This window comes from Cyrtonyx montezumae, unplaced genomic scaffold (assembly GCF_038088225.1).
Source record: "Cyrtonyx montezumae isolate F1298 unplaced genomic scaffold, pur_monq_1.0 scaffold_1, whole genome shotgun sequence".
NCBI classification, from domain to species: Eukaryota; Metazoa; Chordata; class Aves; order Galliformes; family Odontophoridae; genus Cyrtonyx; species Cyrtonyx montezumae.
In genome coordinates this window covers 23,938,191-24,496,943 of record NW_027071825.1, presented here as the reverse complement: position 1 = coordinate 24,496,943, position 558,753 = coordinate 23,938,191, and the positions used below count along the sequence as shown (strand labels likewise).

General features: G+C 49.4%; 21 protein-coding genes across 32 annotated transcripts in view; 15 read left to right on the top strand and 6 right to left on the bottom strand.

Annotated features, from left to right (window-relative positions):
- FAM20B (FAM20B glycosaminoglycan xylosylkinase) overlaps nucleotides 1-4,809 on the top strand; it is a 14,249-nt gene extending 9,440 nt beyond the window's left edge. Inside the window, exons 6-8 of the mRNA XM_065744943.1 lie at nucleotides 1,627-1,818; nucleotides 3,582-3,641; nucleotides 4,494-4,809. Coding sequence (XP_065601015.1) covers nucleotides 1,627-1,818; nucleotides 3,582-3,641; nucleotides 4,494-4,725 — 484 coding nt within the window. The 3' untranslated portion in view covers nucleotides 4,726-4,809. The remainder of the gene's footprint in view (nucleotides 1-1,626; nucleotides 1,819-3,581; nucleotides 3,642-4,493) is intronic.
- A 3,501-nt stretch (nucleotides 4,810-8,310) lies between these two features.
- Nucleotides 8,311-11,619, top strand: TOR3A (torsin family 3 member A). Its single transcript, XM_065744951.1, has 6 exons — nucleotides 8,311-8,557; nucleotides 8,707-8,820; nucleotides 9,226-9,491; nucleotides 9,814-9,986; nucleotides 10,856-10,980; nucleotides 11,244-11,619. Exons 1-6 carry the CDS (start codon nucleotides 8,311-8,313, stop codon nucleotides 11,492-11,494), a joined length of 1,176 nt encoding a protein of 391 aa, XP_065601023.1. The 3' UTR covers nucleotides 11,495-11,619.
- Nucleotides 11,620-13,126: 1,507 nt separating this feature from the next.
- Nucleotides 13,127-46,126, bottom strand: ABL2 (ABL proto-oncogene 2, non-receptor tyrosine kinase). 3 transcript variants are annotated; one of them, XM_065744843.1, is made up of 12 exons: nucleotides 45,818-46,126; nucleotides 24,475-24,645; nucleotides 23,496-23,791; nucleotides 23,039-23,311; nucleotides 22,210-22,294; nucleotides 20,808-20,985; nucleotides 20,512-20,696; nucleotides 20,093-20,245; nucleotides 19,512-19,601; nucleotides 18,549-18,722; nucleotides 16,238-17,924; nucleotides 13,127-13,943 (listed from the first exon to the last, which is right to left on the bottom strand). In XM_065744843.1, exons 1-12 carry the CDS (start codon nucleotides 46,005-46,007, stop codon nucleotides 13,907-13,909), a joined length of 3,519 nt encoding a protein of 1,172 aa, XP_065600915.1. In that variant the 5' UTR covers nucleotides 46,008-46,126; the 3' UTR covers nucleotides 13,127-13,906. The 3 variants fall into 3 exon arrangements, with proteins under 3 accessions (XP_065600915.1, XP_065600923.1, XP_065600931.1); XM_065744851.1 differs by lacking the exon at nucleotides 45,818-46,126 and adding an exon at nucleotides 31,557-31,861; XM_065744859.1 differs by lacking the exons at nucleotides 13,127-13,943; nucleotides 45,818-46,126 and adding an exon at nucleotides 26,952-27,223 and having other exon boundaries at nucleotides 15,232-17,924.
- Nucleotides 46,127-59,545: 13,419 nt separating this feature from the next.
- SOAT1 (sterol O-acyltransferase 1) lies at nucleotides 59,546-77,121 on the top strand. The gene is made up of 15 exons (XM_065746812.1): nucleotides 59,546-59,671; nucleotides 65,058-65,116; nucleotides 69,303-69,451; nucleotides 69,541-69,600; nucleotides 69,766-69,873; nucleotides 70,620-70,902; nucleotides 71,673-71,748; nucleotides 72,415-72,496; nucleotides 73,091-73,136; nucleotides 73,981-74,110; nucleotides 74,430-74,527; nucleotides 74,963-75,061; nucleotides 75,350-75,485; nucleotides 76,112-76,257; nucleotides 76,601-77,121. Exons 1-15 carry the CDS (start codon nucleotides 59,548-59,550, stop codon nucleotides 76,655-76,657), a joined length of 1,653 nt encoding a protein of 550 aa, XP_065602884.1. The 5' UTR covers nucleotides 59,546-59,547; the 3' UTR covers nucleotides 76,658-77,121.
- Nucleotides 77,122-81,072: 3,951 nt separating this feature from the next.
- On the top strand, nucleotides 81,073-99,949 carry AXDND1 (axonemal dynein light chain domain containing 1). The gene is given in 28 exon segments (XM_065746961.1): nucleotides 81,073-81,156; nucleotides 81,418-81,424; nucleotides 81,625-81,806; nucleotides 82,171-82,271; nucleotides 82,861-82,981; nucleotides 83,386-83,471; nucleotides 84,663-84,719; nucleotides 84,853-84,958; nucleotides 85,627-85,748; nucleotides 86,271-86,341; nucleotides 86,344-86,401; nucleotides 87,120-87,231; nucleotides 87,639-87,740; nucleotides 88,289-88,370; nucleotides 88,373-88,451; nucleotides 89,210-89,273; nucleotides 89,698-89,931; nucleotides 91,840-92,054; nucleotides 92,655-92,670; nucleotides 92,672-92,749; nucleotides 93,424-93,626; nucleotides 94,203-94,299; nucleotides 95,282-95,383; nucleotides 96,185-96,323; nucleotides 96,465-96,592; nucleotides 97,468-97,585; nucleotides 98,410-98,571; nucleotides 99,261-99,949. Coding segments are annotated over 28 exon segments (3,183 nt in total). The 3' UTR covers nucleotides 99,518-99,949.
- A 2,210-nt stretch (nucleotides 99,950-102,159) lies between these two features.
- NPHS2 (NPHS2 stomatin family member, podocin) lies at nucleotides 102,160-108,522 on the bottom strand. The gene is made up of 8 exons (XM_065746798.1): nucleotides 108,222-108,522; nucleotides 107,178-107,281; nucleotides 106,428-106,500; nucleotides 106,077-106,159; nucleotides 104,922-105,125; nucleotides 104,195-104,250; nucleotides 103,297-103,375; nucleotides 102,160-102,601 (listed from the first exon to the last, which is right to left on the bottom strand). The coding sequence occupies exons 1-8, from the start codon at nucleotides 108,520-108,522 to the stop codon at nucleotides 102,323-102,325; spliced, it is 1,179 nt and encodes a 392-aa protein (XP_065602870.1). The 3' UTR covers nucleotides 102,160-102,322.
- Nucleotides 108,523-109,883: 1,361 nt separating this feature from the next.
- On the top strand, nucleotides 109,884-125,289 carry TDRD5 (tudor domain containing 5). Its single transcript, XM_065744872.1, is given in 13 exon segments — nucleotides 109,884-110,115; nucleotides 110,927-111,325; nucleotides 112,036-112,176; nucleotides 114,325-114,340; nucleotides 114,771-114,786; nucleotides 114,942-115,162; nucleotides 116,200-116,406; nucleotides 117,929-117,995; nucleotides 118,567-118,767; nucleotides 119,791-119,958; nucleotides 121,151-121,291; nucleotides 124,068-124,278; nucleotides 125,087-125,289. Coding segments are annotated over 13 exon segments (2,223 nt in total).
- A 10,670-nt stretch (nucleotides 125,290-135,959) lies between these two features.
- Nucleotides 135,960-137,166, top strand: LOC136055127 (protein FAM163A-like). The gene is made up of 2 exons (XM_065746784.1): nucleotides 135,960-136,052; nucleotides 136,780-137,166. The coding sequence occupies exons 1-2, from the start codon at nucleotides 135,960-135,962 to the stop codon at nucleotides 137,164-137,166; spliced, it is 480 nt and encodes a 159-aa protein (XP_065602856.1).
- Nucleotides 137,167-139,567: 2,401 nt separating this feature from the next.
- On the bottom strand, nucleotides 139,568-155,783 carry LOC136055229 (ADAMTS-like protein 2). Its single transcript, XM_065746950.1, has 19 exons — nucleotides 155,738-155,783; nucleotides 155,137-155,348; nucleotides 151,111-151,286; nucleotides 150,171-150,246; nucleotides 149,587-149,689; nucleotides 148,583-148,728; nucleotides 147,912-148,035; nucleotides 146,529-146,609; nucleotides 146,155-146,330; nucleotides 145,470-145,899; nucleotides 144,625-145,042; nucleotides 144,058-144,164; nucleotides 143,708-143,834; nucleotides 143,145-143,358; nucleotides 142,743-142,898; nucleotides 142,274-142,444; nucleotides 140,561-140,737; nucleotides 140,207-140,351; nucleotides 139,568-140,085 (listed from the first exon to the last, which is right to left on the bottom strand). The coding sequence occupies exons 1-19, from the start codon at nucleotides 155,781-155,783 to the stop codon at nucleotides 139,967-139,969; spliced, it is 3,204 nt and encodes a 1,067-aa protein (XP_065603022.1). The 3' UTR covers nucleotides 139,568-139,966.
- A 2,674-nt stretch (nucleotides 155,784-158,457) lies between these two features.
- On the bottom strand, nucleotides 158,458-164,198 carry TOR1AIP2 (torsin 1A interacting protein 2). 2 transcript variants are annotated; one of them, XM_065744747.1, is made up of 6 exons: nucleotides 164,161-164,198; nucleotides 163,562-163,756; nucleotides 161,411-161,704; nucleotides 160,949-161,263; nucleotides 160,419-160,583; nucleotides 158,458-159,751 (listed from the first exon to the last, which is right to left on the bottom strand). In XM_065744747.1, the coding sequence occupies exons 2-6, from the start codon at nucleotides 163,593-163,595 to the stop codon at nucleotides 158,991-158,993; spliced, it is 1,569 nt and encodes a 522-aa protein (XP_065600819.1). In that variant the 5' UTR covers nucleotides 163,596-163,756; nucleotides 164,161-164,198; the 3' UTR covers nucleotides 158,458-158,990. The 2 variants fall into 2 exon arrangements, with proteins under 2 accessions (XP_065600819.1, XP_065600828.1); XM_065744756.1 differs by having other exon boundaries at nucleotides 160,485-160,583.
- A 1,069-nt stretch (nucleotides 164,199-165,267) lies between these two features.
- On the top strand, nucleotides 165,268-171,494 carry LOC136053796 (torsin-1A-interacting protein 1-like). The gene is made up of 6 exons (XM_065744735.1): nucleotides 165,268-165,458; nucleotides 165,600-165,668; nucleotides 166,135-166,254; nucleotides 166,742-166,798; nucleotides 168,129-168,188; nucleotides 169,162-171,494. The coding sequence occupies exons 1-6, from the start codon at nucleotides 165,332-165,334 to the stop codon at nucleotides 169,959-169,961; spliced, it is 1,233 nt and encodes a 410-aa protein (XP_065600807.1). The 5' UTR covers nucleotides 165,268-165,331; the 3' UTR covers nucleotides 169,962-171,494.
- A 3,937-nt stretch (nucleotides 171,495-175,431) lies between these two features.
- Nucleotides 175,432-236,714, top strand: CEP350 (centrosomal protein 350). The gene is made up of 38 exons (XM_065744977.1): nucleotides 175,432-175,569; nucleotides 182,297-182,382; nucleotides 183,475-183,518; nucleotides 184,442-184,556; nucleotides 185,342-185,474; nucleotides 186,740-187,338; nucleotides 187,870-187,980; nucleotides 191,563-191,676; nucleotides 193,732-193,875; nucleotides 194,973-195,625; nucleotides 196,070-196,194; nucleotides 197,334-198,397; nucleotides 199,090-199,243; nucleotides 199,742-199,893; nucleotides 200,171-200,360; nucleotides 202,052-202,272; nucleotides 202,383-202,546; nucleotides 202,740-202,850; nucleotides 203,116-203,256; nucleotides 204,076-204,203; nucleotides 204,565-204,681; nucleotides 204,947-205,113; nucleotides 205,271-205,467; nucleotides 205,987-206,171; nucleotides 206,630-206,717; nucleotides 207,093-207,239; nucleotides 208,510-208,667; nucleotides 214,752-214,951; nucleotides 216,334-216,545; nucleotides 217,761-217,905; nucleotides 220,149-220,309; nucleotides 220,801-220,940; nucleotides 221,507-221,589; nucleotides 222,623-224,688; nucleotides 225,661-226,062; nucleotides 226,149-226,295; nucleotides 227,454-227,576; nucleotides 234,428-236,714. Exons 2-38 carry the CDS (start codon nucleotides 182,307-182,309, stop codon nucleotides 234,590-234,592), a joined length of 9,342 nt encoding a protein of 3,113 aa, XP_065601049.1. The 5' UTR covers nucleotides 175,432-175,569; nucleotides 182,297-182,306; the 3' UTR covers nucleotides 234,593-236,714.
- Nucleotides 236,715-240,763: 4,049 nt separating this feature from the next.
- QSOX1 (quiescin sulfhydryl oxidase 1) lies at nucleotides 240,764-247,859 on the top strand. The gene is made up of 12 exons (XM_065746939.1): nucleotides 240,764-241,100; nucleotides 242,398-242,498; nucleotides 243,241-243,289; nucleotides 243,418-243,520; nucleotides 244,370-244,460; nucleotides 244,605-244,750; nucleotides 244,832-244,966; nucleotides 245,155-245,284; nucleotides 246,202-246,324; nucleotides 246,400-246,544; nucleotides 246,649-246,828; nucleotides 247,138-247,859. The coding sequence occupies exons 1-12, from the start codon at nucleotides 240,764-240,766 to the stop codon at nucleotides 247,857-247,859; spliced, it is 2,262 nt and encodes a 753-aa protein (XP_065603011.1).
- A 2,866-nt stretch (nucleotides 247,860-250,725) lies between these two features.
- On the top strand, nucleotides 250,726-257,121 carry LHX4 (LIM homeobox 4). Its single transcript, XM_065746771.1, has 6 exons — nucleotides 250,726-250,816; nucleotides 254,170-254,341; nucleotides 255,695-255,897; nucleotides 255,994-256,148; nucleotides 256,469-256,640; nucleotides 256,733-257,121. Exons 1-6 carry the CDS (start codon nucleotides 250,741-250,743, stop codon nucleotides 257,119-257,121), a joined length of 1,167 nt encoding a protein of 388 aa, XP_065602843.1. The 5' UTR covers nucleotides 250,726-250,740.
- Nucleotides 257,122-259,540: 2,419 nt separating this feature from the next.
- ACBD6 (acyl-CoA binding domain containing 6) lies at nucleotides 259,541-322,896 on the bottom strand. The gene is made up of 8 exons (XM_065744721.1): nucleotides 322,670-322,896; nucleotides 318,330-318,394; nucleotides 317,303-317,399; nucleotides 302,940-303,022; nucleotides 294,595-294,700; nucleotides 288,769-288,858; nucleotides 262,342-262,372; nucleotides 259,541-260,028 (listed from the first exon to the last, which is right to left on the bottom strand). The coding sequence occupies exons 1-8, from the start codon at nucleotides 322,847-322,849 to the stop codon at nucleotides 259,874-259,876; spliced, it is 807 nt and encodes a 268-aa protein (XP_065600793.1). The 5' UTR covers nucleotides 322,850-322,896; the 3' UTR covers nucleotides 259,541-259,873.
- Nucleotides 322,897-324,395: 1,499 nt separating this feature from the next.
- On the top strand, nucleotides 324,396-395,313 carry XPR1 (xenotropic and polytropic retrovirus receptor 1). Its single transcript, XM_065744884.1, has 15 exons — nucleotides 324,396-324,690; nucleotides 328,776-328,827; nucleotides 370,411-370,512; nucleotides 373,203-373,426; nucleotides 376,504-376,653; nucleotides 376,893-376,976; nucleotides 377,424-377,505; nucleotides 380,247-380,434; nucleotides 380,664-380,843; nucleotides 384,630-384,795; nucleotides 385,988-386,179; nucleotides 394,058-394,224; nucleotides 394,375-394,514; nucleotides 394,629-394,850; nucleotides 394,975-395,313. The coding sequence occupies exons 1-15, from the start codon at nucleotides 324,622-324,624 to the stop codon at nucleotides 395,033-395,035; spliced, it is 2,079 nt and encodes a 692-aa protein (XP_065600956.1). The 5' UTR covers nucleotides 324,396-324,621; the 3' UTR covers nucleotides 395,036-395,313.
- Nucleotides 395,314-398,086: 2,773 nt separating this feature from the next.
- Nucleotides 398,087-401,932, top strand: KIAA1614 (KIAA1614 ortholog). The gene is made up of 8 exons (XM_065744708.1): nucleotides 398,087-398,409; nucleotides 398,910-398,973; nucleotides 399,528-399,674; nucleotides 399,748-400,797; nucleotides 400,945-401,137; nucleotides 401,270-401,385; nucleotides 401,458-401,642; nucleotides 401,739-401,932. Exons 1-8 carry the CDS (start codon nucleotides 398,100-398,102, stop codon nucleotides 401,930-401,932), a joined length of 2,259 nt encoding a protein of 752 aa, XP_065600780.1. The 5' UTR covers nucleotides 398,087-398,099.
- A 1,383-nt stretch (nucleotides 401,933-403,315) lies between these two features.
- On the bottom strand, nucleotides 403,316-414,195 carry STX6 (syntaxin 6). The gene is made up of 8 exons (XM_065744697.1): nucleotides 414,146-414,195; nucleotides 411,585-411,754; nucleotides 410,911-411,005; nucleotides 409,333-409,395; nucleotides 407,400-407,522; nucleotides 406,213-406,319; nucleotides 404,694-404,788; nucleotides 403,316-403,485 (listed from the first exon to the last, which is right to left on the bottom strand). Exons 1-8 carry the CDS (start codon nucleotides 414,178-414,180, stop codon nucleotides 403,409-403,411), a joined length of 765 nt encoding a protein of 254 aa, XP_065600769.1. The 5' UTR covers nucleotides 414,181-414,195; the 3' UTR covers nucleotides 403,316-403,408.
- A 6,737-nt stretch (nucleotides 414,196-420,932) lies between these two features.
- Nucleotides 420,933-422,027, top strand: IER5 (immediate early response 5). Its single transcript, XM_065746759.1, has one exon. It carries the CDS (start codon nucleotides 421,041-421,043, stop codon nucleotides 421,746-421,748), a length of 708 nt encoding a protein of 235 aa, XP_065602831.1. The 5' UTR covers nucleotides 420,933-421,040; the 3' UTR covers nucleotides 421,749-422,027.
- A 19,556-nt stretch (nucleotides 422,028-441,583) lies between these two features.
- On the top strand, nucleotides 441,584-511,948 carry CACNA1E (calcium voltage-gated channel subunit alpha1 E). Its single transcript, XM_065744796.1, has 48 exons — nucleotides 441,584-441,679; nucleotides 448,139-448,405; nucleotides 453,253-453,358; nucleotides 453,666-453,805; nucleotides 459,740-459,843; nucleotides 460,403-460,555; nucleotides 460,657-460,838; nucleotides 468,426-468,529; nucleotides 476,982-477,097; nucleotides 477,611-477,664; nucleotides 477,987-478,121; nucleotides 478,301-478,504; nucleotides 479,495-479,607; nucleotides 479,830-479,942; nucleotides 480,023-480,154; nucleotides 480,479-480,551; nucleotides 480,882-480,999; nucleotides 481,323-481,390; nucleotides 482,358-482,455; nucleotides 484,912-484,968; nucleotides 486,219-486,824; nucleotides 486,912-487,174; nucleotides 487,395-487,554; nucleotides 488,069-488,198; nucleotides 488,612-488,671; nucleotides 488,950-489,056; nucleotides 490,900-490,996; nucleotides 491,910-492,070; nucleotides 492,455-492,592; nucleotides 493,155-493,356; nucleotides 493,550-493,714; nucleotides 494,634-494,744; nucleotides 495,101-495,184; nucleotides 495,279-495,404; nucleotides 495,538-495,603; nucleotides 496,550-496,641; nucleotides 496,716-496,881; nucleotides 497,181-497,308; nucleotides 503,370-503,466; nucleotides 505,049-505,154; nucleotides 506,243-506,350; nucleotides 506,882-506,982; nucleotides 507,331-507,437; nucleotides 507,614-507,722; nucleotides 508,593-508,721; nucleotides 510,396-510,576; nucleotides 510,672-510,865; nucleotides 511,274-511,948. Exons 1-48 carry the CDS (start codon nucleotides 441,642-441,644, stop codon nucleotides 511,808-511,810), a joined length of 6,906 nt encoding a protein of 2,301 aa, XP_065600868.1. The 5' UTR covers nucleotides 441,584-441,641; the 3' UTR covers nucleotides 511,811-511,948.
- Nucleotides 511,949-533,705: 21,757 nt separating this feature from the next.
- Nucleotides 533,706-558,006, top strand: ZNF648 (zinc finger protein 648). 9 transcript variants are annotated; one of them, XR_010622672.1, is made up of 5 exons: nucleotides 534,552-536,181; nucleotides 537,089-537,238; nucleotides 539,197-540,429; nucleotides 555,828-556,037; nucleotides 557,921-558,006. XR_010622672.1 is itself a non-coding variant. In XM_065744635.1 (4 exons), exon 4 carries the CDS (start codon nucleotides 539,310-539,312, stop codon nucleotides 540,474-540,476), a length of 1,167 nt encoding a protein of 388 aa, XP_065600707.1. In that variant the 5' UTR covers nucleotides 533,706-533,820; nucleotides 536,003-536,181; nucleotides 537,089-537,238; nucleotides 539,197-539,309; the 3' UTR covers nucleotides 540,477-540,826. The 9 variants fall into 9 exon arrangements, 8 of the variants coding, with proteins under 8 accessions (XP_065600707.1, XP_065600697.1, XP_065600734.1 ...); XM_065744635.1 differs by lacking the exons at nucleotides 555,828-556,037; nucleotides 557,921-558,006 and adding an exon at nucleotides 533,706-533,820 and having other exon boundaries at nucleotides 536,003-536,181; nucleotides 539,197-540,826; XM_065744625.1 differs by lacking the exons at nucleotides 555,828-556,037; nucleotides 557,921-558,006 and adding an exon at nucleotides 533,706-533,820 and having other exon boundaries at nucleotides 535,799-536,181; nucleotides 539,197-540,826.
- The last annotated feature ends 747 nt before the right edge of the window (nucleotides 558,007-558,753 follow it).

Genomic DNA, 558,753 nt, shown 5'->3' with positions numbered 1-558,753 from the left:
GATTTGTGAATTGTTTTAGAGCATTAAATGTACATTGTGATTTCTGAGTAGCAGACATTATCTCCTTTTCAACCAATCGAAGTCAACTGTATTGAGGACACGGTCGATTCCAGCACTGAGCAGACTGAACTTCTTGGAAACGTGCTCTTTATTGAGGGACTGTTTTTTTTCCTCATAGACTACCTGCTTTTGTGGGGGTTTACCTATGCTGACTATACACCACAGTTTAAACTTGCCTCGTTCAGGTGGGATTGCATAGTTCTGTTGTTTTGCATCTTGTTGCGTTGTGCTTTTCACTTTGAGGCCATCAGGAGGATGGAACATTCCAGATGTCTTGCTCACTTTTTTCCTGCTTCTGGTAATTGTGAAAAAAAAAATAACTGTAGGGATTCTCTTCCCAATCTCACTGCTTGTACTCTGCCCTGAGGTGGCCTCTCAAACATAATTCATACAGCACCATTAGTCTACATAATTTTTAATGGACATGTAGCAGATAAAATCCCTGACCTTCAAAGTCCTAGGCTAATAAGATACTAAGAATGAGAAATAGATGTCCGAGAAAGATCTGTCTTGAGAATTCAATGAAAAATGAGGAGAACATAGGATATCTCAAAATTGTTTCAGAGAGATTGAAGTAGTACTGATCTTACATATAATAAGAGAAAGGCAAATGCTTCAGGGAGAGAGAGAGCTGGTAGCATAAAGGAAGTGTGTGAAGTACAAGGAGGAATGCATTTGGAGGCTTTTGCCTTGTGGGTTCGTGCTGTAAATTGAATATGAGTTTGACCTGGTTGCAAAAGGAAGAGGGAACTGGAGAAGTGCTAACAAGAGCACTGAGAAGATAAGTTTTTATCACTTTGGTTTGGATAACTGGGGGTAAGATGGGGTATTGGAGCTTAGAGTGCAGTCCTTTAGAAGGTGAGGTTGGGATGTGTGACAGTTCTAGTTGTTAAATTCTGATCTTCTCTCAGCTTTGATTAATCTGTGCATTTCTGAGCACGTCAGCCTCTCCAGCTTTTGTTTCCTCCATTTGTTTCCAGTTCACAGATGGTTTAAGGCATTGCCAACTGCTATTTTGCAAAGGATCGTTTCATTCTTTACATGGAAGATGTTATAGATGTACTTGTTATTTAGATTGACAGATGGAAAGGAAATATGCCAAAGATCTGGCCGATTTGGTGGTGGTGGTGGTGAATAGCTTTGAAAACTGTAAAGAGGAAAAGGTGAACACTTAGAAACCTAGCTTTGGGGAATTGAGATGGGGTGTCAATGATTTAAGTCTACAGGTGTGTGCACAGGCTATGTGTGTAAGAAAAGGAGGGAAAGTTTGTGTCTTGCCAGAGGAGAAAGTGAGAGTCCAACCACTGCTGACTTGAAGCAGTGAGTAAGCAAACTCACTGAGGAAGGTGATGTGAGACCTATGGCTTGCTCTGTACAGCAGAGCATTAGCAGGGGTTTTGCCCTTCTGAGAAACCATTTTTGTGCAGCTCTTTTAGAGTCCTGATTGCTGCACTCTACTTTTCTTTAAGCACCGATGATCGAATACTGCGAGAGCTGTAAATACTTGCAGTGCACAAGGGTGGATTTTTCTCAAAGATTTGGTTTGATTTCTCTTGGCAACTACAGGTGGGAGTATGATGAAAGCTATTGTGATGCTGTGAAGAAGACTTCACCCTACGACTCGGGCCCCCGGCTGCTGGACATCATTGACACTGCAATATTTGACTATTTGATTGGGAACGCTGACCGGCATCACTACGAGAGCTTCCAGGATGATGAAGGAGCTAGTATGCTCATCCTTTTGGATAATGCCAAGAGGTGAGAGTGAGGGAAATCCTGGTGGCCAGGCCTCAGCAGGAGTCAGGGCACACATTTATCTGCTCGCTCTGTTTTCTGTCTTTCTGTCTCTCGCTTATTTTTCCATTAGTAATTTTTGTTGGTTTGTTTTGTTTCATCTTCCCTAAAAATCCAAAGCTTGCCTTATAAACTCTCACCAAATATTAGGAGCTCCCGAAGGCTGCAGTGCTTTCTGCTTTGCTTATGTAGTTCTGAATGCTCTGGGTAAAGCCTTAATCAAACTACAGAAACTTCCTAATCAAACTACAGAAACTTCCAAATCAATCCACCAGGACTGCTTTATTCAAAGCAACTTTTAAAGGTTTGTTTGCCCCTCCTACCACAGAACCCCTCAGTTGTATTCTTTGAAGTAATGGAAGGTCATAGGATTTGCTGAGTGAGTGCCATAGTATAAGTAGATCTCTTTATGATGTCACTCTGGGTGATTTGGCATTCCACGCCTTCTGGATCTGTCTACTATATCAGCAAAAGTCTAAAATGGAGATAAAACTGATACTGAGGAGGAAAAACATACTTTCAGGTGTGGTAACGTTATTAGGGTCGCCATTTTTGCAGAGCCACGCACCTGAAAATATTTAAGGGACTTCAGAAATCATTTTTTTATATAAAACGTTAAGTGTCATTGGGACAGAGATGAAGTGTGTAGTGGCAAGTGGGAGGAACTGATGAGAAGCCCTTCCCAAGGCCAACCTTTTACTATTGAGCATGTGTCTACTCTTTCCCCATTTGACTTTCATATTATGGATTCCTCTCTTTCCCCCTTCTTTTGCTTCTAATGTGTCTGGAGAGGCTGAGTTGGAGCATTTTGTCTCTATACATTAGCCTTCTCAGTAGCACTCCTTCAATTATGGCAGCAGGGTCTTGTTCTACCTTGAGATTGCTGCTTTCAGATTGATCTAGGTGAATCTGGAAAAAAAAATGGCTTTTTGTAATGCTCTGGCAGTGGGCTGGGAGGAAGCTGATTTGTTAGTGACTGGAAGTGAGTATAATAGTTGAGGGTCACAACAGACCTGTCCTTACAGTCCGTGCTCGTAGTGTTACAAGAACAATTCTGGTGGGGCTTTACAGGCCAACAAGTAAATTGATTTCTTGAAAGCTTAGGTAAAATTCTTTCCACTTCTTCAAGATCAGCGTAGGGAAACAGCTTTTTAAAGCCACTATCAGCAGAGTTGTTGGGGCAGAGTAGTCCCAGACTCTGAGGGCAAGTTATCTTTACTGAGTTCTTTAATGGATGCAGTGTTGCCAGGAGTGAAACTGGCAAAAAAAAATAGTAATAATAAAAAGAAGGTTATTTGGATTTTGATCACCATGTACACTGAGCTGTTGATCTCAGCTTGGCAGTCTAAACTGGCACGTGGCTACTGTGTCATTTGTTCCCTGTCCTGCTGTGTCAGACAGGCAAAACTCCTGCTCTGTGTCCAGAGTACTACTTATTCCTTTCCTCCACTGAACAAGATGAGCTCCACTTCTCACCTCCTCTGAAGTTTGTTTCCTAAGGTGCCTCGATCTGATAAAGAGCAAGGTACACTGGTGTTTCCTCTGTGTTTCTGGTATGTTAGCTGATGCTGGTGAGGATTATATCTGTAATTGGTCGTGACCTGTTTATATTTTAACTTAAATGATGTGAGCTACTGGAGCATGACATTGCCTAGTATTGTTTTTTGAATTCTTTACAAATCTGGTGATGTTGACCTGTTCACTTTTTGTTTTGTTTTGCTTTTCAGCTTTGGCAACCCTGCCCTGGACGAAAGAAGCATCCTAGCTCCTCTTTATCAGTGCTGCATGTAAGTGAAATGCAGAGATGCAGTTGGCTTTACTTATGCAATTGGTGTCCTCAGATTTGCAATAAAATTAAACTAGAAGCTTCCTGGCAACCTGAAAATACTCAGATACTGAAAATACTCAGGCACAGTGCTTTCCTATTTTGAAGTACTGTGTTTGTTTGATGTGCTGTCAGCTCTCAGGCTGAGAAATGCATTTTTGTTAAGGCAGTAAATGAGGCAGTACAGGAGGCAGTCTCACCTCCAGGTCACTGGTTCAGGTCTGTCCTTAGTCAGCATGGCAGGTGCTTTGCATCTGCAGCTGTCTGCATCCAGCTCCTGCTGAATAAAAGTTCACATCACTGTTAAGAGTTCTCCCTGACAGAAACTAAAGCCTCAGTGTGTCTGGCAACTGAACTGCCTTCACCTCCAAGTGTGCAGTCTAAGCTAGACTGCAGCACTGCTCGGGGTGTGGCTTGCAAAGTGGCTTTTGGTTTTTTTTGCAGGATTTTGTTTTCATTTCAGCCTTGTAAACTTTGCTTTTTGCTCTTTTTTTAATGCCTGTGGGCATTTTGGTTGTGCCCTCTCTCGTCAGGCCACTGCTGCTTCTCAGTAGATACAAGTACTGGGAAGGAAAGTACTGCTAAATCCATTTCCATATGCCAAATGGTCTTAACTTTTGGTTTGTCACAGTGCTTGCATTGCCTGTTTCTTTTTCTTTGGAGTCCATCAAAAGCGAAAGAGTTTAGACCAGTGATCCTGAAACACAAAAATGTGCTGGGAGAATCCCAGGAGAGAATACAATCTCAGGAGGTTGGCCTGACGGGGCTTTCACCAGACAGTGCTATGATGCTGTGTTTTGTTTTTCTCCTGCAGCATCCGGGTTTCTACCTGGAACAGGCTCAATTACCTGAAGAATGGAGTGCTGAAGACTGCCTTAAAAACTGCTATGTCGCATGACCCCATCTCACCAGTGCTTTCTGACCCTCATCTGGATGCCCTAGACCAGCGACTTCTCAGCATTCTGGCTACAGTGAAGCAGTGCACAGACCAGTTTGGGCCAGATGTCGTGCTGGTGGAAGACAGGATGACACTGTCTCATTTGTAACTAGTGGAACACAGATGAAAACTCCCTTTTTAAGAAACAAACAAAACAAAACAAAAAAAAAAGAGAGAGAGAAAAACAGCACAATCAGTTCTGAAAGGCTGTGGCCGAGACGGACTGAAATGAACAGGAAAGCTTCCGAGCCAGAGAAACAGAGGTGATGCTGGCTTTTACCTTGGGCTGACAGCAGTGAGTGGTGGGAAGTTTGGGCCTTGCACGGCTCAGTGACCCATAAGGGCATCCTGGCCATTGTGGTGTGTCCATTGCTGGCAGTGGACGCTGCACTGGATAAAAATGGCTCTCGGTGTTGGTGGAAGTGTGTGGAATACAGACACTAACGTGTGGACTGATTTTTAGAGGGGACAAATGGAGATGAACAGTCTGATCCTCCTCCTTTTTCTTCCCCACGAACGCTCCTGTGAGTTTTGTTTGATTCAGGGTTGTACGTGATCAGCTGTGAGCTGGTTAGGTGTTTTACTGCTACTTTAGAAAATGAGGAACTGGTGAATAAAATAATTATTAGACTGAATAGTTGCGCCCCTCAGGGGGTGGCATTGGAATGCCATTCGTGGTGGGAGAGGTGACCTCTCAGCATAATTGCCCTCTCCTCAATAAAAACTGGGAAAGGGGGTTGCCTCCTGTGATAACGTTTCAGTTTTATCACTGAAGTCCCATCAAAGATTTATGCACAGGGTTGAAGACGTAGAGGAGGACAGGGTGGTTACACAGCACTTGATAGTTCAGGGGTTACAGTAAGTTCCCACGTGTCCTTCAGTGTTTGTAAGGAACCTGGCAGGGTCTGAGTTAGGGAAACACCCCTCCAGTCCTGTGCCAGTATTAACCAAATCTTTATTATATTGTAGCCGAGGAGGAGGAGGAGGACAGAGTCTGTCCTTGGAAGCAGATTCCATTTAGTGAAGTCGTGCTGCTTACTGCATGCCCTCTTTAATTTGGAGACTCTGGACGTGCCATGCTGCTGAAAAAGAGGTATAGTGATAGACTTCCCAGTAACCTACAGCCGTGGGAAGGGCCCTGAGGAGTGGAGTGAACCCTGAGCTGTGCTCTTTGCTGATCTCACACGGGGAGAGCTTCTTGCTGCTGTAAGCACAGCTCAGTGCTGCCGTCCTGTGGAGCACCAGCAGTTTTTCAGGCCCACCTCCTGCCCAGCCTGTCTCGTGGCTGAGCTCTGAAGCTCTGAATGCTTGCAGTAAGAATTCTGCCTTTCCCAGCTGCTTCCTGCAACCCACACTGTGCTATCCTGACGGGGGGACGGCCATCCTGGGGTCCTCATTCCTGATGGTTTTGCCGTAAGGTGAGGAACTGTCTGTGCAAGCTGGCTTTGCAGAGCGGACGAGCAGTGCTCCTCTGTGCTCATCCTGGCATCCCTCAGCACCGGGTCAGTCTGCACTGCAGGGGATCTTGTGCCCCGTGAAACTTGTCCCATCTGTGCCAGGTCTGAATCTGTCTCCAGAAGGGAAACAGCTTCTGTCATACCTCCAAATTCACCAACCTCATGTCAACGTGCAGTTCAGGCAGTACAGAACTCAGAAGGAAGGAAACGGATCGCTTCCCAGAGCGATTACCTATTATGGGATTTATGAGCTAGAGCAGCAAAATGTCAGCTTTAGACCTTTTCCTTGATTTGTCTGTCAGAATCTCTCTAGCTCTGCAGCAGGGTGACAGGCAGATAAGATGAGGAGCTGCTTCCTGTTGCTTGCACCTGCTGCCATACCTGATCAAAGAGGTGTTAGTGAAAGAGTTCATTTTTGAAATAAATTCATTTTGAAGCTTTTGTACTGCCTGAGCAGAGTTATCTCGAAAGCAGAACATGACTGTTTTCCTGAAATTGGCTTTTATGCTCTTCCAGACATCTTTCAGACTTGGCCTCAGCACAGACCCCCCCCCAACACAGTCAGGTTTGGAGCTGGAATAATTTATTGGTGGGGCTGGTTAGGGCTGACACGCAGCCACCTCGTTGGCCACCAGCATCAAACTGGTGCCTGTTTATCACTGTGCAGGATAATGTAGCACGTGCTACGAGCCCTTTGTGCATGGAGGCAGTGTGGGCAGTGCCTTGTGTGTGTCCTTGGCACAGAGTGTGAGCAGGGGCAGGAGCTGCTGAGGGTCTGGCCTGCACTGCTGTGCCGTGGCACGGTGTCAGAGGTTGGGCTGGCCCTGCTGGGAGGTGCTGCGGGCAGCAGGAGGCTGGAGAGTGCTTTTATTCTGAAGCAGAAGGGGCTCCAGCATCCACGAGCAAACCTGTCTGGGATCTCTGGAAGTAGTGGTGCTCGTGAGGCAGGTTCGTGGGTTTCGTGGCACTTCTGATTCTCGTTCACTTTGCACACTGTTAATTCCATGGCTCCAGATGTTACGAAACGGTTCTGTCGTGGATGTTAGTAACATCAGAGCACCTGAAGCACAGAAATCAAGGACTAATTAAAAAGGAACAGCAGATGGCTGATGATGCTCTATCTCCTCCTTCCTAAGTCAGCACTCGGGCTGGAGGAGCCCCTGAGACTGGCTCCTCTTCCAGCAGCTAGTGAACTGGAGTGCGTCTTGCCAAACGAACTTCAAAATAATAATTTATTAAGAAGGTAATTTATTTGCCGTGGCAGCTGGAGCGAGGTGCTTGAAACAGACACCCCTGTGGGAGCTGTCAGAGGATTGCCCCTGGGAACGGCTGCACAAAAGGGAGGTTGCTAATAGGAAAACCGAGTGCAATCACAACTTTCTACTTTGTATCCCCCGGGGTCAGGTTCTGCATAAAGGAACATTGTGTGAATAAAGATTTTAATAAAGCAACGCTGATGGGTCGTTGAAGTCTGTCTCCCAGCCCACCCCCCTCTACTGGAGCTGAATGTTTGAATTGTCCTGCTGCTGGTGCTCATTCCGTCACTGATACTTATCAGTGGCTTTTATTCCAGAAGTGTATTTCGAAGAGCGTGGCCATGCATGGAGTCTGGTGGGAAGAGCTGGTAAGGAAAGATTGTGCTTGAGTGTGTTCTGAAGTGATGCTGAACAAAACGTGAATGGTCTCTGGGGAGAAAATGGGTGGTTTTTTGCTTTAGAAAACATCTTCCAAAGCTCTTCTCATTCCAAGCACCCGGGATGCTGTGTTGGTTGAGTCCGGGCTGGTTTTGTTGTGCAGCTTTTGGCATCAGATGCATACAGAATTGGCAGTGCATTTGTGGTTGGCTTCCCTGAGCTCTTCTGGAAGCACTGTTATGAGATGTGGCAAATAAACAGCTACCAAGGATCCGTTCCCATGGAGCACGGGGACTGACCTTCCTGCCCTGCAGCTTGTTTTTGTAATAATAAAATAGTTGGGAGCGTTTAAGAAGCAGGAGGGTGTGCTTGTCTCCTTGTGAAGCTCTTCTGATAAGGTAAACCCTGGCGTTCATCCTCGTCTGCGTGACAAGCGCCTCGCGTGGCCGTTCGTGCCCGCAGCCCGGCTCTGCTCATCCGCCCGCCCATCCCGGGGCCGCCTGCAGCGTGCTGCCGGAGGCGGAGCCGGGCGCTCCATCCCAGGCTTTCCCCGCCGAGGGAAGTGAGCTCACGGCTCCGAGGGGAGGACGGGAGCCCGTGGCCATGGGGCCGGGCACGGGGCTGCCCCGCGTGGGGCCGGCGTGCTGCCTGCTGCTGCTGCTGGGGGGCTGCGTGGGGCTGGAGGGGCAGCGGGAGGAGGCACCGCGGTTCAGAGCGAGGTACGAGGCGGTGAAGGAGCAGCTGGGAGCCGCGGCAGCTCTGTCCAAGCGGTACTGGCGGCACCTGGCTTGCAACGTGTGGCAGGAGGGCTGCGAGGCGGAGGAAGAGGGAAAGAGCGGCCCCAACCCGGGTAAGACCCGTCCCATCCTGTGCGTGGGGGAGAGTAGCGGGGTCTGCACGTGCTGACCCCCCCAGTGCTCAGCATCCGACCTCCCCCCCCCCGGCTGCTGTGTGCCGTAACACCCGTGTGCCCGCTGCACGCTGCTTTGACTTTTGCAGGCTGGAGCTTGCCCGTGGTGGGCCAGGATTACCTGGAGATCTTCTCTGCGTGGTACTGCAGCTTCGGCAAGTGCTGCGAGACAGGAGACTGCAGGATCATCAACAATGTCACGGGTGGGTGCTGCTCCTGGGCTGCCCCAAACGCTTTTCTCTGCTTCCTTTCCCTGCTGTCTCTAAAAGTCTCGTTTTAGTGAGTGATGCGTGTCGTTTCTGGGAGGAGCAGCTGTGCCAGGTCCCGCTTCTCATCCCTCGTTTGCAGTTCTCAGACTGCAGGAAAGCGTGCTCTGTGCAGTGCAGTGCTGTGGTTTGCACCAGCCCTGCCTTCACCTCCAGCTCCCTGTGCACAGGGATCCGGCCCTAGGGCAGGAAAATGTCCCAGGAACCGTGTGCAAGCTCCATGCAGCTGTCACTCGTGTGCCATCCCTGAAACTTGTGCTCCCCGTACAGTCTGCAGGGAATAAGAGAAGCCCAGCAACAACTGGGCTTCTAGGTTAAGGCTGAGCTCTGTGTTTCCTGCAGGGCTGGAACTGGACCTCCACGGGCAGCTCCACGGGCAGCACTTGGCCAAAGAAGTCATCATCCGAGCGCTGCGAGGGTTCCTGCAGAGCCTGCAGCCACAGAAGGCTCTGGTCCTCTCTTTCCACGGCTGGTCCGGCACGGGCAAGAACTTTGTGGCCCGCATGGTGGCTGCTCACCTGTACCGGGACGGGCTGAAGAGTGAGTGTGTCAGGGTGTTCATCGCACTCTTCCACTTCCCCCACCACAAGTATGTGGATTCCTACAAGGTGAGAGCCGGTGTCGCGGTGCACCGGGTGTAGCTGGGATGGAGTTGGGTTTTTCTCGCACCCGCTGTTGCGTTTTGGGTTGGTGAGTGAAGCAGAAGGAGCAACGCTGGTGTTTAAGCTATTGCTGAGCTGCACGGCTTCAGGATTCCCCATTTTTCTCACTCTGCCCCCAGCTGTGATAGGTTGGGGGTGCACAACAGACTGGGAAGGGGGATGAGAGGGACAGCTCACCAAAGGGATGTCCGTATGGTGTCGTGCTCAGCTGTAACGATGGTGCTGTCTCCTGGTGGTGGGTGCCTCACTGCTGCCTGCCGCTCTGCAGGTTCAGCTGGAGAAGCAGATCAGTGAGACCGTGCAGCTCTGCAGGCAGTCCCTGTTCATCTTTGATGAGGCAGAGAAACTTCACGTCGGCCTCTTGGATGCCATCAAGCCCTTCATGGCTCGCTCTGATGAAGGCCAGCAAGGAAACCGGAGATCCATCTTCCTCTTCCTCAGGTAATTTCTGGGCCTCCAAACACGTGGGGAGGGGGTGTAGGACATGAAGGGTTTGGAATGCAGAGGTGTGTGGGGACAGCAGGACACCGAGCCAGCGTCCCACGTCGGCCCCTTTGTGTCCCCAGGCAGAGGGAGCAGGGTGTCTTGAACTGCAGCGGTGTGTCATCAGTCCCGGGGGATTTCATCATGCCACTGGCAGTGTGACACAGACCTGCTGTCACAGGGCTGGCTCTGGGCCATGCCTTGTCTGGATGTGGCCCAGATTTACAGCTGTGGCTGGGCTGGGGTGGTGGGAGCAGATGGACACTGCTCAGCCAAAGGGAGCAGGGTGGGTACGAGATGTGCTGGCAAGGTGGCAAAGGGAGGTAGCAATGGCTTCTTTGTTTTGCCTCCGTTCCATTTGTGGAATGGGTCTGGAGTCTGTGACACGTGAGGAAAGATGGGCATGAGGCCCACGTCCCCCTCACAGAGTCGTTTGAGTTGGACGGGACCTTTCAGTGTTGTCTGGCCCAACTCCCTGGTGATGAACACTACAGCTCAAACAGGTGCTCAGGGCCCCATCCAGACTGACCTTGGTTATCTCCAAGGACAAGGCTCCCAGCTCCTCTCTGGGCAACCCCAGCTGGTTCCCAGCATCACTAGCTCCCTGGTGGGACGGTGCTCAGACCAGGGGCTGCCTTCTGAAGTGTTGGGGTCGCTCTGGGAGCCTCGATGGCTGCCGGGACCCTGCGTCCCCCACCAGGCCAGTCCTGGCCCTTTTCTTCTCATGGCTGTGAACTCTGCCCTCTGGACTTGGCAGTGTCTCACTGAGGGTTTTCTGTGGAGCCAGGTGTCACCTGAGGGGTGAGTGACTTCCCTTCTGTCCGCAGCAATATTGGTGGCAATGCTATCAACGAGGTCACCCTGGACTTCTGGCGAGCTGGACGGGCGCGGGAGGAGATCCCCATGGAGCTCCTGGAGCAGCAGCTGCGGCTGGAGATGCTTCAGCTTGCAGGTAGGTGCTGCAGCAGGCAGCCTGCACGGTCACAAAGCTGCCCCTGAGCACCAGGTTGGGGCCTCCCTATGAGGAACTTCGTGCTGCAGAAACATCTGGGAAAGCGTTGATGTACTCCCTTCCCTCTCCCACATCGCTCAGCCTAGTGAGCACGGCAGCAAGGCACGCAGGAAGGGGAGCTGAGTCATTCTTGCTCCCCTTCAGCCCCGGAGGTGGCAGCTCCCAGGTGGCTGAAGCCTGCTTTGTCTTGCTTTTTGCTGCAGAGAATGGTTATGCCCGCAGCCACCTCCTTGAAGAGAACCTCGTTGATTTCTTCGTGCCATTCCTGCCTCTGGAGTACCACCACGTGAAGCTCTGCGTGCGGGATGCCTTCCTGGCCCGTGGACTTCCCTACACAGAGGCAACCCTCGAGGAGGTTGCCAGGATGATGGTGTTTGTCCCCAAAGAGGAGAAGCTTTTCTCTGCACAAGGCTGCAAATCTGTATCGCAGCGCATCAATTACTTCCTTCCTTGAACACCAGGTGGGACTACATCCCTGGCGAAGGTGATTCTGTACACCAGGAGCTGCTCTCCTCGCACAGGGCCAGGGAAGCAGATTGCTCCCTGCTCAGGGGCAGAGACTGAATTCTGTATTGCTCCGAGGGCTGCTCACGGGGAAGGCAGTGCACCCTGCCCAGCCTTTGGGTTGGGGTGCCAGCAGGCTGAGCTCGGCTGGGTTTTGAAGTCCACATGGTGTTCCTCAGTCCCTTCTTTTTTACCCTGAAGCAGTGATCCAGCTGTGCCGACTTGGTTTCATGTTGAGTAGGGGTATATGGTCAGTTTGTTGCCCCTTAGCAAAGAGCCAGGACAGGCTGGTTCAGCAGAAGCCGCGGCCTTATCCCTGCACACAGCTTCCTCAGCCACGTGAGGAGTGCTCAGATTACACAGAGCAGTCTTGCTGCAGCTGTTTTCTTCTCTGTTGCTCTCTTACAGCCAGGGGTTGTCTGGCACTGAGTGCCAGGTTCATAATTGGTGCAGGGATGCCCTTGCACAGAGCAAACAACTGCTTGGTCTCCTCTGGAGATGTTAGATCCTGTTGCTTTGGAGTGACTTTCCCTCTCCTCTCGTGGTCTTTTATTCCACGGAAGCAGCTGTGGGATGAAGTGAGCTCCTGCTGAAATCACCTCCCTGGGCCATTTGGTGAAGAGCACGTTTGCTGCACTGCAGGAACTGGTTTGGGGAGAGACACATGGGCAAAGGGCAGCTGTGAGGAGGACAGTGGGTGAAAGAACAGCTTGCAATTGAATTCTGGTTTTTCAGAGCTGAAATAAGGTAATCTTCCCCCTCCCTTCTTCTCCCAGTAAGCGGGTTTTGGCTGGTTTGGCTGTTTGCTGTCTGGGTGCTTGCCAGGTGATAAGAACGTTAGGGCAGGACCAACAAGATTTCAACAGTGCTACAGGAATCACTTTGTGACCTCTGGGTCAAAACTCCCTTCCAACATAGCTGCTGTGCAGGAGGTGAATCAGCACCTGCCAAGGATGGCTGGGCTACCTCTACAGCCACCGGCCTTGGGTTAGTATGGCACAGCTTAAAATGTGCTTTAAAATAAATAAAGCAACGTCTAGGCGAGGGGGTTTTTTTGCCAATAAAATATTGCAACCTTTATTTAAAACAAAAATGCAAATTGGCAAAAACTCTGTGGGACGACAGGCAAAAAGAGGCCCTTCCGAGGGCCTTATTTACATCAAGTTTAACACTGTTTGCAGTTCACAGTCAGACGATAGTGAGAGAATTAAATTAGAAAAACAACCAAAATATCTTACAATAACAATTAAAAACAAAACAGTTGACAACACTGTAGAGTGATTGGTGATGAATGTGTTTCGTTTCATCCGTTCCTGCCCTCAGTGAGTTCGGTACTGATACCTGCAGTGCCACGCTCAGCTCTGTGCCCTCTGCACGGCAGCCACGCTGGGAGGATGACCTCCTCTGGTACAGGCACACCTCACCTTGCACGTGCTGTAGCTATGTCCCAGGAGCTGTCTCTTCCTGCCACCAGGGAGTGGGCTGAGGGTTTGTTCTACGCTCCAGGCCTCGGTATATCCCAGTGCCCAGAGCCCTGCTGACACTGGGCCAGAGGAGCTCAGGAGAAGCCTCCTCTGTGAGGACAAGGACCGGAGAGAACAGCCCCTCCTTCCCCGTGCTCCGCATCAGGAGTGCTGCCCTGTTCAGCTCTGCAAAGTTTGATGCTGTCCTAAGACCAAAGCTCTAAATTCAGCCCTGCCAGCACTGGTGAGAAGCACAGCCACCCAGCCAGCCCAGTGCACTGCTCTGAGGGTTAACCAGGGCATCCTGTTTAACTCCTGCAGGGAGAGCTGTGCCCGTGGCCTTGCTCTGAGTTTGCCACTAGCAGGCCCTACGGTCTGCCAGCCCTGCTGCAGGGATGACTGCCTGCAGTTGCAGCCCTTACTACTAGTGCAAGTTAGAGAGCCCAGCTGCATCTGCATCTTCACCACACGAAGCCTTCTCGCAGCCATGAAGAAAGGGAATACAAGGGGAGGTTGTCTTATCCACAAATGGTGGAGCAAGAGGTGCTCTTCACTGGAAGAAGTAACGGGGCTTTGCTGTACAGTACTCGACGCACACTGCGTGCAAAGCTGAAAGCAGAGAAGCTGCTACAGTTGAGACCTTTAAGGCTGAAGAGAAAGGCAAATCGAGCAGAGGGAAAGGAGCTGCATCAAGTGTTTGTGATCCTGTGAGAGCAGACTACTGCTTCCTGTCCCTGCCAACTACTTCTGATGTAGGGGGGGAGAAACCAGGCAGCACTCAAAGAAAGCACGCGTGGGGAGGGCAAGCAGCCCTTTGCTGGGGCACAGCTCGTTTCTTAAGGGTGTGAAGGAGCTGAAAGGGGTCTGTTCTAATAATCAGGGATTCCAGGAACTGTTTGCTATGCTATCACTTCTGCAGGAGCTTTTCTGGAAGACCTATGTATGCAGGAAAAAAAAAAAGGAAATAAAAAACGAACCGAAAGTTGTTGTAAAACACTCAGCAGAACTGGAATAACGCTTCGCCACGTTCTGGTTAAAATACCTTTCCCCTGAGAATAACCACTTGGGTTCCAGTCAGCTTGTGCTGGGCTGAGAAGCAGTATGGTGAGGAAGCCACACGATTGTGTGCAGGGCAAGCAGGACCCCAAGGCAGCTCTCGTAGCCTTCCACTCCTCCTGACTGAAGGCAATGTGAAGCAACACCCTGAGAGCTTTTCCCCTTGCAGGTCAGCTTTCCAAAGGCAGCCAGTTTGGTGCGTGCCAATAAGGATGACTGAAGCAGATGAGGTAAACCACAAAAGCCCTCGGTAAAGTCTATGAGATAACTGTTTGCTGCTCTGCCCCAGTGCTGGGGGGTCTGGTGGAAGAAGCCCACTCACCCACCAGGCTGGGAATGTTGCAGCACAGCGGGACAGCAGGCTCTTCCAGGTGGGCCTGGTGACACTGGGTAAGGACGACGTACCCACTAAGGGATCAGCTTGCCAGCTTGGAGGAACAGTTTTCACCTCACTGCCTGCTGATTGGGGTGGAAGGATTGGGTTCTGTCACTATTTCCCTCGCTTTGACAGTGAAGCTCGCGTGGTCCGTTTTGCCCTGCTGGTGCACGTTCATGCAGCCTGACACACAGCTGTATTTACACACAGACCAGCAATGAGAGGAGGATTCTCAGGCACTGGCACGTTTCTGAAGGTGGTTCAGGCCACGTCTCACCCTGCTCCACGGAAACAACAGTGGCATGTGCCAAGAGGCCCAGACACAGTGCCAACCATCTGAGTTCACACCGGTGCCCCAGCTCAGCTCTAAACGCTCGGCCTAAAAGCAGCACAGTCACACTTTAAAAACAAGTTAAAAAAACCAACAAAACAACCAAGCATTTTAGCAACAACAACAAAAAAAGATTTAAGGTGCAAAGCAAGCCAGATCCTCTATCATCACAAACGGTGTGAAGTGAGCAGCAGCATGCAGGGTAACGAGTGTCTGGAGGCAGGTAGCAGGCCTGTTTGCTTCCCCTCAAAACCAACAAGTAGTTGAGGTCTCTATGTTTGCCAGTCCTTTTACCTGTCAGGGAGCTGTGCACGTACACAGGACACCACATTTCTGAGGCCACAGCAGATAACAAACAGCACCAGGATGGAGGGAGGGCAGCCACACGACTGCCTGCCTTCTGGCAGAGCAGCAGGAGCAAAGCCCTAATGCTTCTGCCACAGGCTGAACACAGTATACTTAGCAGGGGTTGCTGCTGGCAGAGGTTCTGCCTTGCCTCCTACAGGCCTCAAGGTGGTGAAACTGAACTGGGGGAGTCAACCTGGCGACGAGCTAAAAGCAATCTAGAGCTTAAGAAAAAAAAAAAAACAAGCACCACCACCCCACCCCATCCCAATAACACTGGCAAGTTGTGCAAGAGCCCCGAACTACTCACAACCAACGACCATCAAGCAGCACCCATGCTAGACCACTAGAAACAAGAAATTGACTGAGTGAAGGCAGTGTGGTGGGAGGGGGTAATTCCAGTGGTAAGTCTGCCCAGCATTCCTGATGCTTCAGCTACAATGAAGACGAGAACGCGTGGAGGATGAGGTGGACAGGAGGGAAAAGGGATCATTTCATATATTAACTAACTTTGCAGTTCTCATTACAGCAGCAACAGCACTGTGGAAGTAAGCCACTGGGGCTAGTGCATCCACCTCCAGCAGCTCTGAATACTGTCAGTGCATTAGACCTGCCCCCAGCTGCACGCAGCCTGCCCTTCTGGAGCTGCCCAGCCAGGACCACTTGGCAGCTGGTGCCAGCAGAGCCCCAGGGCCCTTCCTCGCCTTGTCAGGAGCCCAGAAGCGTGTGTTAGTGCTGACGGGGTGCGTGTGTACAGCCAAGGGGCCGGCAGCCACTCCAGTACTCTGGCTGCCAGACCGTCCTTCCCAGAGCGAGAGCCTGCCGTACGTTCTCCTGCCTCTCAAGGGGAGGAGCAAGGACCTTCCTCGCCTTGCCACGCCAAGCAGAGCAGACTGACAAGGTAGGGACAAATACTCGATGTTCTGCCCCTTTACAGCTTTAATCTACCCTCTCCATCCCCATTTTCTGAGATGAACTTGTAAACGTGAGAACTCAGTGATCTGAGGTACTTCACATACTCAAGTATCAGTCTTTCCTTTTTGAAAGCATCAGTACAGAAAAAAGTCCCCACCCCCCCCCCACCCCACGTGTGTTTCTCTTACCCAGATTGACAGTAGCTACCTTTGCACCACGTCGCTGATTTCTTGGACGCACGACAATAAGTTATTAAGGACGGGGTTTGCCCCAGGGATGCTAGCAGCTGTCGAGGACACCTGCAGCTCCTGCAGGCTGAGTTCCAGTTTGCTCACGGCTTCCCGGAAGGCAAATTTGTTGCGTGTATGCGGAATGCAGTCCACGTAGCCTGAGCAGTAATCCAGCAGCTGATGCCCTGTGTCCACCAGCTGGCTGTTCGGTGTGGGCTCAGCGATGGCGCTCGAGAGAAGATCGGCGCACTCCAGCAACGCTTCCTTGCTGATTTTGTCTGCTGGGATTTTCTCGGCTGCCTGTTTGGTCTTTCTGAGTGCTACCTTTGCTCCAGCTGTGCCGTTGGCCATTTTCACTGGGGAGGTGGAAGACGACGACAGAGGCACTTGAGGTGGAGGCATCACGGGCCTCCCAGATTTCCCACCGACAGGTGCTGCTGCTGCCTTCTTACTCCCTTCGTTTGAGTCCAGTCCGTGCTGCGCTCCCGCCGCATTGCTTAGCTCTTCTGCTGCATCTGAGCAGGCAGCTGGCTGCTGCAGGAGCCTCATCACCGGTGGTGGAGGTGGAGCACACTTTGGTTTTACCCGTCTGGGCCGGTCCCTGTCGCCGGAAGAAGTGACCTGATGCTCAGATAAGAGCTTAAATTTATTACCCTGAGAGTCTGTGCCAATGAGCTGCACGTCTGCTGGGGTGTGTTTTAGAGTGGGTGAGATTAGGACTGGCACTTTGTGGTTATGAGTGGTTGGAAGTATTGCTGCAGCCTTTACTGGAGAGGACCACCCCGGTCTCTCGCCATCCTCGAGGGCCCCTTGCCGTGGGCCACTGTTTTTTTCTTTGCTTTTAGGAGTTGCTGCTAGCGCTGGAATCTCCTTTTCCTCTGAACTAGAGGGGGTTCGGAAAGGGAGAGCTGTGGCGCCCCTTGGCAAGAGTTTTGCTTTTGGTCTTTCTCTGGCCAAAGCAGGGCCTTCGTCAGACCTTTTGGGCAGCAGGTCATTTGCCCTCCCAGCGCTCTCATCAGGCTGAGAGGAGGTGGACACTGTCCGTTCCAGCTGGATTTTTGACCTCTGGGAATTCCTGGGAAGGGTCATTGCCATCCTATCCTGTTCTGGAAGCCCTGAGGACATGGAAGATGTAGAGTTCGACCTCGGAAAAGGCTTCGATGCTTCCTCGTTGCCAGTGGGCTTTCCTGGTCGTAGACCCAGTGTCTTTTTAATCAGGCGTGGCGTAAAGAAACCTGTGATGCCAGACCACCCACCACCAGTGCTCACACCCCCACCGCTGCTGGTACCAGTGCCGTCGTCATTGTAGAAGGTCCTCTGCACAAAGCCCCCACCATAGCACTTGGGTGGTGCCAGGCTTGTGTCCTGCTGCGTGGAAGCAAAAGCAAACCCATCCACGTGCTGCAAGGAAGCAACAGACGAGAAGTTACCCGTTAACTCGTATTTCTTGTGGGGCTGATTCTCCATCTCCCGGAAGGAGCTACTGCGCTTGGGAGGCGTGGGAGCATTCCTCTTCTTCATAAAGGAGCTGAAGAAGCCACCTTTCCTGTCCCTGGTGAAAGTGGTCTCTTTGGCATCCTCCAGCAGGCTGCTGGGTGACTTGTCCCTCTGCTTGTGAGGCAGTGCGGGAGACCCTCCTGCTGGCTGTGTGCTTCTGATGAAACCTAGGCACAAGAGACAAGCATGAACCTGCAAAATCCATTTCCACCTCCCTGTCCTGCAGCGGGCTCTAAGGGCCCGGCCGTTTTAGTTACACAGGACCTGCAGAGAAAGACTGAGAGAGGAAGGTGGCACTTTTATTTTTGTGCCTTATTTCTTTTTTTTTTTTAACACGGCCAAGAGCACTTCCTCTGCCTTCTCGAGAATGAAAAGTGATGCATGTGCCGGGACCAAGCTCCCACCCTGCTCTGTATCGTTCTGTCACTGAAGAACAAGACCGTGCTGGGTTCCTCCCCATGAGTCATCTCATCCCTCCACTCCCTCAGGGAGTAAATCTGCCATCCTTCTGACCTCTCCACCTCACTAAGCCAGGAAGAGTAACACAGCCCTGCCTCTCCTGCCACGCTAACACAAGTCCTGCCGTCAGGCTACAGACTGAAAGCAGCCAACACCATTCATAGCATCTTGACTAGAAGGTGAAATTTTACAAGCCATCCTGGCAGGATACTTGGTTGCAAGGTCTCCGGTTGGTGCATGTTCTGTCCTCTTCAGTTTGTCTGGCAGTTTACACTGGGAGAAGATCTATCCCAGAATAGAAAGCCTCAGTGTGAGTGCCCCACTGCTCGTACCTGGTGCAGAGCTGGATGCCGAATGCTCCAGGGAATCCTGTGTTCCTTCAATGTTCTCCTTGTTCTCTGCCTGTTTCTTCAGTGTCCTTGTCTTGGAGGGAAGCATGGGCAGCCGGGGCAGGTAAGGAACAATGGATGAGGAGGAGGCTGTTCTTCCAAGCTCCTCTGCTACCTCTGTAAGGAGGAACAGTAAGTGGAATAGTTGGAACAAAGACCAGCAGAGGAAGAAAATAAAATATGGATCTCTACTGCAGTCCCAGACCAGCAAGAAGACGCGTGACTGAGACAGCAAGTGCTTTGTAAACGCAGTGCTCTGTTCGAATCCGGAAGTGCTTAGGGTAAACGATGTTTTACATACTGAATTCCAGTTAGCTTGCACCTTTGTAAATCCAGCCAAAAATGGTGGTAGGATCTGCACAGGTGAGGGTCTGGTGTACATCCAGCTCTCTGCTGGGTTAAGGCTGCTCAAGAGCTAAAGTTCACAATGGATGCATTTTCTTCCCTTTCTAAATAAGGTGCCTCTCATTCATCGCCTCAGAGTTGCATCCTTTCTGACTCCGGACCTAAGCTGCTTCGAGGCAAAACACTGCACATCCCTAGTAGAAATGAAGACTTCATGCTTCCTCTGCCTATCAACACTAGGTATGTGACTGAAAAACAATAACCAAAATCCTCCAGGACAGCCCCAGGTTATTGGTTGTGTAGTGCGTGTGCCTACTACGGATCCTCCCTGGTAGGATTTCACCTGGTGTGATTTTACTGTGGCACAGCACTACTCCTAACTCCTTAGTCTGGGAAACAAGAGGCTTCCTCTAGTAAAGGAGACAATATTCTTTAAATGAACAAAGCCTCATTGCAGCCTCCACAGCAAGCAGATAACCTTTAAGAGCCTGTGCTTAACAGACAGCACCCTGAGGGATAAATGCTACCACTGCTGAGGAACAAAACAACAGGGGCTCTCACCCTCTGAGATGCTCGAGTCGTGGAACATGGTTTCAAAAGCCTGGTGGGTCTCAGCAAAGGAAGGTCGGTCTGGTGGGTTCCACTTCCAACCTGCAGTGTGAGAAAGCAGGGTACGTCTGTAACAGGTAGGAGCTAACTTGTTATTCTGTCTCTCATTAGTAGATGAAAAATGTGTTGTGCAGCCTTAGGGAGCTCTCTGTGGCAAATGCTAAGCAGCACAGTTGGAGGATGAGTTTGTGCAACCCTGTCAGCTGCTTGCCTCCTGCACAGGTGCTGTGTGTGCTAAGAACCAAGTTTCCTTCTTTTGTGGTGGTTCTGTATTAACGGTCCTGCTCACAGATGACAGTACAATGTGCCACATAAACCCATCTAACTGTAAGCAGAGATGACAGCTTTTGAGAGTTCTTGTTCCCTTGAGACCAGAATCACTTTGCATCAGTGACCAGGTACGTCTCAGGTGACAGGGACTTTTCCACACTAGCTAACAAAATGGCATCTAAGAAGCAAGGACTTAGGAGCTGACTAGAAATTTCTCCCAGCCCTATCAGGCTTTGTTCCCCATACTGGAAGAAGATACTCACAGGCCCTCATCAGTTCATAAACCTTTGGAGGGCATCCCTCGGGTTGTTCCATCCGATAGCCCTTTTCCAGCAGATCGTACACCTGAGAGAGGTCAATGCCTGGGTATGGTGACATCCCATAGGTGGCAATTTCCCATAACAGCACCCCAAAGGCTGCAAAAGGAAGAAAATTATTGGTCATAAGACTGCCTGCACGGTATGCTGCTTGTTAGACTGTGGCCTTCACTGTAGATAGAGGCAGAACCTCTTTGCTGAAGATTCTTCAGGCTAGACCAGGTGAAGACATTAACAATTTGCAAAGCTGTGGCCTGGCATGTTCCTCCTGTTTCTACCCAGGCCACCAACACACTTTGTCCTCCAGGGTGGCAAAGAAAAAAATAAAATGAAACAGAACATAGCACTGAAGTGGAATTTCTTACCCCACACATCTGATTTGATGGAAAAGGTGTTATAGGCCAGGCTCTCAGGAGCAGTCCATTTGATGGGGAACTTGGCTCCAGCATGAGCTGTGTACGTATCTCCAGTCATCAGCCGACTTAAGCCAAAGTCAGCCACCTTCACCACGTGGTTTTCTCCCACTAAGCAGTTCCGTGCTGCCAGGTCCCTGTATGAAGGAGAAAGCACACTCTTAACTGCAGCAGGAACAGGCCTTGTTAACACAGTCCCGTGGTTGCGGGGCTTGTCCTTTCCTGCTTCTCAATGCCACCTTACCCACCTGTGAATGAAGTTCTTCTTCTCCAGGTACTCCATGGCAGAGGATATCTGAGTGGCCATATAGAGCAGCACAACAGCACTCACTTCCTCCCTGTTGCACTCCCGCAGATAGTCCAGCAAGTTCCCGTATGGCATGTACTCTGTCACAATGTAAAAGGGGGGCTCCAGGGTACACACACCTAGCAGTGAGGACAAGGCATGTGAATAAAGCTGATGCTTCTTCCCCTGCTTACCAGCCTGCCATTGGTTGCATTTTGTAACTACGAGTGTTTCTCTAAAAATCCAGGACTTTCATCTACAAGACCTGGATCGGTGCAGCCCAGCTTGAAGTTCACTGCTTCTATTTACACATCCATCCACAGATAACGAGAAACGTGTCTGTCAAAGCACTGCTGTTCCTGTATGTTATGCATAATGGATGTATGCTACAAGTATATATGCTACACACTGTTGTTTGGAGGGTCACAGAATGAAACAGGACGTATTTTGAACACCTACGATTTACTTTCTTTCCCCTCTTCTCCTAAAGATGAAAAGTGGCCAACTGGAAGTGGGGAGCTGTCAAGTGGCAAGATTTCCAGGCTGGAATGTCACAACAGAGCAATGTGAAGCACTCCCATGCGTGCTAGCTGGGTAAGGGCTCAAAGCAGCAGGACCTGCTCCTGCAGCAGCATTCTCACACATTGCTGAGATTTCCCCTCGCTACAGTCACTGCAGTTATGTACAAAGTATGCACGAGCAGAGGAGGAAGGCAATGGGACACTCATGTCACATCTCTGAGCTCTCACTGCAGCACTGCTGAATGCGTGCCGAGACCATTAGCCACATGCAGGGGCAAAAATGCATCTCTAATGAAATCATTTTAGTCTCTGCTGCTGGAGGCAGACAGGGCTGGGCGGCCACTTCATCTGTGTCCATTTTTTAAATGGGTACAGAACAGATGACATGATTAAAATCCTTCACATTCTTCACATTTCTCCTTTCATCCTGGGCTTGGCAGCAGTAAAGGTTTAAAATGTCCCATTAAAAATCTTTGTATGTAGTTTGAAGGCTGGTTTAACTATGTAGAAGAGGAATCCGACTGCACTGACAACTGAATCCTGGAGAATGGCCAAAGCCAATGAATGGTACCATTTAAGAGGAGATTGATACTGTGAGCTTTATACAGTGCCCCAACAGCAAAGTTGTCTACTAATGCGACAATATTTTATGTTTATTTGATTAAAACTGGTGTCTGAGCTCAGCTTTGCTATACGAAGGAGTAAGCAGTCAAAAATACCACCCCATAACCTGACTTGATTCAAAACATTACCTAAATAAATCTGACACTCTTTTTAAGCAAGATGGATTACGTTTTGGCAGAAACCTGAGTAAGAGCACAGCAGTCAAGGGTTTTCACTAACCTAATAACTGCACTAGATTTGGGTGCTTGATTTCCTTCATCACAGCAGCTTCTTTCAAGAACTCTTCCACTTCCATGGTATCTTCCTAGACAAACACAGGAGAGAAGATTTATCTTCACGACCAAGGTCTGCTCAGCTACATACTGTAATTAAATGTTAACCTAATCTCCATTCTGATGTTTTAGCCTTTCCTAAAACAAAGAAGGCCTATAGCACCCCTGAAAAGCTAGCCTGCAGCACAGCCAAATAACGGATCTGCAGCCCCTGGAAAACACCAACTAGATATCTATTGTGGCTAGAGAAGGGATGACTCTGAAAGTCACTTAGTTCTTCCTACAGCTGCAACACTTACGTTTGAAATCTCCCTTATTTAGGTGGGGGGGGTTACCTGAATTGTTAACATTCAACAGCGGTCACGCTGAAACAGATTGAAGGCTCTAGAGAGAATTACAAATGGAGAAGCTGAATTTTTCCAGAAGTATGGGAGAAGCTGTAGAACGTACTCCCAATGCTTTTGACTTCCTACAGCTTCCACAGCTTCTCCAAGGGAAGGGCAGTGGAAGTGGTAAGCAGGCCTACAGAGCTGGCTTGGACATGCAGTTCCTGCATGAGCACGCTGGGCCACAATTCCAAGCTGTTTCTAAGCCACCTGCACTGCTGCAAGCTCGACCAGCTGACCTTGCTCTGCAAAGCTCCTCTCAAGCAGATCAGCACACTCCACTTTCAGATATTCCTATCATCAGGCAGTATAACTGAGAAAGTTACAACTTCCTTCTACTTATCGTAAATGCTGACCAACTCAACAGCTCACAACGATCTGAAAACTCACCTTCAATGTTTTCACAGCAACCGTGAGGTTGTATTTCTTCCAGACGCCGACGTACACCTCCCCATACTGCCCTCCCCCGAGTTTGTGCTTCATGGTGATGTCAGTCCGCTCCATCTCCCACTTGTCGTGGATGGGGGACACGCCGTAGACAGTGGGCTTATTGCACTTGGGTGCTGGGTAATGCAGAGTCGTCACCAGTCCGTCTGCTACCGTGGAGTGATGGTGCACTAGCTCTGCCAGCGTGCTGAAACGGCTTTCTGCTGTCACGTACACCTGTTGGGAACAAAGCAGGAACCTGCTTAGGTAGAGGCTGCTGAGAGACATTCCAACAGATCTGGGGGGAAAAAAAAGTATTCAGATGTCTCAGGTGGGCTGAGCAAATGAATATCCCTCTGTGCAGTTTTCAGGGCAGCTAGATAGATCTCCTTTCCCCGCAGCGTCGTGCAGAGATCCTCACCTTTCCATCTGAGGTGGTGTTGATCCTGTAGTGGTAAACACGTCCCTCGTACCTGAGCGAGATGGACAGCTGCCCCGGGCTGCTCTCGCTTTCCCGAACCAGGAAGCTGCCATTGATGAGGCTGCTCAACAGATACTCCGCTGCGCTGCGTGACACCGGCCCGTGATACCACGAGTGCTTTTCCAGGCTGTTCACTGGGGTGATGTAGTTGCTTGGCACCCAGCCCTGCCCATTCTTCGAACGTACCTCGCTCCATTCACCATTCTGGTTGTAACCCAGGACTCGCAACTTCTCACCTACGATCCAGGAGGAAAAAAAGGAAAGTAAGCACAACACGATCTACTGGGTCTCATTAAGAGACGTTCACTGTCAGCTGACTTAAGCCTTGTTTTGTAGCTAAACAATCAAAACCTGCAGCAGTGATCTAACTAAACTGGTACAGTTTCGGCCACAACATTTGACTAATTTATGACAATGTAAACCTTCAGTTCACAGAGCTTCCTGCACTCCACATTTTAGACTGGAGAGATGTTAACCTTTCTTCTTGGAAGAGGTTTGTCTCCATCCCAAGGCCTTGAACAGCATTTGTTTTATTAACAGCTGTGCAGAAGAGCATGTTGTGATACACCTACCAAACAGAAATCTCTGTGACTTTCTTGACTTGGCTGCAATGAAAGCTCTCGAATTCTCTTGTCACCAATAATGTAAAGGTTCTCCTCTGCCTGTCCCCAAAATAGGCATCTCACAGCCAGGGGGCTGGGCAGCCTGGGTGTACTTGGGCTACATCGTTGGCTACTCAAAGGTGTATCAGTACTAGAACTGCCCAGCAGGTGTCTCTCCAACACAAGACAGAGAGACTTAAACTCGTAATCCTCGGTTACAGAATAATTTCTAACTGCACTCACTCTTTCCAACGGAACAACGGAAGAAGGATTCAGCTTTCTATTTTCTCTTGCTGCCCTGCAGTTCAGAGCCTCACCTTTGGTGATACTGAGCGTGTTGTCACCGCTTGCTACGAAATCATAAAGTGCAACAAAGAGGTTGGGATCACTTTCGGTGGCTCCCAGCAGGTTCTCCTTGGAGCTCCACCTGATGGCTTCGTTCAGTGCCTGCGGTTCAACATCGCAACCATAGGGGCGGTGCAGGGCCTCTGAAGAAAGAGCAAAGAGGAAATCACAGCTGTAAGTAAATCAGAGCACAGCTCCCGCTGCACAGTATGGGGAAGAAATAAAAACTGCTCTTCCGATGTGAAGTAGCGAAGGAAACCTTTTAAAGGCTGAGATGGTACGTCTTCAGTCTTCATTTCCGTGGCTGAAGTAGCTTGGATTTGGAAGCAACGTTAGGAAGAGAGGTAAAACAGTCTGAATTGTGACACGTAACATGCAGCAGTAACTGAGTCAGTATCAGCAGCAATGATAGGGACGCATTTGAAGACTATGCAAAGAGAAAAGTGGTAATCTGACAGGGAGAGAAAGTAACGAAGATAGGGGCAGGTATCTTGCAGCAGTGCTCCTGAACACAGGGCAGTTCTGTTTTACTGCTTCCACTGATGCACACTTGCCAGCACAAGGAAGCAGAGAAAAGAATCAGTCTTGAAATGGTTTTAAAAGAAAAAAAGTTGTGTGTTTTTTTTTTTTAAACAGTTCCTGTGATGATGAAAAACGATCTAAATACACAAGGTGATGGAAGGCACAAAAGGAAAGAGCACAAGTGTCTGAGCACTGCAGCAGTGGTGCTGTGGTTATTAAAAATAAAGGCCACAACCATCACTGGTTTTCTAATCCATCCTGAGGTTTCCCTGGGAACATGTAACTCTATTAAGACACAAGAAGATGGACAAGGCACTTGCAAAAACATACACAAGTGTGAGGATGTGAGCAGAGCCTCTGAAGGCACGGCTGAGGGATGTCCCTGCCCCACCACGAGTTCCCAATGCCTCTCTGAATCTGCACGTGAAAGCATCCCATAAACAGACGTGGCCTGTTCCTGATTGTTGGAGAAGTCAGGTGCAGGATGCATCCAACAGACTGCTGCACCACCCCACCAGGCTCCAGCACATCCTCATGGGACTTACACACGTGAGCAACAGCTAGTCTGCATGGCACAACAAGAGAACAAGGAGCTCCAGAGCAATGCAGATGGGAGAGCTGGGAAGTCAGGGAGACACAGGACAGGAAGAGGCCAACGAACAGGCAAACACGTGTTGACTCTGTGCCGTGTGATGGAGCTCAAGCCTGGAAAACGTCTATGTAGGGGGTTTCCCAGAATCCATCTTCATTTTTTTTTAAGCTGTATTATATGTACGTGGGAAAGGAAATGACTGAGGTTTGTTAGTCTGTTCTTAAACACACAGCTAAGTGGCTTTTGCCTGCATTTCTGGTAATCACTTCCACTGCCCAGCCATGCCGAAGCACCACCCCATCGAGGTTATCCTCACAAGAGCAGAAGTGACAGAGCCTCAGCCACCAAAACATCATTTTCTGCAGACACAGTATTTCTGTTTCTTGTTCTTAACAATCACCTGTGATTACCAACATCCCAGCTCATCAGATGAACAGCAATAACGCTGTGCTATCAGGATGCCTGCACTGCTGCCTCCATGGCTGCCAGCACACGGCTGCTGCTTTGTAGGGCTGAGTTTGTGCACGTGCAGTTATTATGCATCAGGAACAGCTTAAGTGGCAACAGAAAAGAACAGTTGTTCCCAAATCCATCTCTCTTCGCAGAGTACAAGTACATGGTAATTAAATAACACGTTCTTTACTCTCCTACAATGCCTTGTGTTAGAAAGACAGGAGGGGGTTTGCTGCCTTCAACAGAGAGCCTGAGTGACACAGCCCTGCTAGCTACAAGCAGCAAACACAAAAGCAGGCAGCTTCCCAAAAGCATCCTTTGGCTTTTCCGCTCCAAAATACCTTCATGGTGTTGAAGTGGCTTCTTCTTTTCCATCATACAGCTGCTGAAACAGCAAAGCTTTAAACAAATCCTACGCCACCACTTTCATTACCTATACAATTGAAAGCTGACGTCATCACTGAGTGTCCAAGCAATAAGTGATTAAGGAGGCAATGCTTCCACCACCTCCTTCCTTCCTCTCTGTTATTCCCACAATACACTTTGCTTCGCTCTGGACATGAATGCTTTCCTATTCAGCCACCACGTAAGGGGCATTGTGCCTCCCACACTGCCACTGAGGCTACAATTACTGATCTCTTCAGTTTAAGAGCAGGATGAGAGTCTAGGATACAGCTAATCTTCACCATTGGGTGCTGGAAAACAGACGTGGTGTGTTTTGCTGAAATACTAATGCTCAATAATCCCGAGTAAAAGCAGGCAATCTCAGTCCTGCTCGTGCCTGGTACCACACCACAAGACAAAGACCTGAGGGGACCCACACCCTCCTTAAAGCCAACACAGGAACAGAACAGCACGCTGCAGTCTCCCTAAGCATCCTACCTGTGAAGCTGGAGCCCGCAGGCTCAGGGGCTTCGTCGCCAAGGCAGCAGAGCAGCTTGCTCTCCTTGCCATAGCTGCTGGGCTGGAACAGGGCCGTGCCCACAATCATGTCGTGCTGCACACTCAGGCAGAAGGCGAACAAACTGCCACGAGAAGTGCTGGCCACCACCACCACCACCACGTGTGGCCAATGGAAAAGGGAGTGCTGCCTGTGGGGTGGAGGAGGAGCGAGGATGGAAGGAAGGGTGGAGCTTCCCAGGGAACAAACCAGGGATGGGGAGACTGCGCTGCGAGGTGAATCAACCCTGACATGAGCTACAGAGGTCTGCGCTGCCAGGAGTCAGGCAACAAAGTGTTTGGGAGAAAACAGAACAGTTTCCTTGGAGAAATCCCCTTGTGTACGCTGCCAAGCACAGCCTTCGCTGAGGGGAGTGCCCAGATTGATTCATTTTCGCACTCCACGCACACAGCAATGTGGGAGTACTGTTCACATGAACTAACAGGGAGTGACATGTGTGGCAACATGAAGCCTAACAGATGTACGAGCACCCAAAGAGAAAGCACTGCTGAGCGTTTTGGGATCTCAGAGGGAAACAGAAAGCAGAGGCAGCACAGCATGCCCAGCCTGAGCTGCTGATTCAGTAAGGTTCAGGTCAGCTCTTTGGAAGGGCACCGTCAGATTACCTGTCACTAACATAAGATCTGTTTGGTGGAGTCAGGAGCCTGTTTTCCAGCAGTCCTTAGGGCTGGCAGCAGAATGGACTCCTAATGCAGAGAAGAAAGGGTTAAAGAACAAGCAATCACCGTGGCAGGCCCACACCTGGGGGCTGGTGGGTATGTAGAGGGGTATTAAAGGCAGCAGGGGAAGGGGAGCAAGTGCTCTGGCCTTTTGTGGAGGGTGGGAGCTGCTGCAGCCCACCTGCATTCTGACAGGCACAAGTTCCCCTGCTCTCGAGGAAGGCAGCTGCTTTGTGTGGTGAGGATACGGCTCAGACTGAAGGTAAGAAATAAGCATTTGGGCTTGTTAGAAGTGTATGTGCTTTGTAAGGCTGTTACATGTGAGAAGTTGCTTCTGAAAGGATGTAGGCTGCATAAGTGAAGGGTTACTCCTCCCTGTGTGAGCTGTACCATGAGTTTTTCCCCCCTCTGCCATCACCTAATGCAAGTGGAAACCACAACCAGCTGGAGTACCTCAGGACACCTATGTACAGTCAACTTCCAAAAGCTCTCCTGACAAATGAGTGCCATCCTTTCCTTCTCCTCCAAAACAAGGCTCTGTGACTCCTGCAGCATGCTGCCCAGCAGCTGGAGGATGAGGTGCTTTTACCTTTGAGCCCCTAAGCCATTTTTTGTTTCCCCATTTGTTCTTCCTCTTGCAGTTTGTCTTCTCCCCTCTCTTGTGTGCTCTGAATGCTCTTAATTGTGCTGGTATTTGAGATGGTGTGTTTATTAATACACAAAGAATAAGCAGAACTTGGAGGGAAGGACAGTATAGACTAAGAAAAACTTAGAGCAAATAAGCTTTTCAGGTGGGTTTGAAATGGTGTTAGGAAATGCCAAGCTACATATTAAATTGTTACTCAATTAGTATCAGCTGCAATAGTTTAACAAGGAAAATGGCTATTAGCTTGGTTGTTAAAACACAACAGATGTGCAAGTGGTATCTCTGGAACGAGGAAGGATAAGGAGAAAATGAAACTGGGTTACAAATGCAGCACGGAAATGCAGGCCCTGAGTGTGCTGTCTACAGCCTCTCTGTGCTCGGGGGGCCCAGCAGGCCTGCATGTGAGCTCAGGGGCAGCCAGCTCCACAGCAGGAAGGGCACGAGTGTCCCTGCACAGTGGGTAGGTTTGTAAGGGCCTGGCACGTGTAACCAGGCAGAAATGAAACCACGCTTCTTTCTGACTTTGGGATAAGCATCATTTCTTGCTAACTGATGTTGCCAGACAGCTATTCTACCCTGTAGGCCATCACCTTGATAGCTGCACCCCTGGCAAACATCCATTTCCCATTCCCCTTGCAGTAAGTGTACTATGTAAGATGTGAATTCTGGCACACTCAATGTGTTTGACCAAAGCAGCAACCTTTCAGGCACAGCAGCTCTGCCCCAGCTCCTCAGATATTCCCCGTGGTGCCCTTCAAAGCTGCTTCCTGAGCGTGGTTAACCTTCCTGTACCACTCACCCTTCTGAGGTATTGCTTCAGTTTTTCCAGCAATGAGGAAATTAAATGTAAGGAAATCTTGCTGACTAGGTTACTTTGAAATAAGTAGTACAAGCAGCTTCTAAAACTTGCTCCCTCTGGAATTTTTGGGCTGTCGCTGTCTCCTAAACAAACAAGAAGTGCCAAATAGCAGTGCAGCCCTGAGAGGGGACTGCAGCTGCTGGCAGCAAGACTCCTTGAGCAGAAGGACCAGAGACCAAGAGCTACAGGACAGTGTCAATTCAATGCAGTATCTCTTTATACCAAAAAGCATTGTGTGAGTGTTCTGGGTTTCCTTTTCTTGTTTTGCAAGAGGACACCTGAACACAAGGCCACCAAGATCTCTGTGCATCTTCTGCTTCATTTCCACTTGGGGTTTTCAAATTAAGTATCAATCCACGCATTGCTTTACAGCATCACTTCGTACCCTTGCTGGTAAGACCAAAAGAGTAACGAAGTGTTGGCATTAGTGAGCCTGGGCCACAGGAACTGCACTGCTGAGTAACCTGTGGTTCCTGGTGCAGTGCACTCTCCAAATGTACATGGCTTTACACACTAGGCTTCAGGAGCTTCAACCAGCTTGCTAGTGGGAGGCCTTCTGCAGTAATGAAGATGAGGAAATGAAATTGAACTCCATTCATCCATCCAGAGAAGCAAACCAATGCTGGTCAGGCCAAGTCGCTGCTGTCTATCAATGCACAGAAGCAGGCCTATGAACTTTCCACCCTGGTAACAGACCCGAGGCCTTATCTAGATGGACCACCTAGTCCTGCTGACATGCATGTGGCTGTGGAAAAACATCAGCTTAAAAGGGTTTGGACAGCTCATGTATGGCCTTGGTAAAATACAGGCAGCCCAACTAAATGCTGTTCCTAGGTGTTCCTCTCCTGCGAGCAAGCAGACTCTTAATAATGTGGTTTGCTTCAGCGAAGCACAGATCCATAATTAGTCTCTGGGCCTCCCACAGCAGTGTGAGGTTTAAGTACTGTAAACAACCCACTGAATAATGCCAAGAAATACAGCTCCGTGCCAGGCGGTTGGGATGGGCAAGGAATAGGTTTCTATTTATGGTCTCAGGCTGGGAGAGACAGAATGTGGGAGGAGGCATCAGAGTCAGTGACAACATTGCATCATGAGGTGTCCACATCATAAAAAAAGCATTACAAGCCATGTTGGTATGCCTTCTTCCCTCAGTTATCAGAATATATCTGACATAGGAAAAGGGTTAACAACTGGTCTTTGGTACTGGAGGGTGAAATACACAGAGCCCAAAAACTATCATGCAATTCCCAGTGCATGACAGAACAGGAGAGAGAAGCTGTAATGCAATTAAAAGACGCTATACGACGAGATTTTGAATGGAAAAGCTACGCCTGTAACTTCTTGACAAAATCCTGAACATCTTAGCAAAATGTCTATTAGCTTAATTACTACGGATCAGTTCAGCTCCTGTGAAGCTTTGCAGTGCTGGTACCTAGAAAGAAGCACAGAGCCCGCCAGCTTTAGGTGCTCTGCATTACATACCTCCTTCCATTGAGTACAGAGGTTCCAAATTTTGTTCTTCTCAATCTTGCCTACAGTAGACCACAACTTACTCCCACAAGGACAGTGTTAGGAAAAGGAGTGCTACAAAGGGACACCAGCAAAGATAACTGGGAAACCACATACATGTGGATCAAAAGAGTGTTTAACGTTCTTCCTCAGTCATGGAGAGATTTACTGGAACTCACCAGTATAAGGAGTGAGGATTAGGTCACCCAGCTCTACAGGAAAGGTGGGACAGCCAAACATTGTGACAGCTTACTAGGTTTATTCAAGCAATACTCGGGGAGAAATTGCTTAATGAGAATTACACTTCAGTGGAATTCCTGAGGAGTCATTAACTGTGGCCAGATCAAAGCTGGGATATTATCTGCTTCTGAGCAAATCAAATGGATTGCTATTTACTCACCCAGCATTAAGACAAGCATTTGAAGAGCTCTACTGCAAAGACTACTTGAAAAACCCAAAGCAAGCCATGAAATACCTACAGTGACACAGCCTAGCTGCGGAGGGGTTCATTTTGCAGATGGAAAGCAGCAACTACCAACCCTTTGAGTTAACAGGATGTAAATGTCCCAGCTACCTTCCAGGTGACGTAATGACTTCTAACAAAAAAAACCCTGCAGTGTTAGGACCTCTCCCTAAACTCAGCACCTGGAACAAACATTGCATTGATCCACCTCTCAGCCAGCTTTCTGAGGTTTATTTTTAGCCTTTCTAGTTACAGGGAAAAACTTGGAAGGGGAGAGGGTAGAGTCTAGCTCACTGACCTGCAATCTCACAGCATCAACCCGAGCCAATGCCAGGACCTGAGCCCAAGCAGCTATTTTGGTGAGCACCTTGGGCAGGCAGTGCTGCTTACCTTGTGGAAGCTGTTCGGAGGGTGGAGCTCCCCAGGTGAGCTGATAGAGCTTCAGTTTCCAGTACATGAGTTTAATTTTATACTACAGTCCCCGAATGCTTGTTAGCACAGATGAGATTTCTCAGTTCCATCCACCCACGCTGAGTATGTGGCAACTGCCAAAGCTACGCAGTACTTCTGTTTTAAACCAAGTTCTCGAGCTAAAAATAAATCACAGAACTGTCAGCCTCAATTGTCAGGCACCGAGATGCTGCTCAAGCAATTGTCCACAGTCATTTTCTTCCTTTGAACAGAGTTTCTCCTTTTAAAATATTTACTATATTTAACTAAAATACTCCTGACCTCGCTTCCATGAAATGCGCCAGTGCTTCCTTTTATCCAAGAAAAGCCTGTTCTGAGCAGGAATGCTTGCTCACAATGGCATGCTGTCGTGACTGTGGCACCAGGGAAAGCCCTCAGCTTGGATTGCTGGTAGGAGATGCAGTCTGCTGTGGAGCTGAGCCCTGGCTGAGGGAGTCCTAGCTGCCTTGCTCCTTCTCAGCCCCGATCCACTGTTGTGTGGGGCAGTGCAAATAAGCACGGATGAAGTCAGAGAAACACATCCATCAAACTAAACTTAGTTACTGGCTGCCATTCCACTTCCCGTTGGCTAAACCCAGATACTTGTCACTGGCTCTGCTGGGCAGACAAGGGACTCCATTCAGCAGCGCCGTTCCCAACAGCTGCCAAATAACTGGGGTAACACAAGCCCCACAAATCCTAGCCAGGGCAGACAGCTTGTCCGATCCAAGCTGCGTCATACGTTTGTTTGTTAAGGTCTACTAACAGTGGTGTTCAGCCCTCGTGCATTTAAAAATGAGAATGCACTCACTGAGGTTACACTTTCTGAAGAGTCGTTCTGGAATCTGGCAGAACGAATACAGCTCTGAAGGAGAAGAGTCCTTCAAAGACAGTGAGGCTGAACAAGTCCTGTACTCATAACTTAAAAGTAAACAAAGCCATAAGAAGTCACAGTTTGAACTGCTGGTGTATTAATGCAACAAAGTCAGCTTCCTTACAAAGAAGGACGACTGCAAATGAGTAAAGTATCATGATTAAGGATAACCAGACAGGTTTGTAATGGATGACTGCAGCCATGGTACAGCCTTACTCCATCTCAAAGATCTATTTTTCTTGTATGCAGCTCAGAGCTCAATGCCCCATCTGCAAAGTTAGCCATCCTGCGCAGCAGAATCATTTCTTCAACCTGTAGTTTTTCAGTTGGCTTTTCTCTCTGCTGCCTTTAACCATCTCACATTACCAGCAGCTTTGCTATCTTGCTATTGGATTTCTTCCTCTTCACACCATTTGTCATCCTGACAAAGCTTTCACATGAAAAAAGCAGCTCAGGTTCTAAGGTAGGAACAAAAATGTCTTGTTGTTCAGCTCTCCAGTAGCTGCATTCCTCGCTCCTGTTCATACAACAAAAACATTAATTAACTCCAGCAAGACACGTGATCAGTGCTTACTGTGTGGTGTGATTGGGTTCAGTTATCAAATACTGCTATCTTGTGGTGAGGAGCATAAGGAGATGTTGTAAGGGAAAACACTGAACTAAAAGTGCAGTTAAAGAGTGCAGAGTTGGATCCAGGAAGAATGCTGTGGTCACTACGCTGCCAGTCTTCTTATCTGAAAGCTATTCTGCCCTCTGTTACTACTCTGGCCTTTGGGAGACACTGCTCCAAATGCTTAATTTACTCTTGGTACTATATATATTCTGAGGGAGGAAGGAAGAAGGAAAGGGCTGGGATTTCCCAGTGGGAGGTCAGCATCACTGCTGGCTCAGCAGTTGGTTTCCTCTCGCCCTGCAGAGCAGCACTTAGCCCCCACCGGCGCCCACCCACAGCATCACTTCTGGCCCACTTCATGGCATTGCTCACAGACGTGGAGCCACACGGCTTTGGGGAGGAGATGTAAAACTGCTTCTTAGTTTAGGAAGTCGTTTTAGATGTACATTTTGAACTGAGATCGAGACCAAGGCGTAGCTGTGCCATGCAGATGGGAACCTGCACCCAGTGCCCCCATACCTCCTGCTGTCAGAGCCCAAGAAAGATTCCCTTCTCTCCTTGACTGTCAAATTTCACAGAGTTCCACCTCATTCCTTCTTCCTCCCACTCCACACAAAAACATTCCCAGTTGCTGCTGGCCTATGTAGGCTGTCAGGACAGCTGACTGCTTGGATTACACAGGGCTGCATTGTATCCCTTCAAGAACCAGCCACCCTAAGTGCTTCCTCTGGGATCAGGGCTCAAGACTCCGCTGATACCAGCACACCAGGTGCTGTCTCGAAATCTGAAATTCCAAGGCAGCAGGCAGTGCTGCAACTGCTCCTCTCAAAATCTCTCTCCCTCTCGAACCTCTTCAATGCAAACCTACTCCAAATCTGACATCCGAGTAACTAAAAGCACAGTGAACTTGACTCAGTTGCCCGATGTTGTTTCTGAAAATGGAGAAACAGATCTCTCTCCTTTCTGCCTGTACTTGCCTCTGACAACCAGCAGCTGTCAGCTCCTCCAGCAAGGATGCTGAAGCTCCTGCAGGAAGGATCAGCAGAAATTCTGGGGCAATGGCCCCTGTAGGTTATGCTTTCATTAAGAACATAGACCCAAAAGAAGAAAACACCCCTAAAGACCAAATAAGGCACCCACGATGAACAGGGCACACAAATCCAGCTATGAAATACAGAGATTAGAGCCTCACAAATACCCAATGTAGGCCTGCGTGGAGTCTGACACTTTTTCCTGCTAGCAAGAACATTAATTTGAACACATAGGGTCACACCTCACGTTCTGAAGCCGGAAAAAACTGATTAATGGCAAACATCACATTGCTAAGATCAAGTACATCAAACTGTGGGCCCTCAAGAGGACTGAGTAATCCAGGCTGGTACGTCCTCCTATTAGTCATGTACAACATGAGAGTTTAGTCAAACTTCTCTATTGAGAATTCGGGCTAATTAAGCTGCAGATGAATATCTGTTGCATCAACTTAAAATTGTGTTTATTTGAGGAAAAGCATCCAAGTATTCCTTCTTAATGCAACTTCTGGAAACTATATACAGCGAATACTGCAGAGAGATTATTTATAACGGACTTCATACTCCTGGCATTGCTACTGCTGGCCCCGGGAAGGTGAAATTACAGCTGACAATAGATAAACTCTTTAGGAGCAGGAATGAAACTGACTCACCCAACTAAAATATACAGGTTTAAGGATGTTACTTCTGAAGACAGGGCAGGGCTTCCTGCATAATGACAGGTACAACAAAATGATGGAGAAACCAACAGTGCTGGGTTTGTCCTCAATACATGAAGGTGGCTGCTATGAGCTCAGTGAAGTCCATGAAATGCAGGTCATTCCTTCAAAGTGGGGAGGCACAACATCCAGCTGTGGGTGTGGAGGTCCCAGCCCACTGTTAATGGGCACTGACCTCGCAGTGATGGAAGCAGTGCAGCACGTAAGGGTGGCAGGCTACGTAGGGAAAAATCAGCGTGTGCAAGGAAGGTGCAACTCGGGCAGAGGAAAAGAGGAAGGAGAACTAAAACCACAATGGTTACTATGGGCAATGTTTCTGTTTAGTCACGCCACCACAGCTCTGCCTCACAGAAGAGGTGAGTGTTACCCTGACTGCTTGAATGGGGCTCTGCAGTCCTTACAACCAGCAGAAGGGACTTACGAAAGGAAACACTTCAGCTAACTCCGTATTCTAATGAAGACTGACAAACTGAGCCCTCTGCAGCTGTCAAGATCCATCTGATGTTGAGATTCATCTATGCAGAGGAAGGTCTAAAGCTAAAACCAAAGCCACCTGCTTAACCACCACGCTAGGAGGTGACTCAAACGGGTGCTGGCCATCCAGCCCTCCTGAAGTACAGTTCTTAGAGCTTTCACTACAGAATCCTTCCAGCACCTAACTAATGAATGATGCTTTCAACGCAAAGCGTATCAAACTTCAAAACAGCTGGTGTACAGCACTACTCGTGTTCTCTCCATAAGCTCTCCTACACTTTGTACTGTTGAAGTAGGATTACAGCGAGTTAAATTCCAGTGTCCAAAAGAGAAGCAAATGTGTCACGGGGTGAAGCACAACACAAAGCCTCCACAGTTGGACTTGGAAAGGAAGCGTTCCTTCCACTTCTGCATGTCTGTATTCCTGGTTCTTGAGCTGGCATCCCTCGTCTGTCTGCCCAGGCAAGGAACTGGGGACAGACTGCTCTGCTGGGGGAGGAGACAGACAGAGGATGCCAAGAGGATGAGAAGGAAGGGGGCAGGATCTGCTCAAAGCAAGAAAACGCAAGGGGAAAATAAAACCAAGTAAGTTACACTATGCAAGTGGCAGGAAGGATAAGTATCACAGAAGAAAGAAGGGTGTGTATGCTGAACAACACAAAAAGGAACAGCAGGACCAGGAAGCAGACTTTAAAGCAAAGAAAAGTAGCAGATCACAGTGTCATAGAAGATGCTCACGGGACAAACTGGTATACACCAAAGGAACGGAAGGTGACTGTTTTGCTGTGATTTCCCCTGTCTCGTTTACAGATCAGATATGGCCCAAAATAGGTTCAGGCAGCTGAGCAGGAAAGCTAATGCTTAAAGAAAAGGAAGCAGCCATTCTTCCAAATCTGTCACCAGTATCTATTCATGGACATCCAGTTCTGCTGCCCTTCACCCGAGCCTCAGATAACCTCATTTTGCACCATATATTCAGCACAGGACAACACCTGCTTCTCAGCAGGGAATAATTCATTGAACGGCTTGGGCTGGAAGGGACCTTAAAGATCACCTACTCCCAGCCCCATAATAACAATTACTTAATTCCTAGAAGCAAACCTAGAGTAATCCCAGGAAGGGTAATGTTGAGTTTGGTTAAATGAAGCACGCTGTATCAGAGTGGTTGATGTACTAAGGCCTGTTTTCCTATTAACAAACGGAGATGTTGCTTCTGTAACAGCTTTCATGGTTTAAAAAATTACGAGCTCATCTCCCAGTAGGCCAAGGAGGTGGGGCACTGGAAGGCAGTTGCGTGATGAAGTGCATTTCAATCCCTCTGTAAGGGGAAATAATGCACAGGCGGATGTAACAAAGCCAGATGTTAAGATCTGAAATGCACTTAAGACCTCAATCTCATAACAAATTAGCAAAACGCACGGGAGATGGACAGCTACAGTACACACAGAACAGGCAAGCACTACTGCCACCTTACACGTCAGCAATGCACGCAGAAGCAGCTCTCCTTGGAGGACTCAGATTAGCAGCCCGATGCTTCACTGTAACACGGGAATGTCACAAAACTTCCCTTTTCAAAGCTAACAGGAACCGTGCAGTAAGAGGGAAACTAAGTCAAAGCATTGCAGCACCCTCTCGTGGTAGGCTGAAAAACAGTCTTCTCCTAAAGCAGTAGCAATTTATCCTTTTCTCTCCTAGTTGCGAGCTGCTGAGCACTGCTGGCTGCTGGGTATTAGTCTAGCTAGGCTTCACCTGGAAGACAAGTAATAAGACATAATTTATATATATATATAGGTTATTCTGAAGCTAGATTAATATAAATTGAGAGCATTTTGGCTCAGTCAGCTTAAAACAGAAACTAAAGGCCTAGGATACCCTTTATTTGCGAGGAGAAGTTCACAGGAGCAAGGTGTCAGATTAGTGACCCAGGGGACCACAAGTTTTAATCAAAGATGGCATAATTGCCAGCACTGCTCTTTGGCTTACCATATACACATATATACATACATATATCACATATAAGTTCCCAACCCACGAAATGAGAAGAACATTGTATTTTTAGCAGAAACTCTACCACGAGGCAGACACAGAAAGTCACAGTGCCCTAATGCTTTTGCCCTTAAGAATTTCAGTACATTTAATAATGGTGATGACCTAAAAAGAGGAAACAGAAAATCTGACATAGCACTGAATACGGTTATGACAGAAGCAAGAGCTGAAGCTGCCTGGTGTGGGTTTCACCAGGCAGTGATGGCAGGCCTATGCAAACCACCAAAACTGGAGCAGCTACCAGTTTTGCACACTGGTCTTAAATCACCCAGTGCATCTCTGCATGGAGGAAGAAGCAGGAAAAGCAGGCTGGCTGCTCTTCTGCAGTTAGTGCTTTTAAACAAACCCAAGTCTCAGCTTCTAACAACAACAACTAGCTGATTTCTTGCAAAGCGATGGAAACCTTAATACCCACAAAGCTTCTTGAGAAGACATGATATACCATTTCCCTATTTATTCTAAGGATCTCCTCTAGACAAAGCCTTTTTAATCTGATAGAGTGCCTCCGTTTTCTCTGTTTACTCTTGAGATTTTAAAACCAGCCACAAACAACAACTGAGCCAAACCAACAAATACAGTACCGAATAACAGGCGCAGAGCTTATGATTAGTGGGGAAGTATTCTGCTGTGCTTCACTGGGTAATTGGGACAGAGCACAGCTTTCATGCTGGTGTCAGTTACAGAAACACTGTCAGTCCCTCCCCAGGCTCTGCAACTCTCCCTGTCTGAAAAAAAAAATCAAGAAAAAGATAACAGAAAAACAGCCATCTCCTTGGTCAGGAGGCACAGCAGTTCAGCTCTGAGATGAAGGACACAGTTCCTATCCCTCCTGTACTGGACACAGAGCAAGCCTCAAAATTAAAGGCAGTGTGTGTGAGAAGCAGGATGAAGCAAGCAGTGAGCCCATGCTCACACAGCCTAGCTCAGGTCTGCAGAGCCCTGATCTGTTGGATTCAAAGCAAGCTACGCCACAAACTGTTCAAAAGATCTCCAACATTATTCACGTGTCTACGGAGAGTTCATTTCACTCCCCCCTCATGACACTGCTTGGATCAGTTTGTAAAAAGTTTGCAAAAACAAAGACATCATTTATTCCTTAACAGTCACAGTTTCACTAATTGGGAACTCCTGATTTGTTGGGTCTCTGGACCAGAAATTACATTTAAAATGATTTCTCTGGAAATCCCTTCAAGACCTTTTAACTCAATTATTCCTCCTGACTCCTCCCATCCTTTAATACATTTCCAGCTACTTCTACTCTTTCATTTTCTAAGCAGCAACACCACACAGAGTTGATATTCTTATCAGTTGCACAGCCTCCTCCATGTTTCTGAATAGCAGCAGAACTGAACAGTCTTGTTAACTCTGTGGCATTGCTGGTGAGCAAAATGAACCCAGGGTGGCAAAGGCTTGGAAGTAATATTGGGAAAAAGAGTATTTTAAAGCATTATTCCTAAAGCTGAACAGGCGAGATGATCTCTCCAGGGTACAAAAATGAAGCTTTAAGGAAGCTTTCCTTAGGACACAAGAGCTCTTCACCCCCAGGTGGAGGAAGTCAGGAAAGGAAGGCAAGAGCCCAGCCTGCCTGAACCAGGACCTACTGGTTAAACTGGAGAGCAAGAAGAAAATGCACAGGCAGAGGAAACAGGGACAGGTACCACGGGAAGACTATTAAGGAAGCTGCTAGACTGTGTAGGGTTTGGGTCAGGAAGGCCAGTGCCCAACTGGACTTGGCAAGTGTAGCAGAAACACTAAGTCACGGCCTGAAGCAGTGATGGAGCACCAAGGGGGAAGGCAGAGCCTGCCCAGGGGAGCTCAGGTGTATGCAATGCACCTGAGTGACCAGAAGGGGTGGAGCCAGGATCCACCCCTTGCCAGCCCTCATTTAAGGGTTGGTGGTGGAGGTAAGGGCATCTTGCTGGAGATCCCTGTGTACCTGAGGCCTTCTAAAGGTAAGCAGATTTTTTTTTTCCTTTATTTCTACTTGAGACAAAAGCAAAAAAAACAGCAGAGGTGAAAATCTGATGCTTTGTTGTTGGAATTATAACAAGGAAGGAGGAATAGGCTGGACATGCATAGGGTCACAAACACAGAATGTTCTCACTCTTGCCTGCTCTAACTTGACCCAAACAGCAGCAGGAGATAGTTCCTATGCCTCTGCCATACAACTTACACCAGGAAGAAGCTGCTTCCGTTTCACGTCGGCGTTAAATAGCAACAGCAGGGGGGTGGGAGGAAAGGAAAGGAACAGGAAAGCTTCAGTTGTAAGAAAAATACTTAAATGGCCCTTCAAAAACCACACCACAAACTACAGAAATCAAATCAATCCAGTTCTTAGCAAAGTGTTTGTGTTCACCGTTATCTCCCCCTCCCTGTGATGAAAAATCAGCGCGTTACACGGCTAAGTGTTAAAGAGCTGCCTGTCCCAGAGTCACTGTGCACTCAAGTGCAGATAAGCAGCCATGCAGGAGGTGCCTGTCTTCCTATAAAGACCACAAAGCACGTCAAACTTCCAAAGCAGTTTGGTACTGGTGTATCAGTAATATAACTAAGCTTTGTTGTTGTGGTTTGCAGTGTTACCAACAGGAAGCCTCAATGGTTTTGTAACACTCACTTATTTTACTGAGAACAATCTCTCTGGGTAATACCAAGATCAGTCTTTAAAATAAAACAAAGTGTTTTGCGACCACAAAACCAGACAGATGCTGGGGATGATGCTGTGACAGTGGCAATAAAAACTGAGGCCTGGGAACTCAACTGTGTTACCAAGTTGGCACAAGCTTGAGCCTCTCTGCTGAGGGAAGGCGATCTGCTGGTGGTCCAAGTAGCCACCAGACTTCTTTCTTTCTCAGTAAATGCTCTCCTGAACGCTGTTAGGAAGGAAGAACCCACTCGCACCATAGCTAGCAAGCCTTGTGTCACTCGTAATTACACAGTGCTGCAAAAACAACTGCTTGGCAAGAGGTGATTCCAGGTCTCAGGTTCTGAAACAGTTACAATGCAGGCAGGGCTTTGCTCTGCGCTCACCTATCCCTGGCTTTCTTGAAACACAACCAGGTATAGAAGTATAAGATGCTGCTTCTTGGCTTAGATTGGTTGGATTTCTGTGTTGCATGTTAGGAGTGTGAGCTGGTCAGCTGTAGGCAGCACTCAGAAGCCAGTTCGCTGGTAACGTTGTGACAACTAACAGAAGTGGGGTAGAATACACCATGCTAACAATTATCTAGCTGTATTTATCAAACAAGAGCTGAGGAGTATGGTTTGATTTGAGCAAGGACGGGCTTGCTTTGGGAACCTGACATATGCTGAAGCAAGTGGGTCACAGAACAGGTCACCTCTTCTGAATGCCAGTGAAAACACGACTTTGAGCCTACAGTCCCAGAATGTGTAATTAGCACTGGCAATAGGATCTTCCTGGAGACAGCCCTGCTGCAGTGTCACTAGGAGACAGCCCAACCCTAACTGTTAATTACAGGAGCTGTCAGTTCTGCTAGATTAAGAAAGATGATTGAAGCCGCTTGTGACAACTCACTTTTGTGCCCGTAGCTGCCAGAGCCACTTGCCACTGATTTGTTCACTTGGTTGTGCCCTTACTCCAAGAAAAAAATGTATGAAGTGTTTTTTGTTATTTTTTTTCTGTAAAACATTGCACTTGTGAGCAATAGCGAGTTTGTGAAATATTGCTAGAACAACTTGTACCACGCCATCTGCTGCATGTGGGGAACTGAGAAACCACAGATCTGCCTGGGCTTTGAGACTGGATTTTTAAGATAGCTCTGAACACAGTGTTTGGAAGTAACTTCAAGGCCTTACCTTCAGGCTGCGTTCCTGTGTGTGTGAAAAGTACCTGGGACACACACAGATGCCAGGAATCAAGGCAGACTTTTGCTCTGTGTTACACCGTCCCTTCTTCTGGGCTGGCAGAGCCCTCTCACTTGTGAAGTACAAGATGCAAAAACTCCAACTTGAAGTAAGGAAATGAGTGTGTAACTGCATCTGCAGGAGTACCTCTGACATCATGGAGGACGATGCAGCAGAGAACAAGCAGCCTGTAATTTCATCTTCTGCAGGAGGCCTTCCTCCAGGCACTTAGCTGAACTATTCTTTATTCCCCAAATAATTAGTTAAGAGTTATTTATACGTTATGGTCCCACAAGATTTCTGATTCACAGTACAAAGGAGTCAGGCACTGAATACAGTGATTATATTCCATCTGCATAGGGCATTTACTGACAGGAAGGTCTGTGGGCAACGAGCTCTGGCCCAAGCTCGCTGCTTTTCACTGGGACAAAAAATAGAGACCGTTTTAGGAGGCCCACAAAGTACAGTTGTTAAACTGACCCTATTTTCTCTCCCTCTTTCCATTTGCCTGTATCCAACCCTTCGGTTTCACTGAATTTCAAAGGGATAGTTATTTGTGCTTCTTCCTATTTTAGAATGTTTTTTATCATGTGGCACAGTGCTCCAACTGCCTTAGGGGAGCTCTAATGATAACTTTATTTTTAAAAGTATAGGCTTATCTTGCTTGACCTTGATGCACTGAGTAAAAGGTTGCTAAACTCCTCCTCTAGAAAACGAAACAGGGAACAAATGTCCTGTGCCTGCTGGATCAAAAGCTCGAGCGTGGCAGTGCCTTTTGCTCCCCCAAAATATATCACCAAGGCAACTGTGAGCAGGTATAGTAAAGGCTTCCCAGCCAGGATTTAAATAATCTGATTTTCCTGCAGTATGTTTTCTTCAACACTCGGCAAGTCTTTTCGGAGATGAAAAGCATGCTAACACCATTCCAAAGGGTATCCTGGTACAGCGGGTGGTTATCACTGCTCTTCAAGAAGAAAATGTGAGCACGTCACTGTTTAAAGGCCATATGAGGAGCCAACATGAGCTGGAAGCCATCAGTGCTTGTACCCCTTCTCTCAAACTATGGAAAGGATAAGAGAGAGCCTACCTGCCTGTTCTCTGCCCTGCTCCTGCTCTGCAAGGGAGATGACCTGTAACAGCACAGAGGGAACTTTTCTTGCCTGGCTGTACCAAACTGGAAAAGATTGATCTTAACTGGTATTTGTTACAGCTTCTTCCTGTCCAGGGACTGTGTGTGGGACCCTGCAGCCACGTATAAGGGAATACTAGTGTTTCAGCCTACGCTCTAGCACATCACTAGTGAACAGCATGCTTGATGGTCCACTGCTTGCTCTATAAGTCACAGATCACGTGCTAGGAATGCTAGCATGAGGTACTCGGAAGGCCAAACTGTGAAAGGCTGCAAAATTCAGTTGATTTTCTACATCTTGGACAACTTTATATAGGACAGGACAACTTCTACTGACAACAAACCACACAAGTGTATCAGCTTACTTAGGTCTTTTCTGCTCAGCTTCAATACAACAGTGAGCTGAAGCCCCAAGGAGCTGAGGGCTCTGTTCTCGTGGCAGAACAGCAGGCTGCTACAGCACAGATTTCCATACTCCTCCTATAAAGCAGAAAACATTTTCAAACTCCTCGTTTCTTCCAAAAACACATACAGGCATTACTTCTGGATATCTGTACACAACTGTAGCTGGAACCTGTGTAATACAGCAAACAACTCTGGGACAAACTAGCTCAACTCAATCTCCATCTTTTTTTGACAAATGTACTTCAAGTTAGTTGTTTAAAAATATGCCTTGGGTTCTGGTAGCATAGCATAAGAGATTTTACACCCCGTTTGACACAACCTGTTCTTCAAAATCTTGTAGCAAGGTGGGTCAGATGCTGAAGGCCTTGTTTACTTCCATCTTTTTCATAATCAATCAAGAAGATGCAACCTCTCTGAAAATTATCTTTGGGAAAAGTTCCTTAGTGAGGTTTGAGTCACTCCTGATATTTTTTTTTTTTGCTAGCTGCCAACACAAGCTAAGGCAGCAATACACACCTATACAAGTCTAGTCCAGCTGAGAGATTGTCTTCCTCACATCAGTGACCGTCGAGGAAAGCCAAGGCAGGCAGGCAACCCAGGCTCATCCTTAGTCCAGCTGATCTAGCCGCTGCTCCTACGCTTGTCAAATTCCACATAACGTGAAATCGTGTCCTACAGAGCCAGGAGGGAAGATGTGGATCAGAAAGAAATGGTGAGGGAAAAGGGATCTGGATCGAGTGAAACCACCAGCAAGTACAGCACCTCAGTCAATGCAACTCAGTGTTCAAGGAAAGCTTGCAGGAAGCCAGGTGAAGTAAAACAGGAGAAGGAGGTCAGTAAGTGGAAGCTAAGAATAGAAGTTAAGGAAAAAAAGCCTCAGGCGAGGAAAGTCAGGATCACAAGAGGAAAAAAAACTGCTGAGAAAGGAAGTTGGTTCCAGATTCAGGAACGTGATAGGCATTTGGGCTATTGCCCAAGACAGGTGTTTAAATATGCACCCAATTCTGACTAGCTTTGGCTATAGATTATTACTAGCAAGCTTCTCACTCACATTGAGTGAAACATACATGGATATGTGAGGCTGAGGAGCTCACCAATATATGATGGGAGTCTGAAGGTTGCCCTGAATCTCTCCAAAGCAAGATGGGGGGGGGGGGGGGGGGGGGGGCAGGATAAGCAAACCACAAAACTTCTACCTAACCTAAAAGAATAGAAATCTGCATTTTATTCTCAACAGATGCATGTTCCTTTATGGTTTGCAAAAAAAATATAACAAGCAACAAAAACCTAAGTAAAATGAAATGCATTACCTTACTGCTGGAGCAATAACTTAAGCAATGTGAGTAGTAGAGAAAACGCTTTTTAACAAGTTATTATCCCTCTTATCATTTAAAAATACTCTTTTTTCATGCGCCATTGAGCAGTTTTATGCAGAGCCTGTTTGCTCTCCAGGCTCACTCTTGTTTCTAGTTCTACAGAAGATGGAGTGGAAGGGCTGGCAGAGTGTGTAATGTGTCTGCTTGCTGTGCCTGCACGCTTAGGAAAGCTTCTTCCCTTCATTTCCCTGCTATTACAAGTAAATAATTCTACCTAACTTCTACTCTGAAGTTTTAGCAGTGTGGAGGTTGGAGCTAGAACAGCATGTTCAGGATGCTGAAGTATGTTACTACTAAAACTAAGAGATGAAATAAATGAGAAATGAGCCAGAACAAAAGAGAGAACACCTGAACTGTGTTACCATGGAGTAACTGTAAGGCCCTACACACTGAACTGTGCTCCCCCAAACACCCTAATCCTGCCTCTCCTACTACACGTGTCTGGAGAGAACAGGCACCAAGCAGTCATCGTGATAGCAAAGCATTGCAAGATGGTTTGTCAGGTGCAGGACTCTTGCCTGCTGTGTCATGCTTGGCAATCTATACAGCAGTTCTACTCTGCCTTTAAAGTTGTAGGTGTCAGTGTGTTGAAAGAACCACGGTAGGTGCACAGCACAGGTCTGAATATACAGTACTGTTCTATTTTACAGTAACGTTTCTCCCAAAGAGCCTTCTGAAATGCAAAAAATACACCAGAGGAAAACATGAAGCTGATGATACTATAGCTGAAAGAGGCAACAAAATAGTAATCCTTAGCTCTGACTGTAGTAATAATTTCAGCAAGCACGGAGCTCTGTTTTGGTTTTCTAGTTGATGCTGCTCCCTGAACTCAAAAGCTGTGATAACACTGAGAATTTAAGAAGCAGATTTAGTGCTGCACTCTCGTTTTGATAGATACTTCCATGTCAGCAGTCACAGCAGATGATATTTACATTTAGACTGCTGGCTGTGTGTTCCTTAATCTTTTTGCCTGCGCTCATTCTATTGAGCGTAATGAAATGCGTGTTGTCAGAAGCAGTCTTGCTCTGCAGACACTGATGTCCCCCTACAATAAGGCAAACCACAATGCTGCCCAGAGCAGGTTCAGTTCTGCAGGGTTACAGATGCATCACGCACCTAGACTCAGCACTGGTGCTGAGGCAGTCCATTCATGGCACCTCCTTGCATTAAGAAGTTGCCAAAGCAAGATAACAGTATCACAGTTACAAAATATTGGGATTTGAAGTTGTGGGCTCCTCCTAGGAGAGATGAATCGTTTTGCATCATTTCAGGTTTCAGCTCCCAGCGAAAAGGATGGGCATAAAGTCCAGCTGCAAACCGGACGGACGGCAGCCACACCATCCCAGGCAAAAGAAAAACAAACAAACCTTTTGCTATACAGACATTGACAAAGCAAGAGTTACAGATCGAGGCGGGCGCGCTGCGAGTCCCTCGGCAAACCGGACGCCCCGAGTTCAGCTTGCAAGCACATGGAGCGGTTATCCCGGTAAACAACCGCCGTGCCGTGCCGTGCCGTGCCGAGGCGAGCACCCCCGGGACGTGGCAGCGGCGCTGCCGTGCCCATCCCCATCCCCGCCCCCCACCCCGGCTCAGACGGCCACAACAAAAGCGGAGGGCAGGACGGCCGCTCTCGCCCGTTCCCCGCGGAGCCCCGCCCGGCCCCGCCGGCCGCTCACCGTGCTGTGCGAAGACGTTGAAGCCGCCCTCGGCCGCACGCCCGGCCGTCTCCCTGCGGCGTCCCGCCGGCCTGCCCGCGCCGCTCCCTCGCGGTCCCCTCGGCGGCTGCTGCTGCTGCTGGGGCGGCTGCTGCTGCTGCTGCTGGAGCCCGGCGCCCGGCTCCCCGACGCGGCCCACCTGCTGCCCCATCGCCGCGCTGCCGGCCGCGGCCCGCCGCTCACATGCCGCCGCTCCCCGGCCCGGCGGGCGGCCTCCCGCTCCTCCCCCGCCCGCCCCCGCCGGCCCCGCGGCGCTCCGGCCTGGCGCTCACGGACTCTCCCCCTCAGCCCCCGCCGCCATCTTAAACCACAGAGCGCCGGCAGAGGGGACAGAGCGGCTCCCGCAGCCACCTCCGGTCCTCCCGCGGAGGGCGCCACCCGCCCCGCCCGCCCCCTCCCAGGGCGGTGCCGCGGCCGTGTGGGGTCGCGGCCGTTTGGGGTCGGGTCGCGGGCTCCGGAGTGCGCGGTTCGTGCCTTCCTAATGCCGCTCGCTACTCCGCAGTGCCCGCGTTAAGGCACCGTGGATCTGCACGCTCAAGCCAGCCCTGTGCAGGTTCGTTTTCTCGTTCTGCCCTCTGTGCTCGCTAGGCCCCAGGTCTGTCCCCTCCTGAGCCGGGCTGTGGGGGAGCGGGAAGGCACAACCGAGTAACACGAGGCGTGTTTCTGCGCAGGTACAGGCGGCAGCGTCTTGTCATCAGGTAGCTGAGCATGCACTGGAACTAATCGGTGTGCAATTGAAGCGCCTTCCTCCAGCCTCTCTTATCCTGCATAAGGCTCTCCAGTTAAAGCAGAAGGGAGGAGGTTTCACCCTGCGTGTGATGCTGCAGTTTAGAAGACCTGAGTTCTTGAAGGTATTTTGCTCTCGAAGCTAGCTACCATTTTAGCAATATGTTGGGCAGGCTTTGTTTCTTCGTGAATAAGATGCAATGCTGTCAGACTCCTGTGCCCTCAGCGCATCACTAAGAGCAGTGACAAACTCCAGGGACCCACAGCAGCCTGTGCCTACATCAGCCCTCATGTGGCTGGCTAGACTGGGATGCTGAGGAGAAACTCTCCACAGCAGTCAGCTTGCTCATGTGAGGTGCCTAGTGACACTTCTGAGGCCATATTCTCCCTTCCCTGGGTCACAAGGTGTGACCAGAGTGCTATCCATACTGTCACGTGCACCTGAACTGACCCAGTTCAAGTGTACCAGCCGTGCTGGTGCTCGCTCTGACACAGGCTAGAGTGAATAGGAGTGAGGAGCATGAGCAATCAGAGGTGCCTTAATGTACTGCATAAATAAACTAGGAACACTGGGGAGATCAGGAAACAGAGACAGGCTTGCTAATAACACACAACAAAGCAGTTCCTAAAATAGCACCAGCACTCTCTGGGATATGCACTGCCAAGTCCCAGGACCTAGTGCAGACATGGCTGTGAGAGTATGAGCAGAAGGTGCCTGTGCAGGATGGGCAGTCCTGTGCAAAACTGATCTACACGGGTAAAGTCTGCAGTGGAGATATTTCCTGGTATCCTTCCAGCTAGAATTTGCAGGGTTTGGCATTTGTAAATGGCTTGCCTCGTAAACAAAATATACATTCTCTGGACACCGTGGAGAGACAACAAACATAAAACTCCTTTGTGCCATTTGCAGTTGCCTTGTAGGATAGAACAACTCTTTCATATCAACAGGAATGGTACTTTTATTTCCTAATGCCTCTTTACTCACTGATCCTAAAGAGCTCTCCAGAAGAAGGTCATTAGCATTTCAAAAGAAGATGCCAACATCAAGAGACTATTATGCTTAGGTGCACTAAGGAGAGTTGTGTTTAATCAGTGCTGTTATTCCTCAGGCCTTCTGAAATCCCTCATTCCCTGTATCAGCAGCTTGTGCGCATGTAACAGCTCACTGTGGGTTACATTCATGTCTGCCTGCTTGGAAAATGTCTGCCACACAGTAACGTCTCAGCTGGGGATGGAGTCAGACAGGGACTTTCTAAAAAGCTCTGTTGTGAAGGGAAGGGGTCTGCAGCACGCTTGCAGTTTGCTACTGTATAGCAGTGTTTTAAGGTCGTGCCATATCCTATATAAAAAGCCTCAGAACCGGTGCCCAAGATGTTACCAGCTGTGGTCAGTCTCAACAGGCTACATCCTCAGACTGTATCCCACTTGGTACTCTTAGGAACCTATTTTAAATGGTATATTTCCTCTGGCTCCATGCAGCAGGGGATGCCAAGCCCTGGCTGGTGCCCACCGTTCTGGATTACCTAAAAGAGCGATGGGGATGTCAACAAGAAGCTCCCCAAACTGAAAATACCTCTGTGCAACTGAGTCACTGGTGACACAGAGCCATTCCTTGATGTTAGAACAGGGCTAACAAGCGTTTACTTCATGGAGTGTCACAGTTATTAACTATGCCAAGATTACAAACTGCTTTTAAGGGGAGATTTGTAAATCTGTGTCAGTGCTACCTATTATTATTATCAGCTGTGACGCTGCCAGGCCCATGCAGTATCAGGAATAAGTTATTTGTCAGAAGGTGATTTCTTTTGCAGAGGGCTGGCAACCTGTGGTATCCTAACAGTCAATCTGCCATCTCATGAGCTGTTTGGGTGAGGGATTAAAGCACCAAGGAACAAAGGCAGCACTGATGTTACACTTACAGGCCTGACCAGAAATTGGTGTTTCTGCAATCACTTCAGAACTGGCTTTAAATATTTACCAGATATCCATTCCTTGATGTTCTTTTTTTTCCCCAAGTACTAAGAATACATTGCTGCACATCCACAGTGTGCTCCAAAAATCACAAGAGCGAGGAATTGCTGGATGAGCAGTCCTATGTGCTGTGCATTACATGCCATGAACTCACAGCTGCCATTTGCATGAAGTGTGGGTTCTGTGCCAGAAGGAGCCCGTGGATAAATTGGAGACTTGTAAGCCTATGTTGTGTTGGCTGGGCAGTTTGGATTTGTAAGTTGGGAAAAATTAGCTAGCATTACTGTTCTGGTAATGTGAAAATTAATTCTACGAGTAATCTTTGTTCTTCTTCCAGCTCATACATCTTCTGTACATCGAAGCTACAGAGAGAAACATATTTCTATTAAATATTTGGCCCATATTTAGGAAGGTGGACAGTATTAGTTGAAGCATTTGTTGATTGCTTGGGACAGCAGAAGCTTTGTCCCAGTTGAGGCACTTGGAGGGTTCCCAAGAGTAAGGATGTGCTTCTTGTGTTGGGATCGTTGTGCTCCTGCTGCAATGCAGGAATGGGTTGTGGAAATCAGGATGGCTGTAGCTCACCTGGGATGCGTGCAGAAGGCAATGTGTGATGGCTGCTAGGTGTCCTGGGCATTGCTGCTCAGAGCAAACCAGGCTCCACGGAGTACGGAGGGGTTCTGAGGAAGGACATTGAGAAATGTGAAGATGTGATAAAGCCTCTGTGACAAGAACAAAAGCCTGTAAGTGCTGAGCCATTTCAAAGGAGAATGTCATTACTGGGTGAAACATGCACGAGCGCTCATCCTTTCGTCTCCGATTGACAGCTCTCAAAACGTGCTGTCTGCAGAGCTCTTTCACGGCACAATAGGAAGCATTTCAGCCTTTTAGGAGTTATTTATAGGCATTTAAATTATGTTACAGCACACGAGATTGCTCGAAGTACTCGTGTGGCTGTTTAATGAGGGTCTGTGCACACAAACTCTTTCTCAGGAAGTATGGTTCTCTAACAGATTTTGGCTGACAGCGTAGGGACGCTCACATGCAGCCTCTGACAGGTGGAATTTCTTCTACTAACTGCTCTTTTGGTCCACCATAATTCAAACTGTAAAGACTCTGACTGTAAGTAGGAACATCCTGCCTGCCCTGAGGTCTTACGTGAACTGTTCCCATCAGGGCACAACCTCTAACCTTCTCATAGTGTCCATCAGGGAAGAGCTAGAGGTGGGGGCACGGAATAAGCAGCTTGTAGGACTCATTGGTGTCTGCTTTCCTGTCTGATATATGTGTGAGTGCCACACATCTGTTCGAGGCAGGAGAAGAGGTACGAGGGGGTGTTGATAAGAACATTGAGAGTATTGTTTGTTGGCCTTTTTCACTGGAAAATGACACCTCTAACATAAAAAAACCAAAGATGACAAGTCTCTGCACCCGCTGGCAATTGCAAATCAGTACTCAGCTTGCACCTAGAGATTACTGATACAGAATGTTTGCTGAGGTAATACGAGGTTCCCTGACGCTGCTGGTGATGATTCAGGCTTACAGGCATTTGTCTGCAGAAGGGTCAGTAGGAGTGTTTTACCACCAGCGTTCCAGCGCTGCTTCAGTTTTGTGTCTTTTGATTTCTAATTGGGAGCCTCGCTAATTTGTTGAACTCTGAGAGATGTCTGGTTTGCAGACAGGAGCTGTTTGTTCTGTGTTTTCTCTATGCACTCACTGGGAGGTCTGTAGCCAGAGAGATGACATTTAGCTAAGGGACAGCAAACACTTGAGACACAATACTCCATCAGTGCCTCAAGACCGAACTCATCCCACCTTACATTTCCCTGGTAACTACTGTACCATATTTGAATTAGACTAAGCAAAGCACCATAGCAGACCAATACAAAACAAAGGGCCTCATTAGGTGGGAAGAAAGCACGTCCTTCTCTTGGTTTTCCAATATGTGCAGTTAAAATTCAACTGATTTAAGACTTACTGCTGCTTCCTTCCCGTGCTCTTTGCCTCGCATACCGGTTTCCCCTTTTGCTTCCTTCATCTCTCTCTTCTCTCTTGCTCCCTCTGGCTGTCACTCGTGCTCAGAATACTTTGCCAGCCAGTGGTTCCTGGCACCTTCATCACCGTTGTCCAAATTATAAGGAAAACTGTATGTTCCAAGGTTGCCCTTGTTAAAATAATTAATCTCTCCGTGATTGCACTCCTGGTATTGAATTGCATGCACTTCTGAGTGTGAGGAAGCCTATGTGTATGTGCTCTCTGTTACATATTTAGGGATCCAGTCGATGCCATGCTCTATCCTGTGGACCTAAATAATTAAATCACTTCTTAAGTTCAGTCTCAAATATTGCTACAAAGAGCTGGTAGATTCCTCCTTGGCAGGCTTTCTAATTTAATTATGCAAGAATTGTGAGTGGTTAGTGTGTCTTTCAAATGACACTGTGTTCCTGCCTCTCACTCTAACTTAGAATTAAATACCTTCACATTGCAGTTCTTGGACTGAATGCTGTTTCTTTAAAAAGTGCTCATTCACGTGGAACTGAAAACAAAAATGTCATCAAACAAATGAAGCCAACAAAGCAAACCACGAGAGCGTCGTGGTCCTTCAGGATGTCTCTGGGAATGTGTTTCTCTGTGTGAGCTCACAGAACAGTACCCAAGAGATCAGTGTATGCGTTTGTAATCAAATCTCACTTAAGTTTAAAGCTTGTTCATTCTGTTAAATGTGCAAATGTTTCCAGGCTCTCTGCAGATTCTGCCTCTCTGCTCGCTACCAAACGTCTCAGAAAACACACAGGCCCCAATCTTCCTCTGCTCAGGCTCTTGGTGTGTTCTGTGCTGTCTTATTTGGACTGTAGGCTTGCAGAAGTAGGAAACATCTTACAAAAAAAAACAAAACAACCCTACACTGTCTCATTTCACATCCAAATTCTTTTCCCATACCAGCTGTGTGTGTTTGCTTAGCAGCAAGTCTTCTGTTAATGAATGACTTGTTCTCATTAGCTTGTCAGGCTGGGTATGTAGCCTGCAGGTCCTACTCACACAGAGCCGCACGCCCTCCTTTGTAGCTTCTGGTAAAGCAAATAATGAGACATACAAAGCCTTGTGTCTCTCAGTTTGGCCTTTGCACGTTTAATCATTAACTAACACAGAATGCCAGAATTAAGTAACTAGCTGGGGGTTAAATATATTGAACGTAAGCTGAGTTCTGCGGGCATTGGCATTTGCCATTGGCTGCCACTTGGAAGACCTCTGTAAAAGAGAGAAGTAGTTTGCTGAGGATACTCAGCAGAGCCAGGGGAGTTGCACTCCACACATTTGTTTTGTGAAACTGAAATCCGAGGTGGGTTCTCTGACACCTGGGTGGTTTCCAAAATGAGACCCTGAGCAGCTTGGTCTAACTTTGAAGTGAGATGTGCTTTGGTCAGGAGGCTGGACTCGAGCTCCAATGCTCCCTGCCAGCTTGCATTCTTATTCTGTTAAAAGTTCAGATCATCTGCAGGTTTTCCCCTTTCAGAGTATTAATAGACTGTCCTTTAGCCTGGCTGAACTCTTCACAAAACTCACAGGAGCTGAATATTTCTGGAACCTCTATTTCTCCATCTGATTTGTGTAAAATCCGCCATCACATTCAAAAGTTATGGAGGTAAAATATGGAGCAGACAGACACTCCCTTCATCAAACACGCAGGACAGCCTTGCCTTTTTAAGACAGGCTTCCTTCCATTTACTTCTGAGCAGAAAACTTGTCAAGTGTGCACCTAATGAGGCCTGAAGCTGTGTTATACACCCTGAGCAGCAGCTAACCTGAAATAATACCCCCCTAGAGCCAATAGCACATTTCATATAGCTGAGATATTTGCTGTGCAATGGGAACTATGCAGAGAAGTTGAGACATTTAAGCCTGAAACCCAAGCATCTTCTTTCTGACAGTCAGAGATCGTACTGTTGTGCTCACACGGGCATCAGCTGAAGTCTGCATGCAGGCTCGTCCGTCTCTGCCGGCAGACACGGGAGCGTGTCTGTTACCTATCTGTGTCATCCCCAGCTTTCTCATACCCGAGAGTGACAGAAAGGGGAATTTGACCTCAGCCTGCTAGAGACCGCCCGGCTGTCTGCTGTCTGCCTTTCCCTTTCTGTCTCTTCTTTCTCAGGATGTAGTCACACTACAAAATTACCTTGAGCGATCTGTCTCAAAGTTTTTCCCAGGGGTTCCCGGCGATAAGGGGCAGATGTATGACACGCACTGAATAGTCTGTGCTGCTGCAGGAGACACTGAGACAGTGTGAATCCACGCAGCCCTGAGCTTTCTGTTCACCTAAGCCAGCTTTGCGTCCCTCAGCGTCTCCTCTGCACGGGGCCAGTTGGACAGCATCAGTCCTCAGAGCCTGCCTGATCAGCCGAGCAATTTCTTTCTCAGCGATGGCAGCAGACTATACTGCTTCCTCTCCTCTCAGTTTACAGAAAACAAACCTATCTTCTTCAACTTTTGATGGCCCTGGAAAACATTACTTTTGTGTTCCTTGGAAAGAGCTTCACAGCATTTCTATTTTCTGCCTCACAGGGAAGCAGAAACTGTGAAATTAGCAGCATCCTCTGTGTCTCCATACGTTCCCTGGAGCTGTTACACTGTGCAGTCTGAAATAGAGATCTGCCTCAGGGATTTGCTAATGATGCACTCAGTCCCAGCGTGGCACATGCTCATTCCTGGGGAGTTACTGAGTTAGCATTTATAGTTCTGCACTTTTCCTCCGAGTACATGAAACCCTCTGATTTTCCCTCAGCACTGAGGTCTTGCGCATTGGATTTTCTTCTCATAACAGCTCGTTTGGAATACCACCAGACAGCTTTCAGCCTGGATCTCTCCTCCTAAAATCACAGGCTACAGTAGCATCACACCAACGACTCTCCCATGACTTAGGGCCTGATCATCAGGCAACGGTGAAATGCAGTCTTTGGAGGCACATTTTCAAAATAATAAAACAAAGACGTGTGAAGAAGGCGGGTGATTGCTAGTGTTGATGCTGGAAGCCTTTCACAGCCGAGGAAATAAGCTCATGGGTGAAAAGCAAGGAGCTGGCAGGCAGCACAAGAGGACAAACCATGGGGCACTGCTGGTTGTCCCAGTGGTGCTAATTTGGGTAGGTAATGTAGGGAAATGGCAGTGCTAAAGGATGAAGCTAACTCACTCACACTTACCCTGTCCTCTGGTTTGTTGTCAATTCTAGTTTCTCTTGCCACTTTAGGCAAGGAGAATTTTCTGTGCATGTGAGCAAGGATTGAACCAGCAGGAACACTTTTACTGTATTTCATATTAACTTGCTAGTGAAGACAAGACTTTTCTTGCATGACCTACATGCCTGAACTCAGAATCCCTCTCCTGGGTCTGCCATCTTCAGATTTAAAACCTTTAAACAAGCTCAAGTTTTCATCTCCTCATCCATATTTCCAAAGCATGTAAGCCTCAAGGCATTAGGCCAACAACGGAATACTGCTGAGCACAAAGATGTTTTTGTAACCACATCAACTCAGCCCAGTGCCAATCAAATGCAGCAAGCCCTGCACACTGCTTCACCTCCCAGTACAGTTCCATTATAACCTTCCATTTTGGCTGATAGGAAAAGCTACTCCTCTAGCTTTGTAACTACGTTTTCTTTTTTCACTTGCAGTGATACTGTGTCGAGAGCTGCCAGAGACTCCACTGTGACACAGATCTATCTGAATTTGGGGTTTTGGAAGTGTTCCTGCACGCCTGTCATCTCCTTCGAGAAGCACTGCATTGTACCAAGTCTGTACATTCTTTACTGCTCTACTGGTTGCTATGGCCGGAGGTGCCAAGTTTCAGTCTAATTCTTTTGAGAGACCAGACAGAAATCTGGATTTTCTTTCTTTCTGCTTTGTTTCTGCTCCTGGCTCCTACACTGTTCTCCCTTACCATCACCCAAAACTTCTTTCCAAGACAGCTCGGAAACTTGGAAAGCACTGCCCTCTCCAATCCCTCAAGCCCAGCAGCACTCCCTCCTTTGCTGGAATCAGGCAAGCTTCAGCAGAGAAGAGAACAAATGTGTAGATTTCCTCTCTGGACAGGTATTTCCAGAGTCAAGGGGAAGCAAACAGGAACATATGGCTACAGCCCTGAGAGAAGAAGAGGGAAGGTTTTGGCAGGGCAGCTACAAACGCAGTGTACTCTGTCAGGCTTGGGAAGGGTTCTTGCAGGAGGGAGAGCAGCAGGCCTGGCTGCATCATTGCCATGGGAACAGCCACACTGCTGGTTGGACAGATTTAGAAACGTCTTCTGCTTGGGACTACTTTCAGTAGATGTCATCTATCTCCGCAGAGATTAAAACAGTGTGGAAATGAGGCAATGCCTCACGCTGAAAACAACTTCTTAGTTTACAATGGAGGCTCGATCCTCCATGGCTTTATGAAGATATTTGTTTTCCTCTGAGAAATATGTTGTGGCTTTGGTGGGTATTACTTTTCCCCACATCTTTTTATTTCTGGAGAGCTTTTGCTATGAAGAAACAAAACCACTTTTGGCGTTACGATTCTAGTTGCGTTTCAAAGCTCCGTGGTGTTCACTGTGGAGTTTAGGTAGCACCCTGACTGCCTAAGTGACACCTCTCTCTAAGATCTCTTCTCAGTGATCTCAAAGATCACATATTTATTTCCTCAAGGAGAAAACCTGGCTGATTTGTCCTCACCAATGCAGCCCATTTTGTTTCCTTACACCTTCGAAGCCTAAATACCTTTCCCATGGCCTTTAGATTGAAGACTACCTACAAGATTACAACATAAATACATTATAACTTATGTATCAAAGACCTGTCTGGAGAACATGCTCCTGTTTCTAGGGGTATAAAAAGCAATGGAAATGAGTGATTAAAAAGCCAGTGAAGGGACTGATTACTGCACGTGGAAAGATATCCATTAACATGCACCATGTAAAGTACAGAATAGGACTGTGTGATGTTTCCCTCCAGATGGCTGTCCTGGGAATCCCTCCAGGTAAATAACCACTTATTCTCTTCCATGCTCACAAGCACTCAGTGTGTTTATGTTGTTACGCATAAATGTGAAACAAGAAAATAGTAGAAAATGCTGACTGAAGCTCTTTCATCTACCTGGGCATCTCAGCAGAAACAAGGAGAGCTGAGGACTTCCTTTTTACTTAGGAGAAAAGAGAAAGGATGCTAATTGTTATGAAGTATTGAGGGGAAGAGATTTCTGCTCCAAACTGCCCAGAGGGCCCCCGCAGCTACAGTATGGGACAAGGGACCAGCACGGTAAGCAGTCATACATGGCTGTGAAGAGTCTGCTCTTCCACCTGCTGCATTTTATCTCCCCAAGGAAGTGTCCCAGCCCCATAACATAGCTGCAGAGTCACAAGGAACGTACACAGTTGCTGCATGCAGGAGCAGGAAGCGAGCACTGGCCAAGCTCACACCATGTTTGCACAAAAAATGTTGAGAAACCCTTCATAAGCCCAAGAGTCAATAGGAATAACTGGTCCTGTCTGTTCTGGAACTGACCTCTCTGAAGTCAATCTTCCAGCTCTGACTGCACATTTAATGCAGCTGTGATCCCACTGAAACAACTTCAGAGACCCTCTCATTTAGGCAGCTCAATACGCTCGTGCAATTTTAAGAAGACGCTGCAAAATAAATCTGAGGGTGTTTTGAGCTCACGTCATGAGGAGAGCGATCCCACTTTTCGTTTAGACGGCTGATTTCAGCTCAGCAGCACAGAGTGATGTCTGAGTAAGGAGACCACTGCCCTCTGCTGAGAGAAGTGCAGCTGTTTCTTCGTCTGTTGCTTTGCCTGACTGAGGCACCGTGACATCAGCACCATCTTTACTGGTGATGCAAAACCAGGCGGCTCGTTGCTACGCTTGGAACTAGCTTTGTGATACAGGTGTAACTTCACGGTCGTTTGGTCGGCTGTTAAGAAAAGGATTACAAAAACACCAACTCTGCAACGAAGTGCAACACGTGCCGGTATTTACTGCCGCTTGAGGGAGCTCTTTCATTTAGACATTTTCATTTATGCAGTTGCTATGGTGCGTGCATATTGAGAAACCATACTCAAAACGGGACATGAGAGGGAATACTGCACTTGACTGAAATATGTGAAAGTGCTGAGGTTTCTGGGTGGCTGAATTTAAATCCCTGTGAACATGAATGCGTGGCTCAGAAACAGCCACAGTTAATTAGAGCCTGAAAGTTATGCAGAATTAAGAAAAAGCATCACTAATCACATCTGCTTGGAAACAGCACCAGCATTCGTGGAAAGGAGCAAGGACAAGTGGGCTGAGGTTTGCACAGCCCCTCTGCCTCACCTCCACGCCTGTCCCAGGACCCCAGGACATGTGGTCAGCACAGGTGATGCTCCCAGAATACTGTGTGGTGGTATTCATCCACGTGCACGTGAGAACTGCAAGTTTCTATGCCGGGGAGGAGGAAAAAATGGGAGCGGCTGCTTGGCTCACCAAGTGAGAGCAAGTAAAGCTGAAGTAGAAAGGTTGGCGTGTCTGGGACACCAGTTCTGATGTGGGGGCGAGCGCGCCGTGACTCAGCCAGGAGTGCTGAGAAGTGGAGGTGGTGAGGCAACCGCTGAGCAACGCGACCTGTAGGATTAGTGTAAAAGGCTCAAGAAAATCAAGATTGCAAGCAGCACGGTGACAAGCGTGCTAAGGGATGTAGCTGATGAAATGATGCTGCAATTTGGACCTGTGAGGACAAGAGCAGGAGGTACTTGCGGGTGGCAAAAAATCTCTTTCCACTTTTTAAAGGATGGGAAGAAAGGCAATGAAGGGGGGGGCTGCTTGGGTGTGCTACCTGCGAGCATGCTTGGAGCAGAGGGAAGCTGAAACAGTGTTTAGGAGAAGGCTGAGACCAGAGGTGAGCCAAGTGCTTGTCGCACAGTGCTTCTCAGGCTGGAGTGGTTCTCCAAGAGCTGTTAGCTGTGCTGCTGCCCACCCCTCGTCACTTATTAGTGAAGCCCTACAACCGGCTCTGAATGCCAGGTGCCGCCTGCTTTCTGCCTCAGGTATCTGATCCTCCTACCCCCCGGAGCTGAGGTTGTGCTGGATCGGTTTCATCAGCGAGATCTGGGTCTTTAGGAATAGGAAACTTTCCGTTTGCCCTTTTCCTCCCTGCTCACGCTGGCACCGCAGGGCACTGCAGTGTAAATAGCCAGCGAGGAGAAGGAAAAGCAGAGGTCGGGCGGCTCGGTTCTCGTTTTAGGAACACTTCCCCCGTTCACGCCGCGAGATGCAACGACGGAGGTTACTCGGGTTTGTTGCTCCCTGACGCGCTGCGGTGACTCACAGCCCATCACGCGCCGCACACGCACACCGGGGGCTGCGGCCTGAGCCTTCCGCCCATGTCTGACTGCGAGACGCGGGCATCCGCCGGGCAGCGGGACCCCTCGCTCCGGCAGAACCGTGTGAAACACCCCCCCGCCCCCCCCCAAGCGGAGGCCACGAGTCGCGCCGAACCCGCGAGCACTTGTTGAGCAACCGCAAGGACAAGGACGGCCGGAGGGACGCGATCCTCCCCGCCTTGACTCCCGCATCCCTCCCGCTCCCCCCCACGGGCTGCGGGGGATGTCTCCCACGTGCCCCCCCATCCCCCCGCGGCCACGATGGGCGGTGCCGCCGCTCCCCCCTCCCCCTGCGCGGTGACGTGAGCGGCGCAGGCGGGAAGAGCGGCGCGGGGCAGCAGCGCGGGCGCACGGAGGTGACGGTCCCGGGGTGCGGTCGGCCCGATCCCGGCCTCGGGGTGGGAGGGGTTTCCCGCTGCTTCTCCCCTGTTTTGGCCGTGGGCTGAGCGGGGCTGAGCCGTTCCTGCTGGGCTTTAAGGAGAGCGGGGCGAGATCCTGCCGGGTGTTTTCCGCCCCGGTGAGCGCGTTTACTTGCTGCAGCAAGGTGTGCGGTCCTCGTGCCCGCCTCTTTGTGTTCCTCAGGTAAAGGGTGAGCTCGCACCGCCGTGGTCTGTACGGCGGTCAGCTGAGAAGTTTGCTGTGTTATGGCGTGTAGGCTGAGCTGGATGTGGCTTCGTGATGTGGGGCAGCGTCCCGCAGGATTTGGCCGTTTGTGACGGGCTGATGCTTTGCTCGGTGTTGCAGGAGCTTTTCCTATGTGCTGTGTGCCCGAAAGAGTGGCAGCTCCTCTGCTGCAGGGACAAGTGCAGGAAGCTGACTCCAGGCAGCGTGCGATCCTAGGAGCCCAGTTTCCCTTTTGTGGAAGTGCCTGGCTTAGTTCCCTGAGGAAGTCCGTCCTTAATTACTTTCTGACTTGTTTTATTTCGGCCCGGCTGTGCTGGATCAGGTGCTCCCTAATAGCTAGCAGCTCTGACACTCGCAGTGACCTTTGTCATTGAATCTGGTGTCGTTCAAACCAGATTTTCTCTTCCTGTTTTTCGCTGGTTCGCAGTGCAGCCGTTGTTTGGCCTGACAAAGTACAAGGATCTATTGAGGAAGCTGCTTTTCCAGTGAGGACTGAAGCTTGACAGGAAGGGGCTTGGCTCAGGCAAAATCCTGCGGGTGATTCTGCAAAGCAAACGTGCCAGAGCTCTCTGAAGACAAATTTTGCTGTCAGGCTGAGTACTGGAGAGCGTTTTCAAGGGCTTTTTTTTTTTGGGGGGGGCGCTTTTTAAGGATTTCACAAAGGCTCGAGTCATTTTAAATACTTAGATCTGTAGGGGAAAGGAGGGAGCTGTGGGAAAATGAAAGCTCTTTTTGTAGTGGTGAGGGAGAACTTGCTTGGATACTTTGCTCTTTTGCAGATACAGTGAGGGAAAGGCAGTGTGACCCACAGTGCTAATACAGTGACTAACACCAGTGTGTGCTTCTTTTCAACTTCCCTTACTCTGAATTCAGAATGGAAAGACAAAAATCTCGACTGTAGTGCAAAGGAGGCTATGTAATTCATTCTGTAACTGTGTAAAGAATAAAAGGGCCTTTTTTCCTTTCCTTTTCTGGTCTACGTAGGCAGCAATGGCAGGTGAAGACTGTGTAAGAAAGCGCCCGTCTGGCTCCACCACAACCAACAGGAGCACCGAGAATGAAGAAATGCAGAGGAGACCTGATGGCGAGAGGGCCTTCCAAAACTCCAGCAATGGTGAGGTTCTTTTACTTGGGATTGATTGGGTTTGTATTGATTTATACTGTGGCTAGTTGGACAGTAACGAGGCTCGTAGCTGGCTTGATTTGCAGACAATTGTGTGGCAGTTTAGGTGGTCGTGCCCATGGATGCTGTCTTGGGTTATGCCACAATGTCAGAATTGCAGCTCTCATTCTTTCTCTTTGAGAAGCAGGAGAAGCAAAAAGCAAAGCTAGTTTGTCACAGTGTGCCACGTGAATCTGTTCCAAAACCCTGGTAACAGTGATTGAAGGAGATAGCTTTTGTTAATGCTCTCCTGAATAATGTTGCTATTTCACTGTGTATCTTTCAAGTGGAACAGGAGTTGGAGCAAATACAAGTTGAGAGCAAGTGAAATTTCTTCTCACAAAGATATCATTGAGAGAAAGGGTTTAGAAGCAAACTTCTACCTCTTTATCTATGGGAACACCTTAACTGTTCTGAGTAAGTTTAAGTTCTTTCAAGCTTATGGATAAAGAGTAAATATAGCTGTAATAATTACCACTTGATAGGTGTGTGTGCCTGTTTTTAAAAGGTTTTGGTTTTAGTATCTCTGAAATGCAGTGTATTACTCCAGGTGTGATGCTGTGAGTGGTAGCAACTAAATGTTCTGGGACAGATGTCTTGGCCATGTCCTGGGCTTTCATGTGCAGGCCCATGTCTGGTGGGTTGGGTTAGTACCAAATGCTGTGTTTTAGTGCAGTCCAAACTGCAGTGCAGGACAGAGGGACAGCTGGAAGAATTGCTCATGAATAGTATACATACACGTTTTCCAGCTTGCTTTCACCCTAGCTTCAGAGTAACTGCTCCTAAAGCATTAGTCCTGACAAAATACACAGGCAACTGGAGGCTAGTGATCTGGTACATCTGGCAGCATCTTCACACATCTTCGCTAACCTGACTTTCTACACTTGATCCTCCCTGATTAGCAAAGGCAATCTGCTTTTCAACTTAATAGTGTTAAGGGCCAACTGTCTTGTTTCCAGAAGCATGTGAACTTCTTACAGAAACTGCTAGGCTATGAATCCCTTCTTTATTCAGGCTTGGCATTGGCTGATCTTAAGTTGCTTAAAGGAATAAATTCAATCTGTATGTGGGCTTCACAAGTACAACGGGTCTGACTCTTCCATTTGTGTAGTTTAGGCTATAAAGTCTATATATAGTTTGTTTTTCTTGTCTCATTGGTGTTGCTGGAATCTGTCTCAATGTGTGCTGAGTTTCAGGACTGGAATAGTTTAAACTCACTTACCTCTAAGTTTATGGTAACGTGGTGATATTGATAGCTCTGATATTGCTGGAAGGCTTCTGCTTTCCCAGGGTGTGTTTATACCTTGTGATGATTTGGTCTATAACTTCTTTGACCCGGGAGCTGAACATTAGTCTTTCTTCCTTGAACAGGCTCAAATGTCTTCAGCAACTGATTTTTGTCCTGGCATAGAGTGAGCAGCTAGGGAGCTGCTTTGGCAGAGGGTTGGACTCGATGACCTCTAGAGTCCCTTCCAACCCCTACAATTCTATGACTCTTTTATTCTGTAGGAGGAAAACTTAACCTGGAATGGTTGTAATAGAAACTGCAAGGCAGATCTGAAAGGTTAGAGAGGATGTAGCTCTTTACTGTACTGAGGCCCTCCAGAACGCAGAGATGAGACCGTTTGAAAGCAGTAAACCGATGGCTGTGGAGAAATCAGAAGGTGACTGATCTGCAAACAAGTCTATTGTGGCATATCTTCGCTTGGTATGAGTAAGCATGTTTGGTAATGCTGGTCTTGGAAAGGGCTTGTTATCTTCTGAGAGGTTACTACCGGTCATTCTGGCGTGGAAGTTCATGAAGCTGTGTGGATGATGTGTCCTTACTGATACAGGAGGGGGGAGCTCTGAACCAGGGAGCAATTTGGAACACTTTTTGAGTTTTCTGTCTGACTCAGGGCTACAAGTGTGCATAAGCTGCTGAAGTTGAGTTTCTTGGCTGTCCTTCAGGGAGATGGATGGAAAAAGCTGTCTTGCCCAAGACTATGCGGATGCTGGTAGTTTTTACACTCTGACATGTTTTGTAACCTGTGGATTTGGTGAAGGCTGTGAAGCTTTTTGTGACACGCCTGGGAATGTGCTGCTGTGACCTGGAGAATGCTGCTATTTCCTCCTGCTAGTCAACAGGCTTTTTGTGTTCCATGTCCCTGCACACTTTGCTTTTGAACTGGATTCCTTGCCCAGCTACAGCACAGTGACCTCTGCAGCCTGTGTGTTCTTCAAGTAGATCAGATGAGCTTTGAGGGCAATTTAGCCTCAACTTGTTCTCTGTCTGCTGTGTGGATGTGTAGACTGGAATAACTCAGAATAAGACTTATTAGCATCGAATTATTAACTTGTGTTCTACTGTACCAGGTACAGAAAGCTGCTACCTTTCACAGTATCCCTGTGCTAGGCTGCCTTGAACGTAGCTGGTCTTCCAGATAACAGCATGCTCAGTGTTTTTAGAGAGGGATCCTTTGAATGCAGGTATCTGACAGTAACAAGAAATCCTCCTACCAGTGCTCCTTTCACCTCTTCAGTGATAAGTTGTGTGATCATGAAATAACAGAGTGTTTTTAATCACCTCTTACATACTGGGTACAGTTTCTATAGCACCTGTGACTTTCCAAGAAGATCCTGGAGCTAAACAGATTCAGGCACCATTAGGGGAAAATACTCATGAACTGAGAGTGGTTATCAGATGCTGTGTACAGCATGCTTGGTAGTCCTAAATCCACCTGGGGGAGTATTTTTTGTAATGTACACGTTGCAATAAATTGAAGTTTGTGTGCTTTACTGGAAGGAAATGTGTTCGTCTTGAACACTGTGCAGTTCAGATAGAACAACCATGGGAGATTACTGACTGCTGACAGTAAACTTAGTGCCACAGCACAGGAACAGTTCAGCACTCTGAATCACTGCTGAACTATAGGCAGCTTCTGTCATTACCAGCTGGGACTGAAGCCCTGCTCACGAGCCATGCCTTTACTCAGAGGACTTATTCCCACTCGTGCTCTTGGTTCTAATTACATGCTGTAACAGTGAAGCAAAATGAGTATTTTTTAAAAAAAACTTAATTTTTGAGAGCTTGCTCAGTTGGAGGAATTGGTTTTGCTGGGTTCCAGGCTGTGATATTAATGCATTGTGTGAACTGGGATAATTCTTCTCATCTCAGTGTCACCTGCCTGTAATGCATACAAGAGAATGTTGAAGAAGCAAATCACATTCAGTTTAACAAAGAAAAGGCAGCTTGTAAATCGTTGCTCAGGTTTTCAAGTTAAGTTTCACAGACAATAAGAAAATGTCTCAATAATCAAGCAATCTCTTTTAGGTTGGTTTCCTGCAGAAACAAGGCTTACATTTAAATTAGGAGCATTTAAATTGCTCTTTTTTCTTCTTCAGACTTGTAAACCTGCTTTGAATCTGGGGCATGTGGAGATGTTAAATTTGGCAGGCAGCAGTTTCTGTAAGCCCCAGACAAGTGGTCAGCTCGGTGGAGGTCTTTCAGATCCCAGTTCAGCCTCCTAAATGATTTGCTCTATATCCTTCTAGTCATTGAAGATCTTTTTCTTTATGATTTCTAAATATGTTCCTTGTTTTCTTGGGACAGAACCTGCTTTACTTTCAGTGATAGATGTGCTTGCCTGTCTTGTGCAACCTTGAGTCTGATTTCTTGAATGGTATTGTAATCCTAGAGTGGTGCAAAGGGGCTTTCAATGTCAGAGGGACGAGGAAGATTTGGACTTCTTAGTAGGGTACAGTTCCTCTTAGAAATAAAATCATCACACAATTTTGAGCCTAAATGACTTTAGGAAACGTAAGTACCAGCTTGCACAGCAGAAGATGAATGATTCAAGATGTGGGTTATGTATTCTGTGGTACCTGCCTAGTGATGCCCTGCCCAACAAACTCGTGCTGTGGAACAGCGGGATGTGTTGGTACTGTTTGGGGACAGATTTTCTTCAACAGGAGGCTTTTTTTCTTCCTGAAAAAGAAAAAACTGAGCTTACAGGTGGCTTAACTTAGTTTGCTTCACGAGATACATATAAAGATGCTGAGATCTTGATTTAAAGGCTCTTTAAACCTTGCTGTGTTTCTGGTCTACGTAGTGTTAGCTTACACACTGCTGTGTGGGTGGAGGAAGTGACAGGAGGGACACTGTGTACAGCTCCAGCAATTGCAGTGTCAGCAGGTCAGAGACCTGCCCATGGCAGCAGCTGTCGGTTAGAGGTGGGTGAAACTAGCCATCTTTTAAGGCCTTGTTGGTCAAAAGGGATGTTTTATTTCTTGAGAGCCACTCCTGGGTAGTTGTAATGGCAGGAAATGCACAGTCAAAGCAGTTCCTGCTCGTTTTTAGCTTAGCTCACAAAGGAAATAGTGCAACCCCCTGTAAGTCCCAGATGTCCTGGTGTCTTTGGCCCTGTTGGACAGTGTCAGATGAAGTTGAAGACTGGTGGCTGGATGTGAGAGCAGTTCTCACCTTTGGCAGGAAGGGTTGGTTGGGCTGTGAGCTCAGCAGCTCTGCGTGGTTTGCTTGCCAGCAGATAAACATGCTGTGGTTTTTAGCACAGCAGAAATAGGGAAAAGGGCTATTAGTACAGTTGTGGAGTAATGCAGTGAGGGAGTTGAGCTCTTGAGGTGTTATGATGTTCTGTTCTGCTGCTCATCTTAGTGCCTTTTGTCACTAACAATGCCAGAAGTTGTTTTTAGCACACGTAGACCTTTGTTCCCTTGTTTTTAAGGGATGAAATACCCTGGGCAAATACAGTCAGACTGATGCTTGTGCTGGGGGAAGAAAGGAGTGAGAGTAGCCAGGTTTTGAACGCAGGATAACAACCTTCCAGCTTGCTGGTCTGCTCATCTTCAGTGATGGTTACTTTATTTTCCAAGTAGTCACGTTTTGACTGCCTTGTCTATTGGCAGTGTAGAGACAGACAGACAACGTAACCTTAAGTCTAGTTCACAGTGCACGAGATAAAACTGTGCTAGAAGATCAGCACACTTGGATATGACCTTCTAAGGGTTGTTCAGATTGCTGCTTCAAGGCTGAATATGTTGAGGGACCTTGGAATGATTTGTGGAGTTGCAGAGCTTTCAGAAATCCGACACGTTATCAGCTGTTGCCTGCTTTATCATGCTGTGATCCTACATGGCTTTTTAAAATGCTTGCTCATAGCTTACTAGCTTACTGCAGTTTAGTTTTGAACTTTTTTTTTTGCTGGGATGTTACTAGCAGTCAAAAGTACTAATGAAATGTTAGTGAATGAACTACTGCCTGCTGTTTCTTCTTTATGTTCAGTCACGAAGGACACGTTGCTGCATATGTGACTGTTAAATATTTGCTTTCCTTCCTTAGGCCGGGTTGATGTCGACCACGTGATAACGAGGAAAATGCAGCTAATAGCAGAAGCTGAGGTGAATATACTCTAATGCTTCCTTATGGGGAGGAGTGGGATAATCAAGCCTGTTTGGAGACTCCTTAATCCTGGAACCAAATATATTCTATTCAGTCATAATTCAGGCGTGGTGACTTTTGTACAGCCCTCTTTCTGTCTGTCTCTCTTCTCACTTTGCACAAGAGGAGTTGTATTAATGAACTCAACTCTGTCTTGTTTGACCCCAATAGGTTAGAGTCCAGTGATAAGGATGAACTTTGAGGCCTGTAATAAAACTGAACTTGCCTCACTGCTAACTTTTGCCAGTGTAATAGTCAGCTAGCCTGTTCCCTTTGGCAGCTTGGGTACCCAGTGTTTCAAATTGTGTGTCCTGCTACCCATTAATGCACCTGGCCTGTATCTCGTGGCTTCTGTTGCCTGAGCTGTGGAGATGTCAGCAATATCCTCAGAGAAAATAGCACCTCTATAAACGTCATTTACATCTGTGTGGGCTGCCATTGTCTTAGCTTATGCTAAGGTGATTTATGGCCAAATTAAATGAAGTTAGGTAACAGTGAGCTGTACCCTCCTTGCTAGCCATTGTTTCATAGCAGGCATGCTCTTTGAGGCAAGTTGTCCTCCTCGCTTGCTTCATTTTATTGCAGAGAATTCCACGGTAAAGGTGAGGTCATCTAATTGTCTCAGCTTTATGTAGTTATTAGGAATTGGATACTTAAAGGACAGGGACCTTGCAACTTTGAAGTCCTTTCCTGTTTTGAAGTCTCTTCTCCCTCTGTTACATAGATATGATGTGTATCTTACAGTAGATACAGCTATAGTCTATTTAAATGTCCTCCATAAAGGGTGCACTGCTTTATGTGCTGACACATAGAATTCAACCCATCAGAGGGATAGGCAGCTCTTAGTTTTACTTCATATGTTGTCTTCCCTGAGTGACTCTTACTGAGGGCATGATAGAGCAAGTCTCGTATCTGCCTCTGTCTTTTCTCTGCAGACAATACAACTGCTGCAATTCACCTTTTGCAACTAATGCTTGCACAAGCAGCCCTTAATGGACTGCTAAGCACATGTAGCTGTGTGAGTTGCAGGGGATGCTATCTGAATGCTGGAGGACAACTTGATCTTGGATTTCTTTTTTTGGGAAAGTCATCTTTCTAAATGCTTTCTGGCTCCCAATTTTGAGATGTGATAGCCTGTAGTCAAGGCAGCTTCTTATCCATAAGGAGGATCAAAGAAACCAGCAGGGTCAGTGGCACTTGAATCCTGAAGTTGCTCCTGAAACTTGGAAAATTCAGGTTTTAAATGCTGAGTTCAACAGATGGCAAATTTAAGATTCCTCAAAGCTACAAGAATAGCAGTAGGGCTAAGTATGAAAGCCTACATCTGTTGCAGGTGACTGGGAATTCCTGGCCTGCCTCATCATTTTGACCAATGGCTCATGCAACAGAAGCTTGGATTCTGGTTTACCCTTCGTGGGGATTGTATCTGAGGCCTGTACAGATGCTTGACTTCTGAAAAGTGCTGTTCACTGACTGCTTCCATTGGCTTCAATAGGAGTTGTAGGTGGTGGGTGTTATTTCAGTTAGGATCACAGAGTTGTTTGAGTTGGAAGGGACCCTTCAAGTTCATCCAGGTCAACTCCCCTGCAATGAACAGGGATGCCCACAGCTTGATCAGGTTTCTTGGAGCCTGGTCTAGCCTGACCTTGAGTGTCTCTGAGGACATCACCTCTCTGGGAAACCTGTGCCAGTGCCTCACTACCTTTATCGTGAGAAATTCTTCTTTATATCCAATCTAAATATCTCCACTTTAGTCTGAAACCATTTTTCCCCTGTCCTGTCACAGCAGACTCTGCTCGAGAGTCTGTCCCTTTCCTTCTAACAGCTCCCCTTTAGACACTGACAGGTCTCCTCAGCCTTCTCCCCTCCATGCTGAACAGCCTCAGCTCTCAGCCTGTCCCTGTTCCACCCCTTGGCTCATTCTTGTGGCCTTCCTCTGGGCATGCTCCAACTGATCCAGAACTTTGCTGTACTGAGGACTCCACATGTGGATGCAGTACTCCAGGTGAGGTCTCAGCAGTGCTGGAGGAGGCTACAGGAAGGCACACGTGCACAAATGGCCTTATCACAGTGAAGGCTGGTGTGAGGTGCATTCTGTTTCAGTTGTTTAGGGGCTTGGTCAGTTGGCTTACTGAGTGTGAGGAGTCACTCTGGCACTTACTTGACTGGGCTGAGCTTTGGTTGGCAGTAGTGGTAGCTGTCGGTCTGACACGATCCGCTGCGTGGCTTTGTCGTGAGGAATTGCAGTTCACATGGAGTCTCTGCTGTGGTTGCATCATATTTCATTTCATGAGAACTCATGCCATGTTTTCCCAGTCCAAATATGTGCACATGCTGATGTCAGTGTTGGAGGGCTGTGTTAGGAGGGGCAGTCTCAGCAGAGTGCTAACTGGAAGGGGAGTGTGCAGCTTAAGGAGGTTATTTCTGTTAAACTCTTTGTCGAGGGGAAATTTAAAAAAGAAAAACTGGTAGGAATGAATGGTGCATTTTCTGGAATGGAAATTAGAACACTCCAGGAGGAGCAGGGATTTGGGTTTGACTTTTATTTTTTTGTTAGGGATGTTTGCATCTGTGCCAGAAAGCAGTCTTGCAGTTCCAAAGTACTCTGCTTTTCTTCCTCTTGTTTTTAAAAGAATAAATCCATGTTTTTGCAAGAGAGGAGCCTCTTTCTCTGCTTCCCAGAGAGTAGCCACATCCTAGGAGTTGGATCAAGTGCTGCTGAAGCTTGTTTGTTCTATGCTAGCAGCTGCCAAATAGTGGGAAAATGTTCTTAAAGTTAAATATTAATCTCCTTCTTTTCCTACTGCAGCTTTTGGTTCAAGGGATCTCAGCTAAAGCAGGCCACTGTGAAGAATGTGGCCTCGTTTCAGGCTTTGTGTGTACTACCAGGAAGTTAAACTTGCTTGGCTGTTGTTGCAGTACACAGCAGTGTTTCGTACGAATGCATCATCTGTTACTAGGTTTTGCTAGCCTAAATGATCCATGCCTAAAGAAGACTTTTTAGCTTGGCTTCCTGGGTCTGCTTCCTTGTTTTATTAGTCCTTGTGCCTCTTTCTGCTTAGCAAAAAGCATGCTGCTTCAGCTTTCTTTGGTATCATCAGCACTGGGAAATAAGCACCAAACAGAGCTCAAGCATCACGAAGGCCTTTCCAAGGAAGCAGTGTCCCTGTGCACAACTTCCATACTCTCTTTCCCTCCTTGAAAATGGATTTCCTCTTTTTTTTCAGCCTTCAAGATTACAAAATAAGCATCAGAAAGGAATTCTGAAGGTAGTTGGGGGAAAAACAAATGAGCCAGTGATGAGTAGGAAGGTTACATGAAGTAACGTGCAGCTACCATCTAGGAATACTTGGACAGTCAGAGAAAGTCTCAAGCTAAAGGATGGTCAGACAGGTACTTGCATTAAAAAGGAAACAAACAACAGCCATAATGCACGATTATATTTGTAGTCCTACAGACTTGCTTGAAACATGCTTGTCTTCTGTGCAGAAGACAGCTGTCTGATTTCTGAAGTGCTAATGATCTTAGGATCTTGTGGTTCCCTAAGCTCTCGGATTTCAAGTGAGCACATGTTGCTTTTATTCTTTCCTTGAGGGAATTAATTTTGCCTTATAAGAATAGCACTTGTGCCACTATGCACATCTTGGGATCCTGTTTGCATCTAAAGAGCAAGACAATTTGCATTGCAGAGGAGAGCTATCCAGAGCCCAGTGTAATACTTGCTACAGAAGTAAGTAACTTCAAAGTGAGCGTTTACTGCTCAGTTTCTTCTAAAGGCATCTTATTTTAAAATCTTCTGGGCTGTGGTGATTTATGTCTTTGGAAGTTCATGCTGTGAGACCGAAGAGCAAATTGAACTATATTGTAGACTGGGCAATTGGATTGAATGGTGCATGTTAGCCTGTAGGCATGACAAAAGTGATAAGGAAACAGGATTATAATCTTAACGTTGTGTAGTTTGCCTTTCTTGCCTGGTTAGCTTGCCATTGGATGATTTAAGTAATGATGAGTCCAAGTTGACTCCAGCTGTAGGCTAATGGTACAGGAGTGCTCCATCCCTTGCTCTGTTGTGCTCTGGGATAAAAAGGAGTATAAATCACTTAGGATATGTTTGGATAACTTGCTGTTCTGTTCTTGCTCTGCCAGCAATTGAAGCCAGTTTTCATGAAGGAGGTGGACAGCCACTTCACAGAGTTTGTGAACAGTCTGGTGGCAAAGTCAGCTCTCCTGGATTCCTCATCTTCAGCTTCCCTCTTCCCAGCTTCCTGCTCTGAGAAGGAGCTACACAAAGCCAAGTAAGTCAGGTTTATGTTAGTTCTATAACAGGGTTGCTTCCTGGAAGCCTTATTTCCTTTTCCTTGGATGTTCTTCTTCTTACTTGCAGGGCCTTGAGAGCCCCCCCAGAGCACGGGAAGATCTTCACTGCCAGAAGGTCCCTCTTGGAGTGAGTAGTCGAGCTTCACTTTTTCCATTAAATAAATGGACTGGAGGTACTCGTGTCAGCAATAGCCTTTACTTTGAGATGCTTTGTTTGCAAGTGAACATGGTGTAAGTGTGACGTGTGATCTGCTATGTGAATGGCCTGATAGCATTTGAATCTCTCCCTTAGTGAGCTGTTTGAAGTGAGTCACATCAGGACCATCTACCACATGTTCATCGCTCTTCTCATCGTCTTCATCCTCAGCACGCTTTTAGTAGACTTCATTGATGAAGGAAGGTAAGAGTGCTTTGGGAGGACAAGGGTCAGGGCTGGGAACTGCTTGCTCCCAAAGAGCCAGAGCTACACAAAAGCTGTAGAACGGTGCACGACGTGATCCTTCTTGAGGTGCTGTTTAAAGGGGGTGTTCAACTTGACATTCTTCAAATATCCTGCAACTGTTTTTTGAGTGGATAGGGAAATGTCAAGTATGATTAGCTAAACGTTGGGAAAATCTTATGGATATGGATGTTGGCACAGGCTCTAAGCTCATGCTTTGCAGGTAGCCAATTCTGAACGAGGTTGTGAAAGACTGCTTTCCTCACACTTGATTGTTGCCTTAAATATCTTTTTGGCAAGATGTATCCTGCCTACGTGAATGGGATTACATGTTTACCTTGCTGATAATCTGTTGTTCAGTGTATAAAACCAGAGCTATATCTTGATTGTTATCATTATCTTGCTTGTGTAGGTCAGGCACTATTGAACGTTATTTGGCTAATTCTAACTTAATAGCAGTATGGATACAGGAGAGGAATAGACCTCTAAAGTTGGCTAATAGAGCTGGATTATCTGTGATTGTTTAAAAATTTGAAATCTGCAGGCAGCCCTCTGTTTCTGAGCTGAGAACTGCCTTACTCACTTCTCTCAAGACTCAAACAGTGATGGTGTGGGTGGTTGGCCTTCTGCAGCCATGTGCTGGAGCACTGGCACTTCCTGTTGAAACAGTGCATGCTGAATGTTGTCTACTTCTTTGTGCCTTCTAGGCTGGTCCTTGGGTTTGATCTCTTGGTCTACGTTTTTGGAAAGTTTCCAGTCGTCTTCTGTACTTGGCTCTGCATGTTCAGTGCCACAGTTATCATTCCATACAGCCTTTTCTTCCAGTGGGCCCAAGGTTACCACAGCTCCTCCCACCGTGTCATCTACTCTCTCTTCTATGGGACATTGTTCACACTCTTCCAAACAGTTGGGCTTGGGATTGGGCCAACCTATGTTGCTATATCATATGCCCTGCCTCCAGCTTCTCGTTTCATTGTGATACTGGAACAGGTGGGTACCGACCCCGTGTCTTTGGATATACGAAGCTTACTTTCAAAACTGAAAGGTTTTCTTCTTAAAGAATCAAGTGCTGTGGGATTGTTGTTGCTTGGTTGGCTTTTTTCGTTCATTAAATTAAGCCAGGGCTGTGGATGGAGTTAGTCCATGACTTACACACGTGGCAGGTCTAATGAGGAAAAACTGATGATAGCAAATTTTGTTTTGACGTGGAAACAACTTATTTGGGTTTTTTTTTCTTTTTCAACTGTATCATTTTTCCTCAACGTGTATCAAGGCTGAAACTGCATTTACTTCTAGTCGTCTTGTAGATGCTAAGTGCCTTGAAACAACTTGAAGAATCTGTTATGCTGTAACACTCCCCTTTAAATAAATAAGGGGTGCATAGCACCTGTTTCTTTGTCTTGTAGACAGGACTCTGTAGAAAGCAAAACTTTATTTTTCTTGAGTGGCAGGAGGAGGAGAGATGTTTGTGGAAGACTGCCTCAAAGGTTAGGTCACGGGTGCTCAGAGGTCAGTGCTGTGAGTGTAAATGAGATGTGCTTTAACTCTCCTGAGTCGTTACTGCCCCTGCACGTTTCTCCCTGCAGTGTTTTAGTTCCATGTCACCTGAACAGGCTTGTGGCCAGAGGAAGGAGCTCTTTCTTGGTAGAAAGTATAAACTGGAGAGAAAGCAAAGTGCTTAAGGCATTACCTAAAAGTACTTGATGCGATCTTTGGAGAGCTGAAGTCACTATTAAACTGATGTTCTGCTAATCTCCCAGGTTCGTCTTGTGATGAAGGCTCATTCGTTTGTCCGTGAGAATGTGCCTCGAGTCCTGTCTTCTGTGAAGAAGTCTAGTGAGTAACTTGCCCTAGTTTTGGTTGACAGCTGTGAATAACCAGCTGTTACTCTGGGAGAGGTAAAATTTGAGTTATGGACTTTGGGCAGGGAGGTGGTGAGGCTCTGTGCTGGCCTTCTGCAACACAATTTCAATCTGAATCTTTTCATTTGGTATTAGGTGATGAGCTGGACTGTTCCTTGGGTCTTAGTCTTGCCTCAGCAGGACTCCTTATTTTTGCTTTCACAAGCAGCACGTAGAGGCTGCCAGCACACTCCCAGTCCAGTAAAGTGACTGCAGTTCTAGGAGGCCTTTTGGCAGTGTATACCAGAGCTGAACATGAACCCATGTGTTGATATAGGCGTTAAGATTAATTGCTTTGCTTGAGCAGGGACATTGGACTATGTGACCTCCAGAGGTCCCCTTGAACTTCAATTCTGTGATCTTTGTGAGGGGGAAAGGAGATGGGATATCAAGGTGTCACCACTGCATTGCCTGTTAGTCGTCCTGACTTGTTAACTGCACTTGACAAGGATATTTCCATCTGATAGTTTGCTTTATTCCCTGGGAATCCCCTAGGAGTCTGATCTTTTTTGATGTGAGTGGTGTATACTGGGGAAGAGTACAAGGGAAAACAAAACTTCAGCAAGCAGAAAGATTAGAGTTATTTTTCCTTTTCTTCCAGGCTCAGTACCCGTTCCTCAGATTTCTCAATACTTGTACTTCCTCTTTGCTCCCACCCTCATCTATAGAGACAACTATCCCAGGTAACATGAGCAACGTTAGTAGGATATTAAAGAGCTGAAGCCAATACTAAGGACCCCTCATTGTGACCTGTTTAGTTAATTAGTCACATACCTGGCATGGACAGGACTTGGTTATGAGAGCTCACTCCACTACTGATAGTGCTCTTGACAGTCCCAGCTTTTGTCCCTTTGTGAACTGAACCAGGTTGCCACTGAATATCTAACAGTAGTGGTCCCAGCAGTGGACCTGTGCACTGCTTCATGCATTGCTCACTGATGATCTTACCTACTGAGTCTGAGGAGGTAGAACGAAGCTGTATAAAGCTGAGAACTCATGAATTTCTTGTTGTACTTTGACGGTGTCAAGTCAGCAGTGCTTTACGGGGCTGTCGGGTGGGTCACCACCTCCTGTCTGATTACATAATGCTGCCCCAGAGTTGCAGTTCCCGTTAGGAAATTGTCACAGTTGTCCCGCGTGGCTGTGAGGAGCCAGCAATTCAGTCTCTTCTCAAAATTCAAGGGATCGAGGGCTTTGAATTCTAAAACTAGTCTATCCACGGATTTTGCTGCTCTGAGATCTTATTTAGCTGTGACATCCTGTGTTCTTTATCCTAGGAATCCTACAGTAAGATGGGGCTACGTAGCTACCAAGTTTGCACAGGTGAGTAATGTGGCTTTCTAAAGAATGGGTATTTCTGAGATCATCTAAACTGAGTGTGAACAGCTTTCCCTCTGGCACTAGTTGCTGTCAGCGTGGTGTGAGCCTACTGGAAAAGAATACTTTTGAATGATTTAAAAAAAAACCTTCATTAAAAAAAGCAACCTGCTGAACGAAGGGTTCTGTCAAATATATATGAAAATGCTTGTTCAAGCAAACCTCCAGAATGTGTAGCAAGCAGACTCCGTTCTGTAAAAACTAAAGCTGTATGCTTGTATGGGGAGTGCTGTGCTCTGGCCCTCTTTCTTTATATTGGTGTTTTACTGCAGTGCACTGACACAGCAGCCTGTCTGCAGATACTCAGACCGGTGCTGAAATAACAGGCCCGGAGTTCAGTGCTTAGTTGAGCTGAAGTCTGACCTGATCTTCACACCAGTATTGAAGGAGTGCCTGTTTGCACTGTCAACTTCAGAACCTTCTTGTGGATTTGTTTCCGAACAACATCTTTGTGTGATTGAAACTCTTGCTTGAAAAACAATACATTATTGTTCTAAAAAATAAATAACAGAAAGGCCTCTGGCTGCTGACACAAGTATCTGGCTTCCAGGATTTAAAGCAGTGGCTTGTATTTTGTCTTCAACTTCCAGAGAGCATGGGTTTGTAAGCCAGGGAAGGGCTGAGGTGGTTTGGCCTTTGGGATTAGGGGAAGTAAGTTGTAATAGTAGATATAATAACAGAGTATTTTTCAATTGTTTCTGTGCTTGCAGCTGCTGTTCTTTCAGAGCTATTGAGCGGCGAAGTGTTAACTGTGCATTTCTCTTACCAAGTCAGACCTCTGTTGTTCCAGGTGCTTGGTTCACTGTTTTATGCCTACTACATCTTTGTGAGGCTCTGCATTCCTCAGTTTCGCAACAGCAGTCAGGAAGCCTTCAATCTGAGAGGGCTGGTCTTGTGCATCTTCAACTCGATTCTGCCAGGTAAGAGCTGGGTCTGTGTGTAGCTGTCTTTATAGAAGAGGCAGAAGGGAGGGAAAATGCTTGATGCAAGAGGCCAATTTGAACTAAAATCTTCAAATTCTAGGTACTCCTGCAACTGTACTGTTGGCCTCTGAAATAAGTGTGACCCTGTGCATAGGAAACTGACCTGGTTTTACCTTTCTGTAGGTGGCATAAGGCTGATAAGAGTCAGTGTCTTGAAAATCCCTTCCTAACAAGAGAATCTTGACGGTGTTACGTGTCCCCCCTTAATGCTGAGTGAAAATACAAGGAAATCAGTTTGACTCTGCCTTGCTTCTAGGTGTACTCATTCTTTTCCTGGTCTTCTTTGCCTTCCTTCACTGTTGGCTCAATGCGTTTGCTGAGATGATGCGCTTTGCAGACAGGATGTTCTACAAGGTAAGAAGCAGGAGTTCATAAAGCAGGCTTCCCAAAGCTTCTGAAACAGTACCTGATGGAAAGGGGAGGAGAGGGGAGGGTGATTTGGGGGTGTTTTTTCTTTTGCTTTTTACTAAAAAAAAAATAATCCATGAGGTTATGCTTCTTTTTTGCTGCTAGGCCCTAAATTGGTGGCTGTTCTAGGGCAGTTCTTATTTTTACCTGGTGGTCTGAATTGTTAGTGCAGTAATAAACCCTGCAGCTAACCACCAGGCCTGCCAGGCAGCTCGCTCGGGACCTCGATGTTCTTTTATCGTCTCAGCCACTGCTGTTTCAGACAAAAGCAAACCTTGATGCACGTTTTAAAATCACTGAGGGTACACCAGCTTGTTTTATTTCACGGTGGAAGGTTTTGATGCTCAATTAGATTTTGTATTCTTTCAACTTTGCTTTCAGGACTGGTGGAACTCCACATCCTATGCAAACTACTACCGAACCTGGAACGTGGTAGTGCATGACTGGCTCTATTACTACGCCTACAGGGACTTCCTCTGGGTGAGTAACGAGCTCGTGTGTTCCTCAGGTTTTTAATTTAATCTTTAGCTGTTGAGCAAGGTAGTGCCTTTTTTTTTTCAACGTGCAGCATCGCTGTTGCTATGTTGAGAAGCAAATAACTGGCTTTAGGCAGCTGCTGTACTTCTTATAGCATCTGTTACTGTGCCTACAGGAATAGTATTTTTGTGTTTCTGTTTTCTGACGGGACAAAAGTAACATTTGCAACAACCAAACTATAAAACCACAGCAGAATAGGTGATAATAACTGTGTGTTCTTCTGTCTTCCAGTTTTTTGGTAAGAAGTTCAAAGCTGCAGCTATGCTGTCTGTCTTCACAGTATCAGCTGCTGTGCATGAATATGTTCTGAGCATCTGCTTCGGCTTCTTCTACCCGGTTCTCTTCTGCCTCTTTATGTGCTTTGGAAGTAAGTTCCCAGTAGATTATGTGAGTGGGTTGTGGCATCGTTAACAGTTGTCTTGGAAATGAGAGTTTGCAGTTGTGGGTCCAAACCTAGTGAATGGCTTTCTGTAGCTGAGCCTGTGGCTTAGGCAAGTGAAGGTGTGAATGGGGAGGAAGAGAGCTATGTATGATACACTGCTGTTCATGTGACACGACATATTTAGTAGCTGCTTCCTTTTTGCCAAGCCTTACTTCAACTGCTGCTTGTCAGCAAGTTGGAAGTGTTCTTCCTTTAAAGTTGTGGTGTAAGGCAAGTGTTACTTTGCTACTGCAGCAAGGAAGAGAGTGCATTTACAAGTTAAGGCTCTTGCATTTTGTTTTGGGTTATGAGACAGAAGTTAGAGAGCTTTAAATCTCTAGATCACCTCTGCCAGCATGGCTTGGTCATCTGCATTACGTGAACGAGCAGAGAGGCAGAGCTGCATCAGCTTGGAGAACTTTTTTGGAAGCTATGGTCAATTGATAGCATTTGCTGTACTGCCCTGACCTTGGGGAACAGCCTTGTTCTGGAGGCGAAGCAGTGGGGAGGGGGAGCACCCAGCAAGAATCATCTGGTGTCCGAACGATGCTTCTCATTTTGCCTCTTTCCAGTGCTCTTCAACTTCATCCTTAACGACCGCCGCAAGGGGCCCATCTGGAACGTGATCATGTGGACATCCCTCTTCCTGGGCCAAGGTGTCATCATCTGCCTCTACAGCCAGGAGTGGTACGCCCGCCAGTACTGCCCTGCAGGAAACGTGAGTGCCTGACCCTCCCTAGGGATAACTGACCATGCCAGGGACTTGTCTTGTCTTACTCAGTTTTAAGTTTCAGTCTCATTTAAGAGCTTGCCATTGTAAATCACAGGCTCTGTGAGACAGCGTCCTACTGCATCTGCGGTTCTGATGCATCTGGTGGGAGGTGGGCAAGTAGCTTGTCATGTGTGCAGCTGAACCTGCGCCTTCACTGGAGATAAGAATAGAGTTTGAGGGGTGGATCTGTGGTTTGATCTTTGCTGTTGAGGAAGTTTGACTTCAGCAGGCTACGCCGCAGCCAGTGCTGTTTGCCTGTGCTAACTCACTGCCTCTCTGTGTTTTGCAGCCTGCGTTCCTGGACTACTTAAAGCCTCGCTCGTGGTCGTGTCACGTGCGGATGTGAAAGCTTGTATGCTCTGGCCATGCCATCACAGAAGAACAGAGTTTCCTCCAAGTGTTTGGACCATTGACTAATTCACTGCAGACTTTTTTTCTAAGGGAATTTTTGCCTCCTGATTATTTGGGAGAAACTGTAACTTTTAAATACAGTACTGAGGCAACCCAGTTGAACTGGATTGCAGCAGGCCTCGTAGGCAGCATCCATTATGTGCTGTCCCCCTTTGAGCCATTTCCATCCCAGTGAAACATTATGCTGAAGGTGGAGTCTACTGGAATCCTACTCACCCAGGGCCCCCCCAGGAGGCTGCTGTTCTGGGCAGTAGTCCATTGAGATTTGCTGGTAGCTCGTGGTTGGCTTCCGTCCATCTTCCTCGGTCTCCCCTTGGCAGTTTTTCTCCTTTTTGGTAATGGGATGTCTACGGAACTTCTCTGTGGTCTTGTCCGTTGCTATGCCATGGGCAAGTGATGGAGCAATAGCCAAAGCATTCCTGGATGGCTTTGAACTGCGTTCTATGTACGCTGGCTGCCTAGAGGTTTCAAATGGGCAGAGGAAGAGGGTATTGTTCTTTTGTGGCTGCGTTGCAGAGTCAGCTCCTTCTACGTTCAGAAGCAGGGCACAGTGTGTGAAGTTTGTCTTTTTTAAATGGAAGACAGGTTTTCTCTGTATTTAAGTTCATAGCTGACTTGACAGCATTTTTGTCCTCTGAAAGACCTTGTGGCTTGAGGAGTAGATTTTCTTGTAGCTCGTCCTTTCTGTTGCTCACACATAATCAGATATTTTTTGACACAATTTACTTCAATGAGCTTTTTTTTTTAATTTGACAGATGCTTTAAGGTATACAAACTAAGGCTTTCTGTAGTGAAAAAGATGTGAAATATGACTGAACTGTAAGAAAACTTTACAGGTACATAGCACGTTCTTGTTTGAAATGCCTGTGTTGGGTTCTTCACCAGCATGTCATGGTGCCCCTTGCCAACAGGTACTGTATCAGTGAGGAATTAGGGTTGACCCAGCACTTGGAGTCAGAGCTGCTTTTGCATTTGCCTGTCTGCTCTTGTCAGTGAGGTTTTCAGGTGAAGATCAGTATTCTGGCTGTTGCTCACCTGCTTCTGAAGAGGTAGGAGGTCTTCCCATAGACACTGCTAAAAGGAGAAGCAAAGTGCATTGGTCTTTCAGTGTGTATTTATAACAGCAGCTATCTGATCTGGATTAAGCAGAGCCCTTCAGTTTCCTTGCTCTGTCAGATGTTAAGCACAGGAGGGAACTCAGCTTCCAGTACTGGAGTCAAAAGTAAATTCACGAGAGCTAGGTGGTGCTTAAACTCTTCCAGGTTTTGAATTTCCCATAAGAGGAGATGCTGTGCTTCAGGACTGTTGTATCAGGTCAAACTTGCCAAATTGCAGACTTGCATGTGGTGTTCTCCTCTAAAAACATCTCTTACCTGAACTCGTTTGGAACAGTTGAGTTGGTTGGTTGGATTCAGAAGGAGTTTGTGTACGTAACCAAACTTGGCAGTATTAGTATACAAAATCCCAAGAATGAAATACCTTACTTCTACCTTGTGAAGTCTGAATAACCCAAAGTCTTTCTTCCTCTTTCTGTTTTGAGAGGAAGGGATGGAAGTGCTGCAGCGACCATACAGTCACTCTCAAATCAAGCTTCCTGCTTAAAATGCAAGGAGTGTGAACAAAAGCAAACAAACCCTCTGGCCAAACAGCCCTGTCACTTGCTTAGTACGGGATAACGTTCAGTTTAGTACTCCAGGGTTGGTGCTCAAGACGCTCGCTCGTGTACAGGTATGATTGCACTCAAGCAGGGTGTGGTGGTTTTGGAACTCAGTTTTTTCCTCTGGGTGCCTGCGTCAGGTCTTGCTACTATCTCGGTGCTCTCAAAAGAGAGAGAATCCTGTGCTTGGTGCCAAGTTGTGGTGTTGCCCTTGCAGCTGGCACAGTGTCTTATCTCTAACAAAAATAGTGTTTCCTGGGTCAGTGTCCTTGGCGTTGGAAACCTGGGGCTTTGAGCATCTGGCAAGCAGTTGGGATGGGGGGCTCAGCTGTTGGCAGTGGCCTGAAGGTTTTAAACAGGTGAAGGCTTTCAGCCTTGTAGATCAAGGCGTCTCGCATCTGTGCTGCCAGGGAATTATTTTCAGTTTCATAGGGTTTTTAAATTGCTTTGAGTACAGGCTTACATCTGTTTTTCTGGAGGGGGGAGTACTGAGCCCTTTGCACGTTTCCTGTTTCATCAGTCTGTTAAGGTGTGTTTGCTTGAAAAGAGTTTTCCTAGAGCAAGAGTACCAGAGCTAGTGGCACGGTGTTCTGGTCGGGTCAGTGAATGTTAAGGGCTCTAACCTGCCCGTCTCAGATTTCTAAGGGTGTATGCTGTTTTCTGTGACTCTTTTCAACACAAGAATTATAAAGCTTGCTTCCACAGTAACCCCTTCAGTTTTAAGGTGGGAAGCCTCCAGCTTTGTAATGGCAGCCAGTGCAGCTGCAGTTCATTGCTCAATGGATTCACAAACGTCAGTGTTAATATTGTGAAATATGTCCAAAACGTGTCCCATTATCATGCAGGTAATGGTTAGTTCTCAGGAAGACTGAATCTGTGCAGAGTCTTCATGCCTTGTACCTCCTTTCTCTTGGGTTAATTTGCTTTCTGCCTTCCAAAACGAAGCAGTCTTGCATTTGAGCTAACTGTATGCTATCCGGCGGCTGCCACCTGAGTAAGGCATGCTGTGGTGAGAGCGGGGAGATCCTGATGGCTTTTATCAATGTAGAACGGTGCTGATGTGAATCAGTTCACCTGCCAACGGCCAGCTGAGCTGTTTGAGCTCCCACCTCTTCAATGCAGTTGGGCTGGAAGGATGGCAGTAAGCCTGACCCAGGAGCAGGCCCGCATGCTCTGTGTGCTGCCCCGAGCCAGCTGAGCTCACCCTTGTCCTTTCTGGTGCTCGCAGCCAGGCCAACTCCCCCATCCAGGGTGAAGAAGCCGTTGCTGTCTCTTCCACCGTGGTGGCGTGGCAGGGAAGTGTGCAAGGAGAGGACTGCACAGCAGCCACCTGCTGGCCCCGTGTCCCAGCAGTCCCATGGATATGCAGCCTGTGCCGTGTTCTGTCATGCAGAGGAGCCGTTTATGATCTACTGGATTACAGCAGTTGAAATATATTTTCCTATTAGAGGAGGAAAAACAAAACTGCCTTGGCCTGTTTATTTCCTGGGATCGGTTTGGGATGAGGGTGTGGCAGAAGAGGGCGAAGGGGAGCGGGGCTGGGGTGAGGTGTGTGGGGTTGTCCTGGGAGGGGAGCTGCTGGGGGAGGCTGCTTCCAGAATGCAGGGATAGCAGTGCTGTTTCCATAGCCGTGGAGTCAGGGAGGAGCTGGCTGGCTGCTGCTAGCTGGCAGGCACGTGGGGGGCTCTGCTGCTCCCTGTGCAGCGTGGGAGCTGGAATACTTGGGAGCTGCTGGTCTGCAACGGGCTGCAACTGGTGGCTGTAACTGCACCCAGCCCCTCTGTTAGAGGAGGGGATGTCCTTGGAGCTGAGGAAGAGCTGCAGAGGAGCACGGGGAAAGGGCTTGTAGCTCTTGGAACAGACTAGAGTTTCTAGCCTCTCCCACCTTAACCCGTATTAAATCAGAGCAGCTGCCAAGATGTACATCGTGTTGGTGATCCCTGCCTTCACTTTGGGCCTGAAAAGGGTTTGTGTGCCAGGAACGTAATGTGCTATTTTCCAGCTGCACACCACGTGCTTGAAGTCGAGTCTTTTCTGTGTCCTCGAGCTGTTGCAGCTGCAGAACACCACCATTAATCAATGCTCTCATCCTTCCTGGTGAGAATACAGTGTACTGCCAAGCACTGGTCTTAAAGAGGAGTGGGAGGAGACCACTGCAGTGTTTCCACCTATTGGAAATGTTGCCACATTTTTTCTTTGGTTATACGTACACAAACAGTCATATGCAGCCAAAGAAATGCTGTTAGTAAACTGGAGGCCGCAGTACAGAAGGAGACAGCTGATAAGGAGGTCAAAGAGTAACTACAAAGAGCAAGGATAAGCAAAAAGCAAGGATAGGCGAAGGGTGGGCTTTGTGTGAGGGTCTGTGGGGTTATGAAATTAATGAATCAAGTTGATGCCATGTCAGTTATGGAATGCATTGTCATGAGTTCAAGTAGATAACAAGTAGGAGGGTACTTTGAGTGTTGCTCTTGGTAGAGCTGCTTGCTGGCTGTTCCTCACTGCAACTCAAGCAGCAGGCACTTCTTCCTATCTGAGCTGCCTAGCAGCAGAAGCTCTTTTTTTTCCCCCAATAAATAACAACACAAAAAGGTATTAACCCCGTGAAGCACAAAGGTGGATTGGACTCTGTTTGTAGGCTGTTACTGAAAGCTTCCTTGGTTAAGCATAAAAAGCCCAAGCACCTCTTCACCATGCCCACCAGTGGAGTGCCAGCTCCTGGGCTGAAGGCAGAAGGAAGGAAAATGAGCATGGATCTGTCAGCAAGGATCACTCAGGTGGGGCTGGGGTTGGACACGTCTCAGAGGATTGCATCTTTTTGGGTTCCTTCTAACGTCAGGGTGCTCTCCTGGGGGAAGTTAAGTTTTGCCGTCATTAAGGCAATTGCTAGTTAATGTTTTTGTAGGAAGTCACTTGGTAGAAATCCTCAAGGAGGGTTTTACATAAACGGGCAAACTTGAGCTGCTTACAGCATCCCTTTGCTGGATGTGTACCTGACAGCTCTGCAGTTGTGCATCCAGTGCCTCTGTCCCCCATAGTTTGGAGGTAACTTGCTCTAGGCTTTGCCAAAGAGTCAGTAGCTGCTGAAAATGGGGTTAGCTGATGGTGTTTGAGAGAGCTGATCCTGCTTTGGGATATGGGAGTAGGCAACTCCTCACAGTTCTTCTCAGCCCTCTATTTTTATGCTGGCGTTTGCTTCCTCTTTTATCAGTGGAATAAGTGAGCTCTGCCACATTGCTTTCCAGGGATCCCTTTGTTACAGGGTGCATCGAGGATGCTTGACCACATCAGGCCTGTTTCTTCCTCCCCAGGGTATGGTTTTGCTCCAGAAGAGATTTTCCGAGCCCTGACCTGTGCTAGCAGTTCTCTTGGCAGCCCAGGCTATTTACAGTCCCACCAAAAACCAAAAAACACAGTGGGCTTCAGGGTAAGTATTCCCATCTTCTGCTTTTTTTCTTTTTTTTTTTTGTTCAGAGGGGCACGTCTTCAGTGTGTTGGTGAAAGAGAAGGGTGTCGACCTGGTTAGATAAACTTGTGTTACATCACTTCTCTGGTCACGCCATTTGATACGGATCCAAAGCACCATCTTCCAATGCCTGCAAAGTGGTGAACGTGCTTGCACCCAAGTGCTGCTGCGAACCCCTCGCAGCGACTGCTCCGTCCATGCTGGTTTCTTTAGCCCCAAGATAGAAATAATTACACGGAGCTTGTTTAGACAGTGGTTCTGACCTCTCCCATTCCTTGGCACATTTCTGGCTAAGAAGTGACAGCCACGTGTGCTTTGTCTGCAGGGCTGCCTGCAAACCCCAGATCGGCTTTGGCATTATCCTAATCGTGGGAGCAAGTTCAGACACCTGACAGACCACCCTGTCAGCTTGACAGGCGCTGGAAGGTAGGCAAAGAAGGGATAAGGAGTTGACAGGGATGGAAAGATATTAGTGCTAGAAATGCAGCTAGGTCTTTCCATTGGTTTTTCTACTGGGGAGTAGCTGTGCTGCCTAATGAGGTTGGATGAATGGATCAGCTATCCCAACTGAGTTTATCTGGGAGAAATTCAGGGGAAAGATGCTCCAGGAATAATAAATAAAAAGTGGTGTTAAATCATCTCTTCTTGGAAGCATTCTTCCAATGGATCCCAGGCTCACTGGCATACTCTGATCCAGGATTAAGAAAAGAAGCTCTTCTGGCTTTAATGGACTTAGCAGGGAATAGCTTTACACTTCTTTGTAAATAAGCGTTACTTAAATAGCACTGAGAGTTGAAAAACACTTTGCTCCTTTACATATTGGGTATGTATGTGGTGAGGCATTGACAGCAGGCCTGAAAAACAGTTTTTCTGGCCAGTGATAGGCAACGTGAGATTAATCTGCCTAACAAGTGTTACCTCGTTGGTCTTTTTGACCTGGAAGAGGCCAGTAGCAAGAGAACGGTAGGTTGCCTGTCTTCTGGGTCAGGGTACAAGCTCTTTCCCTTTGTTTCAGGGATGATTCTTACTTGTGTGATGTTGTGACTAGCCGAGAAGATAAGAAAACAGTGGCTCTCAAAAGCTCTTCTTCTCAGAGCGCTCAGGAACAAAGCAGTGGTACAGTCTCAAGTACTTCTGTGAGTGCTGCTCTTCATTTATTTCCCTGTGCATATTGTTAAGTGGGAGAAGGGAATTCTTCACATACACCCCCAGTGCTGCCATGGGTTGCAGTTTGGTGTGATTTCTGAACCAAAACAATTTTAGTGTTTTACCCTGATCCCAAAATTCATTTCTCCCTTCAGTTCACACCCCCCTGCTCCCCACTGCAGTTCAGTGTTAATTCTTTTAATCTTTTTTCCACATGTGGACTGTTTCTGTTGTGCTCTAATTACACAGAGTGGGGGAGAGAAAAGCACCAGAAAAAGTCACTCTGAGCTTCACTCTCCATTTTGCCAAAACAGTGCCATCTCTGGCAAGGAACTGGAAATTTGCATGCTATCTTCTATGCTGATGTTTAATGCTCTCTCTTTTCTATCCCTAGCAAGCAACCCTAGCAGACAGTCTGGTTCCCAAGGAGTTTCATACTGTGAGAAACCAGGGAGTTTTGCCCTTGAAGTACTTCGATGAGTAAGTGCTTTCTGGTTTACCAGGATTTGTCTTCAAGCTGTAAAGCTTCCACTGTTCAGAATGGAGGGGTAAAGTACTAATAGGCTGAGAACATTGGAACAATGAAGGAGAGCTAAAAATAAAAATGGTAGTGTTATAAACCTCGCACTAATGGCAGGGCTGCAGTCAACCCACCAGAACAATGGCAGCTACTTTTCTTTGCCTCTTGTATGGGAACTGTTGAATCACGGCCTGAACCACTGATGGAGCACCTGAGGTGAGCACTGAGGCAGCTGCAGGAGCACAGGTGAAGGCGATGCACTGTGTGAGCAGAAGGGGTGCAGTCTGGCTGCACCTCTCCCAGACCCCATTAAGGGCTGACCACCACTGGGGAAGGCTCTCTTTCTGGAGATGGCCCCTTGGGAGTTTCCTGCTGTGAACCTAGGGCACGGCTCTCCTTTATTTTGATTGTCTCTTTCCATCATGATAATCTTTCTAACTATACCATCTGTAAAAATATCTCGGCTACAGTTCTATCTGGCATTATTTGTTCTATTAACCATGCACCTCTAGCCCTTTGGGAAGGGTAAAGGAGAATTTCCTGTGTGCTATTACTGCTTCTATTTTTTTTTCTGCAGTTGAACACAAGTGCAGAAGCTGAAGTCTTTTTTGATCTCTCAAGGGAGCTTTTGGAACTTGGCGTGTTTTTTAAGTTGTTAATGGTTTTGATTGTTCTTGTCTTTCTTCCTACCTTCTAGAATTGCTTTCTGCAGCAAAGCTGGGCAGGCTCAGGGTAGTTCATGTTCTCCCTGGAGCTCATAAAGGCCTGCTAACATCTTGAAACTGATTGTTCTGGTGTGGGTTGGTTTGTTTGTTTGGGATTTTTGGTTTTTCAGGCTGCAAGTTTGGAATTTAATGTACCTAGCTTTACTCCAAAAGGCTACTGGGTATCTCCAATGCTCCTATGAGATTTGCCATTGGTGGCAAGAAGGAGCTCCTGCTGATGTATCAGCTGGATGAACAGCTTCGGGAGATCTGACTCTCACTTTAGGTTCTGGATACTCCTGCTGAGAACAACCCCATAGGCACTTTTTGCCCTAACTTACTGTGACCATCTTGTACGTGGGGTGTAGAGATTGAATTAGAGAGCAGGATTCCTTAGCTAGCATTGGAAGGATGCTTTGTAATCCAGTTTTTATAATTTTTTTTCAGTAAATACACAACTCTGCTTGAAGACAGTAAAAAGAAACTACGTGTGTTCCCACCCATGTATGTACCATCAAGCTGTTACTGGGAAGAAAAAAAAAACCAAAGCACCACACAGCTGTTTGAATTCTGTTTTGTTGGAAAATATTCTGCATGGCATATTATGATAATGATGTGTTTCTTTCTGGTCTGTCAGGAAACCTTCTGGGAGGTTAAAGGTCATACAACTGATGGAGGCAATGGACAGCATGTTGGAAAAAGCTGGAGTGGATGAGCTGATTGGAATAACAGGACCTTCACAGGTGGATAACTCAGTCATACGCAGAAAAATGATATCACTTTTTCTAGCTTTTAGAGCTTAAGATGCCTCCAAGCAGTTACTTTCTGCCCAAGCCATCTGTCTGTAGGTGCTGCCATAAGTGAGAGCTTCTGTTTGACTTTGATCCTTGAGGAACAAGCAGTTAGCTTGCTGGTGCAACAGCTGTATCTCTGGCACAAATGCCAGGAGGGGATACACCTGGCATTAGTATGGAGGTAGTAAAGCAGTGGCTATCTCATCTCACTAGCGGGCAGGCTGCTGTGTTTAAAAATGGATCTATGGAAGCATTCATTTGCCAAAACAGATGTCAAAAAACCCTCCGTTCTTTGCTTGGACTTACTGTCTGTCATTCTTGTGCAGTAATGGAGAAGGTTTAAATGGACAAAGTAGTTTGGAAAAAGTATATAGCAGTGCTTCAATATCAGCTCCTGATGGACTCAGCAGGAAAGCTCCCACAGATGCTGATGGGAGGACAGCACCTAACAAATTTGAAGAAGAACGTATGCAGGATGGTTCTTTCTCTTCCCCTTTACCTCTTCAATAGGGAGATGAGATTGTAAAGATTTTAGTGATCTGTGTTGATCTCAGCTGATGGAGAGGTAGATTTGCCAGGTTCTTCAAGGCTGGTGTTTGTCTCGTCTGTTTTGCCAGCTGCACAACATGCTGGAGCTGATGAACGCAGAGCAGAACATTTACAACATAGTTTTCCATGAGCTGATTCGGCAGGTCAGCGTGGACTGCGTGGAGAGAGGACAGCTGCTTTCTAAACTCAGGTCACCATTTGCCAAGCACCCTTAATCTCCCTCTCGATTTATGGCAGCATCCTCTCAGGAGCAGCATTAGCTATTGCAGATCTTTCTTAATGTCACTGCCCAACAGAGTTAGTCTGTCGCAATGTCACTGGCATAGTGTCTGATGCCAGAAGTGAAATAGGATTGCCCTGCCTAGTTAACAGTGCTAACAAACCTCTGTTACATAACTGGGAGCTTGAGCCCGCTGCAGTGGCACTGTCACAACACTTGACAGTGTGAGCACCTTACGGGTGTGAAGTTCAATGGAAGCTTTTGAGTATGGGATAGCTGGAACTGTTCTCACAGTTGGGGTTGTCGTGCTCTTTTTCACCTCGCACACATATTACCATTATTTGTAGCGATTACGTTGTTCCAGAGTCTTTTATATCCCAAGTCCAAGCAGTCAGAAGTTTGCCCTCTAAATTCGTTCCTGGGCAGTGGAAGGAATGGTTTTTCAGATCTTCGTTCTCAAGAAAATGTCCATTTTACTCTTTTTTACTGAAGGCAGAGGTATGTGGATCTCCTGGAGCGTATTCCTCAGCGGATGAAGACACTCTACCAAAGGATGATGGCTCTTACAGCCATACTACAGAAGAGCTACTCTGTTTTAAGGAGCGTGTTGCACAGCTGGCCAGGTCTGAATCCTGAAAAACTATCTCAATGCACTAGGCTTAGCATACTGGTTTTGCTGTTTTCAAATCTTCCTTCCCTAGGAGCAGGTTATCGTGTTTCTAATCTGAGTCACAGCTACAGGGGCCACAGTTGAGCATGCTCTCTGCAGCATGCTGGTATCATTCCCCTGGCGTTGTTGGTAAAAAGACTTAAGGACTGATTTCCTTCTGAGGAAGAGAGCTTGGCTCTTTGTGACAAACACCATTATTTTTCTATAAATGCTGAACTCAACGGAACAGGAAGCTGTCTAAAATATTTCTAGTTTTAAATCATAGAATTTGCATTTGTTGCTCGGGTGCTGGAATCCTCTTCACTCCGCATTCACAGCTGGTAAGCTCATAGTCAAGTAGAGCCTGCAGCTTGGAACTTGTAAGGGGCCTGTAGACATCTTCAGGTGCCAAAAAAACCCACAGAGAAATGACTATTCAGGTGGCTGGTATCAGATCTGTGTTGAGTGTTTGGGATTTGCTTACAGGAATATTGTGTCCTGAAGAAAACAGTTAGTCTAGATCCAAGAGGGGTTTGTAAGAGTACTGATTGGAAACCTGGTGTGAGGACATCAACACCACGGTGTTGTAGCAGCTAGAGTCAAGGGGAAGGTGACTGAGGAAGGAAAGAGGGAGAGGAAACGTCTTAGGAATTGGGAGGAACGCAGTAAATATGAGTAAGAAACATGCACAGACATCGTTGTCTCTAGGAGGAGACACAGAGGAGAAGGCTGGAAGATCAAGTTCTGGTGGTAGCCCAAGAGAGAGACATTTGGAGCTCAGCTGCATGCGACCTGGCTCTGAAGGTAGGTACAGGAGGTCAGTGATACTCTGCAAGGTATAGACCATCACAGCAGGCAGACTTGTTCCAAGAGCAAATCTCACCCCTAGGAGATAGATGTTTCTATTTCATGTACTTGGGTACTAACACATCTCTTGTCCTGATTTACTGAGGACTGTTGTATTTCATGTTTTGTTTTTGTTTGCTCCAGCTGATTGGCACAGCGTTTTTAGTGCAGACCTCCAGATTCTGTGCAGGATCAACTGTGGAATGAACATTTCCATTAGGAGATGGATTTGACTGAAAAGTTTCCTATTTTCCCATAACTTGCAATACTGTAGTCAGATTCCATAAGCTTCACAAAATTTCATTTTCTTGGTTAACTCTGCACCTCCTCTCAAAGGACAACAGTGCAAATAGTGTTTCTTTCAGATAATAGAAAGAAACCAGCTCACACTGGTTCTCAGGCTCCGTGTTGGAGGGAAGGCTCTGACCCAAGTTCTCAAGCATTTTGTAGTCCTTTTGGCCTCAAAGGTAGGGCTCTTCTGCCATGGGTGCTGTTGAAAGTGTCTGTGTGTGTGGTGTACGTGGCCTTCTGATAGTCAGTAAAGCATTCAGTACTGTTGGTGTTACTAGAACTTTCAAATCTTGATCTAGTCTTTATTAAAACGGGCATTAAAACTTGAATTAGCTCACTGTCTTTCCAGTTCCCTTTCTCATTACTCCATATCCTCTTTACCTTAAGCTTTTCTTTTCCTCTTCTTCCTTCTTTGTGTTATCCTTCCCTCTCCTTGCTCCACTGCCATAAAACCCAAGCAGATCCAGGTTAGTGAAATTTTGTCCTTGGAGGTATGCAGTTGCATGGTCTCTATATAGCACACAAGCAGCAGAGAGTCAACTGTTCACTTTGGGAATGCCTGGGGAGGTTGAGCTTAGTCCTGCATCAAAGGGGTTGTGAGGCTGTGCTGTGGAATTACAGAAATTTCCCAGATCTCTGATATATAGGTACATGCCAAAATACCTGGACTGGAGGGAGAACTCCTTCTAGTCACAACATTTGTTTTCCTATCCAATGGCTGCAGGATCTGAGAGACCTTGCTGAATTACAGGAGGAGATTAAGCAGTTCAAAGGAATATTAGGTCGTGTTGGAGCAGAGATAGGGCATTGGAGGAGTCCAGCAAGGAGAAACTGCAAACTGTGTGCTGAAGCCTCAACAAGTGGCTTCAGGGCCGTCACAGTAACTTGTGAGTGGCCTCAGGAACTGGGAGTAGTTATCCTTTCCCTCCAACTATAGGCTCGTGACAGCCAGTCAGAGCATGCAGACTTCCTGACTCTCAGGTGCTGTGAGATTTGTTACAATCTGCAATTTTCATATCCCTCACTGCTCTGCTTTTTATGGTTGACGTGTTTATTTTGATAATTGGGTCCTTAATGGGCGCTGAAGGTTTGTGGTTGTATTTAGTGGGGAGGTTACTGCTGACTCCAACAAAGCAAGGGTTTTATCCTCTCCTATGAGCCAGAGTTCCCTTTTTGCAGATGTGATTGCTACGACAATTCTTTAGTTTGGTTCATTTTAACTCTCGTGGCGTGCATTAATTCTTCAGTAGAGCGGTACAGAAACGAAATGAGGCTGTAAGACACACGAGGTTCCAAATCCAAAGACTTTTTGCATGTTAATGTATATTTAGCAGATGTTTTGTTAGTCCATCATATGTTAAATTAAGGAGAAATGCAGAAATGCACATAGTGTGTGCACTAAAAATGTCATTTTACGTATTTCACTCACTTGCTAATAACTGATTTTCCTAACTACAGCTGTTTGTACTATGTTGAGTGAGTGAACAAAAATCACCAGCTAAGTAGGACTTGGTGCTTTTGGCTTTTTTTTTCCAAGTTATAATTTGTATCACAAACCTGGCATGCATACGGTATTTGGTTTTACATAAACTGCTCAAGGATTTTTTTTTCTCTCAGCTCTCATCCCTTCTTTTTCTCTGCTTAGTTCCCTTCAGATGAAAGAAGAGCTATTGGATGAAATCTTAGAAGACATGAAGCTCTTAATAAATGTAAGATTTCTGGGGGTTGGACAAACTACTGAGATGTATCTGTTCAGCAAATTACTGCTTGTAAGCTAGCTCGCTGTCAGGATCTATGCCCATTGCAAATGTGAATGGAAAACGTATCAACTGAAATTCTTTGTTCTGAAGCTTCAACCAAGAGTCTACGCATGAAAAGTTGTAACTGACCAATACTGCAGCTCAGCCATTAGACTTGCACATGTTTGAGCACTGATTGCCAGTTCTGGTGATTGACAAATTATATGACTGCATAGAAGCATTCACAATTTCATCCTCATGGGGTTTCCAACTTATTGTACTTACTATGACATCTTCATCCTCATCATTCTCTTACCTGATTTCCAATGTTTCCACTGCAGCCAAGGGGTGGTCCAGCTTTTGGGGTGCAGTAATCTTGTTGGTTTTCTTTCAGATGCTGAAGGAAGACATACAGCTGTATGGAGGGGAGGCCCATCTAGCCGAGACTGAAAGTCTCAGGAGTGCTGCCAGGATACAGGAGCACTGGACAGAGCTAGGAGAAACAGTGCTGAATCGACATCGGGACTTGACAAGAGCACTGCCTCCACAGCACTCTGCCCTGGAAGAAATAAACCGAAGTGCATGTGAACTCTATCAGCAATATAACATAAGGATAAGTGGAAATAATGCTATAAAATCACCACTTTTGCAGTTCAGTCTTTCTTTGGGTATGCCAGGGAAGTAGCAGGTAGTAAAGGACCAGTTGGTATAATCCGCACTGAATTTTTCTGAAGCTGAAGTCTGATCCCCACTTATATTTTACTAACCAAAAACATTGGGTGTACACACCCTGAGACACCTGACTCACAGTTGCATACACAAAGAATATCTGGAATCTGAAATGCAGAGCAATACAATCAAAGGAAAATGCAGTACAAATAAGGCTGTGTGTTAGGTTCAGAGTGTGTGTAGTTTGTGATTAGGTGGATAGTGTGTGGAAAAGAAAGCCAATGTGCAATAAAAGAATAGGTGTTCATGTTTTAAAGCTAAATGTCACTTTAGAGTTCATTAACCTGATAATACTGTTTCAGAGGGTAATACTTTTTTTTTATTACCTTATTGTTAAGATGAAGTAACCTAAATTTAGCTATTGATTTATACTGATAATAAATCATGCAAATAAATTTTTCTTGCTGATACGAAGTTATCATGCTATGTGTAAGATAACAAACATTTGTCAGCTAGTTTGCAGCTAACTTTTTCAACCTTTGCCTCTCATAGGACTTGACTTGTTTCTGATTTCAGAATTGTTTCATTTCTGGTGTTTTTTAATCATTGTATTTCCTTTTAGCAGGCTGAACTGAATATGTTCTGTCTAGAACTGCTGCTCATGTTTGCTAAGCTGCCTCTCATTCTGTCATCTCAGTCTTTCATAAGGTTACCCTATGCTTTTTCCTACGTTATCTCATGCTGCATGTTCTATTTCAGCCAAAGGAGATGAGACTCTAAGTCTGTCCAACCTAAAAGACAGCTGATGGAAGTAAATACTTGTAGCAGTTCTCATTTCAAAAGTGAAAGAAGGAGAAAAAAGCAGGGACACAATTGACCGTATATCAGTATGGCAAAAAGCAGGTTTGGCAGAAGTTTTCATATTTATTAGTGATCTGAACCAAGAGTTAGGTGGCACAGGGCTGACATCTGATACCAAATTGCTTCCATCAGTAAAGCCCAGAAAAAGGAGGCTTAACTTATTTTAAGAGAGGTTTAGGGAACTGGCTCACAGCGAAGGTATTCTCTACCTTCATACAGGGCAGTGTATTTTCAATTGCTTGGACTCATTCCTGCTCTGTAATTTTATAATCTGCTAAGATCAGGTTAGCCTGTCTAGTTGTGGGGCTTCCACAGTGTGTTCTGATGCCATCCAACCTGTGGAGGGTAACTTCTTCCTGTTCTTACTGGTCTGAACGTCCCAACGTTGCTTCATTGCATGGCTGCTGGTCCACAGCAGGAGTTAACCAGTTCCATACCACAGCAGTACAGTGGAGAAATTGAGTCATTAAAATGTTTCAAAAGTTGTAGTCACCTCCACATGTGTAACGTGTTATGTTTGGAACAGGTTGTGATGGAGGGCAGGACCTTAGCAGGATTTAAAGACTCGACACTGGACATCAGGAGCAATCATTGTTAACTTCAAGCGTGTTCTCAACAACCAAAGAATATCCATCAGCATATGTCAGATGAGTGAATGGGACATGTGATTTACTGTCTTATCCAGAACATTTTGCATATCTTTGTATATTGTAACTCTTTTGAAGAGAACTACAGAGCTTTTTATAAATGAGTTCTATTAAGCTGTCACATCCTTTTATGTGACGAGGGAGTCAAATCTGCCAGGGCAAGAAGGAAAGTCGGCTTCGCATCAAGGAGATTTTCTTTCAACTTGCTTTTAATTCAGTGCTTACTAAACAGTTTGTTCTAAGTACTAAGTATAGCCAGATCCCACGTAGGCTGTTCATCCCTCTTGGCAAAGGACTCTGAGCTTTGTTTTTGTTGGCTACAAGAATGTAATTAAAGGTTCATATTTTCTTCCCCTTCAGGCACAGCTAGATGTTTGACAGTCCTGGTGAGAAGTACGGAAGATTGGTTATTCAAGGCACAAAAGCTAAAGCGAGGTTCTGGCACACGTGAAACTGAACTGCAGGCATTTTATCACGTGATTCCTTCATGGCTGGCACAAGTGGATGCATTAATGAACATCATAGGATCCAGCCAGTTGCATGAAGCTGAAAATGATATGGAGCCACGTTTCCCGTAAGGACAGAGGTGTTAATTGTTCCTTATACACTGAACCACATACATAAGAGAAGAAAAACGTTTTGTGGGGACTCTGGCACAAGAAACTGGCAGTGGGGTAACTGTGATCAGATGAAGTGTGAAAGTGATTGGTGGCTGCCTTTCGTTTGCTGTGATTTGGCCATTTGCTGTGATTTGGCAATATCTGTGAAGACAGTTGGTAGCTACAATATCACTCCTGGAACATCGCTGCCTTTCTCAGAACGCCACCTGCTTGGAGATCTTGACATTTGAAGGAAAAACACAATTTGTGCTTAATTTACAGGCAGATCTGTGAGGGCATCGTGCTCTACTGTCTTTGGTAAATATCATCAGGAAATAAAGCATTTGCAGAGCACATGCATAACGTGTATGTCAGATTATTTGCAAATGACAAGCTCGCCCACAACCATAGTGTTAATAAGACTGCCTGTGCCATGTCACCAGCCTCTGGGGTGCTCAGCGTTGTTTTCCTTGAGCTGGGAAGCAAAGGTGTCTTTGAGACAGGAGATCCTTGGCTCTGGTGCACTATATGCCTCTTCGTCTCTGGTTTCTTTTTTTCATGTGTTTGTTTTTAAGGATGGTACCTAGAGACTTTTTTTAAGATGATTCAGCAATGGATTTTGTCCATGAATGCTGAGGTTGAGAAGAGCACCACACATCTTAATGAAGAAGTAAGTGGAAGCAAGTAAAGCACTGCACTTAGGATTTGCTCTTTCCTCTAGTTTTGGTCCAGACAGACCACAGCTGTGTGAGGAATACTTCTCCTTTAACACCTTCTTTCTTGTTGGAGTTGTGGCTTTCGTCTTCCAGCCAGGGGAGACTTCCAGCACATCAAGACTCTACTAAAAATAGCGCACTAAACAGCACACAGACAGAATTTTGTCTTGCTTATCTCTAGCAAGTTTTCCTCTGGAATCATGTAGATATTTCCTGTTCAGAGGGCTGTTTTGGCTGCTAGCTCTCTGTTTTTGTTTTGTTTGTGTTGTGTGTGTGTAGTGAGGTTCTCACTATGTGTTTTTAAATGCTTTACGAGCACACTGTGTGATTTTAGGTTTGTTGCAGAAATGTGGATAAGAATGCCACAGCTGATAAAGAGCTCGTGTTGCTGAGCAAGCACTTGCAGAAAGGCAGACTCACAGTAGGAAAATATCTGTTGGTAATGGGAATTAATGGAAAAAAAAGCCAGCAAGAGTAAATGTTTCTGTTATTAGGTCAGCTTGCAGCTTGAGTTAGGGTAGAACGCTGGCTTGAGTGAAATGCACCAGATAAAGATAGAAAGATGGGATTAAGAAATCTTATAAGATCATTTGTTGCAGGTTTAGGTTTGCTCTGATGTTTTGTGCAGGTGACTGAACTGCACAGAAACTTGACCCTGTGGGTGGTGAATTTGCTGCGATGTGTGATAGCGGATCGCTTGTGCTGCGAGTGTCCCCAGCAGCAGGACTCAGAGACGGATGAGGAACTCAGGCTTCAGAGTGCTCATAAGCTACAGGGAGAAGCAGAAGAGCTGGCTGCCAAGATGTGTGGGCTGTCTGGTTCTATAATCAGGTACGAATAGGGGATTTCAGGTTTAACTAAGGGAGGCTTGTCATAGAAAAATGTGTAGTGTGCCAAGAGATCCTGTAGGGCAACACATCTTATCAATTTTATTTTCCTTAGATCTTTTCCCAGGTCCTAACTGGGCCTTAGTGGAATTTGGAGGGAGCCAAGTAAGACAGGCACATCTAAAGAGAATGGCAGTATCGGCTTTATACCTGGTACTGCTATAAAACATGCTGGCATCTGTAACTGTGTGAGCTCTGTTTATTCTCCAGAGTATAAATTCTGGAGGATGTAAAGCAGTACAGGCAGTGAGACTGCAGTCCAGGTCACCTGGAGCAAAGCCTGCACCTAATTCAGCATCTGTGTTCATATTTCCTCTATGGGCTAGTACAGTACAGGCACAAACAAGCTGACAGGGAGGTTGTGCGAGTGGTGCAGGTGAGGATTGCTCTCTAGTGAAGAAGTTTATACTCATTATATAGAAGCTCATGCATCTTGCTGACAGCAACAGGATGCTGACTGAAAGGCATAAAGCATTTGAGGGCACTCCTGCAATGTCACTGACATTCTCCATCTTTGCAGCTGCTGCTATGAGATGGTCAGCGCAATCGTTTGGAAGAAGCAGTTGGAGAAGGACTCAGAAGCTGATTTTGAGCTAGAGGAGCTGGATAAGCTCAAGGTAAAAGGTGACTGTGTTTGCAACTGTCTAGGTCTGTACCTAGATGAGACCACGTATGCTTTGTGAAAGGTAGAGAAAAATAGTCGTGGTGGTTTTCAAGGAGGAACACCCTTGCCGCTCCAGTGAGCTACACTCAAATTTCCTACTGACTCCACAGAAGTGAAAAGCAGATAAACCCGAGTCATATTTGGTTTTAATATTTCCCTTATCTCATTTCAGGATATCTTGCTAGTTTTATTCCATATGAATGACAGTAGATTCACCTCTAGTTTAGAGCTTGTCAGAGCCATGAGATTTGAGCAGCACTTAGGAGTTTCTGGAGGTGTTGGGTGCCATGTACCATTATACAGACTTTGAAGTATACTGTTGTCAGCTGGCCTACCTTCTGCCTCCTTAACTCTATACTTGAGCTCTTACTCAAAGTATACATTGATGATGGCATCTTCATTTGAAGCAATGAAGGGAGCATGATAGCACGTACATTTATTTTTCTGCTAATTTCTACTACTGTCATCTTCAGTGTTTAGCCAAGCTTTGTCTGTGCTTTAGGAACATGAGATGTAGACCCTTCCTAAAGCCCAACACTGCATTGAGCATGGGATAGATGAGACTGTTATAAGGAATTTAAGAGGCTTCTTTGCAGGGACTGGAATACTTGCGTTTCTGCTCTGTGTTAGCTTAGCGAGTGAAAAATAAGCCTTTGGATTTTCCTTCACTTCTCCCCACACTGTGTGGGGCAGTGGTCTAACAGAGATGTTCTGTGCTGACCTGAGGTGGAGCTTGTTGAAGGAGTTGAGTGATTAGTCCATGTCTGAAAGCTTGGAGATATGTCTTCCATTTCCTCTGGGAGGTGTGAACAGAAAGGCCCATGCATGTCCCTGGAACAGATAAAGATAGAAAGATGGGATTAATTAACTAACTGAATGATGATGATCACAGATCTTTTTTTTAATAACTCCTCTTTTCTGTTATTTCTTCTCAGACTGAGAGCTCTAATTGGATTCAAGTGTGTAGCTTTCTCCTTTCAGAGATCAAAGTCTCCTTTCTGCATTTAGAGGAACTGAGAAACCCCTTTGGATCAGAGGTATATACTGACTGCATTTGCTGGTCTAAGTTGAACCAGTTTGAATGAAGCTCTGCTTTTTTTCTAAGTGAAGCAGCTATGATTCAGTTTGAGAGAAGATTGAACATAGACCTACATGTACTCAAAGCTGCAGCTAAAGCTTTGAAGGCTGTAAACTGGTTAAAAATCATTGTGCTTCTTGTGAGGGTATTACTGAGGCAAAACTGAAGGTAGGAGGTATTACTGCACTGGTAAAACAGTTCACCGTGGTGCCCTGCTAGCTTTTGCTTCATAGTATGCTTTGGTGTGGACTTCAGCTGGAATTCCTGTGGTTGGCTTTCCCAGATCAAATTGAACTTCTAGTTAATTCTTCACGTGGCCAGATGGGTGTCTGACACTGCCTGTGACAATTATGTGTTTTATAGACAGCTGGCCTGGCATGGATGTAGTGCCATACATAACAACCTAAATTTGCATGATGAGGAAATAGTTTTAGATCTATAATCGTGAATAAATGGTTTGCATCAGCTCTCAATTCAGCCCTCAAGCAGAGTGCTGTTAATCATAAGTAACTGTGTACTCATGACTGGTATGTCAGTACTACAGTGTACTGCCCCTGCTGTAGGCTATGTGCTGCCTATATTTTTCTCTATGCAATGATGGGTAAAAAGTAGATATGCCACAGTGGGTCCTGCTTATGAAATATATCAAGTCTGAGTCTAAACATGGGCAAGAGAAAATCAGAGGCCAGTCATTTTGCCTGGGTTCTTTGGATGGACAAAGGGGACCTGGTGCTAACCAAATCATTATGGTGCTTTACAGGAATTGCAATTGAAGCTTAAGGACACTATCATTTCTTCAGCTCAAGGGCTTGAAGCTGATGATGTCAAAAGCAAAAAGAAACCAATAACAGAGGAAGACACATTAATGGTAAAGGAGAAAATTGTTTTTACACAGGTAGCAGCAGTATGCTGCTTTCCGGCAGAGTCAGGTTTTCATTGCTTGGTGCACGTGATGTGAAACACGGCCTTTCATCTGCCCTGAATTTCACTGAGCTAGTGATATTTCTTCTATTTCTTGTTCATTTTCTTTCTTAGGGGCAAACCAGGTGCTGGTACAGATGGTAGGAGTGAAGGCGATGAAGCTACTGTAGACGTGATCAGATATGTAGGACAAAGCTCCAACATCCACCTGAAGTCCCTGAAGTCAGACATCATTTCAGTTACAGGGGTAGGGAACACTAACATTTTAAGTATGTCTGGTGGAGATCTGGAGCTGGGTTTTAGTTGTCTATGCAGACTCTGTTGTCAGACACTGTTTAACATTTGTATCGGACCTGCTGCGTGAGTGAAAGGTGCTGGTGTTCTCACTCATTCCTCTACTCTTGCCATTAAAGTCCTTTCCTGGCTAGTCAAACCTCTAGTAGAGCCTAGATGTACACAAGTTGTGGAGCTTTAGTGAACTGTCAGTGAACGGTTCTACTCCTGAAGTATGCTGTATTGCTAAGTGCCTTGCTCTCAGTGCTTTAGAGGCAGGCAGCTAGAGCAGGGTGACAGTGGGAGACTCAGGAGTGTGTCTGTATGGACTTCATTTTGTTTGCAACAAATGAATGTCTGGAAATCATGGTAACCTTCCTAAGCTTAGAGTAGTAGTCTTTTAATGGAAGTCCAGAAAGACCAGGTTCTGTTCATCCAGGGAAGAAAACTAACTTATGCCTGCTGGACGATTTGAGGAGCTGCCCCTTTTTTTCTTCTCTGATTATTGGTTGTTAGTTACTTCACTCCTAGTCAGGCTATAGATGCCTCCAACATCTGTAACCCAGCGAATGCATGGGTAACCGTGCAACCAAGACTAAATGCCAGTGAGATATTCAGGTCAGAATCAGAATGTAATTTTAGTCAACTTTTAATGTCAATACACAGATCCAATCAAAATAGAATGCTTGACTTAGCTTCTGGTTTTACATGATTTACTGACACTGAGCTCTTGTCTGCACTGGGACCATGCACAGACAGTAGCAATGTCCAGCCAAACTATATTGTAGATGAAATACAGCACTGCTGGTTTCACATTCACTTACGGAAGGTTTTATTCTTCCCAACCAGAGGGAGATGACTGCCAGCAAGTCATCAACTCCCTTTTCTCAGAAGGAGTTTGAAGCCCTGGCACTGCTGGAACGTTTGCAAGCACAGCTTCTATGAGTACTGGTCCTACTCTGGAACGGTAAGCAGGGCAGGATTTCATCTCTGCCTGTGCTGCTTCAGCCACCTCTGTTGGCTTAGCTTTGGGTTTCCTTCTCTTCTGATTCTCAGGCCACTGATTGTGATGTTATTAAAAATGTAATACTTTTCACTCTGGAATCAGAGCTACTGTCAGCTGTCCATATGGGTACAGATATTTGCTTTGTGTACTCATAGCCAAGATTCTCATGATGGTTTTCTATGGGACTTCTTAACAGTTGGAGTCCTGTTAGCATGTACGAGTTGCTATGTGAATGCAGCTGAGTGCTTTCAGGGCCTGCTAGTGCCTGGAAGCATGGTAGGTACAGCCATGCAATGCTTTGCCTGAGTGTGGCAAACAAAATGAAGAGGCACCCGCATGACATTGTGCAGAATCGTGTTGAGGGCTGTGCTTGGTAATGACTTTTTCCATGCTCAGGCAGGCTTGGGCACTCTGCATTACATTCCTTGTTTCTTCCATGCTTTTGCATTATCCAGGCTAAGCCTGCTCCATTAGCATGGCTGATAGAATTGACTAAGCCCTCTATTTATCCTTGCACATTGAAGATTAGTATCTCATACTTCGTTAGCAAATGCTGAGTTTAAAATGAATTTACTAAGCTGGGCTTACGTAGATGTGCCATGAAGTCCCCAATCTCTTACAGCTCTTCTAAAGCTCTTTTAACAATGCCCTTCTCTGAAACCATAACTGTATTTTATAGAGTTGTTCAATCCCAGTTCAGCTTTCTAAATCTTTCTTTTAAGTATCCTGCCAGCATTTGCTTAGATTTCAGGTTTCAGCATCATCTTTGCTTCTTTGTTTCAGAGAAACAGAAATCCGTGCTCAGAATGCAGAGCAGATATCTGAAGATTTTGAGAAGAGGCTGGAAGAAGCTCTGGAGAGAATCCAGGAGCTAGAGAGTGAATTAGAGAAAAGGGGGAAAGTCCTCCCAGAAGCAGCGCCCAGAGAAGGTAAGATCAGGATAATCAATGATCTGAACCCTCTCCCAGACTCAGAGTAGGAAGCAATTTTGGAGGAGACCTCATTCCTGTGTCACTTTGGACATGCTCCTTTCTCCCTGGGATGTTGTCTCGACTCACTGTCAGAAGCCAAGCAATGAGGCTTTTACTGAAGAAAGAACAGCTGAGCTCAGTCTGTTTTTGAGAGAAAACAGTTCTGTTTGATTTTGCCATATGACACCGTGTCTACGTTAAACTCTAGATATTAGATGTCACTGTAACTGGCTTCACCTTCCTTTTAAGTACTGTTGCAGTCAAGATCTGTTTAGAATCACTGATCTGGGGGTAGGAAAGAAAGATTTCAGGTCCCTCCACATCCCACATACCTTTTCTTTTCATAGCACAAAACATTCTTGCTGTCTCCAGCTGCTGGTCTCTTGGTTTTGCCCATGTGGAGTCAGCTTTTAAGGTGGCATGTTTACTGTTAATCAGTGTATTTCCTTGCCTCCTTTCTCAGCTGGATCTGCTCAGGAATAAGATGCAAAGGAGAAACAGTGGGAATTAAAACTATTTCTCTTAACGCTTTGGTGTATACTCTCTTTGATATCCAAGTGTGAGAGGAGAGGCTAATTTGTTTGTTAAAAATATAATACCTGAGACACATTTAGTCTGAATTTTTGAAGGCTTTTGTATTTTTCTTCTTTTGGAATGATGGTTACAAGAAAGCTTGTCTGAAGGTGAAGTCTGCTCAGCTCCTGAAGCTTCTACCTCTGGCCAGAAAGAGCAAAAAATAAAAAAAAAATACCTGAGCAGTTTCTTTGTGACTATTCAGAGTAGTTTCTCACTCCAGTCCCCTGCCCTTACTCTTTATCCCCCTCTCTCTGTTCCATCTTGGCAGGTAAGCTGTCCTTCTAGCTGGCTGTATCACTTCCACACCTGTCCTGTGCTTGTCCTCTACTTCCTCCCACAGCTCTAACATCTCTACAGCATGTTCACCCTCTCTGTCTGCTGATGTGCCATTTAAAATGCATATTCCATCTGCCTGTGTTTTCTGTGTCTGGCATTTGAGTTCTCCTGGGCTGCCCAGGTGCAGTACCCCTACAACCTGAGCAAGTTGAACCACTCACAGAGGTGGTCACCCAGGGCTTCTGCTTCAGTCAGCCCCCAGCCAGAGGTGATCTGTGTGTGGTTACAAAGCTCTGCTAGGACAGCAGCAGCTGCCTGGATTTGGCATGACTCTGAAGTCTGACCCAGTCTCAGCTCTGAAGAGGAGGTACTGAAGCTGTGAAGAATTGTGTCTGTTCCGGACAGCCCCTGCCAATTCCCCTGGAGTAAATTCTGTTACAGAACCTGCCATATATAACAGTAATGCTGAAGCATGTTTTTAAATTATGTTTTCCTTCTTTGAGGTTTTTGAACTTACACCTCCTGAAGATAAAATTACAAGTTTTCTGCCAACTCTGTATATGCTCAAGAGAGAAAATCCTGCTGGAACAGGGATTCTTTGGATGCTCTTAGCTGTCATTTGCCTTCTCTGCAACTTTGCAGAAAAAGTCAATGTTTGAAAAAATATGCACCCAACTTCTGAAAATGAGAGTGCGAGCAGGGTTACGTGAGCCCTGGCCTAATACCACTTATCTCTGGTGGTCTCAGTCCTTGGGCCAAGCACTGTTCCTTTCAGACATTATTTGCAGAGGTGGTGGTCCTTGATGTGCTAAGGGATCGTAGTCTGGTTGGATCATTTCACATGAAGTTAGAAATATAGCCAGAGAAGTGCTCAGGGAAAGGATCATTCGTGTGGTATTACTAAATTCACAGGTGAGTTTTTTTTTCCCTTCTTAATCACCTGTAAGGGGACTCCATTTATTGAGTGTCCCTGCTGTAAGAAGACTAGCAAATGCTAGTGGAGTGAGATATGTGGGAGACTTGAGTGCTGAGAAGGGGACTTCCTGGAGCTGAAAGGGACAATTAAATACAGAATTACGTGGTGCTTATTCAAGTGGGCTCCTTGTCCTTTGTAGAAATGTGCAGCTAGTACCTGCAGACCATCCTTGGGACACAGTAGCATGCAACAGAAGTAATACCAATTAATGGTATGGGCTAAGTGTGTGAGTGTTACTAGCAGGAAAAAAAGAGTGAGAAAACAAGAGCGGCCAGCTGGTTGGTCTACCCCTGCTAGGCACATGGATGATGGGAATCTACTGTGTGGGTGATTGAGAGTAGGAGACAAAATTTCCTCAGTCTGGCATCTGCTGTCCAGCAGAACACCAGAGCTGTTGGTCTGGGAAAGGCTGTGCAAGGGAGATCTGCTTGGAAGCAAGAGTAGATGCTGCAGGTCAAGTAGAAGGAAAGGAGCAGAGCTGATGTCCACCCAAAGGGAATCAAGAGGAAAGAAAGCAAGGGCACAGCGTTATTTCTTTTGTCAGTGTCCCATGCCTATCAAGGTAAAAGCTTATAGTGTGTAAAGCTATTTCAAGTGTCTTTTGGCAGGGAACGTTTTATAAGAATTTTGAGGACTTTCTCCATTCCTTCCCCTCAGGTAGAGGTTAATAACGTGGCTGCAGTGGGCAAAAGAACTACTGTTCTCATGGCTTGTAGCTGGCTCTTTGCTTAGTGCTGGATTCCCACTTCTCAGCCCAGTGGGAGTTGGCTAAATGGATCAGCTTCCTTATGTTTTCAGACAGTCCTGCCGCAAGCAGACGCTCGCAAGCTCAGATCTTGTCCTGTCTCTCCGCCCAGTGGAAGCAAGCAGCAGCACAGCCTGCCTTCCTTCCTCTACACAGCTAAGTGTCAAGACACAAGCATCGCCCCCTTCCCTCTTTTCTTCCTATGCTAGCACTATAGCTAAACGTCTTGGTTGCCTCATAATGCGTGCATGGGTGGCAACTGAAATCTTATATCCAGGAGCACGCCCTGGACAGGACCTGGCTCATTATCTCATCACAGGAGAAGCAGGCTGGCAGCCACAAAATTACCTGCATGCTACGCCCCTCCCTGTCTCCCTCGTTTGTCAGGCTCCCATCCCCACCTGCCTGGCTGTTGTCTTTCCCCTCACCAATTCCCACAGAGGAAAAAGGTGCCATAGCAACGATCCCCCCAACAGCTCACACTTTCTCAGGGCTCAGCATGCAGAGATGGGTTGTGAGGAGTGAACGTGCTCCCATCCAAGAACTTCTGCCTTGGCTTTGTTTACCATCCAGCTGCAGGACTTGCCCTTATTTAGAAGAAAAAATAAATGAATAAAAAAGGCACTTGCAGCCAAGAGTGTAGAAAGGAAAACCCCAAGAGCCTGAGTGTAAGGACAGAGCTGCTGGAAGCCAGTGCCCTCTGACAAGATGTTCCCCCCCAGGAGGCAAGCTGTGCCTGCCTCTTTTATCCCAGTGTGAGGCTCTCCCTATAATCACCTACAACTAACCATGTGAGACAGGCTGCCCTTTGGAGATGGGGGTGTTTAAACATATAGAGGCTAGTCAGGCTTTCCTGCCAACGTGATGGGGTAGGACAGCTCCGATCCCAGGGATCAAGGTGCATCTGGTGGCGTGAAAGGGAAAGGATGACACCACTTCTCCCCCAGCCCCCTGCTCATATACACCCAGCACTGCTCATTGCAGCACAAGCAGAAGCTTCTTTTATGTACAATCTACTTTTATATTACAGGTCTGGGCTGATTCCCTCCTGCTCCAGATGAGTACCCGCTGGCAGGCTGCCCATAGACCAGGCATCTTGCTCCTCTCTGAGCAGGATTAATCGGGACTTATGGCAAAGGTTTCTGGGAGAACTCTTAGAGCATGGGTGAGTCCTTCTTGTCTTTCACACTTCCTGGGAGCTCTGTGGTGTCTGTGATGCTGCTGCTCATTCCCGGAGTGCTGCGGGCAGCCGGAGAGATCAGATTCATGGGATCCAAAGGCAAGGGTAAGATGTAGGCAGCAGGTTTCTCTGCAGCAAGGGAGTGCAGTGCATGAAGGTATCGGAGCTGAGCAGCAGCAGGGGCACTGGACAGAATCTCAGCTGCCATCCGCAGGGACTCAGAAGCAGCCTTCTCCCCCTCAGCAGCAATCACCTTCCAAGGAGGAGAATAAAGATTTTTGTGAGGCAGGGAGTAAGGGATATGAGCTATTTATTACAGAGGGAGGTTGTCACCATGAACTCTCAAGGCCTCTGCGATTGTAACATTCCTGCTGTCCTGACCATGGCACGTACTAGACCTCACGTCTAACTTGTTTTAATCAAAGCTACGTGTACTCTGGGTGCTACCAGCCCCATCAGAGCTTACAACTGGGCACACGCATGCTGCAAAAGCACGGGAGAGGACAGCCCACAGGCTAAGCTTGTGAGAAGGGTGCTGGACACAAATCCTACCCAGGCTCAGTATAACGTATAGCAGACAGTCTAGGGTAAGGAAGGTGTGAGGTACATGACTACGGTGACAGCCCAGCTCCGCCCCCTGGCTGGGTCCCTAAGCAAGAGAAGGGAGAGATTCCCACAAGCATTGTAGGCCAGGGATAACGCCATGCCTCCTATGTGTCTTTCTGACCCGCACATAGGTACCAGATCTGGGACTCCACTGGGCTGGCCCGTGCTTTTACTGCAGCTCATCTTGCTTGACACAGCTCTAGAATGGGATCTGAAGATCTTGAACAGATCTTCCCAGAGCTGTACACAAAGTGTGGCATGTTCCAGGGACCTCAAAGCAGGGTGGGGAAAGGAAAGAGAGATGCCTTAGAAGGAGATGGGAGGCCTTCAGTGTTGACATACCCGCACTTTTGCCTGCCTCTGGGCTTCTGCTTCCACGGCCAAGGACTGCTGGACTTCAGCAGGCAGCTGCACGTTGTTGCTGCGGTAGTGGAGGATAAGGATTAGCACAGCTCTAGGCTCATCTGATAGCCCTGTACTGTCCCTTTAAGGCTTAGAATGGCCTTACCTATTGGCCCCTACAGAGATGTTCACAAACATCCTTTGTTCTCTGGCTGTCCCTCTTTGGATAACTCTCTGTAGCATTCTACCTCTATTTCCATCTTTCTTTTCCAGCCTGGCTTTGTACAGATCCAGGCTGGAATAATCAGAAAATAATGATAACTAGATCATTAGTGATGTGCATGATCACTAGGCAGCAAAGAGGCCCTTTCTATTTGTGCCTCTGAGGCTTGAAGTTTAGGCTTATGAAGTCTGTGAGATATCAGAGAATCCACTGGGAGACTGCTCTCAAGACAGCCATAGGAATTTCCTTGTTTACAGATTTGCTTTTCCACTGCCTGGCTCTCTCTTCCATGGCCTTCTTTGTGATGAACAAGTCCTACCTTTCTCTACAGGCTTCTGAGAGTTGAGCCCAACCAGTGCTAAGACCCTGAGGTCTCTGATGTAGAGTGGGACACAGCTGTGACTCTCGGGCTAACAGAATTGGGTACAAACTCTGCTGCAGCAGAGTTGGTAAGATCTTAGCTAAGGATCCTGCATTGGCTGTCAGCGCAGGAGCAAGTACCATCTTTGCACATGAAAGTTTTACATGAGACAGAGGTTGGAAGGGGCAGGGAAAATAAGGAGGTGAGGGCTGCAGAATAGCTTCAGGGAGAGAGCCAGGGGCAAAGAAGAAACGTGAGCAATGGATACTTGCAGAAGGGCAAGGAAGCCTCCTCTGCCAGCACTTCCTACCTACATTTCTGTTCTCTCCACTTTGATGCCCCAGCAGCCTGTGACGGCATCCAAAGCCACCTGTCAAGAGGAAGATATTTCTGAGCTCAAGGAGAACAAGAGCCCTCACCCAGGCCCCTCAAAAAGACTCAGGCAGGGCAAGAACATTAATGACTGTAAGGCAGATTTATGATGTGTTGTGTGGACTCTCAGAAGTAAAGATTATACCCCTCACTTCTGATTTGTATTTGCCCTGAGGGTTTAGCACGATTTAACTAGTCCATACTGGTTTGACTGTAGAACAAAACCAATTCCATAGGAAACATTCCATTCCTGCCTGGTATCATGTTTGTGTATTGTGGCCACACAGAACTGCTGCCTGAGATCCCACGTACTCAGGGTTTATGGCGTCTCTCTCCTACTGCAGAGAACGATTCTCTCCTGGATAAGTGAGGAAGTACTGTCAAGCACTGATGAAAATGATTTAAGGAGTTCCTTCATGCCTCTCACATCTCCATGTTTGCTACTACCAACATGTACCTGTGAGACCCATACTGCAAATCCTTCCCCTAAAATGATATTAAAAAAAATCAGAGAAAAACCTCTTGCTTTTCTGTGAAGGAAACACATGTTGTTATTACACTCTTTTCCAAAATACTGTCTGTGATTTCAAAGGACTGATTATCGTCCAAGCTTGTTAGCAGAGCCTTAATTCCCTGCTTGCTCTGCTCTCTTCCCAGCTGCAGAAGCACCTTTATCTCCTGGCTGATGCTCTTTCTCTCTAAAAGGAGTTCGGAGAAGGCTCGATGTGCCAGGAGGCGCTTTGTGGTCGTCTGCACCAGCAGCTGGATGGCACTGGAGATGCTGGTGAGGGTGGTGAGAAGAAGAGAGGCGTTCTCCAAACGGTAATAGCAGACAGCATCTATCTCCAAGGTAACCATGTCTTTAGTCACCACCTAAGCAGAAGACATTAGGGGAGATGGATCTGGCTCTGACAACTTCAAGGTAGCACAGAAAAGTAAACAACTCTGGGAATGAGGGAGACTAGCTAGATGGCTACATCTTTGTAGCTGCCACCTCTGCTGCTTTCTGACCTTAGGCAAACTGCCTAAGCTCTGGACCTCAGTTCCCTGGTAGAGCATCATTGTGTCTGTCTCCTCAGTTTGGTTGCTGAGCTAGAGACTGCGAGCATCCTAAAGTACCCCTCTGCCCATTGCTGCTTGGTCCATTCCTGTAGTCTGCTATGTGCTCAGTGGTGTTGAGTACCACCTCCAGAGGGATTTGCTTTATACCATGGGAGGGAACCTGGTGATGGTACTAGATGAAGGCAGTGGCATAGACAACAGTTCCCAGAAGGAAAACAGGGACTATTGAGATGTTTGACCTGAGGGACTGTGGCTAGGGAGGGTGCCGGTTCCTGAGTTATCAGTGAGGGCTCGGCCCTTTCCCTTGTACAGGAGCTGAGTAGCCACACTTAGAGACACCACTGTAAGACCTTAGCCTGCATTCCTGTCCCCACTGTATGTACTGTTCAGTGTGATGGGTAAAAACTGCTGCAATATCCAAGGCCCAGCCACTTCCTACTGGTTACCACTAAAGCTTGTCAAATGTAATGGGATTAAAAGCCACAGTTTTAAAATGGCAGGGAGCTAAAGGACATTTCTCATACACTCATAAGAATCCAGTAGCTAAGGCTTTGCAGAGATGGCTTGATTTAAGACCTGCAGTGAGAACCTAAGAACTGGCCATGTTTAACAGTATCTTGTGGCCAATGGAGTGACATGGGACACTATGTAAAGCATAAGCTGCTTTTTTAACATCAATGCAAAATCAGAGCTGTCATCGAGCACAACATGATCAGATAAAGAGACCCAAGAATTAATACAAAGAAGGGATGGTAGTCATACCTGGTGGAAGGGGATCTCTAGGGTTTTGAGGCGGAGGTCCACTTTGTGATATGTGTCCAGGCAAGGAAGGAAAAAGAAAAGACCTGTGGGAGGAAAAGAAAGTCTGTTGGTGATCATCAAACAGAAATTGCTTTATCAGCTCTAGGGAGCAGTAGAGGAGACTCAGAAGTGTTCAGAACTATGAAGAAACAGCAATATAAAGGCTCAAACTGTGAGTCTGCTTCATTAGGAGCTGCTGGACCTAAGAAGGTATTGCATCTCCTTGTGAGCTGTACCTGCCTGGAGGGCACTGGCACAAGAACACGATGCAGAGGAACGAGGTGGCTGGGGAGAACTCAGTGAGCATCTTACCAGGCCCTCTGGCCCTGCCAGGAAGGAGATGCCCAAGCCGGAAAACGATGGCTCTCTCATACTCCCGCACTACCTGCAGAGGGAAACAAAAGCTAGGCTGGAGTGGAAGGCATAGGGACTGGGAAAAAAGCCTCACTGGGCTGTGCATAGGAAGACCTCTGTTCTGGTAAAGCCCTTCAGAAGGAGGATTTCAGTGGGTCAGAGCTAGTGGAATCAACTGTTACTATGCCTCTTTACTCCAGTAGAAAACCTGATCCAAAACTGATAGCTGGCTTGTATACAAGCAGCCCGTGATTTGGTGAGAGCAGCCCGTGCTAGAGCTGCTCAGGTTTTCCCAGGATGAGGCCAGCATTCTGCTTTCTTATAGTTTGGCTGAACTTGAATACCTTGAGCTTAAATTTTCCATGTCCTGAGAAGCAGTAATCAAAATATATCCACTAGTAGCCGTGCTATAAATCAGAGAAAACTGGAGGGAGAGGGGAAATGTGCTACCAATGGAAAGATCAATCTCCCTCTAAATTTCTAAATTTGTACTGCAAAACCTACTTTACCCTGCTGCTTCAACACAACCATCTCTGGATTGGGTGGGCTGAAGATTATGTTTAGAAGTGAACAGGCCTGCAATTTGTTTAATAACAAGAACCCAAGTCAATGCTTCGTGCTTATGACCAGCACACACTTGAACTAGGCGGATGCAGTCACTTCAGACAACAAATACTAAATCTAAAGAGGCATCATGTCTGCTCTCACCTTCATGCAGAACCAGACAGAAATGGGGAAGGTCATTACGATGAACAGGAAAGACAGTATAGTCAGAAGCCACTCACAGATGCTGAGACCGGAAGACTTTGTACCTAGGGAAAAATCCAACATGACTGTGTTAGGATAGGAAAGTTCCCAAAATACTGATGGCCTGACAATTGCCTTCACACATCAGCTTCTGTTGGTCCTCTGCCTAGACTTGGTGCTTGCCTACTCAGTGCTCCCTCGAGCTGTGTTTCAAGAACAGTCCCTGTCCTAAGTGGCCAAGAGTTGCCAGGACAGGCTCATAAATTTTACTTCTGCTTTTTTTTTTTTGGCAGAAATTGAACCATGCTTCCCCACAGTACCTTTACTGGGGAGTTGCCAAGAATAGTTTGTAGACCTCTACGACAACCAAGCAGTGTTGAAAGGCTCAGAATGGGCAACATGCTGGCTGACCCGCAATCACAGGAGTTTGTCTGAAAAGATAAGCTAATGGCAAACAGAAAGAATGTAAATAAAGCATAACTTTCACTACACACAGCCTGAAGTACCCCTCTCCACTGGGGAATCTAAAAGATCTCAGGGTCTTTTGGAACAGGAGTTTGGCCACATTTCAGAGAACGGAGATGTTCTCAGAGGCTATTCAGAAGGAAGTTATGATTGTATGCCTCTAACACTCTCCCTGCAGCACAGTTCTTAGGGCTGTGAACTGGCATTAAAGCTAATTCCGTCTGCCTAAAGGAGGGCAAGCAAGAAAATAATGAGAAAAGAGCTGGAAAAAAAAAAAAATGGGGAGTAGTGAAATGAAGCATAAAGGATGTTGGGAATGTAAGGTTGCAAAGTTCATTGCTTTGCTAGGCAGCACTGATCTGTCTGTACTGACTGCAGAATCTGTCCTGAGGACAATTACACATCTGTGCAGGGTGAGTGTGACAACACTCACCTCAGAAAGCAAAGCCACACTGTGACCCACACAGTGTCAAAGAGCCCATAGCATTTCTGCCCCTTCCCCATTTATTTCTATATATTATTTATAGAAATAAATCATACCTTCTTCTTGATGCTCGCTGTCCAGCAACATCATTGCCTCCATTTCTTCATCAGATATCACATCATCGACGTCCACCACTGTGGATGTGTGCACCCTACCATCAGTCCCTACAGTGCTCTTTATCTCCTTTGTTTTCTCCTGCCTTATATCCCCTGTTTCTTTGCTGGCTTCTTTGCTTCTCTCCCTCTTTTCCCGCTTCCTCTGGGTAGCTGGAGATAGACTCTTTCTCCTGTGGGACTCCCTGGAAGAGCTCCGAGATCTCTTATCCATCCTCATCTGATTCTCTGGACCGAGGAGCATGCAGCTTCCTGTGGGAGTAGGATGAATCCGTGCTTGAATTTATTGCTGCAGGCAGAAAATGCAGGCAGGGGAGGAGAGAAGAGGAGGCGTCAGATCAAGGAGGCTTGTTCAAGTTCATCACAAGCTTGCCAGATGTAATGGACAGTGAAGTGAGCAAGCTGTTTCCCTCCTGCTCTGCTCTCATCTCACACGGCTGTTGAGAGATGATACAGGATGTTAGACCTGAACAGGGAGCACATCAGGACGACATTCTGTTTGTACCTTCCTGCCTTTGGAAATCAAAGGCAATCAGAAGCACTCTGGTGATTTTTAATAGATGGTTTCTGCAAAGCTGTTGAAAAACAACCTAAAAGTAACTAGCAGACACTTGGCTCTCAAAACCCCAAATGGTGAGTGTCCAGCACAGTAAACTCTCAGCTCAATTCCTGAGTGTGATGAGCATGGTGGTCACTGCAAGCACAGGGCCATTTGATTTGTCTCTAAATTGCCAGTAGAGTTTGCGTGTAAAATGCCTCCATCATTTTGCACAGCAGAAGCGAGGCAGTGCAAATGTGGCAGCTTTTCTACCAGGGAAAAGAGCTACCATACTGCACAGACCGTGGTCCCACCTGTGCAAGGAGTGCTACAGATCACACAGCGTCAATGATTGCCTGAAAGAAATCAACACCTGACTGGAAACCACACTAACAAGGCTCAGGACCAAAGCTGTGGCGTCCCTGTTGTTGGGCAGCACTGAGCTCAGGGTTTCCCACTTGACCTCTGGCAGATGCACTGTGCGGAGGAGCTGCTGCAGGGAGCGGGGCCAGGGAGATGCTGCTCGTTTTCTCAAAGATTCCAGTTTTATTGCAGGCTTTTGGGCTGCCCACAGGCAGGGTGTTAGCAGCAGGGATGCCAGCTTGCCGCTTTCCCTGCTCAGCTGTGTTGCACGCCTCCTAGAGCCAGTCCCTGACAGGACCACCCTGACTAACCCTGGCACTTGGGTTTAAACACAGCCTTCAAAAAACGGGCGCTGTTTTTTTGCTGGTGGGTCTGACTTTTCCTGTCACAAGTGAAAGACGCCCTGCTCCGCCAGGCAAAGGCTGAGGGAGCAGCTCCTCACCCAGCACCGCACGGCAGGACGAGGCCCCGCCGCCCCACTCCTCCTCAGCCCGGCACGCGGCTCCGCCCTCGCGCCCGGGAAGGGCGGGAAAGGAGCGCGCAGGCGCAGTGCGGACGTTGGGTGGGGCGCGTGCTGCGTCGGTTAGGTCTCGTCGTGGCTGAGGTAACGTGAGCGGGGTTAGGCCTGTTCTGCTGCCCTTCTGGTTTTCAGCCGGGAAGTGCTAAAATTCCTCTGTTTTTTTGTCTCTCCCAGAGCGTGAGCCATGTCCAAGCAGGCGCAGCTGATGGAGGTGCTGAAGAAGGAGGTGAGGTCACAGCTGCTGGCTGCCAAAGATGGCCTCACCCCGGTGCAGCTGGAGCAGGAGTACATGGCCATGGTGGGCAGGCCGCTGCCGCTGCGTGACCTGGGCTTCGTCTCCACTATGGAGCTGGTGGCCAGCATGCCAGGAGTGGTCCAAGTGTGCCCCAATGGCAAGGGCGGGTTTCTCCTCAAAGGTGAGGCCTCTGAGACCTGCTGTTGTTTTTGAAACTCCCTGCAGTGCTGTTTAGGCTCCTGGTCTGGGGTTCCCTTTTGTTGTAGCTGTTTCCTTCTGCCTGGCAGAGTACAGAAAGGCAATGGGTGAAGGAGGTGAGCGATGATCAGTACCAGTTCTACTTTGATCCTACTGGAGCGTGTGTGGACCAGATGACCTCCAGAGAGGTCCATTACACCAACTTTGTGGTGTGCTTTTGACCTACTGTTTTTGCCTGAATGTTAGAATTGAGGGTGAACTTAGAGGGCAGATGCACAAACGTGGCCCTTTTTTGAGCGTTGTTGGCAACTTCTTTTAGTTTGGTGAAGCTTAGGTGGTTGTTGGATTTTGGTGGGGTTCTTTCATAGCTGCTTTCAGAAAAGTCTCAGTCTATCAACATTCTGATGCTCTTAAGCTGTGTTGAAACTTTACTGTAATTCTGGCTGAGAGAAGCAGTGAACCATTTACTGTTTCCCAGCAGAACGCGCAGCAGCTGGCTTTCTGTGATGCACTAGGCATTTGACCAGGCTTCCTTCTATCTAGATTTATAGGGATGAAGGTGCAGGTTAGCTGTTAAATTTGATTCTGTCCGTTTTGCAGAGGGAAAGGAAAAGTGTTTGCCATGCTAAAATCCAGGCATGCTTTAGTGGGATTGCTTTTACAAGAGACACTCCTCTAAAAAGGGAGGTGGGAAAGTGGAAAGAATGGCTTTTCCTATGTAGAGCTTTTGATGGTTTACTGTTCCAGTGATTCTAATAGCTAATAAATAGGTAATATTTTTTTTCCTGTTGTAGCTGTTGTCGATGAGACCACCAAAGGTTTGGCCAAACTGATTTGCAGACAGAAAACGAGTGGTAAAACCCAGAGTGCTGCCAGGAAGGAAAGAGCTTCTCTCTCTTGGAATCAGCACAGTTTTTCTCCAAAGGGCAAGGCTGGTGGCCTGCCAGCAGCAGTGAAGAGGGAGCTGCAGGATCTCTTGAGTTCCTCACCACTTTTACTCTTGGACTTCAATGATGCGTACTACACACGCTTTAAGCGGACATTCCAGTACGCACAATATGGATTTTTCTCCATGCTGGAAGTCTTTGAAAGCATGTCTGATGTAATTACGGTTAAACAGACAGAGCAAGGTTCCTTGATAACCCTGAAGAAGAGCTCATCAAATGGCATAGAGCAGGAGAAGATGCAACAAGGTAAGGCTGTTAGTAGGAGACCTACACACTTCCTGCTATGCACTGTGGATATGCAGCCATGTTTCTGGTAGGTGTTGCTGTGTTCTCAGTTGCTGTAATAGTACCTGTTCACTTTTGTTTTAACATGGGAAGTCTGTGTGGTGCTGCAGAAGCAGTTACAAGGAGTTGTCCCAGGAGCAGAGAGCTTTCTTTAGGTTTTCTACAAGTTACCACTGGTTTTTGGTAGCTGGTGGGGGAAAAAAAGGAGCTACCTTCCAAGTTTGGGCTTTCTGAATGTGTGTGGAAAACTAGAAATGATCATTGTTGCCAGCAGCAGATAACAAAAGTAGAAGGACCTCCTGAATGCCTACTCCACAAGCCACTAGAGCCCTTCCAGTGTGTACTGCTTGAGTCTGAAAATTTAGTAATACTAGTCTGAAAGATTAAGCTTTGATATTCCACTGAAGAGACTGCAGGTCTTCTCAGTGTTAACAGCTATGGCAGAAAATCACGTACAGTACCTGCAAAGTTCCTGACTTGTCTGGGTAAAATTCATTTATGAAGGATGCCTCTGTAGCAAAAGTTCATGAATGTGGTGACTGAATGCTACAGGAGATTGGAAAAATGCCACCAGTGCTTTCGTTTCATCAGGTATTTTCTCTTTTTTTTTTTTAATGGGTAACTCCACATCAGTCCAAGAAAGAATAACAGTCAAGGTATTGTCTTTGCAGTACTCACGGCTGAGCCTCCTCCTTTGGAACCCATCTGTGAGACACAGGTTTTCCATCAGGCAGCAGAAGAGAAGTCAGAACCAGTGGACACACAAGCAGTGGGTCTGGGTAATGGCCTGAAACAAGTAAGTAGCTGCATGAGTGATCTGCAGCTTCTTGGTGGCTTAATCTCAGAGTGGAAGCTCTTTCTTACTTTCATTGCTGTTGAGGTTGTATTGTTGATGCACTGCTACTTCCAAAAATTTTAGTACCTCTTTTAGATAAGACTGGTCATGACAAAGCTCCAGGCTGGAATGTAGCTTCATATGCCATCCAGACCTAGGTCTCTCTCTTCTCTCTTTCTCATCTTCTGATCTGTGTTAAAGGCTATCCAAGCATCATCTTGCTCCCTGATAGTTGTGGTGAATACCCTTTTGTGTATTTATTTGTTACTACATTTCAGTAATCTGAAGAGCAGCTCTGTGGAATTTCCTTGGCTGTGGTAGGCAGAGTTAAGTGTCTTGTTCAGTCCAGTTAGGCAGTAAGGCAAAGCTGGGTGATGATTCTTGTGGAGACTTTCATTCCTACAGTTTCACTGTGGTGACTAAATAATGTGGTCAGCTGGGGCATAAAAACAATTGTCTGCTTTTACTAAGGGAAACCAGTAAGACTTTATTCCCTACATGATGTTGTGGGTATTCCCAGTCAATCTTGGTGGACTTTGAGAGTCTAGAGTTTGTTTGACAGTGTATTTCTAGAAGGAGATGGAGAGGCCCTAAATTGCCAGACTAGGTTAGGTGAATTTGTCACCTCTGTTTTTTCCCTCTGTATTCCTGTCTTCCTTTGCTTCAGAAAACCTTCCTACCGTAATCCTGTCTGCCAGGCTTGCCAAGTGGCTGTGTGCAACCTGAGAATTGGAGTATCCCCAGGAGTTCTTCCTGACTTTGGTGTTTTTTGCAGTTAATTTGGAAGCCTGTGACTGAGTTGGACTTCACGTTCTTAAAACATACTCTTTGGCAGTCAGCCTTGAGCTTGTAAAGAAGTTTAGATTGGTGTGATGTGTGATGGTGTGATGAAGCAGCCAGAAATTTTCCTTAAATCAAGTAAGTCTGCCTGTTGAGTTTGAAGGGCAAAAGAGATGATAACCATGATAACCCTGACCTCAAGTAAGGTTTTTATGCTTTCATAACACAATGAGAGCCTGTTTAAAGACCTCTGCTCAGGTCATTGAAGGTGTTTGATCAGTTTGTATTTCTCATGAAACATTAAGCTTGCTGTTCTGTTTTTAAAAAGCCAGAAAGGGGTGGGAAGCTAGTTGGTGTGTGGAATATGCAGCAAATGCTTGTTCATCAGCATGCTGCAAGGTAGAGGGGGAAGTGACCTGATCCCTGCCCTGCAATAAGGTATCCAAGTTAGGAGAAGCTAATAACGGAAGGCAAACTAATAATGTTAGGAACACGGGCTGAGTCAGTCCACTTGGCCCTGAGGAGGGGAGGTGTATAGAACTGCTGATCTCAGCAGCTTTTCTCACCCTGGGCTGGAGGAAGGGTCATTCACACCACTGTGGCAGCTGCCAGTTTATCTTAGGGAAAGGATTAGCCTGTCTCACAGGCCATGATACATTGCAGATGTCATTTTTAGTGTTTTGTTGTTTTCTCTTATTATTGTTTTGTTGCTCTTTTTCTTTTGCAAACATGTTTACAAGTACACATTTTCTATATCTCTGTGGAAATGTCTTTTGACACTACTGATGTGTAAACTAGATTATAAAGATAGTGTGTTCTCATAACAGAGTGTTGTGAAGTGACAATCAAGGGAGCAAACGTGTCCCTCAGAAATGCCCCTGTTCTCAAGCTCTTCTTAAAGGATTTCCGTGGTATGGATTTTTTTTTTCTTTGAGCTGCTGCTCAGGCAGGAATTTCCTCAACTGTTCTTTAGTGAGTTTACATTTTTAAATTATCTAACAATGTTTCACTCAAAAGTTTTAACTCAGAAAATACAAGAGCATTAAGGCTTGCTCAGTCTGTAGGAGGAGAGGCTTGCCTACTTCTTGAAAAAATGTTCAAGAGAGCCAGTTGCAAAATGTGTTGCAAAACATGTTGCTTGCCATTGGATTAGTCAGGTAGGAAATGGGGTATGTGCTAGAAGACATTTCCCATAGTTGCTTGATGTAGAATGCAGTGTTAACTTGTAGCCTGTTCATTATGGGTCAAAATGAAATCATACTGACTTCTGATCACTGAAGGAGTGCTGTTCATTACCACAGAAGAAAGCTCCTGAGGCAGTGAAAGTAGCTTATGTGTGATTAAGGTTCTCCTCCTCTCTAGTTCCAGTGAGTAGTTCTATCCAGTTAAAGAATGAGACAAAAATTGTAAGCTGCATTAGCCATTCACACAGATCTCTCCAGAGAGAAAAAGGAATAGAATTGATATCTTTTATTTGTTTTTATCCTTGGGAAATAGCTCTAGTGTGAAAATGTCACTTGAATCATTTTCAGATAGTTTTCCTGGTTTGGTTGTATCCTCTTTCATGGTCATAGGGCTTAGAAAATAGCATCTTTTGGGTAAAATCCAACTAACTTAACAACAAAATCAATAGCAATAGGTGTTTTCTGTTTTTTGTCTGACTACAGGGCATGACTCCAGCTCCTTTCCTCCTTGTGGGAATGCAAAGTACTGTTGTTATACTACTGTTATTTACTGATCCCTCCCTAGAGGGAAGAATGAAGGAAGGGAGAATGAATGCTTCCAACACAGGGAAGTTTTAATCCAGGTTTGCACAACTGGTGGAATTTACTGATAGTAATTCATAGGTTCCAAGGAAAGCAGATTGATTTTTTTTTTTTCTTAACCTTATGGGAGCAGCTGTTCATGTATACTCAATGAGTGAAGGGATATGAGTACCACCTCCCTCTTATCTCTTTGTAGCAGCAAGATTTGGAGCAGTCCTGGCTGGAGAAACTGATGGTGACTCCAGAAATCCCTCCAGATGCTGTTCAGGACAGAAGACTTCGCAGTTTATCTCCACTGGAGAGGGAGTGCTTGGTGGGAGTAACTGTGAATGTAGTTGTCTCTCCTAGTGAGTTCTACATCAACGTCTGCGGCGCAGAAACATCTGATAAACTGTGGGATATGATGGTTGAGATGAGGTGAGAACATCCTTTACTGATAGGTACTGTTGCCTGTTGTGTCCTGTCCTCTCAACACCAACACTCAGTTTGGTAATTATGGTTGCAGCTGGTTTGATAACTTGAAATGGGGATGCCTGTGCTGTCTGTAACACGTGTTCATAATGCTTATCCATTCCTTTTAAATACCAGGCAAAAAATATGATTAATACCAATTCACAGTTTCTTGGCTGTGTCATGAATAGTTGTAAACTTCTGAAAGAATGGAGAGTTTCCAGAAGGGGAACTTTTGTCTTCCTTTGCATCTCCCCTTTGTCTGTGTTACTGTTATTAATAGGCTCTGTTAAGTTTTTTACTTCCATCTCTAACGACTGTCAAAACGCAATAGGTAATAATGCATTTGCCATTATGTACAAGGACTGCTTCAGAAGTAATGCCTCCAGTGTGATGATGTCTTCTCATGACATCAGAGGCAAATGCTCTAATAGTGTTGTTGAGTATTGTTGTGGTTATCATGAAAATAAACAGGGGGCATTACTTTTGGGGTAACCTATGCATATTTGAAAGCAAGCAAAGCCTCATCAGTGACTCTGTCAGTTACACTGTGCATTTGAGATTCTGTTCCACCACAGAGTTCTGTAATTGCTGTTAACTGTGTGTTGAGGAAGTGATGTCCTTGGGGCACCGACGTGTAGTTACAGATTCTGTGGATAAATAATACAAATAACCTGTAGCCAGTACTTCAAAATCTGATTTATAAGAAATAGTGATATATTCAGATAGTCATTGACTTTTACTGCTAGAATGACTGTTTTTAGCCTCTATGGATTTCTCTTTAATTGGACCCCAGGGAGAGCATTCAAATGTTGAAACTAAGATTTGCATTTCTTATGGTCGTTTCATTTTAAGTTCAACAGAACAGTGAGGTAAAGCATCCACTTAAACATCTGCAAATTTGTATCACTGGGACTTCGAGAAACCTTTCTGAAGTCCTCTGTATTTTTGTGTTCGTCCTTTGTATCCTTACAAACGGAGTCTCTCATTATGATGTTTTGCAGACGCTGTTATTCAAATAAATTTGTTTCTGATCGTTACATCATGCCTGAGTCTTCAGTACAGCCTGGACAGCTTTGCTGTGTGATGTTCTCACGATGGTGGTACCGGGTTGTCATCCACCGTGTGATCGATGACCAAGAAGTGGAGGTGTTCTACCCGGACTATGGGAACATAGGCGTTGTTCAAAAGTCTTGGCTGAGATTCCTCAAGTAAGTAAATTACACGTGGTTGACAGAATCGCCAAATGGTTGAGGTTGGAAGGGACCTCTGGAGTTCATCCAGTCCAGTCCAAGCCCTGTGTCAAAAAAGGTTAGTTTGAGGAAGTTGGCCAGGCCTTCAGAAATCTTTTATGCATCTCCAAGAGTGGAAACTCCATATTCTTTATAGAGGAAACTGTTCAGTGCTCAGTCAGCCTCACAGTAAGAAAAAAAGGTTTCCCTTTTGTGTCCAGTGTTTCACTTTATTCCTCTTGTCCTGATGAGCTTCCTTATTAGCCTCCCACAGGCTGAGAAGTCCCAGCTTGCCCAGCCATTCCTCACAGAAGAGATGCTCCCATCCCTTCGTCATCTTAGTGCTCCGTTTCTGGACTGTGTCCACCAAAACCCAGAAGGCCTTTCTGCTGAGATGCCATTCTTCCCATGTGCAGGGCATTGTGTTTCTCCTTGTTGAACTTCTCAAGGTTCCCCTCAGCTCATTTTTCCAGCCTGGTGATGTCCCCCTGCCTGGCAGCATGCCCTCTGTCCTATCAGTAACTCCTGCCCATTTCGTCATCTGCAAACTTAGCAAGTTGCCCTGTCATCCAAGTCATTAATGAAGATGTTGAACGGGATTGGACCCAGTATTGACTCCTGGGCTACACTGCTAGTGTTGTGCCTCTCAGATTTTTGCTGCTGCTGGCCGTTCTCAAGGCCCAGCTGTTCAATCAGTTTTTTCAGTCCACCTCCCTGTGTGCTGTCACAGTCATAATTCATCAGCCTTCCTGTGGAGAGCTTACATGAACTTACATGATTAGCCTGTTCAGAAAGACATCCTGGAATGCTGATTCCTAGAAGGGGAGTGAGTTTTTGCTTGGCATTTACTCACTTAAATGCAAAGGCCCATGTCTGACCTGTTTTTCTGGGTTTTGTGTTCTCTTCATGTCACTCTATGCATTTTGTTCTTCAGTCCTGTCCATTGCTCTCTCTTGGTGACTTAGGGCCAATCCTTCTCAGTCTTGCCTCTAGCTGCTTCCAAGCACTTAAGGGAAGGATCTCTAATCTTCATTTTAGGTTCTGTGAATGGATAGAAACATTCTCTTCAGTAATTATCAGTTTAAATGGGCTGTGTTTGTGGTGTCAGAGGTACTTGTTTCCCTCCTCAGTGTAATACCTTTTCTATGCTTCTCCCCTCTCATTTGCCTTTATTCGTTGCCTGACCATTGGCATTCTTTGGTCCAGAAGTGATGGTTCTTTGTCCGTAACTTGTAATGACAAGGGGTTATGATGGAAAGATGCTTGGGTGAGGGAAGACATGAGAGATCAGATGTTATTGCAGTTCTTACTGTGCCCATTCTCTGGATATGAGGTGTTTTCTAAAGTTACAGTCGGGTTTTAATCATAAATGCAAAATTCAGTACTCAACTCTTTATTCCTGAGTTGATTTTTAAAACCCAAAAGAGGAATAAGTTCTGCTCTTCTGACTGTTTTTGCCCTGTGTTTTCTCTAATGTCCATGGCTTTGCTTTATGTTGCAGATGGTGCTACTTGAAGCTCCCAGCTCAGGCCATCCCGTGTTCCTTGGCATGGGTGAAGCCCGTGGAGGTGTGTGTTCATATTCACTTTTGTTTTCTGACATACATATGAGAACTGTCAAATAGAGAGAGGCTTTTTCTCCAGATAAGGACAAATACTTGGATTTCTTCAGGTCCCTCTGATGTTTACAGCAGAATTGTTGCTGTTACATTTAGTGGAATATGACTGCTTCTCTGCAAGTGGTAACCCTTCTATTGATCCTACTTTATGCTTGTAGTATTCTTGCTTATATTGTTTCGGAAGCAGATAGCTACTGTTAAGCAAATGAGCAAGAATTTCTTACTCCCTCCAGTAGTTCACCAGAGTCCTTCTAAAACCTTGGTAGATTCAGCCCTGTTTTAAAATTTTCTGTGACCAAGCTTGAAGTGAGTTTGATGCAATCAAAAAAAAGCTGAAGAATTAGAGGTCAGCCTGCCCTGAGAAATCTCGTGGTCAAGAAGTCTGAGAAATGCAATTTTTCCAATGGAGAGTGTGGGAGCACAGTTTAAACTTGATGAGTGCTCGGAAGGGAATGTCTCAGGTGATGGATTCTGGTCTGAATGAAGTTTAAAGTAACTTCATGTTCTTGTTTCTTCTTGAGGATACGTGGACCAGTGAAGCAACTCTCCAGTTCCGGGAGCTGTGTTGCTCGAAGATACTCGTGGGCATTGTGGATGAATATGTGAATGGCATTTTGCATCTCTTTCTGTGTGACACGTCCTCTGAGAAAGATGTCTACGTTCACTCTGTCTTGAGGGATAAGGGATATGCTGACATCTGCAAAAAGAACTTACCTTCCCAGGTCAGGAGGGAGGCATGTGCTGCTGTAAGAAAGGGCAGGGGTAGGATCTGTTGGGTGCTTATAATGGGAAGATCTTTAGCTAAGAGCATGCAGATCTGTGAAGGCCAAAGCTAGTAATCTCTGCCTTCCTGTAGCTTACCTGTTTGTGACAGCATGCCACAGTTCTTAACTCTGTGGTGAACGTTTTCCTTTTGGTTATGGTGCAGTTGATGCTACAGAAGCATTCTGGTTTTAAAAAGCAAACTGTTTTCACCCTGTCCTGAAAATATTCCAATTCATTGCTAGATTACTTTTAACGTATTGTGACATTTGTGACGTTATTGGTATTGAGGTCATCTGCAACTGATAAATGCTTTTTGATTTTTCTGTATTACTTATTAATAGCTACAGAGCTTTTAAGCTGGAGGTCAGACTGCATTGAGAAGCTAAGACATGTTAGTTACTTGCCCACTCATTGCTAATTCCAACAAGGTTTGCTAGTCATAATGTAAGAGAACTTCTGATGCAAACAACTTCCTCTCATTAGTTGATGAAATTTTGGTGTCTCATTTAAAACACGTGGTGGCTGCAATAGTGAGTGAGTACAAGCCGGATAAATTATTTTGTCTTTCTCTGCTCTCATCGTTAAGATTGGTTATGCCATTAACAGGCTGAATTACAGAAATGGTCTTCATTAAAAGGATCTTACTTTGCCAGTGAAATGTGCAATGTTGGACAGTGTAAGTGTGGTGGATTGAGTGTTCCACCTCAGACAGGTATTCAGGATATAAACCAGGGACTGAGGAGTTATTGTGACTTAGGCCAATTTGTATCATTATCTGAATGTCCCAGCTCTGTTTTGATAAGAGCTGTGTGGGTCTGAAAGCCATTAGAAAAGTGCTGTTGGGATTATATATCTCAGCAGGAATTCACACTTTACTCCCCAGAGTGCATTTTTTTCTTCCTTCCTGTTATTGGTGGTATTTACAAATTGGCCTTCTTAACTGTTTTGTGTGTTGCCTGTTGTTGTTTGTTTGTTACCAGGGCTTCAAGGAATTGAATCCTTCAGCCTTGTATGTTCAGCCGAGTGCAAAGCAGGATAGTACTGAACTGGTGGAGCCAGACCTTTGCTTGCAGCAGGATTCTCTGCGTGCAGATAATGAAGGATCAAGCTCAAGGCTGGACAGGGATGAACTGTGTAATCAGTGGGATGTTTGTCAGTGGCATAACTGTCATTCAGCGGAATCAGCTTCAGAGGTTGGTTGACATGTATTGGTTTAGTACAGTGCACTTTTTCAGAGAGGTTGGAAGGAGGACCAAAAAAAAAAAAAACCAACACCATTACACACGGGCCATAAATTCACCTCTGGCTGCTTGTCTGAAGTCTTGTCTGCTCAGCAGTTCCTCTGTCCTCCCATACGTACTGTAATCTCCTGGACAGAGAGAAGACTTGTTTCTTTTAACAACCCAGACCAGTACCTTATTCTTGAGATCAGTTTGGCTCAACACATTCCTGTTTTGCACCTCCTGTTTCTCTGGAGAAACTAGGAATATCTTTCAAATGTGAGATGATCCCAGAAGAGCTAGTGGTATTTGGGGTTTTGCTCACTCTAAAAGGAAGCAATAGTTATGTGTGTAAATGACAAAAATAGCTGTCAATTTGAAGACTAGAGGATTGTAAAGGCATTGGAGTTTTGTCCTGTGTGACTTCAGTGGTCTCGTTAGAATCTTCAAGAAGGTGTGGTCCTTAGGTTAGAATTGATGGGGCTTTTTCCCCCTTGTTCTGGTTGGTTGGTTGCCCAGGATGATTCCTTAGTGAATATTGTTGACAGGATCACCAATGACTATTATCAAGTGGTTCCAAATGTTTTGAGTTACAAGGAAGTATGTCTAATATGACACTTGTTACTGCTCATCCTTGTAACTGTTTTGAGTGCAGGAAACTCCCTTGACATTGTCAGTCTTAACAACTTGCTGCTTCCCTGCCACACACACTTAAGTTCCCATTTAAATACCAAATGTGTGGATGCTGTTGTACCAGGTCTCTTAGCTTGGGACACTTCTATGTAGTGAAGTTCTCAGAAGGCTGTGTTAACTGGACTGTATTCTTGAAGGTTATGGTTTGATTCAAGAAGCATGTTTTACAGTGATGGAAGCAAGATAGGGTGACTGCTGACTTCTTTCTCATGCATTTTCCTTCTGTCTGTGTTTCATCTTCTAAAAATCATCCAAACTTCAGAAAGAAACATTGAAATTTCTCAGCAGGGTGGGAACATGTCTCTGTTAGTCTGTCAGAGCGATACCATTGCTCAGTAGCTTGCATTTCAGTAGATTTGCTCCATTGCCTCTTGATTTCTTCACGCTGGTTGTGTCCTTTCTTGCTTTGTCATCTCCTTTGCAACAGAACCTGTGTAGAAAGGAGAAATGGGATGATGTGCAACTGCTTCCAGATGAGGTAAATGAACCCAAAACAGCAGACCAAGACCCTGAATCCGCATGGGAGGACACAAATAAAACTTCCACTGACCTTATGGCAGTGGCTAAGGTAAGGGTTTTTTTTTTCTCAGCCGCTGCTGCTGGGATGGGGTTGTTTTAAATTGTGGATAATTTGAATATCTTTAATTCTTTTTTCAAGTTGCTAACAGTGAAGCAACTATTGGTTATTTGTGTGGGCCCAGAGGTGGACGTTGACTTCTTTACTGTTGTTTCTGGTGCTGTTGATAATACACTGGTGTTTCACTGGCACATCCAGGCGTTGTGGAAGAAAGACTTGATGGTGTCAGCACTTCTAGGATCAAACCTGGTCCCTCTTCATTCCTTGTGAGCTGACTTAAGCCCTCCCCTGCAAGTATGAAACCACGTAGGTATAGAAGCATAGGAATTTCCTAGGTCGATTGTGGGCATGTTGTCTGTCCCTGGCTGCAGTCTCTCTGGAAGCTTTAGAAGTGACAAAATTTTCTGTTAAGACCACGGGATGAGAAGCTAAATCCTGCCTGTAGCCCCCTGAGGAAAAAGGGCTCTAACCAGCTAGTTGTGACAAACTGAAGCATATTGTTTCTCTGCGTCCTCTTCATCTCTTGGCCTCAGTAGACAGTGGTACTTGTAGTGTTGCCAGGTGGTATTCCATCCCCTTTGCAGTTTCCATTGTTCGTGCTTTCCTTTTAGTGGTGGTGATCTTAATTGTGTGAATTGGGAAGAAGTATGGATACTGCCTTACTTATTTCCTGCCTCTTACAGCACTCTAGGGAATACTGTCTCTTTTATCTTTTCTGAACAGCTTTTTTATGAATTGTGTGTGTTCCAAGCTTTTCCCGATACTGATAGACACTGGCATTGTCCACCCTTCCTCCACAAATGTTTCTGCTTTGTCTTGAGGTGGCAGTGACACTTCATAAGTTCATAAGGTTGGAAAGGACCTATAAGATCATCTAGTCCAACCATCCTCCTATCACTATCTCTACCCAACTACTAAATTAAGTCCTTTAGCACCTCATCTAAACGCTTCTTGAACAGCGCTAGGGATGGTGCCTCAACCACCTCCCTAGGCAGGCCATTCCAGTGCCTGACCACTCTTTCAGAAAAGAAATGCTTCCTGAGGTCTAATCTAAATCTTCCCTGGCGCAACTTGTGGCCGTTCCCTCTCGTCCTGTCATTACTTATCAGGGAGAAGAGGCCTACCCCCTCCTCACCACAACCCCCCTTCAGGAAGTGGTAGAGTGCAATAAGGTCTCCTCTGAGCCTCCTCTTCTCCAGACTGAACAATCCCAGCTCCCTCAGCCGCTCCTCATAAGACTTGTGCTCCAGACCCCTCACCAGTTTTGCTGCCCTTCTCTGAACACACTCCAGGGCCTCAATGTCCTTCTTGTAGTGAGGGGCCCAAAACTGAACACAGTACTCGAGGTGTGGCCGTACCAGAGCTGAGTACAGGGGGACGATCACCTCCCTGCTCCTGCTGGCTACACTATTTCTAATACAGGCCAGGATGCTGTTGGCCTTCTTGGCCACCTGGGCACACTGCCGGCTCATGTTAAGCCGAGCATCAGCCAACACCCCCAGGTCCTTTTCCTCTCTACATTCTTCAAGCCATTCTGCCCCAAGCCTATAGCATTGCATGGGGTTATTGTGGCCAAAGTGCAGGACCCGGCACTTGGTCTTATTGAACCTCATCCCATTTTGCTCAGCCCAGCTGTTCAGCCTATCCAAATCCCTCTGAAGGGCCTCCCTACCCTCAGGCAGTTTGACACATCCTCCCAGCTTTGTGTCATCTGCAAACTTATTGAGCTTACACTCAATTCCCTCGTCTAGGTCATCAATAAATGAAAACCCAGCAAGGACAATGTGGGTGGCAAAGGAGATAATTACCTTTTAATGTTGCTTTTAATTCATATTCTAACACTAGTTTTTACTGTGTGTTAGGCAAAAGTTGTTAGTGGGCTGGTGGTATCAAGCTGGGTAGCTGGTTAGTTGGGCTCTCGTGCTTATCATTCAGATTATTCTGTCTTGTTATCCTACCAGTACTAGACTTCTGTTACCCAACCCTGTAGGTGTCCTTGCTGCTTCAAGAGCTTCTCACAATCCCCTTGTGAGTGGCCGACTTAAGCTTCCTAAATGACCTTGTATAAAATTAATTGTTTTGTTCTGGGCTGATTGTCTGACTGTGCTCTCATCAGTGGATAGTGCACCTCTGGGTGATGATTATCCTCTTCTGAAGGTGGGTGCCTTTCTTCTGTTGCCTTAACGAGGGAAGAAGCCTTGAGAGCTTGCACCTAATTTTTGAACATCTGCAGTTGGGCAGATGAATTGCACCGTTGCTTGCCCGTTTCACTACTTTTTCATGCTTCATGCTGAATCACTAACTAAAAACACTGGCTTTCATCCCAGTCTTTGACTGAATTGTAGGTGGTCATCTCTGGAACTTAAATTTAATGTGTATTTTTGACAAGAAATGCCAAGGAATTTCCTCTGACTCAGTTCCCACTCCCTTGCGGAAACTCCCCCTGTTGTTCGGTCACTTGTTCTGTGTGGGGCTGCTGAGAGATGAGCCAGCTGTTAATTCTTTGCTAAGACATGCTAATTAGTTTCTTGTAATAATCTGTCACTCTTCTCAGCTCACTGTGCAGGAAGCACTGCCCTTTGGCCACAGTTGCAAGTAACCAGTTTGGTTTTTTTTGTTTTGTTTTTTAACAAAAATCTTACTGCTGACATTCCAGTTCTTTATGAACTCTGAGGGAGCTCATGAAGATCAGGGCAGCTAATGAACTATGCACTAATCACACCCTCTCCTGAGGGTTTATTGTTTATTTGCTTTAATATAATTGCAGACACCCCATCCTCTTGAAGAGTCTAGGCCTGTTATCTTCTTCAAGCCATTGGAAGACTACTTCTCCTTTCTCTGTGCCAGCCAACCAGCAGAAACGAGCCAAGATGGCTTTAATAAGATAGAAGGATTTTCCAACAAAGCTCAGACTTCAGAAGTTCTGCATCCCTCTGTTCTGCTTATGGCAGCACCATTCATGCTGAACAACTGTAACGGTACGAATAGATTTATCAGCAGCATTTGATGTAGAGGAAAGCTGAGCAGTCTCTTACTGTCCCTCGAGAGTCACTGTGAAGTGACCTGGGACTAGGGCTGCTCCTTTCTTAGACCAGATGGAAATGTTGCTGTTTCTGTGGGATGAGCTGTGGCAATAATAAATGGCTGGATGCAATGCTTTGTTTTCACTTCTGTGAGCAGAATGGATTGAGGTGTTTTTCTCTCAGGGCTTTTGGCTTTGTGGTTCCTAGACTTTCTACTCTTTTCACGCTGAAGATTTGTATTTTTCCATTCTGTACGTTAGGCTGTGTTCATTTCATAACAAGTGCCTCTCTTTTTCCCAACTGTAAGGGTTGGAAAGTTGTTTGTTTGTTTGTTGTTTTTTAACCTTAAAAGGTGTGTGAGGGAGGGGAACATGTTTTATTTCTGTTTTCAAAGTTATGAAATAATTCACAGTGTCTATGTGCAAGTTGCCCAGTTTACAAGCCTGGGTGAAGTGGCTTGCCCGAGGTATTGCACGTTTGTTTCTTGAGGCAGGACAGCTTGCTGTTTCTCTGGAGTTGAGGCCCCAGTCATAGCTATTCACTTTGTATCTACCTTCTCACCTCTGAGAGAATTAGGGATGAGAGCTGGAAGGAGAGGGAGAGAACCTTTTGGATTTCACCTTTTTCAGGCTCGATCAGTAAGTCTGCAGTAGCAAATAGTCGTGGAGTTTCTTGATCAAGTCCACACAAATGGTTTTGCTGTCTAAGCTAAAACTCTTGGGAGTTGCCATGTGGAACTTTTTCTGTCTCCCTCCTGATGCAGGTGATGAGAAAATGAAGAGCAGAGACCTTCCTGAGAATCGTGCACTTGCCTATAGTAGAGCCAGTGTGCTGGCTGAGCAAGAGATGTCCTGGAATCTGTACGTCCCTCCTACCACGTTGTCTGCAGTGCTGGCAGCTCCTGCACGCTTAGCCACGTCCCGTGGCTACTTCCACTGGCTCCCAGGCTTGAGAAAGGAGCTATAAGAAGAGGTGTGCAAAGGGATGGAGCTGCTGCCAAGGAAGGCTCCATGGAGCAGTGAAATATTGCTGTGCTGTCATTCTTCTAATTAAAAAGCTCTTGATTCTCTGAAAGACTTGTGTGGTATCTTCTCAGATGTGCCCGGTGTCTGTAGTGTGTTACCTAGTTAAGGAAAATACTCTGTTTTTCTTGTACTGGTGTTGTACTGCTTTATTGCTCTTTAATGATTCAGGGGAACATCTTGAGTGCCACGTTGTGTAGCCTCTCCTAACCTGAGGAGAGGAAAACTGGAAATGCATCCCTCCCTCGGTGTCTGTGTGGTTTTAACATTACATTACAGGAGGTGGTTATGTTTTCTATTTATTTTTTTTTAACACAGTTGGTGCTCTTGCACAGTCCTTGCTGTTAGGAGAGCTGATGCCAGCCCAGGCCTCTGTCACTCTAAATGTTGCTAACCCACAGAAAATATCCTCCTTCCTTAATAAAAAAACCCACACATTCGTGGATGGATTAGGCAACAAAGGGGAAACTTCAGGAATCCTGTTTTACAGGTGCCAAATGAGGACTATAAAGAAGACAGTGAGAGGAGAAACTTGACGTGTTGATGTGTTCAGACATGACTGCTATTTTTAACAGGCCTCTGTGACCTCTCTTTTTCTAGGTCATTCAGTAATTTTACCAGTTTTATTACTGTTCCTCTTTCTTATCTAGCACAAGTGATACTTGGCATATAGTGCCTGGAGACGGAGGGAGATGCTGAGTCTGCCTGGCTTCCAAAACCATCTGCAGCTTCCATGTTAAGTAAGAGCACCTTCAGTCCAGGATGGCATGTCATCCTGTGGGATGGGCTGTAGCATGGCTCAGGGCTGGTGGCGTACAAAGCATTTAACGTAGAGAACAAAATAAGTTATAGAATCATTATGGTTGGAAAGACCTTTATGATCATCTAGTTCAACCCATCTGCCCGTGCCTGTGACTGCTCTGGGCCACGTCAGTCAGTGCAACATCTACCCTGTGCTTGAAGACCTCTAGGGGCAGTGAGCCCACCACCTCCCTGGGCAGCCTGTGCCACTGGCTCACTGTGGCTGGTAAGGGTTCCTGTTCTAGGAGTCAGCTGGGTGCCCAGTTGACTCAGGCCTAAGAGTTCTCCCTGAGAACCAATGATAAAGGAAAGATAACTATTTTCTTTGAATTTCACCACTTAACTATTTATTTTTGGATGTGGATAAGGGTAAAACTGTAGAGAGCAAGAAAGGAAAACAGATGGTTGTTAGGGAACAGCTGGGCAGAAAGCCAGCGGAGGGAGGTGAAAGCAGAGAATTTGAGAGCTGTGGGGGTTATGTTTTGTGCAGCAGCTGTGTAGCCCTGCAGGGAGTGTCAGAAGATGCCTCCCTTTTTCTGGTCCTGTGTTAAGGCCATGAGGTTGTACCAAAAGTGTGTTTCTTCCAGCGTGGGGACGGATGTGCTTGTTCAGACCTGTGTGCAATGGAGCTGGCTAGGTTTGAGTGCTTTTTGCCTTAGTTTGCAAGTGGGAAAACTTGTGCAGAATTTTCTTTTTCTATTTGTCACTGATGTGGCAGAGGGGTTCCTCAGGTCTGGGGTGGATGAGAGTGCCTGTCTGTGGAAAACCAGTTACTGGGACTCTTTTGGACTCTTTTTTTGGGGATGAAAGCACAAGGAAAACAGGATGTGTATCTCTCTGTGACCTGAGCAGTGGTCAGTCTGTGTGGGGAATTAAGAAAAACACAGCATTTTGTGTTAAAGTAAGATAAGATAGTGAGATGGGGTTGGTTTTACTTTGATATACTGCATCCTTGTTCCCCTTGTAGCATGGGCTGTAACACCAGCTTGGTTTTGTAGCTGGGATTTGAGGGAGCTGAACACCCCTTGGAAGATCTGTATTCCTCACGTTCCCTAAGAGGAGGGCAGCATCTGTTTTTTCTCTCTCTACTTCTGTGGCCGCTGCTTTCCTGTGGAGAAGGAATGGCATCTGTAAGGGAAGGATAGGAATGCCTGACTTCTGGGTGATGCAAACAAATCTGATTGCTTGGTAGCTTTCTGCCCTGCTTCAAGAAGTGCAGGGGGAGGTATGTTGGGGTGCCCTTGTCTGTCCAGAGACAGTGGAACTTGAGTGACTATGTGGGGACTGTCCCCAAGGGCAGCTCAGTCGAAGGCAGAGCACCTGGACTCAGTTCTGGGGGTTGTTTACAAGGGGAGCTGCTTACAGGCAGCATCGTGCTGCCTTTGAACTGGGTTAGCTCTTCTGTGCTTCTTTCAAGTCCTACAGTTCCTCCTGTCTTTTTTTTTTTGCACTGAGTTTCTTGAGTGGTGGATTTCGTGGCTCTGCTGCCTCGTGCTGAGGATAACAGCTTTCTACAAAGTGATACAGAGAAGGGAGCAAGGTGGTAATTGGGTCGGGAACCTCCTGTGGCAGCCAGGAGAAGATGAGTCTTGGCTTTATCTTAACCTGTGTGCACGTAGGTGCCTTTCTCCAGACCTGGGCTCTGCTCTGGCTCTCCTCCCTCCCCACCAGCTTTTGTTCAGTCCCCTTTTCCTGCTGGTTTGTGGTCTGCTGCATCTCTGACACTGCCTCCAGCACTGCCTGGCTCAACCCCTGCACCTTCTGTACTGGATCAAGGTCTGTGATGCTGCCCTAATAGTGTCTCAGATATTCTTGAGAATTTTGATCTCCTAAATCACTCGGAAAACCTTCCTCCTGATGCTCGTTGCCTGTTCCTTCTCGGTAGCCCCATCCCCAGCAGCTGGGTTTGCTGCTGTATCAGCTGCCCTGTGGCTTTTGGATGCTGTCATTGCTGGTGTGGGCCCATGCTGGTTTGTAGTGATGTCCTTCTCTGCTGATGGGGCTTCTGGTAATGCTGGCGGGCCTGACATCCCTCCCGCAGTGCCCCACATGTGGACTTGGAGAGCAGAGATGGCTCTTAGGGTGTGTAGTGTTGATGCGAGGCCGGGCTGGGATGTCCTGAAACGCAGAGAGGTAAAAGTGGATGCAGCTTGGCCCGTCTCTGCCGTTCGTTTGCTGCTGTCCGTGTCCCCGGCGCTGCCGGCTCGCTGCTAGGTGGCGGCCGAGGCACAGCTCTGCTCCTTTCAGCCTGACACTGCTCCTCTAGGGGGATTCCAGAGGGAAGGAGCTGCTGGAATGACTCTGCTGGTGGGAAGCATCCCTGTGCCTCTCAGCAGCCCCCAGGTGGCATAGGCACAGCTTGCATGGTGGCTGGCCAGTGCAGCTGCGTCTCATAGGATCATAAAGGTTGGGGAAGTCCCTTAAGATCCCCAAGTCCAACCTCACCCCATCCCCACCGTTCCCCACAGCCCTCAGTGCCGCAACCCCGCTGTTCTTGGGCACCCCCATGGTGCACTACTTCCCTGTGCTGTCTGTGCCAGTGCACCACTGCTCTTTCTGAGAAGTTTTTCCTTATACCCATCCTGAATGCCCACGGTGCCACTCAAGGCCTTTACCTCTCATCTCCTCCAGCCCACCAAGCAGCAGAGGGGGATAAAAGCAGTTTTGGGGCTCATCTCATGGGGCTGTAATTGGGGATAAGGAGATGGATTTGGGATCCCAGAAAGGGAAAGGCAGACACTGCTGATGGGAACAGGCAGACCCAAGGGGGAAAGCCAACGAGCATCGTGCAGGATTTTGGCTTCCCCCATGGTTTAGGAGCCAAGCTTTGGAGGTGTGAGGGAGCACGTTCTGGGCTGCTACCACTGCACATGGGGTCAGGTGTGATTTTTGGGACCACAGAGGTTGTGCCTGCCCTGTGTGAGTACAGTTCCTCCTGCTCCAGATGGCCTGGGCTGATCTTCCCAGAACAGCTCTGGTCACGCTTCTCATTCCCAGCAGGTCTCTGGTTGTACATTTATTGCTTAAGAAGGTGGAAAAAGAGAGGACGTTGCTTCAGGGACCACAGTGCCATGCTGCACCCGCATCCCCACACCCTGGGCTTGGGGTGAACCTGGGCAAGCTGCAAAGCTCGGAGAGAGCTGAGCAATTTCCTTGTAGCAGTGATTATTGACCGGGAGCCCCTGGAGCACGGGACCCAAGTGTTCAAAGCAAATGAAAAATGGAAAAGTGGTACAGCTCTGCAGCTCTCCCTGAAAGCTGGGGTTAGCAGAGTGCTGGCGAGGTGTGCGTGCCCCAGGGACGTGCTAATGGACTCAGACAATGTGTGGAGCTGTGGGATGGGGGAGCTGACTGCGGCCGTGGGCTGGGGTGATGGAAACGGGGGGAGGCTTCAGGCTGAGACCCTGGGAGGGAGGCTGCACCCCAAACCTGGACCTGGGGGTATCGGGGTGGTCCTGCTACTTCAGAGGGCTGAAGTATTCTAAAGCTCTGCTTAAAAAATAAATAAGTGTTCTGTTCTCTTTTATTTTTAGGGTTTTTTTTTTTCTTTTTCCAGTGGAAATTGAATCGTTGCATGGTTTAGGAAAAGTAAAGCTGCACTCAAGGCTGCACCGCGTTGCTTCACTTGACCCGTGAGTAAGTGCTTTTCTTTCCTCTGACCTGGAAGGATTTCTTTTTCTTTCCATTTAGCAAGAAAAAGGGAAAAAAAGCACATTCTCAGCACAGGTCACTGCAGAATGAGGTCTTGAGCCAGAGCTGCCTTTTCAGCCCCCGCACGGTGCCAGAACCCATCAGTGCTTCCCCTCCCCAGCACACGTGCTGTCTGCGGGGCTCCCTATGCTCAGGGGCAAACTGGGGCTCCATGCCCCTATATTAGATGGTGGTGAGCTGTGGGGTGAGCAGGGTGTGGGCAGTGCTGGGGACCTGAGGGCTTTTAGAAGGTGACCGAGCAGAACGAACAATCTGCAGTGCTTCTGCCAAAGCATTGCAAAAACTGTTTGGGACCGTTCTTGTGCTGAGATGTTCCTACCTGGGGGGTGTGAAAGGCTCGGAGCAGAGCTGCTGGGGCATCCCTCGGGGGCAGTGTGGGTTCAGTCAGTGCTGTAGGGCTCGGTACTGCTGGTGGGGCTCTGGGCAGCACACCCCAAGAACATACAGTCTCTGGGTGTCCCGCTGAGTGCCTTTTGGCACCCAGAGGGGTCCTCGTGGCTCAGCTGATCCGTGCCCAGCAGCCTGGGTGTTCCCTGCTATCCCTGCTCCCAGCAGTGAGGATGAGGAGGGGGTTCCCATGAGCGCTGCGCAGTGCTGGAGCTGCTCCCCGGGGCAGCAGCCTGTGTGCATGTATGTGCACTCCTCTTGCAGCACCCTGCTGCCAGGAGCTTTCCTTTCTGGTTCAGCTCTTTAAAGGCAGAAGCTGATTGCAGAGGGGTTGCCATCTCACCCGTGCTTTCAATCCCACTGCTGTCAAACTCCATTAGGAGGTTCAGCATCATCTCACTACCTCTGGGGCCGGACTGACTCTTGCCCAGCCTGAAATGAGGCCAAGGCTGGGCTCCATGGGGTGGGCAGGGCCTGCAGCGGAGGGGTCTGAGCTGCAGTGGAGGCTCTCAGCGCTGTGCTGGGCTCTGGGTTAGGGTTGGGGTCACATTGTCACTTCCACATCCCCTCTTTGTCAGCCCCCAGTGCAGTACCACCTGTCCCTGCTGAACCACTCTGAGCTCCTGCAAGGTGTGGCTGTGCCACGTGCGTGGCTCCCCGCTCACTGTGTGCCCCGATCCACGTGCTTTGGCATACAGGGACAACTGATGGGCTCCACACAACCCCATAGGGTGGCTTCCTTGGGTGGCAGCGAGCCTGGGATGGCTCAGCCTCAGAAGGATCCCTTGTGTGTCCCATTACCTGTGAGGGGACAGCAGGGAGAGGGTGAACCACAGCACAGTGGGAGTGGGTCACGGAGAGGGGCTCTGCGCTGCCGCATTGAGCTGCACTTCCTTCCCACACTGGGAAAAAAAGCTGCTGGGCTTCATCAAATATTGAGGCTGGGAGCAGTACTTCTCCCAGAGTGAAGGGGGAGGAGGAATCCTTCTTGGGCTGAGAGTGGACATGTTTTTATTTTTATTTTTTGTTAATTTCTTGAAGTTTTTCCCAGCTGTCCCCAGGAGAAGAGGATGCACGGGGCCCCTGGACGAGGCTCCCACTTCTGGTCTGGGGCTGGAGGGGAGTGATGCTCAGCACTCTGTGCTGCTGAACTGCAGCCACCACCTGGGAGGGGAATACATGGCCTCGGGTTGTACAGAGCACCGGAGCTGTCTCCAAACTGTCCCTGTTTGGGAAGGAGATGGCTCCGTGCTCCTGAGCACCCCTGGGAGTGCTGGGATGCACGCAGGGCAGGGTTGGGGTGTGCACGAGTGTCCCAGCAGACACCCAGCTGAAGGGCTGATGCTGGGATGGAGTCCGAGCTTTGATTTTTGCCAGGGAGCACAGGCAATTTTCTGGCTTTGGATTAAAGCTCTTCAGCAAGCTGTCTTGCAGCAGCAGGCAGAGGGGATCCTACACCGCTCCTACGGGTTGGGTCACATCGGGGTCCTGGGGTGTCTGAGGATGAAGAGGGTGAGATTTCTCCAAAACCCAAACTGTTCTAATTAGGATAATTCCCCACCTCCTTCCCCGCTCCCAGAGGAACTCTTTTCCACGTCAGCCCTCGGGAAGAAGGAGCTCTGACCCTGCTGCCATCCGAGCATCCGTTTCCTTCCCTTCAGCCCCACGGCCGAGGCAGCGCTGTGGGACGAGTGATGGAGACGAGTGGCATCGCTCCAGAGCTTCTCCATGGGGGGGGGAACACCCCGAGGTCGGGGCCGGGGGCGGCTCCACGCACCGGGCAAACTCCTCCCCGTGCCTCCACCCCCGGGCGGACACACGGCTCCTCCCGGGCTTCGGTGCGCTCTCCTCTGCCTCTCCTCCTCTTCCTCCTCCTCCTCCTACCCGTGCCCAGCAGCGCTGCCCCGCTCCGATCCCGCTGTGCTCCGGCTCCCAGGTAAGGGTCAAGGATTTGGGATAAAGGATCAGAGGAAAAAGGGATGGGGATGAAGGGCTTGGAACCACCCCCCGGGGCAGGGGATGCTCTACGGGGGAAGCTCTGGGGCCACAGTATCCCAGTTTGTCTCTTTGGGGTCGTGTTGGCCAACTTTGCAGCATTGACTCTTTGAGGTGCAGATGGTGCCCGGCCCCTTTGTTTATCCCCGAGGATCTCTGGTTTGTCTCTGGCTGAGCCGCGGTAATTGGAGGAGACCCGTGCTTGAGTTATGGGTCTGCCTTTTGTTTTCTCTTAAGGTTTTCCTGGAGGGTTTGGTTCCCCACAAAGGGCACACGGAAGCACCTAGCTTTTCCAGCCAGGTTTCGTTGCGTGCTATTGATCGCCTCTACGGCGGAGAGGGTTTCCAATGAGCCGTGGAATATTCCACCCAATGGAGTGCTGTGTTGTGGGGGCTTCTGTTCCTCTCCCCTACATCGGTCCTCGTGCATCCGAGGTGTGGAGCTGCAGTGTGACGTTGTCTGTGGTGCCCCTGGGCTGCTCATTGGCATTTAGCATCGTCTCAGTGGGGTCCTGTGGGCTCAGAGCTGGGCTTGGGGGTGGGGAAATTCTCCATCCGAGAGGGCTTCACTTGTTGAGCAGCCATCCAAGAGTCCATGGAAGAACCATGGAATCGTAGCATCGATGCAGTTGGACTTTAGTTCTGTGAAACTGCTGTTCCCAATGGGGCAATGGGATGGGACCTATCCCACTCTACTGGGCTGTGGGATGTGCTCCTGCACCTCTCCAAGGCGCTGTGTTTCAGCCCCACTCTGTAACACCAGGAGGAGCGAGCCGTGGCCATCGTGCATGGAGCAGTTTGGGTGAACTCACGCAGGTTTTGGGTGCAGGGATGGCAGTGTGGTGCTGTCAGAGGGGACAGCAGAGTGCTTCGTGGCCATAACACTGCCATAGGGTTGGATCTGAAGGGCCCAGCCGCTCTGCTTTGGCTGTGGTCAGCCCCAAACCCATCCTGGAAGGTGGTGTTCAGAACAGCCAAGTGCGGGAGGGGCCTTTCCAGAAAGAGAGATGCTTCTCCAGCTTGAGCAGCACCATGGCTGCTCAACAGCTTGGCCATGGGCAGGATCAGCTTTATGGGTCTGCCCCAGGGCTGCCCCCAAACCCAGCAAAGCATTAGCGAGGTCGGAGCGCTCCCTGCTCTGCTGCCTCTTTCTCCCTGCAGCCACATCTCCCCACGCCGCATCCCGGCGAGGTGAAATATTCATCGGGGCTCTGTTACCCATGTTCTCCTGAAAGCGTGTTTCACGCTTCGTTTGCTGGTGAGGCTGAGAGGCTTCGTGATGTGATTCCCCCGTGACGGCCCCGAAAAGCGACCGTGGATGGGATTGGTGGGGTTTCCCTTAAAGAGAGTGAGCGGAGAGGTCAGAGGGCCTTAATGCTGCAGGATGGAGGCCCCGTTGTGATGCTGAAGCCAGCATCTCGTTTCCCCTGGACTCAGCATCCCCTGTGAGGAATAGAAGGAAGCACAGACCCGATGCTGCTCTGGGTTTTGGGCTCCCATTGCTCTGGGGACGGCAGCGCCGCTCTGTCTGCCCCACGCTTTTGGGGAGGGGACGTTGCCCGCCTGCTGACTGTAGTACTGCTGCACGTGGGAGGCTGCTTCCCTGTATTGCTGGGGGAATGCAATTAGGCCTTAATGAGTCATTACAACAAACCTCTGTTTATGCTCCTGGTGAGGATGCTGGGGGCTGCTGACAGCCGGGCAGCAGCGCTTGCATCATGCACAGGGAGAGGTTGTGCTTCATGGTGCCCTCCTCTAATCCGTGCCCCAAATGGCTGAGCAGAGGTCCCACGCCTCCCTGACCCCCTGCCCAAAGGCCATGGCCTTGCCCCACAGGCTCCCCCTTCCCTTTCCCCACCTGACTGTTCAATGCGCTATCTCATTACCCCTTAACAATCTGTTAATTGAATCCCACTGGCTCCCTGGCACCCTTACGGGTGGGAGACGTCCCTGCTCCCCGTTGGATGTGCCCAGAGGTGAGAAGTAAACCTGGGACTGAGCTTCCTTCGGTGGAAGTGGTGTGAAAGTTGGATGGGGGCCGAGATCACAGGGGATGGAGTGCGCCTGCAGACATTGCGCACCCGTCCCCCTGGGCCAGGCTCTGGTGCTGGAGGCTGCTCTTGCTTTGCTTTGTTGGAGCCTTCTCTGCTTTTCCTGGTCAGCACTTTTCTATTTTGCTCATTTCTTTTGGTACTTGCAGTTGATCCACGCACCCGTGTGCTGTGTGTACTCAGGAGTCGTTCCCTTACCACTGAAACTCTGGCAAGTTTGGGAGCTGCCCACCCCCCAGCAGACACTGGTGGGTCCCTATGGCTGCTTCCCATCCCTGTGCCCATCACACCCCTCCCACGAGGCCTCACAGAGCAGCCCCAACGGGATGGGGAGAGGCACTGGGGTCTCTTCTATCACAGTTACCTTTGGGCTCCCACCCATCGCCGCAGCCCTGCGGGGTGCTCAGCCCACCCCGGCGCTGCTCTGTTCCAATTAGGCCCTGTGAGAGGATGGATGCTGCTGAGGCCACGGCTGCTAATTCACCAGGCAGACAGCTCATTGAATTAGCCCTGGCTGCAGAGCGGGGCTGAGCCACCCGCACACAGCCCCGAGTCTGTCTGTCCGTCCACCCCACACGGGGCCGATCCACGGCCACTGCTGTGCGTGTGCAGGGGTGGGTGGGGGACAAAACATGCTCTCTCCTGTCCTGGCCAGGAGAGAGCATTGCCACGCAGTGATTGACCCGAGCTGGCAAAGCCTCGTGCTGCCCTGCGAGCTGCACGCGTCCACCACGGACGTCATTGAAAGGAAATAAATATAGCAGCCTCTCGCTCCAGAGCTGCTGCTCAGGCTGCAAGTTCGTGCTGCTGCACGGCATCAATTAAAGAAAATGGATCTCTGCACCAAGCAGCAGGGTCGGCTGCTCTGCCTGCTCCGTCCCCGCTGGGGACAGTGCGATGGCACCGGGCAGGGAGAGCCCTGAGGATACTGACAGACGTGTCCCCCTTCTTCTCTGTGAAGTGCTTTGGGATGTGGTGGCTCTGCCGTGCGTCCCCAGGCTGCGTGCTGTCCCTAGTGTTGGCTCCGTGCGGGTGTGCTGATGGATGGTCCTATCAGCTGGCTGGTGGGCATATCGATTGGATGAGTTTTTTTTCCCCATTCCGTGTGTGAGAGCGCCTTGAGGAGGGAACTAAATCCAAACCGTCCTTCTGGCTTCTCACAGTGCCTTTCTGAGTGCTGGAAATCAACGTGTGGCCGCTGGCAGACCGCAGCAGGATGAGTTTTTTTGGGGTTTTTCCCACAGCTCAGGCAGAGGAGCAGGTCGGCTGCTCTGGGCTGGAAGCTGCCACCTCCCCACGTCAATTAGGGTCGTGTGGCTGAGGGGTAATTAGATCTGCTCAGCTGCGAGCTGCCAGCACTTGGGCCCTATCAATTAGCAGCACGCAGAGGGCTGCCTCACTGGTGGGACACGGTGGCACTGGGGACAGCAGGCGCAGGGCTGAGCTGATGGCTTCCTTCTCCTCCTTGTCCCTGCTCCCAGGGCTGCAGGCATCTCCTCGGGGCCATGCGGAGCTGCCAGACCCCCCCAGCTGCCCCAGGGCCGGCGTGACCGCCAGCGGCCACCGCATCCCTGGGTGAGTGCCAGCAGGGGGGGGACACGGGGTCGGAACGGTGGCATGGTGACTGTCCCCTTGTTCTGCCTTTCAGAGTTTGATGGAGAATCGGTCGGATGACAGCGGGAACTGTTGTCATCACCGGGGGAATCCTAGCGACGGTGATCCTGCTGTGCATCGTTGCCGTGCTCTGTTACTGTAGGCTACAGGTGAGCGTGGGGATGCCCATTGCTCCGAGGATGCAGGAGGGGCTGGGGGGCTTTGTGCCCGTGCTGGGCAGGGTGAGGCTGCCCGACTGCCTCCTGCAGGTGTCTGAGGAGCTGCAGTGCTTGCTCGCTTAGGTGTAGGCTTGGCTGGGTTTGCGATACCAGATGGAGAGCTTTTTGGGTTGTTTTTTTTTCCTCCCTATAAATTAGATGAGGAGGCTTTCAGCAGCGGCTGGCCACGGCCTCTTTAAAAGTTAATGCTGAGTCTGTGCCATGCAGCAACGTGCTGGAAAGCACAGCGGCTGCTTGGGGTGGGGTGGCATACCCAAGCCCCTTCCCCATGCGAACCTTGCTATGAGGAAAGGATGCATTCCCCCCGCCTGCTCCCAGCTGTGGGTCTCACTCACCCTGCTGCCCCCAGACCCTGGCCCCAGTGTGGGCAGCTCCAGCAGCTTCTGCCATGGGGCTGAGAAGCTGCCCTGTCCTGCTTCCAGTGTTTCTCCCACTTCAGTTAACTTTTTTTTCTTTAATTTATTTGTTAGTAGAGTCAACACTGGTCTTGCTCAGATTAGAATTACAGAACCACGGAATCATTAAGGTTGGAACCAAAGACCGCTGAGATCCCCAGGTCCAAGCCCAACCCATCCCCACTGCTGACCATGTTCCTCAGTGCCACATCTGCCCTTAAGTTACATTCCCCCATGCTCATCTGTCCTATCCCTCTCCACAGTACTACTGCTGCAAGAAAGATGACCCCAATGAGGAAGAGGAGGAGGAGGAGGAGGAAGAGGAAGAGTCCGACCTCGCCACGCACTCGCACCCTGGCACGTGCAACGCCTGCAGCTCCCGCATGGCGGATGGGCACGGCAGTCCCACGCCCATCCCTGAGCTCAACCAGCACGGGGCCCACCCCCACTGCCCCACCTGCTCCCCATACAGCTCCCCCTACTACATACGGACCCCCGACATGGTGCGCAATGGGGGTGAGCGTGTGGCCTACGCTCCCACCTGCTACCCCGAGATGGGGCCGCCCGTGGGCATGCAGGGCTTCCCGCTGAGCCGGCACGGCCTCCGCGAGGGCTTCCCCCCACCCAGGGCCATCAGCACAGAGGTGTGACCCCCCTCCGTGTGCCCCACTCAAGGGATGTGGCTGTCGGTCGTGCAGGGAGAGCCCGAGGGCAGCATTGCCCCTCCTGATGGAGGGGAATGGTGGAGCCTCGTGGGTCACCGCGTGGAGGAGGCCATCCAGACGGCGACCTCTGCGCCTACAAGTGTAATTATTACTCTATCTCCTGAAGGAACTTGTCTAACGAGGGCTATGTACAGTACAAACTAACTTCATTGCTCCTCGGAGCGATGCCTTTGGTGTCCCCCATTGCCAGCTGAGGTCATGCCCGCGTCCCCTGTACACAGGATGGGGATGGGAGGCCACAGTGCAGTGGGAATGGGGGGGTCTGGGGCCGTCCCGCTCCCTCTGGCCATAGCACTGCTGTCAGCAGCTCACGTTGTGTTGGGGGCTAACCCAGCACTCGGCTCAGTCTGCTCTGCCTGCTGCAGCCTGCACTGGAGTTGTGGAAGAAGATGTGGATCACTGAGAGGGGACGTGAAGACCGTTCACCCATAGCGATGGGACAGGCAGATCCCTCTGCAGCCAAAGTCCCCACTTCAATTCCTCATGAGCTTTCTTAGGAACAATTTTAACTTGGGCCCATAAGTGACTGAGAATTGCACCGTCAGATGACTGCAGTGTGATCACCTCAAGGCCCTGCCCAGACCCCATCTGGAAGGAGGCAGGTTTAGGACCGCTTTGCCTTGCAGCAGCAGAGCCCACCGGATCGTGTCCCCTCCTCCGTGGGGAGCTCTGCTGGAGCACGATTTCCCCCTTCACTTTGGGAAGAAGACCCAGGCCAGACCCAGCAGTTGCGTGGCTGCGACAACATCTCAGCCAATAGCTCCATCTGAGGAACAAAGATGGGAAAGTTCCTTCCTCCTCCGCAAATCCAATTAGGTGAAAAATGACCAAGAGGACATCTCCATCATCCATGGGCACTTCCATAGCAACAGTGCAGCACTGCTCCCCGCTCACAGCAGGGAGGAGGGATGCAGCCAGCCCACAGGTGCTGCCAGGAGCCATAGCAGGAGCTGCTTGCCTCGTCCTTGCAATACTGGGTAGACCTGCTCAGAAGTACAAGCGGGCTGTTCTGCCTGCCACCATTTGGAGATGGCCATCTGAAGGATTTGGACCAACAAGTGTCGATCTCCCCGCTCAAGCACAGGTCTTGGTGTGGAGGCAAGCACTGTGCCAGCCTCAGGTGTCTTCGTTAGCAGGCAGAAGGCTGATTGACACTGGATTTGCTGACGGTTTGGAACCTCTGCTCAAACAACCCAAAGAAAAGGAGCCAGACGAAGGCCAAAAATAATGATGGTCCTTGCAACACAAACACCGCATCCCAGCATGCATCTTACACGGCGTATGAGCAAACATTATTCACCGTCTCCCCCATCTCTGGGCCAGAAAGACCTTGTCTTTCTGTTATGCTGAGACTCAGTCTAGCTGCACCTCTTTAACAGTCTCCTTCCGTCCTCCAGACGGCGAGAGCAGGTCTTTTCATGTCCTTTCACAATAAGGGCAGGCAGGACAGGAGAAGAAAGTCAGCAGCAGCAACGCTCCCTGGATCCCTCCGGCTGATATCACCTGGCTCCCATCCAATTCTCTTCCCTGATAATATCATCTCTCTCTGCCTTTCTTGGCTAACTCAGCAAATGCTGTCCTTTCTCACTAGAGCATCTGCTCAGCTAGGTCTCTGTCCCGTTTGGAGCCACGCAACGTTAACATCGCAGCGTGAGCGCTGTGGGCACGGCCACTCCGTGCACCCAACTCTACCTCTTGGCACAAAGTGAGGCTTCCCACCTCAATGGGAAGCCCAGGTGAGGGGAGCACACGGGGTTCTGCTCCTGCAGGTCCCCCCTCTGGTGAGAGGAAGGCAACCGTATCAGCATCACATGCAAACGAAGCGTGACCTGTCGCCAGCTAACGAGGTGAGGCAGCTCCAAGGTGGATGGATGGCCAAAGGCGAGTGTCATCCTCACAGCCAGCACAAAACCCTGGGCCTGGCACGGCTGCAGATGGATGGGTGAGTCCCAAAAGGGCGGGGAACAGAGATACAGCTGTGGGCTGTAAGGTTTGGGCATGGTGGAGGAATGGGACAGAGTAAGGGGAGGCATCTCAGATTTTTTTCCACTTCAGATTTCCTCTGTTGTTATTCTCTTTGTTGCTCAGCTACGGGTCCGAATTCCGTGTCAGAAATAAATGAGGACTTTGAAATACAAAACGGGAGTGACTTCTGTTCTTTTGGCATGCAGTGCAAAATGGGGTTCATCCAGAGCTGCCCTGGAAGCCGTCCTGCTGCTAGGATTTCTCCACCCCCCTCAACACGCTCCTCCTCGTTTCTCACCCTCCTCCTCCATTGCCCCTGGCCTAGGTGCACGCATCCCAGAAACGCAGTTTGACAGTTTAGTTCTTTATTGTGACACCAAAATTTCTGGCTGCGTTTGGGGATTGCCCGTGTAGCAGAACAATCTGCAGGGCAGGACGGGGTGACTGCGGCCCATGCCCTGCTGCAGGCTGGCCCTTGTGCCCCACCGCCTCCAACTACAGCTCTCTGACAGCAGGGACAGGCTTTCCCAACTCCCTTCTCAGTAGCTTTCCAGGAACTGGAGGTTTGTCTTCAGTAAAATCCTCCTGGTGGAGAGGGAACAGTGATGACTAAGTCCTAGGAGTCCTTTCTCGCTGAGCAGGCTGGTCTATGGGGACTGGCTCCATGGCCAAGCCAAGTGAGGTGGCTTCAAGTGGTAAAGTGTGGCTTGGGGGGGCTCGTGCCCCTGAACTTGGAAAGGGAACTACAGCCTGGCAGCAGTCACGGCGACTTGAGGCGACACGACCGGCAGCAAGCCTTCCTGTAGTACCAGTGAGAGCACAGCTTCACCTTCAGCACTAGCACGCAGTTGGCCGTCGCTTTGTCTTCACAGTCTTCTTCTGGGGAGCAGAAGCAACCACGGGAGAGGGGTTACAAAGCGGACAGCCTTCCCCGAGCTGAGAGCTGGAGGGAGTGAAGGGCTCCCAGGGCTCCTCTTCCTCCCTGCCCTCCCAGTCTCACCTGGGGCCTCCGTGGGGCACGGCTGGAGCTGACACATCTGCCTGCCTTCTGGCTTGGAAGAGGGCTCACAGCCCTGGGCCAGCGCTTCCCCCTGGTAGCACTTCACCTCGCGCAGTCGCACGCCAGCACCGCACGTCTTGCTGCACTGTCGGGATTGAGGGAGAGGAGAGAGAGGTGGCACGTACCTGCTGTGTGCCAGTCCCTCTTCTTACTGCCTGTACTGCTAAAAAAGCAGAGCTCACGGTCCCATCCAGACCCATCAGCAGACCGAACTTGTGGCAATCCTCAGTGCAGGTCACATTCCAGCACCCAGGGTTAGCTCTTCTCCAACTTCCTCGCCACGTTGAGCCATACCTGAGACCAGGAGGTAGTGAACCACGTTGAACACGGCCTCATGAAGCAGGCAGCTCGCTCCTCGGGCTTCTGAGTGGCCTCACAGTGCTTCTCAGGGTACTCCCTGTACACCCCATTCTCCAGCCCTGCACACAAGACGACCCGGGTCTTCGTCCCTCGTCCACAGCTGGCATCACACTGGGAAAGAGAACATCAAGTGCTGCTCTGCTGCAGAGCTTCAGAGGGAGCAGGGATAGGAGATGGTTATGTGTTCAGCCAGCATGGAGGATGCTGAACTGATCCTGGCTGGCCTGAGAGCAGCTCCCACAAGGGACACGGGGCAGCCAAGGTAAGACTGTAAGAGGCTGTTTCTGTCTTATTTTATGTATCTCTACGTCCTAAAAGACCACGTAGCGTGTTTGTGCAGTAATCTACATCTTGGAGTACTGACAAGCCCTGTGAGGGCTCAAGGGGACCAAGCTGGTGCAGTGCAGGAGATGTGCATGGACAAGTACCCAAGCTCAGCACAAAGCCACGCAGGCACAGATGGGAGGGATCGACCTCTCAGGACAACGCCGAGAGAAGCAGGCAGTGGGAGGCAGAATCTGATTCTAGCTCTGCTCCCTGGTGTCCTGGGCAGCACTTACCAGCTTGACATTTCACTGCTTAGTGCCCATCTTCACCACGGCAGGGCCAGCACAGCTGGCTCACATCCCTCCTGAGTCATCCTGCAAACAGCTCACCCGCAGCTGAGCAGCTGAGAGAGCACAGCAAAGGAGCTGGCACAGGCAAAAGTGGGGAGCCCAGCTGGCCTTTCAGAGTTCAGGTGAGATTAATCACCTGGGCACAGCTCAAAAACTGCCCTGCAGCATTCAGTGTGACCCACACCACACACCACAGGGTAGAGCAGGAAAGGGTTACAGGGCTGCCACAGCTCCCCAGTTTTAACCAGTTTCTGCTCATTGCCCATACTGGACAGACTCTCAACTGAACACAGGCAACAGCTAGGAAGGTTAGAAAAAGGAGAACAGAGGTTTTGTTATGGTTGGAGGGGAGTTTGGTCTGTTTTCTCTCTGGTTCCTTAGAAATCTTCCTTTGTGCTCTGTGAATGCCTGTTTTTCTCAGGACTTCACAAGGCAAAGCCCAGACCTCACAGGGCTGTCATGATCTTCTCTCTGGGTGCTCTGGGATTTGGACCAGCTTGTAATGGAAGCTCATAACAGTCCCTCCAGCAACAGAGGGTAAGCAGGCTGGCAGCAACTGCTGGCTTAGTACAACAGGGCCCCTGGGCTATGTGCACTGTACCTGGGGCAAGTAAATGTTCCTGGGCTGGAGGTGGCTCCCAGGGCAGGGACCTGGCTGGTCCAGGTTTACCTCTGGTCCTCATTAACTGGAGCTGCAGTTGGTTTTTCTGGGGCTTTCTCTTTAGCAGTGAGACCAAAATCTTGGGTGAGGAAGTACAGATTCTGGACAGGGCTCTGCTGAGGTCCCTGCCAGCTGGGAGCCAGAAGTGCGAGAGGAGGATTTCTTTAGGACACTGCTGCCTTCCCAGCGACCTCTAATGGAGGGCCACCGATGTCACAGGCTGGGGCATGGGACAAGCTGGGGGTATTTTTCTCTTCCCTCTTTTTGGAAGGAGCTGCTACGAGGGTACAGCTCTGCAGCTTTCGGTCGCACTGTACAACTTCGCTCCGCCGAGGGAGCTAAGTGCCCTCCATCTGAATGATGCTTTACCTGGTCCCACTCCTGCTCCACCCAGTGTGCAGGGCAGTCCTTGTCTCCACACGGATGGACAGCCAGGGGCTTGGCAGCTGGATCACACTGTGTGTCGGAGATCACCTTGCCCTCCAGGTTGCGGCAGGCGACGAAACGGTTTATGCGTCCCTCACCACACGAACCTGAGCACTTGGAGGAATAAAGGGCATTCAGACTCACCAGGGAGGTGGAGGGACCACGGTCAGCATTGTGAGTCTGGAGCCCTGGATCTGGGGCTGTGCTACTTGATCCCAAAAGGATGGTGACTCCCCCACCACCCCCTGGGCAGGCTGTGCCGGGGCATCACCGCTCTTTCTGAGAAGAGATGTTTCTTAATACCCAACCAGACCCTCCCTTGGTGCTACTTGAGGCCATTGTGTCCCGTGCTATCGCTGTTACCTGGCAGCAGAGGCTGAGCACAGCCTCCTTTCACAGCCTCTGCACTCACCGGGCCCCACTCCGAAGCGGTCCAGCGGCGGTCGCAGGGTGGACCTGTGCACTCCTTCTCACTGCTGGGCTTCAGGGACTCATCACAGAGGGCTGCTTCCACCGAGCAGCGCACCTCCCGCTTCATCGTCCCCTGGGTGCCGCATCGGGCCGAGCACTGCAACGACACGGAGCTGGATTCCAAAGCAGAGAGAACTAGGAACGAGCAAAGGCGTTTTCCTCCTGCTGCACTGGTGGAGAGGGGAAGGGTCCCAGCAGGGAGGGAGAAAGGTGAGAGAGAAGGCAGCACCTCCTGCCTCGGCATGCAGTCGGGCAGGCGCTCATCAGAGGGAAGCACCCGACGTTTCCTATTTCCCTTCAGCCCCCAGCTCATCCTTGGATGCAAAGCTCCCGCGAAGCCTACCTCAGACCACTCGGAGAGCTCCCACTGGGGTCCACAGGCCTTGTTCTTGCAGGCTTTCCTCTCGATGGGCCTGGCCAGCCCAGCTGACTCACAGAGGTCATCGTAAACAGAGCTGTCGAAGCCTGGAGCCAGCATCTTCCAGCAGCGCACGGTGCGGTACTGGTAGCCCTCGCCACAGGTCCTGGAGCACTCACTCCACCGGCTCGTTTCCCACCTCCACGTGCAGTCCCCAGGAGAGAAAGCACAAAGAAAAATCCAGGTGAGGAACCTGGGGGTGGAGGGTGGCTGGGGAGTGTTTGTGAGCCTGGGATCTGCCTGAGCCACTAACTGCTGCCATGGATCTGCTCATCACGTATAGGTCTGTGGTCCCGAAAGGCAACTTGGCGCTCAGCAGGTAATCTAGACACAGAAAATTCCTTCCCTCTTTTCACTTACACAAGGATACGCGGGTTTAGCTGTTGAAGCACAAATTCCAGCCCAGAAACAGCTGCAAACTGTGGGCAGGAAACCATCCTTACACAGATGCGTATTCCCCAGGGACAGCAGATGTCATTTCCACTCACCGAGGCTGGCAGTCTCTGCCTGTGCAAAATTCATGCGTAGGTTCTGGTCGGGTCAGGGCATCGCAGTACCCTTCATCCACTTCCACTCCGTCGTACCGTATGCACATTGCATAGGAGGCACTGATACCTGCTGGACAACCAAGAAAAGATCTTCTCTTGGTCAGGCTCCACCAGATCTAAAGGCCCGATGGAATTTGAAAACGTGTTGGTTTCCCACCAAAACACATCTGCCTTCTCTAGACACCAAAAAGAGGGAACCAAATGGCAAAGAAACCGGAGGCCACCGGGTGGATTCCGGGAGTCACCGGTACAAAGGGAGTCTTGAAAATGAGCACTGGGTCTTTACCTACCCGAAGTGCACGTGGAGCTGCAGGGGGCATAAGCTGAGACCTTCCAGCGATACATGTCAGCCAAGCTGATGTCATCGTGGCCCATGGGGCTCACGTCAAACTCGTTGCTGTGGAGGGAGGAGGAGGCAGGAAATAGAAGATGTGAAATTGCTGCGAGTGTGAAATGCATTGAATTTCTTTCGTTCTTTGACAGTGGGAAGCAACTCATTGTTTCTTTTCTCCGTCCCCATCTCCCTCATCGTGGGCAAGGTGCATCACTGATAAGCAGAGCATGAAGCCTTGATCCACCCCCTGTATTCGGCTAAGTAAGAGTGTGAATGGCCCCTCGGGTCCTTCAGACTGAACTTAGAAGATCCCCGAGGCAGAGAAACACGACATACGTTCTGGAAGCTCTGCGTTGCACCACGAGCTGTGCCAAACTCTATTTGGAGGACACATCGTTGCTCAAGCTGCCATGGAGAAACACGCTGGATATCAAAGGACAGCAGCGAGACCACCAGAGGATCGCTTCAGCCCTCCCTCCCCAGCTAACCATGCTCCCATTTTACCCAGGAGACCAAGTGCCACCTTTCAGTGCGGGGGCCTTGCAGAGGCTCTGCCTGGCCGACGTCCACGGTTGCGCTGGCGCCCAATGGGGAGCTCTCCGCGGATGCCATCCCGCTGGAGTTGCTTGCTTTCCCCTGACTCCCAGCAAACATCTCCACCTTCAAATCCTCCAGAGAGTTCTTCCGGGATGGCACTTTGAGGCCCTGTGGCCACCGGGCAGCTGTCTCAGTCCACAGTGCTGCCGTGGTGTTCCTGTGGGGCAGCCTGGCGGGCAGGTAGTGCAGCTCCCTGCAGAAGGCAGCGTGCTGCGGGTCCCGGTGGCACAGCCGCCTGAAGAGTCGGAGTCTGGAGGACGGCACGCGGCTGCTCTCCGACAGCTCGGATCTCCTCATGCTGTAGGGCACGGCCGTGCTGATGGAAACCTGATTGAATCTGAGGGCTGGAGGAAAAACATGGGGGTGAGTTAACCGTCTCGCACGTGGTTTGGTGGTGGGTAAGGCGAAAAACATCAGCGGGCTTTAATGAATTGCCCTGAGCAGCCTCACGTGAGATCCCCCCACCTGCCCACGGCCCAGGAGCTCCATTTCAGCTCACACATCGTCTGACTTGTGCTGCAGGTGCACTTTGCTCCTAGTCCTGCTCCTTAACTCTTTGGCTTTCCCAAACTGACCTCGGATTTGCTCCCCTTCCCACCGGGAGCGACTAGCTGCTCCCTGCCAATCTCCCCCTGCTATTAACCATCCTTTTCTCCCATCTGCCTGATGGAAAAGCTGCCCCACACTTCAAGTAAACCAATATGGAACGTCCCAGTGTCCCCTTTTCAACGAATTAAGGCTTGGGAGAAAAAGAAAAACGAAGCAACCAACCCAATTCTGTTTCTGTACCAACTGCTGCTGCTTCCTCTTCTTCTTCCTCTCCTGCCGTGTTCACGTGGTAGACCTGTCTTATGTGGAAGTCATACTTCTCCTTTTCTCCACCTTGTTCCCAGCCCCAGCCCCGAGGGTGACCAGTGGAGTTGGTGTGGAAGAAGCGTGGATGGCTGTAGCCTAAATCTTCGTGCCTTTCTTTTAGAGGAAGCTGTTTGTTGGTGTCCTCTGGCGACAGGGAAAGCCACGTGGCATTGGAGTCCTTGGCAGCTCTGAAGCTGGCTGGAATAGGATGGCTCTGGATGGACTCTAGTAGGTGGTGATAACGAGGTCTGTCGACAGCAGGGGCTGCAGTTCGGAGAGGTGGTGGTGTCCGTGGTACAGTGTAGTCATAAGTTATATGTGGCATTTTCCCATTAAAGTTATAGTACTGGAGGAAACAGGGAAAGAAAACAAAACCTCTTTTATTCTAAGGGCGTGTAGTTGTAATCGCATCCGCCTTGTGACAGATGGTAAGAGAAGACAGCATCCTCTTAAACCCGAGAGGAAACCCCACAAGGCAGTATCTGGCTTCCTCAGCAACAGGGCTGGTTTGGGAACAAAGTTAGGAAGCTATCTGCCTGAGGGAGGCTCACAATTTTGGGCCAGGGAAGAGAGGAAGGGCTAAAGCTACCTCTTCACCTACCATGGCATTCAGAGACTGGTTGGTGGGCCCGTGGGCCATGATATACTCCAGCCCATCCGAATTGAGACTCGAAGGCCGCCTGTACTTGAAGATGGTGCCAGCTACCCTGAAGTTCTGCGGGTTGTCAATGGCAGAGTTGCCGTTGAAGAAGAAATGCCCATACTCATCAGCAAGTGCTTCAAAGGGAAGGAAAAAAAAGAGACAAATGCGATGCTCCATGCAGAGCACCGAGGCTGTGCTGGCACTAAGGAAAGCAAACCCTGTGCTGCCACGGAGGGGAATGCTCACAGAGAGCTCTCCCACAGCTCACGTGTCCTCCCACCTCCCAGGCAGCTGAGCAGGGATCTCCACACCCATCCAGATCCCCTGCTTACCCAGGATGTTTTCTGTCTTCCTGCGCTCCATGATGAGGATGTCCATGGCACCGGCAGGGATGCTGGTGATGAACACGTAACCTGAGGAGCAGGAACGGGAGGTGAAGAAACTCCAAGGATGGAACAGAAAAGTGCACGTAGGCAAAGCATCTCGTGGGATAGACGTGCATGTGGAAGGGCAGAGTGAACCTTGGCACGACATTATGGGCATAAACACGTGTTGCACCAAGCTGTGAGCTTGGTTCCCCTCTGAAATCCATTTACGAATGACCATTACAGGTCTCTAAGGCCCAGTCTGACTGCTGCTGGTTTGGAAGTCAGAAAGGAATTGCTTGAGCCTGGTGTGGCTGTAGGTGCACAAATGAATGTGCTCTCAAGCTTTATCTCACAAGAGCACATAAAAAGCTCACTACTGATCAGCACTGGTGCTGAAGGGTGCAGGGAGAAGACTGCAGGTCCCCACAGCTCCCGACTCAACAGAATTCCTCTCAAGAGGAGCATAAAGATTGACCCTTAAATGGAGAGGAAGTAAAAGGCTCTTAACGTTGTGGGGGTTTGCCAGCTTGTCTTTCCTGTTAGAAATTCTGCTGTGGGTTTTTCTGGTTGTTTGTTTGTTTCATTGTTGTTTTTTTTTTCCATCCTGTAAGACTTTATGAGGCCTGGAGTGGAAGGCCAAGACTGTTTGTGTACTCCTGGAGAGGTTAGCACCATTACCACACCCTGGAAAGGAGCCAGAACACTTCTCTGGTCTAGCGTCTGTGGAGAATGAGGTAGACTAGTGGAACAATAGCAATGTAAAACGATGTTCCAAAACATCCTCAAACCACAGTTAATTAATTACTAATGAGTATACCACAGTCTGTTCCTTCTTGGTGGAGGAATGGGCCATGAGGTTGCAAGAGATGAACCATTTATCTCAGCCCAGTTTCAGAGGGACTGTCCCTCAGCTGCATCAGCCACAGGACTGGGGAAAGCTGGAGACGAAGTGCAGGCTGAAACAAATGCTGAGACCCTCATCAGAGGAGCCTAATCTTCCAGTGAACACCTAGCACAAATAAAAGAAGATTCATTGACCTTTTCACATCATCTGAGGTGCGCAAGATGCCAAAATCAATAGGAACAAAGAGATCCCCAGCTGCCTCCTACAGTAAAGATGTGAAAGAAAAACCTCGCTGGCCTAATTTACAGCACATCATACCCAATCTCCTCTGATTAATCTAAAAGGATAAAAATGTCGGTATTTAAACAGAGGTGGCACTCTTCAGCCTTTTTTCCACCGAGCAGCTGGGAAAATCCTACCCTCATTCAAGCCAGTCACCCTTCATGCCAGTTGGTGCTAAGAAGTAGCAGGTGAAGTCTCTGGACTGTGGTAGCAGGGAGTACCTATCTGTGAGATTGCCTTTCGGAAGCTGCCCGAGACACGGTGACAAGTGCTGCCGTCCCCTCCACACACCCTGCATCTGTCCATCGTCCGGGGTGAATACAGGCTCCCATCGCACCCCACTGGCTGCAAGTAAAGCAAAAATAGAGAGGGTTTCCTAAGGGGGGCAGGGTCTTTCACCAGATTTCACCGGGGCAGGGTTGCACGTGTGGGTGCAGGAGATGAGATGCAGGAAGTCTGTTTTCATGTTATTCGGTCCCCCATCTTTTGGCCAGTCCTTCTCGCTGTGACAGCGACATGCAGCATCATCCCCCAGGAGATGCTGCACCAAAGGCAGGACACTTGAGGTTTTAAGATGCCTACTACACACACCCACCCTTCACCCTTGCTGTGGGAGGGGAAAAAAAATCCAATTTTTTTTGGTGACTGTGAACACAAACCTGCGATCTCCGCGCTGGGAGAAAAGTTCTGTTACTCACTGGGTGTACGTAACTCCCTCAGTGTGAGTCCCTCTGCTCTGCTCTAGCCCACAGGCATTCAGAAGTGAATGTAATCACTCCTGCCAAGCCTTGGTTTCACTTCTGTGCCAGGCCCCTTGGCTTCACAACGACCGGGTGGTCCAACAAGGCATTTACACCCTCGTTTTCTGTACTATTTCCTTCCAGAGCCTCACCTCACACTTCCCATTGATGCAGACCCCTTGGTAGGTCCTGTCCTTGCAGGAGGTACCGTCCTGTGCTCGGGCCATCAGCTGCCTCTCCCCGTTCCGCGTGGTGCACTGGAGGTCACACGGCTTGTTGGAGATGCTGGTGTAGTCATCTGAAGGGACAGAGGCAGACCAAGGTGATGGGCAGGGACGGAGAGGACTTTCCTTGTATGCACGCTGCTGGTTTGATATCACCTTAGACGTTCTTGCTTCTCGAGATGAAAGTGCAAGGCTACAGACTTTGTGGCAGCAATAGGATCGTGGTATGAGGCTGCACCTGGGGCCACACACAGAAGCAAGCCCTCCAGGTATGGGAATCCACATCAGCAGATCCCAGGCCACATATAAACACACAAGAGCAAGGAGGACCCGTAAGAGAGGTACTGACTGAGTGGGGCTGTGGCCAGCTGCACCCCTTCCAGCTGAGCAATGGAAGTTAGAGGTGCAGATGTTCCATGTTCCCTTGGCAGCTAATGGAAAGAACAGAACAGGCAGGTCCAGAAAGGCAGTCGTATCTCAGGGGAGCTGAATCTGGGCCTCAAGGGCCATCTGGCAACCCGTGTGAAGCAATTTATCTCCTCTGTGCAGGAAGGACATCCTGTTCAGAATAACCCACTGCCATCCCAGTGGGAAGCACGCTGGGTGATGGAGGAGGCCAAAATGGTAGGAGACACACACAGACTGAACACCTGCTCTGCCAAGAGGACCGTGGGTGAGATAAGACACCTCAGAAGAAGCCTGTGTCCTGTGTCTGCTCGCCAGCACATTCTGACATAAGATCCAAACCAGTGTGAGAAGAGGCCCGGCCAGTTGGGGTGGTTCTGTGAAGAGCCAGGACGATTCCTCCAAAGCAGGGAGCATGGGGAAGCCAGGAGCATCCATCCCTTGCCCCTGGGACCTTCTCCTGTGTCTGAGAGGTCTGCAGGTGCTTTCTCACCCTTGATCCTTTGTGTGAAGCTGTGAAAACCCACCTGGATAGAGGGGCATCCAGTGGTAGTAGCGCTTCCCAAAGGCTTTGGCATTGAAACTGGAGCACTGCTGTTGTTTGAAGCTTGCTGTGTTGGCTGGGCAGGGCTATGGAGGGAATAAACGTGATCAAAAGCTCCCTATGTCACAGCCCTGGTTGTGACAGATACTTGGCCCTGCTGCATCCTTGGAGGATGAAAAAGCCCTGTCCACCATGGAAGGAATCAGCAATGGACTCTGATGTGCAACAACTGAGGCAGAAAAGGCCAAGCTTTCATTGCCTCAGACAGCTGTACTTAACAGTACTGCAAAATCTACCCCCACCAAAGGGAAAAGCATACTGGAAAAAACTTCCTCCCCCCCCCCCCATGACAAATGTGTTTTATATCCTTCTCCCCCACCTTTCAGACGTAGAGAGTAGAGCCCAACTCCCATGTTTTCACAAGCACACCGGCCCAGGAGGGGACCATGCCTCTTGTCTGCAATCCTCTGCCAGACCCTCTCTGCTGGTGCTCCTGCACTTGCTGGCCCAAGTGTGGACCCCACATCCCCCCAGTAAGGACCGGACAGTGCTGGAAGTGGTTCTCACCTGCTGCTGGCACAGCTGGTAGTGCTTGGCTTGGCCAACACACACGGTGCTGTTTGTTCCCTGGGGCATCTGGAGCCTGCAAAGCAGAACGTGAAAGCAGAAATGAGCTAGAGGTCTACAAGGCCCTAAGAAATGAAGGACAATGAAGAAGTCAGGGTGGGATTTCGTCAGAGTAAAGTTTTCAGGCTCTACACTAGCCAAGGTCTCCTCTCAAAGGCACTTTCAGTGCTTTTAGCTTTGGAGGGTAATTTTAGGCTACTTTCATTACGGGGCAGTTTGAGCGGATGGGGAACAACTGAAACTATTCCCCCAGGTACACAGCGTAGGTAGAGCCTAAAGTCACTGCATCAGGCTTTGAAACTGCCACCTCTTTCAGCTGAGGCAGGGGCAGCCCGCACACTCCAGCAAGAATTGTTTCATGGGGCATGGCTGGCTCGCACTTAAGCTGCCCTGCTGAAAGCTGCAGGAGCCTTTTGGCTGGGTTTTATGTCAAGCAGAGGCATTGGCAGGCCTCGTTAGTGGGGAGGCAGTGTCCAGACGGTCGGCGTGTCACCACATCTGGACCCTTTCTACGCTGCCAACCAGCCCACATGAAAGAAATGTCCTTCTGCAGGAGGCAGAGCAGGTGGGGGGCCCTCGTCTGAGCTTCCTGCCCTCAGCAGTGCAGTCATGCAGAAGGGAAAGTGGCTGAGCAGCCCCCGTGGTGTGCTGTGCAGTACGATGCTGGCTCTTGTTAGCAGCTCGGGAGCGGCAGGCTGGCGAGGTGCCTGACGAGGAGGTGGCAAAGCAATGCAGAGGGAACAGCTGCGTCTCCCACAAACCCTGCCTGACCAATTCCTAGGGCACAGCAGAAGGTGTGCTCGCAGGAACTGGACGTGTGTCGGGGTTGGGGTAGGTTCAGCCCCACAGTGCAGGTTGGGGCATCACGCTTGGGACCCACCGCTGCCGCAGGCAGTGCCGCTCCCGGGACATCACACCTCCCCCACAGGACCTCGAGCACGTGGACCAGGAGCTCCACTCTCCCCACCACGTGGTGATTTCTTCATCCAAGGGGCCAGCTCCATCTGCTGCCTCACTACTGTCCTGACAGAAACAGAGAACGGTTAGCTGGGGAACCTGGCAGCCCACGTGGTGGGCATGACATGCATGGCAGTCAGTCTGCATGCATGCAGCCCGGCTCAGGCACAGCCCCAGCTGCCAGCCAGCATGGAGCAGTGGGAAGGCTGCAGTGCCTGGCTGCAGGGGGGTGGGGATGCATCTGTCCTTTGGCATCACAGGGAATAAACTCCTCTTTGTGCACAAGCTGGCTCGGCTCCAAGTTCCTCACCCCACGACTGTCACAAAAGTCATTTTCAAGAGTGCTTCCGAACCACAGCCTCTTCAGGCACAGGCAGCCTGCCTCAGCACAGCTTTGCTGGCCAACCCATGCTCAGCAGAGGACTTTCTCCCTCACCCAGCATGCTCTGCTGGGGTCAATCCTTTAAATTTGGCAAACCCGAGCTCTCCCGGTCCTGTACGTGGTCGCTACAGCAGGCTGCAGTCAGCTGTGCCTCTGAGATTCCCAGCAGGTAAGTGAGCATGTGTTTCAGGGAGGATTTTTTCTTGCAAAGCTCTTCCTGCTCTGTATGTGATGCCCTAAAAGCTCCAGGGACTTTTGCAAACTGTGTGCAGGAGCTAACTTGCTGTTTACTGCAACGGAGCTGTGAGCAGAGTGAAATGCAGCAATGAGTTTAGCAGGGGGCAGTGACTGCAAGTGATTTAGCCAGCTGAAAATGCTGACGGTGGATCAGTGGTAACAGAAGAGAACAAATAATTGGTGTGTGTGTGTGCATAGCATCTCCCGCGTTACATTACGGGCATGGAGAGGCTGTATCAGTGCTACTCTTTGCAAAACCTGCTGATCGTGGCAGTGCTGATAGATGTGGTGGGAAGAACTGGTCTGCAAAGTGTAACTGATGGATGTGAAAGAGGGCTCAGCGGTCTGCCCATCATCGAATGTGCTCTGTTTGCTATTTTTACGGGGTAATAAAACCCAAGTGCTTTGCCTGAGAATTTGTTTCTACAGCATCTGCCAGCAGAGCATCCACTGGGCAGAGGAGGTGCAGCTGATTTTAGGCTAGAACCCAGCACACAGTCGAGGTGCACAGAGTGCCTCTGCTTGGTGAGCACCCTGCAGCTGCAGCATGTTGAAAGGTCTCTCGCTGTATTTTCAGTTCAGGTCTCTCCCTGACCCCAGTGATAAGCATCTCTTATAAGGCCTGTGGAGGGAGCGCCCTTCGCAGCTGCTGGGAAGGAGAGGGACAATGATTTATCTGTCTGTGCAAATTGCTCAGAGCAAGGCAGCCTCTCCCGGGGCATCAATCAGAGATGGCCCCTTTCCACGTGACTGAGCTGCTACCATGGGGTGCACAGCCCTTCCCCGGGCTCTGCCCAGCTCCATCCCTGCGGGCTCTGCTGGGCTCAAGCAGCCACAGCAGTTTTTGAATGAAATGTGTCCCTCTACATCTGTGAGCCCCCGTTCCCACTTCCTCCCTGCGCTGGAGGAATCAATCACACATTAAATAGATTGATTTGGCTCTCAGGTTTTCCATGACCAAGCACTTCGGCCAGCCCTTGCCCAGCAGCACTTATTTATTGGTGCAAGGACAGTGCTGAGCTGCAGCCTTGGCCAGAGAAGCTCACAGAGGGACAGCAGAGTCCTCTGCCCTGAGACGTGGGGGGGGAAGCTCAGGTACTTGCAGCTGGGGCAGCTGGTTCCAATCTGTGCTGAGTTTACTGTTCTGTCAGAAATAAATCTGTGCTAACCATGACACACAAACGGCTCTTGTTTTTAATTAGCGATACTTGCATTTTCCAAATTTCCAGATATTAAGGCCTGTGGGACAGACTCCAGATTAGATAAGCTCCCAGCTTCAGTTTCCCAAGCCCCTCAGCAAATCCCAGGGGTTACTTCCCTCTCCCCCCACACACCATTCCTTGGAGAAAGAGAAGCCAAGGGGCCTTAAAACAACGCTTCCACACTCTCCTGATTGTGGGAGATGCTGAACTGCCCTGACTCGTCCCACGCTGCAGGACCACGCATGGAGCAAAGACAGTGGGGCAGGAGCTGGTGTAGGTGCAGGGTCTGTAAGGCTGGCTGGCTCTGCCTGGGTTTGGATATGGGCTCTGCCCCAAGCAGGGAGGAGGATCAGGTACAGTTCCTCAGCTGATGAGAAACGTTAAGGGCTAGAAATGGCCATCAGCAGAGAAGGCAGGCCACCGTGCAGCTCAGCCAGGTGCTCTCCTCAAGAATTGCCCTTGAGGCACTTGTGGCTTGGCACGCAGGCTGTACAGCTGCAGCTCTTCCTCTCTGAGACCAACCATGGTATTCCTACACCTCAACACCTACACGGGAGGCCGTGCTGCGTGCCCTCCTGTCCCCCTGCTCAGGGCTGACTGGGTCCTTCAGAGATGCTGGCAAGCTTTTCCAGGGCTTTCCCAAATCGGTGTCTCTAAGCCAGCATCACTGAAAAGCTTTTCCTGCCTACCAAAGGCTCAGCAGCTGTTTCCCCTCTACCCCCAACCGGAGCCAGACAAAGGCTGCCACAAACAACTGCTTCAGCCCTGCAAAGGAGGGAGGGCCCGGGGCTGACATCCTATCAGTTTTCCAGGCGGTCTTTCTGAAGAACAGAAAGGGATAAAATAAAGCCTCTAACGATTCTCTGTTGCGTGTTGGATCAGCTCTAAGGGTTTCCCAGAAACCTGGGAATAATGGCAATTACTGCGTCATGGGCTCCGCGTCCCACGCTGCGCACTGAATCTTGGGACTCATTAGAGCCTGTGTCTCAGGGGTTAGAAAGGCTTTCTAGGAAGAGACAAAACAAACCCCTGCTAGCTCCCCTTCGTGGAGAAGCTTGCAGGGGTATGCCCTCTGCTGCAGAGCGATGTGCCTCGGGCCCCGTGCACCACTGCAGGGCACGAGGAGCCCTCGTAGGACCAGAACAGTGGGTGAAAAAGAACTCAATCCTGAACAGAGCTCTCCTGAGGTCATTAACTGCATGTCCTGTACCAGAAATCCATGATCCCTTACCTAAGGGCTTCTCTCTATGGCGAACTGTGCTACTTGCTTGAGATACTAAGCAGCTTCAGATGCCCGGGACTGCCTGCAGATATTATCTTGTGCTCCTGGAAATGAACGGCCACGCTCAGCCCCCAGCTCTGTGCTCTCTGATCAAAGCTGTGGCAATAAATGCTACTGCAGCCCTGAGAGAAAACAACTGCATTTGCAATTGTGCCTCCTCCTCCTCCCCCCCACCCCAGGAAAGAAAACTCCGATGCGGTGCAGATCATTCAGGGGCAAGCTCTGCACGTCCCTACGAAGCACTGGGTCACTTCCCTCAAGTGGGATAACACCCGTATTCTGGGGCAAGTTAGTAGAGAGGATGGAAAGCCCTGAAGGGGAAGGAATAAAAGTTGTGCATGATGAATCCCACCGTCCTTTTTTTTTTGTTGTTGTTGTTCGGAGGCCCTGAATGCACTGAGCCCGGAGAGCTCTGCGCAGGGAGGAATTTGCTTATCTAGAGACTGAGGCTCCCAGTGGCATTCTCTGTCTGCATGCAGCAGGGAGCAGCGGCAGGTTAATCCCTTAACGTCCAATCACCCAACCCCCCCCAGCATGGGCTGCCTGCCCCCCGTGGGGGGGCTCAGTCTGCCCATCCGTGGGGACGCTCCCCCCGCAGCATCGGAAGGGTGCCGCTGCGGAAGGCCGCGGGGGCAGGGCTGCAACGTGCTCCCATCCCCGCGCCCGTGGCCGTGGGAGGAAAGTCGGTTTTCGGCCTTAAACGGGAATCCCCCCCCCCCCCATCTCCGACGGCGGGGACGGCCTCTCCGGGTCCCCGCAGCCCTTTGTCAGCGGGGCGGGCGCGGAGGAGCCGATCCGGGCAGGGTCAGCGCCGGCAGCCTCGGGCAGCCCGACCGCCGCGCTTACCTTAGCGCCGAGAGGGGCGGCGGCGCTCAGGAGGAGGAGGAAGAGGAGGAGGAGGAGGAAGAGGAGGAGGCTGCGGGGAGCGGCCATGCCGCGCTGCCGCCGCCGCCGCCGCCGCCGCCGCTCGGAGGAGGCGGCCCACCAGCGGCCGGGGCAGGAGCAGCCGTCGGCGGGGCGCGGGCCGGCATGGCTGGGGGAGTTAATGACTTTACAACCTGCGGGAGCCGCGGCAGCCGGGGGAGGGAGGAGGGGGACAAAGGGGAGAGGCGGCGGGGGGCAGCGCTCCGAGCTGCGGAGGCGGGGAGCCCCGCGGCACGGCCCCGTCCCGCCCCTCGATGTCCGTGCCGGCTGCGGCGGTGCGGCTGGCCTTACTTGGTGCCCGGCCCAGCACTGATGCCCCCGAGCAGGAGCAGCAACTGGGCTTGGTTGTTCCTTTGAGGAGGGACCTCTGTCACCCAAAGCTTCTCTCTGCAGCCAAGCGCTGACCCGGGTCCGCTGCTCTGTGTGGGGACCACGAGGAGCTGCTGCTTGGATATGCCTGAGCGGTGCCGGGTTGCTGGGTGGAGGATGGAGCAGACCTCCAAGGAGGGGGGGCTGTTCCCACCTCCCATCTGGAAGCACGCTGCTGCCTGCGCTTTGGCTCTGAGCATCGTCGGCTCTCGGGTGCCCTCGCCAGGGACCTGCCGAGCCCTCTCCTCAGTGGCAGGTGCTGACGTTGTGCTCCGACCACAGCAGGGCGAAGGACAGCGAGGGGGCTGCTCAGAGCCCTGCCCTCCTCCTGGTGATCCGGATCCCCGTGTCTTGCAAACCCAAGCTCTGCAAACCCAGGCTGCAGGAGGGAGGTGCTGAGGCTCTCTCTCAACACGCACCAAAGGTCATTTCTCTGTGTGCAGAGGACACACATCACAACAAGAACAGCATCTGGGAGTGGGGGGGGGAACATACAAAACCAGTGCTCTCCTGCAGCCAGAGCTGCTCTTGGTGTTCAACAAGACTTCGGCTGTTCTGGGTGACTTCTGACTTCAGAGGCAAGACCAGAAAAGAAAGTTCCCTCTGTATGGATATGCAGAGGGGTTATGAAGTTGTGCAGAACAGACTTATTCCCCCCCCCCCCCCCCCCCCATCTCCGTGAGCAGTGTCGAAATGAGAAAGTTTTGGTTTCTAACATGTTCCTGTTGTCAGTGGATTTCAGTTTCAGTATTACAACTGAGAGTTTTGCAAACCCCAGCGAGTTTCAGGAGGCAGCTAGGTCGAGCTGAAGCACTCCTTTACAGGTTTGGTTTCAGTTTTGGGTTTAGCTGAAAAAGCAGCGTATGTTTGTCCCATTCTCTCCTTTGAGAGAAAGGTTGTTTGGGGTTCTTCCAGGGAAAGCAAGTATCCACTCTGTTTGCAGAATTACAGCTGTGACCTACGTGAATCTTTGTCCAACACAGTAAGCTCTTCTGCTTTATGAACTGAAACCAGCTAAAGAAAAGAAGAGAATACAGCAAGACTCGGTCTCGCTTTGAAGACTTTGCAGGTCTCTTTCACGACCTCATTTATTTTTAAATAGAAGTCTTGTTTCAGAAGCAAGCAGTTGTTGGGGATTTTTAATATTTTTTTTCTGGTCTTTTTGTATTAAGGAGGTCATAAGGATATATCTGTATTAGAACAGCTTTGCTGGATGATGCTTATAGCAAGGTACCCAGGCAGCATGAAGTTGCCATTGCACACCCTGACTATGCATTATGCACACAGTATATAAAAGTGGTAGTGAGATAACTTTAAAATACGTATTCCCCTCGAAGTATTGATATAACATCGTTAATGCTTTGCCAGCTCTTACATCAGCTCTGATACTTAGCCGCGACAAGCAGAAACAGTGTTTTCTGTTATTAAAGTAGTGGACAACAATAAAAAGGAGGAAGCAATCAGCATCTTGCCCATACCTTGTACAGAAACAAACCTGGAGCTGGGCTGCAGCATGTCCAGCTGTGTTTGGCTTGCTTAAGACCTCTGCAACAGGATGCCTGGTGTCTAATCCTTGGCTAGCACTGCAAGGGTAACTCAGCTCTCTATCAGCCATGGGGGATAAACATCAGTCAGCTGGGGCAGTGCTGCAACACTCCTGGATCTTCACGTGACTGGCATCGTAAAGAAATCAAATGTCTGCTCTTTGGTTCAAATTGCAACCCTCTCCCCTTCCTTCTCTTTGTCCCATTCCTCGGAGTCACTGCCCACAGATCTCCCAGGAGAGGAAAGGCACACAGTGGGAGGACAGAAGAGTCGGGCAGTGACTTCAGGCACTGGGTGAATGGCTGAGCCATGGATGGAGCAGATCAGCAAGGCACCACGGCCAGCACGGGGGTCTGGAGCACTTAGGTGGACTGCTTGTAAAAACAGCACACTGTTCTTGATTTGTGTCTTGCTCAGGTGCAGTCTGTGCCTCTGCAAGGCTTCAGTCTCTGCTGTCTGCACAGACACAAGACATGCTTTGCTCCAGCTGCTCCACCTCCAGCAGGCATGATTGTAGGCACAAAGGGCTGACACCTGGGGCTGGCTGCTGGGTTATCATAAATACCTCAACCTGTGCCTGCCTCCAGCTGTTCCCTGAGTCAGCAGCTCTGTCCCAGCACTCCTGCAGTAATTCAGTGTGCAGGGGCACTACAGACTTTGCAGGATCTGGATTTCTCTTCCTGGGGTGCAGAAGAGGAGGAGCGGTAAGAATCCATCCCGCTTAGTTAAGGATTTTGAGTGTTAATGTCAGAGGTTTTGTTCTCAGAGGTGGTATCAGCTCTGCTCCTAGTTGCTCTAATGGTAGCCAGAGCAGCACCTGCCTGGCAGGAAGGCAAATGTACCTTTGGTGGGCAAGGACCTGGTGTGCTGCCTCATGAGGCTTCAAATAAATATCAGTGTTATCATCTACATTCATCGATAAAAGTTAGCTGGGGAGAGGCAGGCAGAACAAGAGAGAGCAAGGCAGGAACTGCTGGGCTGCACACACTCTCAATCTCCACGAAGGTGTGGAATGGCTCACAGAGGTATTTTGTCATCTTGCCCCTGTCCTGACCCCAAGGGCTGTCCTCTGTGCAGACAAATGATGCAGAAATACTTCTGATGGCTTCCACCAGATCTAGGTGGAGATGCATTAGCCCGAAGAGCTGTCTGAAGCCTTGTGGTATTGAATGGATCAAGAGTGAACTTTTTAAGGTATTAAGTTAAATCGTGTTGTTCATTCCTTTGCCTTGGGGCTTCACACCATCAGAGTGACAACAAAGAGTTTTGTGTTTCCTTGTTTTCTTGTTTTCAGAATGGCCACTCTGCAGGATTCCCCAGTTCGTGTAGTGTTTAAGTGCTGACAGCTTGACGTTTTTTGTTGTTGTTTGAGGAATTTCTGGATTGCAGATCTGTTTGCACATCCTGAATTTAGGATCTGGTCTTTGGGTGTCAGTCAGTTGGTGGAGCTGTACCAGGACTGACTGGTCAAACTCCTGACTAGCAGTCGGGTTTTCTTTTTGAAGCACGACTTCCAAACGTTGGGTTTAGTGAGTTTTACCTTGCTTTGTTCTGCTTCCTGCAACACGCTGTTTTTCCCTCCTGCCTCCCCACGCTGTAATGTGCTCCTGTGCAATTAGCAGTCTAAACCATCAGCTCTTCCCAGCTGTCAGAAGGAAGCATACAGTCTCTCATTACCTTCAGTCGGCCAGGAGTCCTGAATCCATTTGTCCCTCTTGAACTCCTCCAGGAAGGTACAGGGGAAAAAAACTGTAGAGAAATAGCACTGGAGTTAGATGAAGTGAGTTCCTCATTCATTTGTGTCTCCACTTGTCCCGAGGCTGGCTTTCCAACCCTTCCTGGGGCTCTGGCAGCCTGTGCCCCTAGGGTTTAGTGTGGCAGCCCTCCTTCTCAATGTTCTGCACTGGGTGGATCGGCAGGACCAGGTGGGAGATGCGGCTCCACAGCCCACTCAGTTTGTCAGAGTCCATGTGGTCATAGGAGCTGGGAGTCCTGGCACCGGTGAACTTGGCCCAGAGGAAGTCACGAACCCTCTCTTCCACCTGTCGGAGGCTGATGTGAGTCTCCAGCATCTCCTCCTCCAGCAGCACGGTCAGCAGCAGGGCCACGTCCTTAAAAGCAGCACTCTCGTGGTCACAGTACTTGTAGAAGATGAGTGTGGCACCCGCCGGCAGCAGCTCGAAGCGGTGTATCACCGCAGCACGGTCCCCAGCCTGGAAAGCTGAGCTGAGCTCTGAGTCCACCTCCAGCTTGGCCTTGTCACTCTGGAGCCCAGATTTCTCCTTGCCATCGATCTGCACCGTGCTGGCACGCAGGGCTGCTGAATAGGTGTCAGCCACGTGGGTGCTAAGGCATCGCAAGGTCCGCTCGCCTTTGCGGGCAGCTGTGAAGATGATGATGGCAGGCTGCGTGTGCTGGGATGTGTTGAGGTGCTTCTGCAAGATCTTGCGACTGCGAAGCCACAGGTTGGGACTCTGCCCTGGAAATCTGTCCTGCAGCTGGTTGAACTGGGACAGGAAGGCCTCCACCGTGGGGTTCCTGGGGGCTGGCTGGGACTTGGCGGCTGGGTTGCCGAAGCAGAATATGCAGAAGACAAGAAATACCAGGCCCAGAACGACAAATCCTGCTCAAAAGGGAAGAGATGCAAACAGGGAACAGAAGTCAGTCCCAAGCAACCCACGGCAACTCACTCTTTATACCTTCCTTGACCTTCCCTGCTATGATGCAAAAGTGGTTCTGGTTGGCACTCTCTGAGGTCCCAGAAATAGGGAAGAAACCACTTGCTCTGTACCGTAGGACCCATGCTCCTTCATGCCACCTGGGGGGGCTACAGCTCCAGAGAAGAGGGCGAGGCTACAGTTTCACAGTTGCAGTACAAAACACTAACTGGAATCACAGCAGCCCACCAGCTTTCTTCTCTTACCCCCACATCTGTTTTCTTTAAGGTTTGTGACCCTTTGGAGCACCTGCCCCCACACGTGGAGGTGGCTGACTGTGTTTGCTGCCTTCCCCCTAGCTGTGTTGGGTGAACAAGAGCTACCCTGCTTCTGTCCAGAAGGGAAAACAGTGGGGTTCAGACACGACTGCCCAGGATCTCCTCCTGCCAGGAGAAATGTATGGCACAGATCGGGTCAAACTGGGCTTCTCTCTATGGGCACGGATTGCTTGCTTTATTTGTGACCCCATTTCCCGCAGATCTGCAGTGCCTGCTGAGCAAGGGTTCCCTCAAACCTTCAGAAAAGACTGCGAAGGGTCATGAGAGAGAAGAAAAAATAAATGTGCTTCATTACTTGTTCCTGGAGGATCAGGGCCTTCTGGTCGATGAGTAATGCACAAGGGAAGCTCCTTTTCCTCACCTTTCACTAGGAAGGACTTTTTAGGCTTCTCCTGTTCTGTGTTCTGGGCAGTGATGCTCTGCAAGCAGCGCTGAGCCTCTGGCTGTGGGGCTGCATGTCCTACAGTGAGAGAAATAGATTTTCTACTTGCTGCTGGGATAACAGCTCAGTTGGGCAGTTATGAGAAATGCAACAAATTCCAGCTGTGGGAAAGAGTTAACACTGCTTTGAGAAGTCTTGTCTTTCCTTGCTTTTTGGGGCAGGGAAATTAGAAAGATTCAGCACAGTTTCAGGATTTTGAAAAGAAAACAGCAGCCAAAGGAGACAAAGAGGAGCAAGTTAACTTTGTGCTAAGGAGCAAATATCTTCTTTCTTGCTCGACTCCGAAAGAACTGACAACAGGCATTGGAAATCTCACTATATTCCAACACCTAGGCAAAGCAAAGGCACAGTGGAGCAGCAGCAGTGTGCAACCACCAGCTCACCTTTAGTCCCATGTCTGCTCCTTAACGTGCTCGAGGAGACGCTCTCCAGTGTCACTTGCTCTGTGTGCTCGCCTGGTTCCTGATCTAGGAGAGCATCACTAGTGCTCTCCTCTGCCAAGAGGCCCTTGGTGACGTCTTCTGGGGCATTCAGATCTGACCGTGTCATTTTACTGTCAGAGCTCAACGTCTTGCTTCTTGATAAAGCATCTTCCTCTGCTGTGCCGGAGCTTTCACACTGCCTGCTTGCCTCCTGGTCCTCCTGTGCTTCCTGGAGGCTGTCTCCCACACTGTGAATTTCAGTTTGTCCCAGCCTGGCTGTAAGGAATGAAATTCACAGACTGAGGCTTAGTTTCTTTCAGCATAAGAACCAAATACCTTTTCTCCTGTTCTGCCTCCTCTGGGGAAAGGCCTGTTTCATCAGCGCTCTGGAAATGCAGTACACACAGATGGGGAGAGACTCACCTCTGTCCAAGTCATTTTCTTCCTGAGATCTTTCTGACGCATCATCTTTTCTCTCTCCAGATTCTTCCAGTGATACTTCAGTTTCCTGAGGAACCTGAGCCTCCTGAGGAGTCTCCACTGTGGGGCTATCTAACTCTGTCACAGTCACCTCTCCCCCACGAGCAGCTGGTGGCTTACACACTGAAGAGTCCTCCTCTGGTTTGCAGGAGGTCTCAGTCCACGTGCTTGTCACTTGGAGCTCAGGAGATTCTTGGTGTACAAGATGCTCAGCTGTGCTCTCTGTGGTTGGCCCAGCTGTTGGGATCAGAGTTTACAAGCTCATTTAGCCATGCAGGAGATAAGAACACCCAGCACTTTATCACCACCCTGTGAAACTCCCAGTTCTTGCATTTTGGAAGCATCTACGCAAGCTGCTGTGGAGGAGAATTTACCATGACCAGCCATCATCACCAGTGAGCCACACTGTTTACACAGAGGGCTCTGTTTAATTTTGGCTGTAGTGGTAGCCACACAGTCACTTTCAGTGAGGCAGTCCTCTATCCATCCTTTGACCAGTCCAACACCAGTAACTTGAGATCTTTCTAATGCTCAGGTCTTGCCTGGTGGGCACATGGGGTAACCAAAGGTTGGAAAACACTCGGGTTGAGGTTGAGACACTGGAAGAAGTGAAGGAAGGGGTCTGGGGGTCCCAAGTGATGCAAAGGCAACCACTTGGAGATAGAGAAAACCTTGAGCCTGAACAACAGCTGTTCAGCAGTACCCGAAACACTGGTTTGTTATCAACACTTTTCACTTTTGGATCTGTGGTTTTCCTAGGCTAGCAAATTAAGATAACAGACTTGAAGTGTTTCTAAGGCTGTTGTTGAATCCTGGCCATAACATTTCTGCCAGTGCCCACACAGTAGCCATCTTGGAAGCCAAACCCTGTCCCTGCTTTCTTCTTCCTGTACCTCAGGTTTCACTGCTGATGGGGCTACTCTTCCCAACAGCTAGGCTAACACAAAAATAGTCAAATTAAAAGTAAGTATCAGGGCAAAATTCAACAGAGAAATTCTAAGGATGAACATAAAGAATTTGAAGCATATTCTGAGTCTTACAGAACCAAACTGCAGCTCAAATTTCAGGCACTGTTGGCAGAAAAATGACTCATGGCTGATAAAAAAAACTATAGCGATAGATAAATAATCATGAGAAATTAGAATGGAGGCTGTTAAAAATGGCAAGGAACTCCCTACTAATTTGAAAACAGAGGAAAGCTGCACGTGTCACAGGTCAGAATACACTTTCCTTTGGAGCATGACTTTCACATTCTTTGTTACTTTGCTCCTGCCATTATAGGAACACTTCCAAATGCCCAGGGCAGGTCTGATTGGATTGTAGATAGCATCAGTATGTCACTGAAATGCTCCAGTGCAAGAAAGAAGATAGCAGAATGGAATTTCATGGCGAGAACTGAAATCAAGGAAGCTATACATATCCTGCTATTCAAGTTGGGTACAAGTAATGTACCTTGCCCTGCCTCCTCTGTAAGTTTTACATCCCCAGGTGGTGGAAAACTGGCTTGGTTATTTAATGCCTATGAATTTTTGGCTTCTGGGTTGTACAGAGTTTGGATCCTGCGCTCGAGCTGAACTATCTCATCCCTTCCTGGTAGAAACAACCTCGTGAAGGCTCACCTCTTCACTGGAAGCATAGAAATGCTTTCTGCAGGTGCATTCGAGATACCTTTGTGCAACAGAACCTCCTCCTCTTTGATTGGTAACCCAAGGGAGGTGACTATCTCTGCCACCTACTATGCACGGTGGTGCCACTGGGAGCTGCCCTACCTGACTGCACTTAGATTTGGCTGTTGGCCCAGGGGCGTTTCTCTCTCTGCACACTGCATTACAAAGCTGTTTCCCAGGGAGAATCACTGGGATAGCAGGAAGAAAACTCTCCCAGCCTGCAGCTCTACCTTCAGCCCTTCTTGAGCTGCATCCCAAGCACAAAGCCTAAACCTGTTGCTGACAGGAACCCAAAATTGAAAGTGGCTTGCAGAAGAGTGGATTTTTCTTAGCTTCGTTTGGTTTCTATTTCCCTTGTTAGTGTTGAAGTCGTTTCACGATGGGATTTTCCCAGGACGTGGAGCAAGCACAGAGTTAATTAACTTACCTCCGGGCAGACCCACACTTGAACTCTCTTCCATTTTGTTTCTCCCCTGGAGTCCCAGCACCGTTTTGCTTCACTTTCTCCTTTGCTTGTACAGGGCTTCGTCTCCCCCTTGGTGGGGTGGCTGACCAAGTCCTACCCCTGGCAGAGCGACCATTCCGCCTCGGCCTCAGGAACTGCAGCTCAATGTCCGTGGACCTGATAAGTGCAAACACAGCCGCGGTGATTCATGGTGGAAGGGGAGGCTCCTCCCTCCCCTTAAAGTTAATCTAGTTGCAGGAAAACGAGTGCATGTAGCCGTTACGGTATGCCATGAACTCACAGTGAGCAATGTCTGCCAGCCAACCAGTGACAGGCAGCGTGGAAAACTCATTAGAAACTTTCCCAGCTGGAGATGGGTTCAAGCAGACCAAAGATCTCGATTCCCCACTGGAGGGGCACCTTCCCACCCTGGGCTGGCTCTGTAACTCAGTTTTCTTGCTAACTGCAAGCACGGGTACAAAGTGTGGCTCTCCTGGCCTGGCTGCACTCCCTCCCCTCCCTGTGGCATTCCCGCTCGCAGAATAAGGAAGCACAAAGATGACGTGCCTTCAGACACTTACCCAGGCAGGGCTGGAGCCAGTCAAGGCAGCGACTAGAAGCAGCAAGGCAGCCAGCAGCGGCCCAGAGGCTTGCTCTTGCCCTGGGGCTCTGGGGCTGGCTAGAGAGTCCTTTCCCCAAACACACTCCGAATACTCCGCTGTGGGTGCAAAGGTGAACCCTGCCCTTCCTCGGGTGCCCGGACAGGCTGCTGGGAGCTGTAGTTTTCCTCCTTCCTCTCCAGCACGGCCGCCTCTTCCTTGAGAAGCAGCGTTTCTGCCAGCAGGGCTGTTTGCTGGAGCATTCTGTATTATGCTTTTCAACAAAATGATAATACTCCTTGCTGTGCCTACAGGGGAGTAGATATACTCTATCCTTTCCGCCCCCTGCCCCAGGACCTGTTTCATAGGATCCGGTGACATGGGACACGTCACAGCAGGGGAAAGGATCAGTGCAAAGGCCAGAGGCTGCGTCCCCCCCTAGGTCGGGCTGCAGTCTGCCATACAGCCCAGCAACAAAGGGCTGAAACAAAGCACAGGGAAAAACAACTGAAGTGGTGCTGGCATAAAGCAGAGGGTGCATCCGGAGCTCTTCAGTTTGGAGAGCCACGTGGTGCTGTTCACCAAACCCTTTGCTGCTAGAACTTCAGACGCCTGCACACCAGGCAGCAGATCAAGTTCAAGTGGGTTGAAAAAATCACATTTTCAGTGCTGTGTGCAGGAAATCTCCAATCCTTATCGGCACGGGGGCAACGAAGGCAGAGTGTTAGAAAGGATCAGACTCATGCCTGGTCACCAGGTCCATAAGCAGCGCAGGACTCGGCAGGGATGTGCTTAGCCACGGGAGATGTAACTGAGGCGAACGAAACCTGTTCCGCTGCCTGCTCTTTGTGCTGACTGGAATGGAAATCACCCTCTTCTTGGCAGCTCATACAGCGCTCTGCTTTACGGAATAACTGACTTTTTTTCCTTGCTTCCGTTAGCAGATGATGCTTTGCTTTGGGTAAATTTACCTTCAGCCCTGAGGCACGGCACGACGGCGGACTGCCCCCAGGGGGCGCGGCCCCCGGCCGCGGCACCACGTGACGCGGAAGTGGCGGGCAGGAACCCACCCCGCCCCGGGAAGTGAGGTCGGTGGAGCCGCCCCCGCCGCGGAAAGGCGGCAGCTTCGGTGCTGCGCGGAGCGGCGGACGGGATGGTGGGGGACGGTGAGGAGCGGGCTCCGCCGCACGCCCCCGAGCTGAAGCACAGGCGGAAGAGCCCCCGCTTCGCGGCGGAAACCGAGGCCGAGGCCGAGCCCGACTCCGGTGGAGCGCCGGAGGGTGAGCGGCGCGGGCGGGCGTAGCGCGGTGGATTGTGCGGTTTAGGGCGCGGTGGGGCGGCGCGCAGCGGGGCGGGCGGGCGGGGAGGGGATGGGATCCCCATCGGAGCCAGGCGCAATCTTGACGCGTGTTTCGTTGCAGGAGCCGAGTGGGCCTTCGGCGGCCCGGGCAGCCTGACTCGGCCTCCCATCCGCGCCTGCAGGGCGGCAGGTGAGTCCCGGCCCTGCTGCTGGCTGCTGGACTGAAGCACCGTTCCGGCTGCCGGGTGGGGTAGCGGGAAAGTCGCTCGGTCGGGCGGCTGCAGGAGGCGGTGACGCTGCAGTGCTATGGCTCTGCCGGCATTATCTTTTGATACCTCTTTTTTTTTTGTTTGTTTGTGCGTGATGCTGCTTTTGGCTGGCTGGCCGGCCCTGCCTGACCTTTGCTTTGTGGCTTCTGTCACCTTACTGGACTATATTCTTCCTGGTTAGCAGTGCTGAGTTGGGTTTCAGCCTCCCAGCGGCTGCAGGGTTTGACCAACACTGACAGTGTGGGTTTGCTTCTTCCCAGCTACTAGTGAGGGACGTGGGTGCCCCCGAGAGAAGGGCATCTTGCTCCATTGGTCTTGGGATGTTATGTGTGCTAGCAATGCTGCAATCAGATCCGTCCTCTTTTTATCTTTTTTCCTACCTAACAGGTGGTTCTTCAGCTTCCTTCCTTCCAGACAGCCCAGCAGAGGAAGAAGTGAATGACTGCGATGTAACTGAACCCAAGAAACCAGCAGGGGATCAGCCAAATGTTTATACACCATTAAAAGGTAATGATGCTAGCTTTGTCAGTGCCTTTCCTGTGATGTAATAAGTGGTTGTTTAATTGTACTAAAATGATTTGTACTAAAGTGATTTGACTGCACCCAAACAGATATGCTCCAGCAGGAAGGTTTGGGGGGAGCTGGTGACACTGGAGAGCTGGGGGGTGGTTTGCATTCAATCTGTCAGTAATTGCTTGATCACACAGATACATTCACTGCTTGTGGGAGAGCACTGAAAGCAATTGTGAGTGCAGACTGAAGAAATGACCCAGGTGGCAGGCCCTTTCTGTTAGATGTGGTAGCTTTCTTCCTCTGCAGAGGAGTCTGAGGCAGTCACGTAGAGCAGGTCTGGTTTGGCAGTACACTGTGTGCTCCTTCCCTGATAACCTCTGAAGGATTTCACAGCAAGAGCTAAACAAGTATTGCAAGTGTCTTACTATTGTAAACTCTGAAGTGACCACGGTTTTATGTCTGATTTTTGCTTTGGTTTCAGAAAGTAAGGCTGAGTTCTTTGAGAATACTCGAGAGCACCATTCTACAAAATCACAGAGTAAGTAGGAGAGGAGTAGTTCCTGAGTCCTTCCCTGTAAATAACAGAACGCTACAGAATTCTTTTCCTTTCCTCTGCTTGTACTTTCCTTGTGCCTTGTAACTCTGTCTGGGAGCACCAGTAGTCAACAGGTAGGCCCACATGGAAGGTGGGGAAGCTGCTGAGTTCCAGAGCCAGGCTTTTCTATTTCAGTGAGGTTATTCAACTTGTTGACCCAACAGAAAATGACCCCTGCCCACCCTCACTTTTTTTTGCTGTTGTTTTTTGGCTGAGTTGAGTTAATTCACGGTGCAACCAAAGTGCAGAGCACCAAGCCAGGGATGTTGTGGGGGTAAGGGGAAAGAAAACAACCTTAACTTCTGGTATCAGTGAATCAGTGTGTACACACATCACCTTCCTCTGTGAGCTTTCCTGGAATAAAGGTGGCCCCACCGTTACCGATTCCTTGTGTCATATTTTTGTGCTTTTGGATGGGAGAGAGGGTCCTTCACTAGTTTTGTTTGTTTGCTTGGTTCTGTGTGTGTGTGTTGGTTGATGTTTGTTGGCTTTTTCCTCTTGGAAGAGTGCTTGACAGAATCTGCCTGTGCCCTGTTGAGGGTGGCAGAGAGTTGCAGAACAGTTGCTCATTTAGCCATTTAATCTCTGGCTTAAACCTCAACTGCTTCTAGCACCTACTGTCGTTACAGAAGCAAGGTTGCTGTGTTTAGTTTGGTGCTCTTGAAGTAACTACTACAGGGTGTGTTTTTGTTCTGTTTATTCTCAGTAGGGTCACTGGCAGATTTGGTTATATATATTATTAAAAAGCCTTCAGCTTGGAAACCAGTTGCTGTCATTCTCAAGGAGCCAGAAATTCTCACGTCTTCTTAATTAACAGGCAAAACAAAGAAAACATGCTGAGCAGCAATTGCATTGTGTATATTCATACAGGTCTCTTGGGAAAGTTGCTCGTAGTGCTCTTTGATGGGTGATGTCTCCAGTATTTTGCTGTCTGAACCCATTTAAATAAACAGACCAGTGGTATATTTTAATTTGAAACCTCAGCAGTTATTGGTGTGTAGTATGGGGCTGTGATCTGATTGAGGTAACAGGCCTGCCAAACCTGCATTGCAACCTCTGTTGAAGTTTCTGGCACCATGCTAACTTGCTACTGTTAATTAGACAAAAAAAATTACCTTTAGAGAAGGAAATGTGACCTTTCCTAGGTGCTGCAGGTTTCTGGAGAATGCATATCCCTGATTACAGCCTTACTGCAGGCCCTCTCCCCACTGGAAGATTGGTTATGATTACTGTTGTATGTCTTTTTCTCACATTCCTTTCTTAATCTCAGCAGGCAGAAGTAAATTCCGAGATCAGCCCAGCACAGGGAAGCAGTCACGGCACTTGGCCAAAAGTAAGACTTCTGCTTTTGCTTCTGTTTCGTACTTGTGTTATTTTAACCATTTGCTGGCTTGCTCAAAGTGAGCATCCTTAACAGAACAGATGCCTTGCTCACCAGGGCATGTGTTTTCAGTACAAAGAAGAGTTTTGTGTGATGGATGGGTGATGTTTTTAACATCTCCCACCTGTCCTGCCTACAAAATTTGTGCCACAATTAAAGCTGAGGCAGATCTAGCAGTGTTATTAATTAATAGCTGTTGTGTTGCTGTCCTGATCAAGGTTAGGACATATAAAAAAGCCCCAACGACCTAGTATAAGGTGTCTTTGTTGCCAGAGAATTTGGTGTGTTTTGTTATGGGTTTTACTGGGGACAGAATCAAACCTTATGCTTGCGGTGGGTCAAACCATGTTAGTTTGGCCATTCAAATTCAGAACCAAGTTAAGATTTCTGGTACTCACTGTGCTCCTGTGTGCTGTTTGCCATGTGACTTTGGGAAGCTGGCAGTATTGAGCACCAGTGTTCAGATATATAAATAATGCATTTTAATACTTAAGAGCATAGGGAGGAGAAACAGCAGCAGAAACAGTTCTGGTACTGCCAGGTTTTCTGTCAGTGTGATTCTGTAGAAACTAACTGGAGGAAGAAGCTTGACCTTTCTGAGCACCATTTTAAGCTGAGTTTGGATTTGTTTGAACAAAGGGTAGAACTGTGAGAGCAGCTCCTTTTTCAGAAGAACGTCCAATTCTAGTTAATCTGAAAATGCTTTAAAATAACACAACGTGTCACTCTGTTGCTGAAGAAGTGACGATTTTACAACACCCCTTTTAACCTGAAAAGAATGAAATCCAAAAGGTTATTTTCTGAACTAGAACATAGCTTTTCTTTTCAACTATTGTACCAGTAGCTCAAGAGTGGGATGATGAGTTCCTTAACTTCTACTGTATTTTCTTCTTTTCTTTTTGTTGTTTGCTCCTCTTTTCTATAGAGGATGGATCACAGAGTGGATTTCTCAAGGGATGGACTTTGGTACTTGTTCTGTTAATTAGTATCTCAGTGTTTTCCTTCCTGTGGATTAAAATGCTAAGCCTTCCAGATGCAACTTTGTCAAGAAGAAATACTCAGATTCTGCAAGCATTTCGGGCCCAGATGAAGAAACTCAGAAATACGTACCAAAGTCAGGACCCCAATCTGTGGAAAAGAACCCACGTGTTCCTTGAGAAGCACCTCAATACTTCCCACCTGCATTTGGAGCCAGCCATCTTACTGTTCACAGCTGGCCAAGAAGCTGAGAAAGCACTGAGGTGTCTTAGTGATGAGATTGCTAATGCTTTTGCATTCTCCCAGAATGCTACTACCATCAAAATTAATGGGGCAGACAAAGCCATATTGGATAGTGATGTTGTTAAGCTGGAGGTAGATGACGAGCTCAGCTCAGGGTTCAGAGAAGGCAAGAAGGTAGCAGTGGTGCATCGTTTTGAGCTATTGCCTGCAGGCTCCACCTTGATTTTTTACAAGTACTGTGACCATGAAAATGCAGCATTTAAGGACGTGGCTCTTGTGCTGACAGTTCTCCTGGACGAGCAGTCGCTGAGAAAAAGCCTCACCTTGCAAGAAGTTGAGGAGAAGGTTAGGGATTTTCTTTGGACCAAGTTCACTAGTTCAGGTGTTCCTAGTTCTTTCAACAGCATGGATACAGATAAGCTGAGTGGACTGTGGAGCCGTATCTCTCATCTTGTCTTGCCTGTTTGGCCTGAAAAGAGCCTTCTTATGGAGGGATGCACATAACAGGATTTCGAGTGCCCTTCGGAAACTGTGTTTTGATGGCTAAACAGGGAAGAACTGCAGCTGTTGAGCTCAGATACACACAGTTCTTTCTATGCAAAGAAACTTCATCAAGTGGCTGGGTTGCTTCTGCTACAGTGGCTGGGACTGGGACTCTGAATAAAAACCACAGAACGTAAGCAAGGAACTTGCTAGTTTTTGGTAAGTTGCCTTCAGTAACTTACTCAGGTTTGATGTCTTGGAGTTAGAAGGAAGCGTGTGCCAGTGAAGAACCACTCATCTGCTTGTGAAGTTGTCTTAGTGCACTGTTGGCTTTGCTCTGAAGATCCTTTTCTGCTGGTAGGTAAAGCTAGTATTGTATGTGATAAGGTAATGAGATGCAAAAACATCAGACAGAATTCACATTTCTTGTGTAATACTTTAACAATGACGATGAAGTGACATGAATCCATCTAATCACAGCACAGATGTCAGCTCTCTCTGGAGACTTTTTGAAATGGCAGAATCTTTCAGCAAGCATTTCTTCCTTCAATGAGACTGCCCTGACCAGTTTGGAGAGTGAGAAAAGCTGAGGTGCTAAGTATTAACTTAAAATTAGCAGTAGAAGTCAGTTCAGTGATCCCTCAGCACCTCTTTCCATCACTGCTTCAGAAGTTCTGCAAGTCTTAAAATTTGGAAAGAAATGGAAAAAATGTCCACCACATATCTACTAAATGTTACATCTCTTTTTCAAATAAAACCCCTTGGAAGACATAATATTATTTCTCATCTTAATAAGATCATTATTTTTTCATTACAAGAATGTATTTATTTGTGGTACCCTGTAAACTAGAAAATGATTTTTTTTCATGTGTCTGTGTGCTTGCTGCATAAGCTTCAGTGAAGAACAGATTTGCAGTGCATGTTTTTAAAATACATTTTTAGAGCGTTTCCTGCCAGGAATCACTCATACCAGACTAAAAACATGTATGTCTTTCTGTTGTAAATATTATTTTGTAAGGAAAAAAAAAAGTGAACTGCAGCACTTCCATTTCATTACTATTAGTTGATGCTGTTGAACCGTTGGGCTACGTGTATTCAGTTCTGAGTATGAAGGAATGTGTGGATACAGCTCTTAAGTTAATATGACATTTTCTTGTAACAGCTGAGAGCTTAGTGGTTCTTGGGCCCATTCTTTGCTCATAAGTCTCTTGAGCTGTCACGTTGTCAACACCTTCTTAACCAGGAGAATGTATTGGAAGTGCTGGAGCTTCTGGCTTCTTAGTGCAGGCCCAGATCTGGAGTGTGATGTGGAATTGACCAAAATCACCTTAAGCACATAAAAGGGCACAGCTGGAGAGACTGTGGTTGCTTGAGCCAGTGGTGAAGTTGTATTTACCACTGAGAGCCAGCACTGGGCACCAGTTCTTATTTCAGTCAGAAATACAAACAGTATAAAGACATCGAAGTGCTGCTGTTCTAAATGTTTAAGAATAGCTCAGGAAGAACAGGATGGCATTAGATTTTGAACATTTCACTGGACAAATGCTTTTTTTTAATAGAAACAAAAACTGTGACTTATTTCTGAGTGTATCCTGATGGCATATCTGCTTGTATGTTAAGCTATTTTAGTAATCATTAAAAATAAATCTACTTGTTTTATAAAACATAACGAGATTTGCCTGTTGAATGTTATGCTGTCAGATTTTTTTGTTCACCCATTTAAGACTGCTCCCTTTACCTTTGACCAGATACAGATACCTAAAATAAAACCTCTTGCAAAATTTAGAAGCTCTAAGAAACTTGAGTGGAGTGATAGCTCTTGGGATGCAGATGTATGTATTTGATAGTACCTGGGCTGTTCCCTGACTGGGCACAACTCAGGAGCTTGCAATAGCTCTGAATTTTCTCATGCTTGGTGTCCTTGTACTGTTTCTCAGTTCTGATTCAGTGTTGGGATGTGGTTCACTTGTTTCATTTGCCTGATATCAGTCAGATGACTGAAGGGATGACTCCATTGTTGGCCCACTTCTGGCTGCACATTCCTGCACCTCAGCCACGCCAAGTTAGGGTGCTGTGATCTGGCCTGAGTGACAGGTCTTAACTAAAAACTAGCTTAGGAGAAAAAGGAAAAAAAAAAGCATAAACCTGGCAGAAGTGCTGTGCAACAGAGAAAGACTAAACCATGCCACAACAATGGGAGATTCATGCTGTTACTACTAATAAAACACATGTGATTCAGTTTCTTTTTCTAAAGCTGTCCCCCGTGAGATTAAAGGGCCGTGTCCCTCTGTTTCAAGACAAAATAGGAAGGTGTCTGGAAATGAAAGACTTAATGCTCTACTTGGCATTGTGTCAGACAGTAATTGTGTTGTGGGGTTTTTTTTTGTTAATTGCAGGAAAAGTGAAGTGTATTTCCAAGTACATGGTATGCTGCTTAGACTGGAAAAATAAAAGTAAAATTTTATAGGTGGCCCATTCTGGAGGAGTGGGAAAGGTTGGAATTAAAAGACTGTTTCTGCTGCTAAAGAAGTAGGTCCTGTTTGTGGCTTTGTCCTTTAAAGGCTCTTATCAAGTATCCGTAGGTAGTTAATGCAGATCTCACTAAGTAACTCCTCCTCAGCCAGAGGTGAAGACTAGTATGTCTGTTGCTCACAGGCAGCTGATTATTACCCTCCCTTGTATTATTATTTCATTGCCTACAGCAAGCAGAGCCTGTTGATGTTTCTGAAACAAAATACTTAGGCTTCTTCCAGAGAAATCTCATTTCTGAAGCTGCTTGTCCTTAATTGTCAACAGCAAATTACTGTGATAGCAAAGATGTTGTTGAAGACAGCAAAGACACTAGGTCTAGACTTGAGGCTGAAAGGGGACGATAACACTTATTTTCCAGAATGCTGCAAGTTGGATTGGAAAATTGGAGAGAGACACACAGGAATGAGAACTGATTTTGCCCCAGTAGGGTTCTTACCCAGTGCAAACTGCTCCTTCTGCAAGGGAGCTGGTGAGAGTGCCCAGGACGTACAGAAAGTGCAACTCATGCTGTCGCCTTTGTGCACCTAGAGGAAGGCAGTACCTATTTTGCCTTCAGCGGTGCATGTTTTAAAGGGGACTTCGAGCCATGCACTGCCTCATCTGTTGTTACCTTGTCTCTCACACCCTGCTTTCAGTCACGCTGCACTGAGCAGAGGAATTCTGAACAATTTTTTCCCCACAAATTAAGGAAAAATCAGGGGTTCAGTATTCTTTTTTGAAAGACGTGTTTCTTTAGAACTGATAATCAAATCAGCTCAAAGTGGCTGCAAAAGGCCAGGTGAGATCCACATTAAGGTAGACATACAAGTACTTGCTGAGCAGAGCTATACACAATAGCTATTATGTGAAAAAAATCTGGCCTTAGAGGTGTACAGCGATATCTGAACGCTTTGCAAGATTCTGGGCTAAGCCCAGCTGGAAAAATGAGAATAAATCCAAAGTGATGCATAGTGAGGCCTTCTGTTTTGAAGCCCAAATCACGCAGGGAACAATTTTTCATGCTGCTGTAAGACAAACTGCAAAACTGTACCAGTATGTAGAAGAAGCACGGAGAGTTCCTGTAGTCCTCACAGCTGTCCTGTGTCCTGTTTTATTGTCAGTGCCTGACAGTTGGATTTATAATGGACCGCCTGGACGGCCTCATACCATGTTCAACAGGTGGAAGCACCCTTCCCCAAATTCCTTTCTGGCTGTTGGGAGCCACGCCAGTCAAAGAAAGCGGGGAGGGAGGCGGGGGGGGGGGGGGGGGGAAATCCAGCAGCTCTTTTGGCTGCAACAGCCAGCTGCCCCTTTCTAATTTTAGAAGGGGTGTGCAAGAGTAGTACAGAGTGGAAAACTTTCCAAACCTCTCTCTTAAAGCTGCAATAACGAAGTTAGTGTAAGATGAGATTGTGGCTGTTTAGCCGTGACTTACTGTATCCATCCACCACTTCCAGCGCCTGGGGAGTGCTCGCTGCAGTGTCTCTGTTGCTTTGCAGTTAAACAAGCAGTTCATCGAGCTGCATTGGGATGCAAGTCCTTCCTCTTCTCTCTGCTGCAGCTGTTTGCAGGTAAACGCTCTCCTTATTTCTAATCTTAGAGAATTCATGAGATTTGCTGTAAATATCTTTGTCGTTTCTGAGAAAGCCTGTCAGAGCTCCATGGCCATCTGTAGGGAGTTTAAAAGAAGCAATGCAAAGTTTTATGCTTAAGTTCCATTAAGTTAAGATAAAGAGAATAAATAAGAAGCCACACAGAAGCAAAAAACGCAGTAGACAAACGCTGCCTTATAATTTTGACTGGCTGAAAAATGATTTTCATGTTTGAGAAAATTCTAATGCGGTTCCCTGTTTGCCTGAAAATGAAAAGGAGCCTGAAACTAGATGAACTGCTTCCAAGCAGAAACGAGAAGCTATGTTTAAAAGCATAATTAAAAAGGTAATGCATTACAGAAGCGCTGAATAATTTAACTAGACTGCCAAGCCAGCAATATTAATGACCGAATTTAAGCAAACACCAGGTGATGATGGGAATGGAAGAATGCAATTTGCCCTTCTCTGTGATCAGGGCTCTCATACGCTGCAGTAATATTGCCCGCATTGACTGAAGTTGTCATTATTACAAACAGTCTTCTCCTGCCTTTGGGAGGTGCAGGTTTGTTCTTTTAGGACTTGGGAGGGAACGAGGCACTCCCTAGCAGTTTTTCCCATCAGAGCTGTGCATGTCTTTCAGTGTCCAATTATTTTTTCTTATCTGGGGGAAAAAGAAAAAAGAAAAGAAAAAAAAAAAGCATTTTCCACTGCCATCTTGAGCTTACCTCTCGTTTCAAAGGAGGTACGCTTACTCTGGAAAATACACTCTGTAATTAGGCTGTATATGTAAAGGAGCCAAATTAAGGCTCAATGGGTACCCTGTAATTGTGATGTGATTAAGTTCTGAGTTGCTTAAGCTTTGCAGCTGCAATGCTCTCAGTGTTCAGGCCGTTTTCCCATGTTGTTCCCACACTGGGAACTGGGGGTTATGTAAAAACAGTCTTAATCCTTTTCATTCTGGATTTAGGAAAAATAAATGCTCCAGTAATGACAGTGCTCCTTTAGGGGCTGCGGAAGAGAGCTCTCTCCCCCAGGAAATTTGGCATCTGTCATCAAACCATGACGCTAATTACTGGAAACCAGAGTCTGGCGAGATGCAGACGGGCCCTCAAGGAGACGTTCCCAAAATAACCGGAGGAATAATTTCTATTTTCTTTCTTCTGTTTTCCCCCGGCTCTGCCCGCGCTCCGGCCGAGGTAGGCGCGGCGCAGCGCGCCGGGAGCGGGACGGGCGGGCCACAACCAACATGGCGCTGAGGTGAGGAGCGGCGCGCCGCGACAGGAAGCCGCCACATTGGGGAGGTCGCGTCGCGCCGCTTCTCGCGAGACTTGTCCGGGCGCTCCCGCCCTGCCCCGCGCCGCCGCCGCCGTTCCGTGTCAGTCGTTGGCCGGTAATGGCGGCGGGCTGGCGCTGCTGACGGAGAGCGCGCCGGCGGGCTGCGTGAGCTCGAGCTGCCGCCCTTCTGTCTGCTTCCGCGGGATGCAGCGGGACGCTGCCGCCGAGCGGCGAGAGACCGCTGCCAACAGGTGAGCAGGCGCCGGGAGCGGCCCAGGCCCAGCCGGGCCGGGTTCCCTGAAGCCTCTCCGTTTTCCTTCTGGTTCAGCCCGGGCGGTGGGGGAAGGGACGGGGTCGGGTCCGCACTGACGCTGCTCCGTGACAGCCTTAATGCGTCCCGTGCTCGGCGTCGGCTGACAGCTGCCCCGGTGTGAGCCCTGACCGCCGTGTTCAGCCGGGATGCCTCTGGCATGGTGGGCTTTACGCTGAGGTGGCCGAGGCTTTTCCTTCTGTGGATGTGGCTTTCTGTGCTGTAAGGCCCGCTGTTGGTGTGGATGTCTGGCGTGGCTTTACATCCATTGTGTCTGGATATGAGCTGTATCATGGTAACCAGGCATGTCCTGGCACACTGCGTGCCTGCCCTCAGCACTCCTGCTCTGGGATAGCTTTGTGGCTGAATACTCCAGTGTCAAAGAGCTCACAGCATCGCCACTCAGCCCCGTCTTCGCGCCCAGCACCTGACAGCTGGCTCAGGAGTGTGTTACTGCCACAAATGTGGCAGCCACTACGAGCTCAACTCCTGCCTGGCTGCTGTGCTCGCTGCTCCTCATCGTTCCGGTTGCTACAGCAGCTTCATTAGATAATGCTTCAGATAATTAAATGCAACTGAGGGTGTGGCCACGCTGACACTGTAAACTGTTGAAGGCTTCGGTTTCTGCATGTGACGCTGCCTCAAACCAAGGCGTGCTGCGTCCACTGAATGCAGCTGCTTAATTTGTGCAGCAGTGACATGTTTCTGCAAGGGGCTGGGGTGCCGTGGGAGCTGCACCGCCGTTGGTTCAGGTCTTCTGGTACAGCCCCTAGGTGTGGCAGGTAGCTGAAAACACAAAGTGATCCGTAACTTTACAAATTCATTTTGCCAAGCTGCTGGGTAGCTCTGTTTTGTCACTGTAACGCGGGCAGGACGTTGTGAATATAAACAGTCCCGATGGTGGACAGCAACTTCCAAGCCTTGAAATAGTTCTGTCGGTGATTTGTGCCACCACAATAAAAGCATCCCTCGAGAGCTAAATAAATGGTGTTGGAATTGCAGCTGTAAAGGATCAACTTCTGATAACTCAGGTATGATGGTGTTTTTGGCATTTTCTTACGCTCCTCTACCAGATGGCCCTACTGGTTTCTACTGGGGTGGGTACTCTGTGTATAACAACTGATCATCCAGCTGTTGACGCGGTGATTCTCCTTGGATTTGAGTGCTAGCTAGGGCTGTAGTCCTGTTTATCTTTTAAGTTGGGCTTGTGTTTGATATCAGCTGAACTCTGAAGTGTTGGTACACATAGATCTGTATTTTCCAGTGCTGTATCTACAGTAGGTAAACAAAACTGCCCAGGGTAAGATGAGCGCGTGTAATGTTTTGCTGGTACTTGTCTTTCCCTGCTCTGACCTGTGCTGGCACTGACCCTGTGGTAGCTTGCTCCAGTTTGCTGAACTGGTGGAGAACCAACAATACAAGGAATAATGTTCTGTAGGGTTAGTGGGTTGACCTGGCTTGCAGAGCAGCCAGGCAGGCATTGCAGCTATCACAGGGAATCAGTGCCATTGCTAAGGAGGAATGTGTATATTCCTTCATCAGTGTCAAATTGCTAAATGTGCTCCGTGTACCTTATAAAACTCCTGGTAAGAATAGGACTTCTTTTTATCAGCACAGCAACACTGTTTAAAATGTGCTACCGATGTGCTCAGGCTAATGCAATTTGTGTTGTTCAGGATAGGCGGTGTCAGGGAGAACCAGAGCAGCAGTGTAATTATGAAGAGAGAAGCTGAGTGTAGGGAGAAAGCTTTCCTAGTTTCGCAGGCACGTGGCTGGATCGGAATGTCTGAATGTAAAAATTATCTGTAGCTTTAAGTGCCTGGAAAAGATATGTGTATCACTGTGCTAATGATGTAATAGGCTTTAATGGACTGCTCTGCTGAGAATAAAATCACTTGTGTGCGTAGCTGAGAAACCCTTGTCAATATAGCACAGAAATAACAGAGCAGATGAATGAACTGATTGCTTACATTTGGTCATTCATACTGAGTGCTGAAAGAAACTGTCTGTGTTGTAGGTTTGTAAGAGCAGCCTCACCAAAGCGTGATCTGCTGCAGAAGGTTTCCAAGTTATAAAAAAAAAGGTCATTTTCCTCTAGTATTTCCCAGTTGCATTAAAGTGATGTGTTACGTTTGTTAGGGGGAAAATAAATCAGGTGGAGTTGTTGTATGAGACCAGAAAGTCTGGATTTAAGGTTTAGGCACCTGGAGCGTTTCATGGGACGGAACAGTAATTGCTTAAATACAGGAGGAGATTTTATGGCTTTCTCTTTGGTGCACTTCTGGACGTGGTTTCAGAGACAAGGTGTCAGGCTTGAGAAAGTGATGTTTGGAGCTCTTTCCCTGAAGTTCCCATGCACTTTATTCTCCTTTGAAAGAAAGCAGCAGTCAGTCTGCAGCTGACAGTCTGTGGCTGAAGCTGCTGTTCTGCCCGTGGCGATGTCGGGCACTTGAGAGCTGTAGCTTATGCTCCCTGAATCGGCAGGTCTGGTTGTTGGGCCTGGCCTGAGAAGTTGCATGACTTCTAGGAAGGCTGTTTCAGTTTAGTGTTCCCTGTGAGATAACGGATGGAGGCCACTGGGCTTTCCACGACGGGGCTTGCTGAAGGGCTCAGACTTATTCTGCTGAATGGACTTATTATGGGCTGCAAGAGTTGCCATCTTCCAACGTGCAGTTTCCAGTAACTGGAGATGAAACGAGAGACCTTCTGTTTCGAAGGCCGAGGAAACGAACACAGAAGGGTTGTATCTCTCCGGAACTGGAATGTGTTGCTGATTTTCTTCTTTGTCATAAATGCAAATGTCTTCGTGGTCAAAGACAATACAGAACTCCTGAATGGATAGGGTAATGCTCATGTGCATCTCCTCAGTAAATGGATGCATTGTCTGTGCCTTTGTACTCTGATTTCTTCACGAACAGTGATTGGAGTTACACGAGCTGTCACAACATCCATCTCAGTAGATTTCCTCAGAGTGCCTCCTAGTATGTGGTGCAGCAGAGTAAGACATCCAATGCATTTTACTTTTGGCTAAGCCACTAATTCAGTTTTTAGCTCCAGACATTGCTTTTGTGGCGAAGCAGGGATGCTTTTGCAAACTGACGTGGCTTCTCGTAGCAGAACAGCGTTGCAAATATCCATCCTCAGCTTATAACCTGGAGAAAGTGACATTCAGTAATGTTTCATTGAGTCATCGAATGAACCATAGAATGGCTTGGGGTTGGAAGGGACCACAAGGATCATCAACTTCCAACCCGCTCACCACGGGCAGGGCCACCAGCCTCCGGATCTGCTACCAGACCAGGCTGCCCAGGGCCCCGTCCTGGAGCACCCACCAGTAATTTCATTCATAGAAGAATCTTCAGCGTAGTTTGGATGCAAATTTAGTGCTGGCTGATGTCACTAATTTCATCTTACAACTCGTGCATCATGTTCGTGTTTCTCAGCTGAATTTTCTACTGTTTGATGGGTGTAGGACAGTTGATGTCATTTATCTTTCTGGTTAACAGTTAGAGGTAGCAACACGCACTTCACTTTTTTCTTACTGCTTTTCTGTATGTAAATGTGTGCTGTGTCTTGGTTGCTCTATTTAACTACTTTAGTACCCCTAAAAGTTTTAAAAATGTTTTTCTAGCTTAAGACAGACCAAATGTCTCTCATAAATACATACATATGTAAATGGTTCATAGTTCTTATTCTTCTAACAACCAGAAGGTGAGGTCTTCTGGTGTATTTACTGCTTGCACTGCAAGACTAGGCAGTATTACCTACAGCGTTACTCATTCAGAGCAGCTAACAGTCGTGCAGTGTTGGTTACTTTCAGCATTTTTTTGCACTGACTTCACATAATTACCTGTTGTCTCACATACAGCCTTCCTCAATGGGGCCCAGTGTGGACCAGTAAACAATTCCTGAGTCATGGCAGTAGCAGCTGCTTGGATGCAATAGCAGAGCTACCTGTGCAGGCACTCTGGTTAGTTTGAACTCAGGGACTCTGTCATTAAGCACAACTCATATTTCACAAGAAGAAAAAACCAAATTTCTTGCAGAAATCTCTTTGGAAGTCCAAAGAAAGATGCGTATGTGTTTCGGTTTTGCTTTTATTTTTGTTTGATTTCAATGTATTTATTTTGGGCAGATATGTATTTGTTGCAGTGGAACTTGTCTCCAGTCCTGGGGATGGTCTGGAGATCATCTGCTTCTTTCTGCTTGGAGAGTGGAAGCTTTCTCAGCATCCCTTGAGGGCAAAAGAAAACCTTGGCTATTTTTGTATCAAATGAGCATTAAAAAAAAAAAAAAAGTCTTAAAACAATGTTTCATGAACGTTTCGAGCTGTTGTTTATTTGGGATAATGCAATATGGTAAAAGCTCAGATTCCAGAAAATGGAGTGGATGGATGTATTTGTATTCCAAACTCAAGCGTATCATTAGAAATAGCATTGTGTGGCATTTAAGGAGTCGTGGGAAGGGTTTCTGGCACCTCTGAATAGAAATTCCATCACTTTTAGCAAATTCCATTGGCTGGCACAGGTTGCTCTGAGATGTGGTGGGGGCCCTTCCCTGGAGACTTCCAGTGCAAGGCTGGGTCAGGTCCTGGGCAGCCTGATGGAGCTGTGGGGTCCCTGCTCCTTGCAGGGGACTTGGACCAGATGGCCTTCAGAGGTCCCTTCCAACTTTAAGGATTCTGTGACTCTATGGCTTTCTTCCTGCACAAAGCAAGGAAGATCAAGGTATAGAGCAAGGAGAGGATGGCTCCTTCTGCTGGCACTGCTGCTTTGTGGTGGCTAAGCTGTGCAAAGTGCTGTCCCCATGGTATTCCCAGCGTGGAACAGAAGCTCCCACTTTGTGGATTAAACAGTTAAAAACAGCCCTGAGGAGTCAATATCAATCATTTGTTTCTTCCTCTTAGCAAGCCATCATCTTTTCTGCAGTGTGATTTGATTTCCTTTGGCATCCTTGGGTTTTAACGAGAAATGAGGTCCTGAGGAATACTGTTTGCTTGTGGTCTTTTGGTTGGTTTTTTTTTTCTGTAACTACTAACTGCTAATGAAAACTGCTCATCTCTCGCTCATATTCTCTGCCTTCTCTGAATCCATATGATTCAGTTTCCTGTCCCATTTCCTTGCTTCAGTGTTTCCCAAGTTTCCTCTTTCCTTTACTCAAGGTTGTTCTACCAAGAAAAAGAAAATCATACTGAGTGCTCTTGGAAAACTGAACAACAAAACCACTGTTCCCATTTCTTATCTTCCTTTTTGCCATTCATTCTTCACAGGTTTGTTCCATTCCTGTCCTGCATGTCTTTCCCCATTCTCTCTCTCTTGGCCATCCCACTTTTCTCTTTTCCTCGCCCTGCTTTTTGTATCTTGACATTTCTAGAGTACCTTTACTAAGCATATTGTACTCTTATATTGCCCTCTTCTTTCAGAAATGCTGTTCTCTCACTGTTTGACTTGTTTTGTTATCTGCTGTTCCTTTCAATGCTATCTGGTATGTGTGATTCAGCTCTGGTTTCTCTTCTTTTTCTGCATGGCAGTGTTTTTCTCTTAGTTCCCGTTTCCTTGTTTGCAGTGTCTTATCGTGCCCATAGGAACTGTCTGTTGAAGATAGTGATGTTTTCTCCTCATTTTCTTGCTTTTCTTGCTTTTCTTAGCTTTTCCTGCTAACTCTCCCTCAGTGCACTCATCTGCAGCAGTTCTGCACCTTTTGATACGTACCTTTTTCTTTCTTGGATCATTGGTTAAAAAATGAGATGGGCACGTGATGTAGCCCTGTAACGTCAGAACACATTTGTATCTTAGCCATCCACCCAAGGCTGGGCAAAGCAGCATTCAGTGACCCTGGGCAGGCTGTCATGCCACCAGATCAGCTTTGCTGAATCTGCAGACCTCCAGTTTTTTCCATGGCCTTATCCAGACTGCAGATAACCTTTGGCTTGCACAAGTTCTTTGGAATTTCAGTTGTTGGGCTGCCACGTATCCCCCGCTTCCTCCATCTTCTGTGTTAAACGGTGATGGACCACTCACTGCATTTCAGAATGCAATTTTTACCATGTGTTTATTCTTCAAATAGTTTGACCACTCTTGAGGCAATTTTTATGTTGATGTGAAACGTGTTTTGGAAAATTATTTACACTTCCCTTGCATCACATTTTAATGTAGTGTTATTCTATGGTCAGTATTCATATCAGTGTGTTTTAGCATCTGACTTGTCCGTTCTCCTGCACGTAAATCCTATAAACAGACTTGGCAACTGTATCTTGATTTACTTTATTTTCTTCCTCGCTACCTGGCCACTCTCCTCTGGTTTAATACAGAAACAGGGGACTGACTTCAACAAGTACTTGTTTTTCATAAGGTGCTGCTTACCCATGTGAGCTGTAGCAATAGGAAGAAGACGATTTCCAGGGCAGAGCAGGACAGGGCTTCCCAGCACGTATGATGTGAGGCATGGAGCTGCAGGTGTGCATGAAGGAGCTGTGCAGCACCTGTCCTAACAACAGAATTCTCTGACTTCACTTGCCTTGCTCCCTGTAACAAAATACTCAAGTACAAAACAAAACAGCTGGTTCCTCTTCTTTCTAGGATTTCATCCTGGTGATCAAGGTCATATTACCTTTAGCATATAGTTTCTTTAATTCTTATGTGAATGTTTTTTTTTTTTATTTTTTGTAGATAAATTGACATGATGTGGGCCAACAAGTTCACTGAGGTGCCTCAGCAAAATCCAAGGCATAACCAAGCCAAGGATTCGACCAGAGGTACGGATTTGCTGTATTGTATTTCTTTGTTGTAAATAGTCTTTTATCTTGACTTCTTTGAAACTCTGTGGAACTCTTACAGCCAGCATTCTTCTGCCTCAGTGTGGAAGCTAAGACCACGTATTATATGACTTCTTTTCTGCAGAGGTAGCAGTTTTGTACCCTGATCTGCTGAGTATTTGCTGATCTGCATTAGGAGTTGCCAGCCTGTGGTACAGTTGCCAAGATGGCACAGGGACAGATTGCTTTTTGTTTTTAATGTTGTAGAGGAGGAACAGTGCAGGAACAGAAATTAGGAACTGGAGTCTCTTGAAAGAAGCATCTGAGAAGCAGAGTTACTCTTGCCTCTCGCTCACTTCCTAAGTGGTGAAAAGCTGTAGACTGTTCACTAGCAGCAGTACATCACCCCTGGCAGCACTTAGGTTGCCTAGAGCTGGAGGAATCCAGTGAGCTTTTTACTGTCACGATGACCCTGTAATTTAAAGGGGGAAAAGAAAAGTATAGTACATCCTTAAGAGGAAGAAGATTCTCATCTGGTAGAGCAGCTCAGTCACATGCAAAGTCTGTGGTTCAAGATCAGGCATATGATCCCCACTGTGACAAAACTGGACTCCAGAAGCTGTTTTAAAAGTAGGTACAGATGGGTGTTTAATCCACAAGAGGACATAATTTTCGATTGTCTTCTGTGAGAAACTGAAAGAAAAAAAAAGACTGAACCTATCTATGTATGTTACAAAACAGAGCCTTGTGCTTGCTCTTGGGGAACATTACTTCATCCTTAGATGATATTTGTGTTGGGATAGATAACTGGCTTTGTTATCTTCTATAGTGTGTGGTAGATCTGATTTCAACTCTTATAATGCATTCAGCATAACTTAGTGAACTCATTAAATTTGACATTAAATATTTTATTGCTCTGTTAAGATGAATCATGGCTGATAACAGCCTCTTACCGAGGTATTTACAGGCTGGAATTGAGTCATTAGAAGAACTTGATTAGCAAGCCTATGAAACTTATTCTCAAGCAGCATTTTCTTTCATTATTTTCCAGTTAAGAATAAGTAACGTGTTTCTTCTTTTCTCCTGTACAAGATCCAACTGCAGCATGGGCTGCTCTTTCTCAAACTAAAGCTGCTGTGAGTACTCGTTCTTTTTCTTAACCGCTTTTCAAATCAGCTTTCACAATAGTTTGAACAAAAACATTATATTGCTCAGTGATTTACTGTTAGATGAGCTGAAAATAGAGCAAGTGCTTGTGGAGTACGTGTATATCAAACAGTCCTGTATTTCAGAACAGTCCTGTATTTCAGAAGATGCTTTCCACGTGTAATAAGAGAAATCTTTGATGCAACAAGCTTAGTACTACCTTCTAAGTCTCAAGCATAGCGTTACCTTACTTCCTACCTAAGAAAATGTAGAATTCTATTATTCTTGAAGACTTGAAAAAGGAGCTCTCCTCTGCTTTCCTAAAAATGTCAGAAATTGGGGCTGTACCAGTGTATTTCATCATTTTTCATCTTAGAGCATTCTAATTGCTTTCCATGGGAACTTAAGTGCTTAAGAAACTACACTCTATTTTCTAAAAAGTGGCTTCAGTGAAAACAAGTGGCATGAGTTTGGGGGGAATTCAGCTCTTTCCTAGGCCCTTACTCCTCTGTCTTTGAATATCTGATCATCAGTATGGGATTTTTACTTGTGGAATCCTGTATTACGCTCTCTTTAAGAAAAGAGCATCATAGAATATATTCCAAGTGGAATTAGTACTTCATTGAGACCAAGCAGTAGGACTCAAAACTAATGATAACATGGCATTCCTTCACAACGTAGCTATATAACAAAACATAATTCAGATAATCCTTTTAAACAAATCCTAATGATCTTACCGTTTCTGGTTAGAAGGCTCTACAGTTTTGCAGCACAAGCATTGTAAAGTTGCTTTTGGCCTGCAGTTTTATTCCTTATGAAAGTGAGGTGAAAAATGTCGCACAGAAAAAAAAAAACAACTTGTAGTTTAAAAATTGAAAACAGTATTTAAACACGCATTATTTTCAAATTCTAGCTACGTCACATAGAGAACAAATTGGAAATAGTTCCCACCAGCACAGCTGTTTTTGATTCTGTCATGGATGCCAAGAAGCCCTCTGCTAGTTCAAGCAGGAAAGTAAGCAGAAAAGGTATGTACTATTAGGGTATACCATGCACTGCAGTCTGGAAAGCCTTGATTCTTTTCCCTCACTAGCTCAGTCTTCATGTGTCCAAGCTGTCTTCTGCTAATGATCTCTACTGATGAGAAACTAATTGTGCAGGATAAACTTATTCTTTCTTCACCTAGCTTGGGAATGAAAATTTGCTATCATTAGGCTAGTATGACTTCTAGCCAAGAGGACTTGTCCATTGTTATGAGCAGGCAGTGCTTATTTCATCCCCATAGCTTATTTTATTGCTGTTTTGATAACAATTGTATATGCCTATGTTTATATTGGAAGAGCTGTTTACATTTTTTTTTCAGTGCTGCCAACTCTTATGCCCTGACTGAATGTTAAATTTCGCACTTTCTTTAGTTTAACCTTCACATTTTTGAGTGTTCTCATAAGCATTTTTCTTCAGTGCACGTTGCAGATCAACTTCAAGTGCTAACACAGTTAGCTTACACGGGTTTAATTGCATCTAATTAATGTTTAAGTGGTATTGTCTCTCTTTAAATTATAAAATCATAGAAAGGGTTGGGTTGGAAAGGGTGTTAAAGGTCATCTAGTTCCAGCCATCACTGTTTCAGGCACTTGCTAAGCATGCTCCTAGTTGCTGCAATCAGATTGAAGAAAAAGACAGGGAGAACTTTACATCGTAATTTGGAGTGCTGCTTGAACTCCCCAGAACAGTGTGCTTACCAATTCAGCCCCAAGAGCTTTCTCCTTCGGGAGAGTTAAGTGTATAAAGGGTTCTATGGTTTCTGCTTCAGCTTCCTGGTCTTCCAGCCAAACAAAACCAGGTAAGGAGAAGTCCTCACGCAGTCCTCTTCGAGCAACAACCCATGAAAGCAACGTGAAAAAAAGCAACTGTGTGGAATTTCGTGAACCTTTGGCTTCATACAGGTTAGTGCTGGAACAACTGACTGTGAAAAAAAGATATCAGTATTAGCTTAATTTTTATTTGAGTGTATTTTTGACAGTGACTCAAAAATTTGCTTCTTCCCATCACCCGCAAGCATCATGTGATATTGGACAAGTTTCTTCATTTTCTTAAAACCAACCAACCAAACAAACAAAAATAACAAGCAAACAACAACAACAAAAAGCAAGTTATAAACTTTTATTTTTTTGTCCAAAGAATGAGTTTAAAAGTCAGACGTGTTGAAATGGGGCCATGCCATCAAGATGACTGTGTCTTGATTGGTTTGAATATTTGATTTCTGTAAAAAGGACCAAAAAGAGCATTTCCTCATGCTTTTCCAACTTTGTTTTATAAGTTCTTCAGTATGTGTTTATGTGTTCCCAAGAGTTCTTGTTCCACTCTGTCCTATGGTAATATACAGTACAGAAAAACAGATTCAGTTTTAGTGTGTGTCTGTAGGTGTTGCCTATAATGCAGGTCGTTGAAGGAGTAAGCTAGATCAAGAAGAAAAGTGGCAGAGTAATTTACAGGCCATAGCAGATGGTAGGGTGTGAGAAATGAAAGAAAATGCAGAGGATTCCTACCTGTTAAGTACTGTAGTGCTCCTGCACTACAGTACTATAGGGTAAATGTAGAGCTGCTACATTAACACGACGTCTCATATGACAACTGCCAGTGGTAGTTGCTTCTACTGTGCATAGGGTAGATTTCTTTTATTTTATATGTATATTTTTGCTGGTGAAATTGTATGCAATTAAACCACTCATCTTGTATAGTAAGGTTGACTGCTAATGCTTGTCATGCTGTATGACCATGATATGTGGAGAGAGAGAAGTTGAGTACAGTGTTAAGGGTTTCTTATATGAGCCCAGTAAACATACTTGCTTGAAGAAGCAAGTCAGCTAGCTTAGATGATGGAGATTCATCTCTTGAACCTCAGTAGAAGTATTAAATTATTAATCAGTAAAAATATTAAATGTGTTCTTGTCCTAATGCTGTATGATGCACCACGAGTCTGTCAAAATCCCATTCATAGAGCGTAGAGAAGTACTTTCAATTTGGAATAGCAACTTATGATTTCTTCAGACTTTTGTTATTAAATATATCACATTCAGGTTTTAGAAGAACTTACCTTTTAAGCGGAGACGAGTCATTCCTTTAGTTAATGAGCATGGTTGTAGCTCACTTACAAGGTCCTCAGGTTGCACTTCTGACGGTGACTTTTTCCTTCCTTTTGTTACACCAGGGATACATCCAGTTCTCTGCCCTATCACAGTTCAGGCCAAGTGGAGGCCAAACAACTTCTGTCTTGTTTGGACTTCTGTGAAGCAGAAGGGAAGACTGCAGTAATGGGCCACGATGAACGAGATCTACACAGAGATTTTGTCAGTCCATGTTCTTCTGCTGCAGCTGAGACTGTTGTTAGGTACTTAAATGATGGACCAGCAATTGAGGCCTTGCAAAATAAAGAGGCGCTTCTTAAAGCTGCAACACCTCCAAGATTGGAAGAGGGAAAAAGTAGCAGCTCCAGAGGAGATGAGAGTAGCACTAAAACTCTGCTGAGTAACACGTCCCAGGACAGTGAACTGAAAGTGTCTTTCCCTTCTGCCACGAGTTCTTCCAGTGCTCATAGGCTGGAAATGTTGAAGCGGCGGCAGCATGATGCTAAGCTGGAGAAGCTGAAGGAGCGGATTCGGAAGCAGTGGGAGCACTCTGAAGAGCTGGGTGCCAGAGGGCAGTGCTCAGGATTTGCTGAACAACCCGTCGTAGTCACAAATGTGGAGAGTACTGTTACTCCCAAAGTCAGGAAAGTGACAGCTGCACCTGCTGCTCCAGCATACAAAGGTATGGAGGTGCAGAAGCCCCCTGTGAGTCACTCATTGCAAAGGAGCAAAGTTCAGTGTTGCAGAGCTAAGTATCAAAGCATGGAAATGACTCACTGCTGTGCTTATGCAGTATACAGGAGTGGATAGAATGATATAATCAGATCTGGGCAAGGAAGAAAGGAAATTCTTGTCAATCTTTAGAATTGTGAATTCCTTTTAAAATCTTCCTGTCTCTTAGGAGTTACTTTAGAAAAAAATAATCTTGCTGTATTACTACTTGGGTTTATTTTGATGTTGGTTTTTTTTTAATGTTCTTAGAGGTTAGCAACATAGTACTTACTGAGAAAGCCTTTTCAGTTTTGTCTTCATGCTTTCTGCAGATTTTGATCTGTGAGCAAACAGCAGACTGATACATTGCTTTCTTCTGGTTTATTATTAGTAATACAAGTAGTCCCTCTTTTACTTAGCAATTTCCCACTCCTTCCATACCAGAGAAGCTCTATTTACGTTTTACACAATTATTTAAAACTCTCCAATTCTTTGCTTTCAGGTTTCAATCCTGCTGAAACTAAGATTCGTGCTCCAAATGGAAAGATCTGGCATGAGCAAGAATTTCACATCAGTCGGAAGCTGTACAGGGATATAGCACTCCAGCTGACAGGTGATATGCAAACTGAATTTATTAAGCTACACAGCATTCTCTAGGAGACAGAAAATCATTCGTCACAAGTCTACAAAGCCCTGGAAACAAAATATTGAAGCAATGAGTGTTAAATGCATTGTACCCCTCTTTTCAGGAGGGGTAGTTTGTTGAACACAAGAAAAATCCTTCTCTCTCAATAAAATATTTTAATACTGAAAAGAATCTTATGATGCCTTTTCCTTGAGATAGGTATTCAAAGAGGAAAGGCTTCATTATAACAGTTGTTTAATTTTCTATCTTCTTTTACACGCATTAGCATGAAGGAATGCAATTTCCTGTTCAAAAGGACAAAACCAAACCACTTTTGGTATTGATGAGTCTGAAACTTTTTTTTTTGGCACCTTCATCAATATTTAAGTGATATGTGGACTTTACAGAGTGTGTTGAGGCCTTCCTTCGGCGTGATATTTTCAGTTCAGAAGCTAGTGTGGGAACTGTTAGTTACAGCAGTGATTTAGTTGGGATATATGGACTGCTAAAGGGGAGTTGGAGGACATCTGCTGTGGAAAATCTGTTGGATCTGCTTATTTAAAATGCAGTAGGTAGCCTGCAGTAAACATATACGCCCTCAGCAATGTCTGGTGAGGAGATGATATGGCACGATGTTACTTTCATATCTCTGGCTTTGTAGAACTGCCATGCTTTTACATCAGAGTAATCAGAATCTTGGAGTTCTGGGAGAAATTCATGTCCTGGAGTTTTATTTGCAAGGACTTATTTAGAGGCTTTCCCCAGACTCCAGGCAACAGGGAGCGTTCAGCTGTGTCCAGCTTTCTTTCAAAGTGTTGGAGTGCTCTTAAAAGATCCAAGAAGAAAGCAAAGTTTCTGTTCTGCAGAGGCAATTAGGATAACTGCTTGGTTTTATAAAAGTGCAGCTTCTTTTGAAGAGAGGGATACAGGTAGATCAAAAGAGATGGAAAAACTTTTACAATTGTCTAGATTTTATTTTCTCTGCAACTCTATACCTTCAGTATTGTAAGGCTTATTTAAAGTATGGGAAGAGGCATTATATAACTTGGCAGCAGTAAATTAAAAGAGCATTTCCACTGGGATTTAGTCCACATTAAATGTAAGAGCAAGTGTTGAGTGATAAAAACTTAAAAAGCTGTTATTTGTTTACTTGGTGGCCTTTTAAAAAACATTGACTACTGTTGTTGAAGAATAGAAACACAGGAGGAATGATTATTTTTTTCCTTTTGTGGTGAATTCATTTAGCAGCACAGTATTTTGATGATAAAAACTGAGCAAAGATGCTGCAAAACAACTATACTGCAAATGGTAAGCTGCTGAACAATCAGAAGTATAACACCTGCTTTATGTTCATATTTATGGCTCCAGGACCCAGTCTGTATTCATTTTTTTTTCACTCTGGAAAGCTATATTGCCATTGACAGCTCTTTTCCCTGGGTAATCTTGATTAGGATGCCCAGGTAGGTGTTTTGACTTGCTGATCTGGTTACAGTGAAGAGCTGTAAGGTTGAATTGTTTTTAACTGGCTAAACTGGGAAAGGAGATCAGATTACTAAAAAACGGTGGGGTGGAAAATAATATCCCTCAAGAACCTCTAGTTTTAACACTTCAGAATTTGCTTATGACACGTTAAAAATAACATGTCTAGTTTGTTGAAACACAGAGGAAAAGCATTTTGCTGTGTTGATAGTGTAGTGGCTGATATGGAGATGATTGGACTTCAGTTTTGGTTTACTAGTATGGCTTGACAAGATACTAAGAATTTTTTTTAATCATTCAGGAAAAAAAATCATAAAGAGCAACTATTTCTCTTCAATAAAATAGCCCTTCAGGTATTCTGTTCAGCATTTGCTCATACATCTAATGTCAATACTCTAAAGATTTTTTTTGGTGTACACTAGCATTTTCTATTTTTGTTTTTGACGAGCATATAGTTTGTGCAGTTCATGAGCTCCATATATAAATCCAAATTTGCTGAAATGTTTCCTGTGTCCAGTTAGGAGATCCACTTAAAAAGGCATTTGGGTCATGTTTTCAGGGAACTTCTGTCTATAAAAGGAGCTGTGGTTGTGTTCAACCATATATTTGTTCTAATGCCATCCATAGAACAGCTGTAGTGGAACGTGTCTCCTTGCTGACCTGAAAAGATTATATCCAATAGCTGATTCCAGTACTGGAGCTGTTCATAATATGTACTATAAATGTATTTTTAGCCCACAGGATTATCTGTCCACGTGTTAACTCTGTAATAAAGTTACAGCATGTGGACTTCTGGGTGTATATGGTGACTTGCACTGAAACTGCTCCATGGTCCTCTGTTTCTTAAAGAAGTTGTGAGATTTCTAATATCTACAGAAGCTTCCCTCTTTTGTTCAGTGAGGTTTCTTCATATTAGCACAGACCATGCAGAATAGCTTTAAATCTTCAGCAGATAGGCTACAGGATATGATGTGTGGATCCCAGACTTCCAATAGTCCTGTCTCAGAGGTGTTCAAAGTTGGCCTCACTGAACAAATTTGCTGTCGTATGAATTGATTGAGTGGGAAGCGATTGCAGTTTCCTAGTATGAAGAAAGAGCTGTCTGGCACTGAGAGAGGTGAGGAGACTCAGTTTCTGCAAGTGCAGTCATTGAGGTCTCTGGTGCTTGCTTGCTGCCTTCATTCCCTATACTTGTCAGGCTCAAATACAAATGGAAAATTGGTAAGGAAAGGATACAGAGTGGAGAACAAGACTCTTAGATTTCCGTTCAGTATGACTTGTTGATCTGGTTCTTATCCTTTCTGTGGGCCTCCCTCAGTGAATTCAGCTGATACTAAGGGCTGAAAAAATCAGTTTTGCCATCTAAGTAATAAAACTTCATCTCTATCCATGTTGAATAGAGGAATAAACAAACAGTCATGGCTGTGTAGTTCCATAAATGCAGTCTGGTTGTGTCAGGATTAAGAAAGGCATCTTCAAGGCATGTAAATTAAAGTGCTTCAAGAAGTCCAGGGTAGGCTGCTAGAACCAAAGGCATGGCTTGTCTGTAGTTTCTGAGCAGTGCTCAGTCTCTGCTTTCTACCTGGGCAGCTGGAATGCCCACTCAGTGCAGACAGCAATTAAGCCACATGTTTTCCTTCTTGCTCAGTTTGCCCTAATGTAAAAACACAGAATACAAGTTTATCTTAGGTAAGCGTGCCTGGCTTCTCTGAAGCCTAAAACCTAATTGTGTTGTAAATGAGGACTTAAGTGATACAGAATAGTTCTGCATGCTGGGTGAGTTCTGCAGCCAATTTTGCAGAAAGTAGAGCACTCGGGTATCCTGCCCTTCACACTTGGACACAGAGGCAGCAAGTGGATTTTATGTCATGCCCCTGTATTTCAGGAGTGAAGGAACTATGTGATACAGCTTTCCTGTGGCTTGTCTTCTCTGCATTCCAGTGCATAGGTAAACAGTACTTGATTCAAAATCTTCATGCTGTCACATTGTGTTTCTGAGCTTCATTTTTTCAAGGTGAGTGTATGTTCCTGTGGGATATCACTTAACAACTCTTGTTATATTGTTCTGTTTTGCTTTGTTGTTTTTTTTAGAGGATTCAACAACGAAAGAAAAACCCAGTGAGAGAAACAGAGAGAAAAAAGCATCCAGACCAGTGAGAAAAGTTCAGAAGCTGACACAGTCATCAAATCCTGAGTCCAAAAAAGGTGACTTGTCCTCCTGTAGAGGGAAAGCTGTTGCATGTGCTCACAGATGAGCTTTGTTTCAAGAACTAAAATATCAAGCTTGTTGCTCTCAATGGCTTGTGCAGAAATGCTATTGTAATGACAGTGGATTGTATGATGCGTTGAGGATGTGTGCATTTTTTCTGTTTGCTTGGTAGTGTATAATTCTTTTAAGTCCTGCACCTTCTGTTCTGCTTGGCCTGTTCTTGGCTTTTTCAGTTAGTGAAAGATGCTCAAGCATGATCCCTGACAGGTCTCACAAACCTTGATGCTTAAAAAGGAATGTTTATTTCTTTTACAAAATTTGCTGGGTTTATTTTATATATATTTTTTCATTATCACTGTTTTCTTACATTTCCACTAAATATTAAGTAAAATATAAAATAATCAGGAATCTATTTGCACTATGGAGTAAATCTTTAAGTATGTGCAAGGTTAGTCACCTCCTGCACCTCTTAAGGTATTATATACAGTGACCCACAATCAGTAAATACTTCTTTAAAGAACATGCATTTAAAAAATGCATACCTGGGGAAAAAAAAGCTATTACAGAAGGTTCTTGTGAATGAATTTGCACTTGTGCTTGCTGTAAGTCATTGAGATGCATTTTGTCATGACAGTGATCACTAATACTTAAAAGCATTAAGCGTGGGATTTCTGCTTTCTATGCTGACCAATTCATACTTAGAGAAACATTGTAAACTAACTTGAATTTGTAGCAGTCCCAAAGGAGGGAGGAGTACAGACTGCTTCGAGCTTGACTATCCTCTATAATGGAGTAAATATGAGGAGAATGATGTCCTGAAATCCCAGGAAGAGACAGATCTAAGTGGCATAGCTGTGGTGATCCAGCCTCCTCCAGTCGTAGTAAGAAATTGCTTAACATAGCCAAGGCTATAAATAGCCACAGCTCATGTTCTGTTCCATTTGCTTATTTTAGTTCTAACAGCTGACTTGAAATGGAAGATGAGAGTTTACACTGCCTTTTTAAATGCACACAGAAGGAATTAAGAACAGAAAGTCAGGCAAGAGAACCCCTTTGGCTGATAAATCTCTAAAAGAGGATTGTGGTGACATGTTTCAGCTGACGGATTTGTAAAATACTTGGACAGTTTACAGCACAAGCAAGGAAGGCTGTTAGTAAATAAACAGTGGGTTATAGACTTCTCACTGAATAGATGTTCTGCTTTTTTTTTTCCCTAAGTATAGAGTGGAGGAAGAGAGAAAATGAGAGACTGAGGACTGAAATTGCCAAAAATGGCTTTAAGAGCATTTAAAAATGACTAATGATGTTTTAAGTCAGTAGTAAGAGAAATGAGTTGACTAAACCTAGCATTTAATCTAATTAATATTAGGTACAGATATTCCAGCACTGGTTCATATAATTTAATTACATGTAGGATGATAAAATAATACTGAGACCAGTATGATTGCTTTGCAGATGGCATAAACTGAGTTTGTATGTGAATTAACTATGAGCTAGGAGGGTAATAGCTTTTTTTCTTCAGTCATGGTAGAGAAATGTCAACTAGAGGATAGTGAATTTGTATAAGACAACTGCTGCTCTCTCAACTGCTGACAATTGTTACATCTCTTAACAAGACACCTACCTCAGCCCTGGTTGAATTTCTTTCTAGGAAACAATTCATGTTAAAAAAGCACTGGCCTTTCTTAGCATGCATTTTTTGTTTCTGCTCTTCTTATTGTAACATTTTACACCTTCTATCTAATGTTTGCCTTTAAGTTTTAGGCATGTAAAACTTTTTAATCTACTTTCATAGGGCTTTAACGTTCTGTTGCATATACTGAATTTTTACACCATGTTATGTGTAGGCATAAAGCACTGACAGTTGTGTGATTCAGCTGTTGAGTGTCTTCGTGATGCATGGCTTTGATGAGTGTGTAACTGCAGCTGTACCCCTTATGCAGAATTAGAGGGCAGAGTAATGATTGGAAGTTGCAAGAAATACGTGCTTCTTTTTAATGCATCAGAAAGTCCATCTGTTGCTTGACTTCTGTTTTTTATTTATTGTGTAGGTGGAAACTACGTAATAAGTGCATCCTCCTGGCGAGAGGGACAAAAACTAGTCAGAAAGCTGCTGGGTCCAGCTCCCAAAATAGAGAAGGACAGAAGAGCTGTATCTAGTGACAGGACGGGGCAAGAGCAAACTGCTAAGTCTGGTAAGTTCTTTATCACTATACTTTTCTTCATTGTTCTTAATTTATTGTATAACTTTGCATGTCTGCAGGATTAAGTAGATGTCTGAGATGTAGTGTAACCAGTTTCTAAATAAAACAACTTATTTTTAGCTTGGAGGCAGCCACAGTGAGAATTGAATTCACTTTGGTGGTTGGGATGCATCACCTCACTTCCTGTGCTATGAAGGTGCACAGAAGCTCTGGAGAAGAGGGGAAAAAGGTTTCAACAACAAAAGTGGATCTCTTGCATTCTGTCTGTGCCTGTTAAGGCTAGTGAGCAACGGAAAGGCTGGAAGTGGTCTGCAGCCAGGTTTATTTTCCAGGCGTGCTGTATATAATATGTAAGCTACGGTTGGGCATTTATCTTTCTGCAGTAATTTTAGCTCTTAGAGGTAGTATATAATATAATCTTCGCTGTTTCTTCCACCAGCCCTTTTCAAAATGTCAGACAGGGTAAATAAGGGTAGGGAAGGTGGTAACTGTTGTGCTGCTTATGCCTCTGAGGTGGTGAGGCTGTAAGAGTATAAAGGATGTGAGCTCAGTGTGAGCAGAGGCTGCTGAATTCAGACTGTGGCACTGAGTGTCTGAAAATTAAGTTTATTTGCAGTGAGATCTGCAAAGGTAACATCACACTGAAGAATTGCAGTTGAGGTGAGTAAGCAGATGTTTTGCTGTAAAGCAAAGGAAATATCCCCAAAATTCTGAATTAAAAACAGTAGAATTGTTGGGTTATATGTGATTCAGGATTGTTAGAATAAGAGGAAGGTTTGTTGTACTAGTTCAGTTAAACTGGTAAAAATGTGTAAGATTGTCTAAAGATGCACCTTCATACATATAGCGAGGAAGTCTTGATGTGCAGGGCCTAAGGGATAAGACTCCAATAAAAAAGACTCCATTTCTTTAATTTTAAGTGTTTGTTTCTATTTCCATGATGATCGCAGCACTCTTCACAGTCTTTTATTACTTCTGTATAGCTCACTTCTCCCTCTTCCTTACTTTCCCAGCTGTTTCAATTAGAGTGTGTAGTTACCAAGATTGATTTTTACCTGCAATATTTGATGAGTCTTATTCTTTAACAGGTCGTATTGGAAGGACAGGTTCAGATTCTAGACTGAATATTACAGAGAAAACCTCTTCAAGAGATTCTGAGTGGTCAAGGAGTAAAGTACGATCTGAGAATAATCTGAAGAAACTGGAGTCTGCTCTTCCAGGTGATAACCAAGATCATCATGACTCTGTAAATAAGGACTTCCTGCCCTTGGAGATACGTGGAATTCTTGATGACTTGCAGTTGGATTCTTCGACTACAAAGCAGGAAAAAGATGTGGAAAAGAAGAATCAGAAGCCTGTTTTGCCTGCTCAGAACGCCAGGAGCCACAGTCCAACCAAAAGGAAACCAGACAAGATAGGTGCCAGTGAGGAGCCTCAAGTGATCTCTAAGAAGCGTCACTATGATACGGATGAGGTTCGTCAGTACATCATCAGGCAGCAAGAGGAGAGGAGGAAGAAACAGAACGAAGAGAAGAAAGCACAAAAAGAGGCAACGGAGCAGAAGAACAAGAGACTCCAGGAACTGTATAGAAAGCAAAAGCAGGCTTTTAATAAAGTCAAGAACGTGCCTCCTCCTGAACCTTTGGAAGCTAAACAGTTAAAAGAAACTTATTCTAAACTATTGATGGAACATACACTTCTAGAAGAGCCCTCTCAGCTGCCTACGGTGCAGGAAACACAGGTATAGCTGATTCACTAACTTAAGGTGCTGCGTTTGTTAGCAGGAATAGGAGGTCATGTATCTAGGAAGGTTATGAGTTGTCCTGATCTAAGAGCATACTGAGAAAACTGTGTTTTTAAGCAAAAAATACAGTGCTTTTGATTCAGTGGTTGCTTCTCATCGTAGCTAGGCCTCTCTGAAAGGTGAATGGAAACCATCTTTCTAGTATAAGTAGAAGCAGAGTTTAGAATATTAACTAACATCAACCGTAATAGTTGACTTCTAAGAAAATAGTAAATGTCAATAGAATGGTGAATTGAAAAGCTTGGTCTGAAGGTGCTCTCAGTTGGACTTAAATTAGTAGTGAGTTTAATTGAAAGTCTGCTCATCAGAAACTGAAGATGAAGGGATGAATCGATAGTAAAGGCTAATATCAAATCGTGTTTGGGTTATTCTCGTTTCTAGCCCAGACCTGTTTATCAACCATCTGGGGAATCTGACAAAGAAAACAAGGCTCAAGAGCGTCCTCCTAGTGCATCTTCGAGTAGTGACATCTCTCTGTCAGAACCACAACAGCAGTTGCTACTGAGGTAAGCCATTGTAGGCCGTCTCAGTGAGAGGAAGGTACTCTAGTGTTCTCCTCAGGGTGATGAAAATAGATTGTTCCTTTACGTTCATGCCCTGTAGAGAGTAATTGTCTTTCTGGCAATTACAGCATTTCCTCAAAGTAAGGAGGAAGTCGATGCAGAAAAGCCTATGAAAATTTTGACTCTTAGCATTTACTGAGTCTATAAATAGAATGATTGGTGGATCCTGTTAATTTTTTTGCTGACATCCAGGGATGTGCATTTTGAATTGGGAGGCTATATTTCCTCTGCCAGCTATTGCCAGCAAGCTAGAAGAGATGATCTTACGAATACGTATGTTGTTTTTTCTTTTTTGATTTGTTCAGTGCCTCCATTTCGTTTCATTTATTTATTTATTTTAAACTGTGTCTGAAGTACCCAAGCCCTCCATTTCAGCTTGGAACTAGCCTTTCCCTATTTGGTTTCATGCCCTTTCCCCCACTTTTAATTTTTTCATGTCTTATCAGAGTTTTTCTTAGCACAAGTTAATGTGCTAAACTCTCAAAGGTAAGAAACTGAAAACCAGAAAGTTCATTGCTTATCTTTAGTTGCCCAGTTGTGCATGTCTTCATTTTTAATTACATAATCAGTATCTGCTGTTTAAACATATCCTCTTCATTACCTTTACTTTCCATCAGTCAAATCCACCACACCTTTGTAAGTATAATGAGGCCTTCCTTTCTTTCTTTCCTTTCCTCATGGTACCTCTGAGTGGTGGTGTGGCAGTTCTGTTGAAGCGCGGTCTTGAGTACAACTGGATGGGGAAGAACAGAGCATAGAGATGTCGTGTAAAAGAGGGGGACAAAGGAGGTGTTTCCTCCCTTGTGAAGTAGGGAAACTTTTGGAAAATGGTTGCTGCTGATTATGAAAACATTTAGCTCATTACAACTCTAAAACTCTGTGAGTTGCGGCATAAACAACGTTTAAAATTTGGGAGGAGCTGTTTTTAATAACATCCTGTAACTGCTTACTGCTCATTCTCTGCCCTTCTATTTCCCCCAAGAAGGGTTTATTTTCAGAAAGCAAGCTTGTATCAATGAGTCTTTCATCTGAAATAATGGTACTTGTAAGTCATTAACTTAAACGTTGACTTTTTGTTTCAGAAGTGACTTGGTGGAACCTTCCAGGGTACAGCCAGACCGGTTGAGCCCAAGAATCCAGCTTTCTCATCCACAAGCTCCCGTGGGCTCAAATGGAGGCCCTTGCTCACAACATTGGAGTCTGGAGCAGATGGGACTGATGTCAAAGGAGTGTGATGCAGCATTAGCTGGCAGGAAGAGCCACACTGTGCTTGTGGGCTCACTGACCTTGATGGCTCAGCCATACGTGAATTCAACTGCTGCACAGCAAAATCTCTTAGGAAAACCCTCTACTAACCAATATAAGAGTAAATTAGATCGGATTGAAGCTTTAAAAGCTACAGCTGCTTCCCTTTCTAGCAGAATTGAAACTGAAGCCAAGAAGTTGGCAGGGGCTGGTCTCAATTACGGTGCTATTCGGAACTTAGACCACGAATTTATGCAAGAAAACCAGGATGACAGGCGGTGGGCGAAGGCTGTGAGTCCTCCTGTGAGAGAGGAGAGTGAAGATGCTTTTTCAGCCAGAATTCAAAAGATGTTGGGTACCTGCGTGTCTCATACCACCTTTGATGACAACCTTCCTGGGGTAGGCAACCTCAGTGAATTTAAAAAGCTCCCTGAGACAATCAGGCCTCATACTGCCGCAGTCAGCCTTGGAATGAGGTCCCCCACTGGTCACCGGCATGAGGGGGTACTGGGACCTTTGTCTAAGAGGCTGACTGACTCCCTGGAACGTGAAAGTCCGGTGTATGGTCAGAACAAAGCTGTAGTTCCTCTGGAGTCCAGCATTGACTCCATCAGCGAAGGACCTCTGCTGAGTGATGGAAGCCTCTCCGAGGAGGAAGGAGGTCAGCACAAACAGCTGCCACTGAAGGTTCTGGAGGCACTGAAAGAGAGGGATTTCTGTGTTCAGGAGAGAAATGCTTTCGAGCCCATTAAAGAGTTTCAGAAAGAAGCTGAGAAATTTTTGCCGCTTCGCCCTCAGTCAAGTGGCACTCACAGCAAGGGGTCATGGGAAGAGCTACCCAAGGGAAGCCCACACAGTGTCATCAGCATCTTTGCAAAAAGCTGCCACCTTCATGGAAAGGGTAAGGAGAAAAATGGAAAGGTTATTCAGAGGTCTCTTGAAAAACTATTTGCAGTTTTATTTCCTGTCACTCGATCATTCACGGTCAGGGAGTGTGCTTTAAGATGTCTTGCCTTGAGATGTATCAAACGTTAATCTCTGTAATGTTTGAATTCAATTTTTGGAGGATAAATGATCCCCTCCCTTTCTTCCTTTATTTTTTTTCCCCGTGCCTCATTTCCTGAGGAAGAAAATCCCAACTTTTGAGGGAATTAGATTATTTGTACATCACTCCTCTTTCCTTTTCCTTCAGATCTTCATTTATGAGGAGGAGCCTCTTTGGAGAAGGTCGTTTTAATCTTGTTTTTTTTCTTTTTTTCTTTATTAATACTTTTTTCTAATATCTCTTAACAGTAAACGTGATTGCATTGAAACTTTCTGCTGATGACTCTCAAGGAGTATGTTCTTCAGAAGTGTTTTGTCTGGAGTGTGTTAATGGAATGTTCAGTAGTTTATGAAATTAGCCTGTTTTGTGTTAAAGCTGCTGTGATACCTGTACTGTTGTTCTCCTGATGTTTCTTGTATTTGAAAGGAGACATTTCAAGCTCACTGTGGTTGGAAGCATTTTGACCTCTACGGCTTTATTTACTCACATGATACATGTTGTATTCAGAGTTATTTTTCTCTCTTCTGTTCTCTTTGTCCTCACTTCAGTGTTTAATGAAAGATCAGAAGGAGGATCTTCCCTTCTGCACCCTTTACACCCTACCCAGAGCCCTCCAGAGAGCATTGTTTCTTATGAAGATGACTTTGCCTCATCACTGGGAAGCAGCACTTTAACAGACAAAAAGATTGCACGTGACCTCAGGTAACTGAGTTTGGCTTTCTATAAAATCAAAATGCAGCGTTAGAAAGAATGCAGTTAATGCAAAATGTGTTTGTCAGATATTTCTGTATGATCTTGCAGTTAACTTGACAAGCAGTGTGGCTTTTAGACACGAAGGTTAGAGTAGAATATTCCCAATCTTTGCTTGATTGTTGTTCTTTCTTGGTCTGGCTGGTAGCTTACTTTTTGTAGCTGAGTGAGAATTAGCTCTTGTGTGGCTGTTAGAATGCTTAATTGGTTAGTGCTTGTGAAAGTTATGGAAAGAAATGAAAGTTTTAAAATGCTTCCACTACATCAAATTAGGACTGGCTAATGTCTTAGCTGTCGTAGTTTTCTGTTAAAGAATCAGTGCCTTTCAAGCTGAGCTATTTAGTGCAGTTTTAGTCTTCTCTCTCAAACTTTTTGTACACAGTGTAATGGAGGACTTGGAAGTCCTTAGTTAATCACTGTCAGTCTGTTTCTTTTTAGTGTTGCAAACAGCAGTAATTCAAGCATTCTGGAAGAACTTCCTAGTGCGAAGTCTCCCCACGAATCTCGATCTGTCGAGCTTGCATCTCAGCATTCATCTGGACCCAGATCTGCAGCATCTTCTCACTCATCTACTTCATCGAAAAAGAGAGGGAAAAAAGAACGTAAGTGGAGCTCTTTGACTGTAGGATATTTGTGTTTTTGGAAGAAAGTTGTAGGATTTTCTTGCTATGAAAGCTGCAGCCTTTCTGTGTATCTAGAGGCAATAATCTAACATTGGTAGGATGTTTTCCTCTAGTGGTTCTTTCCTAAATTTTCTTGCCTCTTATATTTCTCTGATGTTAACATGCAGTTGTCCTGAACTACGTAGGCAAGGAAATTACAAAAATAGTGATAAGTTGTTCCCTTCCTAAACCAGCTAACAACATTGTTCATTCTTAGGGTTGGAGTCTTTCAGTGGAAGTTCTCACCACATTTCTGCGGGAGAAGAAAAGATGCAGTCTGAATTAGAGCGGGGATCCCACCAAGCAAAGAAGTCCTCATTGAGTAGCAGACTTTCTAACAAAGACTACGAGCAGAACACGGATACAGACAACACAATAGAAAATTTGTCTGAACACTCCATGTTGAGGTAACATGAAGTGTGTGAATATAGGATGGCTTGTGATACAGCAGGTTGTGTTTCTAGATATGTGGAAGGAAGGTAATATAAATGTACAAATGCTGGTAGGATGAACATGCAGTAACCTTTTCCTGTATTTTATAAGTTATGGAAGGCCAAAGTTGAAAGCTGTAGTAAGAGAAAATGGGAAACAGTGATTTCTACCTACCCATGCATCCCTCAAATGCCCCTCTGTTTTTGTAAGGGAAATTGGCCAGCATCGTGGCTCTTTCAGTACCTTTAAGCATTAAAATAAAGTTTTATTTTCCTTTCCAACAAATGCTTCTTTTAAGAAGAGGGGAAAATAGTAGGTAGTCAATCTGTATGTAGTTGTCTTGATCTCTGTATTATGAAACAGATCTTTTTGGCTAGACTTGTGTATGACTAAATAATACTCATAAGCCTATCCAGCTCTGTGAAGTGATGCTTTTATCAAATGAACCACACCTCGGGAAAGAGTATAAAGTCAGGAAAAAAAACAATTTTCCAGTTTAACTGGTTATGAATGCAGCTTGTTGGCTAATTGGGCAATGAAAACCATTACAAAATACACTCAGCGTATTTTTCATTGCACATTTTTCTAAAAAGCAATAAGTAATGATCTCATGCTCACCGTGTGGATATAGAATGGTTCTGAGGTTTTAACTTACACTCATGGCTTTCACTTATACTTAGTATTTGGTTTGAAAGGTCCTTTGCCCTCTTAAGATGTGCCAAGCATGCACAGCTGAACTTCTTCCTAAGGGATTCAGACAGCTACTGTTGATTGTTCTTGGCAGAATAAAATAGGAATAGTAGATCTAGGAAGTGTCTGCATCATTTTCTGTATGTTTGAAAGTCTTTAGTTTTCTCCAACAGGAAATGTAATATTTTTGCTGTTTAAATCACCTTTTGGCCTTTCAACATTTCATTGCATTTTTGTGAAAGACATCAAGATGCAGTGCAGTGGCTTATCACATATCAACACAGTTATATCAATATGATGATAGCTTGTTTGCTTTTTAAAACTACTGCTCATCATACTCCAAAATAGAAAAATATTGCCCTGAATTTCTGGACTGAAAACAAGTTCTTTCCTCAGACTCTCAGAACAGATGCACATACAAGTGTCCTGACTTTCAGATGCCAGGTTCCTAACAGGAGATATTGAAACAGCTTGCCTGGCTATAGGCAGTGGTGTCTTGTTATCCAGATACCAGACCATGGACCAAGTTCCTGAGGCTCCTGTTCTCTTTTAGTCATCACTCCATGATTCTGCAGGAAGGCTGAATCAGTGTTGTGAACAAAGACTCCTATTCACATCAGACAGCATTATTTACTAGGGTGACTGTATTTTCTTGCCCTTATTTTAATGATCATCACAGATTTTACTGTGATTGTATCAGAATACATACTGAGTTATTTGTTTTTTGATGTGTGCTGAGTACTTGAGAGAAAATAGTATGCTGTAGCAGCTTAGCTCTAAACTGGAATATAGGTACATAACCCATTTCATGAAGTCATTTCATAAAGACATACTGGGCCTGTGCAAACTGTAAAAGAATAGGCCTTCTACATAGATCTGTATTTCTGAAAGCTAAGTTACAGCTTCTCTTTTGTCATCTTATCAGATGATGAATTGAGAGAATGTTGACACCTTTCTTTCTTGTTTTCTCTGTCAGTTTCTCAGACAAGGGAAGATCTCAGAAGATGCCAACTTCTTCCCCATCTCCAGGTTCCCAGAAAATGATGCAGTTTGATTCTGTAGTTAATACAGCAGAGAGAGCCAAGTCACCTTCTGGCTTTTCTGGAAGTGCAGCATCAGGGCTGAAGCCTCACCTAGTCTTCTCTGACTTGAGTCTGGGAACTGCTAGGCCTGCAGCAGGAGTACCCTCAGCGAGTGGTGAGTTCTCTTAAAGATGCACTACTTCCAGAGCTGTTTTATTTTTGATTATTTTATGATGCGAGGCAATGAAGCACGACAGAGTCTGACAGCTAAATCCTGTCCTTCAGGATGTATGCGCTTCTCCCCTGTTGGTCTTCAGCATCGTTTCTCAGCAGAATTGAACTACCTTACTGCCATGGAAGAGTCTGTGCGACAGCTTTCGGATGTCGAACAAGTACGAGGCATATCACTGGCCCAGCAAGAGAGCGTTTCTTTGGCTCAGATTCTAAAGGTAGTGGGAAAGATATTTTCTTGTACTGGTATTCCTAATTTGATTAATTTTCTTGTAAGATTAAAATAAATAAATAAAAGGGATGAATTATGCTTTTGTCTTACAAAAGTAATTGCAGCAAGTGGCTAAGGCAAAAAAAAAAAAGTTCTTGCATTTACTCTCCATGCTTAAAACATATCTTTCTGATCTGTAGGCACAACAGCAGCGTCATGAACGGGACTTAGCTCTTTGGAAAATCAAGGCTGAACAAGAAGCCTTAGAAAGTCAGAGACAACTGGAAGAGACAATGCAGAAGGCAGCTCAGGTAATGCTGCTCTCAAAACATGGAGTGTGTAAGAGCAAAAGTGTTGTAAGTAAATCTGTGCCTATGAATGTTCTTAATCTGAAGCTGTGGTGAAGGAATTGAATATAACTGGAAAAAACAAAACAAAACAGGCTTGTGGTGTCAATTTCAAACTTTTTTGCAGGCTTTGAGAAATGCTGTACCATACTATAGACAGTACTATACTATAGTACTTACTATAGACAGAAAATTTTGAAGGGCTGAACTATGTGTATTTTTTGCTTAGGCCCATGCAGAGACACTGCAGCATCTGGTCCAGTCACGACAGGAGGCTGTAGAAGTGCTGCAGGAGACCATGTGCAAGGCTGCAGCCAAGCAGGTGGAAACTGCACTTCTCAATACAGACACAGGTCACCAGGTTCGTGAGGTGAGATCCTGAGTGAAATAAAAAGCTGTTTTAATTTCAGTATTACTTCAGTTGCTGCCTCTAGATTATGCTCTGTTCAGTCAGTACAGCTTCTCCACCTTCATAATGTGCCAAATAATAGGACTTCAAAGGAGTGTTTCTAGCATCACTACTTAGAAGTTGGTTGGCAGCCCTAAATCCCTGATTGTGCTGCTCATGGTCTTCCAGTTAACTGACCATGCAGAATTTTGTTCTTACAGGAAAGAGTGGTGATCATGAGCATAACATCTATAATTTGTAAGCATTATACTCCATTGGGTTGAACCTGTATCTATTTCATATGAAAATCACACTAGGAAAGTAGGGGGATTTGTGGGCATCTGCTGATGTGAAACATGGAACGTGGAAGCTTGTGTGGTGTTGGAATTTAAACTTGTTTCTTCCATTCCAGTGAAAATAATATTTATCTGTGGGCATAATATGCTTTCTAATGAAAATATGTTGTTGTTTTTTTTTCCTGTTTTTAAAGACTAATGTAATAATAGATCCAAAATGTTCTGTTGCATGGTGGTCATTCTAGTGATCTAGTTAAATTGATCAGATTATGATACAGGTCATGCACGTCTATAGCTTCATGTTAATAATTCCACTACCCATAAATTAAATAAGATGTATATACAAAGCATCTCCTAACACCAAAATTGAAATGTGTGTAATTACAAACGTCTCAAAACAGTCTTATGCATTCATTCAATATAAATTGCCTGCAAGAAGGACTATTTGTTTCAAAAACATGTTGGTAGTGAAAAGCTCATTGTGTTCCTTTGTTATTGTACTCAGATGACGGAGCTGGCACGAACCCAGATCTCAGATACTGTCAGTGCTCCAGTCACCAGTTTATTTGACCATCAGCGGCAGCATCACTCAGAGTTCATGAAACAACTGAGAGCCCGAGCTGATCCAAACAGGTTTTGTCAAATGTTTTGTATCTTGGGAGGAGGGGAGTAAGATTCGTTAGTTTTTGCTTTGCATATTCTCAAAGAAAACTGTAATATTTCATAGTGTGTGAACATTTAAGAACTTAGATTCCGTCTCTGTGTCCTTTATAGTGTACCCCAAAGGAGAGATATTAACTGATTCTTTGTAGCTCTTTATAAAAGAGTAGGAAAAGATGCACTAGGTATTTCATGAGATGATTTAACTTGTCTAGGTTTTAAGTATTTTCTTATAAATTCTAGCTATTACTTCTGCTAAACTGATAAAAGCTTATGGAATCTATGTCAGTATTTAAGGCAGTGTAGGTTTACCTCAAGTGTTGTCTCTTCTCAGGAAATGTGAGACTGCTGCCATGTCACAAGGTAAAGAGGCAGGTGACTCAAAACAGACTTACTCATCAGCATTTGATAGTTATTCGGAGTCCTCGAGATCAAAGGTTCATGATCGGAGGTAAGAAGAGATTAGGTTTGTTTTTCTTCTTTTTTTTCCTGCTGTAAGAAGGAACTGGGTTTTGAAAATGCTTGCAAAGCATTTTGAGAAGCTTCCTCCAAGTTTCGGTTTTTTTTTCTTTTTAAAGAGAGAAAGTGGATATTAAACCTTAACATTGCTGGGGTGTTAATCACTGATGTGCACAGTAGTAATGTAAAATAAATGTTCTGAGGTGTGTAAAGTAGTATCTTAATTAAAAATATATATATTTTTTTTGATGAAACAGTGGTACCAACGGTCACCAAGAAAGTCCTTCCATCCCATCTTCTAAAGAGAATGAGAAAAAACTTCCCCGTCGTGAAAAGATAACTAGCAGCATTGAAGAGCAGGCTCATACTGCTGCGGATGATTCCTTGCCAAGTGATAGTATTTTATCACTGCCAGATGAAAAAGGTTAGCTGTATTTGTATGTAATGATTCTGAAAGTTATGATCTTTTTTTGCATTAGAGGATTTCTCTCCCTGTCTTTCCTACCTTTGTGGCTTTACTGGGTTGAGACAGTAAAACGACCTGTGTGATACATACTTGAGCATTAACCCACTTCCCTCAGATTCTGCTTCCATTGCAACCGAGTATTCCCTGAAATTTGATGAGTCTATGACTGAGGATGAGATTGAAGAGAAGTCTTTTCGGTCTTTGCTGCCCTCTGAAAGTCATCGTAGAATTAACTTGGAGAAGAAACGTGGTAATCGTGATGATTCTGATGAGGAAGTCTCCCCAGAAAAAAACGCTCTGTCATCTATCAAGGTGTGTCAAGTGACCATAGTGAAGATAGATTAATTGTCACTGTTTAGTTAGGCTCGTGAGTTTGTTGAGCTTTTCTGTGTGGCTTGTGTTTACAAACATTGGTTCTTTGAGCATTTGAAAACATAAGAGTTGTATGAACATCCTTTATGTCACTGTTGTGCAAGTAAGGTGATCTGTTTTGTGGAACAGTCCTTACGGGCCTCTACCTTTTCTCCTCTGGCTTTAGAGAAGAAGAGTGGTGTTTTGAGGTAGGTTATAAAAACCCAGTGGATGAATTCTTCCTAGTACTCCTGCTCACATCTGGCAGGTACAAGCAGATGCTGCTTCTTACTCTAATGAGGAGACATCCTAAAACTGTCATGCAGCGTAGGGCAGAAAAAGCTGGTCATATGTTAGCTCAGAGAGAAAAAACAGATTCCCTTCTTACACTGAACCATGTGCATACACACAGCTTGTACTTGTAAAAAGCTTTGAAATTTCTCTATTAACAAACCACGACAAATTTGCCTTGCCTTTCAGGAGCTAAGCATGCCTTTCTCAGGAGAGCAAGATAGTTTCTCTAAATTTACAATGGAGATGGTAAGACAGTACATGAAAGAGGAGGAAATGAGAGCAGCTCATCAGTCCTCACTACTTCGGCTCCGGGAGAAGGCTCTCAAAGAGAAGACAAAGGCTGAGTTAGCGTGGTTGGAACACCAGAAGAAGTAAGATGGTGTTGAGTATACACTGTTGCTGACTGATAGTTTTGTTTTTAAAATCTCCTACTTATGTGTTTTTGGTAATACTTTTCTTCTACCCACTCCTCCCTGATTAAGTATCCGTGGTTGAACAAATCTTCTGACTTTTGTAATCTACGCAAATGTTATTGCCACTTGGAAAGAGCAGAACTCAGTTTGTAAGTGTGCTTTGATGTTTAAGTTGAACGTGAATAGATGGAGGGATTTCACAGAAACAGGAGAACATCCAGTGTTTTATCTTAGAGAAGGTAGTGCCCATCCATTACTTCACAAATCTTAATTCAAGAACGTGCATACTCTTCTGCAGGTGAAAAAGTGTAATTTATTTTTGAAGGTAAAAGACTGTTGTTGTTCACTTGTGTTGTTGGTTTTGTTTTGTTTTTTCTTTTTTCTTATTTGATTATCTCTTCCAATCTGCCTCGCAGGCATTTGCGAGACAAGGGAGAGGACGATAAGATGCCCCCTATTCGAAAGAGGCAGCGTGGTCTTCTGCGGAGATTGCAGCAGGAAAAGGTAACGGATGCTTTCTAGGAAAATCCTGTTGAAACTCCTGTGTAGTCTTTCCATGCTTTGGAAACTGTAGAAGTTAAGAACTGACAGCTCTGTGCCAGGCTTCGGGATAGAAAACCAGCGTTATTCCTCACCGTATGATTATTTACCTTTTGATAATATTTAACATGTTGTTTTAAAGGGTTCTTCTATATCATTAATTGGGTTGAGACCTGGACGTAATAATTGATCTTTTGTTCTCTGCTGCTGGAACTGTAGGCTAATTATTTCATCACAGTTTTGGTAACTTTAATCTCATATCATGGTCACTGAGAGTTTCAGAATGTGTTGGAGAGCTGCCTGTCAAAGTTCTTTTGCTTAATCTTTTATACCTAAAAGGCAGAAATTAAGCGTCTTCAAGAGGCTAACAAGGCTGCTCGGAGGGAGAGGCAGCTAATCCTTAAACAGCAGGCAGAGATAGAACGAATCCGTCAGACTACAATGAAACTGCAGGAAAAACTGAAATCTGCGGGAGAAAACAAGCTCGTAAGTGTTCAGTACGGGAGCCTGAGTCTTCCCTCTTTGTGCAGCTGGTATTTAACTCAGCTACTGGCTTCAAAGCTACTAGATTGCACCTATCACTTGGGAACTTTATCTGCTTAAACTGTCTGATCCTGTTTATTCCAGTAATTCTCTCTCTTTATCTTCTTCAAGTTGTTGTTTGAGGAAATGTGTGTGGAAGAGTATTAGCAAATGTCTTGTCTACTGTCCAGTTAAAACAAGAAGGAAGGTGACAGATTCTTTAGGAGGCTCTGCTGTGATAGGACAAGGAGAAATGGTTTCAAACTAAGAGGGGAAATTTAGACTGGGTATAAGGATGAACTTTGTTGTAATAAAGGTGGTGAGGCAGAGGCACAGGCTGCCCAGAGAGGTGGTGGTGCCCTGTCCCTGCAGACAGCCAAAGTCAGGCTGGATGGATGGGGCTCTGGGCACTGATGGAGCTGTGAGTGTCCCTTTTCACTGCAGGGGAGTTGGACCTGGCGGCCTTTAAGAGGCCCTTCTAACTCAAACAACTCTGTGACTCTATGGTTAATTCTCAGGCTTTGGTAATGACTTTGGGAATATCAGCTGAAGGATTTTTGGGTCTCTTGGATTCTTATTCTGTTTGATTACTTATCCGATAAAAGAACTAAAATGTAAGTTCCAAAACATAAGCTTGCTGCTTTCTGTGTTTCAGTGTTTATTTAAGTTTCTTACATCTTCAGCACTGACACACAGGTTGCCCAGACAGGCTGTGGATGTCCTCTCTTTGGAGGTGTTCAAGGCCAGGCTGGATGGGGCTGTGAGCAACATATTCTGGTGGGAGGTGTACCTGCCTATAGCAGGGGATTTGAAGTAGGTGATCTTAAAGGTCCCTTCCAACCCAAACCATTCTGGGATTCTGAGATCAAGACAGGGTTTGGTAATGACCTGAATCCTTGCAAAATTCTGGAAATGCAAGTTTAATAATAATGAGAGGACTAGTTTCCTGTTTGGGTAACTGAATTCTTGTAGGATTTTTTGTTCTAGTTAAGAGTCAAGGGAGAACTTAATTTGTGTTGGGGAAAAAGTGTACAAAAAATGTTTTCTAATGAAATGAAGTTGGAAGATAAAGTTAAAATAGTAGGTGGACAGACATAACCTGAAGTATTATTTAATATAATCTGAGTATAAGTGAGATCGATTAACACAGTTTAAAAATAAACTAAAAAGAAAAAGGTTAAATTTCCATGCTTCTAAGGTTGTTGTTTTTGGTTTTTTAAATGTATGATTGCAGGAGCTTCCCAGTGAGGATGATATCAAGCAGAGCAATGCTTCCAGCCCACTTCCAACCGATGCAGAAACACGCAGCCCTTCCCCAATATCAATCTCCAGCAGTGAGACCAGTAGCATCATGCAGAAACTTAAAAAAATGCGCAGCAGAATGGATGAGAAGTAACTAAGTTTTCTTTTCTATTACAAAGCTTTACTATTTTAGTAAAAACAAATCAGTTCAGCCAGTATCTGCACTAGAAATGGTTATAATAGAAAGACTACAGTGGTGTTGATATGACGTACAGTGATGTCTTTTCAGAATCAGCCTGAAAAAGAATTGATTATAAGCATTGGTAGAGCTATATTAATCTCTGAAAAGAGTGTTGTACAGGTTATGTTTGTTTTTTTTTTCATGAGTACAGAGATTGGAGTCAGTAAGAGCATATCAGTTTAAGAGATTATGACATCTGTACTTGGCAGGAGAATGAATTGACTTCAGCTAAACATTGCATCTTGTCAGACTTCTTACAATGAAATACCTTAAATCAAGTGATGAAAGTGGTCTCTATATCTTCTATTTCTTCTTTTCACTTTTATTTTAAAGGAAAATAAATACAGATACAGGGATCGAGACTGCAATTACAGTGGCAATCTCTATCTGATATTGAAGTATAAGTTATTCTGGCAGTCAGCAATGATAATCTTGTGGAAAACTAGTAACTGAGTTTGATATCTGTTTCACAGAAAGCTGGGGAGCTTGTGTGTGACTGAGAAGACAGTTAAGACTTTTTGTATTTCTTAAGTGGTCCACAGGTTGGAAAAAAAAAAAAAGCTGAAAACAGCTGTTAGTCTTCAGAGGAAGTAATCAAGTGTGTGTGAAGTTACTGTGTCTGGAAACTAAGGCTGAGTCTGTTGATTTCACCTGTTAAGTTGTTTTGAATCAAATAAATCGTTTCTTGACCTTCTCAGTGCAGGAACTGCTTCGTTTGCTTTAAGCATTTCAAGTGTCAGCAGCGTGTGCTCGTTAGTTTGAAGCCCTCCATTCTTACTTGAGGTTAACCCGTTCGAAATCTGGCCTGTGCCAGTTAATGCCAAGTAATACTCTCTGCTTAAACATTTTTTTTCATTAGAACCAAGATATGTGTGTACATTTTAGTTCATGTGGTGATCTTTGTAATGTCCTTTCTCTTGAAACTCATAGCAGTTAGAGCAAACATAAAAAAAAAGCAAGTGCTGCAGTTTGTTAAGACAAGCTGTCTGTGACTCCTTAGCACCTTGGTTGCATGTAATCGTTTGGGAAGGACATTTCCTATACCTGCATGTTTGTGTATGCTGGAGATTAAACAATCCAAAACATTAAAACAGTGAGGACTGGTGTAAGTACTGTGTGGGGAAGAAGAACAAATCCACATTCTGTTTAAATAGTCTCCAAATTCAAGCCTGAATTGGATGCTTTGTTATTCTGACCCTTCTGATAGGATCTAGTGGACTGAAAAAACAAAATCACAAATGGTATTTCAAGTTTCTGCAAGATTGTATTTCTGAAACAACTCCTAGCATTCTGAGTTGTGTGCAAAACACCACTTGCATAGCAACAAACTTTCCCTAGGTATGTGTTGAGGTTGGTAAATTGCTTAAGAGGGAAATCAGAAATAAGCTCAGAAGGAAAATCATGGAAACCTGAGTGGAGATGACCTGCAAGCAGAGCAAGTTCTTTAAGTCTTCCTTTTCCTTCAGTTACAACATACAAAGTTTTGAATGGTAATACTGTGTTACAAAACCAAATCACAGCATACGAATTTTGATATTATATTACTACTAATGTTAATACTGTAAAAGATTATAAATATATTTGTGTTCAAATCTTCTTTTGCCACTTTCTTTCAGGTAGCCCTTTTAGTCAGTATTGTTTTTGAAGTCTTCACTTTATTCCTAAGCAACACTTGTAATTCCAGTATGAATTACATATTAGTAAATGAATCTCTTTAGAACTACAGAGGGTAATAACAGATACAAAAGCATGCTTTATCCTTAAGAATATTTTATTGCAAGTCCAAAATGCTTGTCATCCTGAGCACATGTTTCAAAAGGGTAGGTGTCAGGATTCCAGCTGAAGAAATTACTGTGAATAATCAGTAGTCATCAAGTGAAGGTTGTACTTGTGTGTGATGCAATGTATATGGTCATGCATTTTTTCATTTTATAGTTTTGTCTGATTGCTGTACAATCTCAAAGTATTTTATGTAAATGTAAATTATTCCCCAGAACTTCAGTCTTATTGATTGCATAGCTTTTGCACACATCTTGCAGGTTGTCTTGATAGTGTGCTTATCGATTGAAAAATGGTGCCAACTTGATACCTAATTTTTATATCCTTGTTCATAAAGTACCTAAGAATAACATTAACATAATATTTACTTAAAATATATTTAGGGAACTGTCTGTTTGAAAGCCAAGTTGTGTAATACTGCCAATGGAAAGAAGCTGAATGAGTAAAATGCACGAGAACTAGAGAGACCCTTCCTTATCTATGAGACAGCTCTAATATCGCTTCTGTTAAAAGGAGAATGAAAGAGTTGTTCTGTTTTAGTAATAATTCATGATTCTGCATAGCCTGCATGTGAACAGGAGCATGCTCTGTCAAAGAGAATTAACCCCTCTGCCCATGCTTGCCTTGCATATGCAGCTTTAATGATAATTTGTACAGCAGAAGAACTGATGAAATGCTCATTTGCTTTTGCTTTCTTTAATATGCTTCTTACCCTGCTTTGTAGTTGCTACAGAGCTGTGCAGAGCATGATATTTTGCTATAAATACAATAATATGCTAGGAATGAGCTTAAAACAGTCTTCCATTAGGAAGTAACATTTCAGTCAGTGTTAAGTTTATGTAGTTTAGGAAAATATAGGCATTATCTTTCTGCAGAAATGAAAGAGGCGTTATGTGAGTATTCTGAGACCAAGTCCATGCTTTATTGCAAAATCAAAGAGCAGCTGGAAGTTGAATATTTCAGACTACTTCTGGATTTGCTCGAGTTTCTTTAAATAAGTTTATCTGTTTTTAAGTTTCAAACTGGCAAAGCTGTGCGTACTACACAGGCAGCTTAATGCTAAATAATATTCTGTCGAGGTTTAGAATAGCATGAGTTGCAAAAAGCTGAGGTTGAGATATTGGCAGTGCATGTGGAAGTTTGTGTCAGACTAATAGAACTTGAAAAATTTAAAGCAAAGCAGAGCAATGTGAAAGTAGCATGCCTTTAACTAACAGAAAATGGAGTGTTATAACTTATGCACAAGTGTATGTGTCCTTATTACCTTCTGCATAACAATGTACGATTTTTCTACCCGAGGTGTTAGGCTAAATGCTACTAATTTTAAAGTCTTTGCTAGATGCTGTCCTTTTCTCATTCTTCCTGCCTTTTTTGCTTAGTTTTAAACTCTTCCTCCTTATTTTGTAGACACTGCTCTCCTGTTCACTACTTCTTCTCTGTCTTTACGTCTCACCACTGGGCCTCTCTCAGTGTCTGTTTTCCCAACCTCCACCCCAAATTCCAGCTGTATATCTACAACCAATTGGTCAGGTAACTGTACCTTTCTCAAGTGATAGACTCTTTGATAGAGCATGCTCTGTTCAGTCCTAAAAAGTCAAGAGGTTCTTCATCACTGAACAGTTTTGACACTTTCCACACCGGTTTCAGATTAATCTCTTGTTGCTGCTGCATTCTGAGTAGCAGACAGGCAGTTTGCTTTACTTCCACTGTCCATTTGCTACTCCAGAACAGCAGTTGAAACACTAATTGGGATTTAAAATCTGTGTGTGTTTGATATAAATGCAGTCCTGCTGTAGGTTAACACTCCCAGGTTATTATTTTTGGAATAGGCAGACCAAATATGTGACCTTAGCACCAGAGAAATAGTTAGACTTTGGAAATTATGATGATGTAAGCTGAGTGCTTCTGCTTCCCCTTTGCTCCTGTAGATTTCCTGCCTTGGAGATACCAGATGTGGTTCTTCCATTTCTATTTTTTTTTTCTCCCTGTGAAGGTGCCCCTGCTGTTGAGGCTGAATTGTGCCCTTGGTGTTGCAACTGGAACCCTCTAGACTGTAGTAAATGCTAAGGCAGTATGCATGCTTCCTTGTGCTGGTTCTGACCTTTTAAACCCCTAGGTTATAAAAGGGTCTGCATCTTTAGCCGTGCTCATTTAATCCTCTTCTTCCTAAAGCATGAATGTTTGAACCTTCTTTCTTCACTTTCAGTGCTCTTTTTGACCAACTTGTAGTTTTCTTATTTAGTTGGTCTTTACATGGTGACTAGTTTTATGATAATTTAGTTAATTCTGCTCCTGCTTGTGGCCTCCTGGGTTAATTCATTCAGCGTTGCTGTTGAAGAGTCTTGCACCTTTGTGTCCATTTATTTCAGCTGTTCTCTTGAACTGTATTCCAACTGGAATTGCCTGCCCCGATGAGGTGAAACAACTAGTGAGGGAAGAAGAAAAAGTCTGCATTGAGATAATTATCGTAGTAATGACCTACATAACAAGTTCCAAATATATGACCTACTTGATTAATTGGAACCCATGCGTATCTGAAAGTAAGAGCTGATAAATCTGGCAGGGCTAGTGAAAGACAGCGTAGACAAACGTGTCTGTCTGTTACGTTTGTAGTGCAATTACCACTGGTAATCTAGCTTCTTAATGTTATTAATCTGTCACTTTTACTCTGTAAGAGTAGATGTTTGATGCTTATCTCTAGGAAGTGATTAAAAAATACAGACAATCGTGGCATCTGCTAGCTGAAAGGTGGCAGGTATTGCAGGCTGATAGAGGTGCTGCTTTTCATCTGCCCTTGCTCTGACTATAGGAAAGAGGTGTGTGTGCATTTCTTCCTGGCTTCTGAAACTTTTATCTTCACATCATCACTTTTCCACCGGATCTGAATCTGTCTTAAAGGAGGAATCATCAGAATCTTAATCTTTCTGATGAACTGCCCACTCATTTTTCCCAGGAACAGAAAGAGCAACACTAAGTGAGCAAACAAGCAGTGTGCCTCAACAGGTGAGACTTGCAGCTTACCCAGTTGGCTGTTGCAGTCTCTGTATGTAAAATGATTGTTTGAAACATGGGAGATAAAAAGCATAAATGGAATTGTTAACCGCTTTGCAGCTTAAAAACATCAATGCTAAGCATTTGGGTTGTGTCAAAAACTACAAATTATAAAGGCACCTTCAAAGAAAAGTCTCCCAGGACTTTGAAGACTGCTTTTTGAGGCACCACGCCTTCTGTGCCCTTTGGAGCACTCTCTCTAGCTGGCAAAACCCATCTTGTTTTCAGAAGAGCGATTCTATGACATTCAGAATATCATGTCAGGGGATGAATGGATTGATGTACACTCTTCTCTAGAGCTGGCACGTTACAAGTGTGTGCAGTTGATATTAACTTTCCAGTTACTATCTTAAAGACTGAATGCTATCTCCTTGATAACTTTAATATCTAGGTATAAGACCAGAGGTGATTCTGTTCAGTAGCAGGCAAGGAGAACTAGTATATGTGCACAAACTTACTCATGCTTGTGACATTTTACATTAATTTCCTCATTTCTGAGGTTTTGTGCATCACCTGAGAGCTCTTTGTCACCAATCAAAAAGATCTGCAGATTTTCAGCATGAGCTTTCTTTCTTCTCTTAGTTTTAAACTAGAAGCCAGGTCTGTTAGTAAGGTGGGAGAACTGTCCCACATCCTTACCCTCCTTATGTCATCAGCCGATGATTAACATTCCGAGTGTGGCAATCCAGAGGTGGTACTCAAAGGAAGAAGGATAAAAGCTCCAGCAATTCCAGTAAATCTTCCAGGTGGATTATTAATACAGGAACACCTCTTATAAATAGTTATTTAGAAAGAACTGTGAGGCAACTGGGGCCGCAATATTTCTCTGTCATTGGAATTAGCAAAAAGATAGGTTCATTTTTCTAACAGTCACGGCTTTCTTGAGGGTTCCAGTTTCATGCCAAAGGTACTTCTCATGTTCTAAAACTAGGAACTGACCACGTTCATTTTAATGAATATATTATTAGCACTTTTAAAGTATATTTTACAATATACTGCTTTATTTACTGCAAACTAAATAAAGTCTTCTTTACATGTCAGGAGTCTAGGAGACGATAGTTCGGATATTTCCCTAGCAAACAATGTGAATAGCTAAAATTCTGGGAATTGTGGCAATAGAGGGTCTGGTTTTGGGGGTCTTTGACTGTCTTCTGCTCTGTTAGGTTCCTCACTAAGCGAGAACAGAAGCTGATGCAGCGTCGACAGCATGCTGAAGAATTGTTGGAGTGGAAACGCCGCCTGGATGCGGAGGAAGCAGAAATACGGCAGATAGAAAAGCAGGCTTTGGCTGCCTGGGACAAAGAGTTGCTTAAAACCAAAGCAGCCAAGAAGGAACTGGGGGATCTGAGAACCGAGCCCAAAGGTACTAGGAACTTTGGGAGGAACTTATGCAAATAGCACAAGTCAAACATAATCTGACAGAATAATTGCCTGAGTTTGCACTTCTTTTATTCTGTGATCCTGTGGGTGGTTCTTTTCTCAGTTTCTGCAGTCTTTAACGCCTTTGGCCCTGTACTTTTTACCCCCATTTTAGACCTTAGTCACACGTGAATTCCAGTTTTGCTGTGTATCTTCTTGTGTGTTTCTACATACAGTGTGAAATCCATTTCTGTCTTTGCAGAACAGAAATGTTACGTGATCCTTTGCCGATCTTACCCTGAACTCACCCCTGTTCAGTAAATGTTTGAAATCTGCAACTGTACTGAAGTATGCTAGGGTGTAGTTAGTATGAATTATGCTATTCTGAGAAAAAAAGTTCCCAAACCTTAGGAGCTTCAGTTTTATCACTCATGTCTTAAGTGGAACGTACTTTGAGCATGAAGCACAGAGAACAGCATTGGGAGAAAGAAATGAAACTTCAGGGATTGTTCTCAAAATAATAGTTTTTCCTCCACTGTTGAAAGCAGGAGATTGCACCTTCAAGGAGCTATGGGAATTCAGGTTTATGTCCTATTACGTTTGTAATTGAAAAGCCTCGTGGATTTTAGTCATCTGGAAAACACTTTGAAGATGCCGTGTCTGCAAGTCATTAAGTTCCAATGAGGAAAAATTCAGCATGCTGAAGACAGAGGCTTGGATGAGAAAACACATTTACTTTCTGTTAATTGTGTCTACCAGTAAGCACTGGAGCATGGCCCTGCTTCAGAAGAAGTTCCTCTCCCTAGCCTTTGCTCAAGTATTAAATAGTTCTTCATGGCTGCTTCCATAATGTGACTCCTGCGGAATTTAGTAAACAGGAATATTGAAAACCCAACTTATTATTTTACTTATTGCCATTTGAGAGACTCATGATGAAATCACAACATTAAAATGTTCTCTGCAACTGTAAAGGAAGCAATCAATTCTAAATTCAAGATCTGACTTGTAGATTACGTGCTCCACCATGACTTCTTTGGACTAATAGTGACTCTTGCTGTCGCACGGCTAACTGGAAGGACAGGTTTCCCTAATAATATTTCTGCAGTATGTTGGCTGGAGAATGTTAACATATTCTGAGGAGTTTTTTGGTTTTGACATTTGACAATCACCAAGATGTTTGGTAGTTTTAAATCATAGTTCTCTGGTAAACATCTTTTTTCATACGAAGTATTTGAAAGTCAGTGTCTAGTGAGTGAAATAACACATACCCATTTGGCATAGGTTGATAACAGTTACTACGTTATATGCAGACAGTAATTACTCTGAAGGCATCTGAGCCAGTGAAGATTCTTACACTGTTTCTTTTCTCTCATTATTCCATCTCAGAAACGGGCAGTGAAGAAGGGTCTCCAGTGCCGCCTTGCTCTCGTCTGAACAGTGAAAGCTCTGTCCCAGAAGAGCTTGGCAGTCTAGTTGCTGAGTCTGTCCCATTGGAGACGATGGGCCACGGGCAGCCAGAAAGCCCAGATCAGAGTACAGTTAATGAAGAAATGATTTATTCTGAAGACTTCAAGTCCTCTACCTCACCTGGCAAAATTGTGAGTGAGCTTTCCATGTTATATACATTCTTACGCCTCTAAAAGGAGAGGACAAGTAGTAGTCTTCCCAGTTGTTGAAGCAGAGATTAAACTATGGTGTGTAATACCACTGCACGTCATTGTGAGTAAACATTGTGATCAGTTACGTTCTTCGAAGTCTTGATGAAAAATTGCCTGAACACAGAGTTTCAATGTTTTTAAGTCTGTAGGTAGTCTTGCAAAATGTTCTGTGTGTGTCACGTTGGTATGCAGTATTAAGTGGCGGAACACTGACCCAGTTAAACAGTGTGTATTAGCTGTAGGCGAGCTTGTCACCATTGTATGAATTCTTTGAGGCTGAGGAAACTATGCCATGTTCTTCTGCCTTGCTTTATTTGCATGTTTCCAGAAGTATAGCTATAGGATGAGGAAGCATAGCTGTAATCTGGTACAGTCCCTTGAGTTTCAGATTATGACTGCTTTCTAGTTAATTCAGCCTTACTGTTCTGTTCCAGTAGTTACTCCTGCTTGGTTGGTAGATTTGATAACTTTGCCTTGCACTGTATCAGAGAGGCAAAAAAATGCATTTGCTGTGAAGGCAGAAAAAGAACTGCTCCTGTAGGCTTCTATTTCAGATAATTCCTTCTTGTAAATTTTTCTGAGAATATAATGAGGTAAAATATCTAATGTGCACCAGGGGTTGCAATTGAGATGTGTGAAAGGTTTGTAGCATAATACTGAAGCAGTAAGCAGCATTTTGGAGTAGTAGTTGTTGCTCTTAGAATTGTTTGTGTGGCTACAGAGTGACACTGCTCTCCTTTAGTGATTTAGAATGGCATCGCTCACCTTTTACATGAAATGATCCTTTTGGATTCACAGGTATATTTAAAAGGTGTTCTGATGCCCTTGATTGTCACTTGTGAATACAGATATATTGAACCCTCTGAGTTGCAGCCTTGTCAGTTCCCTTAAGTAGTAAGGGAGCAGTCTGAGCACGTTTGTTAAGTCCAGCTTTAAAGTAAACAGTCTTTTATTGCTACTGTTGCTATTTTTGTGCTATTATTATTTTGACAAACTAAAGTTGTCTTAAGACAGCTTGGGTAGGTGCCATTGCTTATGAGGTGTTCTGTAGTCATGCCAGTCTCTCCTTGTAACTAGCTCCTGATGGCAGTGATCTGTTACTTTGAGAGTGAGCTTTCCATGCAGTTACTCATTTGTCTTTTTCTTCTCTCCTAGTCTCCTCCCAAAAGCAGCTTATCTGTATCGAGGCAAGATTCCAGCAAAGGCAGCCATAGAACTGGAGGACAGCTCCGTTCTCCTGTGAAGTCTCATCAGATATCTCACAGTTGGTCTGATGAGTCTTTATCTATGACACAGTCAGGTAAGCATAATATTTGCTTGGATTTAAATTACTGTTTCAAAGCTAGTCATTTTAATAAGTAAGTTTTCAAAGCAGACCTAGATATGGGAAAGCAGGCAAATTCCTGCAAAATGCTGGGTTTTGATGTTCTGTTGGGAATATTTTCCCATGATATTGTTTGATCATTTCAGCATAAGGAGGCCCATATATATTTGTTCAGATTCCTGCAAACAGTTGTGAAGAGGAGTCAGTAGTTAAGGTGTTCAGAATTTTAATACACCAAGATGAGTTGTGCTTTTAATAAGCACCACTTCTTCACTCCTCATATTTTAAGAAAGCAGAATATGGTTCAGCATATAAACATGATTGTTCTTCTGAACACAGCCTGGCCTTTGAAGACACATAGCCCTGTTTCTCATGGCAGTACAAGTGAGCCCACTGGACCTACACTGGCATATGCATGGCACTTGGACATTTCATGACACATGCAGAATAACTTCGTCAACAGGCAGGACAGTGGATTATCAGAAGAAAGTTGTTCATGTTAGTTTTCACAAATGAGCCTGACACAACAAGTATTTCTTGCTTCCTCATGTCCTAAGTCTCACTAGCACAGTGTATACTCATGGGACCTGGGGAAAGAAGTCTAGTAATGTTTGTCACTAACTGTAGAAATTCGTACCATATGCAAGCACTTAAGAAAATAAGTCTTTTTTTTAACTTTTGGGTTTTGTTTTTGGTGTTGTTGTTGTTGAGGAGAGCTTGAATTGCATGCTGTAAAATGGGGCCTGAGGTTGTGTTTTGAGATGTTAAGTACAAGATCTACCATACAGACTCCTATCAAGACTTCTAACCCAATATCCAAGTGGGCTACCAGTGAATACTTAAGAGAGAGAATATACAAAGTGAACTGGCAGAGTGCAGTCCTTTCCCTAATGTGCTCTTGCAGTCTGTTAGTCATGTAGACTTCGTGAGCAACCATAATCTGTGGAGTCACCATCATAAGCTCCATTGATCTGTGAAGATTGTTTTGAACATTTCTCTGCTTTAAATCTCTGAATAATCTTATATTCCACAGTGTAGTTGTTAACAGCATCACAAACATACTCCTTATTAGCAAATGAAGTAGCATTTTCCTGCATAGTATTTTTTTTCTTTTGATTCCTTGAGTGAATATAAGTTTTTAGTGGAAGAAAAATGAAATAGTTCTTTCTGTTCTATGTCCTGGCTGTTGTTTGACTGACAGATAGCTTCACTTGCGTACATAAATCTCTGTCTTCACAGTGCTTGATGTAGCAAGCTTAATAATCTAATCCTTTCTGCCATTTTTTTGTTAATATGTAAGTGCAGTAGTAATAATTTTAAAGCAGATACTCTGCTGGATATAGAAATGAATGCATAATACCTAGATACTTGCACTGTGTTATTGCTATTGGCATTCTGGAGGGCAGTTTGCAGCCCAGTGAAGCATTCAGCAAGTTGATAAACTTATGTTCAAGTTCTGACTGAAGAACCACGTAGGAAAGCCATTGTGAATAGCGTAACAGGCAACATTAGTCATGAAAATAAAGTCTTAGATGTCAAATGAAAGTGACAGATGTAAAAAAGGGGGAATTCCATCAAGAAAGTGCTGGTTTCATAATAAATCGTGCCTCGGAAAAGTGGCAGATCTTCCAAGCTATTGAGTAGTAATGATGTCATTGCTGTGCCCTGATGCACACGAAGACAAGCTCATCAAAGATGAGAGCATGCACAGTTTTTTCTTTAATGAGTTGATCAATAAAAGCTATAATTACATAGCAGTCACTTAGCCTTCAGGAGGAGTTTAGTACGGTGGTATCATGAAGTACTTGTGATTAGTAAGTGAGATGCCATTCTTTTCATGCCTTTTTTTTTTTAATTCTGTAGATGCTACTAGCAGCTGTTAGTGGAAAAAGAAAACAGTAGTTTGTATTTGCTGGCTGTTGCAGAAGTCCTTCCCGATTGTTTGTTGTCTTGTGAAATGAACTTGATTAGCAAAATGTGCTGTTCCCACTAGCTGACTAGGTAGTACAGAGAACTTATTTTCTAGCACCTTCAGTAGAGCAGTTTCCTGTGTTATACATGAGGATCTAAGATTCCAGTTCAGGTTTTGCAGCACTGAAATTAACATAAGTTCTTCAGTGTTTCACTTGGATAACATTTTATCTTTGCTGTTCATTGCTTTACGTGGAACTGTTTTGTGATAGGCAAGTTATTTAAAGGCTAAAACTGAACTTTTTCAGAAACAACTTCTGATCAGAGTGATATCGAAGGACGAATCAGAGCCCTGAAGGATGAACTTCGGAAACGGAAGTCTGTGGTTTGCCAGCTGAAAAAGGAACAGAAAAAGAGGCAAAAGGAGAGACTGAAAGCCCAGGAGGCCAGTCTGATCAAGCAACTGGAGGTTAGGAATAGTAGAAGAAAGGCAAAGTGAAAGCCAAGACTGTTAGCTGTGAACAAATCATTGTAATACAGATATTGTTGGCTAACTATTGTATCAGCAGCTATGAAAGATGTGTTACTGCAATGGAGATAAGACTGTGTTTTGGCTATTTAAGTGTTTTCAGTAATGAAGCAGTGCCTTGGAGGCAAAGCCACGTGCTTTAAAATGTGTGTAAGAGGTTTTGGACAGTATTCGGGTGGGGGATTGTGTAAGTTTGTGCACATTAGTATCCCAGCTTGGATTTAAGAGTGTTGCTCATGTAATTTGTCTTTGAAAGTGAAGTATTATCTTCTGGGATTTACAGCTGCTGAGCTTTAGGAAGTTAAAGAGATTGCTTTACATAGAAACTGAGTGTCCTTAAGTGTTTGAGGCTGAACATTATTTGCTTAAGTAAGTTTTGTTTACAGTTATGGTTTAGTACCTTAACAGCCACAACTTTTTCTCTTGCTCAGTCATATGATGAGTTCATCAAGAAGACCGAAGCAGAGCTGAGCCGAGATCTGGAGGCATCACCCACAGCCAAACCTCAGATTAAAACTCCATCCTCTGCTACTGCTGAAAAACCTAAGATCAAGGCACCACCACTCCATAGGTAAATGGGATTTCTTCTTCCCGAGATTATTCTGAAGCCAATAGAATGCTGTTAGAGCAGAAATTGTTTGTGCAAGGAAAGCACTTCCTCAGTGCTCTTCTTTAAAGTGCTGGACTGTGGCAGTGCACTGCTGACACATGTGCTTACCACATCAGGCCCAAAGCAGTTATGATGCACTGTCTCTGGGATCGTATCTCATTTCTGTCCTGCCCAGCCTCTCAGGCCTTGTTTTCAAGTTCTTTCTGGGTAACATTTCTTGACTGAGCAAGAATTTGCAAAATGATTGTTTGGATTACTTAGGCAAACTATTCAACTTAAACTTGGTTTGGATCTTATGTTTTAAAAGGGGGATTATTCACCTGACTTCTGCGCTATTACTACAATATTTTAAGTGTTTCATTTTCTCCAGCAGATGGTGCAGTTTTAGTGCATTTTTTCTTCTTAAAATAAGTTTGGTTTCAGTATTGTGTTAATAGATACTTGTATTTCTGTTTTTATTTGTTAAAAACAACAACCAAAAAACCCCGAATGCTCTCAGTTCACTCAATTTGATTTTTCAAATGTAGGCCAGAGACAGCCAAAAACTGGAAATCTCTGACTGAATCAGAGCGATCAAGAGCATCTTTGGAATCCATTGCAGAGCACAGAGGTATGTAACTGGAGAAATCAGTACTACAGGTGAAGATCTTGAAGCCTGACTCCTTTAAACTTCTTTAATGTTTTCCTTCTCAAAGGGGTTCTAAGAGAATGTGCAAGCTAGTGATGAAGCTATATTTTCACTTCTCCGTGTTTTACTTGTAGAAATATTTTGAGGGTAGAATTCCTTTAATTATGGCTCCCCAACTTGCTTCCCTGCTCACCCAATTTTGAAACCCTACAGTATTTGAGTTCCATGTTTTAAAGGAATTATCTAGTGAAAAATAAAAATGGTTGATGGGAGATGCTGTCCCTTTTAAAAAGTAAAACCACTTTATTTTACTGCATATATTGTTACATTAGTTGTACACTATAAATAACTAATTTTTTTGTCATTGTTCATGCTTCATCATTTCTACTTAGAAGGCTTCTGCTTTTGCTCTTTCTCCAAATATTCAGTATTTAGTTTTATTCTTGTTGAAGTTTTTATAAAACTAAAATTATGTGACAGCTTTTTTCCTTTTGCTTTGTTTCCTGTTCCTCTATCACTTGAGGAAAATAAGGAAACCAAACTAATGAAGGCTTGAGAAGTAGATGTTTAAGAACAGGTTTCTTTGAGATACTTTTCAATGTTTTGCTGTCATTAGATAGTTGCTGTATGCAATTCAAATCTTTGTTGTTTTTATAGAACTGTAGAACGGTCTGGGTTGGAAGGAGCCTTTAAAAATTGTTTAGTTCCAATATCCCTGCCATGGGCAGGAATACCTTCTATTAGATCACATTGCTGAGCCCTTACTGTGCACTCAGTATTGTAAGGTGTTATAAAATGGCAGTACAGGAATAGAACTGGGGAAAAATGTATTAGGACCCTGGAACTGGATGAATGTTGCCTATATGCATTGTCCAGCTAGAAATCCCTGTTTCCAAGAAACCATCTTTTAGGGTGGAAACATTGATGTTTAGATGTGTTGCCCGTGGTTGCAGTCTTCTCTAAGATAATGTGGGATGTACCACATGTTGTTATTCACTTTCTATTTTCCTTCAAGATGCTGTGTCATCAAAAACTGAGAGATCTGTGTCTGTGCACACCAAGAAGGAGGCTGTGACAGATGTTCATGCAGAAGAACCTGGAACATTTTCCTTGGTTTTAATGCCACCAAATATTTGCAAAGGAGGATTTGGTGATTCCCTAGAGAATGTGTCCTCATTGTCTCCTCTCAAAGAAATAAAAGACCTTAGCAGGATATCCCATGGGTCAATAAGCATTGTGGAAGATATATCCATTGAGGAGGCTGTCCTCAGTCATAAGTCTGAGATATTGGAAAACTTGGAATATGTAAAATCAGAGGAAAAGGAGCTTGAAGATTCTCATGTTAAGCCTCTAGAGCATTCTGACGTCTTGTTGGCATTAGATGAAGAACAGGAGAGATCACTGGGTATCCTTCCGAAGAAAATCCTCCATTACAACAGTGAACTCTCTTTAAAGGAACCTTTTTGTTCAACTGTGGAAAGCCTTCATGGTGGGAAAGAAGTCTTAGAACAGAGGCTGACAGACAAAGATGCAGTAAATGTCCCAAGCATAGAAGAATCTTCTCACAAACTGAGCAAATCACCAGAGGGAAAAGATTATCCACTTTCAGAGCATCTGTTTAGTGGAAAGGAGTCATCATATGTTGAAGACTTTGAAGGATCCTCCTCCAGGAAACAGCCATCAATTGAAGAAGCACTTGCTGTAGAAGTTTACAAAGAGGATTTTGAAGCATCTCTTCTCTCTTCTAAAGAGGACACTCAGTCACTGAAAGAGCAGTCACAGCTCACACAAACCAACAGTAGCAGATCCACCAGCCTGGGCAGTGATGGTGAAATCAGTGAGTGCATCAGCGATACGTCTCTCTCTCCCTCTGGCAATGTGCATTCAGAGAGGTTATTAGAACTTAAGTCTCCAACAGAACTTACAAAAGATACTGAGTGCAGAGATGTGGAGAAAGATCAGGCCACCGTTCAGTCGCCACCGTGGCCCTTTGCTTCAGTAACAGAAGAAACTGATAGTTTGCCAAACTTCAGGGTAGATGATAGAGTACTTGTAAGTAAAGTCCAACCTGGAACGTTGCGATTCAAAGGTGTGACCAAGTTTGCCAAAGGGTTTTGGGCTGGTGTGGAGCTGGATAAGCCTGAAGGGAACAATAACGGAACTCATGATGGTATTAAATATTTTGACTGCAAAGAAAAACATGGGATTTTTGCTCCTCCCAGTAAAATCTCTCACATTGCAGAGAGTATTGATAGCCATTTAGATGCAGCTAAGGATGAAGACTCATTCTTTAGTGACAGACTGGAGAAGGAACATAAAGAGGAGCAGAAAGAAGGAACTTCCAAAACTAGCAAGGAAGGTGAAAGCCAGAACAGAGATGCAACAGACACCTCTTCTCAAGATAAAGCTCCTGGAGACACAGTTATTTCAGAAGTCTCATCTGGAAAAAGCATTGATGAGGTCTCATTTTCCAAAGCAAATAACATAAAGATTTCTGAATCCTTTGCCCAAGAACAATCTGTGGTGTCTTATTTAAAGCATGCTGTAAAAGAGGAGACCAACCTTGCTCCTCCCATTTCTGATGTCAAAGATAACATTTCTGCTGTTCAGTTGGATGACATCTCAGATTTCTTTTCTGAAAATTTGGAGAGGCAGAAAACACTGGGGGAAGAATGCTGTGAAAAATTAGATGATCTCTCTCCTGGAGTTGTGGAGAAGCCTGCAACTCCACTTCTGGATTTGCTGACAAAGGAAAAGAACCAATTAGAAGCTCAGCTTAGGATACCATTTAGAGAGGAAGAGAGGTCCAAAAACCAACTGGAAAAGGCCAGTTTGCTCACAGACAGCCTGCTTCAAGATTTTGTGAAAGATACAGTCCACCAGTTACAGCAAATAAAGAAGATCAGGAATGAGAAAATCCAGCTCAGCAACCAGGAGTTCTGTGATGCGAAGGAGCGATGCAGTACCCCATTCCAGCAGATAGAAGAGCAGATTCCTGATGGACTCAACAATCTTTTTCTAAGTTCAGACTTTGAAGATGACAGAGAAGAGCTTTCTTCTCCAGACATGTGCCCCAGACCGGTAAGTAACAGACATGTTGCTCTGATTTTGAGAGTTGATGATCCCTTTGATGATTGAATATGAAGAATGGCAGTGTGGCACCAGTTTTTCTCACAGGTTCTGTTCACTGATGTGGCAATAGTATGTCTTTGTAATGCATGTTCTGATGTTTCCTGGTTCACGATTCACTTTAGTAGCCCCGTGGGCTTAAAGACAAGTTTTGGCACATGGAAGTGAAAAAACACTTCATTAAGATTGCATCCTGCTTGTGTGTTCAATTTCATTTAGTTGCTACCCTCAGTACCTTCAGTCTTTACTCTAAAAATGTCAGAATACTGTAAACTTACCTTTCTCTATTCTTGATACGAAGTAATCATCCTGTAAAAAAATTAGTTGTTGTAGAGATCATTAAATTGTCAGACTGCTCTATCTGCAGAATTAATATATCATGAGCAGTGGAAGTTCAAGCTTCCTTAGAACAACCATTAATGAAACAGATTTAGGACTTGGCCTCTGTTGAAGATCCTAGTAAACCTGTCTCAATATATTATCGCAGAAAGCTTCAGCTTATTTTGCCACTGTGAGCCCTGCTCAGTCACTAGAACAGCCATCATCTGCTAAAAGCTTTTAGGCTGTTAATGTAGATCTGAGAGTGCTGGTAAATGAAGTAAAAAGTTGTGTGTCACATTATCACTTTTTAAACTACTCAGTCTTTCATAAACAGTTGAACGTTAAGACAGACAGTGGGCCAGGAACGCAGCCTTTTAAGCTCGGTGGGAGCCCTCTGAAAACATTCATCAGGGATGATAGAAGACCCAGGTATTTCAGTTGAAGCATCTCTGACTTCCCCGTGAGTTGTTCGTTATTGTTGAGAGAATTTAAGAGTAGTGGTGCACGTATAGCCTATCACTAAAGCATCTGAAAATCCAAGCTGAATATCTGATAAAAGCAGCATCGCGTTCTTGTGTAAATTTACTCTCCTGCAATTCACAGGAGAGCCCAGTGTTTGGTGCCAGTGGTCAGGAGGAGCTTGCCAAGAGGCTGGCAGAGCTGGAGCTCAATCGCGAGTTCCTGAGTGTGCTGGGAGATGAACAAGACTGGTTTGATGAGGACTATGGCCTGAGTTCCCATAAGGTGCAGCAGAAGCAAGCTGAGGAGCCAGCAGTGCTGCCCAAGGTAGAGCCACAGAAAGTTCCACCAAAGCCATGTGAGGAGCTTTTGGCAGTCCCTCATACTGCAGTTGAGGTGGAAAGTATGGTGCATGCAGCAACTGAAGAACTCTGGAAGCTGAAAGAGCTGGGTCATGATCTTCAAAGCTTCAGCCTTCACACTGAGTTTAGCAGCACCGTCAAAGAGCAGGACACTGACTCAATAAACAAGCTGGTCTATAAAAAGGTACAGTCTTTAGGTGCTTTATTTTTGTCCTTTGAATTGTTACTGTGAAGTACAGAAGCTTTAATTCTTATTTCTTCTCCGTTAAGGTGGTATATGATTTAACAAGAGAGATCTTTGGGGAAATCTTTGCCGAGGACCCTAATCTAAATCAGCCTGTTTGGATGAAACCGTGTAGGATTGCGTCTGCTTACTTCCGCCGAGTGAAGGATCCAAATGATTTGGATGAGATCAAGGTAGGAAGAAGTCCTTTTCATGCAGGGAAGATGAGATGCAAGATACTGTACTGCTGATTGCCTGAAAGTTGAAAGGTCATAAGGGGTGTGTACCATAAAAGATGTGTTGAGAAGAGAAATGAGATTACAGACCTGTAAGAGTTTGTCAGAATGGTCTGTTTCATTCAACAGATCTGCCTTCCAGTCTTCCTGGGTGATGCTAGCTGCTTTTAAACTACTGTCCTCAACTGACAGGGTGTCCTTAGTCTTACAAAGCTGGTATGCTGTCAGACTGCTGCTTCAGCAGATGTCAGTGGAACGTTGTATTTTGGGTATAATGGCTTGGATCCAACTGTGGGGTTGGGCCAAATGGGATGAGCTGGATTACTACTGTTTTGTTTTTGTTTTACTGAGATGCACCTCTGCCAACCTCACTGAGGACAGAGGGGAGTTGCCCAGATTAATCCAAAATGTGACTGGTGAGAATATTGCTGTGTTTGACAAACCTGATGAAGTCTCCTGTTGCTGGTAGTAGTGCTCATGAAAATGACAAAACCTCAAAAAGGCAGAGCCAGACAAGGACAAAGTTGAATTTGTAGGGCCACCTGTTAGGAAGAGACTCTCTCTTGAAGTATCTGACAGAACTTCAGTGCAGCCCATCAGGACATCAGTGAATACTACTGCTTTGTGGAGGATTTTTTTTACTGTATTTTGATTAAATTGCTGAAGATAAAGCACATAAGTTCTCTAGAGAAGTTCGAAATAGTATCTAGATCAACTTCTTAGTTGAGAAGATTTGAAGACTTCCAAAAGCATGTTGCAGAGGAGAGCAGGGGGACAGGATGAGGGCACCAAACTCCACTCTAGGTTGGTTTGTTTTTTTTTTATATCTTCCTCCAAAATGAATATTCATAATCTGCTGTTTACTGTTTAATTGCAAGTTCTTGCTCTCAAGACTCTTGTCGCAGGAGTGGGTGTCATTTTGGGTTGGGTTTTTTTTTTTTCACTATTTAATTTAATAACTTCTGCCTGTGTAAGTCTGCCTCAAAGACTTTGTAACTTTCTTGAACCATTTTATGTCCTTTGGCTAAACACAGGCTTGCTATGCTTTCTAGTATCTGACTTAGTATACTTTTCATAGCTCAAATATTATTAAAACTCATCTTTTCTGTTCTGTAGAACTTCATTGCAGCTGAAATACTGAAGCTTTTCAGTCTGAAGAAAGAGCCTAATAACAAAACAGACTGGCAGAAGATGATGAAATTTGGGCGGAAGAAACGAGACAGAGTGGATCATATATTGGTGAGTGGATAAAAAACAGCATCCATGTCAGATACTGTTCCTCAGATTGAAGTATGACATGATTATATATATCAGATTTGATCGTTTATGGAATGCAAAGTATGCAAGAGATCTTGATATGATAGAAGGCGTTTAATTTTAGAGAGCACACTGTTGTCAAATCAGAGTGAAACAAAAATCCAGGTCCGTTAACAATGAAGTGAGGAGACTTGAGTGAATTCAGTTCAGACCTACTGGATTTGGTTGGAGGATGTGCACACCACAGAGGTTTAAGGCATGAATTTGCACTGGAACAGTTGACTGAAAGGAGAGTGAACTTTTTCTTTGGAGAATGTTTTTATATTCAATTTATTTTTGAACGGTTTTGGTTATGGTTTTATTTTGAAGTAATATTGTTTTTGTTGGAGTCAGAGATACTGAGAAACATAATGGACCTGATTGCTAACCAGGTTCAACTGAAAGGCTGCAAAAATCTTCTGGTTATAGAAGGAAGATTTCCATGAGATGATGTGGGGCATGATACTTCCTTAGTACAAGACAGCCAAGCTGCCAGATGGTACCTGAAGTTAAGCATTTCCTCAAAGCTAAGCAATGAGTATGACTTCTGCTCCTGCAGCACTTGATGTAACTAACGAGTGCATGTGCCACTGGGCAGAGGTTAGAAACGAAATGCTACAGCTGTTGTAGGACAGAGCATGTCTGTCTATGTACTAGTTTTGGAAGGTTACTTGTTGGCTTGTGTTGCAGGATGATTAACATCTTTATTGGCTGTAATGATGGTGAAGGTTCTGCTTGGGAATATGAGTCGTCATTAACACCGTGCTTCACTTAATTATACCTGAAATTGATTCCACACACGCGCATGCACAAGTTACTTCAGGTCTTGGGTTGTGTGGTCTTCTAGTTGCCCATCAGTGGAAGGTTTCCAACACAGGCTTTTTCCATAGGGGTTTAATGTGGAATGTATGTAATTAAAACATGTGGGTGTAGGACCTGCTTATCCTAGTGCTCTTGATTCTGTTCATAGTGTGTGCAAAAAGAGTCCTGTGCTTGGATCCGGGAGAGAGTTAATAGTTCAGCCATTATGCCTGTGTACAGATTGAAGACATTTGCTCCTAATTTCTTTGAGTCACACCTGGAAAGGAAGTTTCCTAAGTGGGAGCTCCAACTTCCAGTTGAAGGCATCCAAAGTACTTTAGATGGATTAAGCTGGAAGTTCAGACAGGCTGGTCTGCAATTTGCATGCAGACCCAGACATCAGAGATGAATAGCACTCTGGCAGTTTTGGCTTGATAAATAACATGTTTAATTTTATTTTGTTCTCGGATGTGCATGATAATAAAATTCCAGCTGAAAGCTGGGAGTAACTGTGAAGCTTGCAGCATACCATGCTTTGGGATTAAGGCAGCCTTGGTGGCATTGCTGCCAAATCCATACTGTAATGCTGCTGCTATCAGAGAATCTTTGAACTAAAAAAAAAAAAACAACAAAGGAGATAATGTCTTCTTTCTTTTATTAAAATTTCTATAAAATATGAACTACTTGAATAGCTTTCCTGTGCCCCCTAGTCAGCCTTCAACTTGTGCTTAAGGTCATGCATTCTGCAGGAACATGAATGCAAGGTCTTTACTGGGTATACAGGTCTGTAAAGGCCTGCAACCCATCTGCTAGTAACTTGGTGCAGCTCAGAGTAGGGGATCCATTTCTGGAGTTTCCTGTGTTTTATTTGAAATGTATTCAAATAGCACAACACAGTGATGTCCTGAGAAAAATCAAAACTAGTTGGTAGGTTCAGATATAGTAGAAACTTCTATAGAATTGACAACTGAAAATGCTTTGTTTCTTCAGGTAGGTGAATCTTGCAGTTATACAACCCTTGCAGAGTGCAGACACTTCCATGTAACTGACTACAGGAGCTGACTGATTCTCCATGTTGTTTTGCTGCTTAAGACAAAGACTGTTAAAAATAAAATGTAATATTTTCTCGTTAAAGAAGATGAAAAGTTCCTTTGTCTTTTGTTATTTGCATTTAAACTTTGAGCACAAGCCCTTCCCTAGTTTCTTCCTTCAAGTAAAAGTAATTTTCAAGTGAAAACAGCTTTTCACAGTTCTTACCAAGACAGATGCATGTTTTTAGTGACTTCAAGAGGAGTGAACACACCTGATGTCCGGTATTGGCACACAGCTGACTGACCCAGCAGTGCAGGGGTTCTGGTTCTGAGGAATGAGCGTTTGCTGCTCACCAGCTTCTCCAGCAAAGGCTGTCCCAATAGCTGCCTCCCTTTACAGGTGGCTCTAAAACCTGGAGCCAAGTGAGCTAGCTAATCAGCATTTTGTTTCTCCTGAAGACGCTGAGCAAGCACCAGGCTATTTTGCCGGGTTTAATCTCTGCCTGACTATTCTGGATGTGTCCCTGGTTTATCACACTGGACCCAGTTCCTGATAATTCCTGGCTCTAGCAAAGTTGAGCCCCGTCACGGGCACAGCAGCGTGAGCAGCTCATGTTCTGGAGGGGCCTGAGAAGCATGGTGAGTCAGCGACTGTACAGCCAAGAATCAAGGGGACTGGATGGATCGTCGACCTCCACCAGCAACTGCATCTTATTTCCCACTTTCATCTGCTGTTAAGGATTCCGTGATTCTGTTTCCTAACGATTTATAATAGGATTTGTTACAGGACAGTTGCTCCAGCTACTGACATTTACAGCAGATCTTCACTTTCAGTAAATAAGCACAGGAGCTTCACATTTATGAAAAATGACTTGGTTTCAGATCAAGTTAAAGGGATGTTTAGATGTTTGCTTCTCTTCTTGTGTCCCTTTCAAATTGCCAACTTTGTCTTGTGTATTCTATCTGTGCTCTGTGGGAGAATCTTAAACGTACACCTAGGCAGAAGCACCACATGTGGGTGTACAGCAGCGCTTCCTGCACCTTTCAAGACCTTTTTTAATACACAGTGAGAACCCTCAGTCCTCCTTATGTAAGTTCAGGTGCCAACAATAGGCTGTTTTCACTCCTCTTTTTCCACTTGGGTCTTCAGCCAGAACTCTCCACCGATTTGTTTGCACAGGACTAAGAACAAACTCTGCTGTTGCTTTTCCCGTGCCGACCTGCCACCCCTTTTCTTTTATCCTGAGCTTGAGAAAGTAGAGCTCACGTGATACTGCCAAACCAATATGTTTTGGTTTTGCACCCAACAACCGTGTTAACAGAGCGCAGGAGAGTACTTGATCTTATGGCCTGTCCACTCGAGAGCTAAAAGGTTTCTGCCCATGGCGTTTTGTGAGCACATCCTCTTGTTTCTTTCAGTGCAGAAAGGGCGTCAGTAAAAAAGCAGCACAGTAAGCACACGTTACACAGCCTTCTGTGTTGTGTCACTGTTCATCTTTTCCTACGAGATGGAATTCATTTTCACTAAACCTCTTACTCTCCTGACTTTGTCTCTCCAGTAAACTTAAATTCCTGATTGCAAGTGTGTAAAGCTTTACTTTTGTCAGGAATGTGCAGTAACACATGGATGCTACGAGTGTGCCGAAGACAACGCAAGCTTGTAGAAGGAAGAGATGCCATCCAGAGGGGCCTGGACAGGCTCGAAAAGTGGGCCCTAATGAGGTTCAACAAGGCCAAGAGCAAAGTGTTGCAGTTGGTTTGAGGCAATCCCAGACGTTTATGCAGACTGGGAGAGGAACTCCTCGAGAGCAGCCCTGCAGAGGAGGACAGCGGTGTGTGCGTGCTGCCTGGATGGCCAGTGTTATCCTGGGCTGAATCAACAGAGGGGTGGCAGCAGGGAGGGGATTGTCTCCTTCTGCTCTGCCCTCACGAGACCCTATCTTGGAGTACTGTGTCCAGGCTGGGGCCCACAGCACAAGAAAGATGCAGAGCTTTTGGAATGGGATTGTAGGAGGGCCAAGAGGATGATAAAGGGCCGGAACACCTCTTCTGTGGAGGAAACTGAGGGAGCCGAGTTCGTTCAGCCTGGAGATGACAGAGCTCCAGGGAGACCTCATTGCGGCCTTCTAGAACTTGAAGGGAGCCTACAAGGAGGAGAGGACTGCCTTTGAACACGGTCTGATAATCACTGGATGAATGCGAATGACTTTAGACTGAAAGAGGGAAAATTCAAGTCAGATGTTAGAGGTGCCCCATCCCTGGAGGTGCCCCAGTCCGTGAATGGGCCCTGGGCAGCCTGAGCTGCTGGGAGGCAGCCAGCACACAGCAGGGGTGGGGCTGGGGGTGGGCTTTGGGTCCCTTCCAGCCCATTCTATGGCGATGTCTCTGTTGCCTGGAAGCAGTTTGTGGTAAGTGCATCAACAAAGCAGCTGCAACTGCCTTGGCTCAGAACTACAGAGCAGCCATGGTAGGCTCCACACATGTTCTAAATACACTAGAAACCAGACCAGCCTGCAGCTGCACATTGCACCTTGCAAAAATATGCTCAAGGAAGTCCTGCTAATACCAGAGGAAATTGTGCCCTGTGCTTCAGAGGAAAGAAGGGCATGACAGAGACCAGAGAAAACCAATAGCTGATACTGTTTTTCCTGATCTACCAGCTACTGAATGTGCCGATTTTCTCTGCTTGTATCAAGTTACCTCCTCCTTCCCATGTACTTGTTTCTTTATCTTATACATCACTTTTTCCTCCGGGAATACAGTGAAAGCAGCGTTCTGTCACGTTATTGCAGGCAAGGCAGAGTAAGCAGCAGCTTGGAGTGGGTCTGGATGTCGGGGTTTGCTTAAGAGCCAACAAAATTACAGCTTTTAACCTACCTAGTTATTTTACTTGCTTCCAACCCTCAGTGCTCAGTTTGTGAGGTCTGGACTTACCTTCCCAGCAGGGCGTTTGCTGCTGGCCTGGGGAAATCCAGCAGGGAACTGTGTCAGCTGGTGGTGGCAGCTGCTCCAGGTAGGGATCCTGGGGCAAGGTGTGCTGGCACCAGTCTCCACCCATCTCCTTCACTTCAAGGTTCTTCCTTCCAGCCAGGATCTTCACTGTTTCCTGTTTGGGATCCCTGTTTTCTCTCCAAGACCACTTCTTGGGAACCCTTCTGTTTGGCACAGTCCTTTTATTTTTTTTCAGGATCTCTGTCCCCTCCTTTTCCTTATCTGAATGGTCTCTTTGCAGACATGCAGCACGTGATCAGCCTCCCGATTGGTGCTTGTCTTACACCTTTTTATTAATGAGAGGGCATGGGGCATTCCCCTTCTTTTGTTTGCTCAGGACTTACCTGAGTGTACAGCCAGCACACGTGGGTTGCAGGCAGCAAGCTGGAGACTTCAGAAGTGGGGGTGGGGGTGGATGCCTGAAACAAACTTACACCCAGTTATCTGCCACTTGTTAGCTTTATAGTTTCAACTATTTTTTTCACCTAGGACAGGCCTTCAAAGGACAGTATCGTTGCTTCTTCCTTCACTAGCATGACGTGTTAATTAAGCCATTGCTCTTGATCTGTGATCATGCAGCGCTTGCTGCGGTAGCATGGAGACTTGTAAGCGTGTAGTGTGGCTCTTGCAAAGCTGTTTGCAGGCTGAGATCCCTGCCCCTTCTCCCCAGGCAGCCTTAGGAGAAGGAGAAAAGAGCTGTCAGGCTGAAAACCTGTGTGTGAGGCCTTACCAACAGCTAAAAAGCATGAAGCAGTGCAGGTTCCTGGGGTTCCTGGCGCAGCCTGTTCTTGGGCTTCATGCTGTGTTGGGGTTATTGAGTTATCACTACGCTAGGGCAGCTGTTGCTTTCACAACAGACGAGTTCCTGTGCAGTTCAGTTTGGGGTGAAAGGCAGGAAGTGTTTGGGTTATAGTTTTTGTACTGTTTGAGATAACAGTGTGTGACATATTGATGTTGGATTAGAGGGTTTGGGGTATGCTTTAACCTTTCAGCAGCACCTAGGTGCCTGGCCTGCTTTAAGTGACTAGCAAAAGTGTATTTCGAGTTCAGAGCTTAGGGTGTGTGGTCAGGGGAGCTTTGTGCTGAAGCTGAGCTCTTCCTCGAGCTTTAAGCAGGTGTTCTTTGGCATTTTAAATGAATGACTTTTGTATCCACTCCTCCTCCTTTTGAGAAAGTTCAGACTTTGTTAGGAAGTGCCTGTAATGCTGGCAGAGTCACTAAGACAGGTTTTTGATAAGCTTTGTTGGAGATGGGCAGTTCAGAGATGCTCCTGGTGAGACTTTTTATTATGTACCTCTGCTGCTAAAAGACCTGTTTGCCAGCAAATAGCAGCAGCAGTTTAGAAGGGCATAGTCACTGGGTTATTCTTCTGGCTGAAACAGTCCAAAATTCATTTTGTGTTAATGTTGTCAAAGCCAATGAAGCGTGACATTGTCTGTGCAAATGAGGTGTCATTCTGCCCTCCGACACATGCCAGTGTTTTGTCTTCCTGTACAGAAGAACTGGAGAAGTCAGTAAAGTCCTTCAGGTTCTCTAATTCTTATTCACATAATCTGAACTGCAGTAAAGTCTTTTTTTCCTCCCCCTTTTGAAGCCTTTCTCTTGATTCCTTAGCAGCTTAAGCTGCATGAAATCATCGTCTGGCAATTAGGGACTATTTAATGGGGCCTGTGCTGTTGGGCACAAACATCCCATTAGCCGAGTTCTTTCAAGTGAAAAACTTGGTGAGGAATATGAAATCCTTTGAAACAAGCAGTGTGGTGGAAGGTGGGAAACCTTCATGCAGTGGAATAGTTCACGTGGAGCTACGTCCATTTTGCTATTCCAAGTGTTTCCTGTCATCTCTCGATACGCTGTTGGCAGATGGGAACTGCTTGGGGCTCTTTTTGGACCTTTGCAGGGGATATTATCTGAGAGCAACCGAGTTGTAATGCTTCCTTTTGTTTACCTTTTTCCTTTCTACCCCTTCAGGTGCAGGAGCTCCACGAGGAGGAAGCCCAGTGGGTGAACTATGACGAGGATGAACTGTGTGTGAAGATGCAGTTGGCAGATGGGATCTTCGAGGCCTTGATCAGAGACACTGTTGATGTACTGAACCAAATAAATGCAAAACAGCAGAGATGGCTGCTTGTCTGACAGTGCTGAGTATAAACTTGTGGCTGCGTAAGCACTGAGTCACGGGCCTCTCTGACTCCTGACGTATGCTCCACCCTGCAAGCAATGCTGCTGGACTTCCTCGTGTGAGTTTTAAAGGTGGTTCACATGCGACTACAGGAGCCACCAGAGACCTTGCACTGGATTTTGTTGTCTGGGACAAGCTGGTCCCTTGCTGAGGCTGCGTTGTGGAGCACTCAGACTGTGTGCCAATGCAGTTATGGCACAGAACTGTCAGCAGCTGTCTGTGCCCCCTGCCTGGGGCTTTGACTTTCAGCCTGTGCTCTGAAAGGGTTGGGTTAAGTTGGGATATTGGTTATTTTGCTGGAATGGCTGTCAGCCACGAGCACGAGAGCTGTCTTAGGACGTGAGTAATTTGGAGAAGAAATGGTTTGGTAAAGTTTTAGACACACGTGATTTACTGTACTGAACAGTGTTAAAACCTTAACACCTCTTCTCCTGCAGCCCTTACAACGTGCATCAGTTTCTTCTGCTCCAGAGCCCGGTTAATTCCCATCTCTGTGAAGTTGTTTTTCATCTTTCTTCCTGTGGTGTGGTACCAGATATGGTGCCACTCAGTCCAGGGAGATTGGTTCATGTTGCTTTTTGCATTCAAGTAAAGAGTTCCTTCTGTGCTTTTCCTATGTAACATGCTTCAGTCCAGAGGTGGAGCAAGATAGAGGCCACCTAATGCCAGACGTGAAAGGGCCCATGGACAACTTCCTTCCAACCACGTAGCACTTCTTGACTTCCTGGAGCACCAGCTGCTCCTAGATAACAGATACTCAGGATTCTCTCAGGCACGGAACATGCAGGAGTGGAAAATGTTCCGTGCAAAAAAATTTGGCCTTTCAGACCCTCAGCTTTCTCCCCTCTGGTCACCTAATTAATTGGAGAAGCCATTACTTGAACGATTTAGAGAGCAGAGTGTGTGCACCAAAGAAAGCAGTGCTTGACTGTCTGCATGTTTTGTGCTTGTGGGCTTTTTTTTTGTTTTATTATTTTTTTTAATTTATTTTCAGGTAATTTATTAAGTGGGTTATAGGAGAGCGCCCTGTGCAGTTGGTTGTGCTATCTCGTGTTCTGAGACAGACAGATTTGAGAAAGTGTCTGTTCTGGGAACTTGCAGAGTCTGTATCCTTTGCACAAATCCTCCAGCTTCTTGAGATGGATACAAGGAAGAACCAGGCCTCGGTGACTAGGGGTGGGAAACGAAGGCAGAACTAGGAACAGAGCTTCTGCGCACCGAGTTCAGAGATGAGGGGAGAGCAGAGGGGGCTGAGTTTCATGTGAAGCTTCCCTGCTCTGTTTCCTTCCCTTCCCAGAACTTCTGTGCCCCAGGCAGCCATGATTAGGTGCTTCACTCAGTGCTGGGTTGGACTGCGGTGTCTTTCTGCCAGGTTTTCTTTCCTAATCCGTCCCTCCCGTGCTGGTGTTCCTCTTGGATGGACTCAGACGATCTGGGGTCAAATGCTGATGCCTTAACAGTGGATGCCCCTGTTAGCCTGGGATGAGATGCGGAGGAGAGTCAGATTCTCTGGACAGCTGGAGTGCAGAGAGATGCTTTGAAGCACTTTAGGAGATCCCTTAAAGATGCTGCTGCCCACGATAGGCACGGTGGTGGGGGACCTGTTGTCACTGATCTGCTTGGTCCTTGGGCTTCTGGGCTTCTTACTGTGCGAACCTCTGCTCCTGCTCTGTTCCATTTTCTCTTTTCCATTTTTTTTTTCTTTTTGAAAGCTACCATTGGAATATTTGCATTTTGCACAAGGACACACAGCTGGTGATTCTTCAGGGACAGCACTGGGAAACGTTGGATTTATCAGAGGTCCAAGCAAACTCTCAGATGTAGCATTGCCAGCGCTTCACTTGCGAGTTAATGGGGAGCCATATTCATGGAGGAACAAAGAGGAGCTAACGGCCTGTAGGAACAGCTCCAACAGGGCTGTCCTGCTGCAGTTGCCTTCCTCCTGGCTGGGAGTCAGCCTTGAAGGAGCCAAGGACTGTCTGGCTGCTTTGGCTCAGCAGTAGATCAGTACCCTCACCAGGAGCAGTGAGTAGCTGTCTTCACAGCTGTTTGGGCAGATGAAAACCGTGTGTAGGCGATGGCTTTATTCCTTTGCAGGCATCACAGTGGCACAGGAGCCAGCCTGAAGAGGCCTGAACGTAGGTGACCTATCTTCTCAGTACCTCATGTTGTGTTGAGCTTTGGGCCCAGTGTGTGCCCGGTACCTCGGCTGTGTTGAGTTCCTTTTGGGCTGGTGGTGACCGCGACGAAGCAGCTGGGTTGTGTCTGATAGCAGGAGCCTGGAGTCGTAGGAGCAGAGGCTGAGTTCTGTTCGTCTCTCCCCTCCCAACCTTCTTGGTGGAAGAACGGGATGATACTGCTGGGTCCCAGCACAGCTCGGTTAGGAGCTTCAGGGCTGAGGGGTTCTCCTGTAGGGTCCTGGAGCTGGCACTGCGGGATGCCCTTCCCTTTTCAGAAGGATCTCAGTGCCCAGGGGGAGCCCAGCTGCCTTTCCAAAGAGGCTCGTTGCTCACAAGGGGGAATGAGGGGTTGGAAAATCCCATCTCGTTCGCTTTCCTTTCTTGAAAAAGTGGCCTTAGCTTTTTGCAATACTTGAATCAAGCGTGTAGCTGCAGAAGATCTTCAGTAGCACAGAGATAGAGACCTTTTTAAGTGACTATTCTGCACGGAACTGAGAGCAGTTCTGCCTTTCGTATCCCTTTTGCTACCTTAAGAGCATTAGGAAGACAAGAGTACTTTTCAGCAGAGAAGCAGTTGAATCTCATAAGGTATTTTAGTGCATCTGAAGTGTTTACAAAGCGACTAAAACAGAGGAAAGCAAACTGTCGATCCTGTTTGTAATTGAAATGTGAAATGCAAAAATATATTCAGACGAGAGAGGAATACTGTAATTAACCCGCATTTAATAGGTTGGTTTTGGTTTTGGTTTTTTTTCCTTGACTTTGCAGAGCCTTTTGATACACACTTGCAAAGCCACCTTTGGGGACGGGGGGAGGGGGCTGTCTCCCCCCTCTGTGTACTGTGTGGTGGAGATATGAAAGGAAACCTGTTTACTGTGTGTGTAAATAACGGGGTGACCCGGTCCTTGGGCCAGCTTCAGCAGACGTTCCCATCCAGAGCAGTTCTGCACGGACCCAAGGACCCTGAGGGGTTTTTGTAATTAAGAGCTGTAAAATAACCAGGGGTGCTCCCTGTGTACACCAGTGTAAATATCTTTGGTAACCGAAATGTACTTTAAGAGAACAAAATCTGTAAATAAACTGATTTATAAATTAATCGCGTTTCCCTGCTCTTTCTCTGTAGTTACCCACACGGCTGCAACTTCTGAGGGCACCCTGTGCCTCTGTCCCTTGCCCTTTGCTGTCTGATGCTGTACTTGCGATGCCAATCACAGTCCACAAAATCCCATTAGGCCTGCCTTCATTGTAATCACACGTTATTAGGCTTTCCTTGTTGCCAGAGCTGACTGATGAAAGCGAAAACACAAAATAACCTTGTGCCATCGTTCCACGGGCACTGCAGCTCCCCCGTTCCCACAGCTGTGCTGCCACCAGCTCTCAGGGGGCAGGCGTTGCTCCCTGAAAACTTCACGCCTTGCTGAAGCCCTCCTCAATCCCATTTCCTTTCCCCTGGATCACGGACCGTCTTCTGAACAGCAAGAGGAAATGCTTTGACAAGCGAGAGGTGCCCGAGCTCTGCCAGGAGCTGGCTGAGCGGCCGCGGTGCCAAACCACAGCCGTGTGATCGTGGAGTGCAAGAGGAGCAGCGCGGCCACAGTGTGGGCTGTGAGAGGCACAGGGCACCCATCAAGCTTCACAGCTGCTGCTGTGTGCTAACACAGCTGCCCGGGTACGGCATTCTCAGCTCCCGTGTGCTGCAATTAAGCCGGCTGCCAAACGATGACGTGCGGCGTGGCCTCCTCCGATCTGCACCCGGACGCCGGGCAGGTGAGCTGGAGTGGAAAACATCTGCCCTGTGCATCCTGGGCTGTGGCGATGAGTTATAAGGAGGGACTTAGGGTAGAGCTGAGCTTCGTTTCCAGCCCTGCCTGCGCCCTCTGAAAAGGGCAGCAAAAAGAGCAGGGATGAATCAGCAGAGGGCAAATAGCAGGCGGGGGCTGGGTCCGCCGCTCTGCAGACACCAAGTGCGTGAACATTCATCACATCCTGAGAATGCACCCCAGAATTTCATGTGTGTCTCTTCTTATTACAGGTTGCTCGGGCCGGAAAGGTGGAAATCAACCGAACGGACAGCCACCGTGGCCCCCAGGTCTGGGTCTGCATGGGCTCTGCCAGGTGAGCAGTGCTGTGGGTGCTGGGCTCGTGCCGTGCTTCCCCACGTGCTGCTGGGGAACATCTCAGGGCGGTCCCTCTGAGGCTGGCAAGGACCAGCACAGTGCCAGCGGTCGTGGTTGTGCCATGAGTGTTGCATGGGCTGCGTGCTTTTCTCAGAGTCAGTTCCTGGAATCCCAATGACGCAGGAAAGCGTTCTTTAATTTTCAAGGAAGAAAGTCCGTTTTGGGATCTCCCTGTTCCCAGAAATCCGAAGCTAAAGGGAAGTGAAAAAATTCCCGGGTCGTCCCTGTGCCTGCGAGGACAACACGTCTGGGCTCATGGAACAAGTTCTGCAGGGCTCCAGCGATCTCACCGACGTGGCGGTGGCCTTTGAGGAGCTCAGCCCACACCTCAAGGTGTGACTTGGAGGCGGTTGCCTTTGGCTGGGAAGGGAGATCAGGGAGCTGATGGGCTTAGTGAGCCCAAGCTGCAGCTTAGCTGCTGCATGGGAGCACTGGCAGCAGTCCTCGGCCCGTGGCCTCATCTCCTCCCAAAGTGAAGGATGCTGAGCCAGGTCTTGCTATGCAGTGAGAATAGAAGAAAAGAAGGGGAGATAAATCCCAAACAAGCGGCTCCCACAGCAGCTCCCCGGGAGCAGGAGCGGCCCCAGCCCGGGCCTGGGGCAATGAGCCATGGCCTGGCTCACCCCAAAAGGAGCCGGGGCCCTGGGCTGTGGGCTCTCCCCTCTGCCTTGGAGCTGCTTTTCAGCTGAGAAAGGATGAAAGGAATTCGTGCTGCTCGGGAGGGAGGGGCAAGCTGGATGGGAGGATGCTGGCAATTAGACACCGAGCGCCTCTCCTTCAGCACGATAACCCCATCACCCCGATGAGCCCTGAGAGAGAGGGATTTGGCCCACGGTGAAATAACGGTGATCAAAGCCCTCTGGAATAGCCATCCCGCACAGAAATGGGGTGGGATTTTGGCCTCACAGTCTCTGGCTGGATGATGGAGAGCCGTGTGCCCCGTGCCAAGGTCTCTATGCTCCCTGGCCAGGGCAAGGCCTGGCTCTCACAGGCTCGTTTTTCTAGCAGGGCAAGTTCTCCTCCAACACCTAGGTGGGGCTGGCAGCTAATGGCCTTTGTGGGGCCGCAGCCAGCACCCAGCCCTGGGGAGCGAAGGGCACCCCAACAGCAGGGCTGGGGAAGGCCCCACACAGCCCCAACCACGGCGTGGGGTCGAGCCCTGTGCAACAGGCACCTTCCAGCCGAGTGCGTGTGCGTGGAGTCGCCCCACGTTGGGTGGAGGAGCCACATATGGGGCCTTCACCATCCCTGTGCGCCTCACCACGTGCTGGCACAGCCATGGGTGGGGGACCCTTGCGGATGCCACCCTGCTGACATCTGGGCGATGCCGTCAGCAGGCGGCTTCCCTCGAGGAATTTCCCTAATGGCCGCAGGCTTTGGGCCTGAATCAGCCGCCTTTCGTCGTTTTATCAGAATTTTGTGCCGTGCGTCCGCGGGCGCCATCCTCCCCGCGACGTGACACCCCCACGCGGGGCGGGGCCCGTGCCACCTTCGCCGTGAGATGCGGAGCTCCGCGGGGTGCGAGCTGCGCGTTCTCGGGGCGGGGATCACCCCCGGGGTTACGGTTCAGCCCCGCGGAGGGGCGCGGCTGAGACCCCCTCGGGGCGAACGTCATAACCACAAAAGCGAGCGGGGCGTGCCCGACAGAGGACGCTGTGACGGCGGCCGCTTTGGCCCCGCCCTCCCGGTCCCGCCCGTCGGGGGCGGTGCGGACGGGCGGCCCTAAAGGCGGCGGCGGCGGCGGCGGTGGGGGTCGGCCGGGCGGGCGATGTGGCGGCGGCGGGCGAGGAGCGGCGGCGGCGGAGGAGGAGGAGGAGGAGGAGGAGGAGGAGGAGGAGGAGGAGGAGAAGGTGGAGGAGGCGGGGCGGGCCCGTGGGGCCGCTGGTGGCCCGCGGTGCTGGCGCTGCTGGCTGCGGCGCTGCCCGCGGCTCGGCCCCGCTCGCTGTACTCGCCCGACGACCCGCTGGAGCTGCTGGGGGCCGACACGGCGGAGCGGCGGCTGCTGGGCTCCCCCAGCGCGTGGGCCGTCGAGTTCTTCGCCTCCTGGTGCGGGCACTGCATCCACTTCGCCCCCACGTGGCGGGCCCTGGCCGAGGACGTCCGTGGTGAGTCCGCTCCCCCAGACCCACTCGGGCAGCCCCCTCCTCCACCCCCCCCGTGGGCGAGCGGCCCGAGCCCTGCGCTGCCCGCCCCGTCCCCGCGGTGCCCCCTCGGCGCTGACCTTGGTGCGTGGTGCTGACCCTTCCCCGCTCGCATCGCGGCTGCTCCCCGTGATTGCGTTAATGACAGCGCGGTCGCTGTGGCTGAGTCAGCCTGATGGCTTCTACCAGGGCACCCCGACGGGAAATGGGGGACGGTGGGCCCCCTTCCAGCACCGGGCCCCCGCCCCGTCGTGCCCCGCGGGGACGAAGCCGCTCCGCTGGGGGTCCCTCCTGTCCCACGCGTGTCCCCGGCCGGCCCTGTGCTCCTGGCTCGCTCTGCGCATCGACCTGAGCTGAAAGGAGCCACGTCGGGGGCCGTCCCCATAGTGCTGCTGGCTTTTGGCACCCTCTGCTCGTCGTGCACAGGGCTGTGAGCGTTGCCCCCTTCCCCAGCACGCCTCCTGGGCGCCGTTTTAGGTCGTTCCCTCTTTCTCCCACGGCTGGCGTGGGAAGGGCCGGAGCCCGGCTCCCAGCTCTGCCGCGGTGGCCGTCCCTCCCCAATCCCGGCTAACCGGCTGGTTGGGCAGGGCCGCTGCTTCCTCGCCCCGTGCCGCCGTCGTGTTCCCTGCCTGAAAAGTAGGGCACGGAGTGCCGGCCGGGCTGCTCGTGGGATGAAGGCACTGCGCAACCCAGCAGCAAAGGCTTCGTGTCCGTGGGCCCAGCGGTGCGGTGGGGGCTGACCCCCCTGGGGGCAGGGTGCAGGGCCGAGGTGCTGCCCAGCCGCCGTTTGGGTCTTATTTCAGGGGAGAGAAAGCTCCAGCAGCAGGAAAAAAATCTGTGTCGTGGTCTGCTTCTTTTTTTTATTTTTTTCTTGTTATTGGGGATTTTTCCAAGCAGATATCAATCGGAACAAATCTCCCGAGCCCTCAGGAGGCAAGAAAAGAGGCCAAGAAGCTTAAGCCATCCCCCCCTCTCCCCCTTCCCTCTCCCCCGTGCCGTGCGGGAGGAGATTGGGATGGAGGGATGCGGGGATGGCGGCGTGGAGCACTGCAGCCTGCAGTGATGAGCTCGGCCTTGGCCCCGTGCCTGGCTCTGTGCGAGCTCTCTGCATCCACCATCCCTGCTGGGAGGAACGGGGAGTGTTCCCCATCACTGGGGAGCTGAACAGAGGGATATGGCCGCTCGGGGGCTGCCCCGATAGCAGGGATGCTCCGTGGGGCCGTGACTGCGCTCACGCGGTCCTCTGTCCCCGGTCCTGCAGAGTGGAGGCCGGCGGTGATGCTCGCAGCTCTTGACTGCGCCGACGAGGCCAACCAGCAGGTGTGCGCCGATTTTGGGATCACTGGCTTCCCCACGCTGAAGGTAAGGGACGGTGCGTGGGGTTGCGTGTCGGGGTGGGCAGCGGGGAGCGGCTCGGCGCCCTGTTTTCACCCTGCTTGTCCCCGCGGCGTGTCCCTCTCTTGCTCAGTCGGGCTGACATCACCGTGGCACCAAAATATCCCCGAGGGGCACGCTGCAGGCAGCCTCTCCCTGGCTGCTTGGCGGGGTGCCTGGCACGCTGCTGTCCCTGCTGCTGGGCCCCTGCCTGCCCGCTGAGCTGTGCAAACACGCCGGCTCTCAGTGCTGCCCTCTGCAAGCAGAGCCCCAGCCCCGTACTGCAGCAAAGCCGGGGTTCCCTGCCCGGCGGGGTGCCAGCCACCTGAGCTGCCGTCACTTTGGGATGGAGAGGAGGGGGTCGGGTTTGGTTTTGGACCCTTTTAGGCGCTCTGCAGGTGCGTGCCACGGTTGCTTCATTAAAGCAGGGCTAATTGCGGCTTGCTGGGCTGGAACCAGTCAAAGCAAACACCCGCCTGATGGCATCCGGGGCAGGGCAGGGGGGAAACCCCTCCTCCACCTCGGAGGTGGGGAGCCCCGGGGCAGGACTGCTGGTGCCCGGAGGCGTGCGTGCCGCTCGCAGTGCTCAGCATCCCTCCCCTCGGGGCCGGGCGCATCCGGAGCCGGGATGCTGCCTTAGTGGTGTCGTGCTGGGGCCGTGCAGGGCGGGGCACAGGGGTACCCCCCGAGGTGGGAGTGCACCACGTTGATTCGTTTTTTTTCCTTTCAGTTCTTCAGAGCTTTCTCCAAGAAAGCAGAGGATGGGATAAGGATTGCCCGTGAGTGTTCACAGCCACGGGGTTGTGGGGTTTGGTTTGTTTTTTTTTTTGAGCTGTGCTTTGGGTTTTGTTTTTTTTTTGGGGGGGGGGGATGGGTCAGATTGAGCCCTGCTGTCCCGCTCCTGCAGACCCTGCTGCCACTGTCGCGGACCTGAGACGTGCCATCATCACCAACCTGGAGCAGAGCGGGGATGCCTGGCCACCTGCGTGCCCACCACTGGAGCCAGCGAGGTTAGAGCACAGGAAAAGGGGTTTCCTGGGGAAACACTGAGCCAGAAGTGCTCAGAAAGCTCATTTTATTGATTTTGTAAACGATTTTAAATTCAACCTGGCTGAATGAGAGCAAGCAGTGCGTGGCAAGGGAGTGTTTGCCTCTCGCAAAGCCGTGGTTGGGCCAGGGTCACGTTCAGCTCTGTGTGTCCCAGCAAAGAAACAGGACACCAAGCAAACGTGCTCAGATTTGTGGCTCTTTGTGTTGTTTCTTTCCCCGTGGGTGAGCACGCAGCTCCCTCCTGCCCTGCCTCTCCATTGTTTTCTGCCTCCTCACCTGACCCCGTGGGCTTGTGAACTGGAGCAGAAAACTGGGCTGGGAACCTCAGTGGGGAGGAACCAGGGCTGGCACCATGCTGGTGGCACAGCATCCTCGATCCCAGGATGGCCCTGTTCAGCTGGGGGGGCGAAGCACCCCACCACTGCCACCATGCTCCTGCCTTCAGCCTGGAGAAGGCTCCGGGGAGACCTGAGGGGGCATTTCAGTATCCAAAGGGGGACTGTAAGAAGGAAGGGGACGGGTTCTTTAGCTGAGATTGCTGTGACAGGACAAGGGGGAATGGTTTCAAGCTCAAAGAGGGGTTATTTAGACTGGATGCAAAGAAAAACCTTTTTATGGTAAGGGTGGTGAGGCACTGGTTGAACAGAAACGCAGCGTGTGTCCCGTCCCTGCAGACAGCCGAGGTCAGGCTGGGTGGGCTGTGAGCACTGGTGGAGCTGTGGGTGTCCCTGCTCAGTGCAGGGGGGGGTTGGACCGGATGGCTTTTAGGGCCGCCCTCCCACTCCAGCAGTCCTGGCATCCTCTTGCAGCGCCGAGGAGGTTCGCAGCTTCTTCCACAGGAACACAGAGCGCTACCTGGCACTGATCTTTGAGAAGAGCAATTCCTTCGTGGGCAGAGAGGTGGGTACGGCCGCTCCCCTGCGCCTGTGGAGCCCCCCCCCTCCCCCCCCCAGTGGGTTGGTCCACCCCGCTGCTGCCTCCCAAATGGGGAGGGGGGAGGACGGGGACTCTCACCCCATCTCCCAACGTGGAGACCGCTTTCAGGTGGCACTGGACCTGCTGCAGTATGAGAACGTGGCGGTGAGGAGGGTGCTGAGCAGCGAGGAGGAACTGGTGGAGAAGTTCGGTGTCACCACCTTCCCCTCTGCCTACCTGCTGCTCCGCAACGGCTCCTTCTCCCGCCTGCCCGTGTGAGTCGGGGGCGGGGGGGGGCACGGGGGGGCTCCTCTGTGTGGGGTGGGAGGGGCTGCTCACTGCTCCTGTGTCTGCAGGCACGCCGAGGCACGCTCCTTCTACACCTATTACCTGCGGGCGCTCTCTGGAGTCACCCGTGGCTCCTATAGGCTGAACATCACTGGCAGTGCTGTCAATGAAAGCCGTGCGCTGCAGCCGGTGCAGGCTGACCGGTCAGAGCCCCCCCCTCCCCCCAATCCCGTGGTGTTTTGGGGTGGGAGGGGGTGACACATCCATGGATGGGACCGTGCCCTTTTCCCTTCTCCCCCCAAATCCCACATTGCTTTTGCATATAAGGCCCGCTCCTTGCAGCTGGCTCTCTTGGGGTACAAATCAAAGCACTGTCTGTCACTCCCTGCAGCTCCAAGGTGTACGTGGCCGACCTGGAGTCCACGCTGCACTACACGCTGCGGGTGGAGGCCGGGCGGCCAGCAGTGCTGGCAGGAGCCCAGCTGGGTGCCCTCAAGTGCTACGTGGCCACGGTGGCCAAGGTGAGGAGCTGGGAGGGGGAACCACCTGCACGGGGGTCCAGAAACCTGAGTGCAAGCACGCACGGCTGACCCCAAGTCCTCTATGTCCAGGTGGTTTTGTTGGGAGGCTTTGGACCGGAGGTCCTGATGGTGCCAAGTGGTTCTGGGCACGAACCAGCCCTCCCAGCCCTTAGAAATCCCCTGGCAGTGGGCAGCTCCCGCTGTGCTTTTCCTCCATTGGAGCTTCCCTGGGATGCTGAACTCATGCTGCCTTTCCCTGCTCCTCCACGGGACGGAGCAGTGACACCAGGATTGTTGCCAGCCCAGCCGTGCCTTAACCATCGCACACCCGAGAGGTGTGAGGCGAGCAGGGAGGGGGAGCAGAGCGTGGAAAGAGAGCAGTGTGTTGTGGCTGGAAGGCAACGCGTTGTATGGCAAAACCTCACGTGGAAGGGAGGAATGATGCTTTGCAGCAGAGGTGTCAGATGGCAGATGAGTTCCCTGCGGATCTGGGAACTGTGGTGTCAATTTGAGTGCTTGGGGAGAACAGATCCACTTTGAAGAAGGAGCAAAGCTCTCCTTCCTTTTGCTTCTTGGTCTCTTCTCCTATTTCTTGTAGCTGCAGCACACGTTGGCACCTCCAGCCACCCATCTACCCACGGGTGCCACACACTCAGGGATTGCCCCCCTCCCTCCCCCCCTTCCCTCTCCTCCTTGGTCTGAGAGCATTGCTGCTAATCGGATTTGTGCTGCCTTACCTCCGGAGCAGCTTTGTGCCCTGCTCAGACAGCTGGGCACTGGGGCTGCTGTTCAGAGCCCACTGCAGGGGGAACTCAGTGCAGGATGCTGGGGGTCCCGTGGCTGGGGGCTGTCTCGGAGCTGGGTCCAGGTGTCCTCACCACATTTCCCTTCCCCCCCTCCCCTGATTTTTGGCACAGTACTTCCCTGGGCGCCCCTCCGTGCAGACATTCCTGCAGTCCCTGGACAGCTGGCTGCAGAACTGGACGGAGCCTGAGCTGCCCCGCAGCGCCTTGAAGGAGGCACTGAAGAATAAGGAGGACGTAAGGCACCCTCCCCCTCCCTTTATCCCACCCCCGTCCCACCCCACAGCTCGCTCACGTCCGTCTGTCCTGCAGGCCTCCCCTGCCGCCGTGCTCCCCACCAACATCACCTGGGTGGGCTGCAGGGGCAGCGAGCCCCATTTCCGTGGTTACCCCTGTGGGCTCTGGACCATCTTCCACCTGCTGACAATCCAGGCTGCCCAGGGCGGCCCTGACCAAGGTAGCAGGATGAGGGGTGCTTCGTCCTGGGGGGGAGTCGGGAATGGCCTCTGGGGTGCTGACTCGCCCTCCCTAACCGTCCTTCTGACCCTTTTGTCCCCTTAGAGCTGCCACTGGAGGTGCTGAGCACCATGCGCTGCTATGTCAAGCACTTCTTTGGCTGCCAGGAGTGTGCCCAGCACTTTGAGGCCATGGCAGCCAAGTCCATGGACCAGGTGAAGGGCCGGGATGAGGCCGTCCTCTGGCTCTGGTCCCACCACAACGAGGTCAATGCTCGCCTGGCAGGTATGGGGCTGGGAGCCTGGGGAGTGGCACAGAGGTTCCTGGGGGTGCAGGGAACAGAGCCTGGGGTGGTTTCTCGAGGGAGGGGAGGTGGGACCCATCTGGGCGTCGCTTGTCATGGTGGGGTCGGTCAACAGCTTCATTAAGGTGAGAGGACCCACGGTAGCAGGGACATCCCATAGCAGATGGTTGTGTGGCATCAGAGCTGCTGAGCATCCCCCCCACCTCACAGGTCTGGGGTGCTGATCCCAGCACAGCGTGGGGCTGCGCTGTCCCTGCTGCTGGGCACCTCTCACCCCCTCGCCCCTCCAGGTGGTGACACGGAGGACCCCCAGTTCCCCAAGCTGCAGTGGCCCCCGCCGGACATGTGTCCACAGTGCCACCGGGAGGAGCGGGGCGTGCACACGTGGGACGAGGCGGCTGTGCTGAGCTTCCTCAAGGAGCACTTCTCCCCGGGCAACCTCCTCCTGGACCACGCCGTCCCCATCCCCAGGGCTGGGGAGGAGGCGGTGGTGAGCGCCAGGCTGGGCACTGCAGGCCTCCGGGAAAAGGAAGAAGAAGAGGAGAGGAAGGAGGAGGAGAAGGAGGCAGAGAAGCCCGACAGGGAGGGCGAGACGGGGCGGCCGGGCTCCTCGGAGCTGCGCCGTCCCAGCATCGTGCGCAGGAACCCGCGGCTGCAGGCGGTGGGCGAGGACATCGTGGACCTGGACTCCTTCAGCGAGCAGCACTTCAAAAGCAAGGCTCTGCGGGCTGCCGGCCGGCACCGGCGGCTCAGCAAGAGGGACACCGTCGCCCTGCACCACGACGTCGGCTGGGAGCGGCTGCAAGTGCCCGAGAGCCGCGAGGAGGCGGAGGAGGGGGGCGTGCGGAGGAGCCCCTGGCTGCGGGTGCTGGGCTTGGGCTTCTCCCGCCTGGACGTCAGCCTCTGCATCGCGCTCTATTTCCTCTCCTCCATGTGCCTCCTGGGCATGTACACCTTCTTCCGACTCCGCACCCGAGCGCGGAAGGGCCGTCTCGGCTTCCCCGTGGCGTGAGAGCAAGTGGGACCCCCACTGGGCTGCGGCATTCCCCCTCGCATCGCCCAGGGCAGAGGTTTTGCTGCTGGTTTGTTGTTTCGTTTCGGTTTTTTTTTTTTTTTTTTTTTTTTTTTTTTTTGTTTTTCTTTTGAGGGACTGTCCCTCTGTGTGCCACATCCTGGGGCTGTGATGGGAGCCCACTGGTTGGGGACTGGGCAGCCTGGTCCCGTGCCGGGGCAGCCTCGTGGTTCAGCACCACTGCTGGGGCCAGGAGCATCGCGTTGGTTCCCTCCTCTCCCCTCTCCCCCCCCCCCCCCGCTGTTCCCCCGTTGCCTGTAGGGGCACTGGGGGGTGTGGGTTTCAGCCTTTTGTCCCCCCTCCCCGTCTCGTTGCTCGCTCTCTGCTTGTCTTAGTGGAATAAATTATTTTTGCCGATGGTGTTGTCGGCTCGCCCCTCATTTTATGCCCAGCCCCCTGTCCCCGGGGTTTCAACGTTCCCCAAGTGGTTGGACATCCCCTTCTGAGTGGGGGGGGGGGGGGGACGACGCAAGGAAAGAAGCTGGCAATAAGCTGGCCCCAGTATGGGAGCTGCAGCTGTGCCCTGGGCTGGATGCAGGAGCATCCCCGGGGACCGGGAGCCGGGCCGGGCGCTGGCCCCGTTTCTCCCTGCCCTTTTATCCTTGTTAGGAATCATTAAGGAAAATGGTTGTTTTCCGAGGCTGCGGCCATCTGCTCCGTTGGCGCTGCCTAAATCCCCCTGTAACAAATTCATTGGGATTACGCAGCCCTCCCCTAATCCCAGCCCTGCCCCCCGTGCGGGGATTTAAAGGGATTAGAGCCCGGCTGATAATAAACTTTATTAGGGGGTGTGCGTGAGGGGGGGTGTCAATCCGATTTGGAGCCATTTTCTTGATATCTTCACTTCGCCCAGGTGGGAGGAGAGGGCCGGCAGCGCTGCGGGTCCATCCTCCTGCCCTTGAAATAAATCGTCTGTCGCCGCTGCCTCCCTCTCCTTGATTTCCCTGGAGGAAGGGGGGGTGCCCATCCCCAGCATCCCTCACCCCTTGCACCTCTCCTGGAGGCAGCTGCTCCTCTGTCCGTCCCTCCGCCCCTCCCCCCCCGCCCCCACAACGACCCCAATGCAGGGGATGGGAGCCTCGGCCCCAGTTCACCACGGTGGGGGCAGATGTGCGGGGCTGGGAGCTAAAGCGGCCACGCAAGCAGGAAAAAGAGAGTCCCGCAAATAGACTTTCCGTAATCCTATTTGGTGCCGGCCCGATGCTCGCGGAGGGGGCAGCGCTGGGGACCCCCCCCCCCCCAAACACACACACACACACACACACTAATGGGCGCCCGATGTGGCCGCTGCAGCGGAGCAGTGCTCACAGGTGGGCTGGGATGCTGAGGGGGGGGGATGGCCGTGCTGCAGCCCCCCCACCCCCAGGGGCCGCCCCTTCCCATCGCTGGTAATTACCCAAATGGCGCAGGCTGATGGGAGACAGTCGCTATTCCCTAATAGAATTTGCCCTCAAGTGCAATTTAATTTTCCTGGCCCAGCCACCCCCCCGGCTCGCTGCCGCCCGCCTCTCCCTTTCTCCCCTCTTTCCTTTCCCTCCTCGATGCGGGCAGGAGCGCCTCTCTGGACATAAAACCACGGGCTGGGGGAAGGAGAATGGGAGGGGGGGGAGGTGGGACACCCTTCACGTCTACTAATTCCCTATTAAAATTAACATCGCCCTGCTCGGCACTCCCCGCGTTCTCCGGCCGCCGGTAAGTGATTTCTCCATGCAATAGGGGAAGGGGGGTCCGGATATCCCCTTCCCAGTTGGGGCAGCGTGGAAGGGATGGGAGGCGGCCCCGCCGGGAAGAGATGGGAGCGGGAAGGTGCGGGAGGGGACAGAGCGGTGCTGGGCGGGGGGAGGATAGAGGTGGTGCGGGGAAGGTGCTGGGGGGGGGGGTCGGGGCCGTTCTGCGGGGATGGGTGACGAGGGCGGTGGCAGAGGGGTCTGTTCTGATGGACGGAACAGAAAGATGAATGAGAATTGAACCCCCACGGGAGAAGGGGCCGCGCTGGGGCAGAAGGATCCATCAGAGCGAGTCGGGGAGGGGGCGGTGAAGGGGGCAAAGCGCGGTGAGTCCGGCAGCGGCGTTTTGGGGAATGGCTTGGGAAGGGGATGGAGGGGGGAGATGTCCGTGCGTCCGCCTGTCCGTACGTCCCAATGCTCCGGGACCGCTCCTCCCGACCCGCCGGGCGGGCACCGTGTGTGCCGCGGGCAGGATCCGCGCTGCCAGGGTGGGTCTCGGTGCCAGGGCCCCGTGCCCCGCGGGGCTCTGGGGGAGATGTGGGGGGATTTTCGGCATCCCCGCGCCCGGCTCACCAGCACCGAACGGCCCCAACCCGACGGCGTCGCGCCTCTCTGCTCCGCCTCTCCGCTCTCGGCCACCCGCGGCATCGCTATGTCACGACAGCACGACAGCCCCGTGTCGCGATTCCGCAGCCTTCGGACTCCCGGGGCGTGGCGCCATCAAACCCCGCCCCTTTCCCACAAGCCACGCCCTCCAAACATTAAACACCGCCCCTTTCCACGCTCAGACCCCGCCCCCAGCGGCGGGCGGCGGGCGGCGATTGGCGGAGGGCGGCAGGCCCCGCCCACGGCCCCCTGCGGGCGGTGACGTCAGGCGCGCTCCCCGCAGGGGGAATGAATGGGAGGCGGGCGCTGCTGGCGGCACAGCTGCGGCGCCGCGCCCGGGCCGGCACCGGCACCGGCACGGCTCGGCTCGGCTCGGCTCGGCTCGGCTCGGCTCTGCTGCGGGAACCGGTGCTGCCTGCGGCCGTGTGCCGGCCCGCTGCCCTCTCCCTTCCCTCTTCTCTCCCCTCCGCCGCCCCCGGGCCAATAAAATGATGCAAAGCTCAGCGCTCGCTGCCGAAGGGGCTGTCAAGGGGCTGCCGGAGATCCTCGGGGTGCCGGTACAACGTAAGGACGCGTTTCTCTTCTCCCCCTCCCCGTTCTCTCCTTGCGGCCCGCTGCCCCCACGGCCGCGCTTCCCCTCCTCTCGTTTCTCCCCGTGTGTGCGGCAGCGCTGCTGCATGGGAGAGCCGGGGGAGGGAGGGGTGGGGGGGCCCGACGGGGCGGTCAGCGCGGCCGCGGCTGTGTGTGCGCGCGGGGCTGCGAGCGGTGCCCCCGCTGATGTCGTGTGTCGCGACACGCGGCCCCGAACCGCCTCTCATGTCTCCGTACGCGCATCCGTAGGTACGTGCTGCAGAGCTACAGGTGGAGCGGTGCCGTGGTCTTCTCCCCCCTCGGCCCCAGCCCCCACTTACCCCCCCCCACTCGGGGAGGGCCGCGCGCTGTGGCTGTGTGAGCGCGGGTGGGGGCGAGCCGCGCCGGTCGGGGTTCGGTTGTGTTTGTTACCGTTGTTATCATTTCTGACTTGCATTCGTATTTATTATCGGCGTTATCATCGATTATTGCCGTTACGCCTTGCCCCCAAACCCCGTTCGCAAACGGATCCGGAGAAGCGGAGCGTCCCACGGCGGGGGGGTGGGGGTGGGGGGGGTCCTGCAGAGTGGGGGGGGGCTGTGCCCCATCCACCACCCCCCGCACACCAGGGAGCAGCGAACGAGATGTTGCTCTTCTCGTGTGTTTAAGCGCAACAAATCGGTGTCGAAATAGCGATGCTGGTGCTGTGGAAGTTCCCGTGGCACCGCTCGGGGGGGGTGGGGTGTCCGTGGGGGTGCGTGGGGCCGCCTCGCAGTGCGGGCTGCGGGACTCCGTGGGAACCAGAGCCCCCCAATCCCCGAGCTCTGCGGGAAACCGTGCGGTGAGAAATAGGGGCATCAGTACAGGGCCTCTGGCCGGGCTCCAGGAGGAGGGAGAGGGCTGCAGCCCCCTCCTCCGCCCCCCAGGGCTGGTCTATCACGATCATAATATTTTATTTTGTTTTATCTTACTTGATTTTTGCGGCCCTCTCCACGCACTGCACAGAGCCGTGGGCACCCTTTGCCGTTCGCTTTTTCCATCGCTGTGAGATCGCATCACCCACCCCCCCCCGTCTCCATGCCCTTCCCCCCCCCCCCACCCCGGACCCGCACAGCGCTTTTCTGCCTTAACCCCGACGTTCTGCATCGACTTCAGCTCGGCGTTGGGGAGCCGAGGGCTGCGGGGGGGGGGGGGAGGGCTATGACCCCCCCCCCAGCACGGCCCGCGCTAATTGCCACCCTCATTAATAACGCTGTTTCTTCGCGGGGGGGGGGAGGGGTGGGCAGCTGGGCAGACGCTTGTCGAATCTTCCTCTGAACCCAAACTTCTGCCCGAAGCACCTTCCAGAAAGGAAAATAACCAAACAGACCGAGAAATAAACAAACACATCGTCGGGAAAGGTCGTTAAAATAACAACGATATTAAGAAGAAATAAGGGAGAAATCGATCTCCGGAGCTGGAATAAAACCACCGGGCTCTGCTGCCAACTCGCAGTGCAGTGGGAGGGGGGGGGGGTGGGGGAAGAGACCGGGGATGGGTTTGTCCCCCTAGATGTGTGTGTCTATACATATGTGCGCGTGCAAATGCGTAACACCGAATGAAAATATCCCAGATATCGTAAAACCAATCCAAACGCACAATTATTTCGATGATGATGATGATTTTCTTCATATACGCATTGATTTCCGGAGCTGCTTCGGGCAGATATCGCGACCCCCACCGCAGCTGTTCCGCACCCGACCCGCGGAGGTGCCGCTGCCTCCAGCGATGCCCAACGGAGCGGTGTCGGCCGCTCACCCCCCCGCGGTGCCACGGGCACACGCATCCATCCCTCTGCCGGACGCGCTCCGTGTCCCCCCGGCCCCCGTCCGTAGGGGGCTGTGTCGCTCCGCGGGGCCGTGGGGGGGTTCCCATCGGTGCCGTTTGTTGATGCTCCCCCCTTCCTCCCCCCCCCGGCCCCGGTGCCGTCGGGGTGACCCCGCTGCTCCACCGCCGAGCCCCGACGTCTTCACGGCCCCGCTGTAATCGGCTGCTGCGCCCTTTGCCTTTTTTCCCCATTCCCCCCCTTTTATCTTCCTTTCTTTTATTTTTTTCTATGTTTATTTTCTTTTCCTCTCTTCTGCCATTTTCGGTTATTTTTCCCCTTGCAGTTACTTTTCTTTTTCCCTTTCCCTTTCCCCCTTCCCCTTTTTTTCACTTTTCTTTTCCTTCCCCCCTTCTTTTCAGTCTCTATTTCCTTGTAGTTTGCTTCCTTTCTCCCTTTTTATTTCTCTTTCCTTTTCCTTTCTTCCATTTTAATTTCTTGCATTCCCTTTATTTTCTTTCCCTCTCCACATTCGTTTCCTTCTTCTTTTACTTTTTTCTTTTCTTTTTCCTTTTTCCTTTTTTGTCTTTTTCCTTTATTTTTCTATTTATTTTTCTTTCTTTTCTTTTTTCTTTTTTCCTTTTCTCTCTTTCTTCTTTCTTTTCCTTTCCCCACTTTCTTATTCTCTTCCCTTTATTTCGTTTATTTCCTTTTCCTTCCTTCTTTCCTTTTTTTTAATTTTCCTTTCTTTTTCTCTTCCTTTTCTCTCTCTTTTTCTTTCTCTTTTTTCTCTCTTCTTTTTCTTTCATTTTTATTGTTCTCTTCTTTTTTCCCTTCCTTTTTATCTTTCTCTTCTTTTTTCTCTTCCTTCTTCTCTTTCTCCCTTCCTTTTTCTTTCTTCCTTCCCTTTTTCGTTTCCTTTTTCCTCCTTTTATTTTGCCAGTTTCCCTTTCCTTTTTCCATCTTCTTTTCCTTTCCTTTTTCCCCCCTTCTTTTCTTCTTCTGTTTTCCTTTCCCCTTCCCCTTTCCTTTCCGTTTTATATTATTTCCTTTTCTCTTTTCCCCTTTCCTTTTCTTTTTCTATTTTCATTTCCTTTTTTCCCCTTTCTTTTTTTCTCTTTTTTTCCACTTTACTTCCTTTTATCTTTTCCTTTCCCTCTTCCCTCTTCTTTTTTTTTTTCGTTTCCTTTCTTCTTTTCCCTTTCTTTTATTTTCTCTTTTTCTTTCCTTTTTTTTTCCATTTTATTTCTCTTTCCCTTTCCTTTTTCCCTTTCTCCCCTTCCTCCTCCGCTTTCCTTTCCATTTTCCATTCCCGTTTTCCTTTCCATTCTCCTTTTTTTCCCTACACTTTTCCTTCCCTCTCCCTTCTCCTTTTTTCCATCCTCTTTCCCCTCGATCACCTTTCGCTCCCCCATTACCCCTTTCCCCTTCCTTTCCCCCTCTCCCCGGCGCTCGCTCCGCTCTGCGGCCGCGTATCGCGGGCGAGGGAATGGGCGCTCAGTGCCGGCGTTGCTGAGGCCGCTCTCCCCCTCCGTCCCCGCAGAGATCCCCCAGTGCGCCGGCTGCAGCCAGCACATCCTGGACAAGTTCATCCTGAAGGTGCTGGACCGCCACTGGCACAGCTCCTGCCTCAAGTGCGCCGACTGCCAGATGCAGCTGGCCGAGCGCTGCTTCGCCCGCGCCGGCAGCGTCTATTGCAAGGAGGACTTCTTCAAGTGAGTACGGCGGGGACGGTGCCCCCATCTCCCCGTCCTTCCCCCACGCTGCCGGGTTGCGACCGAGCCGTGAAATCCGCGACGCCGTGCGCGCTCCGAGCCCGAGGGCAGGAGCCGTCCGCGCAGCGCTCCGCTCCTCTCTTCTTTTCTTTTTCTCTCTAACCTTTCCCTCCATCCCCTCCTCCCCTCACTCCCTTCCACTTTAATTCTTTATTTTCATTTTTCTCACTTTATTATTCCCTCCTCCCCACATCCCTCCTTTTTGTCTCTGCTCCGGACCGCGGGACGAACCTCCCTTCGTTTCGCCGCTGCTTTTGCTCCGAGCCCCGTGCTCATCTACCGCATGGAAAAACAAAACAGCCCGTTTCCATCTCTCCCCCATCCCCCAGAAATGGACTTCCCGGTCCCTATTTTCTGGTAGAATGTTGGGGTTTTTCCTACGGGCTGGCACTGCGTCTCCCATCCTTCATCCCCACGGGGCAGCCCACAGGATGGTGATGACGTGGCCATAATCCCGGGAGGACGTTCCCAGCCCAGCAGCACAGAGTTGGGGGGGGGGGAGAGCTCAGCATGTTTTCTACACCTCTCCCCACTTTGGGGATCCCTATGCCCGCTGCCAGCCCAGGCAGTGCCAGCACCTCATCCCTCTCTCTGAAAACAGCAGTGTGAAATGCAGCCTGACAATCCCAAAGCCACTTACACAGGTGCCCAAAAGGTGCGGGGATGGATGGTACAGGCAGTGGGAGCTCAGTGCTGGGCCCACCGAGGTCACCCTGCCCCAATCAATAGCCCCACGGTGCTTCCTTCGGTCCACCAGCTCGAGGTCTGCTCACCCGAGGCTGCCCCAAAGGCCACACATCATAGCACGTAGAGTCATTAAGGCTGGGAAAAAAAGCTCCCAGATCCCCAAGTCCAGCCCCAACTCACCCCGCTGTGGACCACGTCCCTCAGTGCCACGCTCCCAAACACCTCCGGGGACGGTGACCCCACTGCTCAGCCCTTTCCTTGCACACCCAACCATGCCCACCCCGCTGGCACGGCGCAGCACCGCCGCGCTGTCATTACGGCGTAAGAGCCCCATCATTCTGCATTAATCTGGGATTCATCATGCGAGCGGGGCGGTGTAATTAATTTATTTGGTATTAATGTGGATGAAATATGTACTGTCCTTGCTGGGGGAAATCAGGCAGCCTATAAGCATTAGTTAAAAGAACCATTAAACTCAACCCTTCCCCGGCTCCATTAGGGCAGCCGCTCCCGCTGACGAAGACGAAGCCGCGCCGCGTGAGGTGTCACACGTAATTAGCCTGATTGCTGGGCTCACTCTGCCCGGCCGCCCGCTTGTCCTTGCAGGCGCTTCGGGACCAAATGCACGGCGTGCCAGCAGGGCATCCCCCCCACGCAGGTGGTGCGCAAAGCCCAGGACTTCGTCTACCACCTGCACTGCTTCGCCTGCATCATCTGCAGCCGCCAGCTGGCCACCGGCGACGAGTTCTACCTGATGGAGGACGGGAGGCTGGTGTGCAAGGAGGACTACGAGACTGCCAAGCAGAACGGTAGGCACGCGGCCCTCAGGCTCGTGTTTTATGCCACCCCCCCCTCTCCCCAAGCTCGTGTTTTTACTGCTGCTCACATCGCCTGTTCGCTCCCAGATGACTCCGAGGCAGGGGCTAAGCGGCCCCGCACCACCATCACGGCCAAGCAGCTGGAGACGCTGAAGAACGCCTACAAGAACTCCCCCAAGCCCGCCCGGCACGTGAGGGAGCAGCTCTCCTCCGAGACGGGGCTGGACATGAGGGTGGTGCAGGTGGGACCGGGGGCACGTCTCTGCTCCAGGGCTTGGGTTGGGCTCCAGGTGCACGGGCTGCGCGGTGCCGGGGTTCCTGGTGCGCATCCAGTAAGGCTGCAGCACTGCCGTAGTGCTGGGTTGCACGGCCTGCTGGGGTGCACAGTGGCTGGCAGATGGGGCACTCGGGTGCCGGCATGATGGCACGTGGAGTTGTTGCAGGGCTCCTGATGGGCAGGGCTGCTGGGTGGTACGGGTGCCAGCTGGCGTGGGTGGGAGGTGCTGGCACGCAGGGTGCTGCCATGCCAGGCTGCAGGTGACGTCCCCATTGCCCGGCCCAGGTGTGGTTCCAGAACCGTCGGGCCAAGGAGAAGCGGCTGAAGAAGGACGCGGGGCGGCACCGCTGGGGCCAGTTCTACAAGAGCGTCAAGCGGAGCCGCGGGGCTGGCAAGCTGGAGAAGGAGAGCTCGGCCGAGGACTGCGGGGTCAGCGACAGCGAGCTCAGCTTCCGCGGTGAGTGGGGCGAGGGGTGTGGAGAGGGGGGGGTCCGCGGGGCTCCCTGTGCGCTGCTGACGTCCCACGCGCTCCGCTCGTTGTCCCAGCAGATGATCAGATCCTCTCCGAGCTCAGCCACACCAACCGGGTTTACGGCAGCGTTGGCGACGTGGCAGGAGGACAGTTGCTGAACGGCGGCTTCGCCATGGACGGGACGGGGCAGCCGTACCAGGACTTGCGGGACGGCAGCCCCTACGGGCTCCCCCAGTCGCCGTCGAGCATCTCGTCGCTGCCGTCCCACCCGCCTTTGCTCAACGGGTTGGACTACACCATGGACAGCGGCATGGGGCTGGGGGCACAGGGGGTGAGTCAGACGCTGCGCGCCATGGCCGGGGGGGGCCCCACCTCCGACATCTCCACGGGGAGCAGCGTCGGGTACCCAGACTTTCCCACCAGCCCGGCCTCCTGGCTGGACGACATGGATCACCCCCCTTTCTAAGCACCGCCCGCCCCCGGCCCGGCCCCCCTGCGTGCTCCCCCAGCCCACGAGCGCAGCGCCGGAGATGCGAGATGGTGCCAGGATTTCCCATGGGCAGCGGAGCCGGAGGGATCCGTGGGGGCACGGCGCCCATCCGTGGGGCAACGGCGATGTCTGGGGCTCGGGATGGGGCGGGTGCCTTTGGCTGTAAGCACAAGGGAGGTGCGGGCGCACAGCACGGAGAGGACGTGGGGGGTCACCCCGCCTTGGCCCTCCTGGTCGGTGGAGAGCCACGTGTGCAGGAGGGGAGGACAATCAGGGATGGCAAAGCCTCTACACAGCAGAAGGGTCCGTTTCAGAGCGTTTCTCCCGGCCCGAGGGCCGTGCTGGCTGCAGCGCTGGGCGGGTGGGAGCGGGGCTGTCGCGCTGCGGCTGCAGGGCCGTGATTTATCCCCGGGTGTGCAGGAGTGCTTACGGTGCAGCGCTGCACCTCGCTGGCTGGCGGGGAGGGATTGCAGCAGGAAGAAAAGCCTCAAGGCTGAGAGGCCGAGGGCACGGTGAGACGGCGGTGAGCATGGGGTGAGCCTCTGCTGCAGGGTATCGCCAAAACGCACCCCAAAACGGTGGGGAAAAAGGGTCTGTGCTCGGGGACGTGCGTGGTTGGTGGCGGTCGGTGACATCACGCTGCTGCCCGAGGCTGAAAGCAAAGGGAATTACAAATAAATGTGGAATAAAGCGAGAAAGCATACGGCCAGGCCGCCCCCAAGCTGGGTGTGTTGGTGCTGCAGGACTGCCCCGCTGAGTGCCCCCAGCCGTGCCCCCCCGTGCTGCTCTGTGCCAAGCTCCCAGCCCCTGGGTGGCACAGGGAGGGGTGTGGGGAAGGGGGGCTGCCCCTGCCAGCCGTGCTCGCTTGCTGTCCTCCACCCCCACCCAACGCAGCCAAATGTCCTTCCCTCCCCTCCCCGTGTAAATTTTGTACAGTTCCAGAAAGAGAGAGTCTTGTTCACTGGGGAAAAGAAGGGGGGAGGGGGGAGGTGGGAAGGAAGAAAAAAGAAAACAATAAAAAAAATTTAAAGAGTCAAATCTTATTTATTGCCATGTCTTTGGGGAGATACAATCCCCCCCCTCCTAACTGTGGGATGCTGCTTTGTACCCTGCCATGGCATGAGCTGTGTACGGTCCCTGCCGCGCCGAGGGCACACGATGTTAATAAACTCAAGACATCACCCACAGCCGCTGTCTCTGGGCTCTTCTTCCCCACTGGGGTGGGGGCAGTGGCATCTCCTGCTCCAACCCATTTGCAGCCCCCCCAGTAACTCAGCTGAGGCAAAGCCCAGAGCACCCTGGGCCAGGAGGGAGACGGAGTGACTTGGGCTTGTCCCACTGAGCTGTGGATGAGGTGACAGCGGTCACAGCATCCCAGCACAGAGCTGGCACACGTTGCTGCTTTGCAGCAGGCACTTCCATCCCGGCCACTGCCCCCCCCCCGTGCCCCACGTGTCTGCCCCGAGATGGGGGGGACCACAGTTCTGTGTGGGCTCAGGTGAGGCATGCTGGGGGCTGAGCCCCGCCGCAGGCACCGGTGTGCTGGCTTTATATATTTTAATCATTTTAACATTTAATGCTTCTCAATTAAAGTGATTTCCTGGAGTAGATGCCAAGCTTAGCCCGAATGCACATTAACCACTTTCTGTATCGGTAGTTAAAGGCACCGGGGGATTTAAGCAGCAATCCGCAAGGCTGTTGGGGAAAAGGTTTGGCTGAATAAAGCAGATTATAAACAATAATATACGTCTTTCTCATTTTTACTCCCCTCCTCCTGCTTTTTTTTTTTTTTTTTTGGAAAGGCTCCAAACTCACCAACAGACCTTAAGAGCTGAAAAACATCTCCCAGCCTGCACACCAAGCCCCTGCGCTGCTTACCTTAGAAGGGCCTCAGGTACAGAAGGATCTCCAACAGGATCCCCCCTCTCCTCCACTGCCAACCCTTAAATGAGGTCTGGGAAGGGGTGGGTCCTGGCTCCACCCCTTCTGGTCACTCAGATGCATTGCATACACCTGAGCTCCCCTGGGTTGGCCCTGCCTTCCCACCAGGTGCTCAATCACTGCTTCAGGCTGTGACTTTGCGTTTTGGGTACAGCTGATGCACTGCTGGGCTGTCCTAGGTTCATCTGAAGGTGATACAGCAGAGATGTTACCCAGCTCCCTCCCTGGGCTGAGGGGTTAGCCGTAAAATACTTGTCCTACACAAGGAGGTGAGGTGAGAATGAGAGGGACAGACAGATGGATGTAGGACCATTGTGCCCTCGGGTGCCTCCCATCCTTACAGCCTCCCAGGAACCAAGTTGCTGACAGAATCACTAAGGTTGGAGAAGATCTTAGGATCACCCAGACCAACCACCACCCGTGCCAGCTGACCACGTCCCTCCCCACAAGACAAACAGGCAGAGACACCATCCCAACACTGTGCTTCTTTTATTTATAACATCTTGTTTGGACCCAAGAGAAAAAAAACAACAAACCGTAATGCAACCCCAAGGCCCCGGCCGTGCCAGCAGCCCTCCCCGTTGGCGAGCAGCACTACAACATTGCTATCCAGGCCCTGTCCCCCCTCCCTCCCCTGGAACCCTTCTATCTATCAGAGCATGCAAAACCCTGATCCTCCACTTCTGAAAGGCCCACCCTGACCTCACGCTCTGCCATCTCCACAGCCTGCTTCGAAGGAGAGCGGGGCCTCGCTGCACGATGGCACCGTCCCGGCCGCACGGTGCGGCTACAGCTTGCCAGCAGTGTGCTGCTGCAGGGCCAAGGTGATGGCCTTACAGTCCGTCACCTCCTCTGGCAGGCAGCCCTCCTTGTCCCGAAGCGTGGGGTCGGCCCCCGACTGCAGCAGCAGCTCCACGACGTCGGAGAACTCGCAGGCGGCGGCTGCGGGGAGGGGGGAAGAGAGAGAGGGGTTAAGGCTCAGCTTGGAGCTGCTTTCCTGCCGGATGGGTGGCTCTCGGTTTTAATTATATTTCAGGTGCTTTTACAATATAACCGACTCTTTTTCGCCGTTAAGTGTCGTAATTAGAGGATCTTTTGCATTACTCTGCAGTTTTGCGCTGACCCGAAGCGACGAGCGGCAAAGTTTAATTAAAATAAAGTCAGCGTGTGATTGAAGCTTAGATAGAAGAAGATAAAAACGAAGGGAAGGGGATGATGCCAATCTAGAGGTTGGCAACCGTGGCAAGGGGTTGCGACTCTTCCAGACCCCTTCCAACAAAGCTGCTCCATGATGAAGCAGAGACCAAACAGAGAGGACACGTCCTGAGGTGGCTGCAAAGAGGGGATTTCCCGGGCTGCCATGGAGCTGCAGCCCGACCCCGCCAGCGTGGTGCCCTTTCTCTCCCTGCTGCTGCGTGCCCTGTGGCCGTGTCCCCACGGGGGCTGTGTCCCCACGGAGCAGCCCCACCACCAGATTTACAGCACCCTGGGCACCTCTGTTTGTCAAGGGCCGGAGCGGCAGTCCTGACACCGGCACGGGCGAAGATGAATTTTCATTCAGCGCACTTCGCCTAGTGACTCCATTAATCCTCAGGGTTCGGATGATGAATTTCTTTCTCTCCCCCCTTTATTTTCTTTCTTTCTTTCTTTATCCCCTCCCTCCGCCCTGCCACCGCTCCGAGCCGAACAGATGGTGCTTCCCAAGGAAGACGGAGCGCCCGTGAGGACGCACAGCTTGCCCACGGCGCGGCCACGTGGCTGCAGCGCTCGGAGAAGCCTTGATTTCCTCTGGGAGCGGCAGAGGGATGAGTTCAGTATTCCCAGCGGGCGGGAGGATGGATGGAGGCGAGGGGATGTGAGGCTGCGAGGCCGCTGAGCAGGACCCAGGTCCCAGGGGTGAGCGGAGCCTTCGGGACGAGGCTGAGCGCTGGCCTCCGCTTAACCTCCGCTTAAAGCCAGGGTCAGGAGGAGGCAGAATTTATCGCCCGGCGCAGCCCGCGGTTCGAGGCCGGCTGTAATCAGGAGAGCTGTCGCCACAAGGACAGCTGTCAGGCCATGCTCGCTCGTAAAAAGGGATGGATGCACCCTAAAAGCAGACTCTCGTGGGGGGGGTTAACCCTTCCTGGGAAGCCCTCTAATTAAAGCGGAGGCCTCGTCGCGCTCAGCACCGGCCCCTCGTGCCTGTGCTGTGATTTGTCTCAGTTTCAGGCCGCTTGGAACAGAACTATTCCCTCGTTTATCTAAAGGCCGTGTCTGAGATTTGGCTGGTGCGTGAGCAGATCCGCTGTGGAATGGAACGGGGAGGGAAACCTGCAGCTTGGGAGCGTTGGCACCCACGGGTTTGACACCTGGAGAGGTGCTCCAGAGGATGCTCGAGGGGATCAGAGAAACAGCTGCAGCAGTAACGTTAATTAAATTGGTTCTGTTGGCCTGCAAATTCGGAACGTGCCCAGCGACAAATGCTGCTGTTCACCAGCACCAACACAACAGATTGCCTGCTTCAGGCAGAGAGATAAGGGCTTGAAAAATGAAGTATCCTACAGGAAAGAGCACAGGGGGACCATTCACACATCGCTGTCAGTCATTACAGCCCTGGTTTGGGGGCCTGGGAATCTGGCCGTTCAGATCCAGATCCAAACGCCGTGTCTCGGACTGATGGACTACGGAGCAATTTTGTCATCCTGCTGATGTCCTTGTGGAGAGATACGAGAGAGAGGCAGCAACGCTTCAGAATGACAAGTATGCCCTTAATTACACAGCCACTGCCACTGAGAGAGAGTGTAAAATCATAACTGGATGTGTCTTAATTTTGGAAAAAATTACAATGTAGATGAAATAGTGTTTTTTTTCCCCGTTCCCTGCATATCAGCACTGCATGTGCCTCTTAAGTCTCTCTGCTTTTCTCATTTAGAGACGGAACACTGTTTCAATTAAAAGGATTGCTATAAAATCTTGTATCTAATTAGCACGGGGCTGCAGGAGTGACACAAGCTGGAACTTCACTCTGCTTGCTTTGGGAGTAGATCTGTTATCTGTTGTGCTCCCAGCTGGTGTCAAACTGGTCGGTAACCAGGATGCCCAGAGCTTAGCATCACACTGCTCAGAGGCTTTGCAGGTGGAGGCAGCCATTGGTTAATCAAATCCACCCTTCCTACTAATGCTGCTGCTGGAATTTGCTTCCTGTACGGAGGTGATTTGATCCAGCTGCAAATCCATCCTGCTAAGAGGGAACAACCGTGCTGAAGGGCAGCTTACCATAATGGAGTGCAGTCTGGCCTTCCCCGTCCTGAAAAAGACCACAGAAGACCTGATTTTAGAGGTGTAAGCAACGCCACGGGGAGAGAAGTAAATTCCAGCCTTAAATAAATACGGTGAATCACAGCAATACTTCAACTGATCAGCAGCCCCAGCCACACAGCTATCTCACAGCCAGGCTTTGAATCAGCATCTGCCATCAATCCATATTGATGGGTAATCGATACCTGCCCACGCACGGGAGCGCGTGGATCACGGCACGGGTATAATCCAGTTCACAGTGTTACCACTTCCAGCTCAGAAAAATGAAGGATTTCAGTGCTACCACCTTACTCTGGGACCCTTTGGGATCCTGAGTGCACCTCTGGAGGTGCATACTGAGAGCACAGCCTCACACAGCTGTTCGAGACACAGGTAAGGCACCTGGGTGCTCGTGCAGCTCAGCAAACAGGGAAGAAAAGCACTTTTTTCTCCCTGCTGAATACAGGTCCCTGCTCTTCAGCGCTCAGGTCTGTACAACGGTGGACTCGAGGCTGAAATAATTTCTGATGTGCTTCGGGAGTCCTTGTCATCTGCAGGTGAGAAAAGGGGCACCACAACCACGAGGAACGATGGCTAGTGACACGCCTGGGGAGCTGGAACTTGTGTTGTGGAGATGGGGGACGCGATCCCACACTTTGGGATGCACATCCCATCCCCATGCCCAGCAGCACAGCCCTGGGCATCCCCTGCTCTTGCCACAGGGACAGGTGAAATAACAGACGGGGGAAGAATTACTGTCCCCTTTGCTTTCACTGCCCCATTGGGATTAGCCTCTAATTCAGCTCCCTGCCTCCTTAATGTATTTGCATCTGTTTATGTAGACTTAAGTTTTTAATTATCATCATCTTTGGGATTAAGGTGCAAACTCAACAGCCTGCTGGCAAAAAGCAGAGAAAAGAACAGGGAAACAGGTGGAAATCACCCAGAAAACTGCTTGCCAGTGATTTCTGGTTTCTAAGCCTGGTAATATCAAAGGTATTAAGCACAACCAGCTGGGAAACCAGGAAGGAGTCGTGCTGTAGGGCGAGATGCTCCGCACCGACCCGGAGCGGGGCGGGAGGAGAGGCGGGCAGCAAGGATGAGTTATTGGAGAAGCAGCATTAAAATATGCAGGGTGTGTGAGGGCTGGGGGATGGGAGGCGAGCTCTGCATCGCCGCCGTCAAAATTGGAGCCAACAACAAGAAGGAGATGAAAGGCAGGTGGATGGAACTGGAGGCACACAGCGGGACCTGGGCACCCTGACAGCCATCCCCATCCGGAGGGCAGCTTCGCCTCTGAGCTCCTCGCAAAGAGCAGAGGGTTGGTCCAGGAATGCTCCAGACGTTTGTTCCTCTTCCAGAGGCCTGCATGAAACACTGCTGCTTCAGCAGAGCTGCGCCGGCGGGGCCGGAGAGCCCTTTATTTCAGAGCTGGCATTTATTAGTTGGAGAAGGGAGCAGGTCCCAGCACATCTCTCCAACCCCAGTGCCATTAAAAAAAAAAAAAGAGATTATTAATCCAGTGTTATGCAAACGCTGTTTACACTTTATTTACACCAGATTTTTATTTTTTTTCCCCCCTGACCGCTGGCCAGGTGCCATTTGTTCTACTTCTCTGATGCGATGCTGTTTGCTTCTGTTTGCTCTGTGACAAATTTTAATCCAGGGAAATGGAAAAATCTCTGCTGTGTCCGCTGGTGAGCGGGAGCCGCTAATTCTTCCCCACTGAAACTGATGGGGATGTTGGTTGGCTTAGTTTATAGAAAGCACCGAGACAGAGGGGGCATTTGTCATGGCTGTTTGCTTCTTCTCCCTCCACTTGAGCTTTCAGATTGTGGAAATGTAAATCACAGCTGCTGCTACAACAGAACCCAGAGCCTGAAACCAAACCTGTGGCATGAAAACCAGCAGCTGCCTCTTTGGGAACTCCTGTATCAAACCCCACAACAGCCCAAGAACTTTGGGAAGAACAAATGCCTGCATCCACCGATAGCATCAAAACAAGATGTGCCAAGTGACCCGCACCTCCCACATCCCAGGTCCGTGACAGATGTCTCTCAATGAAAATCCAGCTACCAGTGGGCAACTTATTGGATAACGGGATTGCTCCGCACTCCTGAGAAATTTAAGCAAGAGAAATGAGAGAAGATGGACCGAGCGCAGATGGGCCAACTGTCTTATCCGTTAAGTGGTGCTATGGCTCCCCACGCCAATTTTGTTTTATAGGAGAGGGATTATATCAGCTTCCATCCCGCTGCTCGCTCCTCGGGAATTTCTGTTCCCTGCTGTACCTGAGATGGGGATTCTGGAGCTGCAGATGGAGGGGTGGGAGCGTCGTGGCCAAGCCAAGATGGAGAACAACACACATAGGAACCTCTCCCTGTCACACGCTTGTATTTTAAGGCGTTCTTCCCCTCTCGTCACTGCTTTTCATCCGTGGGATGTTTAAGGGAGCCGCCCGCTCGTGCTCACAGGCTCCCAGTACCGGCAGGGATCACAGATAAGAGCGATGCGGCGATAAGAGTGTTTAACAGCTCGGGTTCAGCAGCGTGGATGGGCCAGCGAAGATAAATATTTACACTAGGCCTTTAGAAGGTGAGTGAATAAGAGGGCTGGAATTATACAGCCTCTGAACAAGCACTGGTGCTTAGGAGCTGTGAATATAAATCTCTGCAGCTGCACGACACAGGCTCACTCAAGCCAGGGAGATAAAAAATAGCAAGAAAATACTTCCCTCCGCTTGTAAAAACTGTTTAATTCCTCATCTATTTCCACTTTCAACTTCAACTTCCCAACAATTTACTTAAACCTCATCACCTTCTTTTTCTCTCTCTCAAATTTCATCCCTGAGATGACTGTGGGTAAAGGCAGCAGCTCAAGGCCTACCACCAGCCTACATGTTTGTGGCCCCCAAAACGCAACGCTGAGCAACGTGGGCTGACACACCCAGCCTGAAATCCATTGGACAGCTCAGGGGATGCCCCTCCACGGCCTTTATTTTCATTTTCCATGCTTCCTGTGGCCCCAGTGCAGCCCGGGTTTGGGCACGTGCCATTAACACGTACAAAATGAATGTTTGTACAGTTGAGGTGCTGATGAGTGAATCGCTGTGGGTGGGAGCGCTGGCATTCCTAAGCTGCGGAGCAGTTTGGGATCTGATGATGCTCTTTAAGATCTCTGTGTTACACCACGTGCACCCAGATTTTTCCTATCAGTTGCCTCCTGATGGGCAAATTGCCCAGACACGGTATGGCTATCCCACCACTATATCCCCCATTAAATCTCGCAGGCAGGTAGGCTTGGCAGTGTACCGAGCTCACTCCTGGCACTGAGCTGCCCCTCTCCCCTGCCATGTAAGGGCAGGCATCCTTGGGGATGGGAGGTGCTAGACAGATCTTTATCATCACCTCTCCAGCCCTTCTCTAAAGCCTATCACCAGGCTATCACAGGTCTATCTCCTAAGTGCCTCCCAGATAAATTAGACCTGCATAGAGAAGCAATTATTACATTTCTAATGGTATGGACCCTTACAGCACAATCTTCTACTGAAAGGCAAAGGAAATTGCATTAGCTTTTGTTTGATTCAACATTATGATGGAAGGAGGAGGGGTGCAGAAGCCCTGGAAAGCCAAGCCTGGGAAATGAGGTTCCTTCTCTCTGGGGATGCCCTTTTTCCTACCCATAGCCTGAGCATCCTTGGTTCGTTCAGGTGCCACAATGTGAAGGTGCCCTCCACTTCCAAAGCCAGGTGTACGAAATCTCAGGCAGCGTCTGATGCCCAGGAGCTTGCTCCCTCTGGAAGCCTGCAAATGCTAATGCACCCAAACCCACTGGCCCTGGGAGTTCAGAGGGCCAGCGTGACGCTAATCCCTCATCGCCCTACTTTCCAACTGGTTCTGCACCTACATTTCCACGTGCGATTTCAATAGGATTTATTGCATCCACCACCAGCAGCATCTAGTGCTCCTGGCACAGCCAGTGCCTCAATATCCCCACGCAGAAGGGGCTGTGCTCGCTTGCAGAACCAACAACACCTTGCTGGGCTGTGCATTTTCACCCCAATTTGCACTCGCTGCCCTGAGCACAGCCGGGTGTTTGTACAGATGTGTTTATAGGCTGTCCCAGGCAACGTTTGCTGCTGTCTGTTGCTGCCAGCATCAGGTGTCGTCCCTGTGTGTTACTGTAGTAGAACTGTGTTAGCACAATACAAAAGCTGCCGGGAAGCCACGGGCTTCCTCATCCCGTCCCAAGAACAGGGATCAAAACCAGGTCTGGAAGGAGCCAGCCTTTCCCAAAGCTACCTCGCAGGCTGCAAGCAGGACGGCCCAAAGCTGCTCCTTCTCTTTCCTTCGGAGTCCAACATTGCCAAGACACGAAAAGATCCCTTCTCTGGGAGCTTCCCCGCCCCCTCCCCGCATAAAAGTTCGTCGCTCCCTATTCTGCTCTTGTGCTGCTTTATCACTTTAGCAGATACCTGGTTATTTAAGGGGCAGGATAAATGGGCTGAGACAGCTTTCCCATCCCCAATTCACTAGGGAACGCTTGGAAATTCCACCTGACACCAGGACCGCGCTCTGCTCTTAAACAATCTCCCGTCTGATCCGATTGTTCCCCAGTGGGGAGGCAGGCTGCAGCTCGCTCAAGAGTCATTGATTGGATTAACAGCCTAATTCCCAACAGATGAATAGAATACTGATGTCTTGTCAGCCCACATCATAGAAGGAAAACACAATCTGCTTCTACAGCCCCGAAATTTAACCCTTTGCTTCTCCCCCGCCGTGCCCCCGGCGCTGAGCACACGGGTCCGGCACTTCCAGCTGAAGGTCCTTCCATTTGCATGACAAAAGCTCTATTAACCTTTGGGATGGTTGGCCTAGCTGGGGGATCAGGTGTTACTCTTCGTGAGGTCGGTTTTGTAAGAAGCTACGGAACAGATTTATATCGGGACCTTCACTTTTTCCCTATTTTACAACCCGTCCTTAAAGGAAATATTGTATGCTTCACCCTAAGTGGTGGAAAATTCATTAGCTTAACGATATTTATCCTGAAACCCACAGGCATCGAGCGTTTCCGTTGTACATCACTCAGCCGTGCCTCCGTCCCGCCCGGGATGCCCCTTGATCAATCCCTCCTCGCAGAGCTCCCGTTCAGCACTCCTAATGGAGACATTAATGTTTTCTTACCTCATAGAAAGACCGTGATAAGAAATTAATTGCTATTGGTCCAACGTTCAGTGCTAGAAGAGGAGGACCGTGTGCATATTAAAGAGATTCTCCCAGAAAAAAATAAAATAAAATCCACCCATGGAGTCCTTGGCTCTACCTGCTTTTACTTCCTTGCTCAGGGTGTAGGGATAAATAAAAACCATACGATTTTAGGAAAGGCATTCAGAACGACCTGTTTTTTAAATATCACTGGGATCCAATGTGCTCTAGGTTCTGCTTCTTTCCCACAGCCATCCATCCTGCTTGCATTCACAAATACTTAAGCACACCTCTAAATACTGCAGTTTCTCAGCAGGAGCCCTGGAGTGAACAGAAATATGGCTATGGCCGCCATGCCAAGGTGGTAACCCATCCTACAACACCTCTGGTCCGCCCTTCTCATTCTCCTCCTCAATTCTAACAGAGCTAATCAGCCCAGACCTAACATGCATACAAAACGATGAGCGGACAAAGCATCCCTTTGGGTCCAGCCCTGCCTTGGGCCAACCCTTCAGAGAGCAGCAAGGTGCTCCTTGCTCACAGCACGGGCAGGCAACAGGCTGCACCAACAGCAGAGCTGCCTGAAGCAATCAGCGAGCGACGCTGCGCCGAATCAAACAATTCAATTAATGCGGTGTCAGTGCCGTTATTTTAACGCCGTCCTAATTATTAGCTCCCTTGGCAATTGGATACCATAATGTTTCATTTTCATCCCGGATTGAACTGTGCTACGAAGGCAATGAATAAATAAGTGGAGTGACCCCTGGCCAGCCCGGCCCTGCTGTGTAGTATGGCTGTGCTGTGTATTCACGAATCCAGGTTAAGGATGGGGACTAAGGCAGTTGTGCCCTGGAACCAGCAGACTGCAGGTTTTATAAATACATACAGAAATAATTAAAATCTAAGGGGTTTAGAAGGGTTAATCTCCTTTAAATAATCTCTGCCACAAAGCCTGTAAAGTCACTGCTGGCGCCGTGCCTGCGTGGGACCGGCTGTCGGAGCTCGGGGCAGCACGTGCAGACTGAGATGCAGCCCCGGCACGGTGGTGATGCTGCAGGCAGAGGGATCCACGTCCAGCAGCAAGGCACTGTGCTGCTCTGCCAGGCTGGAGGGAGGGAAGCCTGCCCAGGCTGCTAAGTGGAGCAGGTGGGATGCTGAGAGTGATGCTGCTGCTGCTCTGTTTGGCTGAGCCGGTTGGGATGTTGAGGTTTGGGTTGAAGAGAGTGTAAAAGGGCTCAGGATTTTGTACGTGACTGCTTTTCCTAGGAAGGGCTGAGCTCACAAGCAGAAGTGGGCAAGATGTTGCATCTCTGTCAGCTATAATGGCATCAGAGCTAGCACCCTGCATTTCACTACAACCTCTTCTTTTAAAGTGGAATTTTTAAAGTCAATTGGAGACAAAAAAGAAAAAAAGAAAAGAAATTAAAAAAAAAGGGAAAGCACAGATACCAGCCCTGTGGAGCTAGAGCAGTACCAAAAAAAAGGGTTTGGCTTCACCTCCAGCCAAGGCAGGGGTAGCTGCAATGCTGCATGCATGCGTGACTGCCATAGCAGCTGCAGGGCCACAAGAGAGGCTCCTGCCTCCCAGACCCTATCCTCGTAGCTGCAGACATGGCTGGAATGTAAGCACAGCCCAGGAAGAGCTGCAAAATGCCTTCCTGCACCCCTGCAGCACAGCTGGGAGTATCGCTGGCTCCAAAAGGAGTGGGCACTTGGCAGTAACTACCACGGCTAGAGGCACAGCTTGTGGACTAAGGAATGGCTCAGCTCCTTTTCCTTTTTTAGGCTGGTGAGGATAAAGAATCCAGAGGCTTTGTTTTGGTCTCATAAACTTCCCTCTATAAAATCCAAAGCTTCCCACATTCAGATGGTCAGAACCATCCTTGGGCTTGGAGTTGTACAGCCTCACCAAGTGAGGTGCACGGGTCTCCCAGGACAGCAGCCTTCCTCCTGAGCACGCCTGCTTCTTAAGCCCGACGACTGCTCTGTGGCTAATCTGGACTTAGCAGGCATTCAGCACGAAGCCGTCTGCTGGGGGGAGGCACTGCCACCAACACAGCTACAGGTTGGGCTCTGAAAGCTCTCTGTGATCTGTGGGACTGTCCCTTGATGGAAAAAGAGAGAAAGAAATGAGAGGAAGAAGGTTTGTTAGTGCTGCCCTTTCGCAGCCAGCCAGCTTTCCAACCAGTCTTTGTAAAGTGCAGATGTTGAAGAAGGTAGGAAAGCCATCTGGAGGAAGCTGCCTTGGGTCATCCCACTGTGGGTAGGTGGAATTTCTCAGCAGAATCACAATGCTGTTAAAACACAGCCAGCTAAATACAATCAGTGAGATGCAGAACGGATCTCCACTTTAAGGGCTCTCCCAGAGCCCACGGACAGCCCTTGCTCCCCGCTCGCCGTGTAACAGAAGCGTTCCTAATGAAATGCAGCAGGATCAAGAGGTGACCAGGGAGGACTGTGGCCAACATTACACCAGACAGATTTATGCTTGGGGATGCTCTGTTTGTGAATGAGATGCAGGAGGAACAGGCTCGCCATTCACAGTGTAAGGTCAAGTTCCCCTGTGCTGCTTGGTCCGAGGGCTGGGGCTGAAGTCACAACACAGAGCAGGGCCACCCCATTTGCTGCCCCATCAGCCCAGGGGAGCTGGCTGGGCCCCAACATCCATCTCAGCACACAGCAGCACATGTGGCACAGGAGGGCTGGGGGGAGCAGCAGATGGCATGGGCTGGTGGGCCACCGACCTGGGGCAGTGCTGACCCCGGGGTGAAAGGCTCCACATCTCCTATCACCCATCCCCTGAGCCCCTTCGAAGCAAGTGTTGATGCATTCATCTTCATGACTGACAGGAACAAACTGCACATGGAAGGTTCCAAGAGGAACCTCTATTTATTTGGAGCTGAAACGCCACTTAGAAACATCACATTAAGGGCTCTCTTTTGATTTTGTTCGTTCACTGCTGGTCAATGTCATTTCTCCCCACCTGAGAGCAAAAGCACCGAATGTAAAGAGCTCATCACTGCACACCAGCCCCGAGCACAGCCCTGCAGGACGGCGAGGACTGCTGCTGTAAATAATGAACTGGGCTCGTGCTTCCCCTGCACAGCCCTCCCCAGCCGTGGTTTCGCTGTGCTGTCCTCCTGACCCTCTTACCACCACGCAGGGTGCTGGGCAGGGCGAATGCCTGCACACTGGGACACTTCCCAAAGCCATCAGGCAGAGGGGTCAGGCTGCTGTGTGGTTGTATATATGTTTTTTTAAACCGCACAAGCTAATGCTTTAAGAGTGTCTTGATGGAATCAGGGAAATTGGATTGTCCCCCCATTTGCTGGCCTAAAACAAGCCTTTTTTTTTTTTATTTATCCCATTAGAGGAACACAGGAAAAACCTTTTAAATGTCACTAAAATTTCCCCTGCATTGCAAAACCCAGTCAAAAGGGTTTTAATTTTCCCCGAGACCTCTTAAGTAATGCAGCGTGTCAAGGTTTAATACATTGCGGGTAGGGGATTGTCTGCAGCCCGTGCTGTTCCACCAGGGTGACTCTGTAGGGTCGGTCCTGTTTGCTGGATCAGGTCCTTGGCTGTGCTGAGCTCCCCAGCGTGCAGCACTGAGGTCGGTCCTGGTGGTGCGGAGGGAGATGTGGTACGGGGACGGGATGGATATCCCCTTGGGGTCCCCAAAATTGCAGTGGTGAGGGTTCCTCACCTGTCATTTCGGCCTGCGAGTTTGGGTGCTCTGGTTCTGTGAGTGCCTGTAATTTATAGGCTTTACTTATTTATTTACGAGGACTAAAGAGACTTGGCAAGAGGCACTTATGTATGCTGACACGAGGCTCCGAATTTCCCTGGAGTATTTAATATGACAGACATCAGCTTAATACCAGGGATGGAGCCCAGAACTGACAAGTGGAAGCACACAAAGCCTCCGTGCTGTGAGAGAAGCATTGAGCGGGGCAGGACGAGGCTCCATCCAGCACCCCAGCACTGGGGTTGGGAGCACGGCTGAGAAGTGTGGCTCTCCAGGGTGTCCTAACAAGTCTGAATCTACGCAATGAAGGAACCCGTGTCTAAGCATCACAGCTGGGATTTGAAGCACCCTCCGGGTTAGGTGGGACTGGGACCAGCAGCCGTCATTTAGGGCTGTTGGCTGCGTAATTCCCCTCGTGCCCCCAGTTTTGGGGGAACTGGAGGGCTGTGTGAGGCTGAGCCCAAACCCACGGAGAGCTGGTGAAGGTGCAGAGCCAGGCAGAGCGAGGAAGAGGAGGGGAATCACAGTGCTGCAAGAAAACATCCCTGAGACTGAGACACTGCCTCCTGAGCTTCCCTTTAGGGCCACATAATCTACTTTACGATACGTCAAAATTTAGCAGGAAAATCGGAAAAAGGGGGGAAAAGCCCCCCGAAGGGCTGCGTTAAAAGGATCAGGAGGTGGGGGGCCCAGGGGGTGGGGGAGAGGGAATGGGATAAAGTAGCGGGTCTAATCAAATCAGTTTAAAAAGCTGCAGCCTCTCCGAGTTAACCTTGCCAATCAGCGCGCGAGCGGGAGCATGTCTGCGCACATTAAAGCGGCAGCGCGTCCTTGAACCCGCAGCCCGCGCCGTCCTCGCCCCAGCCCACACCGACGTGATCGTGGCACAGCAGTCCGGGCTCGAGGGCTGCCCGAGCCCAGCTCAGCTCAGTGGGGCTGCACCCCGAGGTGAGCTCCAGGGTGGGGATTAAACCAAGAGCTGGTTTAAAGAAGACAAAAAGAAGATAGGAAACAAAAGGAGAAAGCCTTCCCCGTGGCGAATGCGGCTGCATTGAGGCTGGCAGCTGTGAGATGCATTACTAACCTCCGCTAATGACTGAGGGCACAGAAGTCACTTTAAAATAAATATTCACTAGGAATTACACGGGTAATCTAAAGGGATTATCCTGCTGCCTTAACAGGTCCATAAACTAAACGCTAAATGGTCTACACAAGTGTTTGCATTAATTCTGACCTAAATCAACCCTCCCGCTAAAAGCCAGATTCAGTTTTGGAAACGGCGTGCCTGCCTTCAGCTAGCACGCCTGTGAACGTCCCCGGATTCTTGATTTTCCTTGAGGAAAAGCAGCAGGGAGCTGCTGGAAGGGTCAGCTCCAGCGTGGGGAGAAGGGCGGGTCAGGGGGCACACGCTTCAGCCCTTCCGATCCCTGCAGTCCTTCCAATCCAGAGCCCTTATCCTGTGCACCTGCACCAGCCAACGCGTACCTGTGAAGACCCGTGTTCCCTTTCTGCACACTGAATTCAGCTTTTGGGAGCAGAGCAGGACTGAGGAGGACTCGGTGATCAATACGGGTCCCTTGCAGTTCAGGATACTCGCTGGGAGCTTTGGTGATAGGAGTGGAAGAGCTGTGTGTGGGCACTCAGGGCAGTGCCCAACAAGTTCTTCTTAAACTCCAATGCCATGTGAACATACAGAGCAAATAACGCCATGGCTTTACATACACACCCCAACGGAAAGCCATTCCCCCAGATCAGATTGCTTCCCTCCTGAAATACACATCGTTGTGAACTCCTATGCCTGCGCCAGGGAAAAATGAACAGATAAAAACCAAGACTTCTGTTTTTAAAGGAGATGAATTGTCCCCTTCCTTTTAAAGTGACCGCTCTCCAAGTTTTCTTATGCAGCTGGAGCTGTCAGCGGAGCAACTGTGCTCCAGCATAAAATTCCAAGATAGACAGCTTCCCTTGGTGGCTTCTCACACCTTGAGTGCTCAGGAGACAATACCCTTCCCCGAGAAGAGGCACAGCGCGACTGAGAGATGGTACATATTAATTTCTAAAAGAGGATTTTAATCATGCGACGTCCTCTGCAGTCGCACAGAATTTAATCTCATTGCTGACAGTGGGTGATGGGGGAGCATGTTAAGTGGAAAAGTTGTATTCCAGCCCTCCCTGCAGATGTGTGCTCCTGGCAGACCCGAGGAGGATGGCACAACCCACCACGGTCTCTCCCCGCCGTGCAGCCCTGGCTGAGGGCCCTCAGCACGGTGCAGCCCAGCACAAGGCTCACCTACACGTACTAACACGGTTAGCATTTATCGAGGCTTACTTCCCAAATATTGATTTATTAATCTAGGCAAGGCCTGGGGATATATGCACGTAATACTGCCAGGTTACAGACACTGAGACATACACAACACTCACCCCCCCCCCCATCCATCCCGGACTGGTGGCTCAAGGTCAAGCAAGGAATGCAGCCCACAGTAGGATTAGCTTCAGGATGCTCAGCTCCTCGTGCTGTGCTGTGACCATTAGGACATGCTGTCCCTTGCCACACAAGGTCTTCCCTCTTCTAATGCGATCTGCCCTCACCTAAGCCAAAACCTAAGAAAACAAAACCAAAGGACTGCTTATCTTGGCAGCAAAAAAAAAAAAAGAGGAATTTTATCAATTTTATTTAACAGTACTTCAGTCATATATTTGACATTAGGGCAACCTAAGTGAAGGCTCAAGCAGAAAACAATTCCCAGAATCATAAAACGGCTCCTGTTGGGTCGCTGAGCTCCAACCCCTGCTGTGGGCTGGCTGCCCCCCAGCTCAGGCTGCCCAGGGCCCATCCATGGCCTGGGGCACCTCCAGGGATGGGGCACCCACAGCTCTGGGCAGCCTGAATTCCATACAATCAGAAGTTAGAGGAGAGTTGAGGGACTTGGTTTAGAGAGAACTATTGGTGATGGGTGGACGGTTGGACTGGATGATCTTGTCGGTCTTTTCCAACCTTGGTGATTCTATTTGCTGATTCTATTCTATCCTATTCTAGAGGTCTGCGTGAGTGCTGCATGCGTACATCTGAAGAAACAGCTTTTAGAAGATACAGTATCCTGCAGAAAGCCATGGTTTTCCAACCCTACTGACTTTATCGACACTCAGTGCTCAGCAGCAGAATTAAAGCTATTTCTGGTCCTTATTTTTCTTCAGTTGCTCCTGATTTAGATCCTAGAATCTTTAATTTAACAAAACTCGGGCAGGAAATTTGACTTCCAGAATGCATCAGAAAACACCTCCTTCCGTAAGTGTGTTAGTCATAAATGCAAAGAAATGCCTTTTTATTTTCCCCCTTCCAAACCCAAACCCAGCATAAGAGGTACAGCGGGAGTATGGCCAACCCCAGCACACCCACCCCGACCTGCAGCCACTGTGCAGCCCTAATGCACGCAGCCCTCTCCCAAATTGTGCATCCCTTAATGCGTGGAGCACGTTAATGTGCCCTATTTTCCTGTATTAACCAAGCAAACATTACAAAGTGGGTCCCCGTCACAGCCTGACCCATTTTGAGAGCCCACCGAAGCCAAACTGACTTTTATTTCTTATAAAAAAATAAATAAAAACGGGGCTTCGATATAAAGCAACCAGTTGCAGCCTTGCAGGATTAGTTGGATGAACCCGTCAGTGGGTATAATCAGCTTAATGGCAACAAAGATCACGGCACAGAGAGTGCAGCTGTGACACTCAGACATTGCACCGAAGGGACAGGTTTGTATGGGGCTGGGCTGCTCTCCTTCATTCCCAGCCCTTTTTTCCTCTCTCTCCGCAGTCAACAGCCCCAACAGCTCCATTAGTTTGAAAGAATTAAGGAGGGGAATGGGTAGGGTGGAGCAATTTACATCTGTGGGTCAGCATGCTTACACAGCGGCATATAATTCAATTGAATGGACAAATAAAGCGGTGCTAGTTGTTTTCCAAATCGTTCCAACCCACTGCCATTAACTGTTCTGCTTCTGGGGTTTCCTCCAGGAAAAAAGCCCTGAAATCCAAGTGAATGCAGGTGATACAGGTGAGGATATATACAGACGTTGCACAAATCTGTTATCTAGAGGAAACTGATGGATAGATGTGGGACAAGGATGAGCTCATGGAGAGGAAACCACCCCTGTACAGTTTGCTAAGGGCTTCTGGGCAGCGAGCCTGTGTAGCCACAGTTTCAAACAAGAACTTCAAAGGAGAACTGAGGACCAATGACACACAGTTTGGAAGTCTTTAAAATCAATCAGTGCCTGAAGATCCATGGTGCTTCCCATAGATAACGCATGCCTCAGTCACAGCTCGCCTTGCTTTCTCCAAAATGCCCATTCAACACCCACTGCCATCCCTCCCCTCCAGCAGAAACACCTACATTTCATCAGCTCTGTGTGTAGGCAATTTGTAAAGTGATAGGCAAATAAGCACACTCTTAAAGGAAAACCTTACTGACAGGCTACCTGGCACTGAGCTCACAACAGACCACGGATGTCCAGGAGGCCGGATCTGCACGCATCAAATCCGTCATCTTCGGATGCTTTCAAAGTTCTGCCTTTTGTGACTGTACAAAACACATCTCTGCAGCCATTATATGAATTAGTTGGAAAGGGTGGGGGAGAAGGAAGAGCGGTTAAGAACGGCCATACACCCCTATGAGGACATTTAGAGGCATCTGGCTCTGAGATATTGAGAAAAGGGAAAGAAAAATTAATCACGTTGGCTAGGAAAAAAACCTGGCATCAGCACAGCCACCTTGTCATAAGGCAGATATTAATAATGCCAGCCTCCAGGGAACGCTCCGACATCTGAAAGATCCACTCTCTGGCTATCACACCGTGGGCTGCTTTAACCGATGCCTTTTTGAAACCTTCTGAATCTCAATCTTAAGCACTGCTTAGGAATTACGATGATTTTTTTTGCAGCAAAATGAAACCCTCGGTGTTAAAGATCAAACCTTCACCGCATTACTCTCTTTCCTAGGTGTTAAAAGGTGTTTTTAGGGAAAGCAATGCACCTCGCTGCTTTTAACCACAGCCAACGTGGAACTGGGAGGACACCCGAAGAGTGGATGCAGGAACATCGGATACTGGAGCTGTAGGCAGCAGGTGGTGAGGATGTAAGGAAAATAACATGGTGCGTTTGTAGACGTGGCACTGAGAGATGTGGTTTAGTGGGTGATACTGGCAGATGGTTGGACCTGATGATCTTAGAAGTCTTTTTTGACCTTAATGATTCTGTGATTCTAAAAGGCTGCTTTTACAATGATACCTGGACATCGTCTGAAAAACATGGTGGTGGGTCTTTGTATGCTACTCGGTGATGCAGGGGATGCTGCTGCAGGAGCTAACAAGCAGTCACATCAAATATGATGGGTTGCAGCTGGCGAGCCAAGCTGGGCAATTCCCCAGCTGGGGAATATCGCAAAGGCACGCTCTGTTTAGGAGCACAAACTCAGATGTTGAAGTGGACGATGACCCCCCCCTGGAGAGCAGCTGGGCACAAGGCAGAGAGCAGCATCCCTGAAGAGAGGCAGGGCCACCACGAGTGCCACTGTCGGCTCAGATGTAGGAATAATCCTGCAGCCTGTTAAATCACCCTGTCCCACGAGGACACATTTTCTGCACGGGGTACAGCTGTGATACATTCCTATGCAAATGAATCAATTTTCTCTTTTCCTCTATGAAAAGTCCCCCATTTTTTCCCCATCACCGGATTTATCTCCCAGTGGACTCGATAAAAACCAACACTGGACCAAGGGAGGGATGCATTCAGCCCGGAGATACGTGTAGATAAAAGTCCCATTGATTTCAGAAGGGAACTCACACGTTTACCCTTCATCAGAAGCCCTTGGTAATGACACCTTACCAGCTTTAAAGCCCTCACTGTAAGAGGACCCTGCCATGACTCAGTGTCACTGTTGGCACCGCCTGGGGAAGCGCTGAGCCAAGAATGCCATTTTTCTGCTGATCTTTTTCCCCCTCTCTTACTTCCATTCTCTCAACCCTTCCCACTGCCCTACCTGTCGCACTGCATTTGGTGCCAAGAGGAACTCTTTGGGATAAGGACAGTGCTTGCTCTCGCCTGATGCCTCGACTGGCACTGCTGTAACAAGGAGCTCAGGGCAAAACCAACCTATCGACGTGCCTGTCTGTGTTTCTCATAGTTTCTCTGTGATTTTGAGTAGTTTTTCTTAGGTGAATTCAGAGAGCTGATCCATATTAATACATACACGGGCACAAGGGAGCCACATGAGCTGACTGAGACAAAAAAAGAGAAAGAAGATGATGTCACACGGGTCAAAATGAATGCTTCCCACATCCACTCTACTTCACATCATCTTTAGTTTTAGACTCTAACAGATACACATTCATAAACCACAACGTAAAGACTGATGACCCCGAGCTGCTGTGGTTTAGCAAGTTGTATCTTACCAGCCGATGAGTGCAGCTGACCACATCCATGCTGAACTTTTCCATTCAAGGAGAAAAATTAACGAGCAGAAGCCACCACAGCTCCCAGACTTTTCAGCTGCTGTGAAACATTCAGATCTAAATGCCTCCATGCTCGGCATTAACCTCCTTGCTGTGCAATTAGGGCTGGAGGTGCGGGTGCCCACGATCACCTCCTGTTGTTCAACAACAACGGGCTCGGTTATCAAGCTATGAAAAATCGATCACCTGCAATTGCTGAGCCCTAACTTCACACGGCTCTTGTGAGTCTGACCACTGGAATTTAAAGAGCAATGCTCAATTTCACACTGCTTCAGAAGGCAAATTGCCATGTAATCGGTGAGCATCGCTCGGAAATATCCTGACAGCATCATGGGGAATAGGGCAACACACAGAAGGCAACGGGACAACTCCTGCAGACCTGGTGTCAGCCTCAGATCTCATCTGAGTGCGGCTGTGATTAAAACTTGAGTTCAGAAAGAAAAGAAGAAAGCAGCAGCAGCAGCTGAAATTTCCTGCAGGCAGGTAACCCTGCCCCTGGCTGAGTCTGGCTGGCACCTAGCGAGCCTCTTCTGCAGCCTATTGCTTTCTGAAATGCTTCTCGGTGTTGCAGAAAGCCAGCCACTCACAGCTCGCTCCTTTCTGTTTTCCTTTCTGTTCATTAATCACTACCTTGTTTTCAGTGCCCAGCTGAAAGGGTGACATTTCTCACTGAGCACCAAGTCAGGGCAGGGAAACAGCTCGACAAATGGGGCTTTCCTCCTCTCTGTGTACACACAGCCACCTACAGCCCCAGCTCCATCCCCGTGCCAGCCCTTCCCTGGCGGTCTGCATGCCAGCCAGGGCTGCTGGGGACACATGCATGCTGTCAACCAGACCTCCGAAACCAGCCTGGGTAACAATAACCTTTAGCACCATTCCCATTCCTTCCCCTTTCTTTCCAAATATACTGCTGGGTGTACAATAAAAAAAAAAAAAAAAAGGGAATACTGCAAAAGGCAAAAAAAAAAAAAAACCCAATAAAATAAAAATCAATTCAAATAAATTTGCAAAGCGTTCCGTTAGAGCATCTCACTTAGAGCAGCCACTTCTCAGTTTAGGGCGAGTAATTGCAGTATGATCACAGCACTTACACCACGCACGGAGGAGGTGACAACATTTTTAGGGGTATTTATTGGAAGCGTACTAAATTTGAGACTGTACCCCGCAAATTAATTTTCAAGGGTGGCAAAAGTCAGCTGGCCAGGGTTGTTATTGCTAATAGCTAGAAAAGAGCCACTTAATCACTTTGCATTTTTATTTGTAGAAGATAAAGAAACATTTCTCTCCCTAATAGTTTCATGCTCGTTTCATCTCATTTCATCTGGACTGCGGGATCTGTTTAATTTCATTCGATCCGTTTTCTCAGGGTCTTAGAACTACCATATTTTTATAATCTCGTTATATCCGTGAGATAAAAAACCATTATTTGCCCCATCATTTCCCAAATGGGAAAACAAGATGGAAAGAAATCGAGTGACTTGTTCAAGGTCACGCAGGATTCTGTAGCGAAAGCAGAGAATTAGAAACCTGAACTCAATTCTTAATGCAGCCATCAAGGGAACTTCCTCACCAAAGCAATGGGGGGGGGGGTTTCTGCAGACTGGGACAGCCAGCACTGCATTTTGTTTGATAACATACACGCCTCCAAACGGATGGATCCTGATAATTGTCCAAATGCAAAAAATATAAGCCCAGCAATTTTTCTCCCAGATAAATAAATCGAGCCTGCCTCTACCACCAGCTGCCAGAGGGCTGCAGCTCAGCAAAAGCCCTCCAAGTACTTCGGTTGCTGGTTTGGAACATTTCAAACAGCAGGTCTGCATTACGGGTGCGTTTCTATGCTGAGAAAAAAGAATTGTAATATTCATACTTTGAATTTTTGCTTCAAAACCTTATCAGAGCTATGATTCCAGTTACAGGGAAATACCCATTTCAAAGTTCTGTGTGCTCAGCACTTGCACGGCACAACCAACTGCTCATTGCGAAGGCATGCATGTATTTCTCTGTTGGTTTCTATACCAGCGTGAAAGGTGCAACATAAATTACTCAAAAAACCAGACTAGGGAAGTGGAGATGAAGCCATCTTCTGGTTTTTGGCAAGCCAGGTATTAACAGGTGCTCTAGCCCTACCCAGCATTAACAGGGAGGAGGGATCACAGCACGTAGGCACTGGCTGCGCCCGAGCTGCACTTTCCATCTCACTTCCAAGCCGTGCTGAAGTACATTGGCAGAACAACATCCATCAGAGATGTACCGACTGCTGACCACAGCAATATTTGTCCTCTACAAAGAGGATATGAGCAGAATAGTTGGATCTGCATAAATATTGCATTAATAACAAACGGACTGGGTGAAGATAGCATTTTAATACTGAACACCAGCTGAAGTACCTACCTGCCTCACAGTTCAGAGAAGATTCTGAGGCTGATGAGCATTGCGGTGCCCACGAACAGGGCAGAGCAGCCACAGTGCCACAGGTCACAGGTGAGGGCCATGCTGGTACCCCTGGGATCAGGCCGTGGTCAGTGCTCACAGTCACCCCGCAGAGCCGTGGGTAGGGAGGGGGACCCAGTCGTCACCAGCACATACAGACCATACACAAAGGGGACATCTTGCAGCTCAGATGAGGGAGGAACAGGCGAGTCCCCATTTCTGCTGGCTTCTCTAACACGACAGATCCACTTTGGTGCTTATTTACACTTCCCTCTTCCAACTTTCCCCTCTGCTCTTCCGTAAACACGCTATAAATACAGGCTTGGCGTACAGCTCAGCTCGCCCATCCTAAAGGTCTTTCTCTGGACAAGCTGTGATTTAGCTCCAGGTTCCTGTAAGCCCGAGCAACTTCATCCAACCTCCGTCAGCACTAATGCGACACGTGCCCTTGTGCCGCTTCCGAGAGAGCCGCACCTGGAGGAACCGAATCCAAGTTTCAGCACGACTCACGTGGGCTCCTTCATGGGCTCCCTTCTGCCCCTTATGGGTTCCTCAGGGTTTTGGAGAAACGCTGACAAAAGTCAACCCTACCCTGTACATGCCACAGGACGCTGCCCTTAACAAGACCAAGACCTCTGACCAGTGTCAGATAATCCGTCACTATAAGCTCCTTGTATCCAAGCCAGATATTTATTGCTATTGATCTGCCTGGTCCCAGCGAAAGACTTTTGTTCTCCCAACCCGGGACTTTGACCTCAATTAAGTTATGAATTTCAATCCGATAGACTGCTCCACTTACCCTGCTGCTCTCCCTGACTGGATTAATTAGAATTAGCTAGGCTAGGAGTCACCCCGAGCGCCTCATGGATCATGTTATTTTAATAATAAATAAAGAGACGGCAGCGGCATACAAGGAAGGATTCTGAAAGATTGCTCATCCGAAAGCATCACTCAGAACCTGCCAATACTAATTTCTCTGAGTTTGATTACCTCATTTACTTCTTTTTATTTCTATTCATTAATTGAGTTTTATCCCCCATTACTTCAGCTCCCCAAATGTGCCCTTCCTATAAAGGAACCAGACACGCGCTTCGCCGTTCCAAAGTTTTATTGCGGCAGCTCATCAAAAGTATAGTTAGCAGGAATGGAATAGTCATTAAGCATTTAATAATCTAATAGTGCTGAGAAAATATATATATAATAGGGGAAGGGACGAGGGAACCACTGAGCTCTCTTCCTACAGATAGTTAATTGGCAGGTGGACAAATCCAGGCGCCTTCAAGAAGGTAACATCTAGCACTGCAGAAAACACATCTATCAACTCGAATATTTTCTGACAGCACAAGAATGCCTTTGGAATGAGACTAAAACGGGTTGAATATCAAAGAAATTTGATTGGCAAGGGGAAGTTTTTGAACTAGTGAGTCGAGGCCTGATAGCTACATTATCCTTATTACTTCTCTTTCTGTATAAAAGCAATTACATACTTGAAGATGTCGGGTTGCCCAGGACTGTACTGAAATGGATTGTCTCAGCCAGTCATGTCACAGACATACTACGGAGTTATTGACCCAGAAATGAACACTTATTTGTCACGCTCATTTTAATGTTTAATTGGCTGGAACAGGAGAAACAGATTTAGATGATGGAAGTTTACCAATTTCTCAAGCGCTGGAACTCAGCCTGCAGATAGCCAGGTCCTGACCTGAGAACAAATGCAGCAGAAAGCTTCAAAGCACCTTCCAGCTTCACCTGCGTTCAGGCCTTCATTTTGTGAGAAACCTTTCTTAGGACAGGGAGATCAACTCCAGCCAAGCTGAGCTGATTACAAGGGTAAAGGCTGAATAGGAATAAAAGGCGAATGCACACAATTGCTGGTGGTCATTCCAAGGGATTTGTGCAATTTGTCTGTGGTACCACCAGCTCTGTATTAACAAAGGAGGCACTAAAACAAAGACAAGGAGTGAGAAAGTGCCATTATATTGCTTTGTGAAATGTCACACTGCACTTACAGCCGGGGCACAGAGAAGAGCTACATCTGAAAGAAAACATGGATGAGTTGGTGGTTGGACTAGATGATCTTAGTGGCCTATTCAAATCTTCATGATTCTATGGAAGGACTAGAAACAATTCAAGGAGGTACAAAGTTACTGCACAGCTTCCAAGCGGGATACAATTAAACGAGTAATTTACAATTAAACTTCTCAGCGTGAAAAAAGTGATCAAAAGGGCTCAAGGAGGCCCGATAAAGTCAACAGTGGGACAGAAAAGCCAAGTGTGGAAACAATGACCGCTTCTCACGACACTGGAATGATGGACATCACATGAAATGGTTGTGGCAAGTGCAAATCAAATGCATGGCTAAACCACAGAACCACTCCAGCATAGAAGGTTGGGATCCAAATAGGTAAGAGAGAAATTTACCAAAGAAAAACCCAGGAGCACAGAGAAAATAGAAGCGGAGCAGGAGCCTCCAAGCCACAGATTTCAGGTAAATATATTAAAAAAATCACTTACTCTCATCCTGTTTGGTCCCCTCATTGTTCACCATTCCTGCTGCTGGAGAGACACGCTACTATGCTAGAAAGAATCCTGCACTGACAGCTATCATCATGGGTGCAGAAAATAAACACAGAAGTTCAGAGATCACAACCTCCTAAATGAGCTTTGACACGTCGAGGGCTGTTTTGCCACTTACAGCCCATGAAGCCAAGCAACAGGCATGAATCAGTGAAAAAAATCTTACTTAAAATCTTTAATGACGACATCAAAGAATTACTGTCCCAGCATTCAAAGTGCTGGATTAAAGTCGTTCTTATTTAAAAAAACTATTGCATCAAAGCCTGCAAATTCAAGATGCCCAAATGATGAGCCAAGAATTAATTTTATTAACCAAACAGGAAGAGACTACTGACAACACCTGAGTACAAAATTCCTTTTGAGAAGCAACATCAGACTTCTGCACGTTGAAAAGACCTCAGGGAGAAGGTCACTGGTGGAATTTAGCTCCTTCAAAAGAGGGAAAGCTGAAAACAAATGCTCCAGGAACCACCTCTCCTGAGCAAAGAGTAGTTGGATGCTTGGCAAAGGTTGACCCTCCAGCACAGCCTGGGATATAGGAAATGAGGCAAGGCTACAGACCATTCCTACATGATGCACTCACCTGAAAAAACCAGCTTGGCTACCAGCAGTATCCTGTTTGTGCAGCTAACCAAACACCTTAATGACCGGCTAAAACATTTCCAACAATGCCTTCACAAATTACAGGTACTTTAACACGTGCTTATTTAAAGATGATCCTGGGACAAAGGGGCTTGGGACCATCCCACGTCCTCCCAGGGAAGCACTGGAGGTAAAGCTGATTCCTGCATCTGCAAAGACACAGACACACACTAAGGAATAAGATATCTCTTTCAGCTCTGCAACACAGTGCCACGCACACCCACCTCATGGCTAACTGCTGCTGGCTGTCCCTATGAGCACTCAGGGCTTGCAGCCATCACACATCAGTGTTGGCCCTGCTGAGTGCCTGCCCCTGTACAGGAACAGGGTGATGCCCACGTGCCACACAGCCTCACAGCAACTCACGGAAACGTGCTGCTGCCCCTGGATTTAATCAGTGCATTCTGATTACCCCGAGAGCAGCTTTCGATTTTGAGGGTAGAATAGTGGGGACTACTGCTAGCTCTTCAGGACTAGCTCTTGGATTTCACTTTTTCAAATGCTGGTTTTGCACGGTGAGGCTGAAAGGACTGTGTGGGTCCTGAAATGACCACTGGAACCACACAGAAGCACTCAGTTGTCTCAGCCTGCTTTGCAGGCAATGCTGCACACGCTGCCTGAGCAGAGGTGCCAACTGCTTTGCTGCACCAGCAGTGAAGCAATGATTCATATGTCTACGGGGAGCAGAAGAAACAAAGGCTGTACATGTCAAGCTGGAAGATGCGAAGAGACAACGCAACAAAAAATCAGCGTGCACAGGCAGAAGGAAACTTCTTCTTGTCCTTACAATACATAGCTTGTGCTGCTGAGACCTGAGGTGTCTTCAGAAGCTGAAGAGCAATCCAGGGATGAGTGTCCGCATCCCTCAGCATATATTTAGAGCCGCAAATATTTTGCAGATGCTTCTGCTGAAAGGGACTTTTCTCCCAGTAGGTAAAATCAGCATCTGCTGAGTGGTGACCATTTAACATTCAACCTGCTGCCAATCTACATTCCACAGAGAGACCCGCAGGAGAGACATGGAGCTGTGCCACTTCTAATAACTGTGTGACTGGCACCATGTCAATGCTTTAATGTAGAAAGCTACCCTCTGTCACTAAGCAGATCTTTCCTTTCTTTTGGCTAATGGATTTCACACCCATTGGCAACAATGTCAAGACTGAAGGGGTATAAGCCTGCAGTCTTCTGAGATCTCCTTGGCAAAGCCGACTACAGAAATACTGAGATAGGGACTGGGGGCTGTAAGGAAAGAAGGAAACTATTGTGGTTAATAATTCTGCTCTCATTACTCACTGCTTTGCCTTTCATCTTTGTTTAGTTTCTTCATCCGTTTGCCATTGCGCCTTCCCACTGCAGCAACAGTCAGGTCAGCAGAACCTGCAGTGCCTGCTCGCTGACAGCACAACTATGCCAAACCTCCACAGCAATCTGCAGCTCCAGGAGAGGGTCCTCATGCCTTCATCAGCCAAGCTTTCAGCATATTTAAAGGAAAACTTATACTGGGGACATAAAAGAGCGCACAGCTCAAGATATTTTCCTTTCCATTTCGATGAGGTTTAGAGAACGGTCCTAACAGCAGAGTATTTTGATGGCTGGCGTCTCAGCTACAGGTGTGTCTGCATGGATGGACTTGCAGCAAAGCCAGTGGGCTGCATGGGCACGTACACCTTCCACAGTCAGTGGAAAGCTGTGAAAGTGCAGCACGGGACCTGTCCCTCTTGATAAAGAACCACCAAGATGCCCGCACTGATTTCAACACCTCTCTCAGCTGCAGAGAAACAGGCAGGGGAGGGATAGATGCATGCTGGCATGAGCCCCATGCAGATGCTGAGGCAGTTCCCTTTTTTTTTTTGGCCGTGAAATCTGAATAAATACAGTTAAAAAGAAAACATACAGTGATACGCACACCTCTGGCTTCTTTTTACCTTACACACACAATCCTTAGAGAGTCAGGCAGGAAAACAAAAAGGCCATGCAAACAAAACCAAACCAACTGGCCACCAATCTTAGCAATCTTCAACACATCTGTAATTTCTACTTCATTTTTAGCTAATGGTGGAAATTAGTCTTTGGACAGTTGATAAAAATCAACCTGTCTCTGCTGGGTTAGTACCATGATCTGTGGCCCAGCAACTACCTCTAGTACAATTGATTTTCCTTTTTGGCAACCAATAGGCCAGTCAATAATAATGTTGTTTGAGAAGGATTGAGTCATGAGGGAGATGAACCCTCCCCTTCCATTTATTATGTTTGTATTGTCTCCATTTGAAAAGATATTTTTTTCCCAATGAGGACGTGAAGGTATTACAAGGGGACAGCTACTCCCCATCCTGGGCTCCAGGAGCTCTGTGACTCAGAAGCATGTTAGCATGCAGATGGAGAGCTGCTGTCTGCTGGGGTTTGTGGCAGGGGACTGAGAAAAAAGACAGGCTGAGGAAGCAGCCACACTCCTCGTGAGAGTCTTAAAGGAAACCAAATAGACTTCAGGCAGCTGTGCTGCCCGGTGTGAATTAGAAGACACAGATGCAACATCCACACAGGCACCAGAGAGCAACCAGCCCTCACTGCAGACAGCACGGGACACTCAGTGACTTTCAGTGAAATTACAGGTGAGCACGAATGAATACAACAAAATTCACACGGACTGGCAACAAACTTCCCAAGCTGCTGATTTCCAGCTTCGCTTCTCAAGTTTCCTTCCCAAGCCCCCGAGGGCCCATGGGTGACTGGAAAACTTACTGATAACAGGTGTGAAGTCTTCATACAGTGACCTGCGCCTTTACTGAGGTCAGCAAACAAAGAAACAGGTCAGTTATAACTTGGATCATCCCAAAGTAGCTAGATTAGAGTACTATTTTCCATATATAAATTACTTCCATAATGTTGGTAAGCTGATGACTTGAACTGCACGATGATGTGAAGGAGGGACAGCAAGGCTGGGACAAGCCTTGAGTTTACTGCTTTGGTGTTACAAGATACTACTTGCCATTCTTCCTCTCAGAGGACAGTTATTAGAGTACGATGCCCTTCATCCTTCTTAAAACAGCACAGGGAACACAGAGGATGCACAGCTGCAGGGCAGCACAAAGCTGGGGTACCATTCTGCACATCCTGCATTCAATGACTCCCCCCCCCCCCACACACACAAACCTCCTTTCCAAGGCCAGGGCAAACACTGCGGGAAAAACTATCATAACTGACACTCCAACAGGGGAAAAGGTTTTCCTTTGTTGCTTGACCTTCTGCAAGGAAAACTTATGCATGCCTTCATCTGTTTTAAAGCTAGAAATTGATATTACCATCATGCTGCCTGAGCCACTTCGTAACTGCTGTGTTATGAATATGCTCCCCCTTCCTTTTACCACTCAATTAAATGCCTACATTTTAAGCAAGCAGAGCTGCAGTCTCAGGAGCCTGTTTCCAGCCTGATCCCCAGCTCTGGATATTTCCAGCAGGGCTCCAAAACACCGCACCACCACCCACTTGGAAATGGCCTCTGGCTCTGAAGATTTAGGTAATTCAATTGCATAAACGCCCCTTTTCAACGAGAAGAGAAGCCTGTTGCCTTTCTGTATCCCTTTGCCCATGGCAATCGGTTACCACTTGTCAAATGTGCTATTAGAGCTAATTATGAACAATCAGAGAACTCAATGGCTGCAGTTTTTCAGTGACATTAATGAACCATCCTTTTGAAGCTGCAGTACCACCATTTAAAACAAAAAGCAGTGGCACTCCATCACTGCAGTCCAGGAGAGTGTGGTTATTCCCAGAACAGGAGCTGCTTGGAGCTATGCTATGAGAATGAGTGGTGCCAGGCAACCTCTCCTCCTGCTCCAAGCTGTCTGCTTAACAACAAAGAGTAATAGATCCAGATCCAGAGGCTGCAAGTGCTTCCACAAGACAAGCACCGCTACGGGTGAGCTAAAGTAAGGCAGTAAACAGTGAGCAAGGCACACCTACAGGCTTGAATAATAGCACCACTGCTTCAAGTCACCAGAGATCCCCTTACACTTAAAGCCACAGTTCTTTATAGCCCTCACATTAACTGACAGTGCATTTGGTAATGTGTAATAGCAGACACTGCAGTGTTTATGGCCGGTTAGGAAGCCAAAGTTTTCCCCTCTCCCTTTTTTCTTTAGGCTCCTCTTCAAAAACTCTTTCTGTCCCTTTCTCTGGATGTGAATTCTCAGAGGGTAAAAGTCAAAAATAATAATAATAATAAAAAAGAAATAAACACGAGGTCACAAAGTCTCAAAACGTTATTGCAACTTATACATGGCTGAGAATAAAAATGTGCCTGCCTTCCCTGGGAACACACCTACGTGCAAAGCAGGACCTTTATAAAAATTCTCCTTTATTACCTTGGTGGAAAAAAAAAATAAATCAAAGATTGATTTTTTTTTTTATGGCCATTATTAACCTTTTGTTACTGTCCAAAAATAAACTGGTTAGAAAACGTGCAATACATCAAGAAAAAAGAAGAGGGAGAATTTAACGGAAAATTAAAGTTTGAAGAAAACTAAGATGATTCTCCCTTCAGCCTTCTCTTCTAAAGAGTCACACTTTGCCTCCAAAGAAATGAGATAAATACCCAAAAAAGTGAATTCTCTGAACTCCGCTGCAGCACAGTGTTCCAAACTGCACCAGGAGGTGCTGTCAGGGTGAAGAGGATGGGCAGCTCCATTTCATTTAAAGGAAAGCTCTTCCCAAACACATCTGGCACATTGCTTTCTAGCTTTGCTGGAAGCTGGCTCTGGGTTGACAACAGGGCATGCCATGCTGAAGGTCCACTTAGCACAAATTCCTACAGCACCAGGGAAGGCTGATGAAGCCATCTCGCTGCTAAGAGCTAGCAAAGTTATCAAAAGGAGTGCATCCGTGTCCAAACTGGGCAGCAGAACAAAGCCTATAAAAGCCACGCTGGTAAAGAGCAGTCAATCAGTGTTTGACAGAAATATGTTGAACGATTATTTCCGAACACAATCACAATTACACAGGTCAGCCCTTCATTACAGCGAGCTGACAAAACTAGGAGCACTGAGTTGTGAGCATGGGGAGCTTCCAGCTTGCTGTCCAGAAGGAACTACTTGTTGAGCTGCTGCTGAACCAGGACAGCTCCAAGCCTGGTGTGCTGCACCATCCCCACACTGCTCCCCCTTCAGCTCAGACACTTTTGGGTGTCTGATTAATGCTGCAAAGGAACTTTTGGAAGAATTCAGCTGTATGAAACACTCGGTTAGGAGGCCACAAAACAGACAGCACACAAGTTCTGTTTTCATTCCTTTCTTACCTGGCTGTTAACGTCAGCAGCGTGCTGCAGCAGTACTGAAACGAGCTCCTTGTGTCCTCTGTCGCATGCCCAGTGGAGCAGAGCCCTGCCCTGCAACATCCAAGAGAAAAGTAACAAAACTAGTCAAAAAAAAAGCAGGGAGAACTGTAATTATGCTATGTATTACTAAGTACCAATAACAGAAATATGGTAATATCACTACAAAGCATCCCAGTGCTCCGGATCCAGACCTACAGAATAATGATGGCAATGGTGGAAGCGACGCAAGGATCAACTCTTCATTCAGTCAGCACCAAACTCCTAAGTCAGTAAGGACTTTGAGGGGGTAAAAAGCAGCAAAGCATAAAAAGCAAGAGCCACATTGTGATCTGTGGTCCTCTGTAGATTTGGGATTTTGACACCACTGACTTTTCTAGGAGGGAAGACTCGCACTGCAAGGAGGAGGCTTTCAGTGCTGCCACTTGCACTGCAGGTCCCCAGCAGCTTGTTCCTCAGGCAGATCTGAACCCCATCCTGCCTCTGCTGGGACACAAGGCTGACAGTGAGCAGGTAACACCTGCAGCCACCTCTCTGCCACCTGGATGCTGCTTCCGCACCTCCAGCCTCTCCCAGCCCTGCAGCCATCCATCTTCCCATCCTCTTCCTACAAACCCTGACTTCTCAAGCCTCTTTTTTGTTTCCTGTTGGTGTCAGTCCCTCTTGACTGAGCACAGCATATAGCACAAAGTCCTTGGAAAGCTCTCCAGCTCACTCCCCAACCAGTGACGCTGTCACACCAATCAGTGGCTTCCAGGACGCCTCATAAAACACCCACAGCCCTCCACGGATGGAATCAGCTCCATCAGCCCATGCCTGCCTATAAATCTCTTGACGCAGCAGTGGTGAACAAGGTGAGCAACTCATTTATCTACTAATTGGGACCGAGAGCCAATTTCCCAATCACAGTGCCAGACCTGCAGGAGAGGCAGAAGATACCTGCAGCGGAAGCTCACCCATCTCCCACTGGGCATCCTTCAGCACGGCAGCACAGGCAGAACATCATTTTTAGGGGAGGACATGCTGTCTCACACACACAAAGCATTAAGCTTTTTTTAACACACTTTTTGACCCAGCAAGTAATTAATTTTTGTAACACATAATTTTAACGTTACACCGATTAACCTTGAATTAGAATGAATTCTCTGACAGTGACTTTCCGTGGAAGCACCGATGACATCGGTGGGCCATTCAGTGATTTATGTTCTCACACTCAGCACCACAATCAACGTCCAAGAGAGGGAAAAAGCACCATTTACGAAAGAATTTGTAAACATGGAAAGATCTGTAATTCATCTTTAGCATCCCTAGCTCAACTCCAGCCTGGTAATTACTTCAGAATGAGGATTGCAGTTGGACAAGTGATGCCAGCTTCCTTGTGCCTGGTGTCTATTTCTGAAGAAAGAAGCACTTTATGGCAATAAGTATAACAACTGATTATCTACACGTGCAGGATAGAAACAAGATTCTAATGACACAATTCCAATTTCTGTGTGACTGTTGTGCAAAATAAAGGCATTTCTATCCTTTCCATACCTAACACGTTACAGATCAATGGCTGCAATGCTTTGGTTTGCACTTGTCTCCAGGCAAGCACTTCATTTTACTGTTGCTGATCTTGGTTGAGTCCAATGAAGGAAACCCAATGGTTCAGGAGGAACTGGGCTGCCCATTGTGTGAGCACGGTAGTACTGCAGCACGGTGCAATCAGTCCCTTCCTGCAGCACTGGATGGTTGGTTGTGCTGTGAACACATCACCTTTTGGACAAGGCAAGAAACTGAAGCCTGATCATCCTCCAGTCATTAAAAATGTCCTCGTGCTATTTGCAGGAGTATGGATTTCAAGTCTTGGGCCAACTCCATTCTGGGTAATTACACTCTGCTTACCTATATATTTTCTCTGCAATTCTAAATGGATACAATATTTTCCAATTAGTGCCTTAAATGGCTCTGCATTGTAATCGTGCACTATTAAAAAGCTGACACGTTCCACCCAAGAAATGGCTGCAACCTTGCAGCATCTTATCCCCTAAGCACAGGGTGACAGGGACCCTCTCTGCACTAACACACAACCTGACGTGGAAGCAAGAAGAATCTCGACATGCTTACCATCTAACAAAATGCATCACTAAGAAACTTACATTTAAAACAAGATTTTATTCATGGCTGAAACCAGGCAAATTAAAATCTTCAGGATGTCTTGTTATATGTATTTAAGACAGCTATACAGCCACAAAGTCAACTTGCTTCCCAGGTCTTCCTCAAAAAATAATAATAATAATGACTTAGTGATAAAGCAACTGAACTTACAATCCCCAACTCTCTGTGCAGCTTGGCTATCACCCATACAGGTTGAAAACAGCCTGCACAGCTGTTACTTTACATCAACATGTGTCTGCATCTTTAAATAACACAGCAGAAGCATTAAGAGCCACAGATTGAGCTTTCCCAAAGCACTTCCCGTATGACTATTTCATTAGGCAGCGAAAGACTCAGACCAACACGAATAATTTTGCATGGGAAAGCACTGCAGCAGTAGTCTTGCCCAGTGCAATCAGACAGCAGGGTACTCACTCCGTGCAATTCAAACACACAACAGTTGTTGCAGAAGTTACTTGAGAAGATGCATTTCCCCTGTCTCTGAAGTATTTAATAAAAACAGCATAAAAATAGCCCCAGTGCACTAACCCTGCCTCTTAAATCTTCCGTGCTTTGCTTGGGTAACCGCTGCCAGCTTGGCCGGCTTCTGCAGCAGTTTCTCAAGCCAACAGCATATCAATTTTGCTCAGCTCCAAGTCACAGTGTGTTCACAAACAAAGCACAGGACGGGGATTTGTCTCAGCTAGACCGAGCCTCAGCAGACAAACGGATGGGAATGAATTTCACATCAATTAGCCAGTGCAGAGAAAGAGGAGAACAAAGCCAACCTCAACGGGAACGCCACAGTATCAAGCTCTACTTCTAGGTACAATGTTTGCAGCTGTAAAGGCAGCACACCAAAGCCAGCCAATCTAACCTGTAGCAAGTGTTTTATTACTGGTAATTAAGACAAGGTACGATCCTAACGGCTCCATCATCCCCTTCCTGCAATTGTGAAATCAGTGAAGGGGAGCACAGTTGTTGCAGCTGCACGGGTGAACTTCAGCTTTGAAATGAAAGCCAAGCACTTCCAGAGCTTTGAGGTGTTCAGGGAAACTCCTCTGAGGGCAGTAAGCCTCTGCAACCAGCAATGCCTCTCCAAACTCATTTTCCCACTGCCCTTGCCTTGGCACCAGTTTGGCACTTGCTGTCTCAAAAGTATGTCAACTAAGGGCCAAGGGAGCACCATTCCAGACACCTTTCACTATTGAGTTTTAGCATGAGCTTAAATACAGCTCACAGCTAACATGTTGGTTTAGTGGGACATCAAAATCTCAATCTATAGCCTCCTTGGCCCTTGGCACAGGCAGCAGAAGGAACCCACCTATGCCTCTGAACAACTCCTGGTTAGTTAACAGCGGAAGAAATACTGTTCTCACAGCAGCAGCAAATAATCCACGTGCCTGACGCCCTGTGGTGACCCCCCAGCCACAGTCCGCTCCTTATTTCATTAGTCCTGCTGACACACACAAGAGAAACTGGTTGTTTTAGTCTGCACTACTTACATCTAAGTGAATGCAAGCTATCCTGTTGAACTCTGGGCAATTTAGATACAGTAAATGGAAGCTTGTACATGATTACTGTCATTAGATTCTTTGCTTAATTCTAAATTGAAGTTTACTATATCCGTAGTGTTAGCAGGTATGATGGCTTGACTGCTGTACACGATCATTTTCATGTACTTCTTTAATCTAGGGGAGGAGACAGCACATGCTTCATAAGTTGCCAAGGGCATCTCTGCCTAAAGCCTACAGACTTCTACTGCTCCTTCTGAAATCCTTTTGCTTCTATGCTTCAATGGCTCATCCCCACTTTACATTTTTATTCTCATTTTCTCCTTTTGCTAACTAGATACAGTACAAATACATTGCTTGGAGATAAAACTGAAGCACCTCACAACCCCAGGCAGGTCATTCCTGTCACAGGATCAGCTCTGCTGAGTGCCTTTACAGCTGAGCACGAGGCTGCTTGGTGCCTCAGCAGATTTTGTTCCATAACAAGTTAACTCTTTGAACGGACCTGTGCTGCCATCTTAAATTTATATGTGTTTAAATCAAAAGATCGACAGAGTGAGTTATGTTCAGAGGGCTGGGAGAGGCATCTTCTGGATATGGCAGGATGTATTTACACAGTAACACTAAAACAGTTAATAAAAATGACAAGATTATGCTTGCATACACTTCACTCTACCAAAGGCTTGCTCTGGGTTATCTCCTTCCTAAAACAGGTTCTAAAACTTCAATCAACACTGGAAAATAAGCTGCTCTCCAGACTTTGAAGAGTGCAATTGGATACTAAACAACTCTGGCGATGGTTTCAGCTCCTCAAAAGAACATCAAACAAATGTTTCTTTCAGATTTCTCTCCTTGTTCCTCTTACTTATTTAACCAATTAAAACCAAGCCTAATGAAGCCAGCTTTTTCCAAAAGAGCACTCTTTCTCTGAGTACTTGCTGGGGTAAGCAAAAATCAACTATGGGGAAATTCTGCACCAGCAGGAATCTTTCCATCGACTTTCCACAGGTAGCCAGGGTTGAAGAGGTGTCAGATGTTTGCTCTGCAAGTTCTGAAGCAGGCCCTCTCCTACTCGGACTCAGCTTCTGAACCTCACAAAGTATGAAAGAACATCTCATCAATGGAAGTGAAGCAAAGATCAGATGATGTTATTACTCACTGATTGCGTGTGATCTCAAAAATGGGATTTTATTAATGACAGGACTCAGGCCGTGTTGGGAGTGACTGCCCTGGGCACCCATCCTGCAACCTGTGGCTGACAGCAGGGTGGATGGAGCTGAGTAACAGCCCTATTGCAGTGACTGTGAGGCACGTGACGGTTTCAGTTCATTGAATTTACAAAGTGAAATTCCTACTCTGATCGTGAACACTTTCCTTCTCATCTGAAAATTAATTCACACGAATTCCTGATTAATAATAAAAGGCCCTGCCATCAGCATTCAGAGCCCCAGCCGGGGCTGTCATGGCTCAGAGGGCAGAAATCTGCTTAGAGCTACAGGAGAACCCAACTGAATTTGTTGCGTCTCAGTCTATGAATGTGTAAGCACTTCATCTGTTCACCAAAACACAATGTGCTGGAAAGCAGCGGGCCAAAGTAGCTGTACATACTATTGACCAAGAGCAGGGCTAGGTGGCAGTATGCAAGCACTGAAACCAGTGCAATAAAGCTAGTGCTGCTATATTTACTGAATGTGGAACTGTCTACTTCAGGCACCTTCTTTTACCAAGAAAACCATCAGGCTGTTCACATTTTATGTATCTGTCTTTTTCTTGGGGTTTCTAGCAGCATCTCTATTATCTCCCTGAGGGGAAATGGTGTTTTGATTCTGAAAAAGAGCAGATGTTGCCCCTGCAAAGGGCAGTATTCAGCAGACCATTCTGCAAGTTGCAGCTCTTCTTGCTGACAATAACAGGAAGTTTCTGACGTGCTATAAAACCACAGTACATCCACGCTGCTAGAAATCCAGTGGAAAGCTGCTCTTTTCAAACAGATTACACTCATCTCCCTGACCAAGCGTTTGCCCAACTCTTGCAGTGCCTTACAACAAGTCTAACTGGGGGATTCTGGAAAGGTCTAATACTGAGTTAATAAACCAAACAATTAAAATACTGATGTTCTGTATCTTTTTATCCATACCTCCTCATCTGCGACATTCACGTCCACTTTTCTCGACTGAATGGCTTTGGTTACGTAGTCAATGTTGTTTTCTCTGCAGTAATCAAAAATGTTCTTGTCCTCTTCTCTATCCAGGAAACAAAAGCAAAAGAAATAACACATTACCACACTGCACAAAGGCCACATGCACATCTTATGCTCTAACTTGGCTACAGACATTTCAATAGCATCACTGGAGTGGAATAGGCTCCTGGTATGATGCATGCAGAACAATATGCTTTTTCCCCCACATTAAGAGTCCAAAGTTCTTGCTTCCCAAAAAACAAAGGTTGTTTTTAACAACACTACGTCAGTGCAGAAGTCCTACTCCTGTGAACTGTCACAAGAAGCCTACAAAGTTAGCCAACACAAAACCTGCTCAGTCCTGGTACGTATTGCTGCAGCCTCACAGAGGATAAAGGGCTAAAGCTTTGCTTCCCTCTGCTACGCAAACTAACTTGTAACTGCTGCCCATTTCGAGTCAGATCAAAAGCCTTTTCAATGCTGTATATCTCAGAGGAGGTTTGGAGAAAAGAGCAGAAAAAACAGGACAAGTGCAAAGCAATTGTCCCCGGGTCAGATCCTCCCAGCTTCTGAAACTTGGTGGCTTAAGGATTTTTGTAGCTGTCGCCAGATGAAGATATTTCTCAGATTTTTTCAGACCCTTTTTCAAAGGCTTTTCTACTTTTTAACCCATTCATACTCTTAGCCTTCCTAAAGGAGAGCTCTACAGCTTCCTATTCCAGGCACAAAGCGGGGAAAAGCAAACAGGTACTTTCTTTTGGTGATTTCAATACAGGCACCTGATGTTCCTGGGTACTCTTTGGTAATGTGTGTTTATTCACCCACTTCATGCTCTCTGCAGACCTCTCACACGACCACACAAGTCACCCTCTCTCCAGGTGCTCCTTTCAACCTATACTGTTGTCTCTCGGACAGGATCTCCTACTTCTGCTGACATTCCCCTTTCATCCTCTTCTTCAGCCTCACTCCCTCCTTTTTGAGATGGGTTGACCTGAACCTGTGTTAGATATGCAAGTGCACCGATTTGTACAGGGGTAAAAACTTCTACAATCAGCTCTCCGTCCTTTTCCTAAAGGTTCTGAGTGTCTGCTTTCTTAATTGCCAAGAACCACTGTAGCTCCAGCGACTCATAGAAAGCTCTTTCACATTTTAAGAATCTGTACAAAGGTCTTAACTTCATTAGAAATTGTTTGCTTCCCTGGTAACAACGTAAGTTTTAGCATGTCTGAAGCCACAATACTGCTTTTAGCTCCAGAGGAAGCTATTCATGCAACTCAAACACCTGTGACATCCCAACTTGTGGGTCTCTCAAGGGCTCATTTGTCGAAGGCCTTGTCTGTATGCTACACAGGCTGCTGGGGAACAAATCACAGCACGCTTTAGATGCAATTACTTTAAATTCTGGAGAAAAAAGGATCTCATGGTGGGATTAGAAAAGGCAAAAAGCTTATGCTGCTCAAGATGGAGCTTGACAGCTTCATGATGGAGGTTATGAGGCATGCCTGCCCCTGCTAACAAGGGCTGATTTGACATGCAGGGACATCCCTCCAGCCCTGCTTTGACAGCCTAACCTCTCACACACGTTCTTGGCTGCTGAAAGCCATACTGGACCTCACGTGGCACAGCTGAAGGCACCAGCAGGAAGGCAAACAGCAGCAGTAAAGCACACTGTGCTCCATGGGAACGTGTCTGCATGAGCAGTGGGGAGCACATTCCTAACACTGATGGAGCAACAGTGGGTGATCATCCCAATACAGCCTCCCAGTCTTCTCCTGAGCATACCAGTACTGTCTGTAAGGGAAGAAAATGGAGACAGCTATCTAGATGCGATTTAGTTTTTCTGGACTAACCACCTCTGTGAATAACCTGTGTATTCCCCTTGAAAAACAGAACAAAACACTTTTCTATCAGTACAGTCCCTATAATACAATTATTCCAGGATAGCCATTTCCCTACATGAAGATAAGGTTTGGGGAAATTTATTTGTCAAGGTTTAAACCAGCTGCCCTCCCGCTGCCTTTGAATTAAAAAAGAGATGGTTTTAGCTTATATTCTCTCCCTCTATTTTACAGAAGCCTACAAAGAATAGCGAGCTTTTATTTGAAAGAAGTCCATACAGTCCTAATGAAGATATGTGACCACAAATAAAACGGCCCCACGCTTCAGACATTTAAAACAATTTGTTCTTGCCAAGCGCCGAAACCAGGAAGGTTACTTCCAATGCTAGCTAAAAGAAAGACTGAGAGGAGTTTGTTTTTGTATCAGACTATATGACATATGAGCTTTGCCTCTTCTCACTGAGGCTATCACCAGGTATCTACAAGGAGCAGATTCCCATCTATTTCTTGCAAATAGCTGGAAGAGCTTCTCTTCCCCTCCCTCCCCAACACATTCTACCTCTCAAACTGCCTTCTGCTCTCCCCATTCTAGCAGGAGATGCTAGCCTCCATTCAAAATCATAAAATCCTTAGAATTGAAAGGGACATCATCTATCATACCAACTTGAACAGACCTGTTGCTCAAAGGTAAAGCATGGGCAGCTCCTTCCACCCTTGAAGACGGATGCAGGAGAGCTTACACCAAGACATCTCCTCTTCACAAGCCTGGGAGGCTTCCAAAGCTTTGTCCATAAGCCACTTGAAACACAGAGGTGTTAAGCCAATGGGTTTTAAATAGCTCCTAGGGAAGATCTACCGCCGCTTAGCCAGGCTTCACTACCTCCCTACCTGGGGCACAGTAAATCCACTCAATCCCAATTCCCAACTGGAGACCAACCCTCAGGCTGGCTCTACTCCCTTCCACCCTCACATATTACCTGTGGTCCAAGGCCCCGAGGGGTCCACTCAGTGCTGAGTCGGGCTTCCTCTGCCCCTTCCAACATTTGTGTCCCAAAAGATGCTCAGTGAGGGCTGCCTGGCCTTGGTGCTGCACACAGGTGGCACGGCTGGGCAATGGGAGCCCACCAGAGCAGAGCAGCAGTGTGCAGGAAGTCAAGAGGCACTCACAACACTCAGTGTTTGTATCAAGGCCCTCAGCCCCCATGGGACCCATTTTCACATAATCTATAATTATCTCTTCGCTTTAATCGCCTCGTCACTTCTGAGGCTCTCTGGGGCGCAGGAAGAGGAAAAGCTCATTAACTGAACCTTTTCTCCTCTCTCCAGCCACCCATAGCTTTTAATTGCTTGGTGTTGTTATTATCTAGCAGTGCAACTGGGATCATTTTCATAAGAAAGGGTGGTGGGAGGGGGGGAGGCAGGAGTGGGTCCCTGAGGTATGCACCGCAGACAAACCTTTGCTTTCTCAATTATTTATGCCAGCTGAGGTTTTACAAGCTGAATAAATCCATAACTCAAGTTTATTTGGAACCAGCAGGCTGTCCCAGGGGGAGTGTTGCCCACTTGCCTGTACACTTGTGTGCGGTCCTTGGGGGGCCATGGGGACGCAGCGAGACATGTGTCAGCCGGTGCCACATGCTGCACGACGCACGGCACTTTGGCAGATTAGCAGCGTCACGGTGGGGAGGGGGAGACAGCCGTGAAGAGCCCCATTGGGAGCTGCCAGGGGAGGAGGTATGAGCGAGGCCGGCCCTTTGCCCAGCACAGTCCTAAGGTCACTGCTCTGGGGCAGCCATAAACCCGGAGCAAACGTGGCAGTTGCTGTGGAAGCACCATGGACAGAGCATCCGTTTCTACCTAACACCAGCAGTGGTCCTGTTTCTGACGCTGGCATTCCCAGGGCAAGCTGGAAGGAAGGAACCAGACCACAGCCACGCTCCGTGCTCTCCCCAAAACCCTGCAAAGTGAAGCAGCACCTTTCACCACGGATGCTGGAAGTAGCTCGTTAAAATTCAGCAGCCTTTGTGCCTGACCACACGCAGCGACCTCTGGTATTTTCTGCCAAAACAGTTCATTTGTCTCGCAGAACAACTAATCAATTCCAGAGCCCATCCATCACGGGGGCTCGCGCGAGCCGGCCGGCAGCGGGGCCAGATGGCGGCTGCGTTAGCGGGATTAATACAATTCTGATAGATTACACGGCAGCAGGCTGGCTTCCAAACGCCAGGGGGACGGGGAGAGGGATGCTGGGGGTGCTGGCTGCCATGTGAATGCTCGAAGGCCCCCACTTCCCAAAGCAGGCCCACCAGCAGTGAACCCACGGGGTGCCCCCTGCTGCTGAGCACTGCAGGAAAGCACGGTGCTCTGTCTGAAAAGAGCTCCTTTTGCCCTTCGGGATGCTTGAAGTATATCACATAGCTCGATGGGGTCTTAGAAACCCCTTTGAGTGGCTCTATTCCATCCCAGCACACAGGGTCCAGGCAGCTCCTCTGCAGTGCTTGGAAATGGAAGCAGACATCTGGCAGGAGCACTTGCTATCGGCCAAGTTTGCTGGAAGCATTTGTAAACTGCCTTCCCCCCCCTTAAAAAAAATGTTTAAAAAGAACTTTCAAGTTGAACTTCTAGGTGTGCAGTACTCCTGTACATCTCCCTCAGTCTGTGTCTTAGGATTCATACAGGCAACACATCCGTCAGCCCCATCTCACCATTCATATCCCCGGTTTGTGAAACTGCAATTAGACTTACTTGGTCATGGGAGAGCTCTGCCACTGCTGCTTTCGTTCTGGCATAGAGACCAGACATGAAGCTCGATGCAGCAGAAAAAAAAACCCACAACACTATACCCCACCACGGCTGAGCAGCCTGAAGCCACAGATCATTTCTAAATCCTCCTTCAAGGGGAATCTCCGAGTTCCACCACCAGCACACATTATTTTTTATCTAATGCCCAAAGTGAGATAAGTGATTTACAGAGAAACACAAAGGCAGAGCACTATGCTAATACATTTTGCAACTGTTCCCCATTAGTCACTGGGGGTACTTCAGCTCTTTATTGCCAGGCTTTATTAATGACTCCTAATTGATGACCAGTGCCCAGCACCCCAAAGTAAATAACTGCTACGCCTCATTAGCTCAAGAGACCTTTTCCTGATTTGAGGATTGATCTATGAACACACAAATTGCACTGATTTAACTGAATCTCTGTCTAAATTGATTTAATTAGATCAGTATAACCTGTTTCTATGGATGCTCTTGAATTTATTTGGAATCCGTGCAGTGAAGTTACATGAGCCAGACTGACCATTTTGCTATCATGTTCTCAAAGTGGAAACATTTGAGATAATTGGTGATAAGGCAAAGTCAGCCCTGGCAACATCCCAGCTCCAAATCCACCTGACTTCAGGGTATGGTATGGCAACTCCCCTTGTCCAGCATTAACAGATTTGTACCCTAAACGCCAAGCATTTTGTACCACAAAAGGAATATAAGCATTATTTATGTATATTTTAGAAACTCACTTTGAAATCAGTAGCAGCACTGCTTCGGTAACTGACTGCTGACAGTAAACTCATGGTTTATGCTACTTTTCATTAGATCTCTCATCTCCCTGTTAATCTACTCCAAGCTGCTGCTATGTGATCGTTTGTTCAACTGTTCAGACGCTTCTCGTAAGCATAAATTAAGAGAATCTGCTTAGGTGAGCCTTCAAAACTCAGCACTTGCATTCCTGCTGGTGCCTGGTGAGGCTGTGAAGATGCTGGGCTCCAGATAAATTAGACAGCCTTTCTCTGCCTTTGCATCAGCTGAATCTGAAAGGGCATATGGGAGCCTGCGTTTGGCACAGTGCTGCTTGCTATGAAATGCATTGCTTCCAGCAGTCTGTCAGATCCCAGGGCTGACGAGGACACAGTAAGGCCCACCACTGATGACTGAGTCCATGAGATCACCTGCAAAGTTTCCTTCCCTCCGATCTCAGGCTACAGCAGCACCCACACACACAGCCTGCTGCAGACTCACTGCTAACCACCAATGTGTGAATATTTGTTGGCTTAAGGTGTTCAATTTTCTTTCCTATTCTGTTCCTCTCATCCCCCAGCGTTTTAAAATATGCTATAACCCTCCCTCAATAGGCCTTCATTTCTTCCTCTTGAACACCACGTCACTTACACGTAGAAGCCTAAGAAATCAAGTTACAAACAAGTTCCCAGGTTGTGATGCAACACTTGAAAACTCCTTTTACAGGACTGTGCCATACTCAATTTCCAACTCAGAAGCCCTTAGCTAACATTGGAATCCAATGACAAAAGCCTGGGTTTTATCTATAGATGAGGGAATCCCTAGGAGGGACAGAGAAAATGAACATTTTAATTTTCCTTCTCTACAGAAATATTTCAGAGTTATTTTTTTGGTTTGTTTTTAAGACAGCATACCACTTAAAACACAACCAGGTATCACCGAATACTATGTCTCCTAAGTAACCACCCACAGCCCAATTAAAATCTCCTTTTTCATCCTATCAAGCCAAACCACTTCCACACTCTAGTTAAACTTGGATACCAAATTAAATGTCTACAGCTAACCTCAGCTACTTGCAAACTTTGTACCAGTGCAATTTTGCTACTTAGAACTATGCTAGGATGCAGTTATACTTGCTTACATTTATTCCCTGCTCTAGTAGAATAAATAGTAGACAAAAGCCATAGTAGATGGGCAACTGCACTGAGAAAGATGAAGCTGTACAGCTGCATGTGGACAAGATAACACTGATGCATGCTTGATTCCCAACCCACAGCTGAAGACACAGATGTCTACTAGCCAAGCAGTGCTAATAGACCACGTGAAAGCTTCTGCAAACGAAGTCAAGAGACTTCACTTTAACTCACTTTCAGCAGAAGCTCACTGTACTGGCTGTGTTCAGCAAGTACATCCATCCACAGCCACGTTTTGTAAGGATTACAGCTGTGCTATACTAGTCTGCAACTATTTGGGCACTGTCACACATACAACACGCAGTATGTGTCTGAGCACGTGAGCAATGTTCTCATGGAGATAGGAAGAAAAATATGAAGATTTAGACTGGTAAACTAGCTGGGGCAAAATCAGTTTTCCTGAATATTGTGCTGTATTGCATGTTCAGAAGGTGCACGAGCAAAACCTGGGATAGCAAAGACTCTGAAAGGATCGTAGGAATAACCATCTCACTCAGCACCCAATACTAGGCAGCACTAATATCAACTCCTGAATGAGCAGCTCAAATAGAATTTGAACCACAAGGTCAAGTTATGACATCAAGGAGGTTGGCTGAGACCTATGCTGACAGAGCAGAGAAGAAAAAGGAGCTTGCAGCTAGCAGAGGGGCTATTCCTCAAGCAGTATGTTAAAGCAAGGTCACACCTGCCTGTCTGGTCAAGGTCCAGGTGCATGTTAAGATGTGATGGCCCTCCAAGCCTGGCTGCTCCCAGCCAACAGCTCCATCTGGCTCAGGAGGGGACTGCAATGCTGAGGGATGTGCCCATGCTGCAGCCAAGCATGGCACTGCTGCTGTTTGTTTGCTCCAACTCCTACCTGATCTCCTTGCAGAGGGGCTGGAGCCACCTGCTCATGTTTTACTTTTCATTCATTCATGACAACCAGTCAAAAAAACACTGAGTTTGAGCACTGGGACAACTCACAGCAAGCTTGAGAGGGCGTGCATACAGAAATCAGTGTATTTCATGAGACTAAAATGATGCAAGGCATACAGTAAAATAAATGGCATCACAAACACAAATGGGTGACTGCAACCTGACAGCAAACACTGCTCGAATGCTTAGCCCTCTCATTTTAACTAAAAATAATGCTGCATTCTCAAAGATTCCCCAGGTAATTCTTTACATATCAGAGTGAATACTACCCCTGTGATTAGTAGCCTGGAACAATAAAAAAAACAAGAAAAAAAATCCCACTTGTCCTTATTCAGTAGCTGAGTACTTGCACTTTGACAGTTTTTAAATAGCAGCCATTCTAGCTCAGTAAATGCATTTCTGCTATGCTAGCTGCAGAACCTAGAAAAAATTAATTTGATATAAGGTGCAAACTCTCCCTGAAGGCAAACATTGTCCAATATTAAAACCTCTACTGAACAGACCTTAATGAACATATTGGTAAAGAAATAACTATTTGAGAAAGGTGGTGTCTGAATGGCTTTCTACTAAAAAAGCCAATATTACCTTTTTTTAGCCATATAACTGAAAAATGGGAAGCCTTGCCCTTCCCCCCACATCTCGCACCAGGGAAAGGTTAGTACCTGGCAGTGATACAGAGAGTTATTGATTTAAATGATTATGGACCTGAAAAGTTCTTTCCTGTCATTTATTATCCTGTTGTAGTTGCCACCACACTTGAGCAATATTAGAAGAAAAAAAGCTTAACAAGATGACATGAGAAAAATACTGTTTTCAACTGAAGTCCAGCACAGATAATCACCTGATTGTTTCTTCTTGATACAACGAGCTGACAACTGGGCCTCCAAATGAAGATTTGCTTTCTTTCCCCCTCTTCTCTGTCATCTGAAAGAAAAAAAAAAAAGGTTGGTCCTGCATCCTGGCTCCCAGTCCACCTCCCAGGCCTTCCCCAGCCCCAGGGATGAGCTCAGCCCTCCAGAAGCCTCATCTGTGACCTTCCCCACGTGGAGGAGGCAGATCGATGCTGCTGTGCACACAGCCACGGGTTCACCCTGGAGGTGTGATCAGTGGCCCAGCCATCCCACTTGCAGGGACCCAAAGCACTGCCATGGCCCCTGAGGACCCAAAAGCCGAGCCACTGTGCGACAGCATAATGTTATGTTACTAGATTGCAAAGCTTGCCTTTGGAAATCTATTTAATATAGATTTAAAATTAAATTTTATAATGGGTAGCATTTCCAAATGATTTACTCCCAGGAACTCTAGGATTCTGAATGATTCCCACCATAATAGAAATGAACAATTAGAGAGATGATTGATCGATACGCAGTTGCAGGCCTACCTTCTCAAAAAGCATCCTGCACTCTGGGCTCTGCGATTGACTTTAACTCAATGCCAGATTTTCAGAACAGAGTAAAAGCCTGTGTCTGAAAGCCTGACCCTCTCGTGCCGGACAACAGGAGCCCTGCTTGCTCTGGGGAATCCAATTCCCCCTTCCTCCAGGAGAACACTCAAAACTGGTTTGCAATTCACAGCAATGCTGCCTTACTTACAATGCACTCAGCAATGGACAGTACTGCTTTCTGTGACAAGAGATCATCATACCCTGGATGAATAAAATCAGAGAAGCTAGGGAAAGCTGGCCTAACTCTGGCCCTCTCTTGGTAGATACATTGCTGACTACACCAAAAATGGTGCTGCCTCATCACAATTCTACATAGAAAGATGTTGATTTTTTTTTAAGTGAATGCTTTAAGTTGCCTTTCATCCTGGCTCCCTAAGCTGCTTTTGTTTTAAACATTTTTCTTCTTTGCAGAACATTTACATTCTGCACAGTTTGAACCAGATCTACCTTTCAGCCCTCCTGCATTAACCCCAAACCGTAATATTTGGGTTTGCAGATAACACTGCTTTAAAAGAAAAGATGGAAAGGAAATTGGCTATGAAAGCTACTCTGTGGCAAGTTGGCTTCCTCTAATTTAGAGCAAAAGGTGACACAAAGTTCTTCTTTCCTGAAGGGAAAGGGCTTTAGAGCCTTCACAGTGCATTGCCCCTCTTAAAAAATTATTTAGCAGAGAACCTTACTGTCCATCAATTATTTCCACACCACTTAGAAAGAGAATTAATTTCACATCAGCTGCTACTGCATGCAAGAGCTACTCCTATGAAATGAAGAGCTATATCCATACTTAACCTGTCTTTGATGCTGGGGGACAACGGCCTCCCAGACAGCTTCAGAAACAAGAACATTTTTAATCTACATTCTTTCCTCTCTTCCCACCACAGCTCTGGGTGGTTGCCTTTTTTATTTTTTCCCAAACACAATACTTGAGAAGATAAATTTCATCTTTCCAGAGGCAAAAATTGTAGAACAGGTTTCTTGGATTAAATTCACCTTCTTTGCACAGCCCGATGTGTTACTACCTAAGATTAATCATATTGATTGAGTACAACTAAGGTCATTGGGAAACTGAACAGTAGAGGCTTCCCAAAAATGCTTGGGTGACTTCTACAGCTGTTAACCCATATACAGGTTGCTTTGCCCAAGTAGCTTTTATCTCCTTCATACAAAAATAGGGAGCCCAATATCTAGCCTATGAATGTTGAACCAAGCTTATTCCATCACAGTCCATGATACATAGAATGAGTTTATGAAAAATGTACAGCAAAAGTCTCAGCTTGCCTCTCAGGATTCAGCACGTGCCTGTGCTCTGCAAAGCCATTAAAAGCAGCACTGTGCTCCAACATCCATCACCGTGGCTGGGCTTCCCAAGGGGAATGTGCCCAGGCTTGGAACAGCATTCCTTGTGATGGGAGCTCAGCCTTGATGCACACACCGACTGGTCCCCTTCCAGCCACCCATGCCAACCTGCCTGTACCCTGAGCTCAGCTGTCTGCTGCCAACATCTGTACTGCCCAGCCTGCCAGGGACATGAATGTGAAATCCAAGGGTGATAGAGCAAAGAAACCAGGCAAGAGATGGGACAGGAGCTGCTGCTTGCTCCAACCACACTGCAGAATGAAGAGGAACCGTTCAGCAGTTTCCATGCTGCTCATACCAGCCAAAAGGATCTGTAATGGGCTGGCACGTTTCTGAAACCCCCTGACATCCCTACAGTGAAAAAGGGCTCCTGGGATGGAAGAGACAAAGCAAATGTCACATACAGACGGATGACAGCCAGTGAGTTACCTTGCAAACCACGGTGAAATGAAACCCTGACACTGCAAGTTCTCTCTCCTCCCTTAAAAAGGCTCTAATAATTAACTATACAGCTCTCAATTAAGGCAGCTCCATTTCTTTCGTTGCTGGCATGCTGTCCAAAGCACTGCAGGTACACATGTAACTAATGATAGTTAAGGAATAACATGATCCCAGGCTCCCATAATTTGCTCCCATAATCTGAGTCTGAAATAGATGCCAGAATTACTATCTGCACTCAGGACCACGTAAGAGATGCTGGAGAAGAGGCAAAATTAAAATGAGAATAACCCCTTTACACACATGGCACAATCTGCCAGCTGAAGAACCCACAGGCAAGCAGAGGAATTTGTAACAGCACAGCAACAAACCTTGCAGGACTGCATGCAAGTGCCAAAGCATCAGCAGTGTCACCTAAGAGATCCAGGAAGAGGTCATAAAGAAAGGCAGAAATGCCTTAAGAGGCACTGGAATTTCCTAATTTATCCCTAATTCTTGTCCATTGACTCTTCGCTGCTTATATACACTTACAGCTCATCTCAATATCACTATTACTCTTGACAGCTAACTTCAGTAGGTGGATCTGGTTGACCGTAGCTAGCATAAATCACAGGCAAATGCGTGCTTCTGTATGCAGCAGCCATGCTCATTAAGAGGCATTTCCAACTCCCCAGACTCCCAATGCATTTTGGAGCAACGCAGGGAGCTCCAGCAAGGAACCATCGTTCTCAAGTGACAAGCAGAGCTGCGGGAGAAAAGCCACACTCCTCCTGGAGGGGACAGCAGATCAGCCACAGCCCTACCTCCCAGCACTGTATTTGTCAATAAAAGCTTGGCTCGAGTCAAGGTACAATTGCATCTGGACTGGCTGTCACAGACAATGCTGCTCCAGCCAGCCACAAAGCCTGACAACCACTTTCTGAACAGAATGGAAATACGGGGACTAATACTTGCTAACATCATTAATTCATTTTTTGTTCCCACTCCCCCATCTTCCTTTATCCACCATGTCATGACATATACCTCCGAATTGTTGTCAGCCATCAGACAGACATTGTGTCCCAGTTCAGAGGTTAACATACACTGACAGACACATTAAAAAACCCTGTCCGATGCCTCGCTGACAATTTCAGCTCCATCTTCCCTCCAGTGCAACAGCAGCTCAAAGTCACTTACAAGCTTTAACAACATTAAAGTCTAATTGTGATTGAAAAATAAAAGGGAAAGAGTTTTATAATACTAATATTATGGAAGTGAAAAACAATTAGAAACACAAACATCTTCTTTGCAGAGGTTTTGAGTTCACTTTCTACTTTGGTCTCGCAGCATGATCCATTTCTCCTGTTGCGTTTTTGAGCAGCAGGAAGAAAATGATCCATGAGAGGAAGTCCCCTGTCAAGTGACTGCTTTGGGGTTTAGCCTCTGACTGTGTCCCTGAAGATAGGACAGGGACTGAGTGCTTTTCATTTTATAGCCCAAGCTTTGTTGCAACGTACACAAAGCAGGCTGCCACAGATTTAAAATACCACTTCCATGGTTCTCCTGATGCCTCACTGGCACGTGCCAGAGCTCCTTGCAGAGATGGAAGTGAGCTTCCTGTTGGTGCAGAGCTGTGACTGTGTTTGACCACACAGCTGTCCTTGTGCAGGGCAAGGGACTGCATGTGACAGGAGGAAAGCCACACACAGATCCAACAAAGACACTGAAAAGCAGCAAGAACAGCAAAAGTTTCAGCTGAAGATTGTTATTATTACTAAAAAGTTGTAATCTAGCAGGAAAGGTAAGATCCTAGGCAAGGATTAGGACATCCCAATCCCAATTAAGGACACAGACACTGTAGATTTACTCAGAGCAAAATGAGACCTCTGTTTGCCTGTATGTTCAGAACTCATCACACAGCACACATAGCAGCAACAGCTGTACAACAAAGCAGCTGCATCAGGTTTTACACCCCTCGCCCCACAGATTCCCTTGCTGCAAAGGCACACACCACTCCAGGCTTTCCTCTTTACTGGGAGGTTTGGGAATGGAAGAGTAAGATGACTTTGGAGCAAGCCATGGCCACGCTTGAGCACCCCAGGGTCTCTCAGATGTTTGTGATGCTGCTCACTCTTTCTGAGCCAATGCACCACCAGTCAGAGGGGCAGCAGTACCTAGCTTAAGAGATAGGGAGTGTTTCTCACCTCCCTAAGATTACAATTTAAACATCCCCTCAACAGCGAATACCCAGAACCAAGGCTTCAATCAGCACGTGTGCTGCCCTGAGCCTGGAGGAGCTGCAGCTCAGTGGCAGCAGAAGGAACCTGTCCTCAGCCACACCTCACCATGCTGCACCTGGGGGAGGCTCAGCAGCTCCAGTTCAGCTGCCATAACAGACAGCAACGTCCCCTGACCCCTTCAGCTCTTGGGAAGTTTGCTGTAAATTCTTGAAGCGTGCTGATTGAGTTGTAATTAAGCTGCATTGTCTCAGGCGAGAAATCTGACAGGAGATGCTCCAGAGGTAACCCAGAAGCAGAGCTCAAGCAGCTGCCACATCCCCTTAACCCTCTGGATTAACATTTCTGGGCACCATTTAAGGAGTGAGGGTTACTGGGGAGGCAGCAAGAACATACAAACTCTCCTCAAGTTTCATCCACTCTCTCCCTCCTCTCCCCGGCCATGGCCTGGCTGTCCCCCTGGGAGGGGAACTTGGGCAGACACTAATTGTATTTGACAGCAGCAATTACACGCAAGGCTGGAGATTAGAAGCTCGTTAATTGCGTGTGCCATAATTGCTGCCGCCTTTCCCTTGGCTGGCCGAGGCCGGAGCCAGCCAAGCAGAGGCAGGAGGGGTACTGCACCCAAATGCAGGTGGTCCAGGGCTGGGAGGAGTGGTCTCCTCCCTGCAGGCTCCTGACCCTGCACAATATGGGCTGGGTGGCCAATGAGGCACGAAATGAGGACAAGCCGGCGCTCTTCTGAGGGTGTTTTCCACCTGTATGGTCCAGCTGAACGGCACGCTACCCGCAGATGGAGGGAAGGTAAATATTAACCCTTCGGGGCAATGCTGCTAAAGAAAAAAAGATGATTACTGCCTATAAGATTAGCCACTGTATTAAATATTTCAGTAGCATTCATGAAAACCCTCCCTTTCCCACTAAAACCCATGAGCTCAGTGTTTCTCACAGCCTTACAGACTACCAGCAGCCAGCCAGATGCAAACAAGACGAATCCCTCCCAGGGCAGCCCTGCTGGGCAGCCCTTTCGGGAAAGGCTCTGCACCCTCAGCACCTGCAGGACTCATGCAGCCCATAACCAGGGCTGCCCTGTTCCCCTCCCAGCACCCTTCTCAGCTCTGTGACCCAGCACCTGGAACACCTTCAGGAGATCTGTCCACAAGCTCCAAGCAAGCCACCCTATGCAGGAAGGAGATGCAAGTCCTCCAGGGTGGTGTGTGGCTGAGTTTGTTCTTTTGATGTTGCTGAGATAGGCTTATGTTTTAGAAGAGGAAAACCTGCAATAACTGAGATAAGGATGAAATATCTCCCCAGTTAAAAGCTAAAAACAAACACGCTGCTACTAACACTCATGTGCTGCATAGTTATACAGAGCTGTAGTCTAAAACAAGGCTCTGAAGAGTACTCCATTAACACATAATGAGTTAATTAAAAACTGCACCATAACACAGCTGGAAATTAGTAGTGAAGACAGTCAGGGGAGGGGAAATAAATGTGAAATGCCTAACAGAGCTGTGAGCAAGCTTTATGGTTGCTAGTAGCCCTGATTTCATGACTCAGCATATACATTTACCATGCACATGAAATAACACGCGCAGACAGCAAACATAATGCAGCAGCTCTTGCAACCTTCTTTTGATGCATGGAGCTTTTTCTTTTGTTTTCAATAGGAAAACAGGTGGCAAAGGCAGGGGGGCTTATTCTCCCCATGCCCAGCCTGCCCGTGGCAGCATCATTGCCTATACTGCAGCCACGTGGCTACCTGGACACCATCACAAGTTGCTGCCTTCCACACATCTGGGCTGTAAGGATGGGCTGGATTTATGAGCCCTGCAGACAAAGAGGTGACAGAATGAAGGGATTTCCGTCAGTCCCTGTCCCTGCAGAACCCAAGGGAGGGCTCAGAGCCCTGCAGTGGGATGACAGTGTAACACAGAGTGGGCTCAGTGGGAAGGATGCAGCAGGAGCAGGATACAGCTGCACCGACAGCCTCAGCACAGCACTGTGCTGGGACTGCACACTGAGCAGGGTGATTCAGCTCCAGATGCTTACCCAATGCTCCAGGGATATTCAAGGAGTGTCACCTCCCTACAGTAAACTCAAGCTTCTAAGCACAACGTATCTACGTTTCTCAGTCTTAAGAGAGAAACAGCATTTACAGAGCATTAACCAATGTGTCAGCTAACATCCAAACTTAAATCTTCACTCATTACTCAAAACCTCCTTGATAATTCAAGTAAAGAGCAAACATAACCACTTAACCTTTTCCTCTCACAAAAAAGCTGCATTTTCACCAAAGCAACAACTTAATTATCCTCTAGTTCACATTACACACAAACCAGGGATGGTTATTTTCTCCTAAGTGAAAGCATCTCCTATTTTTAATTAGCACATTCCCTTTTAAACCAGCCTTCCCCAGCCACGTCCCTACCCTCTGTCTGAATATCACCACGTGGAAGCCTACAACTCCCCACCTAGAAATCAAAGCATCGGTGAGATAAATCCACATATTCCATCCAACTCCCTGAATTTTTAACAGCCTCTGACACAGCAAGAGCTTCAACTACTCTGAAAAATAGGATTTTTTTAAATTAGAAACATTTGAAACAGCCAAGCTCTGCCAACAGAGCCTGGGGGGGGGTTGCTAACCAAAATAGGAGCAGCAATTTGACACGATGCTGCCATGAGCATCACAGCGGAGATGTGGCACTGAGGGATGTGCTCAGAGGTGGGGATGGGTTGGGGTTGGACTTGGTGATCTTTTTCAACCTTAAAGATTTTATGATTCAAATTCACTCTTTCCATTTCAATCAAAGCCAAGATCTTGAGCTGGTCTGCAAGTATGAGGATTCAGGTTCCTTCTGCACATCTATTAAGTGGGAAAGAAAAAAAATAACTAAACCCCCACTATACAGAAAGTCAAACAAGTATCTCATCTCATTCTGCCACTCCTGGCCATCACTGAGTATCTGTAGCTTGAACCAATGGACTTCATATTTTTCAGTTGTTTGTGGCATACCTGGCTGGGATGCAATCTTTAAACCCACCAGTAAGCCAGGAGTCATGATGTTGGGATGCTGCACACATCACTATGCTACAGCAGTCAGCAGTGCTCAGCAACAACAAGGCAGAGCCATATCCCTGATTATTTTTCTGAATGCATTTCGGAACAGTACAGGTTACATATATATATTTTATGAATTATAACAAGATGATGGAAATGAATTCATTCGCATATTCAAAAGGACAAACACTTCTTCTTTGCTTAAATGTTTAACTAAAAGCGCTCCACTGGGGGCAAAAATGATAAACCCTTCAATTTCCTGCTTGCAATCCCAGAAGACAGCTACTACAACATCCCTGAGCAGCTGTGAGAGAATATGTGATACTGCACACAATGCATTAACAGTACAGAGCCAGCAGCACTGCTGGATCTGGGTTGGAAAAATAAAAGCATTCTTACAAGCAGAAGTTAGCCAAGCTATTAAAACTGTGTAGTTTCTCTCACCCTCCACGTAAGCTTGCTGAAGAGGCAATCCTTTAAAGTAAAGAAGTTTAGGAATAAAGCAACCCAGAGAACTTCTGTACAGGATTCCAGCGCAGCTTTTAATGTATAGTTTTGCATTGTTGCTTTGCTTTCTAAACTTCAGCCTTACTAAAATGCTGGCTTGCAGCTTGGCACTGTTGTATTTCAATCAATTGCTCGAACGAGGATCGCAATGTCATAAATTAAAGGCTCTGAGACCATAAATTTCCTGGGAGATGTAAAATCAAAGAGAACAATCCAAGCGACTCCCAGGGGTGGGAGCCCAACACATGCTCCAGCTGTTGGGCTGCACACACTGCATTAGTGCCTTCCCTCCCCCAGACAAACTGGGGGGAGGTACAGGGTTACCTTCACCTCCTGAGCCAGGGTTTCCACTCCCAGTATTTCATGCTGCTTTTAAAAGCTGTATTGCCAGTGAGGGGAGGAGCTTCCCAACCTGGGCTCTCCCCAGCCCACTTCACAGCCTGGTGATGCCCTGCAGGGTGAACAGGAGCCTGCAGAGCTGGTGCACATTGCTCCAGAGCACAACTTCCTACACAAGGTCTGGGCTGCCCTTTCCCAGTGACATCCAAGAGACCTCAAATCACTGCTCTTGTGGCTCCAAGAAGAGACAGAGCAGATGTGCAGCAATAAGTGGCAGGAGGTGTTAGTGGGACAGAGCACTGGTCTTAACCAGGTGACCTTGTTAAGACCTCATTGCTTGTGAGGAAGCTTGTCACCATCAGCAGCAGGACCACAGCAATCCCTACCACCCACCTCCAGTGTTCCACTCCCAATTGCTTTCTTCAGAGAAATATTTGAGTAAGAAAAAAAACACCACAACTGAAACAGAGTCAAATAAGACATTCACAAGGCACAAACTGAATGCAAAGATCTGAACAAATCCCAGAGAACCCCAAACAGAGAGGAGCAGGGATGATGGCAGCACTGCGCTCTGTGCAGGAGGTGCTGCCAGCCTTAAGGAGCATGGCACTTCACACGATGCTGTTAAACGCCTTCCATGCTACAAAAGAAATACAATTGCTGTTTTCACAGTTTCTGACCTCACAGTAGGACAAGCCATAAATTGAGGCATTATCCCAAACGGCACAGCAGGCGGCTGAACGCTGGTGGCACAGCCCCACACAGGTCCTCTATGCCTCGCTCTTCCCATCCCCCTTGTAATCCCTGCCCACACGCCCTGCCTCTCTTCCTCAGCCACAAACAGTGGCTGCTTGGGCAGATTATCAAGGGAGACATCTGTTTGGCTGACAGACAAAACAGGAAAACACGATGGGTGCACTCGTTTTGTTTTCAGACCACCGTTTTTGGGTTTTTTTTTCCTAATGCATTTCTTAATTTCCCAAAGAAATTGTCAGCCTGCAGTACTAGCCAGGAAATCTGCAGATTTTGACCTGGAACTGCATTATATGATTCACCACTTGCTCTTGTAATTCTTAGAAGCTGATCACACGTCGAGCCTATAAACTGCAGAAGAGCAAAGCTTCTCACTCCGGGCAGAAGAGGACAAATGAAGCACTGAGCTGAAGCATACAAGAACTGAGGTCTGGCTTTCAAAATGCCCGTTAACATATTTCAGTAGAGTTCTTAGCCAGTCACTGCAGAAATCCTAAGCTGCCCTGGAGGTGCTATTTAAACACAAGAGGGCCATCAATTTCAATCAATTGTTAAAATAGTTCAGTAACAACACACAGAAAACAGGCAGCACTGCTGCAAGTCCAGAGATTGTTCTGCCTTCACCATATTGCAAACACCCTTTCCCATGTTTCAGTTTCCCTTAACTCGCCTGTTACAATTAAATTGTGGTAGGGTTAGGTTTAGCAGAAACAGCAAGGAGGGCAGGAACCCTCCCCCACTATGGTGGGGCAGCTACCCACCTGATCTGAGGTTGTGCTCTGCAGTGCTTCATGCAAAAACAGCCTCTGAACAAACCCATCTACCTCCCAGTTTATTGCACTGCTCTCAGCCTGCCACAACAGTGCCTTTGCTATTTCGTTCACTATGAAGTTTGCTTGCCTTTTGATGAGGCTGTCTCATCCTCAAGGTGCTCTCCCAGCTACTCCCAGTGCTCACCACCAAGAGGCATTTCACCATCCCACTCCCACCTGCTGCTTTGCCCAAAGCACCTTGAAATCACTCTTCCCTACCCAGACACAGAGCACAGGACAATAGCTGAAATACAGCCACCTTCTCTGTAAATGTCAGCACTGGAATTTCAAACCTCTGTGAGCTTAGAAAAGACATTTGCCAAATGTTTATTTTATTCAAGTCCAAGGTCTGTTCCTGCTCTGCCCCAGAGATGTGCATCTGCTGTTCAGACTCTGAAGGTGCAACTTTGCTGGTTACACAGTGGAAACTTTACTGTGGGCATTACTGAGCTAGTCAAGCATGAGTTAAAAGAGCTTCCCCCCTCCCCCTCAATATATATAAAGAAAATAATTCAGTCCTCCAACACACTTCTGCAGTCAAAGCCAGCAAAGCCTCGGTCAGGGGAAGGGACCCCTGCTGAAGTCAGTGTTGAGACACAGAGTTGGGACTGGAACTGGTAGAGGCACGGCATAGGAAATAGTGAAAGGAAATATTTAGAATCGAGAGATGCCAAAACTGCAATCAGCAAATGAAAGGCTAAAACTGATGAGTAAACCTGGATGCTTTCTTTATTATTTATTCTTATACAACCCCCTTGTTACCAGAAATGCCCAGTAACCACTCACCGCTGCGCATGGTGCACCTCTCCACCACACCAGCTTGGAAAACGTGAGCGTTTAGGTCCAATGGGATCTGTGTGCCATAGTTACACAGCAGAGAAAAGCATCACAGTGTTTGTGGAAATGGAAACACTGCCACCAAGAACGTCTGTCTCAAAACCTACAAGAACTAAAAGCACCCAAGGAAAGACAGCGATGAACGTGAGAATAAAGTCATTAAACAGAGATGCAAGAGTTTGTGGATTTCCCCAGATGACCAAACCCACTGCTGATAGCAAGGTGCAAAGGCAGGTCCTGCAGAGCTGGAGTGACAGTGGGGTCAGAACGTGCGTGGGCTGTGCTGCAGGTGGCTGCCAGGGAGAGCTGAAGGATGTCATTGCCAAACACACACATGCATCAGCAAAAGCCACCGAAAGCAATGTGTCATTTGCTGCCAGGAAAGCAAGAAGACAACAGGTGAAAGTCTGAGAAGCAGAGCAGGCAGGACACATCTACCACTCTGAAGGACCCCAAGCAGTCGGATGTGTTGACGGCATGAAATGTTTCTATTTAGAAACAGAAAACACAAAAGAACTGCTTCATAAATTATTCTGTTTTGGAGGAAGAGCGAACAGACTTGAAGGACAGGTGATGTCTCTGAAATATGTAAATGGAGCTGAGCTGGTCCAAGCAATTACCTTTTCACTGCCTGGAACTTGAGACTGAAAAGGAATGACTCACAAGAAAGAACAAGAAACAAAACATCTGCTAAAAGGTAGATGACAAAAGGTAGATGGCATCGAGAGAAGAATCAAGACGGGCATGGAAAAGCTGAGTCCTGGCTTCTGAACAGCTGCTCCTGGGAAAAAAAAAGAGCTAAACAACTTACAACACAGCACATCAGAAGAGCATGCCAACGTGGGAAAGCTAGCTGTAAAAGCATCCAGAAGGGCAAATGTGATGACTGGTTCTAGACTTGTGAGTTCAAGAGAAATACAGCAGCTCTGGGAAAGAAAAGATATGGATCTCACCTATTTTACTGTATCTGCTATTTCAAAGCTTTCCTAGCAAACAGAATTGCTGAAAATAAGGCAGTACAACGATTTACTGCTCCTAAAGAAAACTCTAGGCATGAGCACATCAGACAGCCTGATAGTGGGAAGAGCGAAGGCAAAATAAGAAGACACTGGAAACAGCCACGGAGATGAGCCAACAGCTGTGCAACTACTGTGAAAAGCAGCACTGGGCTTCACAGAGCAAGACGGAGATGTGGCTGACACATTTCCAAGTGCAGTTGTCTCCTAATCATCCACAGGTCCTCCAGGCTCTGGGTAGGAGAGGGAAGGAGAAAGTCAGATTTTGGCTGTTGGTTGTATTTTCAGAGCTCTGCACACAAATTCGGGATGCTCTTGCTGCATCAGCATGCATCCACTTCTTTTTCTTCTACCAAAACCAAAGGAAGATTACTAAATTATGGCAATTACAGTCTGATGCTGAAAATGTACTAATACAGAACCTGCAAGGTCAATGTGAAAGAATGAATCAAGAAAAAGATCAAGAAAAGTGAAGAAAGACGTAGATCTATTGAGTCTGCATGAGAAATACTGCATTTAGTGCCTTTCTTTTCATTAAGAAAAACACTGATGGCCCAAAAGCTGCAGAACAGCAATAAATCTATTGGAGGGGGGGGGAAGAATTTAGTACACACTTTAAAAACTGGAAACTTTTCTTAGTGCTAAAAGGTCGAGACATCACACACCCTTTGTGAATGCAGGAAATGGGGGAGGTGGAGGACTGAAAATCACACGAGAAAACCTGTGAACTGTATAATGAGAAACACAACACCTGTACTCTGTTACTATTTATGATCCACAGTGATCTGAAAGCTGAACTTTTCATGTTTGTCCCAAGCACCACGCACATTTTATTCATAATCTACTGAATGCAAGAAGAACTCAAAAGAGCCCAGCAGGCGAGCATGTAAAGGAGGCAACGATGGTGATGTTCCCACAGATCTTTTCTACAAATCCAATTTGAAATTGGAAGAGTGAAATAGATATTATCCTACTGCTGTCCCCTGATGAGCACATCTCCATCATCTGAAAGAACAGAGCTCCCTCTCGTGGCTCCTGAACGTGAACGTGGCAGGAAAAATAGTGGGAGATCAAAGGATGAGAAGACTCCTTGGGGATTTTAGCTGTTTGAAAACAGAATTAAAATGAAAACAGAGGAGAGAGGACAGGTGAGCTCTCTTAAAGAAAGTGGTGTTGCCTATACTTGAATGCTAACTCAGAAAATACATTTCTCTGCTCAGCAAGGAGGGGAAATGTGCACCCAAAGCTGAACCTGTCAACAGTCCACCAAAGGCTCAGGAAAGGAGAGCTTGTCTTGTTTGGTTTGCTGTCATCATTTAAGGAGTATTTGGGACATTTTGGCTTATGTTTCACTTGAAGTGAATGGATTGTTTCCTCACATAGGATACGCCTCTTTTTTTCGGATTGTAACACTTCTTTATGACAGAACACACACAGCACATGGCTGGTTTTTGCTAAATGCACAGTACAGCACATACAATGTTAGCCCAAGGGTATTTAAGAACAGTTTTCTCTAAATGACTGTACCTCCTTGCTGCAAAAACAGGACCAAACCCAGGGAGCACAAACCAGGAAAGAAGAAACAATCACTCTTATGAGTCCAGAACAGCACCAGAATATAAGTGAGAATCTAATCCTTGATTCATAGGCTGGTGCTCACACAAGATTTTGCCTCCAAAGTGCAGGACAAAAAAAGAATCAATTTCCTACCACGAAAAGAAATTACCATGCCATCAGCATTTTGCTATTAGTGAAACATCTCCATCCTAACTCCAGTTAAAAGCAATATTTTTCTAAAGAGCAATCCTCTTAAAAAAAAAAAACTGTATAGAAATCAGTGTATAAACAGAGAGATATCCTTAAATACTCAATCAAGTAATAAACCTAACAGATGAAAGGCAGATTGATTAAAATGATAGTACAATCTCCCTTTAACAAACACATACAGGACTCAAAAATATGCTTGTTATGTTGGAGCACCTAATCATAATCAGATTTGGTAATTTGCTGCATCAAAACAAAAAGGAAAACATTTTCAGAATTGATCACGCAGTTCATGTCACTTTTATGGAGATTACTTTCTATTGATCAACATTTAAATAGTAGTTGAAAAGAGAAAGATGAGAAAAGGGTAAGAAGTATCTTTACATGCTACATACAGCATGAACCAATAAAAGCAAAAATAAATTAGATCACTATGGCCAAATCAACCCTGCACACGTGCTCACTGTAACGAGGATAATTACGGATGAAAAAGATGGCTCTTCTGTCTTAACTAACAGGGAGTTTTGAAATGAATTTAGAGCTTAATCTGCTCAGAATTAAGTTTCCCATGCAGCAATGAAGTTCTGTATGAAGCCACACTGTTGATGGCTTTAGAAAGGCACAGATGCTGGTTTGTTTTCTGAACAGCACTTCCTACCTGTGGATTCCAACTGGGGTCCAGTTTTTTCACGGTAGCAACGTACTCCTGCATAGCTTGATGAGGACTGGTGTCTCCCAGGGCTTTCCAAGCTTCCCTAGGGCAGAGAGAAACATATCAGTTAGCTACTCTGAGACAGCACAACATGCTTTTACAGTATCATCAGTGAACAATGCAAGAAGATCCATCTATATGTTTTCAAAGGGGGGTAAAGCCACCTTCCATTCAGTTTGAAGTGGTCAACTTCTCAGCAAAGCCACAAATGGCTACAGCAGGTGCAGTACTTCGCTCTGAAAGCATCTTTCAGGGGATCTAGATCAGAACATGCTTCGTGTTCCTAACTAGATGTAGCTATCCTAGCTGTTTTCACATTGTCCTCAAGGAACACAGGCATTTCTGAATGCAGAAAGTAAAGACAGAGGATGGTCTTTCACATCTGCATCAGGCAGTTAGCTTTAAATTGCTCAGCTTGAAAACTCCCACTTGATCACGTCTGTCATGTTGCAGACCAGTACCCCTCTACTTAGACAAGAAAAACAAAAAAAACTTGTTTTTGTGAAAACAAGTGTAACATGATGCAATGCACAGCAATGACAGCAGAGCAGCAAAATCCCAGGCTGCAGTGAGGGAGGATTTGCTCAAATACAACAGCCTTGGGCACAGAAATAAGAGAAAGAAACCACTTACCTTCAGGAGGCCTCAAGTAGGCAGGGATCTCCAGCAAGATGCCCTCACCTCCCCTGCCAACCCTTAATTTAAGTCTGAGAAGGGGTGGATCCTGGCTCCACCCCTTCTGGTCACTCAGGTGTACTGCATACACCTGAGCTCCCCTGAGTTGGCCCTGCCTTCCCACCAGGTGCTCCATCACTGCTTCAAGCTGTGACTTTGCATTTCTACTACAACAACTCTATGTTATACAAAGCTATTCAGTGGCACGCTCTTGGATTTGACATCCTTGAAGTGAGATCTGTAACACAACACAAAGTAGAGCCACAGGTCTCTAGGAATTACAAGGATTTCCTCTTACCATTTTTGCTTCCCCTCAAAGTCAAAGAAGCTTGGCTTTGGAGTGTTACAGGTTCCAAATTTCACCTAAAAATAAAAATTCCATCTGTTAGTACAAATGAAATGGAACAGGGATGACCAGCAAGTGATTTCTCACTTAATCGTACATTTATTACCCAGCCAGTTGCTTCATCCTCCACCTGTAGCAAGAAGAAATCTGTTGATTAGGATTTCTTCAGAGATAATTATTAAAGATGATATTCACCTGCTTCCACACAAAGCTCAAATAAACAGACTGCTTGATTATTTTTGGAAGGCAAGTGGAGAAACCCAGAGGACAGGAAGGCCAAGCAGCTCCTGAGTGGTCTGCAAGGCATTCAGCTACGTGCATAGGAAGCACCAGCTGCCGATGAGCCAAGGCCTGAGCAGAAGTACCTGAGATGAAGCAGTCTGATGGGAGGAGGCTACAGTGCAGGGTTAGCAGATAGGTGCCTGCTGCAGGACAGGGCATGATCCACACATGTGATCCTGCACACAGCTTTTGTGGTGGCATGGCACCCAAACTAATCCAGATGGACAAGAAATCTTTTATTTGGAGCGAAACGAACTCGGTGCCAGCGGGACTCCTAAGCTATTCTATGATGCTGTGGTCTGGAGGAGGGCAGGGGCTGCTGGCAGAGCATTCTGTTAGCCAAGCAAAACCCAACCTGTTCACCCTTCTTTTTTAGAAATGAAATATGCCCCAGCATTCAGGCTGGTGAAGTGCTTAAATCAACTAACCATTCTTCACCTTAGCAGGGTGGGGATTTTCTGCTGAGGAGAGAATCGTTAATCAGGCTTTAAAGAGAGCGTGCCCGCACTGAGAGATATTTATTAGTTACACTATGTTTTCATTTAAAGTCTAAGAGGCTGTGAGTGACTGTAACTGAAATTAATTTTCCGTGCATCTGATCGCCTGAGAGTAAGCAGTCCATCCAAATTAGAATCCCAGCTGGCCTGTAAAACAACACATCACATCCCACGGAGGAACAAGGGAAAGGACAAGCAGCAGCTAAGCCCTGCACATCAGTCACGATTCATTTGTACTGTAAACATTTTCTCCTGCGCCCTGATATGCTCCGGACCATTTGTTTAATCCAACAAAACAGGGAAATAAAATGCAAACTCATCATCTGAGAGCAAAGTGCCTGCCTGGCAGTTCTTTGGTTCGGCATGCAAACAGGCCAAGTCAGACACACACACATAAAAATAAAAAAAAAGAAAATCCCATCTTTTTTTAATATTAATTGCTCACTGCCATTATCTAAACAAGAGAGCAGTTTCTTCTCTCTAGATTTGGCATTCAAAGGGAGTTCCAGCCCTGGAAAGACTGTTAGTAGCATCAGTAGTAATACAAATCAGGGAACAATAGTTAAATTTCATCCATCAAGAGAGCAAAAAAAAAAAAAATAAAAGGACAAAGTGTGCCCCGCTTGCTATTTTGAGATATATTAAAAAGGCCTGCAGCAGTTTTGCTGGAGAGAAGAAAATAACATTCTTGGCTTCCCTCATTTTGCTGCAGGACTCCATAATGTGTCAGAAACCAAACGGGAATTCAGCGTTGGACGAGACTGAATGCTGAAGAAGGTGATTTTTACCTAAATTTATCAACACAAAAACTGGTGGGCAAGAATAAGAATGGTGTAGGACTCGGTGCTGTTGTTTCAGTGGAAGGCATCAAACGCTGTTTTTTTTCCAAAGCCAGCAGAAAGACAAGAGCCCATATTAGTATTTCGAGGCAGAGTTTCTCATGCTGGATCCACAAAATAATTACTGACTGTCCCCAGGGGCTGACTGGTCACTTGGTGCTTAGCTCTCCTCATTTACAGTTCATCAGCTGCACGAAAAGCAAAGTGCAGCCAGAATGTATTAAATGCTTTCCTAGCATTGCTTCTGCACACAGCTTTACACCCAAACTACAGAGAGGCAGCTCTGAATGGGAAGTGCCCACATTTGTGGCCAATGTGGAAATTCAGAAGCCCTGGGAGAAGCCTTCAACTGACAGCTGGAGGTGACAACACTGAGAATAGTGCCTGCATAGATGGATGATGCTCAGAGGTGTGCATTAACACACTTTCAGCTGATTCTCCTCACTCGTTACTCCACAGCCATCTCTATCTGATCCTGCATTGAGCTTTGCTATGTGGACTTGTGGGAAAGCAGTGTTGAACTGGTTGTCAGCAGGGTGTAAGGGAATCTGAGGAAACATCACACAGGGGTATTAACCTTGGGGACTCGGGGCAACAGGTTGGCTAACACCAGCTCAGCTCCATCCCCACCTTGCCACTACAGACTCAAGGCATGGACAGGACAAGCAATTTGCCCAAACTGCCTCACAAAGATCAGGAGAAGCAGCACTCTAGCCCCAGCCCAGTGTCCTGCCAACCAGTTTGATCTTCCTCCTGCGCTGGGGCAGAGCCATAAACTCAGCAGCATCAGCTGAAAAGCTCACTGGAGATGACAACTAAGCAATTCCCTCATTTTCAAGTCTCTGACACATAAACAAAATCAGAGAGAAAAGTAATAAAATCCTGAAATGGCCTCCAATAAAAGGTAATAAAATTCCAGGAAAACGGTTATATACCCAAACAGTTTGAAATAAATAATATACAGTATCTTAACAGAGAGCTCAGCTGTTACTGTCACCCCTTTTATGATGGTGCTGTGTCTTAAATCAAAGCCCTCGCTGACATAAAACACTAAACTGAAGAAAGACAAGGATGCCAAATCAAGGGCAGCGGACAGATCTGAGTCAGCACCTTTTGTGTGCTAGCAATACTACTGCCCACTGGAGTAATATATTAGCAGCCCATTATGCATACTGATACGGCTGCTGTAATTAAGTAGAGAAAACTTGCATTAAGCACCATCGTTTTGATTTAAAGCACAGAATGCTGAAAAACCCCAACTTAGCAGAGCTGAACCCTGCAGTAGCTGTGCTGGCAAACTCCTCCTCTCCCCTACCAGCCCTGCCTGCTCCAGCACCGGGTGACAGCCTTCCCGGACAGCCAAAAGTATGGAGAACAAGGGTCTGAGTGCAGTCCCAAAGCAGGGGGCACACAGGCACTGTTTGTGGATGCTAGGACAAGAGGGAATGGGAGATCCCCAGTTCCTCACCTGGAGGGTGCTGACAGCAGTGGTTGCTGGCTTTCTCTGACTTGTATCACAAATCGTAAAACAGCTTCTGATTTCAGTAACTCCTAAGCCAAATGTTAAATACAAATACCTTGTTGCTCTTACAAAGCACCAGGAAACCTGGAGTCTGCTGACAGCCACCAGCTGAGGGCTAATAGAGGCCTCCCCTTTCCCAGTTAGAACAGCTACAAAAGCACTTGTGGAAGCCGAGAAGGAAGGTTTTGGAAACAAATCTGAGAATATAGATAAGTTGTAGCAGAGACAGCACTCTTTCTTTTTATCTCCTATGCATGGCCTTAGTTCTTATTAGTTCTCCAAGCACTTTCCCCCTCCCCTTCCTTTCTCCTACATGGAAAAAAGGACCTAGAGTGTTGAAACACCAGAAGACCTGCACAGGAAGCCCCATGTGACCAGCATGCTCTGAGACAATTAATGACCCACAAACCACAGCTGAGGAGCCACCAGCTTGGGAGATAATTCAATACTGCATCAGAAAGATGGAAACGTTTTTAAGCAGTAGCAGCCAGACAAGGATATTCCATGCAGAAGAAAAATGTAACTTTGAATGTTTGCAGAATCATATTATGGCTTGGGTTGGAAAGGACCTCAAACATCAAGGACCTCAAGGCTCCAATGCCCTTTCCACAGGCACGGCTGCAAACCACTAGATGAAGCTGCCCAGGGCCCCACCTGCTAACCAGAACAGATGGAGTCCAGTTCCACATTCACCTTCCAAGTCAATGCAAGCACTTGCCTTGAGGTCAGGAACAGGCTGCCCAGAGCTGTGGGTGCCCCATCCCGGGAGGTGCCCCAGGCCATGGATGGGCCCTGGGCAGCCTGAGCTGGGGGGCAGCCAGCCCACGCCAGGGGTAGGGCTGGGGGGGCTTTAGGGGTCCCTTCCGACCCCCATGAGCCGTATTCATACTTTTACCCCCTAAACTCCCAGGTACAAGCCTTCTCCCAGTTTCCCAATTATCACAGCCCCTCCAAGCTGGGAATACTTTACGACGGACCCATGCACGTGGCAGAAACCAACCAGCACAGCCCCGCTCCCCCCCCCCGGCTCCTCACACCACGTCCGGGCCACAAAGCCCCGCTCCCCAGCCTGAGAGCCCCGATCACCGCCCTGAACCTTCCCTCCCCCCGCAGGTACCGGGGCTCCCGCTCGGCCCAGGCCCCGCGCCTCACCTGCTTGTAGCGAGCGTACAGGTAGAGCAGCTGCTCCTTGCTGGTGCTGGGCAGCAGGGCGGGCAGCCGCTCGGCCGCCTGCTCGAACAGCGAGGCCAGATGCCGGTCGGAAGGATCCGACCCCGCCGAGCCCGAGCTCCCCTCATCGCCGCTCCCGGCCGCCAGCGGGGGCGACGCCATGGCGCCGGTCCGCCCGCAGCGCCGTCCCCCTGCGCGCCTCGGTACGGCCCCGCGTCGCCCGGCGGGAAACGCACGCTGCGCTCGATGGTTCCGGGGTACGCGCGGTCCTACCCACATCCGGACGGGGACGGCCGCTGGAGGGCAGTGGCGGGCCGGCTGAGGGTCCAGGCTGCGCGGCCTCCTCCGTGCTGCCCCATCCTGTCATACTGCTGTTACAGGTCGCCACAGTCTCCTCTCAGTCGGTTATAGAGAGCCATGAAGCTCTCTAACTATCTATAACCCTGAGCTCCTCCACACTGACCCATCCCTCATCGTTCCCCATCGCACTGTGCTCCAGACTCTGCACAGCTCCGTGCCCTTCTCTGGGCACACTCCTGTGCCTCTGTGCCTGCTGTCGGTGTTTTCTCATAGCATGGGTCCTAAATGAGGATCTGGAGGATAGCATGCAGCGAGCACATCCCTTCTTTGCTTGCTTTTTTTTTATTTCAGGATGTCAACAGAAGATCGATTCCCTCCTCCCACTGCTCCTCCATACAGATGCCCCCAGTGTCCCCCTACCACAGCCAACCAAAGGCTGTGAGGGATGGATCTGTGTACACAGAGACCTCGCCGCTACACAACATGCTTTCCACTTGGGTTATGTGCAGTGTCACGTGGCATTCTCCTTCCCAAAGTGCAGCAAATCTATCTATATATGTATATATAAATAAAATGCTGATAAATCTCCTTTCTACTCAGGGTTCTCCCCCTGAAAGGCTTTTTTTTTCATCCTTTCCTTCTGAAGACTCCTCCCCAGCAATCCAGCATCTTTAGAAGCATAATTTACTTCTTTTTTTTTTCCTTTTAAGAGAAACGTGCTATTTATAAGTGATTCTATGCATTCCCAACAAAGCAAGTGCCAGACTGCGCTGGCGGGAAGCCCACTGACGACTTCTCCCCGCTCCATTTAGGAAAGCAGATACTGCTCATTCTTGTGCCCTCTCCCAGCTCCCGCCTGAAATAACAACTAAGTGTTCCCAGCCTGCTGCTGGGTGCCGTGTCATCGAGAGGTCCCCAAGGGACCCGATGGCTGCGCTCCTGCAGCCCTTTTTGTCCTGCACGCGGCAGTGGGGTGCGCTGACAGCCCATAGGAGGTGGGCAGGGAATATAACACACCAGGGGGATAACAACGCGCCAGGACGCGGTGGGGTTATCGTTCTGTATATCGATCCGTAAAACGCATGCTGTTAGAGCGGAAAGCCTGCTCGTGTCTGGGCTCCTAAAGAACTCGAGCACTGCAGCCGTCGCTCCCCTATTCCCTCCCATCTCCCACAGCCCCGCGTGTTCGGGGCACAACGGGAAACTCCCAAGGGCTCCAACCCTTTCGGCGGAAAGGGGCGGGGCTCGAAGAAAACCACGCCCCGCGCACGAGGCCACGCCCATACCGGGAGACCACGCCCCCACCGCGGCGGTGGGCGGGGCGACGGTTGCCGTGGCGACGCGGCGCTGCCGGCGGCCGGTTGGCTGGCGGGCGGCTGACGGCGGGAGGCGGCGGCGGGCCGGGGAAGATGGCGGCGGCCGAGGAGGCGGCGGCGGCGGCGGCTGCGGGGCGGCGCTGAGGAGGCCCCGAGGCGGGCCGAGGAGCGGCGGGGCCGGGCGGGCGGGGGCCCATGTGCGGCGGCGGAGGCCCCCCCCCGCCCCGCAGTACCGGCGGCGGCCCGTTAGCAGCCAGGCGCCGCTAGGAGTGGCTCGGCGGGCGCGGCCCCGGGCCCGGCGGCGGCGGCGGCGGCAGGATGAAGTTCGCCGAGCACCTCGCGGCGCACATCACCCCCGAGTGGCGGAAGCAGTACATCCAGTACGAGGTGAGCAGGGTGACCTTCCCGAGGGTCTGTCCCCCTCAGCTGCGGGCGCAGCCGCCGAGCCCGGCCCCGTTCCCGGCTCCGCTCGGTGCTCGGAGGCCCGGGGCTGCTCCTTCGGGATGTGACAGCGGTTGGTTTCTACTATCCCTGCTCTAGCTCGTGTTTATCCCTGCCGTTCGCGTCTTGAGAAGTCCCTGCCTCCCCCCGCTGACCGCCCCTTTGTTTTCCGTGAGCTGGGCGCCCTGGAGCCACGCTGCCATCTCCTCGAATGGTGTGCGGGAGCAGGTGCCCCGGGAACGCTTCAGATCTGAGCACGAGAACCCATTGTCTGTAGCAAAGAGTTTCCTCCAGTGCTCTGCCTTTGGAAGCAGCAAACTTGCGCCTAAGGGAGGACGTGGGGCAGGGGTGCCCAGCCCCGTGCTGCCGGAGCTGGATGGAGAGCAGCGGGCCTGGGGAGCCCTCCGTTGCTCCACCGCTTTCATTGCATGAGGTTGATTTCCCGATGTCTCAACCAGGGCAGTGTTACCGTGCCCATCTCCCTTTCCCTATCCCGGCTGATCCCATTGCAGATTGCAGTACAACTTAGCTTAGAGCCGTTTCTGTGCTTTACATATTCTCCTTAGAGCAACTGCTAGACATGGAGCTATGTAAAATAACCCCCCCACCCTCCTTTTCACTAATAAGTTGTCCAACTCTTTGTTACGGCATTGCGCTGCCCTGCTCCTCATGCTTATTGCAGCGATGCAACGGGCTGCATTCATTATTCAGTAGCCGGTGGTGGTGTGGGTGCAGGCAGGAGCACGGCACTCCCTCGGTGTGTGAGAGGCATGCAGCCCTCCTTTGTGCCAGCAAACACCGCCTTGTTTCTCGTCAGGGGGGAAAGCAGAGTGCTGCTTTCATTCTTGCACGCAGTGCAGTTTTGATGTTTTCATTTGGACGGTTTATATCTTCTTAATTAAAGCGGGAACCGTGCACGCTTTCAGAGGGAGAGATCTTATCGTGTGGGTGATTGAACTGGGAAAAGATCAGCCCCGTGTCGAGGGCTGGGAGGCAGAACGAGCACCGGCTGCAGGTCATTCGGTGTCACGAAGCTCCCGTGCAGTCCTCATGTTTTCCCATCCCGATGCGTGTGGTTATTTCCGTGGCAGGGCAGCTGCTGACACAGCGCAGAGCCCCGGGCTGTGGGGTGACTGAACCCAGGGAGGCTGAGCCCTCTCGGGTGAGCAGCCCTGCCCTGGGGCGTGCTGGCTGTAGGGCAGCAGGAGGAGGGTGTGATCTGCTGCCGGTGACGTCAGGGAGAAGAATGAGACATTGTGTTTTGAATACCTAAAAATAACGTTTGGCTTTCGGGTGGTCTTTAATCATTTATAGCCCTCGAAGTTTTTTGTCACTAACGTGGCCTTCCCCTCTGGCAGTTATCCGTGCTGTTATTGTAGCTGAGCTGCAGGTGTGTGGTCTGGGGAAGAGCTTAGGCAGGGAAAAGTCTGTTGGCTTTCATTAAACAGGGAAAAAGATGTACTTTGATACCTAGAGCTTCGATTTCTTATCTTGCAGCAAGAGCACAGCAGTGGCCATTGCAGTCTGTCTGCTTTTTAAGAGCAAGCAGCGGGCACGTGAAAAGAAAGACCGATGATGTATGCTGTTCTGTTTCATTCAGCTTTTGGCAAAGACGTTGGCTGTGGCAGAGTTTTACAAACCCTTGATCACCTCTAGAATGGAAAATCAGAATGAAAACACAGCACAAACTGTAGAATGGCTCGAGTCAGAAGGAGCAGATCATCACAAAGCAGACCTGGAAGCCCCAGCGTGCCACAGCCCCTTGCGTTGTGAGCTGCCCCATTGCTTCCCGTGGAACAAAAACAAAACACGAGAGCAAACAAAATCTTTCCATGTCAGCCAACAGCGTGCTGTTTTTTGAGCAGAGAAAATTGGGCAAATTAAGGTGACTCATAGATGAATCTCAGCAGATGCTTTTTTCCTACCAACGTGCCTTTGTGGCTGCAATGAAGTTGTTGGAGCTCTGGGCTTCTGTTTGTCCACACATTGCGCCTGCAGAAGGAGGGGAGCGTGGCTCAGCCTGCTCTCATGTGTCAGTGTGATGGAGGCCTGGTTTTACACTTGGCAGATGGCAATTCTCTGCCGGTTTCTCTGGCCTGAATTTGTTTATCCGAGCGCAGAAGGCTCTTTACTGAACTCTTAAATTGGCACATTGTCTTTGTTGTATTTTTTTACGTGTTTTTCCATCTATTTGACTTCCCTCCTCTCCAGTGGGGACCTTGGGCTCTGCCTGCTTCTGCCTTGGTAGCAAGTTGGGAAGTTTTAAAGCCCCTTTTCCTCCCGTGGCACAGGCTAGAGCAGGAAGCAGGCATGGGGCTCGCTTCATCCAGCAGCATTAGCAGGCTGAGAGCTGGTCACTGAGACCCCTGCATTGTTCCAGCATCTCTAGGGTTTGTCCTTGGGTTTGTCCACTGCTGCAGCCTGCTAGCTGCATTTAAGTGTTTGCTTTCCACTTTCATGTTGTCTGATGCACGCTTATACAAACACAGAGTGCTTCTGTAGCACAATTTAAAGTGCTAACCCCTTTTTCCTCTGGTCTGGGGGCTGTAGGAGCTACTCCCAGCAGCCCAAAGATGCCAGCAAAGTGTAACTTCCCCAAGCAGGCTTGTGCAGCTTGACCCAGTGACAGAAAGTGCTCTGCCAGGGTGGCTCTGGGCTGAGGGGGCCGTGCTGTTCTCATTGCAGCCACTTCCAGTTTGCTGTCTCTTTGGATTTGTTTCTCCTCTGTCCTATGGTGGTGGTCCATGGAAAAATGTACAGGCAGGCTAGGGTGATGAGCAGGATGACAAAGGGGAAGGCGTTCTGCATTGGTGGTTTTTCCTTTTGACCACTTGATGCACAGGACAGGATCACGTGCAGCCAGCTGAATCATGGGGGGAAGGGGACAGAGCAGCAGTGGTCAGCTGGAATTTAGGAGGAGGCTTTGTCACTGGGATGGGGATCATCCAGCAGCAGCTTAGCTGGGAAAACAATTCTGCAAGTGACCTTTGTTGAGACCTCAGGAATGAGACCTTTGAGAGATGCCTGAGCCGCCTGTTTGCTGGCTGCCTGTGACACCTTGTGACAAACAGATGTGTCCTTTAGACCTTCTGTTTGCTTACCAGTGTGTTACAACAGCACTGAGCTGCTCCTTGCTGAGCTTGTGGTTTTCCCTGTGAGGGCATTAGGGTGGTGATTGTTTGGGCTGTTCTGACCCGGGGCAGGAGGGGGCACGATGCGGAGTGTGGAGCTGTGGGATTTTGGGCTGTGGGATGTGTTGGGTGATGGGCAGGAAGCCTGAAGGACCCCAGTGACTCATGTGTGTTACATTTATGTAAGCTCACAAGGCAAGAAATGAGCTCTAATTCTCACAGCAGGCATACGTGAAGCCTACTCGTGCTCTTTGTGTGCGTTAGGATGCTTGCCTTCATCAAGTGGTGTGGTATAAGCAAATAATTGGAGGAGGAATGGGCCTTGCCCCTCTGTTTCTACTTCCCAAACTGGTTCAAGTTACTCCATCAGCCTCTGAACCTCATCTCAGGTTGTTTGATGCTGTGTTGCCCTTGAGATCCATCCCTGGGAGAAGGCAATCACTCGTGTTTCCTAATCGTGTCCATCACGTTGTCTTCAGCTTTTAGGATACATGTGTGTTCCTGTACTACTGTATAACAGTGATTGATCCCCGAGGCTGCTTTCTCTCCACTTGCCTTGACAAACTCCCTTTCTATGTCACGCCACAGGTTTGTTGTTTTTAACAAACCTCAAGCATCCTACCAACCAGGAAACATTTTTCCAAAGGAGTATGTTTTAAAACACAACAGGAATAACAGTTGTAGATTAGTAACATAGCAGGCTTTAGATGGAGCAGTCAGTAAATGCGAACGTGTGCTTCTTTTGCTAGCAGAAGTATGTGTAATAGCATTAACATCACGTTCCAGTGTGTCAGTCTGGAGGGATAAAAGGACTTTAATTGCTTTTGTTTTCAAATGAGCGTATCAAGACATCATTTTTGATTCTGACTGCATTCTTTATTCTATCCCTCTCCCCTCCAGGCTTTGAAAGAGATGCTGTATGCAGCCGTGGACCAGGCCCCTTCTATAGAAGGTAAGCATGCTGTCACTGAGAAGCATGTTTTCCTTGTGTTGGATACTGGATGTGCAACAGTGTGACTTTTCTCCTCCTAAATCAGTAAACTCAATGCACTGATGGGCAAATGCTTGGCCATGCACAGCCTGCGTGCTATTTTTGATTGTTAGAACTCTTTGTCCTCTGTCATCAGAGCACTAAATGGCTTTGTGTAGCTCGGGACTTGAGCAGCTGGATTCCTCTTGCTTATAAGGACATTCACTGGTGGAAGTACTTTCTCGTTGCTGGAGAATAGCCCCTTGTTTTCCTGTGGCAGTCGTGGCAGACAGTTGTGCTGGAGAGTCACCGGTTGGCGAGCGGTGATGTGAGCAGCGTGGGTCTCCTCCTTTCATCCTGGGTGCTCCCTGAGTGCTGTGCCACCTCTCGGATGCTGATAGGAGAATATTTTTTTGTTTGCTTATGTTTATTGCCACTGCGTTCTCTAGGTAGGTCATTTTAGTACAGTATTTGCTTTTGAGCTCGCTGCATTTTGAGTAGTCCTTAGTGATATGTGCAAAAGTTGTCAATAGAATATCTTTCTCCTTCCTTTAGCTGTTTTTGAAGCAGTGAATAGTTTTTGCCTTCACCTCGCTTTGGTCCCGTTCTGTGGATATCAAACTCCATACTTGTAGCAGTTTGATTGCAGAGCAACGTTAGTGTCACTGATCTCTTTGAGTGCAACTCTTGGCTTCTTCTTGCGTGTGTGTGGAGCATGTGGGATACAGCAGTGTTCTGTGTGTACTGTAATGCTCACCTGTAAACATACTTAGGAAAGGGAGAGAAAGCAAAGAGCAAAACGGTATGATATTTATGTTGTTCTTTATGTTAAAAGAACATAAACTTCTGTTTCTGCCTCTTTGATGCCTTCAAAACCTCATCAAAAAGGAAAGCAGTGACTTAACGTTGTGCTAGCTATGAGAAGTGTCTCCTGCTTGTTATTTTGAGTGCAAGTCTCTTCTGCGTTGTAGGGAACAAAGCAATGCGAACTGTTAGGAACTGCACAGATTTACCTCTGTTCTGCCCAAACTACCGCTGTGCTGATTTGTTAGCTCGGTGCTATGTGAGCATGTGCTGGCATTTATTTCTTTTTCTTTTTTAATTTAAAGTTTGCTTCCAGTGTGTTATTTCACTCCTGCTTGTTCTGGTGGTTTTTTTCCTTTCCTCCCTGAATGCACTGCGCTCATTTTCTGGCTCCCTGAAACGTGGCTTTGTGCTTAGCACAGGAGCTACAGGAGGGTGCTATGAGCCCCATCTTCCCAGGGTGAGGCCAGCATAAATCTCCTTTTAGGCTGCTTTAGCTGAAATCCATTTGATGTAAGTGATGCCAGGCACCGTAGCCATGTTCAGCTGGGCTTTGATTCGCCTTACACCTACGGTGGAGCTAATCTTCAGCCCGTACAGTGGGCTGTGAAAGAAAGGGAGGTCTGTATGGCAGCACTGGGGCTGTTGGTAGCTCACAGTGCGTCACTGTGTGTGTCACTGAGCATTTGTGAATGAGTTCCTTAGGTTTGTGCTGCGGGCTGCTTCCTGTCGCCGTTGGTAAAATGTCTATGCATGCATAATTGCTTCCTGTGTGTAGTGCTTGTGCTGGAAACGTTCGGGAGCTGGTTTCGCTGCCTGGTGAAGGCTTGCTGCAGTAGGCTGAGCAGGGAATGGGTGAGCCACCCACCATCTCTTCCTGTTTAGGATTCTCCTGCTTACGGTTGGCACGTGGGTAAAGAAAGCTGACTTCAAAATAACTCATAAGCTGTGCAAATGGTGCTGCTGCTGCTATCGCAGTGGGAAAAGCATCACTGGGAGGAAGATCGTGGATGTAAGTTGTGGTGTCACCTAGCAGCACAACTACCTGCTCTCCTGGTGATGCAGTAATCACAGAACCAGTTGGAAGAGACCTCTGAGGGCCACACTGTGCAACTGCCCTGCAGTGAGTACCAGCTGAGCAGATGTGTTGGCATCTCCCTGAGCTCCTTGGGGTTCAGCTCTTCGCAGTCATAGAGGAGATGAAAGTCTGGCTGTAAATTATTCATCCTGATTATGCGCTTGAATGGACAGGGTCCACTCTAAATACGATTTCCTAGAATATTTGCCTTTCAGATATTGAAATGTAACCTCCCTTTAATACTTGTGTAAACAGATCTTGCTGTTGTCACATTAGATGGCACAAAAACGCTCTGCAGTATCCTCCTATTATGGAGATTACTTATTCCACTTAACCCCCATCTGCATTCCGGTGGTAGGCTGGGAAAAGGAGCACAGCACAGGCCGAGCGGGGAGTAGGAATGCTGTGGGACTGAACTCCAAACCAAAATTAATAGGTGACTTTAAATACAGCTTGATTGACAGGGGAAAAGCTTTAGCAGCAGTGCTGGTGCTTGCGCTGTGCAAGTTCACCTCTTTGCTTGCTCTGGATGAGAAAGGAGGTGCGAGGTTGGGACGTTCTCAGCATGCCCTGAGTGGCAACGGCCTTTTTCTGCCTTAATTTGTCACCCACTAGCCACATTAGCTGTCAGCTGAGGATCCTGGAGTAGCTTGGCTTTATTTCACCCACTAAATAAATAAAAGAGTGTTCTTCAGGGTGATGAATGTCTGTAGTGAATATGATAGGATGTGGGAAATCACATTGTGTTTTCCCAAGGAGGTTATGACCCTGCGATGTTTTTTAGTTGGTTACACGTAGACTCACCTTGTAGGGTCGAAGGAAGGCTCTGAGTTTGTCTGTATATACGCATTTGTCTTTTTATTTGAAAATAAACATTTGTTTCCAGCTGCATAGGCTTACTTTGTAGCAGGCTGGAAGTGCCCTAGCACAGAGCACTCAGGCTGTGGTGCAGGAGCAAGCTGAGTTCTGCCTTGGCAGCAGCTTGCTGTGACTGGTGTGCTCAGGTTCTTGCTCCCAGGTGCTTGTTTTCATACCTGGGCTAATGAAAGGGCTGTGTGCTGCTCAGGAGGCAGCGGGAAGGTTGGGTTGGGCACCTGCAGGCACTTTTCCTTTCAGGTCTGCAAGCTGCTTATCAGTCTGGCTGCACAAGGGCTATAGATTCCTTCTTAATGGTGTGGGGTGGCAACCTCATCAGAAACGCTTTTTTACCTCCCTTCCTGCTCTTGCCTTCTGATAACATCACAAGGCCAGTGTGTCAATTGAGCTGGTAGGTACAAGGCTTCATGTTGGTGGTTAAAATGTGAGGGCTGGGAAGTAGCATAAGAGTTCATAAAGCTGGAAGATGGACAGCCAGCCGTGCTCGCAGTGGAGCACTCCTGAGACAGCAGCAGAACATCAAACAGTGCTTGGGGTGTAGGCATAGACAAACAACCCGCGTGTGTGTGTGCAGGAGGTCAGAATTTATTGTTGGGCTTTGGAAAAGGCTGCAGCAGGCAGCGTAACAGCAAGATATACAGTGTGTGTGGGAGGCAGCCTCTGGGTTTCTGGCCATTGCATTCAAATAGGTGACTTGAATTATTAGGCGATTAAGCTTTGGGATGAGACTGTGGCTGTTTGGTGAATTAAACTCGATGGGTTTCTCTCTCTTAAAAAATGCAGGGAATGAGCAGGATCTCCCTGAAAGGAAATCTTATTCTTCTGCATCAGAATCACCTGTAAGGTGCTTCAGAACAATGGTCAGGACCTGCCAGCACCTCTCATGCTGTGTAGGAGGAGAGGCTGACCCAGGAGCCCTGCTGCCAGCACAACCCCTTGGCTTTGTTACCTCTGCAGAACACAAGAAGGGCTGCCTATCCCTTTCAGTAATTTTATAATTAGGAAGGATGTGGTGAAAAGGCAGCCCACTCCCAGTCGTGTTTCCTTCTACTGCTTCCTGAAGCAAGGAGTGGCCTGGTTACTAATGAGCTGGCAGGGGCTAGTCTCACCTGTTGGCTTACAGTATATCTGCAGCCTCACAGCCTGACCCCTTAAGAAAGGTGGGTAACAAACTCATTTAGAAATGTAAACATACTTTTTGGGAATGCACAATCTTTAGCTATAATCTAAAACTGCATAATGGCGGCGTCTCAATTTTACAGAGCCACGGCTCAAAGGAATTAAGATTGAAAATTATATGTTTTCTTGCAGTTATCATACAGCCATTTAGTTGATAAATAGATGGGTTTTTGCTCCTTCTGCCGAGTGTGATAGCCCTTTTCCCTGGAAGTAGTGCACAAAATGCTGCAACAAAAGTGAGGCCCCATGGCCATTTTCCTTCTGTGTGCTTTGAGGAGAGCGCCCAGAGGTCCATAGCTGTAAGGCAGCAGCACCGTGAGCCAGAACTGTGTGTGCTCAGCTAAAAGCTGCAGAGAATGTTGTGAGAATACACCAACCTGCTGGCATGCATGGTGGTTGCTGTGTGCAGGAGCGTGAGGAGCAGCACAGCCCATCCCGCAGCCCTGGGCTGTGCACTACCCTTGCTGCAGAGGAGAGAGCCTTGTTTATCTCCTAGGAGATGGAAAAGCAATTTCTGCTTCCTGATGAGAAGCTGACAGGCTATTTGACTTAACAAGAGAGGCAGTCGGTGTGATTGGGAAGAGGGAAATTGCAAGCCATAACATACCGATATAAATGCAATTTATTTTGCATGTGCTATATAGCTTCAGGCACACATTTTGGAGGGGTGAGAATTCTACTCATGTTGAAATACCGGTTCTAAATAGAAACAAGAGGTAAATTTGGCTTCCAGGCTGTGTCTGTAATGTTGGTCTTATTGCTCCCGCTGTTGATTAGCATGCTTTTATAAACACTCCCAATGTGATTAGCCTGCCTTTATAAACATTCCCAAGGTGTGTGTGGGGCGTGAGGGAACCTGGAGCCCTCTGAAGTGGGAGTGAGCTGTGACCTCTACATGTCTTGTCCCATGGGTGCAGACCTGTCCTGATGTGTGGCTGCAATGAGAAGGCAAAAAAGTAACCAAGAGCCTGATACGGCATTCTGCCTTCCTTGGAGCCTTTGGCTCCTTGGTGTGTGACAGATGCTCCTTGAACTCCATAGCAATCCACGACAAAGGTTTCATTTCCCCCTGCCAGGTCCAGGACAATGCATTTCTGTTAGCAGCTGGGTCAAGCCTTGGTTCTGCTCTGACCTTGGTGAGCACAGGTGCGAGGAAATGTTTCTTAGAAGCTGTGTGCCCTTTTAAAGGCTTTAAGAGGTTGTAATTAATGGAGTTGCCTAGAGACAAGAAGACTTCCCTGAGAGGAGAAAGGAGACCTTCCCTGGGAGGATAAAGAAGGAAAATCTTTTGACTGAGCTGGGTTAGTGTCGGTGCTCACAAATGATAGTCCTCTCTATAGAGGCTTTATCTCTGGATTTCAGGTGCTGCAAGCTCTTAACACGCAACATTCATTTATGGTATAGCTCTGTAAGAGTGCTGGTAAGATTTGTTCATTAAAACTTCATATTCCAGAGGGTAAAATATGGATCCAGAACACAATCTCCTTGTCAAACAGTCAGAGGAAGAAAGCAAAGTAGGATGCCAAGCTTGAAGTATTTGCCACACCTGATCAGATCCATCTGCTGTAATAATCCTGCTTGCAGGACAACTGCTCTTCCTGGTGGGCACATCACACCTTGCAAAAATACCCCTTATCAGGTGTGAGCTTGAGCAATGCATTAGCAGCAGGGAGCCTGCCACAGCTTTCATACCCTTCTCTTCAGCAGATGTCACCTTGGTGAAGCCCCAGAAGGCGTGAAGCAGCAGGAAGGATGGCGAGGGGTCCCATGTTGCTCTGCCTGCATGCAGTGGTCTGCGCCTGAGCTGTGCTGTGAGCAGAGCTTGCCAGGCTGCTTTGGGCTCTGCTTTGTGTCCATGTGTGGGCCCCATTTTTCCTCAGCTACTGGCTTTGGCCCTGGAGCTACAGTGGGTTTGCTGCTGTCGGCGTTCAGTAAGAGTTGAGCTGGAGTCTCAAAGGCTCCAGGGGCACTGAGCATCTCCAGTTTTAGTAATCTGGCTGCAGCTCAGTCAGAATTGATCCGTACTGATTTCCCTTTCAGTTCCTCCTGCTAGCAGCCAGCTCCTGTGGATTTAGTTCCACCTTTGTTCCTGGCTGATGGAGCTGGTTGATGCGTGCTCATGCTAATGGAGCCTGCTTGCCTTCCGGCTGGGGAGGAATTCAGCGTTGGGAGGTGTGTGATCTGGGCTTGGACTTGCCTAAGCACAAATTCAAGTAATGAATTAGTCATCAGCCATGGATTTAATGTGCCTGGGGACATGGATCCTCCAGCTGGTGCAGCCCAGCTGTCAGTCAGGAGCTGCTGATGCAGGAACTTCTCGCAGCCTGAGAAGGTTCCCCCAGCCCTGCTGATATGGGAAGGGGAGGCTGCCAAAGCCTCGAGCTGGTATTTCAATAGCAGCATGCGTGCATTACAGCATGTCCTTAAAGGCTTCAGCTTCTTTACCTAATTAATAAAAGTATGCTTTGACTGGGTGTTTAGTAACCAGTGTGTTTTGGACAGCTTGCAAATGGGTATTTTGTTGTTCTCTGCTTTCTTAATTGTAAGTTCATTTGCAGAAGTTAGCAGAAGCGAGGCAGTGCTTGAAGCAGCACGCTTGGATGCTTGAGCGTCGCGCTGAATGCCGTTGCTTTATAAATAGCACCATCAGGTTTGTCACCTTCTCTGTATAGAAGGTGTTTGAGTCTCATTTGTGGGATTTGGATTTGGTCATCGTTTTGTCACGCTCTTCTGCTTTTAATCTTTCCAGGCACACACGGGTGGGAGTGTGTAACGCTTCTGGTTTGTATTTAGAGTTCAGCTCTGTCGGAAGCGAGCACAGCTGCCGGGAGCTCGCGGCTTCTGAACTACGCAACGCTAATTCTGCTTTGGATCACGTTGTGATGATCCTCCTTGGAAAGTTAATTGATCAGATCTTCAGTTTTCCACGTCAGAGGGCAGCAGGAGGGTATTGGGCTCAAATGGCCCGATCATTAAGGTCGGAGAAGACCTCTAAGATCATCAGGTCCAACCACCAGCCCATGCCCACTGCTGACCACATCCCCCAGTGCCACATCTCTGTGGTTCTGTAACACCTCTAGGGACAGTGACCCCACAACTCCCTGGGCAGCCTGTGCCAGTGCACACCACTCCTGAGAAGTGTTTCCTGATACCCAGCCTGACCTTCCCGTGGTGCAACGTAAGGCTGTTACCTCTTGTCCTCTTGTTCAGTTTTTTTGGCTGAGGGGAACCTGAAAAGGGCATGCAGCCTGGGTGCATGGCGCTGCTAAGAGGGATCTGCCTGTGCGTGCTGTGTTCAGTGGGCACCGTCCCTTCCTCCAGGATTCCAATAACAAGTTAGGCCTATCTAATTAAGCATCTGCGTGTAGATTTATTTACAAATATTCTTAATCTTCACTTGAAGAGGCCAGCCCCACTACTTGGTGCTTGCTTTCAGGCTGGAAGGCTTTGGGAAGACGCCTGCTGTCAGAATGTGACTGTTCCATGCGTCTGTGCACTGAACAAACAGCTCTGCAGCTGATCAAAGAGGGAGGATTATGTTGCTGCCACAAACTAAACGGGCAAGTGGGGATAAGTGGCAGCTCTGAGGCAGGCCTACCTGTGCAGACAGGCTCTTTGTTGTCGATGGGGTAATGTGAATCATTTGTCAGTGTGTTTTTTCTGGTTTTGTTTTTAGCAGAGATGTTCTTTGTTGTGTTGGACTATTTATTCGTGCATTTCAAAGCCCTGACAACTGGGTTACTTTTGAGGGAAGGCCATCTTTTGTGTAGCTACATGTGTGGTGAAAAGTTCATCTCGTTCTGAGGGGTACAGGGCATCCTCTGGTGTTCTTGGAATGCTTTTCTGATAGAGAAAAGAGAGGTTTTTGATTTGCCCACCTGCATTAAGAGTCAGAGCATGCACACTCATCCTTTGGTGAGAGGAGAGTTATCCGAGGGTAGCTGTACGAGTTCATCTCTGCACCTAATTCTGTGAGTCTCGTTGCATCCTAGCACCTTATATCCTGCAACTCTTACAGGTGAGTTTTGTATTTATGATTACAGATCAGGTGTTTTGACTAGCCCTCATGCCTCTGTAAAAATACCAGGTACAACATAGCACCTCAAGAGGGATGTATTCCATGTGTGTGTGTGGTGAGCAGTTGCTATCAGTCCACCTTCCTCACTTCAAAAACAATAAATAGGTCTTAGAGCAAGTAGGTATTTTTCATTGTGTTCTGCCCCAACCATTGCCATGTATGGTTCTTACACAGTGAGCTTGAATGTAAAACAATGTGCAAAAAGCTGATTTACTTTTTTTTTAGGTTGCCTATGGATTGTAACTGAAGCAAGCCCTGATGGTCTCTGACCTGTTAATAATAAATTAAATGAATAGCACAGACTTTGATCTAGTGGTTTCAGAGTTCAATCTGCCCAAGTGCTGCGTGCCCCTGCCCAGAAGCAGGGCTGAAGAAGTAACCCAGCTGCTGCCAGCTGTGCTGTTCCACTGCGTGCTGAGCTTTTGCTCTTCTTTTGCATTGTTACTCTATCACAAATTAGGAAACCAGTTTGAAGTTGAAGTCTTTCCCATTAAACCAAGAGCAGAAATGCGTCAGTGTGTCAACTGCAATCTGTTTCCAGTTATTGCTCCTGTCAAATCGGTTACGTTCGCAGTGTACAAGTAGTATTTGTGTTACCAGATCACTCGTAGAGGCAGATCTTGTTTAGCAGCTCTCTCTTGTTGCTGTACCTCTATTTTCTTCAGATTTTCTCCTTCCTGCATAGCAGGGATTTTATATCTGAGATGGGATTTAGTGCCTAATTCTGCGAGCAGCAGTTTTTAAGTCTGGCTGCGTCTTGCTTTCATACTCTGCGATGTTGCATCTATTTGGATAGCTAATTTAGAGCCTAGTAACTGAAGATGGCTGTATTATATTCCGTAAAAGTGGAGTGCAAGGTTTGTGACTGCTAGGGAGAAAAGGAGGGCGGGGAGGAGACGGAATATTGTGGGTTGGTATCTGGGTGAAGAGCCTCATTGCGTTAAACTGTTTTCTCTCCATGCAGTCATTAAATCTTGTAAAACTGTTGACACTTTCTCACGAAGGAAAATAAGATAACAAGAGTGAGCTCAGGGCTGTCACTGCTTTGTTGTACGTTGCCTACATGGAACATTGTTTTCCTTGGAGCTGTTAGAGTGGGTCTGTTGGATTGACTCAGAGATATCTCAACTTGCTTGTCTCCTATCTTGGAATAACACTGTTTTTGCCTCAGCAGTTGCAAGAACCAGCAGTCAGGATAGCTTGGTTCTGTAGCGTTTGGTTAGATGAATGTTGATGGATCCCAGTCAAGCTTTAACTCCTGTTCAGCCCTGATGAGTTTGGGCCATTGGACCCAGGGGTCTTTTTAGGACCCTTCCAGCTGAATCTTCTACTCTATTTATTCTGGAATGGCTATTCTGCTGTGGAAAAGGAGGAGAAAGCCCAGAGCATTTGTGCTTGGTAGGTTTTTTGTTGACACTACTTTGCTTCTGAGGATGTTACCTACTCCGGTGGTCATCTCTTCCTTTTTTTTCCCCCAGAATTTTCTAAAGTGATCTTGAAAGCCTGGATATGAGTCAGCATATTGAAAACCTCAGGCTTTGGGTTGGCCTGAAGTGGGTCGCTTTGGCTTTCAGCTCATTGCCCACAAGTGGAAGATGCTGGAGGGGTACACGTGTGATGGTGTGTGCTCTCTTAGAAACCACAGACAGCATTGGCTGCGGCTGTTCAAAACACATTGGTAGGCTCCCAGTGGCCTGTAGTTTGTGAGCTGTCCTGTGTGGTTTTCTTTTCCTGGAGTGATCCTTTTGGTGTAAGGGTGCTCAGCATTGCCTAGGGCCTTGGGGGTGTCCCTGTGCTGAGCAGCTGCTGGCTGTTCTGCTGAGCTGGGTGCTGCCATGCCTTGGAAGGGCTATGGCTCTTGCTTTCCAAGGAGAATCAGCGTGTGTTATTTTTAGGGCTTGGCAAGGAGAAAAGGGTGTAAATAATTTTTATGAGTTCCATTCTGCAAATGACAGCTTTGGGATGCGCAAAAGGTGGACATACTGTTCTATTAAAGCACGTCAGGAATAGCATTTCAAGAATGTAATTTTTACACTTAAGCTGTTTAAGATTCTGCTTTATGTACCTAAAAGGATTTCCTTTTGAAGGTGGTGATGTTCCTTTGATTTGGACTCTGCTGTCACCTTCTATCAGCCGTGTGGAATTGAGCTTGTGCTCACACACCAGGTTCTGAAGGATGGGAACAGCCTTTCCTGCTGTGGGGTGTAAAGTGTGCAGGAGCTGTCCCTGCTGCCAATGCTGCTTCACCTGGAATCTTGAAAGGGTCTTCCTCTTATAAGGATGTTTATCCCATAGAAGAAACTTTACTCGTGTAGATCTATTCTTTTACCCTATTTCTGTATGCCTTGTTGGGAATTCATGTAATCCAGCAGAGGTTCCAAGACCCTTTAGGATTTGCAGTGTTCAAATGATTCATTAACTTTTCCAATTATGTGGCTGCTAAGACACATCTGAATGCCTCAGGGCAATTAGTCTGGGGATACATATACGTGGATACATGGATTAAGTCAAGTAAATGGAAGGGGAGGTAAAAGGAGCTGGTTACTTGAAAAAACATCTTTTTAAGAGCTGTAGACCTGAATCTTTCCTTTTTAACATTCTGTTTGGGAAGGTGAAATGTTACCAGCTGGGTTTGGTAACCGCAGGATCCCTTGGAGGAAAAACATAGTTGATGTATGTGGGATACAGCACATGTTCTCCAGTTGCAGGCAGGAACTGGTTTTCTTGCAGTTCCTTTAGAGAAACAATTAAGATGATTAATTACTGCAGTTTTCAGTCATTAATCTTCTGGAACACCAGTATATATAGCGTGCAGTAAAATCCATTAGTGTGCCATGGCTCCGTGCTAATAGTTAAATTCTGCTCCTCTTTGAGTAGTGTAGCAGTGAGGTAGATGCTTGTAGGTGACAGTGGGCAGATTCCATGCAAAGGAAAATATTCTGATGAACGAGATATGTCATTCTCCCACTCCTCAGTTGCTGTGTGACTTAAGTGGAGCTGAGCATGCAGTTAGTGCTATTAAAAGTTATTAAATGGGACTGAGGAAGGCACGATATGGGAAAGGAGCAAATTGGTGCATCATTGTATACAGCTTTGCCTCTGTGTCTGGTTGATCATCCATAGGAGAACTCATTTAAAGCTTGTTTATTTAAACTACTTATCATACAGTTCAGTGGCTTTGGAAAATGAGGCTGAGGGAGACACAGGCTCTGTGAGTTTACAGACTTTTTATATGCTAATTTAACACAATGTACAAGCGTCTCTTTAATTACAAAGGATGAGAAGGGCACTTGATTAACTAGGGGCTGCAAATAGGCGTTCAGTTCACGTTCAGACATCACTACCTCTTGTTCTCAAACCGATGTGCAGATGTGTATGGCTATGTGTACACGTGGTACGGTGGTTTCAAGTAGGTAGTGCATGTCTCTCGCCTGGAGACAAATGATCCTATTTGATGTGGGAAGGATGAATTGTTTTCCAGTCGTAGAGGCGTCTAGTGGTGTTTACACAAGCAGTGTCAAGGTCTGAGATAAATCACGGGTTTCATGTGACTGTGATTTGAGTGACTCCATTGCAATGGAAATGAGTGCTCAGCCAGACTTGCTAACTTTGGGGCTGTGTTTCAGAACCTTGTGGAAATGGCAAGGAACCTGAATACCTATTTGAAATATGAAATACCTAAAAAGATAGGCGGTATCTGAGATTTAGAAAGAATAAAATGAGGTTTAAGATGACTGCAGTGACTAAAACATTGGCTGAAGGCTCATCTCTGGGTCCAGAGTGGTAGATAAAATCCCATGCAGCTACACAGATAAATATGTGATTATTTTCTCATTCCCACTTGTGTCACAAGTGATTATTTACATCTTAGAAATTGATGTTTCTGACTTAAGTCTTCAGGGCATTCTCGATGCTGCTCTTCAGTTGATTGCAGAAACTAATTGGGAGAGAGAGATTTACAGCTGCAATTTACTCACAGCGTCGACGTGTTTTTGTTTGAGTCAGCCAAGGCAGAGGTTGACCTCCTCTATGTGAACCCGTACTTCAGATCTCAAAGAACAAGAAGCAAAACCTCACAGCTTTAACATCTGTGTGACACCAAAGCTCTGAGATGCTTCAGGACTTGGTGTGTTTCCTCTGGTTGAAGCACTGCTGGTGCCACATGTCCTGGGTTTTGTCTCTGGACATCCAAGAGGGCAGTGGAGTTGGTTCCTTCCATAAGTGTCAATCCTGACTCTGCACTACGATGTCTTTGAATCCCTCTGATGTTCCTTCGGATGCTTTTTGGTAGCTCTAACTTTTAGAAAACTTTTTTTGAAACTTCTTCACTCAGATCCAGCTTCAATGGGTATTGGATTGAATACCCTTTGTGGAGCATAACGTGTCTGTTATCTGTTTTGGCAGCCTTCGGTTCACAGCATTCAAAGTAAAACGCTTCCCTCAGTGCTGCAGGTTTTTTTTTTTCTTTTGCTTTAACATCTACAAAGAACTTAATTTTGTCGAATTTGTCCCAAAGTTTCTTATCTCTGCCATCCAGGCTTGAGGATTCACGTGCAGATTGAACGTTTTGGGGTTTGGGAGGGAGAGGTTTGGAGGTAGGAACTAGTGTTATCTCATTTATTGGTTATTTCTGCATTTCTGCCATTTTGTTTTGCTTGCACAATCCAACAGCTTTATACGAGGTTTGTTTGGAGCTGGCAGTATGGAGGTCCCCTGGTGATATCAATGTGCAAGGCAGGGTTGGGCATTGTTCTACCACTGTAGGGATGGTGTGCGCCTCCACCAGGTCTGAGCTGCAATGAACTGCTTTAATCTTGTAAACGGACTAATTCTTCACTCGGAGGAGCTTGTTCAGAGCTTTTAGGCTGCTAATGCCATAAGTACAGCAGAACTCCTAAAAGCCAATTACAGAAAGCAGTGACTCGAGGAAGGGGAACTTTGGAATTAGCCCTTCTGATAGAAAGCAGTGCAGAGCACACCGGTGTCTGAGTGCTTTGCCTGCTCTGCTTGCTTTGTGTTGGTGAGTGCAGGCCAGCTGGCGTTGAGGAGCGTTTTGTGACTGCACTTGCAGCCCAAGTGAGATATTTGAGACTAATAAGCAATGTTACCATTGAGAAAAAGGATGTCAGGTCTTTTCCCTTGGGCTGTCTCCAAACCTACATCCAACAATGGTGGCTTCTGTTTGAGCTGAGGGCAGGTTTTGGCAGGAGAGCTCAGAAGTGCTGGGGCGGTGCTGAGCTGCTGCAGACTACTCACCTGGCTGGTAAATCAAGGGAGAAAGGGAAAAAGCAGAGGAAAGGCTTTGTGTAATGCTTAAAAAAAAATAACAGCAATAGTAATAACGACGTGTTTTCTGTAGAAGTGTTACTTGAGGAATGCATCGACTCTTTCAGGCTAGAAAAATGTGGGATTTTTCTCTACCGTGCATGGGTACGTGCAAAGGGACTTTGCTCACGCTTGGAAAATGTGACTTGAATTAGCAGCAGAGCATAAGAACCTCCTGCTGGAGATGTGGCTTTCTGAAAGCTGATCATGTGAGAATATTTTGTGAGAAAAGAACAGAACTTGTTCACTTTGTGCTAGCAATTAGGCCATCTTTCACTGAAGGATGAGGTTATACAAAACAACAGCCTGAAATGAGCAGGGTTAGAGTTGAGTTTAAAATAAGAATTCCTTTTGTTTTTAGGTTTGAGCTGTATGTGCTAGTGTCTGTAAAACGTGAGTGAAGTGAATTAACTGCAAATGAAACCCTTGAAGTGCTGTGGGTAGGGGTTATTGCACGTGGTCTTGATGGAGTGATGCTCATGATTATCCTCTCCCATAACCAACTTATTGAGCGTGTGGTCTGGTTCCCTCAGAAGACCTTAAGTACCTACAGGACTTTGTGGGAAGACGCAGTTGTGAGTCTGAAATCTCACTGTGCTCATTGCTGGGCATGGGAGAAAGCTGAGGTGAGCAGTGGCAGCTCTGGGAAGCGAGTTTGATTTACTGTGTTGTGGTGCTGAAGGTGGTAATAGATACCAGTGAGGAACTCACTTCCATTACTGTTATTTTGCTGCCAGTGTAACGTGTTAGCCACTATTTGCATAAATACAGGGGTATGATGTGTCCTGAAAGTGTTGCTGGAGTTTCCAATTCCACTTCTGTGTTGTTGATGGTTACTCACATACCCAGTAAGCTGAGCACCAGCAGGATCATCCTGCTGCAGATGGGTTACCTCTGCGAAATGCTATATAGCCAAGGAATGAATTTGTTTCTGAGATACTTGGGCTGTCCAGGATTGCCAATTGAAAAGGAACATTTAGTCCCAGATCTGGTGCAGGTAGTCAGATGCACAGGCAGCTGGGAGCTCAAGATCATGTCAGTGATTATTTGGTGAAGTTAGAAGCACGGGGAACTGTTCTAAATCTTGCAATCTAAATTTGATTCCTACATAGAAATTAGAAGCCTTGAGAAGTTGGAGTGTGTTCTTAGGGCAACTTTCATCTTACTTTAGACGAACGTCTCATTAGGTCACTCCTCTTTCTGTTCTGAAGCTCATACTGCCACAACATCATAATTAAATGGGATTCGTTTTCTAATTTTAACATATATTGTTTGATGGTTGTTTTGTTTTAAGACAACGTACTGGAATAGCTTAACTTAGGATAGTAAGAAAAAGATTGCTCTTCACCAGAGAACAGAAGGAGTTGAACCAGTATTTATTTCATTTCTATCGCTGATAATTTGTTGGGTTCACGGCTGTGGGTGATGAGCCATGTCTGTCTTCTAGTAAAGGAAAGCCTCACACATGACCCCCAGTTAATCACCGTGATCTTTTGAGACTTCATAGCTGCTGAAATGATGGGAATTTATCCTCTTCACTACAATGTTAGTAGCGATGGGTTTTTAGCATATACTGAATATTGCACAAGATGCTAAAATTCATTAACTCTTTATATGGGACCTCTCTACCTGGGTTGATCAGTGGGATTGGGTGGATGATGCAAGATAGTCTGAAATATATCTGTTTTTCTGTCAAAAAGGGATTATTTGGAAATTGAACTAGGTAGGGGTTGTATTGATTTTAATTCTGAAGGGAAAGGAATGGGAAGGGGAGAGACAAATTTACTGGTAGCTCGTCCCTAACTACTGGGACTCCTGGGCACTTTGGCCTTCAGTATCATTGTTAGCTTGTCTTCAGAATTGCCTGCTGCCATGGTGCAGGGCACCTAGCTTACTAATTACTGCCTTGATTGATTCCTAGCAGCTAGAATCGCTGAAACAGCCTGATCAGCAAGAAAATAGGTTGTTGAACTTGAGATTTGCTGCAGCACTGAGCACTGATATGTCATTATCTACAGCTGCCTGCATTTCTCTAAGGAGATATGAATAGTGATATGAGATGCATTATGTGTTAATGGTGATTGCCTGCTTAGATTTGACTTCATCAAAAGGATATCTTGGAGTAATCTGTACAATGAGGATTTTTTTCCTATATGTAATATGATTTGATAACGTATTTTTACAAGCTTGTATAACACTGACACTTTACACAGCTCTCAACTTCATAAAGTTGAATTTGGGCTGTTCTTCAGAGTGAGCAGTTGCTTTTCCTGTAGCTGTTCTGAAGAGGTCTCTGGAGTAGAGAATGAAGGCATTTTCTGGGATGCCTGTAGCATGACCTGAAGTCTTTTGTTTTCCCTATTTGTTTCTCCTTCAAGGTTTTCACTTCTTAATTCTCTTGTTCCAACCTTACAAATTCTTTTGCAGAGTAAGAAGTGCTGGTGTTTTACAAGGGGAGTCCTTCCAATAGAGAGCTGGCACAGATGAGTGAGCATCACCCAGATTTGCCTCCTGCTTTCATGTGCTTTCCTGATGGATCACTGGAGCCTGACCTCACTTATGCTGACCACTCGTGCTCTTAGAAAGCTAACTGGAGGAATCAGAGGCAGCAGAGCCTTCTCCAGGGAGCTGTTAGGACTTGAGGATGAAATCAGGTTTGGGTACATCGTTGTGCCTTTCTTTTAAACTTCTCATTATGTATAAAATAGTTCTAGTAGTTAGGATTTGAGAATAGTTCACTTAGAAGATGAATAAAGAATAACAATAAGAAATACTCTAGAGGCTTTGTTTAAGGAAGTCAATCTAACATTCTTTAGGCCATTTTCCCCTCTCAAACACTGGCTGTTAATTCTGACATAGCTCCTTTGGGTAGTAACCCTCCTACGCCGGACCTGCGTTTGATTCAGGCTAGGCCTTGAGTCACGGTGAGGAAACATTTCCACTTACTCAGACTTGCACGTTCCATCACTATGTCCTTGTTTAATGAAGTTCTTGTTCCTCCTGCCTGGAAATGTCCAAGTGTGATGCTGATAAACTCAAGAGATTGATTATCATTACCCCCTTTGAGGCTGGTGCCCTTGTGTACTTGTGCCAAGAATTCCAGGCTGAGTGAACAGGAACAGATACCACTGCTTGGGCACTCAAGCAAGGTTGCTTCTCTGCACTGGCATGGCTGTTAGCATTTGGACATCTCTGGCCCTTAATGTTGTCGTCTGGTCTCTGGTGCAAACTTCAGAACTTCAGTTGCCCAGATTGTCCACCTAAAGTCTCCCACCTAGCAATTTAGTTTCACTTAATTGGTGGAATAGAGTAGATCTTGTCTATATTCGGCTCCCGTTTATTTACTTTAATTATAGTAAATGTTGTCAGAAATAAAATACTGCTGTGCTTCAAGTTATGAAGCTTATCATAGTGAACTTCATGTTCTTCTGTGGATATAAATCATGGCTCCTTGTATCAGCCGTGAGGTTGAGTGCAGTGTACTGAGCTCTGCTCCATGTTAGAGCTGGCATTGAACGCCAGCGTGGCTGGTGTGCCTGGAGAGCTGACCACAAAGGGACTCTTGTCTGCAAGAACTATAGAATGGCTCAGGTTGGAAGGGACCTTAAAGATCACCCATCCTTTCCCCCTGCTGTGGACTGGCTGCCCCTCAGCTCATGCTGCCAAGGGCCCATCCATGTCCTTGGGTGTCTCCAGGGATGGGACATCCACAGCTCTGGGCAGCAGTGCCAGGGCATCACTGCCCTCTGAGTAAAGAATTTCCTCCTAACATCTCACCTAAATCTCCCTTCTTTTAGTTTAAAATTGTCCTGTGTTCTATTGCTATCAGACTCTTCATCTTTCTTATAAACTCCCTTTATGTACTGAAAGGTCACAATGAGATTTCCTTAGATATGACTATTGTTAGTATCTGTGGTAGCTTCTGTGAGATGTTGATATGAACTGTTGTCTTTCTGAGCCTAGATCCGTGGACTGTTCCCGACAAGTGCTGTTCCCCATGTGCTCATCTGCCTTGTGACTTCAGCCCTTGTTGTTTGACATAAGGGATGCTTTAGGTCCTTAACAAGTCCTTAACCAGCAGTGTTGTGGAGGCAGGCCTCCTTCTGGACCTGTCTTTGCTAACCTTTGTAGAGGATGGTGATTGCTGGCTTCATTTCAGCGTCTTTCTGTTTCTTTACTCGCTGCTCTACTTATGTGTGCTATGTGCTTTTAATCACAGAATCACAAAATGTCTCCAATTGAAAGGGATGCACGAGGACCTTTGAATCCAACTCCTGGCACTGCACAGGACCATCCAAGTAGCTTGGGGCCATGACCACAGCCCTGGGGAGGCTGTTCCAGTACCTGATTGCCTTTTCCAAGACCTTTTTCAAAATGCCCAACCATCGTGGTAAATGCTCTGTCTTACTGTTCTAGTTGTACTGATTCTATGAGTTAGGGACTCACTAGTACCAGTGTTTAGTGCTGCACAAGGGGATAAGTAGGGTAGGAGGCATTAAGAAGAGAAATATTCAGCTGTTAAGTATTAGAGCAGTGGTGGTTTGCGGTCCTGGTAAGAAATCTGCTGCTTTTGTACATCATTGCAGTGGCTATACACACAGCTCCTTGGGAAACTCTGCGTTTTTCTTCTGTTTTAAGCCTGGAATAGGTTGAAGCACGCATGGGAGAGATGTCCCTACAGCTTTTAGATCTCTGGTCCAGCAGCAAGAAAATAAGGCTGCAAAAAAGGATCCCTCAAGCCTGAGCTTACTGAGTCTGTAAGGCTGGAGGGCTAGAGAGGCAGACAAAACAAGGGCAAGGATTTGGCTCTGGGTCCGTACTGGCAGCAGCACACAGCTTTCCTGCTGTCCTTCAGCTGTCCTTTGCGGGCAGCTTCGAGGTGTGGATGGAAAAGCAATGTCTCACTTCTCGTTTTAAACTATTTCCCCATGACCGTTGAATCAAATCCTGTACAGCCTTGAGTCACCCAGCCTTATTCACTGTGGAATTTACTGAGACAAACAGCTAGGACATGCTGCTGCTATTTATAATGTTATCTCATTGTCTGTGGGTTACATGATGCTGTGTGGTATGAGGGCTTCGAGGGGAGACCCTTTGCAGTGTGCAGCTTTTCAAGGCTTTGTGTTCATGACTCCTGCGTAGTGCAGATGCAGTTCCCCCTCAGGTTGCTGCCTGAAGCTGGGAGCTGATGGATAGGCAGTAAAGAAGTGGCTTCGAGGATCTTTAGGTAATGTCCTCAAAGGTGAGGTACTAAAATCTTGAGGTAGAAAAGAGTGGTTTCCTCCATTCCTGTAAGCCTTCAAATGGTGGAAGAAAAGTAAAGGGTATCCAGAAATAATGTTAGTCTGTGACCTTTGGAAGGGGACCTTCACCAGGCATTTACTCTTAAGGACTTTTCAGTAAATTATAAGAGGATTTTTTCATTCACTTCATGCTACCGAGTTCCAAGAACTTTCACATGGAAGAGGGTCCTCAAATTAGATAGTCTTTCTTTCTTTGAGACTATAGAATCCTTAGAGTTGGAAGAGACCATTAGGGTCATCACATCCAACTCCCCAGCTCGATCCTGCAGCTGGTTCTTCATCCATGAGACATCAAATCCATATATTTCCTATTTGGAGAGAAGGATGTTGTGGGGTCCAGTGTCAAAGGCCTTACTGAAGTTGAAGTGAATGACATTAGTGGCTCTTCCCTTGTCCATTGATGCAGTGACACCATCATAGAAGGCCACCAGGTTGGTCAAGCAGGATTTGTCCTTGGTGAAGCCATGCTGGTTCTCCCATATCAACTCCTTTCTGAAATATCTGACTGGTGATTTTCTTAGGAGCTTACTTTATATGAGGGGCCATTAGGTAAAGTCTCCTTTTGACCTGGAAAAGTTGACTTATCTGAAAATTGAGTTATGTGTAACTGAAAACATGCTCGTGCCCAGGGTATCCCATCAGTGTTGCTGCAGCTGTCACTGGAACCTTTTCTCAAAGCAGATGTGAAATCAATACCTACAAGATGCCTTCAGCTCAGAGGAGAACAAAGCTTATTTCTGGATCTCAGCCCTCTGAATTGGTTCCAGAATGCCCAAAGGAGTTGGGAGTGGGGAATTCCCTGCTAACTCTCATTGAGTTTTACTGGAAAATGGAACAGAAAAAATGCCATCAGAAAGCAGTCTCCAGCTAGCAAGCATGACTGATTAACATCAGCGTGACGCTGTTTTCCAAGTATGGTCCCCCCCAAAAAAATTCAGAATGTGATAGGAGTAGTGGAAGGCTGGCTTCAAAAACAGGGAAACGCCTTCAAAGAGTTCTCTCATTGGAAAGCAATGAAAGAATAAATAGTTTGGTTTGGTTATGGTTCTAGAAAAGTGCAGGCTTTGTTTGTGAAGACATAGCAGGGGATGACTGGCACTGATTTTAAATGTTGTTCATGTTTAATCCGTTGCGTTCTTTGGAAGAAAGTGTCTGCATGCATGTACCTGCTGATGGACGTGTATGTGCCCACATTCATGGCACAGCTCCGTGCCCTTCTCTGGACACACTCCAGGCCCTCCATGTCTTTCTTGCAGCGAGGAGCCCAGAACTGAACACAGCACAGAGTTGTGGCCCCACCAGAGCTGAACACGGAGGGAAAGCCCAAAAAAGGTCTCATGCTTGCATTGTTTCGTGCCCTGTGAATGTATGCTCACAGAGACTTGCTGAGGTTTGCAGAACAACTGTAGGAGGAAGCATTTGCTTAAAAAGAAAGAAATAAATCAAATGATGTTGGCTTTTTTTTTTCCTGTCGCTTCAATGATTTTTCAGTTTAGAACATAGGAACTCCAATTGTCTTTCCTTGAATTTCTTTTCCAGGTAGGTGGTAGCAAGCCAGACAGCTTCGTGGCCCTGAGGAATTGGGAGTGACTATATTTAGCCATTCCAACAATCAAAACAATTAATGCTGTACCGGGAAGAGATTTTAGCTCTGACTTGAGATGTATAAATTTGAAGTCAGTAATCTGAGAGCAGATAGGGGTGTGTGAAAGGGGATGGAAGGGGGAGGGAGGATGCAATATAGACACAGACAACAGTCCGTGGTCTGTGGGTGGTTTTGTGAAGGAGGGTGGGCAGTCCTGCAAGCAGCTGGCTGTTGGCCTTTGCAGCCAGCTTGAGCTAAGCACTAATGACAGATATCTTTCCCATAGATTGTCTGTCCACCTGGATGCTTGCAGGACAGTGATCTGCTGGGACAGCAATCTTGTTGCAGTTGACATCAGAGCAAAAATCATTTCACCCTTGAAAAGCATGTTAAGTGCTCGGATTTCTTTGCCAGTAAAGAACCATGCTAATGCCCTGGCTTTCTCACTTCGCTTTTGTTTTTGCAAGCAAAATGTGAAAGCATTCACTCAACTCTTCTTGTATCAATCCATAAGGGAAGGTGGCTGGGAAATCTATAATGGCAGCTGGATTCCATGGATTGCTTGTGAGGTTGAAGTTTGTGTGGGTTGAATTTGCAGCTTATTGGTCTGGGTTTTGTTTTTTTTTTTTTTTTTTGACGTCTCTTTTGTTATGGAGGCTGCTGTCATCTCCCTGGAAACTGAAATAGAGCAGCAGTCAGAGAAGTAGGATAGGAGCAGGTTTGAAGAAAAGGAAAAGTGGGGGATGGAGACATTACCTCGTCATGTACCAAGAGTACACCTGAAGGAAAAAGTTGGGTCTTCTGAATTAATATATTTTTTTACAGTAACCAAATTCTAGCAAACCTTTTTTTTTGTGCCGAAGAGATGAGTCTAAATGCAGCCATTGCCACAGCATTTTTTTCCAGCTCTGAGATCATCATGGTTAAGCTGTGTTCCTTGAGCTGCCTCACCTTGCCATTCTGCCTTGCCTCTGTGCCATGTGCTTCAAGTCCTCCTGCTCCCCTCCGTATGCCACAGCAGTTTAGCAACAGGTGTAGGCTTAGAGACATGAGAGTGCACATGCCACGCTGTGTTGGTGATTTGAGTGATATGTTTTTAGTAACTCTGAGTGCTGTTGTCCCTACGTGCCAGGCAGAGCTGTTTCAGAGAAGACCAGGACTCCCTGTGGAAGTACAGTGGTAGGCTGGGGAGGATGCTGTGACTTTGTAGTGAGTAAGCACTGTGGGTTTGTGCAGCGTGTTTGAGGTGTGCATGTGTATGCACAGCCTATGAGTAATTAATAAAAACTGTGCTTCGTTATCCTTTGATTGACTTAATGTGAGGATTCAGAGTGGGTTTGGCATTGTCTGCTTTCTTTCTGTTAGCTTTTTTTTTTCCTTTTTCAATTAAACTGAACTTTATGTAAGTTGTCTCTCGCATCCCCACAACAGAATGAAATATTGCTGTAAGAGCTACCCAACTGTGGAAATTAAGATCAAGAAACAATGTCAGTTTTCTTGCCTGTTATTTTCACAGCTTTGCCTGATGTTCTATCAAGGACAGCATCCTCAAACGGTTGAATGAGACCTCTCAAAGCAGGCAGTGCAGGAGGAAGATGGATGTAAAATAAGCCCTTCTTGGTATATCTGCAGCCAGACTTCTTTTTTGATTGACAGTATTTACTGTCACATTCTTTGTGTTTCCTTTTGGGTGTTGCGTGCTGCATGTATGAACCATGTAATGCAGCGTGGGAGCATGGATGTACCTGAGTTTTGGCCTTTGTGCACAGCCCTTTGTTTTGTACCTGGAGCAGACAGAGCAGGTTCAAGGTCTGGGAGGAAGAGGTTGTTCTCAGTGACCTGGTTCAGCAGAGACCTTCTGCTCACTGCTGTAGCCAAAGGAGGAGAGTGAGGGGCTTGGGCTGGTGAAAACCAGGAGTGCTGTGCCCAGTCCATCATCTCCCCTCCCACCTCCTCCTCCTGGTGTGCTGGAGGTGGAAGAAAACCTTATGCTATGAAAGCAAGGCTGGTAGGAAAGCTGCTATCTGCTTATCAGCCCAGCTGTGTGCAGTGCTGGTGCTGCCGTTCCCTGCCAGCATATCCTGCTTCAAAGGGCTGAGAGCAAAGAGCTAAGAAGCACAAAATAGGGCAGTAACATGAATGACTGGCTTCTGTGTAACGAGTGATTGAGCTGATTAGAGCTATTTAGCCTTGAATAAGATATGATAGAGGTCTACCTGATTACATAGGTGAACAACTCGTTCTTTCTGACACAATGAGAACTAGGGGATATCAAATGGAAGCAGCAGATGCCAGATTCAAAGCGGAGACATAACTTGCTTGGCACAGGTCTGGGGGTGCTGGGAGTTTGAGAGCTGAACTCAGGATTCTGCACATTGCATAGAAGGGAAATATACTTAAGCTCCAAAGAGAGTCAGAAAGCCCCAAACCACAAATAGGTGCTCCAGGAGAGGTTATTTAGGGGAAGTTTCATTGCACAGTCATCTTTTCTTTGCGTTCTCCCCTGGTTAATCATACTGGGTGATGATGGGAAGGGACTGCTGGGCTAACTTACCTTTTGGCCTCACTCGGTGTGGCTCTTCTCACATAAAGCTGGCATAAGGGACCTAACTTTAACGAGCAAAATTGCTTTGGCAGTTCTTTTCTATAAGAAAGATAGCTGTTTAATTATTGCCTAGTGAGCTGTAGCAGCATTAAGTCCAATGTTTTGATTGCTTTGCCAGTACACCTACTGCTATACGGGGGCATGTGTGAGCTGTAAGTTTACCCTGTGAATAATGCCCTGGCAGTGCAACCTCTGAAGTTCTCCCTTTTTATACATTTTTGTTTATACATAGTTTTCATTTTCCATCTCAGAAATAAGTTGAACTGCATCTCCTTGTTAAAACAAAACAAAAATATGGAGTCTGATCTTGTACAGAGTTATTGGAAGCTATTAATGAAAAGAGTGGGACCTTTACACCCTCTCTGCTTGCTTTAATTTTACCAGGAGATGGGGGGCAGGTGTCAGTCTGCTTCCGTGAGCAGTACATTAATTTTGTCCCATCTATGGGAAAAGCAACCAAGTGGCACAAAGGCATAGGATCGTCTGCAGACAAAGTGATGCAGACTCTGGGATGGCTTGTGGTCCTTGTAGTCTGCATTTAGTGTGCTTTCTGAAATCCTGGGCTGGAAATCCCTTCTTTAGGAAGATATGACACTGTTACAAAGCGTTATCCACGCTTTACAACAGTTACTTCTTAAGAGGATTATGTATCTTTGTATCGTCTGTGCTGAAAAGAATATCAAGCATGTGTCCTGGGCTTTTGTTGTTTCCTGAGCTTTGTAAATACTGTTAAGAAATAAAACGGGCTGGTTTTCTAAAATAAATCCTAGTACTTCTGGAGATAATAAGCACTATTGGAGGTGATTTGCTCCTGGAGAAGGGTGAGTTACCTTGCAGCATCTGGTGGGCTGCTGTCCAGTGCACGCAGGGGGCTGTGATGCTGCCTTGGCTGTTTAAAAGCTCATTAAAATTGCATCTCCCGTGCTGTGGTTCTGTCCTTGCCCCCTCTAGCTAGCTGTCCAGGCTTCTGTGAGCAAGCCAGAATTGATCACAGCAATTAGCTGAGCCCAGGGGAGATTTCTAAATGTTAATGTGTATGGTAGTTTGGTTGTTTGGTGGTTTGTTTTTTTTTTTTGCTGTTAGCTCATGTGTTACTGCTAGTGATGGGTGCTTCCTCACTTTGATGCATTTATGCTCCTCTATCTGTAACAGATATCTGTAGACTGTTCTACAGACAATGGACTAGTTTAGTTTTGCATTCCTGACTCAAGCTACTGCTTGCTTTTCTTCCTTCCCCTGAACTGTGTGCATCTACACAGAAATTAAATGTCACTAGCCAGGTTTCTAAAACTTGAGTGGCTGTATGCTCAGAAAAAGAAATGTCATTCATCCAAGCAAAATTGCACAGATCTGCAAAGAAGTCTAGTGGTTTGTGACTGCGTGAGCTGCATAGGGAAAGGAAGTGAGCTGAGAGAGATGACCCTAAAAACTCCAACCTGGCACAGACTTGTAAAGGAGTCATGTTTTTAGAGCTGTTTCCTGGTTTTAATTTCATATAACCTTCTTTACCTTGAACTAAATCCAATAAATGCAAAGGTTTGGTCAAGAGGCAGTCGGAAACTTTTCTGAACCTTAGAACTATGATTAATGACGTATTACAGGAAGTAGCTCCTCCATTCTTGGAAAATATTGGTCTTTTTTTTCTGGGGAAGAAGCACTTTACGTCCCTTCTGGTGCTTGTATTGTGAATGGTTTTCTGTTTCTTAATCAGAGCAATAACTTCGGTTCTGAAGAAATGGAAACCCAGCAGTAAGTTGTGGCTGAAAGCTGAAAATCTGATCTGATGTGGTGGTTCTGTACTATTGACCTGATGTGGCAGTTCTGATCACAGCAATTACATCTCAGCTTGTGAACATGGTGCTCGCTGTGAAAAAAGGGATAGAAGAAATTAAACCTTTGGTATTTTATTTTTCACCTATATAGCCAGACCTTTTTACATTGTATGTATAGAAGGAAATGTGGAATAACCTCAGTGCCTTCTTTTGTCTTTTCTCTCTCTGTTTTCGAGGCACCCCTGGTCCTGCACTCATCCCCTCGTGCAGTGCAGCAGGTGTGGCCAGGAGGAGCCCCTGCTTGTGCTGCTCCGTGATTCATTCAGGGCTGAAATCCGGAGGAAAGGTCTCAGTGTGCAGGCAGGCTTATGCCTCCTATTCCCTTCTCAGTATGCAGCAGGCGTCCTGCGTGCGTGCCAGCCCTTCTTTGGAGGTTAGAGAAGAACAAGGCTTAATAAAACTCACAAGTCAGAGTGACCGTGTTAAAGGCCACGCCAATAGCAGGGGAAGGGGTCGTGGTGACCTCTGAGTTCTTAGCAGGACCCTGTGCTTACCTCACCTCTTGTACCTGGGGGTTTATTTCGTATTCCTGTTCACTTCCCACTCTCTCCACTCCAGATGAATGCTGGTATTTTGACTCAGAACCTGAGTTGTCCTTCTACTTGCGTACTTAGAAATTCCTTGCTCTGTTGGTGCTATCTTTGATGTGAATACCACTTCCTGTGTTGCCACAACATCAAGACTATAAAAAGTACTCTGAAAGCATCAGAAACATTCTCTAGAATGTATTTAATTAAACCCATAGTTTCCAGCATGCCTCAAACACACTTATAGTTCCAACTCGTGACACTGTGATAATAAGATGACAGTTTTAAAATGTGGTGCTTTGGCTAAACCTCATCATCTTTGTGTTTTGTGTTCTGGGTGCTCTGGATGCTACAGCCTTCATATGGCAGATGAATTCCTTGGCAATTTGTTCTGCTGGCAGTTTAGACCCATTGCTCATTAAAAAGCTGGGTGTTTGTGTTCAGTTCCTGTAGCCTTGGCGTCTCTTGTCATGGCACTGGCGTAAATGGTTCTTGTTTTTTCCCCAAATTCTCAAGACCATGATGTAACTCTTGCTTGGAGGTGCCTTACCATGAGCAAAGCCCTCAACATCTGTTTCTCTCTCCCCTTTTTTCCCTGGAACTGAAGAGCTCCTCATTACTCAAGGACTCAGAGGTGAACAACAGAAGGGCCTTGGTTCTGATGGTGAATCTGTGGAGCAGCTCTGCTGTCAAGAGCAAATGGAGGTCCTGGAGCTGGAGCCATATGCTCCGTGGCCTGAAAGTCCTGCCAGCAGCTCAGCTTATTGTGTAGGGGTAAGAGAAGCACAAAAAATGCTCAACATGAGGATTACTTTGGGTTTGGCAACTGACAAGCCACTCGACGAAGACTAATCAGGTTTGGGACCGATGAGCGTAGAAGTGATTACAGCTTTCCTTAAGCTCTGAGGCCTTTGGTGTTTCTTTTCCCTCCCGTGGGCCACAGGATTTTGTCAGCAAACACACTGCTGCTCAACTTGCTGTTTGCAATAACAAGAGCAAGACTTGAGCCTGTGTATCCTCCTGCAGTAGAAATGCTAAGTCACAGCCTGAAGCAGTGATGGAGCACCTGGTGGGAAGGCAGGGCCAACCCAGAGGAGCTCAGGTGTATGCAATGCATCTGAGTGACCAGAAGGGCTGGGGCCAGGATTTACCCCTTCCCAGCCCTCATTTAAGGGTTGGCAGTGGAGGTAAGGGCATCTTGCTGGAGATCCCTGCCTACCTGAGGCCCTCCAAGGGTAAGCGGATTTTTTTCCTTTGTTTCTGCATCCACAGCTGCTACATCTGGGCTTGTCCTGATTCACTGCAGCCTAGGATTGTGTCACCCCACTAGAATTGCTGCACTTTCCATCACATTATAGCATTACACCTTCCTTCCCTTACTTTCACCAATGACTGTAGCTGGTGTAATTTGTGCTGGCAGTGACTTGCATGGTGCAGGTCAGCGTGCCCTGCTCCAGCTCATCTTTCTTGCAGGGAGGAGCAGCCCCTAGTCTCTGGCATGCATCTTGGAATGAGATCTCCTGCTGCTTCTGCTGTGGGCAGTGTGATCTACACCATCCAGTAAATAACTGGGATTACTTCTGAACTAGTTTTGTAGTAGAAAATTAACTCTGTAAAAGAGATTTCATGTTCATTAGAGGTGTGTTGCACTGAGCATGGTTACGGCTTTTCTTTAACACAGTGATGGAGTTATGGGATCCAGGGACTCATCTGTGTGGACTGGGCACCTCTAAACTATGCGAGGAAGCCTTAGATGGACCGGGCTGTAATTGTGGGCTTGGAGAGAGAGAGACTCAGCCAGGATTGCAATAGGTGCTGTTTTAAGCCTGGGTACTATAAACGTCGGCTTAGGATAACAACATATTTCATGACTGTGATTGCTCAGCCAGATAATTACTTGAAAATATTGGGGGTGGGGGCAGTATTTATTTCTGTCAATTGAAGCAATTAGATTGCAACCTTCTGCTCGGCTTTGTAAATGCATGGATGCAGCTTTTCCATCCTGCAGATGCAGAGCTGTGAGAGCCCGACCACGCGGTGCCCTGCATTCAGCTCTGGGCAAGCCACAGTGACCTTGTTCTTACCAGGAGCTCTGTTTCCATGCAAGGCATGTTTATTTGTTTCAAGTGTTGTGCTGGCTTTGCTTTTGGAAGGGAGATTGTTTGAAAAAGGCGAGTATTGCTTTTTTATTTCTACTGTAAGTATCTTTGACACCTCCCCAGCGATACCTTTTTCCTTTTTTCTTCTCTTTCATCGTATTAAGAGAAGCTGTAGACCGTGAGGGTGTCCCTTTTTCGAACCTTGACATGAAGATTGTTCTTCTCAGCACAATAAAACCAGAGTACAACCTGTATTCACAGCCCATTGCTCCGATTAGCTTTCTTTGACATAATTAAAAAGCCAGTGAATAATCTGTCTGGCCTCTAGGAATGGCTTACAGTTGTTTTCTCTTCAGACTCATGTCATTTCCAGTGATGAAAGTTGTCTCCATGCTCTCCCGCTGCGTGGTTGATGGCAGCTGAAGGATCTTGCCATGCACCTTCTTCAGACTGAACGAACCCAGCCTCCCTCATCTCTCTCAGCTCTGTTATCTTTGGCACTTCTGTGATGCTGATGATCTGGAGGACTTCTTGCTTTTCAGCTGCTTCTTTGCTTTTCAAGGTGAAAGGGAATATCCACTGGAACAGCACCAATTGGCAAAGGGCTGCTGAGGCTTTCTTGCTTGTTGCAGACTACAAGTCTGGACAGTGTTTGTTTGCAGACAGTGCATGCCTTGTGTCAGGCTTGGCTTGTTTGTAAACAATCCCAACTGAAGGGGAACTCCCCGACGTGCCAGACAGGTGACTTGTGTCCAGCATGAGTACCTCAGGTGGGATCAAGGTGCTGCTCCGAGCTAGGGGGCTCCTTGCAAGCTCAGACAGGTTTCAAAGAAGTTCTTAGGCATATGCTGTTGACTGTACACTGATGTGACTTGCAAAAGTAAAGAAGGGATGTTAAGCAGCCTGAAGTCTTCCCTCCTAATCTTCCCTTGATAGCTTAGGCCTGCTTATTAATTTGTTAGAGAAGCACACAGCTGCTTAAGGTGCTCCTGTGGACTGTGTCAGTCCCAGGACAGTGCTTTGGTGCTGAGTTTTCCCCTGCAAAAGCAGGGAAGGAGGAGAGCAATGCTGGGAAGTGCTTGCTTGCTTGGAGCTGGGTCGTTTCCCAGATGATGGCCCAGGCCCAAGGGTTGGCTGTGCTGGACAAACATAGGTCAGCATGGGGCAAGTGGGGCAAAGCTCTGGTGCAGAGGCACGAAGATGATACAAATGGTTTAACCAGCATCTTCGTAGTGGTTGTGTTTTCAGAGTTAACCAGTTCAGGCATATGCCTGCCCAGAGCTCCTTACCAGTTGTGTTGCTAGTTATATTTGCCTGAAGTTTATAACGCAAGCTTGTTTGCAGACGAGGTGTGGGAGTTCTGGTATTTGTTTGTGGTGTGCTTTCCAGCTTGGGGTTTCTCAGCCAGCTCTGTGCACTCTTTTAGCCTACGACTTATTTTTGCGAGTACCTGACCTTTAGGTATATTACTTCAAAAGGCAAATCTTGTTAAATTTTATAATTGAATCAATTCCATGCCAGTTCTTCATGATTTTCACATTGAAGGATAACTCTGCCACAGGAGAAAAGCCAGCCCTAACACAAGTCCTTTCCTAGATGAGCATTTCTGTCTGTTCTGTCTCAATTTTCCTCCATTGCTTAATGCCCAAATAACTGGTGTAGCTTCCTTGGAGATCCTGGTTTTGCTTCAAACCATCTTGCAGCATATTTCACTCTTGCTGCTGCAAATGCACAGCAATACACATAATTGGCCAATTTTCCCATTTTACTCTTATTTTTCAAGTCCTGCTTTTCTCTCTGCTCAATGCACTATTATCAGCTAAGCTTTGAACCTATTAAAACAGTGTTGCTTTTTTTAATCACTTTTCCCATCCCTGTAATATTAGTGTATGCTCAGAATTCATGATACTTTCTCCCCCTCCTGGTTTTACTCATCTCTTTCTTTGAGGATTGGTCTGAACTTATTCTCAGGGATTTAAGATGGGGCAAAGAAATTAATCGCGTTGTGTGTGCCTATCAATCTGTAGGATGGTTCTTTTTCTCCTGAGTGGTCTTTTATTCTTCCTTCATTCTGTTAGTTGGGGTATTGAGAAGGCTATTTGGTGTGTTTGGAGAAGAAAGCTCTTTAATTGAAGAAATGCCTTTGTTTCCACACTCACTCGTGCATTTATAATTTAAGAGCACGGGTGTCAGAGGCAGAGATGTCTGGCTCGAGTACGTATCTTGAAACACAGATAACAAGACCCTAGTGTTCTTTCCTCTGTTGTCTGGCAAGGAAAAAAAAAATCTGCCTGTAATTATTGTAGATAAACTTGTCTTTTGAGCCGTGTCTATAGATCTGATTGGGCGGTTTGGACAGGCAAGCTAAATTGCAGTATCGTTCTGCTTCCTCCCCAGGTTTGAGAATGCATCAGATAAATGCTCCCGATAGCAGGGGCGGCTGTCGCTTCCATTTCTGAGACGCTGTCTGGTGTCCTGTGATACACAGAGGAACATGATTAGGATGTCTCAAGGGATTTTCACCTTTCCAGCCCTTTCCTGCTCCCCGTTTTCCTTTTCCCTTCCTCCGGTGCCACGTTTCCAGCTCGCAGTCGAGGCTTGCAGCTTCCCTTTCAGCTTTCTGCAGTCTCCTTGGAATGTGGAAATCAAAATGCAGTGAGGTCTCTGTAGTTACCACTGAATGTTGTTTCTTTCCTGATCCCTATAGGTTTAATTCTGCTGTCTGGTGTTTAACAGAGGAAGCAAATGTTACTGGCCTCCTCTGATGTCTTCGGCTTTGTAAAGCTTTGTAGAAACGGCTCTTTGAAGAAAGAACAATTCCGCAATTAGTAGGAATTTCTCTCGGTGTTAGAGGTTGAGGATCTTGCTGGCAAGGGAGCTGGCTCTGTGCCAGGGCGTGCTTTTTAGAGATCCTTATTGTGATCCTGTTTCCCAAGGCAGCACAAAGCGAGCCCGGCCCCACAACTTTGGCTGCTTGGAGTGGGGGGGGAAGGTGTGTGCTGAAAGGAGGCCGTCTTGTCAGCCCAGGCCCTTCCCTTTGAGGGGCAGCTCTTTGTGCCTCGTCTTTCTGCAATCCTTCCCTCCTTTCTGTTATCAGTAATAGTAGTAATGAGGTTTTTCTCTCCTGTTGCATCCCCCCCAAGAGCTGCCTTGTTTGTGTGCAGCCTAAAGGACTCGCTCCTTGTTCACGGCTGCCTCTTCCCAGTGAGCAAGCACTGGAAGGATGGGAGTGAGGTTTTGGGACTAGCTGCATTTCTGGAGCTTGCAGGAGGTGTTTTTTCCTGCCCTGGAGGACAACTGCAAGAATGCGTAGTCTGAATGGGTTTATTCTCACGTGTATGCTAGTGGTCCCTGCCACGTTTTAAAAGCTTTGAGTTCGGTGCGCGTTACAATATTGATGTCTTTAAAAGAAACCTGCCAACGTGATCAAAGCAGAGCAGAGGAAAAACAGACACTTGGGACTTTGGAGAGAGGAACCCACTGACCTCATTACCCCTCTCCAGCGCTTAAAGTGAAGCTGTTGAGACAGTAAGCTTCCATCTCACTGAGATTCAGTGCTGCTTTTGGTAGTGCTCAGGATCAGCAGTGCCAGCCAGCTTGGTCCTTCCCTTCATGGTGGTACGGGGATGAGAGCATCACCACCAGGGTGCTGCAGTGCCTCTATCCACTTTGGTTTCCCTAAGCCTTGCTTGCTGGGTTGCCTCCACCTGAGCTAGCATTAGTGCTGCTCACTCTCCCTGCCCAGAAAAGCTCGCTTCTGGGACATTTCCCTTGGATTCCTGTGCAGGGAGCGAGTGGATCAGCTCATGTCCTTTGGAGTCTCTTTGTCAAACGATTTTTGCTTGTTACCAAGGCAACCCCTCCTACTCACCCCCAGCACCCGAGGTCTCCATACAATGTCAGTTATTGTGTGCGACAATTATTAGGCTATTATTAAAGTACCACTGAAGTATGTCAGGATCCTGCAGGAATTTCAAACAAGTGGGAGCAGGGACAGTAGTGAGCACGCATGCATCGTGCTGCTGGGGGAATACGCCTGCAACCTTCAAAGAACATTCAGGAGTAAGTGTGAGGGGTCTTCCCAAAGTGACAGAAGTAGCACCCAGAATATTGTGTGGATAGAAACAGCAGTGTAGTATTCCCATCACAGATGGCCGGGAAGCGATCTTTGCTGGAAGGTCTTGGGCTTTCACTCACTGTGTGTGTGTGTCTGAGCTGGCCATCATCACTGAAAGGATGCACAACAGCTGTGCAGTGAGCAGGTGAGAGAAGAAAGGGAACCTCACAGTGATGCTTTACAGGTAGTAGCTGTGAGAATCTGGGAGATGAGAAGGACTAACTTTGCCCTCTTCCCGTGCAGCCTGGACTAATGCTACTGAAGGCACCGTTCCTAAGAGCACAGCCTTTTCCATTCCTCCCCACAGCCTAGGGCTGAATCCTCCGCTGCCTTTGTCTTGCTGCTGCAGCCCTTCTGTGCAGCTATAGCAGAGCTGACAGGGTTTTATGGCACCTTATCGATTTCATCCAGGAATTTCCTTCCTAGCACCTGCAGTGTTGTCATGGGTCAAAGATGTCACCAGACTGATGTGGCATTTCGTTTCTGAAAGCTGCCAAAGAGGACAGCAGCTCGCCGATAACATCCTTCTGTCAGGCTGTGCAAATGTGAGGAGCAGTTGTGAGAGTGCAGATGGTGGATTTGTTCATGGTTTTGCATACGTAAAAAAGGGGGAAAAAAAGAGGGAGGGTTTGAAAGAACCTTAGTTCTTACTGTGAGACCGTTTGGCTTTTTAGAAGCTAATTTCTCTGAACAGATTGCTATACATTTGTCTAAAGATGCAACACCGTGACTTCTCCCCATCGCCTGGGAGAGATCTTCCTCCTGCCCCAGCTTACTGCACAACGAGAGAGCTCTGTAAGTGCTGAAGATGAGTATCTGGAGCTGTGTTTGTTTGCCTGTTAGTTGTTTCTCTTAGCCTAGAGTACAGTAGCACCAGGCTGATGTACAACATGTTTCTCAGTTCTTATCTGTGGCCTTTCTGCCCTTTGCTTCTCATATAGGGAGAGCTGAGCATGCCTGGATGTGGCTGCTGGCTGGAGCCAGGGCTTGGGCTCAGGTCCTGGTAGTTCCCTGTGCTCAGGGAGCTGCTTTCCTGACCTCTGCGGAGATAACTGCTGTGGGTGCAGTGAGCTCTGGCTTTCCCACCTCAGAAAAGCTTCCTAAGCCATATGTGCTGATGGGCTGGTCATGGTTGCTTCTTCTTAACTCCTTTCCTGTAAACGATATTTTGTAGTTTTGCAATATCCAGTGGTATGAAATTAAAATGATACCATTTATTCTTTAGCTGCAAAAATACTTCCTTATAATACATCACTTGCTATAAATTCTCTAGATTTGCCCTTGTACAGTAAGCAAAAAAGCAGACTCATCCATAAGATGTGCCATTTAGATTGGTCTTTCCCAGCTTGTTCCTAAAATGGAAGGCTGATTTAGTGACCAGTGCCTTCTGGCAGGCAGGCTGCTGGTGTGTAGCTGTGATTTGTGCCTGGCTGTCCTCCTGCCCCTCAGCCAAGCCCAATGTAGCTCATGCTGCCAGCAGACCCATCAGCAGGCACTTGGTAAGTGTGCATCCAAGGCCCCGGACACTCCTTAGGTCTTAATTGCAGTTCCCCTTTATTCAGCTGAATTCACGTGTACAATGGTGAAGGTTATCATTTCTGGGGAGCAGAGATATGCCAAAGCTTTTGTCGCAGTGGATATCAGTATATATATAATTTTTTTTTTTATGCAGACATGTTGGCATCCTTTTGACAACCCCATCTTGTATTTCTGCTGCATTTTGACTGTTTTGTCATCTGCATGCTACCTGCCATGTGGCATATTTCATGTACTCGTTTGGCAAAGGGAGGGAAAATACTTCCATGTTCTGCTTTAAAAATAGTGCAGCCGTCTGGAAGCCCAATTATGCTGTGCTGTGGGATTACCCCGATAACACTGTCTCCAAAGGCAGATTGATAGCTCCCAAATTGCAATTTGGAGTTGGGGGAGGGGTGGTAGCTGGAGTGATAAAACAGCAAAGAAACAACAAATCAGTTGGTATGTTACAGATGAATTGAGGTGTTGGGGGAGGTGGCTTTAATGTCTTGGCTTACTTTCGGTGAGAAGTTACTGTCGTTTCAGGGCACGAAGCAGGAGCTCTCTGCAGAGCCACGTTGCTAATTCGGGGTGCTGTAAGCTGAACCAGGAGCAAAGCGCTCTCGTCAGCGCAGGAACAAGTGCAGCATCAGCAGCTTCCCCGGTGTGTTGCAAGCAGGATGGCTATCGTATGTGTACAGTGTTTTAGTCTTGGCAGGCTCTAAGGTTTTTCAGTCTGAGACACTTCTTTAGAGTTGGTTTTGTACCTCTTGCCATCAGGAAGCTCGGTGTGCACAGAAATAGAGCTTTTCCTTACGTCCCTGGTGTACAGTTTTGCTCCATTCGTTGCACCCTGTCCCCCCCGACCCATCCCTCTTTTCTTTCAGGCCTGTAATGAATTAATGATTTTATGTAAATGTGGTGTTTGATGGACTCAGGAGGTGTGCCGTGGGACTTGTTTAAGCTATCACATAGGAAATGCATCATCTGTTCCGCGCTTTCCACAATTGCCATCATTTTTATTTTTCCTTTATTCCTTCTCCCTAATTTCTAATCTTTTTTTTTCTCTTTAATCCTTAAAAGACCATTTACCCAGCTTTAAGGATTTAATTGTTTTTCAGCCCTGTCTTCCTGCCCCACCCCCTGTATTCTGCTTTAAATAGGAAGCCAGAAGCAACCCTCCCTGCATTACATACCTGATTGCTATTCAGTTCCCAGGGGGGGAGGCACTGAGAGCTAAAAAGCAGGGGCTTGGAGGTTCATGCTCTCGGGTTAGATTCACTGAATGTCACTAATTAGAGGAGAGTAGCTGCTTACATATTTATTCATGTTTCAGAACAGTTGGTGAATCAATTGAGTGAATGAACTGGGGCACCTCTGTGTTTCTTGGGGGTTGAAATAAAGCCCCAAGACCTATTGGAACTGATTGCTGCTGGTGTATACTGGTGTGACTGTGGCAAAGCAGTTCTTCCTCCCTTCTGTGTGACACAGTGGTGATGTTTTGTGCTCTCTTGCCAAAAGAAACCTGCTTAACTTGGGCGAGAGGAAAACACTGTCATCTCGAAGGCCATCCTCCCTCTATTTGTAGTGGATTAGTTTGCCTAAAGGTTACATTAAAATCCTTGCAGGATTTTGAAATCAGGACAACAACTTTGTGCTGATGCGTTGCTGACAGATTTGAGCAGTGCAGAATAACCTTGTAATACCCAGTTTCCTTTATTTTTTTAAAGGAACAGATTGGTTTCCCTGCAAAAATACCTTGAAGTGTTGCCTTTCACCAAAATCCTCTCTGAATTTAGCTCCTGCTTTTCACCCTTGGGTGGGTTTGTGGAGTAGGACGGTGGCAAACTGCTGGTCCCAGTAAGCTCCGTGTTGCAGCTGCTCATCTGCTGGGAGCAGTGCTCCTTTCTGCAGCCCTAGTGACCACATGCAAAGCTCAAGCAACAGCTTGTGGGGTGAGAATCACATTTTTTGTCTGCTACGTGGCAAAGCCAAGGTCTGAAGGTCTTGCAGGTTTCTCACAGCAAAGCATGCTTCCTCTCATTCACTCTTGATAGAGAAAGCACCTGCACATAAGGTAAGGTTGGGAAAGGTAACTGGTGAGGGCAACTGGTTCCGTGTACCTGAGGTGTGTCCTGTAACTCCATCATTGTGTTGAAAAGATTGAAAGTGCAACCACTGACATAGAACAGCACCATACCAGTGCGTGACACTGATTTCTGTGTGGGATGTGCAGAGTGAAGGCTGGGCTGCCTATCCTGACCCTGCAGCCTGGTATACCAGGCAGTTGTATGCTGCGTGGCCTGAAGGTGAAGCTGGCTTCCTGAATGAGCAGCTCCTCAAAGGTCATTGGAAACATCATTCTGCCCACGTGCACTGCAGTGTAACTCAGGCTTTTGCCATGCTCCCAAGCAGGGGTACAGCAGTGGTGGCTGCAAAGCTCTGCAGTGCTCTTGGAGATGCAAGCAAGAAGTATGTTGGGAAGCTGAGCCCTTAGTTTCCTCCCTCCTTAGCATGCTTGCTTCCAGTTTGTTTCTGGAAGCAGAGTCCGTTGGGGCTGGCAGTTAGTTCTGCAGTTTGTGTATTCCTGTCCTGTCAGGTTTTGTTCTGGAAGCAATAGGAATTACTGAATGCTTCCTTTGGCTCTGTTATTTACAAAGTGCTGCACGTTGCTCCTGGGACAATGTGTGTGTGTGGGGGGGGAATCACGTGCCTCTAAATCTTTCTTCTCATTCAGGGTGTCAAAAAAAACTAAACCAACCTTTTTCTAAGGGATTCCAGCCTGGCCAGGCTGCTCTGGGCAGAGACAGCTTCCTGTAGCTCCTGCCTGGGGACTGGGGCTGAGCAAGCGAGCAAGGCCATTGAATCCTGAACTGAATTTGCCCTAGACTTGGATGCACCGGAGAGCTGCTTGCAGGGTTGGAGCATCCAGGCATCAGTGGGGTCCCAATGAGCAGCAGGGTGGGCTCGGCTGGGGCTGTGCACGTGGCTGGGGGAGGGCTGGGGAGGGCTCTGTGGGGGTCAGCAGCATCTGTCACTGTGGTCTCGTGAGAACTGGAGCAGGAGAGCGTTTCTCTTGCACAGATAAGCACCCACCTTAGTGCTTATCAGTCGGTGTTTAAACCATCTAAACAGTGAGCCCAGAAAAAGAGAAATGTTGTTTGCAAAGGTGCAGAACGTTTATGAAGGCAGCGATGTGAACACTGCTGAGAATTAAAAAGCCTTTTGATTTCCTCATTCCTGGGGAGCTGGAAGAAGCAGAGTGTAAAGGTCCCCTGGTAAGATTTAGTACAGAGCCACTCTCCAGCCCTGTGCCACCTCTCCAAGAGACCTTGGAAACGCATTTCTCTTCATCTGATAATTGCTTGCTTATTATCTCCTCGCTAACTGTTTGCTCTTAATAGCTGGTTTAAAAAATAAATAAACAAATAGATTGAATTGGAATAGTTTGCTCCCTGGGGGGGGATGAAGCCATTGCTAGCATCGTTTATAGCATGCTTGTCTTTGTGCTGCGTGGCCGCTTCCCTGGATGGGGAGCCTGTCGCTTGTTCTGCATCGTTAGTTTTCTCTTTCTGGTTGCTCTTAATATTAATTGAAGTCTTTCCCCAGACGCAGCTTTGTTAATCTTCCCGTTCTCATTGCCCTCCCCCTGGCTTTGATATCCCCAGCAAAAACACTCCCGTGTGCCTGAGAAGAGTTTTAAGAGCAGTGCTGTTTTCCTTGCTGATGCTGGCGCTCCCTTTGTTCAGCCGTTCCTTACTGCCACTTCTTAGTGATTTTTTTCTTCTTTTATTCATTAACTTTCTTAGCCTTGTTTGTTCTGTCATTGTTACAAGGATGCCAATGGCTTCCCGGGGTACTGGGTGGAGGTCTGGTATCAGCTCCAATTATGCAGCACTGTTCTCGATCCATTAGCCCGTTGCCTTTCTGCCCGTCCTCTGGGAGGTCTCCTTGGGATTAAGTGTGGGCTTCCCCATCCTCTCCCATACTGTTCTGTCCTGCCTTGCTGGCAGTATCACCCTGTTCCTCCTGGGGCTTTTAAACCCTTTTTTGCTCCTAATTGCACTATTTCCCTGAAGGTTTTCAGCATCGCTGCTGGCAACCTGCAGGAGGAAGCTGTAGCTTGCATCAAGCTCATCTCCAGCAACTGCAGCTGGATGCTTGCAAGGGATGGAAGTTTTAATGAGTGATCTGTTGGAGGTGTGGGCACCTGAGCTCAACTCCAGGTAGCACTGTGGGCTTCCCCAGTGTCTGCTCAGAGGCTGAGCTGCAGGCAGGCTTCAGTCAGCTCTCTGCTGTAATGAGAGGCTAATTGCTGCTGCTTGCTAAAGGTCTTGGGAGTAGGACCATTAAACAGGAGGCTCAATAAAAGAAGCATAAACAGTCACTTTATTATGAAGCTTTATCTCTGACAAACAACCTTTTTTTGCTTGATTAAATTATTGGCAAGATTGAGCCGATGTCTTTCTCGATAGATTTGAATTCCCATTGAAAAAGATGGGTAAGCTTCCTCTTGGTTCTCTTGCCACGCCATGAATCGTGACCTTCCTTCATGAGGTGGGGCAGGGAAGTGATATTTCTGGGTTTTAGGGTGAGGGATCTCTGCTACATTCAGCATCGGAGTGTTTGAGTTTCCTTTCGTTTCCCCTCAGCACTGAGTTGCCAGTCCCTGTGGTAATTACTCCCACCACTGATCTGAGTTCAAATCTATAGGATTGCAGCAATCCCCCCCACCCCTTTCTCGTGCAGGTGCATATGAAACGTCCCTTGGCTAGAAGGCTGGGAGCTGTAGCACAGACTAGTGGAGGGCTTGCTGAAATCATTAAGTTTTGGCAGGCTGAAGGAACACATGGGGTAGGTGAATGTAGAGAACATCTTCAATCTGCACTGGGAATTCCTGATTTTAAGTCAGGGTTTCTGGCCTTCCACACTGCTACTTGTTTTTATTGCTGCTTTTCTTTCACCTTTGCTTTGCTTAAGGACCAAGCTGGGAACTTGGGGAAGCATCTTTCACACCCACCAGAAGATAGGGGCTGGATAAAACACGTGGCTCTGCATCACTTAACCACGGATGTGTGAACTGTGAAATGGGCTTTGTGCAATCGTGGTTGCTGCAGGACTGCTTTATTTAAAGGAAAGCCAGGCCTCCAGGCAGCAGATTGGCAGCTGGAGGGATGTGCAGTCACGTTGTTTACCCAGGGACATGCCTGCTGCCATCCTGGTCCCTCCACCAACCTCTGGTATCTCTGCTGGCATCGCTGGCTGCTTGCTTCAACTGGGCACACCTGGCCTGTGTGTCTGGGCAGGTCCTGGTATGCATGGAGCAAGTTTCTCAACCCCACTGTTCTCTGTCCATTGGCCCCTGAGCGTGTGATGCTCAGTGAGAAGCTTCATCTGGAGCCGTGGTTCTTGTAGGTGCTCTTTTTTGTTCTTAAGTGTGTGGCGTATTTCTGGTTTCTGGTGAGGTACCCTCTAGTCTAGGTCCTGTAAGCCCCACAGTAGTACTGTCATGGTCACCTGTAGGCACAGGCAGCAATGGGGACAGGACTTCTGAAGCTGAAAGAGTGCTGTGTAGAAGTCAACCCAGTGATGTTCAGGTCTATCTGCCAGCCTTTTCTACACCTGATTTTCTTACCAGGATAGTACCATTGCTTTATATTCTGTGCTTCCAGTCACAGGCACTTGGTTATGTATCTAGCTGCAAGGTGCCTTATCGATGTTGCTTTTGCTTTCCTGCTAAATAAGCCATCTATATATGGAATACAACTTCCAGTGATGCAACCTAAAACAGTTCTGTATCTATGCTCTGAGCACTTAAGTGTTCTTATGCAGAAGTTTATTTGCCACAAGATCAGGCATGAGAATGCACGGTGAGTAATTAATTTATTAGAAGCTGGGTAAGTGATGCCATTTGCAGCTGACAGAAACGTGGCTTTGTACACAGAGCTGCTGCGTGGAAGATTCCTGGCCATGGAAAAATCCCCCAGTAAACAAGAGGATGACTCATTGGGGATGTAGAGATGATCTTCATTCTTGCATTTATGAGCTATGCAGCTTGAGTTTTAGCTGTCAGGCTCTTCATTGTACTGTGCAAGAGCTTGGGGAGCTTCGGCCTTGGGGCTGTAGGACTGTCAGTGTTAGAAAATAGTGATGGTTTGGCAGAGGGAAAGAGCTGGTGGGGGATTGGAGGCAGATCCTTCAACCAGGGAGGCTGTGGGTGCCCCATCCCTGGGGGTGTTCAAGGCCAGGTTGGGTGGGGCCGTGGGCAGCCTGGTCTGGTGGCAGGTCTGGAGGTTGGCGGCCCTGCCTGTGGTGAGGAGTGGGAACTTGATGATCGCTGGGGTCCCTTCCAACCCAAGCCATTCTATGATTCATTAATGAACTGTTTACTTTCTATTTTTTTAGAGTTTCTTTTATGCTGGAAGCCTGCTAATTTTCCAGAGCCCGGTCGCACTGTATTCTTGTAGCCCTATTTGAGCCCGAGGCACAGGGCTTTTTGCTGAGAGGCCAACAACAGGGTATGGCAGGCTGAAAGTCATGGAGATGGGAATATATCCCAACTGCTCTGGCTTTGCAGGGAAGGGCAGAAGGCTTTTGGGCTTATTGCCTTGTCCTCTGTCCACAGCAGGAAGGTGAGGGCAGGAAGCAGCAGTATCGACCGGGCTGTCTTGGCAGCCTTGCTCGTGGCAGCAGCATGGATTTTAGGGTAAGAGACTATTAGGGCTATAGAAATAGAATAAAAGGGAGGTTACCAGTGGTCCTTCTTGGCCAGGGATAGCTTGATGCCTTTTAACAACAGCTTCTGTTGTCATGGAGCTCCTGAATCCAAGGCCGATTTCTGGCACTGTGATTTTCTCATGGCAGAAAATGTTGTCCTGTCCTAGCCTTGGGGGGAAGAACAAATAAAGGCAATAGCCTTGGCAGCACTTGACTATTATTGCAGCTAAATTGCTGAACTGCAGTGGGAACATTACCAAAGGGAAACCTTTTCTGCACAGAAAATCCTGATTTTTATTTATTTTTTTAAAGCTGGCATCTGCCACGGTCTGCAAAATGTCTTTTATAAGGAGGTGTTTGGGTAAGGATTCTGAATGGTTTGTACAGAGCCTTGTTTTTCACTGAGCAATGTTTTGGGGTCTAAACAGAGACCTGAATTCCCAATCTCAAGGTTTTTGGAAGGGCTTTCAGTAGTGGCTCGTTAGTGCCTTAGAGCCCTTTTTCCTCTTAATAACTTCGGATGTAGTCAAACAGCTCTACGCATTCATTGTCTCCTAACATAATTGGTAATGCAGGAAATAAGGTATTTCTTTGGCATTATGTCGGTTTAGCACTGGATCATGTTGAGCTTCCCTTTACCTAACGAGGTGACATTTTGGAAGGAGCAGAAATCCGTGGCCCTTCCTTAAGTCAGCTCTGTTTTGATACTCTCTGATTACAGTTACGTGAAAACCTTCGGGCAGCTGCTGGCCTAAAATCAGTACAGCACATTAATTTCTCTTGCTCCAACCTCCCACACCTTGTGGGTCAGGGATTAGGGCAAGTCCAGATTGGCCTCACTTCTATGGCTGTGGGGTACAGTGTGGCAACTGCTGTGACTCTGCCCTTAGGAATGGCCAGCCACAAAGCAGAGCTGTTTCCCATCCTCTGGTGCTGTGTTTGTATGTGAAAGCTTAGAGGCCGAGCTGAGGAAGCTGTTCTGTCCTTGGTTCCTGGTTATACAACCGTGAGAGGTTTAGGCAAGGTCTTGAAGTGGCTTTTTTTATTGTAGTCTGGCTCGGAGGTGTGTTGTTCAGCATCACCCATCACTACCCTGAAAATAGAGCTCAGGAGAAAGCGAGGGCTTGGCTTGGGTTTTGTGGGCTAGCAGAACAAAGTGCAAATCTCTAAGCTCCACGTGAAGAAAGGCTGCAGAGCCAGCAAAAGGAATGGGGCTGAAGAGTTTGGAAGAATTTGCTGGAAGACCCTTCTGAAGTATGCATAAAAGGAGAAACAGGTAGCAAAGAGAGGGAAGGTTGTAGTGATGAGAAGGTGGGAGTGGTGGCTGAAGCCAGCGAGTCCACCAAGAAGGCCAACGAAGCCTTGTCTTTGCAATAAAATGGTTTGCTTATCTGATGTAAAGAGCTGTCACGACCAGCTTTGTTCTTGAAGAGCAAGAGCTTCGCCTATGGTGGGTTGTGGTCTTGAGTATGAACCCAAACACCGAGCATCCTGTGGTGGGAGCACTGGAGTGGCACAAGGACAGAGCCTCGTGAGAGGCAAAGTATGCAGCATGGGCACAGGGCACTGATGGTGCTAAGGCTAGCCTGGCTTTCTACTCTGCTAAACCCAAAGAAGAAAAATGAAAGCCCACCGTAAAACCCAGCTTTTGATAAAGGGGTTTGTTCTTTGGTTCATGCTGGTGAACTTGGCCGTGATGGAACAGCAGAACAATTGCTGTGTGGGTAAATATGGGAATTCAGCACTGATATAGAGCTGTGGTGGTACGCGTTGCCTTTGGACTTGATTGTTCTTTCTCCGTGTGACAAAAGGTGATATTTTTTCCCTCTGAAGAAATATTTCCATGGCTGCCATTTAGAAATATGTTCCTATATTCTTCTGCTTCAACTTTGGTTTTTTTTCTGTTTTTCTGTTTTGCTTTACAGACACAGATGAAGACACGGTAAAAAGGTGTTTTGCCACGTTTGAAGAGAAGTTCTTCCAAACCTGTGAGAAGGAACTTGCCAAAATCAACATTTTCTATTCAGGTAAGGTGCTTATTTGTGTATATTTGTGGAAAATGCAGCAACATAAAAAGAGCCTGAAGCTCCCAGACTTTCAGAATAGCCACAGTGTTCATGAAAGATCTACCATCAGGTAATTACAGGGCAGGCTTATATGGGAGACTGCTCTGGTTTAATCACAGGCGTGGAACCAAACCATGGTTTTTGAATGGAGGGAGAATGAAGGGCAAGCACTTTCATTTCTTTGTAATAGCATCCTACTGAACTTTGAAGACGTTCTTAAATTTAAGTGGCAGCTTACATATAGGGCACATTTTCTCATCTCATCCATGCTGACAGTCCCCTGTGTCTGTTTAGGCAACTGCAGAGCTTTCCAGTTGGTGTTTTCAGAGCTTTTGCAGGAAGAGCTACCATGGCCTTGCCTGTGTGTGGCCACTTGTCCACCTTCATGCTTCCAAGAGGTTTTGAAGCACCTAATTTCAGCTTTTGCTGTCTTCTGGACTAGATCAGCCATAAGCAGTCTGTCACTGGCTGTATGCACAATCCTGTTTAGAAAATTTGAGGAAAAACATAGTAATGTTAATTTCCAAGTGCTATTGTTTGTTTTCCCTGAGAAAGTGTGCGTTCCCACCCTTTGAAAATAAACTTCAGAATGGAATAATAGGTAATTTGCCCTGTAGTATTGCTACTGAAGGCTTTGTACCAGTGTGCTCTCGTCCCACCACCATCACATCTCATCTGGTTTTCTGCCTCTTTTGGTAGTGCTTGGTTTTCAACTGGCAAGGCATTTAAATGTGGATACAATGAGGTACTGACTGCTGCCATACTTTCTCTCAACGTGATTGTGATTTATTAGCATCTTGCATTAAACAGGCCTTTGCAGCACTTTGTGGTATTTCTCTATTTTTATTTTGATCAGATAACAAATTTGAATTGTGCAAAGTATTTCAATAACCATCTAGTGATGACATTACTGCTAGCTTTTTTTTTACTGCTAGCAGAGTCTGGGTGGTAAACACGAGGATAGCTAAGAGCATAATAGATGCAGAAAGTGTGTGCTGCTGCTTGCTTCTCTTCAGCTTCCATGTAGGGAAGCAAACCTCCCTGGTTCTGTGAGCTGTTCTGATGGAGCCATGGTGGGAACAAGGAAGGACAAAGCAAGAGGAGGTTTGTAGCTAGACACTGTTGAGCCAGCTGGGTTGCATGCTTGAGTCTGTAGGCATTTTTTTACATGCAATTCATGTGTCCCTTCGTAAACGTAGAGCAGTTCTCAGTTTAGTTTCACCCTGAGATCTTCTATTCTAATCCGAAAAGGCTTTTGTTGTTCTTATGCTCAGAAACTTGTCTTTCTTTCTGAGCTGTTTCAGCTGCTCTAGTGAGAGATCCTGTGTGCTACAAGCTAGACTCTGTGGAAGAAGTTCTCTCAATTCATATGCACAATGCACATGATAATTTTCCCTAATGAAGACCTACTAGCACGTATGCACCCACATCCACACACCCCTTCCCTCATTGTGTAGAATGACATTAATAACACAGAATAGAGGTTTTTTTCGATTTGCTGTCATTTCAAAAAGTTACAGCAGCAAATACGTGCAATTTGAAAATCTCTTGTGAAAAGATTTAAATGAGTCTTTTATTTGCAGGAGAGCAGTGTGACTTTGAATAGTATGGAAACCCTTTATTAGCGTTGTGAAGCTGTGTAGAGAAAGCAGTGAAGGAATGTATTTTGTCTTGCCCATGTCAGAAGTATGCCGTGTTGGGCCCTGTTATAACTCCAGGCAGGTGGTGGCTTGCATCATGACCTGGTACTTGCTATTTATTATGAGCTCACTATATGGCTTCTTAGACACTTGTCTTTATGACAATAAATATTGCCTGCTTGCAAGAAAGCTAATCCTTCTGCTGATCTCTGTTTTGTTTCCTCCTCTCCTCCTTTTCCTGTCCTGAGGGCTCTGCTCTGAGCACTGCCTTGTGCTGTGTGCTTGGAGACTGTTGGCTTCCATCAAATGCAGCCTTAGTTCCCCAGGCCATTATTCTGTCTCTGCAGGAAGGAAACCTGCCATTAAATAGGTCTGATTTGATCAACAGTATGTGATTATTTGGACTTCACTCAAGTAAACTTACACCCAATTGAAAGGGAACCAAAGAAAAAAAGGGAATGTTTTTGGATAGTTCCAGCAGAGGAATGCCTGTTGAGGTGCTAGGATTTCATCTGTGGCTGGTTTTGTTTTTTGTTTGGGATCCTCAAGTGAGGAGCCTTGTGACAGTTTAAGTCTTTGTAATGCAGGGACGTCTGAGACAGCCTGCCCAGGGGACTGCATGGACAAGTGTGTCACCAGATGGTTCAGTGTAACGTTCTGAATATTATGGAGAGTGAACTGTGCGTGTGTTAGGTATTGCACGGCTGAGGGCAGACCTCTCACTGCCTCCGTTTGCTGGAGCCGTGGGAGCTGTGAGAGAGGAGTTCTCCTTCCCCATGAGTTTAGAACCTCTTATTAAAGTTTACCATCAGCAAAGATAGGGAAACTTTCAGGCTCTTCCATGCTGGGTTTTCCTATACCCGTTCTCCATTCCTATACCCATTCTTTAGTCTCCCATCGTTTATTTTCTGAAAGCAGCATATTGTCTGGGGAAAGAACATAGTTTCCTTGACAGGTCTGACAGGCAAGCTGCTGCCCACTCACCTGCCTTTTTCCCTCCCCTACCCACAGAAAAGCTTGCAGAAGCTCAGCGCAGATTCACTACTCTTCGGACGGAGTTGCAGTCAACGTTGGATGCACAGAAAGAAGCCAGTGGGGCTTCCACGCTGCCGCGGCGCAGAAAGCCGGTCTTCCACCTGTCCCACGAGGAGCGTGTCCAGCATAGGAATATCAAAGACCTGAAATTGGCCTTCAGCGAGCTCTACCTCAGCCTCATCTTACTGCAGAACTATCAGGTATCGGCAGAAGGAAGCGCTTTGAGAAAGCTCTGTCCATGGGTCTTTGTGCTCGTGTTGCCTTCAGGTTGCCTCGTTCAAGCCAGTTTGCTACTTCATTTCAGCCATAGGGACCCCAGCTTAATTTAAAGAAGGGGCCAATGCCTAGCAGCCAGCAGCGTGCCTCTTTTAGTGTTGTGCTGAGCTGGAAGCGCTTAGCTGACCTGCAGGAGGACCTCAGATCCTCTTCCCTTTCTGAACTCTCTGAGCCCAGCACCTTTGGCACAACGTACAGTCACTCTGAGACCTCATGCTTTGGTGCTGTGTTGTTCTGTGCAGGGTCAGAGCTGAGAAGGTGGGGAAGCAGCTCTTTTATCTAATATTTGTAGTGGATCTTGAAATGCTAGCATACTGTTTCCCTCTTGGTGTTACCATGGTGGTGACTCTGGCCTTGCTGTATCAGAAGTTCTTGTTAAAACATCCCACTTCAAAAACAAATGTTTTTAGTTCTGTAGGACGTAGGCTCATTTGCCTTGAAGGAAGTATGAGGAAACAAATCTCTAGTTGTAGTTGGACTTGTAGCAGGAAGGGATGTGACAAATATTGCAGACATTGGTTTTGTTCCAAAAAGCTAAAACTGTTAAGGTCTTGTTGTTTTGGGTTTTTTTTTGCCTTTTTTTTTTTCCTGGACTTGCTCTGCTTTTAAATACCTCACTGTGTTTATTTGTTTTACCTCATTCAATAAGAATGGTTGGGCTTGGAGTCTTTACCTTAACTTTGCTGGATTGGTATTGAGGTCCTTACCAGTAATGCCTTTGTTTTGGAGTCTTTTTGCCATAAGAAATTCTTGAATACCACTCAGTAGTACGGACAAAGCTCCAACAGGAGGTGACACAGCTCATTCCTCTGAAAAATCCTTTCCTACTCCACGTGGTTGGAAGAAGGCGTCCTGCACGCTTACTTCTTTGTCCATGAGACCAAGAGCACTATATGTATGCTAAACACTTGCATAAAACCCATCTGGATTTGATAGCTTTCAGTCTCCAAAAGGAGCAGAGATTCCTTCTATGGCACATCTTCAAAGAGAATGAGGAAGTCTGGTCAAATTGGTTTTGAAGTTGAAGACAAGGAATACGTACACGAAAGCCAAATCCCAGAACGCTGATTTTAAGCACCTTTCAGCTTAGAATATAGGAATGAGAAATATTCAGTAGCTTGAAGTTTTAGAGAAAGAAGAGGTTGGCCTGCTGGGAGGATGACATAGCTGAGGTTACATCCTCCTCCATGCAGGGAACAGAGTTGAAGCCATACAGATCATATAAAATACTGTGTTTTAGAACAAGCAAACCTTGAGAAATTAACATGTTACTCTCGTGAGGCAAATAATTGAAGCTGATTCAGTCCCACTGGACTGCTGTGCATTTGCCTTGGTGCATTTCCTGACACGCTTGTATATGAGCAAAGATTCCAAGTCTGCTGCTTCATCCTACTTGATGTTTCATAATATCATTGCATAAGTTGCACTGTTTTTTTCACCTTTATTGGCAAAGCATGCCACCAGTCAGTTGACTTCAAGAAATTCAATTAGTATGCAGCAGAAATAGAAGTCAGGCCTGGAGAAAGCCCCTTGCCAAGTAAAGTGTCTTGAATAGCAAGATGAGCAGAACGTGTGACTGAGGGCATGAGGTGGCACCAGGAGGGATGCCACCGTGCCCTGAGGATGCCAGAGTCAGGCTGTGAGCCCTGCTAGTGCAGGGATGAAGTGGTGTCTGTTCAGGCTGTGAAAAATCTCTGCCCCAAATCAGCATTATTGTTGCAGCTTTTTCATTTCAAATTTATGCAACGGCGAGCTGCTCTCCCTGGGGTAGAATGCTGGCTTTTCCAATGGAAAATAATCAAAGTCTCTTGTCTGCAGTAATGCAGATCACTAATGCATTGGCTTCCTGCTCCCGTCTCCCTAGCCTCATTTCCCCACCTATATGGCAGGGGTCTGGTATTAAATCACTCACAGCCTAATTAGATTGGAAATAATTTCTGTGAGTAGTTGGTGCCTCTCCCCAGGGTACTGGATTCTGCTGTTTTCTGTGCTTTTCTTTCCAAGCTTGTTTCGGAGCGACCCTTGCATGTGTCACTACTTTCTGAAGGGAATGCAGAGCCTTTTGAGTTGCATTTTCTGTGCAGTGACGTACAGTGTTTCAGATGCATCCTGTCACAGCAGTTGCTGCTTAATGCAGTGTGCTGAGCTTTGCCTGTCTTTGTTACTGGGTGTTAGGAGAGTCTTGGGTCAGGGCTTGCATGTGACTTGGGAATCAACAGTTATCTTCTCTGTTTTAATGTGGTGCCGTCTGCTTATCTCAGCTCCTGTGTCCGCAAGCCTTGCAGACTGGTTTTGTAGTCACGGGGGTGGGGTTTGCTGGGGAAGGACGTGCTGTTCTGGGGCTGCACTTGGCTGGGTGTCATTTGCAGCTGTACAAGAATTTCCCTTCTATAATGTACTCATTCTAAGAACCTGGAAAGTTTGAAGAAACGAGAAATCAGTAGCCTGGTCCTTTCTGGTGGGGGAATGCCCTTGAAAGGATTAATGTGCGCCTTCCCTTGGTGGATTTGGGGCAAAGCATGCTCTTTCTGTGGCTATTTTTAAGATCTCATTCCAACTAATGCTCCTGCAGAGACCTGCTGCTGAGATGTGGTAGCAGGGGTGCGTGCAGTCAGGTGCCGGTGCAAGCAGAGCATGTTGGAGAAAAGCTTTGGCTTTTGAGTTCTGAGTATGTCCAAAGGCTATTTGTTATTCCCCCTGGAGTGCTGTCACCTCTAGCACTGAGGAGGAAAGGGGCAGTGAGCTGGTTTTTGGGACATTAGGTTCAGTTAGTTCCCTGACAATTACCTTGTCTTACACCACTGAGCCTCACGTGATTTTTTTCTATGATTTCTAAAGGGTACGTGTGCTTCTAATGAAGTCAAAAACTCAACGCCTCTTTGACAACAGATGCCAAGATTTGGATTCTTGTTACTCCTTTTCTTGCTAGCCCTGGCAAATAACCATTTCTCTGCTGAGCTGCCTGAGGTTCAAAGGCAGTAACTGTCTCCCTTGTCTGCAGAACCTGAACTTCACTGGCTTCCGCAAGATCTTGAAGAAGCATGACAAGAACCTGGAGACGACGCGAGGGGCGGAGTGGCGTGTGGCCGAGGTGGAGGTGGCACCCTTCTACACCTGCAAGAAAATCAACCAGCTCATCTCCGAAACAGAGGTAAAGATGCTGTTCCTCTTGCCAACTAGAAAGCAATGGTTTCTTGTTCACTGCTGATTCCTGCAGCGTCTGGATGTTTATTACTGGGAGCTTTTCCTACCTTTGTCACCTCGTGTTGGAAAAGCATTGGATCAGACATCAAGTGTAACTTAGAAACCAACTGTTAGTTTTGTTTTAATGCAGTATCCTGTACCTGCTGTTAGGATGAACTTCTGTGATGTGGATCTTTATCTCCTTAGGAAGTGGTGACCAATGAGTTAGAGGATGGGGACAGACAGAAGGCTATGAAACGTTTGCGTGTTCCACCTTTGGGAGCGGCTCAGGTAAATGATTGATATCACTAAGCTTTGGCAACCCGACAAGTTGCCAAATTAGATTCAAAAGTAGTGCAGATACATGGATATGAGCGTGCCCCACAAATTGTGAGGGCAGTGTGGTCACATAATGTGCTTTAGTTCCAGAAGATAAGGAAATAGCTTACTGTTCCTGGGTGATGCAGTCAAGATAACGTAGGGATGAGGTGAATAACAATGAAGAGAAATTTGTGCTAATAATATATGCTTACATCTCAAAAGCTGCTGAGAGGCCCCAGCTCTGTTTCAATGCAGCATCAAGATAGATGAAAATATTACACAACATTCTCAGTGCTGCATTTCAAGGAGGAAGAGTGTAGCCTGAGATGAGGCTGTACAAATGTACCCTGTGAATGGATCTGATGTTGCTGATAACCTGTTTAATCCCCTGTAATTCCATCATTGCTTTGTTCACAGCCTGTACCAGCCTGGACTACATTCAGGGTTGGATTTTTCTGTGGATTGTTCGTTGCACTGAACGTGACTGTCATACTTTCAGGTGGGTATTGTCAGCAAGACCCAGCTGGCTCCCACACCCTGGTATGGATGTGTTCTTGCCTCAAAGCAAGGGCCTGGAGCTGAACTGGTCTGGGTCTTCTGTGTCAGATCTGAGCTGAGTCAAGCTGCTGTGTATTATTGCTTCTCTGTAGTAGATTACGTGCTTCTCATGTTGTGTGCATGGATTTTGGACTGAGAGTGTACTGTGACTTTGTTCTTCTGGTTTCCTCCTTGCTCTTGGAGGGATATTCACCTATAGCTGTGTGAGTACCATGCCTTTCCTGTTTTTTCATTAGGAACACACGAGAATGGCACAAAGCTGTGCCAGTGGATGTTCAGACTAGATATTTGGAAGGATTTCTTTACCGTGACAGTGGCCTTGGTGTTATTCTGCTTTGATCCATCCAAGTTTGAGCTCTCATTGGAGCAAAAGGAACATTAGTACTCTAGATCCAGATCCAGGGCTTTTCTATTCACAAGCAGCTTTATTGTGGTGTGAGTGATTTCAGTAATGCAACTTACACAAGCAGCGCAGTGGAAAATCAACATATGAGCTCTTACGTTAGGGAAAGCCCATGTCTGTCTTTTGATTTAAGAGAATTTTTGATCAGATGTTTCTGTAATTGGAACCGAGCACCTCTTGGGATGAAATTTCTCAGTTTTAGAAGCTGTTTGCAAGCACTTCCCTTTTGGTCTTTGTGTAGTAGAGGCAGAAAGTTGACCCGTCTGTATGAAAGCTCCAGCGAATGCGTAGGAGCTGTTCTTTATTCATCAGTCTTTTTTTCGTGGTGTATCTTTCATGTTTGGTCTGTAAGATGCAAATAGGACTGAAGCCTGTAATGCTCACTTTCTCGTTCTTAATGTTGAGAGATAAAGTGACATGGTTGTGAGGAGGAATTCATAAAAACAATTACACCTCCAAAGCAGATGTTGCTGAACTGGTGTGAATAATTGGTGTGTTTATATCAGCAGACATGATCTGGTATCTCTGAATTACTTCACATATTGAGCAAAAGCTGCATCCTAACTGCAAGTTGTTTGTTTTTAATTGGCTATTACTTTGCTAACCTCTACACTACTTTTGCCAAATTGGTTTTATGATATGATTCACTAAGACAGGATTTTGTTTGTGTGGAACCTGTGAAGTAACATCAGACTGTGGCCACAGTAGTGAACCATATCAGTATTGATTGTGGCTTAGATTGAACATCAGGAAGAATTTCTTCATGGGGAATATGGCCAAGCCTTGGAGCAGGCTGCCTGGGGCACTGGGGGACTCTACATCCCTGGAGGTGTTAAAGAGATGTGTGGATGTGGCACTGAGGGACATGGGTTCGTGGTGGGACTCAGTAGGTCAGGCTGATAATTGGACTCAGTGATCTTGAAGGTCTTTTCCAAGCCACACAACTACAACTGTTACAGGGAGATGCCAGAATAGAGTCACCCTGAGGGCACAGAAACGAGATTAGTGGCATTAGCTATGGAGGGCTCTCGCTATAATGTCACACTGAGCTGTTTTCACCACAGGGTAAGCCTTGTCTGGATGTTCTGTCTCAAATAACAAGCGTATCTGTTCTGGTCTGCCCGGTAACTTTTGCGTGTCTGATTCAGTATTTTGGGGTTACTCTGTCAGCTCTGGGAGCAGCTGCAGACATTTCAGATAAAAATCTGAAATGCATGCTTTAGCAACGTCGTGCTCAAGGCTCCTTTCTTTCAGCTTCTTCAGTGCACCTCTCGTTTCTGTCCAAATGTAAAGCAACTGTTCTTCAGTCACGGGATCCCAGAATTATAGGGGTTGGAAGGGACCTCGAGGGATCATCGAGTCTTATCCTTGCATGGTTTTCCTCCATGATCTGAGGTGATGGGAAGTACACAGATAAAATCGTTGTGGGCAAAAGCTTGATGAAGTTGGGGCTGTAATTCAGAGCAGAAGGTCACGAGGACACATTCTCAGCATCAGTTCTGTACAAGTGCCTGTTCTTTTCTCCCGTTGAAAATAAAACCTTATGAATGAGAAATACTCAGTGGATGTAGAACTGGGGATGAGAACAATCTGTGCTTTTCTCATCCAACCTCTATCAAGCAGTGGAGGTAGGATATTTTGTGCTAGGTGAATTGCTGCTGTGTAGGGGCTGCTCGTTGTTTGGAATTAAGCAAGGCTGTTTCCAAAACCCCAAAGACTGAACAGAGCAAGGAACAGGCTTTCCCATATTGCTGCCTCGTGTTGGATATTCTGTTTGGGCTTGGCTGGAAATGATATTGCTGGTTATGAATATATATCACGTTATGGCCGTACTGACTGCAGTGGTCGGATGCAGTTCAGCATTGTTGGAGATGCTGTGAATTGTACTTCTTGGTTTTGTGGGCAGCTGAAATATTTGTATCTCTGTCTGGTGTGAGATTTCCTCTCCGTTAAACCAGAATCTTTAAGTGGGTGTAGTGATGATTTATGCTTAGTGCTGTCCCTTGAGCCCACAGTGTGAGACGGTGGACTAGAGATGCTGCTAATGACCTGACTGCACAAGCTGGAGAGCGAATTTTCCCCACAATACTCATAAATCCTCTGGCAGATTAGGCAGAAAGTCCTCCAGCTGCTAGAATATGCAGGTGAATGACAAGCAGGCCCTGCTTTCCTGGGCTGTAGCTGAGTGTCTGAGAGCCAGCGCCAGGAAGCGGAGCCTCAGGTTTGATTTGTGGTGTGACTTGTGATCATTAAGGCTCTTTCATCTTTTTCTTTGTCAGGTGTGGCTTTTATAGATGGACCAAATGTGTGGCCACTGGTGAGAATCTATCGAGGTGGCTTTCTCCTGATAGAATTCCTCTTTCTCCTGGGTATCAACACGTATGGCTGGAGACAGGCTGGTGTGAATCATGTCCTCATCTTTGAGCTCAATCCCCGCAGCAACTTGTCCCATCAACATCTCTTTGAGGTAACCAGCACAGACTGTCAGCAGTGGCTGAGCTGTGTGCACCAGGAGGATAAGTCCTGCACCATTTCCTGGCAAGGAATCCTAACCCAATTAGAGGAGGAAGTTGCTGAAGTCTGATTAGATTACAGGGTTGTGCACTGCTCTCCCTTTTCTTACAATGAGAATTCATTGTGAGGTTTGGAGTTATTTTTTCACCGAGTGTCTCTGTATTTTGTCTGTCTTTCTGCAGATTGCTGGATTTCTGGGGGTTTTGTGGTGCCTCAGCCTGTTGGCATGTATATATGGTAAATACATCTACATCCCTATGCAGGTGAATCCACTCATCTTGTACGGCTGCATGTTGCTTTTTCTCATCAACCCTACCAAAACCTTATATTACAAGTCCCGTTTTTGGCTGCTCAAACTATTGGTAAGTCTCAAAATCTGAAAGGTAAAATAGATAATTAAGAAGCTGTGGCAGTTAAAATATGTGCAAGCATCAGTAGTCTTCAGGACATAAGGGTGTTTTGCCATTGTACCTATATATGCATAGAGTGGACTTGATAATTACTGCAGCTTATTACTTGCAATTTCTGTTTGTTTCCACCGTTGTTATCTTCATACTGCAAGTAGTTACTAGTTAATCTTCGTGTATACAGCTGTATGTAGCACATCCCTTGATGTAGCAGAAGTTTGCCAGGGGTTGCAGGGCTCGAAGACAAGGTTACATGAATTCTCAGCTCAGCTGAGACATGACGACATTGAGAGGGAGTCCTTGCAAAGGTTACTCTTACAAAGTTATCTTCGTAGGTGGTTGGTTTTTGGCTGTTTGTTTTTCAGCAAATCTTTTGTGGCCTCTAAAGTGCTTAATTTAGACCCAGCTCCTGTTTCCTTGTGAAGTTAAGCCTGGTAAAGGACAAGTGTAGATGTCCATACTTTGATGGGAGTCCACAAGAACTGTTTTCAGGCTCGTTGGATGGCTCATCCATTCCTTCCAAAATGGCTGTTTCACGTGTCTCTCCTCACCCTGAAGGCCTTTTTAAATTAACCTCAGTCAGTTTGTTTCCCTTGATACCTTGTTCTTGCTGGAACTACTCTGAGAGCATTCAGCAGAGGGGAGTTGGTCTGGTTGACATTATTCGTAGAATCATTTCAGTGCCAATTAAGACAATTAACTTTGTCTGGAGCATGGCAAAGATGAAATGTAGAGTCATGCTTCAAGCGTGTGTGTGCAGGTATACATACAACTAGTTAACCTCTTAGCCCTGTTATTTGATTTGCTGACTTACTGCTATTTCAGTTTCTCCCCTTCTGCCTTCCAGCATTCAGCCACCTCTCACAAATGTACCTTCAGTCCCAAGCCTCATTAGTCTTCCTGCTGTCCCTCGGTGCTAGGAAAAGTACTGCCAGTGATGTAAGCAATCTCTGTGCTAATTTACCCTGATATCTTCCCAGGGTAAGATCCTCAGCCTACACAAAACCATTAGTAGCTGTGGTTAGTTCCCAGAGCATGCTCCATCACTAGACCCTGCTGAGCACCTGTGCTCACCAGCTGCTTGTTGGTACTCAGTGAGTAGGATCTGTGTAGATAATCCCTGACGGACTGCAGGCTACTTCTTCATTGATCTTCCTCTGGGTGAAAAAGTTGTTTAGCCTGTAGGGAGTTGAATCCCTTCTTTCTTGCCTGTGTGGCACCACGCTGACTTGAATGTTCTTTGCTTCCAGGTGAGGAGTGTGCTGCATGCACTTGTGTAGGCTGAGGGAAGCAGTTCACCAAGAGGAATCAGGTCAGAGTGCAGAGCATGGTATAGCATCTCCATCCTTTCTGCAGGGAGTGGAAATGGGGAAGCAACTGCAGGGAGCAGAGCTGCTTGAGGTGAAAATCTAGATAGTGTTCAGCTCTAGCTCAAGCATCTGCTGTCTCAGCACTTGCTTGAAGCTGCAGTGATCAGCACCAGAAAGTCTGTGCTTGGACTGTGGAACTGCTCAAATATAATTGCAACTGATTGCTTGAAACTGACGTTGTACTCTCGCTCTTGATCTGTTATGGCCTTATTCTTGGAGCCCATCTTCATGAGATTCCCTAGCTGGAAGGTGGATCTGCTTGTGGAATGGGGATGTGCCAGCACCTTCTGGTCCCTGCTCTGCAACTGGCTCAGGCTTGGGGCAGCGTGCAGCAGCCCTGGTCAGAAGTGGCAGCCTTTTGGGGTTAGGAGAGTGTTCAAACAGCAGCTCCTGTCTGTGGGGATTGTGAATGGAGAGAGCAGGGCCTTAGCTGGGTTTTCTGCAAGTCTGCGACTCCTTGTCTGCTGTAACCTTTAGGTGGAAAGCTTCTGCTCTCTTCAAAGCTCTGTGCTGTCATCACCCGGTGCCCAAGTGTCTCTCATTAATCATAGAATCAGAGAATGGCTCGGGTTGGAAGAGGCCTTAAAGATCATCTTTCTTCTGCTGTGGGCCCCAGGTGTGAATGCAGTACTCCAAAAAGGAACATCACGAGGGCAGAACAGATGGGGACTGTCCCCTCTCTGCCCTGTGCCACCCCTCTCTTGGTACTGCCCAGGAGCTGTTGGCCTTCCAGGCCACAGCCACACACTGCTGGCTCGTGTCCAGCTTTCTGCCCACCAGGAGCCCCAAGTTCTCCTCAGCTGGGCTGCTCTCAAGGACTTCTTCCCCCCAGCCTGTATGCACATCTGGGATTGCCCCCCCCCCCCTCAACTGCAACACCTTGCACTAGGCCTTGTTTGAACCTCTTTAGGTTCTCCTGGACCCGCAGCCTGTCCCAGTCCCTCTGGGTGGCTTCCCTTCCTTCTGCTGCTTCAATTGCACCTTACAGCTCGGTGCCATCTGCAAACTTGCTGAAGATGTGCTCAATCCCATTGTGAACGCCATTGATAAAGGTGTTGAAGAGCTCCAGAGCCCCCTTGGGGTCACTGCTTGTCACCCACCTCTACCTGGACGTAGAGTCACTGACCACAACCTTCCATTTGCAGCCGTCCAACCAGCTCTTTATCCTCTGAGTAATCCTCCACCCAAATCCACAGGTCTTCAACTTAGAGATAAGGATGTTGAGTGCATTAAAATAAAATCTGTTGGAAAAAATAAAGGTCTACGAGTAAAGATAGTTTAATCAGCTGGTAGAAAGGGGTGCTTGTAAGAGAGAGGATGCATTGCCTAAGAAAGAAGGCTGCTGCACCTTCTCTGATCTCTGCAGCAGTGCTTCCACACCAGCACTCCCTCACACTCAAGCCTTTGTAATAGGTGCTGTCCTACCTGAGCACGGGAGCTTTCTGGGTCAAGGTCTCTATCTGCTATGTAATGCCTCAAAGTCTTGATCCCTTACTTGGCTTTGAAATGTAGAACCTTAAATTGGCTTTGCAAGCCAGCTGGGAATGTGTCAGTCCTTTCCTGGGTTTCCCTAACGGTGTATCCTTTAGGTTAACAAGGAGAGCAGTATTAAAGGATCATTGTTAGCCTGTGCTTTCATTAATTTAAAGGTTCATAAATCTCTGAACTGCAGGATGGTGCTGGGGCTGTCTCTTTGAGAAATTGGCCGTTAGTAGCTGTAACTAACTGGGTAGAGAGAGTTGTAATCGAAGGTAATGGACCGTGGAAACTGGCTGGTTTGAATGTAGCAATGCTGTTGAGGCTTAGAGGGAAAGTGGCCTGGGATGAAGAGGGAGTTTAACTGACACTTAATAGGATCTCCTCTACTCTCTGCTTAACTCTTTCAGTGCTGGAGGGTTTGGGAGCTCCAACTGAGTAACTCACTGGTATGACATAGAACAACGAAGAACAGCTATGTATGCTGAGCCACAGTCAGATTAAGGGCCAAGTTGTGGGTCTGTAGTCTGTAAGATATCAGTAAATAGAATGTATGTGGCTGAAAGAGAGTGCCTGGTCAGCATGGGGAGCACGGGGAAGAGCCGAGTGCAGAGCTCTTTCATGGAGTCTGTGAGCTTGGTTGGGAAAATGAAAACTTGGAGAGGGTGAATAGTTAAGTACAGGAGGAGAATGAGATGTCTGGAAGCAGGGATTTTATTTGTACTTCAAACAGGGAGACAATTATCTTTCTTTTCTTCAGCAGGAGCAAAAGGTCAGCCATAAATCTTCAAGTATTTCTCTTAATTCCCGTATGCGTTCGATGGTGTGATGTTCTGCTGCTGCAGATGGGTCTTTGCCAATATGTCGCACTAATTCTTCCTTTTCCTTTTGGCAGTTTCGAGTGTTCACTGCTCCCTTCCACAAGGTAGGCTTCGCAGACTTCTGGCTGGCTGATCAGCTCAACAGCCTGGTGGTAATACTCATGGATCTGGAGTACATGATCTGCTTCTACAGCTTCGAGGTTCAGTGGACGAACAGTGACGGGCTTCTGGCGGACACAGGTAGAGAAACAGCCTTGTGAATGCTGTCAGAGTGACCTGAAAAGCACCAAGCAGAGCAACTGGTCAGAGGGGGCCAACCAATGACACGGGGAACTGAAACAATTGATGTTTTTTGTAAACGTGGCCTCAGAGAGGTTCTCCTGTTTCTTGCTTCCGCCCAGAGAAATGGATTTTCACATCAGTGTTATTTCCTAATCCAGTCGTTAGGCCTGACTTGCATATTCATTAGAGAACATTAGAGCACTTATTGATTGGAAAGACAAAACAGTTTTCCTGGCACTGTTTCGTTTCGGTGGTTTAACCATGTATTTGCTTGTAGCCTGTTACTGTTGCTTAGCATGAAAACGAGTTGTGTGAGGTCAATAACCAAAGCTTTCAGCATAACCTAAAGGAAGAGAGGATGGGGAGGCTTCTTCAGAAGTCCTGATTTGTCAGATTTTTTGCTATAAGACCAGCGTGCTGCGTGCTCTGCCTCTCTCCTTTTTAGCCACAGGAGCCACAGAGCTGGCGTGTGATTTTTGACTTTGGCCTTCCCAGTGGCAAAACTGTACCTGGCTCCTACTGTGTTCTTTCCATTTTAAGCAGTGACTGCTGGCAAATAGTGTTGTCTGATGGCTTTGACACTTGCTAAGAGAGATTGCAGAATGCTTCAATAAGCATCAGCGTCCGCTTTGTTTTTCCAATCTGTCTGATCTTTATCTTCCATCTATGACAGTGTTGGAATTAACTGCATATTTATCTTATTAAAAAAAAAAAAAAAAACCTTAAGAAGTAACTGCGTGGATAATGATTTGTCCTCCAAACTCTGGAATAACCACAGTGCTTCGGAATAAATATCAGCTAACGAAGCTGTCTCCATTAACTCGAGTAAGAAACAAATGTTTGTTAACATTTGGGTTCTCTGTTTTCAACGTGCTGAGCAAGACTGCAGAACAGTATGGCATGCCTGAGGGTTCCAGTTAGAGCTGGGACTTTTCATGGCCTTTTTCTTAACAAGAGGACTTTGAAGCTTCACGTGTGATGTGATGGTGTGTTTGTGGAGCTGCCTCTCACCCCAGCTGTTCAGGCTGCGTTCACACTTTGCTTGAACGATTGAAATCAAGACCACTGAAATCTGTTTTTTCATATTCCAGCATGCAAGAAAAGTTCTGAGTTACTGACTCTGTATCCCTGATGCTTTTTTTCCTTGCAGATAATCAGATTTGTTACAGCTACTCCTACGGAGTGAGAGCAGTTGTCCAGTGCATCCCCGCTTGGTTGCGATTCATCCAGTGCCTGCGCCGTTACCGTGATAACAAACGGGCCTTTCATCTGGTTAACGCTGGAAAATATTCCACCACCTTCTTTGTGGTGACATTTGCAGCCCTCTACAGCACTCACAAAGGTATTGGTTATTTTGGAAGGTCAGCTCCTTGCAGTCTAGCTGTGCTCTTCGGGACGGGCTCGGGAAGGAATGCTGGTGGACCACCCCAGTCAGTTTGGTAGAGTGACAGCTGTATGGAAACGCACTGTTGGTTCTTTGCACTTAAGTACTGAGTTGTGGTGCTGAGATGGTTTTGCATTGGTGACTCTGCTCTGAGGTCATCGTTCATTTGTGCAGCTCTGGTGGGGCAGATATGTCTCACTGCTTTTTTTTCTGTTTAATAGAACATCTTGGGCTAACTCATGGGATTTTCCTCTTCCATGGGGGGAAAAAACTCAGCACTGGCTTCCCTTTGAAGCACAGACTTCAGCCTTTTGCCATCTGTGAACCATCTCAGTGGAAAGGCAAAGGGCTGCCTAGCTGGTAAAGAGTGTTTAAGACCTTGAGGTATCTTTTGCATGCCCAGTGTGCTTGTAACTGCTTCAGGAGTGTCAGAATTTCCAGGCTTCTCACTCAAAAGGAGGAAACTGAAATGCCTGTCAGCTCTTGCTGCGATGGGAGGTTGGGTGGGAGATGTATGAGGCAAGGGGGAAGGTAGGAAATACTTCTCCCTCGGCATTCATGAACAGTTACAGCATGTCTGTCATCCCTAAACATGGGGAGAGGTGCACAGTGCAGGGAAAATGCCCTCTCTGGATTTTCCTATGTTTTTATCCATGTTTTTTTTTTTTTCCTGCAGCTGGCAGGGAGTTGTTTCCAATCCATTTAACTGCAGATTGAGCTCTGATCCCTAAGTTCCCCATCTCCCTGGAAACGACAATTGCTCGATTCTGCTGCTTGTTCTGAAGGAAAAAGCTTTTCGTTTCTGCACTTCAGGCAGTCACCCTGCCTCTCATTGTTCTCAACTCCTCAAAGCTCCATTCTTCCATTTGAAAATACACGCCTCCTTTATCTCCTGGAATTAGCAGCTACACATGCTCATGAGCTGTTACTTATCCTGAAACATGATTGTGGCAGGGCAGGGAGAAGGGTTGTGTGCTCCTCATTCCCATGCTGGTTGTGGGTGGGGAAGCAGGGTTATTAGAAACCTTCCTGTGGCAGAGAAGTGGTGGTTCTGAAGCCGTATGTGTAACGATTGCCAAGCTTTGCATCTTAATGGCACAAACCCAGCGTGGCAGCAGTGCTGATGGATGCTGTCAGAGCTCTCCACCTTGCCCCCCATGCATCTCCTCGTGCTGCTCCCATTGTAAGTTGCTTGCTTGGTGCTGCCATCCTGCAGTCTTTTTTCTTCCAGCCCTCGCACCCCATTAGTCCCAGCTGCTAAGCTGTGAAATGGGACGCACAGATTGCCTGGCTGTAGCCAGCTCTGGTGTGGTTTGTATGTAGTGCCTGCTTCTCCCTCTCGTGGGGAGTGTGGGATGCTCTGGAAGAGCCCCCTGCAGGAAAAGCAGGGTAGGCTGGGGTCGAGAGAAGAGCTGGCATCTGGGCAAACATCCCGTGTAAGGACTTGACCTCATCCTTCTCCCAGTGAGGTTTGCATCCTTGCCAGTGCTCTGACCCTTGTTCTCATCGCTGCCACACACAGCTGGTGCCTCCCCTGGCACTGGCAGGCAGTGGGCTGCAGCGAGGTGTTTACGAGCCCAGCCCAGGCTTCTTCCAGGGCCTGAGACCTCGGTGACTCCCGTTGTCTCTCTGTCCCCCTCTTAGTGGCAGCTGATGGCACATAGCTGTTGGGATCATGCGGGAAAATAAATAAGTAAAAATTTGGAAGCGTGGTGGCATTTAGAAATGACACGCTGCACAGCTTTGGCAAATGTCACCGTGCCTGGCCTGGCAGTGATTTTGTGAGCGCTGCCTGAAGACCTCGCTACGCCCCGTCATCCCCGGCTTCATCCCCCTGCTGCCAGCACCGTGCCCTCGGCACTGCTTCATTTTGTTAAGATCTGTTGGGATTGCACCCGTGTTCTCTGCACAGATTTCCCCTTCTCTAAACGTAGAGTCAGGTGGGCTGTTAGCAAGCGCTCACCATGCTGCTGTTGGAAGGAGAAGCGCTGCTCCCCCACGCTTTCTGTCTGCCTAAGTATAGCAGAGGCAAACACTGGCCTCTCGTTTACAAAACAGCTCCTTGGGGCTGTAGATGTTTGCTGCTGAGAACACCAACGCTGCCCCAGACAAGTGTCAAACAGGTAAAAATCCTAGCTACTTGGGCCTGTTCTAAATTGCAGCTAGTAATGAACTTGTTAATTGCTGTTTTAACAAGAGTCTTATTTAAACCGTTTTTCATGCCTCTGTTTGCAAGTCTATGACTTATGTGTCTGGAATGAGAGCTTTCAGCTGCCAGGAGAAGAGGGTAATTTGTGGCCTTTTCTTGGGAGGTCAGGTAATGTACACCAGGCTGCTCTCTCTGGGAGTCCCAAGGAACATCACAGCCCTCTGGGAAGGGCTGTCTTCCTCCTCTGAGTTGGAACAGCGAATAATTTGTAGCTGTTCTTTAGGTTTTCTTACGTCTGCCAGCTGTGTGAAGATGGGTCTGTGTGGTTAGGAGGGTTTGTCAGCGTTAAAATGTGGCTCGTTCATCCCGAGTGCACTTCTTCTGGCCTTGTTGTGCTGGGCTTTCATATACTGGTTGAAAACAAGTGTACAAATGCCCTTCTGTTACGAATAGCTGGTGTGTACACACGTGGTACTGCTTTACCTGTGTAGCTCCTAGAGCAAAGGTTCCCCCCAGCAGCGTTAGATCTGAAGGTACAAATCTCCCAGATTTGGTGCTCTCGTTGTCCTGGAACCGAGCTTGTTTTGCACAGCCCCCCTCCAAGCTCCGAATTAGTGCTGCTCAAGTGAGAGCCCCTTACAGAGAGCAGGAGCATGCAGTGACTGCAAGCACTCACTCGAGCTGTCCGCCCCGCCGCCGGCTCCCAAACACAAGCACATTTCAGGGAAGACAGCAGGAACCAAAGGGCAACTGTTGCTAAGCTCCCAAAGGAAGAATTCTCAGTATTTTTATATCACTCAAAGGAATGGGAAGCAAAGGCCGTGTTCTGTAAATATAGTCCTCCGGGATATGTTTGCACAGGCAAATGAGGCCTATCTGTAACTCTAAGCTACCTAGCAACTGCAGCATGTGCTGGCTGCAGTGCAGCAGCCCTGTCCCCTGGAAGTTGCTTTTTTTGGTTAAGCTTGAAAACTGCAAAGCTCGCTGCTTTACCGAGGAATAGAGATGTGACCCAATGATGCAGCGGCCGTCCCGAGATTAATGAGCTTTTGCATGGAGGTGCTGGACCATCTCTTCCTCATAGCGAGCTTCGAGCAGGCCTGAACAGATGAAGATGAATGGGAAACGTGCTGCCGTGTGGAAAGCCAGTGGAAGATGGCAGGTCTGTTTCCCACTCCTCGTTCATCACCGTGATTTAGGCTGCTGGCAGCCGTGGCACCGAGTGGTGCAGCTGACTTCATGCTGGAATGGGTCACTGGTTCTCCCAGGGTCTGTCCCAGCACCGTGGCTTCCAGGTGAGGGGATGCTGGCTGCACTGGGTGCTACTGGGAGCTGTCAGAGGATACCTGGCTGCAGCTCAGCTCTGCCACGAGTACTGGTGGCTCGGGTGGGTTAGAAGCTGCAGGATGTAACCCCCATGGAGTGAATTTGCTCGTGGGTGGGAGGGTAATTAACTGTGATCCTGAATAGTTCCTTGAATAGAAAATCAACTTTTTACACTGGTAGATAGTGACAGGACAAGAGGGAACTGCTTTAAACTAAAAGAAGGGAGATGTAGATTAGATGCCAAGGAAACTTTTCGCTGTGATGCCCCGGCACTGCTGCCCAGAGCTGTGGGTGCCCCAGGCCATGGGTGGGCCCTGGGCAGCCTGAGCTGGGGGGCAGCCAGCCCATGCAGGGAGTAGAGCTTGATGATCTTTGAGGTCTCTTCCAACCCAATTGTACTGTGACGATTCTGCATGAAACAAAGGGGAGAAACTGGCAAGCCAAAATCAAAGGGTGCTTAGAGTTCAAGTGCAAATTCTTAGTGGAAAACAAGGCCTCTTATTTTTTTTTCATGGCAGAGTGGAATCACAGCATCTGTGATCTGTTGCCTTTGTTATTCCTTGCGTGTCAGTGCAAGGTCTCTCTTTCTCCATGTTGGAACAGCTGTCAGCACTGTGGCAAGCCAGATCGTTTGATTTAGGTGTCACAAGAGCCTTACAGAGAGCTTAGATTGACCTCCTGAAGTAAAACAAACTTTGTAATGGGATTAACTGTCTTCTTTCCTAAGTGGCTGCCTTGGTGCGGCTCGCCTTAGCGCAGCATACCGGCAGCTCCATCAGGGTGATGATGTGGAGCCAAAATGTGCAATGTCTGTCACATTGCTGTGAGCTAGGATGAATTTTGTCTGAAACCTTGTCATCCCATGCCCGGGAGGCCCTCGGTAATGAGTTGTGTTCATTAGGCAGTCTATCTGATCCTTTTTTCAGTCAGAGTGGTGGCAGTGTCATTAGTGGAGTATGTGAGGCATTGCCATGGGGCAAACATTTCCATCCAGGCCTCTGACTCCATCCCGTGCCTGCTTGTTTGCTCTAATTGCTCATCCAAAGCTCCAGGTGATGCTGTGGATGGCATGGGTTTGTGGGCAGAGGGATTGGGCAGCACAATCTTACCTCTGCACCCTGAGTGTCAGCACAAACGAGGCGTGAAATCCCGCAGGGAAATGTTCCAATGCTTTGCAGGCCTCTAAATGTGGAGCGGGATGCTTGGTGATGCCAGCAGCCAGGCTGTGGGGAGGGAGGCACCTCGGCACCCTACCAGGCAGAGATTCATTCATCTGGTCCTCACTTAACTGACTTAAAGACGATTGGAGAAGCAGAGCACAAATGAATAAGGAGCAAGGAAAAAGGATGGCCTGCCCATTTAGCTTGCGATCTCTTTTGGGATCTCTAAGCGCTGCAGAGGTACCCGATGACATGGACGTGGTCAGTGGGCATGGTGGGGAAGGGGCTGATGGTTGGACTAAATGATCTTAGTGGTCAGTTCCAGCCTTAATGGTTCCACGAATCCCTACACCTGCTATTTCTGACTGTGAATTCAGCTGTTCTTATTAGTGAGACTGCTGGCGAGCGGTTGCGTCGGAAGCCCCATCCTCCTCCATTAAACATTTTGTGGTAACACTTCTCAGATGGGAGAGATGACACTGGGAGAAGAATCCAACCTGCCAGCAGGGAGTGGTGTGCTCAGAATCAGATGCAGTTGTGTAGTCCTCCAAACCAGAATATATATGTATTCAGTCAAAACAGGATTTGGGGATTTCCCTGTTCTACAAATGCGGAATTTAAATAGGAGAAGAAATCAGAGGTTGCCTCCTGTCAGCTCCTCGGTGCTATCTCTTGCTGCTTTGCTTTAAATCATGCCCTGAGGCCATAGCAGAGGCTTGCAGAATCCCAAGGAAGGTTGTTAGTAGGAAGTGGTTGGTATTTGACAAAGCCTCAGCTCACAATGGACCTGCTTGTGCTCCTCGGGGCCCTTTGCCTTTTCCATGTCGCCTCTCTGCTGTTGATCAGCATTCAATAGAGGGACCTGCTGGCTGGGGGAGCACTGCTGCCCTTTGTTGGTAGTTAGGATGACTGAGGGGTTGGGAAGACTTGGTTTCAAGCCATAGGGTGGTAGGCACGTGCTTAGTTTTTCATTTAGGTTCCACCTAATTAATGTGAGTCCAAGTGGCTCACCATCAAACGAGCCTGTGTTCGGCTTCTCCTTCGTGCTGGAGGTGGAAGTGCTCCCCGCAGTGGGATCTGTATCCCGTAGCAGGGCTCACCTGGCTGTGTTTCCTGATAACCTCAGACTTCTGACAGCTTTTATCACAGCTTCCACCTCCAGCAGAACCCGCAGCCGGCCGTGGTGGCTGACACACACACACCAGGAGTGCTTATCGAGGCCGCTGTGCTCTTATCCAGGTCTTCAATAATACATGGTATTGATTTTTTTTTTCCCTGTGTTGAATACTATATAGTGTTTACATTGCCCGGAATAATTCAGCAGGGTAAACAGATAGTATTCTCTGGAAGTAAAGTCAATATTAACTGCATTCAGAATAGCATTTGCTGTCCATCTTTGATGGAAAGCGACTTTTCTCTTGCCTGTGTTAGGAAGGGGCTGTAATTTCTGCACAGCATTACTCCCTCGGAACGCTAGTCAGAAACTGTTTCCCCTGTGGCTGCTTTGGTGTCGAAGATATTTGTCTATCAGCAGTTTTTGCAGGCAGTAAATTCAGCTGCTACACGTGCCTGTGGCTGTTTTCCTGCTCTGTGGCCATTCCCAGCTCCGGTTCAAAGGTTGGAGCCTTCCGTTATTTATCTTTGTGACCTTGTGGGCAATTTGTGAGTGTATCTGTGCAGTGTGCCCGCTGGGATTGCTTTCTACAGGGGAAGCTGAGGATGCTAATGGAAGTCCTGTGTTGCAGGACTTCAGTCTCTTCCCCCTCTTAGAGCTCTGTGGTGAGATCTACCAGGGGTGCGGCGCGCTCCCTCCATCCTCTGACTCTGTAATGGTGGACTGGGTGGTTTCTGGCACATCCTTAAGCAAAACAAAAAATAGGATGAAGCAGCTCCTGTTGAAATAGACCCTGATATCGTACACGCACACGGCGATGTGTTGCTCCTCAAAAGCTGGCAGGCAGTAGATGCAGCCTCTGGGCAGAATGCAGATGCCTTGATTTTCCAGCCCCATGAGCGGTGCTGAAGAGGGCCACCAGGACCAGCCAGTGGAGATTGAGATATAATTGCTTGCCTGGAGCAGTAACATATTTCTGTGCGCCAGCTGAATACCAATGAGGCCAGGAGGAAGGAAGGCATCAAACAGAATGGCAGGCAGGAGGAAAAAGAAGGTAAGCCATTAAAGGATGGGATTCAAAGGTTGAAGCTGGAGACAATAGGCTTGTTCTGATGGGAGCGATTTGGTTTTGTGATGAAGTTTTTCAGGAGCTGAATGCATTGCAGGCTGGTGGGTGAGAGAGCAGAGGAGCCAGTAGGGGGATGGGGAGGGGGCTGGAGTTGGGATGAGCAGGCTGGGATGGTCTGGGTCCATCCCCTGCATGAATGGAGAGCGTCCCAGCAAAGCCACTTAGCTGCTCCTCAGTGCTGCAGGGCACTGCCGTGGCTGTAGCACCAGCACTGCCTTCCACATCTCCCTGACAGAATACATCCTGCAGTAGGTTACTGACTGGTAAGCCTCAAGCATCACCTGAGCCCTGTTTTGTGGCAGCAGCACTTGGAAACGTGGCATTGGAGCCCCCGTGGTGCAGGACATCCGTATGGCAGTGGGGTCAGAGCTGCCCTGGGTGCCCCGGGGCTGCAGGGTGAGGTCGGACCTGTAGAGCTCAAGTGAATCTCTTGTCCTTTCTGCTGATTCAAAGCTTGGCTGCGGATAGGCTCTGCTGCATAAATGGTTTTAATGGGTTTGCCTTAGGGGCTGTGTTTGGAAAAGGGATCGAGTGTTTGAGCCGTATCCTGCACGACGTGCCTCTCATCTTCACCTCTGTTCATTGTGTCGGGTCGCTGCCGTACCTTTATATCAGAGCTGCTAAAAAGGGAAGGAGCGAGCAAGCTGCCCCGTTGCTTTCCCGTGTCACCCCGTGCTCTGAAGCAGCCGGGGCTCTTCCAGGCTCTCAGGGGACACGTTTGCTCTTTGCGTTTTTGTAAACTAAGCCGCTGCTCTTAACAAAACCCTTGTTGCTTTTCCTTTGTACAGCCCGTGTCCTCGGCGAAGTGCGGCCCTCAGCTTCCCCCTGCTGATAGGACCGGGGATGGCAGCAAGCCTGCAAGCCTCGGTTCCAAGTGCAAAAACACTGCCCGAGTGCTGTTCACAGCAGCAATCCGCCTCAGGCTGTACTGAGGTACCGCTCTTCTCCTCTTTTGCAGCGAAAAACCACAGTGACACCCAAGTGTTCTTCTACCTGTGGATCATCTTCTATTTCATCAGCTCTTGCTACACCCTCATCTGGGACCTGAAGATGGACTGGGGTCTCTTTGACAAAAACGCTGGTGAAAACACCTTTCTTCGAGAAGGAATTGTCTACCCACAGAAAGTGCGTATGCTGGGGGGGGTCCTGCTCTTCCACCATTCCTGTTTGGTTCTGCCGCGCTCATGAAAGCAACGGGGCTGATCTGTCAGCTGAAGCCTGCCTCTTCTCGAAGGCCTTCCTGCTGACCCGTCCCCTCTGTGTCTCCTGCTCCAGGCGTACTACTACTGTGCCATTGTAGAGGACGTGATCCTGCGCTTTGCGTGGACCATCCAGATCCCCCTCACCTCCATGAAAATCTTCCCGTACGCCGGGGATATCATTTCCACCGTTTTTGCCCCGCTCGAGGTTTTCAGGTAAGGCTGTTAGGCTGCGGACCCCCCCCCCCCATAAATACATTCAGGGTGTGGGGAAGGGGGGGGGGTTTAATCCTCAGTGCTTCCCCCACCTCCGTGCTTCCCCACGTGCAGGCGCTTCGTCTGGAACTTCTTCCGCCTGGAGAACGAGCACCTGAACAACTGCGGCGAGTTCCGCGCCGTGAGGGACATCTCCGTGGCGCCGCTCAACGCCGACGACCTGACCCTCCTGGACCAGATGATGGACCAGGAGGACGGCGTGAGGAACCGCCGCAAGAACAAGCAGTGGAAGCGCAGCCAGAGCATCTCCCTGCGCAGGCCTCGCCTCGCTTCACAGTACGTCCTGCCCCCCTGCGGCACGGCCGGCCTCGGAGCTGCGCTCAGGGCTGCTCCCTGCACGAGGAGAGCCCTTCTCCCCAGCGAGTGCTTTCTGTCTGTTTGGTTTGGTTTTGTTTTCCAGGTCCAAATCTTCTGACACGAAGGTGTTGATAGAGGACCTTGCGAAAGAAGTGAGCACATGAAGCAGCAGCCACGGTCTCTCTATTCCTCATCCTTAGTTTTCTCGTTCCGCTCCCCTCTTCCCCACGTAACCCAAGCCCCAGCTGAGAACAGGAGAAAAAACACTGAGCACACTTTCCGAGCTCTTCCAGACCAGCTCCTCTGGACTCCACCAAGCTCACTGTGTTTCGTTTCTTTTCTTCTGGGTTCATTTCGATGTCCTATTTAAAAACAAAAACAAAAACAAAACCGAATAAAACATTTTACTTTCTTTTGCCAATAAAGAGGACAGTTCAGGAAAGGAGGATTGTTTACAGTCTCACCGAGGACACACAGAGCTGTCTGGATAAAGGAGCACCACGGGGACTCCCTGTGGGGACAGTGCCGAGGCCGCCCTCGGTTTCTGCTTGGCCCGGTTTTGACTGGTTGAAACCGGACTTAAGTTTTTAAATCTGTTTTCTTTTTGTCTGTTTGTTCTTTTTTTTTTTTTTTTTGGCTTTATTTTTTTTTTCCTCTCCTTCACCTCCAGCGCCGAGGCACTGGCCGCACTTGCAGGGAAAGTGCACTTAGAGCAGTACCTTCATTGACGAAGCTGCTTTTTTAATTTGATGTAACCCTCTCCGTACGATGGTTGTGTTGGAAACACGACGTGTCCGTGCCGTACCGTTTTCCCTGTTATATTTATGAAGCCCACAGCCCCCTGGAGTCGTGTGCCATGAAGGCTGAACGCTCGGAGCGACCGTGGGGCCGCGCTCCGCCTGCACCCCTCCCCTGCGTGACCCGCCTGCCTTTGCTGCCTCGCTCCCTTTTCTGTTTTCTGTTAAGCCAAAGTTTCTCTTCCTGACTTTTAGTTGCTGCTACCGCTCCTGGGCTCGGCTGGAGGTCCCCGCTGCCCTTTGTGAGGGAGGGACGGGTGCTACCAGCGGTGCGGGCAGCTGGGCGGAGGCTTGTCGGCATCATCCGGATCTCACGCTGTTATCTCAAAGCCTTAATCACCTCTAGCTGAGCCTGGTGCACCTCGTGCTCTCGTCCCGTAGCGGAGGCAGCTGGCCGGTCCTGGCAGCGTTGGGCTGCCGGGGGGAGGTGGGCTCTGCCCGCCGGGTCCTCGCCATCTGGTTTGGGCGGTGGGATTGCAGGAATCCCAGCTCTCACGTCCTCGGTTTTGTCCCTTGCGTGGCCCGCTGGTGGCACTCTCGCTGTGTAGCTCGTCGAAGCCTTATGGGAAGCAAGAACTCCCACTCCTTTCTCCTTCCTGGCTCTTTTTACCCATTTTTCTGCCTTCCGTGCTGCCGCCAGAGATAAGAAGGAAGCAGAGGGGTGGGCATCACCTCCCAGAACAAAGCACCGTCCCCTTCGGCAGGAGCACGCTTCCCAGGGCTCCCATCAGCTCCACGCTCCCAACCCCACAGCGGCTTCGGGGATATCAGGAGGGCACGTCGCTCCCGAGCCGGCCCCGCACAGCACGGCTTGGGATGGAGGTTGGAAGGAGGGGACGGGGGGGGGGGGGTTCCCATCCCTGTCCCCGTGGCGTTGCTCTCACGGTTCCTCTCCGCCGCCCCCGACCCGTAGATGTCCAAAGTAATTATGGAGTGTGATTAGTCCTCTGTGGGTGCTTCCCTCCTTTCCCTTTCGCTATCCCTTTCTCTGCTCTTCTCTCTAAGTGGATAAAGGTGAGGACAAAAGACTTTGCCGCTTGCTTGGACTCATGGTGTACCTGTGACTGCGCTGTTAGCTGTCTCCTCTTCCTCCCCCCCCCCCCCCCCCCAATGGATATCACTTCTGACGTGTGGAAATACCCTCCTTGATGAGTAGGTTGAAAAAAAGCATAAAAAAAAAAGCAAAAAAAAAAAAAAAAAAGATGATAATGCACAATGTGATCCTGTTTCCTAGTTCCTAGGTGGTCGTATAAAGCAAAGTTAACTGTGATTGTGTTTTTAAAAGGAAAAAGTGGTTGGTTACTCCATCTGTCCTTTTTTTTTCATTATTACAAGCTCTTTGTTTTCCAATGCCCTGACGCTCCTTTGTCGCCGCTCTGGGCCCTCCGTGGGGTCGGGCACTGCCCCGTGGGATTTGTGGGGCTGCTGCCGGAAATTGCCATGCCCGTGTGCTGCTGGACGACTATAACAGTGATTTCTGGGCTCTGGGGGGGGAGGGGGTGGGGGGGGATTAAAACAATTTCATAATCCCAGCGATTTCCTTCGGGTTGGGATTATGAAAGCAATGATGAATATCGAAAGCCGCAGCGTGCAGTGGGACCGCCTCCCCCGTGGCCCCCGCAGCTCCGTGGCGTGCCCTGTGCCCACAGGTAAGCGCTGCCCGGGGGGGAGGGAGGATGCGGGTGATGCTCGTGGGGTGCTCCAACACCACGGGCTTTGCTGGGGGTGAAAGATGCTGGAGAAGCACTGCGGGGTACGTGGGGATATAAGGGGGAGTGCTGTTGGTTTTGGGGGGGGCATCCTGTGGGCGGCCTTGGCAGCGCTCTGAGTGTGTCCCCGTGGGCTGCGTGTGACCCCGTGGCCGCCTCCAGCTCCGGTGTCAGCGCCTGCGTCGGGTTTGGCTGGGAGCCCCGCCGTGCAGCTGGAGGAGGAGGAGGAGGAGGAGGAGGAGGAGGAGGAGGAGGAGGAGGAGGAGGAGGGGGGGGGGGGGGAGGAGGGAGGCAGGGCCGGCCGCAGGCGGCAGCCCAGCCAAGCGGCGGAGCTCGGGCAGGGCTGGAGGGGCTGGGATTTGCTGCTTTTTTTAATTTCCTCCCTTTGCTTCCTTCCTTCCCCTCTTCCGCTTTCTTCTCCCTCAATCCCGATGCTCAGGGTAAGCCCTGCCCCGGCGCCTGCCCCCGATCCGCGGGCGCGACAGACGGACGGATGGAGGAGAAGTGGGGGGGGGGAGAAGGGGGGGGTTGTTCCTCATCCCCCCAGCAGACCGCGAGCTCCCGGGGAGGGGACGAGGGGCTGCCGGGGTGATCACGGAGTACTCCGTGGGGGGGAAGGTGATTTCACAACGGGTTCGTGCTCGGTGGGCTCGGCCTCGCTCGGTACGGCCGCGGAGGATGCGCGCAGGTCGCCCCTCACGTGCCGTCTCCTCGCAGCGCACATGGAGGGACCCCGTCCTTCAGAGCCCCCCCGGGGCCCCCAGGCCGTGCTGGAGGGCAAAGTGAAGGCGCTGAAGGAGAAGCGCTGCGCCGAGCGGCCCTCGCCCAAGAAGCCCCGCGGCCGCAGGGGGAAGGTCGCAGCCGAGGAACCGCGGGCGCAGCTCCGCACGTACCTGACCGACGGGATGCTGGACGGCACCGCGCCGTGGGGGGACGGCAGCGGGGAGGGGGCGGCGGGCCCGGAGCCGCTGTCTTTGGCCGAGAGGGTGGAGAGGAACCGGCGGCTGCTGCACGAGGTGCTGGGGATGCGCGGTGCGTGCCTGGGAATCTGCTGCGCGGCCCCACGGGGGATATCTTCTGTGGAGATGCGTGGAGGGGGGGAGAAGGCTCCGGGCAGACCTCGCTGCGGCTTTCCAGGACTTGAGGGGACCTGATAGCGATAGGACAAGGAGGAACGGCCTTAGGTAAAAGAGGAAAGGTTTAGGTGGGATGTAAGAAGGAAATTCTTCACTCTGAGCCCAGAGCGGTGGGTGCCCCATCCCTGGAGGTGCCCCAGGATGGGCACGGATGGGCCCTGGGTCAGCCTGAGCTGGGGGGCAGCCAGCCCGTGGTAGGGGCGGGGCTGGGAGGGCTTTGGGGTCCCATCCAACTGAACCACTCTATGGATCTATGATCTCCATTCTCTGGTCTCCATCCCCGCAGCTCCGCACTGCCCGTTTCCTGGGCTCTCAGATGCCCAGGTGCTGCTTAGGGTCAGCACGGGGCTGGGGGGAGCTCCCAGTGATGTCTTTCCCCTTCTCCTCCCGTTCCAGAGGTGCCGGCGAGCGATGGCGACTGGGACTCAGGGGTGTCACTGCAGGATGCCGAGGGCTGCAGGTGGGACCCCAAATGCTTCGGCTGGGGACAAACAGGGCTCAGGGAGGGACAGGGCCCCGTGGTGCTGCGAGGTGACAGAGCAGGGCTGGTGCCAGCTGTCCCCTCCAGGAGAGAGGAGCGGGACAGAAATGCATCCCCAGTGCTTAAGAGCTTATGGGAGGGAGGAACACGTAATCTCGTTGGCCTAACGATAAACCTCAGTGGTGGGGCTAAAAATATGAGGAGGGTTGGGCAGAGGTGAGCGGGGCTGCGGCAGCAATGTTGGGGGGCAGGATGGAGGCGGCGTGGGGTGAAAGCACCCGTGTGGCAACCATCAGCTTCCCAACACTGGCAGCTGAGGTTCAGTTGGTGCTGGGGGAAGGGGGGGGAGGGGGCACAGGAGCAGCCAAAATGGGGGGTACGTGGCAGTGGGTCCCCACGGCGTGGGGTGGGCGTGCCTGCAGGGGCATCCCCGGCGCCTGCAAGCCAGGCCCCGCTTTCTCCCCGCACGGCAGCCCCCGTCACCGCTAAACCACTTTTAATCCGTGTTATTTTTTGCTAATCCCTCCCCGCAGGGCCTTTGTTCCCGGGCAGGAGCTCGAGCTGAGCCCTCGCCACGAGCAGGCCAAGCAGCTGCTGCAGCGCGCCCGCATGAAGGCTCGCACCAACCCGCTGCGTGCCAGCCACGACCTCCTGCCGCCGCCCAGCACCGCGCACCCCAGGTGAGCCCTTGCGCCCGGGTCCCACCCCGCCCCGGTCCCCTGGCGGCTCGCTGCCCCTCTGTCCCCGCTGCAGGGAGCCCAGCGGGACGCCGAGGACGCGGGAGGAGGAGGGCCCGGCGGGCGGCAGCCTGAGCGACTCATCCAGCGGGGAGTCGGGGGGCAGGGAGCCCCGGCGGCCGCGGGGGTCGTCCCCGTCCCGCGTGCGCTTCGAGGACGAGTCGGTCCGCGACGCCGAGGTGCGCTACCTGGAGCGGCTGCGGCACCGCCGCGTGCTGGGATCGGCGCCGGAGCGCGGCGCTGCAGAGCCCCGCGGGCGCCCCGGGGACGGCCCCGTGAAGTCCCGGGGTGCCGACGTTCCTGCTGGGGGGAAGTGCCAGGCCTGCGGCTCCCTGCTCGGTGCCGCCGTGCCGGCCGAGGGCAGCCCCGCGGCGCGGGGACGGGAGCGCACGGCGCACGGTGCCGCTGCCCAGCCCGAGCCCAAGGCCCGGCCGCTGGGTCCTGGGGGGTCCCCGCTCTGGATCCTGCCATCCCGGCAGCGCATCCACACCGAGAAGATCAAGGAGACTTACATCGGGGACGTCGCCCGCGGGGATGAGGCGGACTCGGCTCTGGAGAGCACCGACACCTCGGACGGCTGCCGGACCGACAGCGAGGAGCCGCGGCCCCGCAGCCCCCACCCACGGGGGCACCGGGACCCCTGGGCTCGTGGCCACCGCAGCCCCCGCGCCCCAGTGCAGAAAGAGAAGGGGGAGAGCGTGGCCGGGGCTGGCGGCCAGGATGGGGGGCACACCAGCGAGGTGGTGGGCAACGGAGAGCCACCGGCCCCCTCCTCAAAGCCTGCGGGGACTTCCCATGTTGCCACCACAACAGCCTGCCCCCAGGCGCCTTGCAGGACGAGCGGGGATGTCCCAAGTGATGCTGGGAGTGCTCTGCCCCAACCCAAGGGTGAGGGGCAGCGGCGGGGACCCTGTGGCCCCGTGTGGCTCCCAGGGAGCCCCCTGCGTGCCTTGTCCACCAATAACTGCAACAACACCTGCGGGAGCCACCCCCATGGGCTGGGGGCATCACCTGGGGAGGCTGCCAGGATGCCTAAGGTGCAGCAGGATGGGAGCACGACACCCAGGTGAGTGGCACGGGACTGTGAGCGTCCCTCGGTGCAGCACCAGGCTCAGCCTCGCGATGCTTTGGGGCAAAATTAGCCTAAAAGTCATGGTAGAGCAATGTCAGTGGGGACACGTTGCTGCTAAACGCCGTGTGCATCGCCCTGCAGGGAGCCAGCACGGGCAGTGAGCCGGAAGGGCAGCGGGGACGTGGCAGCCTCGGGGCTGAAGCGGCTCCTGTGCAGCCTGAGCCAGAGCACCAAGCAGCGCCTGGGCCGCTTCCGCTGCTACAGCATGGAGCAGCTGCCCGGCCCCGCGCCCAGCGGCCCCGCTGTGAAGCGGTCGCCCTCGCTGCAGGCACTGGTGAGCCGTCCTCTCCAAGTGGGAGACGGGGCTTTATGGGTTGGGGTGAGCTCTGCTGGCTGGGGACGTGGCGGGGTACGAGGGTGCAGGGTTTTGGTGCCGCGTGCGTCACTCAGTGTCGCTCATTTCCAGGTGTCACCCTTCCGCCAGCCCCAAAAAGCCGCCTCCATCCAGAGCCTGCACAGCCTCCTGGGCAGGGCGCCGCGAGCCAGCGCCTACCTGCCACCCCAACCCGGGGACGGGGACAGGTGGGATGGGGACACGGCCACGCTTAGCCCTGCCCCGGCACCGCCACCCGGGCTCACGGCATCTCCCCGCAGGAAAGCGGCCTCGGGGCCGCGGCGCTCGCTGAGCGCGGAGGACATCGGCGCGCCGGACCGGCCGCGCACGGTGGGACGTGTGCTGGAGGTGTTCCCCGATGGCACCACCCTGCTGCAGATACAGCGGCCCCCGCACGGCGCCTTCGGCTTCCAGGTCACCTCCGGGCACGGCCGGCCCGACACGGGTAGGCAGGGTTGCTTAAAGCATTGCTTAAAGCCACCACCCGAATGGGTTTCGCGCGTGGGGGGCGGGGCTCAGCTACCTGCATCTCTCCCTGCAGGGGTCTACGTGGAGGGGATGGCGGACGCGGGCACGGCCAAGCTGTACGCGGGGCTGCTGGGCGTGGGAGATGAGATCCTGCAGGTCGACGGGGCCGCCGTGTCGGGGCTGGGGCTGGCACGCATCCGTGAGCTGCTGCTGCGGGCAGACAGCCTGGAGCTGCGCGTGCTTCGGCAGCGCCCTGCCCGGCGGTAGCTGGGATGCAATAAGGACCTGATCAAGACGGGGTGACCGAGGGCCTGGGCCCGCCCTGCTTGTGTGCAGTGCGCAGTTCCCTGCGGGGCTGCGGGGAATGCCCAGGATTAAGGACCTACCCAAGTGTGGGGACATCCTGGCTCTCCAGCCCTGGGCTCTCCCTGTCCCTTCTGGAAACCTCTGCCTACGGGCTGGTGGGTTTCTTTTAAATTATTTCAAACTGCAAGAAAACAAAGACCACAGAAGTGTAAATATATATATATATATATATGCAATGACAACACGCGGTGTTGTACGTATATGTAATGACCGTACTGGGAGCGGCACCTGGGGGGAACGGAGCAGGGCCGGGGCTGGGAGGGATGTGGGCCCTTCACACTGAGCTGCTCCTGCCTCAGTGCTGAGGTTGGGGACACGCTGCCTGCCCCTGATGGGATGCAGCTGCTGCAGTCCCGTGCCGTGCAGCCTCAGAGCCCCCAAGCTTGTCCCCGCCACTACAAGGGTGACGTTCCTGTGCCGCGACACGCTGGCAGCAGCAATGCGTTTATTGAGGATTAGAGGGAGGGGCAACACCACCAACAGCTAAAGCAAACACACGGGGAAAGGAGCACAGACAGGTGGGTAGCAGTGACACCTGGACTGGCACAGCACGTGGACACAGCACTCCTGCACGCCACACTACAAACCTACTCTCAGGGAGGCACAAAGCCCAGCACTGCCAGAGCCCACCCTGGGAAGGAGTGTGTGTTTCTCACAGCGTAACCAAAGGAAACGAGATGCTGCGCAATGAAGAACCGCAGGCTGGAGTTTGTTATGAGAGGAGCTGCCCCCGCCCCGAGCCCGGCTGCAAAAGGCACGGTGCCACCAGCTCCCGGTGCAAGGACCCACCAGGAGGGACTGGGCACACCTGAACGGAGCCAGAAACCCCCACAGGATGGTGAGTAGGTAACAAAAGAGCTGGGAAGAGAGACAGAACGTGAGCCAGCTCTGCCTCGGGGTCCCGGGTGTGAGCGTGGCCCGGCTGGGGCTGCCCTCCCTTGCTGTGGGTGCATGTCGCTGCGGGGTTTCAGGCCACCTCTCCTCCCAGTTAACACTGGGATGCAGTCTGTAATGCTCAGTGAAACGATTCCACCCTGCTGACCCTGCCAAGGCTCCCTGCCCTGTGTCCGCATGAGGCTTGGGACTGCTGCAAGCAGCTCATACCTGCAAGGGGTACGGCCCCCCCAGGGCCTGGGGACCAGATGGCAGCGGGCAGCCCGACAAGGGTCGGGAGCCACAACTGCTCCTGTCCTCTGTCCGCCCTCCCCAGGGCTGGGGGAGATGATGGTGGAGCCAGGCCTCGGTCCTCGGAGGAGAACGGTGAGGGCCGGGCCAGGGTCTTGATGTGGATCTCTGTGGGCGGACGGAAGGAGTTTTGTTTCCCCGTGCTACGGGGGCCGGAAAAAGGAGAGGAGGCGTCCGAGGAAGTTCAGTCCATCACAGGACGAGAAACAGGACCAGCACCACCAGCAAGATGACAAAGAGGACGATGATGGCACACCACTGCCGCCGATCTGGAAGGAAAGGAAGCGTCAGTGCTCTTACTTCAATAGAAGGAAACGTGGGGGAGAACTCTTCTTCACCACGCTGCTTTCACCATGCTTCCTTTGTAAAGAAAAGCTCCCTCAGCAGCAGAACAAGCAGCAGAGCCCTCTGCAGGCTCCTCCCTACAGCCCTCAGGGTGACAGCCCTTCTCTTCCTGGCACCAGGAACCCCACTGTCCTTGGACACAGAGCAAGCTGCAACCACCCCACGGAAGCCACGTGATCGGTGCAGGGCCTGCCTTCCCCCACATGGGCTCTGTCTGCAGCAGGCCGTGAGTGGGTGATGCTGGGCTGCACAGCTGCTCTCCATCCATGGCCGTGGCCAGCACACGTACGGCCCCTGTAAGACGGTGCAGTGGCGGGGATGGAGCTGCTGGCACCCCTCCCTGAGCTCTCCCCACCAGCCCTGAGGTTTGTGCTGCCAGCAGCAGCAGAAGTGCTCTCCCAGCTAGCTACAGCCCTCTGCTCTGCTCAAAGCACTGCTCTGGGAGGAAAGGGGGGATAAGCAGGATTTGCCAGCGGCTGTGCTGCCTCAGCACCACCAGGTCTGCGGAGTGGCTGTATCTCCACGACCCTGCGAGCTCCTTGCAGAGCAGCTCCCCCCTGCCCTGCTGCTGCTCCCACCAGCCACCAGCCACGCGAGCAGCGGTGGAGGGGGCGACACTGAGCGCACCGCAGCGTGGGGAGGAGCGGCGGGGACTTCCCGGCAGGCACGAGCTTCCTGTATGCTCTGCCCACCACGTTCAGGCACGGCCTTATAAGGTCTTTTCTCATGGGCTCAGCCTCCCCAGCGCAGAAATCGCCTCTCCCCGTCACCAGGAAACACGTCCGGCTGTCCTTCTGTCTGCAGCGCCGGCGCCAGCAGCACACGGGCAGGAGAGGTTAGCAGAGGGACCCAGCGCAGCCGGGGAAGGCACGCACGGGGGCAGTGTTTTACGAGAGGCTGCAGAACTCTGCTCCTATCGGCTATGAAGGGGGCTTTCCCAGCGCAACAGTAACAACGTAAATAGAAAGGCACCTGTAAATAAAACAAAGGCTGCGGTGCAGCGCCTGGGCACGAGGGGCTTTAACCAAGCAGCTGGAGCTGCTCCCTCCCCTCTGCTTGGGTCTGGGAGCACACAGTGCTCCGTCCCGTGCCTCTCCCCTTCCAGGGCCAGACCCTGCTCCCCCGGACCTACCGCTGGTCATGTGAGACACCTTAGCGAGCTTCTTCATGACGTTATCGAGCCGGGAGTGAGTGCTGTCTAACTCGTGGGAGAAGTCGTCCAGCATCCTGGGGACAGAGAAGCACGCTATTTGTCAACAAGCAAAGCGACACGCGACGCCAGGCTGATCGAGGCATCACCAAGTGGCAGGGAAAAACAACACGGCGTGGGCCTCCTGAAAGCACCCAGGGGGAAAAAACAATCCTGCTCAAGCAGCAGCAGCTCAGCTTCGGTGGGAAGTGAGAAGTCATGGGGACACCTGTCGGACCGGTCCCCCAGCGCTCGCAGATGAGCTCTACAGGTCTCTAAAAAGGTGAGCAGTGGGGGTTTGCTCCTTTGAAGATGAAAGCCCTGTTCATAATCCATGATTAGCAGTGAATGTGTAGATCGAGGTGCCAGTTTGCACTTTAAAATCCCTCCTCTTGCTGAGGGCTTGCACTTGAAGCTAAAATCTTGTTCCACTCGGGTTATCAAGGAGCACTGAGATTTCCAATTGCTTTTAAGGTGCTCTTTAAATGCTACAGAAGTTACCCCTCCAGTTCCTCCACACAGCAACTGTAACAGATCTGAAAGCCTTTCTGTAGCTGTGCTTTGTCAGTGCCAAGAACCCACCTGAAGACAGACGAGTGCATCCACGATCAAAGCTATCCCAGCCATCTCCAGGGAGTGGGACTTTAAAACTTAACACCCTTAAAAGCACGGAGAACAAAGAGTTGTAGAAAAAAAAGTCATACTGCTTTAATTATCTGCTAGCAAGCACTGACGGCTTATGTGGTGACCTGGAAACAGATGCACCGTGCCAACCTGCTGTGGCCAGACTTCACACAGGAGGTGCTTTGCAGTTCCTCATATCCACCAAAGGCAGCAGAAGGGCCCACAGCCCTCCAGACTCTTTGTCAGCCAAGCGAGGAGGGTACAGGCACAAACCCTGCACAACTGAGAACTGTCTGCTCTTCTTCACAAAGGACGTGAACAGGGAAAGAAATGGGGGGATACAAACTACTTTGTGAGCTATCCTTTAACCCTTTGTGAGGGTGAGCTCCTGGGTCTCGCAGCTCCACGCAGTTGTCTGGGGGTAGCACAAAACCCCACGGAGTGGGAAAGCACCCAGTATCCCTAACAGGCAGCACTGCCTTCCCTCATCTGTTGCACGCTGCTGACTGCTAGAAGCCAAGGAGCATTACCGTGTGCCTTAAGGGTGCTGTTTAAAAATGAGTGAAGAGAGAAGGGAAGGGAAGCTGGCAGCTAAACCTGCCCCAGGTGCAGGCTTTCAAAGGGACGAGGCTGCGGTGGGATCCTCGCAGGCTGCAATATGAAATGCTTTCCACGGCCTGAAATCAAAGGCAGCCTAAGGTGCTGCAGACGAGCAAGGAGAGGCTCCCTGAGGGACCAGGAAATTCAAGGATGTGAGAGGGGCATCAGTGAGGACCCCCAGCTGTGCTGCAGCCAGCCCCACACCTGCAGGGCCTTTGGCACCGCGTCACATACTTACACCGCCTGCTCCTCCAGCTCCCCACCGATGCGCTGGGACATGTTCTTCAGCACCCCAATGCTGCCAGAGACCAGCTCCAACTGCTCATCCTGCTGCTCCACAATCAACTGGGGCCAAAAAGAAGGGAAAAATCACACGTCTGTTGCTTTCTGCAGCTGAGTCACAGCCAGCTGCCCGTGTGGACGGGGGCTCGCCACTCTGCCAACATCAACTGCAGTGCCTGGGAACAGACCTAAGGTTTCAGGAACAAGGACTGTGTTTCTAAGAAATGCATGAAAAGTGGCAGCAGCAGCAGAGCCTCCCCCAGGTCCTGTGGCACAGCTGGCTGCAGTTTCCACAGCCACGCTGCAGTTAACAAGGAGTTAATGCAACTAAGAGGCTGTTGCAGTCCCTACAGCTAAAAATAACACGTCTGGCTCTGAATGTGCCAAAGGAATAGGTCTGCTGATGGTTTAAGTCACTTTCAGGGCACAACCACGCTAAGGATTAGCTTTACCCTAGTTACCTACTTTGAATCTATTTATCTTCCTAGAGTCACTAGGTAAAAGCCATCAGAAAGCCGGGTGGCATCACGTATCAGGAGCTTCAGCACAGCTTGCAGCCTGGAGAAGCAGCCTATTTACAGGCCTGTGTCTGGGTGGGCTGCTGCAGGCAGATCTGCACTGCTCGGGCACTGCTCCAGGGGAGCACCTTGCCAGGGTTCCTTGCAAAGCCCTCGTGCAGGTTTTCTCACGAATCTCACATTGACAAGGGCAGGAAAAGGAAGGAGGCACGTACTGCTGCTCCCTGACTGTTCTGATGGGGATGCACACAATCAGCAGCAGCCACCAGCTCATTTTTTAACCAGGGAAAGCTTAGTAAGATGAAAGAATGCTCTCCTGGTTGCAACGTTTCTACTCTTCAAGGATTTCAGCAATTCTTGTCGTGCTAGAACTCGGCGTGCTGCAGCTTCCAGACCTTGTTTGCTTACTGTTCCTCAAGCCTCAAAGGTTAAAAACTGCACTGAGATACATCCAAAGCTACGCTCTGCATGGAACACATGCACAGGTATACTTCAAGCCGCCAGGCTCCTGGAGCTGGGCCAGCTGAGGGCTGGATTTTTTCTGGCTCCTGAAGCCTGTCCCCCATCCCCCTGACACCCATTTGGCAAGCAAAGCTACCGGTCTGTGTTGTGCCAGCTGCCTTACCTGTTGTTGGGCTTGCTGCTCTTCAATGAAGTGTGAATTTGCTAATTGCAGCTCCCGGTCCAGACGGCTGTATTTGTCAGGCCCAGAGCTCCAACTCTGACTGCTGCTTTCACCCAGGAGTGCCTAAACAGATGCAGAAATCCCTTAGCAACACTTCTGTGTCTGCACACAGCTGGTCTGAGGGAAGGAGGACAAGGCAACGCTCCCGTACACATGCCTACAGCATCCTTTTCCTCCTGCTCTACTGCTGTTCAGCCATACTGCTGGCACAAACTAAAATAATGCAATGCCAAATGCCAGCATGGGAAATATCTGCAGCATGGTTATTGCAGAAATGCTGCTCCACTGACAGGAGAGCTGGAGCACGACTGACAGACAGTGCAAGCAGGAGGCCTGCACCACCCGAAGGACTAGTAAAGGTCTGTTCAAGATGCAGCACTGCGTGCTAGGAGGATGTGTAAGCTGGGAAGTACCCAGATACATCATGTTAACAGATGTATAGATGGAACTGAACGCCATGCTGCTAACCACCAGGGCTGAAGAAGGCCTGGATGACCAGATGAGCTGACAGGAAAACAGTGCAATACGTAAACGTGGCAGTGCTGCAGGCAGGACTCATGTTCTTTGATTCAGGTTACCTGTTATGCTGTATGCCCAACTACAAGATTACACTCTCTACCTCCTCTATGACCTCGACAGAGGAGCTTGTGCAAATCCAGCAGAGAAGTGGCTATCCAGCTGAGGACATCTGGTCCCTGGAAGGAAGCTTTGCTGCAGCTTCCGGAGGGAAGTCTGTGTTTGCCAGCCTTAGTCCATGAGGATCAGGTCACCATCAGCCAACAGCCGGCCTCTCAGGCACAGAGACACGCTGGAGAAGCTGCCATAGCCCAGCCCAGCTGAGGCTCTGTGGACTTGAGGGAAGGCGAGGGGCTGGGGAAGGAAGATGGTGAGGGGAAATGAGTTTTCCTGACCAGATGTCACCGTGTGAGCTGGGCCATATGGTCTCCTGCAGCTAGCAGGATCTTGAAGGAAAGCAGCAAAACTCAGAGACAGCTACAGGCTTGGTTGAGCAAGGCCAGAAGGGACTTTGCTTCTCCAAGTTTTTGCCAAGCTCATCAGTTAAGCCTGTAAAAGGCTGAGAAATCAGCTCCGTGCTTCTCAGTATCTTTTTGCAGTTCATCATTTTTTGCCACAAGTGATAAAGACTGATGCAGTCAGATATGGCACAGCAGCTCATACAGAGGCAGCTCTAGAAGTCAGCTCAGAGATCTCCTTACAGCCTCATCAGCCAGGGAGCAGCAAAACCCGCATCTATTTCTATTCCTTAGATTACAAGTGCAGACAACCTGAGACTCCTTGAGCTTCTTCCATCTTCTTAGCAGGTTAATTAGCGTGTGAGGCAGCTATTTGTGAAGGGATGTGGCATCCTGGCTCCTAAATACAGCAGAGCACAGGATTACCTTCACGGAATTGGATTCTGAGGTGGAGGGAGATTCCCCCTTCTGCAGGGTGATGCAATGCTGATGGCTGTACACAAGCATTTCTGAAGACTGAGACAGATGGTGAGTGGTGACTTACTGCTTTGAGAGACAGGTTTGAAAGAGGGTGGCAGCAACGAGCCTGGCAGAACCAATGCTCTCAGATCAGTGAGACAGACGTGGCTCAAACACACAGCTTTGCTGCAGCGTGCAAGCCCCTTCCCAGAACAAATGTCTGTAAGGGGACGTGCCACAAAATAAGATATATACAGTAGTAACAGCTTTTGAGGAGCTTTAACCAATGCTATATGCTCTACCTGATGGTGTGGGTCTCCAGGCTAAGGTTCACCTAACGCATGCCTCAAAACAGCAGTTAGAACTGATCAATCCTTCCAGCTCTTTCAGGTACCAGACAACCACTGCATTCACTTAGCTTGCCCACTGCTGATTCTCACCTGCCTGTTTTTTCTTTCAGCCAGTGCTTGCACGGAGGAGTTTGACATCTGATCCTTCATTTCCTGTTTGTTCAAAGAAAGAAGAAGAACGTAAGCACTGGATTTGACCTGCAGCTCCAGTTTGCTGCCAGGCTGTCTATACCCAGAAAGATTTCTTCATAGGGACGGGTGGAAGGGAAGTTTTCTTTGAAAACATGCAGTTTTGAAGAGCATAGAAATATGCTGTTAAAAGCTCTGCTGCAGTTCGCTGCTTTACTCATACCAGAATCAACAGCAAGGAGTATTTGCAAAATATTCCATTATTTACTACTCATCCTCATAGAATCAGATCATTATTTAGGCTGGAAGGGACCTTTAAAGGTCATCTATTCCAACTCCCCTGCAATGAACAGGGACATCTACAGCTACATCAGACCACTCAGCCAGAAACACTCAGATCTGTGTAATACTGTAATACCAGATTAATGTTCCCATTGACAGACTGTAAAGAAGTTATGTTCTTGAAGGTCTTGGAAGCCTGTAGCCTGCACTTTATTCCCAGCTGATTTAATCTTTCAAAGGACAAGATAGATTTCCTGTCCTATGGCCCTCCTCTCTGACTGTCTCTGTGTTTTGTCTCTTATGCTTGAGTTCCTGCAGAAGACAGATAGCCACAGGAGGCTCCCACTCACAATGTGAACCTGTTAGGCAGACGAGCAAGGAGCCAGTATGATCCAGCAGGTGCTGACTCACCCTACCCACCAGCACAGTTCTCATGTCATCAGAAGACAAGTAGGCACGTTTTACTGCTCAGACACATATCACTTACAAGCAGCAGATCCTACCTGGTTACTTCTAATGCACAAGCTGCTTCCTATCATGAACTCTCTCCATGGAAAACATAAGTCATGCCACCACTAAAGTTAAGACACACAGCTCCAAAACCCACTAGTCGGCAGCTTTCAGTCAGGAAAAGAGGACCTAAGAAGCAGGCTTGCCTGATCCTGTTTGTTTCAGGAGCTGACTATGCTGAGGACAAGGCAGCAAGCACGTGCCTGCTGATGGGGCCGGTGTGGCTTCAGGATCAGTTCCCAGGCAGCAAGCCTTAGGAACTGCCTCCAGACTGCAGGTAGGGTAACAAGCTTGCTGCTAGCCACAGCAATGCAGCTTGTCAAGCAGGAACATCTGAGCCACGAGGGAAAGCAGAAACTAAGCAGCCCTGAGTGTAGCTAGCAACAGGGAGAAAACTTCCTAACCAGTGCATTAGCAGGCAGTGAAGATTTCAGAAAGATTTTTCTTTTCTATTTATTACCCCTGAGCTGTTAAAATACTCCTGCTTCTGAATCCTCCCTCACAGCTACAGGAATAAATACTGCTGCTCTTGCAGGTGCTACTGAACTTCACTTGAACGCTGCCTGTAGCACTGAGCTGCATGAAACTGTGGCCCAACGGGCAGAGCTTTGAGGAGGCAGCCTGAGGGCGGGCAGGTAGCAGTCTTACTCTCTGCTCTCCCATTCAGCACTGATCTAATCACCCCCTTGCCTTTTTTTAACCACTCAAGCTGCTCTCTCTTTCCCCTTCCTAGTCCTCACTCCTTACCCTGACCACCTGCCGTGTGCTTGTGATGAAGGACTTTCTGATCCCCAGCTCCGTGGCATCGAGGTTGAATTTCCGAGGGTTTGCCTCGACAATGCGTAGGAGAGGAGTCAAGGAATCTGTGAGTGGTGTTCAGTGCACACAGACAGACAAACTGCCCTGATGGGAGCCCACTAAGAGGCACTTTTCCACTCTGCTACACCTTTTCCTAAGGCTTGACTAGCAAAATAACTAGACACTGCAGGAATACAAGCATGGCAGCAACATTCAATGCACTGCATGCATCAGAATGAGGTTTCTCTCTTGCATATTTTTTAGTCCTCCAATGCTGAGCAGTGTTTCAGGAGTGTTCAGCTGAACGCAAGGGAAAAAGAATAATTTTGTAAGCCAGCCTGGAGGATGAGGGACTACACAGAAATCTCATACAGCACCACAGGCTTCTAAGAGCAAAGCATCTTATAACACACCTTGTCAAAAGGAGAACAAAAGGCAGAGGGAATTTCTTTACTGAACTCTTTTGCTGTTTGAGGAAAGATGAGGTAAATTGCAAAATTTAATCCCTAATAGTCCTATTTTCTGCCAAAAAAAAGTAACTACCAGCAAGAGCTGGCACTCGGCTATTTATTAGAGCCCAGGAACTGCACGCCCCAACCCCCAAAGAGCCCCACAAAGGATATTAATTGTTTCATCCAAGTCTTCCAGGTCCCACTCAATGCTCCGCAGATTGTTCCTGAGCTCATTAGTGGTCCAGTCGATTTCTTCTCTTGTGGCAATGGAGGGATCCTGCAAGAGCTCTGTCCACCTCTGGAAGAGCCCCTGGGCAGTGTTCACAGCTTTCTGCACTTCCCTGCAGTGGAGGGGTGAAGAAAGAGAAGTGAAGGGACTACATCAGCTGTTCTGCAGCAGTCATGCTGGGACACGCCGTGTCCAAAAGAGCCTGGAACTGCAGCCTCCCTGCAAGTGCCCTTCCTTCAACCACTTGATTTTGTACAATTAGGATTCACCATACCCACTGAACAACTCTGTCTCCTCTCCTGTTGAAGCACAAAAGAAGGCATGTTCTGCTGAGTGACACAAAGGCAACACAGCGCAGTGCGAGCGGCCGGACAAGGCTGCTCTCGTGGCAGTTAATATTCTGCATTCCTCTCAACAGCTTTCCTCTGAGCAAGATACCCCAAAGACAAACAAAACTTACAAGAACCGTCCCCACAAGTCAGGCATTGTTGGGGATCACTCATTGTTGAGTGCAGCACTGATTAAGTTAAGAGTTAAGAAAAAAACTACACAGTTCTACTACACCAGCTTAGGGAACAGAAGTCTTTTCTGCTGCTCTAAGCTTTTTGGAGACAAGTGCATTCACAACATGGGAACACAGGCTTTGCTGACAGCACCGAATGCTGCATTTGCAATCAGGGGCGAGCAGCAGGTGGCAATTCTCTGTACCAACAGACACTGCAGCCCTGGCCTGAGAACAAGTCACCCGGGTCCAGGAGGAGCCAGGATGAAGGATGCAGACGATGTTTTGCTGGTGTGACAGCCAGCAGAAAGATGGACACCATTCCAAGAGCTTGCACACAGCATCCACATAAGATGCAGGGATTTACCCCCAGCAAAGAAAAGCAGTTTATCTACTGGGAAAGCCCAGAAGGGATGAGCCATATCTGTCCACGGCAGCAGACATGTCTGTAGCTTCGTATCCACCATGACTAGTGCCCCAAAGTCAGCAGCTGTGCTCTGCTCTCTTTGCTGCTTGCAAGCAAAAGTTCTGTTTGTTTCACCTGTACGTACTTGGACAAGTACCTACAGCAGGAATTCAAAGCTGGACATCCTAACAAGAGGAGTTTTGAATGCAAGAAAAGCAAACTGAACACCATGTGGCTGGGCTCAACTCCTTCCACCTTAGTCTGCTGGCTAATAATTAACACCAGGAACAGCACAACATCCCCTCTCCCTTCCCAGCCCTTCCCCTTGTGGCACGGGAATATCTCTGGAAAGTCTGACCAGCTGCTTGCTTCCCACCCACGGCAATTAGCCTTTGTTCCCCCCAGCACCAGCTTAGCCTGGCAGAAATCCCCTCTAGCTGGCTGCCCTGCAACCTTTCCCACTCCTCCTGTGCTCGCCTGGCTTTTCCCACCACTCCTCCTGAGTGTTGTTCCAGTGCCACGCAGGACAGGACAACAAGAGTCGAAAGCAGCTCCATGCTCAGTTTTGGAAGCTAAGGTTCTTTCCCCCTGTTAATTACAGTTTCCCTTTCCTCTGACCTCAACTGCCTTTGTTTTGTGTTAGCCTTTGTCCAGGCTTTCCTCAGTGCCACTATCCACGCGGGTTTCCTCCTCAGCCTGGTCCTCTCCCTCAGCAAGGTCACCAGGCTCTGGCATTCTGGGGATGCCCTCAACGAGGGGCAGCTTGCATCCAGCCCTGGCTCTGCCCCACTGCACGGTGCTATCTCCCACGCCATTTGCAGCCTCACTTCCCACGGGCCGCCGGTCGATGACAAGGACAGCTGGGCACGCTGCCCCCAAGCTGGGCCAGCATGCCAGGTGCTGCACCTGCAGCAAGCACATCTCCAGCTCTGCAACTCGGGCTGTGCCGGCAGAGCTTCCAGCAGGGACTTCTGCTGCTCAGAGCCCCTCAGAGCAGGCAGCAGGTAGCTTTGTGTGGGCACCCGCCTCGCAGGGAGGAGTCTCAGAGGGGTGCGGATGGCTATGGGGGTGACAGCAGGGGCAGGATCCTCACAGAACTGCCACGATTGCTGATGGCTTCTCACAGCCCAAGTCCCTGCTGACACCCCCAGATCCCAGCTGAGCCCCCACAGCCTCCCTAGATCCCAGCTGACCCCCAGATCCCAGCTGAGCCCCCACAGCCTCCCTAGATCCCTGCTGGCCCCCCAGGTCCCTGCTGATCCCCCTAGGTCCCTGCTGATCCCCCAGATCCCAGCTGGCCCCTCGCATCCCTCCATCCCCAACTCTCACCCTTCCCCTCAGAGCCCCAACTTCACTTTTCTCCTGAGAACTCCCCGCCCCCCACTCTTCTCCCCACAGCCCCCCCCTCACCCCTCCCCCTCACAGCCCCAACCCCCCTCCAAGTCCTCCCCATTACCCCAGCGCTCATTCTTCTCCTCGCAGCCGCCCCCCCCCCCGCTTCCCATCCCTAACTCTCATGTCTCCCTCCCCCAGCACGCCCCCTCCGCCGCCCCAACCCTCGCCTTTCCTCTCGCAGACCCAAACCCATCCCTCACCCCTTCACCACGAAGAACGGGTCCTCCATCGACATGATGGCGCCGACGCCGCCGAGCGCCCCGGCTGCCCAGCGCTCCGCCCTGCGCGCATGCGCGGCTGCCCGCGCCCCGTCGCCCGCCCCATGGCGGCGGGAGCTTGGGGGAGCGGCTCTCGGCGGCGGCCGGGCTGGGTTCTGGTAGCCCAACCACCGACCCCACTCGCATCACATCCCCACGGTGCTGTGACGCCTCCAGGGAGGGTGTGACCGCGCCTCTCCGTGGGCAGCTGCATTGTTGGGATCTCGTGGCCAAGAGGGACAATGGCATTCTGGGGTGCATTAAACAGAGCGTGGCCAGCAGGTCAAGGGAGGTGATCCCCCCCTCTGCTCTGCCCTGGTGAGGCCTCACCTGGAGCACTGTGTGCAGTTCTGGGCTCCCCAGCATAAAAAAGACAGGGATCCCTCGGAAAGAGTCCAGCGGAGGGCCACAAAGATGGTGAAGGGCCTGGAGGATCTCCCCGGTGAAGAAAGGCTAAGTGAACTGGGTCTCTTTAACCTTGAGAAAAGAAGACTGAGAGGGGACCTGATCCAGGTTTAGAAATATCTGAGGTGTGGGGGACAAAGTGGCGAGGCCAGACTCTTTTCAGCAGTGTGTGGGGACAGGACAAGGGGAAACGGACAGAAACTGCAGCACAGGAGGTTCTGCACGACTGTGTGCAAGGACTTCTTTACGGTGAGGGTGACGGAGCACTGGCACAGGCTGCACAGAGAGGTTGTGGGGTCTCCTTCTCTGAAGATATTCAAGACCCACCTGGACTCCTACCTGTGCGACCTGGTGTAGGGAACTGCTTTGGCAGGGGGGTTGGACTCGATGATCTCTGGAGGCCCCTTCCAACCCCGATGATTCTGTGATTCTGTGGCCGCAGTCCAGCTCCCCCTAGCCAAAGCGATGCTGCTTTGCTTAAAAAACCCATTTGCAGAGGTGCCTTCTCAGCACAGGAACCAGGCGAGTCGCTTTTGCAATCACAGCACACTTACTCATGAGCACAGGGGTGGGGAGGCCACATGTCGGACTGGGAGATGCATGTCAAACTGGTTTCTGGAGCTGTGGGGTGAGGACAGACAGCCACCTCCTGCTCTGGACGGCCCCATGCCAGGGAAACAGCAGCTCCTCGGTTGACTGGCCATCCCTTTCCCCCCCAGCCTCTTTCTTTCAGCTTTCCCTCGACAGAGCCTTCGTGATGGTTATGCAGGTGGTCTGCTTGTGCGCTTATAGACACTGAGGTTATCGGGGCCAGATTTGCTCAAACAGAGCCTGAGTGCTTCAGTTCTCGTGAGGCATCCCAGGAAAGCTTCACCAGGCTGGGAGTAAAGCAGGGAAAAGTCAAATGCTACCAGCGAGGCATTTCAGAAGGCTTTGGGCAGGTGGTACAAAGCCTTTATTTGCTCATTCCACTGACAACGGTTCTTACAGGTATGTGAAGAAGTATAAAGCTTTGCAGAGCTGTCCAGGGCTGAAAAAAAAGGAGGCACAACCAAGATGTAGGGAAGAAAGAAGGCAACCTTTTCTTTGATGCTGGAAATGATGAACATTTCCCACATGAAAACCTGCTGTTTCAGAGCAGGCTCATTTTGCTGCCTGATTTTTGTCTTGGAAGGGCCAGGCAGCATTTAGCTTTCCTCATGCTGGTGAGAGGCATCCAGCTGCAAAACTGGCCAGGGTGGATCTGATGAAACACTGTGTTGGGAAGCACCAGCTCATCAGAATCCAACCCATCTGCAGGAAAGCACAGGCTTTGCTGCATGCTTTATCAAGAGAATTCTTGCAGCATGCGTGTACACGCACAGGGCTGTGTGTGATCCCGTGCTAGCTGGCAGCTCACTGCTAAGAAGGTGCATTTGACGTGGATGAGATGTCAAATCTTTTCTGGGGGAGGAAGCTGTGTTGGTTTGAGTTTGAATTTTCAAAACTAGACATTGGTTTTGGTTTGTTGGTTTTATTTATTTATTTTTTTTTCTTTCAACCAAACGAAGGTTTTACAGCTGAAGGAAGAAGCAATAAAGCACAAATGGGTTTCAGATGCTTCTGTGTTGTTGGTTTGGTTGGGTTTTGTTATATATATATTTTTTTCCCTTCTTGTTTTCATTTTTAGTAAAAGTTGGTGAAGATTTTCAGCAGTGGTTGTAAGAGGAGGGTTAAGCCAGTGATAACTGGATGGGAAACGTCGGCCTGTGGCTAAACAGTCAGTGCTGCAGTGGGCAACAAGGGTTCACATGGTGGTTTATAAATAGGTTTTGTGAGCCTCATTTGTAGAAGCCTCTGGTGACGTAACTGAGAAGTGAGAAAGGGGCAGACAGCACCAAGTCTGTAAGGTGCAGGATGCTAGCTACACTCAGGGCTTATCTACTACTGAAAAGTGATTTTATACCTGGGTAAGGAGGTGCTGGATTGGCAAGAATCCTTGTCGTTACTTAATGAATTGGTGACAGGACTTAGTCTGGCCCCACCTGTGGGGTAAACAGAGGGAGATTCACTGTTGTGGTGGGTCAAAGAGGAGGTCAGGGGCACCCGTGTCCATGGCCAGAGAATCCATTCCAGGCATTAATTAGAAGGAACTTTCTCTGGCTACCTCACCCCATCACCATTCCTCATTATCCTTGTGCCCACAGGTGCCTTTTGTACCAAGGCACTAGGTCACACCACCAGCCCTGCAACGTGGGTAGAGGGTGAGGTGGCAAAGGAAGGTCCTTGCAAGAGGAAAGGGGCACGGGCATTTTATTTTGCACTTTCTCTTCATTGTGGAAAGAGGGATTCAACACAGAGAGGACCCCAAGTTGGATGGGCTTCGTCCAGAGCTCTGCGTGGAGTTCACCCAACTGACATGTGATTTTAACCCTGTGCTGGGCTGTAGGTGAACCCAGGCTCCTCTGCAAGAAGGAGTGCATCCCTCAGGGCATGGGGCAAAGCACCCAGCATCCCATGAGCAGGAGCCCAGCTCTGTCCTGGGTTTCCCCTGGACACCATGCAGCTCCATCTGCATAACTGGGCTGGAGAGAGCCACGGGCACTGTCCTTCTTTGGAAACAGCACAGGGCTCGGTGCAGGAGTATCAGAGAAGGAAAAAAAAAATGCAGGAAGGCGGACTACAATAGAAGGGTTGTCTGATAGGAAACCCCAGACAAATAAATGTGTTCTTTCCCCAGGAAACCGAAGCCAATTTTATAAAACATTGAAAGCTGCGGGGCCGCGTTTTTCCAAGGGAAATGGTTGCCTGAAGAAGCTGATAGCTGGGTGTGGGATGCTTTGGGGTTTTTTACTTTGTTTTTCTTTTTCTTTTTTCCCTTTGTATTCGGAGAGGTTGCTGGAGGGTCCGGGTCTTGGGGGTCCAGGAGAGGAGGGGGAAATCTCTGGCTCAGAGGGAGGGAAGGGAAACATTAAATCATTGGTGCAGCAGGGTGAGGGGGAATCCCAGGTCACCGGTGAAAGAAAAGATGTGTAGGGGATAGTGTTGCCTGTCTGGGGAGGGATAGACAAAGCTGGGGCACCTACACCCTTATCCATGCTCAGAGAAGCTGTGGGTGCCCCACCCCTGCATGTCCCCAGCCCTGGGAAGCCTGAGCTGGTGGGGGCAGGCAGAGGTTGGGGCTTCACGATCCTTAAGGTCCCTTCCAACCTAAGCCTTTCTATGAGTCTCTGATCTACCCTCGTGGAAGAAGTGTTTTAACCCTGGAAAATCCCCTTTGCTTTCTAGTAGGGTGCTGTGCTGTACGAACACGCTGCTGCGGTTTCCAGGGCAGGTACAGAGTGCTCTCAGAAGCTGGGGGAGCCACTTCCCCTCCTTCAGCTTTAGGTCTGCGTTGAGTCCTTTGTTTCACTTGCGTGTTGTGTTCGGTTGTGCTGAGTGGTTAGCTATGTTTCTGAGCTCTCTGACCCTGTCTTCCAACACGGATAACCCAGAGCAACTGGGAACCATGAAGGATTAGCTACTGACACCCAACTGCGGGAGGCTGAGACCACCTCTGTGTCGATCACTGATTTTTTTAGGGGGTGGGGAGGAAACATCAACCCCAAACAAACCTCTTCCTCCCTCTGAATGGCTCAGCTTTAGATAGGTTATCCCTGTTGGGAACTCTTTGCTTTGTCTGTCCTGGAGATGTTCTGGAGGTCCATTTTCACTTGGGGGAAGCTCTGCATGAAGGCTTTTTTTTTAATCTTTTCCCCTACCCCACTGCTGGCGTGGACATCTGCGTCCCAGGAGCAGCCCAACCCCCGACCAACAGAAGGCTCCGAGAGAAGGGACCAACAGCCAGCTGCCGTGCTCGGAGGACACGCTGATCTCTCCGGGAACGCTCTGCACTCCTTCGGCGCAGCTTGCCCCCCCAGCCCGGAGCACATTTGGTGACAAGCCGCAGGGCCGGCTGCCGGAGGGTCGGCGCCAGCGTGGAACAGGATCTGGGTAACCACATCCGCACTCGGCGACAGGTCGGGGGCCGAGCTGCGTGCCAGATGGCCGAGCCCAGCCTGCCGCCGCCGGGCTGCGATGGCAGGGGGACCCCGGGCGCTGCCGGGAAGCGACAAAAGGGACCTTCGCCCTCTCCGTTTCCGACAGCGCGAGGGAGGCAGAGCGAGAGGTGACTTCTCAGACGGAGATATCCATCGGGCCGTGGGCAGGCTGTGCCACGAGGCAGCAGCGCGAACTTCCCGGAGCTGATTGAAACGCCTATAAAAAATAAAAACTAAATCAGCCGCGTGCGCAGCCTCCGCGATTACTGTACCGTCCCACAAGCTGCTTCCTGCCCCGAGCCTCTTTTATCTCGCATTGTTTTGCTTTCCAGGTGGGGCTGCGGGCTCCCCGCTGCTCGGCCCCCCCGGGTTTCCTGCTCGCTGAGAGCCACCTTTGTCTGCCGGCCCTCCCCCCGCTATTTCGGGAACCGGCAGCTGAGCCGGAGGGCTGTGAATTGTTTGTCAGCTCCCTTCCAGCTCGCACGCAGAGAGGGGAGCGCCCGATCGCCGCCTGCCCGCCTGCGTCTCCCTTCGGGGCACTGCCCGTGGGGACTCGGGGACGCGTCACCTCCCCGCGTGGGAACGGGCGCAGCAGCGGCCCAACGGGCAGACAGGCACGGACAGACAGACAACAAAGCCACCCCGGGCGAGCGCTGACCTCAGAAGCTGCCATGTGACGCTGCCTCAAACTTACTAAGGCATGACATCAGCCTGGGAGGGAAAAGCAGGGCTGCCACCAAAATACCGCCCGGCTTAAAAGGGCCGAGCTGGGCCGGCCTCTCCCTGCCTTTCCCCTGCGTGGGCAAGCGGCCACCCTCAGCCCTGCTTCTGTGCACAGGGCCCTGGGGGGCACGCGTGTTTGTGAGTGCAAGCGGTGTCCGGGTGTACTCAGTCGTAGCTGTTCCTCTTGGCACGTACACTTCCCTGCTGCACAGCGTCCCCTCTCCAGGTGCTGCTGAGGATGGAGGACCGCGTTTTGAAGTGTGGCTGTCCCCGTGTCCCGCGGCCCTCGGGGAGCCGGCAGGCAGGCTGCGTCGGCTGGTGGGAAAGTCTCGTGTCATTGGGATGAGGCAGAGCAGCAGAACAGGTTGGTCAGCCTCCGTGGGCTCATCTTTACTCAGCAGGGTGCCCGCACCGTGCCTGCCCATGCTGAGCTTTCCCCGAGCTCCGCACCACTGCTTGACTCAGGCAGGTGGCATCAGATGCGTAATGCATCATTTCTTCTCACTTGGGGTCATCTGCTGAGCACCGAGGGGGCACCCAGCACGCTGCCACGAAGAATTCCCTGTTGTTTTCCAGGGACCTGAGCTCACTTCACGTGCGGACGGTCACCAGTGGCACACAGCCATGGGTGAGGAGCTGCCACTGCGGTCCCAAAGACAGCACAGAGCTGCCCGGGCCGGTCGGGCTGAGCAGAGGGCTGGCCCTGAGCACGGAGCAGGTTGGGCAGGTCGGGAACGCTGAGGACAGCGGTGCTTGGTTCCCATCAGCAGGGTGGGAGGGAAAGCCCTGCTCTGCCCCAGGGTGTTCTCTGCAGCCCAGAGAGGCTGCATTTGGAGGGCGGTGCTCAGCCCTGGCTGACTGAAGCCCGATGGAGACGGCAGCCCCTGCACCCCGTGTCCTGCTCCCTACTGTGGCTCTTGTTTTGGGTGAGAAAGCGAGAAGTGGGAAGGCAGCGTGCTGTCACGTGCCAGACAGGAAGCCAGCAGACAGAAAGTGATACCTGGGGTTCCACTTCCTTCATGCTGGGCCGTCCTTTCACTTCTTGTCCTTGCCCCCATTGCAGGCAGTGGCTGCTCCCTTGGAGCTTGGATGGGGTGGGGAGATGGAGGCAAGAGTTGTTCTCGCTTTTTTTTGTTTGTTTGTTTGTTTGTTTTACCTCTAGAAATATTTCAATCAAATTCCTAATCTGGGAAAAAAGAAAAAAAAAAAAAAGCGAATCCAACCCCAATAAAAATAAATGAAATGAATTAAAATAAAAAACATCAAAGACAGCTGCCCCTTGTGTGCTGTGCGATGGGAAGCGTGGAGCCGCGCGGAGGAAAGCTTCCCGAAGTGTCTTATCGGCAGAAATGAGCGGCCGAAGACACCCCTCTCGCCTACCGCTCTGGGTGGGCCCCACCAGCCGCGCGCCGGCGTTGCCGCTTTAAGAGCCCTCTCCGCGGGGCGAGCATTCGAACGCGTTCCCCGGGCTCGCCATTGGTCGGCGCGCCGGCGGTCGGAGCTGCCGGCGGGGCGCTCTGATTGGTCGGCGCAGGGGCGGTATAAAGCGAAGCGTGGCGCGTGGGCCCCGCTCAGTCGGCGGCGAGAGCTGAGAGCGAGCCGGTCTGTGGCGACGGCGGCGGAGCGGGGCGGAACGACTCGACCGGAGCTCAGCCCCCCCCCGGCCTCACGCAACCATCTGCGGCCCACCCATGGAGTTCAAGCTGGAAGCGCACCGCATCGTCAGCATCTCGCTGGGCAAGATCTACAGCGCGCGGGGCCAGCGCGGAGGCCTGAAGCTGCACAAGAACCTCCTGGTGTCGCTGGTGCTGCGCAGCGCCCGCCAGGTCTACCTGAGCGAGCCGGGCTGTCCGCCCGAGCCTCCCCCCGCAGCCTGCGGGCCGCCCGCTGAGCCCCCGCCTCCTTGCCCCGCCGCCCCTCCCGTCGCTTGGGCTCCCGCCGAGCCGGAGTCGCCGAGGTTCGGCCCTCGGCTTCCCGACGCGGACTGCGGGAGCTCCCGGCCGACTCATCGCTGCTCGTGGGGCGGCTGCCGCTGCGGGCAGGGCGCTGATGTCCCCCGCGAAGGGCGGCGTTGCTCCGTGCCCCCTCTGTGCCCCCGCAAACGGAGCTCCGCGGAGATGGAGCAGCAGGGCTCGCCGCTGAAGAAGCCGCGCCGAGAGGCGGAGGAATCGCCGCCCCCGCAGGGCGAGCAGGAGGACATGGAGACGGGCAACGTGGCCAGCCTCATCAGCATCTTCGGCTCCAGCTTCTCGGGACTGCTCAGCAAGGAGCCCCGGGGCCGCCGGCGGCCGAGCTGTGACGGCGGCGAGGAGGCGACCGCGGAGCCGGGGCAGATCTGCTGCGACGAACGGGTGCTGCGGACCCTCAACCCGTGGAGCACGGCCATCGTGGCTTTCTGACGCGCAGGATTACGCTCCGCGAGGAGGGGCACGGACAGACCCGGAGCTGCCCCCCTCCTCCTCCTCGTTCTTCCTCCTCCTTTCTCCCCCCGTCCCCGCGCCGCACGGAAGAGCCGCGGGCAGCAGCACTTCCCCTTCGCCGGGCCCCGACCGTCGTCAGCTGCCCTGGGAGCGGCCCGGCCCGGAATTCCCCTTCCCGGCCGCTCCCCTCTCTGCCCGGCCCCGAGGGTGGGGGCTTCCCTGGTTTCGTCGACGCCCGGGTCGCTCTCAGCTTGGGATATTTTTAAGCTTGGAAAGTATTAAATTTATTAAATAAAGTGTTTATTTTGGAAAGGTTTAGGTCGGAACTGTTACACGGTGCTTTTTAAAAGTGTTTATTTGAAAGAAACAGAAGTTTACAGACGCTCCGATGGGAAGTCCTCGTGAGCTAGTTTATGCTCGGGAACCCCTCCCCGGTCTTTGTTGTATAAAGGCTTGGGGTTCCCGTGGGGGGTGGGAGGGGGTCGGGTGGGGTTTGTACAGTGTTCTCCTTTGGTGATGTATCTCGTTTTGTATAAAATGTAATGCTACGTGTGTGACACGTATTAAATATTTTCAACTGTAGCAGCCGAGTCTGTGTCTGTGCCCCAGCGGCTCGGGGGAGGGCTGGGGGACGGCAGCCAGACCTTTTCCCCCTCACCTCTTCGCCTCGGGTGGGGAGTGGGGAAGGAAGGAGGGGGTTGAGTTGGGGTCCTGCCCTGTGCCCGTCGTGCCAGCCCGCTCCCGGCCCACTGGGTCAAGGGCTGCGGCTCAAAGTCCTGTGCTGGGGTGTGTGAGCTGGCTCTTGCAGGCACGGGCTGCTTGTTTGGCTGCCAGCAGTCATTCTCTGTGCCTCCTGTTTGCTGTTACTCGTAGAGTGGTTATGATGAGCGCTGGGGCTTTTTTTTTTCTTCTTTCCACTATCAGTAGGAACTGGGTTAAAGTTCCTACTCGCATGGGTGGGGAGGAAAGCTTGGCCTGTGCTTCACAGCCGCTGCCGAGCACCCTAGGGCGTTGTAATTAGATTGAATTGTGGGGGAATTTTTATACATTTTTTTTTCTGCTTCTCGCTGGGAGATTCACCAGAGGCTCCTCTGCTCCTAATTAGTGAACTCTCCCACTGAGGACTGCCACTCATGCAAGCAGAGAAGCAGCCTGCTGCGTGTGCTGGGAGACGCGGCCCAAACGTTGGGGTGGGAGAGCTGGCGAGCGGGAGGTGCTGTTAATTCTCTTAAAAAATTACGCTTGATGTCAGTGCTGGGGGAGAAGGAGGTGCTCTGGGACTGCTCCACCTTCCAGAGGAGTTGTGCAACAGCCGGACTGCTGGCAAATGCCACGCTGCTGCGGCTCCTCCTGGCTGGGTGACCTCCGCCGAGCTCCGGCTTCTCGCTCATCAGCTGACACGCGGTGTCCCCGAAGGACCCAGGCTGGCTCTCCGTGGGCTGCTGGAGCCCCGTCCTTCTGGGAGAAGCAGCACCTTCACATTTAGGGGTTAAACCCCGCAGCCCAGCTCGCTGCCGGCAGCTGGGCTGGGTTGGGGGTGGGGTGGGGGGGCATCGGAGAGTAGCGGGCTGCCGCTCCCAGGGCTGCGGTGACCCCGCTGGCCTCGGGGGAGGGCGGCAGCAGCTCCCTGCCGTGCCCCAATTGTTCCGGAGATATTTTGCATAACTGGCAGCAGGGCTTAGGAAACCGCTCCGGGGGAGAGCTGGAGCAGCCCGCTGTTCTCAGGGGGTGCTCGGGGGGTCCCAAGGTCTGCCTTTCCTCCTCCTTCCCGGCGTCTTTGCTTGTTCCTGTGATAGCACTGACATAAGCAGGGGCCGTTGTCCTTCTGTTCCATTGCTTCGGTCCTTGGAGTATCCCCTTCCCACGGTGCTGACTTCAGAAGTGAGGGAGATGGGGTGGGAAAGGACGGAGCCGCAGGCTGGGGAGGGGCTGGCAGCCCAGACGCACCTCCGTGCCAGTGCTGCTGATGGAAGTAGTGCAAAAATAAGCCAGATAAAAATAAAACCTTCCATCACTTGGAAGAGAGGGTGACTCCTATGGAAACACAGGGCCATGACGGGTGTGATCTAATGGCAAGATGGCAGGTCCTCACCTCCTGGAACAACAGCGGGGCTGTTGGGGAGTGATTCCTCAACGTGGTCTGGAGCAGAGCGGGCTGCTTTGGGCTCGGGTGCTGTCCCAAGGCTCTAATAAAAGGTCTGAACCCACACATCCCGGGATGGCTTGACCTCTGAGAGGGTGTGAGGGTAGAGGGGGCTCCCAAGGGTCCTACCCGGTGTCCCCAACAAGTGCTCCATCCCGGTGCACCCTGTCCCGGCCTCCGTCCGTCTCTCCCAGGCAGGGGAGGAGGGGGCAGGCTGCGGGCTGCAGCATCCTGCGGGGCTGTGTCAGCGCTCAGGAATCTGGGAGCTGCTGGGAAGGAGGGAGGGAGGAGGAGGGAGGTCGGGAGGGAGGCCAGCGCCTCGGGGCTGCGCTGCTGGGGCCTCTCCCAGCAGGGGAATGGGGGGCACCGCATGGAGGGGGCTGCTGGGTGGATGGGGAAGGGCAAATCCAGGCCCGCAGGGGTCCCAGAGGCAGGGGAGGGGAGTTAGGGGGGGGAGTTAGGGGTTAGGGGATGAATGCAAACAGCTTCCTTCTGGTTGCAGTTGCTGATTATGTGAAAACCCCACAGGCCCCCCTGGCTGGGTGAGGCCTGCCCAATGAGAGCGGTAATGAAACACAGAGCTGCTGGGGAGTGCTCCTTCTGGCTCCCAGCTGAGCGATATGTTGGTTTGGAGAGCTGGGGCTGGGCACGCCTGGGATGCAGGATGCTCTGGTGTGTCACCCCACGTCCTGTTCCCCGTTCTGTGCCTCTTCCTAGGGAAAGGCCCTTCTCCTCCTCCTCCTCCTGTTCCTCATCTCCGACCTCAGACTGTGGCCCTGGGGCTCAACATCAGCCCAGGACAGATCAAGGCACATCCAGCCCCAAGCTGAGCTCTGTACAGGCAGGCACAGGAAGGAGCCTGACTCCCACGGAGGTGCTCCCCCACTGCTTTTCCTGGCACTGAGGGCACAGAGCTCACTGGGAACCACCTGCAGGAGGCTCACAGCTGCAGGCAGGAGGGGAAAGGGGAGTGAGGAGGGAAATAGAGGAGCAGATGGGGCAGGCAGGAAGGACACGGAGCGTGGCTGGGAGAGGCAGGAAGGGTGGGAGGGCAGGAAGGAGGGGAGCGGGAGCCCCCAGTGCTGTACCCCCATCCCTCACCAGGCTGGGCCCCCGCTGGGGTTTTGTCAGCAGCACACAGGAGGAAGTGGCTGCGTGAGCAACAGGGGACAGAAATCCCCAGCGGGCTCTGACAAGAGTGGGTGGCAGATCTACTCTGCCCTTTGAGCTGCCCTCGCACGTGGCCACCTTCTCCTGTTTAATTTAACTGGGACAGTACTGAACCCCCACGTGCCTGACCCCACTGACTCCAGGACTGTGCCTGACCTGAGGCCTTGGCATGGAGCTGCGTACTGAGGAAGGATGAATGGACGAAAGGACAGATGGACAAGGCTCACATGGCTCTCACATCCTTCTTCCTCTGGGAGAGCAGCAGCAGATGCATCTCCAGGGTGCTCGGCCATGCACAGTGCCTTGTGCCTGGGAACATCCATCCAACTGCCCCCAGGGAGCTCCAGCACCCTGGCAGCCACCCCTCTGGGCCTCAGCATTTGCTCCAGGATGAGAAGAGTCCAAGCTCGCATCAGAGGGGTCACCCTCCCTTCCAAGCATCACCTCCCTGTGCAGCACAACATCCTCCTGCTGCCTGCTTCTCACTTTGAGACTAGGAAAGGAGCTGCGGGTCTGGAAGCAGGCTGCGAGCAGCCAGCCTCCTCCTTTCCTTGTGCAGCAAAGCCCTCTCGTGGAGGCCCGCAGAAGCTTGCCAACCAGGAGCTGCCCCTGCGCAGCCACGCTGCACCCGGAGGGTCTGCAAGCACAGCCCTCCCTCCCGACAGATGGAGGAGATGTTGCAGGGTGCTGGGTGGCTGCGTGTCACTCGGCATGCCCTGCCATCACCAGGTGACACCCAGCCCCTGCGTCCCACAGCGTATCCACACCGTGGCCAGCTGCGATGTGCATCACTTGCTACGATGGTGCCACTTAATGCTCCCCCAGCCTGGGCCACCTGCTCACACAAAAGCTGTGGAGCTGTTTCCCTCTCTAGATCTAGTAGAGAGGAGCCATCAGCTCACCTGCACGCTTGGCCAGTTGGACGAGGAGCTGAGTGGCCTCACCTGGGGCTTCCACCCACCTGCTGCCCATGGGTATGTAAGCTCAGCTCCTGTTTCCCTTAGCTGGGTTGAGCTGCTTTTTCTGTGTTTGTGGTGGCAGAAGGAGGCTCCTGCTGCAATGATGTCCCTGTTACAGCATCAGCGAGGGGTCCTTGTATGCGGTCAGCGTCTCTGTGCACTGCCCAGGTACTCCTTTTTATCCCCAGTAGGTTTAGTTCCCCACCTTGGCTATGTGGTTAAGTAATTTCCCTGCACTTGTAGTGATCTAGCATTGTGCTGCTTGCATGTAAATGGTATGGTTGCCACCTCCTCGCCTAGGGACTGATGGCAGCCTGTGTCAACATCTGGTGTTCCTGCTGACATAGCACCAGCCCTCTGGTTGCCAGCCCTCAGCTTTGAGGCTGAAAGTAGGACTTGGGGTCTCCAGGAGCAGTTGTGGGGTAGCAGGGGCTGGGTATGTGCTGGTGCTGTGGGGTACTGCTGTGGGTGCTTTAAAAAAGAAAAAGCAAAACCAATCTGAGCTCATAGCATAGCAGATAATTCAAGGAAAACAGGAGCCTAGAGGGCTGTTAAGTGACAGTGATGGTAGGGCAGTGTTTCAGGGAGCATCTCTAGGGGCTTGCCTTGTTCCTAAGCACGTGTTGGTGGGGAGAGAGCCCTGTGCTGGGCTTTGGCATTTCCTGAGTACTCCTTTGCTTCATTGTTTGGATGGAGCAGGCTCGTGTCCATGGGGATGCCTCTTCCCAGCTGTGTGTGGCCGTTCTGTGCTCAGCTCCCTGCAGCCCTCACTCTCAATTAGCCTTGTTAGGATGAGTCCTGGAGGTTAATTACATATCGTACCTGAAACAACAGATCTATTGTTCTAACCTCGCAAGGAGTTCAGCGCTGCTGTTTGTTGGCTGTTGCAATGCAGAGAGCAGAGCTGCACTGAGCTCCATGTGCCCGCTCCCCATAGAGCTGGGACGTTGCCCCTGTCCCACAGGGCAGAGTCCCGTTGCTCCCCATCCCACAGAGCTGTGTCTGAGCTCTACAGCCTCACCCTGCTGCCATGGGGGTCTCAGAGCTGTGTGTCCACGCTGTTACCGTCAATCTGATGTAGCCCCACATGTCCCAACCCCTGCAAAGATGATGTTGATCTCAGCCTTGGTGCATGTCGAGGTGTTTGGTGATTAGAAATGAGGAGTGAACATGTCCCTTTGGTGCTCGTTGCAGAACAGAGGAGGGGAAATGGATGCTCCCCTCGGGCTTCTCCGAGAGGAGAACAGCAGGATGGGGGGAGCCAGGGGAGGAAGTGATTCATACCTTTAAGTCTCCCTCCAGTTCTGATGATCACCTTTCGCTTGAGCTGCTTAGAGGCCCCAGCTGTGATGAGCACAGCCCAAGTGGGCGATGAGCATCCTCGCTGTGTGGAAAATGAGGCGTGCAGGAGAGGCGGTGCCCGCAGCCTTCCATGCCCTGGGGGCAGCGGGGGGTGGGCCGTGGGGCACAGACCCTGGGGCTGTCCTCCCAGGGAGTGGGCAGTGATGCAGTGAGCAAGCTGTCTGCGGATGGACGAGCAGACGGACGGGTGGACAGACTGATGGACACTTGTGCTGCTTGGGTGCCATCAGCTCTGTGCTTTTGGTGCCTCGTTGAGCCAGGGTTTGCGAGCAGTTTCCCAGCAACAGCTGCTCCCTGCCTTCCCCAAAGCGAAGCTGTCCGCTGTCCCCTCCTCTGACAGCTCTGCATCCCGTGGCTGTTTGCTGTGCATTGCCACATTGCTGCCCCAGTGGGGTGACAATCTGTGCTGCCCTACACCACGGTGACACTGCTGTTGGGTCCCAGCCACCTGGACAAGCCACACGTGGGGTGAGACCCACGTATAGAGAGCCACCAGCAGCACACTCCCACCTTTCTGGCAGTTTGATGGGAGAGAAAGAACATTTTTGGTGCAGGGGACAGACTGCTCAGTGTCTGGGATGGAGACGATCTGCACCAGGAGGGGAGAGATGCCAAAAAAGCATTCAGTGCTCTATTTCCCTGTTGCTCATACACGTCTCTGGTGCTCCCCTGCAGCGAGCTGCCCGCCCGCCCTGCCTGCTGGCAGGAGGCTCCTGTTTGGATCTGTTTGTGTGCTGTTTTGCTAATATTGCTGCTTATTGCACGTTGGAGCTGTGCCATGCAGCCTGGGGTTTGGGGGGCTGCCAGCCCCACTGTGGGCTGTGTGCTGAGGTAGCCATATTCTTACCCACCCCAGCTCTGTTTGGGGCAAGTGTGAGCTTTCCTGGGGTCAGGACAAGGGGAAATGGGGAAATCGGGGCGGGCAGTGAGCCACGCTGTGTCCTGTGCCTTGCTTTGGTTCTGGAAAACACTCCTTGCTATGGGCTGGCTGCTACCACGAGTCCCCAAAAGAATAGACCTCGAAGACCATCTAGGCCACCGGCTCAGGTTGCCCAGGGCACCATCCATCCTGGCTTTGGGCACCTCCAGGAGTGGGTTGGACCACAGTGCTTGAAGCTTGCTGTGCCACAGGACTGGGGCACATCAATCTCTCAGCATCAGCCCTGGATGGAAGCAGATCTGCACGGCTTTCTCCCTGTGAGCTGAAGGGAGGTGTTATTCACTCCAGTCAGCAGGAGCTTTATGGAAAATGGGTCATAATGAGCTCATTTGGTGTTGCTCATAACATCATGAAAGGGAATACTTGCAAAAGCAATGATTTAGGCGTTGTTTGACTCGAGCAGAGTGATATCAACAGAGTTAAGTGGGGAAGACGATGTCGGAGCCGCTCAGCGTCGCTGTCAGTGGAAAGGCATCACCGAGTGCTCAGACTGAGCTGTGCTATGGTTAATGACATCTTCAGCAATGAGATGCAGGAATGCTCCTGGAGGTCTGCACAGTGCAATGGGGAGGGCTGGGCTGGGCTCTGAGCACCTGATGGAGCTGTGGGGGTCCCTGTTCAGTGCAGGGGAGCTGGACCAGATGGCTTTTAAGGGTCCCCTCTGGCTGTGGCCTTCCTGCCCAAGCTCTGGGCTTGCCGTGCAGGTGATGCCCCTAAGGACAGTGTGCACAGACACCGGAGAGCCCCACGGGCACCGTGCTGTGATGTAGAGCTCACTGACTTTCCACCCGACCCTCAGGGTGGTTGCGAGTGGAATTGCTACAACACAGCCGTGGGGTTTGCGGTAAACAATGAGCAGTTGGTTTCACATGGCTCCCTTTCAAAAATCCCAAACTGGAAAGGGAGGAAAACAAACAATCAGATCCGAAAGAAACGGGCTTTTTTTTTTTTTTTTTTTTGGCACCGACACGCTCCGTGTTGACTGGGCTGTGAGACAGAGCCTGGGAAGCAGCTCAGAGCTGAGTCAAAGCACTGCGACGCAAGTTGGGGGAGAGAAACAGAGTGGAGAGACAGTGGGGGGCAGGGGCTGCGTGCAGGTGGAGGGCAGTGAGGCTGCTCAGTGCAGGGGTGTCAAAACAGGGGACCTTGTCTCTGCCCTTCGTGTGCTCTTGGCTGCCCTCTGAACTCCCTCCAATAAGTCCACAGCTGAAGTGGATGCAGGCAGGGAGGAGCGGGGAAGCCGGATAGATGCGTGTGTTGCATGCTGTTAGAGAGCTGTGTGCTGCACTATGGGAGGACAGGCAGAGTCCAGGCAGTGCCTGCAGAGCTGTATAGGGCCACATTTGGGTGCAGTGTCTCAGTGGGTGCTCCCACAAAGCTTGGGGTCAGGCAAGGGTGGATGCTGCTGGATGTTAATAATAAGAGCTCTGCCTGACTCTGCACCACTCTTCCTGCGCACACCGCTCTGCTTTGCACACCAAGGGATGCTCCTGCTGGAGTCCCCAGCAGATGGACATCCCGGGGATGCCACCAGCACGGATGCCACAGCATAAATCCTGCCCATGTCTCTGTTCCTGGCTGCTGCCTGGAGCTCACGGGGCGGTGGGAGGAGGCACTGGGTTTCATCTCTGCACGGCTCAGGCTTGGCTTGCCTTTCGGGATGCCATGCTGCTCGTGTCTGGTCATCCATGGAGCTGGCACGCAGTGAGATCTCAGGGTGAGCATCGTGCTCCTGCCCTGCCAGCATCACAGCCTAGTGCCAGTGGTACCCCGGGCAGGCTCAGGTTCACTGAGCAGTGAACCCCGAGAGCTCCGTCACCCCCCGCTCCAGCAGGTAACCATGGAGACATCCGAATCCGAGGCATCGCCAGGCCCCGAGGAACAGCACGGATGTGTTGGAAGGAGGACCCTGGGCAGGGGGAGCTGGCTGCAGCACTGAGGGCACAGCGGGTGCAGAGCCCACCTCTGGGGTGCGGTGCCGTGGGGTGCAGCTACATCCCTCCCCGTGCCATCTCATGGCAGCAAGACGGGAGAAACAGTGAGGGATGGTGCGCAGGAGTCCTGTGGGGTGTCAGCAAAGTGTCCTTCTGTGCTTGCCCGTATGGCCTTGCCTGGGACATCGCTGCTCCTGGTGTGGGTTGGGGGATTTCTGTACATCCCAAAGAGTGGGTACGTGTGCACCCTCCCCGTGGAGCTGGGGCAGGAGCACGCTCAGCAGCTCGGTGTGAACAAACCCCAGCGCTGCTGTAAGCGGAGTGCTCCTCTCGGGGAATTTCTTCCCTTGGCTTCATTCAGATTTAGTGATGAAGGCTTTAAAGAAACAGCAGCACCCGGGTTGGGTGTGCCGTGTCCTGCTGTGAAACCAGAGCAACTTGACCATCCCCATACGGCCTGTGCCCCGGTGGTGTCATCTGCTGGGTGATGTTCACCCCCGAGGGGAGGGTGAGAGGTGCTGGGAGTGCACTGTGTGTCCGTGCTTAGTATGGGGATGGTGTTGCGGTGCTGCAAGCTGCTGGCCCTGCAGTGCTGGGGGGCTGTGATGGGACCTGGGGTCACTGGCAGCCGGAGGTGAAGGGCAGGGGGAGCACAGAGGGATGGGATGGGAGGGACACCGGGGCGATCCTTCCGGGCTCCCCAACCCGCTGTGGGGCGGAACGGGTCACATGGAAGCTGGGCAGCCGTGGTGCGGGGCTCTGGTGCCTGGTGCGTGTGCAGGGGGTGGGCACACGGAGTGGGTGTGCGCGCAGGGGATGTGCCGGGGCAGCCCCGGCTCTGTTTTGGCGGAGCTGAGCTCCTTTCCTCCTTTGTTATCCCCCGTCTGCCCCCTCCGCTGTGTGTGTGTGTGTGTGTGCGCGAGTTCTTTCTCCGATTGTCAGAATTTTCTTTTCCACTGTGTGGGCAGGAGACAGATTTTAACTGTCTCTATTTTCTCCTTTTTTTTTTTTTTTCCTTCAAAATTTCGCTTTCTCCCCCCCTCCCCCTTTCTCTCTCTCTCTCTCTCTCTCCCTCCTTCCTCCCTTCCCCACTCTGCCGTCTCTCCTCCCTCTCTCCCTCCGCACCGCCGATGCCTCGGGCATAGCACGCAGCCGGAGCCAGCCATGCCTCCCGCCCCAGGTGAGCCCCCGCCGGCTCCCCGCTCCCATCCCATCGCTGTCCCCGCGCTGTCCCCGCACCCGCTGCCACCTGTTGGGGACAGCCACCAGCTGCCCGCGGGGAGCAGCCTTCCTCCTCCTCCTCCTCCTCTTCTGGGTGGACATTTCCTCCCTCCCTTCTCCCGCGGCTTTTGTCTCAGCCCGGCGGCCGGGGATGCTCGCGGCTCGGGGGGGATTTTTCCACGCTTTGAAGGGACGGAGTCTGGGACAGGTGCGGGGTCACGCGTGGGAGCGCCCGGCCCGGCCCTCTGCAGGGGGGAGGGGGGGTGGGAGGTTGGGGGGGGCAAGTTTTTTTGTTTGGAGGGTTTCTCTGCAGGGGGAAGCCCAGCTCTGAGAAAGTTTTTGTTGAAGTAGCCTGCGTGTGTGTGGGGGGAGGGGGGGGCCGGGATGTGTGCTTAAAGTGGCTCGCGTGGGGCTCGCTGCTGTGCCCCCACCTCTGGGGCTGCCATGCTTTGGCTGGGGGGAGGTATCTGCCTGTCCTGTCTGCCTGCTGTGCACTGAGCAGCTGAGATTGATGTGGGGGGTTTCAGCTCTTTCATTTGACCCCATGCACCTGAGCTGAGCCCACCCTGCACGTGGGTGGGGATGGGGGGGAGCACCAGCATGGACCAAAATTCCAACCCCAGTACCTCCCCATACGTGGGATCTGCAGCCCACACTGCGACCCCTGGGCTCATCTCCCCTATGGGCCCTGGTGTCTCCCATTGCCTTCCCCTCCCCCTCTCCCCAGGAGGTGCTGGTGGCAGCGCTGAGCAGCGGTCCCCAAAAATGAGATGCCACGTTTCCATGCTCCTGCAGAGCTTCAGCTGCTCTGTGTCACACAGCGTGAGTTTGTGTGTCTCTCTGCCTTGCTGTGGGGGTGGGGACACCCCAGGCAGTTGCATGTCACCTCACCCTGCCATCCATCTGTGCCCAGTGGACCTTTGGTGGGCGATCCCATCCCGGCTGCTGTTGGGCTGCCCCACGGATGGGGATCTCAGGGCTCAGGATGCTGTAGGATGCGACGGTGCTCCCAGCTGATGCTGCTTGGTGGATGAGGCACGGTGATATGGAAGGTGTTGTCAGCGGGGTGAGCTGTGCACACACAGCCTTTGCTGCTGGCACTTTGGCAGGGCCCAGGCAGTGTCGCCGTCCATTGAGTGACTGGAGACCGAGTGCCATCCAAGTGGGAATGTCTTTTGGATGGGGTTCCTTCAGCTCCCCCTCCTCAAAGAGGGTGTGCAGCTCACAGCCAGCTGCCGTGGGGCCATGGGCTGGGATCCCTCAGGTAGTGTCTTTGGAGTCTTGCTGCAGTGTGGCTTTCTGGGTGGGCTGTGGATTGTTGGCTGCACGTATCGTGGTGTGGGAGGTGGTTGCAGGGTGTCCCATGGCTCTGAGACCTGTGTCTGTCTGTCTGAGCTTCCTCACTCCTGGCAAGTCCTGGAGCTCCCAGAAAGTTTGTTCCCAGCTTTTTAGGATGCACCTTGAGCACCCGGGGATTCCCTTAGCTGTAGCACAGTGTGGCATAAACCCATCCCCAGCTGAGATGCTGAGTGTTGCCCATCCGGCTGCACCTCAGCGTTTATTTTGTGTGTGCTGGAGCCGAGGAGCAGCCAGAACCTCCACCCGGTGCCGCTGGGGATGCCGAGGTCTGAGCACGTGGGGGAGCTCCCAATCGGTGCTGCCTGGCCCCCCCCCCCCCCCCCCCCTTCTCCCCAGGACCCCTCCGCGGTGCGTTGAGTCAATGCGCCCACCCACTGCATCCAGCACTGAGTCACTGGCTGTTCATACACGGCTGTGAATCACTCACACACAGCCACGCTGATGGCTTTAGTGACAGCTGGAGGGAGAAAACAATCCCCTTTCTGCCCCGGCACCACTACCAATGCCCCCCATGAAACTTCAGCGAGCAGCAGCGTGGTGACGGTGGCTGGATGCTGTGTGTACTGCAGTTGGGCAGGGGTGCAGGTGGCAGTGAGGATGCTTGTAGCCTGAGGTGGGTGACTGGAGGCTGGGGCCATGCCTGAGTGCACAGAAGTGCTGACCTCTGAGAGGTATGGATGGGATTGGGGTAATGCATGCAGGGTCAGCTGCTCCCTGCCTACAACCCACGTAGCTGAGGGCTGGAAACCCATCCTGATGCTCTTTCTTCCCTCTCCCCATCCCAATGGGGTACAACAGCTGTTGGAAAGGAGAAATCTGTCCCCACTGAGCTGCTCCTCTCCAGGTGCTGCTGGTAGCAGATGGTGGCCCTGGGTGGAGGCTGCGATGCTCTTTGCTGCCCTGCTGGATGCTGCCCCACAGCACCGGAGGTGACTGTTTGAACCTTGGGGATGATGCTTTTTAATTAACCTTCCCAACGGGTTTCCCGGTGCTGCATCCCTCTTGTGCTGCTTTTCTTGGTGCTTCCACAAACCCCCTTCCTGCTCTTCCCTTTCTCCTGGGCTGGCTCCCCACCGTCATCCCCTCCTTCCTTCCTGCTGCCTGAGCATCTCAGGGATGCCAGAACAGAGAGCTTTCTGAGCGCTGCAACAGGCACTGTGGTCTAAGGGGTCTAACCCTTGAGCTTTGCCCTCATCAGGCACCATTTCTCCTGCACCCTGTCCCAGAGCACACTCCTCCCAACCAAATCTCGCTTGTTTCACATGGATTCTCAGCTCAACAAGGGCTAGTGCCTGCTGTAAGCACTGAGCCAGCCCTAAGGTGTGAGCAGCATCCCCTTACCAGCATCCCCGTTCTTGAATCCCCAGCCTAGAGCGTGCACACACAGCTCCAACGCAAAGCCCCCAACTCTGTGTTGCACTGCGGGCACAGATCCATCCCCACACTCTGCAAAGCCACTGGGCAGGGCTGAGAGCTCCTCTTCGAGCTGTGTCCTGCAAGCAGCGAGCACCCCAGGGGTCTTCAGCCATGTCCAACTCCGCTGCACAGAGTTCTCATTGCGATTGCATGCGCCAGGGAACAGCAGGCTGGAATGAATGGGAGTTGCTCAAGACTGTGGCTAATTACCATCGTTAACTGAGCAACAGTTTGGGTGACTCTTCTTCCTGCTCCGTGTGCTGGATCAGCCTGACAGCACAAGGGGTTCTGGGGGGACTCCTCTTTCTGTCCATGCGAGTTTTGGAGATGAAACGCAGGGAAGCAGCAGCATCAAGGTGTTCCCACTCAACACAAGGATTTTTTCTCTTGTTAGATTCCCCCCCCCCCACCCCCAGCTTAATTTCTGCCACATCAGACCGACAGATTTGCAGGTTGATCAGCTCCTTGTGAAGCAACATTAAAAAGGAAAGAAATAGATCTGTTTGCAAAACACATCCCTGCCGATGCCGAGCCCGGTGCTGTGGGCTGTGCACACAGTGCTGGCACTGGGGGCTATTTATAGAGCCCAGGTCTGCAGGTTCCCCAGGGCCTGGTGCCGGGCTGTGCTCACGTGGATCCCCATCTCTATATGGGTGCCGAGCTGAGGGAGGAAGGAGAAACACCCCCAGGGGATGCAGCTTTATGGTACAGAGCCTGCAGGCACCGCATCCGTGAGGGAAGGGTGTGCTGGTGCACAGCAGGGCAGCAAAGCAAAGGGAAAATGGGAGGGAGGGGTGAGGAGAGGGCAGAAGCATTGCAAATGTGTTTTTCCTCCAGTGGATGTGACATAAAAAGCAAAACTGAAACGGAGCTTGTGTCTGCCGGCTGGGATCAGGCGCTCCCACCAGCTCCTTGTACCACCTCCCTCCTTCTCCCTGCCTTTCCCAGCGCCGTCTGCCACCTCCCTGCATGCCCAGCATGTGCTGCTGGGTTGGAGGGAGTGCAGCCCTTGGTGCTGTCACCCAGACTCTGTGGTTATTGTGGTGTGCTGAGAGCTGGCTGTCACCACGGTGCTCCTGGTGACGGTGTGGACCTGCTGCCATCCACCCGTCCTCAGGACTGAGGAGAAATAGAGCTCTGAATTAATGCTTTCATTATCCAGGCTTCTTCCCCAAAGACTGCTCTCTCTGTTTTTAATTTTGGAGCTCTCCTGCATGCAATATCTCTTTTCTCCTGCTCTTGTCAGCCCTAGTGCTTGGCTGGTGCTGGAGCTGGGGACGTGGGTGACAACCGTGCCCCTCCGTGGGCCGGCGAGTGGTTATGGCACAGAGCTCTGTTCAGGGCATTTTTGAGGTTAGGTGAGAGCAGAATAAGGGAAACAGTGCCTGGAGGCCCAGAGTGGGTGCTGGGGTAGGGCAGCTCTGCTCCAGGTAGTGCTGAGTTCTTAGAAAACACGGGCACCCTTCTGCAGGGGTGGCCACCGCTCCTTCCTGCGCTCTTGCTAATAGTCACGTTGCCGTGTGAATATCTTTGTCTGGCTTTTGGCCCCTTTTCTCCCCTTTTTTCTTTTTGTTCTTAGCCCTGAAGTACTCCTTAAAAAGGAAAGAGAAAACCCTTTGCCAAGCATGCCTCCTCTCCTCCAGCTAAGGAGCTGGAAGCATTGCACCAGGCTATAGAAATATGTAAAAATGATCATTTATGGCTATATATATATATGTGTGTTTTAAAAGAGCTGGAAAGTGTCATCACTCCTCGTATTTGGTTTTGAAGATCTGCCTCTGCTTTCTGAAACTTTTGGGGACCAATGAACGAGAGGGAGGCGGGCAGGAAGGGACTTGTATTGTCTTGTTTTGATAAGGAGCAGCCCTGTTGTGGGGGGTGAGGTTCCCCGGGCTTCCCCCTGCAGATCCCAGGCTCCGAGGGATGGGCACTGGTGCAGAACCTGATGGTGAGTAGTCATGATCCTGCACTTGAAAATGCTGGTGGTCCTCCAACCTTAAATAACCCAAATGAGTGCTAAACCTGAAAGACTGACTCACAAAAAATGGACAGCATCGCTCTTTGGGAGCGTGGACGGTGCTCTTCCTTGGGAACATACACAGTATTTTTCTATGGGAGCTGTTGAATCACGGCCTGAACCACTGATGGAGCACCTGAAGCGAGCACTGAGTCAGCTGCAGGAGCACAGGTGAAGGCGATGCACTGTGTGAGCAGAAGGGGTGGAGTCTGGCTGCACCTCTCCCAGACCCCATTTAAGGGCTGATAATGACCGGAGACAAATCTCTTTCTGGAGAGTGCTCCTTTGGAGTTTCCTACTGTGAGCCTAGGATATGGGTGAGCTTTTTCCTTTATATTGATTCTCCTTCCATCTATAGAATATCTCAGCCACAATACTCCTTATCATTATCCGTTCTGCTAACCATATACCATACGGGAACGCATACAGTGCTCTACTTTGGGAACATGGATACTGTCATACTTTTGAAAGGAAACACAGCAGTAATCTGCTATGGAAAGGGTGTTTTTTTTTCCTCCCCCTTCCTTTTGATTTAATAATTTGGTATTCACAGAGTGAGGAGTTTCTGGGAGGTGGCACAAAGATTTTTCTACTACGGGTTTTTTTCTTGCTTACAGCAGCTTCAGAAATCTATCACTGCTGCTCTGGTGTTGGACATTTTTTTTGCTGGCAGATGGAAGTAGCAGGCTGGAGATGGATGCGCTCCGTTAGCTGCTTCAAGCAGGCGGTACAGCAGTCCTCACCACGGGGCTTTTTGGAGCCATCCTGGTTTATTCCCCTGGCAAAACTCCCAGGTTGTGGAGGTACACCTTGAGCTTGTAACTGAGAGTGTGGCATCCCTTGTCAGACCTCACTGGGGCTGGGCTGTGCACTGAATCATTGAGGCTGGGGAAGATCTCTAGGATCATTGGGTCCAACCTCACTGCCCACATCCCTCAGTGTCACGTCTCCACGGTTCTGCAGCACCTCTGGGGATGATGACCCCACCACCCCCTGGGCTCCTGCCTAGAAATCTCTGTATGGCAGAGTGCAATCCTGGGTGGTGGCTCAGGGCTTGGATTTCCAGCTGGAGATCCAGCACTGATGTGCTGGAGGCCTCTAGGCATCTCACAGCCAAGATACAGATGGGTAGACCACCCTTACGAGTCCCTTGGCTGCCTTCAGAGTGGACGGTGTGGCGAAGTGCCCAGGGATGATGCTGGTGTGTCCAGGACCTGGAACAGTGGCCTTCTGCGGGGTTATTGGGGCAGGGTTAAGTGAGGCACTGTAGAAGGAGTTGCCTAATTACTCACCTGGCCATAAACAAGCAGCGTACTGAAGCCTGCCGGCAGCCAGCACATGAGTGACATGGGAAAATCAATGCTTATAAACTATTTAGGAAGGAGAGAGCAGGCAAAGAGAGAAGGGGGACGGAGGCTGACAGGGTCAGCATTGCCTGCTTCCCATGGGAGCAAACCACCAGTGCTGGCACTGGGCTGGGCACACCTTCTCCTCACCGTGCAACATTGTGAGAGCCCCGTGAGTGAACAATGAGACCTTTTCAGCGATGATAAGAAGACTAAAAGCCAAAGAATAAAGCCTCCCGTTGCTCACCTCTAACACATCCCATTGTTTTAACCTCTCAGGGGTGCTGTGACTCCGTGTGCTGTGAATGTGATGTTTGCATGATGGTTTAATTGCCTCTGTGGCTCTGTTAAGCAGTGACACACATTGTGGTGTGTGAGTCACCTTGGCGAAGGTGCCGTGGGAAGCGAGAACTTCTCCTCCTTGGTTTTGCCAGGTTAAACACTTGTTTGTTGCTTCTGTTGTTGGGTTTGTTGGCAGTGGGGGGGGGTGCATACCTCATGGGATGCTCTCCTTCCCCTGGTCTGTGTGCCTGTCCTGTGCACCCTCATCACATGGCTTTATGTAAGCCACAGCTTACTGGGGAAGCTGTAGAGTGCAAGCTTCACGCCTCCTTGCTCTCCCCTCCATTTACTTTAAGCGCTCTCTGTGCCCATGTTCCCATCTGCTCCAGGTGCTGCAGGGAGCTGTGCCCTGCCAGCAGCGCTCCTGGGAGACTGCTCTATTTATTTTCCAATTCTTCCCTTCCTGTTGCGCAGCAACTCCGAATGCGCCCTGGCTCGCTCTGGCAGCTCCTGCTCCTCTCTCCCGTGCCTGTGTTAGGAGGAGGGTGGTGGGGACCCTGGTGTCACACGGAACAATTTGCCTTGAAACAAGCACTCTTGGGTCACCAGGTCAACCTCCCCACAAGGGGACTCGGGGCGGTGGGTCTGCAACCCTCTCTCTGCTTCTCATGTTCCTGGATGCCTGCCCACTGCTTGCAGCTGGAAGTTATCCTGAGGAATCCCATCTGTGCCCTTCTTTGGGAAGCAAACTGCTCAGGGCACACTCTCTGGCTGTGTGCACGCTGCTGCCCACAAATCACTGCTCCCAAATTACCGCTCGCCTCTCCGTGTCCCGTAGCTTATCCCTGTTTGAGTCCATCCCTTGCTGTCCCCGTGTCCTCTGCTGAGCTACTTGCCTTGATGCATGCTTGTATCTGTGATAGCAAGGTTGTGGAACAGCCATCCACAAAGAAGAGATGAGATAATTCTGTCCTGACTCCTCCTGTCACCTCCCTTCCCTCTGCTTGCCCAGGGTGCGAGGTGGGGTGTCACTCAAAGGGGGGATGCGATGGCATTGCTGCTTAAACACAAGCAGGTGTGGGGGAAGGTTGCAAAGGACTCACGGTGCTCTCTGTGTACTGAGTGCAGTTATTAAGGTAAGAGGCAGTTATTTGGCTGGAGGTTTGATTGCTGCCATTGCAATGCAAACACACGCACTGAGAAACCCCAAAAAGGAATGTCCTCAGTAGAGGTCATCAGCACTGCTAGGAACTTGCTGCTGTTGTGTAATTAATTGCTCGCGAAGAGAAAAGTGAAGTGTGGTGTGAGAGCCTGTGGCCTGCAGAGCCTGTGTGCCTCTACCTGGGTGAGAAGTTTGGGGTGAAACCTTGAGTGAGGAGCAGTGATGCACTGACACGGGCTTCCCAGGGAGGTGGCGGGGGTCACAGTCCATGGGGGTGTTCAAGAACACTGGAGATGTGACACTGAGGGACGTGGGCATGGTGGGGATGGGTTGGGGCTGTGCTTGGGGATCTGAGATGTCTTTCCAACCTCAGTGATTCTATGATTGGGTCAAGCCATCTGGCAGCAAGTTGCCAGAGGTATTGGCAGCCCCATTGGCTTGCCAGGCGCAGTGCAGGCCCACTATCCCCACCTCTCTGTGTCCTCACACATTGAGGCCCTGGCATGCAGCTGAGTGCCAGCAGTTGACTCAGGGCAGCGTACAGGGCCGTGTTTCTACTTTGATGACTCCTCCGCTTTAGTGGCAAGCAGTAAACTCTCCAGCTCTCTTGCTTTTCCCCCAAACTTTGCTCTAATCTAGATTTTCTGGTAAGTGGTACATCCCACTGAACACAAGGACTTGTGCTAGGCAGCAGGAGAGCCTGGTACTGAGGGAGCACAAAGGATCTGGGCCGTTCATCTTTGGGAATGCCAGCTAATTTCTCTTCTAATTTTTTCTAATTTCTCTTCCCTCTCCCCAAATCTCCCAGGGAACTGATTGCAGTAGCTTGACACATGGCTCCCCCAAGCAGTGCTGATAATCTCTCTGCCCACGCCGTTTCCTTTGGCTTTTTTAATTACTAACTGTTGTTAACTGATTTTCTCCTGGGGCTGTTTGGGCAATGGGACCACGGCTGGTTCAGCCCTGCTGCAGAACCCTTCCTCTGTGCTCTGCTCAGGGACGCAGAGTGCGTATCTCTTTGTTTTCCAGATGTTTGCATCCCGTTTCAACCCACCCGTAGCAAGTTGCCGGGGGATTTCCTCCTTTTCAGAGCCAGCCACGTGTTGGCTTGCCATGGGCTTGGGGCTGGTGGGAGGCAGGGATGCAATGACACAGCAGAAGCCATGTGAACAAGCACATTGCTTTTCTCATGAGTTGATGCTGTGTCAAAATAAAGTTGGTTTGTTTTGGGGGAGCCACGGGCTGGAGCAGGGACCGGCTTCCTGCGGGTGCTGGCTGTCAGCTGCTCGGCACCACGTCCTCGTTAGCACGCAGCCTCGTCAGCTCGCCTTCACAAAATGTTCTGGCATCCTCCCGTCTCTGCTTGTCACTTCTCCGAAGGGAACGGGGCTTGTTCCCCTGGCAGCGTGAGCCCTGTTTGCGAGGCGAAGGCACAGCTAATTATTTCTATTTATTTCTTCCGACTTCCTCGGTGTTTAATTTGATGGCTCTGCTTGATCTTTTCACTCGCTTCCAAGCCTCAGGAGTGGCCAGGGCACAGAACGCATCCCCTGAGCTCTTTGTGTGCGTGGATTAAGCAAGCATGGGGCCTCTCACATCCCTCTCATTTGAGGCTGGCTCTGCTGCAGCCCTGGTGTGTTCTGCCCTTGTTCCCTCCCAGTACCCAGAGAGATGCTCTAGAAGGCAGTGGAGCTGTGGAGCAGTAGTGATAAACCCGAGCAGCTGGACTAGGAGCATAAATGGGGAAAGCAATGTGGGAATCATCAAGGCTGGAAAACACCTCTAGGATCAGCAAGGCCAACTTTGGCCTGTTATCACCATGCCCACTCGTAGGACCAGAGAATCATCAAGGCTAGAAAAGACCTCTAGAATCCCCAAGCATGACCCCAGCCCATCCCCACCACCACTCATGTCCCTCAATGCCACATCTCCATGGTTCTGGAGCAACTCCAGGGGCGGTGACCCCACCACCTCCCTGGGCAGCCTGTGCCAGTGCACCACTGCTCTCTCAGAGAAGAAATGTAACCTAATATCCAACCTGAAGTTGGTTGGGCGTTGGGTCCCTGCTGTGGTTTTTCCCAACGAGAAACGGGACTTGCATGGATGCTCTGGGAGGAAGGGAGGGAATTGTGGGGTTGAATACTTCTGAGCCTCCTCTGTCTTTGTGCCCTGCAGAGTGATGAACTGTGCCCGCTCCCAGGATGCTTGGACTTGGCACGTGCTCTGTCAGCACCCGGGGCAGGGCGGCTGAGCTGGCCGCATCCCCCCGCTACGCGCTGGCCCTGCCCGAGGAGGAGATGTGGCATGAGCACCGACTCACCCTGATGCACAGCACCCAGTCCTGCAACCTGCTGGAGCCCCAGAGCCTGGCTGAGGTGCTGGTCTCACGTGCTGCAAGCTTTGATGCCCTCTACCAGCCCCGGGATGCCGACGGTGACAGCGGCAGCACTTTGGACCTGGGACTTGGTGCCTATGTCCCCATCAGCCCCGATGTCATCAAGCGCCGTCGTGGAGGGCTGATTGAGCAGAGGGACATCATCAAGGCACATGAGGCACACAAGATGCAGAGCACACCGCAGGCACGGAGGAAGGAGTGGGAGTAAGTAGGGGATGGGGTCGTCAGGATGGGAGGGGCGGTTGCAGCGGTGTGACCCCAAAGAGCAGCCGGTGTCTCTGGGCTCAGCTTCCAGGGTTGGTTTCTTTGAGTTTTTGCTGTGTGCGTGGGAGATGCACTGAAATCATAGGGTGTCCCTGCTTGCGTGCACCCAGCAGAACCACAGGAGTGGCTGCTGCACTGCACCTTGCTCCACTGCCACCCAGCTGTGCCCTCTCTTGGGGCTGGCACTGTTTGGCCGGTGACCCACCGACATATGGACTCCGTGAGCCCGCTGTCTCATTATCCCCCGCGCCCTGCTGGAGCTGCCAGATGAATAAATCATGGGCAGGCAGGAAGCAGAGGGATGGCCTCGTTAATTGTCGGCTGGCGGCGTGAGCTGCTGCAACGGCTGCTCGCTAATTAACTGCCTGGATGGGGATGGCTGCAGATCCATCGCAGAGTGGGGAGGGGAACCCGGAGCCCTTCAGCATGGGGTCTGCCCTCCTCGGGGTTCTCTCCTTGTTTTGTGCCGTGGGAATGTGCAGAAGGCTCTGGGGATCATGGATCCGTGGCCCCACCATGGGGATGTGCCCCAGTGCTGCAGCTCATCTCTAGAACTAGATGGATGGCGTGTAGGGGGGAGGGAAAATCAAATCAACTTCCTTATCTATAATTCTGTTTGTAGTGACGACCTTTCCCTGAGATTTAATTTTCAGTGGGGCGTGCGGTGGGTTGCTCTGGGGGCTGTCACCTGCAAGATCTGGCTTGTCACCTCAGGTTGGATTTTAGGAAATATTACTTCTCCAAAAGAACGGGGAGGCACTGGAACGGGCTACCCAGGGACTGATGGGGTCACCATCTCCAGAGCTGTTCCAGAACTGAGGTGTGGCACTGAGGGACAGTGGTGGGGGTGGGTTGGAGTTGGACCTCGTGCTCTTAGTGGTCTTTAATGGTTCTAAGATTCTATGATCTGGAGAGCTGCTGGGCACGGGTTTGCCATCAACACCTGGAAAATAATCTTTCTGCTTGGCCATCCCCCTGTGCCTCTGCCTCAGATACCTTTTGGCAGTGGAAAGAAAGAGAAGGGCAGTGTGCTTTCTCCCTTAGTATGACGGAACAAGAATGGGAGGGATAAGGTGCTGTTGTTCCTGTATTTTGTTATGGGGAAACTGAGGCAGAGAGCAGAATCACAGCGTGCTATGTGCTGCTGAAATGGCTCTGGGAGGCAGCCCAGAGCTGTGGGTGCCCCATCCCTGGAGGTGCCCCAGGCCATGGATGGGCCCTGGGCAGCCTGAGCTGGGAGGCAGCCAGCCCACGGCAGGGGTGGGAGGGCTTTGGGGTCCCTTCCAACCCAGCTGTTCTATTCTTCTACTACTCTGTGAGGCTATGAGTCTATGATTTATGGTGCATCCATCCCTTTTGTTTTAGCATGAGGGATGTGAGCCCAAGGCCACCACCAAATCCCATTTTTCAGGGCCCAGCCTGGTGCTCTGCCCTTCTTCCCTCTGTTTGGTCTCGAGGAAGCAAACGTGGAACCTCTGAGGGGTCCTCCATTGCTGCAGCTCTGGGTTTGTGCATTTTCCCCGGGACGAGCTGTGTTGGAGTGGGGTGTTGCTAGCTGCACTTGGTGGCTCTTTACATCTTGACGATCTGGGGCGTGCCCTCTACATCCCAGATTACCAACAAAGCCCACTCCTTTGCGGGCTGAAGGAGACTACAGGGCCCTTTGCTGCTGTTTGGCACCACCTGGGGTTCGCTGGGTGTGAAGATCAGCGGTGCAAGCAGCGGAATGAGCCACGGATGCGCTGTCTCATTGCCTGGGGCAGTGCCATATGGCTCTCGTTATGGTAATTCAGCCCTCCAGCAGCAGATGAGCGCTGCATCCCTCCCGGGGCTGTCCCTGACGCCTCGGTGGGCACGCAGCAGGGTGGGGGGGCTGTCCTCTGACCCGGGGTGAACCCCGTGTCCCTGCATCCTCCCCGCAGCGTTGGGAGCTTGGCTTTGGGCACACCCTGGAGGAATTCCCTGCTGGAGTGAGTGCAGGCAGCGCTGCAAAGCCTCGCCCGTTCTCGCATGGAAGTGCAGTTCCCACGTACTGCCGTTCTGCTTTCTGCCCATGTTCAGCTCCCCCGTGTGGGTTACAGTCCTTCAGCTCATCCTTCCCAACGCAGGAGGTGTTTGCTGCTGGAGGATACCAGCAGCTCCACCTTCTCCGGGCTCCTACCCTCACTATGGGATTTTATCAAAGCCACCCCGTTTGGCTTTGCTGTTTTAGGGACGGAGCTGGGGTTTCTGGCCCAGTTAACGTGTGGCTGGGCTGCTGGTGGCCTGATTTCTGGGTGGTGCTGTGTGCAGCCAGGAATTGGGCTGGATGACCCTTCCAACTCGGGATATTTTATGATTTCAGACATCTGACTGGAGGATGGCATCCAAGGATGTTCCCTGGGCACGGGGAGCCTAGTGCACGCCTGTTTTTGGGGGGCAGGGGGAGGTTCTTTCCCTCCCTCCTTCTCCTAGCTCACCTTCCCCGTGCTGCCCACATCTATCCCTCAGCGTGGCCATTCCCAAATATCCAATCTCCTTGATATTCTTTTCCCTCAGAGCCCCCCAACCAGTCTCTCTGGAAATGTGGTGCCCCAAACTGGGCTCAGCTGCAGAACTGCTGTTTGGTGCAGGCTGCCCTTGGCCAAGGGGAAGAGTCATGCAGAGGGGGCTGAAAATGGGGTGGGAACTCCTTTGGACCTGATGGAAGGGCAGGAGCAGGTGGGCAGTGGTTTCCTGGGTGTGGGGATTGCAGTGTGCCTGCCCGAAGCATCTGGAGATGTGAATGCCAATTAGAGCCTGACTTGCCAGGCTAAATAAAACAGCAGAATACTCCAGGCAATTTATTAATGAGTAATTATTTCAGGACTCTTCAGCCGAGCTGTGAAGCCTTGTGACCCAAGGTGACAGGTCGCTGGTGGCTGGGTGACACCAAACCCCTAAAGTGTCTCACAGCTTCTGCATCCCCTAAGTGCTCAGGACCAGAGACTCTTTTTTGGTTGGCCTTAAACCTCTTCTGACTCCCTCAGCGTGCTGTTGGACACGCAGCATCCTCTGTTGGTGGCTCTGGTGGATGGGATGCTCCAGTGCCACTGCAGTGTGGTGTGGAGGAACAGCTGACCTCGAGGCCCTGTGTTGTATTTGTCCCCTCTGGTGACTTCAGGAGGTAATAAAGAGGTTGTCTGGGGGTACTCATGCTCCCCAGGCACCTCGAGCACTGAGCAGGAGTGGTGCTGAGCTGTGCAATGTGTTTGTGCTCATCAGCTGTCAAGTGTTCCTGCAGGCAGGGCTGAGGATGCTCTGGGCTGGGTGCTCTTAGGGAAATGCTTGTAGTAAGGTTAGGGCATAGTGATGGAGCGCTGAAGTGGGGCTGTGGGGTGAGCAGTGCCCTCCAGGAGGTACAAGCTTGGACCTCGGGGCTGCATCCAGCTGTGGGTTTGCAGGGCTTGTCAGGCTCTGGCAAAGGGAGTGAGGTTTCTTATTAATCCTGCAGGTAATTAATCTGTTCCTGGAAAAACCTTCCATTCCTGCATGGTTATAAACACGCTTCTGAGTCAGAGCTACCCAGACCCAATCTGAAATTTGGCCAGAGCAACGGGAGACTCTTCCCATTTGCTCCTATTCTTTTCACCCCTCCTCTCTGTGTAGTGAAAGCCATATTTAAAAGCAAGTAAATAAATACATTCGTATAGAATTAAATCGTGATGCCAGGAGCTGCTTTCTAACAGGAGAGCTGCCAAAAGCAGAGGGCGTGCAATAGGGCCGTGACCCCCACGGCACGAGGGACACGCTCAGCGGTGGGGACGGGCTGAGGTTGGACTTGGGGGGTGGGGGGGGAGGGATCTTCGAGGTCTTCCCCATCCGTAACGATGCTACCACGCTTCCGTGCGATTTTCCTCCCGCAGCCCGACGCCGGGGAGCAGCGGAGCACCGCATGCTCGTATGGCATCGCCGTGCGGGCGGGGAGCGGGCAGCAGCCGCTAGATGGCAATGCCGGAGCGGAGCTCCGACATCTCCGCACCGCACGCTGCAGCCTGGGGGGCTCCGGCCCCTGCCAGGGGAGAGGGCTGCCCGCACCTCCTGCGTGCTGATGTTGAGGTGGGAAGCGAGGAGGGGGTTTGCTTTCCGTCGCTGCCCCTGTAGCTGTGACAGCAAGCCCTGCTCCTTTCTGACCCCGTATCCCGTTGTCCTGTCTTCTTGGGTTTCTTTCGCTTGCAGCCTGGCACAGAGCTGGCTCGGTCCCTGTGCTGTGTTGAATCATGTAGGCATCAGCCACGTTTCTCCCTGACTCACAGATCCCGGTGTGCTGGGGTGAGGGTCAAGCTGAGAGCGGCAATAAACATCCTGGGAAGCGGAGCCTGAAGCACTTGGCACTGCCGGGACTTCTTTTGCTTTCAATCTTCCCTTAAGGAGCTGCTTTCTCATAAATATCCCATCCTTTAGCACCATCTGAACAGGAGTGAGGCTCCCAGTGGGGTTGTCCTGCGCTCTGCTCTGCTGCAGCGAGTACGGGGCAGGGAGGAGACCAGGGCCTGGATATAGGGTGTCCAGGTAAGGGGTTCACCTGCTTGTGGGGCCAGGAGAAAGGCAGCAAGGTGTCTGCAGGCTGAGTAGTGCTGCAGGGGACTGGTCTTTCCACTCCCACCCCTAGGTACCAGCTGGAGGTGGGTGTTAGGGAATGCCCTGTGGGGATGAGAGGATGCCTGGGGATCCAGGGTCACCCAGGCAGGGGTGATTAACCTGGCTGTGAGCTTAATGAGCAGTGGCTGAGAGGTGGTGTGAGCAGCACTGCTCCAGTGGTGGTGGGAAGGTGGCAGAGCGAACGACCTGCAGATCCTCACTGGTTTGGTTAGGAGTGGATCCTGGGACTGTAATTAGGGTGGCTAGCAAATTAACGCCTGCTGGGTGCTCTGCTGGTGGCATAGCTGAGGGCTGGCTGACCCCCAGGGGCACTCCCCATCTGTTACAAGGCCTACGGAGCAGAACCAAGGATGGGTGCAGCAGATGGGGGTCTCGGTGAGCTCCTGGTGTCCGGCTGAGGTTGGGGGCAGCCATCCCACAGCCTTTGTGCTAAATGCTCCTCTTGTCCTGCTGGGGAGGCCCTGATCCTTCTCCTTCCCAGCAATGCACCATGACAGCCTGAATCATAAAGCCAACCCCATAGCTGGAGGTGGGGGTGCCCAGGGTGAGGTGCAGCCCTTGCACGGATGAGTTAATGACCTACCTTGGATAAGGGTTTTATTATATGTTATTTTAGTAAGAGTTACCTCAAGCTACTGCACAGCACACGTGTGGGACAGGGACCAGGCACCCGCTGCTGCGTTTTGTAAAGCAGGTCAGCAGTGCTGGAAGGAGAGCATGGAGGGGATGCTGGGCTGGAGTGTGGGAGCTGATCCTTTGGGCACAGAGGGGCCAAGGGCATGGGGGACCTACGGGCGGTGCTGGGCACATCCCTTGGAGGATGCACGGTTGCGAGCGGTGAGGCTGGAGGCAAACAGATATGGGAATATCAAATTCAGGTGGATACGGGGACACCACATGCATCGATCCCACAGACAAGGGTTGGGGGGGTTGAAGCAGAGCCCCCACTGCCCCCCCTAGCTCCATCCCTGCTCACCTGGGAGCCCCCGTGTGCCGAAAACCCCTTTGCAGGCAGGGAGTGCTCCTTGCAGGGGGGGGCTCCCGCGCGTCGCCTTTGTTCCCTGCAGACCCTCCCCTCGCCGCTGCCTTCCCTTTTGCAGCAAGCAGCTCTGTCGCTTGCCAAAAGAATGCACTGGATGGAGCGAGCGAGCGAGCCGGGCGTGCGTGCGCGTGTGTGCGCGCCCGCCCGTGTGTGTTGCAGCCGACTTCATTAAAGGCAGCCAGCCCCGAGCTGCAGAGGCGCGGCAGCCTCGGCTTCCGCGGCCCGTTCCTGCAGAAAGCCGACGTCCATCCCAGCGGGGCCTGCAGAGGGGCCGGGGGGGCTCCCGGGGGGGCTGCCGAAGATGGAGGCGGCGGGAGGAAGTTGGCCACTTGGCTTCAACTAGGCTGGATCGCGCTGCAACCTGTTCGCCGGCCTCCCCTGCGCTGGGTGCTGTATCCAACGACGGTGGGGGGCTGCGGTGGGGCAGGTGGGGAAGGGCTCCGAGCCCCCTGGGTTGGGGGGTGGGGGGGGGAAAGAGGGAGGGGGAGTGTGGGGGGGGGAAGGATGGGGCTGCTTTTTACCCTTTGCTTCGTGCTGATATCCCTCCCGCTGTGCCGCTCCCTCTCTGTGATGCTCCCCCGGAGGGATGCGGGAGCGACGGGGATGAGCATCACCGGAGAGGAAGAGGAGGAGGAGGAAGGAGCCCCGCAGCCCCCCCACCCCTCCCCCCCTTCCCCCTTGTTCTCCCCCTGCTGCCTCGGCGGTGCCTCTCGGCTCACCTGTGCGCTTTCTTGCAGGATGGCTCGCTTCGGGGAGGCGGTGGCTGGCAGACTGAGCTCCGGGGATGGGGGCTCCGAGCAGAACCGCAGCCGGCAAGGAGCAGCTGCTCCGGCGGGAGGGTCCCCGGGAGCCTTCAAGCAAACCAAAGCGCAGCGAGCCCGGACTATGGCTCTGTACAACCCCATCCCCGTCCGGCAGAACTGCTTCACCGTCAACAGATCGTTGTTCCTCTTTGGGGAAGATAACATAGTCAGGAAATACGCCAAGAAGCTCATCGACTGGCCATATCCTTTCTGCGACCCCTGCGAGCCCCCCTCCCAACCCCCCCCTTGATCCCCGTGCCTGGATTTGCTTTGGTGGCTGCCCAGGACACGTGTGCGGCAGCAGCCGGCAGGTAAGCGCCTGCCTTCTGCTCTCCTTTGGTGTGTGGAGCAGGGTGCCCTGTCCCTGTCCCTGGGGATGTTCTCCTCTCCTCACCCTATTGCTGCTGCCCTCCATCGCATGGAGGGAGCAGAGCCCCTTTTCTTCTCCCCCCCCCCCTCCCCACCCCCAGCTGACCCCAGCCCCTCTTGAGGCTTTGAAACCCCCCACGTGCTGGCCAGGGATTTTCTGATCCATTTTGGCTTTAGGGTGCGTGGGGGTTCTGCTTCCTACCCTGAGCCCCTGTCCTGCTGGGGACAGACCCTGTTCTCCCACAACCTGGCACACCGGGCAGGGGCACAACTGACCTCACCCCGCAGCCCCATCCTACCCTTTGTAAGTGGGGTGCCCCCTCCCTTCCTCCCTGTGCTGCATGGAGCTGCTGGCCCCCTCTGCCTGCCTCCCACTGCATCTTCTCTAGGGATCACCCCAGGAATACAGTGGGCAGAGGGCACAAATTCCCCATTCCGTCCCCCACTCCCCCATCCTTTTGCACCCCCATGCATTTCTCCCCTCCCACCTTCCCTGCGGGTACCCTGGGCACTGTGCCTGTTACCCAGCCCCGCCACATACCCCTCCATCACACCTCTGCTCAGCACCCCGCTCCCCTCCCAAACCCACAAACTTCCATGCTTTGGCTCTGAGACCCTCCCCGTAGCGCTCTCTGCAGTGGTGATTATGTGCAGCTCTCATCACTGCTTCCACTCCCTGCAACTTGTTGGGTAACTCGCTGGCTCTTTGGGTGAGGGACAGAGGTGCCCAGCTCATATGGGGTGTACTCGGTGCAACAGGTGCCCTGGGGACAACCCATGGGTCTGCCACCCCACGCTGAGCATCGCTAGGGGCACAACCCTGCGTACTGGTGCACTGCAGCCTCTGGGTTCACCCCCAGGGCGTGCTGGGGGTCTGGCTGTACCCTAAGGGTGTGGGGCACCGTGGGATGGGGGCAGCTGTGCCGAATCCCCGCCGTGCCATGCCCAGCCCTGTGCTGGGTGCAGAGCATCAGGGAGGCAGCAGCTGCACTCGGAGCACTGCAGGGCGCTCGCTGGGCCGCCAGGTCTTGTTTTCCAGAATATGCCAAATTATTCATGTGCTTTCCCAGCACGATGTGGGAGGGCTCTCGCTGCTCGGCTGTTCCTCTGACCAGAGCTACGGGCTGGGGTCCCATGCCAGTGCAGTGCTCACCCGTCAGCTGGTGCATGGCCACTGTGCTGCAGCAATGCCACCGTGTTATTCCTTCCTAGGACTTGCATTGCAGGAGGGAGATGGGCTCGTTTGTTATTTTATTTTAATGCTTTTTTTTTCCACAAAAAAGAAAGGACACATCCCCGGGCAAGTGCGTGGTGCTGGAGCTGTGCCTCAGTTGCCATGCCATACATGGCTGCTGTCTCTTTCCAGGAAATTCGCCCACCCCAGGGCTTTTTATGCACTGAGCTTTTGGGAGCTTGGCTATGGGCAAGGCTTTTTGGTGATGGGTTTGTGCCCACTCATGTTGGGCTGGAAAAAAGAGACCTTTGGGCGCTGGTTGCGTCTGCTGGGTCAAGTGGAATGACCTCTTGTAAGCCTTTCATGAAGCTGAGCTTCGTTTGGTGGAGAGGACTTCAGTGCCACCTCAACTTGTGCCACAGAGATGCCCCAAATGCCATGCTAGCATCAGTGCAGCTTTGGGCTGTGCCAACTTTGTAGTGAGGTCTCCTTGGGAGGAAGCAGTGCGGCCACGCCATTGTTGGCGACGTTGGCCAAGGATGTTGTTCTCCTCTTGGATTGGGTGCACCCGGTGGGGTGTGTGAGCACCTGGCTGCAGCCCAGAGTGCTGGGCTCATGGGTTGGAGGGGGCTGGGGTGGGGCGAGGGGAGGGTGGAGGCTCTTCTTCACCCAGCTCCAGTTGACTAGGTAATAGGGCTAAAAATAACGGGTGATTCAGGCCTGGATATCTGCTGGGTAACTGTATAATTATAACCAGCAGCCTCTGCAGTTTGACTTCCCAGTGTAAATAGGGATGATGCACAGAGGGGAAGGAGGAGAAACACAAGGAACAGGGCTTGGGATTCAGCTCCACGGGGAGAGCCTTTGCTGAGAGCTTCATTACCTCTTCTGGAGCTGCTCTTTTGGGTGTTGGTGCTCCAAACACGAGGCAGCTGCTGGCTCAGCTGCAGGAGCATCTCCTTCTCTTCCCCTCACTTCTCCTCTCCTCCTGAAACGCAGCCCCGCTGCTCCTGCTGATGGCCAGGTCTTGAGCCCTGATTTCATTTGTTCACTGCCTGGAAAGCTGCAATTCAGTTAGTGCGCGAGATGGGCTGCAGCTCCGCTCTATCTGCTCCGTCCTTCATCCACTTAATCGCATTTGACACGATCCCTCTCCCCCCCCAGAAGGACCAGATGACACGGGGTGCTGCTGGCTCGTCCCCAAAGCCTCTCCCTGCATCCCAGGTGACCTCCCCATCCCCGTGGCTTCCCACCGCATCCGGTGACAGCAGTGTTACCGCATCCCCGTGCCCATTGCTGCCTCATCCCACGAGGGATTCGTGCTGTGGTGCACCCCACGTGGCAGTGATTTGGGGCGAGCGGGTGTCCCTGTCTGGGCAGCGAGTGTCACCTGGGGACACCGCAGCCTCTTTGTCCCCTTTGCTTGCACCCTGCGGGAAGAGCATCACCACGCTGTGCTACCCAGGAACATCTCCCCTCCACCACCGAGGCTGCTTTCCGTGCCCTTCATTCATCGGATTTCTTAAAATGTTTTCTTCGGGGAGGGGCGAGTAGGTGTAATGGCAGGTCCATCTCTCTGACAGCCGAGGAGAGAGAGAGAGGCTGCCTGTCAGATGGTGAATTTAAACAGAGGCAGCTGTTGTCATGGTGACGCCAAGTTGCATCCTGTTGCCGTGGCAACCAAAGTTAAAAAACTGATGTTAAGGCAGGAGGATCACATGATGCGGTTCTTTTTTGTTAAAAAAAAAAAAAAGAAAGAAAGGAAAAAAAAAGGGAGGGGGTGAAAAAAGAGAGAGGTTTGGTTTCCAGTTTTCAGGAGAACACTTCTCCCAGGCACTGCTCACACGTGGTAGGCAGTGCCCACGGCACTGCGGGCAGCTCTGGAGTTTGCATCCTTGGGGACAAAGGCAGCAGGGCTGGGGGACCTGGAGCTGAACTGTGGTCCTTGCTCCATTTGGGTGCCTCCTGCTTTCCTGCTGGGTGTGGGGCTGAGAACTGAGAGATGGGCGTATGTGGCAGGAGGAGGTCTGTGTTGGTGTGTGGACAGTGGCTTGGGACCAGCATGGCGAAGCCTGGCAGTGTAGGAGGTGAAGACCCATCTCGTTTACACCTGGGGAGTGTGGAAAAGCCTGCAGAGCAGCAGCTCCTGGGTGAAATGTGGGGATGAGTGGAGAATGGAGACTGCCATTTGTACGAGATGTTGGGGCTGAGGTGGAACTACTCCTGCCCTTTGGAAATGTTCGGGTATCATCCTTCTTCTTCTTCTGCTCCTTCCACGCTTTCCTGCCTGAAAGCCAGGGCAGGCATGAGCACCGTGCTCCTGCTGGGCAAGGGGGTGAGGAGGGCTCCCTGCAGCTCCAGACCCTGGGATGGATTCATCCATCCACTGGGTGAGGTCTGGCCACTTGGTGAGGTCGCATCGACGTGCCACCAGCATCGCAAATCCATCTTCATGCTCTCCTCGTGAGCTAAATATCTCTTGGGTGGGGAAGATGGGCAAGTTTGACATCTCCATCACACGTCTGTCTGAGTGACAGTGATCATGGGGACACTGTTTGGGGACAGTTTGGCCTCAGGGATCCTTTTCCAGCTGAAGTGCCCTGGATGGGAATAGGGCTGCAGGTGTGCCTGGGGATTAGCAGACTTGCTAAGGAAACCAATTGGTTGTTCAGGGGCGAGGGCATGGGGAAAGGAGATAAATCAATAAGAAAACCTATTTTTATCGGCTCCCTAATGATCTGCCCAGAGAAGCCAGACGAAGGAGGAGGAGAAGGCTGGAGAGAGATGGGTTTTCATTACCAGCCTCACAGGGAGGCGAGCACTGTGATCTGAGGGGGCTGGGAGGTCGGCAATTAGACACCTAATGAGAGAGGAAAGGCTGTGAGAGCACTGCTCAGACCTGAACTGGGAGGATGTGTGCAGGGTGGAGGGGGGGAAAGTTGTCCTGCACTGACTGAATGTGGAGAGATGCTCCGGATCCTCTGCATGGAACCTGTATGCTGCAGAGATCTCTCCTGGTGTGTTTTTAACGTATCAACCATTAATTTCCCTGAGTGGCCTTTTAAAATGTTTTGGCTGAAACCGCTCTGGCTCCTATCCCTAAACATCCCAGCTCCTGCGAGCCGGGCTGCCTGCCCCTGGCAGCTCTCCTGCCCAGTGCCGTGACAGCAGTGATGGGACCACAGGGATTTGGCAAGGTGCAGGAGGTGGTTGCTGGGTGGTCACTGATGGATGGGGTCTGGGTGTTTCCCTGTGCTGATGCTGCCCTTCCCTTCCTCTCTGATGGATGGCCAAGCTGGGATCTTCCACGGCAAGTGCTCAGCTCAGTGTCACGCCTGGCTCTCCAATGCACAACCCCAAAGTCATTCCCAGACAGAACCCAGCCTCTGTGTTCACATCCGCCTTCTGGGCACCCACTGCAGGCACCATCCCAACGGAGGTATAGGGGAAAAAACAGGGTAGCTGTAGGCTCCATCCCACTTCTTTGCTCCTTAACTGCTGTCACTCCCTTCGAGTACATGATCCTGGCAACCATCATTGCCAACTGCATCGTATTGGCCCTGGAGCAGCACCTCCCAGAGGACGACAAGACGCCCATGTCGCGGAGACTGGTGAGCAGCTGATTTCTGCTCATTTTGGGGTGGTGGGTCGGGGGGGGGACCCCACCAGCCTTTGTGGCTCCTCCACAGAAAGGGTCCAGGAGGGTTTAAAACCACTAAAAAGTGGCACTGGATTGAGTCATAGCCCTGTGTTTCTCGTTTCCAAACTGCTGGTGTCTGAGGAAGGGCTGGGAAAGCTCCTGGATGTGAAAAGTGGGATGGGACATGGGATGGGGTTGATGCAAAGTTAAGCCACCGCCTGTGAAATGCCTGGTGACCTCTGCTACCCTCTCACTGTGCCCCTGGTTCCCCTCTGCAGGAGAAGACGGAGCCGTACTTCATTGGGATTTTCTGCTTTGAGGCTGGGATTAAGATCGTGGCTCTGGGTTTTGTTTTCCACAAGGGCTCGTACCTGCGCAATGGCTGGAACGTCATGGACTTCATCGTGGTCCTCAGTGGGTGAGTCCGGGGTCGTCGATGCTTGGGCCACGGGGCTTGTCCTGGTGGTGACACCAAACCCCAGGACACAGTGTGCAGCCGTGTTTCGCCATTTTTGGTGGCATTCTTTTTCCAAATTTAGGGAAGGGAGGATGGATTCCCACAGTGGGTTGTGGTTCTCTGTTGCGTGAGCTCTGAAGGCATCACGTCCAGCATTTCTTGGCTGGTGGCCTGGTGCCTGTCACCTGTCCGGGCACAGAGTGGGGTGGGTATGGTGTTGGATAGGTGTTATTTGGACCCAGGTGCAGTTCCAGGTGACACTGGCTCAGCACGTGGGACTCAGTACCACCCCAGCTGGGGGTGGCAGGATGCGAACTGTGCCAGCTGCTGGTTGTCACTGCTTGTGTCACCTGCTGGGGTTGTGGCCCAGATTCGAGTCTTGCTTGGGCTGTGTTGAGCTGCACTGGTGACACAAAAAGAAATGAGCAGGTGTCGTTTGTTGGGCTTGTACTCATTGATGGTGGCTATTGGCTTGAGCAGAAGCTCAGGGAAACTGAGGCATGGGAACCTCGGGTATGTGGGGTCCCTGCAGAGCTGTTGGCTGCAGTCCCATGTCCTGGTGTGCGAGCTCCCACACGTGGGATGTGGCACCAGTTTGTTGGAGGAAGGTGGATGCTGAGCCTGGTGCTGGGATGTGGTCATGGGCTCTGTGTGCCCGCAGCAGCATGGCATGGGTCAGGAGCGTGCTCATTGGAGGTGTCCTGGTTGGAAGAACTGGCCGTCCTGGTGGCATCTCTATGGGGGTGCAGGGACTGCTGAGCCCACCCCATGCAGCCCGGTGGCTGGAAATGCCCATGGGCTGCCGGCTGGCCCGAGCATCCTTTGGGGCTCAGCCAAGGGGAAATGCCATGTTTGAGCTGGGAGCTCCACCGTGAGCCTTTCTGGTGGATCGGGGTGAGCCGGCTGCAGCCCAGGCTGTGCTGAGTCAGCGCTCAGCAATTACTCACCCGCTGGCATCGCCAGCTCCTGCCTGCACCGGGCCCCGTGCCAGCAGAGCGAGCGGCCGTGCAGGGCTACTGCTGTGCCCACAGGTGCTGACCCCCCAACACGCTTATGGGGGTGCAGAGAGCCCGTTTCACCACCTTGCCCCCTTTACACCCTGATTTTTTTGCTTGGGTGGATGGAAACCCCTCCCAGAAATGCCTGTGCAGCTCTTGCTCGGAGAGGTGCGTGCGACAGCGACAGCTTGCCTCCCTGCAAGATAAAGCAGAGCGCGTGTTGGGTGTTCTGAGCTATCAGCAGTGGATTTCTGCAGTGAGCGATGCCGGGCTGCAAAGCGGCTCGCAGGCAGCCGTGGGAGGGGCACGTGCTGCCATGGGCGGGTGGCAACGTCGGAGTGCAGCACTGGGCCTCGTGAGCATGATGGATAGGTCCTGCCAGATGTCTTTGGGACGGGGAGAACAAACAGTCTGAGGGATGAGCAGAGATGCCTGGGGTGCAGGGTGTGTTCTGAGCATCCTTGGGATGTGCTGAGTGGTTTGGGATGGTGACGCGATGCAGAGGGAGCGGTATCCGTCCCGATGGAGCAACATCATTGTCCCTGTGTGGACGGCACGGGGCACTCTTTCTTTCAGCATTTATTTTGCTGCATAAATGAGAGGCACTTTGTGGCATCATGGCCCAGGTGCTGTGTCGGGGGGTATCTGTGGGCAGCAGGCACAAATTAGCCTAATGAGGGGCTGCTAACGTGAGTGGCCCTCCTGGGACCCCAGGCAGGAGCGGATGGCACCAGCGCGGGTTCAACTGGTGTTTGCTTCTTATGTCAATAAACCCGGATTCTTCATCTCGGTGGAAATCAACGCCCACCCCCAAACTCCCTAATGCTGAAGCTTCCACTGGGGAACTAATAGGCGCATTTGTAAACCTGCTCCATTTGTAACCCGTGGTTTCTAAATCATCGTCATTGCCTGAAAAACAGCCTGTTCTCCCCCAGCCAAGCATCTTTTTTTCTCAGAAAATGTGCCTATGTATTGCGGGGCAAAACTGAGATGGGGACAGCACGTGTTGCTCACCTCGTGTGCTCTGGAGCTGGGCTTGGGACCTGCTTGCGTCCTGAGCCAGGAGCAGTCAGGACCGGGTGGGTTCTTCATACGCAGTCCCGGGAGGGAGAGGTTGAAGCTGGAAGAGCTGGTGATGGAGCATCACCTCCCTGCACGTGGTTCTGCTGATAACGTAAGGAATAGGAAAAGCGTGATCCAAAAGCAGACTGGAAAAGATTGGAAGGAGCCCTGACACCACAAGGATGGGCTAGCAGGTCTGCCTGCATGGGGGAATGGGATTTCAGGCTGCTAGCCTTGGTCATCTTCTTCCCTTTTTCCTTTAGTCTTTGGCCAATTCCCAGCACAGTGATTCCCCATCTCCCTTCCCCAGCTTTTCCCTTCCAGGACAATTAGTAAAGTGTTTGGTCTTTCGTTTGGATGAATAATTGATTCCCGAGCTCTGTGAATGATTCATGGGCCATATGCCATGGCAACAGGACGTGCCTGCCACCGGCACCTCGCACAAAGGGCAGACTGCAAGCGTCGGGGATGCACTAGAGCCAGGGGGCTCTGGAGGGGCCCCTGGTAGGCAGAGCTGTGCTATGGGTTTGGGAACACAGGCATCCCCCACCTTGCTGCGGGGCCAGCTGGGGAGCCCGAGCAGTCTCCCTAACGCTCCCATCACTTTCAGCTCTGGGTTTCCTGGAGCAAAGCGCTGTTTTGGTGCCATCTGAGATGGGACCCGCGGCTCTGCAGCCTCACAATCCACTTGTGTCGCGGCCCCAAAACCTAGAAAGAGCGTGGACTAAAAAGGACAGCAGCTTTCAGGTTGCACAGCATCCCCGGGGCTGGGCTGCTGAGTGCATCTGTCTGGGTGTAACCGGTGCTAATCGTGGTGATGTCTGCAAAGGAGGGGTCGGTTCACCAGTCAGAAAGGGGAAGAATGGGGTAAATCCCTCAGGTCCCTTCCTGTGTGCTGTTTGACCAGTCTATTAATTATGCACTCGTCTCCCTCATAGAGTCAGGTGGCGGTTCAGGCCTTCAGGGGCCTTTCCACTTAATTATAAATATTAATTTATGTGCCAGCCAGCACCCTGCCTGGCCCAGATTTGGAGCTGGGATTTGTCTGGCTGCACTGGCAGCTCCCTCGCCCCCTTGCTGGGACAGCTCTCTGCCACCACACCCCTACGTGAGGCCGTGGTGGAGCCATTGGGGGATGCTCTATCCAACTGTTTTGGGAGGTCAGCATTTGCTGGCTCCATGCTAGAAAGCATGTCCCCAGTGCTGAGGGTCGTGCTGGGGTGACAATGCAAAGCTAGGTGCATCAGAATGGCTTTCTGGGGACACGTCTGTGGGACATGACTTGTGCCAAACCCTGCACACGTCAGCCACGTCCCGTACAGCAGGGTGTTGGTCACTGGTGAGCTTGGAGATGGCTTCCCCACCGCTGTGCAGTGCCTCAGGGTCTCATCCCTTGCTCTGGGGGCTGCAGATAAACAAAACAAAATAACCACCCTGCTTGCAAGCACAAAGCGTCGGATTTTCTTTTCTAATATATATATTTTTTTTCTTCGAAGCGTGTTTTTGTCTGCTGGTGATTGCTCACTATTCAATTATACTTTGCGGATTAACATATATTTCCCATCCTGCCTCCTCTCTCATTTGCATTCTTCCAATAGATCCTCTCTGCTCCTTTCTCCACCTGAAGTCTCTCTTCCCCCTTTCTTCCGAAGAAGCAGAGCTCGCCCCTTTGCCTAGGTGACCTATAAAAACGCCTTCACTTTTTTTCTTCTTCTTCTTCTTTTTTTTCTCTGGTACATATGATGAAAAGCATGAGATCATTGGGATTTTTATAGCCCAATCTGGCAGCTTTTTTTTTTTTCAGATAACTTGGATGGTGAGATGTAATTTTAGTTTGGGTCCTTGCCTAAAAATAAAGAATAATTATTAGTACATCAGACGTGGATATTGTAAGTGTTGGAGAGGGTTTGAATTGTTCTGCAGATAGCGGAGCTGCACCGAGCTCTGTCCCATCCCTGAGGGGAGCTCAGTGTGCCAACATGTTTGGTGCTGCTGCTGCACAACCCTGGGGTGATGCTCCCCAGAGGACTCCTTGCTGCCATAGTTTTCTCCCTCACTTTTTGCCTTTTGGCTTTGAACTCTGGTTTCCAGTTTCTCTTTGGTTTGCTGTAGTTGATGAAGCTCTTAAAGTTCTGGTGGTAGTTTAAAAAAGGGGAAAGGAAGGCTGCAAAGCCAGCGTGGCACCCTGTGCTGTTTCAGAGCCAGGTCTTCCCCTGAGGCGAGGAGCAAGTGGTGAAAGCGAGGTGGAGCAGAAGTGGGTCGCACTGTGCCATGTGGGTATTGCCACCAAGAAGGCGTGCATAGGAGTTAACGAGCAATTAACCGTTGTTGAGCAAGATGCCTGGAGCAGGAGTTTTTGGGTGTACAGGAGAAGCTATCATGGAGAGGTGATGTCTTTTATTAGGGCTTGGAGAAAGCAGACAGAAGCCAGGCTCGCGTGCCTGAAGGCTTGCTTGCTTTTTCCAGCACCTCAAGTGATCTAAATTTAGTCTCGTGCAGCTGAGACCCTGCTCTGGGCTGCGTGAATGCCCTGGGATGCTGAGCAAGAAGGATGCACAGACACCTTTGGTCAGGAGAAACATCAGCAGCGGCACTGCTATGCTTGGTGCTTTTTCTGACCCACTCCCTCTGTGACACAGCTCGTGATGTCCCTTGTCCCTCCCCGTGAGGACAAGGAGCACGTCACCTTGCCACAGAGGAGTCCCATTCTTAGCAGCTAATTTGGAGCGCGGTGGAGGCTCGCCCTGAAATCGTGTGAACCTTGCCTGGAGGCTCCTCACCAAGGCTCCTGAGCCCTTCAGACAAATCTGGGTTAGCAGAGGACTTTGCAGCCTGGGTGCTCAGCTGCTCCCAGAGAGCTGAGGTGTCTGAGATGCTTGGTGCTGTGTGCCACCAAGGCTGCAAGAGCCGGTCCCCATGCACGAGCAGCTCGGTGCGCTGGGGCTGTGGGTGATGTCAGGGTGATGCTGGGACAGGTTTGCTGCCCACCCCTTCTGCAAGCAGACTGGCAAACCAGCAGGGAGGAAGAGGAGGGTTGGGAAGCGGGTGGTACCAACCTGCTTGCGTTGTGGTGCCGGGTATCCTAGGAAACTGAGCTGCCTTTTGGGGGGGGCTGGGACCTGTGTACCTCAGGGAGCATGGCAGGGAACGTGTGCTAATTGCTCCATGCGCCAGAGAGCCGCTCTGGCCTGTAATTAGATGAATTAGTGGAACAATGACCCAATTTGCCTCAGTTTTTTGGAGTGCTGCAAACATCCCTGAGGTTGCTGCCACCCTCTGTCCCCCTCTCCTCCCCATCCCTGGTTCCTGCATCCAGCCTTCCCGCTCCTCTTCCTCACCCAGGCCGCCAGCCCCGGTGACACGCTCTGTGTCACTAAGCCCCCACTCCCCCCGCACTACATACACCTCAGTCACCACCAGACCCACAGCGTGCTGGCTCCCCTCTGCCCCAGTTTGTTTTCCAGAGATCAGCTTGAGAAATCTTTGTGTTTTGAAAGCAAACCCTGGAGTCCTTCCTTGGCCTTCCAAGGGCATCAAATTTTCATTACTGTATATTTTTGAATGCGTGCAAAGCTCTCTGCTCATCCCCTAAGGAAACCCCACATGTTGAAGGAGCTGGTGCAGCTGATGGCTCCACGTGCGCTTGGGGTCAAGGCTTGGCCATGGGTCCATCCTCTGGGGACTGGTGGCATGTGGGCTTTGGGAGGTGTCAAGTTGGGCCTACACTGGGTCCTGCTGGTGGGAATTGGTTTATTGGATGGGAACCTGGTTCTCAGCTCCCAGCCCTGCACTGTGAGGCCGTAACCATGCAACCTCTCTCTGTGTCTGCCTGCAGCATCCTCGCCACTGCCGGGACACACTTCAACACACATGTGGACCTGCGCACCCTGCGTGCTGTGCGTGTGCTCAGGCCTCTGAAGCTCGTCTCAGGCATTCCCAGTAAGTTGGGTGCTCTCATTTCTCTTCCTCTTCCCATCTACCTCATGTTGCAAGGAGACCTCGTGCCACCTCGGGGACGTGGTGTGCAAATGGGAGGAGAGGCAAAGTTCCCTGGTGGCACTGGGAGATGACACACCTTGATGCTCCCTGCTGTAGGGCTCAGCTCTGTGGCCAGAAGGTGGTGGGTGAATCCTTCCAGGGGATATTTCTTTCTTTCTTTTTTTTTTTTTTTTTTTTTTGGCAAGATTTCCTCTGCAGGAATGGAGATAAATAAGGAAACCTGGCTGCTGGTGTGGCTGAGCTTCCCTCCCCTCCCTGGCCACCCAACACGTGTTGCATGGGATTTGTAGCTCAGGCAGCGTGAGCTTTGTGGTGCATGCTGGGTGATGAGGATTAGCCCAGAAGATGTCTGGATGGTGCTGGGGAGCTTCCCCTATCCCACTGGATGTTGGTTTGGGATATTGTGTTAGGAGATGATAGATGCAGCAGGAGCTGTCCCACTACCTACATGTATCCTGGGTAGGACCTGCCGAGCTGAACTCAATCTTTTCTCTTCCAGGCCTTCAGATTGTGCTAAAATCCATCATGAAGGCCATGGTGCCTCTCCTCCAGATTGGCTTGCTGCTCTTTTTTGCTATTCTCATGTTTGCCATCATCGGCCTGGAGTTCTACAGTGGGAAACTGCACCGAGCCTGCTACACAAACAATTCAGGTGAGGAAGGCACCCTGCATCCTGGTTGCATCCCCCAGTCGCCCATCTGCCCCTAGGTTGTCCCCATCTCTCACCTCCATCCCATTGCTGTGTGCTCGTAGGTGAGCTGGAGGAGCTGGACCCTCCCCACCCTTGCGGGGTGCAGGGTTGTCCGCCGGGCTACGAGTGCCGGGAGTGGATCGGTCCCAATGATGGGATCACACAGTTTGACAACATCCTCTTTGCTGTGCTGACCGTCTTCCAGTGCATCACCATGGAAGGGTGGACCACAGTTCTGTACAATGTGAGTCCAGGGGCTTTTTGGGGTGGTTGGGTGTGGGGACGGGGTTCTGGGGGTGGCATTTACTTGGACTGGAAGTTTTTTGAGATCTTGAGTGGTGGAGATTGAGCAGCCTGAAATAGCTGTCGATGTTCCTGTTTGTTGCAGGGGAGTTGGACCACATCACCTTGAAGGGTCTATTCCAACTCAAATGATTTTGTGATTCTTTGAGATGGGATCGGTGTATCCCATTTAGGCAGGAGATGGGGGATAAAGCGACGTGTGCTACATATCCCACTGGGCCCAGGGGACATCTCACCCCTCAGCTCTGGGCAGTGACACAGGGCAGAGCACAAAGCAGGAAAAGAGTTTGCATGGCTGCATCTTTGTGGGCAATGGGTTTCAGTTCATGGACTGGAAGCAGCTGTGCCAGTTCTGTTCCCAGCCTAATTTCAGCACTGCCTCCGGCGTCATTGCACCAGGAATGTTTTTATACCCTGGTTCCCATAACGCCTGGAGATTTACAGAGTGGCATTGCTCTGCGGGAGGCAGATTGGATGGATTGCCATGGGGAAACATTCTTCGACGTTTGCTTTGCTGTGAGCAGAAGGCTGTTTTGTAAGCTGGGTGAAGGCTGCGTGCTGCCAGCACTGGGGACCCTGCTCATTTTGGTGATGCCAGGGGTTCTGGTTGGCATCCACGGGGCAGATGGACCTCCAAAACCTGCACTGGGGGAGCGGTCATGGCTGGGGCTTCACCTGTGAGAGGTGATGACTTCAAGTTGTGTCAGGAGATGGTCAGGTTGGATATCAGGAAATGTTTCTTCTCTGAAAGAGTGGTGAGACACTAGCACAGGCTGCCCAGGGAGGTGGTGGGGTCACCGTCCTTGGAGATGTGGCACTGAGGGACTTGGTTAGTGGGCATGGTGGGGAGGGGGTTGATGGTTGGACTTGGGGATCTTAGTGGTCTTTTCCAACCTTAGTGGTTCTATCATTCCATGATGATTCTTGCCACAAGGTTCTTCATCCTAGAGGAGCTGCTGGTGTCTGCATCTTGTCGCTCTGTTGGGGAACTGGGCAGAACTGAACCACTTGGTAGAATTACAAAGGCATTTCTGGTGCGTCAGTGGGCTTAGAGACATAACCACAGTGCATATTATCAGGTTAAACGTGTATAGCATGAGAAGGGATTTTCCCCTGTAGAACTGCAGTCTGGGAACTAGAGCTAGCCCATTCCTTTCCCTGAGTGTCCCCACTACCCCACTGTGAGTCCTCCCATCCCCATGGCAGCTGCGTGGGATCCATAGGTGATGTACCAGGAGATGTTCCGGGATGCTTGGTGGTCTGGGATCCAAGTGATCTTCCCGGCATTGCTGGTCAGATGTGCTCTTTCATTACATCCCTGATGGCCATGAGTGTCCACTGCCTCCCTTTCCTGCTCCTCGCACAGCTCCAGCTATTACTTACCTTTAATGGAAGTATCAGGGACCTTCTCAGCTGCTAATTGAATGAGCATTTGGGGTTTGGTGGCAAATTGCTGCTGATTCACTTCTCTTGTCCCTCAGCTGCCTCTCACCCTTCCATTTTCTCATGGGGGATGCAGCAAAATGGGCTTTGGAACATTTTTATGGGGAAAAAAAAAGCCCTCAGAAGTGGACATGTGAGTGGGCATGTATATGAGGCTGTGGTCCTCTGGGGAATGCTCGCTGCCTGCAGGTTTGGGGGTTCAGCCATTGGCTGCAGTGGTGAGAAATGGAGCCCTTTTGGGTTAGCAAGGAGCTCTGCAGAGGAGAGGAGATGGCAGGCAAAATGCTTCAGCAATCTCTCAAAGAAATTGCTTACTATAATATTCCCCCGTGTAGCTGTATCGTGATTTTAAGAGCCATTTCTCCACAATTTTACCCGGTCTAGAAGCGCATCTCTCCGAATATGTAGAAAGCATCATGAAAAAGCTAATCAGCCCTGTGGTGCTCTCCACGTGTGTTATTCTGTGGATGTGCTCAGCTCTCACCTTGTTTTCCTCACCCTGCCTGTGTGAGATGTCGCCTTGCTATGCAGAAATCACAGTGTGACTGGGGGAAAAATAAAACAACAGCAAAAATTACCTCAAACCAGGGTGAGCTGTGTCCTTCCCATTGCCCATCCCTGCAGGGCTTTGATTCCTTTTTGGAGATCATGGTCCACCAGGAGGGACACATCCCCGTTGCGTGCTGGGGATGCTGGCTGCATGGCATGGGAACCAGGCATCATGCAGAAGGAAAGCTGCTTTGTGTCGCTGTGGGGTCGATGCTGGGGTGGGATACCCGATGGTATCAGGGTGGTGGGAGCAGGCGGGAGGCTTGGCACAGCCCTGATTTGTGCACAGGGCCATGGCTGTTAGCAGCGATGGGTAAAAACATTTTGCCTTCCAGGCATTACAGCAGCATCCGTGCTGCTAATTAAAAATGCATGGCAAGGCATCAAGGGAGCTGACGGGCCACAGCTGCTTGCTATAAACCCCAAACCCGCCTTGTTGACACGGTGGATGGGTTGGGGGGTGATAAATACAGGGGGTCACAATGCCATGCCTTTGGCTCTGAGATCCTGAGCATCACTTGGGTGCCTTTATCCCTGTAGCTTCCCAAGGAAGGAGAGATGCTGGTGAGTGAAGGTGGAGGGAGATGTGTCGGAGGGAGCCAAGTGCTGGGCTTTGCAGGAAGAAGGAGCTGAAGAGATGCCACCCAGAAGCTTAACACCATCCAAACTTTTAACTAAACGTGTTGTTTTTCCCCTAAATGGCTCCTAGTAGTTGAGCCCTGCCAGGTGAGCCCAGTGGTGCTGCTGCATACACCCTAAGCAGCCACAGGCAGGGTGCTGGTTTTCACTCCCTCTTAGCTCAGCTCTTTGTTAGCACTTAAAGCCAGACCCTCTCCCTGTTGCCAACTGTTTCTTTTTTTTTTTCCTCTTTATTTATTTTTTTAATGTGTGAGCACTGAAATGACACAGCAAGAAACAAACTGTGTCTGCTGGATCCGCAGTTTCGAAGGCTTGTTCTGCTGAGGGCTGCATGCTTACACTCTCCTCCTGCTTGCCCAGGGAGCAGCTGTCCTAGGCCAGAGGAATAGAGCAGAACCTGATGCTCTGGCACTGCTCTACAAGGACAGAGAGTTTCAGCCCCTATTTGTTAAGCTCAGGGCCTTGAATCCATTGGCATCCCATGGAGGGTCCTATTGGCATCCCATGGAGGGTCCTATTGGCATCCCATGGAGGGTCCTATTGGCATCCCATGGCATGCAGTGCTGGGTGGGAGATCTGGCTGTGATTTCTCGGCAGATCAGAGTAGAGTTCTTTAGTCCAAAATTGAAATGTCTCATTTAGAAAATGGGATGAATGAAATCTATGGGAGTTCTTCCCTGTCTCCCCGTTCCTACCCAGCAAGAAGCGTGCCCACACCCTTCAGCCCTCACCAAGGATCCTGCATCCCATTGTGGGAGCCCCTGGTACCCTGGGGTCTGCACAGTGCTCTGGGCACAGCGATGGGCACCCATTCAGGGCAGAATACCACCCACCAGGGCCCAGCCCTGGCTCTGTGAAGGAAATATACCAATTTCCTCATTAACCTAATTTGGAGAAGAAAAGCATTTTCATTCAGATCTTGTACAGCACCGGGGTCACTGACAGATACCAGGCACAGCTGGCAGGGAGTGAGGCATGGCCCTGCATGGAGGAGATCAAATTATAGCTATTAAAGGGAAGAAGGAGATCTGTTACTGTGCTGGGGAGCAGCAGTGGGTGTCAAGGTCTTGAGGGAGCCGGTTAGGTCAGGGAATCTGCTGGGAGAGTACTTTAATTTCCTTTTTTTTTCTTTTCCCTTTTGTCTGGATTGGGATGCTGTTCCTATTGGTCTATGCCAGGAAGGGACAGTGCCTGCTCTGCTTCTCAGACCCTTCAGTGTGGGGATCTGGGAGGTGATGGTGTGCATAGCCCCTGTTACCTCTGCCTTGCTCCCAAGCTGTGTGTATTCCCTAAACAAGTGGGTTATGGTAATGTCTGTATATTACCCCAATCTAATTACGTGCCGTTTGGGTCTGGATTAGAGCAGAAATTGCAGAGGCTCTCCTGATGCAGATGGATTTGGACAGGAGACGTGGCTGTGCTGCTGCTCAGAGCAGGGACCATCTCTGAGACCGTTTCTTTCAAGAGCAGAGCTTATTTGCTTGTCCATCCAGCTTCACCCTTCCTTTCCTTGTGCTTTCTTTCCAACCGCTGGGAATCCAAAGGTTCCCTGCAAAGGCAGAAGGCGCTTTTTGGTTATTTTTAGGTAGAAGAAACTGAATTTGTGGTTGTTTTATTATTTTTTTTCCAGCACAGCAAAGAAATCCTAAAGTTTCCCATGCTGAGGGAGGGTATGTGTGGGCTGCGAGCCTGTGCTTTGCATTTGACGGCAGTATATATTTAGACTTCTTTAGATTTCTGGCCCCTGAGTGAGATCTGCTTTTGCAGCTTCCTGTGCCTTTTCCTGCCCTTCGGAAATACAGGAGCTGCCAAGGTAACAGAGCCAGTCCATGTGGTGGCCTTGGTGGTGGGTATGGTGCCAGTGCCACCAACCTGGTGGCCTGAGCTGGTGAGGTAGCCTGGGTCATCTGTATGCTTTGCATGTGTCAGCGTCTCATGCATTCCTGGAGGTGACAGTGAACACATTTCATGGTCATTTGATCAAGGAAGAGCATGGCTGGTGGTATTTTAGGATGGAGTGGCATTAATGGGCATGAGTTAGTAGTGGGACTCAGTGAGTCCGTCTGATGGTTGGCCTTGGTGATCTGCAAGGTCTTTCCAACCTAAATGACTCTGATTCTATAATGAGAATGTTATTGCCTTAAAGTGAAGGGAAGAAGAAAGACCAGCCATTAAGCAGCTCCTCAGTTTCCCAAGGGGTTTGTGTGAGGGATGGGACTTTGTCTCCTGCACAAGGCCAGGGGCAGGAAGAAGGAATTTATTCATTTAAAGGAGTTGCAGCTTTGGTGTCAGGTTTGAGGATTGAACTACTGTCCTCCCTGAGCCCTGCATGGGATGTTCTGCTGGGTCTTGAGCAAGTGGGAGACCTATGGGAAGACACCAGGGTGGTGAATTACTGTCTCTGGAAGGGTATTAGAAGTGAATGGTGCTCCAAAAATAAGGGAAAAGGGGCTGCTCGGCAAAGAAAACGATATCATTGTGCCAAAGAAGTTGGGAAGTGCCCAAACTCAAGCAAAGTAGACCTCATGCAGAATGCTCAAAGGGGTAGGAAGTGGTTTCTCACCTCTGCCAATCACAGAATCATTAAGGTTGGAAGAAACCACTATGATGACCAAGTCCAACCACAAGCCCATCCCCACCATGCCCACTAAACCACGTCACTCAATGAAACATCTACCCTTTTTGTGAATACCTCCAGGGACTGTGACTCCACCACCTCCTTGGGCAGCCCATTCCAACATCTCACCACTCTTTCAAAGAAGAAATTTTTCCTAATATCCAGGCCTGGAACAAGGGGATGTTTGGGCACAGACCCCCACACCAGGTGGACAGTTCACCTAGACTTCTGGTGAACCCAATGGCAACAAAAGGATGGGTAGTGTGACCTAGAACATGAACATGGCCACAGCCCATCGTGCCCACCAGCTTGGCGATGGTCATCACCCCCACCATGTTTAGGGGGATCTGGCACATAGATGGCAGGTCTGGTCCTGTGTATATATAACAGCTCTGGCATGCTGGGGGAGGCACCAGCTGACTGGGGAAGAGTGAATGCAGTGCCTATATTTAAAAGCGGGGGGAGGAAGGAAAAAGTAAAGCAGGCAGGAATAGGGCTGCGAGCCTGACCTCAATTGCATGCCATTTCGGAACAGATTTTGGAGGCGAAAGAGGAAAATGAATCATGGGTTTGCCAAAGGTAGGTCACGCCGGGCTAACCTGGCATCCAAAGACTGGTTTTCTAAGTGCAGGCAACGTGCAGAGCTGCTTGTCGTAGTAATGCTTTTGCTATGGGAAAGTGTTGGCAAAGTAGAGCTGGTGGGAATAGAGCAGCACCAAGGTGGGGCTGGTTGGTGGCTGAGGGCTCTTGGGGTGAGTTGTGTGCTTGCTGGAGAATAGCAAGGATACCTCGTAGGAACCCAGGTCTTTGTGACTGGAAGGTGGAGATGGAGGGGAAAGAGGAGAAGCTTGAAGGCAGGATGGTGAGGTCTCAGCAGCATCATGCATGGATGCAGTGGGACCTGCCAGCATCGCTCACTCATATCTCCTGTGTACAGGGGTGATGATGAGCCTGGACTGGAGCAGGAAAGGGGGCTGCTGGATGAATGAAGAGGGAGAGGCAGTCATGCAGGAGAGAACTGGATGAACCTTGCTTGTGCTACCAGAGCAGAGCCTGGGGATGGTCACAATCACCATCTATAAATATACTGGGACGGGAAGCAGGGAAGAGAAGAGCTATTTAAGCCAAAAGGTCAATGCTGGCAAAAGTACAAATGGATATAAACTGTCCACAAATAAATTTAGGCTGAGTCTTAGGGGCAATCATTAGAGCTTTCCAATGGGAACAGTGCATTTTTCAGGGTTAGCCACACTTCAGCTTTAGGGCGTGGAGAGGTAGTCTCACTGTCTGCTATGGGCTGGAGAAGCAGTGGAAAATGCCAAGCTTCTTAAGGAACAAAAGACAAGTGCTGGTGATCGGTGCAGGGTGGTGCTGGTCTCCAGTGCCCCCAGTTTAGCTGTGCCCTCAGGACACAGCAATGTCTGGGGGAAGATGTCTTCTTCACCTGTGGGAATAGAGCTCACCCTGGCTCCCAGGCCAGGTCTTGGTGGGGAGTGGGTGGTAGATGCCCAATGGCACTTGGACAGTGGAGTCCAGTGTGAGCTTGTTCCAATGGGTTAATGCCATAGGAAATGGTGCCAGGACTCATGGGCGAGTCCAGGTGTCCCTGGAGGGCAATGGTGAGTATGGGCTGCATGGGATTTCAGTGCATCGTTCTCATCTCCTGGAACAGAGACCAGCCTCAGGGAAGGGGCTGGTATGCAGCACTGGGGTCTCTCCCTGCAACGTCCCCCTGTGTGCTGGTTGGTGCCCAGATGTGGCCCCAGTGCCTGTGTGGTGGTCACCAGAGGTGGCTATCTCCCCACCCTGCAAACTCCTGCGCTGGCCGATGGGGAGACGTGGTGCCAGTGACTCAGACAAAGATGAGGGCTTAATTAGCACGGGGAGAGGGGGAAGAAAGAGAGAGAGAAAGAGCCTTTCATTGCAACAAGATTGATGCCACCTCCCCCAGACAGTCACGTTCTGCCGCATCACCCTCCAGCCCGGCGTCATGTGCACAGTGCCTTACACTGGGGGACAAACGGGGCCAGGGAGTGGCTGTGTGGGACAAGGGGGTATTGCTTTTATTGAAAGCTTTGCTTGGTGAATGATTTTCTGGATCTGCAGCCTGCTTCACCCAGCCAGAATGGGACAGTCAGGGTTGGTGAGGAGATGGTCACCCCAAGGTGCTTGGTGTGGTCAATGTGGAAGGAGAATCCTCCCGCACCTGACTTAAAACACCCTCTGCCCCAGAGCTCGTGCTGAGTGTAACATCACCCCTGTGATTTCTTTCCCCTCCAGACCAATGATGCCTTAGGAGCCACCTGGAACTGGCTGTACTTCATCCCCCTCATCATCATTGGATCCTTCTTCGTCCTCAACCTTGTCCTGGGAGTGCTGTCAGGGTAAGCAAGCCATCGTCCTCCTGGTGTGCACCTGAGCCCTGCACCTGGTCCTGGTGCTGCCACGTCCCCATATCTTGCTATTCCCCTCCATGCCTGCCCTGCAACAAGGTGCTGAAGATTTTGGTGTTTTGATGTGCAAGATGTTGTCGGCAGTGACTGGGAGGGAAAAGGAGGGGGGAGCGATACAGGAATGCCTACGAGTTTGGAATGTGTCTGTAGCAAGGTGCGTGTTTGCCAGCTGATGGATCATGGTGGGCACGGGATGGGTTTGGGGGCTGTGGCTGGGGATGTCCAACACCACTTGCACATGGAGGGGGACACAGGGGCAAGATGACTGTCTCAGTTCTGATCTTCCAAGTGGAACAGAGATTTTCTTCCAAGCCATCAGGCCGGCCTTGGAGAGAAAAAGGCTTCTTGTTTCCATGACAATGAACTGTGGCTGCATCAGCGCATCCCCAGTGCTGGCAGGGGCTGGCATGTGGGGAGGGTGAGGGGTGGCAAGGCTGTACAGAGTGAGGGCAGTGGGGCATGGTGGGTGGGGGTGCTCCTGCTGGGCTGTAATCAGCATCCCCACGGAGCTTTGTGAGTGTTCCAAGCTGCTCTTTTGGGCATAGGATGGCTGTATGGCCAGAGACAGCCTTCAGTGAGGAGAAAAAAAAAAGAGATTTCTTTGCATGTGCATCGTATGATTCCTTGGTCTTTGTTTTGAAAAGTGTGCAGTTTCAGGATGCAGGGATCATTGTGGAAGCTGGCTGTCTCCATCACTGTCCTAAATGTCTCCATGAGCTCAGGTGTGATGGTGATGGCATGGTCCCCCCCCTTGATGTCTGTCCACACCAGGACTGAGTGGGGCAGCCCTTCTTACATCCACTGAATTGAATGCAGTCACCTCAGGCTCTTCCCAGGCGCTGGCTGGCATTTCCAATGTTTGTTTATTGCTGATAGGGTTTGTACTGGGGAAGGATGCAAGTGGGTGGGTGGCCTAATTGGCAATAGAGATGCTATCATGGTGTGCCAGCTACCTAAGGAAAAGCTTGACTGCTCAGCTCCTGGAGGGCTGGGTGAGGTGATGGAGGCATCCAGTCGGGCTGTGGATGGCCACCAGTGAGGCCACAGCCTCCTCGGGTGCAGGACCTAAGTGGTGGAGCTGGCTGTCCTCGTGGTGAGGCTGTTGGAGGACTGTGAGACGCGGTGCCCTTGGGGCAGAGGTGGGGGCTGCCTTCCTCACACTTTGCTTGCGGAGGTTTTGTTGGTTTTAATGTTGTGTTGTGCTGCAAGAGAGCACCGGGCACTGCTCTGGGAGGCAAAGGCTGACACCTCTGCTCTGCGTCTCCCAGCACCAGACTAAGCATGGAGGGGGGAGGTTGCACTGGGATCTGGTTGGGCCTCCTGCCTTCCCTGCTGCTGCTCAGCAGCTGTTCTGGCTGGGGAGCCAACCAGCCACCCGAAGCAGGTCATGAATGCCGAGAGGCTGCGGGAGGACATTCGTTTCATTTGCCACCATCAGAAGTTTGCCTGAGCCCAGATTTAGCAATCTTCTGGTTGCGATGCGCATCTCTCCCAACAGTCAGTTCCCCAACTGTTAGGCTGAGCCGTGACCTCCGTGATGTAAACAGCCTGGATCCATCTGCTCCTGAGCACTAAGTATGTGGGAGAGAAAAAAGCAATGATTTCCATCGTGCCGAGGCCCCTCAGTTTGCTCTCTAAATACTAACACGCACACATGCACTGGAATTGCATGCTCTGCTATCAGCAGAGATGGAGTCGCTCCAGGCATGGGGCTTGGAGAGCCAGATCTTCTGGGGTTTTGGCATTTATTACTGTGTCTATTAACTTTTTCCCCTCTATGGGTGCAATTACAGATCAATTAATTCCAACTGAAAGCAGGAAGGAAAAAAAAAAGAATTGGCCCTGTTCCCCTTTGAGCACATTTTGCAGGTACAGAGCCCAAGGAGATGTGACTGCTCAGCTTTTAAAGCTCCACGAGCTCCTGAAATAACCCTGGCAGGAGCATCGGAGCGAGTGGGGAAGGAGCAGTCAGTGCAGTGCTGTGGGGCTGGGAGCACAGCTCAGTACGTCGCGTGTCCCAGGGCTGGTGTAACCCAGGGCAATGCCAAAGCAAGAAATTGAGTAACGGTGGCAAGAGAAATGAAATCTATCTGCCTTGCTCCAAACAAGAGAGTAATTTAAATTCTCCTAATTGCTTCCACTCATCCCGGTGATGTTAAGTCTTTTCTGCCCCCCACCCTCAGCTCTTGTGCTAAGCCTTTGAAAGAAACGACTAATGTTATAATTAAAGGATCAATTTGGCAAGATTTCTTTGTCTTAAGATCTTCTTTCTTTCAGGTTGGGTTAGCTCTGCGTTCCCAGTCTCCTGAGAGTATTCTGCAGCTCCTCCAGGAGCCTTCTGTACCATCTCGAAAATCTTTTCACTTCTCTTCATTTGATTTGATTTTTTTTTTCCTTTTTCCTATCCAATTTTGAGGCGTAACAAATGATGAATAAGATTAAGTCTTAGCAATTAACGATCGGGGCGTTGAAGGGCACAAGCACGCGTTGTCAATGGGAGCAGGGTTTTCTGCTGCCCCATGTTCGAGTTGGATCAGATGGTTTGAAGCCAAACACTTGCTGGATGCCCCATCCCTGCAGACAGCTAAGGTCAGGCTGGGTGGGCTCTGAGCACTGATGGAGCTGCAGGTGTCCCTGCTCAGTGCAGGGAGTGGGACCATGTGGCCTTTCAGGGTCCCCTCCACCTCAAAGGGTTCTAAAATTAACATCTTGCAAAGGAGCAGTGCTCGTCTGCATGCAGCAGCCAGGTGGGCATCCATATTCATCGAGCACCTCTCTGCCTCGCCTGCCTGTGCCACCTCTCCCCAAGGGGCTGGCCCCCGTGTGAACACACTGCCTGACAAGAGGAGCGTGTCAGAAGTGCCGTGTCCCCCATGTCACTGGGAACAGCAGCTTCTCCTGCAGCCAGAGGCACGAGAGAGAAAAACCCACGGCCGCCAGGCAACGTAGGGGTCTCCCCTTTGATTTCTCCTTGGTAATTATTTGTTGGCATGCCTCAGCCTCTCCGTGTTTGCTGTTCTCTTGCAGATGTGCTCTGCGGACTCCCCGTGGTCTGCAGGCTGCGGGTGAAGGGCTCGCTTTGATGCTCTCCACAAAGCACTCGGCAGCCAGCTCTTGCTCACAGATTGCTTTTGAAGCTGTTTGTTCCAGTTCTTCCCTATTTCAGTTAGCAATAGCATCCACGAGCTGCTTGACTGGGTAGATGGGTCAGCCTGGTGGCTGGGCAAGGTCTTCTCCAACACAGCTGATTCTATGGCTTTGGCAATGCCCAGCTCCTCGGTGGCCGTGATCAGGAGAGGTTAATTTAGGAAAACTGGGGAAATTTAGGAAAACACAGGATAGATGTTAGGAAGAAATTCTTCATTTAGAGGGCTGGCCCTTCTGCCCAGACCAGTGAGTGCCCCATCCCTGGAGATGCCCCAGTCCATGAATGGGCCCTGGGCAGCCTGAGCTGGGGGGCAGCCAGCCCATGGCAGGGGTGGGGCTGGGGGGCTTTGAGGCCCCCTCCAACCCAACCATACTGTGATTCTATGAAAGAGGTGCTCACACCTTTGCTGGGTGGGTTGGGCAGGATCTCCCGAATGAATCACTGCACATTATCAGTCCTCTGTGCGCCGTAGGCGGCTGTTTGTTTGTTTTGCAGTGGCAATGACATATCTAGCAGTTGTTGTGGGTTTTGCACTTGATGGTTGGTTCTGAATCCATTGTATTTGCGTTTTGAAGCCATCAATTAGAGCGCGTGAATGTTGCTGGGATGCGAACGTGATGGAATACTGAAAAATGGTGATTTTTCGTGCTGTATCAGTACTAGCCCCACACCTCCCATCTGCAGGTTGCTGTCACTTGCAAAGAGGGACAAAACCCGCCTTGTTTACAGAGGATGAAATGCGGAGCCCAGGAGGGGATGGGAGGAGCGGCGTGTCCTTGGAACAGTGGGGGCACAGATGCAAACTCCCACCTTGTCACCTGGAGACGCATGTTGAGGCTGAGGCTCTGCAACTGGCTGTCAGTGGCTTTTAACGTTTGATATTTACCCTCTTTGACCTTTGTTTTTCTCTGCTTCAAAACAACAAGCTCTGCAAGCTCGTGGCTGCTCTGAGCCCAGCCTGTGCCCTGGGAAACTCGGCTGCATTTCCCTTTGGATCCTGGAGTGTCACTCCTCAGGAAGAGCACAGTGTCCTATGAAATGGTAGCCCTGTCCCCACTACCCTTGTGCATGGAGCCACACATCCATGCCCCTTGGAGGAATCCATTTACAAAGGGACCTCTGGTGCTGGGAACCGTGGTGGTTCCTCACCTGGAGCCCCTCCATCCCCTCTTCAGTGCTGGGGACAGTTGTCTGTTTGCACTGCCTTTTCCCCATGCTTTCACATGGGCATCACCTTCCCCTTCTGCCTCTGTTTTTGTTCACAGAAAACCCTTCTCCTCTTGGCATGTGGTGTCACTGCAAACCAGCATGACGTGCTCTCTGTGAATCATTCACGCTGCTCACTGTCAGCCCTGTCTAACACAAGCCCCTGTAGGACCTGGCAGAAGGCTTCCAGCAGTACCCACAAGAAAACCTCTTTTAAACCACAAGCTTCTCCCAAGGTAGAGGGCAACCATCAGCATCTGCCTCTGCTAAATGGGTCACTGATGTAAGGCACGACCTCAGCAGTGCAGTGTCAGACCCCGTGGCTGGCTGTGCCAGCCCTGCTGCCTGCTTGCACCTTCTGTTTAAGCTTCAGCACCAGCTTACAGACAGCACTCACTGCTCTTGTTTTAGCTCCTTTACACATCTCAGGTAGGTAGCAGCTGATCCTCCCGTTCTGCACCTGCCTCATCTACCTTTTCCAAATCTCCAGGTGCCAGCTCTGTCCTGTAACCTTCCCTAAGGTGAAGGTGCTCAAAACAGGAGCTGTGAGCCTCCTTCGTGCTGAGCAGAGCAGAAGCATTACCTGGTGCCTTCCAGATGGCATCCCTTGCTACACAGCCCACTGCAGCTGGCTTTCTCACAGCAGCGCGCTACTGCTGCCTCAGCTTCAGCATGCCAGCCTCTTCCCACCCCATCTGCTGCCGTGTGTCATTTTAGGACCATTTCAGGAGCTGGTTTGCTGGAGGTGTGCTTACTGGCCGTGAAAGGTGACGGCTGTGGAGGTGGTTGTCTTGTTTCAAAGCATGGAAACCACGGTGTTGGTGTGATCTGTGCTGTAGATAAGGGTGGTGAGGCAGTGGCACAGGCTGCCCAGGGAGGTGGTGGGGTCACCACCCCTGGAGATGTTCAGGAACTGAGGAGATGTGCCACTGAGGGACGTGGTTAGTGGGCATGGGATGGGGGTGCTGATGGACTTGATGATCTTAGTGTTTTTTTCCAACCTTAACGATTCTGTATATCCCCTCTGGACTCCAAGAAGCTCTTGGTGTAAATACAAGTGGGTTGCAGCATCTGTGATAGTTTTTCTCTTAGCCTTATTCCCCCCCCCCCAAATGAGGCTGTTCTGAGAATGCTTTCACGCTGTTTCTTCTCCCATTAAAACTTGATCTAGGCCCTGCAATGCTTTGAGCCAAGCACACCAATGAAGAAGAGGAATCTAGTGGTTGGCAACCCTGCCCACGGCATGGGGTTGGAAGTGGGTGGTCTTGAAGGTCCCTTCCAACCCAAGCAGTTCTATGATTCTATGGGGAGCAAGGCTGCCCAAGGTTCTCCTGCCAGGCATGGGAGTGGGAACGAAAGACAATTTGCAGCCACGGGAAGAGCAAGCCATCTGCTCCCATGGCCTCGGCAGGCTGGGCACGGATGGTGCCTGGCTGGTGGGAGAACAGATGGCACCGAACTCCCAGCACAATCCCTAGCCCTCCCCTGCATCCCTTGGTGCCTGCCATGGGTAATCCAAAGGCTGTGGTGACACCAGGTCCAACACAGCCCCACGTTTGGCATGAGGTGGACTTGTCTATAGCAAGGGTTTTTTTCATGCTGGAGGCCTGAACCTCTGTACCAGGCAGGTACATGCACCTTTACGGATTTGGGGACCTTCCATGGTGTTGGGGAGTGATGTCTGATCTCTTTTCAAAGCCAAACGGTGCCGTTCCACGGGGCACAACCCAGACACCGTGGGGAGCAGCATCCTTCATGGCATCCAGCCCCGTGCTTGGAGCGTTCCCAGGCGGCTGTCAGTCAGCACGGCCGGCCCCGCGCTCGCTGCACAGCGCTATCTCTACCCGCTGCTGCAAATTGGCTCTGAGCAATCCTTGATCTGTCAGCATCGCCTACCCACTCTCAGATGTCACCAGCCCCCGCTGCTGCCCTGCTTGGTAACGTGTCTCACTGAAATGTAATAATTCATTAAGTTGAGTTTAACTCCCCCCACACCCCCCCTTTCCTCCTCCTAATGGACAAAAGCAATTAGGCTCCATTAGGGAGCAGGAGTGTGGGAAGCTTCTCCCTTGGAGCTGCTGCCACAGCAGAAAGGGCTGTTGTGTCCCTGGGTGTATGCATGTGGCACCAGGTTCTTGCAGTCAGGGTTCTGCAATCCAGTGCTTGGACACGGGGAGATGGCATTTCGGCTTTTATCCCACTTGTCTGCAAGGGGCTGGGGGCTTTCCTGAGCAAACCATGCCCAGCCAAGCCAGGTTCAATGAGATTGCTGGAAAAGATGCTCCAACGACACAGGTCACACCAGGGCACAGCACCGGTGGGATGAAGGCACGGACCCCGCTGGCTCTGTCTGCTGATGGCATCTTCTCTCTCCTTGGCATCTCCATGTTGGCAGTGCACAGAAGCTGGCGTGGGGGATGAAGCACAGCCAGCACCATCCTGCCTTTCCCCCGCGCGAGGCAAGGAGATGTTCCACATGCCGTGCCCAAAGCGAGCGCCTTTCCCCGCCGGCTGTGGGAGGTGCTCCCCGCCCTTCCTTCCCTCCACTTAGGCTGCTTTTCTCTTCCTTTCCTTTTGTTCTCTCCCCCTTCCCTGCCCCAGGAAGAAAGTCTCATTTCAGGCTGAAAGCCGGAGCTGGAAGGAGAGAGTCATTTGATGCTCAATGCTGGAGCAGCAGGAAACTTCACCTTCCTGGGGTGGAATTAAAAATGCTTGAATTGTCTGCGGATCTTAAACAAGAGATGCAGGGAACATTTCAGGGCTTTTCACACAAGCACGCGCTCACACACTTTGCAAAAGCCCACACAGCATTAGGGGTGTAATAGCTCAGCTGGGGTGATGCACTTGAACTCCCCCTGCAGCAGACAGACCAATTCTTTCAGTTCTTTGGAATATTTTGAGGCTGGAGGTTGCTGCTGGGCTACGGGGAGAGAGATGTTCATCCTGTTGCTTGTTCTCCACAATCATGTTCCTCCCGGTGTGCAATCCATGTCCTGCTGGACTTGGGAACAGCAGCTGGCAAGTTCTATCCCAGTGATAAAAAAGGGAGTGCCAGGGGGAAGTCTGGAGCAGGGGATGCTCCATGTGTGTCAGTGTGCTCATTGCTAGAGCTGTAACGTGAGGGTAGATATCCCTTGGATGCACCAAGTACCCCCAGGTGCTTGGTGTTGGGGGTATGGGATCTCCTAGCTGTTTGTGTGTGGGTTTAGGAGTGGATATGAGGACGTGGATGCTGGCATATCCACGCACATTAGAAGCTGCATGAGCAGCGGGCATGGTGTTAGCTCTGAGATCCAAAGAATGACAACAGGAGTATCTTAAACCATGGGAAGACCTTCCAAGGAGGGACTGGAGTGAGAATGGAAGATCCTAAATCAGAGCCTAAAAGCATGCACCCTCGTGAATGGCATTGCAGGGTGAGATTTTGGAAGGGCCAGAGAGGTGATGGATGCCCCATCCTTAGAGGCATTCATGGTCAGGCTGGATGGGGCTCTGTGCACCTGATGAGCTGTAGGCATCCCTGTTCACTGCAGTGGATTGGACTAGATGATCTTTAAGGATCCCTTCCAACTAAAAACATCCTATGATTCTATAAATGTCCCACTTCATGGTGGCTTGCTGGAGACTGGGAGGGAACCCAGAGCAAATTTGCCAACCTGGTGTGGAACTTGGAGCAAGGGAAATGTTTGGCAACTGTTGCTGGAGAAGCAGATGAGCCTTGGATGGAGGATCACCTACCTTCTTCCCTTGTGCACAAGGAGCTGAGAGTTTCTCAGTGCTGCTTCTCTGCCCTCTTTGCTCATCCCATGCCTCTCAAGTGTGAATCCCATCTAGGAAGTGTGTCCCTTTTGATTTGACAGACCGGACTCTTGTTCTGCTGGCTCTGGCCACGAGATGGGTGACAACAGCAGAAACACCTGTGGCTGCCCATGCTGAGCTGGGGGTAGCAAGGTGGGGGGAGATGGGGTATGGATGGCATGTTGATGGGACCTCTATCTGTGCTCTCACCGTCCATCTGCCCCATTGCAGGGAGTTTGCCAAAGAGCGTGAGCGTGTGGAGAACCGCCGGGCCTTCATGAAGCTGCGGCGCCAGCAGCAGATCGAGCGGGAGCTCAACGGCTACCGGGCCTGGATAGACAAAGCGGGTAAAGGCCCGGGGTCCCAGGGGGAGGTGGGGATGCAGAGTGGTTGGGATGGAGAGTGGTCTCCTTGCAGCCCCAAGGTGGTCCTGGTGCTCACTGGGTGGCAGTGGGTGTGTGGGTGAGCTCAGCTCCAGCAGACATGATGGCAAATCTAACTTGTGAGTGAGCAGAGATGTGATCAGCTGAGGTGTTAGCGAAGGGCAAGGAGACCTTTGGAGATCTCACAGGGACGTGTAGAGGGGTTTCCTCTGAAAGCATGACTCAGAAACAAAATTTTCTATCTATGGTATTCAACCTATTTAGTGATTATTTAATAGGGTTGATCAGAAGTCGTTTCTCATTCTGATGCAATATGTTGTAGCTGCTCCTTGCAACCCCTGAGAATTTGCTTTTGGATACTTTATACTTGATAAGCAACCTCTAGCAACCACTACCAGGCTGGGCAAAGTGCTTAAGTCTGATGTGCTCAGCCAGTACTGGCGTGTCTCCTGATGCTGAGCTGTGTGTTTTGCATAGAGGAAGTCATGCTGGCTGAAGAGAACAAAAATGCTGGGACCTCAGCCTTAGAAGGTAAGAAAATGCCCTGCAAAAGCACCTACTGCCCTTCCTTGTGCCTGAAACTCTCCTCTGTGAGTGGAGAAGGTCTACAGATACTCCAATGGGGTCTGCAACCCAGCAGAGGGTTTGGGGGAGATGGATGGCTTAGCCCCTGAGAGAGCGTGGAGGCCAGGATATGACTGCTCCTGCATGAGGGGTATCTCTGTCCTGGGGTCAGCTGAAAGCGATTGTAGCTCCATCCCATGCCCAGACCTGAATTACCAAGTACTGATCACCTGGCCGTGGTCATGACTGGGCCAGCGTGGCTCCATCCTTGTTCCTCTTCCCTTCCCAGTGCTCAGGAGAGCCACCATCAAGAGGAACCGGACAGATGCCATGAACCGTGACTCCAGCGACGAGCACTGCGTCGATATCTCCTCTGTGGGCGAGCGGAGGCTGGCACAGAGGAGGCCTCTTCATCCCACCTTGGGTCAGTGTGGCTCAGAGCTTTCCTCCCCCAAACCTTGCCAGCACATTGAGTTGTGGTGGTTGCGTGCAGCACAGTTCAGACATCCACGTGCCATTGTGCTGGGAGCCAATCTTCTCACCTCCATGTCGTGATGAAGGCTGGAGATCCCAACTCCTCCTCTCACCATCCTTTTCCCTCAGGTAACCCCCTGAGTCGCTCTGGTCTCAAAGGAGTGGACGGAGCCTCGTATTTACGGCACAAAGAGCGGCTCCTGCGCATCTCCGTTCGCCACATGGTGAAATCCCAGGTCTTCTACTGGATTGTCTTGAGCCTGGTGGCTCTTAACACTGCCTGTGTGGCCATCGTCCATCACAACCAGCCAGCCTGGCTCACACACTTCCTCTGTGAGTCCCTGGGCTTGGTGCAGGGCTTGTATTTATCCTATAATTGTGAGCAGTGGTGATGGGAATCTTGCTGGAGGTCCATTTTGAATGCCTACAATTGTGGAGTCTGAGCTGGGAAGGTGTGAGTGTGCGTGGATGAGGCTGAGCAATGGTCCAGAAAGAACCCTCCAGCTGAAGCTTTGGTTCAGAGCATGGCACTGGAGATGCCAGTGACAGTGACTGGGGCATCCCCAAGTCCACTGTGGGCTGTGGTACAGAGTTTCAGAGGCAGTACATCCATGCCCATTCTGGCACGGAGCAACAGCACCAAAGTCAACCTCGTGGCAGTCATGTGCTGCTCCTGAGTTGTTGCAGGAGGGACAGTGCTGCTTTCTCATCCATGTTACTCTTATTCACCTTGAACATGTCCCCAGCAAGCACTGGGCTTGCCCAATCTGCATTAGCATGCTCAGGCCTACTGTGATCCCAGCATGACACAGTGTGGTGTGGCAGCTGGTCATGGAGAGAAGCATCTTTTGGACAAGGTGAAGAGCCAGACTGCTGCCTGCTAATGTTTGGGAAATAGCTTGAGAAGATTTTCACTGGCTTGTGGCTGTTTGGCTTAGTTACCCTGGCCAAGTTCCAGTTGTGCAATGATTTAGATCCAGACTGCTAATGTTCCCCTACAGGGCAGTGTGGTTAACATCTTGGAGAATGCTCCAACAATCATCGTATAATGTTAAGGAACTGCTCTGCTTCGTGCTATCCCTCACTGGTCCTCAGTATCCTGTGGGACACCAGTGCATCTACCCTGAAAGATTCACTTTGTGGGGCTGGTGCTCTGTTGTTCTCGTTTAGCTCCTTGCAGACTTGCTTCCTCGTTCCATACCTTGGGGAAGCAGCGTGCTCCTTGACTCGTCCCACCTCTGTGATGTGCTATGTGGGCCTCTGATGGGTGCATGCACACTGCTTTGTGCCCTGAGGGTAGCACATCTGGGTTTTCACTTTCAGACTATGCAGAGTTCCTGTTTCTTGGACTCTTCCTCCTGGAGATGTCCTTGAAGATGTATGGGATGGGGCCACGCCTGTACTTCCATTCTTCATTCAACTGCTTCGACTGTGGGGTAGGTCACCCCAGGCATGCTGCGGGCCAGGGAATATGTTTAGGGTTGTCTACAGAGCAAGGGAACAATGAGGACATGGTCCCTGCAGGGGCCTGGACAACCGAACTGAGAAACCAGGTTTTGGGGCAGGGTGGTGGGTGCTTTGCTCTCAAGAATGGGAACGCTTCCTGCAACAGCCTGTCCTGAGCTCATCTTTGACTCACAGCCATGTCTGTTTCCCAGGTCACAGTGGGAAGTATCTTTGAAGTGGTTTGGGCCATCTTCCGACCGGGGACCTCTTTTGGGATCAGTGTCCTACGAGCCCTTCGTCTCCTGCGAATATTTAAAATAACCAAGTGTGTACCAACCTGTCACCCTCCACCAGTCACTCCTTCTGGCATTGCTGCGGGTGCTCATCAGTGTCTCTGTTTTGTAGGTACTGGGCATCCCTGAGGAATTTGGTGGTCTCACTGATGAGCTCCATGAAGTCTATTATCAGCCTGCTCTTCTTGCTCTTCCTCTTCATTGTAGTCTTTGCTCTGCTGGGAATGCAGCTGTTTGGAGGCGGGTAGGTCACTGCAAGTGTTGGGGAAATGGAGCTTTGCTGGGTGATTTTGAAGCTAAGAGCTGATAGCCTTGTGGGTGTCAAGAATTCTGCAGTTGTGCTCCTCAGCCTGCTGCAACCAATGGCAACTTTCCCACACAAAAGTCCCTGCTTATGTGGTGCCTCAGGGCTATAGGACTCCTCCTAGCCAGGATATATTTGTTCTGTGTTTTGGCATTACGTGGCCAGCAGATCTTCCATAGAGTGGGTGAAGTCCCTGCTAAGCATGAGTAAGCAGCCTATGGTTTGATGATCATCTTACTCACATCCTTCTGGTTCCACTTTCAGGTTTAACTTCATTGATGGGACACCATCGGCCAACTTTGACACCTTCCCTGCAGCCATCATGACAGTGTTCCAGGTACGAGCTGCAATGGGACACAGCCAGATGGGCTTGGGGCCATTTTCTCACTGCACTCTGGCTGGATGGGGCTCTAAACCAAGCAAGTCTCCCTCCATCATCATCTTCCAGGACATAACTTGCTCCCTTTTTGTCATTATACATGGTGAAAGAGTTTCAAAACTCTTCTGAGGAGACTCAGTCTTTTGGCAGTCAGATATTCTCTCCCTCAAGGCTGCACGTGTAGAACAGATCTTCATAGTCACCTCTTGCCCTGTCTGGGATGGCTTGATGGGACTGATGGTGGTGAGAAGGTGGCTGGTGACAGACCTGCTGGCTTTCTTTCTGCAGATCTTGACGGGTGAGGACTGGAACGAGGTGATGTACAATGGCATCCGCTCCCAGGGAGGCGTTCGCTCGGGCATGTGGTCCTCCATCTATTTCATCGTCCTCACCTTGTTTGGGAACTGTATCCACCCAGCCACCGTGCTTTTTGCAGAAATAAACCCATCTCATCTCCTTCTTTGCAGACCCACTCTCCCCACCACTGCTCCTTCCTCCTTTCCCCATCAGGGAAGTCCCATCACGTGTGGGGCAGTCCTGGATGTGCCAAATGCAGATAAGGAGCTGTTTGGAGATGCACTGTGGGTGATTCAGATGGGATGGATGAGGCATTTGTCCCTGTGGTTGCTCCTCACTGAGCTATGAGGAGCCATCAAGGCCACCCTCCCTCGGTGGCTGCCAATGCCCATGTCCTTAACACGTGGCTTATGCATCCTTAGCTGCTCGCAGATACTCTGCTGAATGTCTTCTTGGCCATTGCAGTGGACAACCTGGCTAATGCTCAGGAGCTGACCAAGGTAATTTCCCAGTTGCTCCTTTTTCTTCTTACTGGTGGGAAGGGTGGGTGAGAGGGGATGGCACCAGGAGCAGTGCCTGCGACCTCTTGGTCCCTTAGCTCCGCTCAACTTGCAAAGAGGTCACCTCAGATTGGCTGTGGGGTTCTTCCTCCAGGAGTGCCCACGGGGAGCTCCCCTGAGGTACCAACCCCTGTCACTGGACCTCAGTTTGGGGAAGTACTCCAACCCACCGCTCTCGTGAACACTCACACTTTGCATCAAGCATGGCCTAACCATTTCTCCACTGAAGTTCCCTAGCTTTGTTTGCCCCCAGCCACACTGAGATAACTCTAATCTATCTGGTGTGGGCTGTTGTTTACTGGAGATGTGGCAGGGAAGTGCTTTCCAGTGGTGTCACTATTTACTCCTCATCTGCCCGCAGGGCAGTGGAGGTGATTTAGAATGCAATTTAGGATGGTGCTTGAGAAACTCATTGGGCTTGACTGCTTTTAAGTCTGAGATGGGAAATATTTGAGGAAGGCTAAATGTTGGGGCACCATTTGGGTAAAGGCAAGGAGGCAAGAGCTGCAGGGGTCATTGCTGCTCTTCAGATGCAACCAGCTGCCCCATGCTGCCTGCTTTTGCAGAGCTCATGCCTGTTTCTCAGCTCCTGTAGGCTCACTGATCAGCCTCCATGTATGTGTGAATCCAACCCATTCCCAGTGAATGAAATGGGGTGGCAGAACCCAGGGTGCCCCGTTGTTTATGTCCTGTCCCATTGTCTCTGTCCTCCCATGGTGGGTGCAGACGATGATGCTAGTGTGGGGTGTCACCAAGAACTGGTGTGGTGGCAAAGCTGTGTCCCCATCACATGAGACTAGTGAAGATGGTCTCTGCATACTCCTCCTTTCTCCTGAGCCCTCTAATGGGCACACATTCCCTTGAACTGCTGGCCTCGCACTAAGCAACCCCTCTGTTTCCTCTGTAGGATGAGCAGGAGGAAGAGGAGGCCTTTAACCAGAAGCACGCCCTTCAGAAAGCCAAGGAAGTCAGCCCCATGTCTGCCCCCAACATGCCTGCTATTGAGTGAGTGACCCCATGCACCCTGAGCTGCCCTTTGCTTCCCAAACCCATCCCTTGGGATGGATGGAGATGGATATGTGCTCCCCATGGAGCAGAGATCAGCTCACCAACAGGCCCTGAGCTGCCCCAGGCAGAGCCTCACGTGGCAGAAATCTCCCAAAAGTGGCTTTCTGCCCCAAAACATAAAGCCTGGATAGTTGCTGCTAAGGATAAGGAATGAAGGCAGAGAGGAGGAGGTTGGTGGTGATCGCTTCCACAGAGCAGATCCAAACCTCCCTGGGCTCCTTCCCTGGTTACATGAGATGGAGCAGGTTTGCAAGACCGTGCTTCATTGTATAGAAATTTCATCTGGGGGAAGGAAAAAGCCCCAAACCACATAAACCCCCCCAACACAGTGTTAAGGAGCTCTGCCTCTGCGTTTCAGCAGAAGAATGTTGTTTTTCCTTCCTAGACTCATGGTTTTTTTTCCTTTATTTTGCCATGTCATATGGTCTAAATCACATAAAACTTTCGAAGTCAACATTGGAACGAGGCGTTTTTTGATTTGTTTCCCAAAACAGTACATTTCAGTACGGCTGAAAGGATATATATATATTTTTTTTTTATACAGAATCCCTTCCCAGGGAATTTTAGGTTTCATCATGCTTTGAAACCAAGCCAGGTTCGCACACGGCAGAGTCTCTATCAAATCTGTTGAGAGAAATCCAGGCAAGCTCTGATGCACAGTGTTGGAGGAGGCAGCAAGGTTCATCTTAGATATCTGGGATCTGTCCAAGGTTCATGGCTTCTTGGATTTGCAGCAGTGGGATGGGATGATTCCCTGTCCTGAATACTTGCCTTCTGGTTTTGAGGGCACATTCCTGTAAGACCTGCCTAGGGATGAAGGGATATTCATTGTAAGAGAGGAATTGGGGGGTTTAAGGGCAAGATGGAAGAGTGTGTGGCCACCCATGCGTATGCATTGGGTAAAGTGAGGGAAGACAGCAACTTGGGCTGGACAATGGAGGAAAACAGAGGATGGAGAATGGAGAGGAGGAGGTGGGAGATGGAATACATGGGGGCACGGAAGGATTTGCCTGCTCTGCACATCCTTACTAGTCTTACAGCTGTTGCCAAATATAGCTGGTTAGGAAAGCAGATTTTGTTAACCTTAATGCTGTTGTTGTTGCTCCACTGGCATTTAAACGGGAGATACGGATATCTGCAGCTCTTTTTCCCAGTTCCACCCCCCTCCTTTGGGATGGATAGTTCCAAAGGTTGCGGTGACGTGGGGGTAAAAACATTTTCCAGGATTGATTTGGATGCCCCACTGACTCCAGCAGCTGGCAGGAGGGTTGAAACAGTGGGGAAACCACAGGAAGGGGCAAGCGAGAGCAGAGCTGGTGCCACAGGGCTGCATCAGTGCAGCAGAACCACTCTCAGCACTCGGGCATGCGCAGACACAGATGGCTCCATGCTACGTGGGTATGCGGTGCGGGCAGGTTGGGTGCACGCGTTGGTGCTGCTGGAGAGGTCCAGTTGAGGCTGGGAGGAGTGCTCCCACATGGCCACGCTGGTGTGGGTGGCTGCAGTGCAGATTGCTTGGGCTGCTGGGTGAGTGGGTGGCCTGATGGACAGATGCACGCGGGTGCTGCGATGTGCCAGTGCCTGGCGTGTTGTGGCCGTGCCTGTGCCATGTGCCCTGAGCATGGCACCGGGCTGGCCCCGAGTGTGGGGCTGTGATGTGACTCTGGTGTGGCAATGGGATCGTGCTGGGGGTGAAGGTGTCAGTGCCCCTGTAGAAAGCAGCTGCCCAGAGAGCTGTGGGTGCCCCGTCCCTGGAGGTGCCCATGGCCAGGTTGGATGGGGCTCTAGGCAACCTGATTTAGTGCTTGATGTAGCAGTTGTCAGCCCTGCCCGCAAGCATGGATGACCTTCCATTCCAACCCAAGCTAATCTATGATTCTGATGCTCAGAACCTTGCACACGGGAGCTCTGCGTGCACCTAGGGGTGATTTTGGTGGTGTGTTCTTACACACATATGGTGTTTGCAAAAAGCAAAAAATGTGAATCGCTGTATGCATATTTGAGTTTATCAGCTTTGTGTCCCACTCTGTGGTCTCAGGGTAGCACACACGGCTGCATTAACACGAAGTGATGCTCTGAGCATCGCAGGGCCAGCCCAACACATCACCTCCTCTGTAAAAACGCCACGTGTTACTAGCAGAAGCGAATAGCTCTTTCTGCTTGGAGTACCCAAAGACCAGGGCTTCGAGGCAGCGTGTTTGATCTCATCTTCCTTTCTCCCCAGCCCTGGTGGGAAGTCCAAATGGGGCACACGTGTGAGCACACACAGAGCTTGCTGCTGGCCTGCAAGCACACACAGGCAGCGGTTTGCTGGTGGCTCCTCACTCTGCGCACTGCCTGCAGTGATGGAGGAGGGCTGGTGGGGATTGAACGGGTTTGTTTTTCCTCCCCAGAAGAGACAGGCGCAGGAGACACCACATGTCGATGTGGGAGCCGCGCAGCAGCCACCTGTACGTGGGTCGCGTGTCGTCTGTGGCTCCCGTGCTGTTGGGGCAGCTCCTGCCCGTGTGTGGGGTGCTCCCGTGCACCCGTGTCCCTGCGTGCGTTCGTGGCTCTGTGCGTCTGTGTGTCGGTGTGCCCGTGGGTGTGTACAGCGTGTGCTCCGGGGGAGAGCGGCGTACGCGTGTGCACGTGTGTGTTTCTGTGTGTTGGGAAGGGGAAGGTTTGTCCTCTGCAGGGTGTTTGTGTTCATGGCCGTGTCAGGGATCCTGGAAGGCAGAACGTAGAGGAGCCCTCCCATGGGATGCGTCAGCCCAGCTGTGCAGGCAGGGAGGGCTCCCTGTGCCTGGTGATGCGCTCCATCGCACGCATCCCAGCAGCGAGGGCCATCTCTCATTGAGAAAGGCTGATCTTGGACCTGACATCTTTTCCCGTTTTATTCTCCATCCTATCAGCATTGCTGTGCAAGCCTGGACATCGTTAGGGTCCTGTTGCTCCCAAAAGGAGCCTAGCTCCAAGGAGCTGTAAGCAAAGGAACTCCTAGTGCTGCAGCGATAGGACTTTGTCCCTGCTTCTTTGGAGAGACCTCACTGCAACCTTTCAGTGCTTAAAGAGGATTATAAAAAGGGATAGAGACTCACTTTTTACATGGTGACAGTGATAGAGCAAGGGGGAATGGCTTTAAGCTAGAAGAGGGGAGATTTAGGTGAGATGTAAGGAGGAAATTCTTCACTCAGAGTGGAGAGGCCCTGGCACCGCTGCCCAGAGCTGTGGGTGCCCCATCTCTGGAGGTGCCCCAGGTCAGGGATGGGCCCTGGGCAGCTTGAGCTGGTGGGTGGTATCCCTTCCTTTGGCAGAGTGGGATGGAAATAAAAGGGCTTTGAGGTTCCTTCCAACCCAGATCTGGTTCTATGGTTCTGTGATTGAAAGTGGTGTCGTCAGGCAAGGAAGGCGATTATGTTCAGTCACCACCTGGCTGGCATGGGGCAGGTGTGGGTCCGATCCTCCTACATCCTGTGGTCTTTTGAAGGGGGCAGAACATTAGGCTCAGCTGAACTGCCAGCACCAGAAGGATGCCCAAACGCTGGGAACCAAGTCCTGGGGGCTGGGCAGGTGTTTATGTCCCCAGACTCCATGTGTGATGACTCGTGTACACCCCCATGTCTTGTCACGGGGGCTGTGGGTGCATGCAGCCGGGGTGGGACGGGGTGACACGCCAGCACCGGTGGGGACATCAGTGACCCCAGCCCGTCTGTCCCAGGCGGGAGCGGCGCCGGCGGCACCACATGTCGGTGTGGGAGCAGCGCACCAGCCAGCTGCGCCGGCACATGCAGATGTCCAGCCAGGAGGGCATCAACAAGGATGAGCCCCCCCTCATCAACCCTCATGCCAGCATCTTCCGCCGCAAGAAGCCGGGGGACGGTGTCACCTTGGAGAAGTGCGCTGAGGAGCAGGGCAGCAAAGGCGAGCGGCCGCAGGCTGAGGGTCCCGAGCAGCCGGCCCCGGGGACCAACCCAGGTGGTGGGGAGGACAGGAGGAGCCCGTCACCCCACGTCAGGAGGGACAAGGAGATGTGGCAACACAAAGCATGCCATGGGAACTGCGAGCCGGGAGAGGAAGGGGCAGGAGGTGGCATCGAGGAGAGGGCGCGGATGAGGCAGAGCCAGCGGCGTAGCCGGCATCGGAAAGCTAGGACGGAGGGGAAGGAGGTGACAGGAGCACTGGAGAGCCGTGCAGGCAGCCAGGATATGGGGCTGGAGGAGCCTGGCCCCACAGAGGGGATGCAGGATGGGGAGCGGCGTGGGGATGCTGCTGCAGCACTGGACCTGATACAGAGCGAGCCAGAGGCGAGCGGGGACCCCACCAGGTTTGTGGCTGGGTGGCATTTTGAAGTCCTTGTGAGTTCTTGTATCACTGCTTTCCACTTATTTTCTCTCACATTTTTGTCCCAAAGGACTAATGGGGGTCCAACTGAGGAGGGAAGCCTCCCAGCATCGTCCTCCGAGCCCCCCCGGGGGATGGAGGGCAGTCTGGGCGAGCAGGACTGCAGCAGCCCAGACACCAGTGAGCAGGCTCTGCTGGGGGGCGCAGCACTGGGGGCCAGCCGTACTGTCAGCCACAGCGAGCCAGACCTGTCCTCCGTCACCGCCAACACTGAGAAGGCCACCGAGAGCACCACCATCATGATTGATGTCCAAGACTCCACTGTGGTACAGAGTGAGGACCCCTCTCTCTTTCCTGAGCACACGCAGTGGGGAGTGGAAGGCTGCTCACGTGGCTTTTCCCATCCACATCCATGGGGTGGGTGGGGGTGTCCGTCCCCATCATCCCGTGTTGTCCTTCCCGGTGTCCCCACAGCAGGGAATGGGGCAGGTGTGGGACAAAAGCTGCCTCTCACCCTACCTGGCTGTGGGCAAAGGCTTTCGTTTCTCTGCAGTTAGCAACAAAACCGATGGAGAAGCCAGCCCCTTGAAGGAAGCAGAGAGCAAAGAGGATGAGGAGGAGATGGAGAAGAAGAAGCGGAAGAAGGAGAAGAGCGAGACAGGCAAAGCAATGGTGCCACACAGCTCCATGTTCATCTTCAGCACCACAAACCCGTGAGATTTCCTTATTTTTGGCTTTCATATGTGGAAGGGGGAGTGTTCTTGGGAAGGGGGCTGAGTACGTCCTTAACAATTTTATTATGCAGCCCTGGGGGTCCTTCCCCTGTCCAACAGTCCTCTCCCTCTGTGCTGGACACACTCACTGCTTTCTCAATGGCTGCAAGCTGTGCTTGTTTCACATCACTACATTTTTCATAGAATTACACAATCATTAGGGCTGGAAAAGACCACTGAGGCCATCTAGTCCAACTGTCAGCCCACCCCCACCATGCCTACTGCCCATGTCCTTCAGTGCCACATCCCCGTGGTTCTGTAGCACCCCCAGGAATTATGGCCCCACCACTCCCTGGGCAAACCGTGCTGGCGTATCGCTGTTCTTCCCAAGAAGAAATGTTTCCTAATACCCAACCTGCTATCCCTCAGTGATGGCCCAGGCCTGAGAGCTTGGGGCTTTGCACACGTGGGGCACAGGGGGTGGCTGTAATAGATGAGGACTGTCTCGCTGTAGGGTGCGCAGAGCCTGCCACTACATTGTGAACCTGCGCTACTTCGAGATGTGCATCCTCCTGGTCATCGCCGCCAGCAGCATCGCCCTCGCGGCTGAGGATCCCGTCCTCACCAACTCCGACCGTAACAAAGTGATTGCAAGTCCCCTTCGTCTGCCTCCAAAAAGGGGCTCGCCTCGTGGTGATGTGGGTTTGGTGTGAGAAAACGGGGTCGTGGGGTTAGCGTTGAGAGGCAAAACTGAGCAGGAGTTGTACACGTGCCCTTGGCAGCGTCTGGGATGGGGCAGGAGGAAAGGAGGAACTGAGCCACTCCTGTGGGCAAATCCCTCTCGGCCTTCAGGAAGACATTGCAACAGGCAGAGGCCGTGGAGGAGTGCAGCATCCCAGGGGCAGAATGTGTGGGACCAGAGGTGGGGACGCATAGCAGGGCTTTGTCCACAGTCAGGCTTGAAGTGGGGAGATGCCCATAGGGATGCTCTGGAGGAGCCTCGGTGAGCCCCTTGTCTGGGAAGCTGCTGCAGAGCACCCGTGCCCTCTCTCTGCAGGTGCTGAGGTATTTTGACTACGTTTTCACTGGTGTCTTCACCTTCGAGATGGTTATCAAGGTAAGATCGCTGGCTGTGCTGCATGTGGAGAGGGGAGCAAGCATCTTGCATGGGAAATAGCTCAGGTTTTCTACCCCAGTCCTGATTTTGTATGACAGAAACTTGAAAGCCTGGTTCTTAGCAATAGGAGATGAGAGAACTCAGCACTGCTTATATCAGCATCCAGAACCCTTTGAGATGCGATGCTCCTGCATCTACACCCTACCCTGTCTGGGCAGAGGGGCAGCTTTAGCTCTGTGGCTGAGCTGCTGCCCTCCTGCTTGTTTTTATCCCTCCAGATGATCGACCAGGGCTTGATCCTGCAGGATGGCTCCTACTTCCGAGACCTCTGGAACATCCTAGATTTCATTGTGGTGGTGGGAGCACTGGTGGCCTTCGCCTTGGCGTGAGTGGCCTTGTGGGATCTGCTTGGTTGGGGAGGGAGGGAGGATGTGACGTTATGGCTGCGAGACCATCACTTGGGGGGATTTCTCTGTGACTTTCTGCTCTGGGAATAGCTTCTTACCGCTGTGCATGAAGCCCAGCTGTATCTCTGATGGAGGAAAGATGTGCAGCTTCAGGGACTTGTTAGATTGATGGGAACAAAGAGTGTCAAAGCTGGAGTCGTGCACCTGCAATGCACTCCAGGGTGCACAGAACCAGCAAAGGCAGTGCCCTATGTGGTGGAGCACTCTGAATGTGTCTGAGCTGGAAGTTGTGCCCTCTAGCTGGTAGTTTTCCCTCTGCTCTGAGGGCGAGCATCACCCCAGAGTCCTGCAGGGACAGGGATGTGGTCGGCAGGGGTTGTGCCTGCAGTGCCAACATTGCGGCTTTTCCCTGTCCCCAGCTTCCTGGGGGACAGGGAGGTCCCTTTTGGCATGGGGCAGCTGAATTCTTGAGGGGTTTTCAGCACCTCCATGGAGGTCTGGATTTCCCCATGGGCACGGCAAGAGCTCTCAGAGCTGGCCTGTGGTGCCCTCTCACCCTGCAGCCATCTCACAATAAAAAACAATGCCTACATGTCTGTAAAGCCACATCTCTGGGTGATGTTGTTTGTCTGCTGCCCACTCAGAGCATGCACTTTCCGAGTAAGAGGCCATCTATGCCTGCCTCTAGTCTGCAGCTCTCAGCATGGAAAGCTAATACATCACCCCAAATGCAGCTTAAATAAAAAGCCCGACATACCACTGTAAATCTCCAAAGAGCTGTAATTAAATTAGCTGGAATAACCAGCACCATAACTAAAGACCCTGCTCTCTTTTGCCTCCCGTGGCACCCTCGGAGGAGGCATTAGCGTGCAGCTCTGAGAGCTGTGGTAAGACCTGGCTTGTGGGTTCACAACAGGAAGAAAGTGATGCTCAGAGCATGGCCCTCTCTGTCCCACCTGGTGTGCGAGGGCAGAAGCACCCCACAGAGCTGCATCCTCCTCCTCTGTGCTTTTCCTTGCCCCGCTGGAGACAAGCCATGTCTGTGGGTGGATGTGATGGATGTCCTCCTGCCTCAGGTCCCCACTGTGGCCTTGTTGCTCAAGGCTCCCAAAATGCTTTCCTTACCTTCTCTCTCTCCCTCTTTTCTTTTCTGTTCATGCTGTTCGGTGGTTTGGGCTGGATTGCCAACAGGAATGCTTTGGGGTAACTATGCCATCTGAGTGTCCATGGGGGGGGAAGGGCAGGTGTCTGTCTGTCTGTCTGACATTTGTGCTGACCCTAAACTGTGTTCCCACCCCCTGTTCCTTCAATCTGAGCGTGCTGCTCTGCGTGTTAAAGGTGGAAGTATGGGTCCTATGGCTGTTAGTACAGTCACTTTCTGGAGTATTAATTAGTGGCTTTGTTTACAGCTCTTAATGATTAAGCCCATTAATGTGCTCCCTGCTGCATTAACCCTTGCAAAAGAGCTGTGTAGTTCGGGGTATCTGTTGTTGTGAGACATTTCTTGGTTGGTTTTTGAGCTGTGCCACCTTCACCAAGATCGTTCTGCTCCAGCCGACGGCTTTGGTTAAAAGACAAGAAGAAAAAAAAGAGGCAGTGTGGGTGGGACTGATCATCACATTCAATAAACCAGGGTCATAGGGGCGACTTGGTGCTTCTTTTCTCCAAGTGGGCTGCTCCTCCCTCAGCTGGCTCTGGAGGGAGGCGAGGGATGGGAGGGCTAAGTCTTTGCATGCACCTGGCACATCCAACCCCAGGGCTGGAAGGTTATTGTCTCTCTATTTCATCTTTGGGTGCCTGTGCCTCCCTCCCACGTGGCAGGACCAACAAGGGCCGGGATATCAAGACCATCAAGTCTCTCCGTGTGCTGCGGGTCTTGAGGCCCCTGAAAACCATCAAGCGGCTGCCGAAGCTCAAGGTAACAACACCCACCATGGGCTTGATGTCTGCCTCCTCCAGCATCAGCATCAGTTTGCTCCCAGGCGATAAACAAGTCATTTTCCAAGCATTTGCTGCACTTTAGGAGCCCTGTTTTCAAACACGGCTCCTTTCAGACTGTGCACATAGGGCTGTGTGTTATTTAAAGCAAACCCAGCCGTGGATAGACCTGAGCTGATTCCTCTGCTAGGGATCCTGGGGCAGGTGTGGAAACCAGGCAGTAAAGCCCGGATGCTCTCCTGTTAAAAGTACATGGCCCTGGTTTTGGGAGAGCTCAGATCTCTATCCAGAGTTCATTATCTTTCCCACCAGAGCAGCTTGCAAACAACTCCAGGTTTTTGTGTGCTGTGCTGTCCTCGTGTTACAGCAGAAGACTAAGAGACCAAGCGAGCCCTGAGCTGTCCTCACAAGGAGATATTTGACTTATGGATAAAGCCCAGGATGGCACCCCAGATACAAAAGTTTTCATCTCATCTTTTCCTCTTGACCAGTGGTTGGCACTGGCTCATTTTAGTTCATTTCTGGCACAGGAAGAGTGAGCACAGCCTCCGAGGCTTTGGGAATGGCTGCTATTGCAGGCAGGGGTATTCAGTCTGCCTCTTGTCTGGGATGATGCTGAAAAAGGAGTATTGACTAATTGGTCTTGAGGGCTAATGGCATCTTTGGGACAGTCCCTGTCTGCTGCCCTGGTTGGAGAAAGTGTGGGAGGATAAGTGTGCGTCACTATGGGTACGCTGGGTGTCATCTACCAGATGTCCCTTTGCTCGGGAGGGGGATAAGCTCTTTCCTTGCCTCTCTACCAGCAGTGGGAAGCATCTTTCCACACAGCAGTGTTAAGGAGGGTCTGGTTCTGCCCTGTTGGTCCCCATGGTGAGCTATGCCCTGTCCTGCAGGCTGTCTTCGACTGCGTTGTGACGTCTCTCAAGAACGTCTTCAACATCCTCATCGTCTACAAGCTCTTCATGTTCATCTTTGCTGTCATTGCCGTCCAGCTCTTCAAGGGGAAGTTTTTCTACTGCACTGACAGCTCAAAGGACACAGAGAAGGACTGCATGTATGTCCCATGCGGGTTTGATGCTGCTGACAGCTCTGGGAAAGGCAGGGTGCTGGGCAATGGTCCCTTAGGGTTCCCAGTGCAGCCCTTGGTCATTACTTGCTCTTGGATGTAGATTTTTGGGTTGGGTGGCTTGGGCTGAGTCCTATCTGGCTGATAGCTTTCTATCAGCCCATGCAATGTTGCAGAGTCCAATATTTTCTTCCACTTCTCTCTTTGCTGCATGTCCCTGCTTCCCCAGTCTGTCATTGAGCTTTTCCCCATTTCTCCCTTCAGCCCCACAGGAGAGTGTCCCTCTCGCACACACACTGCCCCAGGTATAGAACCACCACCTTGTAGCCTGACAATGTAAAGCAAAGCCACTGCTCTCTCCCAACCTTGCAGAGGGAACTATGTGGACCATGAGAAGAACAAGATGGAGGTGAAGTGCCGGGAGTGGAAACGACACGAGTTTCACTATGACAATATAATCTGGGCATTGCTCACCCTGTTCACTGTCTCCACTGGTGAGGGTTGGCCCCAGTGAGTATTTGCTCCATTCTCTTCCCTTGGATGGGTTGGGCATGTTCCCATTGCCTTAGTTGGTTTAATAACTGCCTATACCCCAAAAGGACAGAGAGAGGAACTGCTGTGCAGTGGGGAGGAGAGGAAGGCTTAGAAATTAGGTCAGGACAAAAGAGCTTATTCCCTAGGTGAGACTGGGGACATGGCTGTGGTTAACTTCTTCCTCTGAAATTGAATGATGGATTGTCCTTGCTCCCTCATGGAGGTACATTCATTTTAGGTCAGCTGTAGAAATGACTGTAGAACTAGCACTCTCTCCATGCTCATGAGAGACTAGGACACCTTTTTCTCTGTGTGAAGCACTGCAAAATCCATTTTCCATCAGGGACGCAGTCGAAGCACTGTGAAACACGCTGCAACCACTTGGAGGGGTTGTCTAATGCTGGTTAAAGCAGGTTCATCTTTTTGAGTGTGGATGGATGGAGGTGGACGTGCCAGGGAGGTCCCATGAGAAGAGCTGGGTGGTGGCAGTCCTGAAGGGCGTACCTCTGGTTGCTTTTCTCCACCTGTCTGCCCACAGGGTGCTGCAGCATTCAGTGGATGTGACGGAGGAGGACCGTGGGCCCAGCCGCAGTAACCGCATGGAGATGTCCATTTTTTACGTTGTCTATTTTGTGGTCTTCCCTTTCTTCTTCGTCAACATTTTTGTGGCTCTCATCATCATCACGTTCCAAGAGCAAGGAGACAAAATGATGGAGGAGTGCAGTCTGGAGAAGAACGAGGTACAATCTAGGGAGGAGGAAGGATGTTTCTATGGGATTGCTGCAGTACCAGGTGGGGTTTGGGAGCCTGGAGCTCCCCAGGTGTTTAAAAGGCTGTCCATTGGTGCAAGAAAACTGTGGGAGAACCAAGTGTGGCAGCCACCATCTCTGTGTTACCATCAGCTAGAGTCTGACATGCATTGTTTTCTTCCAGAGGGCCTGTATTGACTTTGCCATCAGTGCCAAGCCCCTTACACGCTACATGCCCCAGAACCGACACACCTTCCAGTACCGGGTCTGGCATTTTGTGGTCTCCCCATCCTTTGAGTATACCATCATGGCCATGATCGCTTTGAACACTGTGGTGCTGATGATGAAGGTGAGCAGGTGGGCCTGGTTAGGGTGGCGGGGAGAAGAAGCATCTATCAGGATGGGACCAGAGGGTATTTGGGTTATTTCTCTGAGATGCTTTGAGACAGTGCCCCACAGCCACAGTGACACTCAGTGGCTGTGGATGGTGACCAGTCAGCTAGAGGACCATGTCAGCCTTGCAGAGGATCTGAGTAGGTCCTTGCAGGTTTCCATGTCCAGGTGGAAAACTTGACTGCACAGTTTGCTTGCCTGATCAGACTTGCTCTGGGTTTGGGAACTTTTATACTTTCCCCATGTGGAAACCTGCCCTAATCCACACTCCGAATCTTGAAGATATAAGAAAACTTCCATAGAGGATTATCTCTGCTGCCTGTTGAGCACTTAGTGCTGTCTGCTGACACTTGTCCCAGAATATATTCCTTTGGCAAGGTCGCTCCAAACACCATACAACCCAAGCTGGAGGTGAGACCGTCCCTTAACTATGACCCAAACAATGCGGACCTTTTAACTGCTGCAGAGAAGTCTGCATTATTTCTGGACTTCCTCCTCACAGGCAAGGGCTGCAGTCATGGGAGAGGGGTGGAGAGGGGAAGAAAGGGAAGAAGGAGGTGTTAGGTTAGATGTTAGGCAGGTATTTTTTACTCAGTGGGTGGTGAGGCACTGGAACAGGTTGCCCAGAGAAGTACTGGGTGCCCCATCTCTGGAGGCATTCAAGGTCATGTTGGACAGGGCCCTGGGCAGCCTGATCTGGTGGCTGGCAACCCTGCCCATGGCAGGGGGGTTGGACCTGGATGATCTTCAAGGTCCCCTCCAACCTAAGCCATTCTATGATTCTGTGAGGTGGTCTTGAGGCATCGGGGGCAAGGATCATGGCCATCACAGGGACAGACCATCAGCCAAGGGCAATGTCTCTCTGTCTCCATTAGTACTACTCTGCTCCATACACCTATGAGCTGGCCCTGAAGTACCTGAACATCGCTTTCACCATGGTGTTCTCTTTGGAGTGTGTCCTTAAGATCATTGCTTTCGGATTCCTGGTAAGTACCTGGTCCCGTTCTCAGCAGAAGTGTTAATTTGGACTTTTCAGCTCTCTGATTCACAGAGGGAAGGTGTTAATAATGTGAGATTGATGCTGTCTATTCTGGATCCCAGCCTGGGAGCTGCTTGCAGGCTGGTGGTTGGAATTGCTCCTTTGGATCTTGTTTGGAAGGTCAAGAGAGACCTTCTGAGCTTCCTGAGCCAGCTGCCAGTGCTGCTGCTGGGCATGAAGCGTGTGCCCATAGGGATCAGTCCAACTTACAGTCGAAGCTCAGCACCCTTGGCCGTGGTCAGGTTGGGCTTCCTGGTGCCAGACCGGCCGTCCCAACCTCAAACCCTCTCCTTCTTCCCACAGAATTATTTCCGGGACACCTGGAATATCTTTGACTTCATCACCGTCATTGGCAGCATCACGGAGATCATCCTGACGGACACCAAGGTGACGGGACAGGCTGGGTGCCACGTCAGGCCTGATGCGGTGTCCAGGGGGTTTTGCTGCCTCCCCCCTGACCCTCACTTCTCTCCCCTCCCAGCTCGTGAACACCAGCAGCTTCAACATGAGTTTCCTAAAGCTGTTCCGGGCGGCTCGGCTCATCAAGCTGCTGCGCCAGGGTTACACCATCCGCATCCTGCTGTGGACGTTCGTGCAGTCCTTCAAGGTGAGGACTACACACGCTGGGCTTGGTGCTGGCGTGCTGCTCCTTGGCTCATAGGAGAGGTGGGTGGGCCTGGAGAGGTGTATGCCTCCAGAGCTGAAGCTGTGTAAGAAGATGACTTGTGCTTCTCTTGCAGGCCCTCCCCTATGTCTGCCTCCTGATCGCGATGCTTTTCTTCATCTATGCCATCATTGGGATGCAGGTGAGCACCTGCAGCTCAGCGTGGTTCCTTGGGCACAGACAGGCTGGGGAGACACATCCTCAGCGTTACAAACCCTGCACAGCAGCCAGCCTGTCACTGCAGCCCTTAGCAGAGCTGGGGTCTGCACATCACTGGGAGACGTGGGCTTCCAGCACAGGCATGTGAGCACAGCACTCACTCCAACACGTGCTCATGGTGCTGGCTCGGCAGCACAGTGACTAACACCCGTGATGAGGATCTCACAAAGCATCTCTATTAGCACTCAGGCTCTTCATCCGCCCAGTGAGCAAGCCTCCTTGATAACAAAAGCCATCTCCTGCTGCTCGCTGTTAGGGAGGGGGGGATGAAGCAGAATTTCAGGAGCAGATAGCACATGGCTCGCTGCTGTTCAGTCTCATCCTTCCCTAAGACTTGCTGGGCTGGTTTTGGCCACTCCATCCCACACATCTCAGCGCTGGCTCCAGGTGTTCTCCGTGCTAGGCAACTGCCATCTGACTCAGCCCCCTCCCTGCCGTGTGGTAGTATTGGATTTATTATTATTATTTTATTTTTTTTAACATCATTGTGAACAAATCCCCAAGCAGTAAAGTCTGTGGGTGTTATTTGAGCAAAATAGCTGGAGGCAGAAAATATTCTACAATTACACATTCCAAAAAACCCGTACAGGGGAAAAAATACTCTTGCACTTAGTGTATTTTTAGGCTCACGAAGAGTGGAATAAATATTTAACAGTAATAACGGCACATTTTTCCAATTTAAGGCACTTTGCAAATGTTCTCCGTGGCCTTGGCAGTGGGCTGCTGGTAGGATGTTGCCTGTTTTTGGGGCTTCATCACCTCTCGTGGCCCTGGAGTCCTTCTGATCTGGGGCAGGACTGGTTCCCATGGCTGTACGTACAGCCACAGGTGTTGCCTGAACCTTTTTCTCTCTTCCCCCCCATCCATAGGTTTTTGGCAACATCAAACTCGATGAGGAAAGCCACATTAACCGGCACAACAACTTCCGCAGCTTCCTGGGCTCCCTCATGCTCCTCTTCAGGTAAGCAGCCACAGGTTGGGGGGCTTGGGGCTGGGGGACATCCTTCCCTGCTGCGAGCTGCTGTGTTGGTGCAGGAGTGCCACTGGTGAGGCATGGCAGGAGATCATGCTCTCCTGCCTGGAGGGCAAGGGCTGCGAGCCGGACACGACGGCGACGTCCGGGCAGAACGAGAACGAGCGATGCGGCACGGACCTGGCCTACGTGTACTTCGTCTCCTTCATCTTCTTCTGCTCGTTTCTGGTGAGTTCCTCTCCCTGGAGAAGTGGTTGAGGGAATGTCTCTCATCCCACCTTCCCCAGGGCTGCAGCCCCGCAGCCACCCAGCACCTTCCCTAGGGCTTTGCTGGGTGAACACTACACATAGAGTGCGCTGTGCCTGGCGTCCCATTACAGCCAGGATAGCTGGAGCACCTGCTGCTCCTCCAAGGCAACACTCTCTGCTTGTCTCAATTCCTTCTTGAATTCCATCTTCCCACAGCTTCCTTCGCTGCTCCCTTTCCCCCACTTCCCTTTCTCTCTGCCTTTCTCCTTTTCACTTAGATGCTCAACCTGTTCGTGGCGGTCATCATGGACAATTTTGAGTACCTGACTCGAGATTCCTCCATCCTGGGACCTCACCATCTAGATGAGTTTGTCCGGATCTGGGCAGAGTATGACAGAGCAGCGTGGTATGTAGCCAGCTCCTTCTCTCCCAAGCAGCCTCTCCAAGCTGGTTTTAAGTAGGTGTCCTTGCTTTCTGCTGTTGGAAACCACCTGGCTGCGATGCCTGGGGTGGTCACAGCAGGACTGCTCTCACTCGTGGTCATTACAGGGGCAGCAGTTGGTTCCTACACTGCCTGGTGACACAGGCAACCTTAGGGGATCCTGAAGATGCTCATGGTTGGCCATGGTGTGTTTATCCATGGTTCCTGCTGAACCTCTGCTCCTCTGCCATGCCACAGGCAGATCCCTTTTTGCATCCTTCCCTGTCTCTGCTCAAGTCAGGCTCCAGAGCCTGGTCCCTAGCACCCACAGCTGACATCAGGGTGGCTTGTCCCCAGCCTGGGGAGATGCTGGGGGTCTGCTGGGCTCCTGCTAGGTCACCAGGGAGTTATGTAGTCTGGGGACAAGCTCACTCTTACGTGCCCACCCTACAGGAGATGGGTGCATTTTGTTTCCTGCACTTATAGCTTTGCTGATGAGGTCCCCAGTGGGCAAGGCTCCTGTTTATAGGCAGGACCCCATTCCTGGCAATGGCATGAGCCACACGGCTTGGTCAGACTTTGGCTTTGGAGCAGAGGAACAGCTCTATGCTGCTCCTCCCAGGATGGCGTGGACCATCCCAAAGGCAGTGCAGAGCCCACAGCAGAGTGGAGGACACCTTGAAGGTGTCTCACATGGCCCCTTCCTCCCCCAACCAAGGGACATCCACTTTGGAGCCACGTCCCACTGCTGTGCCAGGGTGCTCTTAACTCAGGACCCTTGGCCAGTGCATGTGTTCCTTATTGAAGCATCACCTCCTCTGCTAATCTTCCTCTTGTGAAGCCAGGAGATTTTTTAAGCCTAACATAATCTCCTGACACGGTTTCCCACACTGTTTGTCTCCAGCCCAGTTCATTTCAGCACTGGCCAGGTTCCTCCCACGTGGCCTCCCACCAGTGCCCAATGCTGTTTGCATGGGCAAGTGGGTTGGCTTGTTAGCGGGCAGCTGTGCCTAGGGGAGGGTGAACATGGGAGAGTAGATGTCCAGAGGAGATATGAGATGAAACACCCTCTGTTTGCTGTGGGCTTCCTCACCTGTGGATATGGGGAAGGATTTCTTCACACCAGCCACTCTTTCACCCCCATGTTGGTGTCTGGGTCCCAAGGGCAGTCACTGCAAAAGCCCCTCTCTGATTTCTGAGCAAAGCGTGCTCTTCATCATCACATGTACATGGTGGGTAGGGGCTGTGAGCAGGAGATGGTGGTGCTGGGGCCACTGGGGCAGCCCTGGCCCTCACTGTGGGGTGAAGAACAGGTGAGTACATCCCACCGGGTCCCCACTGTGTGGGGCACAGCTCTGCACCTTGACACTGGGAACATTTCAGGAAGGGTCTCAGGGGAGACTGTACAATTCGTGTACCAGGGAGGCTCAGGGACTGGTTTTGCCCACATGGTAGGCTTAGCTCTGGTCAGTGATGGAGAGGGGACAGAAGAAGATGAAGGAGAAACCTGAGGCAAAGGCACAGGGTAGGGTGGTGATGCTGCTCTTTGCCTCCCTGTACGGTTTCCCTCCAAGCTTGTCCAAGGATGCCCAGGAGGCTGCAGCACGCTGCACCTCAGCACATCCACCCTGCTGTCCTGCTTCCCAAAGGGCTCTGAGCTGGTGCAGGGTCAGGAGCTCAGCATCCCTGCGCTCGGTCCTGCCAGCTCCCCACCTCGACTGCTTCTTTATTTCAGAGGTGATGGAGGGATATGGGCTGTATCCTGCCACTGCTACTGCTGGATCTGGGTCTGGGAGAGAAGGGGTGCGTGTATGGGAGGGCTTGCTTCTAATAATGTGTACCCTTGGCAGAGCATGGTCTGGTGGTCGGAGCACAAGAGTGGACCACCTGAGACCTAGGTGCTAGTGCCAGACCCACCAGCTGGTCACATTATCTTTCCCTGACTCAGGTTCCCCAGATACGGGAGATACAGTTGACTCAGCTGCCAACCTCTCTGGAAGGATCAGAGGGTTCTGGTGTGGGAGACTCAGCTCCACGGGAAGGGCTCGTGGTTGCTAGAACCCAACCAGCGTCTCCCCTCTCTAAAACCCCAGCCCTCTCCCACCAGCTGTAGATAGCCAGGGGAGTGATGCCATGTTTCCCCAGGGTCAGCAGGGTCAGGGTGAGGAGGTGCAAGCTGACTCACGATGGAGAGGACAGCAGCTGGGGTTCACAGCTCCCCCTCTCTGGGTCTGACAGAGGCAGAAGGAGAAGAGCCATGCACCCCTGGGGGTCTTGCCCCACAGCCGGTCCTAGCCCCCTGGTTGAGCTCTCCACCCTCTCAGTGTCCTATTAACCCACCTGTGCTTCCTTTGCAGCGGCAGGATCTCGTATAAGGATATGTACAAATTAGTACGGGTGATCTCGCCTCCTCTGGGCCTAGGAGAGAACTGCCCCTACAGGGTGGCGTGCAAGGTTTGCCTCCCAGTCCTCCGCCACAACCTGGCCACGGGACGCACCATCCACCCCTCCTTCCCCCCCGCTCCGCCGCCACCGCGCCTCCCGAGGGAACCCTCACGTTGCTTTCCTTTTGAGTTTAAAGAGGTCCGAGGCCTCCCAGAGCCAGCAGCTGTCCCCTCCGGGGGGGCCCAGAGCCTCCCGGGGTGGGTTTTGACAAATTGTGCCTGCCCCATCAGCTCAGAGCCTCGGCTCGGTGGACATGTGCCCCTGTCCCCGCTTGGCTCCTCCAGGAGGCATCTATGGGAGCAGGGCTTTTTCTCTCCCCTGTTGGTGAAGGTGTGGTTCACTCCTGGGATGGAGGGATGGGTGAAGGCAGAAGGGTGTTAGGGGCTTGGTTGCTTTGGAGAGGGAGGATGGAGAGGCCAGGGTGACCCCGCTCCCTGTAGGACACCTGGGGACGTGGTGCTGCACCTGGCACACTGTGCTGTAAGCATGATCTGAGGATGTACAGTGATCTCTCTGCAGAACTGTGCTCTCACTCATCTTGCTCTCAGTTTGCCACAGCTGCCAGAAGGAGGTGGCACCAGGGATCTCCTGGAGCCAGGCTGGCTCTGTGGTGGCCACCCCATCCTGTGGTGCCCGCAGGGTCAGCAGCCCCTCGTGCTTTTTTTCCTGGATCCTGGAGCTCAGCCATCCCTCTGCTTGAGGCGACTTCTCAGCTGTGAGCCCAAGACAGCGCTCTGACCTCCTTGTGCACCTCTGCACCTTCTTTTAGATTGATTCTTAGAATGGCAACGTGAGCAAATCCCCACACCGCTGCCTTCTCTAAAGTGCCACGACACCCGTGTCTGTGCCTGTGTCCGTGGCACAAGGGGATGCAGTGCTCTGTCTTCCCCCTTTCACCCCTCGCAGCATCTGAGGTGTGCTTCTCAGTCTTTAATCCTGCAAGGGAAGAGGTTTCTGAGCATCCCCTCTGCTGTAAGTGTCTCCTCCAGCCACCATCCCTGAAGTGGCTCTGTCGCCCTTTGCAGCTGCCCATAGGGATGATGCAACACATCCGGAGTCTCGCAGGAAGGCCAAGACCAGGAGTGAAGCAGAGGAAGCCAGGCAAGCCTCGGCCACTCAGTCAGCTCATTTGTGAAGAGGTGGTTGGGGGTTTTCTTGCAAGAATCTCAGACAGCTCATCCCTTCAAGGAGGCAGTCCACGCAGTCTTTCCACTCTTCTCTGTTGCATTCCTGGCAAAATGCTCGGGTCCTGCAGGCAGAAGAGCCCTCCAGGAGGAAATTCTGGCCTTTCTCAGTTGGCTTTGGGGTTTTGCTGGGAAATTCTGTTCTCCTAAGCCAGAGCACCTGGTGATTGCAGGGGTACCTGTGATGATCCCTGGCAGGAGGGAGATCTGCAGCTGTCTGGGCTTTCTGCTGGCTCTGTGAGATGCACAAAGAAGTGGAGATGGCGAGCAGACATCCTTCTAGCCTTCTCTTCATTGCACATCATCATCTCCTCCCTGAGTGTGTTGCATTTCAAGGACACAGGAGATTTCCAGGTATTCCTCCTGGTCTGGGAGAATTCCAAGAAGACAACTGGTGAAGAAAGAAAACTCGTGCAATCATTGTGTTTTGCTACTGTGGTCCAGATCTCCACTACTTACACATCTTACAGTTCGGGGAGTCTGCCCTACGCATCACAGTGCACAGGTTCACCTTCCTGAAGGCAGCAAGAGCCATCGTTTCCAAAGAGATGGAGGAGAGCAAGCCTGCAGCCCTTGGTCACCTGGCAATTTGACAACTGGAGGAGGCTGTGCCCGTGCTGGGACCAGCTCTGGGAGCCATCCTGTCCAGATGGATAGCATTTTGCATGCCTTCCTGTGCTTGGCTCCATGGGGATGTTGCTTCTGGGCACAGCTGTGCTGAGCAAAATGATTTAAGGTCTCTGCTCTGAGCAGATGCAGTGTCTGCTGGCTTTTGATGCAAACTCTTGCCTTCATGGGAATCCATTCCTCCACAGTTCAAAGAATCTCAGTACAAAAGGTAGTGAGTGCTGAAATTCAGTCTGCCAGGAAGGACAGGTTCAAGTTCGCTGTCACGCTCCCTTGTTGCACAGTTTTTGAGCGTGTTAGTTCTGAAGCCAGCATCTCACCTTCAGATGCCTCAAGTCAGTCAGCCAGCTCTGCTACGGTGCTGCTTATGGACTCATGGATCTGAGTACTTTCTCTTGCCCGTCCCATCCCTGCATTATTATCATCCTCTCTCCAGGCCTTTTAGATGTGTCCGTTCCACAGAGGAACAGCTTGTCCCACTGGCACCCTACTGCAGGTGGTCAGAAACATAACCTAGCAGGGACCTCTTTGGCCAGGGGCTGCTTCCAAAGCAGCTGATGCCCTTGAGAAGAGGAGATACCTCCTCTCTTTCCTCTCAGCACTGGAGCTGGGAGACAGCCAGCGTTCCAGTGGCATCCCTCTCACCCCAGCCGCCTGTCTGAGCTGGGTTTCTCTCCATCCTCCTCCTGTCCTTGCCGTGATGACCGATGCTACTATTGCCCTTCTCCATCAGCCACCCCCCAGTGGTGCAGGCCAACAGCTTGGCATGAGGGGAAGAAGAGGTGGCCAAGCCTAACATCCCCTGGAAATGTACATAGACATCCTCCTGGGTGTGCAGGGCCTGGCACAGGGCGTTTCTGGTGACAGTGAGCCTAGGCTGGTCCTGGTAAAGAGGAGAAGCGAGAGGTGGGGCCCGTCCTAGCTGCCCCCCTGTGGGAAGCCCAAATGAACCCCAATGTTGGAAGGCCCAAACAGCTGCCTCTGCTGAGACTCTTTAAACTCCAACCTGGTGGAACTTGCAGCCGCATGCGGGAGAGAGCCAGGGCGGGAGCATGGCATGCACAACTTTTTTCCTCCTGATTTTATTTTTTCAGCCGATTCAGCATGCCTTTTGCACTGGTGCATGGTGGGAAAGCGGTCCATCCGCAGAGCCAGACGGAAGCGACTGGGCATCTTCCTTTGACAAGTGACCCTGGCCCACTGCCTTCTATGCAAGACGCTGCCTCCCAATTGCATAGACCTTATGAGATGGGGATACACAGCCTTCCGGCTATGGGTTAGGTGGCCACACAAAGCAACCCCCAGGCCCCCGGGAGGGAAGAACACGCCGCAGGCCACTGAGAGCATTGAGTCGCCGTGGTGCAAACCACCCGACCTCCGATAACCCATGGCTCGAGTGCCGTGTATCTGATTTATACCACTCGCACACAGCCCTGGAACCCTGTGGGACGAGGCGGGGGCTGCTGGAGGGCCGTAGGGACGGGGGTGAGGCAGGAGGAGGACTCCCAGGCTGCTGGCGAGGTGGGTATTTGAGGCCAGCAGCAGAGCGGGGTGAGTCGCTTACTGCCAGCATTCCTGGGTCTGTGTGAGCAGTGCTATAAATCCACATCAGGACAGTCTCTCATGTATGATTTGCCTTGATTAACGGGTTTCCTGTTCTTTTCCTGTTTGTCCGTTTGTTTTTTCTCTCCTGTTTCCTGTACTATTTTGTTTGTACGTTTTTTCTGCTCTCTGGGAATGCCTCCTCTCTCTCTGCATCTCCCTCCCTCCCCTTCCCCCTCCATGAGCAGTGGCCGAATCCATTACACTGAGATGTATGAAATGCTGACTCTTATGTCACCACCGCTAGGCCTCGGCAAGAGATGTCCTTCCAAAGTGGCCTATAAGGTAGATCAACCCTTCCTTCTATGGGGGTTTAGGGCCGAGCAGGAGCCGGTGGGCGGTGGGGCTGGGGGAGCTTGGGTTTGCTGGAGGCTTCCAACCCATGGTGTGCCCAGAAGGGTGCTGGCCATGCTGGCAGGTCCCTGCTGCCCATGTGGGTGACGCTGCCCTTGTCACTTGCAAACTCAGAGAGCTCTGGGGTGGAAGACCACTGAGGAAGAGCAGGGAGAGGGGCAGCGGTAGGAGCAGTGTGGAGGTGGGACACTTGGAGACAGGGTGAGGAGTGAATCCTTAGCACTCTCAGGAGGGTGGCACGTCTCTAGGACCTCTAGCCCAGGAGTTTGACCCCTGGGCTTGCAGCCACCCTTGTCCCAGCCAGCTAAACCCCACAGGGATGGGAAGCAGGTAGGCAGCAAGGATGCATCCTGCAGGATCAGCTCTGCAGCGCATTGGCTCGAGACATCCCAGGGACATCTCACACTATGAGGATACCCACGTGCCTCCAATAAGCAGCTCTGAGCTTAACAGGATGCCCAGGGAGCCCTGAAGGATGTGGGATGGGAACAGCTAGAATGAGACCTGTAGCAATGTGCTGCCCAGGCTGGAGTGAGCTGGGGCTTCATTTGGCAGCTGGCTGCTGCCCTTTCAGCAGCACTGGCAGAGGTGCTAGCAGTAAGTGGGGGGTTTGTATGCTTGCAAGCACACTGCAGCACTTGTGTGTGTGCTCCCACATGCATACGCCCACCACAGGATTGAAAGCAGGGAGAAGACATGAGAAGCTGGGGGGAAGGGACTGGACAGGGAAGGGATGAGCCCAGGCATTCACAAAGCAAAATATACTCTCTGGAAAGTGGATCTGGTCACTTTGGTTTGCACCCCGCCTGCCCAGGGTGGGGAAGGAGCATGGCGTGTCTAACCTGCCTTGGTTGCCCTCCTCTCTTTCCTTCTGCACTTTTTTTCTTCCCCTCCTACCCTTCCCCACCCCTGGATAATTCAGACCCTGTGCATGTGCTGGCAAACTTCATCTCTGAAAGACGCAAAAAGGGGCGCCAGGATGTAGCATGCTAGAGGAACTGAGCCGATCCAAAGTCCCTGAAGGTTAGGGACCCTCCTCTCCCCTGCCCCAGGTGGGAAGGGTTGAGAGCTGGAAAGCCAAACCACCCAGGAACGGAGACTTGAGCCCCCTCTCCCCTTCCCCAGCACCTGCCATTCCCCTGATGGGTCAGGCATTGACAAAGTGCTGGGAGTTGGCCTAGAGTCAGGCTCTGTTTTGGGGAGGGGGCCCAGGGACCGTTCCTGGGGCGCAGGAGGAGCCCTGGAAGGCAGTGAGCCGGTGTCCTGGGGTGGAAGGAGCCGGGGGGTGGTGGGGTGATCCTTGCCCTTCTTTTTTGGCTGTGCTGTTTTGACACTCTTTGTTGCTTATTTATTTATTTATTTATTTGTTTCTTTCTTTTTTTTTTTTAATTTGTATTTTATTTTAATTTTTTTTTTCCTTTTTATTTAACATTTAATTTCTTTTCCTCCAGCCTGGTCGATGTGTTTTTCGATATTGTTTTCCGTCCGCTGTTTTCTTCTCTCTCTTGCGCAGAGACTGGTGCTGATGAACATGCCCGTAGCCGAGGACATGACGGTCCATTTCACCTCCACCCTGATGGCGCTGATACGCACCGCCCTGGACATCAAAATTGCCAAAGGTAATGGCACTGGGGTGGGGGACGGAGCAGAGCAGAGCACGAAGGTTTTGGAGCAGTCCTGTTGGCATCGTGGCCAAACTGGGGTTGAGTCTGGGGTGTGTGCATGGAAGTGGTCGACCCAAGCAAGCAAATTTCAGTCGCTCGTAAGGAGCAAAATTGCATTTATTTAGAGAAGAGGGTGGCCAGTTTTCCACTAGAAGCTGATCTGAGAGCAAAAAACCAGCTTGCTGACCACTGTGCAAAAGAGAAGAGGGAGAACTCCCCTTCCTCCTCCAGTGGAAAGGCAAAGCAAGGAGGGAGACACATCACGTGTGCCTGGCTCCTACAACTGAGGAGCAGAAATCTATCTCGCGGTGAGCACAACATGTTCAGAGCTGAAAAACAGTTTTTTTTCTGTTGTTGTTGTTGTTGCTGGAAACACTCTGATTCATCAGATCAAAAGCTTTCTGCGGAAACATGCCACTTTCAAATTGTCCCCTGGGAAGAGTTCAGAAAGCCCAACCCAGGCGAGATCAGCAGGAGCCCAGCGCTGCCTGCATCATGAAACATCAGGTTTGAGCCCTTTCTGGATAAAGCAGAGGTTTGAAGCTGGCCACATTCCCTTGCCCAGAGGCACTCGAGCCTCTGTTTGGCGTGTGTTAATGGCTTACTTTGTGCCTGGCTCTTCTGCAGCTCAGCAAATCCCTACACTGCTGGCCAGAAAGCTCTGCTCTGCTTTAAGGACTTCAGCCAAGCAGAGCTGCTCTTCCACCAGCACATGATCCACTCCCCAGCAAAAAGAAAGTGGGGCAGCAGCAGCAGGTGTGTGTGGGCTGGAGTAGGATTGAAGCGGCAGAGACGGACCCAAGGCGAGCTCGAAGATGGCAGCTTTGAGTGGGAGGGCAGGGGATGGGAGATGGTGGCACATATGGAGGGGATGGTGGGGAAGTTTCCCTGCAAGAGTAGGCTGCCTGAAGGAACGTGGCTCTCCCAGCCCCGAGAGCTGGGTGCTGATCTTCCCTGTGAGTGAGCCTCACTTCAGGATGGTGAAGAGGTGTCTTTAGATGAGGTCTTGATGTGCATGGGCTGCTTCTTCCTTGCTGTTCAAGGTGGTGCAGACTGGCAGCAGTTAGACGCTGAGCTTCAAAAGGAGATCCTGACCATTTGGCCTCACCTGTCCCAGAAGATGCTTGACCTACTGGTACCCATGCCAAAAAGTGAGTCTCTGCATGGGCTATGAGTACTGCCAAATTCTCATTGCGCTTGCAGCAGCAACTTCCTATTGGGAGAGGGGGACCGGTCAGACCCACCCCAGATAGGGAAGAGGTGGGAAGAGGGTTTGTGCTGCTACAAGCCTTGCTCATGGGATCCCTTTGGGAAAACACCCAGCTCACAGTGGTGGTCATCTCTGAACATCACTTCACAGAATCACGGAACAGCTGAGGTTGGAAAAGACCTCTGGAGGTCACCTGGTCCAACCTCATTCCTCTCTGGCACCGTTAATCTGTTGATGTGATGAGGATGTGCATTTTGGTTTATTATGGTGCTGCTGAGCCATCTCCATCCATTTCACCTCCTCCCGCATACCTGAATGTGCAGCTCCTTCGCTGCCCCAGTGGTGAGAAGTTTGTGGGTGACCAAGGCATCCCACAGCACGGCTTTTCCTGAGATCAGTGCTGGTGCCTTCAGATCTGCTATTTCTATTGACACAAAAGCATCCCTTCTTCCTTCTCCTCTCATGCCCTCAGCCTCTGACCTGACTGTTGGCAAAATATATGCAGCCATGATGATCATGGATTACTACAAGCAGAGCAAGGCGAAGAAGCAGAGGCAGCAGCTGGAGGAGCAGGTGAGGCTCAGAGAGGGCACGTGGTGCTCAGGGTGGGGTGTTTTTGGAGCACCCTCACAGGGACAGCAGGCTTTAGATCACATCCTGGCCTGACACTTGTGCAGCCCCCAGCTGGCTGGGGAACCAATTGAGGATGTCCAAGGGGCTCTTGGCTTGTGTGATGCTGGCTTCCAAACAGGTCCTGCCCATCCCTTGGTGCATGTTGGGTTTTGTTGGCTACAGGAGCATGTTCATGCATCCTCAACCTCTGACAGTGAACACAAGCACACCCTCTCCTCCATGCTTTCTCAGTGAAGAGCTGGGCTGGCTCTTTCATGCAGGCTCAGCTTCTTCCTTTCTTCCCCGCAGAAAAACGCGCCCATGTTCCAGCGCATGGAGCCATCCTCTTTGCCACAGGAAATCATCTCGAACGCGAAGGCTCTGCCTTACCTCCAGCAGGACACCCTCACGGGGCTGTGAGTATTGCCTCGACAAGGGGTGAGGTTTTCCTGCAGCTTCTCTCTTTCTGGAAGAGGGAACGGGCACTGCTTCAGCTCTCCGAGGAGCGCGGTGATTGTATTGGGGATTGTATTGCACACAGTGATAGCAACACCTGAGTCATGCCCACCCTGAAGCCACACCATCATTGCAGGAGCAGCCGGAGCGGGTTCCCCTCGCTGAGCCCACTCTCACCACAGGAGATCTTCCAGCTGGCCTGCATGGATCCAGCCCACGGGCAGTTCCAGGAGCACCAGTCTCTGGTAAAGCCACGTGCTGCCTGCTGGGCACTGCCTGTGCTTCCAGGAGGATGCTGGTGGGCGTGGGGAGGTGTGGGACCATCGTTGTGTTGGGATCTGGCCCCTCAGCTCTTGCAGACAGGGCTGCGAGCATGGTCTGATGCCCTGCAGTAAAACATCCTTCTTTTTGCAGGCTGCTCTTTCCCCCCCCGAGCTCTCATTTTCAGTGGGTTACCCCATGCTCAGCGATGGTATCTGATGTTTTCAGATTCGTGTCCTTTCTGTTGTCAGTGCTGGTGTCCCTGACCCCAAACCATCACCATGGGGTGCAGCCCTCCAGCCTCGCACATGTGCCAGCAGCAGTGTCCGTGTGTGTGTGTGTGTGTGTGTGCATCTATACGAATATTTCTCTGTGTCTGTGTGTGTGCGGCCACTGTTGGGTACCACCGTGCATCTCCAGCCCGGTCTGTGTCCCCGTGCTCTGTCACACTCTGTGAGCTGTGTACCACGCACATGTGCGGCCCCTGTCCCTTGTGCCAAATCCCCTTCAGTCTGACATGGGTCCTGTGCCCCTTTCCCCTAAATTGGGGATTGGGAAGGAGCCCAGACTCGGGTGGCTGGACTGACCCAGGCAAGGTTTGCACTGCCAGCACTGAAGGAAAGAAGTGTGAGGTGGACTGGACATTGGGTGAGTCTCAAGTCCCACACCCGAGCTCATCTGGTCTGCGAAATGGAGGTCGACTTGAGTGGCTACACGGCTGTGATCTGTCCCAGACTTCCCCTTTAGCCCACCTAAAACCCACCCCAGGCTGCCCATCCCCCCCCCCCCCCAGGAGCAGTGCCCAACTGTGCCTTGACCCCATCCCAAGAGCGTGGCTGTGTGTTTGTTTCCAGGAGCCAGAGGTTAGGGAGTTTCAAAGAGTGCAGCCCTCTAACCGTGGCAGCTACCTTCCCGTGGACACTCAGGACCACGCTGTCTCTGGGAGGGCCTCCTCCATGCCTCGTCTCACTGTGGATCCCCAGGTAAAACCAAGCAAAGCCCCCACGGGTGCCGGGTCCAAGCAAAGCCTGCCAGGTAACACTGGTGATAAAACTTTCTGTGCCCCAGGGCTCCCCAAAGCCTGGAGTTGGGGGCATTTCCCCACCAGTGGGGTCATCCCCAGGGAGGAGAGCTGCTGTCCCCTGTGCAGAGCAGCCAGGGGAACTGCTCACTCGCTTTCGGAGCAGGACCATGCTGGGACACCGCAGGGACCCGATGCCATGGGACATCCTCCTTTCCTCCAGCCCTGAGACTGGCTGAGATGTGAGGAGTCCCTGCTCGGATGCAAAGTGATGTCCCAGAGGATGAAACACCTTCTTGTATCCCCTTGTCCCATCGCACGTGCTTGTCCGCATGTGTCCCTGGACGGTCTGTCTGGGTGAACCGAGGCCACATTTCACCTCGTTTGTCTGCCTGGTTTCTTTGTTGTTCTGTCTCGTATTCAGCCTCGACTGAGACACAGAAGGTTTTCTGAGGTTCGATTTCACAGTCCTTCCCTGTGAAGTCTCAGGGTCTGGTTCCTCACAGGGGTTCTGGTGCAGCCTGGCACCGCTGCGGTGTGCTGTGGGGAACATGAAGGGGAAAGGAAGCTTTGCCTCATGGAACCGAACCATTTGGGAAATGGTTGGGAATAAGGGAAGAGAGGAGATGGGGAGGAGGACCCGTGGCTGGAGTGGCAAAGAGCTACTAAAATAAAGTGGAGGGAAACACTGAGGGCTGGAGCACCTTTTCTGTGGAGAAAAGCTGAGGGAGGTGAGCTTGTTCAGCCTGGAGATGATAAGGCTCCAGGGAGACCTCACTGTGGCCTTCTAGTACTTGAAGGGAGCTTTTAAGCAGGAGAGGACTGACTTTTTACATGATCTGATAGTGGTAGGACAAGGGGGAATGGCTTTGGACTAGAAGAGGGGAGATTTAGGTAAGGGTGAGATGTCAACTTCGCTCACAGTGAGGCACTGGTACTGCTGCCCAGAACTGTGGGTGCCCCATCCCTGGAGGTGTCCGAGGCCACGGATGGGGCCCTGGGCAGCCTGAGCTGGTGGGCATCTAGCCCACAGTGAAGAGGGGGGACTTTGGGGTCCCTTCCAACCCAACCACTCTGTGATCCTATCAAGGAGAGGAGCATATGAGCACACCACAGAGCATATGAGACCACAAGCTGGAAGGAAGGTAGAAGGTAGAAAGGAGAAGCGAGGAAGAGGAATGATACAATGACTGAGGAGTGATAAAGTGTGAGCAGGGAGAGAGGGGCTGAGGGCAGGGGAAGGGGACACCAGGGTAAAAGAGGGCAGGAGAGGGGTCTGAAAATGCTGTGAAAATAACCACTGAGTGAGGGGCACTGAAAGGATGGGGCACTCCCTGTTCTCTCATCATGATTTCTCCTGCAATGCCCCTGTACTCACGCTATCACTGTGCCGTGGGCAGGATACAGCCAACCTTCCTCTGGCTCCCACAGAGCCACACTCGGGCACTTTGCAAGCAGCGTGCTTCAGCCAGACCCACTTCCTTTCCGCCCCTGGTTCACGGTGAGGTGGTTTAGGGGGCTGTGCTCAGATTGGCCACCCCTAAACCTCCTCACGGTGCTAAAGGAGCTCGTGGCGGCAGCAGTAGCAGGGCTCTGGATGGAGCATCCCCATCACCGTCTGGCCGGCTCGTTGCAGGTGGTGACGGACACCAGCTCGATGCGGCGGTCGTTTTCCACCATCAGAGACAAGCGCACCAACACCTCCTGGTTGGATGAGTTCTCCATGGAGCGCAGCAGCGACAACACCTACAAGTCCCGCCGGCGCAGCTACCACTCCTCGCTCCAGCTCTCTGCCCGGCGCCTCAACGCCGACTCAGGTGAATGAGAACCCCTTCCCGTCTCCGAAGCGCTGTCCCTCCTTGTCCCCCCCACCGTGGGGACGTGCAGCAGGGACCGATGGGTTTTGCTGCAGGCCACAGGTCCGAGGGGCACCGCTCAGGCGGCAGGGAGCGGGGCCGATCCAAAGAGCGCAAGCATTTGCTGTCCCCTGACATCTCCCGCTGCAACTCAGAGGAGAGGAGTCCTCAGGCACATGATGAGTCCCCAGAGCGGCGGCGCGAGTCCCGGTCCCCCAGCGAGGGCAGGTCGCAAACGCCCAACAGGCAGGTGGGTGGAAAAACCCTAAGTGCAACGGGATGCTTGGTAATGGCCTCAAGTTGCTTCAGGGGAAATCCAAGTTGGATAGTGAGAAAATAGTTCTTTTCAGAAAGAGCAGCGGGATGCTGACACAGGCTGCCCGGGGAGTGGTGGGGTCACCGTCCCTGGAGGTGTTACAGAACTGTGGGGATGTGGCACTGAGGGACGTGGGCAGCCGTGGTGCTGGTTCGGGGTTGGACTTGGGGATCTGAGGGGTCTTTTCCAACCTTAATGTTTCTGTGATTGCATGATGAGGGCTCTGTAATGGCTCTCCTCCCGGTGGTGCCATCCCTTCCTCTCAGCACCCAAAGAGCACTTGGCTCATCCCGCCGCGTGTTGCCACCACAAGCAGAGCTCAGCTCCCGTGTCTCTTTGCAGGGAACGGGCTCCCTGAGCGAAAGCTCCATCCCCTCCATCTCGGACACCAGCACACCCCGGCGAGGCCGCCGCCAGCTCCCGCCGGTGCCCCCGAAACCGCGTCCCCTCCTCTCCTACGCCTCCATGCTGCGGCATGCCGCCGGCGACGCCTCACCACCTCCCGATGACACCGAAGGGGGGTCCCCGCTCCTCTCCAAGGAACCCAACGCCGCCGGCCTGACCGAGTCTTCCAGCTCCCCAGCGGGGAAGCCAAGCCGGCCTTCCACCCCGCAGCGTTACATCTCGGAGCCCTACCTGGCCCTGCACGACGACTCGCACGCCTCGGACTGCGGCGAGGAGGAGACGCTCACCTTCGAGGCGGCCGTGGCCACCAGCCTGGGGCGTTCCAACACCATCGGCTCGGCCCCACCGCTGCGACACAGCTGGCAGATGCCCAACGGGCACTACCGGAGGCGGAGGCGAGGGGCCGGGCAGGGCGTGATGTGCGGGGCCAGCATCGACGTGCTCAGCGACACCGAGGAAGATGACAAGTGCTAGAGGCTGCGTCCCCGCCGCCGCCGCCCCGCCGCCCTGCCCTCTCCACAATGCATGCTCTTCGCCACTGCCTGGGAATGAAACGAAACCAAAAGCCAAAACGCAAAGGGGAAAGTGAAGAAAAAAAAAAAAAAAAAGAAAAAAAAGAAAAAAAAAAAAGAAAAAAAAAGGCAAGAACAACAACGACAAAAAATAAATGAATAAAAGAAGAAAACCTGACCGACCGGAATGGGGGAAACGAACAAACGAAAAAGTCTTTGTGCAAAAAAAAAAAAAAAAAAAGGAAAAAAAAAATTAAAACCTGGCGACTTTCATTTATTGTGATCACTTTTTTTTTTTTTTTTTTCTGCACAGAGAAGCATTTGGGCCGGAGGCGGAGCGGCCGGGCTGGGGGCAGTGAGAGCCCCCAGCTGCAGTGAGAGGCGCTCGAGGATGCCCCAGCAGGACCTGGCGAGGCACATGATGCTGCTTTTGTGCTCCTCATGACCAGGGCATCCCAGTGCAGGGGTCCCGTGCTTGGGTTCGTGCTGCCCTGGCTTTGAGTTTCCCTCCCTAAGGGTCTCATGTTGGCCTGGGGAAGGGGTGAGGTATGGGGGATTTGGGGACACAGGGCAGATAGCCTGCCTGCCTGGGGGGCCAAGTCAAAGCCAACTGGTTTGTACTGGGGTGGATGGGAGCAGCGAGGGGGGCTCAGTGCTGCTGATGTACCCCATCTCGCATCGATATAGCTGTATTTCTATACGGAGAATCTAGGTGTGCCTGTGCGTGTATATACGATATGTGTGTGTATATATATTTATATACTGTATATATAAAGATATACACATACATGGATTCGTTTTAGTCATCTGACCAAGCCCCGGCGGGGTTTGCTGCCCGTCGGTGGATGCAACAGAGAAGCGGGGACGTCCCCCTGTCCCCGTGGCAATCGCAGCAGTGGGAATCACATTTTCTGCCTTAGAGGTGGTCTGGCAACCCAGTAACCCACTGCTCCCCACTGGCAGATGCTATGGGCACACACGGCCCCACCCCTGCATGTGCAGATCAGCCCCTGCCCGACTGCTCACAGAGCTCCCCCAGAGCAAATCCTGCCAGCTCCAGAGGGTCAGGCCCTGTTACGAACAAAAATCCTTTCTCTGATGGCTAATGCTTGCCCTAGAAATAGGTTCCTCTGATGGAACCAAACCTCTTGCCTTCTGAGCAGGCAGCTCCAGCTGCTGTGCGTCCTCTAAACTTAGGCACTGGCACTGTCTCCTCCCAGTGCAGCATGGTGTCCTACAGAGCAGCCCCAGGGCTGGGGAGGTGGCAGTCCTTTGTGTCTTCGTTGGGTGAAAGGATGGATGTTGGGATTTGGGCATTCACATTCCCTGGACCCAGAATGGGGTCAGTGCGTAGTGGTGCTTTGCAGCGCAAACTGTGTAAAACAAGGCAGGCTTCTGCAACACAGAGCTTTTGGGACCAGGGGGTGGAGGTGTGTGGTGCTGTGACTGCTTGTGGCAGAGCCAAGGAGAAGGGGACAAGGACACTGCATCGTGCTGATGTGTGCTGAGGGCGGAACCTGAGCTCTGCCACCTAGGACCTGTGTTTTACTGACATGTGGGATATGTTTGTATAAGCAAAGCAGCCTGGTTTGCTTTTTTTTGGGGGGAGTGGGGCAGAAAAATGCCCCAATCTGGCCCCTCCCAGAGCAGCTCCTGCAGGGACCGTGGGGCCACGGAGCCCGCAAAACCAAAACCAACCCTGGCAGGGCTGTGGGAAGGGCTGCACCAAGGGGGTGTGCAACAGCCTCTCTTCTGAAGTCACTGGACTCACGTTGCTGCCGCACAACATCTCTCTTCCCCGGCTTTTTGGATGTTCCTTTCTCTCCAAGACTCCAGATCTGCCATCAGTGTTTGTTGTGAGCTTGGGAGGGGAGACGGGAGGTCCCCCCCCCGAAAGGTCTTGGAGGGCTGAGCCAACAGGAGGATGTGGGGAGATGCTCAGCTGCCGTCCCACCGGGGAGGGATGCTGTACTGCAGCGTGCTCCCTCGGGCCCACCGTGGAGCTGAGCTGTGTACAACTTCCATGTTTTTTGTCAAAAGGAAAGAATAAAATAAAACCTTGTTGTAAAGAACCGCCCCGTGCCTTGTCTCTTTGTCACGCTGCCTGGCCCGAAGCCTCCGGGTGAGTTGTCAAGCAAAGATGCTGAAGTCAGGGCTTGTGCTTCTCCTGCGTGGAGCTGTCGGGAGCGCAGCAAGTTTCCAGGCTGTCAGCAGCCTGTGGGTGATGGCTGTGCTGCAGGGCTCTTGTTTCACTGCGGGTGCTGAGCCAAGAAGGGCTCAGGAAAGGATCAGGGCAGCTGCTGTGCTCAGCCGGGCCACCCGACCCCACGTGTCCACCCCCCCCCCGATCCCTGTAGGGACTGCCTTTATATGCTGCTCTTCGTGCATCCTTCCCTCTATTTCCCAACCATGGGGCTGTGCTCTGCTGGAGTGCTTTGAGGAGCTCCCCCTTGGTGGGTCAGGTGTTTCGGCATTCAGTTCTTAGGAACTGTTCTGCCTTCAGTATGAGCTGCTCCACGGGGTCTGAAAGTGGGATTGAGCATGTGGGATATCCCTGGAAGGCTTCGGGCAGGATGAGGGCACCCTGTGGAGGTGATGGATGTGCTCAGCACCTCTGCTGCCTTCCCTCCAAACCTTCTCTTATAACTGGGGTCATTGCATTAGGAGCAACGTGGGGAAGCAGAGCTTGGCCCTAGCAAGGGAACCTGGTGCAGCAAACCAGGAGCCTCTGCTGCTGGGGAGGCAGTGCTCTGCCTGGCAGGCGTGCAGGCTAAAAAAAAACCTTGACAAATGGAACAGAAAGGTTAAAATTATCTGTACATCATCTGAATAACAATGGCAATGCAGATTGTACCTGCTGAGAATAGCTCCGGGAGACAGGAGATAAATTGGGAACAAATGTACCCCGGGAACGGAGGCTGGTGGAGCTGGGGGTGCTCCTCCTCGCAGGGACACGGGAACAGAGACTGTGGTGGAATTGAAATGTGACCTCTGGGTGCTGCCCTCTGCCCAGCAAAGCCAAGGGAAAGAGCTGGGTGCATCCTACAGTGCACCAGAGCCCTGTCCTGCTGGCAGAGATGTCTCTGAGCGTCCTGGGATGCCTGTCCCCAGCTGCCCTGGTTGCTGGTGCTTTGTGAGCTGTGGTGAGCTTTTCCTAAGCAGCTCAGAGGGGAGATGCTGGGGGTGGTTCTCATCCCTCCCCCCCCCTTTCCTTTTTGTTCCTCTGATGGCACTCACAAGTGTGCTCTCCGAGTGCTGAGGATGTGTGTGGGATTTGAAGTGGGGCTGTGCTTACTCATGTTGAGAGCCACGTGGCATGGCAGGATGGCAGTGCTGGTGGCTCCTTGGGTGAGCATCCCTCCTTGAGCGAGCATGTTTGAACATTCCCCTACGAGCAAGCATCCCCTCTACAAGCAAGCATCCCTCCCATGGGCGAGCATCCCCCATGACAAGCACATGCAATTGCTGCTCCTTCCTGGAACTGCCCGGCTTGGTTCAGCACATTTTTTTTCATTCATTTGATGTATCTATGGCAGACCCCACATGAGCAGGTGAAACACGACAGGCTGCCCTAGGTTTTGGTCCCTGGTACATGATGTTTCTGCTGGAGACAATTTGGGGGCTCCTTTTGGGTCAGTTTTACAGGTGAGAGGGGGAGAGAGGGAGGATGGGAGCCATCTATCCTATGGGCTCACATTGCCTCAGTGTCCACCTGCTGGTTAAATGCTGGAGAGCAGGAAAGAGCCCACTACGCGTTTTCCTTTGAGGAGAATTAAAAATATTAATGCCAAAATCTTTATAAATGAATGCAAGACATATTAATTGCTCCCCTTCCCAGCTGGCATCTTCCTGGCTGAGCTGCAGTGAGGACATGGGCACGATGCTGCCAGCAGAGGTACCGGTGCCGCTGGGGGAAAGGAAGGGCGATGGATGTGCAGGGATTTGCTGGAGCCGGACCGATCCAGATGCTCTGTGTGAGTGCTCCCTCCCACGTTCCCCCCCCCCCCCATCACCCCCCCCAGGCCCCAGTCAGTCAATTTATGGAGCAATCTGCCATAGATGATGCAATCTGCAGATTGATTTTCACAGATCTGCTTCACGAGCACCATGAGTGATGTGTTGGGTTGTTGTTTTTTTTTTTTCTTGCCTTTCCAAAACGGGAGGAGTAGAGGAAGGAAATAATCCAAGGGCTTTACCTCCTGGTGGAGTTCAGCCCTCTGCTCGGCCCCGCAGGCAGTGCCTGGTGTCTGGGCTGCAGAAGTGTCAGCCTGGCCTTGCACAAGGCCTGATAATTTACTTCGGGTATAAAAGAAGCTTTAAAAATAGTGCCATCACCCTTTGTAAAATGCTTTTTCGGAGGGTGAGCATCATGGACACAGATGTAATTTTTGGAGAGCCTGTCCCAACTTGAGCTTCTGCTCCTCCAGCATGTGACGTTACACCCCAGCAGCACATCTCACCTCCTTTCACAGCTTGCAGCGTGTCTAGGAGTCAGCAGGAGCTGTGCAGAGGCGCTGCCAATCAGCAGTGCCCACCCCCCCAGGCCTCGAGGAGCAGTGTCTCACACCTCACAGCAGCAGTGAGAGCAAAGGGATGCAATGGGATGCCACGGACCTGGAGCTGGGTGGGTTGCAAAGAGCTGATGATGCAAAAGAAGAGCAAAACCAGCGTGCTGCTCTCAGGCTCTCTGCATTCTGTCTCCACCTTGCGCTGGGGACAGAGCTGCCACCCATAGGGTGCTGTGCAGAGGGCTCAGTGCTGGTGCCCAGCTTGGTGCTTGCTCCCAGCTGAGCAGGCTGGAGTTGCTGCAGGTGTGCAGCATGGGCCTCTTAAACAGCTCTCCCTGCTTATCTCTGTGGAGGCAGCAGGTGTGGGGCTGTTTCTCTGCCTGGATGGGTGTGTGGCATCCCTGGTCCTGCTCAAAGGTGGGGAAACTGAAGCACGGGGGTTGTGGGGGTGAAGCTGCCTTTCCTGGGGGTGTGTGGTGCTGTGTTCCCTAGTGCTTCCCCTTGCACAAAGCAATCTCTGCCTTGCTGCATTTTGTCCTTGGTAGGGGGATGGTGTTGTGCCTGCAGGACTGACCACTCAGACCAGCCTGTGCACTGAGGGAAGAGTATTAAGCACTATTTTTGGCCACAAATGAGTACAACTCTAGTGAATTAACTGAGATGTTATTACTGGCGGTAGGAACGGGTCAGGTTTCAGCCAGGGGAGGAAACGGAGAAACGACGGTGTGCGATCATCCCTCTGAGCTGCAACGAGGGCAGAAAAGCTGTGGGTGGGAGGAGGCTGCCCTGCGAGCAGCAGTGCCCAGGGGACTCTGATCCTTCTCCTAGCGGCACAGTCTGACTTCAGCTGGGAAATGAGAGGTGGGAAGGGCTGGACAGACCTCTCAGGTCAGTGTACACAGCCGTGAGCAGAACGAGCTGTTGATTTTTACCAGCGCTGCCATAAGGAAATGTTGTACCCTCCACTCCTGACAAAAGGATGGCTGGATATACAAAGCCTGAATATAAAGCAGGGGTCTGGGGAGCTTGTTTGGTGTTTGTATTTTTCCACGGGCTCCTGTTTCAATGTGCCTCTGCCTCTGTAGATCACAGGAGCCCTGTGACCGCATTCCTGCAGTGCATGGGGACAGATGTGAGACGCAGCTCTGGGCACAGCCAGAGGACGGTGTATCCTCCCTGAAAGTGCCACGCTTTAATTTGCATTTCCAGGGCTCTGGCAGGAACCTGTGCCTTGCAGTGTGCTCAGTTTTGGATGCGCTAAATGGCCACAAGCCGCTGACCCACTGGGGCAATCTGTTGGTTGGCAGCACGATAGCTGTCCTGGCTCCAACCTGTGGAGCTAGGGGCTGGACCAGCTGGCTGCATTTTTGTAGTGGGTTTTGCTTCATTAATTTAAAGCTCAGCCTGGCTCGGCTTTTTTGGTGTTGCTGGTTCAATAGGCTGCAGTGCAGGCTGAGATTTCACCTTGCATTAAAATGCATGGAGTGAGGAGAGCTGCAGGGCTGCAGATGCCTGTGCAGAATGCCCTAAGAAATGGGGAGCGAGGCTGAGCAGCTCCTGGAGAAAATCAGAGGGAGCAACTGCTCCTTTGCACTGAGCAGCCTGTGACCTCGCTGCAGGAACAGGGCTGTTGGAGGGTAGCTGGGCAGTTGTTCCTCAAAACTCATCAGCTTGGTGTGGGGGAAGCAAATCCTATTTTACAGAGTCAGGAATAGCTCTGTCAGATGAGGAGCTTAGGCTAGAGGTGGGTATGGAGTCCTGAGCATTGCAGCTCTGGTTTTAACCACGAGCTACAACCTGTGTGTCAGCCCCGCATCCCTGGCTTCTCCATTCCCATGTCATCCTACAGAGTGAAGAAGGGGCTGCGTGGCAATGAGCTGGCAGCACGTGAGCCCTGCAGCTGGAAAAGATGACTCAGGGTGCTCCAAAGGCTGCAGCTGGTGCCTGAGCTCAGCCAGGAGGAGCCGTGTGGAGCAGCAGGGCACGGTCCTGTCTGAAAGGGCTGCTGGTGTTGCCAAGCTCTCCACCTCACATCAGCTTCCCTCCAGCGCTGAGCGAGGCAGGGCAGTGATCCCAGCTGAATCACTACAGCATGCAGATCGAGGCTTGCTCACGTGGCTGTGAATGTGGGGACAGGGCTTTGTCACTGAGCCATTCCAGTGAGCACAGTGCCCACAGTTCTTGGGCGACACTTTTCTCCCCAGATGTGGTGTTTGTGGCAATGTGGTCCAAGCTCCTGGCCTGACCCAGCTTGCCTTTCTTCAGGATGCCATCCCACAGGCTAACAAACCCTCTTTTCTATTCTGTGTCTTGATGGCAGCTCCTGATGTACCCCCCGAGGATGGCCGCTTCAAGCCAGTATAGCACACAGTGATGGAAACTGGAGCAGCATCCCCTGCCCCTTCCCACCATCCTTTCCTTCTGCCCTGCCCGCCTCTGTTACTCCTTCCATCTTCTGGAAGGCTGTGGAAGCAATCAAGAGTTTGCAATGGTTTTCTAAGAAACCTCTGTTTCCTCAGAGAGCTGATTAAAGGCAAATAGGAGAGACTCTAATTGCATCCATGCTTTTATCTCCTCCCGAGGCACCAAAGTTTGCCGGGAGAATCAGAAAACCCTGCATTCTGCAGGGCTGAGGAAACTCTTCATCTCCCTCTTTAGACACTGGAGCAGCGGGATAGCTGGTGGGCAAGAGTCTGTGATGCACAAGGACAAGCCCTGGTGCTTTCCTCACTAACCTCCATCTCTGCCTCACGTGTTTTCTAAGCAAATCTCTATGGAAACAGGTGCTGCTCGTAGCAGAGCCCCTGTTTTCCCTTTTGCTTCGCTGCCTGAGAGGAAGGAGGGAGCAGAGATGCATGAAGGATGGATGAGATTGGGGTTGGGCATGGGGAGATGCTTCAGCTGCCTTGGCAGAGGTGTCCCTGTGCTGGCATCCCTCGGTCCTGCCCTGCTGGTGGGAGCTGAGGCTGAGACAAGCCCGAGCTGAGCACTGCTCATGTTGGGGCTGCTCCAGTGGAGGTGCCAGGTCTGAAGTTCGGAGTTTGCCAGGTCCTTCCAAGCATAGGAAGCACTCCCTTCCCACTTCTCTTCCTGGGGGAATGGTATTTGTCTTAAGAACAGGCATTCAGAATATAACTTAATGTTGCTTTCTTCCCAAACCGAGTTGATATTACAGCCTTTGTGGCTCTGCTAGAATTACAATATGTGATTACTGGAGTTGAAACACTGGTTAATTACCTAGTCATTTGTTGTAATACTCCCAATTAGCTTGTGAAAGCATAGCAAATGCATTACTTCACACCTGTTTTTAATGGCTTGTACAAGGTTATTCATAGATGGTGAAAGATAAGCCGTTGTGTGTGTGATATTGGGGTGCTACAGCACTTTATTGCTTCACTGTGCCCTTCACTAGCCTGGGGAGGGCAAGAACTCACCACCAAGATGAGCAGAGCACCTTTTCCTTCACCAGGCCACGTGGATGCGAAGCATGGCTTTTAGGGTGGGCATAGAACCATTAAGGTTGGAAAAGACCTCTCAGACCACGAAGTCCGACCCCAACCCTCCCCCACTGTGCCCAGTAACCACAGTTATCCTGGTTTATCAGCATCCACACCAGGGAGCAGGGGCAAGGTTGTGGTGTGTCCCCCCCAGCCCCACTGCTGCTCACAGCCTCTGCACACTGCCTGGTTTCATTCCCATGAGAACACACGCATCAGGGCAATGTTTGCCCATACAAGTGCCTGTTTGCCCACACGAAACATTTGTACATCTGGCTTGGCAGATTGGTGCACATGAGAAAATGGGCAAGGAAACGCTGAGGGCTGGATGGCAAATTGGGGCTGTTTTTTCTTGCTTTTCTCAGGCAGGTACCTGGTTCCAGCTGCACTGAAATGCATCTTTCAGTAGGGATTTGGCTCTCAGTTTTTGTGCTCTAATGGGTGAAATTTTCCATCTGTGTTCGGTGTGGTAGAACACCTAAAATATTTGCTGGCTTTTTACCCATGAAGCCATGGTGGTGATGGGTTGATGGTTGTACTAGATTATCTTAGTGATCTTTTCCAACCTATGACTCTACAACAACCCTTACCTGAACTTTGTGTCACAAGATCTTGCTGGTCCCTTGCCCGTGCCACTGCAGCTTAGCTCCAAGCAAGCTGCTCATCAGCACAAGGAAGAGGGTTAACGTTAGGCATGCTTCTGTGATGATGCCCTAAGGAGTAATGATGGAAAACAATCTGCCCTGCCCAAGAGGCAGCTTCGGGCTGACCAGAGCTTGGTTGTGTTCATGGACCCGAGGATGTACATAAGAAGAACAGGTCTGTAAAAAGCTCTCTGCAATGGCGGAGACAGTGCACTGGTATTTGGGTGCTGCTCCCCAACCAGTTTTCTCCCTCAGCAAAGAGATTATCCCAGCCTGGCTGATGGTTTTAAGCCACAATGGCCGTGAAAGTCTCTCTCATACATCTCCAAGCTGCTTAGAGATAAAGTGGGTGGAGAAGGAAGCCGCATTTCCTGCTCAAAGAGTGTGTGGGAATACCTTTTCAAATGTTAATTTCTCATATTTTTCAAAGCTACCCGAAGGCATTGGTCCGAGCGAGCGCTAAGAAGCTGTGCATATCAAACCAGCTACTGGGGGGAGTAGGATTTAGAGTCTGCAGATATTTGTTAGGGCTGGGGCTGAAGCAGAAAGAGCAGCCACCATTTCTGCCACTTCAAGTGTAAAATTAGATGCGTGTGTTTCCCTCTTCCAGTGTAGCTCCAGGGAGAAAGGTGATGGGTGGATGTGAGAGCAGGATCAGCCCAGGAGCTCCCTGCTGGCAATGCTGGAGAATGTCCCTCTCCCACATCGCTCACCCTACAGCACTGTCACCAGGCCCTAAGCACACAGCTCAGCCCCAGGTAGGGCTGGCCTTGATTGGGTGCCCAAGGGACCTCACTATTATAACATCCCTCAGTAAAATTCATCATCTTCCCGGATTTTATTAGTGATAAAAAAACAAACAAACAACAAACCCTTCTCTGCAGGAGCTGCCCAGGCAATGTGTGGCTAATTGGCTGCTGTTAATACACGCCCTAGTGTTTTCTCTTGTAGCTTTTACTTTAAAAATAACAATGAAAAAGAGAAAGGGTTGTGAGAGATTTTTAATGCAGATTTGAAAAGGGGGAAAAAATCTCTTGGGTCTGTACCTACCTCAAGTTTTAAAGTGCAGAATCTATGTCTGTTCTTGAATAAGAAATGCATGCTGACTGCCAAATTTCAGCTTGAAAGCAGCCAGAAGCTATCTGGAAAAAAAAAATGTTTTGCAAATACCTTTTGTAATTATAAAAAAATTTTTAAAAAGAGAGAAAAACAGGAAAAAAAAAAAAAGCAGAAACTAGAAGGAGTTCACCGGTCCTTTCTTTTTAACCTCTGAAAAACAAGAGATCTTGTATAACTCAGAGCCTAGAAGTGACATCTAAGCTGAAGAAACTCTTCAAAACAGGAGTTTATGGTTTGCAACTTACTCCTCATGGGCAAGCAGATTTGTAACCAGTGTCTCTTCATCCCAAGTGCTTGAGCAAGAACAGAAAATACCTCAGGTTTGGCAGTAAATCCCACAAGGAGACTCAGAGCATGCTGACCCAAAGTACAAATTCCCTCATTTGTGAGGGTCTGGTGTGCCTCCAATGGTGTTGTTTCCGTGAGCATTTGCAGGATGATGGGCACGGCCAGTCCTACAACAGCACAAATGGTTCTTGGGAGAGTTTCACCAGTGATTTGGATGGCCTTAGATGATAACATCCCTTTTTGGTCTGGAGGTTGTCGTTGGTGAATGAGGACACGCAGCTTCCAAGAGCTGATGGGCTTTGTTTTCCCATTGCTCTTCCCTTGGCCAAAGTAACACGAGGAGAGATGGGTGCATTCAGGGAGATCCCACCCTCTTTGATCCTCACCCTGTATTTGGCATCGTTTTGTAGATCTTCCTCTAAGGTTTAACATCAACACCAATAAGGGGATTGTTCTTATCTTTTTCCCCAAACGTGGAGTGAAACGAGACATGAGAAGACACTTCCATTGAAGAATAAGAAATCTCCATCCTCTTTCTGGGTACCGTAGACATCAGCTGGGTTGGACCTGAGCGAGATGAGTACCCCTTTGGTGAGCAGCCCCTTCATCAGACCTCATCTGTTGGTTATTTGAGGTCAGTTTGGGGTACAACAGGAACAGCTCTTCCCCATTGCTGCACCCTGAGAGTGGGGCTGGCATTGATGCACTTCCCTCACCCTGTCTCTCCTGGGGGCCCTCCTGACTTAGTTTGGGTTTGCAATCCCTACTCTGCAGCATAGTGCACAAACAATGCTTTCATGATGCACAAAGCAGAGGAAGTCGTGGGGAAACTCAAAACATGCTTTTTTTTTCACAGATCAAGTATTTCACGACCTAGTGGAAGTCACAGACAATATGGGGCCAAGCATTTGTAATGTTTGGTGCCTGTCTGTGTAGCTACTGCAGCTAATACCCCAAATAAATACCTCTGTGACTAATTCCTTGGAAAGATAAAACACAATGAAGGGAGCTGTCATATGAAGCAAGCTGATTTTGATGTTTATTTTGTGTTTATAAACATAAGTTCTGCCTCTTGGGCTGTGTAATATGCTTCATCTAAAACCCTGTTAGTCTCTTGCTAGAAAAACGTATTTGCTTTCTGTCTTTGTCTCCAAAAGCCAAAGAAGACGCCTTATCCTTCTCTCTGGGCTCAGGCAAACCTCTGCATGTTTTGCTGAAGATCTAGAGGTACAAAGTCTTAAATTCTAAAAATAATTACAGTTTCATTCAATGTGATTAAACTATGGAAAATTTCTTTCTTTCTTTCTTTTTTCTTCTTCTTTTTTTTTTTTTTTTACTTAACAGCAACAATTTTTAAAAAAAATTAAAAAAAATCAAACCTGTTGGCGTCATCAGAACCTAAAAATAACAGGAAGACGACTGCTGGTGCCAGAACGATACCAAACCAAATCTATTATTGAATTAGGTTCTTTTCAATTGTTGTTCTTAGGAATATATTTCCCTTTTTCCCTCGGGGATTGTTTGGAGCCAAAGTATTCTGCCTGCCAGTGCCATTCTAGCACTCAAATTAACAAGAAGTGATGTCTCTTACAGTAAAAACCAATATCTTTTGAAATATTGATGAAGCTGAGGAGCTGGCGGTGTCTGGTTCCTCACTGTCAGCTGAGCATGCTGCATGGGGAAGGAGCATGAGGCTACCATGCATGGACCATGGGTAGCCCAGGAGGAGTCCAACCTATGTTATGTTGGGAGCTCCTGGCACTCTTTCCTCCTTGCTTTCCTTCTTCTGGGTCAGCAGGCTCTGTTTGCTCACCAGGGTAGGTTTTAGAGGCCCTACTTGCTGTCCATCTGCATCAGAAGTTTCATCTTTTATTTATTTTTCCAACTTTTTACTCTAATTAAGCTGCTATCAGGCTTGTTTTGTTATAGCTAAACAACTTGGGTCCCTTCCATGTGGTGGGGAAGGGACCTGATCCAACAGGTTGTTTTTTTTTTTTGCTTCATCTACACTCTTTCTCCTCTAGTATCTCAGCATTATTTTAAGACTCTCCTGAAGTCATCTGTCTTCATTGCTCAGAGCGTTTCTTGCTTGCTGGCATCTTATTTTCAGCTGCCCCGTTATTCCCATCATCTCAGCAGCCACACTGATTGCTGATGCAGCAGAAAGCCCCTCTGGAAATGCAGGCTGAGCTTTCATTAGCTGAGTGTCATGCACTTAATCTGCAGCACTGCCCTGGATTCATCCCCCCCAAGTCATCTTCACCTGTAAGTATTCCCTGATATTATATTAACATAGCTGACAGCCTTCTCCTGTTGGGGCCGATTTCCTCAGAATCATAGAACAGTTTGGGGTGGAAGGGACCTCAGAGATCATCCAGTTCCACCCCCCTGCCCTGGGCAGGGTTGCTGCCCACTAGATCATGCACCGGATCATGCTGTCCAGAGTCCCATCTGACCTGGCCTTGAATACCTCCAGAAATGAGGCATCCACTGCTTCTCTGTTACTATCCCATTACCTGCATTTCACCAGACCAGAACTCACCCTTTGCATCTCCACTGATGCAAACGCAACAGTGATGCTGTGCAGAACGACCACAAGGTCTCGATTTAACCTATGATCAGGAAAAACAAAGCGCGTGTTGCCCAGCATCCTCTTTTGAGCTTTCCTTTGCAGGAGTTGGCCACAAGACTGTTCAGGTAGAACCAGCTGCTGGCATTTACACAACTAACTTTTCTACAGCTCTCAACAACACCATCCCTGCAGGTGTTTAAGATCTGTGTAGTTAAGGCGCTGAGTCAGAAGGCATGGTGGGGATGGGCTGATGGTTGGACTTGATGATCTCAGTGGTCTCTTCGAACCTTAATGAGTCTATGATTCTATGACCTGCCTTACCCCAGCTGCCTTCCCACAGCCAGCGAGCACATCAGATGTGATGCCTTCAGCTCTACCACCCAGACCGTGGTATGTGACACAACCCAGGCTGGAAGGAGCCATGTGTTTTCTTCTGCATGCAGCTACAGCTCTGCTTCCAAACACATCCTCTTTGTACGGTGACTTTGCACACAAATGTCAAACAGCAGCTGTTTGGCCAGGACTTGGAAAAGCAATCAGTGATTCTAACTGCCTTAAATCTTGAATTTAGGGCTTCCACTACATGCAGAAAAAAGGCTTCCTTTCCTTTCCCATCAGTGGTGGGTATTTTTACCTATTTCCTTTGTAAATGAGAACCATGGAAACAGTCAGACCTCATCAAGCATGAACGTCTTTGAGGTTTCCTCTAGTAGAAAGAAAATGTCATGACACCTGTCAGAGTCAAGTTATCCAGGGGTTCTCTGACTTCATTTAAGCATGAGCAAACCTGCAATGTGTCAGAGGTGGCTCCAGGTAAACAATGTGCCAGGTGATGCTAGAGGTCACCTCCTTGCTGTGTTTGAAAAGCTGAGCAGGAAGCTGTCCTGAGAGGGGTTTCACAAAGTCTTCTGTTCCTGCCTGAAACACCCCACCCCTAAAGCCTTGGCACCCTATCTGGTAACCTTGGCACCTGGAACAGAAAGGACATGTGAAATAAGGACCAAAACCACCGGTCAGATTGAGGCTTTCCATCCTCCAAAGCAGCCAAAGCTACCTGAAGAAATACAGCTGAAGGAATTGAATTTTAGGACGTGGATTTCATTGCTGTGGCTGAAATCTCACTTGTTAACCCATTTCCTTTTTACAGTCACCCCAGGACAGACCTCTAAGCTCGCAGTGTTTGACTGCTGCTTTTCCAGTAAGAGCTTAAGAGCAGAAGGAAATCAAATCCAACAGGCATCCCCTGGGGAGGGAGATGGGAGCACTGGATGAGCGAGGTGCCATTCAATGGGGACACTCTGTGTCCTCATTTCACTTATTCAATGAGACAAGGTAGAAAACAGTTCCTTTACCTGTTTGGAAAAGCATTAGAACAGAAATCCTCACTGGACAGCCATGCTGGGGCTTCCATGAAAACATGGAAGAAGGGGCATGCCTCTGTACTTCCCAAGGGTAGGATAAAGCCAGGAATCTCCCACAGAGCACCTCCAGGGGTGGGGTTGATATCCTAAAGCCAAGAAACATTCTTTGTCCTCTGACCAGAGCCAGCATTAGGACAAAGTGTCTTTGAGATAGGCACCCTGCTATGGGTTGAGTAGGACAGTGAGTCTTTGCTTGGAAATCCTACGAGGTCTTTTCTGCCCCATCCTCTCTTCTTCCACATGTGGTTAAATAATTTCACCGTGGCAAGTAACATCATAAGAGGTGGCTGCCTTGAGTAACTTGTTGTCTATTCATAAAATAAAAAGAAATTTAAAAGAAGTCCCACTATTGATTTATCTGCTTATCATAAAATTCATCTTCCCTTTCTTACAGTCTGGAGTGTGCTAATCCTGGCTCCTTTTTTTCCGCCCCTTCTTGGGGGAGATGACTTCAGCCCCAGCGTAGGTTGCTCAGAGGGCACGTTGCCTGCTGCTCTTCTGCTACAAGGACTGAGGCCAACAGTTTAAGAGGAGAATATAAGAACGTGAGCAGGGAGATCTGGTAGCAGACTGCATAATTTTAAATTCACATCCGCTGCACGTGCTCTCGGTGGGAGAAGAAGCTGTAGGCTTGCATGATAGCAAAGCATATGCAGTAGGAACACAATGGGGTGAGAAAAGGAAACGTGGTCATGAAAGGTTTAGCATAAATGCTAGAACAGCTTGTGTGAGAGGCTCCAAAGGGTTTGTGTGCGGATCCTGTTCCTGAGCGCCTCCATCTGGGGTGGGCATTCATGGAGCTGACTATACCCTAGTGCTGGAGAGGTGAGCTACCAGGCTGCTGCAGTTCACTCTATCCCTACATTTTATGTTTGTTGCAGTATTGCTGCTGGAGATCAGAAAGTATGAAAGTGAAACTCTGTCTGCTCTTTTAAACCTGAAAATAAATGCATAATACAGCTTGATCGAAATTACTGACTCCTCGGCACAAGCTGGATGTAAGTACGTGTAGCAGAACTGCTGTGTCATGGCCTGAAGCAGTGATGGAGCACCTGGTGGGAAACACAGGACCAACCCTGGGGAGCTCAGGTGTATGCAGTGCACCTGAGTGACCCGATGGAGTGGAAATACGACTTGTGTAGCCCATGTTCACAGATTAGGGCACTAAGGACAGAACGAGGAAAGAAGATCACGTAGATTTGCTACTGACACAAGAACAACTTGAGCAAAACCAGAATCCCATAGCTCAACTCTAGAACAGGCACATGGCTTTAACGTTTCTTTGGCAAGTTAGTTGAGCTGTTGTTCTGGTCCTTACTCAACAGCTCAGTATGTTCTGTAAAGTTATAGAGAAAAAGATGTCACTCAAGAAGATAACTGAAAGCACAATAAATCCATTGAGCTGAGTGGCTGAGCTGTTTTGTCCTCGAGTCCAGCCCTGGAACACTTGAAGGATATAGGAATCAAATCGCCATAGGATTAGAAGATTTGTTGAGGAGCGTCTGGAGAGATGGGCTTCATCTGCCCTCTTCTCTATTTATACTTATTAGAGATGGAATTGAAGTGCAGCACGATTAAATTATGCATATAAAGAAGACTCCACAAACAAGAAAACATAAGCAATGTGGGAAGGAACAGAACTGCAAAGAGAACGAGAGGAGCGAAACCAAACAGGATGCCAAGCTGCAAAAGACATTTCAACAGCACCTAATTAAAACCGTTCACATTTGCAACAGACAGAAGGTAAAGACATTCACTGGGAAACAGAAGAAAGGGGGAAAAAAAACTCAACCCAACATTTAAAAGCATTTATTTAGTCAATCACAGGAGATTCTGGAAAAAATAACAACCTCGAGGGAAGGCCTGTTGAGGAATGTGAAATGCAGGGAGAGTTTGGGGGTTATTTCCATTTGTCTTCCAGTAGAACGGAGAGACTTCAGCAGGTAATAATGAGAAAAATTATGTGTAGCAGCCCCCTGCCCACAGAACTTGCAGCCTGTGGGGAGCTAGCACTGCCAACACTGAACATCTATCTCCGTACACTGATTTGAATAAGATCACATAGCAACCAGCCTGGGACTGGGAAATCAACCCACTTTTCCCAGGTCCCATTCCAGTGCCTTAACCATGGAATTATCCGCCAGCTTCTTTTGATAATTAATGAATCTTCATCTTTTGACTGTAGAAACCGTGGACACAGCAGCAGTGGTGAGGCTGAAAGTCCAGCACGATGCCTTTGGTAGCAGGAGGAGCTAACAAGCATTTTCTCATGTGGCACCTTTCGTAACCTGCTATGTTCACCACTGGTTTGCCTGGTTTCAGCCGTGTAGCAGAGCAGCGCAAGCTTGAAAGTGGAATAATCATGACAAATGAGTCCTCAGCCATCTTTCAAAGAGAACAAATCAAATTTCCACTTGTGTGACAAAAACACAGGAGATGAAAAAGCAAGAGGAAGAAGCTACACTGTGCTTTGCTTGTCTCTGTCTAAGCAAAATCACTTCAATAAGTGGCAAACATGGAATGAAAAATAACAAATCCCATTTCAAAGGGAAGAAACTAGTATGGCATGTCTGAGAAGGAAAACAGGAAGAGGTTTGTTTTTTCGTTCTTCTGGAAAAGCCTTAGCTTTCAGAAAGAGCTGGCGAGGTGAAAATGGAGCTTTCTTGCTGGAGAGAGGCTGATTTATGGGTACATGAGGAATCTTGCCATTCAGAGATAAGGTATCTAAGTGCTTTGTAAACAATGACAGATGAGGAAGCAGTCAGAACTGTAAGGAGCTCTTTGTTAAGTAGATCAGGAGCTCTCAGTGGCCTTTGGCAACCCACCTTCCTGAGATTGGGTCATCCTCTCCTTGTCCACCTGTGATGCTCCATGGAGATGCCATAAATCACATCTACGGTCCATGAAGAATTAACATCAGTCCATAAGTGCTTGTTGAGCAGTCCCGTGCTGGGAGGTCATTTGTTTTTCCCTTCTGCCAGGATAGGACTAAAATAATCATCCTTGCATCAATGGGGGCAGCTGACAGGGGAGACAAGTGGCCCTGGCACACGGTTGACTCAATGAAGTCATTTTGCAGGAGAAATAGGAACGGGAAGAGCAGAATCCCCCCCGGACCGCCTCCTCCTTCGGGAAGTGACTGATGAGCCTGGCAGCCTCTGAACAAATATTTCCGATGCAGAGAATTCACTTGTCAACTCGGAGGAGCCCCGAGAGGAAATTTCCAAAGCAAATCTGTCGGAGATAATGACACCGCACGAGGAAGCCCTCCTTAGGAGGAACGTCTTTGGAAGACGTGGTGTGTCTGCAAATACCGTGTGTCTTGCTGTTGATGAGCTAAAATTCAGGCAACCGTGGCTGGATTCTTAACCCACGAGCTGTAGCAGATGAAGCACAAGGAAGAGTGATTCACTTTCTTCCCTTCCCGGATGCTTCCTTGGTCAACCAGATGTGTTTTTTCCACATCAGAAGCCTCTCTTCAGGCCCATGACATCTTGCTGTGCTCTGCCTTGCCGGGATTACAAAGCAGGGATTTTCTGTGCATCTGGATGTTTGTGTAATTGCCTAAGAGCGTGAAACCCCATCTCAGCTGAAACCTCTTAGCTCTGCTGCTGAGATAAAAAGCAATTAACAGCAACCGTAACCAGAAACATTTTTAGTGTGAAGACAGGCAGAGAATGGCAAATAGATACATCAACAAAGCTGTTTTTGCCTTGTACTTTGCTGTTTGCAATCAATGGGTCATTAATTTTTATGCGGCTACCATGTATTTATAAGCAGTTTGGGGATCTGGAAGTTATTACATATGACAGTGGCTTTGATTATGTTGGCTGCTCTGCGCTACCCGTGATCCTTCGGTTTCAAAGTCACCCCAAAAGGACACAGCAGGCAGAATTGGGCACTGGGGAAGCCCTGGTATCCAAAAGCGGTGTGCCTGCAGGCTGTGCCTTGCTCGTTGGATCTCTCAAATATGTTTCATCCAAATGGGGCTGAGTTTGTGCAGCCATCGCCCCTCTGGCAGCTCATCGGCATGTGTGCTTAGTAGACATTATGCAGCTCGTTCTTCTAGGTGGTATTTTATCCTGTCAAATAGGAGATTGGCACAGGCCAGAAACTTTGTGCTGAGCTAGACAATCTTTGTGATTTTCACTAATTAAATCTAGGACAGATAGCCAGTGGATTCTTCAGCTGAGCAAGAGTGACTATTTTAACCCCTTTTCTAGAGATTTTCTGATTCATTAGCTTGTGTTCCAGTTCTTTGAGAAGGAAAAAAGCTCTAAAATATATTGGATAACTTGATTTCACTTGGCAAGTTGTTTATTTTATACAAAGTAAGGTTTTCTTTCCGTGCGAAGTCACAGAGGCATCTGCACAGGACATATGTGTAAAATAAAGCAAAGAATGCTGGTTGGATTCATGCAAGTGATGCTTTTTTTAATCTGAATAATTGCAGGGTTCCCAGTTAGCAAATATGGAGATGTCAAGAACGTTGTTGCACTCAGCACCAGAGCAGCACTTCACTTATCAGATATTTTTAAGCAATCTCTCCTGGTTTGTTTTGTCTTAGGCTGTGTCTCCAGATAATCTATCAGCGATTACCTGTCTCTTTTTTATTATGTTCTGTTCCCTTGTGCACTCATTCAGGACTTCATTTGCTTCCCATCTTGCAGACAGTTTTAAATGTTAGGCTTGCTTCCCTGCCATATGGAGAATTGATGCCTTTATTTCAGGTAAGTGTTTTGTGCTGTCTCCCCGCTGTAAGGAGATGACGCTGAGTTTGTTATACCTGAAGTTGGGAAGGTAGCTGCATACAAACCGAACCAGACTGTTCAACCCCTCACAGGTGGGAATGGTTTTGCTGTGCATTTCACACATAGCTGGGTGTCCTTGTCCCATTGAGAGCATGCTGTGGGCAGTACAAAGGCGTTATGCTGGAGCAATTCAGCCTGGAAAGCTGTGATGCTTCCCAAAGCTTGCCAGTATTTCCATGGCCACCTTGTATACAAGAGACAGCACAGATACACCCGTGTCTCCCTGGGCACCTTGGTCATCCTAGCTAGTGAGATGCAGAAGGCAGAGGGATTCTGCCCCTTGAACAATGTACCCTTAGTAAGCGTGGTTCCCAGCACCATCCTGCAAGTGGATGTGCAGATCCCAGAGGGATTCATTCTGGTGTAGAATGTCAGTCCTGATAAATCCACGGTTCAAGAGTTTGCATGCTGAGAGTGCGTGCAGATAGGAGAGAAGGGAAAGCAGGTTTTTGCTGTAGCTTTCCTTTTTTCCTCCATGCTCCTTTAAAAAGGATAAATCTCTGCTGTGCAAACTTCCTGACAGCGGAACGCGAGCAGAAGACAGCCTGTCTTATCTCCATTTGCCCCCTTCTGTGCAAATGCTTCAGTTGCTTCCCTGCAAATTCAATGTTTCTCCAACTGCTGACGTGCTCTTCTTCCCTGCTCTGCAATTATGGACCAATGTGCTGATGTTTAAGTAAAGTGTTTTGTTTTTAAATGCGTGACATCCAAATTTACCCCCTAGAAAATCCACCTTCCTCCCTAAATTCTCTCTGCTGCTAATTATAGAAGTTTCAGCTCTCCAGCAGAAGCATTAGTCAACGGGAAGTTCAGCTCTATTTCAGAGCCTGAAGCTTTGGAAAAATAGGCTGAGGATGGTGCATACAACTGGGACTTGTAGCAGGTATGCACTAGGGGGGAGGTTGGAAACGCAAACAGAGCTGGGGGGCTGCCAGCTCCCTTTCTCCCACAATACCCAGGATATTGCGTTGTTGATCGGTCTTCATTTTTAAATCATCTGACACTATGCTGTCAAGACACATGTGTTGTTTTCACAGAGTTGGCACCAGAAGTTATTTTTTTTTTTCTAGCTCCATATAGAGAAGGGTAACAAACGTTCTGGGTTTGCTCGGAAATTGTTATGAAAGGAGATCCTGGGTTATACATCATGGTTGTTCCTGCAGTGAAAGCGTTTCGGCCCTGTGGTGCTCCCAGCTTCTAGGACGAGACCCCAGACTCAGTCCCCATCACAACAGATGGTTAAGGTATATTTGCAAAGTCACTCCAGTACTGATTTTTCTTAGGGAATCTTATTTGCTTACTGCCTTCCTTTATTGCGCGAGAAAGTTGGAGTCATTTTTTTCCTTCTAATGTGTTTTAGAGGCAATCTGACATTTTCTAATGGCTCTCAGGTATGCATAATTCACCCTGTTCCTCGTCTGCATTTTCCAAAATAACCCTGGAAAATTATTTGGGTTCCTGCTTTTTTTGGACAGTCATTATTCTCACTTTTTCCAGGTTGACCTATAAATGTCCATATGCTGCAGGATATTTGCAGTAGGTGTAGGTTCCTTTGGAGACGGTCTTGTGTGGGAGACAATATGACAGCTCATCTGCATAGCACAGGCATCATACCCCTGATTGGATTTAGCAAAGAGTCCTGGATCTGGAGGCTTCTCCCATTCAGCCCGTATATTTAGGGGATTGCTCATATACACACAATGCACTCACACTCTCTCCCAGCGTCATTTCTCCATTCTCTGTGGGCAGTGCAGGTGGTTGTGCATAAATCACGGCACGTGGCTAACCCTGCTTGGAGAGAACTGGGGTTGCTGGTGGTGGGTCTCCACGGTGCGTCTAAGCATCTTGTGTCATTGCATGTGTGTTAATGAACACTCAGTTCTTTCTGTGAGCGCAGTGGTGAAGCCCCCTGTTTGGTTTTCGATGTCTGAGATGACCCCAGCTGCCCCCTGGTTTTCTTGGCTGTGATGATGGCTGTGGGCTGAGTGTCCGTGTCAGAAGGGGACATTTCAGCTCTAAAGGGCTGTCAGGCACCTGATCCTTGTTGGGAAGATGGGAGCAGGAGTGGTGGGAGTGTTTTTTCATCAGCTTTAGGCTGGTGTACCAAGGGGGTGGTTGACCTGGGTGTCAGTCTTAGCTACAGCTAGTGGCCTTTGCAGTGAAGGGCTGTATCCAGAGCTGGCCTCTCTGACCTACAGGAGTGCTAAGGAGCACTGTCGATGAGCCTGGAGGGGTAGTACAGGGCTTGTCTCTGACAGTCGTGTAGCAATGTGACGTGTCCAGGGACAGGGGTGGTCGCTGTGTCAGTCACACCGAGGACTGGAGCAGAGGTTGACCTCTGGCTATTCCGTCCCACAGGTATGTGTGATGGGAACCAGCCTCAGGGGCTCAGTGGTGCTGGGAGAGGAACAAGGCTGGTCCCTGCCTGTGCCACACGCTGGGGGTGTGATGGGGCTGGTCCCTGCCTCTGTCAGCGGCACAGAGGGGTGGACCCTCCCGCGTCAGTCACGCTGGGGGTGCGATGTGGGCTGTAATCAGGCACTCCGAGGGACTAACAGGCACTGATCTCAGGATTTCAGTCACGCTCTGGAGGTGACGGGCTGGTCTATGACTGTGTTATTCACACTTGGGGGCGGGACAGAGGCTGGTCTCCATCAATGTCCGTCCCATGAGGGTGTCGCAGGGCGGTCTCTGTCAGTGTCAGTCACCGTGGAGGTGTGACAAGGGTCTGTCTCTGTCAGTGTCAGTCACCACGGAGGTGTGAGGGGGCTGTCTCTGTCAGTGTCATTCGCCGTGGAGGCGTGACAGGGCGTCTGTCTTCGACTATGTCAGTCACAGCTCAACGAGGAGCGACCAACCCCCGCCTCCTTGCTCAACGATTGGTGGCGAGTGCTGCCAATCAACCGATCCGCTGCCTTCGATTGGTCTGTCAGGAGGAGGGCGGGACCTCGGCGCGCACCCAGCGGCGGCGGGCCGTTCCCCCGTCGCCGCAGATGGTCCCGGCACAACATGGCGGCCGCCGGCCGGGCCGGATCCTGAGCACCGCCGCCCTCGTTCCGCCCGCGGGGCCGAGGCCGCCGGGGATAGAGCCCGGCCCGGCCCTCCGCGCACGGTGAGGGGGTGCCGAGGGCGGAGGGGTGTGTGCGCCGGGCCGCGGGCGGGCAGGCAGAGCCCTCTGGCCGAGCATCGCCCCGCTGGCCGAGAGGAGAGGGCGGGCAGCGGGGAACAAAGGGCTGTGGGGCAGGGATGCTCCTGCAGGCCTCGTTTAGAGCTAAGAAATAAATCAGCCGACCAACCCGCCGTGCGGCGAACTTACCAAGCGCGTACTTTCCTGGGGCACGGCTCGAAGCGTTGTGGTTGATGAGATGCTCATTGGCGGTGTGAGTGAGCTGTGACACGCGTTTCTGAGCCACCCCGTGGGTCTTAGGGTTACAATGAAAGCAAATGGTAGTGGGATGGTGGTACCGGGTTCTGGAGCAGTTCTTTGTGTTGAGCTGCAGGAGTTCAGGTGGGGGGTGTTGACATTGTCAGGTGGGTGATTTGAGACTGAGATTTGTTGGCTGTCTCGATGGATACGTGCATGGAAAGATGCAGGTTGAGGAAACCACGGTGTGGCAGGAAGGTCACCGTGTGTTCTGCAGTCCATGCCTGGCTTTCACTGCTTAATTGTGTGCTCTTTGCAGCTCGACTGTAGATTTGACCCAGAGGAGAGCTTTGAAGATGGTCAGAGGGCTGGAGCACCTCTCCTATTGGAGGAAGGCTGAGGGAGTTGGGTTTGCTCAGCCTGGAGAAGATAGGTCTCTGGGGAGGCCTCATTGTGGCCTTCCTGCACTTGAGGGGGGGGTTATAAACAGGAGGGAGATTGATTTCATGCATGGTCTGATGGTGATAGGGCAAGAGGGAATGGCTTTAAACTAAAAGGAGAGACTGAGGTTAAATGCTAAGAAGAAATTGCTTACTTAGAGGGTGATGAGGCGCTGGCACTGCTGCCCAGAGCTGTAGGTGCCCTGTGCCTGGAGGTGCCCCAAGCCGTGATTGGACCCTGGGCAGTTTGAGCACCCCTGGTTCAGCCAGCCCATGGCAGTGGGTTGGAAGTGGGTGTTCTTTAATGTTCCTTCCAACCTAAGCTGTTGTATGATTTTATGATTTTGTAGCAGTATCTGGCATTGGCTGTACTTAGGACTTGTTTTCTCAATGTATTCTTTTCTGGATGCGTTGTTTGTGAGATGCCAGTTGATTGGCACCCAAAGACTTGGAAGATCCTGAAGAGAGACCTTCATGGAACAGCATCTGCTAATAACAGGCTTTAGATGGCTAGAGATAGTGGAATGGTGCCTGGGATTAGAGAGAGAACAGCATCACATCATGAACCTTCTTTGAACTGTACTCTCAGCAGGGTACTGCTGGAGCACTGGCTGCTCCCTCTCCCTTTCTGTGGTTGGAGCATGTTGCATGTGTTATAATCAGCTTTGGTAGGAGATCTGCCTCCTTTCCCTTGATCAGAGCTTATTTATTTGTGTTGGAATAACATCAAGGCTAATAGAAAATGCTTGGTATGTAGAATTTAATGAAATCATGTGCTCATAAATAGAACACATGAAGTAGGAGGCAAGCTATGCTTTAAAAACCTCATTATTAGAAGAAAAATATAAAAATATGCAGAACTTGTTAGAGCCAAGTATATTAGTGTGAAGACCAATGTGTATGTGGTGAGGCATCTGAATTTTGTTTTTCATGCTGTTCTTTTTATTTTAGGTTTAAAGGGAAATATTAGCAGAGAGGCCTGCTCTTCATTACTGAAAACAGGAGGCTGGTATGGGCATTGTGCTCATGAATTGTTTGAGCATACTGATACTTCTGTGGGTCTAAGTGTTAGGGTGTGTACGTGCTGGTTGTATTACCTGACACAGAAGTCTTTTTCTGGCTCATCTCAGACCAAGAACAGGAAAAATAGTCTAGTGGATAGTGTTGTCCTGGGTCTTCAATCTAAACTATTAGTTACTATTAGTAGTAATACATAAGACAGGACACTCCCAAAGTATATTCGATTGAGTTGGCATCTTAATGGAATTCTTGTTTCCTTTTCTAAGGAAGCTGATGTGAAGGAAGCCAGCTATGAAAGGTCTGAGGAATTCGTACTGCCTGTTTCCACAATTACTAACACGTAAGCACTATGGGATACCACGGATTGGAGATGGACTTGGTTTCCATTAGTGACAGTTCTCACACAGGTGAGGAGCTCTTGAATCAATTCCAGACAAATGTGATGATGGGCTGCTGCTCTCTGCTCCTAGGTGTGTCCTTACTGAACCTTCAGCTTGACAAGAAGTTCTCATAGAACTGATGGAGGAAACCTTAAGAACCTACAACTGGAAGTATGATTCAACCACCCCTGGGGTTTTTGTCACCTTCAGGCCTGCGTTGTGGATGTGAACATTTAGAGTGCTGTTACTCTGAAGAACCTCAAGGAGGAGTAAGTGAGGGTGATCATTCTTTTTAATGCTTTTTTTAGAGGGGGATTTGGAAGGTGGAGGTGCTTTGACTTACAGTGTGGTGCCTCTTTCCAGGTAGCATGTCATTTGCAGGAACACAAGCAAACTGACCTTGTGGAAAACCTTTATTGTTGTCTTGTCTGTGTCAAGGAGCTCTTTCACGTGGCAAATCTGTGAATTGATTCTAGTGACAGGCCACACAGCCATACTGGGTATTACATGAGTTTAGTATGCGCAGCTGATACCTGGAGGCAGTTATTAAATATGCATGAAGTAAACTGTTCAAAGATTTTAGGAAGTAGCATGGCTAGACATGCATGTCTGTAGAAAAGCTGCTCTCGTGTGTGTGTGTGTGTGTATGTATTGCTAGAGTTTTCCATACAAACACTGATGAACCAAGAGGGCTTTGTGCTTGTCATAGGGATGGGGAAGAGGTGTGAGATTCTGTGTGTCTTGGTTCCAGGTAGAAGAAAGTCTTTGCTGTGCCCAACTAGTGCATTACAGTAAGAAATGTTTAAGAGTCTAAACTCAGAAAAAATGCCAATTTTTAAAAAACAAAGTATGAGCTTCTTCCTAGTTTGTGAGAGTTGGAGTGACAGCTCTTTCTCTGCAAGAGTCACCATACTAGGAGCATGTGAGTTTCTCACAAGTTCAAAGACAGTTATTAAGAGGAAGTTGCCAATTTTTGTTTTTTTTTAATTGCTTAACCTGAAGAAATGGGACTGTCACTTGCTGTGTGGCAGTTTCTTTTCCTTGCCTTTGCCTCCTGGAAGAGCAGTTCCTGGTTTCATGAGATTTTTCTAGAAGATAACACGGCAAAACTTATGGCAAATAACATACGTTCTTGATTGATTTTAATTTCAATTCTGTATCTGTTGTTAATTGTAGGTACCCATTTTGGAAACCTGTGAGCTTTGTTAAGAAAATACGCCAAGGTGGCTGTGCAGCGTGCACCATAATGTTGAAAGCAGGAGGGATCTCTGCAAGATTACCTGGTGATGCTGGAGAGTGACTGCAACTGCAGGGAGCGCAGTGCTGGTCAGTACAACAAATGGAGGATGAATGCAGATAGCTAAGGGAGCTGGATCAGGGATGAAGCTGCTGGGAGGTGGAGCTTCAGAGGGGACTGGAGTTTGGATTCCTTGTGTTGATCAATACAGTATTGATGCTAATTGTAAGAATGGGCTAGTGGGAGTGAAATGTGCTGACACAGAGTACAGACAGGAGGGAGGGCTGCAGAGCCTCCAAAAAAAGAGGAATCGTCTGGAAATGGCAGTAGACAGGTGGTGAAAGTCTCTGCTTCGGATTGGTGGCTTGTGTTTGGGCTGTAAGGGATGGAGGAAGGGAGCCTGCAAATGCCTCTAGACTGCTATCCTCCTGTGGCTTTGAAAAGGCGAATGCAATTTTACGACTTGCCAGAGAACTGCCATTACAATGAAGGAAATAGTGCTCTGGTGAAGTGCCCCACTCGTTTCTGATTTTGGATTTGCTGCAGGTGGTGCTCCATGCCTTGCAGGAGGTGAGGAGTAGGTCCTGTTTTCATGCAGGCACTATGAAGCTAGTGAGGACAGTTGATGTTGATGGGTGACTTGAGCCATTCTGTTCCAGGCAGTGATTAAAGAAAACTAATTCAGCCTTGTTTTCTGTGTCGTAGCAGAAGAAAGCACAGTTTGTGTCTCGAATGAAACTGGCCTTTCTGAGATGTGAATGAGACCTTTCATTTAAAGCGTGTAACTAGACTGCCTTTATAACTACTTAAATCTAAACTAAATAGGCAAGCTTTGTAGTTATCTGTAAATACAGAATTATTTGTGTACATACTTGCTTACATGCATTTGAGTGGATGTACATGTGCTTATATTCAGGGAAGTCTTACCCAGACAAAAGCAGTCATGAGGAATTGAAGAAACAGAGGGAGTAAAGGGAATATAAAAAATGGATGTTAAGGAGAAGGTAGGGGTGAGAGGAGCAACCAAGCCAACTGTCGAGAGGGGGAAAAAAGTACTTTCCAAGGTTAGATTAGCAACTCAGTGTGTTTTAAACCAGGTGATTGAAAGCTCCCTGTGGAGTTGCTGTCAGCAGAGCCCACTGGGACAAACCTAGAAAACCCTGCAAATCCACACTTTGGTATGGCATAAATGAAAGCAGGCTTCCTCAGAAGAAACTGTGACTCAGACAAGTGTTTCAGACCAATTACCATTGCTCGTGTTTTCTACTAGCAAGGGTTGTTTACCTGAAGAATTTGAAGCTGCTGCAGCTTGCCAGTTCTGGAGGATTGCTAGTGGTGCTCTGAAGGTCAGGAAGATGATTAGGAAGCTTTCTGGACTGCTCTATTATGCCTTTACTTGTGTGCTGCTACGTATGCTGTCTTTCCTGTGTGGTACCACCTGATAGTATCCCAAGCACCCTCAGGATGATTCTGAGAATACTGTTTGAGGACAGTAGACCAAAGCTGTTCCAGAATTTCCCAAACCCACCTTCCACACAGGTGTGTCCCTTCCGTAGGCCTTCCCGTGCTTCCTTCTGTTGCTGCCAAGTTTGGCAGTTTGACATCATCCCTTGGTCTTATTGCATTCCCTAACCAGATACTGGAAGACAGCACCTTGTAACTGGTACTCCTGGTTCTGATCTAACCAGGTAGAAAGGAGTTGTGAGTCTTTGGAAGAAGACCTGTGGGGAGATGCGTGCAGGACTTTGTCTCATGTGTTTGTTTGTACCCTACAGTTCTGAAGGCTTCTTGGTTTTAGGTGAATTTAGAGTGTGAGTTATTAATCAGTTAGGAGGCTGAATTATGACAGAAAATTTAACCTATTTAAACACAGTGAGTATTGTAAAAGCTGAATATGTAAACCACACGTGCGATGTAGATTCTGTATTTCTTACTGCGTAAACAGTAGCCTGTCCCTTTAATAATAACAACAAAAACTTAAGTGTGTTCATTTTATCTTCTGTAAATATCAGTAAATGGCTGACGAAATGCATGTTTTGTTTTCTAGGGAGGGCCTGTAAAGTGAGCTGAGAATGAGATGGGTTTACCACAGAAGGATTGATGCTCTTGGTGTGTACATCATCGGTGAGCTGCAGATAAACACAGCGTACACGTCAGAGGATGGATGCGGAGGTGGACTGGGACTCTGAAAATAGCACTAGTGACACAGGTGAGGAGCAGTCAAATTATTCCAGAGAGAGCCCTAAGGAGGTGGGCCACAGGTCTTGCCTCCAGGAGGAGGTGGGCATGAATTACTCACAAACACGCAGTCCTTGTCGCAACTCTGCAGGACCATCAGATAAACAGGAGCTTCCTTCAGAGTCGCAGTGTGAAGACAAAGAAATCTATCAGACCTATTGCCAGAAACAAGGTGAGGGTGCAGCTGGGATATTTGTCCCCTCCAGTGCCGACTTTGACCTGCAGTGTGAAGATAAAACCTTAGAGCGTGCTGCTTCCTCTGAGCACTCCAAGAGATCACGGAGGAGAGCGCGTGGCGATAACGAAAATGCCCTTCTTGGTGGTGTGTTTGAGGCAGCAGAGCCTGCATCTGGGGAAGCTTTGCCTCATCAGTGCAAAAAGTGTGGTGCATCTTTCCAGGGTATGAGCGAGCTGCAGCAGCACAAACGAACTCACCTCGTGGAAAACTCGTACCGATGTCCTGTGTGTGCCAAAGAGTTCTTCCGTGCAGCGAACTTACGCATGCACAAGCTGATTCATAACAGTGACAGGCCACACAAGTGTCCGGAGTGTGACAAAGGTTTCATTCGCACCGCTGATGTCTGGAGGCACCTCCGCAACGTGCACAAGATAGAGCGCTCCATGGTGATATTAGGGAACGGCATGGCTAGGAACCCGTGGTCCATAGTGCACCGTAACCAGCACACCGTCGAGTACACCGATCAGCCTTGTGCAGACGACCACAAGGCTGAGGAAGAGGACTGCAAGCCTTACGCCTGCCCGACGTGTGGCAAGGGTTTCGATAAGCCTAACCTGCTTTCCAAACACAAGGTGATCCACCGGCAGGAGAAGCCCTACAAGTGTCAGGAATGTGGCATGGCCTTCGTCCAGCTGCTCAGGCTGAAAAGACACCAGCAGACTCACTCCGGGGTGCGCCCCTTCTATTGTGAGGAGTGTGGAGGGACGTTCACCCGGCTGGCCTCGCTCCAGCGCCATCAGCGCATCCACACCGGAGAGAAGCCCTACTCTTGTGATTACTGTGGGCATTCCTTCACCGAGTCAGGTACCCTGCGGAGGCATGAACGCACGCACAAGTTGGACAAATCTTAACTCTTTGTGATTGTGGTCTCTGTGGTTCTTACCTGAGAGAAGCACTCCACGCACTACAGCCAATCCAGACCCACGTCCCAGCAGTGGGAAGCTCAGGAACTTGTGCTGGTAGAGCTTGCACTTAGCTGGCTTTAAACTGCCTTTGTGTGAATAAATTACTGAATTGCCACTGAGTAATGAAATGTGAGACTCGTGAAGTCTGAAATAGCTCACATGTGCTAGCACTGTGAATGGGAGGTGCCTCTGCTTGAGCTTTTTGCAAGGATGCATGGGCTGTGAGACATCTCTCTGCAGTCCTGGTCGCTGGACAAATTGGCCCTGCCTTGTAGAGTGTGATGGTTTGCTGGCAATGGCTTGTTGGCAGTGGCTTTGGAGACCTACTGTTGCAGGTCTTTAAGTCAGAACAGACCATAGTTGTCCACGTATCTGTTCTTGCATTCTGCGGAGTTTTTCTTTCCGTTATGCATTTTTATTTGGAAGAGAAGTATCATGTTTGTTATTTAAAAACAAAACAAAGAGCAGCCCGCCCCCGAAACAATTCCTTAATAAACACAACAGTTGTCAGCTGTATTTCGTAAATGTTTCTATCTAAAGGAGTACCAGTTCCTTACACATCGTTATGTTATTTGTTAATGGGCTGTTAGTAAGAGCTTTTGTTTTTGCTAAGGCAGTGTGTGTTCTTGAAGTGATGGGCTTGAATGCATTTCTGTTTATGATGAAACTGCACACTCAAAATCTTTGCAGCTGAGTACTGCAGTAGCAAATGTTGGAGAGCACAAAATTCAGATGGCATGAGAAGTGCCCAGCTTAAGCCATCTTTGCTGCTTGTTGCATGGGAGCCTTCTTTAAACATTGTGGGAGTTAAGAAAGCTTCTCTTAACCTAAACCAAGTCTTGTGTGCTGTGATGAGGCCGTATGCTACTCAGAGAGGCTGCTAACTCCTCACTTTCGTCTAGATGCAAGTGATCAGTGAAGAAAACTGTCTACTGGAACTAGTTGTGCAGGTTCAGGCAGATGCTGCCAATGAGTGTAACTTTGGAAGAGGTATGTACTGCAATGTTATGGCAATGGGGTTTGTAGCTTTGAAACGTGATCAGGACTTTTACAGTAGCCTATTGTTAACCACTGTGGTAGAAGCATCCAGTTTACCCTTAAGTGCCAGCCTGATTTCCTTTCTGTCAGAAAGCTTTGCTTCCTTTCCCTGCCAGCTGCTGTGATTTCACTTGTTTCTGTCTAATGCATTCTGCCTTTTCAGCAGGAGGCTGCGCAGCAGAGTGAGTGTAAAACTTAAGGGTAATGTACCTTTGCATTTACTACCAGACTGTTTAATGTAAAGTAGTGGTTATGCCATTTGTCTGCATCTTTTGCAGGGTAAAAATGGCTGGTGTTCCCCTGTGTTTCTATGCAGATAAGACCCAAGGCTCTGCATGTAAGAGCCTGGGCTGAATGTGATGCTGTTCCTGGGGTGATGGCTGCTCAGCAGGCGCCCTGCACTCGTGGTTAGTGCAGTGTTTGATGTGAGGTCCTTGGCTCAGATCAGACTGAATCACTATCCTCAGCAGCACTTCAGCTGGACTGCGGAAGGGAGACTAATTTTCCCAGTCTCACTAGTGAACTGCTTTGATTTGACTCATCAAAGGAGTTTGCAGATCAGGGATCAGATCTGCATTCCTGTTCTCAGGAATGTGTTGTGTTGTCTCTGAAATGATGTAAGGCAGATACCTCTGCCAGGATGGATCAAGGCCCTGCATACCATGTGCGTTTACTAAAGCTGAGAGTGAGACTTCTCCGAGCTACCCCCTGCAGGGAGTTCCAGTACTGAAAGGCTTTTCAGAGGCAGCCAGCAAAGGGCCTGTCTGAGGGCTGCCTTGTCTCTGCAAGGAAAGATCTTCAATGGCTCTGGCTAAAAGAAGACGATGGGTAAATGATCTGCTGAGAGAGGTGCTGCTCTGTGGGGACTGTGTTGTAATCTGAAGTGACCCAGAGAGGCGGAGGACACAGCAAGGAGCAAAGCCACCCCAGGAGCTATCATACATTAGGTATACATCCTCCTCTAAACCCATTCTGAGTTGTCAGCTGCAGTCTTTCCCTTATAGCATCTTGCTTTCCCTTGGTATGCTGTGCTCTTGCTGTAGGGGGTTTGATATCTCATTAAGCTGCACCAGTATGCACACCTTTATATGCTGTGTGACTGTTCTGCTTAGACAGTTGCAGTAATTAGGAACATCCAGTTATTCTGCTCGTCAGGGTTAGCAGCCAGTGCAATTTGTACCTGTAAAAGCATAATGGTGAGAGTGTTTTGAACAAAGACCCGTTTAATGGGAAAAGTAAATGGCTGGTGAAATGGAAACTACTAGGCTTAACTAAAAGCTTATTAAAAAGATACTTGCCTGGAAGGTTGACTTAGATATCAAGTGCTTGGATGTGTGAAGGGAGCAATTAAAATGTGTGATGATTTCTGGGAAAAACTTGTTGAACCCTCTGCAAAGAAACTTCCACAAACTCCTGCCCGTGCTGCAGGAAATCCCTTGCAGCTTAATTTAGCCTGGAGATCGTTGTTTTTGTGCTTCCAAGCTTTAATACAAAGGTTTGGAGGTTGCTACCAGACCCTGAGCCTCTCAGTGCGAGCTGCGGGGTCTTCTGATCGCTGAGTGGTGTTGGTGAGTGGTAGAATGTAGAAATACTCCTTGCTAATTCTCCTGTCCCCTCCCTACAGCTGCAAGTCGTCTCAAGACATTAAGTAAGGATGCGCTCAGCGGTTGGCAGCTGCAGTATTTTCTTACAGAAGTGTTGTGTGGTAAATATGCTTTTATGCTTGTGGATTGAAATCCAGCAGGGACTTCATGCCTTTGCCACCTACTGAAGTGCGTTCAGCACCAGGAGCAGCCGTGGCTGTAGCTCCTTGCACAAAGGGAAAGCCACTTCAGGCTTTCTGCTCAGTTTGCCATTTCCCAGCGTGGAGGAGCCAGGAGCAGGAACCTTCTGTGTGATCGGGGAGCACTAAGCAGTCCATCGTTAGTCAAGGAGTTTGATCAAAGGAGATTGAAATCTCCAGAGCAGGCAGCTCTAATTTAACATGATGCTTCATTACGTGATGATCTGCCACGGATTTTGTAAAGTTTCTTTCGGTGTAAGGAGCCTCTGCTCTGCATTTTTTCCCACTTGCAGACTGAAAGTGAAGAAAGATGGAGCGTGACACACTGGAAGTAGAAAGGAAAACTGTGCTTTTATTGCAGTTTGTTTCATGCAGACCTGCTTCTGTACAAGCTGCCAGCACAGATGCGAGACCTCAGGTCCTGCTTGCTTCTGGATGTGTGCAGATGCATGCCAGTTGCATTGGGTTACACACTAAAATACACTATGTGTCTGCACAAATACCTGCTCAACACCACTGTGATGCATGCGAGTTAAAAGCATGAGAGATTTTCTTCTAAACTGCTCGTGGCATACATGAGTAGGTCCGTAGACAGAGTATTTATTTCCAGTGTATTCACTTGAGATACAAACACCAGTTTTAAAATAGCTCGGGGACTGAGGAATCTGTGTAAACACAGTATCCTTAATTTTAAGTACATTGTTCTCAGTTCTCCAAGTATTATGCAGCATCCAGCTTGTGATGGTCACACAGTAATTACTGCAAGAGTGAAAAATAATAGCTAGGCTTCTCCCTGCCTGGCCAGTCCTTAGCAGCTATGATACTATTACAATACAAGCACACTTGTGTATTGCTTACAGATACATCTACGTGCCTGTGATGCCATAGCACAGCCAGATGGGACCAGGACTCAGCTCTGCAGTGGGTTTTCTTACCATTTTCTTACCACTCTGAAGAACAAAGAAATCTGGAAGCAGTGTCTGAGTGGAGTGGGACGTGAGAAGGTGTGTGATGCTGGCAGTAATGTTGTGGAGGTCCAGCCTGCTAACGAAGCCCGGCCAAAAGCAAACTGCAAGTCCTAAAACCACAATGAGTGCTTTTGCTCTGTTCTAGAAGGTCAGTGTTTAAACTCGTGCCCTGGAAGTAATCAGTCTTTATGTGCATGAGACTAAAATCCTGGGATGCTCTAGCTTGGAGAACATCAGGAGTTCTCTTACACTGTTTTACTGTGCTCTGGGGAGGACCATGTGTGTGGATCCTCTGGTTCCCAACCAGAGCATCTCTTCAGATTTATCCAGGTGCAGCTGACTTGGGAAGGAAGTGATGGTGGATGCTAAGAGATAGCAAAAGATGGGCTGTGGCTCCATCATGGAGCTGTTCCCAGGTTGTTGCTGGAAAGATCTTGCAGGCAGGTGCTGCAGCCCTTGGAAATGGAGCTCTGAGCCCTTTGTGGGCTGGTAAAAGACTGTTTCTGTTGCTAGTGAGGCTGGGTAAAGCAGGTACTGACCACTACATATCTCTGTTTTCCTTTGGAAAACCCTTGAGTTCCAGTATTTGAGGAGAAGGCAAGAACTAATAATTATCAAAACAGAAGGAAAAAATAAATCAAAAACAGAAGTGCCAAAAATGCTTCTCTCCCTTTTGCTCTTCTCAGCACACTGGTGAGAAGAACAGGATGTTCCCAGCAGTAACTTTTAATTATTTCACCATTGCACATCTCTTTTATGCTGCAAGTTAGAAATGTCAGTTTAATTTTCTTTTAATTGCCTCAGCTACCAGGTACTTGAGAAAAGCCATTTTCCTCAACCCTCTGCTCCCAGTTCTTGGCCTGAGAGAGCAGCTTACTGCTGTAAGAACACTCAGCACTTTTGGAAGGGGCTGTCCCAGGAGGGGAGTGAAGAGTGCAAATATTTGGCTTGTTATTACTGGACCCGGTGTGCTGTAGGGGAAAGGAGAGAGCTGTCAGTGGCACCACTCAGTGGCAGCATGGAGAGATGGAGTTCCAGTGTGGTTTTCCTCACCCGTTTTGGTTTGGGATTTAAACCTAGTGGTCAGGGTTTTTCCCCACCCCACATGGTGGCAAGATCCCCCATGGTTAACTTCAGAGGCCCTGATGCTTTGCCAGGTTTCAGGTCCTGTGGCTGTTTCTCATCTTGGCTCTCGTGTTGCCGTGCCAGGTGAGCCTCTCCAAGATGGCTCAGTAAAGGAAAAAAAAGCTCTGTGTTAATGCAGAATCACGTGATGTAAAAAAGAAACAACAACCACGATCTTAATAAAGGTCACTTGGCTGCCCGGAGCATTTCCAGAGAAATAAAAATAAGCAAGAGGATGAGAAAACACAGGGACGTGTGGGAGCTGTGATGGCACTGTTGGGAAAGCTGCCCCAAAGCCTCAGCAGGAAAGTGCCCAGCGTGCCACCAGCAGAACAAATGGGGACCGATGCTTTGCTTTCATTCTCACCCATTCTCTGTGCAGCTTTGCCCTGTGCCATGTGAAGCAGCCCTGGGAACTCGTGCTAGAGGAGCACATCTGCTCCCACGCTGCTGCAAGGCAGGGAGATGTGGGAGGAGGGCAGGTGAGCACTTCTCAACATGGCACAGCACTGCTTTTCTCTTTGCTCTCTGTGCAGAGCGGTGCCTGGGCTGTCCCTCCCCTGCACACCAGGAAGCCAAATATCGGGCTGGATTGGAGCCTATCTCCTTTACTATCCCCAGGTTGTGGTTGGTGCCACAGAGGACTGTAAAATGTGTCCCCAGGCAGCACTGTCACCCAGTTGGGAGCTGGGTCTGACCAGCACCAGAGAGGGTGGCAGGCTGGAGGAGCTTTAGGCATTGTAAAAGGTCATTTTGATGAGCATCCCTTCCTTCTAGTGCCTTTGAAATAAGGGATAAACATGCAGTTAAGCAAAAATGCAGCAGCCTGCCCTCCCTGCACAGCTCTGTGAACAATGTGCTCTGGGCTAATTTCTATCTGCAGCAGAGATCTATGCTGAAGATGCAGCCAAGAAAAAAAAAAATAAAAGCAAAACCCACAACCCTGTAAAACACCCTCCACATAAAAAAAAACCCTACAGCTCAAAGCCCTGCATCTTGGGTGAGAAAACAGTGATTTAAGAAGATATCACAAAATCTCAGAGCTATATCTCACGGTTTACAATCTTGCAGCAAAACCATCTGCCATCCCCTATGGAATACCAGCCAGGCATCTCTGTGCATGGCTGTTCTGTTCTGTTTGGTTTGTTTCTCTTCCTCTTTCTTGACCAATTTCAGCTGTCCTGAGATCACTCCCAGTGCCACTTATGGACTTGCTGTTTGTGGGGTGGTGAAGGGGACTCACAGCCTCACAGTGTTTCCCTGTTCTCTCCCCAAGGGAGCCTAATTCAGCATGTGCAAGGGTGAAGCTGAAATCTGTTTTGCATGGCTTGCCTGCAATGCTCACTTAAAATATGCTTCCCTTGCAGGTACCGTTGGCTGCTAACTACAGTATTTTAATACAAAAGGGATCACATCCAGAACTAGCACAGCCATCAGATGATTTTTTTTTCCCTTCTCCCCACCCGTATTTGCCAATTCAAGAAGCTGTGATGCCAAGAAGCAACTCCATATGGGTGAATACGAATTTGAATGGCTGTCAGGGGAGGATCGGCACCCAGCGATGCCTTCAGGGTGCAGCAGCCTGACGAGTTACAGACAGCTAGCAAGACTGACTTTGCCTGTCAGTGCCACGAGGAAGCGCTGCTCTGCTGTAAGGCAGGGGATGGGGCAAGCTGCCAGGACACGGAGCTCCAAGGGGCTCTGAGGAGAAGTGAATGTGAGCTGAAATCCTTGTCTCTGCAGTCCATGGGTAAGATGTTTGGTCCTTTGTGATGTCTGCTCTTTTTGTGCTCCCTGAATGACCCCTGGTGGGGTTCTCCTTTTCCTGCTGTGCACCTAACCCTCTTGCATCACCCTGCTGGTGCTTGCTCCCCCCACCGTTCTCCGCTGGTTAATGCTAGATGCAACACCATCATGCTGTTTCCTTTAGAAACTGCCTCCCGGGATGGGTAAGAAGCCACCTAGATCCGTGCAGGAGCCTGTCATCTTGATTTTCAACCCAGCTTTGGGAGCATCCCTGCCACACCAGGTAAGCAGCTGGGAAGGGGAACCCACATCCCTCTGGTGTCTGGCTGTAGGGACCTCCATCAACCTGTTCCCATGATTTTGTGGTCCTGTCCCTCCCAAAGTTTGGGGCTACCATTGGCCTCAGGCTGTGCTTCTGGATGCCAGCGGTCAATGGGCTACCTCGCTTATAATCAGGTGTACTGCTTATAATCCACTTTAAAAAGCACAGCTTAAAAACGTTTAACAAATCGAGCTGGAAACCCAATTCCTTCTCTAAAGGTTAAACTTCTGAAGTGCATGTAATTACCGCCCTTCTCCTCCCTTTGGTAACATCTTTTATCTTAAGCAGAAGAAACAATATGTCGGTGCTCGAAAGGTTAAAATACATCAATGTCTCGTGGCGTGGCTCCTAGTTAAAAAAAAACATAGCAGCGTTGTATTTCCGGATGATTCAACCCAGACGGGGGGAGCTGGAGGTGGCTAACCCAAACCAGGAGGAGCAGCAGCGTGGTCCCCCTAGTTTGCAGGTGGAGATTGGATGGGACAGGGATGGGGACAGTCCCCTGCGGGGCTGCGTAGTGGGGTGTCCTGGCCGGCAGCGGGCAGCAGGTGGCATTGTCGCCTAGCGAGTGCTGCTGGCAGCGCTGGAGGCTGGGGACAGGGACCGTATGACCCCTCGGTAGGCGGCACAGAGCCTCAGGCAGCGCTGTAGGGATGCTCAGTGGTCCTGGCTCCTCCGTGCTGGCAGCAGGGTGAGAGAAGGGGCGAGCGGGAGCACCCCGTTTCTGCCAACGTCCCGCCTGCCGTGCCTTAACAATCCATCCTGCCAGGTGCACTGGGACAGCTGGGGAAACTGAGGCAGGGAACGTGCACTGTGAAGCTGATGTCCCAACCCCACGTCCCTCATTGGGGCCACAGGGCACCACGAGCTGTACCCCAGGACTCCGTGTGGCTGTGCACCCTATCTGATAGGATGAGAGCCAAGGCTGGAGTGGTTTCTCCTCCTTTTCTCTGAGCTGCTCTGTTGCATCTTTTATCACGCAGGGCTGCTGAGCTCAGGGAAATAGGAGCTGCCTGTGGCTGGGGCAGGCTCCTGAGGAGTTCTGCTGACTCCCCCAGGATAACAATAACATCAGTGGCACAGGGGACCCTGTGTGCAGGTGGGTGCCAGCACTGCCTGCTGCCGTACCTCACCATAAGGGTGATGGAGAAGCCAGGTGGTGTTAGAAAATTATTTTTAGGTTCCTGGGAGCTGTGCTGCTGGTCCCTTTGGTTTCCCCATTGTCCAACCTCAGCATGTTTGGGGTCAAGGTATTCCTGAGGGGATGGGCGCTGAGCCACGTTTACCCGGTTTGTTCTCTGCTCCCTGATCAAAGGCTTCAAATTGGCACTAGGCCATGCCGGTGCTGAAACCCAAAGGTGTTCCTTCCAGCTGAGCACTCCTGATTCAGCGTTTCAGCTGCCAGTGCTTTACAGCTGCGAGATAACCAGAAGACACTGTGGGGCTCTCCTGTTGGCCAGGCATCTCCTGATCAGCACAAAGCAGAGATAGTGGCTGTGCATTCTCAGCAGGCTGGGGACAGAGGTGGGGCCAGCAAGAGGATGTGTGGGTCGTGGAGGTGAGGAGGGAGCCCGGCTCCAAACGTTGTGCTTTGCACCCAAGAGGAATGACCCAGGAAGGGAGGATTTGCAGCAGGAACTCCTGAGAAATTGGAAAGGGGTCTCTGCAAAAGGGGAAATTTGGGTACAGGAGGAAAAATTGCTTCTTGGAAAGAGTGGTGAGGCATTGGCAAAGGCTGCTCAGGGTGCTGGAGGAGTCACCATCTCTGGAGGTGTTAAAGAGCCGTGGAGATGTGGCACAAAAGGACGTGGTCAGTGGGCATGGTGAGGGTCTGCTGTTCCCCTGTCACAGACACAAATCTAGAGACAAAAAGCACCTGCATGATGCTCTCAGACATACGGTCTGAATTTTGGGTGGTTCTTTGTGGAGCCAGGAGCTGGACTTGACGACCTTTAGGGTTGCTTACTGTTTGGGATGTTCTACAATCAGCCCTTAGCCGAGATGCTTGTCCCAGATGTAGCAGTGGTTGGGGAACAGTGTGAAGGCATGAGGGTTACCTCCCCTCAAGAGGCTGGTGGTGGAGAGGGACTGCAGGTATCCCAAAAAGGGGATGAGATTGCTAGAAAAGCCATGGCTAGAGACAGGGTGGGAGGAAGCCCTGCCTTGTGACCGAGCACAAAACTAATCTGGACCCTTCATGCTTGCTCTGTGTCCTGATCACCTCCAAGACCTGGAAAAAATAATGGACAGGGAAAAACAATCAAAGCCTGAATGAACTGCAGGCTGGCAGTGCCCTTCCCTTGTAGCAGCAATAGGGAATGTGCAGGTTGTGCAGCTGGGAAGCAACCAGTGTCAGCCCACGGCAGGTGACAGCTATCTCCTGGACATTGCCTGTGCCACGTAACCCTGCAAGAGGATGGAGTGCTGCCGGTGCTGTTTACCCCATCGGTTTCTGGTGTTAATAAGCCTTATCTCTGAAAGGGAGTCTTATTAACAGGGAGCGGACTTTGCTGCCTGTGGCATGCTCTTGCAACCTGCCTTGATGTTTCTTGTGCCTCAAGGAAACAGGGAGGGTTTGAGAGGAAAAGGAAAGCAGAGCAGGCACCGCACCAGGAGCAGGATGAGCACCCCCCAACCTCCCGTACAGCCCAGAGGTTGCACCCAGGACACAGAGGGCTGTGTCCTTCCAGGTGACTCGCAGGCAGGACAGGGCCACCAGGGCCTCCCTGGCCAGCCCGCTTCCCAGGAGCTGTGGTTAGCAGCAGTGTGCCAGCAGGCAGCAATGCCTGGCTCTGCCGGCAAGGAGGCTGCAGGCTTGGCAGCCTGTCCCGAGGTTCATTAAGCTGCTTGCTCACTCAGAGGCTGGAGCAGCAGAGGGCACTACGTGTCCGTGTGCCATCCCCTTGGGCAGGAGATGGCCTCTCCAAGGTCAGGGAGGCACGGAGCAGCTCCCTGACCCCTAGCCCTCTTCCCACAGCGAGACCAGGGCTTGAGTGATGGAAAGATTGGTCCTGATGGAGGAAAGGAGGAGGCACTCGGCACAACGAGCAGCAAATATAGATCAAACAGCAGGAAATCCGCTCTCTGGCGGCACAGGAGAGCCACGCAGTGGAAAGCTCTGGTCCAGCAGGAGGTCATCCAAGACAAACATGGAGCTGCTCTGTGGGGCAGCGGGATGGGCAGGCATTCTGCCTCACTGCAGGAGGTCAGGGAGGAGGTATCCCAACCCACGATAGGGAGAAGGAGCCCTTCTCACCGCTGCCCTGGATTCTTTCATCAGAATGGGGTATTTGTCAGCCTGAATGGCATCAGTGCAGAGGCACTGAATGGCTCAAGTTGGAAGGCAACTTGAAGACCACTGAGCTCCGGTCCGCAGTGGTTCCCTGTGTCCTCCTCAGCGGGGTGGCTGTGTTTGGAGCCAGGCTTTGTTCTCTTCCAGTGGGAATGTATGCAAACTTAAAGGTTCCCCAGGGGTGTGATGCCAGCCCACAGCAGGGGGTGAGACTGGATGGGCTTTGCAGTCCCATCCAACCCAACCATTCTATGATTCTGTGGTCCTATAATTTCTAGCTGGCAAAGGTGACAGTTCCCTGGGAACTTGCCTGGGCGTTCACTTGCTCACTGAAACCTTTATCAAGAGAGTGAAGGTGATTGTCTGGGCTTGTTGATGTCCTCAGGAGACAGCCTGCAGGGAGGCTTTCTGACAGGCTGCAATCTCAGTTATTGCCCTTTGACAGCAGCAGAGATAAAGATACATGAACATCCTGCTCGGGAAGCTCCCTCCTCCTTCTCCTGTGTGTCTCCTCAAGGCTGATAAATGCAGGTGAGACCTCTGCTCACCGCAGGCAGCCTGCTGGTTTTTTTTATTCCAGCAAGCAGTTGTGCTTTGTCTTGGGAGCAGTTAGAGTTTGGATTGTTGAGTGCTCATTTGTCCCCTTCCTTGGGATCGTCCCTTGTGGTGGTGAGGAATCTTCTGACTTCCAACACAAGTGCATCTGTGGCCGGCTTCTTGCTCATTTGTTCTTGAGCCAGAGGACAGCACTGGCACAAACAGCTCTTCTCCCTGCCTCGATGTTGATTTGAAATAACCTTTCTTTGGCCTTGGGTTTTAGAGGGATGAGTTTCAAAACCAGAAATAAATGGGCTTGAAATTTTTCCCATAATTTTTGCAAGATCTTGACCCTCTGATGGTAAGATTAGAAGAAAGATAACAAAATCAGCATTCAGGCTAGAACAACTACTGTTAAGTAGACAACCCACTAAAGCCAGTGCTTCTTGTTTACAATTGAACTCATGAATTTTTAGATATTAATGTATGAGGGATTGAGTAAACAACCATTGTGCCTCTAAGGAATGAGTCCCAGGCTGTCCTGAGCTGGAATACTTTGTACTTTCCTGATTGCCTTCCAAGAATTTCAAATTACTTTGCAACAGAAAAACAAGTCTGCTTCGCTAGACATGTGCGAGATTCTCGGGACAGCCTTAATTCTTCTGTGCTGGGATGTGGCTGGTTTGGGGGCACAGCTGTGCAGCTGGGTGTGGGATGCTGAGCATGGACGTGTTCATAGTAAGGTGAGGACGACACATAGGGACACTTAGGCCAGTACAGAGCCACAAGGAACCTATTAATACTTTGCTGAGGTGTGAGGTCAATCTGTAGCCCTGCTGGTCCGCGTTCCCAGTTTGATGGACGTGGGGATGCACCGTACACTGACCCATCAGTGTGGCTAGTGGGAGAAGTGAATGGGCTACTGGCAGTCACAGAGCAGGTGAGGGTGAGTGGAGGACTCCCCTAACCCGCAGCCTTTTGGGATCAGCTGGGATACTTTTGGGCACGGGTGTACAAGAACAGCCCCAAGGACCAGGTGATGAAAGGATGTGTGGCCAGGGATGTTCCCTGTGCTGTGGAGCCATGGGCTCTCCAGGCATTTCTGAACACGGTGGCCCAGGCCCTTGCAAATTGCCCCTTATTTCTGGCTGTCTTGCACTCAGTAAATGCTCTTCACAAGCAGCCAGCCCATTGCCTTCAACCAAAAATAACACTTGGGACCAGAGGCAGGTATGCTTGATCATCCCTACCCATCTGGGCTGCCCCAGTGCCATGTGGCTAATATTTGTGCTCTCCCGTCCCAGGCACCCTGTGGGTGCTTTGGTGAAGCAGACAGGATGAGGCCCTCGCTACCTGGGTTGTGCTTGGGTTTGGTTTCAAAGCCAGCAGCCTGGAGCTGTGGAAAGAGTCATGAATTCGGGTTACCAAACCATCTGCTGGCTGCATTTTAAAAAGCAATTAAAGCAAAACTGTTTCCAGGCCTTCTGTTTGCAAGATGTAGTTTAAAGAGAGCTAGCCAAGCCAGGATTTGCCTGATCCTGCCACAGCTCCAAGTGTGAGTTAATTTGATCTAATCCCTGTGCTACAAGGTGAGGAGATCCCCACTGAGGAAGTCTGCAGGTAAACAGGGCTGTTGGCACAGAGGTTTCTATAGCAATGAAATCCATGAAACTGGCATTTGGATGATTATTTTTATTGCTTCTAATCTGAAATTGCTACGTAGGGTTTAAAGAAACGAAAAAATAGGGTGCAAGAACCCTTCTGCGGGGTGGAGGATGGTGAGTGTTGCTTGAAGGGGATGGCATCAAGGTGCCCATGCAGAGATGCTCCTGTGCTTGGCTTTGGAGGCTTGAAGGAAGCAACCATGGGATCTGAACCATGCATCCAACAAGCAGGAGTGGATGCTCAGTGCTGCTGTGATCCCAAGCCCCTTGGCCATGCCTCATGTAGGACACTAAAGCTGGTTCCCTATGGGAACAGTTTGCCCTGATGCTTGGTGGTAATTGTGCTGAGCCTCTTGTGACTGCTCCTATAGTGCTTTGGATGTAAGGCAGATGCAAGTGAGGCCTGATGTTGTGGAGCTCAAACTTGGAGCTCCTTTTTCCAGCAGGAGAAGGTGGCAAGCCTCAGTGCTAGGTCTTGATGGAGGCTGGGGTGTTGTGGGGCTGAGTGTAAGGACCGTGATATTCATGCGTCACTAATGGGCACGACAAGCTGAGCTTAGCATGAAAAGGTTGTGTTTCAAGGGGAAAATAACCCCAGCAAGCTCGCAATGAGGGATCGTTCCTGGTGAGTGGGGAGAGATGCTGCTTGATTTACAAGAAAAGAAGAAAAAATCCCCGAGAACAACACTGAGTCGAGACAACCACTTATGCAAGAGCTGGCAGCGGGGCTGGCCGCACCGAAAGGCAGCTGGTGCCAGGCAAATGGCTCTGCATCCTCCTGTTTGCTCAGCAGCTTTCGTGTGGCGGGGGAGCAGGGTGAGGCCACGAGATACTTGCACACTGAACTGCTCTGTTCCTCTTGGCAGGGTACGAACAGGACAAAAAACAAAGCCCCAAGCCAGCGCCCGCCTCCGAGGTAGCCTCCTGCCAGCCACCCTAGGGTGCGTGGAGGTGATGGGGCCACCTTCAGTCTCTCTGGGGTGATTTGTGGATGCTGATGTCATTCTCTTGGTTATCTGAGTGTTGCTCCTGGTGAGGATGAGCACATGGGGCAAAGCAGCCCAGCAAGGATGGGTAGGGATCAGCTCCCCAGCCCTGTGTCCTTGGTGAGCTGAGGATGGGTGTTCCCATGGTGAGCCCAGGCTGGGGGCTGGGCGGGTGCTGATGGGGTTGAGCGGCCCCTGCGAGGGCTGTACCGTGACCCAGAAGGGCTGAGCCCCACCATAGGTACCACGAGGTGCAGGGAGCGAGGAGAGGTGAGCACTGCTCCTCTTTGTGATGAGCTCTGTATCACTTCACTCAGAAAGCTGTGCTTCTTTAGCGGCAGTTCCCCTCTGGAGCAATATCCAAGCTCTCTTGTTCCTGTCAGTGACAGAGGGTGATGGGGCTGACCTCAGCCCTTTCCCAACGTGGTATTAGCTAATCCAGCTCCCTAGGGACGCAGCTGTGGGGCTGGTCCCCTGCCAGACCCAGCCCATGCCAGCGCTCCTGCATTTCCACAGAAGTGTGATTGCACCACTGCAGCCTTGCGCAGGGCAAGGTGAGAAAGCAGGAAGTTTGAAACACTAGAGAGTTTCTTTTCAAATGGGATTTGCAACAAAGAAGCCCGTGTCTGGCTTGCTGCAGCTTGGTTTGCTGCAGGGCTGCCACAGAGCTGCTGGGAAATGTTAAAGCAGCGTGATGGGAAGGTGTTTTGATGCTGCACATCTGTCCCAGGCTGTCCATCCTGGTCATCCATGGAGCTGCATAAGAGCTGGGGAGCAATGCAGCGCTCTGGCTGCACTGGCCTGGAGTAGGGGAGGGATATGGGGGACTGAGGAGGGAGTCCCCCAAAGCAGCAGTGGGTGCTGAGCTCCTCTGTACCCATCAGGATCTCAGTAGGAGCCAAGTCTTGGGGCCACTTACCCAAACCTCTCAGCCTGGAGTTTGGTGAGAGCTGGCTTTCCCACCCTGGGCTTGATGGGTTGGAAATCCTGCAAGAGCAGCCCTTTTTTTTGTTGTTGTTTTTGCTTTTTCTCCCCTGATGTTTGTGTCTTTCCACTTCTGTCCCTGGCCAAGGCAAGTGGTGCCAAGGCACCAGGGGCAGGCACACCCAGCTGGAGGAGGGGGTTGGGGGGGTGGGGGGGAGGGAAGCGCCCTTAACCCACAGGAAAAGGGAAGCAGAAGGGAAAACCCATGGCCAGCAGTAAGGAGGTTTTACCCAAGGTCTGTTCTGTCCAAACATGGGGAGTGACACTGTGACCACCAGGATGCAACGCCCCAGGGATTCGTCTCAGTGCCATATGGCACAACACTAAGGGTCCCATGGCACAGGACCCCCCCCCCCTTCACCCCTCTTTGAGCTTCAATATGGTCACAAGCTGCCTTAGCAGGAAGGGATCAAGCACTCAAAAGCAGCGCGGGATCAAAGCTTTCTAAACACTCAGGGCATTTGGCTTGGGAGGTTTTGTTCCGTCTATTTATAGCGATGGGGCCAAGCGAGTTCAGAGTTGGAGGCAAACTTTTCCGAAGCTGGGGGACGTTTGGAGCGGGAGGGGGGAAAGGGAACTCGGCCAGGCCCATCTTCAACATGCATTGACTCCTTCCCTTAGGTATGTGTTGCTCTCCATGACACACTAACAACAAGCTCGCATAGCAGAGCCTGGCTGAGGCTGCAAAGATCGAAGCAAAAATGTGAATTGGCTGGGAACGGGAACATGAAATTGAGAGTTTCCAAACAGCGAAGCCGTAGTGTTTGAAAGTGAAAATTGTTTCCTTACCAACGTGTTTTTGCCCTTGGGTCAACATCCTTCAATTACAAGTACGCTCTTGTTGTTTTCCAGGGGAAAGCTGACGAGGATACCAGGACAAAAAAAAACATGGCTAAGGGCATCCTGAAGCAGATGCCACGCTTATAAATGGAGAGGAGGGATCTTCTAGTCTACAAGGAGAAATTTTTGTGGTGTAACTGAAGAACACATGGGTTTTCTGTGCTACTCCCTGTAGGAAAATTCGGGCTTATACCTCAAGCAAGCAAACCAATGAGCACACAGGTAAGATTGTGCAACGTCCAAGCTATCGCCCTCACAGGGCACGTGGGCAATAGCTGGGATTTTCCTGCATCTGCCAAGTGAACGGTGCTAGCAGTGTTTAATACTGAAAGGCTGTGGAAGTAATCCTTCAGGGAGTGCTGCAAAATCCATGGTGGTTTTAGAGAGAGAATTCTGTGACCTAGGAGTGACAGTAGTGGTACAAAGCTCACTGGTATAAAACACGAGGTCTTTGAGCTAGAGGAGCGATAGCATACAATAAATATAGGACTTGGTTGTCTGGAGGTGGCAGAGAAGAGTCACCACCTGAATGCTGTTGTGCAGAAGACAGATGCATGTCTAGAAGACCAGAATTATGAAGGTTAGACAAGGCTGCTAAAACGAAGACCAACTGCCAACACCCCACCACCATCATGCCCACTAACCATGACTTTCAGTGCCATATCTGCCCATTTCTTGGGGATTCTCCTGACAGTGTCTCTAAAACGACATTAAAACCTCCAGGTCAAGACCCACCAAGGTGTCCACTGAACAGAGGGTACAGGTCTGATCATCCTTATTCCAGAAAATGTCAGCTGGAGGCGAGCACATTGCAAATGAAAGGTGAAGGAGGCATGAGGACTGGAGGTGATTGTCCCTCAGTTTTCCAGCTCAGCAGCGGCAGGCGCTGAGCCCACTTTCCACCCTTGCTAGGCAGAAGAAAATGTTCTTCTCCTTTTTGCCTCCTAATGATGATGATGACAGTGCACCTCTTGCATTGTGTGTGTCCTTAATGCTGAAAGACCGTTCTTGTGCTTGGAGCTAGTGTTCCCAGCCCTTGGCTTGGGCAGGATATGCCAGCCAACTGGACAGCCGTTCGTTCCTCTGAGAGCCTGTCTGTTCTGCAATTAACAGACAAAATGCCCACCACTGTGGCTGGAAAAAAGGTTTTAATTAAAATCCTTTGGTGTTGGCCTTGACCGGACTGTAGAGTGAACAGGAGGAGGGCAGGAGGCCCAGGTTGTGTCTTGGGTCACAGCAGCAGAGCATCCCTGAGCTGGGCCTGAACACCAGGCAGGGCCTGGTTTTTAATTGCTTTTTTTTTTTTCTTTTCCTATTTTCCCTTGAGTGATCTGTCCGAGAGATGGTCACAAGCAGATAGGATACTGCCAACCCAAAGTTGGGACAGGTCCATAGGTCATTTGTGTCTTAATGAGGAACGGTGAATAGGAGTTCACATCACACAGAAATGAAAACACCTCACCCTCTTTCCTAATGAGTGTCGCTCTTGAAATGCTTTTGTCTTGGTCTTTGCTTGGCTTGGAGAGGTTCCCTGGGGCTATATCTCCCAGACTGCTGTCACCTTCCCCATCTCCCATGGCTAGCAGAAAGGTGACACGTAGATGCTGTTTCATGACCGGTAGCATTTTTGATTCCCCAGCACTGCCGTATCTACGGATGCTACAGTTTGCTCCGCTGGGATGAGCCCAAGAAATTCATGGAGGCATCATCCAATGAGCCCCAGGAAGCAGTATGAGTCTCTGTGGTCATCCTGTTTGCTTACAGCGTGGCAAGCCCTCTGGGTCTTTTTTCTGTTCCCTCTGCTCAGGAAAGAATGATGGGTTTTTTCTGGTTTGCATGCTAATGAGTAAGAAAGATTAATCATGGAATCACTAAAGGTGGAAGGAGCCACTAAGATCATGTAGTCCAACTCTGACCCTTCCCCTCCGTGCCCACTGAGCTATGTCCCTTGCACAGGATGGAGTGGCCATCCAACACTGTGACATGGGAAAGGGTTTCACTTTTCATTTGGTCTCTGGCCTTGGGAAATCAATGGTCTTTTACAAGTCTAACGACAAAAATATATCCTTTTCTGCCACCATTTAAATGCTTCTCTCTTGCCTTAGGTTGTGATTTTGTGCTGAGCACCATGGGAGTTCCTCAGCCCACGCTGGTGAAGGAGATGGCATCAAGGCAAACCGAGAGCTTGGTGGATGGATTTGGGATGGACTGCTACACAGCACAGCATGAGCCCATCCCTCAGTGCCAGGGCCATTCCCTGTCGATGGTGATGTCTAAACCCAACGTGTGGGATGTGGTGTGGAGGAGAGCAGCCCCGGGCATGGTGGCAGTAGGGGCATCCCTTGTGGGCATCAAGGCAGATCCCTGCATGAGCTCTTCTTGGGGATGAAATTAACATTTTTGGACAGTGATGGGGGGACTTTTTTTTACTGGTCCCCAAGAAAAAAAATGCCCTTTTGGACGCCAAAATATAGCAGACAAAGGTGCTGGCAGCGTTTTCCCCCTTCCGTTCAGTCCCCTTTCTGCACGGTGACATTTCCCACTTCCAAACCCCACTCTTGATTTCTTATTCCTTCCTTTTCCCTCCTATTTCCCCTCCTTCCCTCCCTCTGAGCCCCCTGGGGCCGGGCCCCTGCCCGGGGAGCCCTGGCTGGGCGCCGATGGCAGCTCCCAGCACAATGGGCACATTCAGCCCGGCTCTGTGCGGCGAGAAACAAACCGGGCGAGAGCATGGGACCCCCCCCCCCCCCGTCCCCCCATTGCCTCCCCCAAATAGCAAGGCAAGAAACAAAGCAGCTGAGGCCGTGTCCCAGTGCGCCAGCGGAGGCGAACTGGAATCCAGCATCACAAAACCAGCCCTGTGCATGCTCCATTCACGACGCAGGCGCGCGGGTGTCCTGCTTCCCCCCCCCACCCCCCCCGCCTCCATCCCCCCAAA

Excerpts from the sequence above, each read along its gene's own strand:
- TOR3A (XM_065744951.1), top strand. The coding sequence starts at position 8,311 with ATGGGGCCGGGCACGGGGCTGCCCCGCGTGGGGCCGGCGTGCTGCCTG. Across the intron at positions 9,492-9,813 it reads AGTATGTGGATTCCTACAAG|GTTCAGCTGGAGAAGCAGAT; the intron begins GTGAGAGCCGGT and ends GCCGCTCTGCAG. Across the intron at positions 10,981-11,243 it reads GGAGATGCTTCAGCTTGCAG|AGAATGGTTATGCCCGCAGC; the intron begins GTAGGTGCTGCA and ends TTTTTGCTGCAG.
- ABL2 (XM_065744843.1), bottom strand. The coding sequence starts at position 46,007 with ATGGGGCAGCAGGTGGGCCGCGTCGGGGAGCCGGGCGCCGGGCTCCAG. Across the intron at positions 24,646-45,817 it reads CAACGTCTTCGCACAGCACG|AGGCCCTGCACCGCCCCTAT; the intron begins GTGAGCGGCCGG and ends CTCTTTCTTCAG. Across the intron at positions 23,792-24,474 it reads CACGCTCAGTATCACCAAAG|GTGAGAAGTTGCGAGTCCTG; the intron begins GTGAGGCTCTGA and ends CCTGGATCGTAG.
- SOAT1 (XM_065746812.1), top strand. The coding sequence starts at position 59,548 with ATGGCAGGTGAAGACTGTGTAAGAAAGCGCCCGTCTGGCTCCACCACA. Across the intron at positions 71,749-72,414 it reads GTCTTCTGTGAAGAAGTCTA|GCTCAGTACCCGTTCCTCAG; the intron begins GTGAGTAACTTG and ends CTTTTCTTCCAG. Across the intron at positions 74,528-74,962 it reads CAGACAGGATGTTCTACAAG|GACTGGTGGAACTCCACATC; the intron begins GTAAGAAGCAGG and ends CTTTGCTTTCAG.
- NPHS2 (XM_065746798.1), bottom strand. The coding sequence starts at position 108,522 with ATGCTCCTCGGTCCAGAGAATCAGATGAGGATGGATAAGAGATCTCGG. Across the intron at positions 105,126-106,076 it reads TAGAGATCCCCTTCCACCAG|GTGGTGACTAAAGACATGGT; the intron begins GTATGACTACCA and ends TCTTCTGCTTAG. Across the intron at positions 103,376-104,194 it reads AAAGTGGAGAGAACAGAAAT|CAACAACGTGCAGCTGCCTG; the intron begins GTAGGTAGGAAG and ends CCACTACCGCAG.
- LOC136055127 (XM_065746784.1), top strand. The coding sequence starts at position 135,960 with ATGACAGCGGGAACTGTTGTCATCACCGGGGGAATCCTAGCGACGGTG. Across the intron at positions 136,053-136,779 it reads TCTGTTACTGTAGGCTACAG|TACTACTGCTGCAAGAAAGA; the intron begins GTGAGCGTGGGG and ends CCCTCTCCACAG.
- LOC136055229 (XM_065746950.1), bottom strand. The coding sequence starts at position 155,783 with ATGCTCAGAGCCAAAGCGCAGGCAGCAGCGTGCTTCCAGATGGGAG. Across the intron at positions 148,729-149,586 it reads CTGGATGCCCCTCTATCCAG|ATGACTACACCAGCATCTCC; the intron begins GTGGGTTTTCAC and ends CTGTCCCTTCAG. Across the intron at positions 143,835-144,057 it reads CAGCTCCACGTGCACTTCGG|GTATCAGTGCCTCCTATGCA; the intron begins GTAGGTAAAGAC and ends GTTGTCCAGCAG.
- TOR1AIP2 (XM_065744747.1), bottom strand. The coding sequence starts at position 163,595 with ATGGAAGAGAGTTCAAGTGTGGGTCTGCCCGGAG. Across the intron at positions 161,705-163,561 it reads AAGTGTGGGTCTGCCCGGAG|CTGGGCCAACCACAGAGAGC; the intron begins GTAAGTTAATTA and ends TGATCCCAACAG. Across the intron at positions 160,584-160,948 it reads GAGCAGACATGGGACTAAAG|GACATGCAGCCCCACAGCCA; the intron begins GTGAGCTGGTGG and ends CTCTCACTGTAG.
- LOC136053796 (XM_065744735.1), top strand. The coding sequence starts at position 165,332 with ATGGTGGGGGACGGTGAGGAGCGGGCTCCGCCGCACGCCCCCGAGCTG. Across the intron at positions 165,459-165,599 it reads CTCCGGTGGAGCGCCGGAGG|GAGCCGAGTGGGCCTTCGGC; the intron begins GTGAGCGGCGCG and ends GTTTCGTTGCAG. Across the intron at positions 166,255-166,741 it reads TGTTTATACACCATTAAAAG|AAAGTAAGGCTGAGTTCTTT; the intron begins GTAATGATGCTA and ends CTTTGGTTTCAG.
- CEP350 (XM_065744977.1), top strand. The coding sequence starts at position 182,307 with ATGATGTGGGCCAACAAGTTCACTGAGGTGCCTCAGCAAAATCCAAGG. Across the intron at positions 199,244-199,741 it reads AAGATTGCACGTGACCTCAG|CAGTAATTCAAGCATTCTGG; the intron begins GTAACTGAGTTT and ends TGTTGCAAACAG. Across the intron at positions 202,273-202,382 it reads AGGAGTACCCTCAGCGAGTG|GATGTATGCGCTTCTCCCCT; the intron begins GTGAGTTCTCTT and ends CCTGTCCTTCAG.
- QSOX1 (XM_065746939.1), top strand. The coding sequence starts at position 240,764 with ATGTGGCGGCGGCGGGCGAGGAGCGGCGGCGGCGGAGGAGGAGGAGGA. Across the intron at positions 243,290-243,417 it reads GGATGGGATAAGGATTGCCC|ACCCTGCTGCCACTGTCGCG; the intron begins GTGAGTGTTCAC and ends CCGCTCCTGCAG. Across the intron at positions 244,751-244,831 it reads TCCTTCTCCCGCCTGCCCGT|GCACGCCGAGGCACGCTCCT; the intron begins GTGAGTCGGGGG and ends CTGTGTCTGCAG.
- LHX4 (XM_065746771.1), top strand. The coding sequence starts at position 250,741 with ATGATGCAAAGCTCAGCGCTCGCTGCCGAAGGGGCTGTCAAGGGGCTG. Across the intron at positions 250,817-254,169 it reads CCTCGGGGTGCCGGTACAAC|AGATCCCCCAGTGCGCCGGC; the intron begins GTAAGGACGCGT and ends CCGTCCCCGCAG. Across the intron at positions 256,149-256,468 it reads TGGACATGAGGGTGGTGCAG|GTGTGGTTCCAGAACCGTCG; the intron begins GTGGGACCGGGG and ends TGCCCGGCCCAG.
- ACBD6 (XM_065744721.1), bottom strand. The coding sequence starts at position 322,849 with ATGGCGTCGCCCCCGCTGGCGGCCGGGAGCGGCGATGAGGGGAGCTCG. Across the intron at positions 294,701-302,939 it reads TATCAAGAAGAAACAATCAG|AGAAGAGGACAAGAACATTT; the intron begins GTGATTATCTGT and ends TTTCCTGGATAG. Across the intron at positions 262,373-288,768 it reads CTGCTGACGTTAACAGCCAG|GACGGGGAAGGCCAGACTGC; the intron begins GTAAGAAAGGAA and ends GGTCTTTTTCAG.
- XPR1 (XM_065744884.1), top strand. The coding sequence starts at position 324,622 with ATGAAGTTCGCCGAGCACCTCGCGGCGCACATCACCCCCGAGTGGCGG. Across the intron at positions 376,977-377,423 it reads CACCTTTGGGAGCGGCTCAG|CCTGTACCAGCCTGGACTAC; the intron begins GTAAATGATTGA and ends CTTTGTTCACAG. Across the intron at positions 394,515-394,628 it reads GCCCCGCTCGAGGTTTTCAG|GCGCTTCGTCTGGAACTTCT; the intron begins GTAAGGCTGTTA and ends CCCCACGTGCAG.
- KIAA1614 (XM_065744708.1), top strand. The coding sequence starts at position 398,100 with ATGGAGGGACCCCGTCCTTCAGAGCCCCCCCGGGGCCCCCAGGCCGTG. Across the intron at positions 398,410-398,909 it reads CGAGGTGCTGGGGATGCGCG|AGGTGCCGGCGAGCGATGGC; the intron begins GTGCGTGCCTGG and ends CTCCCGTTCCAG. Across the intron at positions 401,643-401,738 it reads GCACGGCCGGCCCGACACGG|GGGTCTACGTGGAGGGGATG; the intron begins GTAGGCAGGGTT and ends CTCTCCCTGCAG.
- STX6 (XM_065744697.1), bottom strand. The coding sequence starts at position 414,180 with ATGTCGATGGAGGACCCGTTCTTCGTGGTGAAGGG. Across the intron at positions 409,396-410,910 it reads GCACACGGCAGGTGGTCAGG|GAAATGAAGGATCAGATGTC; the intron begins GTAAGGAGTGAG and ends TTGAACAAACAG. Across the intron at positions 407,523-409,332 it reads CTGAAAGAAAAAACAGGCAG|GCACTCCTGGGTGAAAGCAG; the intron begins GTGAGAATCAGC and ends GCATCTGTTTAG.
- IER5 (XM_065746759.1), top strand. The coding sequence starts at position 421,041 with ATGGAGTTCAAGCTGGAAGCGCACCGCATCGTCAGCATCTCGCTGGGC.
- CACNA1E (XM_065744796.1), top strand. The coding sequence starts at position 441,642 with ATGCAGAGCACACCGCAGGCACGGAGGAAGGAGTGGGA. Across the intron at positions 495,185-495,278 it reads TCATCCTGACGGACACCAAG|CTCGTGAACACCAGCAGCTT; the intron begins GTGACGGGACAG and ends CTCCCCTCCCAG. Across the intron at positions 508,722-510,395 it reads GTCTCACTGTGGATCCCCAG|GTGGTGACGGACACCAGCTC; the intron begins GTAAAACCAAGC and ends GGCTCGTTGCAG.
- ZNF648 (XM_065744635.1), top strand. The coding sequence starts at position 539,310 with ATGGATGCGGAGGTGGACTGGGACTCTGAAAATAGCACTAGTGACACA.